General features: G+C 36.0%; 3 protein-coding genes and 1 non-coding gene across 5 annotated transcripts; 2 read left to right on the top strand and 2 right to left on the bottom strand.

Moving 5' to 3' along the window:
- Positions 1 to 77,860: 77,860 nt before the first annotated feature.
- Positions 77,861 to 84,412, bottom strand: Cdkn2c (cyclin dependent kinase inhibitor 2C). 2 transcript variants are annotated; one of them, XM_026382660.2, is made up of 3 exons: positions 83,175 to 84,412; positions 82,587 to 82,726; positions 77,861 to 79,299 (listed from the first exon to the last, which is right to left on the bottom strand). In XM_026382660.2, the coding sequence occupies exons 2-3, from the start codon at positions 82,713 to 82,715 to the stop codon at positions 78,916 to 78,918; spliced, it is 513 nt and encodes a 170-aa protein (XP_026238445.1). In that variant the 5' UTR covers positions 82,716 to 82,726; positions 83,175 to 84,412; the 3' UTR covers positions 77,861 to 78,915. The 2 variants fall into 2 exon arrangements, with proteins under 2 accessions (XP_026238445.1, XP_026238440.1); XM_026382655.2 differs by lacking the exon at positions 83,175 to 84,412 and having other exon boundaries at positions 82,587 to 83,167.
- Positions 84,413 to 91,744: 7,332 nt separating this feature from the next.
- Positions 91,745 to 491,674, top strand: Faf1 (Fas associated factor 1). Its single transcript, XM_077791122.1, has 19 exons — positions 91,745 to 91,906; positions 145,433 to 145,501; positions 201,461 to 201,507; positions 214,572 to 214,777; positions 251,142 to 251,233; positions 256,569 to 256,660; positions 273,652 to 273,757; positions 319,571 to 319,657; positions 363,839 to 363,934; positions 373,430 to 373,556; positions 374,533 to 374,596; positions 375,837 to 375,918; positions 390,685 to 390,839; positions 410,505 to 410,641; positions 415,304 to 415,392; positions 438,907 to 438,987; positions 440,529 to 440,606; positions 451,876 to 452,091; positions 491,413 to 491,674. Exons 1-19 carry the CDS (start codon positions 91,862 to 91,864, stop codon positions 491,494 to 491,496), a joined length of 1,953 nt encoding a protein of 650 aa, XP_077647248.1. The 5' UTR covers positions 91,745 to 91,861; the 3' UTR covers positions 491,497 to 491,674.
- Positions 205,507 to 205,610, bottom strand: LOC113178423 (U6 spliceosomal RNA). Its single transcript, XR_003300202.2, has one exon. It is a non-coding gene; the product is annotated as a U6 spliceosomal RNA (small nuclear RNA).
- Positions 491,675 to 510,225: 18,551 nt separating the features above from the next.
- Dmrta2 (DMRT like family A2) lies at positions 510,226 to 513,072 on the top strand. The gene is made up of 2 exons (XM_026382668.2): positions 510,226 to 510,781; positions 512,021 to 513,072. The coding sequence occupies exons 1-2, from the start codon at positions 510,226 to 510,228 to the stop codon at positions 513,070 to 513,072; spliced, it is 1,608 nt and encodes a 535-aa protein (XP_026238453.1).
- The last annotated feature ends 41,018 nt before the right edge of the window (positions 513,073 to 554,090 follow it).

The raw sequence follows: 554,090 nt of genomic DNA, 5'->3' as shown, positions 1-554,090 counted from the left end.
AAAGTCATCTGGCAGTGTCTCTTGATAAAAAAAAGTCATTGTTCTAGGCTGGGTGGGGCTCAGCAGTAGCACACTTTCCTGGCATGTGTGAGGCACTGGGTTTGATTCTTAGCACCACATATAAATACATAAATAAAAAAATAAGGGTCTATCAACAACTAATATATGTGTGTGTGTGTGTGTGTGTGTGTGTGTGTGTGTGTGATTGTTCCTCTCATTATCACTAATTCCATATAATTCTGTCCTTTCAAATTATGTTATCTTCCTTTCAGCTTAAGGATGGTAATACCTTTGCCACTATTAAGCTTAGAACCATCCCTTGTGGTTTCTTTATTTTTTATAAATAAAGTCTCAGTGAGTTATTCTCTTTTAATTGTGCCATATGCTTCTCGTGGAGACCCTGATTCATACATTAATTTTTCAGTTTAAGATGCAGTACTTACTGGGGAATGATATTGACCAAATAATAATGTTATATAATGTGCATGTACAACTAATTCCACTATTTTTATAATGATAGTGCACCAACAAAAATATGGGAAAAAATTGCAGTGCTTTAAGCATTCCTATTAAATCAAGCTTGTTAGTTATTTTGAAATATTCTACATCTCTGCAAATTTAAAAAATTGTATGATTTATCAGTTACTGACAGAATTACATTAAAGTTTCCCATTTTTACTAGTATCATCCCCTGTATTTAAGAACCAGGATTCCCTATGTGGAAGAGGAAATAGAAAAGTAATATAAAAGTTAGAGACAGTCATATAAAAACCCTGTACAGATTATTCCCAATTTATAATGGTTTGTGTTAGTGAATTTTTGACTCTACAATGGTGAAAAAGAGATTGCACTCATAGAAACTGTAATTTGAATTTTTAATTTTGATCTTTTACCAGGCTAATGATATGTCTGTCTGTGGTAAGATACTCTTTGAAATGCTAAGCAGTGGCAGTGAACCACAGCTCCCAGTTAGCCAGAACTCTACAGAGTACTGTGTCACTAAGCTTTGCTGTTCAATAGTTAGGTGTATTTAATGCAGCTTACCATAGATTTATTAGCATGTAATCCCAATGTAAGTTTAGCATATGTAGTTACTGGCATGAACTTGTAAGATGTCATATATATGTATATTTTTATGTATATATGAATCTTTGCCCACCAAAAAGGAGTAAAAGAAATGACCAGCTCATTAATAATGAGGAACCTTTGCAATCAAATACTCAGATTATGGTCTTGAAATAATATTTGTCACTGAAATAAACCAAGACTTCTAAGAAAACTGGTTCATTCTAGGAAATGTGCTAGATAAGCTTGAACCATTTTGTCAAACTAGAGAGCAAGGAGGCAATAGAAGACTTCCAATTAAAAGAACACAAACCCAAACTTGAAGTGGCTCCTGACTACCAGATACGAGACAAATTGAGCAGAAATAAAGATCACAATTTTTTAAAAATGAAAGTAATCCATCAGTTCATAATGTGACAATAAAAATGTTGGTTACATTCAGAAAATGATAGGAAGCACATTTTTTAGTTTGAAAAGTGACAAAGGAAAAGATCAAGAATAATGCTATGACTACTCAATTGTAATTCTTCCTGTAATACTAATTTGATTGAATAAAATACAAAAAAAGATAGTCTTTCCTGCACAAATTGTACCTTTGGGTAACCAAATAATAGCTGAGAAGAAATGTCATTTATTGAAATATTTCAGCTAATAAAAAGATATTAAAATTAGAATACCATCATTGAGGAAGTCCCAGCAAATTATAAGCATTCAGCAGTAATGGTTAACATCACAACCAGATGTGATAAGCCTCTCAAAGAAACACACAGCACTCTGGTTTTGCCAGAGTGACCTTGAATCTGGATCTAGCTGCCAACTTGCAGAAGAGAGTCAGAAGAACACACTGAACTGCATGTTTCTCTGATATAGTTTCAAAGCATATTTACTTTCTAATAATTCATTAATTTATTTATGAATTCATTTATTTTGCAATACTGGGGATTGAAACGAGTGTCTTACACATGCTAGGCAAGTGCTCTACCACTGAACTGTACCCCTAACACTTTGTATTATTTATTTATGTTTGTCTGTTGAGACAGGGTCTTCACTAAATTGCCCAGCCTAACTTCAAACTTCCAATCCTCCAGCCTCAGCCTCCCTAGTATCTAGGATTACAGACATACACCACCATGTCCAGCTGTGTTTTATTTTATATTAATAAAATGATAAATAAAAAATAAATAAGTAAATAAAATCACTTGATATATTTAGTGGAATTGCCTATTTTTCCTTGTACTTCTAGTTTTTGTCATATATACATACACAACACACATATATATATATATATTCATATATATATATATATTCACATATGTATATACATAACTGTGTGTGTGTGTGTATGTGTGTAGAAAGAGAGATGAAAAATTTATTAGGTGTATATATAAGTTTAGAACTAAACTTCTGGTAAGTTCCATGGTGACTTTCTTCATTGTTAGTAATTTTTTCCCCTGAAGAAGATTTTTCATGTTAATATAATGACACTATCTTTCTTATGGTTAATATTTTCCTGGCATATCTTTGTCCATCCTTTTAATATTTTCATTCCTTTGTTTTATTTATTTATTTTTATGTGGTGCTGAGGAACGAACCCAGCACCTCACGCGTGGTAGGCAAGTACTCTACCGCTGAGTCACAACCCCAGCCCCATAAAAATATTTTTAAATACTAAATAACCCTTCTGTCAAAGAGAAAGTCTTAAGGCAAATGAGAAATATTTTAAATTGAATAAAAATATTAGGACTGACATCAGTGGGAATGGTGGGGGTAAGGACCCCAAAATTTTCTATTCTTTAAAATCAAAGAGAAAAATGGGGGGAAATGTTAAAATCAACTTTTTCAGAACTCTGGAAATAATCCAAAGTTTTTCAGCAATCCAGAGAGCATTTGTTCAAGAAAAATGGCTGATTTGGTAAGCACATAAGTTTTGTGATGTTTTTACTTGCCCAGTGTCTATCTCCCTTTCCTCAGCTCAGTGGTACTTGTTTAAAATAACAGCCATACAAGAATGGTCCAAAATCACCATGATCAGAGAATTGTCATTATTTAAATTGTCTTACAGTCACTTTGGTGTTTATTGCAGCACAATTTATAATAGATAAATTATGGAATCCAACCAGATTCCCATTGATATATAAACAGATCAAGAAAACCTGGCATATATGCACAATAGAAGTTTACTCAGTTATAAAGAAAAATGAAGTAATGACATTTGGTGGTAAATGGATGGAAATGGAGAAAATCATGCTAAGTGAAATAAGCCACACTCCGAAAATCAAGGGTCTAATGTTTTCTTTCATATGTGGAAGCTAAAGCAAAATAAGGGAAAGAATGTAGTTGGGGAAGGAGATTGGATATCGTAAAGATATAGGGAAGATCAGTGGAGTAGAAGAAAGAATGAGAGGGAGGGAAGAAGGAAGGTAAAGGGGAAGAAATATGGAATGAGGGGCTGGGGTTGTGGCTCAGCAGTGGAGCACTCATTTAGCACATGCAGGGCCCTGGGTTCAATCCTCAGCACCACATAAAAATAAATAAAGCTATTGTGTCCAACTACAACTGAAAAAGAGATATTTATAAAAAAAGAAATATGAATGAATTTAATAAAATCATGTTCATATATTAAGGGAATATATATAATATATAAAGCAAAGGGAATGTCATATATATATATATATATATATATATATATATATTATATATATATAAAGGATCAATCAAAAAAGAATAAAGGAGTGAAAAGAAGATTAGTAGAGTTGATCCAGAATAGGGGGAAGGAGGAGGGGAGGAAAAGGAAGAGGAAGGGTGTTTGAAATCAAATTCCTTTCATGTATGATTTTGTCAAAATGAACCCAAATACTGTGTATAATTATAATGCTCTAATGAAAAATTATACATAATGTCAAAATGGGATTTGTTCCAGTATTGCAAGCTCAACATACTTTATAATAGAATAGACAAAACCATATGTTGATAGGGGCTGGGGTTGTGGCTCAGTGGTAGTGTGTTTGTCTAATATGCATGAGGCACTGATTCGTTTCTCAGCACCACATACAAATAAATTAATAAATGTCCATCAACAACTAAAAAATATTTTAAAAAAACATATGTGATAGATGCAAAAACAGAACTCTGAAAATTTACCAATGTTTTGCAGCAATCCAGAGAACATTCATTCAAGAAAACCACTTTAAAGAGCACTTGACAAAATCCAACATCTTCACATTAAAAAAACAACTCACAACAAAACAAACAAAAACACTCATGAAAAAAGGATTGGAAGGCCACTTTGGAGTCTGAGTCAGGATGACTGCAAGTTCAAGGCTGGCCTGGGTAACTTAGCAAGATCCTGTCATAAAATAAAAAAAGAACTGGGGGTGTAGCACAGTGTTTAAGCACTACTGGATTCAATTCCCAGCAGTGATGGAATAAAAGAAAAAAAGAAAAAGAAGCCTTGCAGGCCAGGAGAGGGTAGAACCATATATTCAAAGACTGAAAAAAAAAAGAAAAGAAAAAAAAAAAAAACCCAGCCAGCCAAAAACACTATCCCTGAAGAAAATTCTTTTAAAAATGAAGGGAAAATGAATGATGGTGGAATGTGATGATCATTATTATCCAAAGTACATGTATGAAGACACAAATTGGTGTGAATGTACTGTGTATACAACTAGAGATATGAAAAATGGTGCTCTATATATGCAATAAAAATTATAATGCATTCCACTGTCATATATAAATAAAAAATGAAGGGAAGGTCTGGGGTTATGGCTCAGTGGTAGAGCACTTGCCTTGCACAGGTGAGACACTGGGTTCAATCCTCAGCACCACTTAAAAAAATAAAGATATTGTGTCCATCTACAACTAAAATTATTATTTTTTTTAAATGAAGGGAAGAGGGCTGGGATTATAGCTCAGTGGTTAAGTATGAGAGGCCACCATGTCATGTGACCAACATTTTCCTCTCATGATTGGTTTGAGGCACTGTAGGTCACTCCCAGTGATCTGGCCACTCTCAATTGGCTGTAGACGGTAGCCCCTATCTTGAGAGTAATAAAAATGACTCCAAATGTGTCTTCCTGCATGGGCATGCCTTCCTACATCCCCAGGGATCAAGTTACCTTACTTGTCCTTGTAACCCTGCCTCTCTTGACCTTTTTTGGATTGAAATTTCTAAGAACCAGAGTCCCCCCAATAAAAGACCACTCCGAAACGTGCTAGCTCTCTCTCACCAGCCTCTTGTGACATTCCTCGCTCTCTCATTTGGGGAGCTTGAGGCTGAGGGCAGAGGAGCCTTCCTGGGGCTTGAATTTAAAGTTTAAAAAAAAAAGAGGGCTGGGGATGTGGCTCAAGCGGTAGGGCGCTCGCCTGGCATGCGTGCGGCCCGGGTTCGATCCTCAGCACCACATACCAACAAAGATGTTGTGTCCGCCGAGAACTAAAAAATAAATATTAAAAAATTCTCTCTCTCTCCTCTCTCACTCTCTCTTAAAAAAAAAAAAAAAGAAAACAAAACAAAACAAAAAATGCTTGGTGGAGACATGGGAGTGAGGCAGCCCCTGAGACTGCATAACCATAGGGCCACCAGTGTGCATCTCCAATCTGGGAAAGCTGTAGGCACATGATTGCTACTAAACCATGAGAGCTACTCATTAGACAGAGCCCAGAAAAGCCATAGTGGCAGGGCTGCCTTTGGGTGTAAAACCTGCCCCTGTGTGCCTAGGATTAGGACATGTAGTCAAAGGGAATTACTCTCTAGCTTTAAAGACAATATTAAACTGGGCATTGTGGCACATGAGACCTCCAGATACTCTGGAGGCTGAAGTGGGAGGATCATTTAAGCCCAGGAGTTTAAGACCAGTGTGAGCAACATAGTGAGACACCATTTTTTAAAAAGTGATTATCATCAATGTTTATAGCAGCTTAATTCACAATAGCTAAACCATGGAACCAACCTAGATGTCCTTCAACAGATGAATGGATTAAAAAATGTGATACACACACACACACACACACACACACACACACACACACACTGGAATATTACTCATCCTTAAATAAGAATGAAATTATAGCATTTGCGGGTGAATGGATGAATCCGGAGAATATTATGCTAGGCAAAATAAGCCAATCCCCCCCAAAACAAAAGCCAAATGGTTTCTCTTATATGCAGATGCTAATTCACAATGGGGAGGGGCTAGGGAAGAATAGAGTTACTTTAGATAGAGGGAAGTGAGGAGAGGGGAGGGAGCATTGGAGTAGGAAGGATAGTAGAATGAATCAGATATTATTACCCTATGTACAACCAGTGTGATTCTACATCATGTACAACCAGAAGAATGAGAAATTATTCTCCATTAAATATGATGTATCGAAGTACATTCTATCATCATGTATAACTAATTAAAACAAATTTTTCATTTTTTAAAAAAAGGAATAGAAATCACGTAATTGTGGCGATTAAATGACAAAATAAAGATGAAGTATATTGAAGAAGAAGAAAAAAGTGATTATAAACATTTAATGTTGGTGGCTAGGGGTGTAGCTCAGGGGTAGAGTGCTTGCCTAACATATATGAAGCTCTGGGTTAAATCCCCAGCACTGGAAAAAAAAAAAAGACACAATGTTATTGTCCCTGTTGGGTTTTGGCCTTAACTTTGGATCAGTTATTCCTTTCTTCTTGCCTGTTTCTTCCACTTGGAACAGGGATTTTAACCTATGCCTGTCCCACTGCTATATTTTGGAAGCATGAAACTTGAAAACTTAATTTCATGAAAACTTAATGTCATGGGCTCATAACTGGAGGGGAATTTCCTCAAGATAAGTCACACTTTGACTCTTACCCATATCTGATTTGGAAGAGATTCTGGATTTTCACCTTTTGAGTTGATGCTAAACTAAGTTAAGACTTTTGGACTATCGGGATGAAAGGAATGTATTTTGCATGTGAGAAAGACATGAATTTTGGGAGGTCAGGGATGGAATGCTATGGTCTGAACATCAGTGTCTTCCCACAATGCATATGTTTGAATCTAATGCCTAATGTGATAATAGTAAGAGGTGGGGTCTTTAGGAAAGTGATTGCTTCCTTGAGAGACAGATTATTGCTTTTGTAGAAGAGGTTGAAGGAGTGCTCCTTTCCACCTCTTCCACCAAGTAAGAACACAGCAAAAGGGCACCATCTATGAAATAATAGGACAAGCCCTTACCAGACATCAAATCTACTGGTGGCTTGATAATGAACTTTCCAAGTCTTTACAAATGTGAGCAATTCATTCTGTTGTTTAGAAATCACCCAGTCTAAGGTATTTTTGTTCCTACAGAAGGAAAGGACAAAGATAAATGATTTCACAACTCTATGAATATGCTAAAAATGATTGTATTATAGACTTTTAAATTTGTGAACTGTAGGGCTGGGGATATAGCTCAGTTGGTGGAGTGCTTGCCTCACAGGCACAGGCTCTGGGTTTAATCCCCAGCACACACACACACACACGAAAAAAAAAAAATTGAGCTGTATTGTACATAAATTCTATCTATCCCCATCCCAAATTTTTAAGTAACCTGAAAGGCGAAAAAACACACAACATTTTAGAATTTGTAGGTCACAGCTAGAGTAGCATTTATTGTGAAATTTGTAGGATTAAATGTCTCTATCAAATACATATATTGGTTGTACCATAAGAAAAATTAAATAAAACCCAAAGCAGGCAAAAGGAGGAGATAAAGAAAAGAGAATAATCAATTAAAATGAAAACAGAAAAAATAGGAAAAGTCAATGAATCCAAAAGCATGCACTTTTAAAGAATCATTTGAATATATCAATCTCTAGCAAGATTACTCAAAAACAAACAGAAAACATAAATTACCAACATTAAAAATTAAGACAGAATATCACTACAGATATTATAGAACTTAAAAGAGAATATGATGAACAGTTCCATGACAATAAAATTTATAATATATCAAATTTGCAAATTCCTTGAAAGACACTAACAGAGCTTACTCAGAGAGATGGATTGATCTATTTATCTATGTCTATCTATCTAATATGAGTAGCCATATATCTATTGAATAAATTATGCTGTTTTTATAATTTTATTTATTTTATTATGTGGTGCTGAGAATTAAACCCAGTGCCTCACACGTGCAAGGCAAGCACTCTACCACTGAGCCACAAACCCCAGTATGAAATTATACTTTTAATTAAAAATATTTGTATAAAAAACTGTATACTCAATGACTCCACTAGTAAATTCTATCAACCATTTAAGGAAGAATAATGCCAGTTTTTTTAACAATTATTTTTCATATAGGAGAAGACTAGAGAACAGTACTTTACCATCCCATGTTGGGCCACTCCTCTGCAGAGATTCCTTTTTCACTCTGCTCAGATTCTGACATGGTGGTATGAGATGTTGTTTATTTAATTGATTTGTCCACACTTTTATCTTTCCTCTTTAAATTGGGAACTGGAGATAATCTTGTTGGAAAATTACTCAAGAGTTAAGATTCTGATTGTCCCAGGACAAGTACATTGAAGTTAGCCTGCATCTACACTTACTTGGCATGGCAAGGAAATTATATTTATAGTAATGTTGAATTAACTATTTCAAGAGATAGCTTAGGAGGAAGCTTAAACCACACTGCTGGAACCCTCAGAGGACTACCTATTGAACTGTTGGTAATGGGGTCTATGGGTCTAAAAAGAATAGATGGATAGTAACTGAAGACACTATCCTAAGGAAAATCCCAAGAGATGAGTTTGTGGCCATTGCTACTATTCATAGGAGAGGAAAGCTGCAGGATTTAAAGGCCTAGGACACCAAAACAAGAGAGAACCTAAGAAGTTAACTTGATTTTGATAGGAAAAATGAGAACTAAAAGGCTTTTATAAGTATAATCACATTATAGCTATTTTTCTATTTTATATATTATTTTTCTGTTGTTGTTGTTATGGTTGTTGTTAGAGGTGTTGGTAAATTATGCTAAACCAATGATGGTAAATAAAACCTTAATATTTCCCAGTATTGGGCTGGGATGTGTCTCAAGCGGTATCACGCTTGCCTGGCATGCACCGTGGCGCTGGGTTCAATCCTCAGCCACCACAATAAAATAAAAAAGATGTTGTGCCCACCAAAAACTGAAAAATAAGTATTAAAAAATTCTCTCTCTCCCTCTCTTAAAAAATATTTCCCAGTATTATAGATATTAGGTTATCATTTTTGTCACAGAATGTGTCCTAGGAAGAGTCCGACAAGGTAAGGCATCTGTACTTAGTCTTTATTTACATGGGAATTTAGAATTAAGCAATAATAGTGTGACTTATCAATTGAGCTCTTTGTTATTTTCCCCTATTTTCAGTGTGTCAGAAGGGAAAAAAATAACCACATGTAATCAAGGGAAAAGTGATAAATATTTTGGACAATTCTATAAGGATTGAGTATAATATGATCCTATTTTTACACAAAGCTAGCAGGTTACAAAATGTTAAATTTGCATAAAATACAAATCATGTCATTTTGAGTTTTATGAAATGAAATGAAGATATGCTTTTGTAGCTTGTGGCCCATAGTTACAGGGTTGGCTTAAACCATTCAAACCTATCCAGGAACTGCTGTCATACTGTTGTTTATTCTACCTGAAATATTGATAACTGGGCCTTTTTTTTCCCTATACAAGCCATTTATTTGAAATGCAACCTGTAGGATAGAATCAGTTACATATTTATCAGTAACAGTAGAAAAATAGAACCAGTGAAAACCTCTGTACAACTGCAATCTTACTCAGAAGAGACATGTATCATTTTACAATGCTTCACACAAATTCAAGTTTGGAGGTACCTAAATAAAAATACTATGTATTCCTTTAAAAACACAATGTACAATTGAAGTGTAAACAAGTTTTACAAAGTATTGGTTATGCAGGTTATAGAAAACATTTGAGCCTTGATTATTGAAGGCATTTGACTTATTCCAGTAACAGCACAATCAGGAGAAATGCAGTGGTGCAGGTCTCATGTCCCCTAAGTACAGATGTAGTGCATTCACAGCAAGTGGAGTTCAGGAACTTTAGCTTTTAGCCTCCCCATCTCAGAGTAGGGTTCTGCCCAGATCACCCAGACACACAGTCACGTGCAGGTAGAACCAAGGAAGTTTCCAGTGCTATTGAGATCTTAGAACCCCTGTAAACACACAAACACAAGAGTTTATTGTCAAAAAATAATATTTCAAGTAACCTTTCTATAGAAATAGCTACAGCATTATAATATTCAGAATATGAAAGTTTGAAACATGTTCTAAGGATTTTCTAGAGGGAAAAAAAATCAAAAGACTGCCAGACAATGACCACAACAGCTGTTGCAACTGATGGGGCACAAAGACAACATTCTATAAAACATCGTTCATACAAAGTGTTAATAAAGAGAACAGTAAAATATCTTCTGACATGTACACGGCAACTCTTTCAGTAAGAATATCTATAATGACGTTTGAAAGTAGACATAGTAGACAATATAAACCACTGTAGACCCTGGAAGAGCATCCATCACTGTGGCTTTAATAGTGACTGCAGAGAAATGAAAATCAAAGAGGCATTTCCCTTTTAATTCCATCCTAAGATAAAAACACAAATGCCTTAGGATTGCAAGACCACAGTTTTACAAGTGTTTCATTTTTCTCTAAAAGGCAAATTTACCATTATGAAAATAATAAATCTTCCTGGGTGGTTGCTGGGGCATGCTGACTCTTCAACTACAGAGAATATCACCTGAGGCCAAAATATCACCTGAAGCTCTAGGGCTCTGCTACGTTTGCTGTTTCCCTCTTACATTCTGAAATATGAGCTTCATTCAAATGCACAAGGATTATATCCATTGTTAGAACTTGAACAATGAGTCAAAGAAAACCCAATAAAGGACAACAAACAAACAAAACAAAAACAAAAACCAGAGTTTCTGAAGAAGCCAAAACAAGAATAGGTCAACATTCATAGGTAGTTCTTAAAAAAAAAAAAAAAACAGAGAATTTACTAGTCAGATAGAGTGGTGCCCACCTGTAATCCCTAACTAGGACTTCTTGATAGCTGCTGTGGTTCCAGGAATCTCCTCCTTAATTGAGACCCTTAATTGTTGACTACTCTAGTGAGACTGGGCCAGGAGAATAGGAGACTACAATAACCCACTCTTTGCTTCCTGATCTCTGAAGATGTGGAGTGCTGCTTTCTTGTATGACTTCAGCCTTCCTTCCATATACTCAGTCTCTTCCCCTGATTCCCACCCCACAGACAAATTAGAACTTTAGTTTATTCCTATTTGAGGATTACAAATTGATCTTACTCCAGGGCTTGTTGCTATTTTACTGAATTTGAAACAAGATTTCTAAGAAAGGAACTCAAATTACACAAAAATGAATCATTGTTGAATACTTAGCTTTAAAATCTTTCTTTTCCCTGAAAACCTAACACTTGTTTACGGATGGTGGAGTAACATAGTAAAAGGGTAATAACTAAGAGTTATAAGACCTAATGCTAGTCCCAGTTCAACAAATGTTTACTAAATACTCATGATAAGTCACAGACTAGGAAGTGTTGTCCTGCTACTAACAACTAGGATGTCTGACCTTTGATATGTCACTTTATCTCATCTGAGCTCATCTGAGCTCATTTTATTCACTGGTAGAATGAGAGTATCTCTTTCAAGTTTCAAAATTAAGTTCTTTAGATGAATTCTAACAGGACAAAGTAGGCATAATAGAATTCTACATTTTTAATTTTGTTGATGTTCTTTATTTCTTCTGCTCTATTTCCATTCCATTAATTTCTGCTCAGATCTTATTATTTCCTTTTTTTTTCAATGTTTTCTCATTGGGCACACTGGCACATGCCCGTAATCCCAGGAGTTTGGGGGGGCTGAGGCAGGAGGATAGCAGGTTCAAAGGCAGCCTCAGGAAAAGCAAAGCACTAAGCAACTCAGTGAGACCCTGTCTCTCAATAAAATACAAAAAAAAAAAAAAAAATAGGGCTGGGGATGTTGCTCCATAGCCAAGTGCCAAGATCAATATCCAATAATGCCCACCTGCTCCCAAAAAAGTTTTCTCTATCCACATTTTTAAATTTGTTCTAATTAGTTATACATGACAGTATAATGCATTTTGACACATCATACATAAATAGGGTATAACTTCTCATTCTTCTGAGTGTACATGATATAGAATTACACCAGTTGTGTAATCATATATGCACATAGGATAATAATGTCTGATTCATTCTATTATCTTTTCTACCTCCATACCCCCTCCCTCCCACTCCTCACTGTCTAATCCAAACTACCTCTATTCTTTCACAGGCTCCCCTCCATTGTCAATTAACATCTGCATATCAGAGAAAACATTGGCTTTTGTTTTTTTTGAGGGGAGATTGGCTTATTTAGTTTAGCATACTCTCCAGCTCCATCCATTTACCAGCAAATGCCATAATTTCATTCTTCTTTAAGACTGACTAATAGTCCATTACCACATTTTCCTTATCCATTCATCTCTTGAAGGGGATCTAGGTTGGTTTCATAGTTTAGCTATTGTGAATTGAGCTGCTATAAACATTGATGTGGTTGTGTCACTATCATATGCTGGTTTTACATCCTTTGGTTATAAACCAAAGAGTGTATAACTGGGGCAAATAGTGGTTCAATTTAAAGTTTCTGAGGAAGCTCCCTACTGCTTTCCATAATGGTTGCACCAATTTGCAGTCTCACCAGCAATGTATGAGTGTACCATTTTCCCCACATCCTCATCAACACTTTTAAAAAATTTTTTTAGTTGTACATGGACACAACATCTTTTTATGTATTTATTTTTATGTGGTGCTGAGACTCGAACCTAGTGTCTCAAACATGGAAGGCAAGTGCTCTACCACTGAGCTATGGCCTCAGCCCCCTCACCAACATTTATTGTTACTTGTATTCATGATAGTTGTCATTCTGACTGGAGTGAATTGGAATCTCAGTGTAGTTTTGATTTGCATTTCTCTAATTGCTAGAGATGTTGAACATTTTTCACCTCATTTATTGTATCTTGATTTTACTTCTTTCACTTTAGGAGTCTTGTTAAGGAAGTCAATTCCTAATCTGATGTGGTAAAGATTTGGGCCTACTTTTTCTTCTATTAGGCACAAGGTCTCTGTTCTAGTGCCTAAGTCTTTGATCCACTTTGAGTTGCGTTTTGTACAAGGTGGGAGATAGGGTTTTAATTTCATTTTTCCAGAAACATTTGTTGAAGAGGCTATCTTTTCTCTGATGTATGTTTTTGGTGTCTTTGTCTAGTATGAGATAACTGTATTTATGGGGGTTTGTCTCTGTGTCTTTTATTCTGTACCTTGGTCTATGTGCCTGTTTTGGTGCCAGTGCCATGCATTTTTGTTACTATGGCCCTGTAATTGTTTAAGTCCTGGTATTATGGTACCTCCTGGTTCACTTTTCTTGCTAAGGATTGTTTTGGCTATTCTGGGTCTCTTATTTTTCCAAATGAATTTCATGACTGTTTTTTCTAATTCTATGAAAAATGTCATTGGGATTATAATAGGAATTTCATTAAATCTTTTCATAATATGGCCATTTTGACAATGTTAATTCTGCCTATCCAAGAGCATGGGAGATCTTTCCATCTTCTAAGGTCTTCTTCAAATTTTTCTTTATTGTTCTGTAATTTTCATTGTAGAGAACTTTCACCTCTTTTGTTAGACTGATTTCCAAGTATTTTATTCTATTTTTTGAGGCTATTGTAAATGGGGTAGTTTTCCTAATTTATCTTTCAGTAGATTCATCAGTGATGTATAGAAACACATTTGATTTATGTATTGATTTTATATTCTACAACTTTGCTGATTTCATTTATTAATTCTAGAAGTTTTCTGGTGAAATTTTTTGGATCTTCTAAATATAGAATCATGTTGTCAGCAAATAGTGATAGTTTGAGTTCTTTTTTTTTCCATATCTTTTCAATTTCTTTCTTCTGTCTAATTGCTCTGGCTAGAGTTTCAAGAATGATGTTGAATAAAAGTGAAGAAAGGGGGCTTCCTTGTCTTGTTCTGGTTCTTAGAGGGAATGCTTTCAGATTTTCTTTGTTTAGAATGATGTTGGCCTTGAGTTTAGCATATATAGCTTTTACAATGTTGAGGTATATTCCTACTATCCTTAGTTTTTCTAGTGTTTTGAACATGAAGGGGTACTGAATTTTGTCAAATGCTTTTTTTTTTTGCATCTATTGAGATGATCATATTATTCTTGTCTTTAAGTCTATTGATGTGATGAATTATCTTTATTGATTTCCATATGTTGAACCAATCTTGCAACCCTAGGATGATCCCATTTGATTAGTATTCACTATCTTTTAAATATGTTTTTTATGAGATTTGCCAGAATTTTATTAAGAATTTTTGTATCTATGTCCATAAGGGAAATTGGTCTGAAGTTTTCTTTCCTTGATGAGTCTTTGTCTGGTTTTGGCATGAGGGTGATACTAGCTTCATAGAATAAATTTGGAATGGTTCTCTCTTTTTCTATTTTATGGAATAATTTGAGGAGTATTGGTGTTAATTTTTCCTTGAAGGTCTTGTAGAACTTTGCTGAGAATCTGTCTGGTCCTAGGCTTTTCTTTATTAGCAAGCTTTCGATGGTGTCTTCTATTTCATTGCTTGAAATTGATCTGTTTAAATTATGTATGTCCTCCTGATTCAGTTTGGGTAGGGTCATATGTCTTTAGAAATTTGTCAACATCTTCCAGATTTTCTATTTTATTGGAGTATAAATTTTCAAAATAGTTTCTGATTATCTTCTGTATTTCAGGAGTGTCCATCATGATATTTCCTTTTTCATCGCAAATTTTAGTAATTTGAGTTTTTGCTCTCTTTCTCTTTATTAGTACAGCTATGGGTTTATCAATTTTATTTATTTTTTCAAAGGACCAACTTTTTGTTTTGTCAATTTAATGAATTGTTTCTTTTGCTTCAATCTCATTGATTTCAGCTCTGATTTTAATTATTTCCTGTAATCTACTGCTTTTGGTGTTGATTTGTTCTTTTTCTAGGGCTTTGATTTTCTAATCTTTTAATGAATGAACTCAATGCAATGAACTTTCCTTGTAGCACTGCCTTCATAGTGTCCCAGAGATTTTGATATGTTATATCACTATTCTCATTTACCTCTAAGTATTTTTTTTTCATCCCTGATGTCTTCTAGTATTCATTAGTCATTCAATTGTGTATTATTTAGTCTTTAGGTGTTAGGTTAGCTTCTATTTTTATCTTATTGTTAATTTTTAATTTTATTCTGATAGAATGCAGAGTATTATCTCTAGTTTTTTGTGTTTGCTAAGAGTTGCTTTTTTGCATAAGATATGGTCTATTTTAGAGAAGGATCTATATGCTACAGAGAAGAAAGTGTTTCCACTCGTTTATGGATGAATATTCTATATATGTCATTAAGTATGAATTATTGATTGTATTATTCAGTTCTATAGTTTCTTTGTTTAGTTTTTGTTTGGAGGATCTATCCATTAGTGAGGGAGGTATGTTAAAGTCATCCAGTATTATTGTGTTGTTATATATTTGATTCTTGAAGTTGAGAAGCATTTGTTTGATATATGTAGATGCTTCATTGTTTGGGACATAAATATTTATGTTTATTATGTCTTGTTGATATATAATTACCTTAATCAGTATGAAATGTCTTTCTTTGTCCCTTCTGATTAACTTTGGCTTGAAGTCCAATTTATCTGATATGAGGATAGAAACCCCACTTGTGTATGTAATCCATGTGAGTGAAATGTTTTTCCCCAAACTTTCACCTTCAGTCTGTGAACATCTTTGCTTGTGAGGTAAGTCTCTTGGAGACAACATATTGTTGGGTCTTGTTTTCTAAACCAATCTGCCAGTTTGTGTCTTTTGATTGATGAGTTTAAGCCATTAACATTTAAGGTCATTATTGAGATATTATTTGTATTCCCAGTCATGTTGATTTATTTCCAGTATTTAATTTGAATTCATTTCAAATTAATTTGATTGACTATCCCTTTAGTGTAGTTCCTCCTTTTGCTGGTTTTCACTTTTTTCCATTTCATCTTCACAGAATATTTCATTGAGAATGTTCTGTATGCAGGCTTTCTAGTTGTGAATTCTTTAAAATTTTGTTAATCATGGAAAGTTTGTATTTCATCTTCAAGTCTGAAGCTTAATTTTGCTGGATATAGGATTCTTGATTGGCATCTATTTTATTTTTTAAAATACTTTTATGCTAAGTGCCACAGCCAAGTAATATGATGCATGGCACTTTTGGTTGTAAGGTGACGCCAGCTAGCCATTGAGATGATATGATTATGTTAAAATTTACATTCATATGGATATTGGACTCCTGCTGTTCACCTTGACCTGCTACGGGACTCCTGGAGAGTTCCCATTGGTTGGGGAAGTACAGTAGGAGGGAATTCCGGGGGAGGTCCTTGTCCCCGGTTCTGGTAGAACACGACCATGTGTGTGGACCGGCTTGCTTCCCGGATGTGTACAGGGTATTGGTGGCATTTTCAAAAATAAAGTTTTGTTCCTGCTTGAGTGGCTCATGATTCTGTGCTGGCATTTTCAAAAATCAAGTTTTGTACCTGCTTGAGTGGCTCATGATTCTGTGCCCAGACAGACTGCGGCAATTGGTGGCCCATGCGGGGGACGCCTGAAGCTTAGAGGTGAGTAAAATTGCTCACCCCTGAGGGAATGCGGCAGAATGGGTGACCATTTCAAAAAACAATGTGTTCTTGTTTTGATTTATTTTGTTTTTATTTCAAGCTCCCTAGACCTAGAATTTTCTCAGGCGAACTGGGAAAAATGGTTGGCTCAAGGTTTGAAGTTATTCGGCCCTGAGAAAGAGAAAATTGATACAACCATTCTCTGCTCCGTTTTTGTTTCATTCTGTTTTGGCTTTGTTTTATGCTATCTTATTGGGTTGCCTTACCTTTATAGTAGATTAGAATCTAGTAAAAAACAAACCAAAAGACTGTTAAGTAAATTGTTAGAGGTCCAGACTATGGTAGAAAACATGTTAGGTCAAGCAAAAGAGAAGGTCATTAAAAATAAAAATTCATTAAAAATATTGTGCATTCCTTTGGTTTGTATCTCCATGCTTCATCTATTCCAATAAATCTTAAATTTGGTCTTTTCATATTATCCCATAATTCTTGAAAGCTTGCTCTATTTATGGTTTCTTATTATCTTCTCTGTGTGGTCAATTTTATTTTCAAGAGTATATTTGTCTTCATTGCCTGAAATTCTGTCTTCCAAGTGGTCTAGTCTGTTGGTGATGCTTTCTATTGAATTTTTAATTTGGTTTATTTATTTCTTCATTGCAAGGGTTTCTACTTGATTTATCTTCAAAATCTCTCTTTCACCTCCTGAAATTTATCTCTGATTTCACTCCTCACATTGTCCTTTATTTTGTAGATCAGTTTAACTACATACATTCTAAACTCCTTTACTGAGATTTCTTCTACTGCGTTGGATTCTATTATTGGAGCATCTTGGTTTGTTTGGGGAATTTTGTTCCCTTGAGTTTTCATGTGTTTTGTGTCTTCCCATCTAGCAGTGTGGATCTGAGGCAGTACAGTTTCTATCTTCTATACTTATGGTGTCCCTGAAGGTTTCCAGTGCCTTGCCTTTAAGGGGGAAACCAATATTAATAGCATCATATTAAAACAATATACAGTCTTAACCCAAATAGCTCCTATTTAGATATCTACAATTTTGTCATAATAAATAGAAATGATGTGTTCAATTGTTGTCTACAATATAAACAGTAAGTTTGCAAAAGGGTTTATAATTTCAAATGGTGGGCAGAGAACAGAAGTGGTATAATATGTGATATTTATGAGAAATGAGGAGAAAAGATAGAAGTAAAAAATTATACAAAGAGTCAAAGAGGAGTTAGTGGGAGAAAAGAAAAAAGATAATTCAGGGAAACAGATAAGTAAGAGGAAAATATGTATATATAAAGTAAAAATTAAAAAAGAAAAGAAAAAAGTAAAAAGAAAAGAATATACAACAAAACTATAATATATTATTCAGATATCCCAGTCCTCAATAAACTGATGCATAAAAAATATCTGGTTTCAATAATGGTAGAAATGTGAGAGAGAGAGAGAAAAAAAAAAGGATATCAATAAAAAAATTGACCAATTGTTTCCATTGGAGTTCAAAAGTTTCTCAGCTTCCCATCTCAGCAGTTAGGTTGGGTTGCCTGGAGTTTGATGCACACTCCAACCTCAGGATGTTTGGGGTTGCTAGGGTGAGAGGGTTAGTCTGGGATGTTTAGTTATGGAGACAGAACTCCTAGAGGCAGTGTGTAGGCTAGGTATGCTCTGGTCTCTTTGCTGTGTGCCAATCAGTCTGGAGATTTTACATCAGCACACCTCCAGGGTCCAGCAATCACTGGCCCATGTTGGAAGACTGCACCCCAGGAATCTCCTTTGTGTTCCACTCATGTGGTGTGGCAGCCTATTCTTAGCACCTTATGTCACCGGTGGACCCCATAATTCCTGGTCTCTGATTTAGTCTCCAAACTCCATTTCTCCAAACTCAATCCTTTCAAACTTCCAGTCAGCTACTTCTCTCCCAGCTGGTCTTGAGAGCTAGGCACTGGGACCTGTGTGCTGGTCATGGAGCTATGTGCTAGACCCAGCTGGTCTGGCAGCTCAGAGGAGTATGGGGCCCAGCCATGTTGGGGGCCCAGCTGTTTTGTGACAGGTGCATCAAAACCAGGTGCTGAGACGTGCGGGCCAACTGCAAAGCTGTGAGGGATGGGCTGGGTTGGGGGCTAGGGGGGTTGGGAGACTGAGGAATAATGAGCCAGAGAGCCTTACTGGGTACCAGAATGATGCCAGACCTGGCAGGACCAGTGGATGCCAGACTGAGGAAGGAGTCGGGAACCAGACTTGTACCAGGACCTGGCAAGTGCTAGCCCAAGTAGGCCTGGTGGGCCACTAGGAACCTGGTAGGTGCTGAACTGGCTGGCTGGGTGGGGGCTGAGAGCAAGATGCCCTCACACTCTCTTCCAACCTTCTGACCCACTGTAGCCAGCCTTGTCAGTCCCTATGAGCTTCAGGACTTATGGAGCTGGGTAGAGCTCCATTCCTGAATCAACAATTGAAAAAATCCAGTGGATAGATTTTTTTTTTTTTAGTATATATCTGATTAATGAGTCAAGAGTCTGTGGTTTCGCTCTGGCAGACTGCCCCTCCAGTCTCAGGATTCTTTACTCTAAGCCTCAGGGAGATGTGGTATTCCTACTGTTTAATTTCTAGGTAGCTGAGCTAAGAGAGATGCTGACTCACACTAACCTATCATCTTTGAGCTCCCCTATTTCCACATTTTTAAAAAATTTTTTGTAGTTGTAGATGGACAGAATGCCTTTATTTTATTTGTTTATTTTAATGTGGTGCTGAAGATCAAACCCAGTGCCTCATGCATGCTAGGCAAGCGCTCTGCCATGAGTTATAGCCCAGCCCCCTTCCCACATTGTTATTGGTGCATTATAGTTGTATGGAAGGATGGGATTTGCTCTTACATATTTGTACATGCACACAATATAACAATATAATTTGGCCAATATCTTTTCCTAGCACTTCCCCCCTCAAATTCTACATTTTTAAGTCTACATTTTATTGTTCATTAGCTGTAACATTTCAAAGACTTGTAACTCAGAATCTACTTTCAGTATTTAAAGGAAAAAATTAACAGTCTTCTTTTCCTTCAGACCTCCTAGAAAATAAATTGCTTCTAAGAGTAATTTGTTATACTGCCTGGATTTATTGATGAAGAGCCTGTCTTTCATATCAGTTTATGATATATAAATTTGAACTAAACTAGAATAATTTTTATTCATTCAGTAATTTTATTGAGTAAATTCTGTTTCCAGGAACATTTCTTAAAACTTTACATACTAATTTAAATTTTAATAAAATAGGAAGATATTTTACAGAGAAAGAAACTTCATCTATAGTGTTGACCTATGTACTGAAAACATATATCTATATAACCCAGTTTAAAGCCTGGTTCTTAGAGAGAAAGACTACTCAATATTTAAAATTTTTCCAGTCTTGAACTAATTTCAATGTCTTTATTCTTTTTCCTGCCACATTGCCTCTTATTGAGAACACTTTAAAACTTTCTAAAAACAAAAACAACAAATCTTAATCAGCATCTCTAAGTCATTGCTGGTGGAATTACAAAATGGTAAATCACCTTGAAAAGTTGTTTGGCACTTTTAAAATAGTTAATACATTCATTTATAACCCAGCAGTTCTATTCTTAAAATTTCTCAAGAGAAATTAAAATCTTCATAAATTGTAATGTTCACAAAACGATATGTGCAAGCCTGTTGTGGTGGTACAAACCTGTAATCCCAGCAACTCAGGAGACCGAGGCAGGAGGAACTCAAATTAGAGGCCAGCCTCAGCAACTTAACAAGACCCTGTCTCAATATAAAAAAATAAAAAGGACTAGGGATGTGGCTCAGTGGTCAAACACCCTGGGTTTAATACTCAGTACCAAAAAAAAAAAAAAAAAAGATATCTGCAAGAGTGTAATCAACTTTATGACTGTAGCCAACAACCCACATATCCATCAACAAACGAATAGATAAGTGAACTATGATATGTTTATACAAGGGAATAATACTCAATAGTAGAAAGAAATGAACTACCTCAACTATTGTTGATCATTCATGAGTAGGGGGAAAAAATCTCAAAAATATTGAGTAGAAGTAGGAAATACTAGAATATAAACTGCATGATTCCTTTCATATTTGTTCAAAATGAGACAAAACTCACTTATGATGGTAGAAATGAAAACAGGATATAGGAGAACTGATAGGAAAGGGATATGAGGAGACCTTTTTGGGTCATAGAAATGATTGGAATTAATGGTTTCATGAGCACACACTTTTGAAACTTATGAAACTACATATTCTTCAACGGTAGACATTTTATAAAAATGTAACTCGACAAAAAAGAATATTTGGGGGGAAATCTAAGTGGTAGGCCTTGCCAACCCCATTTTCCTTCATGCCTTCTTTTATTCATTCAACAAATATGTATTGAGTGCCAACTCTATTCTAGGCACTTTTCTAGGTGTTGGGGATCTTAGTCAATAAAAAATACAGAAAGGCTTGTCTCATTATATATGCATTATAATGTGAGGAAACAAATAATAAACAAAATCAATAGATAAATACTTACATATATTTAAGATAGTGATAAGAATTAAGGCAGGGAAAGGGGATATGAAATAATTTTTAATATAGGTTGGCCAGGGAAGGCCACACTGCAAGTGTAGCTTTTAAGTCAAGTCCTGAAGAAAATGGAGAGATAATTGTAGAAATCTTGGCAAAGAATATCTCAAATAAAGGTAAAGACAGATGAAAATGGTACTGAAAGTAGGAGCATCCTTAACATGTTCGAGGAAGAGCAAGGAGGGCAGTGTGACTGGAGCAGGGTAATCAAAAGTCAAGTTGTTTAATATAAGGTTATAGAAGTAAAGTGAAGAGGTCCAGATCCTTAAGAGTCATGTAGGTCAAAGTAAGAATTTGAGTTTAACTCTGTTTAACATTGGAGAGTTTTGAAGAGAGAGGTGACACAATCTGGCATACATGAACAATATTACTCTAGTTGGTGAATTGAGAATCTCCTCTGGAAGAGAGGCAGGGGAGAAGAGCAGAAGCAAAGAGATCACTTAGAGGAAGATATTAAAATAGTTGAGATGAGAGATGACAACAGTATGGACCAGGGTGATAACAGTAGGAGTTTTAACAAAGATAAAATTTTGGATGTATTTTAAAGGTGGAGCCAATAGGATTTACTATCTAATTAACGTGAGATGTATGAGAAAGAAGTCAGAAGATAACACCAAGTGTTTTGATCTGAATAGTTGAAAGAATGGAGTTGCCAGGAAGAGTGAATGTTGAGCCCAATTTTAACACATTAGGTTTGAAACATTATTAAATATTCAAGTGGAGATGCCAAAGAGGCCATTAGATAAATAGATCTGGGAATCAAGAAAACATCTGGACTGGAGCAATAAAAAGAGAAGTGGATTCTGAGGGTCTTTGCTTCATTATTATATTTTTGTGTAGGTATTATGTGTGTATTTTTGCCCAAAGGTTTAAGGTGGGGGCAGGGAAGAACCAGAGACTGGGAGGAAGAGGACATAAATCTGGGACTATATATGTTACATGACATTAGGAAAATAATTGCTGTAATATGGTCCCATGCTAGACTTGAATCAGCATTTTCAAACTACAGACTGCAAGTCTGATGGATCTCCTAGAACTTGGAGAGGCTGATGTTAAAAAGACATGAGTGGGCTGGGGTTGTGGCTCAGTGGTAGAGTGCTCGCAGAGATTGTCCACACTAGTTGGATTTTTGTGGGAAGTGTATGTGTGCAACCTTAGACATACACATATCAGGTCTAAGGTCACTGAGCAACCAGAACAGGGAGATGTAGTGGGCTTGGGAAGCAGAGGGAGAACTCTTATTTATTTTTAAGAGGTTATACATTTAGATAGTTTAACATTCAATAGATGCAAATGTGAATAGTGAAATGCCTGCTTTCCATTTCAGTTTCCTTCTCCTCAAGGACTTAGTGTTAGCAGTTTCATATGTATGGCTGCTATTTTCCATCATATAAGTGGTCACAATTTAATCCCCAATTGATCACTATCAAGTTACTTCCAATCTTTGCTAATACAAAGTCTGAATAACCTTTTACGTATGTCATATAATATATATGTGAAATTATCTATAAGTACAATTGTTGGATTAAAAAATAATGTACACTTGTAATATTTTAGATTTTGCCAAACTGTTCTTTCTAAAAGTATACTGTATGCTAACATCAAAATATATGAGAATGACTGTTTCTTCCCATTTTCACCATACTGGCATATTCAACATTTTTTCTTTGTCAATTTTGGGAGAAACATTATCATGGTGTAATTCTAATTTATTTTTCTTAGTATGAGAAAGATTGTTTTTAATGTGTTTGAAGTATTCCTTATGTTCTTTATCTGAGCCAATGGTTGCTTGAAGACATAAGGTAAAAAATTAGTTTCAGAACACTGTTTTTGGGGGTTTTTTTTAGAATTTTTTTTTATTTCTTAGTTTTCGGTGGACACAACATCTTTGTTTGTATGTGGTGCTGAGGATCCAACCGGGCCGCATGCATGCCAGGCAAGCGCTACCGCTTGAGCCACATTCCCAGCCCTCAGAACACTGTTTTAAAAATGATAGTGTGGGGGCTGGGGATGTGGCTCAAGCGGTAGCGAGCTCGCCTGGCAAGCGTGCGGCCCGGTTCGATCCTCAGCACCACATACAAACAAAGATGTTGTGTCCGCCAAAAACTAAAAAAATAAATAAATATTTAAAAATTCTCTAAAAAAATGATATTGTGGACCAGAAAGTACTTCTATCATTTAGTTTTAGGTTATTTTCAAAAAGTATTCCAAAAAAGGGGGAAATTTTCAAGGATCAACCATCCTAGTTGTGTAGAATCTTAGTTCTACATGACAGCTTCAGTGACCTAGCTACATATATAACAGAAAGAACTAAATAATTTTTGAAAGTTGTTAATTCATTTCTCTTCTTTTTTTAAAATTTTTATTGTTGGTTGTTCAAAACATTACATAGTTCTTGATATATCATATTTCACACTTTGATTCAAGTGGGTTATGAACTCCCATTTTTACCCCGTATACAGATTGCAGAATCACATCAGTTACACTTCCATTGATTTACATATTGCCATACTCATGTCTGTTGCATTCTGCTGCCTTTCCTATCCTCTACTATCCCCCCTCCCCTCCCCTCCCCTCCCCTCTTCTCTCTCTACCCCCTCTACTGTAATTCATTTCTCCCCCTTGTATTTTTTTTCCCTTTCCCCTCACTTCCTCATAAAATAATGTGTCTCAAAGACTTAAAAAGTTTAAGAGGATTTTAATGGTTAAGGAAATTTGCCCTTTAGGTTTTATTCTTGTTTATAGTTTTCTATAATGTTGTAATAATAGAGGCAGCCTTCCTACTATTTCATAATATTACATAATTAGAAGAATATTGTCCCAAAATGCAATAATAAGCTTAGTACATATAAAATTTTTATATAATAAATTAAATGTAACAAATATAAATAATATTTTAAATTGTCATACCTGTAGGACTTGGAGTACATAAGTCATTAAATTCTATTTTAAATACCCAGATTAAAATTTTAAGGGCTGGTGTTGTGGCTCAGTGGTAGAGTGCTTGCCTAGCATGCATGAGGCACTGGGTTCGATATTCAGCACCACATAAAAATAAAATAAAGATATTGTGTCCATCTAAAACTAAAAATTTTTTTTTAAGATTTCAATATGTCTTAATTTCTGAGAAGCAGAATTGCAGGGTGGCAAAAATTTGGGCTCTGAAGACTTGAATTAAAATCATGACTTTCAGGCTGGAGTTGTAGTTCAGTGGCAAAGCGCTTGCCTAGCATGTGTGAGGCAGTGGGTTGAATTCTCAGTGCTGCAAAAAATAAATGAATAAATAAATAAATTAAGGTGCATTGACAACTAGAAAAAATTTTTTAAAATCATGACTTCTTAGTAGCTATGTGACCTTGCGGGTTATATAACTATTCAGTCTTAATTGTATTAATCTGTAAAGTATAAATAATAGTACCAATTTGAAAAATCGTTGGAAGGATTGTATTAGATAATGTATCTAAATGCCTAGCTTATAGTAAGTAGGTCTCCAATAAATGATATTCTCTGTTTTCTCCTTGTGTAAATATGGTAACAAAAACTGGTAAATGTAATTGTAAACTCCAAATACTTGACCTTCACAATGAAAGTGTTACAAATAACAATTTCTCTATATATTTTTAATTATGTAATTACATCCTCAATTTTTCTCTACTACATTCTGAAAAAGACATTAAAACTTTGTGCTTAATACTTTTTAAATTAAAACATTAATAAACCTACTACAATTTCTTATCACAATCAATAAATAGTTACATGCTTAATATTAAAACAATTATAGGACTGGGATGTACCTTAGTGGTAGAGCATTTGCCTAGCGTATATGAGGCCGTGAGTTCAATCCCCAGCACAATAAATAAGAAAATAATTTTTTATTTTATATTACTAGAACTTGATATTTGGTATTTCTCTCCTAAAAATTTAAAAATTACCAGTGTTGTATTCTACATCAGAAGAATTTGATTAAAATAAGTCGTTGTTATTATTTGAATATGGTTGAGTATGTTCCCCGAGGATTCATGTATGAATAATCCCCAAGGTGAGGTATTAAGAAGATGGAAACAATCCAATCATGGTGTTTGGACATTCCTTTTGGAGGTGATTAGGATTAGATAACATCATCAGGGTGGAACCTTCATGCTTGGATTCTGTTGACTTTATAAGAGGAGGGAGAGAGACTAGAAAAATAAGCACACACACTCCGTTTTTTGCTATGTGATGCCATGTGCCACTTTAGGACTCTACCAGCAAGAGGATCATCGTCAGCTGCTGAACTTTTAATTTCAAAAGTGTTAGCTAGATAAACCTCTTGATAAATTTATCCAGCCTCAGGATTTTCATTATAGTTATACAAAAGGGACTAATACAGTAATTCATATCCAGTGAGTAACTTAACTGAAATTTCTCTTAAAGGTTTTTTTTTCCTTAAAAAACAAAACAAAACAAACAAAAAACCCTATTCTGTATCAATTTGCTTTTCTTTCACATCCTGAAGTTAAATCAATTAAAAAGTAGTAAACATATATTTATATATCTAAGATATATAGAAAGTCTAAAATATCCATTTGATGTTTTCAACACCAAGTGGCCAGTTTGAAAGTTTATATAAATGGCTAATACAGGAAATACTTTAAAAAGAAAACATAACCATACTGGAGCCAGTTTAATAATTTACTTATGTAGTTGAAGTTCTTTGAGAGTGAGGAATAATACATGCCAATATTTTTTTTTATTGGTCGTTCATAACATTACATAGTTCTTAATACATCATATTACACGGTTGATTCATGTGGATTATGAACTCCCGCTTTTACCCCGTATACAAATTGCTGTATCACATCAGTTTCCCTTCCATTGATTGACATATTGCCTTTCTAGTGTCTGATGTATTCTGCTGTCTGTCCTATTCTCTACTATCCCCCCTTTTAACTTAAACTTTATTTTAAAACTTTTATATATTTTTTGAAACTTTCTTTTACATTTATTTCCATATAAATGTTTGTACAGACCAGCTGTTTGATGAAATATCCACAAGATGGTGCCATGGTTAACATGTTAGCCTTAAAATTAAAAGGGAGTAAAAGATTTGGCACACTACTTACTGTATAACAAAATTACCATCAAATGTTCATGTTTCTATTATGATAATGGTTATTTACATACTTTAAATGTTTTGAATTACTGCATTTTCGTATCAAAATTTTTTATTCTCTGTAAACAAATTTCTTCGTAGGCCATATTAAGCAATGAAATGATATTCAGGTTGCTAAAAGACAAATTGAACCTTTCTTACTTTTCAAATCAGTGGATATGTAAAATCCACTGCTATACGGATAATCTCCTGCTCAATTTTTAATGCCAGGATTAAAAATGGTATCCCACTAACTAGTAGATATAGGCAAAGTCTTTGCTATAGACTGAATTGAGTCCCACCCCTCTCCCCCAACCAAATTAAAATGTTGAAGTCCTAATACCCAATGTGAGAATATTGGAGATGGGGCTTAGGAAAGGTAATTAGAGTTAGATGAGGTTTCGAGGGTGGGGCAGACGTTAATGGGTTTGGTGCCCGTATAAGAAAAAAACAACAGAAATCATGTACTGTTTCTCCACATGTAAGGTTGTAGCCAGAAAGTGGCTATCCCCAAGCCTGGAAGAGAATACTTATCAGAAATTGACTATGTAGTTACCCTGATCTCAGACTTCTAGTCTCCACAACTGGGAGAAAATAGATATCTGTTGTTTTAAGTCACTCAGTCTATTGTATTTTGTTATGAAAACCCAAGCAGACAAAGCTTTTCTCCCCGCCTCAGTGTTGGGGATCTAATCCAAGGCCTTGAACATACTAGACAAGTACTCCATCACTGAGCTATATCGACAATCAAAACATGGTCTTTAAGAAAAAAATTAGTTTTTAAAAAAGTCCTATATTGTAGATAGACATTGGTCTAATTGATAATATTTAACTATAACATATAGTTAATTATATATAATTGTTAATAATATTTGAGGGTATTGCCATTTTAGGTCATCATAGCTGTAGTAAGGATGGTTATTTGGGTAAAAACATCAAATATAATCATTTAAGGGAGGGTTCTGAAGGAAAAAGTTGGTGGAGAATTTGATAAGTGAATAGGGAGAATTTCCAATATAGCCAATGGCATGCAGCAGGAATACACTGAAATTTAAGCAGCTCAAGAGGGAACCTAGAAGTGGGTAAAGTGAAATGAAATCCTGACTGTGAAAATGTCTCTAAGTTTTCTATTAATACTTAAAAGACATTATTTTAAAAATTTAACACTGAACTATTATTCCTTTGCACTTTCTTATCATGGTGTGCAATTATTATTAGTTAACTCTTCTTGAATATTGAAGTATTCTTTGATTTCCCAGGTTTTTTGACATGACTCACCCATCACAAGATTTTGCCAATGATTCCTCTGTGAAATAGTTATAATATATTTTCTACCTAATTTTTGAGTTACTGAAAAAAAAATCTAGATACTCTTCCAGATTTTAATCTAGTACCCTGTTTGCAACATAATCCATTGCTTAAGAAACAACTTTCATAAATTCTGTTTTCGTGATGCAACTATTCAGAAATCTGAATTCATTTTGGACTTATTCTGAACTTTGCAACCTTTCAATTTCTGCTTTTTCTTTTCCCCTTTCACTATTCATTTCTCATTACACATTATCAAGTCATCTGTTTATTTAATGCAGAGAAACTAGTTTAAAAAAAAACACAAGGAATTGGATAATTAAAGTTAATTTGTATCTTTTTTGATGTAAAGACTTCAAATTATGAAATAATTTCAAACTTAATACAATAAGAATAGTACAAAATCTTATATATCCTTCACTCAAAAATCACTAATTGTAAATGTTTTGCCATTTTTTTTTTGGTTACTGTCTTTTCTGTTCTCTCTCTCTCTCTCTCTCTCTCTCTCTCTCTCTCTCTCTCTCTCTCTCTCTCTCCACACACACCCTTACATTCTGGGCACAAAATTAGAGACATTTTCAAAGTCAGATTTCATTTTATTTTACCTACTTCTAGCTTCCCTCTTCAGATTACATGGCTGTAATCTCAGCAATTTTGGAGGCTGAGGCAGGAGAATCACAAGTTCAAAGCCAGCCTCAGCAATTTAGCAAGGCCCTGTCTCAAAATTAAAAAATTAAAAAGGACTAGCAATGTAGCTTAATGGTAGAGTACACCTGAGTTCAATCTCCAGTACCAAAAAAAAATAATAATAGTTAAACATATACATGCATGCATATATATAAAGAGGTTTAAGACATATATGTGTGTATGTATATCCATATATATGTATATAATATACATATTATATACATATATGTATATGTATATAAACTGTCCTGAGTCACTTGACAGTGAGAGTTATAGTTCTAATGTCCCTAAACAGTTCTCTGTGTATTTCCTAAGAACTACAAAACATTTGCTTATACATCCATAATACAAAGTTTAGAAAACTGAATATTGAAATATTAGTATTATCTACTGTATAGTCTACATTCAATTTTTGCTAGTTGTTTTAGTGACATTCTTTATGGCATTTGCTATGGTTTGGATATGTTCTGAGTTTGTCCCCCCAAAGATCAATGTGCTGGAATCTTCATTCCTATGTAGTGCTCTTGAGAAGAGGTAGAACTTTTAAGAGGTGGGTCCTGGGAGGTATGGGAGGTAACTGGATCATTAGGAGTGATTCCCTCAGAAGGGATTAATATCATTCTTGTAGGACCCTCATTGGTTCTGTTAGAGTGAATTATTATAAAAAGAGCAAGCCTGGCCTCTCGTACTGTTCAATTTTTGGTTGCTATAATGAAATATCTAAGACAGGATACTTATGGGGGAAAAAAGAGGTTTATTATCTCACAGTTTTGGAAGTTGAAAGTCCAAACAGCATAGTGCTAGCTGTGTTGAGGATGTCATGACAAATAGTGGAGCATGTGCAAGAGGAAGAAATCACATCAGAAACAGGAGCACAGAGAAAGACTGGGGTTATATAATCTTTTCCGAGGTCCCCAAATGACCTATCACCTTCTAATAGGCCTTACCTTTTTAAAGTTTCACACTCCTAATACCATCATCCTGGGGATCAAGGCTCTAACACATGAACTCTTGAGGGACAAACTACATCCAAACCCATAGCACCCTTGAATCTCTCTTGCTTTCTATCTCACCACGATCTTTTTCTTTTGCACAACTCCTACTCTGATGCCATGTTGTGGTGTAGCCAGAAAGCCTTCATCAGAGGCTCAGCAGACAGGGCTGCTTGATCTTAGACTTTCAGCCTCCAGGAGGACTGTAAGCTAAATAAGGCTCTTTTCTTTGTAAATAGCCAGCCTCCAATATTTTTCTATAGCATTCAAAAACATACTAAAACAAAAACGCTAGAATTTAATTTAGGTTATACGTCGCCCTTTGTTGCTATGTCTCTTTAGTCTTAGTTTCACCCATGGGAGGAGCCACTGCAAACCCAGCTTTGTAGTGGGTTCCACAGTTGGGGCGTCTCTGAGTCTCACCTTTGTGCAGCAAGAACCAGATGACAGCATTGTTGTCCTCTTCACAGATGCAACCTATGTTCCGCTTGTGAGTTAAGGATGGTACTAACTTAGGGTCTTCCTTGGTGCCTGAAGCTGCCTTTGGGGGAAGTATATTGTATGGATCCAGTCCCTTCCTTGTAGCCATCAAGATCTCCCTTTCTAGCCCAGTGGCCTGCTCATCATCAGTAGGAACACCACCTCCAGAAGCCATGGAGCACACAGAGGCCACCCCTTAGGGGCCGCCAGCACTCCTGTTTCGTGAAGTAACCTTGAAGCCATCCTTCGCTCCCCCATCAAGCAGCGGCACTTCCCAGAACAGATGCAAGGTAGCATATTCCTTCCTTATTAAATGGCAGCTATCTTGAGGTCATTTAAATTAATAACAGGTTTGGTTAAAAAGGCATCACCCTTAATCTAATCTTTGCAGATAGGCTGCCTTTTTTTTTTTTTTTTTTTTTGGCAGAGAAATCTTAGTGGGAGAAGCTAAAGCATGGAGCCTTATATTTTTGTTTGAAAGAACATAAACAATTAGATTTAAACAACAACAATCCTGTATATGAGTCAATTTAGATTGTTGTCCACAGAGAGGGAGACTTTCCTTTAACAGAACTGAATTCTCTTTCATCTCTTCTTGAAAATTGGCCAATTCTTGCCTGAACTTAGTGCTTTCTTATAATATCTTGCTACAAACAGCAAGAAATGGTAGTATATCTTACATTCTAGTATTTTCTAACCCCTTCATGTTGAGCTCCAGGTTCTGTCAACACATAATCTTCTTCCAAGATATCAGAGGCAACAAGTTTTGAATGTTTTGGCATGGTATATGAAAATAATCAGTATCTTTTTGATATACTGCCAGACTACTAAGCAAACAGTAAATATTTAAGTATTTTTATTGCAGCCACACCTATTTCTACTACAATATTCTGCCAGTGAGGGTTTAATCCAGATAATAGAGATGACACTAAATATTTTGAGTAGGAAGAAATTTAATACAGGGAGCTATGAGCTTTTTGACTGATTGCTCTAGAATAAATATTAAAATAAGTCTTAAGTGTTACAACGGAGACAGCTCACACTGAGGCCAAGGTATCTATAATTTAAGAAGCTACTGTCATACCATCTATAACACCAAAGAAAGTAAAGAATGAATGTCTAACACAGCAAACTAAAGATTACAAAATATGAATTCAGATGAAGAATCATTGCCATTTATGTAAAAATGTGGATGTGTAACTGATGTGATTCTGCAATCTGTATACGGGGTAAAAATGGGAGTTCATAACCCACTTGAATCTAAAGTATGAAATATGATATGTCAAGAGCTATGTAATGTTTTGAACAACCAATAAAAAAAAAGAAAGAATCATTGCCATAACCCTTGCTCTTTTGCTCACAGGCTCATGAATTCTGGAATACTATTGTAGAAAGTTGCACATTTACAAATCTTACTATAGCATGTATCACACCATTCAAAATCTTCACTTGGGTGCATTCAGTGATGAAACCTGATCCAAATTTTCAGATGGGATTCCAACATGACCTACAAGAGTGTGTGTCTGTTTGTGTGTGTGTGTGTGTGTGTATAAAATCTTTTCAATCTCTCCAGAATAATTTGAAAGAAATTAATTCAAATGATCTACCATAATCCATTAATGTGAATGATCACTGTAAGTTTTTTTACATTATTAAGTCAAATAAGCTAAGATTTTATATATATACATATGATATTTATAAGATACACACACACATGCACACACACACACATATGCTACTGATGACTGAACCCAGGGTCACTTTACTACTGAGCTACATCTCTGGCCCTTTCGTTTTTTATTTTGATACAGGGCTTCACTAAGTTACTTAGAGTCTTTCAGCCTCCCTAGTCACTGGGATCACTAGAATTATAGACATGCACTATCTCATTCTGGATTTCATTTCATTTCTTTTTTTTAAAATACTTTTTGAGTTGTCAATAGCCCTTTGTTTTATTTATTTATATGTGGTACTGAGAATCAAACCCAGTGCCTCAAACATGCTAGGCAAGCATTGTACTGCCGAGCCACCACCCCAGCCCCTTCATTTCTTTTTAATGTTGTTTTTTAGTTGTTGATGGATACAGTACCTTTATTTGATTTATATATTTTTATGTGATGCTGAGGATCAAACACAGTGCCTCCATGTGCTAGGCAGGCACTCTACCACTGAACCACAACCCCAGCCCTCCTTCATTTCTTGTATATGTTTTAAATCTTGGTTATGTCTGTGATTATTTTTATTCAAATTCAGTATTTTCTCTCCTTCTTTTCCTTGAGTCTCTTTATAATTGATCTCTCACTCTCACTCTCTCTCTTCTTTTAACCAGTTCTGCTTTAGCATGCTATTTTGTTTTAATGTATTAAAGCATTATGGATTCACTATCCAGTAAAAAACTAGTATTCTCAACTTGGAACACGCTTTTTTGTTGTTGGATTTGCATATAACAACATAGAAGAGAAAAGAGTACAGTTAGAAATCTCTTTCCTAGGGCTGGGATGTAGTTCAGTGGTGAAGCACTTGGTTCCCCAGCTCCAAAAAAGAAAAGAAAAAGAAACAAAAAGCAAAACCAAATAACCAAACAAACAACAACAACAACAAAAAAAAAAAACAAAGTCTTTCTCCTATATTGTTCCTTGAGTGTGTTAGTGTCCCTCACTAACTCCAGGACATTCTTTCTCCTGCATTTTGTAGATACCTTCAATCTGTTTAAAGTTCTGTCATAATTCTTGAGTTAGTTGATAAGATGAAACTGAGTTCTATCAACTCCTGTTTCCTGTGGCTTTCCAGTATAACATTTAGTGAAGGGGGCCAGTGGATTGGAGTCTGTCAAGAGACAGCAGCCAGGGGCTGGGGTTGTAGCTCACTGATGGAGTGCTTGCCTGGCATGTGTGAGGCACTGGGTTCAATTCTCAGCACCACATATAGATAAATGAATAAAATAAAGGTCATCAAAGTCTAAACAAATATTTTTTTAAAAAAGAGTGACAGCAGCCATCCTGATTATTTCCATATAAATAACTTAATACAAAGTTGTTTGACTAGGTAACTGGAAGGGCAAACAGAGAACCATAAGTAAGCCAAAAGTGGTAATTCCAAAAAACAGGTTTCACCACCAAAATGGATGAGAGAACACAGGGAAGATATTGGAATTACTCAATGTAGAATCTTAAAGAAAAGGTGCCAGAGATGAAACTCAGATACCTTGAAAATAGTGTTGATTGGCTGTTACTGTTGGCTCTGGGATTGAATAGGAACCTCGGGGGTCTAGGTATCAAACCTCTGAAAAGGGGTATGGCTCAACTTAGGAAAGAAGGAAGACAGAGAGGAAGGGACAAAAGAGGTCCAAATAGAACAAATAGAAAAGAGCAAGTTTCTTTCTCCTCTGTCCTTGAAGTCTACCTAAACTCTTACCTATTAGCAGAGCCACTTTGAACTTCCCAAAGGTTTCTTACAATTCTTGTTATTTGCTGAAAATCATCCTGAAATCTATCAGCTACCCAGCTAGGGTTTTTAGAGTCCAGCACTAACTTCACACAAAGTGTATATAGAGATAGGTTTGGAGCTCAAGGACAGTAATATAATAACTGATACTGTTAGCAACTACAGCTAGTTCACCATACTATACGAAATCACAAATCCAGAATTTGAATGTAATGGTTAATATCATAGTTAAGATTCCATAGAAAGAATGATAACACTAAAAGAACAGGAATGTTTCTGTTCCTTTGGCTATAGTTTCTTGTATCAATGTCTTGTATGAATGACTTAGCAGATATTACTGAAATAAACAAAAGAGTTGGCCACCGACCCTTAATGGTGGACACTACTTAGATGAGTATAGCTAATGTTTGTGTTTCTGCTCCTCCTTTTCTATGTTCTTGGGTGAACATCTCCCTTTCTAATTTTTTTTAGATTCATTAATACATTTAGTAAGGAAGACCTATGTGATCTAATAAAAAAATCAGTGGTAGTGGAAACTACTGCCCTGGGGCGCGGGCTGCCGCGGTGGGGGCCTGGAAAGTGACGGCAATGTTTCCTGAGTTAGAGAATGCTTCAGGGAGATCCAACATGGCGGTGGGCGCGGAGAGATCATGTTTCTGACTTCTTCAGCTGCGCGGGCATAAGGGAGTCGTAAACTGTCTAAATGCTGTTTGCTCAGGATCACTAGGCAATGCTGAGCTGATGTGGATCTGGGGCGAACACTCTGGGCCTCTCAGAACACACACCAAGCCCGGATCGGCTGCATTCAAGCTCCCGTTCGCCTGCTTCTTGCAGCCAAACTGCTGTGACTCAGCACTAACGATCCCGCTGAAACAACTGGTTGGCCCTTCTGAATTTACAGAGGTAAATGGCAACCGAGCCTTCATAGGCAGTGGCCACAGGATTGAAACGGGGCTTGGGAGAGACAGTCAGGACCCACCCGTTGCATTGGTCACCCGGCAAAGGGAACGAACTGTCACCATTTGCATGGGATACCACCATGGCACAGAACTGACGTCACCAGAATGCGGCGGCAGAGGAGATAACTTCATTGAAACCAGCGGCGACAGGTGTGTAATCCCCTAGTCATCCCTCTCCACACAGCAGGGAAACCTTAAGGGCCCCTCCCAGCTCTCCCGTGATCGCGATAGTCTGACCGAGGGAATCAGGAGTGGTGCAGGACTCACAGCTTGGAACTCCCGGCTACCGCTCCCACCAGTGCTGACAACTGAGGTCTCTTGCACCAGCTACCGGGGGCATGGCTACCGGAGGGCAAGCAAATTCTCCGGGGGTTCTCAGCCCCAAGCTCTACAAACTTAGGATCTGAGGGAATGGCAAACAGGGAGAGTGTGCCCAGGCGTTCATGAAAACAGGGCTCCCAGGAGCAGCAGACATGGCGTGTAGCCAGTATTGTGGTGAGCGTCACCGGTGAGCAGGGCCTGGCTTGGGGAAAAGTGGGGAAGTAACTAGACACAAGAGAAGGCCCTAGGCACTCAGGATTGGAGACCCGCCCAGTCGGGGAGGAGGAGCTGCTGCACAGTGATTGGTTCCCGCCTATTGAGAGTAGAAGCTTGGCCCAGTGGGCACAGCTCCACCTACTGGAAGAGAAGTTAATCAAACTCTAAGACTGCATTTATTAATTTTTTTTTAATTTGGGTTTTTTTTTCATTTTCATTTTTTTTTGTTGTTTTTTTAAATTTTTAAAATTTTTTAAATTTATTTTTTTAATTTTAATTTTCATTTTATTATTATTATTATTTTAAATTTTTTTTTTCTTTTTTCTTTTCTATTTTTTTTCTTTTGTGTTTTCATTTCTTTTCAATTTTCTTATTCCCCCTTCCTTGAATTCTACCTGCTTACTCTCATTCTCTTTAGTGACTTCTTTCCTTCCCTTCTAATACCTTTCCTCCCAAGCATCAAATAAATTTATAGGAGTAAACAGTAACTCAGCAGTCAAACAGAACAAGAAGTAACATGAGCAGCATGAAGAAGCAAGGAAGAAAAGGAGTACAAACAATGCAGGACAGCCTAAATATTCAGGAGGACCTAGAGTCATCAGAAAAATGGTCATATAAAGAACTCAAGGAATACCTTAGACAGATGGAATGAAACCTTAAAGAGGATACGAGACAGCAAATTCAAACAGTGAAAGAACACATTAAAAATGAATTACATAAACAGATAAAAGAAGAAGTTAAGCATCTCTATCAGGAGACAGAGATTATAAACCAAATTAAAAACTCAAATGAGAGTATCACTAACAGAGTGGAGCAAGTAGAAGCCAGAACGTCAGATAATGAAGACAAAATATATGATCTTAAAAAGAGTCTAGCCAACTAAGAAAGGCTGGTAAAAAATCACGAGAAAAACATCCAAGAGATATGGGATAACATAAAAAACCAAACTTAAGAGTCATCGGGATAGAGGAAGGTATAGAAATTCAAACCAAGGGAATGAGTAACCTGCTGAATGAAATAATTACAGAAAACTTTCCAGAAATAAAAAAGGAAACGGATATATAAATTGTAGATGCATACACCGAGCACACAAAATCACAGTACTCCAACGCCAAGACACATTGTTATGAAGATATCCAATATACAGAATAAAGAGAAAATATTAAAAGCTACAAGAGAAAGGAGGCAGATTACATTCAGGGGTAAACCAATAAGGTTAACAACGGATTTTTCATCACAGACACTGAAAGTGAGAAGATCCTGGAACAACGTATTTCAAACACTGAAAGACAATGGATGCCAACAAAGAATTCTGTATCCAGCAAAATTAAGCTTCAGATACGACAACAAAATAAAAATCTTTCATGATAAACAAAAGCTAAAAGAATTTGCAGCCAGAAAACCAGCATTGCAAAGCGTCCCGAGCAAAACACTACATGAGGAAGAAATGAAAAACAATAACCAAAACCATCAGTGGGAAGTGCCTCAGTAAAGACAGAGGGCAGGGGGAAAGCTAATCATGGAGAAATAAACTAAATTTAAAAAAAAAAGATAAATAATCAAACATGGCTGGAAGTACAAACCATATATCAATAGTAACTCTAAACGTTAATGGCTTAAACTCTCCAATAAAGCAACATAGGCTGGTAACATGGATTAAAAAAACCAAATACGACAATATGCTGCCTCCAGGAGACACATCTGATTGGAAAAGACATACACAGGCTGAAGGTGAAAGGATGGGAAAAATATACCATGCACACGGTCCTCGTAAGCAAGCAGGGGTGGCCATCCTCATATCAAATAAAATCGACTTCAAGACTAAGTTAAACAAAAGGGATAAGGAAGGACATTATATACTGTTAAAAGGAACCATTCACCAACAAGACATAACAATTATCAATATTTATGCACCAAATAATGGTGCTGCGACGTTCGTAAAACAAATTCTCCTCAAGTTCAAGAATCAAATAGACCACAACACAATAATTATGGGTGACTTCAACACACCTCTCTCACCATTGGACAGATCATCCAAACAAAAGTTGAATAAATCCTACATCACATGGAAAATGAACAATATGTTACTGAATGATCAATGGGCTACAGAAGACATAAAGGAGGAAATCAAAAAATTCTTAGAGATAAATGAAAATACAGACACAACATATCGAAATCTATGGGACACAATGAAAGCAATTTTAAGAGGGAAATTCATCGCCTGGAGGTCATTCCTCAAAAAAAGGAAAAACCAACAAATAAATGAACTCACACTGCATCTCAAAGCCCTAGAAAAGGAAGAGCAACACATTCTAAAAGCTATCTATGCTAAGCCTCAGGCTAGCATCATTCTGAATGGAGAAAAATTGAAGGCATTCCCTCTAAAATCTGGAACAAGACAGGGATGCCCTCTCTCACCACTTCTATTCAATATAGTTCTCGAAACACTGGCCAGAGCAATTAGACAGACGAAAGAAATTAAAGGCATAAAAATAGGAAAAGAAGAACTTAAATTATCACTATTTGCAGTTGACATGATTCTATACCTAGAAGACCCAAAAGGGTCTACAAAAAAACTACTAGAACTAATAAATGAATTCAGCAAAAGTGGCAGGATATAAAATCAACACGCATAAATCAAAAGCATTTCTGTATATCAGCGACAAAACTTCTGAAACGGAAATGAGGAAAAACACTCCATTCACAATATTCTCAAAAAAAAAATAAAATACTTGGGAATCAACCTAACAAAAGAGGTGAAAGATTTATACAATGAAAACTACAGAACCCTAAAGAGAGAAGTAGAAGAAGATCTTAGAAGATGGAAAAATATACCCTGTTCATGGATAGGCAGAACTAACATCATCAAAATGGCAATATTACCAAAAGTTCTCTATTGGTTTAATGCAATGCCAATCAAAATCCCAACAGCATTTCTTGTAGAAATGGATAAAGCAATCATGAAATTCATATGGAAAAATAAAAGACCCAGAATAGCAAAAGCAATTCTAAGCAGGAAGTGTGAATCAGGCAGTATAGCGATACCAGATTTCAAACTATATTACAGAGCAATAGTAACAAAAACAGCATGGTACTGGTACCAAAACAGGCGGGTGGACCAATGGTACAGAATAGAGGACACAGAGACTAATCCACAAAGTTACAACTATCTTATATTTGATAAAGGGGCTAAAAGCATGCAATGGAGGAAGGATAGCATCTTCAACAAATGGTGTTGGGAAAACTGGAAATCCATATGCAACAAAATGAAACTGAATCCCCTCCTCTAGCCATGCACAAAAGTTAACTCAAAATGGATCAAGGAGCTTGATATCAAAACAGAGACTCTGCATCTGATAGAAGAAAAAGTTGGCTCCAATCTACATATTGTGGGGTCGGGCCCCAAATTCCTTAATAGGGCACCCATAGCACAAGAGTTAATAACAAGAATCAACAAATGGGACTTACTTAAACTAAAAAGTTTTTTCTCAGCAAGAGAAACAATAAGAGAGGTAAATAGGGAGCCTACATCATGGGAACAAATTTTTACTCCTCACACTTCAGATAGAGCCCTAATATTCAGAGTATACAAAGAACTCAAAAAATTAGACAATAAGGTAACAAATAACCCAATCAACAAATGGGCCAAGGACCTGAACAGACACTTCTCAGAGGAGGACATACAATCAATCAACAAGTACATGAAAAAATGCTCACCATCTCTAGCAGTCAGAGAAATGCAAATCAAAACCACCTTAAGATACCATCTCACTCCAGTAAGATTGGCAGCCATTATGAAGTCAAACAACAACAAGTGCTGGCGAGGATGTGGGGGAAAGGGTACTCTTGTACATTGCTGGTGGGACTGCAAATTGGTGTGGCCAATTTGGAAAGCAGTATGGAGATTCCTGGGAAAGCTGGGAATGGAACCACCATTTGACCCAGCTATTGCCCTTCTCAGACTATTCCCTGAAGACCTTAAAAGAGCGTACTACAGGGATACTGCCACATCGATGTTCATAGCAGCACAATTCACAATAGCTAGACTGTGGAACCAACCCAGATGCCCTTCAATAGATGAATGGATAAAAAAAAGTGGCATTTATACACCATGGAGTATTATGCAGCACTAAAAAATGACAAAATCATGGAATTTGCAGGGAAATGGATGGCACTAGAGCAGATTATGCTTAGTGAAGCTAGCCAATCCCTAAAAAACAAATACCAAATGTCTTCTTTGATATAATGAGAGCAACTAAGAACAGAGCAGGGAGGAAGAGCAGGAAGAAAAGATTAACATTAAACAGAGACATGAGGTGAGAGGGAAAGGGAGAGAAAAGGGAAATTGCATGGAAATGGAAGGAGACCCTCATTGTTATACAAAATTACATATAAGAGGTTGTGAGTGGAATGGGAAAATAAACAAGGAGAGAAATGAATTACAGTAGATGGGGTAGAGAGAGAAGATGGGAGGGGAGGGGAGGGGGGATAGTAGAGGATAGGAAAGGTAGCAGAATACAACAGTTACTAATAGGGCATTATGTAAAAATGTGGATGTGTAACCGATGTGATTCTGCAATCTGTATTTGGGGTAAAAATGGGAGTTCATAACCCACTTCAATCTAATGTATGAAATATGATATGTCAAGAGCTTTGTAATGTTTTGAACAACCAATAAAAATAAATAAATAAATAAATAAAAAGAAAAAAGAAAAAGAAAGAGAATGCTTCAGAAAGAATAGGGATGAGGGAATGATCTTAAGGCCACAAGAAAATTACTGTTACAACAACAATTTAAAACAAATAAACATGTACTTCATCTTTTTGTTACTTGAAAAAAAATAAAAATAAAAAAATTTAAAATCAGTGATTTAATTAAAAAAAGCAGTATCCTTAACTTGGAACACACCTTTTTGTTGTTGGAGTAGTCTGTGTTTTATAGCTTTGGCTCTACCTGCTAACTGGAAGTTTCAGTGTTTGCAGAAGTGGTTCCAGAATTTCTGTGAATAAGGGGATTAGAGACAGCAATCTAGTCTAAAGCAGTGCTTCTCAAATTCTCTGTTGATGTCAATTTTATTTCACTTCTATATCAAGCCCAATACTATTGAAAAAATAAAAATGCATTTAGCTAAAAAAATGAAATGGTTTCACTGGGTGTAGTGGTACATGCTTGTAATCCCAGCAGCTCGGGAGGCTGAGGCAAGAGAATCAAGAGTTCAAAGCCAACCTCGGCAATTGCAAGGTGTTAAGCAACTCAATGAGACCCTGTCTCTAGATAAAATACATAATAGGGCTGGGGATGTGGCTCAGTGGTTGGGTGCCCCTGAGTTCCATATCTGGTACCAAAAAAAGGAAAAGAAATGGTTTAAAAACATGCAAAAACAAACCAAGTTTTTTTTATCAACCATATTAGATTCAATAGACATAAAATTACATTTCAATAAATATCACCAGGACAAGCATAAAATAAAATAAGGGGAAAAAAGTATGTTTTAAATTTCTTTTTCTTCCCATATTACATTGGTTAGCATTTCAAGAAGTAGCTTTATTGACTTTATCATGATATTAGGAGGAAGTATTCAGTCTTATAACATTAAATATGATGTTAGACGTTTAAGGTTTTGTTAGCTTCCCTTTATCAGGTTGAGGAAGTTCTATTTTATTTTAAGTTTGTACAAATATATAGAGATATACTTTTTTGGTACTGAGGATTGAACCAAGGAGTACTTTATCCCTGAGTCACATTCCCAACCCTTTATATTTTTTATTTTGAGGTAGTGTCTTGCAAAGTTGCTTAGGGCCTCACTAAGTTCTTGAGGTTGGTCTTGAACTTGCCATCTTCTGGCCTCAGCCTCCTGAGTCACTGGGATTACAGGCATGCACCACCATCTTTATGTCAAAATCTTTGTAAAAAGATTTTGTGATAAATAAGTGATGAGTTTTGTTACATATTTTTCTATAGCTATTGAAAAGTTCCATGCTTTTGTCCTTATTCTGTTAGTATGTCTTATTACACTAGTGAATTTTCCATTAGTAAAATGATTCCTGGGATAAATTTTGTATAGTCATGGTGTATAATCCTTTTTATGGGTTGCTGGATACAACTTGTTAAATATTTCTGTCTTAGTTTTTTTTGCTGCTGTGACAACCAGAACAACTGTAGAGGAGGAAAAGTTGGAGGGCTCACAATTTCAGAGGCCTTAGTCCATAGAAAGTCAATTCCATTCCTTGGGGCTCAAGGTGAGGCAGAACATCATGGTGATAGTGAAGGGAAGTGATTAACATGATTACCAAGAAGCAGAGAGAGAGAGAGAGAGAGAGAGAGAGAGAGAGAGAGAGAGACTCCACTCACCAGATATAAATGTATAATCCAGTTATGCCCCCAATTTCCACCTCCTCCAGCCATACCCTACCGCTTCAGTGGCCACTCAGTTAATCCCTATAAGGGAATTAATTCACTGATTGGATTAAGACTATCACAACCCAATCATTTCTCCTCTGAACCTTGTTGCATTGTCTCACACTTGAGTTTTGGGGGGACACTTCACACACAAACCATAACAATTTGCATTTGTATTGATAAGTGATATTGGTCTATAGATTTGTTCTTTAGTGATGTCTTTGGTACAAGGTAATACTATCCTCACTAGTTGGGAAGTATTTCTTCCTCCTTTGTTTTTGAAAGAATTTGTACAATTGACATCAATTCTTTCAATATTTAATAGAATTTATGTGAATCTACATGAGCTTGAGCATGTATATGTGCATGTATGTGTAGATCATTTTATTACTAATTAAATTTATTTCCTTGATGTATGTCTACTCAGATTACCTGTTATTTCTTGAGCAGCTTTGTAATTTTGTCTTTCTAAGAATTTGTCTCTGTCACATAAGTTGACTACTTTTGCTTACAATTGTTCACAATCCCCTACCCCATCTCTTCCCTGTAGGATTGACAGTATATCCCTTCCTTCCTTCCTTCCTTCCTTCCTTCCTGATTTTGGAAATTTACATTTTCCTTTTTTTTAACATAATATCTTTATTTTACTTTATGTGGTGCTGAGGATCAAACCCAGTGCCTCGCACATGCTAGGTGAGAGCTCTACTGCTGAGCTACAGCCCCAGCATCCTTTTTTTTTTCTTTGTCAATCTAGCTAAAGGTTTAACAATTTTATTCATCATCTTTTTTAATATTTATTTTTAAGTTTTTTTTAGGTGGACACAATATCTTTATTTTACATTTACGTGGTGCTGAGGATGGAACCCAGTGCCTCATGCATGCTAGGTGAGCATTCTACCACTGAGCCACAACCCCAGCCCCTTTATTCATCATCTTAAGTAACAAACTTTTAAATTGATTTTAAAAATTATTTTCACATGGCACAGTAGCACACACCTGTAATACCAGGGGCTCAGGAGGCTGAGGCAGGAGGATCATGAGTTCAAAGCCAGCATCAGCAATCACAAAAAGCTAAGCAACTCAGTGAGAACCTGTCTCTAAAGAAAATACAAAATAGGGCTCAGTGGTTGAGTGTCCTTGAGTTCAATCCCAGTATCCCTCCCCCCGCAAAAAAAAAAAAAAATATATATATATATATATATATATATATATTTATATATATATAAATAGAAGGTAGAATGAATATATATATATATTCATTCATATATATATATATTCATTCTACCTTTTATTTCATTGATTTTCTATATGATCATTATTATTTCCTTTCTTTTCCTTATCCTTTTTCCTTTTTCATCCATGTTTGTTTTCAAATTTCCTAGCAATGTTTCTGAGAGTGGATTTCTTTTTCTTATCCCAACTGGTACTTGTTATGGTTCTTATAGATGTATATTCATGCCTTTCATCCATTCTGGAAAATTCTAAGGTGTTATATTTTTAGTATCATATCTCCATTCTTACTGGGAATCTACTTAGTCATATGTTAGCACTTTTAACAGCTCTTAAACTCTATTTCATGTTTTCTTCTTTACCTTTGTGTGGTACTTTTAGAATTACTGCTGGGTGTGGTGGCAGACACCTGCAATCCCAGCAGCTGGGAAGGCTAAGGGAAGAGAATCACAAGTTCAAAGCCAGCCTCAGCAACCTAACAAAGCCCTAAGCAACTTATCAAGATCCTGTCTTAAAATGAAAAAATTTTAAAAAGGCTGGGGAAGTGGCTCGATGGTTAGGTGCCCTTGGATTCATTCCCCATTACAAAAAAAAAAAAAATTATCAAACTCTGGATAGGGCAGAGGGGTAGAGGGGTTGGAGGGGAAGAGAGGGAGCATGGGGTTGGAAATGATGGTGGAATGTGATGGTCATTACTATCCAAAGTACATGTATGAAGACACAAATTGGTGTGAATATACTTTGTATACAACAAGAGATATGAAAAACTGTGCTCTATATGTGTAATAAGAATTGTAATGCATTCCACTCTCATATATAAATAAAAAATCAGGGGCTGGGGATGTGGCTCAAGCGGTAGCGCGCTCGCCTGGCATGCATGCGGCCCGGGGTTCAATCCTCAGCACCACATACAAACAAAGATGTTGTGTCCGCCGAAAACAAAAATAAATATTAAAAAAAATTCTCTAAAAAAAAATTCAGTACACAGAATTGTGAACATTTAAATTGAGATTACATTTTTCTCAAACAAAATTGTATTTTATAAGTGGAATTTTTTATTTTACTCTTTTTGGCCATGCTAAGGATCAAACCCAGGGCTTTTCTTCTGCTAGGCAAGAAAAGCTATACCCAGCTCTTCTAAAAAGGACTTGTGATATCTTCTGATAAGAACCAGGGGTGCTTTGGGCACAGTGGCACATACCTGTAATCTAAGCAGCTCAGGAGGCTGAGGCAGGAGGATGGCAAGTTCAAAGTCAACTTCAGCAATTTTAAGATAGAGAGGCCCTATTTCAAAAACAGGAAACAAGGGCTGGGGCTGTAGCTCAGTGGCAGAGTGCTTGCCTAGCATGTGTGAGGTACTGGGTTTAATCCTTAGCACTGTATAAAAATAAATAAATAAATAAAAATAAAACAATTTTAAAAACCCTAAAAACAAACAAACAAAAATCCACAATGGGTACTATAAATATGGGACTACTTAATCACTATTTTGAAGCCCCAGAAAATTATTGTAATCTCAGATTCAGCACTGCATTTTAGGGTAGGCTCCACCTTCTGTGTACCAATATTAAAGTTGGTATTTGGCATTTAATTTCAATGGAATCGCCCCTTTAGCATTGACTAAACCCTCACAATTCAGATTTCATATTATTGTGTCTTTATCTTAGCTCTTGGGAAATTTACTTCACTAAATTGATTGCCCAGCAAAGGTTTTAAAAATTGCTCTTGCTTTATTTTTTCTAGGATCTCATTATAGTAGGAAAGTTCTTTAGTGTCTAGTCTGATATTTTGTTAGAAGCAGATCTTTCATGTGTTCTATGTATCTTATCAAGTTAAGTACTAGATATTCTTTGGGTTGGTTGTTTTTGGTGGTGATTGTCATCATGATGCTGTTATTATCCTGTAGATAAAAAACTTTTTATTCTTGCATATTAATTTTATAATCAACCATCTTATTAAAATATCTCATGTTTCTAAAAATTTTAAGTTTATTTCTCTTAGATTTTCTAGATATTTAATCATGCTATCTGCAAATAATAACATTTTCCCCTCTTCCTTTTAAAATTAGCACCTTTAATTTTGTACTTTTGTTAATATTATTAGCTAGGATTATCACAAACCTACATGTTCTTGCATCAAAGCCTTCTAAGGTAATGGGAAGAATAGAGGAACTTTGGATTGGGCAAATGCGGGGAAGGGAGAGGGTACAGAGGTAGGAAAGATAGTGGAATAAGAAGGACATCATTATCCTAGGAACATGTATGATTGCACAAATGGTGCAACTCTTCATTGTGTACAATCAGAGAAATGAAAAGTTGTGTCCCATTTGTGTACAATGAAAAAAATGCATTCTGCTGTCATGTATAATTAATTAGAACAATTTTTTTTAAAAAAAGCCTTCTAAGGTAAAAATATCTATGCAGTATATGCTAAAGATGAAAATAAAACAATTGACTAAAATTATCCATAAGTAGATGTCTTAGTTGTTTAGATTCTATTATAAAGGCATACATGTTATGCCCATGATGAGTTGACTATATATTTTTTATTTTATACACAGCTTCCAACTGATTAAATTAATAAAATCCTGAGTTGGACCTTAAGATTGAGGTAACCTAGGTCCTCCTCAAGAATTGCACCACTTCAAATTGTTTAAATATTTTCAGAAATGTCTAAAGCTCTCTTAAGTGCTACAATAGATATCTCAGTCTTCAAGAGCACTGTTAAAAATACCCTGTGGGATTATTTTATCCAGAGTAATATATTGTCCCTAACCTTTACTCATAATATTTATTTCCCAGCCCACTCATAATTTTTGTTAGTATAAGCTTTCTCTAAATGTTCTGTTTTTCTGAGGTCATAGAACTTATTGTATTGTTCACAGATAGTCTAAGAAATATCTACATTGTGTGAAGGATAACTAGAATTTGTTTGACATATATTGTCCTCCATTTATACATGCTAGAATTCTGTTTCCATTTTATTTATTTATTTATTTTAGTTTTAGGTGAACACAATATCTTTATTTTACATTTATATTGTGCTGAGGATTGAACTCAGTGCTTAATGCATGAGGGGCAAGCACTCTACCACTGAGTCACAATCCCAGCCCCTCTGTTTCCATTTTTAACAACTTTATTGAATTACACTTATTTTAAGTTGTGATAACCTTGTTCCTTAAATTCTTTTCAGTCATTCTTGCACATAGCCTGTGTTCAATAATAAATCACTTCAAATAAATTCTTTCATTTATTTGGGTAGTATTTTTAGAAAACTAATACAAAATTTAAAGTTACTTTGTTGCTTTCATGTTTGGTGTTTAAATGATTATCTTAAATGAACATTAATAGTGTCCCAATCAAGAATCAAGAGACTTCATCTTTTGATAAACTTGATGTGAGTCTACAAGTTTTTGCTATCTATAAGTATTCAATATTTATCTATATTAATAATATCTAGAATGAAAAATACTACTACTACTCTATTGTGGTCAAAATACTCCTTAAATATAGAATTCAGTTTCAAAATGGTGTACTTTATAAGAGATACAAGACAAGTCAAAGCAAGACCAAAAAAGAAAAAGTAGAAATGTAAACAAATTCCACTATGTATTTAAAGAAAATTTGAAGGAAATAGAATGTTTAGCCTGGAGTGGTAGGGACAGGAACATAATTGGCTTTTCCCATATTAGAACATAATTGTTTTTTCCCATATTTGAAGGGCAACATGTAAGAGAAAAGTGAGACTAAATTTTTTATGACTTCAGAAAGTAGGATAGAGATAAAAGTTTGAAGGAGGCACATTTTAGGGAAAAAATTTTCTGAAAATAAAAGTATTTATCTTGATATGAATTTCCTGCCACTGAAAGTATTCAAGTAAAGTTTATATGGTCTTTTCTTTAATACCTTTATGAAGAATTCAAGTATTTACAGAGAACTTTAGTAAAATATACTTAATCTCCTTAACTTTTAGATTAACATTTCACTTAATTAAAAGTTTTGAATATTATTTTCTTATACTAAATAATTTTCTGAAACAGCATAACAGATACTGGGTAAGCTCAAGGATGTTGAAGCTATTCTCTAGGTTTAGGTCTGATTGTCACTTACTAGCATTGTGACCTTGGTCAATTATTTAACTACCATGTTGAGCTTTTACCTAGACAAAAACAATTAGTTTTCTCATTTGTAAAATGAGGATAGTTGTGCCTGCCTTATAAGGTTATTACAAGGATTTGATAACTTAATATTTGTAAAGTGCTTAGAACATAACTGGTACATTATAAATACTATTAAGGGTTATTAAAAATAATAAAGATTTTAAGGGACTTTGTTTAATGCTGAATTCTGTATTTACAAATTCACTTATATATAAAAATACATGGTTTTAATTACAATTTAGTTTTGGTGCTGTTTGTTTTTAAATAAGAGGAAGTCTGCTCATGCCACAATTTAAAAATTATAAGTGTAATAAGTTAGCAAATTATGATCACACCAAAAGTTTAGCTATTTTATATTAGATTCTTTCCCTCTATTTTACTCCACTTCCAGTTTAAATTCCAAAATGTTGTTTCCTAACTCATTTTAAGGCCTGTCTTTCATCACTCTTCTTTTTGCTTACCCAAATGCAGCAATACCCTTGCTTAACCAAGTTAACTTATGCATCTGGAATTGCAACATAAGGGTCCCAAAACAGCATTGAGAAACTATGATTTATACTTAATGTGTAACAGGTGGCTTCTAAGAAGAAAAGCTTATTTCTTGTGTCATTAAAATGATGAATTTCTAAATTCTCAAATTGCATTTCAGTTAAAAGTTAACTATAGTTCATTTTCTTACAAATTTGGTCTTGCATACACATTCCCAAAAATAATTTTTGACCTATGTTTATAAAAGCAAAATTACCACTAATACCCTAGTAGAGGTAGATGAATATTTAAAAATTCAGCAATAGTATTTTCTTCTATTAAAAACATTATACCTTGTATTTAGACTAAACTGTACCAGATTTTATGATATGTTCTACAAATCATCTGGTTTGATAATTTATATCAGATCACTGTCAAAGCCAATAGGAATATAATACTTGAGGAAACCTCAAATATGAATTACACCAAAGTAAGTAGCAACTGTAGATTATACCAGGTGATCTGCTACACTGATTTCTGAGCAATTGATTATACCTGTGAGAATTTTAGTTTCTGATTCTCATTTTTTTAATGAAATAAATGTGAAAATCATGTCTTTAAAACATTGCTGACTGTACCTTTGCTAAGTTAATATTTTCAATTTAGAAGTTGTTTTAAAAATGAATACAGAGCAAGGCATGGTGGCTCATGCCTGTAATCTCAACAATTCAGGAGGCTGAATTGGGAGGATCACAAACTCCAGACCGGCCTGGGTAACTTAGCAAACCCTCTCTCAAAATCAGATAAAAAGGACCACTTGCCTAGCACGTATAAGGCCTAGGTTTCCATCACCCCACAGCAAAAAAAAGGCAAAATAAATTAAAAAAAAAAAAAAAAACACAGGACCATGTCCTTGTAGTTTCCAGTAGCTGTTGTGTGATATTGAAAACATCTGTTGATTTAAAAGTAAATAATATCCATTTTGGGCAGCTTTTTGCTGCTGAAACCAAAAGACTTGAGAAGAGCAATTATATGAGGAAAAAACAAGAAAAACTTATAGTACAATTTGAAAATGTTGTGATGGGGGTACTAAAAGAATATAGTGACTATCAAGGAATAGGATAGCTGGGTCCTATGGTGTTTCCATTCCTACTTTTTTGAGGAATCTCCATTCTCTTTCCAAAGTCCCCCCAACAATGCATGAGTAGACCTTTATCTCCACATGCTGGCCAGCAATTATTGTTATGTTTCCTTTCTTTCTTTCTTTCTTCCTTCCTTCCTTCTTTGCAGTGCTGAGGATTTCTTTCTTTCTTGCAGTACTGGCAAGGGCCTTGCACTTGCCAAGTAAGCACTCTAAGCCTAAGCTACATCTCCAGCCCTGTTATTTGTATTCTTGATGATTGTCATTCTAACTGGAATGTGGTGAAATCTCAGTGTAGTTTTGATTTGATTTGCATTTCCCTGATTGCTACAGATGTTGAATATTTTTTCATATTTTTTTGGTCATTTATATTTCTTCTTTGAGAAATGTCTATTAGATATTTTGCCCATTTATTGATTAGGCTGTTTGTGTTCTTTGGTGTTAAAAGTTTTTGAGTTCTTTGGATATTACTTTCTTATCATAATATTGCTGGCACAGACTTTCTCTAATTTTGTAGACTCTTTCTTTATGCTCTTGTTTCCTTATCTGTGCAGAAATTTTTAAATTTCAGATCATTCCACTCAATGATTCTTGGTTTTATTTCTAAAGCTTTAGGAGTTTTATTAAGGAAGTTGGTGCTTGTGCTAATTTGTTGGAGCATTGACCCTGTGTTTTCTTCTAGCAGTTGTAGTGTTTTTGGTCTAATTTTTAGGTCTTTGATCTACTTTGAGTTTATTTTTATGAAGGGTGAGAGATAGAGATCTAGCTTTATTCTTCTACATATGGATATCCAATTTGCCAGCACCATTTGTTTAAAAGGCTATCTTTTCTCTGATGTATGTTTTTGGTATCTTTGTCAAAGATCAGATACCTGTATCTATGTAGATTTATCTCTTTGTCTTCTATTCTAGTCCATTGGCCTTTACATCTGTTTTTATGCCAATACAATGCTGTTTTTGTCACTATAATTTGAGATCAAGTATTTTGATGCCCCAAGCATCACTTTTATCACTTTCACTATTCTGGATCTTTTATTCTTCTATATTAATTTAGCATACTACATCGATACATGCATAACAATATTTATAGCAGCACAGTTCTCAGTAACCAAGTTATGGAACCAACCTATATGTCTGTCAACAGATAAATGATGTTTTAATTAACTTTTATATTACTATGATCAAAATAACTGACAAGAACAACTTAGATGAAGGAAAGTTCATTTGAGAGCTCTCAGTTTCAGAGATCTCAGATGGCTGTCTCCATTGCTCTGGGCCCAAGGTAAGGCTCTGAGGGAAGGGTACAGCAGAGGGAAGCTGCTCCTCTCATATAAGCAAGGAATCAGAGAGAGGGAAAGGGCAGAGGCTGTGGGGAAGATGAACATTTCCAGGACACCTCCCCAGTGATCCACCTTCTCCAGCTACACTCTACCTGCCTACAGTTACCATCAATTCTGTTCAAACTAGATGGACTGATTCAGTTACAGACACCAAAAACATGCATCAGAGAGAAAAAAAAATAGCCTTTTAATCTAATTTTTACCTCTCTGACTATACCTGTATTAATAGGAGATTTTGGAGGACATCTCATATCCAAACCATAACTTTCCATCCTTGGTCCTCAAAGGCCCATGCCCCTCTCACAAAGCAAAATTCATTCAGTCCATCTCCAAGAATTCATAGTCTTAACAGCATTAGCATTACCCAAAAGTCCAAGTCCAATATCTCATCTGAAACTCAAAGCAAACTCTTTGCTGTGAGCCCTGTAAAAATCAAAATCAAGTTACATATATCCAATATTCAGTGGCACCGAGTAGATATTCTCATTCCAAAAGAGAGGAATAGGGTCATAGAAATAAGGGATAGGGTTAAAGCAAGACAAAACCCAGCCAGGCAAACAAATCTGGTAATTCCAAATACAGCATCTAGGACACATGGTAGGGAGATGTGATTTCCAGAGGATCTGGGCAGGCCTACACCTTGGCCTTTCCAGTTGCAGTGCACATGGTCTCTCTTTTAGCCTGGCTCTCTCTGCAGCCAGCAACTTTTCTCTGCAAAGATTCCACATTACTGACATCTCTTAATCCTGGGGTTTCCATTCCAGCTTCAGCTTCATTTTTACAGTCTTATGCATCACCTCTCAGGGGAATCCCACAGGGACTCTGATTCTGCTATAAATTTCATGGCCTTTCAAGTCTGCCTTTGAATTTTTGGTGGAAAACTTGATGACCCCCTAATTTCAGCATCCTGCATCCCTGCAGAACCAGCACCATATGGTTGATGCCAAGGTCTGCTGCCATAGCATGCAATACCTGGGTCCCCTGATAGCATAGTTATAGAGGCCTTTGAGTGCCTCATGGCTCGGGAGGGTGAAACAACTTTCTGCCATCCGCCACAGACCTCCCATGCAAACGGTGAGCCTCTATGATCTCTTCTCAAAGGAATTTTCTCTTCTTTACCCTGGAGCCTGTACTGTACTGGGTGTCTTGCAAGTTCCTGAGATGATCTCCAGGCATCTTTCGTATTATCTCTGTGCAGAGAACTTAGCATTTCTTTAGGAGCTGCAGTCTCTTCAGCATGCACCTTTCTTGACCCCATCTTTTCATGCTCTTTTCTGGCCAACCTGCAAGTTTTTAAAATCCTTCAGTTCTATTTTCTCCTTCCAGTGCTCCTGGTAAACATGGATAAAGGCTTCCAGCAATATCCATTCCACTGAATGAATGCTGTGCTGCCTTGAAATTTCCTCTGCCATATTAATTAGTCCACTTTTAAATTCAATCTCATGCAAAATCTCAAGATGTTGAAGCCAGGCACAGTGGTGCACACCTGTAATCCCAGCAACTCAGGAGACTGAGGCAGAAGTATTACAAGTTCAAAGCCAGACTCAGCAACTTAACAAGGCACTTAGCAACTCAGGGAGATCCTGTCTCTAAATAAAATACAAAAAAGAACTGGAGATGTGGCTCAGTGGTTAAAGGCCCCTGGTTCAATCCCTGGTACCAAAAAGAAACAAAGGAAGGAAGGAAGGAAAGAGGGAGGGAGGGAGGGAAGAAAGGAAAGAAGGAAGGAGAGAGAAAGAAAGAATCAATCAATCTCAGGATATGGGGAAAATGTAGCCAAGTTCTTTGACAGAATGTAACCCAAGTGGCAGAATAAAATTGACCAAATTATGTTATGTGCAGTATGAAATTATCACAGTGAATTCCACTTTTATGTATAACTATGATATACCCATTTAAAAAACAATAAACTTATAGAAAATTAAAGTAGGGGAAGGAAATCAGGAGCATGGAAGAGGGGAGGGGAAAGGGGAAGTATTGGGTCTTGAAATGTAGCAAATTATATTACATGCATTCATGAATGTGTTGAAATAAATCCCATTGTTATATGTTAAGCTATAATGTACTAATAAATTTTTTTTAAAAAAAAGAAATAGCAAAAAGATACCTAATTGTGCCTGAAATGACTTGGGAGAGTTTTCTGGATGAGAAAATGGCTGACTTAAGACTTAAAATTTTGTGGAAATTACTAGGGGGAAAATCTAGGGTAGCATAAGAAGATGTTAAGGTATTCCAGGAAAAGAACAGCATTTTCAAAGACAAAGTTTTAAGAATATGTGGTATGTTATAAAGAACACTAAATATTTTGGTATAGCAAGTAAACAGCATTCTGTTGTTAGAAAGGAGAAATATTCCTGGTAAGGTAAGGTCCAGTTCAATAAGTGTCTTCAATTATTCTACAATTTTATGCTCATTATGACACATTGTCAAATTTTAGTGGCTACCATACTAACATTTTCCATTGAGGTGTGACATACACATAGTAAAATGTGTTAAATATTCAACTAAACTAAGATGCAACAACTAAATTAAAATAAAGGACATTTCAGCATTCTAGGTCCTCTCTTATCTATATGTACATGTCATTTGTACAACCACTATTCTAACTTATATTATGATGAATTCATTTTGCTAGTAGTATTTCAATACTTTTTATTTCTTTTTTTACTCAAAATAACATTCATGAGATTAATCCATCATAATGCATTATAGTAGTAGTATTTTTTTATTATTAAGAAGTCTCTCCTGGGCTGGGGATGTGGCTCAAGCAGTAACGCGCTCGCCTGGCATGCGTGCGGCCCGGGTTCGATCCTCAGCACCACATACCAACAAAGATGTTGTGTCCGCCGAGAACTAAATAATAAATATTAAAAATTCTCTCTCTCTCTCTCCTCTCTCACTCTCTCTTTAAAAAAAAAAGAAGTCTCTCCTATGATTTTATCATAATTTGTTTATCCATTCTGTTGTTCACAGATGTTTGCGTTGTTTCCAGTTTTTTTCTACAGTAAAATAAAAGTATGTAAGCATTCTTCACATATGTTGTTAGGTTGTTTCATTATTTGATAGGTATATGCATTAACTTCTTTTGGATGTGTTCTCTTGAACTGAATTAACTTTTTAGATTTAGAATATACTGCTAAAACGTTTTCTTAAGTAGTTTACTAATTTATACTCACCAGCAATGTGTTGAGAGTTCAAGGTGATCTACATCTTCTTTAATATCTGGTACTCTTAATCCTTTTTATTATTAGCTATTATGGTAAATATGAAGTGATAACTCATTATATTTCTATATTGTATTTTCCTTATGATAAAGATATTGAAACTAATTGCCAATTTGGAAATCTTTTAAGTGGGTCTGTTTGATTTTTTTGTCAGTTTTAAAATTAAAATGTGTTTTTCTTTGTCTTATTTATAGGAGTTCTTTATAAGTTCAGCATATACAAAGTACATTTATGTATTATGAGTAGTTTCTTTGGACTGTTAACCTTCCTTATTACTATGTTACTGGTATTTTTTTATGAACTGAGGTTCTTCTTTCTTCTTTTTCTGGTTTTCTTTCTTTCCTTCTTTTCCTGGGGATTGTGCCAGGGACATTCTACTACCAAGCTATATCCCTAGACATTTTTATTATTTTTATTTTTTATTATGAGAAGTCTTACTAAGCTGCCAAGGCTGGCCTTGAACTTGTATCCTCATGCCTCAGCTTCCCAAGTTGCTTAGATTACAGATGTGTACCACAGCTCCCAGAGAACTAAAGTTCTTAATGATGTATGTTATTAATTTTTATTTTAGTTATAGTATCTTTGTGCCCTGTTTACATCTTTGCTTACCACAAGATTGTAAAGATATTCTCCTATGTTTTTCTCCATAAACTTTATTGTCTTTTCACATTTAGATGCATGTTTCATCTCAACTATTCTTATAGGTGGTATGAGTTAGGGGGAAAGTTTCATTGTTTTTCATACAGACATCCAATTAGTCCAGCACTATTTGCTTTAAAAAAATTCTCCTCTTACTGAATTGCATTTACAACTTCATTGTAAATCAGGTGACAGCATGTCTGGATCTCTTTCTCAAGTCAATAGAATACTGTACTATTACTGGTCTATATATCTATTGTGCTAATGCAAAAATATATTAATTACTGTACCTTTATAAAAGGTACAGTAATTAATATATTTATTAATTACTGTAAAATAAAATCTTATTCTTAATCTCAAATAATCTTAATCTAAAATCTTATTCTTCTTCAAGATTATGCTAATAAGGATTCAGATGGGGCTGGGTTTGTGTCTCAGTGGTAGTACACTTACATGACATGTGTGAGGCATGGGGTTTCATCTCCAGCACTACAAAAAAAAAAAAAGTCTCATATGGAAATGTGAATTCTATTGGGAACTGGATTAGAGGCTGCCTGTGCTATAACAAGCAAAAAATTTAACTGCATGTTGACTGCATTTTATTCATGTCTAAGACAAAAGGCTGAACTTAAAGGTGATAGACTAGTTATTGGGGGTGGGATGTTTTGAGGCAGCACAGTATTCAGGCAATGGCATGGGTATTCTCATTTACAATGAGAATTGGAAGCAAAGAGGAATAAAGCAGAAAGATTAAAAAAAAAAGTATGTGGGGGGTTCGGCCAGAAAAAGGAACATAGGTAAAATTTTGACCAAGGAGGGTACAGTTGCTAAATAGAATAACACCATTAAGAAGAAGCCAAGTATAGCTAGACATGGTGGTGCATGCCTGTAACACCAGCCACTTGGGAGGTTAAGGCAGGAGGATCACAAATTCAAGACCAGCCTGGACAACTTAGTGAGACCCTACCTCAAAATAGAAGGACAGGGGGTGCAGCTCAGGACAAGAGTGCTTCCTTAGCATGTGTGAGGCCCTGGGTTCAGTTCCCAGTACCTCAAAATGCCTGCCTGCATGCATACATACATACATACATAAATGGAAGAGTATAAGTCAAGTTCTTTGCACCAAGACAATAGGAAAGATGCCTGGAGGGAATCACAGAAATTGGCAAGTCCATAGCCATCATAGTCTCAGAAATGTAGAACCACAATTTTGTTTCAGAAACTTTCCAGTCTACAGACAAGATAATTGAGGCACCCTCCCTTCCCAAGACCACCTTAGGTACATTTCCCTGAGATTTGTTTTAGTCACCAAAGTATTCAGAAACTGCTGAAGTTGTGGTTCAAGTGGGCCTAGGTAGAGTTCATGCCAGCAGCCAACCTTGGCATTGTCCACAGGATGCTGGTTTTATAGATATGTAGAATGGAAGAGTTATGGAGTCATGGGTTTCCACTGAGATTTCCAAGTTCAAGCAGGATGAGGCAGAATTAGATTCCCTGAAAGCAGTCCCTAACAGGGAAATTAGTTTTGAGTGTGAGAATGAAGTTGAAGCAGCAGTGGAGACCCTAGTTAGTTAGAGATGACAGGAACATGGAATGTCTGCCAAGGAGAACTACAGGAAGCTGGAAAAGTCTGCCCCAGAGAGAGGCCATATGTGTTGCAATCAGAAAGACCATAAGGATGAGGCTACCCAAGCCCAATAGAAGCCTAAATCCTACCACTATGTGCTCCATATACTGGTCATGGAGTTTTAGGGTTTAATGTTTGCCCTGTAGGGTTTCAGTCTTGTTTTGATCTCATCCCCCCTTATTACTTCACTATTCCTTCCTTTTTGAGTAGAAATGTTTATCTTGTGCATTGTATCTTGGAAGAATGTCATTTTCTTATTTTTACAGGGGCTCATAGCTGAGTTTTCCTTGAGTTTTTAAGGAGACTGTGGAGTTGAACTTTTGATCAACTCTGGAACAGTTAAGACTTTAGGGATTCTTGGAGAGAGACATGTATTTTGCATTGTGAAATGGACATGAGCCTTTGGGGCCCAGGATTTTTGGAATGCTGTGGTTTGGATCTAAAATTTCCCTCAAAGGCCCATGTGTTAAAGTCTTAATCCCTAGATTGGTGACTTTGGGAGGTGTTGGAAACTAAAAGAGGTGGGTCTTAGTGGGAGGTCTTCTGGTCATTCTGAAGGTGCCATGGAAGGGAATAGGGAGACCCCAATCCCTCTACTTTCTCTGTTTCATGTATTGACCCTGAGGTGAATGGTTTTACTATACTATGTGTTCCACTATTGGGTGCTGCCCCTCTTCCAAGAATCCTAAAAGCAATGGGTTTACCCAATCATGGCCTGAAACCTCCAACACAGAGCCAATAGAAGACTTTTCTTTTTATAAAGTGATTATATCAGGTGTTTGTTACAGTGGCAGAAAGCTTACTAATACAGATAGTAAATATAGGCAGTACTTTCAAATCAGTACTTCTACCACAAATAGAAGACTCTTACAACAATTTAATTCTATTTATCCCCCTTCCTCCCTTTATGACAGTTGTCATATATTGTATTTCTACATATATAATATGTAATAAATCTCACAAGATGCTATTATCATTGCTTTTTAAAATCTAACTTCTTGGGCTGGGGATGTGGCTCAAGCGGTAGCGCGTTTGTCTGGCATGCGTGCGGCCCGGGTTCGATCCTCAGCACCACATACAAACAAAGATGTTGTGTCCGCCGATAACTAAAAAAAAATAAATATCAAAAATTTAAAAAAAAAATAAAAATAAAAAAAAAATAAATAAAATCTAACTTCTTTTGTACTTACCTACCGAGTTACTCTTCTGGTATTTTCATTCTTCCTACAGCTCTGCTTCATATGTTTTTCTCCTCATGCCCCCTTTCTAGATTCTAGCAATCACTATTATACTTTCTACTTCTATGAGATCAACTTTTTAAGCCTCCACATATGAAAAAGAACATTTAGTATTTGTCTTTCTTATTTTTCTTAGCTTTTTTCAATTTTATTTTTATTCTAATTTGTTATGTATGACAGCTGACTGTATTACAATTCATATTATACATATAGAGCACATTTTTTCATATCTCTGGTTGTATACAAAGTATATTCACACCATTCGTGTCTTTATACATGTACTTAGGGATATGATGTCCATCTCATTCCACCATCTTTTTTACACCACTTGCTCCCTCCCTTCCCCTCTGCTCTATCTAGAGTTTGTCTAATCTTCACATGCTTCTCCTCCCAACCCCACTGTGAATCAGCCTCCTTATATCAGAGAAAACATTAGGCATTTTGTTTGGCTAACTTCACTTAGCATTAATTTCTCCAACTCCATCCATTTACCTGCAAATGTCATGATTTTATTCTCTTTTATTGCTGAGTAGAATCCATTGTGTATAAATACCACATTTTCTTTATCCATTCATCTACTGATGGGCATCTAGGTTGGCTCCACAGTTTAGCTATTGTGAATTGTGCTTCAATAAACATTGATGTGGTTGTGTCCCTGTAGTATGGGCACCAAAAACATACATTGGAGAAAAGATAGCCTCTTCAACAAATGGTGCTGGGAGAACTTGAAATCCATATGCAACAAAATGAGATTAAACCCCTATCTCTCACCTTGCACAAAACTCAGCTCAAAGTGGATCAAGGACCTAGGTATTAAACAAGAGACCCTGCATCTAATAGAAGAAAAAGTAGGCCCCAATCTCCATCATATCAGATTAGGCCCCTACTTCCTTAATAAGACTCCTATAGCGCAAGAATTAAAATCAAGAATTAATAAATGGGATGGATTCAAACTAAAAAGCCTCTTCTCAGCAAAAGAAACAATCTATGATGTGAATAGAGAGCCTATAGCTTGGGAGCAAATTTTTTTCCACTTGCACTTGAGAGCATTAATCTCTAGGGTATAGAAAGAACTCAAAAAGCTAAACACCAAAATAACAAATAACCCAATCAATAAATGGGCCAAGGAACTGAACAGATACTTCTCAGAAGGTGATATACAATCAATCAACAAATATATGAAAAAATGTTCAACATCTCTAGCTATTAGAGAAATGCAAATCAAAACTACTCTAAGATTTCATCTCACTCTAGTCAGATTGACAACTATTAAAAATACAAACAATAATAAGTGTTGGCGAGGATGTGGGGGGAAAAGGCACTCTCATACATTGCTGGTGGGATTGCAAAATGGTGCAGCCAATATGGAAAACTTGGAATGGAATCACCATTTGACCCAGCTATCCCAATCCTTGGTCTATACCCAAAGGACTTAGTATTTGTCTTTCTCTGCCTGACTTATTTCATTTGACATAATGTCTTCCAGTTCCATCCATGTTGCCACAAAGACAGAATTTCACTTATTTTTATATCTAAATATTTTATTTTGTGTATGTACCACACTTCATCTATTCATCCATCAATGGACACTTAGGCTATTCCATATCTTGGTTATTATGAATAGTACTGTAGTAAACATTGTAATCCTTGTATCTCTTTGATGTAATGGTTTCATTTCCTTTGGATATATACCTAGTAGTGGGATTGCTGAATCATGTTAGTTCTGTTTTCAGTTTAGGAACCTTCCTTCATACTGTTTTCCATAATGGCTGTACTAATTTACGTTCCTACCAACATGTATGAGTCTCCTATTCTCCACATTCTTGCCAGCATTATATTTGGTGTGTTTTTTTTTTTAAAAAAATAGTCATTCTAGGGCTGGGGATATGGCTCAAGTAGTAGCACGCTCACCTAGCATGCGTGAAGCACTGGGTTCGATCCTCAGCACCACATAAAAATGAAATAAAGATGTTGTCCACCTAAAGCTAAAACATAAATATTTTAAAAAGAATAGTCATTCTAATGGGGATAGATAATATCTCCCTGTGGTTTTGATTTATATTTCCCTGATGATTAGTGATAATGATAATATTTTCATATATTCTGTCATTTGATTATTTTTTGAGAAATGCTTATTCAAATCATCTGTCCATTTTTTTGGAGGAGTACTGGGGATTGAACTCAGGGGCACCCAACCACTGAGCAACATCCCTAACCCTGTTTTGTATTTTATTTAGAGATAGGGTCTCACTGAGTTTCTTAGTGCCTCACTGTTGCTGAGACTAGCTTTGAACTCGCCATCCTCCTGCCTGAGCCTCCCAAGCCACTGGGACATATTCATTTAAAATGACAGAATTGAGGCTAGAGCTATAGCTCAGTGGTAGTACTTGCCTAGCATGTGTGAGGCACTGGGTTCAATCCTTAGAACCACATAAAATAAAATAAAATAAAATGAAATAAAATAAAATAAAGGCATGTTGTACATTTACAACTATAAAATATTTTAAAAACAAACAAAAGAAAATGACAGAATCAAAGTAACCCAAATTCTGTTTCCTTATCTTTATAAAATCTACTATCATTATTTATAACAAATGAATTGTTGAAATATACAAATATATAGTACCACAGTGGTTAGAGAAAAGAGGTTAGAGCATCTTCAGTGAACAAAGCAAGTCTGAACCATTGTGAACTTCTTAAAAGAAAAATGTGTAGCTGAGTTTAATTGCATTGGAGGCTGACTCCCAGTTAACTGTCATGTCAAATATATTGTTTAAATAATAAATGTGCTGAACAAAGCTTACATATATATTATTAAAAATCATAGTGCAGGGCTGGGATTGTAGTTCAGAGGTAGAGCACTTGCCTAGCACTCGTGAGGCACTGGGTGCGATTCTCAGCACCACATAAAAATAAATAGATAAAATAAAGGTGTTGTGTCCATCTACAACTTAAAAAAATTTTTTAAACAAATCATAGTGTAACTGCACAATTATCTAGAACTTAGAACAACAAGATACGTGAAGGAGCAGGTATTTTGTCACTGACATGGTTTAGAATTGCTGGTGCACTGTGATAGTAGAAAGAAGATCTACATTTAGTCAGTTTTATATTGTTGTTCAAATTTTCTCTATTAGGTTTACCCACTTACTGCCTTCATTCAGAGCAGACCACTCCCACTACCCCCTCTTTGGTATACTACACCACACTGATTTTTAGATAAATTTCTGGTTTTAGTCTAGATTATATTCCCATTTTTGAGATTTAGACTTTAAAAACCAATCTGCTAGATGAACTAGGAATTTGTAGGAATTGCTGTGCATAAAATTAGAGGAGTATAAAGAGATTTTAAAAGCAATAGGGTGAAAAAAACAATTGGGAAGACAGGATGGGGTGTGTCCTAAAGATCAGGCCCAGCTAATGGACTTAAGTTTGAGCTCCTTAGGGAAAGGCATTTTATCTGGAAACAGAACAGGCTACTTTCTCAAATTACTATAGGAGGCCCTGGGTTACAATCAGCATTGCTTGTTTTCCATGTATATAAAGTGAGAGAGAAAGGCATTTTCTTCTCTGTTCCAAATATTGCCCATTGAAAACTCTAAGAAATTCATTAGAATTTTGGCAACTAAAGGATTTTGGTATATTGGCACTAGTAGCTTTGGGAGCAAAGATACAATGGTTTTGGAAAGGACATAAGAAGACTCAAACTGAACTTCAGGATTAGTAGCAATGCAGAGGCATCATTATATCTCCAGCTGTTGGAGGTCAAGAGATTTTACCAAAGAGAGTCTAGCAAGTACAAGACACATGGTAAAAGATGAGTTATTCGTGATCTCACATGAGATATTCTCTGAATTCCAGGCATAATTTGGTGAGATTTTGGAGGTGCAAGATTGGAGGTCTTATAACAACAACTAAAACAAATAAATAAAAACAATAAGCCGGGCACAGTGGTGCATGCCTGTAATCCTAGCAGCTCAAAAGGCTGAGACAGAAGGATCACAAGTTCAAAGCCAGCCTCAGCAACAGTGAGGTGCTAAGCAAATCAGTGAGACCCTGTCTCTAAATAAAATACAAAAAAGGGCTGGGGATGTGGCTCAGTGGTTGAGTGTCACTGAGTTCCATCCACAGTACCCCCCCAAAACAACAACAAAGAAACAATAACAAAATCTTTTTAAATACCCTGCTGTATGATGAATTTCTTACTTTCCATGGTATCATTCCAATTCTAAGAACACACTCTAGTATCCCACTTTTAAAAGTCTTCCCTTGGCAGTAAATTCACCTTTGGCTACCACCTCATTTCTTTGTTCCCTTTCACAGTGAAATTCTCAACCTGGTCTCTACACATTTTTCACTCTTCTTCATCTTGCATTTACTCTTCAACCCTATTTCATTCTGACTGCTATCCCTATCACTTCACCCAAATTTTTCTTCTACCTTACTATTACCAAAGCCACTGGATAATATTTCCTCATTTTACTGGGTATCTCTGTAACATTCAACACTTTTATTCTTGAACTTTTCTTTCTTTTATCTGTGATGTTGTCTTCTGATTTTTCTTCTCACCTCTCTGGTTCTCTCTCCTTAGCCTTTTTTTTTTTTTTGCTGTTTTTTAAATTTAATTTTTTTTGTAGTTGTAGGTGGACAGCATGTCTTTATTGTATTTATTTTTATGTGGTGTTGAGGATCGAACCCAGTGTTTCACATATGCTAGGCAAGCACTCTGCCACTGAGCTACAGCCCCAGCCTCTTTTGTATTCTTTTTGTACTGGAGCTCAAAGTGTTGGCATGTTCTCCAGGTGTACTTATTCAGAAACAAAACTATAAAGATAAATTTTATCTCCAACCTTGACCTCTTCTCTGTGTTCAAGAAATTCACATATAAACATTTATTGTACTTTTCCATTTGGATAGCCAATAAACATCAAATTTAACAGATCCATAACTAAATTCCCACTATCCCCAATCTCTATTCCCCCTACCCTAAGAACTCTTTTATTTCTTGGTTTACCTCATTGTAAGCACTCAATAAAAATTAGTAAAATGAATAAATGAATATTTACATTGTCTCATATCATTCTAACAATATGCAGTTATTGTAGGTACTATTTTTTCTTAAATATTTATTTTTTTAGTTGTAGATGGACACAATACCTTTATTTTATTTTATGTGGTACTGAGGATGGAACCCAGGGCCTGACATGTGCTAGGCAAGCACTCTACTGCTGAGCCACAACCCCAGCCCTATTGTAGGTACTATTTTTAGCCCAATTTTTAAAAGGAGGAAATTAGAGAGGTAAAGTAAATACTTCTCTAAGGTAAGAAAGCTTGTAAAATTTCAGAGCCAGGCTTTTCATCTCTGTGCTTTTCTCTAAATCTAAAATGCTTTTTATCTATGCTATAATAGCTTCCATTGCAATAATGATGATTATTGTAAATAAGATTATGTTTGTGAACATAAACTGGTGCCAAGTGGAAAAACATGGGTTATATTATTACTATTATTAATCAATGATAACAATGATTATATAGTACTTACTAAACACCTTTCATACACTGGGCAATATGAGAAACATTTTAAAGTAAGACTTTATTATTTAGAATAGGTTTAGGTTTACAGAAAAATTGAGCAGATAGTACAAAGTTCCCATATTCATCCCCACAGCTTTCTCCAATCTCATACATTATTATATTATTATAGTTAATGAACCAGTAAATACATGATTATTAAGTCTATAGTTTATTCATGTTTCCTTAGTTTTTATTTAATGTCTTTTTTTCTGTTCCATGATCCCATCTGACATCCCTCATTACATTTAGTTATATTGTTTTTTTAGGTTCCTTTGGTTGTGACATTTTCTCAGATTTTCTTTATTTTTGCAGGCCTTGATAGTTTTGAGAACTACTCAGGTATATTGTAAGATAACAATTAGAATTTGTCTACTGTTTTGTCATGAATAGACAGATTATATAAGGTTTATAGAGAAATATTAAAATGTAAAATTTGATTTTCATCACATTCTGTCAAGGTTACATACCATCAACATGACTTAGGACTTTTGATGTTGACCTCAATTAGATGACTAAAGTAGTATTTTTTAGGCTTTTCCATTGCAAAGGTACTCTTTTCTCTCTTCACCTTTCCCTACTATATATATTCTTTGAAAGCAAATCACTATATGCAGCTCTCACTTAAGGAGTGGGGAGTTATCGATATATTTGGAATTCTTCTGCATTAGGTATGTGTCTATTCTTCCCAATTTCTTAACTTATTCAATCATTTATTTGTATCATTATGGATCACTGGATATTAAATTTATCTTTGCATTATAATTCAGTGCTGCTGTATTTACTTAGTTGCTCAAATTTTTCTAACTTTGGTCATTGTGAGTTCTTTCAATTGGCCTCTGTGTTCCTTTGACCACATGTCATCAGTTGTGTGCACCCACAGGGATTCTCTTTGAACATTCCTTCTTTTCTTTTTTTTAATATTTTTTTTAGCTGTAGATGGACACAATATCTTTAATTTTTTTTAATTTATTTATTTATTTATTTGTATGTGGTGCTGAGGATCGAACCTAGGCTGCACGCATGGCAGGTGAGCGCGCTACAGCTTGAGCCACATCCCCAGCCCTGTCTCAAAATTTTTTAAAAAATAAAAATAATTCATTTGAAATTTTGTGTATAAAGTAGTTATCTCAGTTAAATAGGGTAATTTTAAAAATTAAATTTATTTTTTACGGATATGTAAAATGTAAAATTTATACCATTAGTGGGGGTACCATGCTGATATCCATGTGATACTTATATACTTGTATATGCTGCATAATGTTAAACATCTATATCTTCAACCTTCAAAAACATTCAAGAGGGGCTGGGGCTGTAGCCCAGTGGCAGAGCACTTGTTTATCATGTATGAGGCTCTGGGTTCAAATCTCAGCACCACATATAATAAATAAAATAAAGGTCCATTGACAACTAAAAAATATTTCAAAAATATATGAAGAAGTCGCCAAAAAAGAGGGGAAAAACATTCAAAAGGCTAGGGTTGTATCTCAGTGATAGAGCACTTGCCTAGAACCTGTAAGGCACTGGGTTCAATCCTCAGCACTACATAAAAATAAATAAAAAACAAAGGCACTGTGTCCATCTACAACTAAATTTTTAAAAAAATAAATTTAAAAAACATTCAAAATATTTTTTTCTAAATTTTTGAAACATACACTATATTACTATTATCTATAGTCAACCTACTATCCAATAGCACACCAGAAATTCACGCTTCTAACTATAACTTAGTACCCATTGATCATTTTTCCCCACCTTTCCTTCCTCCATACTCTCCCCAGTCTCTGATAGGCACCAATCTACTCTCATCTTCTGAGATCAGCTTTTTTGGATTCCAAGTATGAATGAGATAGTGTGATATTTTTATTTCTGTGTCTGGCTTATTTCACTTAATGATCTCCAGTTCCATCCTTGTTTAGTTAGGGTGAATTTTATAAGACTATGACTGTTTGAAGTTTAGAACTATGCCCTATTTGGCAATTATGTATTTCAAATGAAGAAAACTATTCTCTTGAGGTCTACTGAAGAAGCCAGCAAAATCAATAATAAACTGAAGAGAAGTTGAAAAGGATACTTGCACAAAGATTTAGACCAGGTCTTCATTTTTGTTTTAAGTATATAAACTGAATTAAGAGCATCTTAGGAAAAAAAAGCATTTTTTACCATTTAGATAAATGTATCATGAATTTGCATATATTATCATTGTTCTATTCAATGTGAAAAAGATTTATTAAGCATTAATCTTATTTTTTTAAAAGAACACACTGGCTCTAGCTAATTAAAAATATTTCTAGGGCCAGGTTTGTAGCTCAGTGGTAGAGCGCTTACTGAGCATGCGTGAGGCACTGGGTTCGATCCTGGCACCACATAAAAATAAACAAAAAAAAAGGTATTGTGTCCATCTACAACTAAAACAATATTTAAAAGAAACACGTACCAAGGATTTTTATAGGTTCCATAAAGTAATTAAAATTTGAAAACATTCATAGACCATCCTAAGATTAAATGCTAAATTTATTTTTCTCCTACTTAGTTCCACTATATGCTTGTCAAATTACTTAATATTTATGAGACTGATTTGGGTTATAATATTGCAAATCTGTCTTTTTGCTGGTATCCATTTATCCAGACACTTGGATGGAATTGACTCAATGCCCGTAGATGGGCATGACTTCATATTGGTAAGACAAAACCACAGTGATTATTTCAGAGATTCTTATGTCACCTAATTAGCACCAATGAGACTCAATGATGATGAAGGTAAGAAGTCATCAAACTCATAATATATATATATATATATATATATATGTGTGTGTGTGTGTGTGTGTGTGTGTGTGTGTGTGTGTATACATATATTTATACAGGAGAAATTGCTAATAGTTTAAATGGTATAAGAGAAAATGTCAAGATTGATTATTCTGGGCTGGGGTTAGCTCAGTGGTAGAGTACTTACCTAGTATGGGTAAAGCCCTAGATTCCATACCCATCACAAAAAAAGAGAAAAAAGATTCATTATCCTGATTATTTGGGTGATAATAAGTTATTTAGTGAGATAGAAACTACAGGAAATAAAACAGGTTTTATAAAATAAAATGTAACAGTTTAGTTTGGGATATCCTAAATATGAGATGCCTATCAGACACACAATAAGAGATGTCAAGGAAACAACTGTACAAATTAATCTAGAGAAATTTAGAATTCCTTAGGGTAAATTCCTAGTAGTAGAGTTGCTGGATCAAAGGTTATGTGCATTTTTATAATGTGCTAGAGCCAGCTGGCTAAGATAGCCAGTATAACATTAAATAGAAGTGTTAAGAGTGTATATCCTATCGTTTTTCCTGATCTGAGGAGGAAAGCATTCAAACTAAAAATTAAGTACTGGGTTGGGTATAACTTAGTGATATAGTACTTGTCTGGCATGTTCTAGGCCGAGTTTGATCTCCAGACACCATACACACACAGACAGACACACACACACACACACACACACGCACACACACACACAAATTAAGTATAATTTTGCTCTACATTTTGCCTAAATGCCTATTTGAGATTGAAGAAGTTCTATTTTCTTCCTATTTTTTGAGAGTTTTTTTTTTTAATCATGAATGGGTTTTGTGCTTTGCAAATACTTTTTTCTAAATCTAATGAGATAATCATAGTTTTATGTTTTGTTAATGTAGTAAATTAAACTGATTGCCTTTTGAATGTTAAATCAGCCCTGGGCTTCTGGGTAAACTTCATTTTCTCAAGCTCTAGTACATATTGCTGAATTTTATTTGCTAATACTTCATTAAGAATTTGTATGCTAGGTGCTATGACATGTGCTGTAGCTTATGGGGAAGGATCACTTGAGTCCATGAGTTTAAAAATCAGTCTGTGAAAAACAGACACCATCTCAAAATACATGATTATTTTAAGAAAAGATTTTGTGTGTCTATGTTCATGAGGTATACTCTGTAGTTTTTTTCTTGTGATACCTAGATTGATATAGGGTGTGCTGATAGAATAAAATAAGCTGGAAATAATTCTTACCTCTTCTATTTTTTTATGGAATGCTTCACAAATTTGTGTGTCATCCTTGCTAATCTCTGTATCTTTCCAATTGTTAGCATATGTGATGTTAAAGTGAGCACTTACCTCCTCTATTTTTTTCAGTTTATGGAGTATTGTTTTTTCCTTAAAAGTTTGGTAAAATTGGGGCTGGAGGTTTAGCTCAGTGGCAAAGCACTTGCTTAGTATCTGTGAGTCCAGGGTTCAATCCCCAGTGCAGGGGGGAAAAAGTTTGATATGATTAAGTAGTGAAGTCATATGTGCCTGCAGTTTTCTTTTCCACAGTGTTTTAAAATAAGAATTCAATTTTTTTCTTTAAGTGTGAATATATGTGTACTACATAAAGGATTTTAAAAAAAGGATAAACTCACAAAATTTTAGTTATGCAAAGTAAATAAGTTCTGGATATATACTGTACAGCATAGTGCATCAAATTAACAATACTGTATTTACACTTAAATTTTTCTAGAGAGGAGACTTTTTAAAAATAAATGTGTTCGTAATATTTCCCTTTATCCCTTAAATACCTGTAGTAATTAATTTTCACTTTCTCCATTTCTTCATTAATCTAGCTATGGGTTGTAAATATTATTAATCTTTTCAAACAACAAGCTCTTGGTATCTTCTAAGAACAAAGATGTTCTCCTACATAATCACAATGCTATTATCACACCCAAAAACTTAGCATTGATAAACTAATCATGTCTAATCTATATTCCATATTTATTCAAAAAAGTTCTTTAAAACTGCCTCATATTTGAGAATCCATGATAAGTTCATGCATTGTTGATGCATATATTATCTCCATATTCACTTTTAAAATTTTTTTAGTTATTTACAGACATTTTGTTTTATTCATTCATTTATTCATGCAAGGCAAGTGCTCTACCACTGAGTCACATCCTCAGCCCCTCCATATTCGCTTTTAATCTATAACAGTTTTGGACTACTCTTCTTTGATAATATTTTTCCTTCTTATTGGTGTATATAATTTTATATAATAGTGGGGATAGTATTTTTTTAAAAAGTTACTCAATTGTCTCATAAAAAGGTTTAAAAAAGAATGTCTCAGTCTGTATTTATATAATTAACTTTTCATAATTAATTATACATTCTATTTTTAAAAAATATATTCTTTTTAATATTTATTTTTTCGTTGTAATTGGACACAATACCTTTATTTTATTTATTTATTTTTTTATGTGGTGCTAAGGATCAAACCCAGGGCCTTGAATGTGCTAGGTGAACACTCTACTGCTGAGCCACTACCCCAGCCCCAGGTTATACATTCTTGGCAAGAATATTTTGCAGGTAATATTGTGTACTTACCACTGTATCCATCAAGGGACATATGCCACTGGGCACAGTGGTGCATGCATCAGTAATCTCAGAGACTCAGAAGGCTGAGACAGGAGAATTATGAGTTTGAGGCCAACCTCAGCAATTTAGCAAGACCCTGGATTAAAATATATTTAAAAAATTCAAAATAAAAAGGACTGGGATGTAGCTTAGTGGTAAAGCACCCTGGATTCAATCCCTAGTACCAGAGGTGGTGTGTATGGAGGGTGCTATTTATAGCTGATGGCATGCCAATCTGTAGTCCCAGCTGCTTAGGAGGCTGAGGCAGGAGGAAAACTTAAGCCCCAAAGTTTCAGGCCAGCCTAGGCAGTATAGGGAAATACTGCTCCCCCCACACCTGAAGAAAAAGCTAGATATGGAGGCCTACCCCTGTAATACAACTACTCAGGAGGCTGAGGTGGGATTTCAGGGCCAGCCTAGGCAACTAAGCAAGTCCCTATCTCAAAATAAATTTGGAAAGAGCTGGGGATATCCGTGCAGTAGTGGAGTGCTTGTCTAGCATGCATGAGGCCTTGGGTTCCATCCCAGCATTGAGGGGGGGTGGGCAGAAGAAGCACATATCAAATCATTTTATTATGATATTTTTAGGGGTGATACTTTGAGATCATATAGATGTCCATTTTTTCTGCAAACTTTCATACAATGGTTTCTAATCAAGTATTACATTGTTGGTTATAAAATAGTGTTCTTTAATTTGTTTTCAGTGCTGGGGATTGAACCCAGGGCCCTGCACCTGCTAGGCAAGCATTCTTTCATTAAACTACATCCCCAGCCAGGATTTCTTTATCCTATCATTCATCTACTTTCTTTGATCATTCAACATGTATTTACTGGGCACCTGTCATGTGTAGGCATCATGCTAGGAATTGGGGTTAGTGAGTTATCCAAAAGAAACACATTTCCCTATTCTTATGGAGGAAGATAAATGAGGAAACAATCTCTTTTCAATACTCCAAGAAGGAGCTATATAAATTAAAAATGTAAGTAACAAGGCATAATTGTAGTCATCATCATCTTCATATTAAGTAAAGGGCAGTAGATATATAGCTATTTTTCTTTTGTTTCTTTTGTTTTCAAAAAAGAATGCATATATAAATCGATCACATGCACAGCACAGGTGCGTAAAGTTATTTAGAGTGATAACTTTAGGTCTTAACTTGAAGTTTTCATGTTTAACTGGCAAATGTATTACTAGGGTTGTGGTCAGCTAAGAGGAATTTTTTTTTTCCTTTCTGACAAATAACACTAAATCTACATCTCAGGAAACCTGTTTGTTTATAACCTTCCATATTTCCTATATTAAGAGTTTGAAGTAGATTGCTAATAAATACTGTTTATGAGTGTTACAATACTGTAAAGTAAATATTATTATACTCATTTTACAAATGAAAAAATTGAAGGTCAAAGGTTAAGTGCCTGTTCCAAGGTAAGATGCATAGTAAACACCAGAATTAAAAATATTTGATTCTAAAGCCATTCTCTATCCTCTACTGACTACTAATTATGGGTGCCATTTTGTAATGCTTATGAACTGCTTGCTATTTTTCTATTCTTATTTGAGTCAGAGTATAATATTCATTTATTCCAAAATAATAAAAGACATCTTTCAAAATACCTACTTATGTATGATTTTACAATAAATTTTCTGTCCATGTAGTCACTTTCCAATGCTTGCTGGATATATTTGTTAAATATAGACATTCCCAGAGATTACAAATTAGAAGGATAAACAGTTATTTTGGGGTTGCCTTTCCTTTTCTTTTTAGTACAAGAAGTTTTCTACAGTGGGATATTTAAATGAATATCATTAGCCTTCTAATAAGAATTTCCCAATAAGGCTGCTTTTTGGTGCCATCTATGCAACATACTATCATTTTTTTTTTTTTTTTTTTTTTAAAGAGAGAGTGAGAGAGGAGAGAGAGAGAGAGAGATTTTTTTTAATATTTATTTTTTAGTTCTCGGCAGACACAACATCTTTGTTGGTATGTGGTGCTGAGGATCGAACCCGGGCCGCACGCATGCCAGGCGAGCGCGCTACCGCTTGAGCCACATCCCCAGCCCGCAACATACTATCATACACTTGCTTATATCTCACTTACTTCCCAATTGTTATGTGTCTGCCATATCTTTATTTACCCTAATAGTTTTTAAGTTGCTTATTTTAAGTTGTTATTTTGAATTTCCATAATGATAACAGCTGTTTACTAAAGGCTTATTGAGTATCCAGAACATTGCACACATTTCATTTATTATTTACAATAACAAGGAAAATTAGGTATTATTGCTCCCATTTTACAGATGTTGAAAGCCTCAGATATAATTAGTCCCAAAGATCATAAACCTATTAGGTGTCATAATAATGGGGTCTTAACATGTGATCATTTTGTTGAATTATTTGTGGCAATTTTGGTGAAAGATCTTTCCATTTGGTCACAGTGCAATAGAAAAAGATATATGAGTTTGTCTTGTGCTATAAATTACCAGTTTGACTATGGACAAGTTACTTGCTCATCATCAAATCTGATTTTTCTGATTTATAAAATGGGATAAAAATATAACAACCTATAAAGGGGTTATGAATATTAAACTAGGTTAAAACAGATGTAAGATAAATGTTTATTAACTTGCTTATGTGTTTCTTTTCTCCCATTGAATGGTAAACTGAATGAACAAGAACACAAATTTAAAAGTACCCAAAAAAGACATTTAATAAAATACTGCTTATTTTTGTATGTATATGACTCACTAGTCTACAAATGATGACAAATTAAATATAATTCAAAATTCTGTCAAGCACATTTTGTATGCTAACATATTCATAATTACATTAAAACATTTTCAGAGAATCCTCTCAGATAAATTACTATCACACTTCCTAAAAAGAGACCACTTATTTTTAGGATGTCCATAACACTTTCATAAATGCTTAAGATTTAATTTTCTACAGTATTATATAAGAAACTAATATTTTTTTTGTCTAATGGAAAGAGATTTAAGTATTTTCCCTTCCTATTCCTTTCCCCTGAACTGATTTTTGTGTCAGATAATTTTTCTGTCAGTTGATTTAATATCATTGTTATCCTGTAGCTTGAATTTTATGTCTGATGTTTTGATCTTGATCTAATTTCTTTTCAGTATGTTTTGTTGATAAGTAGAATAAACTCGCAGCAGCCATACACTTTTCTATTGTTTAAATTCTATATATTTAAACTCAAAGTAATATAAAATATTACTTTACTATTGCAATCTTATATTAATATTACATTGTTTCTAAATATAATAATAAAGAAAGTAGAACTAAAAATTCACAGATCTTCATCCTTGTATTTTGAGATAATATTTTCCTTAGAAAGCACTGATCTTTAAAATTTTTCTATGTAGATAAACCAGAAATTTTATTTGTTGACCTCAGCGTATGGTATCAGTTCTTTCAATAAGGTCTGATGACCAAAAAGTATTTTGGAGTACTTTTTCATGTGAATTTAAAAAATTAGAATATTAATAAGTTAATATGTATTGGTATTCTTCAGTAATAGCCATGTTTAAAAAATTGTGCGTTTAAAATCTTTAAAACATGATAAGTAAGTCTTTTAAAATAATTTGAAAGCAATCATTGATCTTCAGCTGATGTTGTTATGTACAATTCTCTATTATATTGCCACCTTAAAATTTTTCTTATATCTGTTATGTCCCTCTAGACTAAAAATAAAACATTCCTTCTTTTAACTGTTTTTGTATAGATCTATTTGCTTTTCCAGGAGGTGCATCACATATTTAAATAACTATACTAACTCAGAGCCATTTTGATTACTTTTGAGCAAATTAGCCAGCATTCAGGCACTTCAATGCTCTCTCCTATGTGGCCCTATTTTGACTTCACATTTGACAGTCCCTTCAGTCTAGCCCAGATGTCCAGCTGTATCCACTAACCCTTTCAGAATAGTGCTAAGTTTGGTGCTGCTATTTTGGGGTAGAACATGTGTCTGTTGTATGTAAGTTAAATATGTATGTGATTTACACATATTAGTATAAATAGTGAGGTCCGTTGCTTTGTATTTTAAAACATTATCCAAATAAAAATAGTGGAAAATTTCACAGGAAACTAGAAAATTGTCCATGTAGGAAAACTAATTTGCTTATATTTATTATTGTGTTATAATGAAAAAAAAACATCTTTTTGGTCTTCTTTGTCCTGCTTTTTGATTCTTGGACAAATATCTTTTAGTCTTGTTTCATCTTTGCTTTTGGATTCTTTAGCAAATTATCCATCACATAACTAATATTTAATTAATCTAGAGCTATTACTATCTAAAACATTGAAATTATCCATTCTTCCTCTTGTCACCATCACAATTCTATTTCTAATACTTGAACTTTACAAATTGTGAATGGTAAGTGGGTTTTATATGTATTTGTCTCATGATAAGAATATGAAATAATAACAGGTAGAACTAGGACCTGCATCATTGTTTCAGTATTCAGATTTTAATTTTTATCTTTCCCTGGCTCATTAATGAAAATGATCTCACATACATCCTCCAAAATTGTCAGCTTATATTTCTGTATACGATCATAATTTAATATCTTAAAATAGTAATGTAAGATAAATTGGCAGTTTCTGTTCAAAATGTCCATTTGTTTGGTATTGAATTTTAGTAAGAAATATCTCAACATACACATAACAGGACCAAAAAAAACATTATTTTGATTACCTGTTTATTACATAAAAATAGAAAAATTTAAACACAGAAAATGTTAGTCCATGTGCCAAGTTCAAAATGTGACTATAAAATAATGTATTCCAAAATTAAAATATGTGATTTACTATCAAGAGTAATTTATTTTCTAAAAATTGCTTTGGATTTGATATCATAGTCTTCTCTTCATATTTTCTATAAGTATTAATAATTTAACTTTTTATTAGTTAAAACAATTACCTTTCTCTTATTATGACAAATTAAACTATGTTAAATTATTTTCTGAAGAGTAAAAATTAAATTTAGAGTCTTTTACATTTTGATTCTATGCTAAAAATCTTAGCATATGTCAAAATATTAAACATTTTAGCATTTCAACTAATTTATATTCCAAACATAAATACACAACAAATATATAACTTAATATCCATTTTTTTCACTTACCTTTATTTTAAATAAAAAATGAATGTTTTTTGACTCAGGCCTATGATAAATTTGAATTAATGGGGATGAAAATTAAAAAGTTCAAGAAAATTTTGAGAATAGAGAGATGGCTGAGGAAGTAGGAATAAAGAAAAATTGGAATAAAGAAAAAATCTCTACATGTGATTTTTTTTGTTCATTATCTAAAATATGGAAGCAAAACATAAATAAATAAATAAAAGAGGAGAAAGAGGAAAAAAGAAAGAAAAGAAAAAGTAAAAAAGAAGAAGAAGAAGAAGGGAGTTAACCACTATTCTTAATTTTGTTTTACTTAACATTGAAGAAGAGATTCTGGGGTGTTCAATTACTTTTTTTTCCTTATGATGATTATTATGTAAAATTATCTTTCACAATTAAAAAGCATACCACAACACACACTTTTGTTTATTTGAGTATTGAAAAGGGAATATTATATTGTTAATCATCATCAGATGCTGCTTAATTTAATAATTTGATCACAATTATTCTTCTAATATATAAGTATTTTATTTATATTGAATCATCAACACAATATAAGATTGTTATTGATTTGTAAACTATTCTAGGCTTCCAAATGATTTCATTTATTCACATGTGTTCTAAACTTTGACAATAGAAGAAACACATGTCATTTTTAAATAGTCTGAATAGGTTTGGTCTTAAGTGCTTGAATTAGCAGAATGGGCATCAGAATGTTGCTGTATCACTGGAGGCAGTTACTTTTTAACAAAAACATCTAGGGGAGAAAACTATGGAACATGAACTATGTGGGCTCGAAGGAGCCCAAAATGTACAATATAATAATTCCAAAATGTAAGAAGGAGGTATTGTTACATTAGCTGTATACAGAATTGTCAAATGATAGAATAATTATTCCTAAATATCAATGAGCTATTTTTTATTTTAGGACGTCACGTATCCAAAGCATACTTTTTAAACTCAGGGAAGACTTCTTTTTCAACAGCTTAAGCAAATAGAACACTGAAGGCAACACAGAAGGGGACTGTATTTTAATATGGTTATGATAATTTGGTTGAATTTCTAAATTTAAAAAATCAACATTAAAAGATGTTGGCAGTCTTCCTTTATATGTGAATTTTCACTATTCATGTAAGTAATTTGAAGATTTAAGGCATATAACTAAAATAAAATTGGTCTACATGATACTGCTTTATATATGGTCAAGAAAAAGTATCTGTTTTTTTCCTAAAAGACTATTGTACAATGAAATACAAGGAGCAGAAGCCTCTGTCTCCAAATACTTCCAGGAAGAATTTTGAGTTTTTCACCTATCAATTCCAGAATCTGTCCCACTGATTTCATGTTAAAAGACAATATCACTAATTACACCCGTTAAAGGTGTTTGAGGTCCTGGTGAACTATTTTTTTCATAGCATTGATTGTAGGATTTATTAGTGCTCAAAATAAATGACGTGTAGTTGGATAAGGATTGGTAGTTTCTTACTTCTTCCCTTAAAGAGTTGATGTTTTGGGCTGGGATGTGTGTGTGTGTGTGTGTGTGTGTGTGTGTGTTTGGGGTGGTGGTGAGGGAAGAGAAAAAGGCAGTATATAAAAATTATTAAGTAGGCCTACACTAAAATTCTTCCTGGATTGATGAAGATGGGGATAGGGGAAAGTTAGATGCAAAATTTTTAGTATAATAATATGTGTGGGGTTTTTTTTAAGTGTACAAACTCTCCTGTCCCCGGTGGCCACCCCCCTCTCCCCCCCCCCCCCGTATATGCTGGTACCTCTGGACAGTTCAGAAGCCATTTTAGAACTCAGGAAGGAAAATATGTGAGTTCCACTTGTGCTTTCACAGGTGCTGTGGTGGCAAGGATAACCTTTGCTCGCTTGCCGGGCATTACCAAGCTGTTTTTCATGTCTGTGAGGATTAAAGACAACACAGAAAATTCCAAACCCACATCCTAACACCTGAAGTTCTCATAATGTTTCCACAGCAGATGGCAAAAACATTTCCCTGAAACCTAATTTACCGAGCCTACACCCAAGTCTGGGGAGTTTTATTCTTTTGAGGCATCGCTTAAGATCTCAAATGGATTTTCTGAACTCTTTGGGATTGAAAAAAAACCAAGATTCCCTCTAGGTGTTCTAAACAGTCCTTTAATTCACTGTGTTTCAGGCTGAGGGTCTTTCGGAATGAACGTGCATTTTTGGTCCTGTACCTCTAGTAATTTAGGAGAGAAAGGCAAAAATCACAGGGTAACTTTCTGAATAGTGCCGGGGCTTAGAAGCTAAAGAGGCATTTGTCTCCTCTCAGTTGGACGTTAGGCTTAGAGACCGTCTCTCTTCAGCTGTCCTGGGGGGAGGAGGAACGGAGTGCTGGCACTGGCATCGGGCACCGAGTTGCTCCAGTCGCCTGGCCGCCAGCTCACCTCTGCAGAGAGCTAGGCACTCACCCGCCCGATCTCTCCTGCTCCCACGCCGCCCTTCGGCCCCAGTCCTCAGGCACAGGTCGCCAGAACTATCCAGTGGGGTGGCTGCCGCCTCCTCGCGGACCGCTGCCTGAGGGCCAGGACCGGGGGTGAGGGCTGGCCGCCTGGGTAACCCGCAGTTCCCGGGGCGCTGTGGTGGCGGCCAGGAGGCGCCGAGCCCGGCTCCCCTTCCCCGCCCCCACGCTCCCGCCTCCTGCCCGCTGCGCGGAGCGCCAGCTAGCCCCAGCCGGCTGGCGCGGCAGCGCTCACACTCACTCCGAGGGCGCCTCCAAGGTTACCCGCGGGGTGGGGGCTGGGGCAGGCTTCGGCCCCTGGCCTTCTCCGCTGCCTTCCTATAGTTGCAGCCCTTTCGCCGCTCCAGGGCCATGGTGATCCAAACCCCAAAGCAGAAGACGCTCCCAAGTTCGGGAAGGGAAGTCAAGCTGAGAAGCAGGCAGGCGTCCGGGTCGGAGCGGCCTTAGTGGCTCTGGGTGCCTGGACAGCCGGGTCATGCGAGGTCGCGGCAGGAGGGTGCTGTGGCTCTCTAGTCGCGCGCTGGATGCGGTGCAAACTGGGCCTGGGGCAGCACAAGGGGGCTGCAAGCAGCAACTAGGCGCCCGTGGCGTCTCAGGCTCGTAGAGGGACAGAGACAATTGGGCGGCCAAACCTGCCGAGGAGACTAACTAAATAAAAGGAGACTGTTATTTAAGGCGCGGAAATTTGAAATATTTGGACAGGAAGAGAAGAGAAAAGAAACCTTAGCGAGGGAGGAAAAAAAAAAAAAAAGGCAACCTAACGGTTTTGAAGCTCCCCCACCCCCACCCTGGGTTTTTCTGCAGGCGGTGAGGAAGCGCTGGGCTCCAGCTTCCTTACTAGGGAGCCTGGAGCCAGAGTTGGAGTCTGGAGAGAGTTTCAAAGGGACCGAAAGGATGTCTTCGGAGCCCCTCCGTAGAACCTGGATTGGCTATGGGCAGAGCTCCATGTCTCAGGCGGAAAGTTTGTTTCCTGCCTCTCACTATGTCTCTGCGTGGATCTGTTTTCTTGAAACTGCAGTGTAAAGCAAAATAGTACAGAGACCAAGACGGGGACTTTCCCCCTTTTCAGCCCTTTGATGAAGGTTGCTTAGGGTAGTCAGGAAGGCTGCAAGTACGACCCTCTCTCGCTCTAGCTCTAGCACTGCGATCTTCCAGGGCTTTTGGACTATTACTTCTTTCCACCCCCATTAAAAGCTGAAAGCATCTTTTAGGGAACTGAGATTTCGAAACCAGTCCCGGACCATGGTTTCCACAATGTTCGTTTGATAAGTACGATAAAGGAAATTTATCATATCGTCAAGTGAATTGCTTTTCCCAAAACAGAATGCCTTATTGTGTATTTGTCAGTTACCCTGTGTGTATATGCGTGCGTGTGTGCGTGTGTACATGAGCTCATCATACCTTGCGAAGTGTAAAATGTCCATCAAAAATTATTGATTCACTACTGAGATAGGATAAAAAGCATTTTGCTTAGTGGTTCAGATACCAGAGCATATGTTGTACGTGCCCCACCTCTTGTCCCAGGTGTAAGCCTGGATTTAGATAACTGACCAAAGCCTTGAGCCTGAGTTTCGCAGTGTGGATGCGAATGCAGAGAAGAAATTTTGGAGCGCATCATTGCGTTGTCTTCTTTATGCTTTCTATCACATTGTCCCCTGAGGCTCTGGGCACCCTATTAATTATTACTTGCATCCTCACTCTTTGTATCTGAATAAATTCAGATCTTTCCCCCGACCTCAGTTTTCTGCAAGTTAGACCCGGTTGAACTTAGCAGTATCGTCTTTTCCATCCTATATATTTCAGTATACTGTCGAGGTTTTTTGAGAGATTGAATAATGGTTTTCATATTTCCTAGAGGGGACCACATAACTCATTTCTGAAATACTTAGTAAAGCTACTTCCTGCGAAGAACCAGAGTACTGTAGGATGTTTTAATGCCTACCAAATTTTAGGCTGATGAAAAGATAACTCTTCCCCTCCCTCTATTGTGTTCAGACCACCGGAGAACAAAACAGTAGTAGTATTCCTCTTTGGCTTTATGATCATATGCCTTTATATTTAAAAACCTCTAAAGGGGAATTTTACTTTATGACACATAGTGGATACTGTGATGTTTAATGGAACCTGAATTTTAAATTCAGAATCATTCAACTTGACAGTTACAGATTGAAAGGTTTTTAAAATTACTGTCAGTAGTAGTGTGCTTAGAAAATATTCAGCACACAAAAGCAATATATCCTGAATGTTTACTGTATTTTAAACATAGCATGTTTTTTCCTTCAAAATCAGGTCAATTTCTATTTTTTCTTAAAAAGTTGCCATCAAAACTTTATGTAGTAAATTGTTATTAAAGGTAACAGAAATCAAAGTCTTGTTACACCTAGGGAATGTAAATTTTACTCAAAAAATGAAAAGGATTAAACTTGCACTCCTATATTCTTTAATCTTTTCATGGAAAATAAATGATTGAAAATCACTTTCCTGCAACTATTCCAGTCCTTTTAAGGGCAGCCATCAGAATCATGCCCTTCAATAAAACTTTAAGTATTTTGTTCTTTTTGAAGCAAGGGCAGAGAGCTTATGAAGTAGAAGGAGGGGATTTTCATATAAAACACCTCTGTTCATGTGGGAGGTGATAAATAAATTATTTGAAATGTATAAATGATAACTGCATTGAAATCCTTTGGTGATAATCTTTAATATGACAGAATAAGTAGTAGATGTTGGGAAATCCTCTTAGAAATTTGAGATGTCTCTATTTCCTATTTTTAGTTAATCAGACTTCTAAAAAAGATTTTATACTACTTTACCAAAAAGTTTTGTAGAAATCAAGAGCCATATGGAAGGTTGGCTTATTTATTTATTGAAAACGTTTCTACATTTATTATTATGCAGATCTGAAACAGTTATGACCTTTATATGTAATTTATAATTATTCTTGCTGAATCTTTTAACCCATCAAAATTGTATTTGCATTTTATTTTAATAAACATTTTGTAATTTTACATTTTTGAGATTCAGGGAGAAAAGTCCAGTATTACATTCAGTACACTTATGGTACAATATTGGGGAATGTATTAATTACTAAAACAAATGTTTAATTTAAAAATTTTTTTTTAAAAAATCAACTAATGGGGGGAACTTTTAAAGTGTCATTTTAAAACTGGTTTTTAGAGCTAATGTTTATTTGTTTTCAGATTGCTACTTCTGAAAAATATTCTTCAACTATTTACTTTAACTTTGAGAAAAAGAAAAGATAGAATATTTGGAGAAATTCATACAGAAATAATGTCAACTTTGAGCTTCAAAAATGCTGTTCTTCTTCTTCTTCTTCTTTTTTTTTTAAAGCAGAAATGAGTCCCAAGTAAACTCTCTGTGGAGTAGGTTGGGAGAGAAATAAAATAATAATTGAATCATAAACAGAATACATCTAGTTTTCCAAATGGTCTAACTTTTTCCAAAACATCTTATGAACTTTTAGTACAATTTTTAGCAAGTGGCATGTTTTGTGTGGGTTATAGAGGAGTGAAAATCACAGAAAAATGTCTGCCTGCTTGGAAAAAGTGTTTTAATTAGGCTAAAGAAGCATCAGGACAAACCATTTTATAAACAAAGTCTCGAAGTTGGATATAATGATTGGCAAAGGGGTAAGCAAAGAAAGTCAAGTAGTTGATAAAATGTGGAGAAGAAAGGCAAAGCTATTTGCAATTACACATTAGATATCAAGATTTTGCCAGTGAAAAAGATGTTTAAATATATTCATGAACCTGTAGCAAGATTTCCACTTGTGCAGTTTCAGAAGCTTTAACTAGCTGCTTAAAATATGAAAAAACTATATTTTAACAAAAGATATTAAAATAGTCAAGACAGCCAACTAATTAACTGACAAAGTAAAGGCAATGTGGGAAAGCCCTCCCATATTCATTGCAGATTTGCTGCTCCCCCGACCCCAACCCCATTTGCCTCCAGCAGGCTAACGACCTCATTCTTCCCATAGAGCCTGGCCAAGTCGAAGGCTGTGTCCCCCGAATGGTTCCGATGCCCCACATTGCTGGCCGTGTGCTTCACTAGGAACTCCACCACTGGGAGGTGGCCTTCTTTGGCAGCCAAATGCAAGGGCAGGTTCCCTTCATTATCCTCGATGTTAACATCAGCTTGAAACTCCAGCAAAGTCTGTAAAGTGTCCAAGAAACCTGCTCTGGCTGCATCATGAATGACAGCAAAACCAGTTCGGTCTTTCAAATTGGGATTAGCACCTCTAAGTAGTAGTCTCCTGGCAATCTCGGGATTTCCAAGTTTCATAACCTAGAAAAGAAGTAACAACATAGGATCCTTCAAGTGCTTATGCTACAGGAATATTTTAAAATATCTATCTGTCCTATTTATATAACTATTTTTAATGCAGTCCTTAGATTCCTAGCAACTCCTCCCGAAGGGCTCAATTGAAGGAAAGTACTAATTAGTAAAAATAGAATACTTCTGAAAATTGAGCTTCTTTGATGGAATATTTTAAATGGGCCCAGAAGTGGGATAAATTGATCAATAATAGTTGTGCAACTTGTGTAAATTTTGCTGACAATTCAGTTATTTCCCATGAGGAGTTGCATATTTTCTTTCATAAATTCATTGAAATAAAAAATTTGTGATTTAAATAAGATTTTCCTTCTCCTATTTGCTCATACATGTTCATAAAATGTGCCTACAGTATTAATTCTGGAAAATCAAATGTGAGTAAAATTTGTTTCTAAATAGCTACTGAAAACAAGTAAGGATGGTGAGTTTCTTTAAAGTCCCAAATAAGTGTCACCTAGTGTAAAATTGATCTATTAAAAATCCAGACTTAATATTTTCTTAAATGATTACTTTTCACAAGTTCCCTCTAAATAGAGATTTTGATAACCTCGAATTTCTAAATATTTATTTTAAAATATTTTCTTTGCAAGTTCTTTACTATTGACTACTATGTTCGATGTTTAGAATCCTTCATTTCAAATTACAGAATGTTACTGATTATTAAAGCATTAAGTAAGCCACAGTGTTCTATAATGCTTATTATATCAATTTATGTAAAATTAAGTTCATGTTATACCTTTTATTAGATAGAAAATGATTGTTTGGCAGCTGTTCTTGAAAAGGATGAAACAGTCATCCTACAGTATTATTTACTGTTTCTCAAGGTTCTAACTAATCTCCTGATTATCAAGAGAGCAAAAGCAAAAACCAAGATATTTGATGTGTGTTTTGGGGCACGGACAGCTTTGTCTTGTGGTTTCAGCCCATTTAACAATGAACTGGTGAGCCTATCATTTACTTTTATAGTTATTATAAGCATTTAGGAATAACTATTTGTAAATTGCCAAAATTTTACAAGTCAAAATGTGTTATTAACATGGGCTATCAACATGAAATAATTCACATCCCAAAAACTTATTTACTGTTGTTTAAATGTATTTCACTTTAATAAAAGGTGTCTATTAGTCTCTCATGGTTAAAAGAACAGCATGCAAGTGTAATATAATTTAGTTGTGAGAAACATTATTCATTAACATGCCAGAAAATTCAGCATTTTAACTAGTTTCATTTATATTTAGGTATATTCATAATAATCTAAATTTAAAATAAATAGGTTGCACAGAAGACAATGTTTATTAAATTAAATAATAATCCATTGGAAAATACATACAAAGTTAATTTTATTTCTTTGAAATGTTTTTAAAAATCACAATTATGTAACATAAAATATACTGAGAATTATAAATAAAATATATTTTAGAAATGTAAACTAAATAGATGGTCAAGATATTAAGTTTCCCAGTTGATCAACCCTGTGAACCTTTAGTCCTTCCTTTATGGCAATAGTAAAAATGACAATTTATTTTTCAAGAACTTCAGGGAAATATACTTTTTGGTAATTAAAAATTAATACAATTTAATTTTTGCTACAACTCTCTAAAGATTTGGCCACATTCAAGTGAGAAAAACGAGAGAGACCCCATGGATCCTTGCAAAGCAAATGTATGATTAAGGCCTTCATTATTATACTGATTGAAAACCTAACCCTAGGAAGAGAAAGCTTTTGCAATTGAGTTAAATAAATATAATTATAGAAGAAATTTGCCATCTCTCATAGAAAATAATAGTAATATTAGAAAGGTTTTGAAGAAATTTCTTTCTTATGACATAACTTCAGAGGCATACTGAAAATAAGCCTCTAGATTCCTGTTTGTGTGTTTCATTTCATTTTATGTACTAAGACTAAGTCACAATAAGTGAGTGTTATTATCTTGATAAGTATGTTAAATATGAACATGATTGCTGAGTTGTATTGAAAATATTTGTCCAAACTTTTTTTATAGTATTAATTGTCCAATCTTCTTGTTCGTCAAAAGTCCTGTAAGATCTTATTCTGAACATGGATTCATACTTTGTGAGACTGAGATAATCTCTGGACTCTTCAGTAGGAAACTTTTCAATATATTACATTTGTGGCATTGTTATTATCACAAACCTGTTGAAAACTACTAGTTGGAAAAAAAATTCTTTCCCTACTTAATCTATCTGAAATAACAAGTTAAATACTTTAGCATCTATGAATACTCTTCCTTAATACTGAAAGTTTTACAAAGCCAGTGCATTCAAATTTAAAATGTACAGAGTATGTGCACTTAAAACTTATAATTCTTATAATAACAAAGCCTTCTAAACAAAGCCATTTAAAAGCCCTCTTCCCACTGGGTTTTCAAAAACAGCTTCCAAATAAGAACAGTTCATAAAAATATCATAAGAAGTCTGATAAAGCAACTATTTGAGACTACTTTTCCATTTTTTTTCTGTTTCTAAGCCTTTCTACTAAGTTACATGATAACGTTTGGAGGAGGAAAAAATTATCAGGTACATATTTGGCAGCTGGACATGTGTCAATTGTTGCCTGTAAACCTAATTACTGAAAATTAGAGCATACCACGGCATGACCACAGAGACAAAAACACTGCAGCTGAGCTCTGATTAGAAAATTAAACTTTTTATTTCTTTTCATTCCTTAATGGGTGGATGGTATTATATTAACTGTGAAATGTACATCCTGTCCCTGTGCCCATTCCAAATGAGGAAAGGTCGTTTGTCAAAACGTGAAGCATTTGAAGGAAAAACACTCTTGCTAGTAGTCAAAAAAATTAACATTAAGGGCAATTATTGAGGGCAAAGTACATGAAACCACTAATAGCAGTGCATTTACTTCAAATAATAATCATAATATTGTGCTTACAGAACTGTCTAAAACAAAACAAAACAAACAGTCCTCGGCGCTCCTATCACTACTTTAAAATCCCCAACCGTCACAAAAACATTCCAAAAAATCAAGACCAAACCTAGAATCCTCTTGGTATGGAGGATGTTATTGGATTTGACGAGTTTGTTCAAAGTACGTCATTTTGGGGAGCTGGATCCACTTAAAGATATAAAATATGGCAACCGACTAGGTTTAAAAACAGTGAAAATTTGTACCCCTGAAAGTTGAAAAGCTGTCATGCTAGAGACCTGGTTCACGTAGGCAACATTATTAACCTGTTTTCCCCACCTCTTTGGATACCAACCTGCAGTGCAGTTCTTCCAAATCCATTTTGTGCATTGACGTTTACATTATTTTGCAACAAACTAGTAAGTTGCTCTAGGTCCCCCCTGGCAGCTGCGGACGCCAACTCGTTCCCCCAAGGTTCGGCCATTCTTTAGGGTCCTGACGATCAGGAAAAGATGAATTAGTTGTTTTTCTTTCTCCCCCTTCCTTTGCTCCTAACTAGGCTGCATGACGGCATCGGAGACTGACAGAAGGACTGGGATGGTTAATCTGGAGTAGAGCTTGGTAGTAAATACTAGTAAGATCTGCCTGCCAAAAGCCCGCCCCTCGATTCACACGTGATTATTCAGCAAAACTGAGCCATTGGAGGGGGGGGCTCCTTTCCTCGCTTTTTAGCTTAACCCCTATGAAGATTCAACCCCCTGGTGATTCAACTGAGAGACACACAGACATTCTTGGTTAACTGCTCTGGACGTGAGGTGTAGGCAGAAATGTCACGCACTTACAGATCTCTGAGGAATATGTGTGGAGACTTCAGGGACTAGGTCAGGATAGAAAATACCGCGGAAGAAAAGGCATTTGGGAGGAACAAAAGACATTAACCCACCCTTGTTCACGGTGGTGACTTGAGCCAGAACTTCAGGGGCAGGCCCTCGCAGGGGCTCGGTTTCCATCCGTCTTACGGAATGGGGTAGTCTGGAGTCCTCCGTTGCTGGGAGAGCGCCGCTGTGGCTGGATGCTGACGTGCTCCGCGAGTTAAAGATGATCGCCAAAGGCAGACAGGAGTAGCAGTTCTGTGGCCCTCCAGTTACAGGTCGAAATAATTTCCAATGTTTTCGGCTTCTCAAGAGGAGCCTTTAGTCCGGTGGGGGCCGAGCTGCGGACTACTGCCGCGCTAGAAGGCTCTGGAGCCCGCCCGCCGGGCTGCCGCAGCTCCTCTGAGCCTCAGAGGCCGTGGGAGCCGGGCTGGGCGCGCAACTCCCAAGGTTGCCGAGCGTGCGGCCGGACCCGGCAAGCCCGTCATGCCGGCCCCACCGGGTCCCGGGACACCCGGCAGCCTGAGCAAGGACGATAGCGATGCGGGAAGCGTCTATCGGGTTCGGGTCGCTGGAGCAGCTCGCGGCAGCATCTCAGCTGCAAAGAGCAGCTCACGGGTAACTTCCCGCCTACGACTGAGTTAGGTCTGGCTTTCTGCTGTAGACACTCATTGAGCTGCCGCCGTCGCCTTCTTTTCGTGTCTTTCCCAGTTTTCTGTGTGCCTCCGAGATGGGGAGGGTCCTGGGAAGAGGAGGCCAAGCCCTGAGTATGGGTAGTCGCCACAATTCCAGGGCGCAGCCAGTTCAGCCGCCCTCTTGACGAGAGCTCAGCAGTTTCGGCGTCCTGTGCCACTTCGCCAATCTTTCGCGGTCCCCCAGCCTGTGCCCCTAGCCTGAGCAGCCGACAGGGCAGCGGCTGCCAGCCAGCTGTGCCCTAGAGCCGAACTGAGCAGCACAGCTTCCTCTCAAGCTGCAGCACTGCCAGTGACAGTCTCCTTTGTAGTTGGTCCCCAAAATTGCAGGTCTCTGCTCGCCTTACCACTACAGGCACTTGCGCGTCGTCCCCCTTTCTGACCTTTTCCTTCCCTCCCTCCGTTGCTTCTTTTTTTCGCTGAAATAATTGCTGCTTCTGTTGCCTCTGCAGAGATGGTGCCGGTTTCTTCTCCCTTTTTTTCCGACCTCATCAGCTTTTTTTGAAAAGAAAAAAATTGAGCGCTTTTTGAGTTGAAAAACCCGCCCCCATTTTAACGGCAGAGTTTTAAGGAGGCCCGGCGGAGTTGCTGCGCCGCGGGAGCGGGAAGGCAGGGCACCGCCCACGCCCCGCCCTCCGCCCTGGTGGCGCTAGAGCTCGCAGTTTAGCACGCTCCGCCCTCGAGGCCCGGCGCCCTTCCTCCCGCCTTCTTGCTGTCTGCCTGCTGGGTCTGTAGAGCTGGCTCCCTCCAGTCGGCCCCTCGGCCCGGTCCCACTAGAGCGGGGATCGGCACCTCAGAGCGGGGCCTACCCTCCTCAGGGCGTGATGGAGTCCCGGACGCGAAACCCGGGTTGCCCTGTAAGGGCGGGGGCAAGGGGACTGTTAAATTGAGTCGATTGTGGAGAGCTGAAAGGCCTTGGAGGCTCGGCAGCACAGGCTGCTGGCAGGCGGAAAGGGAGCTGGCGCTGAGCGAGGCGGGTCGGCCAGCCTCCGCGCGCCGCAGCCAGGCTCGCAAAGTTCGAACAACCCGGCCTGCGGCTGCCCCCTCCTTTAGGTGCGCGCGCTGTGTAAATTCGGCCTCCCTCGCTCAGCTCCGGGCCTCGGCCTCGCACCTGCCAGATCATCGCTGAGGGCCGCCGAGGTGGCGGTTGGGTTGGAGGAGAGACCCAGACTGACAGCACAGTGCTCAGAAAAAGCAAAAAAGTCTTTTTTACACACCGAGGTTTTACGAAAACTGAAAACATGTTATAAGTAGAAAAGCATAATGAACTCTGGAGTCTTAATGTTGCAGGGACTAGAAAATGTGAAATATTCCTCCTATTCCTGGAGGAAAAGGAGAAAAGCAATTATTTTAAACTATTGAAAGTATGCTTTGGAAAGAGTTTTCTAACCGCTTTTTCTTTGTTGTGGAAGTTTTCTTACTACTTAGATGGGGTTTGGTTTTCTGGGCTGGAGTTGTGGAGGAAGGTCTAAGTGTAAAGGAATCGTCTCTACCCTACCTGTTTATTTCAATCATCAGGTCCCAATTCTCTGTACCTTTAACTTTCTCTTTTAGCTATGAGACGTTAATTAACTATTGCTTTCTTTATTTTTATGCTCTTAAAAATATCGAACACGTTTGCATGATGCACCCGGTGGTCAAAATGAAATCAAGCAAAAAATGACAAAAGGTCTAATTAGAACCAGCCTCTGGCACCATATGTACTTAAGCAACATCTGTACCCAAGTCCTTGAAATAAACTGGGAGTGTTAAAACACACTAGATACATCTGGATAATTATCTAGCAACAGATTGGCTGTTAGGTGGAGGGACAACTGAAACTGTGAAGAATCTGGCAGTGTTTTAACTGAATTATTCAGGAAAAAAGAAATAACCAGAGCTCTTTATTTGAGGTAACTAAAGATGAATTGTGAATCAGGTGGGAACTGCAACACAAGAAACTGATGCCTCTTTTTTCTTACATATATTTAGACAGTCCAGTTGGACATTTAGGGTTCTATATATGCAAGTAATAAATAATTTTCTTTGGATTATTTTGGGAACTGTTTTTTTTTTGTATAGATGGGAAGTGTATAGCACTATTGGCTAAGAGATAACTGATATTAATACAATTTATAAAAGTTGCTTTCTAGCATTCATTATGACTTCTTGCTTACAGATAATATTGTAATGAGGAAGAATCAATTGTACTTATTATGTAAAGAATGGGTTAAACATGTATTACAATTTTCATATTGTAAAATACTTTTGCGTTTAACTGAGTAAAAAAATTTGTGGTAATACATGATGCACATGGAACTGGATTAAGATTTTTACAGATCCTCCTAAGCACTGAAAATATTTTGGTGTCCCAGCATCCCTATCTCATATGTAAATAAAATTTTTTTAAAAACCCCAAAATAAAAAAGTACAACAAAGTTCTGTTTTTCTCCATAATGACTAGTTCAGTTGCTTATGCTGAATTATTAAATTCTTTAGGGAAGTTTGTGCGTGTGGAACTTTTTTTTATTGTTTGTTTTTGTGGAGTTTGCTGGACCCCTAAAGTGTATGTTTACTCTGCCTAATGTGTATACCAGAACTGGCAGCACAGAGGTTAATCTAGTTTAGAGAGCATAAGTGAGCATTATAAATATTGCCAATGAAAATACAACATATATTGAGCGCTAGTTCACAGAAATAGATTCAAGAATATTTCTGCCTTCAATAAGCTTATATTCTAACATGGAACACACAGTATTCTATTATATTGAGAGTAGTGTTTTCTTTTTTAATATAGTAATGATATGTCCCTCAAATACTAAAATATAGACTTTCTAGTTGGATATTAAGTACTAACAATCATGGGAACTTCTTTCTTTAGTAGTTTAGAATCATTTTAAAGGAATTATAGAAAATGATTTAGCCAAACTTTTCTGTACATTTCCCTCATTGACTCAAATATACTTGGTTTCCGAATGATTAGCTTTTGACAATATGTTTGAGATACTTAAAATTTCTTCTTCTTCTTCTTCTTTTTTTTTTTTTTTGGTGTGTGTGGGGGTGGCACTGGGGATTTAACCCAGGGGCACTTTACCACTGAGCTACATTCCTTTTAGTTATTTTTTATTTTGAGAAAGAATCTCACTAGTTGCTTAGGGCCTGGCTAAATTGCTGAGGCTTGATCTTGAATTTATGATTCTCAGGTCTCAGCTTCCCAAGCCCTGGGATTACAACCTGCAACATCACTTCCGGCTATAATTTCTTAACCTGGTCTCAAAATCTTTCTCTTTTTCGTATTTATAGATAAACAGAGGTGGAAAGCAGATCAGCAGTGGCAGGGAGCCTTATTATGACTTTTACTTGTGGCTTTGACATTTTATTTCTGAGATTCAGTAGGCTTTTTCATCTGGGTGCTTATACCACTTAAGAAAGTCCTTTTGTAAAGTAAGGGGAAAAAAAAGCACAGTAAGCAACTCAAAAGCTTAAGCATAATAGCAACAATTAGTATTTGGATAGTGTTTTGTGATGATGAAATATGATACATATGTTATTTAATTTTGACAACTCTGTGAGGTATATATAATTATTCCCATTTTTCAGATGAGGGAATTAAGAATGATAGATTGTGATTTAAAGTCTGCAGGTAGTGGACATAGTGTTTGAACTAAAATCTTAGGCCCAAAATCTTATGTCTTACAGATTTTCTTTACTTATGAGTCTAGAATTAACACTGGATTCTTACAAAACATGCAATCACTAGATGAAATACATGTTTATTTATTTAAGTATGGGCCTAAGACTGTAGTAGCATTAGTCTTGTGAATTACACTATAAGTAAGAAATATTGTTTAAAAAATTTGGTTATCTTAAAGGATCAAAGTTAATACCACCAGTAGTAAGTCATTTTGCTAACATGTAGCCTTGTTATGAGGCGAAGAGAAGGACATATCACTTCTGTAGTATTTTTCCTCAAAAATCCATAAACAGTTCTGAGGAAGCATTAGGCAAACTCAAATTGAGGGACATTCTATGAAGTTTCTGATCTTTAGAAGCTTGACTGAGAAACTGTCACAGATTGGAAGAACTATAAAGATACAATGATTAAATGTACTGTAGTATTCTAGATTAGGCCTTGGAATAGGTAAAAGATATGAGTATAAAAATCCAAATAGATTCTCTGGAATTAATAGAATTCTAGCAATATTAATTTCTTAGTTTTGATACATGTACCATATTATATAAGATAGAAACATTAGGGGAAGATGGAAAGACATGCAGTAATATTCTGTATTATTTTGAAACTTTTCTATTAATCCAAAGTGATTTAAAACAAAAATTTAGTAAAGCAACTAAAAATAAGGCTTATTGTTTATATTTGGAAGAAAGATGAAGTAAAAAATTCCTTTTAAAACAGTAATAATAAGATCAAAGAACATGGAAATTCTAGAAAAAGATGTGTTTGAGCTCCACATAATATTACAGTAGACCAACTATGAGATTGGTAAATAAAAATAGGTAGATTAAAATTATTTTTCATTGTTCATGTTTATGAACAAAGAAGTTCTCCTCAAGGAAGGAATTTTGAAGAAATAGAAAATAAATTGTTTTTTCTTCCTCTTAATTCAACATTTGTTTTTCTTTCCTTTCCTCTGTAGTGGATAGTTACTTTGGATGCTGTTTTCCAACCATTGGTAATAGCGAAGAACTTGTCTTTTCAGGAACTGTTTAAACTTAGCAACATTGAGGGTGATACTGTAGGGAGGGGTCAGGGTAGGTGGAGAGAATATTGGTTTTAACCTATTCTTGAATCCTAGGTTTGTCACTTTGTAGCATGAATTTGGGCAAATTCTTAAACTCTCAGAGCAGCTTTTTATTCTGTTAAGTGGTTTTTTTTTGTGAGGATTAAATTAAATAAGAAATAAGGTGTGTAATGTACCTGTACATACTAGACACAATAAAAATAATGAATTCAAAATTATTGACTATCTACCCAAGACTCTGTTACATATGAAATATGGTGAATATACAAACCCATAAACTGGGCATGGTGGTACATAACTTAATCCCAGCTACGCAGGAGGATTGCAAGTTCAAGGACAGCCTCAGCAATGTAATGAGGCCCTGTCTCAAAATAAAATATAAAAAGGCTGAGGATGTAGCTTAGTAACAGAGTACCCTGATGTTCAATTCCTAGTACCAGAAAAGCAAAAATAAAGCAAAACACATGGAATGAAATGGCTTATTATTTCAAGAAACTTTCAACATTTGGAAAGAGAGAAAACATACATAAATGAAACAATTAAGGAAAAAACGCAGAATTCACTAGAACACTAAACTGTGTTGTAAAGATACTAAAAACCATGATAGGGATCCTTATTGGCTTAAGTTTTATTAAAGGAGTGGACCCTCAGAAAAGCATTTAGGAACTGGCATATAGGATAACAACAACTAATATGTTAGGAAAGTTTTAAGGTTTATGAGGAGTTTTCATAAGCATTTAAAATCACTCTATATAAGTTCCTTAGTCCCTTATAAAACATAGTCTATAAGTTTTCTTTAGAGATAAACAGATTCAGAGGGGTTTTGTGAAGGAGCAGAGTTAGATCTCAAACCCAGGAAATCTATGAAATATGTTAGCTTTATAAAAAGATTTAATATTTTCTATACATTTTCATAAAATTATTTTCTCATTTACCACCTGAAACAGTCCTCTTAAAAGCTGAAGTCAGAGAGCCTTAAGAAACTTATCCAACTTCCTACTGTTAATTATTTGGGAAATCAGTACTAAAAGTCTGCCTGAATGTATAGGATATTCTTCCATCTTTCTACATTATATTGTTTTAATTTCCAAATGTAGAGAAGGGAGGAATAAAGAGAGTAGCACAATATTTGGATAGGTTCTGAGGTACAGTCACATAATATATACAGGAATCCCCACAATGTTTTACGGCTGTATTCATCGGGACTATATAAATAGAAACAATTATTCACCTTCCTACCTAGGGTGACTTATGCCAGTGGGGCAACTGAATAGCCTTACTTATATTGTTGGCACTGTTTCACTTCATGATTTTTATATATGTATACATATCATATATATATATATCTTAAATTTGTTTAGTTGTTGATGTATAGTTATTTATTTATTTATTTATATGGCAGTGGCGAGAATCCAACCCAGTGCCTCACACATGCTAAGCAAGAGCTCTACCACAGAGCTACAACTTCAGCCCTCATAATTTATATTTGTACTGAATTTTAGAATTTCTTTTCAGGGAATACAATATATAAATGTACTGGGGATCCAATGCAGGAACCCACTCATGGTAGGCAAGCACTCTGACCACTGAGCTACACCCCCAGTAAATCTAGATCTTAAAACAACTTAGCATACTTCTTTGTATTCAAAAAACTGAACATTTAATTCGGATTTCTGATTTTTCAAGGATACATTTCCAATTTAATAAGCTTAGGCCTTGATTTCATATGGTAATTTCATTAGTTTCTATTTTAGATGTACTACATAAAATCAGCAATCTCACTTCACATTTTATGGTGTTTACATACTTTACAAAGCATACAAATGGCCCATTACAGTCCAGAAGCTAATATTTTCCCAAATCAAAGTTGAACATACTCCACTGTCACCCTTCCTCTAGTCTGGATGGCAATTATAAACTGCCGCTGTTCATTGTACATTTTTTTTGGCTTGTTTAGTTACAAAGGCTGTAAATTTCTGACCAAAGCTTGAAACTTTCAGTAATTGATGAGTAATCTAGTTTCTTTATTTGTAAGAATATTTTAATAAGACCTGAATACTTTCAAAACTGGAAACAATAGATGTGATCACAACATAAGTCAATTTTATTTCTTTTTTAAAAAAAATATTTATTTTTTAGTGGTAGTCGGACACAATACCTTTCTTTTTATTTACTTATTTTTATGTGGCGCTGAGGATCGAACCCAGGACCCAGGGCCTCCCACGTGCTAGGCCAGCGCTCTACCGCAGAGCCACAACCCCAGCCCACGATTTTATTTCTTATAACTACCAATTTAAAAATGCTCAGCCTCTTTTTGAGGTCGAGATTCTGAAGGCTCTCTCAGCTTCCAGGCCTCTCCCACGTATATGTTAGAAGGAGTTTGGGTACTTCTGTGGTACTGAGAGACTGAGGATGCAGACCAAGAGGCTTGAGAATATATGTGACAGTGTTAGCGGGTTTTCACTGTCAGGTTGACGATTAGGGACTGCATATGAAGCTGTATTTTGGTGAAACTTAAAATGTACATTTGTGAAATGCTAGTTCGACGGGTTGTGAGAATGTGTTGAGTTGTGGAGACGCTGTAGGTGTGTGACTAGCCACGTGAGGCGAAGACTCCGATCCCCGCCCCAGCCAGCTGGAGGCAGTACCCCCAGGCCTTAGCTTAAGCCCAAACCGGAATAACCCGTTGCGGGACTTCCAGCTCCCGCAGTTGCTGGTTGGCGTCTGCGCTGCGCGGGTAGGCATCTCCTCCCGGTAGTCGCGCTCCCAGCGCTTGACAGGAGGGCAGTCACGTGATAGCCGCAAAGCGGTGCTTTGCGACCTCGATGACAGGCAAAATGTGCGACAGCTCTGGCGCTGGCCAACCAGGGGCGGAGGCGGCGGGCGGGGAGGAAGCGGAGGAGGCGGAGGCGGCCTTGGCGTTCGCCCGCCTGCTTGTTAGCTTCGTTTCCCCGCCCCCGCCGGTCTTGTCGTGGCTGAAGGGTGCCGGCTGCGCGCTGTCGCAACCTGCCCTCAACCTGGCCTGCGACAGTAAGACCTGATCCGTAATCAATCCAACCTCCCTGTTGGGGCGGCTGCGGTGCGGGCTCCGTGGGGCCCTGGCAGGCTGCTGGGGCGCCTGAAGGTTACCGAGTGCATGAGCACCTAGCGCCTCCCGCGCTGCCCCGCCCGCCGGCCCGCGGGCCCGCCCGCCGGCTCGCCCGCCAGCCCCTCGGCGCCCGGCGGCGGCGGCGGCGGCGGCGGCGGAGACGGCCACGGCCGCAGGAGGCGCCGTCTCCCTCCCAGGTGCGCGCTTCGCTCCCGGAGCCGCGGTGCTCGGCGGCCGCCATGGCGTCCAACATGGACCGGGAGATGATCCTGGCGGATTTTCAGGTGAGGTATTTGGCCTGATTCTCCTCCCTCTTCCAGCCTCGTGAATTCCGGGTATCTGAAGGGTGGCCTCTTCCCAGCGTTTGGTTGAGTACTGCAGTGGTGTGTAGTTGAGGCTTTTATACGGGACGTGGTGTGTGTGTGTGTGTGTGTGTGTGTGTTTTGTGAATCGTAAGCCGTGGGGAAGCATAATTCATTTGCTACTGTGGGTGTGTGTAGAATGTATTAAGTACGGATTGAATGAGATTTTTAGGTTGGAGGTTATGAATTTTGGGTTACTATGTGTGGAGTGTTTATCACATAAGGAATGTGTAAAATTTGGGGGTATTAAGTGAGGGACCATTAAGTATGAAGTGTTTGGGTTGTTCCATGAGGAGCTTGGGATGTTTGGAATGTGTGAGTGTGTTTGTGTGTGTGTTTGTGTGTAGTGTGTGTTATGGGTGTGGTGTATTGTATTAAGGGAAGAATAAAACAGAATGATGAGGAGGTGGTGGTGAGAGTAGCTGGGCATTCTAGTCCTTTTCAAAGAGAAATAAACATTTGAGACTTTGAGTGCCTTACTGGAATCTTTGGAGGGTAAGAAGATAAGGAAGAGACAGTAGTCTGTATTCCATTGTATTCTCTACAGTGATTTCACGTGCTTAATAACCAATTCATATGTTGCGGCTCCCCCTCCCCTACAGATTTAAATGCTTGGTTGGTGTACTGTCTCCAGGAATAACTTAAAAGATAAGTAAAGGTTATTCCCCGCAATAATAACACTGGCACGTAAGTATCTTAGGGAGGCCCTTTCAAATTAGAGCTGTATGCATCAGGAGATAATTGGAGTTAGAAGTGATACTCTTTGAATGTTAACTTTGTCTTTTGCTGTTTGGTGAAGAAAATATTTAAGTGTTTTTATCCATTTTGACATTAACTTAGAAGGTATTGTCAAGTATAGTCAGACTTTTGTTGCTGTGATCCAACACTAGCATTGGAGGCATCATTTTCCTCACTGAGCTTTTCTTGGGCTTCTTCTCCACCCCCGACCCCCTTATTATTCTTTATTTTTACAACTTCATGTTCTGGTGACCATTTTGATCATTTCCAGAGTTTGTTCTTTTGGTTACTCTGTGGTATGTGATGTGCTGGGAATGTTCAAGTAGCTACATTTTCTTTATATTATACTCACAAGACTAGGGAAAGGAAGAATCTTAAAATAAGTCCACTACAAGATTTTGTTGTTTTGTAGGTTTAGGAATGGCCTGAGGTCTTTTGCTTGCCTAAATCTTTCATCATTTTTTTGGTTTTGCTTTTTTGTTTTAAATCCTTCAGTTCAGTCTTTATTGTGGTATGCATTGTGTGAAAAAGAACTTTATATTTCTGGGTATAGTTTTATCCTGTTATAAAACTGTTGTGTTCTGATGGGAAAGTCTTTGGTCAACAAAAAGAGCAGTTTACTTTGTTAAAAGCCCTAAGGTAATTATAACTTTATTTTGATTTCACCAAACTTTTTACCTCTAATAATTTGTTGCTGCTTTCAATTTTATTATTTGTGACAATTATTTTGCTTACTGTTTAATCTTACGTTGACTAAAAAACTGGAAATTTAGTTTAGTTTTTTTTGGGGGGGAGGAGGGAGGTACCAGTTATTGAATCCAGGGGTGCTTAATCACTGAACCATGTCTCTAGCCTTTTTTATTTTTTGAGACAGGTTCTTGCTAGGTGCTTACCACTTCCCTAAGTTGCTGAAGCTGGCCTTGAATTTGAGATCCTCCTGCTTCAGCCTCCTTTGTGCTGAAATTTCAAGCTTGCATCCCTGCCCCCCCCCCTTTTGTGGTGTGAAAATTTGAATCCAGGGCCTTAAGCATGCTGTGTAAGAGCTTTACCACTGAGTTATATCCCCAGCCCAGGTTCTTACTCTAAGAGGCAAAGTTAATATTTTTCTGACAAGTATCTGGAGTTTTGGTCATGATTATTTTGATCTCAATAAATTTGAAGAAGATTTTCTTTATTGGAATGGTCCTATTGGCCAAGGAAAATGCTGTGCATTATTGTTTATTAATGAAAAAAAAAAACTTAACGGCATGTGCTGTGAATGGTTGTTTACCAAATGGGAATGTTATATTGTCAAATAGCTAAGAAGATATTATTGATAGAATAAAAAGCTATTTAGAAAGCTATATACATGTTAAACACATTAACCATTTGTATATTTAGGAACCTGTAATCCTCTTAGAAATCAAGATGCCAGATAAGTTTGCTTTTGTAGTCTTACTTTAAAATTGTTTATACTTCCTATTTTTTATATAGTATGTTTTTCAGGACTGACTTTTAAAAATAAGCATTTATGGGGCTGGGGATGTGGCTCAAATGGTAGCGTGCTCACCTAGCATGTGTGAAGCAATGGGTTCAATTCTCAGCACCACATAAAAACAAAATAAAGATATTGTGTCCACCTAAAACTAAAAAATAAATATTAAAAAAAGCATTTATCCAGTTATATGAAAACCAGGTAATTTATTTTAAAGATTATACTTAAAGACTTGGGTGTAGGATGTGAAGGTGATCTGGCTGCAACATCTGTCACCCTATTGATCATCACGGTTGACTCAGCTGATCTGGCTGGCTAGGTGGATGTCCCCATCCTTCCTCACCACTCCTTGTGCGTCCCAAAGCTGCTGAAGAGGACAACCTTCCCCTATAGAGGAGAATATAGAGTAGGACCCTACTTGGGTCAAAGGTATGGCCAAGGGTATACGAATAGCAGCATTCCCTTTCTAGAACCTTCAGACAATCCCTCAAGAGTGGATATAGATTATTGGATGACATCAGTTTCTTCTATAAATGGACAAATTATTTTCCCTACACAAAAATGAATATATCAAATTCATATTTTGTTTATTTATGATTTGAGAATTTATAATAACTTGAGAGTTTAGTGTCTTTGTTTTTTTTTTTTTTTTTTTTTCTAAAGAGAGAGAGAGAGAGAGAGAGAGAGAGAGAGAGAGAATTTCTTTAATATTTATTTTTTAGTTCTTGGCGGACACAACATCTTTGTTGGTATGTGGTGCTGAGGATCGAACCCGGGCCGCACGCATGCCAGGCGAGCGCGCTACCGCTTGAGCCACATCCCCAGCCCGAGAGTTTAGTGTCTTTGTAGAAAAGACATAATTCAAAAATTTGATTAGATTTAAAATTCAATTTTGATCATTGCTGGACAATAGGTTCTAATAAATACAGTGTTTAAGTATGGAAAAGCTTTTTTTTCTTTTCTTTTTTAACAGTAGTAGTAGGGATTAAAAATAGGGGAGCTCTACCACTTGAGCTATATCCCCAGCCTTTTTTATTTTTTAGTTTTAGACATGATCTTCCTAAGTTGCTTAGGGCCTGGCTAAATGACTGAAGCTGGCCTGGAACTTGTGGTCCTCCTGCTTTAGCCTCCTGAGTCACTGGGATTGCAGGTGTGCCACAACTGTAAAATCTTTTGGGAAGGAATTTTGTATTATTTTTGACTATTTCAACTCACTAGAGAAAAGACTTCTATTGAAATCAGTGGAGAAGTGGTGATAAGAGGTGGATGGAAGATTATAGCTCATACTTAATGGGATAGTATAAGTGGGGGAACTTAGTACAAGTCAAACAGCCCCCTCCTGAAAATTATCCCAGTTAAGTAAATATTTTATTTTTTGTAGTGCTGGGGATCAAGTTTAGGGCCTTGTACATGCTAGGCAGGCACTTTACCACTGAACTACAGTCTCAACCATAAATAAAATTAATTGTGGTAAAATATGTACTAAAATTTGCCATATTAGGCTCCTTTAAGTCTTAAATGGGATTAAGTACATTCACATTGCAGTGTAACCATGACCACCAACCATCTTCAGAACTCTTTTCATCCTATAAAACTGTAATTATGTATCCATTCCTCCCTGTCTCTGGCCCTTGGCAACTACTATTCTATTCCCTCTTCATGAATTTGACTGTTCTAGATAGCTTATATAAATGGAATCATATACTCTTTATCCTTTTGTGACTGGCTTATTTCACTTATAATATATTCAAGGTTTATCAATTTTGTGTTATGTGTCAGAATTTTATTCCCTTTTATAACTAAATAATGTTCCATTGTTTGTATATTTCACATTTTGTTTATTCATACATTTTCAATGGACATAGATTCTCACCTTCTGGCTATTATGAATAATGCTGCTGTGAACACTGATGTATAGACATTTGTTTGAATTCCTGCTTTCAGTTCTTTTGGGTATATACCCAGAAGTAAAATTGCTGAATCACATGATAATTCTAATTTTAGTTTTTTAGGAACTGCCATACTGTTATCTGTAGTGGCTGCACCACCAAAATTTGAATGGAGAGAATGCCAGCATCTTGTTTAGTAAATTATTTTTAAAGTTAACTCTGAGCTAATGAATTTAGAATTTGGAATATTTTACCAAAATGTACCTTTAAACATACATAGTGTTGTTAGCACAGTGTGTTACTGGTATAGGAATAAATAGAATAGTACACCTACAGTTCTGCCTTTAAAAAAACAGATAGGCATTGATTAATCATGAGATCCCCCCCCATGTTTTTATAACAGAGATGCATTCAAGTGAAAGTTCCAAATCTTGTTCTTTTTTTTAATTGTAGAATTCTTTAACAACTGATTTTTATTCTTTCTTTTCCTTTACAAAAATCATTCAATCAAACAAACTTTGAAACCCTATTTGGTTTGTTTATAGATGTGAAAATAGTTATCTAGACAATCACAGTTGCTGTCAGATAATTTCAGTAATATTAGTTATCTCTTATGTGGTTCTGGGTTGACCACAAATATGAGCCTCTCTCCACCCACCTTAACCTTTTGGTTACTGTCATGGTGATTTGTTTTCTAAAATAAAATTTTATAGCTCCAAAATAAACTTTTATGGTGGTGCATCTTTAATTCCAGTGACTCAGGAGGCTATTGGATTGCAAGTTCAAGGCCAGCCTCACCAATTTTTAGCAAGACCCTATCTCAAAATAAAAAGGACTGGGGATGTTGTAACTTAGTGATAAAATGTCCCAACTACCCCCCCCCCATATATGTATATATATATATATATTATATAAAAAACATTTTTCTTTGGGAACAAAAAGGGGGAGTATCCAATTAGATTAGTATAACAGTTTGTTTTCTATTTTTGTTTCTCTGTTGGTGATAATACAGAGACAGAGAGCATAGTGCTACTCAAGTGAAGAAAAAAAGAACAACTCCCAGTAGTAGTAATATTTTGTTTCAGACTTTCTCAGAAAGAAAACCCTGTCTGCCTTGCTAAAAAGTATTCTTTCTGGATTTAGTGATCATAGATTAAGAATTTCTTTATTTTTTTTCTCAAATTTGGCTTTGATTTTGATGTTACTTTTTTTTTTTTTGGTGGTGCTGGGGATTGAACCCCAGGCCTTGTGCATGGTAGGCAAGCACTCTACCAACTTAGCTATATCCCCAGCTCCAATTTTGATGTTACTTTTAGTTATATTTCCTATATAGAACTATAAGTATATCCCACTTTTGTTTCTCCATTTAGTAATTTTTGAGCTACATTCCCAGCCCTTTTAATTTTTTTTTTTTTTTTTTTGAGAGGGTCTCACTAAGTTGCTTTGGGCCTCGCTAAGTTTTTGAGGCTGATCTTGAACTTGTGATACTCCTCCCTCGGCCTCCAGAGTTACCATGCAGTTTTAAGATTTCATTGGCCTCTGAGCTCCTTTTTGAAGTATAGTATTCCATGACACCTATCTACTGAACATAGTTTCTGCCCCTTTATAACTTTGTCTTCTTCTAAATGAAGTTTTTAAAATTTTATGTTCAGTTGTAGATAGACACAGTAACTTTATTTTATTTATTTATTTTTATGTGGTGCTGAGGATTGAACCCAGTGCCTCACACATGCTAGACAAGTGCTCTACCACAGAGCCACAATCCCAGCCCCTAAATGAAGTTTTGATTCTCCTTTCTTTCTTCTTTATTTTGATGCAAAGGGATATCTTCTGCAAAAGAGGCTGGTAGACTGTGTGAGCTGAAATGGTAGTAATCCAAGCAGATGGGTATTCTTTGTGATATGTGGATTAGGGATCAAACTAAGTATCCATGGGACATTTTGCATTCCTGAAAGGAATGTGTAAGAGATTGAGTTCTGTGACCACAAACAGTTTTGTATCCATCCTTTTTTTCTTTCTCCTCTGTCCTCTCGTAGAGGGACAATTCATGTTGTTTTAGATTTAGATTGTAGGCGTTGGGGAAATAAAGTTTTGGCATGTAGAATGAAGTTTAATAGTTTGTGATTAAGGATGTGACTTTGGCTTATCCAGACCACTTGGATTTAAATCATAGTTCTGGGTTGGAGTTGTGGCTTAGTTGTAGAACGCTTGCCTAACACGCGTGAGGCACTGGGTTCGATCCTCAGCACCATATAAAAATGAATAAAATAAAATTATTGTGTCCATCTACAACTAAAAAAAATAAAAAATCATAGTTCTGCTACTCATCTTGCAGTCTTTGGCTAGTCACTTCACACCTCTTTGCCTCAGTTTCTGAATATGCAAAATGAGTTAACACGTGTAAAATGATTAGAACAGATGTCTGATGTAGAAACAACAAATTCTAGCTGTTACTTTCATTTTTGACAATTGTAAGATGTATACTTTAAGGGAACTTCAGAGGTTATCTGTTTGAAGCTTGTCATTTTTTCTTTTGTGGAAATTGAGATTCCAGAGAAAAGGAGCCGACTTGTCCAAGGTCATGGTTTGGTTTGGAATAAAAATTTTATCCATGTACACGTAAGAGTGTTCATTTTCTAGCTAATTTGTCAGATAGCTTGAAGTTTTTGAGGAAAACAGATCTGCTATTCAGAAATTTCTCCAAACAAGGAAACTTATATATATATGTATATAAACTTAAATATTTAAATTTATATACATACACACACATACATACATGCACACACATATATTTCTTTATATATATATGATACATATGATATATATAATATATGTATATTATATACATATATGAAATAACAAGTCAGGTGTTGTGGTGTACACCTATAGTACTAGCCATTTTGGAGAGTTGATCATTTGAGCTCACTTGTTTGAGACCAGCCTTGGCAATATAGCAAGACTCCACCCCCACCCCAAAGATGCCTTACATGTAATAGATGTGTAGGAAAGCTGGCACTTTGGTAGTTCCCAGTCTACCACTTAGTGCCATGCTGCTATATCATAGGCAGTTGAAAAGCCATGGAATGAACAGAGTCTCTTCTATATTTGCTCAGCATGGTTAGGTTGATGCCTGTTGTTTGCTTGAATTGTTTTATGATTCCTTTAGATCAGGAGTTAGCAGACTATATTTTGCAGGCTAACTGCTTGTTTTTGTAAGTAAATATTGGTTAGAATATAGTTAACATTGCCTCTGTTTTCTTTCTTGCTGTAGTGATATTTGAGTAATTGAGAAAAAGACTATATGACCTATAAGCCTCAAATATTTATTAGTTGGCCCCTTAGGATAAAAATTATTCCTGACTTTCCCCAATGAAACCATTATTTTTCTTTCTAGGTTTTAGTAACTTCACAGTGCCTCCCAGGTAGCAGTATATGGTTACACCTCCATAGGAGGCAATTGTTAGAGCATTGAATTTAACATAAATTTGCTGGAACTGTAGTGTTTTGTTTTGGGTATGATTCTCAGAGTATATTTAATAAATAGAATGCAGATCTGTCTAGAGTCCTGTATATGTTAAAAGTGGACTAGATCAGGCCAAATAAAGTCTGGACAGTTACTTGGCAGCAGTGGGGTTAAGGACATTTAATTGTAATTCAGGTAATTGATTTAGATTAGGAATCAAGGAACTACAGCCTGAGGGCCAAACCACTACCTGTTTTTGTAAATAAAGTTTTATTGAACATAGTCACTCATATTTGTTTACATGTTGTCTCTGGCCAGTTTGTCCTCAGTAGCAGAGTTGGGTAGCTGTGTGGCCTCTGAAGGCGAAAATATTTACTATATCCCTTATAGAAAGTTTATTGATCTAAAACAGTGGTGATTTCTGTATTCCCTCCTCCTACCAACATTAGGCAATTTCTAGAGATCCTTTTTATTTTTTTGGCTGTCATAGCTAGAGGGTGCTACTGGCATTTAGTGAATAGAGACCAAAGATGCTGTTAAACATTTTATAATGCTCAGAATATCTTTCCACCCACAATGAAGAGTTATCTGTTCCTGAATGTTGATAGGGCTAAAAAAAATTTGATCTAAATCAGTTGTTCTCAAAGTTTAGCTTGCATCAGAATAATTTGGAGGGCTTGTTATACCATAGGTTTCTGGACCTCTACCCCAATATTTTTGATTCACTGGGTCTGAGGTAGGATCTGCAATTTGGATTTTTACCACATTCCTAGATTATGATAATTCTGTTGATCTAAGGATATGTAGTTTGGATTTTTACCATATTCCCAGATTATGCTAGGGCTGCTGATCTCAGGACTATACATGAAAACCACTGATCTAGGTGACTTTTGAAATTCTATCCATTCCTGTAATTCTTTGATTTTGTGATCTTAAGTACTGTTCCATGTCTGTGACTTAGAAAAATGAAATATTTCAGTATATACTTGATGCTTTGGCTGTTTCATGACTCTGTGTCTTTGGATCCTTAATTTTTGTGTCCCTTTGGAAAATTTATATTCATCTTTCAAAATCTGCTGCCTACCTTTTGTTTATAAACATTTGTACCCTATGTCCAGTTGGTTTAATAATTTCTTCTTCCATATCTTGTACTTGTTTCTCTTTTTTTTGAGCCATGTGAGATCGTCTTTGATCAGTTTCCCTGTTCTTTCCCATAATGTAAGCTCTTTGGGGGAACAACTACTTAGCTCTTAACTGTTTGTTCCTATAGTGTTTAGTAATAAGTGCTCAGTGAATATTTATTAGTATACAGCTGTTAATTTAGTTATGGCACAAATAGGATATATATATATATTTATTATATGTAAAATATGTATATTGTTATTGGGGATTTAACCTGGAGGTGCTTAACTATTGAGCCATATCACCATCCCTTTATTTTATTTTATTTTTTGAGACAGGGTCTTACTAAGTTGCTGTGGCTAGCTTTGAACCTGGGATCCCCTTGTCTCAAGCTTCTGAGTTGCTGGGATTACAGGTGTGTGTCACCACACCTGGTTAAATTTTTATGTTTTTAAGTATCTATTATTTACGGATATGATTTTGAATAATCAAAATCATTCTCTCTGCCTTTGAGAGAATAAAACTTTGTTATATTACATTGAGGATTATAACTTCCAAGTGATCTGAATATAGTGACTTGATTTAGATTTTATGAAGGGCCTCAGTAAGGTAATATGGTAAAATGTCAGACTTGAGTCCAAGAACTTTGTAAAAGTTTTAATATTATTACTGAATTGTTGTGTCAGTCACTCTTCTTGATTATGGTTTCACTTTCAACTTTTTTTTTTTTCCCTAGTGCTAGGATTTGAACATGTTCTACTATTCAATTATACCCCATCCCTCCAATTGTTTTTTAAGGCAGACATTTTAATCTTAAATCAAAATTGTTCACCATATTAATCACTAATTATAGGTTTTGCAATGAGCTTGACACCTAATTTCAAAAAGTAGTCTAGTTAAATTAACAGAACCTGCCTTTATTTATGGTTATAGAGAAATTATTGAGATAGAAAGGATGAGATGTCAAGCTGTAGTAAAGGAAGGAGAATTTTCAGTTATGTGTACCTTAATGGCTTTAGAGTTAGGTTTGAGTCACTTTCTTTTTCTTTGCAACTCACCTTGATTCTCTGGATTCTTTAATGGTAGCTACTATAATACTAGTGTGTTACTGAGAGGAATCTTTTTATCTTGATCCCTGCTGGCTCTCTTGCCTTCTTTTTCCCCAATGGACAGAAGTTATTGAATTATTTTTTAAAGTCAATTTAAATGTATTTTTTGGCATCTCCTTAAAGTGAGGTGGAGACACAATTGAGGAGTCATATTTTAAGTTTAATAGCTTTGGGTTCCTTTACATGTTTCAGATAGCTGTGCAAAGTACTTAATATATAACCTTTATAGTGATCCTGCATTGGGATATAGTGACATAATTCTCCATGTTTTTTTGCATAGCTTGTTGAGCAGAGGCATTGATTACCTTTGTTTCTTTTTCAAGCATGTCCCTATTGAAAAGCTTTGGAAGATAGAGATAATATCTCCCTCTGGAATGAAGGGCAGGCACACATACTTTCCATTATAAAAGAGTTGAGTTCTCTAGGTTCTGAGTTCCTTTTCTGTAATGCATTCCACTGCATGTGAAGGTATCAGCCTACTTTGTGGCATTCTGTGGGAAATGGAATTGGAGAATCAGTGCAAGAAAATGCTGTTACTCTATGATATTACTCTGAATAATTAAGTTCATTGTTCTTGACCTAGGAGTTAGTGTTTTTAGCCAGCACCTATGAAACTGGCAGGCAAAATTGTTAGCTTGCAAGTAGGATAAATCTCAGATCCTTTGCAGTTTTTAACAGTTTTGGTGACAAGGATGGAATGTTGACAGACATGACATTTTGGAAGAAGAAAGATGAAGAACTTATAGCTTAGTTAACAGAATTTGGGGAATCTCATGGGAATTAGTAGAAACATGTGACCAAATTGTTCTTTGTTCTCTATTGTCTGTTAGTGGGGAGGTAGTTGCATACTAAATTCTAAGAAGTTGGGTTGAATATGGCTGTCTGAACATTTCTCTGGTTGTTACTAATTCTTTTGGGTGGGCAGGATTTTTTTAAAAAAAATATCTATTGTTTTTATTTTTTTTATTGGACACAATACCTTTATTTTATTTATTTTTATGTGGTGCTGAGGATCTAACCCAGGGCCACGCATGTGCTCGGTCATCACTCTACTGCTGAGCCACAGGCCTGGGCAGGACTTTTTGACCATTCTGAAGGTTAGCCTCAGGCTCTCCCCATTGTAACTACTACTACTAAGATGTGTTGGGTCTGAGCAGGAGGTTCATCCCCCCTTCAGACAAAAGTTTTGGATGATTGTACTTACTTTAGAGCATGAAAGGATGCAAATTTGCAGCCTCTGGGGCAAAAAACAAATTTGCTAGGAACCTTGGTTTGCCTGAGAGATGGAGTGCTTAATGTCTATGGCTCAGCCTCTTTGGGGGAAACTTTATTTCCCCCTTTGCTGTTTTAAGCAAAGCCAGTGGCACAACGGAGACCTCAATTCATAGAAATTTTATTCTAAACCTGGGCCTAGTTCACTGATGGTTCAGCCAGGCAGAAAGATGATTATGTTTGCTTAGTTCTGAATCTGTTCAGCCTGTGCACTAGCTAGGCAGACTGAAAATGGGTATGATTGCTCTGTTCATTGGGCAGAACTCAAGGCTGTTCTTAAAGTTCTGGCCAGTACTCTTGATGAAACTTGTTTTTACTGACTTTTGCCTGTTGCCAATGGCATAGCTCTTTGGTCTGCCACTTGGAAAACTCTAGACTTGCAGATTGATGATAGTTCTTTTTAAACCTATGAATTATACAAATAAATTATACATACTGATCAAACCATTCGTATCACTCATGAAGGTGTCCACAGTAAGGATTTGTTTTCTGATGAAGCTTACTAGAATGAAGTTTCTGATTGAGGCCATGCTGTCCATACCCATGTTGTCTGTATTCATCATTGTATTAGATGTGATGGCATATCAACCATCATCAACTGAGCAGAAAGTGAAGGACTCTGTGTCTGATACAAAGGATAGCACTATGTGTCAGATTTACAACTCCTGCCAAAAGTTTACCCATTTGTCTTGGGATAAGAGAAACCAATTGCATAGGGGGGCATGACCACTGTCTATTCCTAGCAGATTGTATATTGTATCTTTGACCTTTCTCTCAGAGCTATCAGTGGTGCCTCATTGATGTTGGCACTTCTTCTGGTTGTGATGTTGCTGTTGCACTCTAATCAGCTGGTTCTGGCTACACCATTGTGGCCCTAGAAACTAACCTGTATTATGTTTTTGACTTTCTAGACCATTTTCATTCTGATGGTGATGCACCTTTTATTGCAAAAACCACCCAGTAGTGGTTGATATTTTATGGACTGTTTGTTTCTCTTGCCAGTCACAGATGTGTAGTTTGTTGATGAACATTGAACGTTGGGACAGTTTTTTCAAAAATCAAATTTGACATCCTTTGCTTCCTTCTAGTTCGCATACCTTAGTAAGTCAATTTGGTCTCTGAATACAACTCTCCCCAGAAAGGAATTGTCTAAGCTTGATCACTTTCTGAGTAATGATCAGGACAGAAGAGGTGGGAAGTTTATAGCCTTGTTTTGAAAAATTGAGATTCCACGTCGACCATTTGTGGGCATGTTGTTTCTGTTTTTCCACTAGCAGCAACTGCAAACCAGCTTGGCTGGTGTGTACCTTCTATGTGGTGGCAAGACCAAATGGTGGCTTTCAAAATTCAAACCTAGTTCTTGTTCAGCTACCTGGAGTCTCTTGTTGGATTGATACAGTTCTAGATTATCAGAATAGTGACTGTGGTTTAGTACACTGATTGCTGTGTCCATTGGTGGCCCATGTGGGCCAGTGGAGGCCATAATGGGTTTCTATAGGTTTCATAAAAATTCTATTGAACTTCTTGTACTTGACATTTCTGGATAAAAGGTCTAGGTGTGAGTATGAAATGATTGGAAAAAAAGATGAAGTTAATGGCTACTGGGTTGGGAAATAATGACTTTTGTGGCAGTGAACAGAGCAATAGTCCTGATACTGGAGGAGGAAATATCTTAGACTTCTAATGTTCAGGGGAGGGAAAGACATTAATGTTCTTTGTCTTTCACAACCACTCTTTTTTTTTTAAATATTGTTATCAATGGACCTTTATTTTTTATTTGTATGCAGTGCTGAGAATGGATCCCAGTGCCTCTCACATGCTAGGCAAGTGCTCTACCACTGAGCCACAACCCCAGCCCTTCACAACCATTCTTTTTTTTGTAGTGGACTCAATACCTTTATTTTATTTATTTACTTATATGTGGTGCTGAGGATCGAACCCAGGCCTTGCAAGTACTAGGTGAGTGCTCTACCGCTGAGCCACAACCCCAGCCCTGACAACCATTCTTATGAAGGAAAAAAGGAAAATTCCTAGGTACAGCTCTTCTAAATTGCTTCAAGGACTTTAAATTTAATTAACTACTGTATCTGGTATTCCCTATTAGGGGGCTCTGGTCGGGATTTGCTGTTCTCCTTATCGGGATTGGCCCTAGCTCTGTATCTTCCATGCAAAAAAAGTGTCAAAATACTCAGATGTCTTCTTCACTGCATCCCATAGCCTTCACTCAGAGAATTTGTAGGGCAGATGATGGCCACCTGAATTTTGGCCTGGATAGGGGCTGGACTGACCTTATTTATTCCTTCCCAAAACAAGTATTAAGCCCTAGGTTGGGACATAGATTGACTGTGTCTCTTAGCCTGAAGTAGATCCTACTTGTAAAGATCTAACAACTCTTTCTTTTTTTCTTCAATTAATTTTTTATTTGGTACATTATAATTATATGTAATAGTGGAGTACATTATGACATTGGTATGTGTACCTAATATAATTTGTTCAGTTTCATTCTCTAGTACTTTTTCTCTCCTCTCTTTCCTCTGCTGGGCCCTTTCTCTACTAAACTGGTCTCCCTTCTAATTTTATGAAATCACCCTCTTTCCTCCTCCCCTTTTTTTCTGTCTGGGTGCCACATGTGAGAGAAAACAGACAACCCTCGACTTCCCGAGTCTGGCTTATTTCACTTAAAATAATGATCTTAATCCCATCCATTTTCCTGTAACAACAATTTCATTATTCTTTTTTTCCCTAAATGTTTATTTTTTAGTTTTAGGTGGACACAATATCTTTATTTTTTATTTTTATGTAGTGTTGAGGATCGAACCTAGCGCCCCGCACATGCCAGGCAAGCGAGCTACTGCTTGAGCCACATCCCCAGCCCCTCATTATTCTTTATGGCAGAATACAACTCTGTTGTATATACAAACCTCTTTTTATTTATCTATTCATCTGTTGATGGACACTTAGGCTAGTTCTATTACTTTGATATTGTGCATTGTCCTTCTATAAATAGGGGCATGCGTGTATTGCTATAGTATGTTGACTTTAATTTTTGAGGGTAAATATTGAGGAGTGATAACACCTGGGTCACATGGTGGTTCCATTCTTAGTATTTGAGGCACTCCATACTGATTGCTGTAGTGGTTGCACTAATTTAAAGTTCTACAAACACTGTATAAAGTGTTCGTTTTCCTCCACATCTTTGCCAGCATTTAGTATTATTTGTATGCTTGATGATTGCCAGTCTAACTAGTGAGATGAAAATCTTAGTGTGATTTTGACTTGTATTTCTCTGCTGAAATATTGAACTTTTGTTCATTATTTGTTGGCCATTTGTATTCTTTTGAGAAGTGCTTGCTCAATTCACTTGTTGATTAGATCATCCCTTTTCTCCCTCTTGTGAGTCCTTTATTTATTCTGGATATTAGTCCTCTTTTGGAAGAGTAGCTGGCAAAGATTTTCTCCCATTCTGTAGGGCTTCTCTTCATACTTTCGTTTTCTTTGCTGCACAGAAACTTTTTAATTTGATGCCATCCCATTTATTAATTCTTTAAAAGGCCTATGAAGAAATTGTTGCCTATGCGTATATATTGGAGCGCTGACCCTATATTTTCTTTTTGCAGTTGCAAAGTTATTGGTCTAATTTCTAGGTCTAGGATCCATTTCAAGTTGACTTATGCAAGGTTAGAGGTAGGGATGTAGATTCATTCTTCTATGTATGGATATCCATTTTTATGAGTACCATTTAAAAAAGGCTCTCTTTTCTCCAATATATGTTTTTGACGCCTTTGTCAATAATCAGATGACTGTATATATCTATGTAAATTTATTTCTTTTATTCTATTGCATTGGCTTGTATATATATATATATATTTATGGCAGTTACCGGGCTGTTTTTGTTATTACAGCTCTATAGTATAATTTGAAATCAGGTATTATAATTCCTCCAGCATTGTTTTTTTTTTTTTTTTTTTTTTTTTGCTTACAATTGCTTTGGCTAGCCAGGCATGGAGGTGCATGGCTGTAATCCCAATGACTCAGGTAGGAGGATCACAAGTCCAAAGCCAGCCTTAGCAACTTAGTGAAGCCCTAAGCAACTTAGTGAGACCCTGACTCAAAAAAAAGGGGAGGGGGGTGTGCTGGGGATGTGGCTGAATGTTTAAGTGTCTCTGGGTTAAATCCATAGTACCAGAAAACAAAAAAAAAGGATGGGTCTTTTATCTTCCATATGAATTTTAGGACTGTTTTTTCTAGTTCTATGAAGATTATCATTGGAATTTTGATGGGAATTGCATTGAATATATAGATCACTTTTAGTAATGTGGCCATTTCAGAGTTCTTGTATATTTTGATCATGGTAATTTACTTTCTTTTCTTTAATATTGTCTGAATATTCAAGGCTGTCCACTTTGTTTTCCAGCTCTGGGATTCTGTCTTCTACTTGGTATACTCTATTGGAGAGACTTTCAGCTTAATTTTTTATTTGATTTATTATGTCTTTTATTTCCAAGATTTGTTTGGTTCTTTTTCAATATCTCTATCTCTTTATTGAAGTCAGGCATTTGAGTTGTATATAGCAGAGTATATGGGGTACACCCTCTGTGATCATTCTTCTAGACTTGACAACTCTGTATGTTCTAAAGAAATGGGATCTAGGATGAGGTCCTTTGTGGGTGTGGTGTATACAGTTATCCTCTCTAGTGTTGGACCTGAGGCCCCTTCCTAGCAATTTCTACTTGGGGTCTGGTTGTTAGTTTGGGGGTTTATATCCTCTAATCTTTGTGTTAAATTATTGCTGAAGTTTTAGTGGGGTTAGATTGTGTGTGGAGCATGGAACACTGTCTTTTAGCTTTACAATCCTTTCTAGGAGCATTGTCTGTGCCCTTGGGACTGTACTTCTTTAGTGTAAACCAAGCCTTGACTTGCCTGCCTCCTAAAAACACAGACTCTTGTACCTTTGAATTTTAAGGAGATATCAGTAGATTTTGTAGTCTGTAGATGACTTTTGAGATCTTTCCAAAGTGAGTTTGTTTTTGGTTACTTGGAGAAGCTTCCCCAAGTGATAACTGATTTGTTACTTATGTATACTCTGTGAACACTTGTCTCTATGAGGGGAGTGGTTCCATTTAGCTTAGGCAGTATAAAATTTTTCTTTTGTTTTTTGACTTTTTTTTAGCTTAAGCAATCAGTGACCTACTGTGGCCTTGAGATGGATTAAGGTCAGTCTCAATTCATTGACCAGAGTTGTTTAAGGATAAAATTGCCCTTGATTTTTCTTAGTGGGCTAAGGCAGTCTGCACAATTGCTAATCCATCCTATTGTTCTTGTATTAATGCCTTGGGAGAAATGGAAAAGCCACTTGGCTTTCTGTGTGTGTTGGTCAGGTTTTTGTCTCTGTGACCAAAATAGTGGACAAGAACAACTTAACGAAAAATTTATTTTAGGCTCAGGTTTCAGAGGTTCAGTCCATGGTGGGCTGAAAGTGAGGCAAAACATCAGCGGGGAAGTGGAGAAGTGCTGCTTCATTTCTGGTGGCCAGGAAGCAGAGAGAGGGAGGGGGCCACGGGGAAGATGAATCTTTCTAGGGCTTACCCCTAGTGAGTCACCTCTTCCATCCGTGCCCCGCCTGCCTATAGCTACCACCCTGTGAGTTCATTCAAACTAGGATGAACTTTTTAGATAGGTTACAGCTCCCACAAGCCAGTCATTTCACCTTTGTGCATTGACATAGGAACTTTTGGGTAACACCTCATATCCATATTATAACTCTGGGGTAGACCCTGATGGCTCGTAGGATTTATTTTATTTGGGTATGTGATCTTGAGGATTATGGTTAAAATCAATTGTGAAGATTGACCTCATCCTGCTGATCCTGCTGTTTAGTCTTGTTGATAGCAGCTTTAATTAATTATGTGTGAGACAAATTGTCAGTTGGATTAATCAGAGTTGTTGCTGGAGGGGCATACTCATTAAAAAAAATTCATCAACATCCAGGATGGCTATAAATGAGAGGATAATGTTTGAATGCAATCCTCTTTGTGTCTCCTATATTTCTGTACCTCTTATGAATAGAGGCACTGGTTGTTCTAGAATATCTTTGCAAGGATGTCATGTTTGTCAGCCTTGATAGTGTTGCCTTCCAGACCAAAAGGCAGGTTGCTTATAGTCTGTCAGATAAAAGATATTTTTTGCCTCTAAAGAAATGGCAATCATAATTTTTATCCAATATAATTGATTCACATTCTATAAGCACAGGGTTCCTCTCCTCTAATGCAATTCACTGGATGTACGATGTCATTTGGCTCACTCTGTGTCATCCTGAGGTTTAGGAATTGTGTAAAAAGAATGCTGCTACTGTGGTTATTATTGATGTGACTAATAAATCTCTTTGTCCTTGACCCAAGAGTCTTGTATTTTCCTCTAGCATCCATGAAATTATAATAGGATAAATTATTAGCTTGCAACTAAGTTGAGTAGAATCTTAGGTCCTTTACTGTTCTTACCACCCTACCTTGCAAGGTAGACAATCCCTTATTTTACAGTTTGATTTAACATATAGTAATTATAATAACTACTACTAACATTTGCTAGCAGTTTCTTTCTGCTAGGCTCTTTGATAAGCTTTTTTATTTGTGTATTATTATATCTAATTGGTATACCCATCCAGTCTGTGATAGTCATTGTTTTTATTTCCATTTAAAAATGAGAAAATAGGCTGGGGTTGTGGCTCAGTGGTAGAGTGCTCACCTAGCATATGTGAGGCCCTGGGTTCGATCCTCAGCACCACATAAAAATAAATAAATAAAATAAAGGTAATGTGTCCATCTACAACTTAAAAAAAAATAAAAGAAAATAGCAGATAAAAAGGTCAACTACCTAATGACAGGTCTGGAGTAACAAGGCTGAGATTGGAACTCAGCTATGTTTGACTATAAAGTCAAGTCTGCAGTCTTATATGTCCATGTTTTCCAAATGTGCATGCTAGGAAATACCCAAAGCTACAGAATAAGCCAGGAGAGGTGGTATACACTACAATCTTAGCTACTTGTAAGGCTGAAGCAGGAGGATCACAGCCCAGGAGTTTGAGGCCAGCCTGGACAACATAGTAAAACCTTCTCACAGACCAACAAAGCTATAGAATAAATGTACACATCTTTCTGAAGCATTGATTTATTAGAATAATTGAAAAAGAAACACTGTTCTTAAAACATAAATAACAATGATTATAATGTATGAAATTTACATAAATTTTAAATAGAAAATGAGATTTCTAGGACATAATAAGTATGTGGCTTGCTTCATCTTCTCTTCTAATGGGGAATTTATTTCCCTTCTTCTGTTTGTATTGACTACAGTAGTGGGAAAATTTAAAAAGTACTGTGCCTTTTAAAAAACAAATCAAAACTGCATACAGATAGTTTTAAAATTTCTTCATTCTGTCATAGCTTTTTGGAATAAAGAAAGAATAGTAAAACCATTTCTGGTGTTCTTAGACTGACTGAGGCCAGTAGAGTAATAAACAAAACAAAACAAAAGCTGGAGTTTGTTGATTGCTTATAATGAAGATGTGTGTGGCAATGATAGTTATTGAGATTACTTAGTACTAAAACGAGATTATTTTGTTACTCATATTCTTTACCTTTTACATTTATAATTGTCTGTAAGTTTTTGTCTTATTATCAGTCTATACTAGTGTTAAGTAATTTTGCCTTTCCTTTCTGGAAGTTGTGTCAGTTTGGGGTATATTCCCTATGGCTCAGTAGTGGAACTTGATCCAAAAGTAACTGGCATTGTGAAAAAAAATAATAGAATTGACTTCAGCTGAAGCAACCAGGTCTCAGGGTGACTCATGGTATATTAGAAAGGGAAAACAGTGTTTACTGATTACTTTCAAATAATATAGTGAGAAATATTCTGTCAATGCTGACTGGTATTTGATGATATTAAATAATTATGTTTTTTAAGTGTGATTATGTATTGGGCTTTTTAAAAGTGTCATTGGCTCCTAGAGGCATGTATGGATGAGATGGTATGATATACAGCATTTACTTCAAAATGACTTGTGAAGCGGGGGATAGGGTCAATAGGAAGTGAAGTGGTTAGCTGTAACCTGGTAACAATTTTAGAGAGTACTATGTTCATGCCTGGTGTCTTTACTATTATCTCTACTCTTATATATACTTAAATTATCCATAATAAAATAAATAAAAAGATATGTTGCCAAAATAAAAATAACTTTGGGGAGATTGTAAGCATTAATATAACAAGGTCATGTACTAATGTATGATTGGATTTCAGTAGTGATGAGACTATTACAATGAAGTAATAGCATAGCAATCACAATAATAATAATTACTGTGATTACTATTGCTCTCTAATCACAGCATTTAAGCAAAGTAGTTGGTAAATTTTTGTCTGTATTGTCACAGGAAAATTTTTCCTTTCTCTGTTTCTTTTCTTTCTTTCTTTTTTTTTTTTTTTTTGGTATATGGCAGAGTGATGGGGATTGAACCTAGGATTTTGTACATGCTAAGCATAAGCTCTATCATTTAACTATGTTCTCAGCTACCCTGATGTTTTAGTCAACTTTTCTGCTGCTGTGACTAAAAGACCTGACAAGCATTTTCAGAGAAGGAAAAGTTTATTTGGGGTCTCACGGTTTTATAGGTCTCAATCCCTAGACAGCAGGCTTCATTCCTTGGGGCACAAGGTGAGGCAGAACATTATGGTGGGAGAGTGTGGTGTAGGGAAGCAGCTCACATGATGATCAGACAGGAGAGAGAGGGAGAGGGGGAGGGAGGGAGGGAGGAAGAAACTCTACTTGACAAATACAAAATATATTCCCCAATGGCACACCCCCAATGACCCACCTCCTCCAACCACACTCTACGTGTCTTCAGTCACAGCTCAGTTAATCCTATCAGGATATTAATTCACTGATTGGGTTAAGGCTCTTATAACCAAATCATTTCTCTTCTAAACCTTCTTGCATTGTCTCACACATCAGCTTTTGGTGGACACATCCAAACCATAACACCAGAAATTTTATAGTAGTTTTCTTGTACAAAGCGCTAGCTTTGTAGAATAATCAATATAATCTCATCACCTTATTGGATCTTAATGGAATGAAACCAAAAATCAACAGCAAGAAAAATAAGAGAAATAAGAGAAATCATATTAACACATGAAGATTGAACAATACTCTTTTAAATGAAGAATGAATAAAAGAAGAAATGAGTAGAAATCAAGAAATTCTTAGAAACAAATGAGAATAGAGATACAGCATATCAAAATCTCTAGTACAGTATGTAAGTACTTCTAAGAGGAAAATATATAGCATTGAGTGCTTACTGTGAAAAATTATATCCCAAAAAAGTAAAAGTATGCTCCACCGCAAGGCCTTAGAAAAGGAACTAATTCCAAACTCAGTAGAAGACAGAAAATAATTAAGATCAGAGCCAAAATTAATGAAACTGAGAATAAACCACACAAGATCAATGCAATTAACGCAGTAAATACGATTGATAAACCCTTGCTAAATTAACCAAAAGAGAGAGAGAGATGGGGTTGGGGTAGTAGCTCAATGGTAGAGCACTTGCCTAGTACATGTGAGGCACTGGGTTCTATCTTCAGCACCACATAAAAATAAATAAAAGTGGGCTGGGATTGAGGCTCAGTGGCAAAGCGCTTGTGTGAGGCACTGGATCTGATTCTCAGCACCATGTATCAATAAATAAAATAAAGGTCCATTGACAGCTAAAAAAGAAAAAAATAAATTATTGTATCCATCTACAAATTTTAAAAAAATTAAAAAAGAAAGAGAAGATGCAAATCAATATAGTTAGAGATGAAAAACAAAATATCACCACATATACTTCTGAAACCCAGAAGATCATTTGAAACTGTTCTGAAAATTTATATTCTAATAAATGGACAATCTAGAAGATATTGACAAATTTCTAGATACATGTGACTACCCAAATCAAACTGGGAATAAATAGATAATAATAAATGGACAATCTAGAAGACATTGACAACTTTCTAGATACATATGACTACCCAAATCAAACTGGGAATAAATAGATAACCTAAATGTACCAATATCAAGTAATGAAATTTAAACACTAATTAAAAACCTTCTAACAAAGAAAAGCCCGGGTCCAAATGGATTCTAAGCTGAGTTCTACCAGACCTTTAAAGAAGAATGAACACCAGTCTTTCTCAAATTATTCCACGAAATTGAAAGGGAGAGAACACTCTGAATGCATCCTATGAAGCCAGTATATCCCTGATACCAAAATGAGACAAAGACACATCAAGGAAAGAAAATTACATACCAATATCTCTGATAAACATAGATACAAAAGTCCTTAATAAAAATATCAACAAACCACATCCAAAACACATCAAGAAGATAATATACCATTTCAAGTAGGTTTCATCCCAGGGATGAAAGGTTGGTTTATCATACACAAATCAATAAGTGTAATTCACACTTAAACAGAATTAAGGACAAGAATCATGGGATTATCTCAATAGATACAGAAAAGGCCTTTGATAAAATCCAGCATCCATTCATGTTAAAAATGCTGGAGAAACTAGGGATGGAAGAAACTTACCTCAACATCATAAAGGCTATTTATGACATACCCAAAACCAACATAGTGAATGGAGAAAAATTAAAAGCATGTCCTCTAAAATCAGGAACAAGACAAGGTTTTCCACTTTTACCACTTCAATTCAATATAGTTCTCAAAACACTAGTTAGAGCAAGCAGGCAAAAAAAGGAAATTTAAGGGATACAAATAGGAAAAGAGTCAAACTGTCTCTGTGGGTGACATGATGCTATGTCTAGAAGATCTAAAAAACTCCACCAGAAGACTTCTGTAGCTTCTAAATTAGTTCAGCAAAGTAATAGGATACAAGATCAACATGTACAAATCAATAGTTTTGTTATATTCCAACAGTAGGAAGAAATCTATTAAATCGATCCATTCACAATAACCTCAAAAAAAAAAAAACAAAAAAACAAAACAAAACAACAACAACAAAAAAAACCCACAAAAATTTGGGAATTAACCTAACCAAGGAAGTAAAAGAATTCTAAAATGAAAATTACAGAACACTGAAGAAAGACATTGAAGAAGACCTTAGAAGATGGAAAGACCTTTCATGTTCTTGGATTGGCAGAAGTAATATAGTCAAAATGGCCATATTACTAAAAGCAATATACAGATCAGTGCAGTCCCCATCAAAATATCAATGACATTCTTCACAGAATTAAAAAAAAAGATCCTTAAATTTATTTGGAAGAATAAGAAGGGGCATGGGAAGATTGGAGGAACTTTGGATTGGGCAAAGGGGAGGATGGGGAGGGGTTATGGGGGTAGGAAAGATGGTGGAATGAGATGGACTTCATTACCCTAGGTACATGTATGATTGCACAAATGGTGCATCTCTATACTGTGTAAAACCAGAGAATTGAAACATTGCTCTCAATTTGTATATGATGAATTGAAATGCATTCTGCTTTCATGTACAACTAAGTAGAGCAAATTAAAAAAAAAAGATTAAGAAAGTCAGAACATCAAAGCAATACTGAGAAGAAAAGAAATGCAGGGGGCATCACAATGCCTGATCTATAATTATACTATAGAGTTATACAAAAACAGTATAGTATTGGCATTAAAATAGACATGAAGATCAGTGGTACAGAATAGAAGACAACTAAAAAAGAAAAAAAAATAAAGCATTGTATCAAAATAAAGTATCCATCTACAAATAAAAGAAAATTAAAAAAGAAAGAGAAGATGCAAATCAACAAAGTTAGAGATTAAAAACGAAATATCACCACAGATACTTCTGAAATCCAGGAGATCATTGGAAACTGTTCTGAAAATTTATATTTCAAGTTCAAAACCAACATCAGCAATTTAGTGTTGGATTGAGACAACCCACATACTTACAGCCATCTGATATTTGACAAGGATGCAAAAATGCATTTGGCTTCTTTAACAAATGGTGCTGGGAGTACTGGATAGCTATATGTAGAAAAATGAAACTAGACCCATTTGTGTGATCCAGCACAAATGTCAAATCAAAATGGATCAGAAACTGAGGAATTGGACCAGAAACCTTGCAACTGCTAGAAGAAAACATAGGGTCAACACTCCTGTCATATTGAAGCTGGCACTGACTTTCTCAACAAGATCCCCAAAGTGCAAGAATTAAAACCAAGAATCAATAAGTAGGATGCCATCAAACTAAAAAGCTTCTGCACAGCAAAGGAAAGGATTAAGAGTGTGAAGAGACAGCCTAGAGTATGGGAGAAAATTTTTGCCAGCCATTTCTCCGACAGGGGATTAATATCTAGAATATAATATAAAGAACTCAAGGGCTTGGGTTGTGGCTCAGTGGTAGAGCGCTTGCCTAGCATGTGTGAGGCACTGGGCTCAATTCTTAGCACAGTAAATAAATGAATAAATAAATGTATGTATGTATGTATGTATGTTCATCAACAAATAAACTATTAAAAAAAAACTAAAAAAACTGCCAAAAAGTCAAATAACTCAATAAATGGGCAAAAGAACTGTACAGATACTTATCAGAAGAAGCAGTCTTGATAACAAATATATGAAAAAATGTTCAATATATAGCAATCAGGGAAATGCAGATTGAAACTACACTAAGATTTCATCTCATTCCAATCAGAATGGTAATTATCAAGGTTGCAAACAATAATAAATGCTGGGAGGATGTGGGGGAAAAAGTACACTTGTACATTGTTGGTGGGACTGCAGACTAGTATGACCACTCTGGAAAGCAGTATGATAATTCCTCAGAAAACTAGGAATGGAACCACCATATGACCCAGCTATCACACCTCTTGGTATTAATACAAAATAACAAAAGAAGCATACATTAGGGATACAGCCACCTTAACTTTTATAGCAGAACAATTCACAATAGCCAAATAATGGAGTCAACCCAATGCCTGTCAATAGATGAATGGGTTAAGAAACTATACACACACAACACACACAATGGAGTTCTACTCAGTCAAAAAGAAGAATGAAATATGGCATTTGTAGGTAAATGGATGGAAACAGAGAACATCATGTTAAGTGAAATAAGCCACACCCAGAAACTCAAAGGTCGAATGAATGTTTTCTTTCAAATGTGGAAGCTAAAGTAAAATAAAGGAAAGAAAGAGGGAAGGGTAGGATATCATAAGATACAGGGAAGATTAGTTTTGTAGAAGGAGGAGATTGAGAGGCAGAGTGGAAGGACAGAAAGGGAAAGAAATGCAGATTTATTTATTTATTCTTACCAGGAATTGAACCCAGTGTTGCTTAACCACTGAGCCACATCCGCAGCCCTTTTTTAAGTTTTATTTTTGAGATAGGGTCTTACTAAGTCCTGAGGGCCTCACTAAATTGCTGATGTTGGTTTCGAACTTTAAATACTCCTGTATCAACCACCCATTTGCTAGGATTATAGGTGTGCTGCCCTGTGCCCCCCAGAATGAATTCTTAAAAAAAATCATGTTATGCAAATGATTTATAAATATAGCACAGAATTTCACCTTTATATATAAGTAAAAACAACCAATCAAAAATAAAATTGCTGGGTGTAGTGGTGCATGCCTATTATCCCAGTGGCTTGGTAGACTGAGGCAGGAGGACATAGAAGTGCGGAGGAAGGATAGGAGGGAAAAGCAGGGGATCTTGAACTTAAACCGAATTCTATGCATGTACGATTTTGTTGGGATGAACCCAACTACTGTATAACTACAATGTTCTAATTAAAAAAAAAAAAGACAAACAGTGACAATTTGTAAGGAATTAACTTCAATGTAGTAAATATGAATACCTGAAGGTGAATGTTATTTTGGTAAAGAGGTACTAACAGCATTTTTCTTTAACATAAGATTTTAACAAAACCAGAAACCTGAAAAGATACAAAAGGTAATTTTTTTTAAGAGAGAGAGAGAGAGGAGAGAGAGAGAGAGAGAGAGAGAATTTTTAATATTTATTTTTTAGTTCTCTGCAGACACAACATCTTTGTTGGTATGTGGTGCTGAGGATCGAACCCGGGCCGCACGCATGCCAGGCGAGCGCGCTACCGCTTGAGCCACATCCCCAGCCCACAAAAGATAATATTAAGCAAAAAGAAAAAGACAATTAGAGAATGTCATTTCTGTGTGTACTGATAACAATTTCTTTCAAATGAATTTTTTTGTCTTTTCCAAATAGAACAGCACATAGTAATTATATTTAAATATAGTTCATTTTGGTAATGGAAATACTGTATAAGTTATAAATCCACCTACTGACGTGTGGTGAATATATAAAATTAAAATGTAGATTATGTTAAAATGAAATACATTTTTATTTAAGATTAAATATCTTTGTTAGATCATAAATACTACCCAAAATCTAATAGTAATCTAATTTGCCATGATAAAAATATTAATGTGCCAGGGGCCTGGGGATGTGGCTCAAGCGGTAGCGTGCTCACCTGGCATGCATGCGGCCCGGGTTCGATCCTGAGCACCACATACAAAGATGTTGTGTTCGCCGAAAATTAAAAAATAAATATTAAAAAATTCTCTCTCTCTCCCCCCTCCCTCTCTCTCTCCCTCTCTCTCTCTCTCTTAAAAAAAAAATTAATGTGCCAGAAATAACTACTTTCTTTCCTGGCTTATTTACTAGAAGGATGTTTATTTCTTTTCAAAATCTTTATAGACAGTATATGTGTGTATTTGTGTGTTTATATCAGTGACTAGGAAGTTACCCTGAACAAATAATAAATATAGAGTCTTTGATGAAAGGTCATTGGTGACATACATAGCTGGACCTAGGACTTGGTTCCTTTTGCATTTCTACTGAATTTTTAGGAAACCTTCATGAAGATAGCTCTAGGGAGTTCCCTGCTGTCCAGGGGACATCTTATAGTTGGTATTTGTTACCCATGGAGAAAGCAGAAACTGGGGAGTATGACTATTAGTTGCCTCCTATCTTGCTCTAGTAATCCCAGATTGGGTATTCTGAACCTTCCCAATAGGCACTGGCTCAGCAAGAACTCATATAGTTGGCATTGTGGTCAGGTAAGGGTGAAGGTTTTATCACTGAGTTTGGTGGCATTAGTGACTATACTTAATAAACAGTGTCCTTTAATTATTATGCTTTAAAATAGTCTGTAATGAGGGTATACCAGTCACTCAGTTATTCAGATACTTGGATAACTTCACATGTATTGTGATGTGACATTGAGAAGCACAAGAAATGTATTTACCCAACACTGTCTTCATATTTTCATTTGCTTGGCAAAATAATTTTTTGAATGTCTGTTCTGTGCTACTCTTTATAGAGTCATCCTTTTGAATCTACAGGAGGTGGGAAGTGTTGATTACAGGTGGTGTAATTTCCCCTTCTCTACCAACAGTGCTTTCCAAAATCTGAAGATGTTCAAGTCCCTTTTAAAAAATGGCAGTTTTTGTGTATAACTTATGCACATCCTCCTGTATACTTTAAATTATCTCTGTATTGCTTATAATATCTAGTACATTGAAAATGCTATTTAAGTAGTTGTTATACTGTATTGTTATAGTAATAATGATAAATTCTGTACATGTTCAGTAAAGACCTCAACTTTTAAAAAAATATTTTCAATCCTTGGTTGGTTGATGCAGATATGGAGGGTCTAATGTACTAGGTATAGGTGAATAGGCATTAGGATGTGAGGAAGAGATAAAAAAAACTGATTAGGTCAATATTTTTATAATTCTCATAATAAATAATTATAGTAGAGAATGACTATAGAGGAATGGAGAATTCTGTTCCAGTGGTTAAGATGGATACACTCATATATATTCTTTAAACCAATAATAATGGACATATCAAAGGACACAATATGATTACTTGTCAGCCGGTAAAGCTGTACACATCTTGTGATAGAAAGTGACAGGGCAAAAATTCCTTCTCATGTTTTCTTATGTCCAACTTTTGGTTGAACGTTTTTTGGCGACTGGGAGATCACTACTTTGTGAGTCAGCTAATAAAGCTAATAAAAGTTTACCTCTCTGTAACTTAACTGGTTTACTGTAGTATGGAGTTTTTTTCCCCCCTACCACATGAAGGCAGTGTTACCATTAACTCTTATTATCTGAGCCCTATTTTTTCTAGTTTTTTTTTCTATAACTCATCACTTGATTGCTTTCTGTGGATATTTTAAACTACAAAAAAATTATAAACTGTATTTACTAAACTTGTTGGTAATAGTATCAACATGATGATACTAACTTTCTCAGAGTTTAAGCAAGGCAGGAGGCATTACTCAAATGGAGACTTATTACTTATTTGCCACTTAATTGAATCAGTGGTTCTACTTACTACCTAATCCCTATAGGTAATAGTACTAAGATGGATGTGCTTATATGTTAATGGTGGAGTACCTCAAAGGTGGACCTTGGAATTGAACAGAATATTCCAATAGAGTTTGAAGTAGAATAGAAAATGGCCTCTCCCCTAGTTTTTTTTTTTTTAATATTTATTTTTTAGTTTTCGGCGGGCACAACATCTTTGTTTGTATGTGGTGCTGAGGATCGAATCCGGGCCGCACGCATGCCAGGCGAGCGTGCTACCGCTTGAGCCACATCCCCAGCCCCCTCTCCCCTAGTTTTGCACGTTGTATTGCTATTGGTGCAGTTAAGTTAGAACTTTGACATATACTGAGTGGATTAAAATTTAAAATCTCACAGGAATAGATAAAGCTTGTGCAATTAGTTCACTTTCTGTTGCTGATAAGACTACCACAGACTGGGAACATAATAAAGAAGAGTGGTTTATTTTGGCTTATGGTTCTGGAGGTCTAGGGTTGAGGGGTTTTTATCTGATGCTGATATACTGGCAAAACACTGAGGTAGTGCAGGGCATCTCATGGCAATAGACAGGGAGCTGATATGTTTTTCTGATCTATCTTCTCATAAAGCCACCAGTATTCAAATGTGAGGGCTCTACCTGGGTGACTTTATTTATTTATTTTTGGTACTAGAGATTGAATTTAGGGGCACTCAACCTCTGAGCCACATCCCCAGCCCTATTTTGTATTTTATTTAGAGACAGGGTCTCACACTGAGTTGCTTAGTGCCTTGCTTTTACTAAGGCTGGCTTTGAACTTGTGATCCTCCTGTCTCAGCCTCCCAAACTGCTGGGATTACAGGCATGCCACCGCGCTCCACTGGATGACTTTACTTAATCCCAATCACCTTCCAAAGGCCTCACCTCTAAATACAATGACTGTATTTAGTTTCCACCCTCTTAATAGCTCATAATGGGGACTCACCTTCTACATGAATTTTGGAGAGAATAGAATATATTCAAACAATAATAGAATACTTCCCTCATTTTAAATTTAATCCTTTGAACTTCTATGATTTAATGGACAACTTCATATTTATTTTGTTCACTTTCATCCTTCTGCTCTTAAATCATCTCTATAAATTTGCTCCATCAGTTTTACCCTATATTTGCTTTGGCTTCTGCATCTCCATTTCTACTGACTCTGATTTTCTAACCCTATTTTCAGCTTAAAAACTTTTCAGTCTATTCCCATTGTAAAAATATCATCCATTGATTCCTTCTAGATGATTTCATATTTATCTTCCTATTCCCCTCATGATTTTCTTAGTTGTTAATTTACCTTAGGGAGCTGTCTTGTCTCTTTCTTTTCCACCCTACCCCATCTCATGATTTCTAGATAATCATCCTTTCTTTGGTTTTAACTACCCATTATATGTATGCTATTAATTCCCAAAGCAGCAACCTTATTCTTATCCCTTCCTTTGAACTCCCTGTTCAGTTGCTTATAAAGGACAAAGATCAAGTTTTTTGGTATGGCTAACAAAGCTCTTTGTAATTTGTTATTTTATAATTTACACTTGAACCAATACCTTGTGTTTGTTGCAATACTTTGATGCTTGTATTTTTCTTGAACATAGGTGATTTCATGTTTTTTTGTGGGGTTGGAGATGTAGGTCAGTGGTAGAGTACTTGCCTAGCATGTATGAGGCCCTGGATTAAATCCCCAGTACTGCAAAAACCAAACCAAACCAAACCAAAACCCCCCAGAATCTCATGTCTTTGCCTTTGTCAATTTTCCCATTGCTGCCTTTTAGTCTTCTTAGACTTATGCATGGGCATTATCATTTGTGAAATTTTCCCTGACAATTACTCTTTCTCATATCTCATGAATACTTTTGCTATTGCATCTATCACATTACTTCGTAAATATTGATTTCTCTAACTAATTTTCCTTACAGGGAAGAACTGTATCTTAGGCATTTTGGTATTTTTGGTGCCTAGGAATACACTTCCTAGCCCACAGTGTATTCCTATTGACCCTGTAGTATGCTGTTTTTAAGTCCTTTGGGTATAGGCCAAGGAGAGGGATAGCTGGGTCAAATGGTGGTTTCATTCCCAATTTTCCAAGGAATCTCCATACTGTTGGAGATGGCTGCACCAATTTTCAGTTCCACCAGTTCCACCAGCAGTGTATGAGTGTACCTTTTTCCCCACATCTTCACCAACACTTATTGTTGTTTGAGAGAGAGAGAAAGAGAGAGAGAGAATTTTTTTAATATATATATATATATTTTTTAAAGTTTTTTTGGCGGATACAACATCTTTATTTGTATGTGGTACTGAGGATCGAACCCAGGCCGCACGCATGCCAGGCGATCGAACTACCTACCGCTTGAGCCACATCCCCAGCCCCTGTTGTTTGTATTCTTAATAGCTGTGATTCTGACTGGAGTGAGATGAAATCTTAGAGAAATGCAAATCCAAACTACTCTAATTGCTTGCGATGATGAACATTTTTTTATATATTTGTTGATTGAATGTGTATCATCTTCTGAGAAGTGTCTGTTCAGGTCCTTGGCCCTTTTATTGATTGGGTTATTAGTTTTTTTGGTGTTTATATATACCTTAGAGATTAGTGCTCTGTCTGATGTGTGAGGGGTAAAAATTTGCTCCCAAGCTGTAATCTACCTTACAAATTGTTTCTTTCGCTGAGAAAAAGCTTTTGAGTTTGAGTCCATCCTATTTATTGATTCTTGATTTTAATTCTTGTGCCACAGGAGTCTTATTAAGGAAGTTGGGGCCTAATCCCACATGATGGAGATTAGGACCTACTTTTTCTTCTATTAGATGCTGGGTCTCTGGTTGTATTCTTAAGTCCTTAAGCCATTTTGAGTTGAGTTTTGTACATGGTGAGAGATAGGGGTTTAATTTCATTTTATTGCATATGGATTTCCATTTTTTCCTAGCACCATTTGTTGAAGGAGGCTGGCTGTTCTCCAATGCATGTTTTTGGAGATTTATTTGATTTTAATTCCCATTATTAATAATATTTGTTTTTGTTTCCTGAACTATTTGAGTTCTATTCAGGAAATCATTGCCTGTGCCAATATCTTGAAGTGTTTCCCCTGCTTTTTTCTAGTAGTTTCACTTTAACCCATTTTGTCCCAGTGTCCCAGATAACATATTTGCCCAATGTCCTGTTTATAAGATAGCTTATATGGGTAAATGATACTATATTTTCTGAGTGTCCTATTTATAGGACAGTCTGTTTTCTTTATTAATGATAATAAAGGATATATAAGCTCTAGATTATGATTTTCATCCTATTTTAATGCATCTTTGTCAATTTTGTTGAAACATTCATGGAATGAAACTTAAAAAATAAAGTCTAACATTGAGGTCTCTGATATGTTTTGAATTGATTTTTGTACAGGGTAGGAAATAGTGGGTCTGGTTTAGATGTTCTGCATACATGTGGATGTCCACACTCTTCAGCACCATTTGTTGAAGATGGTATCTTTATTTGAATATAGGTTTTGGCCCCTTTGTTGAGAATCAGTTGGCTGTAGCTGCATGGGTTTATTTCTGGGTTCTCTATTTTATTCCATTGGTCTACATGCCTATGATGCTGATACCATGCTGCTTTTGTTACTGTGGCTCTGTAGTATATTTTAAAATTAGGTTATGTAATGCTTCCAGCATTGTTCTTTTTGCTCAGGATTACTTTGACTATTTGGGGGCTTTTGTGCATCCATATAATTTTTAGGTTTTTTTTCTAGTTATGTAAAGAATATCATTGGCATTTTGGTGGGCAGTGCATTGAATCTGCAGATTGCTTTATGGCCATTTTAACAATATTAATTCTCCTAATCCATGAACATCGTCTTTCCTAATCCATGAACATGGTAAGTCTAGTGTCTTCCTTAATTTCTTTTTTCACTATTTTGTAATTTTTATTGGTAGAGGCTTTCATCTCCTTTATTGGGTTATTCCCAGATATTTTATTTAAAAAATTTGTTTTTATAGTTGTAGATTGACAGCATGTCTTTATTTAACTTATTTATTTTTATATGGTGCTGAGGATTGAACCCAGTGCCTGACATGTGCTAGGCAAGTGCTCTGCCACTGAGCTACAGCCCCAGCCCTATTTATTTATATTTTGAGTAATGTGAATGGGCTTACTTTCCTGATTTCTTTCTCAGTGAGTCATTGTTGGTGTATAGAGAAGCTACTCATTTTGGTTTTGTTTTGTGTAATGCTGCTAAATTTGTCAGTTCTAAGAGTCTTTTGGTGGGGTCTCGGGGGTTTTCTAAGTGTAGAATCATATTTGCTAACAGGGATAGTTTGACTTCATTCCTTCCTATTTGTATTCCTTTTACTTATTTCTCTTACCTGATTGCTCTGGTTAAAATTTCAAGTAATGTATTGAATAAGAGTGTTGAGAATGAACACCTTTGTCTTGTTCCTGATTTTGGAGGAAATGCTTTCAGTTTTTTCATTTTAGTATGATGTGGGTTATGACTTTGTTATATGTAACTTTTATTGTAATGAGCTATGACTCTACCTAGTTATTCAGGGGTTTTATAATGAAGGATATTGCATTTCATCAAAGGCTTTTTCTGCATCTATTGAAATGATCATGTGATTTTTATACTATGTTTTATTTACATGCTGTTATCTTTATTGATTTGCATATATTGAACCATCCTTGCATTTTGAATGAAAGTAACTTGATTATGGTGTATAATATTGGTTCATTATTTATTTTATTTTTTTGGTACTGGGGATTGAATCCAGTGTACTTAACCACTGAGCCACATTTTATTTTTTATTTTGAGGCAGGGTCTCACTAAGTTGCTTAAGGCCTTGCTAAATTTCTGAGGCTGGCCTCAGTCTTGTGACCTTTCTGCCTCAGCCTCCTAAATTGCAGGGATTGTAGGCATGTGCCACCATACCTGATGGTTATGGTGAATAATCTTTTTAATTTGCTTTTGAAATCAGTTTGTAAGTATTGTATTGAGGATCTTTGCATTCATGTTTAACAAGGATATCAGTCTATAGTTTTATTGTTGTACTTTTATCAGGTTTTGGTAGCAAGGTAATGCTAGCTTCATGGAGTGAATTTTAAAGGGTTTGTTTCCTTCTATTATATGGAATAGTTTGAGGAATAATTGGTATTGATTTTTCTTTAATATTACTCTCATAAAGTTTAGCATTGAATCTGTCTGATATTAGGTTTTTCTTTGGTGGAAAACTTTTTGTTTTTGGTGTCAGAGATTGAACACAGGTGCATAACCACTGAATTACTTCCCCAAACCTTTAAAAAATTTTTTTAAAAAAATTTTTATTTTGAGACAGTCTCTCACTAAATTGCTTAGGGCCTCACTAAGTTGCTTAGGGCCTTGCTGTGTTGCTGCAGGAAATTTTTTTGACTCCTTCACTCTCGTTGTTTGTTACTGATCTATTTAGGATATCCATATCCTCTTCGTTCAATTTTGGTAGGTCATATGTGTCCAGAAATTTGTTCATTTCTTCTAGATTTTCTTAATTGCCACATAGTTTAAAAAACAAAACGAAACAAAAACAACAAAGAAATTCCCTAATGAGTCTGGATTTCATTGATAACTATTGTAATATCCCTTTTTTTGAGTCTAATTTTATTTTTGTCTTCTCTAATTTTTTTTTCTATTTTTGCAATATTGGGGCTTGAATCTATGGGTGCTATACTGTGCACCAGTATCCCTAGTTCTTTTTAATTTTGAGACAGAGTCTTGCTAAATTGCTTAAGGACTAAGTTGCTTGAGGCTGGCCTCAAACTTGCAAATTTCCTGCCTCATCCTCCCAAGTCACCTGGATTATAGGCAGGAGAATTAAGACCTTTTACATTCAGAGTTGTTTTGGAAAGGAATGTAGTAGTCCCTATCATTGTGTTGTTTTTCTCTTGGTTGTTTTGAATATTCTATGTTTGTTTTGTCCTTTCTTAAAGATTTGTTAGTTTTTCTGTATTAATAATGTTTGATTCTTTCCTAATTTTAATTTACCTGTCTATTCTAATGAGATTTATTCTTTCCTATACTTGTGGTTGTGTTTATCTTTGTTTTTTCAAGTGTTGGATTCCCTTTCTTATTTTCTGAGTGCTGGTCTACTGGTCATGAGTTCTATTGGTTTTGTGCTTATCATAGATTATTTTGTCTTCAATTCTGAAGGGTAACTTTGCTTGGTATTGTAATCTAGGTTTGAAGTCATTTTATTTTTTTTTCTACCAGGAAATGAATGTAGGGGTCCTTAAACACTGAGCCATGTCCCCAGCCCATTTCTTTCTTTCTTCATTTGGTACCAGGGATTGAACTGAGGGGTTCTCAGACACTGAGCCTCCCTCATCCCAGTCCTATTTTGTATTTAGAGACAGGGTCTCACTGAGTTTCTTAGCGTCTCTCTTTTGCTGAGGTTGACTTTAAACTCGTGCTTCTCCTGCCTCAACCTCCTGAGCCACCGAGATTACAGGCGTGCGTCACCGTGCCTGGCTCTTAATTTTTATTTTGAGACAGTGTCTCATTAAGTTACCTAGGGCTTTGCTGAGTTGCTGAGGTTGGCTTTGAACTTGAGATCCTCCTGCCTCAGTGCCCGGCCTGAAGTTATTGTCTTTCAGGATTTGAAGGACATCATTTCATGCTCTCCTGAGTTTCTGCTGTGAGAAATCTGCAGTTGTTCTGATGGGCTTGCCTTTAAATGTGATTTCTTCATTATGTAAATGCTTTTATATTTTGATATTTTTTCTTTGTTTTTATACTTTTGGCAGTTTAATATGTTGTAGAAAACTTCTTTTTCTGGTCTAATTGCATCCCATAGCTTGATATCCAGGTCTTTCACAAGATTTGGGAAATTTTCTGCTATTATTTCACTGAATAGGTTTTGTGCCCTTCAGCCTGTGGCTCTTCTCCCTTGTCTATTCCAATTATGTGTATTTTTTTTTAATGGCTTTCTAGAGATCTTCATGGATTCTGTTTATTCTTTCTTTCTTTCTTTTTTTTTTCTGTATTAGTGTCTGAATGTAACCCTGCCTTCAATTCTTTTTCTGCTTGATCAAGTCTATTTCGAGGGTTTTATCTGAGTTTTAAATATGACTTACTGAATTTTTCATTTCCAAGATGTTTATTTATTTCTTCCCCAAAATCTCTCTTCATTGAAAAATATCTAATAGTTAATTGAATTCATCCTTATCATCCATTGCCTTCCTTAATTCATTCAGTTATTTATTTATATCCTCTTGGAATTCACTGAGTTTTTAAAAATTATTCTTTTAAATACTTTGGCATTGCATCTACTTCAAAAATGTTTGGAATCAGTTACTAGAGAGTTATAAATTTTAGGAGTTGTCATGTTGCCTTGTTTTTTCGTATTTCTTGTGTCTATATTGAGGGTTTTTTTCCTCTTTCCACATTTATTATTGGTGCTTTATAGTTGCATATAATGATGGAATTTGTTTTTACATATTTGTACATGCACACAATATAACAATATAATTTGGCTAATATCACTCCTCAGCACTTCCCCCTTCTCCCCATCTCGCTTGATCAAAAGCAGTTTGCTTTTCTCTGCTGATCTCCCTTTGATTTTCATGAGATTCCCTTCCTCCTTTCTTTTCTCTTTAGCTTCCAAATATAAGAGAAAAACATGTGGCCCTTGATCTTCTGAAGTTTGGCTTATTTTATTTAACATAATGGTCTTTAGTTCCATTCACTTTCCCACAAATGACATGTGTTCATTTTTTGTTAAATGACTGAATAAAACTCCATTGTGTATGTATATTACCTTTTCTTTATCCATTCGTGTTTTTGATGGACACCTAGGCCAGTTCCATAGTTTGACTATCTTGAATGGTGCTGCTATAAAAACATGGATATGCTTGTTTGTATCACTACAGTATGATGACTTTAAAGGATAAATACCAAGGAGTACTATACTCAGTCATATGGTGGTTCCAGGCCTAGTCTTTTGAGGAACCTCCATACTGATTTCCCTAGTGGTTGCACTAATTTGCAGTTCCACCAACAGTGTAAAAGTGTTCTTTTTCTTCACATTCTCTCCAGCATTTATTATTATTTATATTCTTGGTGACTGCCATTCTAACTAAATATTTTTAAAAAGATTAAAAGAGGTGAAAGTGTAGTTTTGATTTGCATTTCCCTAATTGCTGATGATGTTGAATATTTTTCATATATTTGTTGGCCATTTGTGTTTCTTCTTTTGAGAAGGGTTTAACTTATTTGCCCACTTTTAAATTGGGTTATTTAATTTTTTCTTTTTTGGTGTTAGTGTTTTGAGCTCTTTATATAGTCTAGATATAAATCCTCTGTTAGAAGAGTAGCTAGCAAAGATGTTATTCTATTTTGTAGGTTTTTCTTTTAGCATATTTAATTGTGTCATTTGGAACACAGAAATTTTCTGATTTGTTGCTATCTCATTTATTATTCACTCTTGGCATTATTTCCTGAGCTTTTGAGGTCCTACTGAGAACGTACTTGCCTATGCCCACACACTGGAGTGTTGACCTTACATTCTCTCGGTGTTCCATAGTTTGTGATCTAATTTCTAGGTCTTTGATCCATTTTGAACTGATTTTTGTGCAGAGTGAGAGATAAGGGTCTAGTTTCATTCTTCTATATATGGATAAGCAGTTTTCCTAGCACCATTTGTTAAAAAAGGCTGTCTGCACTGGAGAGTGTATATTTTTGGTACTTTTGTCAAGGATCAGGTGACGATAGATGTGTGAGTTTGTCACTATGTCTTCTGTACTCTTGGTCTATGTGTTTGTTCTTATGCCAGTACTACACTTTTTTTTTTTTTTTTAAACTATAGCTCTTTAGTATAATTTGGAGTTTAGTGTTGCTTTTTTGGCTTAGAGTTGCTTTGGCTATTCTGGGTATTTTATTCTTCCAAATGAATTTTGGGACAGTTTTTACTAGTTCTGTAAAGAATGTCATATATGGTTTGATGGGGATTGCATTGAATCTGTATATTGCTTTTGGCAGTGTAGTCATTTTAACAATATTAATTCTGCCTACTAGTGAACATGGGAGATCTTCAGTTTCTTTCTTTAATGTTCTGTAGTTTTCATTAGGCGTCTTTCATTTCCTTGGTTGGATTTATTCCAATGTATTGTGTGTGTGTGTGTATAGTGTATATATATATATTTATTTATTTGATGCTGTCGTGCATGGAATTGTTTTCCTAATTCCTTTTCTGGTAGACTGTGTTGGGATTTGTGCATGCGTTGAGGATAGATCTCTCTTCCACTTTTATGAAGGCTTTCTAAGTAAGCATCCTTCCCTTGATGATGTTCCCTGGGACATTGGGTATGTTGTCTAGTGTTAAGCTTAATTCCAATTGGACTTCATAGTGTAGTGTTCCTGTGTTGTTTTTGACTGTAATTAGAGGTTTTTGATACACACAAACTGTCAGAGCTTGAGCAATCCTCTTTCTCTGTAGGTCTCACAAGGTTGGGGTCCCTTTTATAGTTTAGGCAGTTGTATGAACAGCAGAATATATGCAGTGCATGCTCTGTGGTTACTCCTTCTGTGGTCTGATAGTATATAGTAGTGACCTATGCTGAGGTCCCTTGTAGGTGTGGTGTCCATACTGTTGTTTCTCTCTGCTTTTGCTATGGGAATGAAGAAAAGAAAAAGATTAAATATCAAATGGAGAAGAAAAAGAGAGATAAAAATTTGTATACAAGCAAACAGCAATAAAAAAAAGTATTAAAAAAATACAAATCTACTCTTTCCTTAAGTGGTTGATTATGTGGGCTAGAGTACATGACTGCTACCTGTGTTGAACTGAGCTTCTTTCCCTGTCTTTTTGGGCTGTGCACTTCTTGGAGAGAGCTCAGGGTAGGGTTTATTCACCAACTTCTCCATGTGTTTGTTTTGCTCCCTGGGTGAACAGTGGGATTGGTTTATCCCTTGAGCCTTTTGGAATACCTCTCAGCTACCCTGCACATCCAAACAAGCTCCCCAGGGACAGATTTCTTCTGGATTTATTTGGACTTCGGGTCAGATGCTGATTATACAATGTGTCAGACTCTAATATCTTTTGATGTGAATTCCAGGTGTGGGGAGAGGTTTTAGAGTTGCAACTATCTGTGGAGGAGGAGGAGGAGGAGGAGGAGGAGGAGGAGGAGGAGGAGGGGGAGGAGGGGGAGGAGGGGATGGTTCCTGCATAATTCACCACCCATGACTTGATATCCTGAGATTTTTTCTCCTGTGTCATTGCTTCTTTCTCCAGACTCCTGCAGCAGCCTTTTTGAACTGATAGTTTTAATGGGGAAGTGACCTCAGTTCCCTTAGGCATTGCAGTCCAGTTTTTTGTCCCATAGAATTCTCAATGGACTTAGAGGCTCTCCCCTGTGGCCAAACTGAGTCTCTTGGCAGCCACCTGCTAAGCCAGTTCAGCAGTATCATCATAAAGACCCAGAAAAAGGAAAATGCAGGGGTCTTTGACTCCTAGAGCATTCAGCTCAGGTGACATCTTCTCAAGATGACTCCCTTTTAAAGCACCATGAGAATACACTGGGAAGTACAGAGAATTTTGTTATGTAAATTGTTCCAGAGCCAGTTCGCCCTCTAAAGTATGTGGCCTGTTTAGATGATTTCTTCAAGGTGCCGACTTTCTCTCTCTCTGTGTCTCTCTTTTGATATTGGGGTACAACAGGGTAGGTACTTAGTAATACTTAGTAAATACTTTTTGGTAGTTTCATTATTATTATTTCTAGTTATTGTCTCCTAAAAAACATGTGTGAAAACAAGTGTGTAATGAAATTCCTAAGATATGTTAAATGTTTGCTCCCTCTTGTGGATAGAAAGGAGAATGTAAGCTCTTATAATGAATCTGTTGTCTAGTTTGTGTTATCAAAAGATAAACTGTGGGGGCTGGGGTTATGGCTCAGTGGTAGAGCACTTACCTAGGAGGGGTGAAGCCCTGTATTCGATCCTCAGCACCACATACAAACAAACAATAACAAATAAAGATTAATTTTTTAAAAGATAAATTATGAATTTACAGTTTTATTTCTTTTTGGAGAAATAATACAATTTTATCAAACCAATAAATGTCTTAGTTCATATGCACTCATAAAACATAATTATCGCTCAAGTATTTTTTTGTGTGCGTGCGCGTTTGTGCACGCACCCAGTATAAAAGTTGTATAATAGTACACTCATATGTTACATAATGGTGTTTTAGTCAACAACCCACTGCATATATAGTGGTGGTCCCACAAGATAATAGAACTGAAAAATGTCTATTTCCCAGTGATGTCATAACATTATAGTGTAAGGCATTACTCACTTGTTTGTGGTGATGCTATTGTAAAACTACTGTTTGGCCAGTTGTATAAAAGCATAGCATTTACAGTTATGTACTGTATATAATACTTGATAATGGTAGTAAATGAGTGTGTTCCTGGTTTATATATTTGCTGTACTATGCTTTTTATCATTAGAGTGTACTCCTCTACTTAAAAGAAAACCTTTACCTGAAAACTGTATGCTATGTTATATTGACAGCAGCAGCCTTATATATCTTGTGTTCACTGTGTCTCAAATGCATCAAGAGGCCACATGGAATGATTGGCATCCACCATCTAGTTTTGTGTAGTACAGTCTGTGATGTCACATAACAATGAAATCACCTAACACCACATTTCTTAGAACATATCCCTGTTAATGAGGCATGACTGTTTAAGGTAGGAACTTAAATAATACTTTTTTTTATGAGCCTGTTCCTTCTGCTTCCTTCATATAAATTGCATGATTCATATAAATTATGTTTTAATTCTAAAAATGTATTAGATATTGTTGGCTATTTTCCGAGAATATTATTATTGAGTGTTTATTTTCCTAATGATACTAAGCATTCCTTGTTTCATTCAAATAAAATGACTTAATCATTTTTCTAGCCTTCAGAGTTTTTTGGTGGTATTTGGTATTGAACTCAGGGTCACTCTATCACTAAGCCACATCCCCAGACCTTTTGAACTTTTTAAAAATTTGAGATAGGGTCTTGCTAATTTAGTGAGGCTGGCCTTGTACTTGTGATTCTCCTACCTTAGTCTACCAAGTCACTGTAATTACAGGTGTATGCTGCTGGCTGGCCTTCATAGTTTTAAAAGTCAGAACACTTAACCAGGTTTTTTTTTCTTTTAAAAAAATACATATTGCTTTTATTCTCAACTATTTATGTGGACTGGAGATGTATGTTTTTTTAGTGATAGAGCACTTGCCCAGCATGTGCAAGGCTCTGGGTTTGATTCCCAGCACTGCCAAAACAAAAGAAAACAAAGATGAAGTATTACTATTACTGACACTAAAAGCAACTATCCTTTAGGAATGCTCTGACATGGAGACTAAATCTATATAGATTTATAGAATTGATATCTATACCTATTTTCTGCATTTTTTAAATGGAAAATCTTCTAGACATAATTAGTAAATTTATAAGGTCAGAATGAATATATGATAAATTACACTGTACTCCATAAATTAAACATAGTATTACTGATCCAGTAATTTCACTTCTGGGCATAAATCCAAAAGAATTAAAAGGAAGGGTTCAAACATTTATTTATAGATTCTTTATGTTTTCTCATAAACTCATTTATTAGATCTCTTCACTTCTATTTTTTGTTATTAGTAATGGAAGTTGACTTTCATTTTAAAATTGAACCAATTATTTTTACCATTTCAGAAAAATTGTATTCTGTTTGCCAAAGACAGATGCATGCAGTAAATTATACTGTGGTGTGGATGTAAACATTGAGTAGGTTTTGCTTACTGGATAGGTGACTTTGTTTCTGTTAGTATGTGATGTAAACCCTCACCTCAACAAAATCACAATGTATCTGTAATTAATCAAATAATATCCCCAAAGTTTATGGGGGTATTATATTCAGGCAACAAAGAACACAAATCTGAAGAGTATAGTTTGATGAACTTGCACAAAATGAGCACATTCATGTAAATAATACTCAGGATTAAAATCCCAGAATATATACAAAAAGAGTAGGGGGAAAAAAAAAAGAAAAGGAGTTTAGGAGACAGCATTGAAGGAAGACCATGCGTAGATACAGGGAGAGGACGAAGTCAAGGAAAGGGGCCTCAGAGAAACCTAATTGTTGACAACTTAATTTGACTCCTAGTCTCTCAATTGTGAGAATAAATTTCTGTTAAGTCAATAAAACAACAAACTCCAAGAGCCTCCCCTTCTTTTCAAGTCCTCCCCACCCACATTCAGAATAACCCGGCACTGTACTTTGATCAATTCTCTTCCTCCTTCTCCCTTCCTGTTCCTCTTATTCCTCTTCCTTCTCTTCATCTTCGTCCTCTTCTTCCTCCTCTTCTACTACCACTAGTACCAATAGATGGGGTCTTGCTGTGGGGTGCAAGGTGGCCTTGAAATCCTGTGTTCAAGTGATTTTCCTATCGCAGTCTCTGGGACTATAGGCGTGTACCACTATGACCAAGCTCCCAGGATTTTGAATTCTGACCTCATTTAACATATATATGTAAAAGGAATTACCAAATGATCAGCAGTTTTACTTCTGGGTATATACCCAAAAGAATTAAAAGCAGATATTCAAACAGAGACTTATATGTAATATTTTCAAAACTGGCAAAACTTATTTATATAATATATATAATGCATATAAACATATTATACATCGTTAATATCAGTTTTATATTATGTATATTATATACTGTATATAGTAACGTTGACACCTTAATTTTGATTTCTAGTCTCACAGTTGTCAGAAAATAAATTTCTGTTGTTAAAGTCAAAGAAACAATATAACAAAAAACAAACTCCAGGAGCCTCCTGTGCTTGTCAATTCCCCAATCCTCCTTCAGAGTAACCCATTACTCTGATGTATATAGTATATGTTATATAACATAATATATAATATGTAAATGTATAATATATCTACATATCATATACAGATTACATGACATATAATATACAAAACATATAATATGTAAGTTTTGCTGGTCTTAAAAATATATAATCATTATAACATATTACATATATAAATACATTTAATATCTAATATATTGAACATATAATGTTTTATCTGTTTTAAATGTATTTATATGTAATACATATAAATTATTTATATGTTTTGCCGGCTTTTAAAAAAATTTTTTTTTGTAGTTGTAGGTGGACAGCATACCTTTTTTTTATTGGTTTATTTAAAATTTTTTTTGTTGTTGTTGATGGACACAATATCTTTATTTTTATTTGCTTATTTTTATATGGTGTTGAGGATTGAATCCAATCCTCAAACATGCAAGGCAAGTGCTCTGCCACTGTTGTGCCAGTTTTTAAAATATATATGCACAAGACCAAATAGCAAGCCTTTTTTTTTTTTTTCTGTACTAAGGATTGCACTCTGGGCCTTACACATGCTAGGAAAGCACTCTATCACTGAGCTATATCCTCAAAAATTAGCAGGCTTTTTTATTATGATAAAATATGCATAGTTGCCATTTTGAAGGCTGGTGTTGTAGTTCAGTGGTAGAGCACTTGCCCAGCACAGGTGAGGCCCTGGGTTCCATCCTAAGCACCAAATAAAAATAAATAAATAAAAAGAAAGGTATTGTGTCCAACTACAACTAAAAAAAAAAAATATTAAAAAAATAAAGTTTAAATTCTTTTTTTGGGTACTGGGGATTGAACTCAGGGGCACCACATCCCCAGCCCTATTTTTTACCTATTTTGTATTTTATTTAGAGATAGGGACTCACTGAATTGCTTAGCGCCTCACCATTGTTGAAGCTGACTTTGAACCTGTGATCCTCCGATCTTAGCCTCCTGATCCTCTGGGAACTCCCTGGGAACTGTGCTGGCAAAGGTTAAGTTCTTTAAAAAAAAGAGTTGTCATTTTGACCACTTTAAGTGTACAGTTCAGTTGTATTAAGCATATACATATTGTGTACTCCACCATCACCATCCATCTCCAGAACTTTTTCATCTTCTCAAACTGAAATTCCATAATGATGAAACATTGACTTTTCTTTTCCCTTTCAACTCTAGGAGTTGGTTACTTTGGGTATCTTGGGATCATACAATATTTGTCTTTTTGAATTTTCCTTATTTGAATTTCTATAATATTTTAAAGGTACATCCATGTTATTACATGTGTCAGATTCCCACCTTTTAAGGCTCAATAATATTTTTTGTATGTATATACTGCATTTTGTTTATCCTTTTATCTGTCCATGGACATTTGGGTTGTTTCTCTCTTTTGGCTATTGTCAAATAATGTTGCTACAAATTTGGATGTCTAAAAATTTGTTTAAATCTCTGCTTTTAATTTTTTTCAGTATATACCCAGAAGTGAAATTGCTGAGTCATGTGGTAATTTCTTTTTGTTTTTGAGAACACAGCTGGTTTTTGTCTTGTATTTTAAATAGGCTGTGATCTTGTAAATTTACTCATTATTTCTAGAAGGTTTTCTTTAAAGAATGCAGAGGATTTAAAAAAATATACAATTATTTGTGATAAAAAATAGCTTCCTTCTAGTCTTGATGACTTTGTAAAAATTTTTTTTTCCACAAGCAAAGTTTTAAGTAAGAAAGCAAGGATTATGCACTCAAAGGGGAAGAGAGAGTTGGGCTATCTTCAGAGTGAGAAGCTGCTTTTTTCTTCGTTGAATTTGCTGGTACAGTGTTGAAGAGAAGTGAAGACAGCAAACATCCTTGCCTTGTTCCCAATCTTAGGGGAGAAAATATTTAGACTTTCAGTATTTAGGTATGGTGTTAGCTATAGGATTTTTAACAAGTTGAGGAAGTTGCCTTCTTAGTTTGCTAAGAGTTCTATCATGAATTTTTGTGTCAAATATTGTCAAATACTTTTTCATCTTCTAATGAGATGATCAGATTTTGTCCTTTCTTTGTTAATATGGTGAGTTACATTGATATCTGAATGTTAAACCAACTTTGCATTGCAGAGAGAAACCCATATTAATCATGATTTTTATTTATATCTTAATTGATTTGGTTTGCCAATATTTTGTTAAGAATATTTGCATTTACATTTATGAGGAAAATTACCCTGGATTTGGAGGATTCTGTGCCCATCTCCCTTGTCAGTGAAGTGAGCCAGCAGATCAGTGACAGTGAATGTGAGCTGCAGTAGTACTTGGCATTGTACCTAGCCTATTCCTTTTCACCATTCCAAATTTTGCACAATATTTTATAGTGGCCATTCTTTTCTTTTTAAATATATTTATTAGTTATTTATTTTTATGTGGTGCTGAGGATTGAACCCAGGGCCTTGCATGTGCTAGGCGAGCACTCTATCTCTGAGCTATAATCCTGGCCCCCAAATAGTGGCAATTCTTGACTGGAAACCTCTTGGAAGGAGTTTCTAGAAATATAGTTTCAGCTTATTTTAGTACAGTCTAAGAACAGCTGATCCCATTTGCTGTACCTCTTAAGCTTCTTTTTTCTTCTCTTGTTCTAGAGATTTCAGTATACACAGTTTGTTTATCACAGTTTATCTTGAATTATATTATACTACAATAACACCAAGGTCGCAGGTTTGTTCCCCATACGGGCCACCAAATGCCGCAGTCTGGCTGGGCACAATTCAGGAGCCACTTGTCAAAAGAAACGAACTTTATTTTTAGAACCACACACAACAAACCACACAGTTCCTCAGGAAAACCCTCAGAACCCAACTGCCACCACCGCCTTCCCACAAGCCTCTCCTGAAATGGTGGCCATTTACAGTATGTATAATCTTAAGAATTTTATTTAAGAGTATATCTTTATTTACCCCCTCCCAGGCTTAGTTTAATTCTTGCCTTGTAGTTTATTTTTTTTATGTTGTAAACATAATTATTTGCTGTTATTTTTACTTTGAAGGGTTGTCTTAAAGACTAAAGGAAAGAGAGAAAAACTTATTTGCCATTTCTTGCACTGTTTTTGGTAGATTATTGTTTTCCTCTGGTATCATTTCCCTTTCGTGAGAAAACTTTTACTATATCTTCTTGTATTTAGATATGTTGGTGAGAAATTCTCTCAGCTTTTGTTTATCTGAAAATTTCTTTATTTTACTTTTTTTATAATTGATACAAATGTGATTTTTTTCTACATATGTTTAATGTTCAAAGCAGGTTAAACATTATCTCCTCAAACATTTATTATTTCTCCATGGTGAAATTATTAAAAATCCTTTCTTGGGCTGGGGGATGTGGCTCAAGTGGTAGTGTGCTCACCTGGCATGCACGGGGCGCTGGGTTCCATCCTCAGCACCACATAAAAATAAAATAAAGATGTTGTGTCCACTGAAAACTAAAAAATAAATATTAAAAAAAAATTCTCTCTCTTTCTCTCTCTCTCTCTCTCAAAAAAAAAAAAAATCCTTCTAACTTTTTAGTGCAATCTAATCCCGTTTGTCTACTTTGGGGTCTTTTCCAAAAAATCCTTGCCCATTCTAGTGTCCTGGAATATTTCCTCTGTTTTCTTTTAGAAATTTCATATTCTCAAGCCTTACACTTAAGTTTCTAACCCTTTTGAGTTGATTTTTGTAACTGGTTAAGGACAGTAGTCTAGTTTCTTTCTTCTCTGTGTGTGGATATACAATTTTCTGAGTACTTTTTTTAAAAAAAATTTTAAAAAGACTGTCCTTTCTTCAGTTTGGGTTCTTAGTAATTTTGTTGAAATCAATTGATTGTTGGTATGTTGGCTTATTTAGAGGCTCTCTCTTCTATTCTAGTGGTCTGTGTGTTTTATGCTAATACTATGCTGTTTTGATTATAGCTTTGTAGTGTAATTTGAAGTCATTTTGTGTAATTCCTTCTTGCTATGTTCTTTTTGGCTTTGGCTATTTGAGTTTTTTTTTTTTTCCCCCTTCTGTGAGGAATGTCATTGGTATCTTGATAGGGATTTTGTTGAATCTGTGGATTGCATTGGGTAGAATGGACATTTTAACAATACTGTTTCTTCCAGTCTGTGAACACAACAGGATGTCTATTTTTTTGTGTCCTCTTCAATTTCTTTTATCAATGTTTCAAAATTTTCATTGAAGAGATCTTTTACCTCTTAGTTTAGATTTATTTCTAGTAATTTTTTTTGTAGTGAAATTAAATGGATTGCCTTTTTGTTTTCTACTTCAGAAAATTAACCTTTGGTATATTGCAATTCTACTGAATTTTGTTTGTTGATTTCTTTGTTTTGAACTTCTTTGAATTTATTAAAAAATTCTAGTTTTTTTTTTGTAGAATTTTGGGGTTTTTTATATATAAGATCATGTCGTCTGCAAACACTTTTCTCTTGTTAATTTTCTCTGATTTGCCTATTTATGTCTCTGTCTTTTGTTTCTAGATATAAACCATGGATGGGATCTTGGTCCATTTTCTGTTGCTATAATTTCCTAAGACTGGAAATTTATAAATATTGGTTCATGGCTCCAGAGGCTGGGACTTCAAGGATTGGGTGGTGGTGTCTGGTGAGGGACTCATGCTGCTTTAACTCGTGGTGGAAAGCCAAAGGGCAAGTGGGCATGCCCACTTTATGCCGAGCAAACATGAAGGGTGGACTTGCTTTATAAAACCTGTTCTTGTGGTAATTAATAGAGTTCCAAGAGAGTGAGAATTCATTGGAGACAGGCATTAGGATAGAGAGAAATCTGAGAGAAATGTCCTTCTTTCTACAATAGTGAAAAAGAAGATATGAAAAAGGTAGAAGAATATATTGATAACTTTTTGAATCTAAGAAATGAGAGATAAGGAGGAGTCTAGGTTGATTAAACATTGCTCTGGTGGTGTAATAGAGGGGATAATGTTCTTTCTCTTGCTTTTTTAGTTATCTGAGAAGGATCAGAGAGAGATAAGAGTTAAACAACATAATGAGGTAAATAATTTATAAGTCAGGATGCAATTAAATGCAGAATAATTATTTGAGACAATAACTCAGAAGAATAAAGAAAGAATTATGTTTCATGTACAGGTTGAATATCAATTACACGAACTGCTTGGAAACAGAAGTGTTTCAGGTTTTGAGCTTTTAATTTTTTTTTTGATATTTAAATACTTGCATAGACCTTACTGGTTAAGCATACATAATCCAAAAATCTGAAACATAAAATGTTAAAAAATCCAAAACTTTTGAATGTCTGATGTTCAAAAACTCTTAGCTTTTAGAGCATTTTGGAATAGTTCAACATATGGGGGACTTCAAACCTTAAAGGCTTAAAATCTAATCATATTTTAACCTTTTCTCTGTCATATCTCAAAGTAGAATGTGATTAAATGCTAAGTAAATTTCTTTGATTTTTTTTCTTTTCTTTTCTTTTCTTTTTTTTTTTTTTAGGATACGGTCTTGCTGTTGCCTAGATTGACCTCAAATTTATGAGTCTTGTGTCAGAGCCTTTGAAATAGCTTGGGATTATAGGAGTGAACCACAGTGCCTAATTCTAGATTTTTTTCCTTTGGATAAACTAATTATAGAAGTTTTGTAGAAACGATTTGCTAGGAGGATAGAAAAATTACAAACTGATAGTATACACAGAACAGTATCTCTTAATATAAGCAAGTTTAGGAAAGATTCTAGCTTATATTAAAAATGCTTTTTATTGGCCTATATAATTATGTACACTTATTTATATGCCTGTGATATCATAAACAAAATCCCCTCTTTGGTATGCTTGAAAGTGAATGGAGAGAAAGATCTAACTTTAAGACAGTTCTAAAAAGGAATCACAATTGTTAATATCAGGTTTTGGTATTTCTGTAAATGTGTCTCAAATAATGAGAGGTTGCTTGTTTGTGAGGAATCTGTGGTCTGATCCTTTGCTTTGTAGACTTACGTTGGATTTAAATTTTTTTCCTTTTAGATATACATAACAGTAGAGTGTATTTTGACATATACATTCATGGAGTATAACTTATTCTAATTAGGATCCCATTCTTGCAGTTATACATGATGTAGAGTTTGACTGGTCATGTATTCATATATGAACATAGGAAAGTTATGTCCTATTCATTCTACTGTCTTTCCTATTCCCATTTCCCCTTCCCTTCCCTTCATTCCCTTTTGTCTAGCTGAGGACTGGTTTCATGCTTGGAGATGAAGAATAAGATTCAGGGAAGCAGTAAAGAAGTATTCCCAGGTGACCATTCATCTTGGGTCATGGGGTAAAGGCATCATTATTCTCAAAAAAAAAAAAAAAAAAAAAAAAGAGCTTTAGAACGTTAAGGCTGAGTTCTTACTAATAAAATTTGGTTCAGAACCAATGAAATCCCTAAGTCCAAAGCAAATGAAAGAAAACACTTTTTAAAAAAAAAATTTGTTTTGATTATTTTTTATTTGTTCTTTTTAGATATACATGGCAGTAAAGTGTATTTTGACATATTATGCACACATGGTTACTTACATAGGATCCCATTCTTGTGGTTGTACTTGATGGGGAGTTTCACTGGTCATGTATTTATACATGAACATAGGAAAGTTATGTCTGATTCATTTATTCTACTGTCTTTCCTATTCCCATCCCCCTTCCCTTCATTCCCCTTTGTCTAATCCAGTGAACTTCTATTCTTTTCTCCTCAACTCTGATTATGTGTTAGCATCTACATATCATCAGAGAGAGCATTCTACCTTTGATTTTCTGGGATTGGCTTATTTTACTTAGCATGATAGTCTCCATGAAATCATGTAGTAGAATGAAATTTAACCTATATCTCTTACTCTGCACAAAACTGAAATTCAAAGTGGACCTAGAACCCAGGTACTAGACCAAAGATCCTGTGTCTGCTAGAAGAAAATGTAGGCCCAGCTCTTCATCATGTTGGCTTAGGAACTGACTTCTTCAACAAGACTCCTAAAGTATAAGAAATAAAATAAAAAATTAGTAGGATGATATCAACCTAAAAAGCTTCTTCACAGCAAAGGAAACGATCAAGCATGTGAAGGTGAAGCATACAGAATGGGAGAAAATTTTTGCCACCTACACCTCAGATAGAGCATTAATCTCTAGGATATAAGAATAACTACCCCCCCCCCAAAAGACCAACAAACAAACAAACACAAAAAAACCCCAAATAACCCAGTCAATTAAAGGGCAAAGGAACCAAACAGTCACTTCACAGAAGAAATATGAATGGTCAACAAATATATGAAAAAATATATGAAAAAATATAGAGAAATGCAAATTAAAACTACCCTGGGATTCCATCTCACTCCAGTCAGAATGGCAATTATCAAAAATACAAGTTACATTAAACGTTGGTAAGGATGTGTGGAAAAGGGTACACTCATATATTGCTGGAGGGACTGCATATTGTTGTAACCACTCTGAAAAACTTTATGGAGATTTCTTCAGAGAACTTGGAATGGAACCACTATTTGACCCAGTTTTCTTACTTTTTTTACACGTATAAGTCTCTTACTTGTTGGTTAAATTTATTCTTAGGTTTTTATTCTTCTGGATTGTATCATAAGGAATTTAAAAAAATATTTTTTGGATTGTTTATGGTAATATATTTAGAAATAAAACTGAGTTTCCTGTGTTTATCTTTTATCCTGTAGTTTCACTGAATTTATTGGCACTGGTTTTGTGTGTGTGTGTGTGTGTGTGTGTGTGTGTGTGTGTTTATGTGTGAGAATTTTTAAAGATTTTCTGTACCTAAGAATTTTTATATAGTTTTGCTTATTCTATTTCAGCTTCAGTGTGTTCTTTTTCTTGCCTTTCTTGCTTTTTCCAGGAAGTTTCATTATTCTGTTGCATAGAAGTGGCAAAAGGGGCTGGGGGGATATAGCTCAGTTGCTAGAGTGCTTGCCTCACATGCACATGGCCTTGGGTTTAATCCCCAGCACCACAAAAACAAAACAAAACAAAACAATAGAAGTGGTAAAAGGACCCACCCTTATTTTATTCCTGATCTTAAGGCAAAGGATTTAATTTTTCATAATTTGAGTATAGTGTTCTGTTTTTTTAAAAATAAATGTCTTTAATGCTAAGGAAGTTTCTTTGTAGTTTAACATTTTTATAATGAAAGCCTTTATTTTTTATCGCATAATGTTTTTTGGTGTGCTTTTAGCTATTATGGTCTTTTTTCTCTTTTCATTCTGTTAATGTAATAATCATTATTATATATTGAACCACCACAAATGAGGCCATGTATTCCTGGTTTTTTCTTTGTTGGAAGTCTTGATTACTGATGTTGTCCCTTTATTTGTAGATAGTTTCAAATTTCCTTTTTCTTCTGCAGTTTTGGTAGTTAGTTTCTAAGAATTTTTAAATTTTATCTAGGTTTTCTAATTTGTTGACATGTACTTGTTCATGGTATGCTTTTTCATATTTTTATTTCTATAAGGTCATTATTCATATTCTTATTCTCATTTTAATAATTTGAGTCTTTTTGATTTGTCTTTTAAGATTTCTTGAGATTTGATTTGTGTTCTAACTAACCTTTATCCTGGAGAATGTTCCATGTGTACTTATGAAAAATATTTATTCCTATTGTTTTTGGAGTTGAGTGTTCTGTATATGTCTGTTAATGTCTAGTTCTTATGGTGTTTTTCAAGTCTCCTATTTTCTTAATGATCTTCTTTCTAGTTATTCTGTTCATGAGAGTGTCATGTTGAAGTGCCCACCTATTATTGTAGAACTATTTCTCTTTTTAGTTCTTTCAGCTCTTTACTTCATATATTTTGGGGGCTCTGCTACTAGATATGTATATGTTTATCATATTTACATCTTCTTGATGCATTGTCCTTTTTACCAGTATATAATATGCTTTTTTTTCCTCTTGTTCGAATTATTTTGACCCAGAGTCTGTTTCATCTATGTTAGTGTAGCCACTAAGCTCTCTTTAGATAACTAATTGCATGGAATAACATTTTTCATCCTTTTTCTTTCAGCTTATTTCTCTCTTTGATCTGAAGCACATCTCTTGTAAGCAGTATATAGTTGGATTATGTCTTTTTATTCATTCTATTCATCTTCACCTTTTATTTGAAGAGTTTAATTTGTTTATACTTACAACAATTACTTATGGAAGCATTTCTGTCATTTGCTGTTCTGAAAATGTGTCATGGACAAATGTGTCAACATCTTTTCTTCCTCAATTCTTTTATTATTGCTTTATTTTGTGTTTATAGCTCATATTTTTTTTACTTCACTTCATTTTTGTGTCTATTTAAAAAGTTATTATAGGTCACTCTTGAGATTACAAATCTCTTTAATTATGAATGTATTTTGAATTAGCATCAATTTAGATCCAGTAGTATACAAAACCTCTGCTCCTCTAAAACCCATCATTTCCACTTCATGTTCTTGTCAGCACTTACATCTTTGTACATTATATGGTCACTATTACAGATTTATATTTGTTTATGTATTTTTCTGTTAAATCATATAAAAAGAAAAAAGGACTTAAAAAACAAAAGTACAATGATACTGACTTTTGTATTTATTTATGTACAGATGCTCTTAAAGTGATGATGTGTTAATATACCATTAAACCTTTCATAATTGAAAGTATTATAAGTTGAAAATGCATTTAATACAACTACCTTGTTGAACATCATAGCTCCTTAACATAGTACATTTTTGAGTATCAGTTGTTCACCCTTGTGATGGTGTAATTGAGGGCTATGTCTCACTGCTGTTGCCCAGGATCACAGTAGTATGGTACTGCACATCTCTAGCCAAGAAAAGCATAACAATATATATGCAGTGGGAATATAATGAGAATATAATGCAGAGGAAAGAGAGAAGGGGGCAGAAAGAATATTTAAAGAATAAATAATGGCTGACCATCAACATTGGTGCATGCCTCTAATACCAGAGGCTTGGGAGGTTGAGGCAGTAGGATTACAAGTTCTAGGCTGGCCTCAGCAATGTTGAGGCCCTAAACAACTGAATAAGATCCTGTTTTTTTTTTTTTTTAAAAGAGAGAGAGAGACAGAGAGAATTTTAATATTTTATTTTATTTTTTTTTAGTTTTCGGCGGACACAGCATCTTTATTTGTATGTGGTGCTGAGGATCGAACCTGGGTTGCACGCATGCCAGATGAACGCGCTACTGATTGAGCCACATCCCCAACCCCAAGATCCTGTCTTAAAATAAAAAAAGACAAAGGGCTGCGGAGATAGCTCAGTGGTAAAGCATCTCTGGGTTCAATCCTCAGTGCCACAAACAATCTTTTTACAAAAGAATAAATAATGGTTAAAAACTTCCCAAATATGATAAAAGCTAAGACTCTACATCTTCGTGAAGTTCAATAGGTTTCAAGAAAGATAAACACAAAGATATCTATATCAAGACACATTATAATCAAACTATCAAGAGCTAAAAAGAAATTTTTTCCTTTTCTTCTTCTTCTTTTTTTTTTTTTTGGTAGTTCTGGGGATCAAATCTGGGGTCTCACTCACACTAAGCACATCTTTGCCACTGAAGTACATTTCCAGTTCCCAGAAAGTATCTTGGTAACCGCAAGTAGTGATTTTTATATAGTTGTGTACCATGTTTACTCTGGTAAACAAGAGAATGCACATACAATGGTGGTACCATGAAATTACAACAGAGCTGAAAAATGCCTGTTGCCTAGTAACACCACAGCATTTGTGTGATGTTGGTGTCAACAAACCTACTATGTTGTCAGTCGTATAAAAGTATGACACAATTTGTGTACAGGACATAATACTTGATAATGATAATAAATGACCAGTATTACTAGTTTATGCATCCACTATGAGATCCTTTTTATCATCAGCATGTATTCCTTCTACTGTCAAAAGAAAAGTTTACTACAAAACAGTATTCCCAGGTACATTGTCGTGTCATTTGATTACATCAAGTGTCTGGCCTACACCATCTCTAGATCTGTATACACTATAATGTTTACACAATGACAATATCATTTAACAAGCCATTTCTCATGAATTGTCATGTGGATATAAAAATGATCACTAATAAGATTTCATAGTCAATTTCTCATCAAAAACTGTACAGTCCAAAAGACAAGGAGATGACATATTTAGTTTGCTGGAGAAAACAAAACAAAAACCAACCAAACATGAAGTAAAGCACTGTCTGTAAAAATTGAAAGAGAAATTGACATTCCCAGATACTAAAGGTTAGAGAGGTTGTGACTATTATTAGATCTACCCTATTAGAAATGCTAAAAGGAATCTACTGGAGGAAATGAAAGGGCACTACTTAGAAACTTGAAATTATACAAAGAAATAAAGAACACTGTGAAGGGTAACTACAGATGGCCCCTGACTTAAACTTGTTAAACAAAGCATTTTTTTTTCACTTTGGTCTAAATGTGATACAAATTAAAGAGAAGTTGTACTTCGAATTAATTTTAATGTTAACAGTTAGAGCCTAACTCAGTTGCGGAGGCTGTCTTGAACTTAGGATCCTCTTGCCTCAGCTTCACAAATTGCTAGATTACTAGCACGCACTACATCACTTGGTACATTTAGGATTTATATACTAAATTCTACCCATGTGTATTTTATACTTATAGCATGTCTTAACTTAGTTGAGCTAGTTTTTAAGGACTCAGAAGTCACAAGTGTCTGATGGCTGCTGAATCAGACAGCACAGGTCTTAGAAGTTTTATAGATTTAGGTTATAGTTTAGGTCTGTTACTTGTTTTGAGTTAAGTTTTATATTAATTGTGTTTTTGCTTGAGTTCCGTTATTTACATAAAATTGTTCCTAGCAATTAGAGATCTAGAGATTCTACTGAGCTCCAAATCCTCAATACTTAAGCATATGTTATTATCTTAATTTTCTTTTCTTTTAGTATGATCTAAATTTACTTTGCAATCTATAGTTTTCAAACTGTATGCATAGAGTGTTCAGAAGTATTACCCATTTAGTTTCTTGGCTTTATATATTTTCTTGAGCTTCAATTACATATTATGTATGCCATTTGCTTTTTAAAATCTAATTAACCTCCCCATTTCTAAAATTATATTTAAATGCTTATTTTCTTGATTTTTAGGCATGTACTGGCATTGAAAACATTGATGAAGCTATTACATTGCTTGAACAAAATAATTGGGACTTAGTGGTAAGTACTTTTAAAATTTTCTGACCTGTATTCAAATTTTATGAATTTTTGCGTGTCTTTACCATTCTTTGTATATGGTTCAGCATACCATACTCCATGACTTATCTGAATAAGTAGAATCTAATTATCATATTTTTACTATGTAGTCATTTTTAGTTCAGTATTAAATTACTAAATTAGTTTGAATTCTTAGATAATTGTGATTTTTTTAAAGTTGTTATCATATTGTATATTTTGTTTCATCTTCCCCTGTAGTGTTTTAGTGGAGATTTCTGGAAGGAATGAAAAGTCAGACTTGCCTGAATGTCTGAGTAACTCTATTTGATGTTTTTCCTTTACTTCTTGGGGTCTCACTAATAATTACTCCACTCTAAATTATTAAAGAAGAGGCTTTCTGCGTGGTTTCCTTATGAACTGCAGGCAGTTTTTTATAGAGGTGGTTTAGTTTAGCCTTTTTTTCTGGAGGCAGGCAGAACTCAAAAGGGAAGGTATATCACACCACCAACTGCAGCGCAAACTAAAAATAAATTGAATTGGAGCATTCAGTACTGTTTACTTTAGGATGACACAAATGTCCCTTTATGCCTTTGAAGGGCTGAAGAAAGTTGAAATTACAATTTTGAAGAACTACTAATTTTCAAAAAATCAAAACTTGAGATGTATATTTACAGATAAATATGTACATATATATTTGTATATTTCATGGACTTACAAAGTTTGTAGTTATTACCTATATGCTTAGTGTGGATCTACCATTATTACTTTTTTACTGAATGTAAAAATTTTTTTCAGATTGTAAAAAGTAATAATGCTCATTGTAATGAAGTGAGAAGATACAAAAAATTTACAGAGAAGAAAATATCACAGGCTGAGCATTCCTAATCCAAAATCCCTATATCTGAAATCCTCCCAAATCTTTTGGAGTAAAACAATATAAAAAGTTTTGAATTTTGGAGCACTTTGTACTTCAGATTTTTCTTTTCTTTTCTGTTTTTTTGGTACTGGGGATTGAACTCAGAGCACTTGACCACTGAGCCACATCCCCAGCCCTATTTTGTATTTTATTTAGAGACAAGGTCTCACTGAGTTTCTTTGCACCTCACCATTGCTGAGACTGACTTGGAACTCATGATCCTCCTGCCTCAGGCTCTGGAACTTTTGGAATTACAGGCATGCACCACTGGGTCTGGCAGACTTCAGATTTTTGATGTGGGGATATTCAAGTATAAAGTTTAGGCAAGTTTTCAAAGATTTGAAATCTGAAAATATTTCTGGTTGTAAGCATTTCAAAATAAGAGATACTTAATCTGAAATTGTATTTAATCTCATTACTCAGATACTTGTTTCACATTTTTGATATGCAAATGAGATTATTTTATAATCTACATTTTTACTTCACAGTACTTCATGAATATTTTTCTGTCTAAATATGACTGTTTCTCATTTAAAAAATTTGCATAGCATTTCATGTTTTGATTGTAGCATAATTACCAACCATTCTTATGCTATCGAACATTTTAAGATTTTTATAATAGTTTGTTATTGTGAACATTTTTTTAGAGAATATTCTTATATGTACATATTGTATATTTAATCTTCATTTTTCTAGAAGGAACTGTATAAATTCAATTCATAATTGAATTTCTAGGTCAACTTATGCATATTTTTAGAATCTTGGATACTTAAAGCCAAATGGACTTCCAGGATGGTTTCACTAATTTAAATTTCTGCCAAATGTGTACATCAAATCATTGCTTCCTTATTTTTTTTGGCTCTTGGGAAAATTTTAAATCATTTGTATATCCTAGTCCCAAATCCGTGCTTTTAACCACTGTACTGTATTCCAACAGAGCATGATATTAGGTGACAGCCTCATGATTTTTTTGTATGGGATGGATGGAAGGGGCAGCAATTTATTTGGAATAATATCCCCTAGCTTCTGTCTTCAGACTCCTTTAACATTAGCATGTGCATTACTTGATTTAGTTTATATATTTTGCAAGTGTTTTTGAGGAGACTGATGAAAATTATTTGGGAGGTTAAAAAGCCCATCAAGTCATTCTTGCATGATAATAATGGGATAGATAAATGATATAGAAAAAGACAATTGTAGGCTGGGATAACTCTTTGATGTGGGAATTGTCATTTGGGGGAGTAGTTCTTTCTTATCTCTTTCCTGTTGATCTGCGTTTTGAAGGTTTTGATTTTACATCATAGTGGGCCAAGCAAAAACCTCAGACTATCTTTCAGAACTTTTTACTTTGGCTTTCTTTCAAAATGCACCTCCTAGTTGACTTTCCTCTGCATATATCCACTTTTATTAACAGTAAAGCTTTGCTGTACTTTTTAATTGTCTTGCTTTATAAATTTTCTTATTTGTCCTGTTTTCATTTCATATTGACTGTGAATATTTTCTCAACCCAGTCTATCTAGAGTCTTGAAAAGGAGAATTTTCCCAGACATTGTTGAATAATTGAATGGTAAGGTTTTCTCCAGTTATTTTTGAGTTACTTGATTTTGGAAAATATTATCAAATAGCACTTGGGGTTAAAAACATTAGAGTGATTTATTTTTAAGTACTTGTCCCAATCTAAGATAAAAATGAAACAAATTAGCATGTGCATTTTGAATTGTTACTGAATTTCTAGTCCTCAAAGATAATTTTATACTTATAGAATCTTATAGTAAATTCATATACCTGAGAGCTAAAACCAAGGAAAAGTATCATGCATATAACCTGTTCCACATCAAAATTCATTGATGTGCCTTGAGACATTTTCATTCTACCAATTTTTACTTTTCATTAAACATATCTTAATGATTATCCTAAAATTCCATAGAACACTTTCTTCCACTACCCTGTTCAGGATGTGGCTATTGAAGTCCTCAAATGTGCACCGCTTTCCTGTTTTATACAGTGTTAAGAACACCTGCAGTTTTATGAATGAATAGCCTAACCAGTGAAATAATAAGTCTCTGTCCTCATCAGAAAGCAGCCAAGCATTGAACACTGCCCTTCATCAATGGCCTTCAGACACTGGCTTATATTTACACAGATGCTGGCTATGACAAAGAGAAGTTGCTGTGAAAGAATATTTTATCATATCAATTTTTCTTCCTTTGCTGCAGCCTTCTTTGTTTCCCTCACCCCTTTCTTATGGCCCTAAGGAACCATATCCCATTATTACAGAATTATTCAGTTTCTCAGGTTTTAACCTGGCAGACATCCTACCTTCTACTGTTTCTCCTTTACTTGAGGCCTACTTTTGCTAAACATCATGTCAGCTGATTATTTCCTTTAATTTTCACAGCAGTTCTAAAAGATGGGGAGGTGATAAGTATTAGCTTATTTTTACAGATAAGAAACTGAGGCCCAGCAAAAGTTAACTAAGATAGCCATGCTCAAGTAGCTGTTAAGAGATTGTTGAACCCAGGTCATGCAGTCCATAAGGAATTTTCATAGCTTTAAAATAACAGTTGAAGATTATTTAAAACATTATAAATTTTTTTCTATCCAGTGTGAACTATTTTATTCCACCTACCACTCACAACTAATTTCACATTGTTAGGTTAAAGGGGTTTTGCTATAGTCACATGATGTTGCTTTATACTAAGTATTTTTTTTTTTTTTTTTTGATACCAGGGATTGAACTCAGGGGCACTTGACCACTGAGCCCTATTTTGTATTTGATTTAGAGACAGAGTCTCATCATTGCTGAGGCTGGCTTTGAATCCAGATCCTCCTGTCTAAGCCTCCTGAGCCATTGGGATTACAGGTGTGGGCCACCATGTCTGTCCTCTTAAGCATATTTGTTTTGTTTTCAAATCAAGTCTTAAGATTACAGATGAAAGGCATTGTGTTTCTTACTAATTTTGTCTTTGGTAGTTGCTTAATAAATGCTTGTTTGATTGATTTTGTTATTAGCAAGCTTAGTTTTAGGTCTGTTCCTTCTCCATCATTTGGATATTTGAAACTATTTGCTGTTAAGACTTTTGACTCTTACTGATTTCACTTTTCTTTATCTCGAAAACAAGTTTGAGGGAAAGGTGATGAGGGTTAACCTAGCCACAGAATTGAAAAATAGGATAGGGTAGGGTTGGTTTCAGTATCTTACTAACAAAAGTTTAGATTGTGGCATTTTTGAGAAAGTATTTTTCACAAATATTCGTTTGCAGTTTTTTCCAAGCAGCGCATTAAAATTTCTTTTCCTTTTTATTTTTGCTTATATCATTCTACCATAAGGAAAGCTTATTATATAACCTAACCTATTTGAAAGTTTTCCTTAGTTCTGCTTCTCAGGAGAAACCTCCAGGATAATAAAAGATTACTGCTATTTAAAGTATTATTTAGTGGATATGAAAGAATCATTTTATAGTTTTCAGAGGAAACCCCAAGTTGTTATAAACATGAAATTCTCATGTTTATACCTAATATGTATTAAATATGTAATATGTAATACCCAATACGTATTAAACTCATATTGGGTCACGTTATCAATTGAAACTGAGGTGTATAAATTTTCTCTTGACTGCAACTTGACTATCTCTTTATTTTCACATTGGATTTTGTACCACTCTCCTTTTAAATGTAATCTAGTTTTATAATTATCTTATTACATGAATTAAACATCTCTGTCCTCTTTTTAAAAAATTCTTTTTAGTTGTCAGTGGACCTTTATTATTTATTTATATGTGGTGCTGAGAATCGAACCCAGTGCCTCACACTGAGGTTCTACCACTGAGCCACAACCCCAGCCCCCCACCATTTATAAAACCTTTATTAAATGCATGTTCAGAGGTTTTTTTTTTAAGAGAGAGAGAGAGAGAGAGAGAGAGAGAGAGAGAGAGAGAGAATATGAGAATATGAATGAATCTCAATATTCATTTTTTAGTTTTTTGGGGGGGACACAACATCTCTGTTTGTATGTGGTGCTGAGGATCAACCCGGGTCACACGCATGCCAGGCAAGCGCGCCACCACTTGAGCCACATCCCCAGCCCTGTTCAGAGGTTTTAAGACCTAATAAAAATGTGGTGTGTTAATCACCTAGCAGGAAATGATGTGGTTAAATCAGAGTTAAATGCAATTTGGAAACATGTGGCAAATATTGTGAGCTTTTCATGCCCATGGATTATGCATCTCTGTGTATCCATTGACCCTTGGGTGATATTTGGGGGAAAAATTGCTTCTGTGCTGAATGTTCAGATGCTTTTTTCCCTAGTCATATTTCCTAAACATTGTAGTGTAACATCTATTTACATATTCTTTTACATAGTATGTATTAGATATTTTAAGTAATCTAGAGATTATTAAAACACATGGGAGAATGTGCATTGGTTATATGCAAATACTGTGTCCTTGTGTATAAGGTACTTGAGGATTTGCCCATTTTGGTATCCTTGGGGTGGGAGTAAGGTACTAATTAACTAAAGATACCAGGGGACAATTGTATTTACTTTTGTTTTTAATTCTAGTACTACTTATTTAAACTGTTTTAGAATATAGCTAAACTACTTAAATGAAATAGTAGGATTTCAGTTCACTGTTGGGAAACTAAAGATTTTATCTTGGTTCTGAAAGAAGTAGATATGCTATTTAGTTGATTATTAAAAAGAAAAGTTTAAAAAATAATTTGTTTTTAAACTTGTTCTAATCAATCAGATGCACCTGATACTTGTTTTTAAATTTTGCTGACCTACAAGTTAGCTTGATTTTAAAAGTGGGTTTATTTTAAACAAGTTGCCCCATGATATTTAACTAGTTTATTTCCATTATGGGAAATGGTTTAAAAAATATCGATGTAGCAAAGTCAGTCATTTAGCACACCTGTAAATGTGATGACTTGGTAGTTCTTGATGGTTTTAAGGATCAACTGGCATAAGTCAAGTATGCTTGGAAAATAACAAAATAAAATAAAATATGGCAGTTTAAATTCCTGTTCATAATTCTTTATATTTTAGTTGCCAGATTAAAAAAAATGCTATTTAGTGGTAATATAATTTGTTAAAAATTTTACTCACAGTTCTGTAGTTAAGTAAAATGTTAATATACAAGATACACAATGATATTCATATAAAGTTTATATATTTCCTACTGATAGCTTCCCAGGTTCTCATTTTTCATCATTTAACTATTTTGGGATTTTATTTGGTTTGTATTTAATTTGATGTTTTAGTTTTTTTTTAATTTAGATGTACAATTGAGCATGTACTCAATTTTTCTTAAACACATACTTACTATATTTTATTAAAAAAAGAAAGGCTTAAGCTGGGCGTGGTGGCATACTCCTGTAATTCCAGTGGCTTGGGAGTCTGAGGCAGGAGGATGGAGAGTTCAAAGCCAGCCTCAGCAAAAGCAAGGCATTAAGGAACTCAGTGAAACCCTATCTCTAAATAAAAATGCAAAATAGGGCTGGGGATGTGGCTTAGTGGTTGAGTGCCCCCGAGTCCAATCCTGGGTACTCTCCCTGCAAAAGAAAGCATGTAAAAAAAAAAAAGAAAGGCTTAAAATTTCTGTACATGGTAAATAATAGTAAATAGTCCCTTAGTTCTTTAGATACTTAGGTACTATAAGTGAACTATTTGTCTATATATACTTTAGTTACAAGGAACTAAATTGTAGGCTTCTTTATTTGTTTATTTTTTCGTACCGGGGAGTGAACCCAGGAGAACTTAACCACTGAGCCACATCTCCATCTCTTTTTAATATTTCATTTAGAGACAGGATCTCACGGGTTGCTTAGGGCCTCCCTAAATTGCCGAGGCTGGCTTTGAACCCGAGATCCTCCTGCCTCAGGCTCCCGAGCTGCTGGGATTAATAGGCTTGCACTAGCAAGCCCAGTTTATTATTATTTTTTAATGTATGTGATACGGGAGATTGAATTCAGGGCCTCACACATACTCAGAAAGTGCTCTACCACTGAACTATATCCCTAGCTTGAGTTTTTTGAATATCTGTGTTACTGAGTTTCCTCCTTAGCTTAACATTGAAAGCCTGCCCTTTAACCCTGTTTCTTTATTGTGAATGATGAATTATGTATGACTTTGTAATCTAATGAAATTAGTCTATAATCTGAAATAAGAGAATGTGTATTTCTGCCTCCAGACTTTGGCTTTTATGGTTCTCTTTTGGATTTTTTCCCCCTATTTCTTATTGACCATCCAAAGTTTGTACTTCTTTTAAGGCTCACATGAAGTCTTAATCCTTTTGTTCCCGGATAACCTTTGTTAGTAAACTTTCCATCACTATGACAAATACTAGAGGCAATCAACTTATAAAGAAAAAAGATTTACTTTGGTTCACAGTTTTGGAGGAAGGTTTTAGTCCATGATTAGTTGGCCCCATTGCTTTGGGCCTGTGGTGAGACAACATCTCACGGCAGAAGTGCAAGGGGGAAGTACACCTGCCCACCTCTTGATCAGTATACTAAAGAGAAAGAAAGATGAAGGGGTGGGGCTTCATTGTCCTCTTAAAAACGGCATGCCCCAAGTGACTTGAAGATTTCCCACTAGACCCCACCTTTTAAGGTTTCACCACCTCCCCAGTAATGCTAAGCTGGACCAAGCCTTTATAATACATGGGCCTTTTGGAGATGTTCCAGATCCAAACTATAGCACAGCCTCTTTTCTCATTAGGTATACATGTCTCTGAGATTTTGTGTTCCTTATTGTGCCAGTAGTCTTCAATACTTAGTGTTTTCTATCTTGTTCCTTGAACTGTTACAACACCCTGTACACCCCCCCCCACACATGCACACACACTACATTTAAGCAAAATGTGTGTTGATAGAATTTAAATAATTTGCCACTAAGATGTATAAGAAGGGTTTTTTAAAAATTTGTTTTAGAAAGGGTTTTTTGATAAGCTTATACTGATTCATCCATATCTGTATTTGGTGTATGGTGGATTTAATCCAGTGGCGCTTTACCACCGAGCTACATCCCATACCTTTTCTATTTTTTTTTTTGTTTTGTAGATGGATAGCATGCCTTTATTTTATTTGTTTATTTTTATGTGATGCTGAGGATCAAACCTGGTGCCTTACATATACTAGGCAAGCGCTTTGACATACACTAGGCAAGCGCTTTGACATACACTAGGCAAGCGCTTTGCTACTGAACTATAGCCCCAGCCCCACTTTTTACTTTTTGAGACAGGGTTTCACTAAATTGCTTAGGGTCCCACTAAGTTGCTGAGGTTGGCCTTGAACTTGCAATCTGCTAGTCTCAGCCTCTCTGGGATCTGGAATTACAGCCATGTGTCACCATGACTGGCTATTATGATTGATAGTTTTATCCTTCTAGCATTTTAAAATTATTACATTCTTCATTTCTAACATGATTTTTTGAGAGAAATTTGTTGTAATTTTTAAATTTTCCCTCTGTATAGCATGTCTTTTCTTCCCTCTGTCTTCCTACAACATTTCTCATTATGTTTGATTTTCAGCAGTATGAATCTGAATATAATATGTAACCACCAATTGGTTTTGAAAAATCATGGTAGTTATTTTTTTCCTGCATTTTTCTTTGTCTGTTCTAAGATTCTGACTATGTATATATTAAATAATTTGATTTTCTCCTATAACTGTTGGATGCTGTAAATTTCTTCCCTCATGTATTTTACCCTATGTGTTTCAGCTTGAGTAAGTAATTTCTATAGACCTAATTTCAAGTTCACTGATTCTTCCTTGATTTTCTCAATTCTAATGAATCTGCTGAAAGATGTTCTTCATCTATTTTAATGTGTCTTTTATTTCAACATAGTTTCTCTCTGTTGTAATTACCCATCTAGTCTTCTCTGTTGTGAATTTTTTCTTCTAGAACCATTAACATATTAATCATATGAGCTGAGATTTAGTTAGTTCTAAGAGCAGATCCCATGTCAGTCTATTTGTGAAGCTAGCTTGTCTTTTGAAAATGCTTTTTTTTTCCTCCCCCTAGCCTTTAGGTATGCTTTGTGCTTTAGTTAGTTTAGCTTTTGGGTTGCTGTGACCAAAATACCTGACAAGATCAATTTAAAGGAGGGAAAAGTTTATCTGGGGCTCACAGTTTTGGACATGAGATGGCTAACTCCATTACTCCAGGCCCAAGGTGAGGTACACACACACAAACACACATTATTCTCTCTCTCTCTCTCTCTCTCTCTCTCTCTCTCTCTCTCTCTCTCTCTCTCATACACACACACATACACACACACACACACGCACATACACACTACATTTAAGCAAAATGTGAGTTGATAGAATTTAAATAATTTGCCACTAAGGTGTATAAGTGTCATGCTTTCCTTTGAAATCTTCGTGAAAGCCTCATGGCAGAAGGGCACTGCAGAGGTAAGCTTTTACCCTCATGGCAACGAAAAATCAATGAGAGAAGAAAGTGGGGGTGCCAGAAGGACAGGGGTGGGGTGGGAGAAGGAGACACAGGAAAGATGTACCCCCAGTGATCCATCTCCTCCACTCCTCCAGCCATGCCCCACCTACCTACAGTTACCAGTGACTCAGTCTATTCAAAGTAAGATGAACTGGTTAGGTTACAGCTCTCATAATCCAAACATTTTCCTCTAAATATTCCTGCATTAACAGGAGCTTTTGGGTGATACCTCATATCCAAGTCATAGCATTCCAACCTTGGCCCCCCAAATGTGTCCATCTTATAGTGCAAAATGCATTTAGTTTTATCTTCAAAGGTAGTATTAGTAATTAGTAATTAGTAGTCTTAATTATTTTAGCATTGTCCAAGTCTGAAGTCTCCTCTGAGCCTCAAGAGAAACTTGATTATGAGCCATTGTAAAAATCCAGAAAGCAAGTTACCTTTATTCAATCAATAGACAGTGGACAGAGTAAACATTTCCATTACAAAAAGGAGGCAGGCATAGGGCACAGAAAGGAAGGGATGGGGCCAAAGAAAGACCAAAACCTGGCCAGGAAAACAGATCATATAACCCCACCAGTAACTTCTCACACAGCATCTAGGACACTTGGCTTTGGGCAGCCCTGTCCCTTTGGCCTTGTCAATAGTAGTGCATTTGGACTCTTTTTTAGCCTGGCTTTCTCTGCAGATAGCAGCTTCTCTCCACAGACAGTCCATGTTACTGGCATGTCTTAATTCTTGGGGTCTTCCTTCCAGCTTCTGTTTCACCTTCACAGCTTCACACATCATCCTACAAGGGCAGCCCCCAGGGTCTCCCACCCTTCTACACTGAACCTGGCCTCCCATGCCTTCCTTTGAAATCTTTGTGGAAGCCTCCAAGATCCACTAACTCTTGCAGCTTGTATTCTAGAACCAGCACCATTTGTATCATGTGGAGGTTTGCTGCCATCATGGGCAAAGCTTGGGCCTTAGGAAAACACACCAGTAGAAACTTCTGAGTACCCAGGACTCAGCAAGGTGAAACAACTTCCTGGGCCCCCTTTGTGAGCAGGGTGCCCCCATAATCTCTTGTGAAGAATTTTTACTTCTGTATCCTGGAGTCTGAACTGCATGTGGTTTTGTAAATTCTCTCCAGGCATCTTATCCCTGTTGTCTCTGTGCAAAGTCTTCACATCTCTTATGGGCTGTGATCTCTTCAACAAGCACACTCTTCTTGGCCCCAGGTTTACATGCACTTTTCCAGCCAATCTGCAAGTTTTTAAAATCCTTTAGATCTGTTTTCACCTCCTGATTTACCATTGAGTCACACTGACAGCCCATGTAATAACTTTCTTTATGTTGAGATATTAGTGTGAGAATTTGAATTAATCCAATTTTGAGTTTGTTTTGAGATTTATTTATCCCTTGGCTATGTTCAATGTGCCAAAGCCTTCAAATTCTTTTAGTGATACCTCGTATTTAGGGTGTTGACTGGTTTGCTTGCACACAGTCACAAACAGTGTGTATGTGTATACATACATGTGTCAAAACAAAACAAAACAAAACAAAACAAAACAAAACAAAAAACAAAAACAAAAACCTTTGCTCCACTCTCAGCTTTTGGTTTTAAAGCTATTTCAGAGAGAGTGTGTGTCTCCTGTGAGTTACTTGTTACTCTGCTATCTAGCCTCCTCATCGGGCCTGCAGACTACTGTGGTCTTGATAATATACCTTGGTGTTTGGCAGGCATGGTTCTTTGGTCTTGGGTTTATGGCCTTTCAAAAGTCCCTGTTTTTCTTCAGTAAAATTTCTGAGCTAGCTTATTTTCCTGTCCTCCTTCCTGTGGTAAAGAATTTCTCTCCCTCTTTCTCTTCTAGAAATGTAAGAAAACATAAATCTGGAGAATCACAAATTTATGGTCAGTGAGACAATGTCTCAAAATAAAAAAAATTAAAAAGGTCTGGGGATGTAGCTCAATTGTGAGCACCTCTAGGTTAAATTCCTAGCAAGTACCACAACAAACAAACAAAACCCCCCATGAATCTATAAAGATACTCTCAATACTCCCCAGTGTCCTAAAGATGACAGTGTTTATTGACCTTATCCTCTTAGGTTGAGGCTTCTTTAGTAAGGGAGATAGAAAAGTCCTGGTAATGTTTTTGTTTCTTACAAAGTGTCTGCTACTATTCTTTCCTTGTTTTACATCTGAGTGGAGCTTTCTCAACTGTTCCAGTTTTTTCTTTGGGGGTGGGTAGGTGGGGAGAGTAGTTCCTGGAGTTCATGGAGAAAAACCTTGCAAGAACTTGAGGCCACCCTGTATTTACCTTCATCCTATCTCACAAATGTACTGTTAGTTTCCATTAATTTGTCTGATGCCCTGCTGGCACTCTTAACCCTGCGAAACCAAGGCTTCTGTCTTGTCTTTCTGTGGGCATCTGCCTCTTTGATTTTGGGTCATTTGTGTGTCCTGTGACTCTAGCATTCCAGCAGATTCAGGAAAAGTTATGAACTAACTGGAATCACTGATAATCTCTCTCTTCCCAGCCTCCTTTCATATCCCTCTCCTACTTTGTGTTGTATGATGTGAGGCAGTAGTCTTTTAAGTCCTAGCCTAATAACCTAGTCATTATTAAAAAAAAAAAAACCTTTAATTTTAATTTGTATTATTTCTTTACCCAAATACATGTTTAGTTTTAAAATTTCTAGATTCAAGGTATTTTATATTTTCTTGTTTTTGTTTCTAACTTCTACTTATGTTGCATTGTGAGAGTGTTATTTGTAGCATTTCCACTTTGTGAAACTTATATTTCTTTTTGAGGAACACATGATTATTCTTACATGATTTTTTTAATCCTTCTTTCTTAAAAATTGCAGTCCTTACACTTTTCCCGAGTATTTAAATTTATTTTTGTATTGCACTTTGTTTATTGGCAAATATTTATATGTTTTAAAAAATACCCTTTAGGCGCTGTGATACTCATCTGTAATCCCATTGATTTGGGAAGCAAACAGACAAAAAGCCCATCCATGGTCCTTTTATTGAAGTTTTAGTCTTTGGTTGATAGGAAGAAGGACTTCCTCTGATAGATTTCTCAAGAATGGGCTTCCTCTGATAGATTTCTCAAGAAATGGTTGATTAGTGCAGAAATCTTGTATGTTAGAATCTTTTTCTTTTTTCCTGATATTTGAAGAACACCTTGCCTGCATATAAAATCTTTGGGTCATATTTTCTTTCATTAAGTTTTAAAAACTGCTATTCCCTTTTAAATATATTATTGCTAGTCTTTTGCTTTTTCCTTTCTAATTTATTTGATCTTTGCCTGGCTATCTTAAGGATTTTGTTTATATGTTCAAAATTTAATAGTCTTAACTAGAATATGTCACAGAATTGATTGTTCTGTATTAATTTTCTAAAGGTGTACAGTGAATCATTTAGTATAGAATCTTTTTTGTTTTATTATTTCTGCCAATTTTTCCTGGATTGTAGTTTTAAATTTCAGTTCATTTCCTTACTTTGTATTTCTCCATCAGGAACTTGATAGGATTAACTTCTTTATTTTCCATTTCCATTGCTTCTGATTTTTTTCACTTTTTTCATTTTCATTTTCTTTAGTTTTTTTTTTCTTTCAATGTCTTCTGTTAAATTTTTGTTTATTTTTTCTTGCGGGGGGGCATCTTCTGATTTATTTTTTATTTCTAAGATTTTTTTTTCTTTTTCCTGAGTACCATCAAGTTTTTCCTTTCTCCGTTTTTGGTGTTGCTGCTGTTGACTGTGATTTTTGATTCAGTTTCCTTTTACATATCCTCAAATTCTTAAGTATGTTCAACTTTGTTTAGAGCATTGATTTTACAGTTGTTTTCTGCTTCCTGGCTGTTTTTTTGGAGGGAATTTCTCTTAGTAGATGTGTTTGTAATTTTGTTTCCTGAATTTTTGCAAAAGATTTATAGATCTGTTGATATAGGCATGTGCCTGCATGTTTATGTCTGTGTACTTATGTTCATTTTTTGTTGTAATAGTATGATTTATATGATTTTTATTTAATAGTTCCCTCTTCTGTCAGTTTAGCAAAGTTTAAATAATTGACCCTATTTTTTAGTTTGTTTTACTGTTTGCAGGGGTAAGAAATAATTAAGTATTCTGATTCTGTAGTTCTCTTATAAAACCTTTAAGTTTATCATTTTGCTTCTTTTTCTCTTTACCATTCATTAATGGAGGCTTCTCACTTCTTTTTTGCATTTTTTCGTTCTGTAGAGGTATAACTTTTAGTCTGTTTGAACTTTAAGCCATGCCTGTCCCTTGAAATTGTGTGTTTGTTTCTTGCAGTCCATTTCCTGTAGTCTTTGTTCTGATCTGGGCTTACACTATTTTAGTGTCTTCAGATAGGTTACACTTAGATTCTCAGGTAGTTTTGAAGCAACTTGAATCTCCTTTTAGCCTCCCATTTCTGTCTTCCCCTCAATTTTTCTGGGTCTGTCTTTTTAGAATGGGATGGAGCCAGGAGCTTGAGAAATCATATGTTGGGATTTGGTAATTTGTTTTCCTTTCTCTCTCTTTTTTTAAAAGCATTTCTTAAGATGTCGATGAACCTTTATTCATTTATTTATATGCAGTGCTGAGAATTGAACCCAGTGCCTCACACATGCTAGGGAAGCACTGAGCCACAACCCCATCTCCTATTTTGCCGCAGTCTGGCTGGGCACAATTCAGGAGCCACTTGTCAAAAGAAACAAACTTTATTTTTAAAACTACAAACGCCAAACAAAACAGCTCCTCAGGAAAAACCCTCAGAGCCCAACTGCCACCACCGGCTTCCACAAGCCTCTCCCACACACCAACCCCCACCTCCCCCAATCCTCCTGCTCTTGAGGCCGATTGGCTAGGTCGCGTGGGCGGAGCCAAAGAAGTCCCCCAATGAGCAGTTCCGTAGTCTGAAGGGCAGGGAAACAGCCCAATGAACATGACCCCAGAGGAGCCAATCAGCTAGATGTTGCTGGGGCCACTGTGAGCCAATCATCAGCTGGCAGCTTGAAGGGCAGGGAAACAGCCCAATGAACATGACTGCAGAGGAGCCAATCAGCTAGATGTTGCTGGGGCCACTGTGAGCCAATCATCAGCTGGCAGCTTGAAGGGCAGGGAAACAGCCCAATGAACATCACCGCAGAGGAGCCAATCAGCTAGATGTTGCTGGGGCCACTGTGAGCCAATCATCAGCCGGCAGCTGGAAGTTTGCTGGCAGCTGGAAGTTTGCTGGGGCCCCTTTGGCTGTGGCTCTCAACACTATTTTTTCTCTTTTTATTCACAGTTTGAAGGCTAAACATTCCCTTTATTTAAGTCACTATGAGAGCGTGTTTTTTGTTTAGCTTTGTTTCCCCCTTGTTGTTTGGTATTGTTTTGGATGGTGTAACATTCTGGTTCCGTTCAGTTTATAGACAATCAAATATTAGGTTGAAGAGGTGATGTTTAATATAAGGAATTTTTTATTGTTAAATGAGTAAGTATAAAACTTGAGGAAACTGTATGGTTCCGTTGGACCAACAGAGAGTACCCAAGCAAAAGTCAAACTTGGATTCTTACTTGTTGGAGAAAGTGTAGTTCAGTCTACTGAATAGAAAAGATGGTTTACTAGCTTGGCCAAGTAAGGTTTTGTTTGTATTCACTGGTCAAGCAATTGGCATTTTCTTATGTGCAGGTGGAAGAGCATATAAACAAGTAGTAATGTGGGTGTGCAATGGCTTGCATAGAGTTGGAACCTTCTGGGTACAGGCAGGCTGCATGTAGCAGGTAAGCAACTTGAAGAAGAAGTGGCAGCATAATATGAACCCTCTGGTTACTGGAAGGCTGTGCACAGTGGCTTGGCAGAGGGAGTTAAGAGTGCAGCAAGAGTTAACAGGGCAGGCAGAAGGTCTTTAGGCAGCGGTTTCTATGTTAAGGAGGTTAAGACTTCAAGGTTGCAGAAGGACCATGTTCTGGATCCATGACTGAGGACACTGTCTGACTTGAAAGCTTGCTCTTCTTTCCTCTCTGAAAAACATTAATCTTGCTCTTGGCATACTCTGTTGTAATCTTGATCACAACTTTGTCTCTACCAATCACTGTTACCTCCTTGTAATCATAATTTAGGGCATCCTTTCCTGCCACTATCTTAAAATCTTTTATTGCCATGTCCTGTGTGGGCAAGGGAATGTGTTTTCCTTTGGTGGGATGTGCTGGCAGAGAAATAAAAGCTAAGAAAAATAGTATGGCAAAATGACCACAGAACAGAGAAAGTATTTTCAAAGAAGGGGGCAGAGACTGGCAAAGCTGACCAGATGGGTTCAGCTTCTAATAAAGAAAGGAACCTGCAGTTGCTTTATTTATATTGGAAGACATCAAAGAAAGTCTTTGGAAATTTCTTCACAAAAATAGGAGAGAGGTGGGGGCAGGTAGGCTGCTCAGTTCCTAGCAGGTTATACCCATCTCTGGTGTTGCTTGAGACCTTCAAGCAGAGCGGAGGGAAAGTTCACTTGCATTGGGCCATTTATGCCAGTGGTACTGCCATGGAAAGTTCCCAATGCCAGATCTACCCCCTCCCTGGCTACGATGCTGAAAAAGTCCTCCCTCATGCATTTAATGGATGGCTTCCTGCATTGTCCCCTTTTTTACTTTGCAAATATAAATGATGAGCTGTTATTTCAAGTTCCCAGATTCTTGTTCTGAGAGTACGACAACCTATTATTATGATACAAAGAGAATTATTAGCAAACATATCATTCCAATAATATACCATGCAGAATGTTTCAGTATATTTCCAGGATTAAAGTCATTCAATTCTTGAAGTATTTCACTGGGTAGAGAGATAGGGTCCATAAAATCACTTTTCCTTTTTTGAATATCCTGGACTCCATAAGATCGAGGCTATTTTTATTGCCATGCCAAATACCCATTAGGTGATTTTTAACCTTTTCCCAATCCCATTGGGAAGCAGCTTTATATTTGGCTGCAGTGACACATACATATTTATAGTCAGCATGGCATTTAAGCCTTTCCTTAAACTTGAGAGCAGAAAGCTCATTACCAATATTTATGACAGTTGCTTCTAAGGCATTCAATTTAGTTTCAATGTTTTCATCAATATTTATCTGATTATGGAGGTCTTTGGAAGTATTTTGAGCCAAATTACTAAGAAAAATTTGCATGTTGAGTGTTTTGATATGTATAGCCACTGAGGCTGTTATAGTAGAAGCGATGAATGAAATTAAAGCAGCCACTCCCAAGAATTATGAGACCAGGAGCTTGTTTGGCTCTGGTTAACTGAGCATGCATCTGTCGTAAAACTTGAGCACCATCATCAGCATATCATGGTTCTGAAATATTGGCTGGCAGTAAGACAAAGGAGACTTCTGTTAAATCTAGTGATGGAATTACTTAGACTGCATCTTTTACAGGCAACAAGATATTTATCATCTTTTTCTAAACTCTTACATTTTCAGTAATTTAAAGCATAAGGAGATTGAACACAGGCGCACAGGCCGTAGTAGGAGCCCTCTTTGCAATTCCTGCCCACAAAGTTAGGCATAGGACTATCTATATAATTTCGAAAGACTGAGACTGCAGTTAAATGCCAGAGATTTTTTTGGATACCATCTTTACTGAATGTTAGAATATTGTCAACGAAACCTCCAGGGGTCATAGCATCCTTACTCATTTACCTTTTATCAATTCTTAGAGACCAGTCCAAAATATATCCACCATTTCTAGAAACTTTACATTGTATGGGCAAGACAATTGCACATTCCATCCATTTAGGAAAGGTGCCAAATTCTATTGCAGAACGATTAGGACAGTAAGGTATTGGTGGATGTTCTCTAGAAATGACTGGCTTGTTATGAGAAAGTCCTATTTTAATAACTGTTCAGACATATGGCCTTGTGTCCCAGGGGCCAGTGTGATTGGCTGGTCTAGGCCTCTTATATGCTATCTTTTTCCTGAAAGATACCCTTGGAGAACCAGCATGTTTATTATGGGACCTACATATAGGTAGTTGTTCACTGTAACCCATATAATTAAGTCCAGTCACATGGATGGGTGTAATATGAGTATCTGTAAAGCCACCCATCATATGAATATCATTAGTAATACTGGGATGGATTCTCCAGTCCACACTGCTGGGTGTACTAAAGGTGGATCTGGAAAATAGGTCCAATGATTTTTCCCTGGATCCCACTTACCTGACAGCTCAATAGAACTATCATGGCCAAAAAACAAAAACAAAAACAAACCATTGTGGCTGGAGATTTAGTTTCTCCTTGTTGTTGAACTGTCTGTTTAGCCTGTTGTGACAGATTGTTCAGTTGTTTCCATGATGGTAGTTTGGACATTTGGTCTCTCTGGGCCTTTTTTATCCTTTTCATCCTTACTAGTTTTTTCCTCCTGCTGCATGTCAGGGTTGACATCTCTGGATTGATCTTCAGTCATTTGAACCTGGTCATTTGGCTGTAGGTCCTCCATGCCTGATGGCACATTTAGGTATCCAAATAAGATGAAAGGCACCTTATGGGAAAGTACAAGCATAACCTTTATCCAACATAATCACTGGATTTGGTCCTTCCCACTGTCCTATTTAAAAATCTTTCTGCCAAACTAGGCCCAAGAGACCTGTTGCAATGGAAGACGTGTCTCTTGGCAGCAATGCAGTCTTTAGAGTCACAATTTTAAAAATTTAAAATAAAGCATGGTTGAGGTTATTTTGTGTGGTCTTATTTCCCCCTTTTTGTTTTTGTAATTGTTGTTTAATAGATGAATGAGCTTGTTCTACAATGGCTTGACCTTGAGTGTTATAAGGAGTCCCTGTTTTATGATCAATATGAAATTGATGGCAAAGCTGCTGAAAAGAAGAACTGGTGTAAACTGGAGCATTGTCAGTTTTAATCTGTAAAGGATAGCCTAATACTGCAAAAGCAGCTAGGCAACGAGAAATGACATGTTGAGTATTTTTTTTACATGGGCAGTAGGAAAGATAAACCGAGAGTAAGTATGAAGAATAACGTGTTTGCCAAATTGAGGGATGTGAGTTACATCCACTTGCCATAATTGATTTGGTCGTAAACTGTGAGGATTAACCCCAGTTGGTGAAGATGGAATATGTACAACACATTGTGGATACTGGTGAACAATTTGCAAGCTTGTTCCCTAGTAATATGAAATTTTTAATGTAAACTAGACGCATTCTGATGATGTTAAGAATGTGAGGCTTGTGCACAGTCATACAAAGACATTTATTGACAGACAGCAACAAGTTTATCAATCTTATCATTACCTGATGCTAAAGGATCTGGAAGATTAGAATGTGCTCTGATATGGCCAGTGAAACAAGGATGTTGATGCATTTGAATTGTATTTTGTAAAGTATGAAAGAAATGAAATAACTTGTAATGATGTGTTCCCAATAGTTGGTGTCTTGATAATTTTTGCAATTCCAACTGCATATGCACTATCAATCATAAATATTGATTTGCTCATTAGTAAAATGAAGTGAAGCACGAATGAGAACAGGAAGCTCTGAGAGTTGTGCAGAAGTATATGATGTCTGTATTATCTCAGTATGAGCATGGATAAAGAAACCCACTTTTCCTGAATTTTTTGAACAGTAAACACTCTTATAGCTCCAACTGTGGTTGAGCATGTATGATTTGGGGAAAAATAAATGTAGTTACAAGAGCAAACTGTAACCTTATCATGAAGATAGTGACTTTCTATTTGACTAGGAACGTTAGCAAAAGGTATTTGCCAACTATTAGAAGATTGCCAGAGCCAAGTATGCTGTTGAGTAGAAAAAGGAGTAACAGTAATATTAGGCTCTGATCCATCCACTTTTAAGACTCATCTTCATCCTTTAATAACTAACTGAGCAATAAAATCATGGAATGGAGTCAATGACTTTTGAGGAGAATGAGCTAGAATGAAGCCATTCAATAATTCCCAATGACTGCCATATTGCTCCTGTGGACATATGAACAGTGGAAAATATTAATAAATATATAGGCTCTTGTGGATTAATTCTAGTAAGCTGGGCAGTCTTAATGGCAGATTCACTTTTTTTCAAGGCAGTCCTTGCCTCTGCCCTAAGTTGATGAGAAGTTGGAGAAAGATCTCCCTGTAAAATTTGAAATAAAGGACTTAAATCTGCAGTGGATAGCTTCAGACTTGGTCATAAACAGTAAATATCACCTAGTAATTTTTTAAAAAATATATTTTTAGTTGTAGATGGACACAATATCTTTATTTATTTATTCTTATGTGGTGGTGAGGATCGAACCCAGTGGCTCCCATGTGCGTGTGAGGCAGGTGCTCTATCACTGAGCTACAGCCCCAGCCCTCACCTAGTAATTTTTGAAAGGTCATTAAGAGTATGTAAACCATCAACTCTTATTTGTAGGTTTTGTGGATGAATTGTGGGTCCTTTGATTAAATTGACTAAATATTGGAAAAGAGAAGAGTTTTGTATCTTCTCAGATGCTGTGCATAAACCCATTGCAGTAAGTGAAGTTTCTAACTGAGCAAAAAATTTTTTTAAATATTTATTTTTTAGGTGTAGATGGACACAACACAATGTGTTTATTTTTATGTGGTGCTGAGGATTGAACCTGGGTTCCACCCGTGCTAGGTGAGCACTCTACCACTGAGCCACAATTCCAGCACCTGAGCAAAAATTTTTAAGAGTACATCTGAACTAGCATGGGTCAAAAGGATATCATCTATGCAGTGGATTATATATGCATCAGGGAATTGTTCTCATATTGAAGCAATAGCCTGTGCTACAAAATTCTGTCATAATGTGGGACTGTTGATCATTCCTTGAGGTATTACCTTCCAGCAAAATCTCTGTTTCTTTGAAATTTATAGCTGGGATGCTAAAAGCAAATCTCTTACAATCATCTGGATACAGTGGTATAGTGAAAAAAAATCTTTTAAATATATTACTGTTAATTGATAATTAAGAGGATGACTGTAGGGGAAAGAATCCCAGACTGCAAGGCTCCCATTGGTTCCATAGTAGATTAATAGTTCTTAGATCTTATAACAATTGTCATTTGCCAGATTTTTTTTTCTTTACCACAAAAAAAAAAAAATGGAGTATTCTAAGGACTAAGAGTAGGCTCAATATGTCCACTTGAAGCTGTTCTTAGACTAGAATATTGGCTACTTGGAGTTTTCCCCTGTAAGGGGCCATTTCTCAACCCAGACAGGATCATCAGACAGCCAATTAATTTTCTGTGCCATTTTCTGGGCCAGGGGAGAAACCAATGCCACCATTCAAAATTTTGATTGGATGAATTAGATAATTTAAATTGTTTTCGTTGAGAAGACTGAGTCGTAGGTAAAACCCTTTTTGTTGATTTCCTTTTAATCCTTTAGTAGGAATAGATCATTGATTAAACATTTGAAATGACATCATGGATTAGGCACAATTAATAATACTCCTAGGCTACTCAAAATATCTTGTCCCCATAAATTTACTGGCAAAGTATCAAGGACATAAGGTTTAAAAAGTCCTGTTATGCCATCCTTATCTTCCCATCAGAGGTATTGAGCACTTTGAGCAGACTGAGAGATTTGTCCAGTCCCTTCTAGACAGGCAGGTTTGGTATGCAAAGGCCAACCCAGGGCCAAAATCTACTAGATATGACTGAGGCATCTTTCCCTTTGTTGATCACCCACTTGAAAAATTTACAGTTAATTTTAAGATCCAATAGAGGGTGCTCTTGCTTAACTAATTGAGTCCAGTAGGCTTTGTCCAGGGACCTGGAATTCTGAGCTTCCAGGAGTCTGTCTGCCAAATCTTTCCCTGAGAACAGCAAGGCAAGAAAATTATTTCTGCAATTATATCTTTCAGAGAAAGCTGAATAATGGAATTTGTTTGAACCATAATCCTAATTTTCCCATTAAAATTTACATCAAGAATACCCAGTAACACCTGAATTCTTTTTTGAGTAAGGTCGCTTCTTCCTGATATTAAACCTATTGTGTCTGGTGGTAGAGGTCCGTGAATTCCTTCTGTAGGAACTATTTGTGGTTCCCTCTCTGGAGTCAGTATGAATTCTGAGGTAGGATGGAGCTCCAAGCTTCCAGTTATTGAAAGGAAAATGTCCCCGATCTATCACTAGACAGAGCCTGTGCTCAAGGAGGTTGGGCTGGAGTAAATGATGGATGACCAGGAGCCAATAACTGCTTCAGAGTGAAGTGTAACACCCCCATTGTTTGACTCTGCCTCCAGTTTCCCTGCTTTATAATCAGAGGTAGCCATTTTAGGACATGCTCAGAGGGCCACAGCGTGGGCAGAGACCTGGCACATTTCTTTGTACTTGTGACCATTTGCACATTTTTCCATTTCTTTGTACTTTTGACCAATGCCCCATTTTTCCACAATTGAAACATTGCCTTTTGGTGTGGCTCTCCTTTAATGGAGGTTGTAAAACCTGTTTCAATGCAGCTGCCATTGCTATACCTTTGAATATGCTGGTCCCACATCTGTGCAAAGGCACATTAGTCTTTTTTTGTGATGAGGCCGAATTACCTTTATTAGCATTTTCAAAAGATAGCTGTTTAACTAATATCTCCGAGGTGTTTGGATCTCTGACCATATGGCTGGAAGCTTGATACAAGTGCACTACAAAGTCCAAGAAATTCTCCTCTGGCCCCTGCCAAATCTGACTGATATCTAGAGTTTTTTTCTCCCTTAGTGGATAATTCTTTCCATGCCCTTCTTGCACACATACTAATCTAATTATAAGCTTGTAAATCATAATTTAACTGTTTTATATCAACATGTCCCATCCCAGTCAACATGTCTACTGTGATATGAATTCCATGACTTCTATTAGTTTCTGCCTGCTGGAAGCAGAACTCTATTGAATTTAGATCTCCACGCAAGTAATCACTTCCCGAAAGACAAGCTTTAATAAGAGTTATCCAGTCATAAGGCTTACATATAGATTCTATCAGGCTTTGAACTAAAGGCGAGTTTGGACCATAGGTGGAGCAACAAATCTTAATTCTTTTAATGTTTTAAAAGAAATGGCAGTATGAGTTTGTGCATGTTGGTTTTGCCATCTAATATCTCAAAAATTAGGAACAATCTGAATCCTGATGTATCTTCCCCAGCTGTTGTAAGGGGACAGACAAGGCAGGACACCAAAGACAGCAGGAAGCAGGTCCAGAGGGTAAAGCTTTCCAGGTAATCAATTAATCCCCTTGAACCTGTAGTTAAGGCAGTTTCAGAACTTTATACCCAGCATGTAAGGGGAGGGGCTCAGAAGTTCACAGTCTCCTGAAGTTCACACAACAGTAGCTTTTTCTTTCACTGCTCTGGGTAAGTTAACCCTTCAAGGACAGCACCTGAGAAGGGGAGAGCTTCTTCTCCCATTTTCCCTCCCCCTGCCAGCTGTTACAATGGATCCCAATTAGTAATGTCTTCTCTTCTCTTTGAAATGTAAACATCCCTGCCTTGCTCAGGCCCAAGGCCAGAGGCCTTGTTAAAAGAATGTTTTTCTTATCATACTCTGCATTTGCAGACATACTTCCCTTGAAAACCTTTACATATACAAATACACACACACACACACACACACACACACATATATTTTTTACTAGATAGTCCATATATGTTTGTGAAAAACTAGTAAAGAGGCATTCAGCACCTGGAGTGCTGATCTCTTTCAGGCCTGTGGCCAAATTTTAATAATTGTAAGATAGAGAACAGGAAATAGGAAGCTTAACTATATTGAACTCTTTTGTAGAGATTCTTTTGCTGATCATCCTAAGATCAATTATGGTGAAGATTTTGGAGAAATGAATTAAGATTTTCTGTGGAGGGGCCTAGGGTTGTGGCTCAGTAGTAGTGTGCATGCCTAGCATGCATGATGCACTAGGTTTGATTCTCAGCACCACATACAAATAAATAAAATAAAGGTCCACCAACAACTAAATATAAATATATATAAGATTTTCTATGGAGGAGGGGGTGTCAATACACAGCCTCCATGGTGATTCTGAGACCATGTTGTAATGGGGACATGTTTGTGGCGACCATGATTAAGTATGTGAGCCTTAGCCTTCCCCAAGGATCACTGGAACAGGACCATAAATGCAAATTATGGAGGTCTACTTCTAATTCAATTTCTTCCTCTAACTGAGAATCTTCTTCCAAGTTCCCAGCCTGGATCCTTCCCCTATCTTCCTGCATCTTTCTTCCTAATGAAACTTTATCTGGGCTATTTCCTTGCCATTCTTGCTCTGGCTGTGCCTGTAGGCTGTTTCCTAAACTCTGGCTTGCTATGAGTGAAGCACCGCTTTGGTGCTGACCTCTAGATTTGGTTCTGCCCTTATCTCTTCTCCCTGTCTTTGATGCATTGGGGTACCTGAAGACAGAGAAATCCTAGGAGCTGGGCAAGCCTTTTACTGGGTCTAAGACTTTTAACTGCATCTCTTAGGCCCGTAATTAAGTCTACCAAAGACCATCGACCAATATCTGGGTTTGAATATAAAAATCTTTTTCGCAGTCCAAATTTTTTGTACATTTTTGATTGCGTTCGCACTCTTAGGCAGGTTCGCAGATATACAGCCAGCATGTAGCTCCCTGCCAAGTTTTTCCGTAAGTATGCAAATCAAGTGATTCCTCCTCTTAGAACCATGGACAAATTTTCCCTAATCAGTTTCTAGGGAAAACTGAAAAAGATCTTTTTATATCCTTTCTCTTTTGTTTCATTATTGTCTTAAGAATTGCAAAATAAATTTCTTTCTCTTAAGACAAAGAGTTCCCCGTGCTTAATGTCCTTCTGTAAAGAACTTCCTCTGACTTCTTTCTCTCAAAATTCGAGTCCATGCACAATTCTCCGGTGAAAGAGGAGCCAAGCATGCACCAGTTACCTTGCAGTCCCACTTGATGAGGGTCCTGTGTTCCAGGCACCAGTTATTGCCCATGTCACACGAGGGTGAGGGAATGGGATTTTCTTTGGTTGTACTGGCTGGCTGAGAAATAAAAACTAAGAAAAATAGTACAGCGAAATTACCACAGAACACAGAAAGTATTTGCAAAGAGGGGCAGAGACGGGCAAAGCAAAGGTACCTGTGGTTGCTTTATTTATATCAGAAGACATCAAAGAAATTCTATGCAAAGTTCTTCATGAAAACAGGATAGAGGTGGGGGGCAGGTAGGCTGCTCAGTCCCAGTGGGTTATACCCATTTTCAGTGCTACAGGAGACCTTGTATCAGAGCAGAGGGGAAGTTCACTTGCATATTGTGGTCTATCTGAGTGGAACTGCCTTGGGAAGTTCCCAATGCCACATCTACCCCCTCCCTGACTATGGTGCTGAAAAGTTCCTCACACATTTAACTTATGGCCTCCCCGTACTTTCAACCTGGCTTGAACATTCTTTAAGCACTCCAGATCTATAATGTATTGATCCTTCCACCTTTATATTGTCTTTCAGATCCTGTGTATCCACTTTTCCTGACTAGATTTCTTGGTTTCACAATTATATTGACAATACTGTAGGACTAGAATTTGAAGCCCTGGTCTTCTGACTCTGGAATCAAATTCTACTATACTAGAGATGACGTATAGTTCTAACTCTTAAGCCAGTTCTCTTACATTTTATTTTGTTAAGTATAAAATTATAATAATGATTATTATTAATGATCATTAATAATATTGAACAATCACTATATTAATAATTAGTAATTATTTATTATAATTAATAATATTATCATTATTATATTGATAATAATGTCTACCTTGAGCAGTAAGTTAAGGTTTATGGAAGTATATCCAGGCTTAACAGGAAAAAGTGATATAGTTGTTTTTCAATGTCTGCCATTGAAAATACATTATGACAGATTATATATAAGTATTTAAAAGTATACCATGTAAGTTTTAAAAAATAAATACTGTGAATACCATGAAGAAAACCAAACAGAATAATGGAATACAGTGCTTAAAGGCATAGAAGATGATATTTTATGTTGTATAGTCAGGTAAGGTTATTTTATGGGATAACATTTTAGCTGAGACCTGAGAATGAGGAGCTGGCCATGTGAGGGTCTGAGGAAAAAATATTGTGAAGACAGAGTGAAGAGCATTGTGAGAGAGCAAATGTGTTTGAGGAAGGGATAGAAGTCTGATGTGGCTAGAATACAATGAAGAAAGGAATATGCTAGGAAGAGAGGTCAGAGTGGAGATAGGGGTCTGAGTTTGTAGGACTTTGTAGATGACAATTTTGTTTGTGGCAAGAACATTTTAGTTTGGTAAATCATCCAAAAATGATTTTCTTCACTAATTCATGTAATTAAGAAAGATTTAAAATTATTATAGTTTAGATTACATAGTAGTATACTCTTAATGTAGGCCTTAAAAGGAAAGTTATATAATACACATCAGTGAAGAAACAGTGAAATAAATAGAAGAGCTCATTCATTGTTCCAAGGAAATCATCATCTAGACCAATAGCTGTTTTCCTTTGTACCCATCTTCCTTTTACTATTTAGAGTGCATAGATCAAGGAACTCAAAATATAGAATTTTACATTAGAATGAAAGTATTAGTTTTAGTCTAAACATCAATGGGCTAAGTAATTTTAGTGTGTATAATGAGGCTCAGTGCAGTTAGTGTATGTGGATTCAACACTCACAGTTAGGGTAGTGAAATTCAATATTTACATTGTTGGATAGTTAATCTAGCTAATTAGCATATGCACCTCACATAATTACTATTTCTGTGATGATAATATTTAATATCCACTCTGCGTTTTTCAGTAATACATTGTATACATTGTATTTATTTTCAACTATAGTCACCATGCTATACATTATTAGATCTATTGAATTTATTCTTCTGATCATTATGTAATCTTTGACTAAAATCTCCCAACTTTCAAACCCTGTTCATCACCTCAGCTTCTGATAACCACTCTTCTACTCTGTACGTCTTTGAGATCAACTTTTTTTTTTTTTTTTTTTTTTTTTAAGATTCCAAATATGGGTGAGATCATCTGGTAATTTTCTTTCTATGTCTAGGTTATTTCACTTACACAGTGCCCTCCAAGTTCATCCACATTGTTGCAAATGACAGGATTTCCTTTTCTCTTTGAGTCTGTATAGTAGTACATGCCACATTTTCTTTAGCTATCAATCTGTTGATAAAAATTTTAGCTTGATTCCATATCTTGATTATTGTGAATAGTGCCTTAGTAAACATGGGAGTGAGATATTTCTTTGTCATACTGATATTTATTAACTTAAACAACTATTTTGAGTTATTTGTCAGGAAGTTCATATATCTCTGTCTCTTCAGGGTCAGTCACCAGCCCATTGTTTTGTCTATTTGGTGTTATCCCTGGTCTTTCTTGATCTACATGGTGTGCACTGATGTCAGCAAATTGAAGAAGTAGACACTTATTTCAGTCTTTGAATTCTGGCCTTGGGAATAACTATCAGTAGTAAACCTGTCCAGAGATTCTGGGCAGGTTGCCTGGTATAGTTGATAAACCTATGAATGCTAAGCCATTGCATTGTTAGGGGCCTACTTAAGTCCTCTGCTGCTGTGTTTGACACAGTACCAATCTGGAATCCTAAGACTGCAGTGGCTTGTGCAGTACCGGTGTGTGTCTGAAGCCTGCGGGCCAATGAGGCTGGCCTGTCACTTTTTCTTCATTACTGTGTGGAGGCTTAGGCCTCTAAAGTCCACCAGCTGTTTTGTGGGCTGGAACTCAAGGCCATCTTGCAGGGGTTAAGGATGCCTATTTGGCCCTGGGGAAGGTCTACAGGCTTAGTCTGAAGGTACTAACCTGGAGTCAGGGCCTGAAGAAGTTTGCTCTTTGCTGTGTTTTACAGTGGCTAGCCTGGTATGAGGGTCCAACACAGTGTACTATGCTTGCTTCTCTTTTTCTCAAGTGGTTGGAATTTCTTTCTGAAGTATGCTGCCTGGGGTTAGTAGAAGGATGTCATGGGGAAAATAAGCCTTCCTGCTTGCTTTAAAAATTGTTGTCTTGTCTTATTATTATGTTTTAACCAGGCATTGTAACTAGGTACGTGGTGTCCTTATCTCTCATGAAGGTATTTTCTTACTGGGTAGTCCTTCAGGTTTTCGTTTTTTAACATGTTAATTGATTGGCTGCTTATAAATGATGCTTTTCAAATAGATTTTTTACTAAAATACTAATGGCAAAGAAGTAAATGGAAGAAAAAAAGCTCAGTTTATCCCATGATTCTTCTGAATTTAGTAGTATTGATATTTTAAAATATATTTTTGTGGTGATGGAGATCAAACCTTTGGCCTCATGTATGGTAGACAAATGCTTTACCATTGAACTACAACCACTGCCCTGTGTTTTTGCTTTAATATACAAAATGCATGGGTATTACTGATAAATTGAAAGCTACATAAAAGCACAAGGGAAAAAGTTCTTATAATCTTACATTGCAAATTTTGGCATTTGGTGTATTTTCTCTTCCTGTTTTTTTCTCCTGTGTCATATATAAGCATGTATATGTAAGTACCCATTTTCTTAAACTTTAAAAAATTTTTTTTTAGTGTTGATGGGCCTTTATTTTATTCATTTATTTATATACATTGCTGAGAATTGAATCCAGTGCTTCACATGAGTAAGGCAAGCACTCTACCACTACTCCTAAACCCAGCCCCTAAACATTTTTTTTTTTTTAGTGACAGATGTCTTAAAATTTTTTGAAGTTTATAGATGAGAGAAAATACATAAATGTTTTTGCTATATATTTTGATTTTTGTGTATGATTCCTGATTCCTAACTTCCTCCCTATGTTGGGTCATAGAAACTAGAATTTCTCTTACTCAGTGTAGGTCTTACAAACGCAAATCATCCCTAGCCTTTCTGTCTTGAAGCTGGTCAGAATGAAATTCTCTGATATACCTGGTCCAGCATTAGGTCATAATATCCTCCTCATTCTAGAGGGGTCCGACCCCATTCCCTGGAGGGAAAAGTGCTACAAAGAGGCCCAGAAGAGTGCAGAAGCTGACAGGCCTTGATGGGTTTTCCCATCTAGTCTATTAGCATTAGATTGTCTTTTTTGTCCAGTCATGCTGACGTAGTTGTTAATGTTTTAGTCATGTCTATACAATGAACTCTTCATAAAAATACAAAAGGACAATATTCTTAGACTTTTGGGTAGCTGAACATGGAGGTTCCTTGTGGGTGAGACACTAGAGAGTGTATGGAAGCTTTATGCTCCTTCTCTTCTACCCTGACCCATGTGTCTCTTTGTCTGTATCCTTTGTAATTTTTTTTTTAATAACAAACCAGAAAAGGTAAATAAATGTTTCCTTGAGTTCTTTAAGCTGCTTGAGTAAATTAATCAAACGCAAGGATGGAGTTGTGGGAACCCTGATTTGAGGTGATAAGTTAGAAGCACAGGTAAAATAGCCTGCAGCTTGATTTTGGCTTCTACTGTAGAAGGAGTCAGTCTTGGAAACTGAGCTCTCAACCTGTGGGATTTGATATTCTCTCCACCGTCAGAAGTGAATTGGATTAGAGGACATCTAGCTGATATCTGCTGCAGAATTGATTGCTTATTGGGTATGCAGAAGTGATCTGTGTTGTGAATGTATAGCAGGAGAAACTAAGTCAGAGAAGGAGTTGGGGATTCCTTCTATACCTTCAGAAAGTTAAAGACAGAATTTTATATTAATTTTCAGGGCATTGAGGAATTAGTTCATCAGCATAGGTATTTTGTCATCCATTGGCATGTGCTGGTGTTGAACCTTGCTCTTTGAGATCTTGTTCTTATTACTGTAGTGGAGCCATTGGTGCCCTAGATTTTGGGGTCCTGGTAGTATTATTGTTGGGATGTAAACTGACTATTACCACTGCCATAGTTAATGTTTACTCTTAGCTGTTTCTGTTAAATCATGATACCCATATGCCAAGGAATTGTAGTCCTAATATGTGTTACCTGTAATTCATGCTGTCATTTTTTTGTTGTCATTGTTGAGTAACTGGTATTTCACTGTAGAATGTACCATAATTTATTTATTAAGTTCTCTACTAATTTACACTTAGGCTTTTCTTAATTTTTCTCTATTATAAACCGAACAATAGTGCAGTAAATACCTTTATATTTACTTATGTGACAGTTTCCTTGGGATGAATTTCTTGAAGTGAAACCTTTCAATCAAATTTGATATGAGTTGCCTGCATTGCATTTGAGAAATATACCAATCTATAGATAACAAAGTATGTCTTTGCTAACATTGGGTATTATAGAATATTTTTTAAAAAATATTTATTTTTTAGTTGTAGTTTAACACAATATGTTTATTTTATTTATTTATTTTTCATGTGGTGCTGAGGATCGAACCAGGGCTGTGCACATGCTAGGCAAGTGCTCTACCGCTGAGCCACAACCTCAGCCCAGAATACTTTTATTAGTTATGTTAACATAATTATATACTTACATGGCTGTGTGGGCAGAGCCTCTTTGTCACTCTCCATATGTGTTTATTGGCCCTCTGTCCTCTGTTTTCTTTGGTGAAGTAACCTTTTGACCATTTTATTTTAATTTTCTTCTTCTTATTGAGTAATAAAAGTTCTTTACTTTTACCAACCCTTTGTCTCACACACACACACACACACACACACACACACACACACACACATACACACACACACACACACCATGATATGTTTTTTTCTAGTATGTGACTTGCTATTTCATTTTCCATATTGTCTTTTGAAAAACAATAGGTAGTAATTTTGGTGAAATTCAGTTTAGGAATTATGTTCTTTTATTCATGTTTTTGTGTCTCATGTAGGGAATCCTTGCCTTATCAGATGTTACAAACAGTTTCTCCGTTTTTTTTTTCCTAGAAGTTGTATTGTTTTAACTTCTGTGTTGAGATATTTGACCCATTTTGAGTTTATTTTTGTGTGTGGTATGAGCTTAGGGTTTAAATTATTTTTATTTTTTTATGCCAAATGGATATCTAGTTGTTCCAGTATCTTCTTAAAAAAGTCTCTTCATCATGAAATCAACTCATGCCCCTTTTTGTAAATCACTTAGACTTACAGAAATGTTATACTTTGAAGAATAGGTTTGTTTATACTATTAAGGGAGTCAGGATCTATCTAGGCTTTGTAAGTCTGGAAATTAATTAACTTTGATAGGCCTTAGCTTTTTAAAAATTTCTTTTCTTTTATCTTTTTAAAATTTTTTTTGCATGCCTATAATAGAATGTGATTTGTAATGTATAAAGTTTTAGTGGGGCATGTCCAGATTTTTCTCTTTTTTAACTACCATTTTGTCCCAAACTATCTTCTGATATTAAGGGTCAAAGAAGTTCATATGAATCTGGAAATAGTTGTTAGAAGGATCTGCAAGTCACTATAATCATCCTTGTATAGAATACCCCACTTCACCCTTCCTGTGAAAACATAAAATGTTTGAATTAGCAAAATCTAATTCATAGTATTTGGGCCATTTCTATATTGCTTGTATTTGCTGTCATTTTTTTTTTTTTCTGTTATCAGGCCAGCACTGATCATGGTCTTATGGAATTCTGATTAAATAAAACACCTGGATAAATAATAATTTCCAAACATGAAAAAAGATTAAAGTCTGTAAATTACATATTGCCCCCGCCCCCTCAAATTGTGAATATTTTGAGTGTTTGGGAGTATATAATCTTGGAGTATGTGACTGGCCATTTTGTACTGGCCATTTGATGATGTTGATGCCACCATTATGTTTTGTGTTTTTCTTTTTTTTTTTTTTTGGTGGTGCTAGGGTTTGAACCCAAGGCCTTATCCATGTGAGGCAAGCTGTCTAATAACTGAGCTTTATCCCCAGTCCTTGATGTCACCATTATAAGCTAATGTAAGCAAATGTGCTTTGTAAGTAGGCAGTAGCTTGAGTCTTTCTTCCATTTTTTTGTGTTCATAAAAATAATAGTAGAAATTTAGTTACTACAGAAATGAACTTTTTTCTGTTTTTCTTGTATAACTGCCAAGAAAAAATGTAATCATTAAGAAAACTGTGGGCTAATAAGTATATATTATTTTTTTTAGAGAAAAACAAAGCCAAAAAATTATTTACTTCTTGTAATAGAATTCTTTGTGCTCTGATCACATCAGAAAGGCAGTTGAGGTCATAGGAGGGCCTGGTGGCACAACTAAGTTGATATTTTCCCCTTTCATATTTCAGTCACAAACATTTATTTCATGAGTATATATCTTGGTAGTGAATACTGGGACCCTGTCCTCCTCTTCCATCTTTTTCAAAGATTAGTCTGAGTTAAAATTTTGATTCTGAATCAGTATTTATAGTTACAATTTTAAAAGAGCTATTAGTAAATCAAATAGAAATGCTGATGTACTATTAATAGTTATCATATTTAAGGCGTTTTCAAAATAAAACATCCTGTGCATGTTATCTTTTTGAAAAAATATTATGATATTCAGAATGTTTATATTTGATTTAAAAAATCCAGTAATATCCATGGGAACAACATATTTTCCAGAGGGATTCAAGAATAGTGCTTATTGAGAATTTTATTTAGTAAATTGTAACTATATAGATTTATTTTGCAGTTTTACATATTGAAAGATATACATTTATCCTATAACTTTCTGTGTATATATGGATTTCTTAGGATAAAAGTTCCTTAATATATCAGAGCTTTGAATGATATTGTTGAATATCCTCAATTATAAATTTTTCACTTTTTAAGAAAATAAAAAAGAAACACATGTTTTTCTTTGAGGTTGCTGTGTCGGCTCCTCTGACCTTAAGGTTCTGCAGGAAAAGAGAGAGAGAGAGCAGGAGCTGACCCCTTTTATTGAGGAGAAGCTATTCAAATGAGGCAAGGGGTCAGGTTTCAGGGGGCTGAGTCTATCTTTATGATGTCCACTGTCTGCAGATTGACTGACATATAGGTAGGCCACACCCAAGGGTACAGTAAGGGAAAGGGACACACACAAGGCACTTCCATGGAAGATTCTATCCTAAACAGGGCAAAGGGTTATATTACAAAGGAATGGGTGAGCATAGCTTCACCCATGGGGCTGTAGCAAGACACACCCAGGCAAGAAGACAGTCACTCAAACCCTAGAAGAGCAGGGCAGTTTAGCAGCATGGGTGCCTGACTGCCACATTGCCCAGCAGGGGAGTTAACTCAGTCACATTCGAGGTTGGTCTCCCACACCACTTGTATCTTGAATGCAATGTGTTATAAACCTTTTCTTTTCATTGTATATTATTCTTCCACTAGTGGTTCCTTGATCTACCCAGATAGGCCACTCAGGCATCTGGTAGTCATCCTACAATTCCTATACTCTTCTACTTAGCTCCAGAGGGAGAAAAATAGGAGAAAGAAGGAACTAGTATTTTTGAAAGGATATTATGATATTCAAATACATGTTCAATACCTGTTTCTACATGTTTGGTGATTTTCACAAATCCCTCCCCATTGAATCAATATCTCTCCTTGTCTCTTACACAAATATTATTAAACTTTTCCACCAAACACTAAGGTGATGTCTTTAATTTTATATTTTCATAATGGATATTGGGATATAGACTTAAAGAGGTTAAGTGATTTGATCTTAAGTTAAAGAGCTTGTAAACAGCAATTCTGGGATTTGAATTTAGGTCTTTCTCAAGTATGTGTTCTTCCCAATGTACTTAAACAAGTTTCTCAAGATTTCTCTTGCTCTTTATGACGCTCTCATTGCTTACGTCTCAATTTGAAGTACTAACAGCTTACTTGATCTGCCTTTTCTGTTTTCAACTTTGCTTCCCTTAGTTCAGCTTCCACACTGTTGAGAGTGACCTTTCTAAAAAGCCAATGTGATCTTACTGCTACTTTCACTGATAGTATCAAAATGGCAAAGAAAGCACTTAATTTGACCTAGATCCTTTTGTATTCACTTTCCTCACTTTCACATGCTTCCTCACATTTATGCTACTCCTCTTTAGTCATACTGAAAAACTGAATTGTAGGTGTATTCTGCTTGTTCTTACACTTGTTACACTTACTGTGTCTTGGCTAAGTGCCTCAAATGACTGTGTTTCAGGCTTAGTTGCTAGCCTGGTGTTACAGAGAGGTGGTAAAACCTTTAAGAGTAGAACCTAGGTGGGAGGAAGTTAGGTGACAGGGCATGTGCCCTTGGAAGGAATATTGGGATCCTTCTCTCTTTGCCTCCAGGAGGCCCTGGGGCCAGCAGCTTCTGCCATGTGTTTCCATGATGTACTGACTGTGGACTGCTATTGCATAAACCCTAAAGCAAGGGGGCCAACAGATGATGGGCTGAAACTCCAAAAGTATGAACCAAAATAAACCTCTCCTCTTTTTAAGATGATCATCTGAGACGGTTAATGAAGTACACTCTTTGCTCTTTTCATTCTTTGCCACGTTACATGTTAGATTTATTATTCATGATTCCAAAGTGAAAGTTCCTATGGGAAATCTTCATAACACCTTCACTGGCTAAATTAGGTACTTTTTCTTTGCCCTATGCATGTTTCTATTATAGAACTACATTAAAACTGGTTTTTTTCATGCCTTTTACTACAATGCTATGAAATCTTTGAGGGTCATAGCTAGTGTTCAGTAAATGTTTATTTTGGAATGGAAATTAAATGCACTTCCATTAATCTCAATACTATGAAGGGAACCAAAGCTATCAACTTTTTCATAAAGGTTGTTTTCACTGTTTTATTCATTCTTTGTATTGGGATGGCAATTAGGGGACTTGATTTCTGGTTTTGGCTTTGCCACTTTTTTGCTATCTTCTCAGCAAGTCACTGTAATGTCCTAAGCCTTAATTACCTCATCCAATTTAATATCAGTTGAATTAACTATTTTCTGAATTTTTATTCATCTTTCCAGTGAATCTGATTTTATGATTTCATCTGTAAGTTTTTAAAGATGTGTTGCATTGGCATTGATGGTATGAGTTTTATTTTGACAGAATGTATAGGAGGAAGTGGGTGGATTGGACTGATGCAGAGACCAGTTAAAAAAGCACCTGGGATGGGATTAGTATTTGGCAAAGGAGAAATAATTATGAGGGAGGCTTTATAATAGTAAATGCAGTTTTGTAATGATAAAACTTTGAATTGGTGAAGGCAGATGGGGTATCATGGAGAGATAATTATATTTGTTCCTCATCACTGGCACAGAGCTATTAAAACTCTTGGAATTTCCTCGCCATAAAGAAAATAAGTGTGTCTTTTTTATTCTCCTGAGGTGTCTTTCAGTGGGCCCCTACATAGTTTCAGGGCTGCTTGCTAGATAGACCAAACCTTGAGTAGAAGATTTACTTTTCTCTTCCACCCTCCAATCTCTGGGAGGGGAGAGGGTTGGAGATTCAGTTAATCACCAGTGGTCAGTGATAATCATGCCTTTGTAATGAGACCTCCCCTAAATCCTTAAACAATGGGGTTTTTCAATGGTAAACATATTGAAATGCTAGTGTTATGCTTGGAGATGTCATGGAAATTGTGCTTCCCCCAAACCCCCTGTCCTGAGTGTTTCTTCCATTGGATGTTCCTGAGTTCTATCCTTTATAATTTGTCCTATAATGGTAAAAACCACATTTCATTGAGTTCTGTGAGTTTCCCCGGCAAATTTTAATTATACATGACAGTAGAATGTGTCTTGTCATACATAAATGAGTATTAATTTCATTTTTGTGGTTGTACATGATGTGGAGTTGCATAGGTCATGTATTCCATATTTGTATGTAGAAAAATTATGTCTGATTCATTCTACCTCCGCCTGGAATCTGGTGAACCTCCCTACCCCTCCTATTGTGAGTCAGCATCCGCATATCAGAGAGAACATTTGGGATTGGCTTATTTCACTTAACATAATAGTCTCTAGTTCCATCCACTTACTGGCAAATGCCATATTTTCATTCTTTTTAATGCCTGAGTAATATTCATGTGTATATGTACATTTTATATGTATATTTTATTTATATGTATATTTTATTTATCCATTTATCTGTTGAAGGGCACCTCTGATGGTTCCATAGCTTAGCTATTGTGAATTGAATTACTGTAAACATTGATAATTACCATTCTGACTGGAGGTGAAATCTCAGTGTACTTTTAACTTGCATTTTTCTAATTGCTAGAGATGTTGAACATTTTTTCTGTGAAGTGTCTGTTCAGTTCCTTTGTCCATTTATTGATTGGGTTATTTGTTTTTGTTTTTGTTTTTTTTTGGTGTAAAGTTTTTTGAGTTCTTTATATATCCTGGAGTTAATGCTCTCTCTGAGGTGCAGGTGGCAAAGATTTTCTTTCATTCTGTAGGCACTTTCTTCACATTCTTGATTGTTGTTTTTCCTCTGAAGAAGCTTCTTGGTTTGATACCTTCCCATTTATTGATTCTTAATTTTACTTTTTGTGCTTTAGGAGTCTTGTCAAAAAATTCATTTCCTAAGTGGACACGGTGGAGATTTGGGCCTACTTTTTTTTCTAGTAGGTACAGAGTCTCTGGTCTAATACCTATGTCCTTGATTCACTTTGAGTGGAGTTTTGTTAGGGTAAGAGATAAGGGTCTAATTTCATTTGGTTACATTCCGATTTCCAGTTTTCCCAGAACCATTTGTTGAAGAGACTATCTTTTCTCCAACAGGTTGACTTTCATTGGGAACTAGGTTTTTATTTTTCGTGGTATGAAACTAGAGAAGTAAATAGTTTAAATTTCTCTCTAATTTTGGCATTAGCTTCAAAAAAGAATGACAAGAAATGGAAATGAATAACTAGAGACATAGTCATATCTGATTTATATAGAAAATGTGTTAGAAGCTTCCTAAAAGCACACAAAAAAGGGTTGTCAGTCACAAGAAGCAAACATCAAACAGGGAAAATAGGTTGGAAAACTTTAATGAAATACAGGTATTTATTTATGTATTGTTGTTCTTTTTAGTTATATATAGAGTCTATTTTGACATATTTATACAAACATGGAGTATCCTATTCTAATTAGGGTCCCAGTCTTTTGGATATACACAATGTTGAGATTTATTATGGTGTATTCATGTATGCACATAGGAAGATTATGTCAGATTCATTCTACTGTATTTCCTATTCCTATCTCTTCTCCTTTCCCTTCATTTCCCTTTGTCTAATCCACTGAACTTCTATTCCCCCCAACTCCACTGTGTATTAGCATCCACATATCAGAGAGACCATTTGACCTTTTATTTTGCTGGGGGATTGGCTTATTTCACTTAGCATGATAGTCTCCAGATCCTTCCTTTTATGGCAGATGTCATAAAGTCACTCTTCTTTAAGGCTGTGTAATAATCCAATAAGACACATTTTCTTTATCCATTCAGCTGTTAAAGGACACCTAGTTTGGTGCTTATTTTAACTCCTTTGGAAGTATACTGGAGAGTGGTACAACTTTGTCAAATGGTGGTTCCATTCTTGGGTTTTTGAGGAATCTTTGTACTGCTTTCCAGTGTGTTTGCACAAATTTGCAATCCTACCAGCAATGTATAGGTGTACCCTTTTCCCCACATCCTTGCCAACATTCACTATTACTTGTATTTGTTTTTTTTTTTTTAGTTGCAGATGGACACAATATCTTTATTAATTTATTTTTATGTGGTGCTGAGGATCGAACCCAGTGCCTCACATGGGTGAGGCAAGTGCTCTACCACTGAGCTACAGCTCCAGCCCCTCTTGTATTCTTAATAATAGTTGCCATTCTGACTGAAGCAAGAAAAAATCTCAGTATAGTTTTTTTAAAAATAATATCTTAGTTGTAGATGGACATGATATCTTTTCTATTTTTATGCAGTGCTGAGGATCGAACACAGCAGTGAAAAACCTTACTAAAACACTACACAAAGGTGCCAAAAACATACAGTGGAGAAAAGATAGCCTCTTCAACAAATGATGCTGGGAAAACTAGAAATCCATATATAGTAGAATGAAATTTAACACTTGTCTCTCACTCTGCACAAAACTCAATTCAAGATGGATCAAAGACCTAATATTAGACCAGAAACCCTGCACCTGCTAGAGTGCGTGTAGAATGAGAGAAAATCTTTGCCACCTTCACTCAAATAAGATGTTCATTTCCAGATTATACAAATAACTCAAAAAGCTAACACACACACACACACACACACACACACACACACACACAGCCAACCCAATCAATAAATTGGCAAAGGAAATAAACACTTCTCAAAAGGAGAAATACAAACTGTTAACAACATGAAAAATGTTCAACCCATTCCTTGGGGCTCAAGGTGAGGCAGAACATCATGGCTGAAGAGTGTGGCAGAGGGAAGCAGTTCAATTGATGATCAGGAAGCAGAGAGAAACTCCATTCACTAGATACAAAGTTTATACCTTAAAGTTACACCCCCAATGCCTTCTCCTCCAGCCATATTCTCCTCACCTTCAGCCCACACCAGTTAATCCCATCGGAGGATTAATTCACTGATTGGGTTAAGGCTGTCATAGCCCAATCATTTCTCCTCTAAACCTTCTTGCATTGCCTCATACATGAGCCTTTGGGGAATACTTCATATCCAAACTGTAACATCTAGTATGAGGTAACTGAGTTTATGTGGGTTTATCTCTGTTCTGGTTATCTGGTTTATCTTCTGTTCCATCAGTCTTCACATCTGCTTTGGTGCCAGTCCCATGCTGTTTTTGTTACTATAGCTCAGTAGTCTAATTTAAGGTCTTGTACTGGGATTCCTCTTGCTTTATTTTTCTAAGGTTTGATTTGTCCAGTCTTGGCATGTTACTTTTCCAAATGGATTTTATGATGGCCTTTTCTATTTCTATGGAGAATGTCATTGGAATTTTAATAGGAATTGCATTAAATCTGTGTAGTGCTTTTGGTAGTATGGCCATTTTGACAGTATTTATTCTGCCTATACAAGAACATAGGAGATCTTTCCATCTTCTAAGATCTTTTTCAATTCTTTCTTTAGTGTTCTGTGGTTTTCATTGTAGAGATCTTTAGCTTCTTTTTGTTAGATTGATTCCCAAGTATTTCATTTTACTTTTTGAGGCTATTGTGAATGTCATTTTCCTAATATCTGATTCATAGGTGTTCATCATTGTATATAGGAATGCAATTCATTTATGGATGTTAATATTATATCCTGCTATATTTCTAAATTCATTTATGAGTTCTAGAAGTTTTCTGGTGAAGTTTTTTTGGGATTTAAATATAGGTTCATGTAATATGCAAAGAGATAGTTTTAGCTCCTCCCTCCCTCCCTCCCTCCCTCCCTCCCTCCCTTCCTTCCTTCCTTCCTTCCTTCCTTCCTTCCTTCCTTCCTTCCTTCCTTCCTTCCTATTAAACTCAGGGACACTGGACCACTGAGTCATGTCTCCAGCCCTATTTTGTATTTTATTTAGAGACAGGGTCTCATTGAGTTGCTTAGCACCTCGCTTTTGTTGAGGCTGGCTTTGAACTTGTGATTTTCCTGCTTCAGCTTCCTGAGCTGCTGGGATTATAGGCATGAGCAATTTAGCTCATCTTTTCCTCTTTGTGTCCTTTTAATTTCTTTCTTTTGAATAATTGCTCTGGCTAGAGTTTCAAGGACTGTGTTGAACAGAAGTGATAAAAGAGGGCATCCCTGTCTTGTTCTAGTTTTTAGAGGGAATGCTTTTAATTTTTCTCTGTTTAGAATGATGTTGACCTTGGGTTTAGCCTAGATAGCCCCTACTTTTTCTAGTGTTTTGCATGAAGTGGTGCTGTATTTTGTCAAATGATTTTTCTGCATCTGTTGAGATAATCTTGTGATTCTTGTCTTTCAGTCTGTTTGTGTGCTGAATTACATTTATTGATTTCTGTATGTTGAACCAACCTTGTATCCCTGGGATGAACCCCATTTGATCATGGTGTACTATCTTTTTAATGTATTTCTGTATGTGTCTTGCCAGGATTTTATTGAGCATTTTTTGCATCTATGTTCATCAAGGATAGGTTTGAAGTTTTCTTTCCTTGATGTGTCTTTGTCTGGTTTTGATCAGTTTGATATTAGCTTCATATTTTGAGTTTGGAAGGGTTCCCTCCTTTTTCTTAAATACAACTCTTTGAACATGCTTATCAAGTTCAAAGGTTGTAAAGTTTTGGTTTAGAGGAGTCTCTTCCCTTCAATATGTGCTGTGGGGGAAGATCTTAGTATTATTAGAATTGCACACTTATATTTAGCATTTATTGAATTCTCATATTTATTAAATGAGGAACTTTAGAAAACATATGTACTGTACCATAGTGGTGATACTGGTGTTCAACAACTGTACAGAGTGAAGACATCAAGAATTGTTCTTGGTAACAAAATTGGCACTAAGGCTGAGAAATGCTATAGCTGACCAAATTGGTCCTAATAGTATTGATGAATTCTGAGTCAGTATAGGACAGTGTAACAATTGGTTTAGCTTTTATTGCTAACATTTCTACCCAAACGTGTTGTAAAACCATTATTTGGTAGTTTTCTAAATAATGGTTTTACAACACGTTTCCTCCAATTTTTTGTTTCATGTTCTTCCTTCTACACTGCACATTCAAGTTTCTGATAATAATTGTATCAGTTGTCTAGGGCTTCTATAATCACCACAATTGTGGTGGCTTAAAACAGTTATTCCCTTATAGTTCTGGAGTCTAGAAATCCAAAATCAATGTGTCATTAGGGCCTTAATCCCCCTGAAAGATTTAGGGGAGAGTCCTTCATTGTCCTTTTTGGTTTGTGGCAACATAACTCCAGTCTTTGCTTCTATCTTCACATGGCCTTCTCTGTGCCTCTGTGTCTGCCCCCACCCCCACCTCTGACTTTGATAAGAGAAAGAACTTAGAGCCCACCCTACTTCAGTAATTTCTTATTTCAATTCTTACTTTAATTATTTCTGAAAGCCGTATTTCCTAGTAAGATTACATTTGTAGGTTTAGAATAGGCATGAAATTTTGGGGATTAGCAATCAGCCCAATATAGTAAGGTACTACTGATTTGTAAGAATTCTCATTGGTGGGAATCTTATTTTCTCTTGATTGTATTCATTAATTTGCTCAACAAACATTTAATGAGTTCTACCAGGGACAGGTGTAGAGAAAGATAGACCAGATAGATTCTTTGCTCTCAATGAGCTCTCAGTGTCATTGAAAGTCAGTTAGAGACATCCATACCTATAATACAGTATGACAGACTGGACAATAGAAACTTTTATATATGGTGCTATACAGAAGACAGATCCTATATGTGTTGTGGAGGGACACAAGACGGAAGAGGAGAATCAGGAAAGACTTAACAAAAGAGGTGGAAATTTGATTCTTGAGGGAAGACAAGGAAGTTGCCAAAACAGATAATACATGGACTAAAGATATTGTGGATTGAAAAGAGTGGTTTAGGAAACCACAATTTCTTAAATGCTATGGGATCATACTGGAAGAATGCCAATTCCTGGTCTTGGGTTATGATAGTTCTATGAGTAATGTTGCAAAGATAATACTATACTAAATTTCTCTAAATCCTTTACAGAGTACTCCTTCTGAGGCAATCAGAGAGCTGGAATTTCTAGCCTTTTTGAAGTAGATTTTCCCCTCTCCCTCCTTTCCTCCTAAGGTGTGGCAGATTATGGAGTTTTTTGTTCATGTGGTAGAGCCACAATTTTGGAGCAGCCCAAATTACTGAGTTAGCAGATGGGAAACAGACACAGTCCTGGAGAGTTGGTCATATTTTCACTAGGTTTTTGTTTGAGAAATAAACTTTTTGATTTGTTAAACTACTGAAATTTGGATATTGATTACTGCAGCATAGCATATGCTATCATGATGCATATAATTTTTAAGAACTTCTTTTACATATTCCCCAAATTAAAATTAAAAGATGGGGTTGGTTTTATATTTTGGCTTAAAAATCTATTTCAGATACAATTATATATTTCATATTTACCCCTTATTTACAATTATAAAAGTCATGTAGATTCTTTTTATAAATTGTAGGAAAATACAGAACAGATATGTTATTAACTACTCAGTTACAAATATGTTCAGTAATTTAGTATAAATGTAATTCTTTTTTTTTGGTACTGGGGATTGAACTCAGGGGCACTCGACCACTGAGCCACATCTCCAGCCCTATTTTGTATTGTACTTAGAGACAAGGTCTCACTGAATTGCTTAGTATCTTCCTTTTGCTGAGGCTGGGTTTGAACTTTTGATCCTCCTGCCTCAGCCTACTGAGCCTCTGTGATAATAGGTGTGTGCCATCCTGCCTGGCTATAGTTCTTTTATAAATTAGTTTTAATATTTTTTGATAAAGTTTGAATTTATTGTCCCTCCCACCCCACCCCATGTACTTCCAATTATTGTACATTTTGGTTTGTTTTGGTGTTTTATAATATAAACTCTATTGAGAATGTATGTGTTGAAAAAAGAGACATATAAAAGAAATCCCTAATTATTTCTTTATGTAATTAAGAATAGATTTGTTGGCTTAAAGGATCCTCTTCCCTGATTCTTTTTAATTCTTTTGATGTTTTTATGAATTAATCTAAAGAAAGGTTGTACCTATTTTCAATCCCATGAACTGTATATAAAAAAGCTTTTTCTTTCAGTTCTTAGCAATTTTAGATATTCTCATTTACATATTTATCTAATTTTTATTTGCTTGTCTTATAAGCAAGCATGTTATCTTGTTTTAATTTTTATTTCTTTGGTTGCTATTTTTTCTTCTCTATAGGTTGTATATTTACTTGGTAAATTAATATTGGTCATTCATATTTCTTTATGAACCATAGGTTTATAATGCTTGTCCATTTTTTTCATTTGAAAAAGTCTAGTGAATTTCTATTAAAAGTATGGACTTTTAAAATTTAAACTATCATGTATGTGTTTCTATGCTCTCACCCCATTTTATCATTTGTCTTTAGCTTTATTTATTGTGTTTATGTAGTTAAAGATAAAAATAAAAATTTGACCACCAAGAACACAATAAATAAATATGTGTGTGTATGTGTGTGTGTGTGTGTGTGTGTGTGTGTGTGTGTGTATATATATATATATATATATATATATATATATACATACTGTGAAAATGCTTAACTCGAGTTTCTTTTCTGAAAATACACATATATTTCTCCTAGCACTGCTATATTTTCAGATTTATCACATTTAAGTCTTTAATACCCAGGGTTTGTTATGATATAAACAGTGATTTTTGTATAGTTTTTTTTTTCAGTTAATGAGTTGCTAATCTCAGTTATTCACGAAGTCTTTTTTTTTTTTTTTTAAACAACCCTTGCTCTCTTTACTGACTCAAAATGTCACCTTTAGCACAACGATTTATTCTCACACTTCTCCCTGCTCATATACCATGTAGCGTGGTTTGTTTGGGGGGGTGTTTTGGTCTTTTTGATTTTTAAAAATCTATTCTTGAGGTGGGTAGGAATGTACTTGCCTAGCATGTTCAAGGAGCTGTGTTTAATCCCCAGTACCCCAACAAATGAACAAATCTATTCTTGAATTACCTTCAAATGGTTTTCCTTAAAAATAATGGCATAAATGTTTAAAAATTTTTTTTTTTAGTTGCTGATGTACCTTTATTATTTATTTATTTATTTATTTATTTATTTATTTATTTATTTATTTATATGTGGTGCTAAGGATCGAACCTAGTGCCTCACACATACTAGGCAAGTGCTCTACCATTGAGCCACAAACCCAGCCCCCATAAATGTATTTTTGTTATACTCTTACACAAATGTTTTGTTTTCAACAATTTTTCCTTCAGACTTTTTTTTGAGGTCCCCAAAAAGATTCTGTTATTACTTTGAAACTTCAAGTTCATTGAGAGAAATTGTTGTTATTTCAGTACTCTTTTTCAGGGATAAGCTCTCCATTTTTAAAAGTTTTAAAAAATTTGTTCCTTAGTTTTAGATGTGCGTGTGTGTGTTTGTGAGGTGTGAAGCCATTGGAGTTGGTAAACAAAACTTTGAGGTCTGAAAGATGCCATAGTGTATAATAGCTTATTTATTTGATTAATAGTAATAGATTCTATTTAGATAAAAGGTAGGTTGGTAAAACTTAGGAAATGTTTTATAAAGAATGTACTGGTTGCTGAGTATATTCAGAAATTGCCTATCTGAATTTATGTAATGGTCAATTTGAATTGATCTGATGACTGTCAGAAAATTTATAGAACAACTCCTTTCTCCTTTTTTGTTTCCATTGTCCTTGCATCTGAAATGATACTCTGGGGATCATGAGGAAAAAGATTAACAATTTTTTTTAATTTAGATTTTTGTGATCTGGATTTAGTTATCTTCTGCCAGCTTATCTGATCATAAAAGGAACATAGTAAGACACCAAATTTGTGTGGGACCTGCATGCCATATTCTAATTATCAAGCCATTTGTATTACCTGCTATCACAATAGTGAAATGATATAATAAATTTATTAAGAGAATGTTTATTTTGATTCATAGCTTTGGAGATTCCAGTCCATGATCAGTTGGCTCCTTTTGCTTTGGGCCTGTCTTAAGGCAGCATATCATGATGGGAGCATATGACAGAGCACATCTGATTTTGAGCTGGGAGCAAAGAGAAAGCTGAAGGGGCTGGGGTTCCAACAATACCCTTCAGGACCTCCCTCTAGGCCCTACCTGTCAATGATTCTACTGTTTCCCAATAGTGCCATCCCTGGACCAAGCCATAGGCCTTTGGGGACATTCAGTATTCAAATTAGAGCACCATCATTATTTTTAGTAACCTCATGATTCCTTTCAAACTACTAATGATGCCTTTCTGATTTAGGCCAATACTTTTCTTATTTTACCCTCTTGCAAAAGCAGTTTGGCTTAGGAGGTTTAAACAACTGAAATGCTGGCTCTTGGCCTGTCAGTATTTGGCAACTCAGTAACAGGATGAAACATAGCTGCCCAGATTTAACAAGTGGAATAGGAAAAAAAAGAAGGGTGTGCTGGTAGTTTCTTGGTTTACTGATGTTTCACTCAGTAGTACAGAATGCCCTGGAAGGGAAATGGACTGTTGAGGCAGGGCGTTGCTTTTGACTGCCTTTAATTCTAAGCAGCTGACTCTTTTCTGCTTACTCTGGCACATATGCCTCTTTCCCCCCTGTGGAATGAGTTGAAGATGGCAGCAGATGGGAGTCAGCACTACTGAGGTTAAGCTCTAAAGCTGCTTAGTTGGGGGTGAATCAATTTATGGTTTATAGCATATCATGTTAGTAATTCACAGGAGATAATGCTGTGAAAGCAAAACTGCAAGATCTCATTGAACAAGTGAAAAAAAAAATGTGTGTTTTGTATATTCTGCCCTAGCAAACAACAGACACTAAAGTGTGATTTGGTCCAATTATCCACCTTGATTTTAGAATTTAAAGCTCCTCACAGTAATTTCTCCTTTCTTTACCTTCCCTCCCCCATGCATACCCTGTGGTTACACCACCATACTCACTACCTTTTCAAAAAAAGGGGTTGTCAGTACAGCCCATCTTCTATTCACTTATGGTCAGAATTAATGGTTAAGAGTTGCTCTGTATTCTTGCCAGTTCTTGCCAGCCATTTAATTTTTTTATCCATTTGTTTAAGCATAGAGGCATTTTATTGTGGATTTAATTTATATGTCCCTGATTCTTTTTAAATATATCTGTTTATTTTTAGTTGTAGTTGGACACAATACCTTTGTTTTATTTATTTATTTTTATATGGTGCTGAGGATCGAACCCAGGGCCTCACAGGTTATAGGTGAGAGCTCTATCACTGAGCCACAACCCCAACCCCAACCCCATATGTCCCTAATTCTTAATGGCCATTTGGAGATTCTCTTTTCTGCCTGCCCATTCAAAAATCTGTATGTGATATTTTTTTTTCTGTTGTCTTGCATGTCTTTTTCCTGTTGATTCACAAGAATTCTTTATATTTTCTGATTAGGAGCTCTTTGTTGCATGTTGCAAAGATCTTCCATTCTATGGCTTAGCTTTTTGTTCTTCTACTGCCTTTTTTTTAACCTCCTAGTACTGGAGATTGAACTACCACTGAGCTATATTGCCTCTTTTTAAAATTCTAAATTTGTTATATATGACAGCAGAATGCATTATTATTCATATTACACATATAGAGTACAATTTTTCATATCTCTGGTTGTATGCAAAGTATACTCACACCATTCATGTCTTCATACATGTACTTAGGGTAATGATGTTCATTCATCTCATTCCACCATCTTTTTTACACCCCTTGCACCCTTTCTCCCTTCCCTTTGCCCTATCTAGAGTTTGTCTCATCTTCACCTCCCAACCCCACTAAGAATAAGCCTCCTTATATCAGAGAACACATGTGGCATTTGGTTTTTGGGATTTTTAAATTTTGAAATAAGTTGTTTCTAAGTTTCTTAGGCTGGCCTCAGAATTGTGATCCTCCTACATTAGCCTCCCAAAATTATTGGGGGGGGGGTTTTACAGGTCTGACCTTCACACCTGGCTTAGTGGGATCTTTGATGAGCAGGAATGACTAATTTTGATGCAGTTCAGTTTATTAATCTTTTATTGATTTTTGGTATTGGGATCATGTTTGGAAGGAAATAATCTGTCTCTCCTAAACTCATAAAGATGTTCTTCTGTTTTGTCTTTTAGAAGGTTTATTGTATTTGCTTTTTACTTTGAAGTTATAACTTACTGGGGGTTGATTTTTTTTTGTGTGTGTTTGTGTGGTATGAGATGGGTTGAAGCTCTTTTTTCTGTCTCTCATGATATATTCATTTAACTTACTATCAATTATTGAAAAGACCATTTTTCCCCTACTTCTGTGCAATGACATTTTTGTCATAAGTCAAGATTATGGATTTGTTTCTAAACTATACTCCTTTCTATAAGTTTGTGGCTTCAGAACCACACTATTTATTGTAGGTTTATAAAAGTCTTTATAATCAAATAATGTAGATTCTTGAACTTGGTCATATATAAATTCATTATGGGTATTTGTGGATCTTTGTATATTCTTATAAATTTATAATCAGGGTTTTAATTTCCACAGAAAATTTACTAGGATTATAATCAAGATTATATTGAATTCAACGGTGGATATGGGGAGAATTAATATCTTTATAGTATTGAGTTTTCAAATCTTAATCATTGAATGTCCCTCCATTTATTGATCTTTTTTTGATTTAATATCCCCTTATAATCTCTATTGACTATCTTTATTGTAGTCTTGTTCATGTTTGTATAGGAATTTAAATTTTTGTGTTCAACCTGCTCGTAATTTGTAGTTCTTTTTCTTGCCCATTGTCCTGGCTTAGACCTTTTGTACAATGTTGAAATGAGTGATAATAGTCGATGTTCTTGAGTTGTTCTTGATCTGACAAGGAACAATTTACTGCTTAATTTTCTGCATATAATACTATTCTAGTTAATTTTTTAGTATTGCTTTCCAGCCTAATTTCGCTTTGGTCAGATAATGTACACCATAATTCCAGCCCTTTGAAATCCACTGAGATTTTTCTCTGTTGTTCAAATTTCAGTGTTTTATGTACACTTGAAAAGAATGTGCAGTCTGTATTTTTCTGTTGATTTTATGTCGTTTGTCATGTTCATATCTTCCATATTCTAATTTTTGTAAATTCTAATTGTTATAAAGGTTATAACATATATCAGTTTTTTTTGTATTAAGTAATACCTTTTTTTTTTTTAACCTCCTGTCAATCACTGGTAAGGGATAGGATAAAATCTCCCTCTGATTGTGGATTTTTCTGTATTTTATCTTATTTACTTTTGGTACCGGAGTTTGAACCCAGGGGCACTCAGCCACCAAGTCACATCCCTGGCCATATTTTGTATTTTATTTAGAGACAGGGTCTCACTGAGTTGCGTAGTGCCTCACCTTTGCTGAGGCTGGCTTTGAACTTGCTGATTTTCCTGGCTCAGCCTCCTAAACTGCTGGGATTACAGGTGTGTGTCACTGTGCCTGGCTTTTTTTTTTTTTTTTTTTAATTTTGTTTTTCCTTTAATTCAGTTTGCACTCTATACTTTTAGGGATCTACAAATTTAGAAATGGTATATATTCCCTTTTATTACTGTGGAAAAGCTCTATTGCCTATATATTCTAATTTGTCTAGTATTACTACACATATACTAACCCTTTGATTTAGTGTTTTCATAGTATTTCTTCTTATATCTAGTTTAAAAAAACTACTTTAAATATTTTTAGGATTTTATCTTTTAAGGTATGTCATCAGAAATTTTTCTTTTTTTTAGTTTATGCTGACAATCTTTGGAACATTTAGCCTATTTACACGTAATGTTATTAAATATATTGATTAAAAATACTATTTTTTGGTTTGTATTTATCTTAGTCTTTTTTCCTTGCCTTTGTTTAATTTTTCCCTCTTTTGTCATAATATGATTATTATAAAGGTTATAAAATATATCAGTTTTTTTTGTATTAAGTAATACCTTTTTTGTTTTAAAATAGACTTAGTAGCCAAGGAACTTTAGTAAATATTAATATTGCTAGTGCATTACAGAAATTTACACTGTATTTATTTAAAACCTGTAGTACACCCCCTTTTCACTCAGTGCACCTTCTTTTTTTCCATGTTTTTGTCAAGAAATAAACTCCCCAAATTGCTTTGTAATGAAAAGAACAGGACTTTTGAAGTTAAAGGGACCTGAGTTTAAATGGTAGCTCTGCCACTGTGTATAATCTTGGATGAATCAATCTCTCACAATATCACCTTTCTCATTTATAACATGTTTGCTTTATAATGTGAGGATTAAATGATGTGTAATTATTATACACAATACCTTACAGGTAATAGTTGTTCACTTTCCTCTACATTCACTCTTAAAGTCCAAAAGATATTTAATAATGAAGTTCAATTCATATAACACATTTAGAAATTCAGCAACAAACCTTTATTGAGCATATATTATAAGCAAAACTCTCAAATATAGCAGTGAACCTAAATAGGTAAAAAATTCCTGTCTTGATGAGGCTTAAATTTTCATGAACAGGCAATAAGTTATACAAATAAGTAAAATTATATAGCATGTCATGAAGTGACAATTCCTAAAGAAAAAAATTTGAAGCAGAGTAGAAAGTTCGTTTTCTTGAAAGCAGGATAGAAAACATTTTTTTTAAAGAAACATTAAATAGGTGACATTTGAATAAAAACATAGAGGAGGTGAATAAGGGAGGCATGTATCTGAGGGCAGGAACATTTCAGTCAGGGGGGATAATAACCCCAAGACCATTAAGTGGGCATTCAGGTCTGGTATTTTCCAGGAACAGTAGGAGACAAGTATAGCTCAGGAAAGGAGGAGCAAGTGAAGTTAGTGATCACAGAAGTGAAGGATGGGTAAGGCACCCTAAGGAAGTTGTCTGTTTCTCAGAGTAAAGTTCAGTGGAAGATTTTGAGCAGAGGTTTGACATGATCCAACTTAAATTTTAATAGGTTCCTTGTGGCCACTGTGATGAGAGTAGACAGAAGGCGAGCAAGGGCAAAGCAAGGAAATCAGTTAGGAGCCTATTCCAGTAATGCAGGAGAGAGCAGGGAGATGTGGACCTACATGATGGCTGTGGAGACTGTGAGATGTGATCAGATTCTGGATGTCTTTTGTTAAATTTTAGCAATCAGATTTTGATAATGAATAGAAAAAGAAGATGTAATGAGAAAATAGTAGTGAAAAGATAACAGAGTTTTTATTATCCAACCAAATTCAACAATTAAGTCGTCCTTTATTGAAATAGAGACAGTTTCTGTATTCTGGTAAATATTTTAAATTTTGTTTACTTATCCTATTATTCCTCCTAGTTTCCCAAGGTGTAGGGTGGTTTTGTCTGTGTATTATCCACAATATCCAGCACAGGTTTTTTTTTTTTTTCACAAAGTAATTGTAACCTAGTTTCTAGAATTAAATTGATTTTGAAATGTACATTACCCTGTAAACAAGGGCACCTATATTCAGTATTGCTAGTAACAAGGAGAAATGTCTTCCTTCTTCTGCTGCTTGTATTATAAAGCAGAGATGGCTTAATAGTTTTGCTTGAGATCCAGAAGTCTCCCTTGAATTATATTAGATGTCTACCCTCTATAAATCTTTAAAACTTCTATCCTCAGATATTTCCATTGCATTTTGGTTATAACTTGAAATTTTATCTATAAAAGGCAGATTAGTTGATATTTTCTGTTTCTTTGTCTCATACCCAGAGACTAGACAATAAGGCAAGGGTTATTCAGTGAGCAAAAGAGAGGTGAGTGAGCCTTTAGGTGATACTGAGCCAAGTCAAATTATTGTTACTTAGGAAGGGGCAAAGAACTTGGGGAAGGGATGTAGGCGACTGTCACATAAACAACTTTCTTACATTTTATTTTTGGTAAATGGGATATTGGTTTTCAATTCCTTTTGTTTCTAGCTGTGCAGTCCTATCTTGTTCACAACTGTTATATCAGTACCCAGAACAGTTCTAGGTTGGTGATTTTAAAATATTTTGTTGGATTGATTGAATGTAGAATGGATGAATGAAATATTTGAATGAATGAATAATATGAATAAATGATAATAAATTAAGATAATAGGAAAATCATTAAGAAAAAGTTCTGAGTTATTGAAATTTTCTTGAAGGAAATGTTTCAGATCTAGGTCTTGAGCTTGATTTGACAACAGTGGGAATTCCTTCCTTTGTGATACAATACTGTTGTCACATTGCATTGCCAACAGAGTTTTTCCTGTAAATATCTGTTGAGGAAGGACCATGTCTTGTTATCTGTCATAAACACTGCCTTGATCAGGTGATGAATGAATAAAAGAATGAATGAATGTGAATTAGTGGAGATTGTGAAAAAGAGAAAGAATATTGTATATAGGGGATCATTATAAATGGAGGAAGGAATGTTGTATTAGAAGAATTTACTTGATGGTATGATTATAGTTGTCAATGCTAAAATACTAGTACTTTCAAAATACCTATTACATAGGTATTTTCTTTTTCTGCTCAATAATCAATGCAATATCAGGTAACCACTGATCTAATTACATAGGTATTTTGAAAATATTGTCTGTATCTACCTAAATAATTTGAAATTGAGAAAAAGTGTACTAATTTAGAAAGCATTTTTCTGTACTTCAAATATTTTCTGGAGAAGTACGGTTGACAAAACAAAGCTAATATTGTAATAATAATAATAAATTGTCCCATTCCACAGGCTTTCCAAACAGAGAATATACAGTTGTCTGTACTTTTAATTCTAGCTGTTAATAATGTCCGTCATTAAAGAAATAATGAAAATATGTTTAATTTTTCATAAAATTTAAAATTTATGTTTTCTAATTATTTAAAAACTTTACATTTGAAATATGTTTTATGTATTTAGTTTCATTGATCTGAAGTCTGTAATTTCTGAGTAGGTTGCTAGTAATAGCTAATTATAATGCTATGATAAAAGTCTCAAAGTCTAAAACAATTACTAGCCTCTGGTTTGAATTATATTGGACTTGTCATGTAGCCTTTTCTAATCTCAGGTTATCATTGTTTGAATGTAAAGGGAATGAAAAGATAGAAACAGAAGTTATTGGAAGAATGCCAAGATGCTCACAGATTTGAAAGAGAATTTGAAAAACCAGGCCTTGAGTAGGTTAGTAAACAGAGTTTTTCCATTGGAAACTCAAAAAAGTATCTCTTGAATACTGTTGTGAGGACACAGCTTCAACCAGTGTTCATTTATGTAAGATACACATTAACAGAGAGTCTAGTTGATCTAGATGTTGACTCATCATGATAAACAATTATAATATAATATGGAATGGAGTAGTTGCCTAAAGGCAAAAGGAGGGTTTCTATCAAAAGAAAAGAGAAAAAGGATGTCAGATAGGTAAGAAACCCTGATGGGTTCTTTTGATAGCTAATGGAGTATCCCTTGCATCTGAGATTGCATTTTTCTACCTTTCTGTGAAACTATGAATTAAAGTGGAGTTACAATATTTGTATTTTTTTTGGTTAACTCAAATTATGTTAATAATTGTTTTACAGACAGTAAAATACATGATATAATGGTATACATTTCTATGAATTTTGGCAGTTGTATACATTATGTATTCAACTGCCCATCCCCATCAATATTTCCTTGTGTCAGACATCTTTTTTTCTTTTTCCACTTAATAATCATAACACTATATCAAGTAACTATTGAAATTGCCAAACAGCTGGGTGCAGTAGTACATGCTGATGGGCCCAGCTGCTTGGGAGCTTGAAGTGGAAGAATTGCTTGAGCCCAGGAGCTCCCCACCAGCCTTGGAAACATAGGGAGACTTACTTACCCTCCACCCCAAAAAACGACAATAATAAACAAGCAAAAAACTACTGTTTCCAGAGTAGTTCACTATTTTACATTCCTATCAGCAATGCATGAGAATTCCAGTTATTCTACATCCTTGCCATCACTTGGTGTTTCTAGTCTTTTTAATTTTAGTCATTGTAGTATAGTTGAGATATCTTTGTGGCTCTTTTTAAAAAATTAACTATTGAAATATAATTTAAGTACAATAAAATTAACCTATTCTAAGTGTAAAAGTTGATGATTTTTGACAGATGTTTGTACCCATGTAAACACCACCACAATCCTTATTCCTAAATTCTCTTACTTGCCTGCCCATCATTTGCTACCTAACCCAGACAATCCTTTTCTGCATTTTGTAATTGTAGATTAGATTTGTCCTTTTTTAAGAGTTTCATATACATGCGGTCATAAAATATTTGTTCTTTTGTGAGCCCCTTGTTATTTATTGAAGAGTATGTAAGCTGAAAATATTTTTGAATTGGAGATAAAATACCTTATAACTCCTTTTTATATCTCTCTTGGGATATGGAGATATATAGTTCATACAACATGCAATTAACTCACCCATTGAAAGTGTACAAATTAGTGTTTTTTCGTTATCTTCATAAGGCTGTGTAGTCATCACCATAATCTAATTTTGAAATATTTCATCCCTGACTAGATACCCTGTCTCCACCAGCAATCAATCTCTATTTGTTTAAAAAATATGTTATTTTTTATTTTGGTAAAATATGTATAAAATAAAATTTACCACATTAACAATTACATTCATAATGTAGTGTAGTTATTACCTCCATCCATCCCTGTAACTCTTCTCTCTTGTAAAACTGAAATTCAGTACTCATTAAACAATAATTACCCTTTACCTCCTTCCCCCATCCCTTAGCAGCCACCATTCTACTTTTCATCTCTATGATTTTGACTACTGCAACTACCTTATGTGAGTGGAAACATATAGTATTTGTCTTTTTGTGCTATAGGATTAGTTCACTTACCATTGTAACCTCAGGGCTTATCCTCACTGTAGCATGTGTTATAATTTCCTTCCTTTTTACCCTGAAAATGTGCCATTGTAAGTTTATAGTACTTTTGCTTATCCATACATATTGATGGACACCTGGATTGCTTCCACATTTTAGTATTGTGAATAATGCTTCTATGAACATGGGTACAAATATCTTGTAAAGATCCTGCTTTCAGTTCTTTGGACATATATCCAAAAGTATAATTGATGTATCAATTTTCCCAGGAACTGACATTCTGTTTTCCACAGTAGATACACCATTTTATATTCCTATCAGCAGTGCATAAAGGTTCTGATTTCTCTATATCCTTGCAAATACTTAGCTTTCTTTGTGTTTTTTTTTAAATAGTAATCCTCCTAATGAGTGTGAGATGATATCTCATTGTAGTTTTTTAAAAGACCCATTTCTTTTTTAATTTTTTAAAGTTGTAGATGTACATAATACCTTTATTTTATTTATTTAATTTTTATATGGTGCTGAGGATCGAACCCAGTGCCTCACATGTACTAGGCAACCACTCTACCACTGAGCTATGACCCTAGCCCCACTCATTGTCGTTTTAACTTGCATTACTCTAATGATCAGTGATGTTGAACATCACATGTATTTGTTAACCTTTCCTATATATTCTCTGGAGAAATATCTGTTCAAATTCTTTGCACTTTTGTTTTGAATTGGGTCAATTTTTTAAAAAATTATTTGTTATTGAACTAGTATTTGCTTTGCTTCTCCCTTGCCCCCCATTTGGTACCAGGGATTGAACCCAGGGATGCTTAACCACTGAGCCACATCCCCAGCCCTTTTTTTGTATTTTATTTAGAGACAGGGTCTCACTGAGTTTGCTTAGGGCCTCACTGAATTGCAGAGGCTGGCTTTGAACTCAAGATCTCCCTGCCTCAACCTTCTGAGCTACTGTGGTTATAGGCATGCACCACTGTGCCTGGCTTTGGTATTTACCCTTACATCTAACTTTTTTCATTTAGCATGTTTCTGAGATGCATGCATATAGTTGAATGTATCTGTAGTGTGTTTTCATTGCTGGATAGTATGCTAGTGTACCCATACAATGTGGTATACCCAAAACATTTTCCTGCTGTTGAGCATTGGGTATTGTGAATAAAGCAGCCATGAATATTAGTATACAAGTTTTTGGGGCATATATTTTCATTTTGGATGAATATTCAAGCGTAGAATTGCTAGACATATATTTTCCTTTATTTGTTTATAACAACTGTCAAAACAGTTTTGAAAAGTTGCTTTATAATATATAAGACTTCCTGTTGCTTGACATTAATGTCAAAACTTGTATTTTCTGATTTAATTTTAACCACTTGAGTGTGTGATTAAATCTTATCTTGATTTTAATTTGTATTTGCCTGATGACTATTTACGTTGAACATCTCTATATATGTTTATCAGCCATTTATATTCTTTTGAGAAGTGTCTGATCAAATCTTTGATGATATGAGAGACTAGATCCAAAGTTTGCATTTTCTCAACCCTTAATATTTTTTTCCATTATACGGTGGCATTCCCTAGAGAAAATGTGAACCAAAATCTTACTAAGCTCTAATATTTTAGTTCTTTTCCAACACTGGAGAGTATTTTCTTAAACATTTTATGTTATTTAATATTTGTGAGATATTTGTATTTAGAAACTTTGCTTTCAACAAGGGGGATAATTGACCTGTCACTAGGAAAAGATGCTTCTATTGAATCTGCGATCTTGAAAACCAATTTTACCATTTGCTTGACTTAATTGAAAAAGTCAATTTTCCAGACTTGTCAGTTTTTAGATGTCTGTGTATCCTCTGCTGTATTAACCTGTGGCTTTCTTTCTTTCTTTCTTTTTTTTTTTTTTTACCAGTAGAACTTTACAGCTCTCAAAATTTATAGCAAGTATGTTACCCTTTGCTTTATCTATCTCCATTCAGCAGTTCACCACTGTAAAATTGACTCCACTCTGGCAAATATGTAAATTAATGTTTTTCAGAATACATGAACTCCTTTTGGCACTTGGTTTCCAGGTGGCTGATTAAACATTGAAGTCTTAGTTGTTCATATGTTTGTGTTTAATTTTCATCTTCTTTTTTTTTTTTTTTTTGTGAATGGGCAAGGGAAGGAAAGAAGAAATTGGTATGGTAGAAAAGCAAAGATGGAAAGGTTGTGATTTTGTTTTTTCTGTTGTTGTTTTCCCCAGAGAATAACGCTTACCCTGCAGAGAGCTGCCCATAGTCCTGAATAGGACAGCTTGCCTGCTTAGTAGTCCTCAAAAACATTCATGTCATTTCATACCTGTGCTGTGCTTACTACTTGGGAACTTATTAGTTAAGAGAACAGTGTCAGAAATATTTTTATAAGGAAACATCTCCTGTAATACTGCTTTCTTTTGTTACCTTATATTATAGTCATGATGTTAGGTTTATCAAATAACTTTTACCTCTACATTCTTTCCTTTATCAATGTTATTTTCATTAAGAATAATGATTATTATATCAAAGAATGAATTTAATTCTTCACTAATTTTTGCATTCTCATTGAGATTTTCATTTGTGACTGTTGAACCTCTCAATCTGATGAAAGAAATAATGTTAAAAAGATTAGTTTAAGATATTGATTTTACTTGTTCTGACATCCTTATGCATTGTTTTTATGGATGTTTTGCTTAAATGAGAATTTCTGTGCCGAATGCATAGGTCTTTAAAAAATTTTCTAAAATACTGTTTTAGTATCAAGAAGTAGAGAAACATTTAATGTTTTGGTGCCTGGCACATTCCTATAATCACAGTAACTTGAGAGGCTGAAGCAGGGAGATCGAAAGTTCCAGGTCATCCTCAGCAATTTGTGAAAAACCCTATCTGAAAATACAAGATAAAAAGGACTAGGGTATAGGGGTTGTGGCTAAGTGGTAGAGTGCTTCCCTACTACCCCTGAGGCACTGGGTTTGATCCCCAGCACCACATTTAAAAAAGAAAGAAAAAGAAAAACTAAATAAACAAAAAGAACCGGAGTGTAGCTCAGTGGTAGAGCATCCCTGTGTTCAATTGTCTGTAACCTCCCCACCCCCCAAAGAGAGAGAAAGAGAGGAAGAGTATTTCATATTCCACATCATTAAGGAATTATTTTGCTCTTATACATATTTCAAACTATACTTCCCCTTTACAGTGTTCCCTATCTCCCTTGTACAGTTATCTGTTTTTGTTTTTTTTTTAATGGCCTTCTCTGTTTCTTGTTTGCAGGCAGCTATCAATGGTGTAATACCCCAGGAAAATGGCATTCTACAAAGGTATGTTGTAAAGTGTAAAATAGAAAGTTGTTAATTTTTTTGTTTCAATTAAAAAAATATATATTTAGTTGAATGTAGACACAATATCCTTATTTTGTTTTTATGTGGTGCTGAGAATCAAACCCAGTGTCAGGCGTGTGCCAGGCAAGCACTATACCACTGCCACAAAACCAGCCCTCTTTGTTTCTTTTTAATAGAGGATTTGATTTTTGGTGTGAAAGTTCATTGTTCTTTCAGACATTTTTTTGTTATATTAAGTCCATAAAGTCTCCAACTTTTAACTGTATAATATTTTTTTGTATTGGGTAACATCATCTTTTAAGGTTGTTTATTTTTTATTAAGAAAACTTTTAAAGGTCATCTCTTGTTTTATAGGATGGAAGGAACCGAATTCTTTAAACCATTGATTGGCACTGAGAAAATGAAATATGGTTCAGAGTATGTTTGTCATAATGTTAACTATTCAGCCTTTATCTCCAAGATGACTATAACTCCCCACTCCCCATTTCGGTTTCTAAATCATATGATAACATTCAACAATTTGAGTAAATTCTTAATAATGAAACTTTACAGAACACTGAACTGTTTTTTCTGAAATATACAGTGTTAACACGTGGACTGGTTTTGTTGATTTTGATTCTTAGTCAAAAGGTAAAATTGTAAGATGAGGCCAAGAGAACCATAATAGTTAAAACATTAAGTTAAAAATACCTGGTGCCTGCTATGTGTGGGGCACTGGGTTTGATTCTCAGTACTACATATAAATAAATAAAATGGAGGGATTATGTCCACCTACAACTAGAAATAAAAAAAAATAATAAAAAAAGAATAAACTAAAAAGTTATAGAAGGTAAAACCATTCCCCCTTCTAAGTGTAGTGTAATTACTTGATCTCCTCCCACCCCTGCCTACCCTTCTCAATTCAAACTTTGGCTGTGTTTTGGTGGCTGGGATTGCTAAATCACTGAAGCATGCTCTACTAAGTACAGATGAGGCAAATAGAAAACAGTGGACTAGGAATAAAGTTGTTTTGGAGACGAATAAAAGTGCTCTTGCAACAACTTCCAAAAAATTCGCCCTGAATTGCAAAATGTGCTACATTTTGTAGGAAACAGTATACTTAGGATGAAAGCAAATTCTCTTGGTACCTGTATCGCCCTTAATGATTAATGAATGGTTCTAGGCGAAGCCTGTTCCCCTACGCCCTTTTGAAAAATTGTCAGAGTTTTATCCAGAGTAAATGTGGCTGGCTTCCAAAATCTGTACCAGCCATTTATATGTGTGTGTGTGTGTGTGTGTGTGTGTGTGTGTGTGTGTTTGTTCAAAAGCAATTCAGTTCTATTGAAGCCCTGTCTAGAAAGCAAACCAGATGATTACAGAAACATCTTTCATGCTCAGTTTTTAATTTATTGGGGTAGAAAGTTTAGACTGCTAAATACGACTCCAGTTTCATTCTTAAGTGTTAATTACCATGTTTTTGTGTGCCACACTGTTTGTTATGGTAAGCCCTTATGGGTTTGGCTACTAGTTTCTGAGTACAAACTGGATATATTTTAAAATTGATAGCATTTGCTATGATTGAATGTAGAAATTCCCTTTACCCTGGAAGCATTCTGACTCTCTTGTTACAGAAGATACTTTTACCTAATATATTTTTTGACTAGAAATTCAGAACTGAATCGTTTTCTAATAAAGTTTCTATAATATTTGGGGTTTAAATTTGATCAGATTGGATTTTGTTTGCTTCTTTCAAATTAAAGGAATGAATCTTAATGTCTGTATAAGAAAGTCACCTGAATCTTGTATTTTTTTCAACTATTTCCTTATTGTTTTCTTTTTTGAAATCACCGTGGATTTGACATAAATGAAAGTTCCTCTAGTGTGTCCACTGAGCAGAAGAAAAATGAAAGAGGGCTCCTTGTTTTCTCATAGGTTTAACACAGAAAGCAGAAGATACAATGCTAGAAATTGTACATGAAGGGACTTAAAAGAACCATTGTTTTGTATGTTTGATTTTTTAATAAAGTTGAATATAGTGTGTGTATACAGTTGACCCTAATTTGTCAGTTCATGCCTTAACAGATTCCATAGTTTATGGAAATAGCTCTATTATTCAGTGTTCTTATGACATATTGAACTTTTTGATAGAAGGAATTAAATACTCACAGAAATGGTATTTAGTTTAAATTTTTTTAACAGAGTTTAGTTATTAAAAAATTATATTAAGTAGGCCAAATCTGGAAGTACACGCCCGTAATCCCAGTGAATTGTGAGGCTGAGGCAGGAGGATCACAAGTTCAAGGCCAGCCAGCAGCTAAGCAAGCCTCTAAGCAACTTAGGGAGACCCTGTCTCAAAAAAAAAAAAAAAAAAAAAGAGGTGGGGGGATAGGGATGTGGCTCCCTGGGTTCAATCTCTAGTTACCTATCCCCCAATGTATTAATTATAAACAACCTAAAGGAGATTTAAAAAAATTAATTTGTGTGTGTGTATTTTTGTTGGGGAGGAATCCTTATGCTTTATTGCTTTTTTTGAAGTAAGATTTTTATGTAAATCCAAAAGTGTATCTGCGATTTTTAATGTACCCCTAAGTTTAGGGAAAAGAAACTAACATTTTTTGAATGCTGAAGGTACTTTACTAGGCAACTGACATATTTTTTCCTCATCCAATTGTGATTGTTCCACAGCTGCAAAAACTCTCCAAGTTTACATGGGTTTGCATAATGTCACAAATATAGTAGAACATTGTAAATATAGTCTTGAGTTTCTCTTTTTAAAAGCCATGCCTTTTCTTCTATACTGTCTCTCTTCTTGAACATTCATAAGAAAGGCATGTCACAACTTTTGTTTTAAGATTTTTTCCTATGGATAAAAAAATAGAAATTCAATACATATATGTAGTGTCTTTGTCTCACAACTTTTTTTTAAAAACAACTTTGTTCTTACAATTTTTATTTTAGTTGTAAGCTAATAAAGATAGACATTATTATCCCTAATTTTATAGGCAGACAGACATTGAAGCATATGATCCAGAAGATAGAACATGATGATGATGGAGTTAAGAATGTAAGCAAGTGTTCTTGGCTCTTCCTTCAAGGTTTCTTTCTTTAGACAATATACTTATATTCCAACAAAATATACTTATAATGTGTGTAACATATACAGTCATAAGAACAAACTCAGTACCACCATCACCAAAACAAAGAAAAAACACTTCCCAAATTAATAATGGGATTTTAGTCATTTACTAAGGAAGGTATTTGTCATTTATGTGATGACCCAGACAGGTGTATAGTATGTTTATCCATTGTTTAATATATTAAAGGCACATAGAGAAGATAGGGTTTATTTTTAACCTTGACCATTATGCCTTTAGAATATGTAAATGCAGGTTTTCTCATTTATAAAAGTGCCCATTTTAAAAATCCAACAATTCAATTCGTAAGTTTATCTCTGAAACAGAGTGTGTGTACTCACATGTGCCCGCATGTGTAAGGTGCTCAAAGTTGTTGCCATGGAATAGCATTTTTAAAAATTGAAATAATAAACCAGCATAGTGTTCCTGTTTACTTTGCTCTAATTTACTGCCTTCCAAGGGCCTACGTGTAGAGGATTGAAGGTTAGCTCTAAATTAGATTTCTCCATAGAACTTTCTTACCATTGTCTTTTAAAAAAAAAACAAAAAAAGAAGATATTGTTCATTTAGCTCATGGTTCTGGAGGTTGGAAATTCAAGATTGGGTACTATATCTGGCAAGGGCCTCATAGGATATGGCAAAAAGCAGAAGGGTAGATGATATATAGAGAATACAAACATGAGATAGACTGGTGATGTAAATCAATGGTGAAGTTCTTAGTATGCACAAAGCCTGGCTTCCATTTCTAGTACCAGAGGGGAGAAGAATACAAAGCCCAGGTATCCTTAATGGGTGGTAAGAGGGGTGAGAAAGTGTCCAGTAGTAAAGTTACTGAACATAGTTCAACTTGAGTGGACAAATGAGGGAAAAAAAAGAATGATTCACGAATTTGCATGTTGTTCTTGCATAGGGGTCATGCTGATCTCTGTATTGTTCCAATTATAGTGAATGTGCTGTCAAAGCAAGCACCTACCACAATCCTTTTAAAAATTATTGATTAGTAAGAATAACGAGGAAGTGAAATTATAGGATTGTCATTTTTATTAACAAAAAATTGAATATTATTTTTAAAGTTTGGATGTCATTTAAAAACTCTCCAAATTTTAAATTCATTATTTTTTGAGTGAACCTGAAATAAAGGAATTATAATTAATAAGAAAAATTCCAAATGATAACTTTAAAAAACACAACTTTGTAGCAAGGCCTGGTGGTGTGTATCTGTAATCCCAGCTTCCCAGGGAGACTGAGACAGGAAGATCGAAAGTTCTAGGCCAGGTTGGTCAATTTAGGGAGACTTTGTCTCAAATAAAACAATAACAACAAAAATGTTGTGGCTGGCAAGTATACAAGATAGTCTGCTGTGATTAAAAATATTATACTACCTCTGAGAGTTAGGTCTTAGTAAAGGAATAATAACAAACACCCTAGTGATTTCAACAGAATTTCATATAGGGAATCAGTTACAAAGATATGGAGAGGGTTGAAAGAGCAAAAAGGTGATGCTGAGACAACACAAATGAAATGATTGCAGAAAACAGCTGAATTACTATGCTCAAATGAAGGTAGTTTTTGCTAGTTGATGAAGAGGAGAGACTAAGGGTTATTTCAGATTCATAGCTTCAGTATTCCCTGAGATGGGTATGCTGGGTTGAGGCCTGTTGGGGGACCGAAGTCAAGGCTACAACTCCAAGCTAAAAAGCAGTTTTAGCTTAGATTAACTGGAATGGTCCTTGCTGGTGACATAGGGCACAAAGGAAAGTGCTGTAGGAATAAAGGACAGAGTTTGGGAGAGGTTGAAGTCGACAGAACTTTGAAGACCAGAGGGAAAGCCCTAAAAACTTGATCTTAGACACATGAGAAGGAAGTCCGGTTTTGCTGGCAGTCCTACAGGATGTGAAAAGGCTTGTGAAAAAAGTGTTGAAAAAAAGATAACATCAATTATGATGCTAAAACAGAGTGAGTGCCGCTGTAGGAGTGACATGTGCAAGGTTGGTAGGATTAATGTACAAGGCACAAGAAGAAAGTTTTATGTAGTGTGTGTGAGTGTGGGTGTGCGTGCACAGGAATGCATGTCCATCCACGGGCAAGCACATTTATGCCTCAAAATTCCCTTTTCTGTTACTGGTCACAAGGCCATAGTTAATATTTGCAGTTTCTTTTTCCACTATTTATTTTGTATTCCCTATCTTCAACCTTCTAATGGTCAAAAGTTTTTACCTTTGGGGATAACTCAGACCTTCGTACTTGGAAAATCATAATCCTCAATGCAACCATCTTTTTTTTTAAATTAATTACAATTTTCCATTAATTCTTGTTATTGGGTATGTCCTAAAAAAGATTCTCTGGACCCAGGAATTGCAGCAACCCCAATATTTTCTTTGTAATCAAAACCAATCATGCCAGCCAATAACCCTTCCTTTGCTGAGTGATTCAGTGCAATGAAGAGTACAAAATGGCCAAGCAATGTTGCAAAGTTCTAATTCAGTGAAAGTATTCTGGAAACATTACATCCTTAAGTGCTATGATCTCTGAACCATTGAAGCCCAAAGTTGCAGAAGCAAAATTTTGTTAAGTTATTGAACATAATGAAAGAAACCATTACTTAATTTCTATGCACATTTTTTTTGGCACTAGGAGAAATAGCCTGGTGTTTTAGTTCACTGATATAAAGCATATACCATATCCTTTATTAAGGTGCAGCCCCAAGCTTTGAGGTCACTTTGTTTTATATACTGAGTTTTGCTTATGGAGTTTCTAGTAAGCCTGTTTTGTTAGGTTAGCTAAGTCTGATGGCATATACAAATGAGCTCAGTGCTGTACTTCTTTCATTGTGAAATGAGTTCATTAGTTAGAACCAGGCTTATGTTGAAAGCCATAGATGAATAAGATATTTTCCAAACCTATGAATGGTAGAACTAGCCGAAGCATTACTGTCAGAGAATACAATTTTATATCCAGAAAAATGGTTTCCTCCCTCCCTCCCTCCCTCCCTCCCTTCCTTCCTTCCTTCCTTCCTTCCTTCCTTCCTTCCTTCCTTCCTTCCTTCCCAGTGAAGACAGATCATTGCCTCTTCCCTTATTGGAAAAAAAAATCTATTACCAGGAAGTCCATGTTGTGCCCATGCCTACCCTCCATCCCTTTGTACATTAATGTACAAGTAGCAAGTGGGGAAAAAAAAGCTGACTAAACAACAATGTCTTCTTATCTATGTTATTGAGAGCCTTTTCTTTAATGGGTAATGTATAGGAAAATTTTTATGTGTGTTCCTCATTCTTTCTAATTACCCAGTTTTCCAGTTTTATTCTTTCCAAGTCCTGATCATTCTCTAGCCCATTAATTGTTTATGATTCAAAGAAGATTTGTACCTTAGTGGCTCTCTTCTTCCAAATGAAATGGCCAACCTGTGGTGCAATTTTAACTTATCCCCACTAGGAGGCTTTTCTTTCACTGCTGTTTTTCAGGCATAACTTTGATTGAGGCTATAATATTGGATCAGTCAATTTTTGGTTGGTGCCAGCATATTATACATACCTAATTTTTCTCTTCCTAGTCTTAAGTTTTTTCTTCTTTTGTTAGCTTACTTATCTCTTAGTTATTGATGGGAAATGCAAGGCATAGCAACAGATATTTCATCCCAACATGATTTTGACCACTGGACCCCAGAAGCTTTATTAAGTTAGTAGACTCCTATTAAGACAGAAGGACCTTGCATTTTTTTGTGTGTGTAGCATGCATGTGTTATATCAAAACATCAGTTACTACTTCTGTTCTTTTAGGTTCAATCCTCATTATCATCAATGTGATATTGTTCTGTGGAATGTCTAGGTGATCAGGATCTTTCTGGATTAGATTATTGTGACAATGGCAGGAATCTAACATAGTATCTTCAGAAAAAGACAATGAAGGTATACTGTGTTGGGTGAAAGTAAAATGCTTGTCATGATGCTTGCAAATTAGTGTACAAAATAAAAAATATGCGGAAGATCATTTGCTAATAACCCTAACTCTGTGGATCAGGATATCAGTGTAGGATTTCTGGCAGTTACTGTGTCTTTCTAGTATGCTTTTGGTACCTGGGCGAATAACTGTAGGGAAAGTTGACAGATTGAATTTACTTGAACCTACAAAGAGCCAGTTTATGCCAAGACTTCATTTACATTGTAACCTTTCACTTTGAAAAATCTCTAGGAATTAGCATCATTTCAGGAGGCAGAATCTGTCAGTGCCCTAAAATTTTGAGTATTTTAATTAGTACACAGATAGCTAGTAAACAGCTGCAGGTGTCTTAGGGAATATCTTAGAATAAAATTTACAGTACACACTTGTGTCTCTGTTGCATTGTTATTGTTATTGTGGTCCAGAACTCCCATTTAATCCAGCGATTTTATGTTTGTAAACTACTTGTGCTTAGAAACTCTGGGAGTGACTGACTATCCATTTTGGTTACTGAAGTTGGGATTTAAGCTGCCAGGTTTAAAGTTTCTGTTGTTCATAGATCAAGTAATATTTTCATGGCCTGACCTTAAATTTTTTTCCATAGAAATACTGTGGCTTAGTGAAGCACTATTAAAGGTCTCTGCAAATTGATTGCTGTTTTTGTCCTTTAGTGTAATTGCTCATATTTTTTTCTTATCATTAAATTTTGCCATTTGATTTCTACCATTCTGATATCTTATCATGCTCATTAGGAAGGCTGTCAGTGGTGTCTTGTACTCATTTCATTCCAGCCCACAGAAGAAAGCCACTACAAAGTTTTTCAAGGATATAGATTCGTTTACTAATATATTTTTTAATCCTAAAATGCAGTGTCCTTCATGACTTCATGGATGATGTTGTAGGAGGGTATATGTACAGTAGACATATCATCACAATGAGCTATACATAATTTAGTTAATCATTTTGCCAATGCATGGTATGGATCACTAGTATCACATTTTCTCTTGGCAAGGAACTAGCAATGAATTGAAGGTCAAGGACATAAGAAAGCCAGTTCTCCAATCTTATCTTTAAAAGTATGTTTCCCAGGACCCCTTAGGATCTAGTCAGGAAAATGAAAGTCTATGTATTAGAACAGAGAAACATTAATGTAGTGTTGGTTATACAGGTGTGAAAGATAAAAGAGCAAAAAGGTGAACCTTAGATATAGTAACTGATGGAAGAAGTTAATACTCTTAAATGAGGCTCAGAGGGGGTCTATGGAACAGGGGTCAGACCTATGAACACACATTGTCCAGCTGCTGCTGGTATCTGTAGGAATATCAAGAAGCTGGTTATAGGGCTGTTGATATGGTTCAGTGGTATAGCACTCCTATAGCATGCATGAGGCCATGGGTTTAATCCCCAGTACGGAGGAGGTTGGAATGGGGGAGAAGAAGCTGGTGATTCATAGTGGAGTAGGAAAGGGGAGCATGGGAGGAATAGATGAACTCTAGATAGGGCAGAGGGGGTGGGAGGGGAAAGATGGGGGCAGGGGGTTAGAAATGATGGTGGAATGTGATGGACATTATTATCCAAAGTACATGTACGAAGACATGAATTGGTATGAATATACTTTGTATACAACCAGAGATATGAAAAATTGTGCTCTATATATGTAATAAGAATTGTAATGTATTACTTTGTCATATTATAAATAAAAAAATTAATTAAAAAAAGGAGAGGACTGGAACCTTTAGGTGATGCTGATGGAAATGCATGCAACCAAGAGGTAAGAAGTCTTGACTTCCTTCTTCCTAACTAATAACCCCTGTTGTAGGAAACCATCTAGCAAAGGAAAATACAGTTTTTCAGTTTCTCAGCTCCTGTATCTCAGATGGACTCAAATAGAAGATATATAGAAGGATATTTTGGACTCAAGAAACAATAAGTCAGTTACCTGCTTACTGTCCTAAGCTGTTTTTCTTAGGGTTTGAGAAGTTGTGGCAAATATTAGAGATATGAAGAAGTTTCATTGCATAGTTTCTGTTCATAGATATTTAGGAACTCACATTGGATTTCAACAATGTCATGCTTTCCTCTTTTGGACATTACTCAGTTCCCATGTCTTATTTATAGGATTACTTTCTTTGAATTTAACAACTGGGAGAGAGGGTAGATTTTTGTGTTTGGATCAGTGATTACTGAAGTGTGCTCTGTGGTGAGATCTGAACTTTCCTTTTGATTTTTTTTTTTCCTTTAACCTATAATGAGAAACACTTGGAAGCTCAGACACACATATGCAAATATGTGATAGAATACAAAGTCTTATGAAACACTTGATCCTCTTAAGTGACATATCCCAATATTCTATTCTGTTTTAAAAGACTGATCACAAATCTCTGAATCAACTGTGTAATCTATAGTTTGATAAACATCAGAGCAATAGTACGATGAAAGGAAATTGACATAAATATTCTCTCTTGCTTGGTTGTTTGAGCAGTGCTTCAATTGAGTATGTATTGGTTGTTGTTGTTTCTGTGCAGGTTCCCAGTCTATTCTTTTTCCTTAAATTCCAGGGGAGAATAAAAATGTTTTAGAGCTGGTCTTGAGATCTGGTGGTGGTGGAAGACATATACAAAATGATGCTGCAACTAAACCATACTTTATGTTCCCTCCCTTCCCAAACTTTTCCTTTAGTGAGGAAACAAAAAGGTGACAATGCATATCACAAATTAAGTCAAAAAAATCCAGTGTTTTGAATGATTATTCCTCATTTATTAGTTTGGCAAATATTTGATTGCCTCGTATTATTTGATTGCCATGTAAAAAATATTGAGCTCGGAGCAGAGGATACAGATGTAAAAAACAAATGCGATGCACAAAGCTCAACTCAAAGTGGGTCAAGGAATTAGTCCAGAGACCCTGCGCCTAATAGAGGAAAAAGTAGGCCCAAATCTTCATCATGTCAGATTAGGCCCCAACTTTCTTAACAAGATTTCTAAAGCACAAGAAATAAAATCAAGAATTAATAAATGGCGGGGCTGAGGTTGTGGCTTAGTGGTAGAGTGCTTGCCTAGCATGTGTGAGGCACTGTGTTTGATTCTCAGCACCACATATAAATTAATAAATAAATAAAGGTGCATTGACAAGTAAAAAAAAAAAAAAGAAAGAATAAGTGGGATGGACTCAAACTAAAAAGCAAAAAGAAACAATCAATGAGGTGGACAGAGCCTTCATTTTGGAAGCAAATTTTTGCCACACACACATCAGATAGAGCACTAATCTCCAGGATATATAAAGAACCAAAAACTTAACATCAAAAAAATAAACAACCCAATCAATAAATGGGCTAATGAGCTGAAAGACACTTCTCAGAAGAAGATATACATTTGATCAACAAATATATGAAAAAGTGTTCAACATATCTAGTAATTAGAGAAATGCAAATCAAAACTAAGATTTTATCTCACGCCAGTCAGATTGGCAGTTATCAAGAATACAGACAATAATAAATATTGGGAGGATGTGGGGGAAATGGCACACTTATACATTGCTGGCTAGACTGAAAATTGATGCAGTCTGCATCAAAACAGATGCAGATTCCTTAGAAAGTTTGGAATGGCACCACCATTTGACCCAGCTATCCCACTCCTCGGTTTATACCCAAAGGATTTAAAATCAGCATACTACAGTAATGCAGCCACATCAATGTTCATAGCAGCTCAATTCACAATAGCTAAACTGTGGAAGCAACCTAGATGCTCTTCAGTAGATGAATAGATAAAGAAAATGTGATATATATATATACACAATGGAATATTACTCAGTATTAAAAGAGAATAAAATTATGGCATTTGGAGATAAATGGATGGATTTGGAGAATACCATGCTAAGCAAAGTAAGCCAATCCCCCAAAATCAAAGGCCAAATGTTTTCTCTGATAAGTGGATGCTGATCCATAACGGGCAGGGGGAGGCATGGGAAAAATTGAGGAACTTTGGGCAAAGGGGAGAGAGGGCAAGGAGGGTTCATAGGGGCAGGAAAGATGGTGGAATGAGATGGACATCATTACCTTAGGTACATGTATGACTGCACATATAGTGTGACCCTATCATGTGCAACCATAGAAATGTAAAGTTGTACTGCAATAGTGTACAATGAATCAAAATGCATTCTGCTGTCTGCAAATTTTTAATTATAATAGCGGTAGAGAATTAGACCTAGTCTATGGTAACAAAATGAATTGAAATATATTCAGTCAGAGATATGAAATATGAAATATAATTAAGTCTAAGAAAAATAGAAGTGAGATTGATTTGGTGAAGAAAAACTTTTCTTTGAAGGAATAGCTTATGTTCTTTGGTGAAATGTTAAGGACCAAGGTAAGATAAGATTAATGAAGACAGTTGGTGGTTATTAACATATGCTACAGGATGAGAATGGAAAGGTAGGATTCAAATCAGGGCTTTAAAGGGGTACTCTATTAGAAGAGCTGTCAGGATTAATGGAAAGATTAAGAAATAAAATGTACAAAGACATTTTTTTCTTTAATTTCACTTTAGGGATGGTGTTTTAGTCAGCTTTTCACTGCTGTAACTAAAGGATCTGACCAAAACAACTGTAGTGGAGGAAAAGTTTATTTGAGGGCTCACAGTTTCACAGGTCGTATTCTATCAAATCCAGCTCCATTTCTTGGGGCTAAAGATGAGGCTGAACATCATGGTGGAGTGTGTGGCAGAGGGAAGCAGTTCACATCATAGTAATCAAAAAGCAGAGATTCCACTTGCCAGATATAAGTATATTCCCAAAGCCATGCCACAGTGCCCACCTTCTTCAGCCACACCCTACCACTTCAGTTCCACTCAGCTATTCCCTATCAGGGGATTAAATCACTGATTTGGCTAGAATCTCACAACTCAATCATTTCTCCTCCGAACTTTTACTCTCATGTGAGCTTTTGGGGGTTACCTCACAGCCAAACCATAACAGGTGGTATGGAATGGATTGCAGGGGAGCAAGAGAATGTAGTAAGAGATTAGTTGGGAGGCTGTTATGTTAGTTGGTACAAGAGATGATTGTGACTTGGATTAAGGTAGCAGTTTAAGAGAGTAAAGGTGGATTATTTATCTAAAAGATTTAGGAGGTAAAATTGAAAGAACTGATTAGACTTGGGAGTTGAAGAGAAGGCATCAAGGATAACACCAGAGGTTTCTGGATTAGGCTGCTGATATTAAGAATAATCAAGGAGGATCAGACTTGGGGAAACATTAATGAAGGTTTAGATACACTGAGTTTGTGGTTTGAGATCTTACTAGGGTACTAGCATTGTCCAAATATAATTATTTTTCCCATTTTACAAATGAAACAGCTATTAAGTAGACAGATCTATGATTTCATTTTTCTTAAGAAGACAAAAGATTTGAAATATGTTTAAATGTTATTCACAGAATTGGGGCAGGGTTGGGGGAGCAGAGAATCCAGAACACAGGAGTTACCAAAGATACTGGAAAGGAAAGGAGGTATAATCCTTAATGTAAAGCTAATAGAAGATGGTATTAGATTTTTCATATAGGAACAATGATGTCCCCTGTATTTTATATGAAGAGAGAGTGAGGGAGAGTGCATATCTGGGTTAGTTTGTGGATTTGATGTTTAGGGGAATTCCTCTTGATGTTTTCTCTTTTCTCTGTGGACTAGGAAAAAAAAAAAGTCTTTGAAGACCACGAGTTAGAGGGGGCAGAAGTGAGGAATAAAGCTGTAAAATTTCCAAATAGTCTTTGTGGAAAGTAGAGTTAATGAGTCAAATCTCGACTCAAATTATGAGTGTGTGATATTGTGGCCCTTGGTCCCTGAAAAACATTTATTGGAGGAAGTGGAACTTAAGTTTGGTCTTGACTCATGGGTGTGTAAACTTAATAGGAAGAATATAGAAGTCAAGGATGAAGAGGGTCCTTAGTAGTATTCTATAATGATCTATTTGATGATAATCCTTCTTTTCTGTTAACGTTGTAGTGATTATGGAGGTGAGACCATACCAGGCCCTGCATTTGATCCAGCAAGTCACCCAGCTCCAGCTACTACTCCCTCCTCTTCTTCAGCGTTTCGACCTGTGATGCCATCTAGGCAGATTGTAGAAAGGCAACCTCGTATGCTGGATTTCAGAGTTGAGTACAGAGACAGAAATGTTGATGTGGTACTTGAAGACAGCTGTACTGTTGGTAAGAATTTCTATACCATTAAGTCCTTACAAATGAGTAATTAATTAGGTATATATTTGGTTGAAATTCTTTTCTTTTGAGTTGATTGCTATCAAGAACAGTTGTGTGGGGGGGAACAAATTGAAACTGATGCTTTCTCATACAGGTCGATTATTGTGTTCTGTGAGTTTGAGGTAAGTTTAAGAATAATTGTTTTTTGTTGTTCCACATGGATGAGATGGTGTATGATGCTCTTTTAGGGCTGATGCAAATCAAAAATACTATAATTATTGGGAACATTGCATACCAGTTTTATTACTAAAACACATTCATTTTCTGTAGTGTATTTCTTAGTTTTGTGCAGTAACAGAATACCCGAGCCTGGATAATTTGTGAAGAAAAAAAATTTATTTTCTCCTATTTCTGAGGATTGGGAAATCAAAGATCAAGGCACTGGTAGGTTGAGTGTCTGGTGATAGCTGCTTTCGGTTTCCAAAATGGTACCTCTGGAGGGAGGACTGCTGGGTTCTCACATGGCATAAAGCGGAAAGGCAAAGGAATGAGTTTTCTTTGTCAAGCCCTTTAATAAGCATCTCTAAAGGACAGAACCCTCATTGCCTAATTACTTCTTAAAGGTTCTACTTAATACTCTCACATTGACACTACCTGATGTATTCAAAGCATGAAAATCAGATGTGAGGTGCGTTTTCATCTTTTTCTTTTTTAAATTTTCTCTCTCTGCCAGTTGAAAAATCCTATTAAAGGAAACTCAAAATATGTGCTTGCCATTTTTGGATAGACTTTAACTTATTTTAAGTAACTAAGTTCTCTAGCTTAACCATATTGAAGTCGTATTTGGTTCAGCTTATTTGATCCAATTTTGTTATAGACTGAGAAATTGTATTCATTTCTATTTTAATGTAGTTTTGCCTTAAATCTAGATAAATTTGAAATTTTGCCTTTGTTCATTTTGTGGGAAATCATTTTGTAATACAATTTCACTAATTGGCATTGAGAAACAAAACTGTTGAAACACTAAACAATAATCAGACTATATTATTCTCTCACTTAAAACTGTTCAAAAACTTTTCATTGTTTTTTAGGATAAAATTTTAACATGACTGTAAGTTCCTGCTTAATTAGGCCCCTGCCTATATTTCCAGTTTTACCTTTACCACTCTTTCTCTCTTACTCACTGAACTGTCATAATTGACTTTTTTTTCTGTTAACTGAATGGGTCTATAGCATTGTTCATTTGTTTTCTTATGATCTTCTTGCTGGATGTTCTCATTATTGAAGGTAAAATATTGAAATCCTTTACTCTAATTATGTTGATTTCTGTTTCTGCCATCAGTTTTATGTTTGCTTCATATATTTGGGTACTCTGATGCTATATATTTGTAACTTTAATTGACCCTTTAATTATCATAAAATATCCTTAGTTGTCTTTTGTGACAAGTTTTGACTTAGTTGGTTTTGTTTATGTAAATATGGCCACTCCTACTTTTCATTATTATTGGAATGGGATATTTTTCTACCCTTTGTGTATCCATAAATCTAAATTCAGTCTTTTGTAATAGCATACACTTGAATCTTTTTTTAAAATCCACTAAACTACTCTTTATGTCATTAAAAAAAATCTTTAATAATATACAAATTTTAATCATATACATTCTCTTCTGTTTTATTTCTCCCCACCCTGGATATTTTATGTTATTGTCATAAATGATACATCATTTTATATTGGGCATCCATTATTTTGCTGTTTTTTTTTTTTGCACTGTCTTTTAAGTTATATAGCAGGTTAACAATGACTTAAAACCATAATATAGAATTCTGCATTTGTCTATACATTTAGTTTTACCAGTGAACTTTATATCTTCATATACTTTCTTGTTGCTGCCTAGTATGCTTTTGTTTCAACTTAAAGAATTCACCTTACCATTTATAATGAAGGTGCTAAACTCCTTTCAGCTTTTGGTTATCAGGGAAAGCTTTTACTACTTTTTCTTTTAAAATTTTTTTTAGCTGCAGACAGACATAGTACCTTTATCTTATCTATTTATCTACTTATTTATTTATTTTAAATATTTATTTTTTAGTTGTAGTTGGGCACAATACCTTTATTTATTTAGTTAGTTATTTTTATGTGGTGCTGAGGATCGAACCCAGGACCCTACAAATGCTAGGCAAGTGCTCTACTGCTGAACCCCAGCCCTTATTTATTTATTTTTTATGTGGTGCTGAGGATCAAACCCAGTGCCTCACATGTGCCAGGCAAATGCTCTACCACTGAGTCACAACCCCAGCCCCTCTGTTACATTTTTGAAAGTTCATTTGCCTGATAAGAGTTTTCTGGGTTTGCAAATATTTTAATTTCCTTACTATTGCCATTTTGTTTTTTTCTGTCTTAATGACTTTTGTTACTTACCCCCCTCCCCTCCGGCCCGTCTTACTCAGCTGTGTCTCTCAGTGGGATATACATTCCCACTCCCTTCTGATATACAAGGTTTCTGACTTCTGACAATATAATTAAAATGTGTCTTTGCTTGGACTTCTTTGTCTTTGTCCTAGTGAAGTCCTTTTGGTTTCTTGGATCTGGATGTCCAGTTCATTCCTCAGATTGGGAGGTTTTGGTCTGTTATTTCTGAAAATAAACTTTCAAGCCCTTTGACTTTTCTCTTTTTGTGAGTCCCATAATGAGCAAAGTGGTTCACTTGGTGATGTGGACCAGGTCTCTTAGGCTTGCTTCAATCTTTTTCATCTTTTTTTCCTTCTCTGGATAATTTTGTAATTTCAGGAGATCTGTTTTCAAGTTTGTTAATTTTTTTTCTTTTGCTTTATCAAGTCTGATGTTGAATCCTCCAGTGAATTTTTCAATTCTGTTACTGTGTTCTTCACCTGCATAATAATTTTTTTTGGGGGGGGATTGAACTAGGGATTAAACTCAGGGGGCACATGACCATAGAGCCACACCCCTAGCCCTATTTTGTATTTTATTTAAAGACAGGGTCTCACTGAATTGCTTAGCACCTCGCTTTTGCTGAGGTTGGCTTTGAACTTGTGATCCTCCTACCTCAGCTTCCTGAGCTGATGGGATTACAGGTATGTGCCACCATAATTGTTTTTAACAATTTCTCATTGTTGATATTCTCATTTTCCTCATACATTGTTTCCATGAGCTCATTTAGCACCTATTATTTTTCAGGTAATTTATATCCTTCCATTTGTTGGCATTGGTTTATGGAGATTTAATTTACATCATTGTTTTTTCCTTGTTTCCCTGTTTCTTTGTGTATCTTTTAACTGTTGGGATCACCCTCACTCCCTTCCCCAATAGCTGCCTCTTTTCAGTCTTTATGGACTTAGATTCATACAGGGATTAGATTCATACCTTTTCTGTGAATGCGCCTTTGGATTTACATCTGTAAGTTTGTAGAGGGATTTGCTGATTTCTTTTTTTAGGAGTATGCAATCTCTTACTCTGGTGTCTTTCTATAGAATTACAAGTTCTTTGGAAGAGCTGCAAGGTGCACATCTTTTCTTCTTAGTGGTTTGCAGCCTTTTAGAGTACTGTGGGTCTCATCAGTGCTCTGAATTGAGTAGCTGACAAACTAGAACCTTGGGTGGTGTCCCTCAAAGGTGGACTGTTGGATGTACACTGCACTCTTCCCAAAAGAGTGATTAGTTGTATTAGTTGTATTAGCCCCTGTAGGCTGTACTGCAAGCCCTCTGAAACAGCACCAAGCTGTCTGGCTGTCCTTTGTTCTCAGTAGCTTCCAGGTATGTAGAGTGTGTTGGGTTCTGTCAGCCCACCAAAACAGATGAGATAGAAATCAGTGCCTTGAGTAGCATCCCGAAAATCTGGAATGTTGGACACAGGCCTCAATTCTTTTCATCCCCAGGAGTGGTGTGTAGGAACTGTTAAGTGAACATGTGTTAATCTAATCCATCATCTTTGTTGTTAATGGCTTTCAACCTGGTACCCTTTCCTGTCAGTGCTTAGATTCAGGCATGACAGAAACCAGTCCTTTAGGCAGCCTGTGAAAAAGCCTGACTACGGTAGATAGGTTTCAGTCTTCTCTTACTTTTCCAGGGAGAAAACTTGAGAACTGGGAGTTTTCTCAATGAGTCCCAGGGAAAGATTATGCTATAGACTTTCCTGAAGGCTTCTCTGTGTCTGGTTTCTTTTTTACCCAGAGTATAATCATCTCTTAATTGATTTCTGGATTTCTTACAAAGGTTTTTTTTTCTTATTTTTATTTTTATTTTTTTATTTTTTATTTTTTATTTTTTTGGATCTATTCTTTTTTTTATATTGTGGTGAAATATGACATAAAATTTACCATTTTAAAAGAGGCATTTGGTGGCATGGCACATTCACAATGCTGTACCACTGTTACTATACAGTTCCAAAAAATGCCCATCATCCTACCTAGAAACCCCATTAGCTACCAATCCCGCAACCCTGTCCCCCCAACCCCTGGCAATCCTCACCTGCTCCCTGTGCAGGACATTGCATATAAATGGAATCATGCAACATGTGGCCTTTTGTGTCCAGCTTAGCATAAAGCTCACCAGCTTCACCCAGCTGTAGCGTCACCAGTACGTCATTCCTTTCTAATCTCATGTCGTCCAGCGCCAGACACAAAGATAAGAATTCATCCCACCCCTCCCTGCTTCACAAATTTACTTCCACCCGTCAGGGCTCCAGAGACCTCTCTGAGCAGAGGAAAGTGTGCTGGGCCCAGCCCTCAAGCGGGCTCTGGGCTGCTCCTTTCCCTTGGACGGTGTGTGAAATTCCAGGCTCGGGGCTGCCACTAACACCCAGTGCTGCCAGGGGGCAGCATGTGCCCGTGGAGCCTGCACGCCCGCCCTCCGAGGAGCCCTATTATGAAGCTGTGGCTCTGAGAACATTCCCCGCCTTTCCATCGCGCGTGTTTCAGACACTGTGCTCCTGCTCGACAAATTGTCGGAGCTTAATTTTTCAGAAATCATTGTCAAGAATCGCTGAACCAGTCTAATTCTAAAGCACATATTTATACGGGGCTTCAAAACTCACATCCCTGTGCATGATGACAGATGGAAGGGAGAGAAAGTTCAGTCCGGAACCAGGTTAGGTCTGAGCAGGACGGGCCGCCAGGAGGCTGTGGGGATGGAGTGGGAGGCGGGTCCTCGGTGGACCCCGCTCAGAGGCTGCCTGATGGAGGGGGGTTAAGGGGCAGACTCTGCTGGGGCCCCACTGAGGGACAAGCTTTGAAAAACAGACTGTGAGAGGAGCCTGGGCCCGGGGACCACCAGGGCCTCGGGGTGAATTGACGTGGTTAGTGCCTGTGACGGCCCCATCCTCTGGGAATTGCAGTCTGTCCCTAGTCCCCAGGGTCTCTTGTCTTCCCTACTTTATGTCTGACCGCATACGTGTCCTGTCTGCCCCAGTTCAGGTCGAACGGTGTAGGGAAGTGGAGGCAGGTGGACTCCCCACTCCAGATGAAAGAAGGTGGTGAGGTTCTTGCTAATGGGGGCCACCTTGGCTTCTGCCCGCTTCCACCCGGGGCTCCGAATCAGAAGCCTGTGCATGAACCACTTTCCAAGAGAGGTGTAGACAGCCCACCCTGGATGACACCCAGTGGAGAGGGTTCACTCTGACCCAGCAACAAGAAAGAGGGAGCTTAGAGAAGGGAAGGAAGCCTTGGTTAGGGAGGCTTCTAGCCCGAGTGACTGTGTGGCCTTGGTAAGTCCCTGCCACTCTCTGGACCACACAGTCTTCATGTGTAAAGTGAATGTGTTGGACTCATTCAGAATTCAGAAACAAACATCGCAAGCAGCTTTCACAGGTCAGACACTGTTTAGATCTCTCATGTCTCCAGGATGAGGTTTAACTCTCAAAACAGACACTTGGAGGGGGCGGGGGGTATTATAATTTCCCTTTTTTTTTTTTATTGGTCGTTCATAACATTACATAGTTCTTAATACATCATATTACACGGTTTGATTCACGTGGATTATGAACTCCCCCTTTTACCCCGTATACAAATTGCTGTATCACATCAGTTTCCCTTCCATTGATTGACATATTGCCTTTCTAGTGTCTGATGTATTCTGATGTCTGTCCTATTCTCTACTATCCCCCCTCCTCTCCCCTCCCCTCCCCTCCCCTCCCCTCCCCTCCCCTCCCCTTTTCTCTCTCTACCCCTTCTACTGTAAATCATTTCTTCCATTTGTATTATCTTGTCTTACCCCTCCTTTCCTCTTGTATGACATTTTGTATATCCCTGAGGATCGCCTTCCATTTCCATGCAATTTCCCTTCTCACTCCCTTTCCCTCCCACCTCTCATCCCTGTTTAATGTAAATCTTCTTCTCAAGCTCTTCGTCCCTACCCTGTCCTTGTTTACTCCCCTTATATCAAAGGAGTCATTTGGTATTTGTTTTTTAAAGATTGACTAGCTTCACTTAGCATAATCTGCTCTAATGCCATCCATTTCCCTCCAAATTCTATGATTTTGTCATTTTTTAATGCAGAATAATACTCCATAGTATATAAATGCCACATTTTTTTTATCCATTCATCTATTGAAGGGCATCTAGGCTGGTTCCACAGTCTTGCTATCGTGAATTGAGCTGCTATGAACATCGATGTAGCAGTGTCCCTGTAGCATGCTCTTGTTAGGGCTTTAGGGAATAGACCGAGAAGGGGAATAGCTGGGTCGAATGGTGGTTCCATTCCCAGCTTTCCGAGAAATCTCCATACTGCTTTCCAAATTGGCTGCACCAATTTGCAGTCCCACCAGCAATGAACAAGAGTGCCCTTTTCCCCGCATCCTCTCCAGCACTTATTGTTGTTTGACTTCCTAATGGCTGCCAGTCTTACTGGAGTGAGATGGTATCTTAGGGTAGTTTTGATTTGCATTTCTCTGACTGCTAGCGATGGTGAGCATTTTTTCATGTACTTATTGATTGATTGTATGTCCTCCTCTGAGAAGGACAGAGTCTGTTCAGGACCTGTCTGTTCAGGTCCTTGGCCCATTTATTGATTGGGTTATTTGTTATCTTATTGTCTAATTTTTTGAGTTCTTTGTATATTCTGGTTATTAGGGCTCTATCTGAAGTGTGTGGAGTAAAGATTTGTTCCCAGGATGTAGGCTCCCTGTTTATCTCTCTTATTGTTTCTTTTGCTGAGAAAAAACTTTTTAGTTTGAGTAAGTCCCATTTGTTGATTCTATTTGTTAACTCTAGCGCTATGGGTGTCCTATTGAGGAATTTGGAGCCCGATCCCACAGCGTGTAGATCATAACCAACTTTTTCTTCTATCAGATGCCATGTCTCTGATTTAATATCAAGCTCCTTGATCCATTTTGAGTTAACTTTTGTGCATGGCGAGAGATAGGGATTCAGATTCATTTTGGTGCAAATGGATTTCCAGTTTTCCCAGCACCATTTGTTGAAGATGCTATCCTTCCTCCATTGCATGCTTTTAGCCCCTTTATCAAAAATAAGATAGTTGTAGTTTTGTGGTTTGGTTACTGTGTCCTCTATTCTGTACCATTGGTCCACCCGCCTGTTTTGGTACCAGTACCATGCTGTTTTTGTTACTATTGCTCTGTAGTATAGTTTGAAGTCTGGTATCGCTATACCGCCTGATTCACACTTCCTGCTTAGTATTGTTTTTGCTATTCTGGGTCTTTTATTATTCCATATGAATTTCATGATTCTTTTATCGATTTCTATAAGATATGCTGTTGGGATTTTGATTGGCATTGCATTGAACTTATATAGGACTTTTGGTAATATCGCCATTTTGATGATGTTAGTTCTGCCTATCCATGAACAGGGTATATTTTTCCATCTTCTAAGGTCTTCTTCTATGTCTTTCTTTAGGGTTTTGTAATTTTCATTGTATAAATCTTTCACCTCTTTTGTTAGGTTGATTCCCAAGTATTTTATTTTTTGGGGGGATATTGTGAATGGAGTAGTTGTCCTCATTTCCGTTTCAGAGGATTTGTCGCTCATATACAGGAATGCCTTTGATTTATGCGTGTTGATCTTATATCCTGCCACTTTGCTGAATTCATTTATTAGCTCTAATAGCTTCTTTGTGGACCCTTTTGGGTCTGCTAGGTATAGAATCATATCATCTGCAAATAGTGATAATTTAAGTTCTTCTTTTCCTATTTTTATGCCTTTAATTTCTTTCGTCTGCCTAATTGCTCTGGCCAGTGTTTCGAGGACTATGTTGAACAGAAGTGGTGAAAGAGGGCATCCCTGTCTTGTACCAGATCTTAGAGGGAATGCCTTCAATTTTTCTCCATTCAGAATGATGCTGGCCTGTGGCTTATCATAGATTGCTTTTACAATGTTGAGGTATGATCCAGTTATCCCTAATTTTTCTAGAGTTTTGAACATAAAGGGATGCTGTACTTTGTCGAAAGCTTTTTCTGCATCTATCGAGTTGATCATATGGTTCTTGTTTTTAAGTCTATTGATGTGGTGGATAACATTTATTGATTTCCGTATATTGAACCAACCTTGCATACCAGGGATGAATCCTACTTGATCATGGTGTATAATTTTTTTGATATGTATTTGAATCCGATTCGTCAGAATTTTATTGAGGATTTTTGCATCAAGGTTCATTAGAGATATTGGTCTGTAGTTTTCTTTCTTTGAAGTGTCTTTGTCTGGTTTCGGAATCAGGGTGATGTTGGCCTCGTAGAATGAATTTGGAAGTTCTCCCTCTTTTTCTATTTCCTGAAATAGCTTGAAAAGTATTGGTGTTAGTTCCTCTTTAAAGGTTTTGTAAAACTCTGCTGTATACCCATCCGGTCCTGGGCTTTTCTTAGTTGGTAGTCTTTTGATGGTTTCTTCTATTTCCTCTATTGTTATTGGTCTGTTTAGGTTGTCTATATCCTCCTGGCTCAATCTGGGCAGATCATAAGACTCAAGGAATTTATCTATGCCTTCACTATCTTCTATTTTATTGGAGTATAAGGATTCAAAGTACTTTCTTATTATCTTCTGTATTTCTGAAGTGTCTGTTGTGATATTGCCTTTTTCATCCCGTATGCTAGTAATTTGGGTTCTCTCTCTTCTTCTCTTCGTTAGCATGGCTAAGGGTCTGTCAATTTTATTTATTTTTTCAAAGAACCAGCTTTTAGTTTTGTCAATTTTTTCAATTGTTTCTTTTGTTTCGATTTCATTAATTTCAGCTCTGATTTTAATTATTTCTTGCCTTCTACTTCTTTTGCTGTTGTTTTGCTCTTCTTTTTCTAGGATTTTGAGATGAAGTATGAGATCATTTATTTGTTGGTTTTTTCTTTTTTTGAGGAATGAACTCCAAGCAATGAATTTTCCTCTTAGAACTGCTTTCAATGTGTCCCATAGATTCCGATATGTTGTGTCTGTGTTTTCATTTAACTCTAGGAATTTTTTAATTTCCTCCTTGATGTCTTCTAAAACCCATTGATCACTCAGCAACCTATTGTTCATTCTCCAGGTGATGCTTGATTTTTCCTTTCTTCTTTTATCATTGATTTTCAGTTTCATTCCATTATGATCAGACAAGATGCATGGTATTATCTCTACCTCTTTGTATTGTCTAAGAGTTGCCCTGTGACATAGTATATGGTCTATTTTTGAGAAGGTTCCATGTGCTGCTGAGAAAAAAGTGTAGCAACTTGATGTTGGGTGGTATAGTCTATATATGTCAATTAAGTCTAGGTTGTTAATTGTGTTATTGAGTTCTATAGTTTCCTTATTTAACTTTTGTTTGGAAGATCTGTCCAGTGGTGAGAGAGGTGTGTTGAAGTCTCCCATGATTATTGTATGGTGGTCTATTAGACTCTTGAACTTGAGAAGAGTTTGCTTGATGAACACGGCTGCACCATTATTTGGGGCATATATATTTATGATTGTTATGTCTTGTTGGTGTATGGTTCCCTTGAGCAGTATGAAGTGTCCTTCTTTATCCCTTTTGATTAGCTTTGGCTTGAAATCTATTTTATTAGATATGAGTATGGACACTCCTGCTTGTTTCCGTGGTCCATATGAGTGATATGATTTTTCCCAACCTTTCACCTTCAGTCTATGTACATCTTTTCCTATCAAATGCATCTCCTGTAGACAGCATATTGTTGGGTCTTGTTTTGTGATCCATTCTACTAGCCTGTGTCTCTTAATTGGTGAGTTTAAGCCATTCACATTTAGGGTTATTATTGAGATATGGTTTGTTCTTCCAGCCATATTTGTTTATTAATGTTACTAAACCTGATTTGTTTTCCTCTTTGATTACTTTCCCCCCTTTACTGTCCTACCTCCCAATGTTGGTTTTCAATGTTATTTTCCATTTCCTCTTCCTGTAATGTTTTGCCAAGGATTTTTTGAAGAGATGGTTTTCTAGGTGCGAATTCTTTTAACTTTTGTTTATCGTGGAAGGTTTTAATTTCATCTTCTAATCTGAAGCTTAATTTCGCCGGATACACGATTCTTGGTTGGAATCCATTTTCTTTAAGCGTTTGAAATATGTTATTCCAGGATCTTCTAGCTTTTAGAGTCTGTGTTGAGAGATCAGCTGTTATCCTGATTGGTTTACCCCTAAATGTAATCTGCTTCCTTTCCCTTGTAGCTTTTAAAATTCTCTCCTTATTCTGTATGTTGGACATCTTCATTATAATGTGTCTAGGTGTGGATCTCTTATGATTTTGCACATTCGGCGTCCTGTAGGCTTCTAGGATTTGGGATTCTGTCTCATTCTTCAAGTCTGGGAAGTTTTCTTGTATTATTTCACTGAATAGATTGCTTAATCCTTTGGTTTGGAGCTCTGTGCCTTCCTGTATCCCAATGACTCTTAAGTTTGGTCTTTTGATATTATCCCATAGCTCTTGAATGTTCTGCTCATGGTTTCTTAGTAGACTTGCTGAGCTATCTATGTTCTTTTCAAGTTGAAATATTCTGTCTTCATTGTCTGATGTTCTATCTTCTAAGTGATCAACTCTGCTGGTAGTATTCTCAATTGAGTTTTTAAGTTGGTTTATTGTTTCCTGCATCTCTAGTATTTCTATTTGTTTGTTTTTTATTACCTCTATCTCCCTGTGAAATTGATCTTTTACTTCCTGGATTTGTTTGTCAATATGATCTTTCATTGTCTGATTTTGCTGTCTCATGTCTTCCTTGAGACTCCAGATCATCTGAAGCATGTATGTCCTGAGCTCTCTATCTGACATTCCATCTGTTGCAGCTATTACCTCTTCTAAAGTTGAGTTGACCTGCATTGCCTGTGGTCCTTTCTTTCCTTGTCGTTTCATACTGCTGGCGTTTCTTTCTGCTTGGTGAAATTGTTGTGTCTTTGATCTTTTCCCCCTCTATTTAATTATATTGCTCTTGTATAGTTGAAAAATCACCCTTTCAGGGCAGGTAGTGGCTGTGATCCTCCTCCAATTAGTGTGATACTGGGGAGGAGAGATATTAGAAGGGGGAGGGAAGAAGTCACTAAAGAGAATGAGTGTAGGCAGGTAGAATTCAAGGAAGGTGGAATAGGAAAATTGAAAGAAGTGAGAGGACAAAAGAAAAAAAAAATGAAAAGAAAGAAAGAAGAAACGAAAAAAAATAAAAATTTAAAACCAAAAAAAAAAAAAAGAAAAAATTTTATAATGATAGTAAAAAAATGGAAATTAAAGTTTAAAAAATAATAGTAATACTAATAAAATAAAAGGAATTTAAAAAAATTGAAACCATTAATAGGAACGTTAAAGAACAACAACTACATCAACAACAAAAAGTGAATATAAAATTAAAAAAAAATACTAATAATAATCATTAAAAAAAAAATAATAATAAATGCAGTCATATAGCTCGATTAACTTCTCATCCAGTTGGTGGAGCTATGCCCACTGGGCCAGGCTTTTCTTCTTGATATGTGGGAACCAATCACTGTGCCTCAGCTCTTCTTCCCAGACTGTGTGGGTCTCTAATCCTGAGTGCCTAGGGCCTTCTCTTGTGGTTCCTCAAGCCAGGCCCCGCTCACCTGTGACACTCACCACAATACTGACTACACGCCAGGTCTGCTGCTCCTGGGAGCCCTGTTTTCATGGGTGCCTGGGCACACCCTTTCTGTTTGCCTCCCTCAGACTCTAAGTTTGTAGGGCTTGGGGCTGAGGGCCCCCAGCGAATTTGTTTGCCCTCAGGTAGCAGCAACTCCCCTGATAGCTGGTGCAAGGGACCTGTTGTCAGCACTGGTGATAGCAATAGCTGGGAGTCTTGCGCCGCTAGTCCTGCGTCACTCCTGATTCCCTGGGTCTGGCTGTGGTGCTCAGTTGGCTTTTACCTCTTTGAGTTCAGGCGGGCCGACTAGTTATTTCAGCGGGATCATTAGTGTTGAGTCCATGAAGCAGGCGAACCTGAGCTAGAATGCAGCCAATTCGGGCTCGGTGTGTTCTGAGAAGGCTAGACCGTTCGCCTGGGGTCCACTTCAGCTCAACCGTGCCTAGTGGTCCTGAGCGAACAGTATTTTGACAGTTTACTTCTCCCTATGCCCGTGCAGCTGAAGGGGTTAGAGACTTGATCTCTCCGCGTCCGCCGCCATGTTGGATCATTTAGATTTTAAATTGTCACTCATCTTATCAGCGGTTAAGAGTCTGTTCTAAGGTGCTCCGCGGCAAAGCTGTGGCCTTCGGGACCCCCGTGGAGGGGGTGCGGGTTGGGGAGGGGAGGCAGCGCCTCGGGGCCCGCGCGGGCCGGGTACTGGGCACTCGAGAGAGCGGGTGGGGTGGGGGAAAGAGATTGAGATCTAGATTTAGGGAGTGAGCGTGGGAGGAGAGATGGCAGGGGAGAAGCGAAGCGGAGAGGCGGAGAGGGGAGTGAGAAGGGGCCCAGGGAGCCCGGCAGCTCGGGGGCTGCAGCCTTACTGCTCGCGCTGAAGTCGTGGCGGATTCACTCCATCTAGGCCCTTTTCTTGACATGGTGCTGAATCCTTGTCGACAGATCTCCTTTAATGATCTTTACTTCTTCTTTTAAGAAGCAGCAACATACGCTGCGGCGGCGGTGGCGCGGAGCACAGAGCGGCTCACTCATTCCCCGCCACCATCTTCCCTCATTTCCCTCTTATTTTTAATTTTTATTGAATTGATATCTCCATAAAGGGTCAGAGAATCTGGGGCTTCCTGTTCCATTATCTAGTTGACATTACCTCTTTCCTGTATATTCTATTGTGTTATTTATTTCCTCTTTCATAGTACTTAATGTTTTATAATATATTTTTTTCTGACTAGATATGTTCTTCTTCTTCATCTTTTTTTTTTAATAGATGGACACAAAACCTTTATTTTATTTCTTTCTATTTTTATGTGGTGCCAGGGATCCAACCCAGTGCCTCATGCATGCTAGGCAAGTACTCATACTGAGCCACAACTCTGCCCCCTAGATATGCTCTTTTAATACTAAGGCCATTTCTCTTTATTGCTGTGGTTTCATTATTAAGCACATGGTTGTTTAATAAAATACATACCTGTTGACTGAATACAGTTACTTTTTATGGAATTGATTACAGTTTTGAGTTGCTTAATGATGGAATACATGTTTGTTAGGCATTTCAGCATTGTATGAACATATAGAGTATATATACATAAACTAAGATAGCTACAGTGTCACTAGGTGATATCATCCTAGGAATCAACATTGTATATGCACTCTGTTCACTGAAATGTCATTGTGTGGCACATGACTATATTTGTATGAAATTACTTTATTAATAACATAAGTTCAATTTGCCATTCAGGGCTGGCATGTGTGTGGCTTCAGTTTCTTTTCATACTTTGTATGTTTAGGACCACTGAAAATGGGCATGAGTTATATAACCTTCCACCTAGATAACAAATAAAACCTCTCATTATTTTTGGCAGAAGAAAGTCCTATATTCACTAATGTCATGTTTCTGAACGTTCTGTGGATTGAAAGAAACTTCTGATTATTAATAGGAAAGGATAAACAATTTTAATAGAAAATTAGCTGTGAAACAGAACAGGGTTTATGTATTGGACAAGAACTTTTAGATAAATCACACAGTTTAAAAGGCAGTAATACTTGATGGTTAGAAGTATGGATTTTAGGGCTGGGGCTAGCTTGGTGGTAGAGCAGTTGCCAAGCATGTGTGAAGCCCTAGGTTCAATCCCTAGCACTGGGGGGTGGGGAGGAGAGTGGATTTTTCAGTCAGACATACCTATATTTTAATGCTGATTCTACCATTTAATTGATGTGTGATCTTGGTATATTTTGTATTGTCTTAGTCATTTGGAGCTGATATAACAAATACACATATTTGGAATGGCTTCAATAAAGAACAATATTTCTTATGACCCTAGCATCTGGGAAGTAGAAAATCAAGGTACCTACATATCTGAGATCTGCTAGGGTCCTACGTCTTGATTTGAAGATAGATATCTCATCAGTGAATCCTTACAAAGCTCAGGACAGTGAGAGAAATGAGCTCTGTTTCTTCTTACAAGGCCAATCCCAACATAAGTCTCTACCTTTAAGAGTTAATCATTCCAAAGATTCCCACCTCCAGATACTATCACATTGAGGTGTAGGGTTTCAACATAGAAAGAAACATTCAATCCATATCATCGTTTAGTCTTCTCAAAGCTTATATATTTTGAGGGTTAGATGTTTTTAAGCTGGGCATGGTGGTATGAGCCTATAGTCTTAGCTAAATGGGGAGGCTGAGGCCAGTGGATTGTGTTAGACCAGAAGTTTGGGGCCAGTCTACATAGTGGGACCCCATCTTAAAAAAATATTATAGATAAAATGCTTAGTTTTTAAATATAAAAATAAAGATAAAAATACTTATTTAGAGTAAAAACTTGCTAAAGGGTAGTCTATGCTGCTGCTTCTGCTTTAGCCACAGTTACTTGTGCTGCAGTTGTACACTTCAAAAACATCTGGCTCTCCCCAGTTATTTAGTAAGAAATTTACATCTTTTTTTGCTTGTTTAAGGTAACTTTTTACAGAAATAGAGATCCATAGCAGTAATGGAATACACTTAAAGTACTACTTTCTGATGTAAAAACCTACAGTCTTAGTCTACAGATTTCAGAAACCCTACATACATGATCAGAAATTATGAAAATTAGCTATTATTTTCAGAGTTTCAAAGAGCAAGTTTCTGCAGTTTTCCTTATAACCTGTATCAAGGACATGTTTTACCACTCCCCGCCCCCCCCCAAAAAAAAAAACAGATTTTTTATGCTGATGTTTCATTCCATGCTCTTGTTTGATCTGTAGTGAAAATAGATAAGTTTTTGTATTAGTTTTCCTTGTTATAAACAAAGACATTACCATATGCTTTCTTTTCTCAGGCTGAATAATCTACTTCTATTAATTTTCCTCAAGGGCTTATTTTTTTAAACTTCTTTATTCATATAATTTTATCTATACTTTGCTTTTTTGCAGATGTTAAATAAACTAGACAGTCATTCTATTGTTGTGTTTTAATGATGCACTTACTAGAAGTATTTTACTTTAAAATGTTAGGTGTGTATTGCCCTCATGATCATCTTTGTTAATTCTTTAAAATTCTTCCCCCTACCCAGTCACATGTAAAGGGATATACTTAAACATTTTTCAGTTTGAGTTCTATCAAACCAAGATTGAAACTTGATCTTTCTATCTTAGCATATTAAAATATAATACTTGTGGAGTACATACTATTTACAAGCTACTGCATTAGCTATTTTACATACTATGAGGATTCTTTGAGTTATCTAACCTTTGTCTTTAGAAGAAAATAAAGCTATTTATAAATATTGAAAATATTATAGTTAGGTACAATACGAAAGCCCAGTCAGGAAAAAAAAAAAGAAAGATGAAATGAAGGTAAAGCAAAATAATAGGAAGTCAAGTGCATTCTATGATGTGCAATATTCTAGCTAGCATTAAAACACACATCTGCTGATACATTTTCAACTAGTGATTCTGAAAGAGAAATTAACTTATTTATTATATTTCAGAAAAAAAGAAATTAACTTATTTAGTATATTTCAGAAAAATAGTATATCTGACTATAAAATAATAAAGAAATTTCAAAGAATCCTTAGAGAGTGTAAACATACCTCTGAAACATGATTAGCCTCAGTTTTTACTCAAGTAAGACATATAAGAGGTATACTGTGACAACATTTTTAAGCAATATTCCTGATCCATTTTGAATTTCAATCCCTGCCCCCACAAGGAATCCAAATTCCAAAGCTCATTTTGAATTGAGACCTTTTTAACAAACTGGCAATCTCTTTTTCCTACCTTTGGCCAATAAATATTAAATAAGAATGTAGTCATCTGCCAAACTCATCAAACTTTTTTAGGTGAAATAACTATGTTATACATTTGTTTTTCTTTTTTCCTTTTTCCAGTTTAAAATCTTACTTTTTTGGGGGAAGTACCAGGGATTGAACTCAGGGATACTTGACCACTGAGCCACATTCCCGGCTGTATTTTGTATTTTATTTAGATAGGGCCTAAGTTGCTTATCACCTTGCTTTTACTGAGGCTAGATTTGAAATCTAGATCCTCCTGCCTCAGCCCCCTGAGCCTCTGGGATTACAGATGTATACCATCATGCCCTGCTTACTCCCCCCCCCTCTTACTAGGCATTGAACACAGGGATGCTTAACTACTGAACCACATCCCCAGCTCTTTTTCAGATAGTGTTACTAAATTGCTTAGGGCCTCACTAAATTGCTGAGACAGGCTTTGAACTTGTAAACCTTCTGCCTCACCCTTCTAAGCTGTGGGGACCACAGGTATGTGACACTGTATGTCACTTTTTTCACTTTGGGAAAAAAATATTTTTTTATAGTGATGAGTTGGAAAGTATGTAATGAGGAAATGCAGTTATGAATTGAGTTTGGCTTTTTTGGATTCAGTATAGTTTCAAAGAATTCAACAAGTTTTAAATGATATTTAAATAAACTTGTATTTTTAATGACCAAATCCCGTCTACTAATATTTAACAATGGCTTTATTTCTCTTTTTAGTATTAGTCAGAATTGATCATTCTTATTGCTTATATGGATTTTTAGTAATATTGTTAAGGCATCCTTTGTCTCTTTTGTGGACCACTTAAAAAATGTCAGATGTGGGCTGGGGTTGTGGCTGAGTGGTAGAGCACTCATCCACATGCCTGGCACGCTGGGTTTGATCCTCAGCACCACATAAAAAAAATAAATAAAATAAAATAAAAACAAGGGTATTGTGTCCACCTACAACTAAAAAAAATACATATTTTTTTTAAAAAGTCAGACATTGTCTTTACTTTCTTAATTTACTGATGGATATTCTCATCATTAGTGCCATTTAAAAATTTTTCTTTTAAATCTTAAAAGAGACAAAATCTGAAATAATTTCTAAGAAAACTAGAATTCATTTCAATATTAAATACATGTGAACTGCTGTTATGTTGCCTGTGGCCAAATTCATGTGAATAAACAGTGTCTCACTTGGTTCTTTTTGTTGATGGGCTATTTGATGTAGTAGATTGGAAGTTCATGGATATTTTGAATACTTGAACTATTTTCTTGCTCATTTCAAGCGTAGTGTGTAGTGAGCTTTCTACTGCTGTGACAAAACATCTGAGACAATCAAGTTATAAGGAGAAGAGATTTATTTTGACCCAGTTTCAGTTCATATTTGGTTGGCCCTATCACTTTGGGCATGTGGTGAGGCAGAACATTATGGTGAGGAAGCAAACAGACAGGGAAGGGACCAGGATCCCAATATAATCCTTTAAGGGCATGCTTCCAGTGACCTACTTCTTCCAAGGAGGCCCCACCTCTTAAACTTTCTACCACCTCACAATAGCACCATCAGTTGGGAACTAAGCCTTTAATATTCGAGTTTTTGGAGGACATTCCACTTCCAAAGTATAAAAGATAGTGCTCGGAAACGCATGCTTCTCTGGATGATATATGTGAATATTGTACTTTCAATTTTGTCTTTATATAGAGAGTATAGAAATATTTTAAAGCTTTATCATAGATTCAAATGAAAGAATTTCTAGGAATCACGTTTTATAAACTGTTGACTTTATAATCTACTGTAAAAATGTGCTTAAGTGTGATAGAGTAAGAGTAGTCAAGTTGTCATCCTATTTGAAAACAAGTAAAATAGTTAACAACATACAATAAACAAAACATCTCAAAATGAAGTATAAATCAGATATTGTTAATAGTTTCAATTTTCTTTGTTCTGTGTTATAGTTATTCCCTTATAAACACCAAACTTATGTCATGTACCTTCTTTTTGTTCAGTGTTGGTATAAGCAAAGGAACACATATTTATGGATAATATTTGGGCCTTTTTAGATATTTTTGTTTTTTCACTGCTTTTTTTTTCTGTTAAATTCTGTGAGTTATATCACTTGAATCATTCCATTTGTTGCAGTGTAAGAATTCATTTTGGGGCATGAGTTGTTAAAATAATTCTATCTAATTTCCATGGGTTAAGATGTTTTTCTTTCTCTAGTCTGTATTTTTTATAGTTGCACTTAAGTGATCTTTCTAAAATACAGCTCTCCTTACATTGCTCCCTATTTCCTGCTTTGTATTTGATTTTCCTTTTGTTGTTCTTTAAATTTGTTATTCTTTAAATCTTGCCTTTTAAATTATTTTTCCAAATACAGTGTTTAGTATATTCATACCTGTTGAGGAAAGGAATGGTTCTATAAAAGAGGTATGCATATATGTGTAGGTATATTTATTCATCCAGCATAGGATATTTTAAAAAATACACTTATTAAATTTTATGTGACCTGCAATATAATAGTTCTGTTAGATATAGATCATCTAATAGTTATTCAAGAATTAGATAAGTTCTAATATTTCTGTAGGTATGTGCGTACAAATTTTAAAATGCCAAGAAATGCTCAATAAAATAATGCAGCCTTTTCATGTTATTGCCAGGGAGATGCAACAAGATATGAAAACTAACCAAGAAATTTTATATCAGAGTGACACCTAGTGGTGATGACATTGGCCCATTACTGTTTTTAAGTGTCCTCTATTACTGCATTTTCATTTCAGTATGAAAAACATTCTGAGTTCCATTTTCTAATTTTTTAAAAAATCCTTTTTAAATATACATGGCAGTAGAGTGTATTTTGACATAATATGTATGCGTAGAGCTTACCTTCCTATTGTGGTTGTACATGATGTGGAGTTACACTGGTCATGTATTCTTACATGCACATAGGAAAGTTATGTCTGATTCATTCTATCTTTCCTATTCCCATTCATTTTCTAATCTTGAATAAATTCTAACCTTGAAAAAAAATCTTAACCCATGGAATTTAAAATTACTTTTAAAGCATTAGTCCCTGTGTAAAATACTTTCTAGTATAAAATAGTGTGATTTCCTTGGGGGTAGGTGTTGTTATTATTTCTCCAAGATCTAATGTTGGATTTAACTTAACATACAAGTATTTGTTTAATAAAGATTGTTGAATTAGTGCTGTGAACAAATCTGCTTTTGTTGGACTTCTTCTGTATAGCCTTTTTTTTGAAATTCAGAAAATTTTCTGAAATTCAGAAAAAAATCTGTTATTAGTTGAACTATTTGTCCCTTTTTTGTTCATGTTTAATCTATTTTCTTAAAACCTCTTTTATTAGACCATTTTAGTTTCAAAGAATCAAATATGGAAAGATTTAAAACATTTAGGAAGTGTGTTTTCAGTTTGAAGAAGTTCATGTTAATTAAACTATTGTTTTCCAGAATCTGTACATTTAATCTAGTCTTGACTCTGTAATTCAGGTTAGTTTTGTAATCTTCAGCAAATGCCTTAACTCCTCAGTGTCCCAGACACATATTGTGAATAATGAGTGTTAGGGTTTTTTTTTTTGGTTGTTGTTGTTAGTACCTGCAAAAAGAAAAAAAGAACAACAGTCTTATTTGCCGTTCAGAGATACTGTGAACACAAAATGACAAGAGGACTAATTATAATCTGTACTTTTGGGCAAGGGTAGACAACAAATGATGTGTGTCAGCATTGTTTTGTCCATCTGCAAACTGATAGCTGTTGCCTCCATGCCGAAAATTTTATACTGCCCAAATAATTTGTAGAATCATTTAAAAACCTGAACAAGCAGCATGTCAAATTGTGGTCGTAATGTGCATAGTTATTTTTATTTATGTATTAGAAACATTTTAGTTTAGCTTTGTGTGTTTAAATTGACATTTATTAATTGTTTATAGGGTATTATGTGATGTGTCAATACACAACTATTTTGTAGAATGAGTAAATCAAGCTAATTAGCATCTTTTTTTTTTAAAGAGAGAGAGAAATTTTTAAATATTTATTTATTTTTTTAGTTTTTGGCGGACACAACATCTTTGTTGGTATGTGGTGCTGAGGATCGAACCCGGGCTGCATGCATGCCAGGCGAGCGCACTACCACTTGAGCCACATCCCCAGCCCGCTAATTAGCATCTTGTTACCTTATATATTTATCATTTCTTTGTGGTGAGAATATTTAAAAATCTAGTCTTGCAGTTTTGAAATATACAGTACATTATTGTTAACTGTATTCACCATACTTTGCACTAGAATTGCATAGTTGAAACTGTACCTTTAAAATTTTTTCCATCTATCTGTCTGTCTATCTATCTATCTATCTATCTATCTATCTATCTATCTATCTATTTTTATGTGGTGCTGAAGATTGAACCCAGTGCCTCACATATGCTAGGTGAGTGCTCTACCACTTTGGCTCTACCACTGAGCCAAAGCCCCAGTCCTGAAACTGAACCTTTTGATCAACATCTCCCTTTTCCTCTTTCCTGCTCTCTTACCCTCACCCCCCATCTACCCCTACCCTCTAGTAACTCCTACAACTAAACAAAGAAAACAATCCGATTTAAAAATAGAAAAAGGACTTGAACAGACATTTCTCTGAAGAAAATACAGAAATAGTTATTAGGCACATGAAAAAAATGTTCACTATCGTGAATCATTAGGGAAAGGCAAATCCAAACCATGGGGGTGGGAGCAAAATAATAAATTTTGACAAGGATATGAAATAATTCCTTTCTTGTGACATTACAAAAATATTACTGAAACAAGAAAAAAATTGTTTTTGAGTGTACTTGAAATATATTTTGCACATATTATTTCTTTTGGGTGACATTTATGTCAGCTTTGAAATGGGTTAGGTTCTATTTTACTCTTGAGTTTTTGGCGCCATCTTGTGTTGACATTTTTTATTAAAAATGGTAGCAATATTAATCTGAAATGTTATTTGTAGCTTTAAAAATATATAGAAATAATGTATATATAAATAAATGTGTGTGTGTGTGTGTGTGTGTGTGTGTGTAAAGCACAGAGAGGGCTTATAATTTGGCTTACTAATAGTCATGAAGAGAAAGGGAACAGTGCTTTCCATCGTAGTGATCATAATACTATAATAGTTTGCTACATTCTGCTTGGAAATGGTTAGTACAACCACAGTATCCACTTTCACTGTAGTTTTCCTTTCTGAAATAATAGGAATATATTAGTAGTCATGTGTTTTATAGGGACAGATCCCTCCCAGCCATGTTTAGTTGCCTTCTTAAAATTACAAGTGTTTAATATTATAAATTTAAATCCTAATTTTCAAAATGAACTTGAGAAAAGATATTTCTATAGAATCTGCATTTTTTAGATTGTTTGTTAAGATTTGGAACTCTGAAGAAAAATTAAAAAAATATTTGAACTGATCAATTTTTCAGGCATTTAAGTGGCAAATAGAGAGTTTGGAAAATCTATTCTTAGTTTATTGGTGTGTTAAGCAGACTAGATGGAATGACGTTTTGCTGATTATTTTTTTTCCTGGGTATGCCAAAATTCATTGAGTAATTGTTGACTTGGGCTTAGATAGGGTTTTCCCCCCTATTTTACTTTAATTTTTTAAATTAAACTTTCTGTTCATTCAAAATTAGAATGTTCTAGTAAAAGGTTGTTGTTAAAAACAAAAAGCAAAGCTTATGATCTAGCTATACCTCTCCTTGGTATCTATCCAAAAGAATTAAAGACAGCCTATTTTAGAGATACATACATTCCCATAAAGCTGCACAATTCACAGTAGCCAAATTATGGAGCCAGCCTAGGTATTCATCAATAGATGAGTGACTAAAGAAAATGTGATATATACACACACACACACATACACAATGGAGTTTTATTCAGCTATAAAGAAGAATGGAATAATATCTTCTCCAGGAAAATGGATGAAGCAAGAGGGTATTATGCTAAGTAAATTAAACCAGACTCAGAAAGACTGTGTCAGAGAGAAAAACATAAAATAAAAAGGAATTTTGTGAAATTAGAAGGAGACCATTATAGTAGAGGAAGGGGATCAGGATCAGGGAAGAAGGGAGGGCAAGGGACTGTGCTTGGGAGTGAAATTCATCAAATCATGTTAAAATATGTACAAATATGCCACAATGAAACCATTATTCTGTATAATTAATATGTACAAATAAAAATTGCTTAATTTAAAAGAAACAAAAAGGAAAGACAATTTTACTCAGCAACATTTGAATTATCTTTATTAATCTATAATATAAATTGTTAAATGAAATGATTTATGGTAATAGCTTGGTTCATGTTAACATACAACTGTGTGAATATAACCTACCCTATTGTCCAATGTGAAGGTAGGCATTTTCATGTAAAATAGAATTAGCATGCCTAATAGTTTAGCATGCCTAATATTTTTGACTGGTTAGTTTTCTGAAATTCCTCAATCTTGGCAGATCATTGAGCTATTTCTTGGCAGTAATTGGTGTGCACTACAGAAAATTACAAGAATTTCTACAAAGAAAATTGTGTTCAGAGCAACATTTGAAATATATTATTCTTCAGGATAATTAGTTTCTGGTAATAGCTTGGTTTATATTAGCATTCACTCGAGTGCCTGAAAAAATGGACAAAATATATGAACAACTCTTGTTAAGCACTGGAAAACCAGCAGCATCTGTGATCCCTGAGACACAGAAAACAAGCCAGGTGAGCCCTATAGTTGCCTCTGATTTTTTTCTGCTGAGGTTTCTATTATGGTTCAGGAAAGAGGACTTTAAGCAGAGCTGAAGAGTCTTAACTGATTTGAGGAAAAGAGCCAGGACACTGGAATATATAGGGAACAATCTAGAGACAAGAGAAAAATTTCAGAAATCTTGATTGTGCTTCCTGTAAATCTTTGAATAATAATCTGTGCATAATTGGGTAAGCTAAACAATCCCTTGAACTCATAGATGAGGCTAAGAGACTGTTAAATTCATTTAATAGTCCAGAGGGAAACATATGAGACAATTAGTAGTGACCCCAGAAATAATGTTTTCCGTATTATAATTAAAACTGAGAAATTTAAAGAATATTTATTGATTAATTAATGTATAGCAATAATGAACCCATTGCATGTCATCAAAAATGAGATTTGAAATGAAAAATAACTTTCCAAAACCAAAAAGTTTGGCAAACTTCAGATTTTTATCTGTATAGAAAGAAGGTAGCTTCTTATGTCAGCAACTCCCCTCATTCTGTTGCAGTATATTACTTCTATTGAAGAACGTAAGAAAATACTACTTTAAATAGATGTGTATTTCGAGAAAAGAGGAGTATTTGAATAGCCAGGTAATTGTGACATTCTTTTTAAATACTGTACCAAAACTTAGTGATGGATGGTTTAAGTTTAGTTGCAATATAAAGTCTGAAACTACTTTGAAATTTTAACATTCTGTTATATTAAAATCCATTGAAATATCTTTTATTTCAGTGTAGGATTAATGTGAATTTAAAAAAGGAAAAAGGACCTTAAGCAAGCTGAAGAGTCTTAACTGATTTGAGGAAAAGAGCTAGGACATCTGTAAAATCGAGATTACTGGAATATATATGGATTAACCACTTGGAAAATATGGGTTCACTTCATTATGCATATCAATCATATATTGATACATACATGATAATCAAATACATTTGTTAATAATCTCACAAAACAAATGTATAAGGAAGTTATCAGTCTGCTTGTGGCAGGTACAAATCAACATTTGGATTTTTAAAAATTTATTTATTTATTTATTTATTTATTTTTATTTTTATTTTTTAATGTGGTGCTGAGGATTGAACCCAGTGCCTTGCATGTGCCAGGCGAGTGTTCTACCGCTGAGCCACAGCCTCAGCCCCTCAACATTTGGATTTTAATTTGAAGGTTTAAATTTAATGAAAACAAATGTTGCAATTGTTTTCTTCAAAATTTCCCCATGGTTCTGGGAATTGGAACTTGGGGCCTTGCTCATGTGTGTGTTTTTTTTTTTTTTTAATTGACTGGCTCACCTTTGTTCAATTTTGAGAAAATACGTAGTTTGAATGCTATAGTTTGTTAGTTACTTGTTCAAATAAAAATGATATTCTGCAAAAAAACCAAGTCCTTTGACTTAAGGCAGTGATTACACTTGAGTATGTAGCAGAAGTGCTTTTAGGTAATTCCAATTTCATTACACATTATGTTAAAAACATCAAAATTTAATAAGAGTAATATTTTTGGTGCTTCATGAAACATGTATAAATGTTTTTGTTTTTGGTGGTGAAAAATATAATGGAGTGACAACTCATTCATTTTAGCACCTCTGTTTTTATTTGTGATAAGACATCTGCAGTTTTACACAGCAGTACTTTTGTATTATCAGTTCCAAGGAACCTCAGGAATCTTTTAGCTATGTTTTTGAGAATTACTGCTTTAGATGCACCTGATAAAAGCTTATGAAGGAGTTTCAGAATAATCAGTCTGATATACAAGAAGTTTAAATGCTTGCCAGAATAAACTTCCACACTCTTTTAAAGGCAAACTACTAAATCTAGACACTCATTAATGTGGTTTTCACAATGTCTGGCAGTCAATCAAAAAGTAGTGGACACCAGTAGAAATAACTTACGAATTACAACCCCAAGAACAAGTAGAAAATAAAAACATATCCTTTAATAGCAGTGACGAAGTAGACAGGGTTTGAAAACAGGTCTTATAAACATGTTTAGCAATGTAAAGGAAATCAAGAATTTAACGAGGAAAGTAATGTAAAATATTTGAAAATAACCTAATGAAAAATATGTAACTGAACATAGAAATTTGTAAAATTAAAAAGTTACTCAGATAGATTCCAGAGATTAAAGAAAATATCAATGAATTAGGAGACATAGCAACAAAGCAATGTGAGCTGCTGTGCACACACATACAACAAAAATACTGGAATAAGTGGGTAGGGAGGGAAGGCTGGAGCCTGAGTGGCCTGTACAGGGAAATAAATTGGTATAATGAGTAATTAGAACCTCCAAAATAAATGGTATAGTGGAAAAGGGGAAACTTTAAAGAAAAAGAAAATAGTTCATTGCTAGCTAAAATTGAGGAAAACTGAATTCACAGATCTCAGAAAGTTATTTGCTAATAAATCAGAACTAAGAAGATAATTTAGTTCATATCCATACAATAGAAACTACTTGGTAATGAAAGTGTAGATTGTTATTACATGCAACAATGTAGAAAAATCTCTGACAATTTATTTAGAAAGAAGCCAGATTTAAAGGAAACCATATCAAGTCACATTATAATCAAATTGCTGAAACTCAGTAGTAATGTACTCTTTAAAAGAATCTGGAGGTGGGTTGAGGGAGATATTCCACAAAGGGAAGATCCCAGAATATTTGGAAATAACAAACATATTTCTAAATAAACCATAGGTGAAAGAAGAGCTCACTCACAAGGGAAATTTAGAAAATATTTTGATCTGAATTATGATTGTTTGATGTCATCAAATTGATATTAAGAGGGAAACTTAAGAACTTTTAAGTTCAAATGATTAATTATAAGAGAAGAAAGTTATAAAAGCAATGATTGAAATTTCTACCAACAAATAAGAAAAGTTCTTACTTCAGCTTCTAGCCAAGATAGAATAACAGTAATCAGACTTACTCTCACTCCTAAAAGTACTTAAAACACCACCCAAAAGGCTTATGGGAACAAGACTGGGCATAGTATCTGTTCCCACCAGCTAGACTAGAAAACCTCACAATTCATGGGGCTTTGGATAGACTACTCCGAAGGGTCTTGCTTCATTCAGTACTGGTGACTAATTAGCCTTAGATGTATTGCTCTGGTGGGGCTGACTAACAAATCTTAAAAACAAAATGCAAAGTGATAGAACTATGTCCAAGTGACTTAATTGCATCACAGAAGCTAGTTCAAGAATCTATCTATGCATCTATCTGAATAGAAAAATCCAGCACCCCAAAGAGACAACATTCAGTGTTAAGCATCTGGTAAAAAATATCACCAGACATATAAAAATGCAGGAAAATCTGGCTCATATTGAGATAAATCAATCAAAACCAACCCAGAGCTGGCACAGATGTTAGGATTATTAAGTAATGTTACTAGAACAATTATAATTTTATGACTTGTGTTCAAAAAGAGAGGAAAAGATTTAAAATAAGTCCTTAGAAATGTACAAATTACCCAATTGAACATCCAGAGATGAAGACTGTGATGCTTCCTTCAGATGACAAATACACCAGATGTACTTAATAGCTGATCAGAAGTTGAAGAAGAAAAGATTAGTGAACTAAAAGGCTTTCAAGAGAAAACCACTTTGGAAAAAAATTAGGCAGATTCTTAGTTAAAAATACACTGGCCATTTCTCTCCTAGGTACTTAGCCAAGAATAATGAAAGCATATGTTCATCAGAGACATGTACATTATTGTTCATAGCAACATGATTTGTAATAGCCCCGAACCAGAAACAACCCCCATATGTTCATAAGTCAGTGAGTAGATAATTTGATTTCTATCCATATAATAGAATGCTACTTAGTAATGAAAACATAGGATTGTTGTTACATGCAACAATGTAGAATAATCTCTGACAATTTATTTTGAAAAAAGCCAGATAGGACATTCAGCAATTCCATTTATATAAAATTCTAGAAAATTCAAACTAATCTGTAGTCTAGAAATAAAATTTGTGGTTCCTTGGGGCGAAGGTGAAGGGTAGTGTGGAGGAATTATCAAGAGGCATAAGGATACCTTTGGGGAGTGATGGATAAATTCATAACCTTAAGTGTGGTGGTTCACTGTTGGATACACTTGTCAACATTTATCAAATTCTTGATTTTAAATATATGCAGTTTATTTTACGTTAACCATAACTTTATTAAGAAATTTTAAAAAGAAGAGGAAATCAAACCCAAAGTATACTCAGAGGAAAATAGGTATAAGAGCAGAAGTCAATAAAGTAGAAAATGGTTACATATTAGAAAACGAGCAAAACTTAAAACTTTGAGAAGATTAATAAAAGTCAATATGAACAAGAACAAAAAAGAAAACACAAGTTATTAACATTGTGAATGAAAGAGGTACCCACAAATATTAACACATGGACAATATTCCTCCCTTCCTCCCTTCCTTCCTTCCTCTCCTTCCTCTCCTTTCTCTTCTTTCTCTTTTTTTTCTCTCTTGGCTGGAAGTCTCATCTAGTGTTTTGAGCATACTGGGCAAATGCTGTCTCACTGGGTTACATCTCCAGCCCCCATAAGCAATATTAAGAAGAAACTTAGGCTAGCAAAATTTAAAGATACATGAAACTTTAAAGGATTAGAAAATTTATTTTTAAGTGTATAAGTTATTGCACTTACAGAAGTAAAAGTAAAATACGTGAGTACTTGTACATTAAATATATAAATTGAATTAACGAACAAAACCTTCCCATTAAGAAAACCCCAAGCCCAGATGGTGTCTCTGGTAAATTCTACCTAATATTTAAGGAAGAAATCTTATCAATCCTTCACAAAACAGAGAAAGATGACACATTATGTAATTTATTTTTATGAGGCCAGCATTACCCTAATATCTAAAACAGATATTACAGGGAAAAAAAAGAAAAAAGATATTACATGAAAAAATATTTTAAAAAAGATATTATATGAAAAAAGACATTACATGAAAAAAAGAGAGCAAATCTTCTTATAACTACAGAGGCAGAAATCCTTTACAAATATTTGCAAATTGAATCCCGCAAAATATAATTAAGTGTATTCACCATGAAGTATGCTGTTTTAGAAATGAAAGACTTGATTAACAGGTTATAAACCATCACTGTAATTCTCCATATTAGTACAATAATGAGAAAATTATTTGATCATCTCAGTATATGAAGGGAAAAGCATTTGACAATATTCAATACCCATTTCATGTTAAAAAATAAAACCAAAACTAGAGCAACATAGGAATTAAAGGGAACTTTGTCAACTAATAAAGGATGGTGCTCAAGAACATACAAATAATACTTTACAAGGAGAGACCAAGAACATTGCTCCTTAGTTAGAGAGCAATGATAGGTCCACTGATAATACTGTTCAGTACTTTATAGAAGATGATATGCAAATAGGCAGTAAACACAGAAGGATGCTTAGTGGCATTAGTGATTAATAATCAGGGAATATAAATTTAAATTACAATGAGAAACTATACCTGTTGGAATGGCTAAAATTAAAAACACTAAAAATTTCAATTGTTGTTAGCGATAGGGAACAAATGGAACTTGGTACAGTCACTTTGGAAAATAGTTTGGCAGGTTTTTATTTTTTATTTTTTTTAATTGGTTGTTTACAACATTACAAAGCTCTTGACATATCATATTTCATACATTAGATTGAAGTGGGTTATGAACTCCCAATTTTACCCCAAATGCAGATTGCAGAATCACGTCGGTTACACATCCATAATTATACATAATGCCCTATTAACAATTGTTGTATTCTGCTACCTTTCCTATCCCCTACTATCCCCCTCCCCTTCCCTCACATCTTCTCTCTCTACCCCATCTACTGTAATTCATTTCTCTCCTTGTTTATTTTCCCATTCCCCTCACAACCTCTTATATGTAATTTTATATAGCAATGAGGGTCTTCCTTCATTTCCATGCAATTTCCCTTTTCTCTCCCTTTCCCTCCCGTCTCATGTCTCTGTTTAATGTTAATCTTTTCTTCCTGTTCTTCCTCCCTGCTCTGTTCATAGTTGCTCTCATTATATCAAAGAAGACATTTGGTATTTGTTTTTTAGGGATCGGATAGCTTCACTAAGCATAATCTGCTCTAGTGCCATCCATTTCCCTGCAAATTCCATGATTTTGTCATTTTTTAGTGCTGCGTAATATTCCATGGTGTATAAATGCCACATTTTTTTTATCCATTCATCTATTGAAGGGCATCTGGGTTGGTTCCACAGTCTAGCTATTGTGAATTGTGCTGCTATGAACATGGATGTGGCAGTATCCCTGTAGCATGCTCTTTTAAGGTCTTCAGGGAATAGTCCGAGAAGGGCAATAGCTGGGTCAAATGGTGGTTCCATTCCCAGCTTTCCCAGGAATCTCCATACTGCTTTCCAAATTGGCCGCACCAAATTGCAGTCCCACCAGCAATGTACAAGTGTACCCTTTTCTCCACATCCTCGCCAGCACTTGTTGTTTGACTTCATAGTGGCTGCCAATCTTACTGGAGTGAGATGGTATCTTAGGGTGGTTTTGATTTGCATTTCTCTGACTGCTAGAGATGGTGAGCATTTTTTCATGTACTTATTGATTGATTGTTTGTCCTCCTCTGAGAAGTGTCTGTTCAGGTCCTTGGCCCATTTGTTGATTGGGTTATTTGTTATCTTATTGTCTAATTTTTTGAGTTCTTTGTATACTCTGGATATTAGGGCTCTATCTGAAGTGTGAGGAGTAAAAATTTGTTCCCAGGATGTAGGCTCCCTATTTACCTCTCTTATTGTTTCTCTTGCTGAGAAAAAAACTTTTTAGTTTAAGTAAGTCCCATTTGTTGATTCTTGTTACTAAAAGTTATAACTATCTTATATTTGATAAAGGGGCTAAAAGCATGCAATGGAGGAAGGATAGCATCTTCAACAAATGGTGTTGGGAAACCTGGAAATCCATATGCAACAAAATGAAACTGAATCCCTTTCTCTCGCCATGCACAAAAGTTAACTCAAAATGGATCAAGGAACTTGATATCAAATCAGAGACTCTGCATCTGATAGAAGAAAAAGTTGGCTCTGATCTACATATTGTGGGGTCGGGCTCCAAATTCCTTAATAGGACACCCGTAGCACAAGAGTTAATAACAAGAATCAACAAATTGGCAGGTTTTTAAATGAGGTTAAACAAGGTTCTGTCTAGCAATTCTGTTCTTATCAACCAACAGATAGGTAAACAATTGTACTATATCCACATGTATTGGTTGTTACTTTGTAAGAAATTACCCAAATCTAGTGACTTAAAAGATGATGTGTTATTTCACAGTTATATATAAATCAGGAATCATGGTATAAATAGTTTCTTTTGGGCTGCAATCATTATGTAGTCTCAAGGTTCAACTGAGGAAAAAAACCTACTTCTGAGATCAGTTGTTTTTGATTTTCTTGTGGGCTGTTGAACTGGGGGCCTCAGAAGGAGATATAAGTCCCAGTATTTTGTGATCTAACTTCTGAGATGATATTATTTCACTTTTATTTTATTCTTTTTTTGGGGGGGGTTTACTGGGGATTAACTCAGGGCACTAACCACTAAGCCACATCCCCCTATATTTTGTATTTTATTTAGAGAATGAGTTGCTTAGCACCTGGCTTTTGCTGAGGCTGGTTTTGAACTGGTGATTCTCCTGCTTTAGCCTCCCATGCCACCAAGATTACAGACGTGTGCCACTGTGCCAACTCTACTTTATTCTTTTTTAAAAAAATTATTATTTTCAGATATACATGACAGTAGAGTGTATTCTGAGACATTATACATACATGGAGTATAACTTATCCTAATTAGGATCCCATTCTTGTGGTTGTATGTGATGTGGTGTGTCACTGGTCATGTATTCATATATCAACATAGGAAAGTTATGTCTGATTCATTCTACTGTCTTTCCTTTTCCTATCCTCCCTCCCTTCCCTTCTTTCCCTTTTGTCTAATCCAGTGAACTTCTGTTCTCCCTGCCACCCTTATGGTGTATTAATATCCACATATCTGAGAGAACATTTGACCTTCGGATTTTTGATTTTGCCTTATTTCACTTAGCTTGATAGTCTCCAGTTCCATCCATTTACTGGCAAATGCCATAATTTTATTCTTTATGGTTAAGTAATATGTGTGTGTGTGTGTGTGTGTGTGTGTGTGTGTATATCACATTTTCTTTATCCATTCTTCTGTTGAAGGGCACTAGGTTCATTCCATAACTTAGCTATTGTGAATTGAGTTGCTATAAACATTGATGTGACTGCATCACTGTAGCATGCTGTCCTTTGGGTATAAACTAAGGAGTGGGATAACTGGGTCAAATGGTGGCTCCACTCCAAGTTTTCTGAGGAATCTCCATACTGCTTTCCATAATGATTGCATCAGTTTGCAGTCCCACCAACAATGTATGAGTGTACACTTTCTCCACAGCCTCACCAGCATTCATTGTTACTTGTATTCTTGATAGTTGTCATTTTGACTGTATTAAGATGGAATCCTAGTTTTAATTTGCATTTCTTTAATTGGTAGAGATGTTGAACATTTTTTTTATATATTTGTTGACCATTATAGAAACAATACTTAGATACAACCACCCTCAAGTAGATTTATAAAGGGCAATAGGAGGTGGGATGATTGGAAGCCATTTCAGAAGCTGTCAACCACATAAAGGAATAGTACTCAGCAATGAAAAGGAGCTATATAATTGATATATATAGTAACATGGATGAACAACATGGACAGAAAAGAAAACAGACAAAACTAATTTTCAGGATGAAAATGAGGATCAGTGGTTGGTATGGAGGCTGGTTTTTAATTTCAGAATGGTATAAGTAGGCTTTTTGTATTACAGGAAATGTTCTTTATCTTGATTGTATGGTGATTGCAACAGTGAAAATATTGTTAAATCTCACCTCAAAAATCACAAGTAATTTTATTATTTGTAAATTATAATTCAATTAAGTTATTTTTTAAATTTTATTTTTAACTGACATTTTAAACCTAAAAATGTATATTAGGGGATATTAATGTGATATTATTGGAGTACCAAGTTATACCACATATACCTGCATGAAAGTATAGTGTTTATCATATCTATCTCCTCAAATATTTGTCATTTCTGGTAAAAACTTTCAAAATCCTTTCTTCTAGCACTTTAAAATATACAGTATACAGCAAGCCAGACTTCTTGCTCCTGTTTCTTAGTACTCATTGATCAGCCTTTCACCTTTCTCTTCTTCTTCCCTACTCCTTAGTTTCTGGTGACCACCATTGTACTTTCAACATCAATGAACTTCTGTGAAGTTTTGTAGATTCTACATCTGATTGAAATCATGTGGTACTTCTCTTTCTGCGCGTGGCTTATTTTACTTGGCATAATGAGCTCCATTTTTCATTCATGTTGTACAAAAGATAGTTTTTTTATGACTGAATAATATTCCATTGTGTATATGTACCCACTGATGAACACTTAGTTTGTTTCCATTTCTTGGCTATTGTGAACAGTGCTAAATGAACATGAAGTACAGATTTCTTAGATATACTGATTTCACTGGGATATATACCCATTAGTGGAATTGCTGATTCAAATTGTAGTTTTATTTTTAATTTTTTAGGTACCTCAAGTTTTTTTTTTTTTTAAAGTAAGCTATTGGATTCAGTGATCTGTTCTTGATGACAATGGCCTATCTTGACAATTGTCCAAATAACATGGGGAAGAAGGGTGAACACTAATGGCAATGCTATTTTGTGGTAAGTTTTTGGGAATTAGGCAGATCCAAGTAGGAATGAGACTTGCTGTACTATAGTATTTTTCTGCTCTAAATTATTTTAGATATCCTAAAACACAATAACCAGGTAATTGAGAGCCTACATTGACAGTTTCCATGCTAGAAAGTTAATGTATATGTTACCTCATGAGTTGTAATAATGATACAACTCAAACCAACATTTTTTGAATTGAGGTAAATACAGAATAATTGTTAAAATATGAGGAACTCAGATTGCTGTTGTGGTTCTGGCTTTGTTTTCTTTTTTTGGGGGGGGTTGATATAGGAATTGTTTTTTGTATTTTTTTTCTTAAAATATGTATGTGTTACTTTTATTATTAGTGAAAATATTTTAGAGTTTCTCCAGTGCAAATTTAAAAGACTTCAATTTTTCTTTTTTAATTAGCACATAAATGTGCATGTTTATGGGATACAATGTGGTAATTTGATACATGTATATAGTGTGTAATAGTCAAATCAGGGTAATTAATTAGCATTTCCATCTCCTTAAAAATTTATCATTGATTTGTGTTTGGAGCCTTCAAAGTCCTTTCAGTTCTTCATAAAATATATAATAAGTTGTTAAACTATAGTCACCAAACTGTGCTGTATAAAATTAGAACTTACCCTTCCTAATTATAATGAGGATGCAAACTAAACAATGGGAGAAAATATTTGGAAACTTTGATAAGAAAAGATTTTGAAAATATTTGATAAGATTTCTATCCAGAATATATAAAAAATAAAAAACCTCAACAACAGCAGCAACAACAAACCCAATAGTCTGATTTTTAAATATCAAATAGGGCTGGGGATGTGGCTCAAGCGGTAATGCACTCGCCTGGCATGAGCGCGGTGCTGGGTTCGATCCTCAGCACCACGTAAAAATAAAATTAAAAAAGATGTTGTGTCTGCCGAAAAACTAACTAAATAAATATTAAATAAATACTAAAAAATTAAAAAAAAATTTAAAAAATATCAAATAGCTGGGCACAGTGGCATATACAATTCCAGTGATTCAGGCGGCTGAGGTAGGAAAATGGCAAATTCCAGGCCAACCTCAACAATTAGCAGGACCCCTCAGTGACTTAGCAACACCCTGTCTCAAAAAATCAAAAGGATTGGGGTTGTAGCTCAAATGTAAAGCTCTCGGTGTCCAGTCCTCACACATGTGAACATGCCTGTGTAGTGGTGCATACCTGTATTCCTAGCAGGCCAAGGAAAGAGGATCTTTTGAGCCAGGTAGTTCAAGTTCATCCTGGACAAATTAATGAGAGCCCTATTGTAAAAAAAAAAAAAAAAAAAGGAGGCCTGATTTGAGTAGACATTTCTGGAAAGAAGTTATACAAATGGCCAAAAAATATATGAAAAAAATGCTAACATTACTAATTGTTAGGGAGATATAAATTAAAACCACAGTGAGATAACATCTCACCCCAGTCAGAAAACCTGTAAAAATGAAAAAGCAAAAAATGATGGTGAATATGAAGAGAAAGGGGGAACTGTCACTCTTAATGGGGATGTAAATTAACTGGTGGGGATGTAAGTAGACAAAATGTGATATAGATACACAGTGAAATATCATTCAGCCATAAAAAGAATGAAATCCTATCATTTGTGTCCAAGTGGATGAAAGAAGAGATCATTAAGTGAAATCAACCAGGTACAGAAAGACAAATGCCACATGCTCTCAACTCATATTCTGAAGCTAACAAAGTTGATTTCATAGAAAAAGAACAGAATAGTGAGAATTGTAGTAGAATTCTTAGAGGACAAGAAAAGGTAGCAGTAAGGGGGAGGAGAAAAGAAGATTAGATAACTGACTTTGTTTTTTATTCCTGTCTGTGGACAAAAGTTTTTTTTTTTTTGGTTTCATTCTTCAGGCTTTCTGCAAAGAGTAATTGAGACTTTTTTTAAAAAAGATATTTTTATAGTTGCAGTTGGACACCATATCTTTATTTTTATTTATTTATTTTTATGAGGTGCTGAGGATAGAACCCAGCACTTCACATGTGCTGGGTGAGCATTTTATGGCTGAGCCACAATCCCAGCCCCCAGTAATTGAGACTTTAAGCTAAATTTTTTTTATGGTTGTTTTTTTGTTTTCAAGATTGTAAGAAGGAGGTGTCAGGTGGAGGTATGTTTCTGAGAAAAAGAAAGCATTGAACAGACTTTTGCAAATGCATATGCCCAGTTCTAGACAGGCACAGCTCCAGAAATACCAGCCTTACCCTGAATGAAAGGGCAATGTTTATATGTGTTTAGTATGAAAAATAAAGCTCACCTTTTGACTTTCTGTAAACAGAATGATACTTTCTTTGTCAGCAGTGACATTTTTGAATGACAAGGTTGATTAAAGTTTGTTCTACAAATATAGTGTTGAGCTAGAATTGTTTTTATGATGGCGAGGCACTATCCAAAGTGTCCAGATAGGAACTTTCTTTTGGAAAGTAAAAATTGTCACTGAGGCAAGTTGTAGCATTACCTACTTCAGCAGTTGTGTTGCATAGAACTTATGCAGCATAAGTTTTTTTCCTCTTGCTTTTCCTTTAATGGCATGGAATTATTTTCCCTCTTTAACTAGATCAGATGTTTCTGTTATTTTTAAGTGAAATTAAATTATTTTTACTCTAAAATTATAGACCAGCAGCAATCCAGTGTAAGCAGATATATGACAGATTTGCATATTTTGATTCAATGTTCTGTTTCAAATAGCATGGTATGAGAGCTCATAGCATTAATTTGAAAGTAGATGTGATTTGTGAAAAAGAATTTCTGAAAAATATGGAAAAATTGTGCTTCCTCACTGTTTCTCATTAGCATCTTGTTCAATTTTTTTTATAAAAACCTTTCAATTTCTTATCTTTACTGAATAGAATTTCCTTAAGTTTCATCTCTAGTTTCCCCCCGCCCTCTGAAATTCTTTTGCTTTACTCTTCAATAAAATGTAAATTGTCTTGTAGATCATGTACATTGGCTTTTTTTTTTCAGTCTCTTCTTATTTAAGGTATATTTTCTCCTTTCATACTTGTATCCTATGGATAGATGAGATAGGTGATATGCTTTTCCATTTTATAGAAGCAGAAATAAGAGCAGGCAAGTTATTTTATTTTCCCAAAATAAAATTTCAACATAGATTTTCATTATAAAACCTGCTCTCTATGAACTATTATTATTATTACTTTATCTGCTACTCCTATCATATACTGAGCACATGATAGATATTGTCAATTGATTGTCTTCTCTATTCAAACCCCCAGTCACTGGTATCTATTTATTTAGAAGCCATGCTTTTAAACAGATTAGTACATTAATTAATGAACTATTTAATTAATTGTGGATTTTTGCATAATTAATGTTGAAGCCTGAGTTCTTCAAGGGGGCACTAAGTTGTTTGATCAAGGAGATTTGAAGTTTGGACTAAATTTTAAAAATATCATGCATGTGAAAAATGTCATTGTATACTGTATGAAAATATTAATGCTAGTCCAATTATGGATAAATGTTGGCAGTGTTTTTTTGTTGGTAATCTTTGGTCTTTTCTTATTTATACAGGAGAAATTAAACAGATTCTAGAAAATGAACTTCAGATTCCTGTGTCTAAAATGCTGTTAAAAGGCTGGAAAACTGGAGATGTGGAGGACAGTGTGAGTTTCTTTTCTTGCTTTTTTGGTATTTAGTACTGGGGATTGAACTCAGGACCCCTTTATCACTGAGGTATATATCCCTAGCCCTTTTTATTTTGAGATAGGGTCTCACTTAGTTGCTTAGGGCCTCACTGAGTTGCTGAGGCTAGCCTTGAACTTGGTAATCTTTCTGTCTTAGCTTCCCTGGTCACTAGGATTATAGGCATGCACCATCATACAAGGCCAGTGTGAATGTCTAAATTGCCAAGAAATAAAATTAAATTATGCAATTGACTAACTTGTATATAAAAATTGATTTTAACTAATATTGTTATATATGCCAGAAATAGATTTGGTTTTAGTAATTTTGTTTATGTAATCCACAGTGATTTTCTTTTTTTTTTTTTTAAATTTTAATATTTATTTTTTAGTTCTTGGCCGACACAACATCTTTGTCTGTATGTGGTGCTGAGGATCGAACCCGGGCTGCACGCATGCCAGGCGAGCACGCTACCGCTTGAGCCATATCCCTAGCTCCTCCACAGTGATTTTCAAGCTAAAGTCTTTTTGTTCTAAACCAAAAAAAGTTTTAAATGAGTTATGTAAATGAAAATATTATGTGGAGTATTTTTTTCTAAGTATTTTATAGGAGTTTTGACTCTCTCTCTTTTTTTTTTTTTTTTAAGATGTCCATCTTTTTCTCAAACTTCTTAAGAGTGTCAGTGAGTGCTCTGGAATGATAATTTATTGAACAATTACTTATTTACCTGAGAGAAGTGTCACACAATGTGTGTGTGTATACGTTACGTATATATACATTTTTTTTGGGGGGGGGCATGCTGGGGATTGGGAGACAAGCACTCTACCAACTGAGCTACACATCCAGCTCCTCATACAATGTATACATTTTTGCAAGTGTAAATTATGAAACAAAGATAATAATGGGAAACTTAAAACTTAGAAAATTTAAATGATAGAATATTTCTTTGTTTACTTGGATAATGGCAGGTGAGTGGAATGAATAATATTTTAAGAATCTGCAATGTTGTAATTTTCAGATAATAGCTTCTGTTCTTAGGCATGTATTAGTAGCCTTGGGTATAAAATGTTTCATACACCTTATTTTTTACAGAAAGAGTGAGGACGGAGGAAAAGAAATGAGTTAAATCTAAAATTGTAAATGTTTGAGATAGAAATAATATATCGACTCTTCCCATACTGTTACTGAGTCAATATTTTTACAATCAGGCATAAATAGAATCTGCAACTTTTTGTTCAGTTCTCTGTGAATAGCTTCAGATAGTCATTGTGATTTTAGGTCATATGTGAGTTCATGTGATATATGGAGAGTATTTCAATAAGTTATTTACAGGAATTTCAGGTAGACAAAATATTTATAAGTTTAGATATAAGTTAGGAGTTAGCAAACTGTTTTCTGTATAAAACTACCATAATAAATATTTTAGGCTTTGTGGGCCTTAAGGTCTATTGCAGCTACTTGACTTGGCTGTCAAGAAAGAGTGAAAGCAGCCATAGACAATATGTGAAACAGCAAGCATAATTCTGTCCCAATGTAACTTTATTTATGGACAACATATTTAAATTTTATGTAATTTCATGTCACGAGAATATACTTCTTTTTGATATTCTTCCTCCCAACTATTTAAAAATGTAAAATCATTCTTAACTTTCAGACTATACAAAAACAGTTATCAGGCTGAATTTGTAGTGGTTGATAGTTTGCTGACCACTGGTGCTAAGTGGTTTTTCTATTTTTGTAATGCTAGAGATCACAAAAGAGCCTCATGCATGATAGATAAGTGCTCTATCATTGAACTACATACAACTCAAGCCTCTGGCTGTTCTAGTTTATACATGGATTTATTAAAAAAAAAAAGAGAGAGTAGTATGAACTAACAGTCTTGACAAAAATAAGTAAAACACCAAAATGTAATCATTTACATAGATATTATTTATTCATTCTTTTATTTAGAAACTTGTGACTATGAAAAAATCTTTCATGGAATTTTCAGTAGTTTTTGAAGAGAAACACCCCCGCACCCCCACTTCCAGTGGGGTCTTGATGTTTCCCAGGCTGACCTCCAACTTCTTATCCTTCTCCCTCAGCCTCACTAGTAGCTGCCATTACAGGCACACACCACTACACTGGCTAAGGCAATCATTTTGAAAATGTTGATTAAGCTGTGTGTTATAATATTTAACATAGCCTTTGTTTCAGTAATACTTTCAAGCTGGTTGCCATGGCACATGCCTATAATCCCTGCTGTTCAGGAGGCTGAGGCAAGAAGTTATAAATTTAAGGCCAATCTGGACAACTTAGTAAGACCCTGTCTCAAAATGAAATAAAAAGGGCTGTATAGCGCTCAGTGATAGAACATCTCCAGATTTAATACCTAGTAGCGCAAAAAAGAATAAGTTCTTGTTTCCTGCTTATGTAAGATCATCCTTTCCTAGGAGTCCTTACCTCCATCTGCACGCTTAAGAAGTATTACTAAACAGCCATTCCTTGCTTTCTAATACTTTAACTTTGTATTATCATTTGCTTTGATTTAGTCTGGACTAATTTCATTACACCTTTCCCCCCCTGTCAATCACTGCAAGGAGTATGAGATTCCCAAGTCATTCCTCACTTAAATCCTCATAGTCCCTACACATCCATACCAGTCTCTGTCCTTTTTCCTCTATGATGTCTTAAACTTTTTTGCTACATGCAGAGGTTTGCTGTGGAAGGAATTAATCATTAGCATAATTCCTTCTATTATCAAACTCTTCCCTTGAAGACTGAGGTTATCTTTTCCAATGGGGTCTTTCTGTGTTTCCCAGGCTGACCTCCCAACTTGCTATCCTCTTCTCTCCTCCCTCAGCCTCATTGTTCCTCATTTCTTTTTCTAGACCTTTATCTGTTTTTCTTCTGTAAAATTCCTTTGACTTTGGATTTTCATGTCAAAAGATTATATCATCTACTTATTGAAGTCATTACCCTTTATTTCTTGATAATTTTTAGTGTCTGGTTTATAATTACTGTTTCCTAATTCTTAATATAATGTAAATGATTTTTCTAATACCTTAACCTTTTAGTTCCATAAATATATCCTCTATAAAAATCTTTCTCCACTTAGCTCAGACCTGTGGTCTTATCATCTTTTAATATGACAACTCTAATCTTAATTTCAAGCTCCCATTTTTTTTTTTGCTCATCATCTCTCATCTTTCTCGCTCACTTATTTTAGATATCCTAATCCCAACAATTCTTAACCCAATTTATATTGCCAATTCATTTTTTCTTCCCTCTTTTCATGTTCATTATATCATTTTATCCACATTTTACTCTAGATTAAATTTCATGATTAGTCATAATTTTCTTGCATACATATGCCTCATGTTCGACTGAAATCCTTACTTTGACTAAATTCAACTCTCTGGCTTTTCTGTGTCTTATAGGAAAATGTAGCTGGAGACAAACAAAATCATCCTGATAGTATATTTTTAAATTCATGATCATGATTTTCAGAGCACTCCTTAATGTTGCTAGAAAATCCTAATGTATATACTTGGTTTATCTACACTACCCTTCATTCTTACTCTCAGCTGATGACTTTGTTCTTTCCTGTAATTTTATATTTTTTAAATTTATATATCCATATCAGACGTGTCTTGAATTCCGAATTTCTATATCCAGTCATTTACTTACTTTCTCTACTTGAATGTTTAGTAGACATTTCTATTTAGTGGGTCCAAAATGTAAGTCTTTATCTCTAGCCTTCTCCATATCAATTGATGGCAATTTCATCCTTCTACTTGTTTAAGCTAAAATTTTAGGGTCATCATTGATACTTTTCTCTCATAATCCGTATATAGTTTGTAAGGAAATGTTTTGGCACCATCTTCATAATGTATCCAGAATCCAACTGGTTTGCCCCACTTCTGCTGTCACACTGACTTAAGCCCCCATCAGCTTGATCTTATTTTATTTCATTAACCTGCTCTCCTGCTCTCCTCTGCCAACCCTTTCTCATCTATTCTGAACCAGGCTGCCAGTATAATTCTTTTTAAACATGAATTTGATCATGTTACAATAGTAGCTTCCCTCTCATCCAGAATTAAAGCCAAACCTTTACATTAATAGAAATGGTTCAACATGTTTTCTGTCCTTATTGTTGCTGTTACTGTATGACTTATCTCCTACCAGTGCTTACTTGGCTCCAGTTACATTGAACTCCTTCTTGTTCCTTAAATATTTTGTACTGGCTCTTTCCTTCGCTTGAAATATTCTTTGTCTATATATACTCATGCTTTTTTCTCTTATCAACTTTAGGTCTTTGCTCAAATTTACATTCTCCAAGTGAGACCAGCTTGTTTTAAATCACAGAGCTCCTATATCTCATATTCTTCCTTCCTTGATTTATCTTTAGTAAAAACAACAACAAACAAACAAACAAACAAACAAAAACTCATCCCTTTCTGATACTCAGCTATATAGGTTGATCACTTTATTTATTCCTACTAAAATGTGAATTCTGACTGGAATTTTATTTTAGGCTATTCTAGTCAGTGCTATCCTCCATGGCTGGAGTAATCCTATCAAGGAGTATGTGACACAATAAAATATCTGTTGAATAAGTTTATGTCTTGAGCTGTGATGTAAAATATACTTCCTAATGTTATTGCTGCCCAAAAAGTATTTCAGCAAGTATTTACTATCATATTATGAGTTTGAAATGTTTGAATTTTGTAGCCAAGAAATGTAATAAACTTGTGTATGGTTTATTTATATGGTAGGTCAGATGTGGCTTAAGAGTAATTTATTCCCTCCAGACAGAGAGTTTTAACAGGAAAGGTTTCTAGAGTAAGAGTAAATTGAGCTAATTAATACTTCCTTATATACAAATTAGGTAACCTCTCAGGGTGTAATTCCTCCTTATCTACAGAATCTTTAGCTTGAGGTGCTCTCTATTATCTTACCTTTCTTAGGTCTAATGATTTCTGAAAATCTTCATTGCTAATATTGGTCATAATGACTCTGGAATCAGTGCATATTAGTTGCAAACATATACTTCTAGAGTGAAGAAATTAAATGAGTCTCAGGTGTGTGTTTATCCATTTGTAACTCTTCATGAGCTAAAGAATTTACATTTTACTTTAATAGTCATAATTTGACTAATTTATAATATATACAAGAGAAACTAGGTTATTTGTATTCAGCACTTTTGTATTACCCTATTTAGGAAATTTCCAAAAGACAAAAAGGTCAAACTAGAAAATTGCTAAATTTTCAAGTATTATTTTTTAAAAAACCATAAATCAACAAATATTTGTTTTATTTTTTCTTTTTCAGACGGTCTTAAAATCCCTACACTTGCCAAAAAACAACAGCCTTTATGTCCTTACACCAGATTTGCCACCACCTTCGTCATCTAGTCATGCTGGGTAAGGTGTTTGCTTTTCCTGGGAATCTGAAGTGAAAAGTTTGATTGTTAAATTGCTTTAAGCTATTACTTTAAGCTATAACTATCTAGTCTGGATAATTTGTTAGTTTTAGAGGTAGAATCTTCTTACTCAAAGAAAATCTTTAGCAAAACTCCAGTATATTAAAAATAGTTATAATGACTCTTTTCTGGTTGAAAGGGAAGAATTAGAGTTAGAGGGAAGAGAAAGAATAAATGGAGCTCTGAGCTTTCATTGCAAAAGAAGATATATCTTAAACTGGGCATGTGGTGCCTATAATCCTAGCTGCTTGGGTGGGAGGCTGATGCAGGAGGCTTATAAGTTAGAGGACTAGCAATCTAGAGAGACCCTGTATCAAAATGAATGAATGAATGAATCAATGAATGAGGATGTATTAGAATGCTTCCCTAGCATGTGTAAGGCCTTGAGTTCAAACTCCAGTATTAGGGGAAAGGGAGGAAGACATACCTTTAAAGAATATTCTTTGGGCTCTGAAGAATAAAACTGGGAAAACAGACATAAAATTTTTATTAAGATTATTTTCTCTTTGAAATAGAGGGAATTACGTTGGGTTTGTGGCTCAGAGATAGAACACTTGGCTAGCATGCGTGAAGCACTGGGTTTGATCCTCAGTACCACATAAAGGTAAAATAAAGGTATTGTGTCCACCTACAACTAAAAAATAAATGTTAAAAAAAAGAAATAGAGGAAATCATTGTTTTTGTTTTTTGTTTTCATTTTTCAACACATTTATGGAATTTTAAAGAGATTTTAGTATTTAATAGCACATTAAATTTATTATTGCCAGATGAAGTAAATGATCTGTAGTAACTGATTATACTAATGATAGAATAATAATTTTGTGAGTCTTTTAAACAATATTACCCCATAACTACAGTTGATTTTTAAATTTTCAGTTTTATACACATTTTTATACACATTTCTTCTTCTTATTTATTTTTAATTCATTAGTTATTTTTTATTCTTTTGGTGCCAGGGATTGAACCCAGGGACATTTAACCACTGAACCACATTCCCAGCCCCCTTTATTTATTTGTTTTTAGAGTTTTGAGACAGGGTCTTGCTAAGTTGCTGAGGCTGGCTTTGAACTTGGGATCTTCCTGCCTCAACCTCCTGAGCCTATTCGGTTACAGGCAAGCACCACCAGGCCTGGCCTCTTTTCCTCTTTTTAATACAACTTGGTGTGTGGATTTGCTTGGTTTATGTGCTAGAGAAAATTGTATTCCTAAGCTTTGAATATCATTAAGTTCTTCCCCAGTCATCTACCAAATATTCTCATTTTTAGGTAAGTACTGAGAGAGAGAGAGAGGGGAATCTTAAATTTGGCTTCATCAAAGTAGAAAATCACTGAAATGAAAAGTTAAGTTTAGCATAATTATATTTGATAGTCTGTAAATAGTTTGTTCTAGGTTAAGAATATTAAAATTTCTTGTATTGCTCTTCATCTTCTATATGTAGATCATATAAATGAAAAGTGGAATATGCACAGATAATCACAAATGTACAAACTACAAACATAATCCTTGTGTTTATAGTAATGTTGATAGAAAACTCAGATGAGCTTATGACAAAGAGTTGTAAGTGTGATTCTGTATCTAGTCAGGTAGAACATTATTTTGTAAGTTAGTTAACAAAGTGTTATCACTATCATATAGTATGTAATCCACATCATTAAAAGCAGACAGGAGCATCATTGTTTATAATCTTGTGCTTTCCAATAGTATGATTAAACGGATTTATCAGAATGTCTTCCTAGGCTAATGGAAATGTTCTTCATTGCCATGTGGCTGACCTCTTGTTGCTAATCACTCTGTCCCTAGGCAAGCAGGGGCCTACAATACTGCTGAAATGGCAGTGTTTATTAGAGAATGAGAACTTAAAGCACAGAAGTATTTTCCTATTTGACTTCATGGATTTTTATCAAGTTATAATGATGCCATTTCTTATGTTGAAACAATAAGAGAAAAGTTCAAAGGCCAACAAAAGATACAATGTAAAAAGGGGATATGTAGATTCCTGCTGTTATAAAAGTCACATTAGTATACATTTTAGTAAAACCTAACTAAAAAGTCAGGGTTTGTTTGTTTGTTTATTTATTTATTGGTAGCCTTACCACTATCTCTTCTGGTATAAGTAGAAATTAGCTTTTTTTAAAAATATTTAATTTTTAGCTGTAATTGGACCCAATGCCTTTATTTATTTTTTAATGTGGTGCTGTGGATTGAACCCAGGGCCTAGCATGTGCTAGGTCAACGCTCTACCCGTGAGCCACAACCCCACCCCCAAGAAATTAGCTTTTTATAACATACTTTCAGTGCTCATTTCATGGGAAATAAATTCATTCATTTATTTATGGTGCTGGGGATTGAACCCTGGGCCTTTGAATGCTAGGCAAGTGCTCTACCACTGAGCTTTATCTTCAACCCTCATGGAAATCATTCCAAAAAACAAAACCTTAAAAGCTAACACTAATAATTAATTTAACTTGTAATTTTTTTCATTTTATTTGGTGTTTCATGAAATAAAAATAATTTTGACATCTAAATAATAGTGTACAAAAAATTTTCCTATAGTTATATACCATTTCAAATTATGAAAATAGTAAATTCTGTGAAAAAAAACTATTTTGTTTAGGTGGTTGGTTTTATATTTAATTGATTTTTATTGATATTTTGTTACATTTTTCTCTGGAATCAGTTCAGTGGATGTTGCTAGATTGGGGAGGGGTTGGTAGTTGTAGAATAAAGTAATTATAATGCAACAACTCTGATAAGGTTCTGCTCCTAGATACCACCATTCCAATTCTAGTGCAATAGCAAACATAAGGTTCTTTTCCTATAAAGTATTAATATTCTCTAAAACAATACATACTCTTGAAGGGAGTTTATTTATATTATTTCACCTACTGTGATTCTTCTCAAGAATATTCATGAATTTTCAGTTTGTAAATTTACTCTTAAGTAAATTTTAAATAATTTAATAAAACATAAAGTACCAAATTCTTAAACTATTTACTGACAAGCCATTTTCTCCTGAAATTTTGGTGAGAATTATTTTTAAAAAACCTTCTTGACTTTACTGCCACTAGGGGGTGCCTGGTAATTGAGTCTTTGTATTTATAATTTCTGGGGAAAGAAAAAAGGTACTAGAGTTGCAAAATTATCATATGAACACTTACAGTTGAATTAAAAATCATTTTAAAGTAAATTATACATTTAGAAAACAGAATTTCAAGCTTTTTGAGAATTTAAGAGCAAACTCTTTAGTCATGATCTTTATAACAGTTAAAAAGCATTTTAAGACTTTTGAAAAATAAATTAGCTGGCACAGCTTCATGTGTTTGTGATCCTAGATACTTGGAAGGCTGAGTGAAATGATCATAAGTTCAGCCAGCTTGGACAACTTAGTGAGACTTGTCTCAAAAAAGGGGGAAAATCAGATTTCACTAATTAATTGTAAGGCTGAGGCCTCTGTGGCACAGCTGCAAATTAAGTTATAAGTCATAGGAAAATTAGAATGGTAAAAAAAACTACATGTTTCATATTATTGTAGGAAAGATTTAGCTCATTGATTTTTTTTCTTTTTTGATTACTTACTGGATAAAGAAAAGCTCTGTCCTCAAAAAGTGTGTAAATTTATTCATTGAGGATATGAGGCCTCTGAAAATTTTTTACCTTTTCCGAAAATTTTTTTTAGATTATATTTATTCCTAGTTCCTTCTAAATTCAGGTTGCTTCATTGAATCTCCATTGTAAGTTTTTCTTTTCTTCACCTGTTCTAAATATTAGTGTTCTTGAGAGTTCTATTCTTAGCAATCCACTTATTTATTGTACCTTCTCCCTGGCATTTTATCTCAATCTTTCATTTTCTTTTTCTTTTAATTTTTTATTTTTGGTTGTAGATGGACACATACCTTTATTTTATTTATTTATTTTTATATGGTGCTGAGAATCCAGCCCAGTGCCTCACACATGTCAGGCAAGCGCTCTATCACTAAGCCACGATCCCAGCTCCTCAACCTTTCATTTTCTACAGTCTAGTTTGTATTTACAAACTTGAATGTCCAGTTTGTATGTGAAGCGTGACATTTTTGCGTCTTGTATTTAATTCAGAGTTAAATTCTAGAACTGAGCTAATTATCTTCCTGAAAAATCTATACTTGTACCTTTATTTTTTGTCTCAGATGAATGATGTTGTAAGATACTGAGGTACATTTTATAGGATGATGATTATTAAAAAGGCCATTGGGTGGACATATATAAGTAATTTATGACTTTATTAAAATCACTTTTGGTAGAATGGTGTAAAGGACAACTAGAATATAGTAGATTTTAAGGGATAAGTGAGAATTAAGGAGTTAATATTATCTTCAGAAAACTTGACTACTAAGGGAAAAAGTAGTGTTTAGAGACTGGATAATTATTGGAGAAAGAAACAGCAAATAGGAAAAATTTTAACAAGTGAAACCAAAAAAGGGCTGACAACCAAAAAGGGGTATGGGAGTGTCTTATATCTAAGTCTTCTATAAAAAACTGTGTGTGTGTGTGTGTGTGTGTGTGTGTGTGTGTGTTTATGTTTGTGTGTGTGTCAGAGAGAGAGAGAGAGAGAGAAGAGAGGGAAGGGGCACCTCCAGAGATATTGATTCTTTTCAGTCCCAGCACATTAGGGCCCCACCTTTATGACCTCATTTAGCCTGAGTTACCTACTAAAGACCCTATTTCCAAATATTGTCAGTCACATTGAGGGTTATGGCTTGGATGTATGAATTTTAAAGGGATACATTTTATTCTGTAGCAGGGAAGAAGGGGTGGAGTTCATTAAGTTTTAAAATGAAGTTAGCTAGTAGGTTTAGAGTCAGTGGGAAAGGTGAAAGAATAGAAAAGAATAAAAAGATTTGAAGCCAAATGGGCAATATTTTTGAGTTCTAGATTTCAGCACTATAATAGTAATGGTTTGTAACAAAGTCTAAATTTATAGATAACACTGAAATAGAAATTGTGTGATAGTTATGAGAATAAGGATTTCAAGAAAGTATTAAGTATTTGATAAGTGATATTAATATCACTTAAATTTAAGTTATGAGCATTGTAGTACAAGATGATGTGACAGCTGTAAATTTGTGTAAATAAGTCAGCAAAATTTGACAGAATTATAAGGAGAAATTGACCGATCATAGTCACATACCAAATCTTTCACATTTATTGTTTATCTCATCACAACGTAAAGCTACAAAAAAAAACTAAGACACTTTTGTTTATTGCTGTGTCCCTAGCAGTCAAAAGAGTGTCTGAAACATAGTAGATACTTGGAAATATTTTTGGAATGCATACTGTAAAGTGCATTCCAAATATTCCTAAGAATATTTGCCCCTTAAAAGACATCTAAGCCAAGGAGTGGAATTCTAATGCTGAAGAGCAGAGACTAGATATTTGGTTAACAAAGGACAAATATCTCATAAATTTAAGGAAGTAGACAATTGCTACTCCTTGACATGAAGTTAGACTTTTTTGCCCAGTGTTCCCTCTGATTTTTCCCAATCTGGTATGGGGTATTGAAAGAAACTCTTGACATTATATTTAAACAGAGTCTGTTCTGTATATGACCTACAATAAGTTTCGTAGCCTCAGGTTACAGGTTTCTTCTGTGAGCCTTAGTTTTCTTCATCCTCATACTGTTTGATGAATGATGATCTCTCCAACTAGATCCTGAACTATAAAGAACAAGAGTATTCTTACTGAGCATCTCCCTAAACTTAAAAGTGTTATAAGAAGTCTATAGTAAATATCTATTGTAATGAATATGAAAAGTTTCATGACTAATGGAGCAAAGTGAGTTTTATTTTGGAGGGAGTCTATCATCTGTATTCTGTTTACTGGTTGTTTTACTGTTGTCAAACTTATCATAAAGTGTTTCAGATAAATGGAGAATCTGTCATATTACACATGAAGAGTGTCAATTATTCACTCATTAACTAGATATATACTGAGTATATTCCTATAATGTGTTTAGGTCTTTGTTGTAGGTACTAGTGATAAAATGAGGAACAAGATAAACAAGGTCCCTGCTTTCACAGAGTTTACAGAGTAATATGTGTAGAGGTGATGGGGGTTGTAATATGTGTAGAGGTGATGGGGTTGTAATATGTGTAGAGGTGATGGGGGTTGTAATATGTGTAGAGGTGATGGGGGTTGTTTATAAATAAGGTAACAGAAAAAAAGAGGTGATCCTAAGTACTTTGCAGAAAAACAAAATAAGATGACATGATAAAAGAGTAATTGGGTGACTAATGGAAGTTTTTAAGATCAGGAAAGGCCTCTCTGAATATGAACTATTTAAGTTGAGACATGAATGATCAAGGAATCATTTAAGTGAAGGGAAGAGTTAAGAGTATTCTAGGCAGAAGATTTAGCTTGTGCCAGAGCCTTAAGACCTTGTATAAATATCGTTGAAGAAGGTTTGACATTTCTTGCTTGGTATTGCCTATGATCACCTTGTTAGTAAAGGGCTGAATGGATATTTTGCTAATAAAAGAGAGTCTTTGCAACTTGCTTTGTTCACAGTCTAATAAGTGATGAAAACTTTCAACTAGTAGGCCCAGTATAAAAGGTCAAGTCTCAACTACTGATGGTAAAAGGGACAACTGCAAACAAAAGATACATGCCATAAAAGGGAGGAAAATCTACGTAGTTAAAATGGAGCTGGATATTTTCATATATTACAGACTATGACCAAAGCATTTGTAAAGACTGTCTTTTATTATGAAGACATTTATTTAATTCTTTTCTAGCAGGGCCATGTTAATCTTTTATTGACTTCTGTGAGAATGTTGAGCTTTCGTCATATATAGTCAAGTACATGACCATCTCATGTGATCTCTATATTGTGAAGTTATTTTCAACTGTGGCTCTGAATTATTTGCTGTTTCTGGTGCTAATTGGGACTCCTGTGATATTTGAGTAAACGACTGTTGTTAAGTATATGTGTTAAGGGCTGGGGATGTGGCTCAGTGGTCTAGTGCCCCTGAGTTCAATTCCCATTATGTCTTTTTTCTCCCGCTTGAAAAAAAACTGTTGGTGGGAGAGAAGGTGACAGTAGTTGTGAATTAAGAATACAGTTACTGTGTTTTTTCATTGGGTACTGTGCAAGTTGTTGAGGAGTAGTGAATCAAAATAGCTGAGTTTTAGGTCCATCACTGTTACTACAGGTCTGGACTCAGATGCTACCTGAAAAGAGTGGCAAGACACTATCTCACTTAGTTGCAATCCTCGTGCCTCAGCGTGCACCACTGTTCCCAGGTTATGAGGCTTTTCTAGATTTGTAGGCATTCATGATATCATTCACCCTTCTTGGTTTCTTAGCAGTGGATTATATATGGAAAAATCAATGGCCAAATTGGAAAACAAAACTGCTTTAATAGCTGGGCAAGCACCGAATGGAGCTTGTGGTTTAGATCTGAGTCTTAAATGAGATCTTTTTACTCTCACTCCAATTCTAAATCTTAGGATCCCACACTCTGATAACATATAGAGTTATGACTTAGTCTGCAGAACCTGGTAGCATGATGCAGCAGGCCTGCCTCATCAATCTAGTCATAGGAAAGACAGCTTAGAGATCTTATGACAAGTTTTTTCCATGGTTGTATCTTCCAAAGCAAGTGAGAAATGGAAAAGAATTTAGTGAACTGTGGCACAGGAAGTAAAAGAGGAAGCTGCTGGTCTCATTCCTGAATTCATAATACTATCTGACTTTGTGAATAGTCCTAATTGGCTCTTTTCTCCCTCCCATAGAAACAAATCTAGAATGGAGAAGGAGGAATGCTACAGATGTTCTTGTTTAAAAAAAAAAAATTCCCTCATAGTATATATATTTTTCTTTTTCTCATCCCCACTTCTCTCATCCTGGACTGAGGCAATTCTAGCCACTTTACTGTCCCATTAGTCCAACTAAGAAAGATATCCAAAGAATGTTGTGGGATTTGATAATGAGAAGGACATTCTGAGGTTACTTTAAAATAGTTCCCATCCTACTTCTGTTTCTCCAAACAATCTATGCACAAATCTTAATCTTTATAGTATTTTTCACCCCTTTGTCTCTATCTGACTATTTCAATTTTTGGTATACTCCCCTAACATTAGCAAAGTCACATCCAAGAACTATGACTTCTTCCTAGAGAAGGAAAAAGCTAAAGCAGCCATCTAATCCAATCCCATTTTATGACTGGGGTGCAGAAAGAAAAGGTTAAATAGTCTGTTGAGTACTTAGCATCTTCCCTGAGAATGTTCAAGATAATAATTTCTCTAATACAGGACTTTGGGGAGCAGGTGTGATTAAATAAGATAACATTTATGAGCATTAGGCCTGGTACCTTGCAGGTACTCGGTAGTTTCTCTTTGCCAGGAGACAGAGCTAGTTAATAGATGAGCCAGGACTTGGATTTCACAAGACTCTTAACTCCAAATCACTCATCATGTGCCTTGATCATCCTAGAGATGAGTTGTTCAGTATAACTCAGTGGTTGCTCAAAAGAATTGTCCTCAACGTAAAAATCTCATTTAAATCTAGTTATGTATTGAAGTAAACCAACAGCAGCGCCTCCTGGCCCACAATAGATATGCAGTAAGTAAGTCCTTTATATGCATGGGTAAAGTGATGCAGTGTTCAGGAATACATAGGTAGGCAACTGCCAGTGGGAGAGATTTTTAAATATTTTTATTTTCAAACTGGAAAAAAATAGGTTTCAAACTATGTAATTTCTCCAAATTGATATAATTTCATTTGCAGTTTTTTTCTGTGTTTCTTCCTCATGATTGCTTTTCAGTGATCAATTTTGTGAGGTTTTTTTTTTCCTGCAGTGTGGCAGTAAAAAGGAGTCCTTTCAATGACCTATACAGTTTATGTATGCTTTATGTATCCAAGTAAATATTTTTGACTAAATCAATTATATTTTTTTCTTCCAAAATACCTTACAAAACAACTTTTTCTTGTCACAAAGGATATTTATCTGCAAAGATACTTTAAGTCACAAGTGTTATAATTAGAACAAAGCATTGTTTGATGTAGGACTCAAAATGTTGTTTCTCCATTATAAGTTGATATAATCAGTATTTCAAGTACATTATTGTGATTGCTTTTCAACTTAAGTTTAATTCAGGTGGGCATTATTATTAGACTTTGTGAAAGTAAAATTTGAAAATACTGGGTTGGTAAATGTTTCTTAATAAGGAGCTCCATGAAAGTGGCTCATTTTAAGTAGAGGACATTTCCCTAAAGTTATGCATTCTGGATGGAAAAAGAAACTTGTCCCCAATTAAAGCATCAATGGAGACCACAACACATCTAATTGGAGTCATGTACCAAACCTATTATACAGTTTACTGCCTTTTGGTAGGTCAGTGACTACTGAGATTAGCTTGTTAGCATCACACTTTGAAAAAGAACTGCAGGTATTCTCTGTGACTGAGGGAACTGATTGATTTAATGGACAGCAAGAAACTTGGTCACTAATTCATGAAACAAAAATCAATATATCTGTAAATATAAATTTTCCCTCATAGTTAGTCTAGATGGATGGAATTATATTGAGACAGTTTTACTGTATCACAAAATATCACCATCACTACTAATTACCACATTTTGATTAATCTTATGTACTTTGGTTAATGCATTTTGCTGAATCCAATATATCACTATATTGATAAACAGTAATTATAGACAAAAGGCTGCCTGAACTTTGAAATCATCTTAAAAAAATGTTATTAGGAAAAATGTTATTATGAATTATGTGAAACAAAATGTTTGTTTATCTAGACATATTTAATTGCCAGCAAAGAAAGCAATTAAAAGTAGCTGCAGAGTAAGAGGCCAACCTTCGTTAAACATGGTTTTAAGATTGTTACAGAACTTGTGGTGATGATAACATGGTGTCTTGGAGGATGTTAACAACTGTAGCAGAGTGTTAATTAAGAATGATGTAATCTACAGCTCAAAATTATTAGTATCATATGTTAGTTTAGCTGGACAGGAACAAAACCTAGTTTCAGTTATGATAATAGCTCAAGTAATATTTATAGTGGAAAGATTAACATTTTATTTTTATGCTGTTCCTGAGACATTTTAAAAATCCTGAATGAAATACAATCATGTGTAAACATCAAGGCCCTAGTTCATTTACATATGTGCCAGATTTTCAAACTGATTGCTATTTGAACCTAATCTGTCATTGCTGGCTGCATTAGCTACAACAAACATTACATTTACATATTGATTTCTTATTTTGTTTTAGTGTAAATAATCCATAATTATAGTAAATTTAGTCTTTTGTTGACAAGAGCTCATATGACTCTGTAAGTTTAGAATGGAAATTTAAATTGCCATGTGTCATGCTTTTTAATCTAAAATCAGATATATTTAAAAGGATTAAAAAGATCATTGTAGATCACAACATATTCTAAAGAGACAAAAAAGAAAAATTCTAGTGTGTTTTGGGAAGATGTAAAGTGTAAAAGAAAAATTCAATAATGTATTTTAAAATTATTTACTTTTTTATTATATAAATCATAGGTGTTTGAAATAAATTAATGTTCTTGCTTCAATATCAGGCCATATTTAAAAAATAAAATCTAGTATAAATAACCTGATAATCCTGTCTTATATTGATATTTTTATTTAAAATATCCAGTGCAAGAAAAGAAGTAGCACATATACACAGCAGGAACAAAAGGAGACTTTCTATCTCTGTATTGATTTAAAAAAAAAAAAACAACAAAAACTTGTTTTAACTACACATGCAGCATTGATTTTAAGAAGTATAATTTCAATGATGACAACTCACAGATGTCATTAGACGTACAGTGTTATTAAGTCATAATGGCAACAAGCCCATGGTTCCCTTTTACACTGATTAAAAGTGTGTTGTATTTTTGAAGTTAAAAAATATTGGGCAAGCTGTGCACTGTGGTGCATGCCTATAATTCCAGCAGCTTGGGAAACTGAGGCAGGAGGATCGAGAGTTCAAAGCCAGCCTTAGCACTGCGAGGCGTGAAACAACCAGTGAGACTCTGTCTTTAAATAAAATCTAAAATAGGGCTGGGGATGTGACTCAGTGGTTGCCCCTAAGTTCAATCCCCAGTACCCTCCCTCCCAAATTGGACCCATTGAATTGGGAAGATGGTGGCTATCAGTTTATTCAAGCATTTTTTATGGTTGAAATATTTTATGGAAATGTAATTAACATAAAGTAAATGTACAATTCTTAAGTGTCTCAAAGTTATGTATGAGTTTTGACAGAAGTATATGGTTTTCTACCGTGGATTTTAATGAGCCAGGTTTTAATTTGGATGTATACATACAGGTGTCTAACAAGCAGCCACTTTCAAAGTCTATACTGAACTGATGACAGCTTTTACTTGAGTTCTGTGAATACAGAAGCCCTAACTAAGGTCCCTTAACATTAGTCAGCTTGGGCTGCTGTGACAAAATGCAAGAAACTGTCGGATTTAAACAACAGACACTTATTTCTTACATTTCTAGAGTCTGGAAGAAGTCCAAGATCAAGGTGTCAGCAAATTCAGTTTCTGAGAGTGCCTTCATTTTGTCTTGGCTGCCTTCTTGCAGTATTCTCACATGGCAGAAAGAGAGAAAAAGCTCCGGTTTCTCTTAATCCTTTTATGAGAACACTAGTGCCATCATGGGGCACCATCCTAGTGACCTCATCTAAACCTATTACTTGCCAAAGGATTCACCTCCAAATGCTATCAAATTGGGAATTAGGACTTTAATATATGGATTTTGGGTAGGAAACAAACATTTTAGTCTGTAACAGCCCTGAAAATTTATCTTTATCTTTTCTAGTTTAGTTGTTAGTTTTGATGGGGTTAGACTTTATAATAGTGAGTTCTTGCCCTAGAACAGTTAATGTTTTAATAGGTAGTCTATGGTTCAGCCTGGTTAGATCTGCCCACTGAAGACTTTCAGAGGGAATTCTGGATTCAAGAAATTGCAGGAGAAGAAATTCCTCGATGATATTTTTATTCTTAGTTCAAGATTCCTTAACCTGTTAATGTGATACACTATGAAATGGGCCTGCAAAGGAGAAACCATTTCTCTTTATTCTTCAGGAATTAATGATAGGTCTGTAACTACATGGTGATCAAATGGTGGTTTTACTACTACAGTGCAGCTGTAAGTTAACCTTGAAAAAAAATCAATATATCATATATATTAATATAGCCCTGAGCCTTTCTGGCCTGCTGAAATGCTCTTTGAATATAAAATAAATTCAGTCAAGACAATAAAGACTTATATTTATTTTCTTAGTGTTGCTGATTCATCAGTTCTTGACACGTGAAGAGTAATAATATATGGCTTTGTACATTCACATGTATAAAAATGCCTCAACTACAGATTTATCTTTTTTCCTGATAAATGTTTATAGTTAAATTGGTAGGTGATCTTCTCAGGCATAGATAATAGATTTTTCTAATGAAAGAATATTGGAAACCCAAGACTTGTGGACAAAGAAGAAAGCTGTTTTTGGCTAAGAATGTTAGGAAATTGATTGTCTTGTCTTTATTTTAGCATTCCCTCTCTTACACATACTCTTCCCCAGTGTTAAGAAATTAGCTGGGTGTGGTGGTGCACACCTGTAATCCTGGCTGAATCAGGATGATTGCTGAGCTCAGGAGTTCAGAGCCAGCCTGGGCAACATAGCAAGACACAGCCTCTTTAAAAACAAAACAAAACAAAAAACAAACAAACAAAAACCTTGTTAGAAGAATTATGAGATGATATGAGTTAAAATGTCTTCTGTCCTACGTGTTTATGATTCCATCCCGTCCCGTCCCATCCCAAACAGCCACTAGCTCAGAGTTTGGGGACAAATGTATATGGTTATATTTTAAATATTAATTTCAGTCTGTATTTGAAGGTAGAGCAAAGTATACCTGATCCTTGTCTGTTTTGTAGAAACCAAACCATGTCTTTGTTGATAAACATAAATATCCCAATTGAAAAAAAAAATAATGGAGAAAAAAATAAAAAAAAAGAACAATGAGGAGAGACCGTATGTTTTATTCTCACAAAACTATTTCTTGCAGTGTGTTAGAATTTAATCTGCTTTTTAAAAGTTTTTACATTTCTTTTGTTGCCACCTTTTATCATCTCTTGAAGAGAAAACATGCCATTTAAAACAAAAACATTTCATTATTTCTCACCTAGCTATTTTAGCTGATCATCCTTCTTAGACTTTAAAAATCAAAAGTTGAAGTAGCATTTGCATTTTGAAATGCTACTTGAGAGACAGCCTGTGTGATTGTTGATGGTTGTGGTTATCCTGACAACCATTAGGACATTAGGAGGCACTGTGAGGGAAAAAAATTGCTCTGGATACAGCAACTGAGTCCCTAATTTTTTCCATTAGCTTCAGCAATTGGAGTCAATTTGCTTAGATAACATTTTAGCAATAAAATCCTTGCAAATTATGCTGGATTCTGTGGAAAGTATAGATGGTCTCATTTAAGTATCTTTTGGTGTGTGTAGCACATTAAGAAGATCGGTATTAGAGTTTTTAAAAGCACATGTGTACCATATGTGATCTTATGTGAATTTTTTCCTTTTTTAAATTTATTTTAATTAGTTACACATGACAGTAGTGATTTTTTTATTTATTTTTTATTGTTGGTCGACAGTAGTGATTTAAAAAAAATTTTTTTTTAAAGAGAGAGAGAGAGGGAGAGGGAGAATTTTAATATTTATTTTTTAGTTCTCGGCGGACACAACATCTTTCTTTGTATGTGGTGCTGAGGATTGAACCCGGGCCGCACGTATGCCAGGCGAGCGCGCTACCACTTGAGCCACATCCCCAGCCCAGTAGTGAATTTTTAAGTATGCTTGTCTACCCATCCCTCAATAAACTCAATGGAAGCAGAAATATAATCTTACTGGGTTCAATTCCCTGGTAATTAAGGGCAAATCAGAAGAGTATAATCTCTGAAACATGAATATGGTCATTTTCCTGGCCTTATTGCACTTAATGTAGCAGTAGAATTTAGTGTGATTGAGCATGTCCTAATTGAGACAGTTATGTCATTTGGTTCTCTTATACTAGACTTTCTTGATTTTTCTCTTATCTCACTATCAAACTCCATTAAAGGACCCCTTCCCCTTTGCTTTATTTCAAGTGACTGGAATTCCTTAAGGGCTCCATCTCACCCTCTCTGCTTTTCTATAGATAACGTATTTTCCTAGGTGATTTCTTTTGGCCGCAAAGTCTAAATATTGTCTGTATACCGTTAACTCTCTTGCTTTGACCTCTCTTGACTTTTGGCTCTTACATTCAACTGTTTGTGACTTTTTTTTTTGATGCCTAATAGGCATTTCAAATTTAATATATCTAAAACATCACTCTCAATTTCCCCACCCATTTTCCTTGTTAAATGAAATTTCATCCTTCTCTTTGCTCTAACCGGAAACCTTGGGGTTCTCATTTTCTCTCACATTTCATCTAATGGGATAGGTACTACTGAGAAATTGAAACAAGCACAATGAAAACTGAGAAGGAAGTACTTAACTCTGCCTCAGGGTAAAAGAGGGGAAAGCTTTAGAGTAAAAGACATAATATATAAGTTGAAATATGAAAGATGAGTGGTAATACCCTAATTTTTGTCACTGAGAAGTGATAAAATTTTTCTGGCTTCTATCTTTAAAATGTATTCTGAATTGAACAACTCCTTTCCATCTCTAACTCTACCATCATAGTCCAACACCATCGCTTCTTTTATGGATTAGTTTCCAGTCTGTCTTCCTATATCTCTCATCTCACTGTAGCCAGAGTAATCTTAAATAGATGTAAATATATATTGGCTTTTACCACTTTTCTTTTTTCTTAAATATTTATTTTTTAGTTTTAGGTGGACACAATATCTTTATTTTTATGTGGTGCAGAGAATCGAACCCAGTGTCTCACGAATGCTAGGTGAACGCGCTACTACTTGAGCCACATCCCCAGCCCCAACTACTTCTCTTTTAACAAACCTCCAATGTTGCTACAAGGACCTATGTGATTGGACCCTTGTGGTCTCTTTGTTATCATACCAACCTCAAGTTATATGTCTTCCTTAGTGATGCATTCTCTAACTGTTCTGTGGAAAGTAATTCCTTTGACCTTGACCCTCTGTTATCTCGTATCTTATAATCCTGTTTTATTTTCTTTACAACACTTAACATTCTTTAAAATTATTAACATTCTTTAAAATTCATTTACTTGATCTTTGTCTCTTTTACTAGAATGTAAGTTTTACAAAAGCAGGGACCATTTTTTAAATTTTTTTTTAACCCACCACTATTTCCCTAGCAACTAGAATGTCATGAACATAGATAGGTGTCTAGTAAGTACATGGGTATATTATGTCTCTCCCCTAGTTTCCTTGTGTAAAAAAAGTGCTACCTTCTCCCTTACTGAAACAAAACCAAACAAAACAAATAAAACTTTTTTATCCCTTCTGAATGATAGACTTTTAACTTCCTACTTATCTTTCATATTTCAACTTATATATGTCTTTTCTTCTGAAGCTTTCCCATAACTCTTTAATCTTTTTACTGAGGTAGAGTAAAGTACTTCCTTCTCAGTTTTCATTGTGCTTTCAACTTCTCAGTAGTACCTATCCCACTTAGACTTGAGTTTTTCTTGTTTGGATTGATTTCCTTTGTATCTGAAATAATGCAAAACATTGAAGTAATGCTGATAAATAAATGAATCAATGTCTTAACTCTAATGGTAGTTTTTTAGAAGACAACATTGTTGTATGAGATACAAGGATGAATCAGACTTTTACATTGTGGACATCTACAACTTATTCATTATTCAATAAGAATCTGCAGTGTTCCGATTTTATGTTTAAGATCTAAGGATGCAATGACAGAGATTCTTGCCTCAAGAAACCTGGTAGAATTTCTTTTGATTTTGATCAGTGATATTTCATGATATATATTAGTGCTTCCTAGGTATTTTTAGTCTGTAATTAACCTGTGAACTCTACAGGAGGCAATAGAACAAACAGCTTCTAATCTTTATGTTGTGTGCATGTTTATCATATAATCACAAAGTTTCAAATGGGCAAAGGAGGAATTATGAAGGCCAGAGCCATGTAGCACAGCCAGAATATTGTCAAAACTACACTCAAGGCAGGGAGTATAGATTATTTGGATATAATAGGCAATAGACTTTTATTTTAACCTTAGATTAAAGATAGTATGTCTTAATAATTAATAGACATTAAAATAGAATTGTGACACCTTTCTTAATTTATGTGGCTAAATATCATAATTGTTTATGTTTCTGATAGATTTCTAACATTTTGGAACTTAGAAATGGGATTTTTAAAACGTTGCTTAGAATTTTTTAATTTCTTAAGTCTGTATAGCTGGGTCCTTAATGAAAGCAGAATTAGTTTGAGGGAATTTTGGTGTAAAGTTCTATATATTTCAGTATCTTCTGAATTTTGACAGAAATCTTATTTCTATTGTTCTATAAATTCATGAGTATAAGCAATAATTTCATACTTATTCTAGTATAGCTACTTCTACCTTAAGATTGAACCAGTCTTTGCATATTTGTTTTAGTAGCATATTTGGAATTTGACATAATTGATAATTGGTTCTTTTAGAGGAAATATGTATGTAGACAGAAGCATTTAACTTATGGAAATTTTGTATGTATGCAAAGTATTTAGAATTGAAGTTTAAAAACATTTTGGTAGAGAAGGAGTTAACAGGTTAGCTCCCCTTGGTTGTACTCAGCCTGCTCTCTTGCCTTTAGGAGCTGAAAAGATGATAACATTGGGCCCGGACATGCCTGTGTGGAGGTTAGGGTACTCCTGGGGTTTTTGCAGCTAGCTGTAAAGCAAGCTAGAACTTGTTCATCTCTGAGTTCCTTGTTTTTCTTTCAACCCTTTCAGTGCCCTGCAGGAGTCATTAAATCAAAACTTCATGCTGATCATCACCCACCGAGAAGTCCAGCGGGAGTACAACCTGAACTTCTCAGGAAGCAGTACCATTCAGGAGGTGAGTTATGTCTCACAGCTAAGGAATAAAGGTAGCTCATTATAGCTAATGTTGACCCTGTTAAAAGAGGGCTTATCTGCTCTGGTTGGAAACTCTCTTTATGTTTCATTATTGGGTTTTTAATTTTAATTAACTGGAACATCAGTGATTACTGTAGATATACTAAATGATTTGACCCAGAAAGATATGTTGTAAATGGGAGCTCTTGATAATTCTTAAACTCATCTACTTAAAACCCTGCTTAAGAATAATGCATTATCATATAAGGTATTTCATGCTTTCAATAGTGATTATTCAAAATGTTAATTTGGAAATTATTGATAGCATTCATTTTGGAAGATGCTTATATTTTATTTGAAAGGTTACTCTCAAATATGTTACCTATTCATATTTTTTACTCTTCTGTTTCTAAAAGAAATTTGAGGAAGCTTTTCTTAAGCAGCTCAATTCTATCCTTGGACAGGATTTGTAAGGTGCTGTTGGAGACTGTCATTTAGCTCGAATATCTGAGAAGAGTCTATTTAGTGTGTCAATATTTTCTTTACCATGTCTAAGGAGGGCCACAGTTTCAAAAAGGAACCTCCCCCAAGAGAGAAGAGGTACCTTCTTGGTATGCCTTTGGCCCCACCTACCTAAAAGCCAATAATTTGTCTCCGTAAGGGGAAAACATTTAAGGTTATGACTGAACTAGTGTATTCAGAAAGACTGAAATAGTAACTGTGTATTATTACCCCTCATAATTTATGAAGACAATAGTCTTTTGTCTGCTAATTTTTTGAAGAGAATTAATCATGCCTAATCTTGGATTATTTCATAATTTTTTTACTTAAGACTATATTGCTTAAAATATTACTTATGTTATCTTGGAAGAACCAGTTATTTTCAGAAGTATATAAATTGTTTCAGTAATGGCTAGACAATTACTGTTTCTTTCTTTCATGTTTTGTCAATGAATTTCCTCTTTTGAATTTGGAATAAAGATCTCATTTAAATTTATTTTCTCCATTGATCACTTAATTTGTTTACTGGTAATCAAAGTCTTTAAAATTTTTTTCTGACTCCTAAATTGAATCATGTGTTTGGTTTATTTTTTTTCAGGATTATCAAAACATCAATTTTCATTTCACTTTTAATCTCTATAAAGTGTTAATCTCTAATGGATATTCTATGCTCTAAATTTAAAAATTTAAAAATCATGTGTTAATGTATTAGAAATAATAATTTATTGTGGATCTACCTCAGAGTTTCAACAGAATCTTCATGACAGTAAAATAAAAATTATATATGTGAATTTTAATTAAACAAGGAAATGCAGTTTGAACACAAAGCAAAGATAATGAGAGATGAATTTGAGTCTGTTGTTGATTCACTTTCTGAATTGAATGGTAATATAATACATGATGGTTTAATATAAACTGCTTTCTTTTTATTTCTGGTTGAAGTTTATATATATATATATTTATCCCCCCCCCGGGGGGGGGGGGCAGTTTCTGTTAACTCAGGTGTATGGGTGTATTTCAACTTTCTTCCACAAGAGGGCAGAAAGGACTATTAAGCTGATAGCCTAAAAATGCCATTCAGTGTTTTCAAATTAGCTTCTCTTATATTAACAAAAAGGAGCATAATGGCCAAGTTATTGTTTGATTTACAGATAATTGGCATATTGCAGGGAGGAGACTTAATTTCACCCTTTTAAATTAAACAGGGAGATTTAAAAAGACATAAAATATTCATTAATGTTCGGTGATTATAAAGTAGTGGCATATATTTATTTTGCCTTTATTACTGTTTCGATGGGAAAATACTGCAAATATTTCCGAAATCGAGTTGGCCATACTGACAAGTTGAAATGTTTAAGCAGCGTTAATGCAATCTGCTCACACCTGATATCCTATGCAGAATGATTCAAAATGACTACATCAATTATTAAAAGAAATATTTAAAATTCTGTAAATGTGCCATTGTGAGCCACAGTTGGCTGAAACTGTTCTCCATGTCATACTATTTAGATTATCAAATATATTTTAAGCTTCAAGGACTTGAAAACAGTAAATCTTTTTCCTAACATTTTCTAAATATCTTTTGAAAAATGTTCCAGGAATATTTTTTGCAGAAACAGATATTCTTATGTATTTCTTGGTAAGAGTTTGGTTTCTTCTTCTTTTTTCCTTTTTAAAAGTTATTTTTAAATTATATTTTGAAATGCTAGCTGCCAGGAAAAAATAAATGTAGTTATTTTTGTACTAATTGCTTTTCTGTGAGTAGACGGCCCACATTGGCTCTTATTTTGAACAATTTAGGAAAAGGATATGGATCACCTCTATAGGCATAGTCCTATCACTTTTCTCCTTCAACTTGTGGAATACCTGTGGTTGGGGTGGTTTCAAGAGCAAGAAAGGTGTTCTTATGTACAGCCTTGCCACCCACGGAGACACTTAAGTATGTGTATTATTTCTTGTTGTAGGACTACAGCTGCAATCAAAATCAGTTTGATTGCACTAAGATAAAAATATAATGTTGAAATAATTTTGGAGTTACATTTTATAAATACTAATACTTCTATTCTTAACATGGAATTTTAATGATGCCATGTGTTCTACGGTGTAAATTAATCACCAGTTTCAGTCTTTTTAGTACTTAGTCCAAGAATGAATTCTAACCAGTAATAAAAAATTGTGAGAAAGGAAGAAGTTTTAGAGAAACCAAACAATTCCTAATCATTTTTCCAGTGTAATATATTATTTTTGTGTTCTAGGTGAAAAACAGTTGTTAATTTTAGAAAGCCTTGAAGTTTTAAAGGAAAGCTTTTTGTTTTTTGACCCAGGGGAAATTTTTGTAAATGAAATACGATTGAAAAAGGAACTGATTTCAGCTGTTAATTGGACAAAATACATTCTAAAAAATATTGAATTAGAAAATAAAACCAAGATTCAGTTTGAATTTCAGATTAATTTTTCAGTGACCATATGGTCATGCAAGTTAGTGGTGATAAACCAATAGTTGTAGAAGTGTTTGTTCATTCTGACTCTGGTCTGCTGCCCCATGACACATGACTTTTGTCCTTTGATGCTCTAGATTTTAATTTAAGCTAGTTAGTTATTGAGGGTTTAATTTTGATTTTATTTTTGTTTTAACCTTTTTACAAATCCTTCCACTTATATTATCCTCCTATTTGAGAAGGCAGTAAGAGTATAAAAAGGCCAGAATGGGGAGAGTTTCAAGTAGTCATGAGAAGAAAAATCCTTTCTCTTTTCCATTATTACAAAACAGTTTATAAAAAATTATATGACAATTTTTTGTGACAATCTATTTTTTTTTACCTTTTGAATCCTAAATTGGTTACTTGTCACATTTTAAAATGCTGACCTTCCTTGAAAATTTAAACAAACTCACCTTGTTATAAAAAATATTCTACCCTGAAAATTCAGATTTCTAAACAGTTAGTTGTACAGATTTAGTAATCTGCTGATATTTTTAAAGATCTGTGATTTCCAGTGCACTTGGGATGGGTTAAAAAAGGGAGTGGAAGGAAGATCGATTTGCCTTTTGCAAATCAAATCCTAAACCCAGGTGTGCAAAAGGATATAAGTCCCTGAAATCAAGCCAACTTTTCTTGGAAACTGATTCTTTGTTGTTTGTCTTTATTATTGCAAAAGCTTCTGTTAGGCAAAATATCTACTTTTCTTTGTAGATGTCATGCAACTTAAGGAATATACACCTGATCCAGAATAACAAAGATAAGAAACCTAAGTATTTTTAGTGTGGAATCATGGGGTATCACTTATGTATTACAGTGAGAAGCACAATGAATAGCTATTGGAATTATTTAAATCCTTTCCCAAGTTTCACTTTACCCCAGAATTCTCACTGTTCTTACTAATGTTGATTTACTTCTTAATGGGAAGAAAATGGGGAAATGGACAACCTATAAAGCTATGTCTTGCAGGGTGTAACAGCACATTTCACTACTAGTACCATGTTGTACAAACTAGTGATTAAGTGGCAAGCCAACAGAGTTTTTGAATCAGTATCAAGACAGGAACTTACATACTTAAATCTCCAGTTCTTTAAAATAATTGTAAAAACACGAGGCTAATTTTAACAGTGAAAATTTGAGCCTCATGGCAGGTTTTGTGTGTTGTGCTTATTTTTCTGCTTGCTACTTTCTGAACTTGTTTGACTAATATATACTTTGGAATATTCTTCTTTAATTCTGGTGGCCAGTAACAGTTGGTGAATATGTAGTTTTTACAGATTGTACTAATGAGCAATTTTCTAGCAATGAATTGACTATAACTTCTTAACTAACATGCCTTTTTTAAAAAAATGTTTTAAGTATTGAGTGTTTTTGTTTTGTTTTTGGTTGGTTTGTTTGTTTTCCAGTATGGGGAAGGAGGGTTGCTGGCACAGAACTCAGGAAAGAGTAGGATAGCTGAGAATGTGCATATGCTAGAGGGTTAAATTAAGTTGTGTGCTTATTTAATTAAAAGTTTAAGTGGTTTGTTTTTGCTGCAAGATAAATGACATATTAGCTCAATTAGAATAATAATTTTAATTAGCATATATCAGAGTTTGATTTTTTAAAAATTTGAAATCACAAATGACATCTTGGCAAGAATGAAAGAGATATAAATTCTTAGGCACTGGCAATGAATTCAAGCCTCTATTCAGCTTTCAGAAAAGGAGATTATGAGTTTTTTCTAAATATGCATATACATTACTGGTTTCACGTTGCATTTTAAGACAAATTTGTTGAATCTCACTGCTTTAAATAAACAAATCAGTAATGATCATTTTATAAGTGTTGAGGTTTTCCTTAATTTTTTAATAAATCATCCCCTCAGAAAGAAATTTTAAGTAATACTTCCAAATGTAACTGTTCAGAAATTACCCCTCCCCAAATCCCCGGAAGTATTTTAGAATATTTTTCACCCCCGTCCTGTGAGTATTTTTTGACCTGCATTTCAAGAAGATACAATGAAATTTTGTTAAGAATTAAAGGCAATGCTGTAGTCCTTTGTTACTTAAGATATATGCATCCTGTCATTGTAGCCGACAACTATGTTTCATAATGTGATTTTTGTGTTGGTAGTTTTAAAATGCCTGAGTTAAGAAAAATTATGTTCAGTTATCACAAACTAATAAACATAAGACATTTTTTATATGCAAGAAAAGGCAGAGAGTAAATAATTGCACTGGTGACCAATACTGTAATAATCCTGTTTTACAATATGCACTTGACAGGTTGTAATAGTGCTAATTGAAGAGACTAATTCACACTTGCTTCATTCTATTCAAAGGCAAAATCAGCAGCTTGTTTTGCTTTTGACCAGATGGTCCTCATGAACACCTACTGTGCACTTTAAGTGCTTTACTAGAATTACAAAGGCTGGGGGCTGCGTTCGACTCCAAATGATTTGAGAAGGTGGGGGGAACCTCTGTGCTCAATGGATTTGGTGCAAGTAAATTAATTCTAGTGGACCCATTACACACTGAGCCCCCTTTTCAAAGCTCTGAGCCTCCTCGCTTGCTCTGTAGCAATGAGAAAGAGAAAGAGAAAGGCAGATTACTGCAAACAGAAATAAAAAAAAAGGGTATGAAAGGGAGAAAAGAGGCCTTGAAGCCTTTCATATCATTTGAGTTTTTCAAGTGCGTTATTTTTGGGGAGGGTGGATGTATGAAAAGCCAATTGGAGTTTTTTTTGTTTTAAAGTGCGCTATTTAAGCACCATGAATGTAGGCGCAAGAGCAACAGTTGACTGAGTTTACTGTGGTGAAGCTTTGTGTCCCAGGATGAATCAAATTCATTATATTCAACTCTTTGTGTTTTAACATGAATGTAGGGTTAGTTTCACAAGACTGTGTCTGTTTAGGATAATTATAATTTAATATTTTCCTTTCATAAAGTTATCACTGTAGATGTCTAAAATTTTAATCAAAGCAGATTTTGTACATTGACTTTGAAGCACCCTGACAGTTTAAAATTCAAAGGAAAAGCTTTTTGAGTTTTCAAAAGAAAAGAAAGGCTCATTCTAATGGCATTGAAGCAGAGATTATTATAACTAATTAGAAGTCACACATCTGTTAGCTTTTGGTTTGTGACTTATTTATGTATTTTTTGAGTAAAGTATATACTATAAAATATATTGCTGCTATTGAGTGAACTGAAAGGATAAAATACACATTAAAGAAAACTATTTGAGTTAACCATTTTTGCAAATCTCTACATGGTCTCATAAAGAAATTAGTGTAATAAAGTACATTAAATGCAACTGGGAATTGTGTAATTGATAATTTTAATGTTGGAATACATTTCCAAAGAAATTTTTTCACACAATTCTATTAGCATAATTCTGGCTATTAAGTGGTCATTATGAATTTACAAAATATTACCAAATCAGTTTGCACAAATTTATAGTTATTCTATATCCTTGAGGCTGTTCATATACACTATTGTAATTGGAATACTAACACTGCAAAATAATCAGTTCTCCTTGTAAGCTGTGTAGGTTAGGATGCAAAGGACCAAATTTAGAAAGATATTTTCAGTTAATTTTGTATGATTTTATAGTTTCTTATAATAGGTTGTATCATGCTTTATTTTTGTTTGGTGACATATATTAGTGACACCATTATTCAAATTCATTTTAATAGTAGCTATTAGCAAAGAAGACAACAAAATCCTATCAATTTTACATATCAGTAGTTATAAATGTTTCATATAGTTTTCTAAGTTTAGCCTGTCTCCTTAAATGAACATCTAAAATTTATATTCCAGAAAGCATGTTATACCAATATGCTATTTGGATCTATGTTTTAATTCCATTCTTAGAAAAAAAAATACAGAACTGCAAAACCAGCCACAAAATTATATTATTTTTCAAAGAATTTTAATTAAGGAGGGTAGCATGCCCTATTTGATATTTGAAATAAAAATTTGACTATTTCATATTTATATGGTCATTACTTGGGACTTTCCATTGAAATATAAGGTGTAGGATGGGGAGAGAGGAGTATAATTCTTAAACCTATAGCCAACAAAATATCCAATGAAATTCATAAGCAATGAGACTTTACTGAATTGATATTCTTGGAAAGATTATATTATAATAAAAATTGAAAGAAAAACAGAAAAAAATTCTTCTTGCAATAGACTATTTATAATAAAGATAAAGCTACTAGATTTTTTTTTGCAGGTACAATAAAAACTTATCTTTAAAGCCAAAACCTTAATTAGCAGAAGAGGAGGATTGATCATGACCATACAGACACTTTCTTAGGTGGGGCTGATTCTGTGCTTTCACCAAGACTACTGTGGTTAGAATGCTTTTTTCTTATGAAGAAGAGTTTATTGCAGTGTTAAAATATTAACCCCTAGGTTCCTGAATGTGAATGCTAGAGATAAGGTTCCGTCCTGTAACATAAGGATTAGGAAAGGCTGCAATTTCTACAAGACCACACTGCTTAAGCTGAGAAGTATTTTAGCATTTAAATATTCTTCATCCTTAAAGTAGATTAATATATATCCCCATTTCTCCCTATCCCTCCACCCCCATAAAACAAACCAATAAAGAAACAAAAAACAAAACAAGGAATTCACGGATAAGTGAATATAAAGTGCTAGTAGACATAAGTTAGACCAAGACTCGGTATAAGGTCTACAGGTGAAAATTATTTACATCTGCCAAAAATTATTTGACCACAACCTCTTAAAACTTTTGGTTATGGTACTCTTCTTTTGTCTGATGTGTCTTGTGTATGACTCAATAATATGCATTCAAAGAATTAATCTTTTAAAGAACATATTTAGTGTGCTGAATATATTTTAAAAACCTATTGTTCAATTTGGAATTAATATTATTGTTTTCAGTATTTTCCTATTATTATTTGTAAAAAATCTTTTTGAAGAAAAAAAAAAAACTAAAAGCTCATGGCAAACATTTTGTATAAATGACAAAATGTATTCCTTTGCTTTGTGGTCATTGCGTGACCAGACAGTAGAGTACTGGATTGTTCAAAGGTTTTACAACTGCAAGGCAAAAGCATCTGCTCATTGCAAAGCCCTCATTGTTTAATTTCGACACTGACTTTTCCATGTGTCTTGTACCAAGGACTGGATTAGATGCCACTAAGATGAAATTTGTTTTAAGTTGCTCCCAAGTGCAGCTGTCCCCATATACCGTCTTATAGCTTAACCAAAACAGACAGACATAGGATCAATCAGAATCTTTGCACAGGGTCACTTCACTAGGCTAGGGAGGCTCAGAGGAAGAATGTTAATGATATTATTTATTGTGAATAACTGCAAAATTAGTTTCCAGGCTTATTTAGTGTGTGTAGAAGTTCCTCTCCTTTTTTTAGGGCAATAAAGCCATTATTAAATATTTAGTTTTTTAAACAGGATTATAATGGTTAAGTATTTGGGTACCTTGTGCTCATTAGGCACTATTCTTCCACAATCTTTTGCATGGGGGGAAAAGATCATTTTATTGGTCACTAAAGTAGTAATTGAACGAAAATGAAACCCACTCTAAAATGGCTCTGCTAAAATCTTGAAAAGTGGACATTTTTATAGAATGATAATTTTTCTTTAATGTTTCAAGTGAATGAAAAATGAAAGAGCACCTCACTTCCCAGGTTTCCTGGGATTGTGTGAATTTCTACCCAGCTGGTCCAAATTGATTGATACAGGGCCAAATATTTGTCTGCCTACATTTCAAAGTCTATAATTTGCTAATGAATTGTGGTAATAATCTTTCATCATACATGAAAGATTTAGCCAAACAATTTGCTAAGTATGTATTTTGATCATAAAATTTTTGGACTTACACCAAGCTTTACATCTATTTTACAGCTAATGCATGGGGGTGGAGGGAGGGCAATTGGAGAAATAATACTGAACATGGACACTTGATGGAAAGGGATGAAGGAAACATGGGAAGAAGGTACTTTGGAAAAGAATAATGCTGAGAAAGTCCTCTGAATGACAGAAGAAAATGAATTATATTTGCATCTGCAGAGTAAAGTAGGATTTTAAAAAAATGCCAGCACAGTTCTTAACCTGCACTGTCCAGAGATGTGTTACTAAGGCAGATGAGGGCAAGGAAAGAATCTTTTCCTGTTTTGACTATAGCTATTCCACACATTGATTATGGAGTTATTTCCTAGAAACAATGCTGTCAAGTGAAATGTCCACAAATTTTGAATAATTGAAGGGATAAATATCAAAGCCAAATGTTGTTACAGTCAATTTTTAAAAATGTGGAATAAATGTGATTTGACCAATTCCAGAAGAATGTGAAAGAAGAACCTTCTAGGGAATGAGCACGAGTATTAAGAATATTTAAAGCAAAGATTATACAAAAGAAAATTAAGCTTTTATTTGTGGATGATATGTAATCTCTGCTTGAAAAGTGCAAACTATATTTACATATTTTGGGGAGATATGTATAAAAGTTCTAAATTGCCCTGTGGAATAAGAGGGCAAGAAAATGTTCAAAATAAATCTCTTATACGTGTAATTTCTCCTTAAGAGATCAGGGTGCCATGACATCCTTTTTGACCAATATAGTCTAAATAATTTTTATATTGTTCATGGTAAGAATATAAATAATAAGAAATTTCCCTTGCCTGGCCAGTTAGTAGCAAGAGGGAAAAAAAATGGAAAATGGAAGAAAAAACTCTGCCCTGCAGAGAGGAAGCATATACAATATAATAAAGGTAGATAATCCATTTTTATACAGGTAAGAAACTTGAGAAATTTGATATATGTGCTAGACCTCTTGAATATGTGATGAAATGTCACATTTCCAGAGCATTGATTTATAATCATTTACATAACTCTCTTTTTGTTTCTGCTAGAGGTTAACTTGTTTTAAATGTTATACAGTGAATCTAAGGTGGCACCACTGGCCAATCTTAAAGTGTTCAGAAAAGTAAAAATTCTATGTCTAACTCACAGGGTATTTTAAGTAAATTGAAAATAGTGTTCTACACATTGACTTTCTCAGCCTCCTTCCTTCTATTTGGCTGACAGTTAAAAATCTTTAGCAATGCAATATCATACTTTTTGTAGGTCAATTGTAACCATATTGTTTGTGATAGTTACTGCCATAAGTACTGAACAAAGTTTTGGTTTGGGGATTCTTATTTTTTCCTGTTTTATTAAAGAAAAGTTCTGTAATCATTATGAAGGAAAAATATAGTGAAAAATCACATTTAAATAAAATTAATTATAAGCAAGATAATTAGTAAGATTGCTGATTTTTTATGAAAACTCAATTTCAAAAGCAAATATTAGAGTTATAGATTATGTATATTAAATTCAAACTGTGCTGTTGGCATTTTGTTCTAGACTTTTTGGTATTCTGCTATCAGAATCAGTTTACATTTATATGCCTGATTTTACCTGATGAAAATGTAAAATATTTCCTCTGAAGAAGTGTGTTTCTAATGCCCTATAATCATCATCATCATAAGAATATCAGTTAAATAGTTCATTTCTGCTGAATTAAGAGATAGTTTCCTTATCCTTCAAATTACAAATGAGGGAATTTTAGTAAGATATTTTCAAAGGATGATGTTTTCCTTCTGCTGAAATTTTTTGTTGTTGAAGATTACGTGTATATACATGGATGCTTAAAATTTGAAATATTAGAAATATAGTAAAATGCTCTAAGAGTCCTGATGTCTACTGCTAGTTTTAATTTCAGATATTGCAACCAATTTTTATGTTGAATGAATGAAGCAAGATGGTTGGCATATCTGCAAAGTGAATGTGATTGATATGTTAATGTGCACATGTCCTAAATCTAAATGAATGTTGACTTTTTCAGATCAGTCATCTTTTTAGTCATATTGCTCAAAAGTTATACTAGAGTTCCAGGAACTGATTTTGGAGCCATGTTACTTTTTTCTTTCAATGATTTGACTTATAGCCATTCTTCTGTGTAGGGGGAAATCAATTTATTGAAACTACCAAAAGTAATTTGAAGTCAAGTGTTGTGAGCCAGGCGATTGTTCTATCTGGATGGTCCCATTTATGCTTATTCAGGTTTTTTGTCTCTTTTTTGAGTTCTTTCTTTCTTCGTGAACATATATCTGCTGTAGCACTGCACTTGTTTGTAATTATCTGTTTACTTCTCTTCTGTTACACTATATGAACCTTAAAACCAGAAAAGTGTCAAATTTTTCTCTTTATTTCAGGGCCTACTATTGAAATTGTCACAGAATAGGTGAGCTTAATGAATGGCTAAATTAGAAAATAAGGATCTATTAAGCAAGATTATTTCTAACTGAAGGCATTTGCAAAGGAGAAATCATCCAAGAATTTCTGAGTATTTTCGATATTTTAAATATTAATGTTGAAATAAATATGTACTTTCTGAATGAAATTGTTGTGAAAGGATCTCTCTGGTTTGGTTATAAATTCTCACATTTGTTAAAATGGACTAAGAATAGACAATTTATGCAGAAGTGCAAAATAGAAAGAAATCCTACTTCAAAATAGATGTATGTCATCTTTAATTTGTAATATCTGACAAATGATGACTTTCTTCTCAAAGGGTTATAGAAACTTTTAAAAAATGTTATTCTTAATCTAGTGGTGCACTGTTATGGATTTTAATAAACTGAACAGTGCTTCTCAATTGGCAGTTAACTTGTAATAGTGGAAAGATAATTGCATTATGACAGGGAATTTAAGTACCAATCCTTGTGTGACTTAACACACTGTGTGATCTTTTCTTTCTGAGTAGCCTAGTTTTTATTTTTCATGTTTGCATTTTATAATGTAGATTGCAGCAACCCAAAGTTTTTAGTAGTGAAAATATTCTTTAAATTATATTTATTTATTTATTTCTGGTGGTTGATGGACCTTTATTTTTTCATTTATATGTGGTGTGAGAATCAAACCCAGTGCCTCACACATTCAAGGCAAGTACTCTACCAATGAGCCATGACCCCAGCCCTGAAAATATTTTTTTAATGTCTTAGAACCTTCCAATATGTGTACAAAGTTTTCTGTATATACTTCTGTTGTAGCATCTCTATCATTGTTGTGTGGTTTGAATATGGTTTCAATATGTTTCCCCAAAGGTTCACAGGTTGAAGGCTTGATCTTCAGTGTGGCTATGTTGAGGGGCAATAGAACTTTAAGAGGTAAGGCAGGGCCTAGCATAAGGTTATTAGTTGTTAGGGTTTCTACACTCCTTAATGTAAGTCTTATAGGACCCTGGTTAGTTGGGAGAAGGGAGAAGGGGGAGCAGGGCAAACTGATCAGTAGACAATAACTACATATGGAGATATCTAAATATGTCATATGAAATATAAATATTCCTTTAATCCTTAAGGTATTATTTAAGGGGTTCAAAGTTGACATAGATCCTTTGTTACCATGGTGTTTTAAATTCCTATAAATCAGGATCGTTTTCTCACTAGATAATGAAGAATATTATGTTTATTCTAAATTAGACTTTATATGTATGGTAATACAGTAAGACTTTAACAGTGAATTGTATATATGTCTTTCTAATATATAAGATTCTTTAATATTGAGTAAACAGTATTAATTTGATGTTATTAAGTTAGCGTGCTAAGTGAATTAAAATTCTATGTGAGTGTCAAGACTGTGGTATCAGCATATGGGCAGATATACAGATCAGAGGAATAGAATTAGGAACCCAGAAATAAACTCCTACACTTATGGTCAATTAATTTTTAACAAGGGTACTAATACAATTCAACATGGTAAGAATAATCTTTTTAACATATGGTGCTGGGACAACTGGTTTATCTACATGTAAAAAAATGAAATCAGACCACTCCTTCATATCATATAGAAAAATTAAATCAAATTGTTTTTTTTTGTTAAAAATAAATAAATGGATGTAAGAGCCCAAGCTATAAAACTCTTAAAAGGAAATATAGGTAAAGATCTTCATGACTTTGGGTTAGGCAATGGTTTCTTTGGGTTAGGACACCAACATAAGCAACAAAAGGGAAAATAGATTAATTGGAGTTCATCAAAATTTAAAACTCTAGTGTCTCCAAAGGCACTATCTGTAAAGTGAAAAGGTGATTCAAAATGGGAGAAAATATTTCCAAATCATATATTGATTAGAGACTTGAATCCAATATATGTAAACAATTCTTCCAGTTCAGCGATAGACAACCTAATTTAAAATTGACAAAAGATTAGAATAGACATTTTCTGAAATAAGATATGTAAAAAGCTAATAAGCACATGAAAATTTGTTTCTCATTTTTAGTCATTTGGAAATGCAAATCAAAAATCCAAAGGAATTAAAATCAGGTTGTCAGATGATGCCTATATTCATTGCAGCATTATTCACAATAATCAAGATGTGGAAGCAACTTAAGCGTCCATTACTTAGATAATAGATGGATAAAGGTGAATATACATAGTAAAATGTGGTAAATATACATAGCCTTTTAAAAAGAAAGAAATTATGCTATTTGCAGTAACATGGATATACCTAGAAGACATTTCTTTTTTAAGATTGAATAATGTCCCATTGTATGGATATGCCACATTTTGTTTATTCATTCATCTATTAATGGGTAATTGTTTTGCTTCTACTGTGTGACCTTTATGAATAATGCTGCTTGCTGTGAATATTCACCTATGTGTTTTTATGAGGACATATATTTTTAGTTCTCTTGGTATGTATAGGAGGAGAGTTGCTGGTTCAGTTGGTGTATATATATATATATTTTTTCTCTCTTTTCCTTTAATTATGGTAAGAAGATGTAGATAACAGCATTTACTATTTTAATCATTTTTAAGAGTAAATTTCAATGACATCAAGTAGCAGTCATTTTGAACCATTACTACCATCCAATTTCAGGGCTTTTTTGTCTTCCCAAAGTGAAACTCCATACTCATTAAACAATAACTCCCCATTCCCTTTTCCCCCCAGTCCCTAGCTTTCTAACCCCAAGAATTTGATTATCTTGTTGTGTACCTTGTATAATCATACACAATATGAGGTTTTTGGTGTCTGAGTTATATCATTTAAGTTAATGTCTTCAGAGTTCATTCATGTTATAATGTGTCAGAATTTTTTCCTTATTGACAAAGAAAAGATTCTACTGTATGTGTATATCTCATTTTATTTATCCATTTATCCATTGGAGCCCTTGGTTGTTTCCACCTTTTGGCTATTGTGAATAATGCTGCTATGAACATGAATGTTTAAATATATTTTTGAGATCATGCTTTCAATTTTTGGAGGGAATATACTAAGAAGTGGAGTTGCTTGATCATATGGCAATTCTATTTTTAAGCTTTCTAGGAACCTTTGATTTCTCCCACAAACAGCAGCTGCATCATTTTAGATTTCCATCAGCAATTCATAAGAAATTCCATTTCTCCACTCCACCAATACTGGATATTTCTGCATCTTTTAAAAAATAATAGCCATCCTAATGTATGTGAAGTAGTATCTCATTGTGATTTGGTTTGCATTTTCCTAATGATTGGTGATGTAGAACATCATTTCATATATTTAGAGAAATTCCAGTCCTTTGCCCATTTGGGGAGAGGGGGATTGTTTTTTGGAGTGATGAAAATGTTCTGGAATTAGTGATAGTGGTTGCAGGACTGTGTGAATATGCTGAAAACCACTAAATTGTACACTTAAAAGTAAACGCAACAACGACAAAAAAATGAATACGGAGAACTGAAAGTTCATCAGAGAGCCAAACCTCCAGAATGAAAAATTTTACCAAAAAGGAAGATTAGGAGACTGTGGTGATGTCAGCTGGATAAAAATATAGGAATAAGAACTTTTCAACTTAGCAGTGTTTGACTAAGTCTTTTCACTTTTCACTGAATATTTTTTTTTAAGAGAGAGAGAGAGAATTTTTAATATTTTTTAGTTTTCAGCGGACACATCTTTGTTTATATGTGGTACTGAGGATCGAACCCGGGCCGCATGCATGCCAGGTGAGCACACTACCGCTTGAGCCACATCCCCAGCCCCTCACTGAATTTAAACCAAGAAAAAATGGACTTTGTAATGTTAGAAACAGTTTTTCTTGAGTTTGATATTATTAAGCACTTGAGTTGTATGAAACCACATTTGAAAACTTTTTTTTTTTTTTTTTTTGCTAAATCTATAAAAGGGGACATATTCCTACTCTGTTTCTACTTGATGGCAGGTCTGTTGCACTACTAGAAGAAGATTTCAAAAGAATTAATACCAACTTTTTTATATGACAAAGGTAGCTACAGTTTGCATCACAGTTTCTATGACTAATTTTGCATAGTGTTTCCATCAGTATTATTCTGTTATTATATTGTAGAAGAAGTGTTTTGAGGATACAATAAATACTGTCTATGGAGAATAAAGATACTGCTTTGTTTAACACATTCTCAGCTGGGCATGATGGCACACCCTGTTGTCCAAGCTATTCAGGAGGCTGAGGCAGTTGGCTTACTTGAGCCCAGGAGTTTGAGGCCTTACTGGGCAACATAGTGAGACCCCCATTTCAGAAAACAAAACAAAAGCATTTTTCCCCTGGAGAAATTATCATATATCATCTACATTTCTAGCAGATATTAAATTAAAAAAAGAATGGTTTTTACTTCATAGTAATTTGTGTGTGATTTTGTGGAGATGTCTTTTAGTCAGTGGTTTTTGACTTTGAAAGTTTGTATCAACTTTACTGAGGGGAAAGAGGAAGAAACTTAACCTTATGTTAGTGTTTTATACATTTCAACTCCTTTCCCCCACCTTAGTTCTTTTGATCCTTATGATATGTATTAGTGTCAGGCCTGCTGCTTATGGCTGTGCCAATTGACAATGGTACCTCCTGAGGCTGATGATACAACTCAGTGGTAGAGTATTTTCCTACCATGCTTGAGGATCTGGGTTTGATCTCCAGTACTACGGGAGAGAACGAGTGGGGAAGGGAATTGAGAAGAGGAAGGAAGGAAAGCAAAGAAAAAGAAAGGAAGGAAAAAAATGGTAGCTCCTGAAATTGTGCAACACAGTGATCTTGGTGAGGGTGTATGTAAGGACTTGATGGTTAACTCTCCCTGCCATAGAAATAGAGGTATTGATGCCGAAATTAGGCAAGTGATATTTAAGAGTCCACAGGAAAGCCATTGCATTTTCTTGTTGTATGATTTTGTGTTTTCAGTGATTCCATTTCCTTAATCTTTCATGCTTCATGCTATAGTAGTAGCCTGCTTACCTCACCCTATTCTATTCATTACACAAACTCTTTCCTCATCTGTAAAATAGCATAACATTATTACATATTACATGTCTGACATTTTTTAATTGTAAGAATGAAAATAGACAATATAGGTAAAGGCAACCTTATTTACTCTAAAATACTTTCTATAGAAGTTCACCTTATCTTGAGCCCTTTCTTATGCTATTCAAAGACCCATGTATAGTTGAGGAAGACCACACTTAGCTGATACATCCTTCAGAAAATTTATTGTAATCCTCTTTCCTGTATGAATGTACCCTTTTTCTTGAGTTTTCCTTCATATTACAAAGTGTTATTGTGCCACATTATATACTCATTTGTATAAATTATCTTATTCTATCTTACAATCTATATTTTCTTTGAGAATGGAGCTGTATACTACAAAATAATAGTTTGTATTCTCTACAGAACTGAACAGAATGCTTTAAGAATAAGAAAACTAAAGGTATTTTAGAAATTACTTGAATTCCAGGGCTAGGGATATAGCTCAGTTGCTAGGGTGCTTGCCTTGCATGCACAAGGCCCTGGGTTTCATTACCACCACCACCACCCAAAAAAAAAAAAAAAAAAAAAAAAAGGAGGAGGAAATAAATGACTTGAATTCCATTAAACCAATCTGATCACAGCACTTTCATATATATTTATTATAGTACTAATTGCTGGTCAGTTTGGAAATATTCTGTCAGAGCTATTTGTTGTATAGTGCTGGAGCTAACTCCTGTTGGTGTAAGAAGTTGGTTATTAGATATTCAGAAATTTTGTGAATCTCAAACAGTAGCTTGAGATTGGTTGCAGTGAGAATATTTACCCCATGGACATTGACAAACTCTACAAAGGATGCAATTTTGTTTCAGGAGAACCAGTGTACCACAGGTATGTGTCTCTAAACCCTACTGGTTTGTTACTTCCTTCAATTCATCTCTGTCTGACTTCACTATGATAGGAGCACACTTGCTGAACTAATGAGTAAATAAGTGACAGAATATATCAGTGTTTTATTCCCTACTTCTTGTCCTCTGCTGGCCAAATCTAATGTATTTTTTTTGAGAATGAGTTTAACAGTAGATGATGCTAGAGACTGTAGGTTCTTTGTTGTTTAACCTTTGAAGAAAAAATTGTTTTAACCTTTTTTAGACTATTGTGAATGGGATACTTTTCCTAAATTTTCTTTCAGCCGATTCGTTGTTGGAGTATAGAAACTATTGATTTGTGAAGTTAATTTTGGATCTTGCTACTTTGCTGAATTCATTTATGAGTTCTAGAAGCTTTTTGGGTCTTTTAAATACAGAATCATGTCATTGGCAAATAGTTAGGTTTAGCTCTTCTTTTCCTACTCGAATCTCTTTTATTTAATTCTTTTCCCTAGTTGTTCTGGCTAGAGATCTGAGGACTGTGTTGAATAGAAGTGGTGAAAGTGGGCATACCTGAAAATCTTTACCACCTGTACCTCAGACAAAGAACTAATCTCCAGGATATATAAAGAACTCAAAAAACTTAACATCAAAAAAACAAATAACCCAATCAATAAATGGGAAAAGGAGCTGAGCACACACTTCACAGAAGTAGTACAGTCAACAAATATATGAAAAAATGTTTAATATCTCTAGCAATTAAAAGATTAAAACTAAAAATTAAAACTACATTGAGATTTCATCTCACTCTAGTCAGAATGGCAATTATCAAGAATACAAATAACAATAAATGTTATTGAGGATGTGGGGGAAAAAGTACACTCATACATTGCTGGTAGTACTGCAATTTGGTGCGGCCAATATAGAAAGCAGTATGGAGATTTCCTCAGAAAACTTGGAATGGAACCATCATTTTGACCCAATTATCCTACTTCTTGTTATATACCCAAAGGACTTAGTATCAGCATACTATAGTGACATGGCCATGACAGTGTTTATAGCAGCTCAGTTCACAGTAGCTAAGGAACTAACCTAGGTGCCCTTCAACAGATGAATGAATAAAGAAAATGTGGTACATACGTAACACGATGAAATATTCCTCAGCCATAAAGAAAAATGAAGGCATGGCATTTGCTGGTAAATGAATGGAACTGGGGACAATCATGCTAAGTGAAATAAGCCAATCCCCCCAAAATCAAAGGCCACATGTTCTCTCTGATATACAGATATTGACTCACAATAGGCTGGGGTGAGGGAGGAGGGAAGGTTCAAGGGATTGGTCAGGGGAAGGAATGGGGAAATGGGAATGGAAAAGACACTAGAATGATTTGGACATAACTTTCCTATGTTCATATATGAATACACGACCAGTGTAACTCCACATGATGTACAACCACAAAAATGTGAAGTTATACTCCATGTTATGTATGAGATATCAGAATACATTCTACTGTCATATATAACTAAAAAGAACAAATAAAAAATTTTAAGAAAAGGAAGTGGGCATCACTGTCTTGTTCTGTTTTTAGAGTTTTCCTCCATTTAGAATGATGCTGACCTTGGGTTTGGCTTTAGTAATGTTGAGGTGTAATCCTTTTATCCCTATTTTTTTTGGTGTTTTAATCATGAATGATTGAATGAATGAATATGACATAAGTTTTTCATGTACATATGTAAAAAAAACCAAAGTGAATCCCACCATGTACATTCATAAGAATGAGATTCTAATTAGAATACAGTATATTCCATGCTTGTATAATTATATCAAAATGGATTCTGCTGTCATGTATAATTAAAAAAAAAACAGTAAATTCAAAAAATCAAAATTGCAAAAAAATAGTGTTGGAAATGAAGGTTATCAAACACAAGCTTTAATAGCACAGTAAACATGGCATTTCTGTCAGTTATCACCTTGTTGAGCTATTCCTGCTTAGACTTTGCTACCTACCATCTATTGCTAACTACCTTACAATTTCCAAGGTGGGAGTCAGTAATGTGAACCATCTCCAATTAGGTGACAGATTTCCTTTCTCATTTAAGAGGTAACTAATTTATTTGTTCTCCGTAGTCATCAAAGGCATATGAAAATATAATATCTGGGGACCTTAAAATATTCATTAATAACTATATTAAAACAGCTTGTATTATTCTTCTATTAAGGTTTCCATCAGTTTTATTTAAATTTTAGCTATACTTAGGATTGAACCCAGGGCCTTCTGCATGTGAGGCAAGCTTTCTACCATTGAGCTACCTCCACAGCTGAGGTTTCTATCAATTCTATCAAAAGTAAGATTATGCCGGGCATGGTGGTATACTCTTATAATCACAGAAGCTCAGGAGACTGAGTAGGAGGATCGAAAATTCAAAGGTAGCCTCAGCAACTTAGTGAGGCCCTAAGCAACTCAGCAAGTTCCCGTCTCTAAATAATATATAAAAAAGGGCTTGGGATGTTGCTCAGTGGTTATGGACCCCTGGGTTCAATCCTTGGTACCAAAAAAAAAGGGGGGGGGGCAATATTATGTAAAATTAAAAAGGTAATGTTGAATCACTTGAATTTCTTTTCTAGGATATCCTTCATAATCTTAAGATATATATATATATATATTTTTTAATGATGTTTTCTGACTATTCTGTGACATCTGTTATCAAAACAAACCATTTTTAATTAACTTTTTTGTTCATGTTGGAATTTGAACCTAGGGCCTGGTGCATGCAGAGCAACACCCCAATATGACTTTATTTGATTAAATTAAAATTAATTCCAATCAAAATCCCAATGACATTCCTCATAGAAGTAGGAAAAGTAGTCATGAAATTCACCTGGAAAAATAAGAGACCCAGAATACCTAAAGCAATCCTTAGTAAGAAGAGTCAAGCAGGTGGCATCACTATACTAGACCTTAATCTATACTACAGCAATAGTAACAAAAACAGCATGGTATTGGCACCAAAACAGATTTGTAGACAATGGTACAGAATAGAGGACACAGAGACTAACCCACATAATTAAGTTATCTTATATTTAACAAAGGCATCAAAAACATACATTGGAGAAGAGATAGCCTCTTCAACAAATGATGCCGGGAAAGTTAGAAATCCATATGCAACAAAATGAAATTAAACCTCTATCTTTCATCATGCATAAAACTCAACTCACAGTGGATCAAGGACCTAGGAATTAAAACAGAGACACTGCATCTATTAGAAGAAAAAGTAGGCCCAAATCTCCATCATATCGGATTAGACCCCAGCTTCCTCAATAAGACTCCTATAGCGTAAGAATTAATATCAAGAATCAATAAATGGATTTAAACTAAAAAGCTTCTTCTCAGAAAAGGAAATAACGTGAGTAGAGAGCCTACAGATTGGGAGAAAATCTTTACCATACACGTCAGATAGAGCACTAATCTCTAGACTGTATAAAGAACTAAAAAATCTTAACACCAAAAAACCCCACAAATAACCCAATCATTAAATGGGCCAAGGAACTGAATAGACACTTCTCAGTAGAAGATATACAATCAATCAACAAATATATGAAAAAAACATGTAACATCTCTAGCAATTAGAGAAATGTAATCAAAACTACTCTAAGATTTCATCTCACTCCAGTCAGAATGGCAGCTATTAAGAATATAAACAACAATAAGTGTTGGTGAGGATGTGGGGGAAAAGGTACACTCATACATTGCTTGTGGGACTGCAAATTGGTGCAGCCAATGCAGAAAGCAGTATGGAGATTCCTTGGAAAACTTGGAATGGAACCACTATTTGACCCAGCTATCCTACTCCTTGGTTTATATCCAAAGGACTTAAAAACAGCATATTATAGTTATGCAGCCACATCATTGTTTCTAGCAGTACAATTCACAATAGCTAAACTGTGGAACCTACCTAGATGCCCTTCAGTAGATGAATAGATAAAGAAAATGTGATATATATATATACACAATGGAATATTATTCAGCATTAAAGGAGAATAAAATCATGGCATTTGTAGGTAATTGGATGAAGCTGGAGAATATAATGCTAAGTGAAATTAGCCAATCCCAAAAAAACAAAGGCCGAATGATTTCTCTGATTTCTCTGACTTGAGGATGCTGATTCATAATATGTTGCACAGGGAGAAGGCATGGGATGGGAGGATTAAATGAACTCTAGATAGGGAAAAGGGGAAGGAAGGGTATAGGAGTAGGAAAGATGATGGAATGTGATAGTCTCATTACCCTAAGTACATGTATGAGGACATGAAGGATGTGACTCTTCTTTGTGTACAACCAGAGATATGAAAAACTTTGCTCTGTATGTGTAATATGAATTGTAATGCAGTCTGTTGTCATATATAAGAAATTAAAATTTTAAAAAATAAATAAAAATTAACTTATTTGGTATGGAGGATAGAACCCAGAGGTGCTTTAACCCTGAGCTACACACCCAGACTTTTCTTTTTTCTTTTCCTTTTTTGAGACAGGGTCTTGGTAAATTGCCCAGGCTTCCCTCAAACTTGTGATCCTCCTGCCTTATCCTATCCATTTGCTGGGATTATGGCTGTGTGCTACACTACCACTCCCAGTTCTCTTTTAGATTTTGTAAAGATAAATGCTTTGTTAAATTTTCAACAGTAAAAAGTAAAGTCTAGAAATAGTAAGCTGCTCTCTGAAATTCTCAGTTTTATGTTCTAGGTACCGTTTCTACTCTTATTTATAGTATATGAAATCCCTTTCAAAAAGGGTAAGTTGTATTAGGATGGATTAGCTAATTCATTCTTGTAACCAAGGTGTTAAGTAAGGTAGTCACTTACCAATGTACTTTTTAATTTTTGGAGTTCTGCTTTTACTTGGCATAATAGGTTACAAAAATGACATTAGATAACATGCATATTTGTTGATCTTATTGAAAAGTGTGAAAACATTCAAACAGTTTTAATTAGGTGCAAGTGCACTCTTTCTCTAGAGGTATATCTTTTGACATCAGTTGCACACTGATACTGTGCTGTATGGAATTGATATAACACAGATTCTGTTGACATTTGGTTCATAAATAATAATGGAGAGTTGGGGGTTGTAGCTCAATGGTAGAGCATTTGCCTAACCTGTGTAAAGCCCTAGGCTCAATCCCCAGGACCTCAAAAACAAACAGAAAAGGTAATTGCATTTCAATAAAAACTTGCCAACTGTATGGAAAAGTTAAGTGATAGAAACTAATCAGGAGATCAGATTTCTGATTGTGTTAAAAAAATTTACAGTGTGCTGGGCACAGTGGCTCTGGAGGCTGAGACAGGAGGATTGTGAGTTCAAAGCTAGCCTCAGCAGGAAGCGAGGCACTAAGCAACTCAGTGAGACTCTGTCTCTAATAAAATAAAATTGAAAAAAAATCACAGTGTGCTGATGTTTGATTTTAAGTGTTTGTGTGTGTACAAGAATGTTACTGAATCATTTACATGGACTAATAAGCATTTGAAATTTATAATGGAAGAATTATCTTTTTCTAACAAAGTTATTACAAAATTTGTTAGTAAAGAATCATGAACTAAGCATTCTTTCTCAGGCATTTTATAAAAACATGTTTCAGAATGTAGTATTTGTGATCTATAATACATGATAATTTATATATGTAGAAGCAACTGTTACCATAAGAACAGCTTTGTATTGATTCTCCATATAATTGATTTGCTTAAATTCTATAAATGTCTTTCTAATTGTAAGAACAAAAAGTACTTAATCTGAGTATCTTGGAAATGAATAGAAATTTTCGAAATTCTGATGATTTATCAAGAGATTTTTGTTTTCAGGGTTAACTGCATTACAAAGAGTTGCTTTGACCAAATAATCCAATAGGTCATTTTTGCCTCTAAAGTTCTTAGAAGCTATACTGGATTTTCTAAGTGTTTCCTTGGCCGCAGTCTGGCTGGGCACAATTCAGGAGCCACTTGTCAAAAGAAACGAACTTTATTTTTAGAACCCCACACACCAAACAAAACAGCTCCTCAGGAAAAACCTTCAGAGCCCAACTGCCACCACCATCTTCCCACAAGCCTCTCCACCTCCTCTGCTCCTCCTGCTCTTGAGGCTGATTGGCTCGGTCGTGTGGGCGGAGCCAAAAAAAGTCCCCCAATGAGCAGCTCCGTGGTCTGAAAGGGCAGGGAAACAGCCCAATGAGCATCACCGCAGAGGAGCCAATCAGTTGGCAGCTAGAGGTTGCTGGGGCCGCTGTGAGCCAATCATCAGCTGGCAGCTGGAAGTTTGCTGGCAGCTGGAAGTTTGCTGGGGCCCCTTCGGCTGTGGCTCTCAACAGTTCCTTAATAATATGATAGAGCATTATAAGTTCAGTTTGCAGTCTTTAAAGAATGTACCTTATTTGAATAATACATAGGGAAAAAAATTAAAGAATGTTATAATTAATATTCTCTGATAAAGCTAATTGTGTATAATATTTGGATTTTTAGCTATATTTTTAACTCAAGGCAAACTTTCACTTCTTTTGATGTAAAAGTGTGAGCTCCAAGTATTAGAACTTATTCTTTTTTAGTTCATTTACCCAAAATGGAATCTATTGTTAGTCTTTGTAATGTTGTTATTAGATATGTTAACTGCCAAAATGTATGGTTCAGATTCAAAGTAAATGCATATACAGAAACTATTTATGTTTGAGTATTTGCATTTACAATGTGACATGCATGTACATGTGAAAATTATAACAATTACAAAAATTTTTGTTTTATATTTATTATGTGCTTTGCATTTTGAGTATATTTTGTTACACTTTCTTTCAACAATAAAAATGTTTTAACAGTACTAAATTAAAATACAACTAGTAGAAATTTATAAAATAGAAATAACTTGAGAAAATTATTTTCTTTCACCGTATATGCTATATAAGTGATGAATCCTTAAAGATGGTAGAGCAAAATTTAGAACATTAGAGATGTATCATGAAGTTATGAATCCATTTTGAGCACTTAAACTCTTTGTAATTTTTTTGCCCCATCATATCACAGATTACTTATGTCTCAGTACTTAGAAGCCATTATACTAAATGTGCCTTTAGTACAGTATTGTAGTTATAAAATTCTCAACTCAGAAATGTCTCTAGAGGTTCTTTAATCCAGACCCTCTGATTCCTAGTTGAGAAAACTAAAGCTTTCTATACTTTGAAGCACACTTTAAAATTCTATGGTCTTTAGAGGCACAGAGAAAGTAATTACACAGTTGTAAACAGCATTGCCAGATTACACATCTAGACAATCTGACATTTGAGTCCACACTGTTATAATATCTTGTTGAAAAAATGAGACCTTGAAGAAATTGTTCATTTGACTTTCCTAAGCCTGTTTCGTCTTCTGTAAAAAAGGGAATTTCTGAGCTAAATAATACAATAAAGTCTTTATTCATTTTAAACCCTGGCTTCCCTAACAAAGTGTATGTTAGAAAGTTGGGTGTCATCTTTGATTCTTTCTTCTTTATTTCCCACATCTGTTTCTAGCCACCATCATCCCTTGCCTGGACTCCAACAGTAACCCATTATTGAATCCTGCCTACTTTGATTCTTATACCACTAACCCCAATCTCGTCTTGACATAACAGCCCAAATAATAAGACATGGTTATCTATCCCATGTAATGGTTTGGTCTTTGGATCTATGATGTCCTCTAAAAAGGTCATATGTCAGGCAATGCAGGAATTCTCAGAGTTAAAATGATTAGAATATGAGCACTATAGCTTTACTAATGGATTAATTTATTTGATGAATTAGTAATTTGAAAGGACTACTGTGTATTAACTGTAGGTGGAGCATGGTTGGAGGAAGTAGGTCACGAGGGTGTAGACTTAGACTATATTGTGTCCCTGGTGTTTTGCCTCTGTCTCTGTGCCCCTGCCCTTCCCTTACTTCCCTAGTAGAACATAGTCACAAGTTATAGTTATATATTTATATACCTATCTTTCCCATTAGTTAGTAGACTTTATGAAGTTAAGACTGTATCTCATTGTCTGGCATAACAAAGATTACTGCCTCTAGGAACCTTTTATTAAAACTTACTCATCTTCTTCTCATATACAGATGTAGCACTTTGCATTATATCAACCCCCTACTTACTATCTGACCTTGGAAAGTTACTTAGCCTATCCATGCTTCAGTGTCCTCATCTTTAAGATGGTGATGTTTCTCAGGATTTATTATGAAAGTTCAATGTATCATTGCAATTATTGCTTTTAACATAGTGTCTAAAATATAACTTACTCAATACATGTTTTTAATAACATTATTCTTTTAGGATGTATTATTTTAGGATTATGTTAGAATTATTATCAGTCCTTCACTTTCTTGTTATTGAAGTTTAAGGAGAAGTATGGCTGCATTTTATTTGTCTGTAATTTAATAGATCTAGTACAGTATTCTGTAGAAGTTAAGGTCCATTTCAACACTACTTAATGCTTAATTTTGTCCCACAAACATCTACAAAATAATAACAATTACTCTCTTCATGTCTGAGTATTGTTAAGAGCTAAAAGCAAACAACTTCACCTTTTACATTCATTGTTCACCAGAAGTTTCAAACACTAAAAGCTGCTCTGCATTCTTGGGACACAAGCCCCTGCAGCTTCTTGTTACTTTTCTTTGCCCACTCTCACTTCTGCTCCAGTTGCTTTTACCTTCCATGTTCATATCTAAAATGTCTAATGCTCAAGAGTTGCCATCTTCAGAAGGCTTTCTCTCATCCTTTCCATAGAGGATAAGCTTGGCTTATTATGACTTTGTTTTGGTACTTAATAATGTAATATTTTAAAAGTGTATTTGCATAAAGGTCTGCCTATATAGAAGAAATATAAACATATATGTATCAACAAATATTTATGGTATCCCTACTGTGTGTTTAAGCACTGCTAGCAGCTTATAGTACCACATGGATGATTTGCATATGGAATTTCTGTTGAGGAGATCAACTCAAACATTAAAGGTAATTTAATGCTTATAAAAGTCTAATGGAAAATGATTCGGACAGAGATTAGCTTTACCTACAGGTTTGAGAAAGTCCTCAGCAGGCAATATTTGAGCTGGGCCTTTAAAAACAAGTATTTTCTGTGTGAACAAGAGATTAAAGCATAGAACCAGCATGAAGATTTATTTAGAAAACATTTTTCTGAAATACCCAGAAAGAAGGATTCTTGAATCTTTAAGCCATGTCATGGTCTACCTAGTGGAGTGTTGGTATATAGAAAGATCTTTTAATTTTTCTTTTTTAGTTATAGTTGGACACAATATCTTTATTTATTTATTTTTATGTGGTGCTGGGAATGGAACCCAGTGCCTTGCATGTGCTGGGTGAGCGCTCTACCGCTGAGCCACAACCCCAGACCTACAGAAAGGTTTTTTAAAGAGAGTTTTTAATATTTGACTAACTAGTAAATCCAAGTGATATTCATACATAAGCATAAGCTGCTGTGTCCATTTCTTGGGTCTGCTTCCCTTTGAACTATGTTTTTCTTAGTATATTCTCAAGTGGTAATGCAGTATCTTCTGCATAAAGCTCTGTGGTATTTCTATTCTGCTGATTTTGTAACTTCATTGAAATTTGCCTTTCTCATAGTTTTAGAAAAAATTCTGCTGCTGATTTAACAGACTCAATATGGATCATATATATATCTTTAAACAAATAACTGTGGTGGGTAAGGAGATAATGATGTTATTAATTTTGAGAGATGGAAGGTGAGATCATTCTAAGTGCAATGGGATGCCTTTAGAGGTTTTAAGTTGAGAAATTCTAGCATCCTAGTATACTTTAAAAAATACTACTTTTGCTGCTCTATGGGATGGATTATAGAAGGCAAAAATGAGGAGCACAGTGAACAGTGAGGTACTATTGTAATATTCCAGCTGAGAAATGATAGCAGGCATGTTTTAGTTATGGATGGAAATATGAGAATGGTGACATTACAGGAAAATGAAAGATGAGTATTAAATTTTTGTTTTGAGTAACTTAGTGAATGGTAGTACCCTTAATTGAAATGAAGAAGACTAGGCACAAGGGTAGTTTGCAAAACATTACCTTTTCCTGCTTGGAGAAGCAGACACTTCATTAGGCACTTAGGAGTCATTTTTCTCATTTAGAAAATTAAAATAATGCCATTTATTTAATAGGATTACTGAGATATGTGTTAATGTAGAAAGCATGAATGGTTAGTTGATGAATAAAGCAAGGAAAAAATGAAGTAGACCTTAAAGTGTAGTAATTGCACCCTTTAAAAATTGGAGCTTTCTTTGAATCAGTAATTTTGTTATAAAACAAAGTGCTGTGAATTGATTTTCATATTTTTAAAAAATATTTTTTGAGAGAGAGAGAGAGTTTTAATATTTATTTTTTAGTTTTTTCAGCGGACACAGCATCTTTGTTTGTATGTGGTGCTGAGGATCGACCCAGGCCGCACGCATGCCAGGCGAGCGCGCTACCGCTTGAGCCACATCCCCAGCCCTGATTTTCATATTGATAAATAAAGGATCTGGCATAGGACAATGTATTTTTTAAAATTTTTTTTTAGTTGCAGATGGACACAATACCTTTATTTTATTTGTTTATTTTTATGTGGTGCCAGGGATCAAACCCAGTGCCTCACACATGCTAGGCAAATGCTCTACCACTGAGCTACAACCCTGGCCCAGACAATGTATTTTTAAAAAAGCAATCAGTTTGACTTTATCAGATTGTCTAATTCTCACCTTTCTATTTGAGTTTTACTCATAAAAATGGTGAGTTTTATGAAATGTGCAGACTGGAGGAAAAAGGGATTCCCTGTAGTAGCTGCCTTTCGATAATATGCACTAATGAACTGACTAATATGCTACTAATGAACATGACTCTCAATATGCTTGACATTGTCTGACCCATGAACTTAATAAAAATGACATTGTCGTTTCAGTAACATACAGTTGTCTGTTTACCCAGTCCCTTGAATATCCTTCTCTGTGGTGCTAATGCTGTTTGGACTAATGAAAAACAGGGATGCAGTTTTTGGATTTTGAATTATAGGACAGTTTGGAGGCAGGGGTGGGGGGAAAGTGGGGTGTAGGACAAAAGCTGGCTGGAGCAGGTAAAGGACTTGATATTAATTAATGGACAGTGGCTATATCAGATAGTCTCAAACTATCAAAAAAAATTCAATTAGTATTTTCCCTTTGTACTTTACACATTTGGCCAGATTTGCTTCACAATTCATATTGTTCTAAATTTAGTATTACAAACAAAAATGAAAAAAATTATCCCATACATTCAGACTGAAGTTGAAAATTATAAGAACAAAATTTCTATCACAATGTTATTTAATGTTTTTTAAATTGTTCTAGAAGTAGATGAATAACATTTTCATTGTAAATGATTCAGGAACTCAGAAATCTAAAAGATAACTCATGATGGTTTCTCTTTATGAATTGTATAGATATCCTTAGGATAAATACTTAGAAATAGAATGGCTGGGTCAATGGGTATGTTGATTTTATTTTGATATTGTCAAACTACCCGTCAAAAAAGCTTCACCTACTTGTTCACCTACCAGCAGTATGTGAACAGGCACCTTTAAAATGTATGAGTATACACTACTTGGGGTGTGTGTGTATGTGTGTGTATGTATATCAACAACAGATTTACGTAAATACTTTTAGTTTTTGCCTATTTGAAAGGTGAAAATGGCATATCATTTTACTCTGCATTTTCTATTACTAGCAAAATTAAACATTTTTGTTTATTGTTTTATCTCAATGATATAATTTCTGAACCAAGTAACTCTAGTATTAATTTAATTAGAAAGTGATTAGTATGCATATAGAGATGGTTGAACTGTCACAACACTGAAGACCCTGATTCATATTGTTAATGGTACTATAGATCAAGTATACATTTTTAATTTATTCTAATTTATTATTTATGACAGCAGAATGCATTACAATTAATATTACACATATGCAGCTTAATTTTTCATATCTCTGGTTGTACACAAAGTAGAGGTACACCATTCGTATTTTCATACACGTACTTAGGGTGATGATGTCCATCTCATTCTACCTCCCTTCTCCTCCCACTGCTTTACCCTATCTAGTGTTACTCTAATCCTCTAATGATCCCCCAAACCCCATCATGAATCATCATCCTTATAATGAGAAAACATTTGGCATTTGTTGTTTTGGGATGGAGTTGGATGCTAAGTGAAGTTTAATGCTATGTGAAGTTAGATCAAGTATATTTTGTGGTGTATATTTTATTGCTTTTTTTCATTTATGTCATCATAGGTATAAAATGTAGAGGTAGCATAACATTGTGGTTAAAAGTGTGACTCTTGAGCCAGAATGCCTGGATCAGAGGACTATTTTCAGTACCTTGAATATATACTCTCTGTGCCTCAGATGGCATGAAAATAATTTGTAAAGTGTCTGGTCATACTCAGTGCAATTTAAATCATCTGCTAAATAAATAGTTGAATTGATAAATATTATTTCATAATTGAGTGCTTATAACTGTTTAACTCCCTAGAATCTCAGCATTTTTAATAGAACTTTATAAAGCAAAGATATAATGTAGCTCAAGGATCAACGTCTAAAACTCACATCTCTAATATTGCCTCATAGGTCTTCCAGGGTAATTATTAAATTGAAAAGAATAACTTTATGTGAAATGAATTAAGTGAAAAAGGAATTAGTTTCATTTTCAAATGTGAGATAAGGTAGGAAAAACAATAGATTTTTGAAGTCAGAATGGAGTTCAAGTCCAGCAGTTTTATACTGCCTAATATGAGGAATGATTATTATGAATATGAAATATGCAAAGCACCTAGTTCAATGCCCTGACACTCAATAAATGGTAGCTACAGCTATTATAATTGCTTCTTTTCTGTACCCTCCTATTGCCTCACTTATATTTATATCAACACTATCACACTGTAGTAAAAATAATTGTTTCTGGGCATAACCTTTTGAGGCTTGTGAGTTCCTATAAGAAAAAAATATTATGGGTTTATCTGTCTTTGTTTCTCTCCAGTGGTTGCAAACTGGTAATTATAAGACTGTTTTGCCACCAGTTTGAGACCCACTATTTTGCCAACTAGTTTTAAATTTGGTTGCCAAAATTTAAAAGCTAGAAAGTTTCACATTTAAATAAAAACAAAACTGAAAAACAAGATTCCTCACTACTGATTTTTCTCAGAGAATAAGAAAATTCTGGTGATGCAGAACCCCAGGTTTTCCATAGCAATGTTCAACCAATTTGAGTAGCATCTGCCTCCTTGGATGCAGCATACTCTTCAATTTGCCATATTCCCTAGCAGCCCAAGAGTGTTTCCTCAAAACTAAGACCAGATGCCATTTGCTTATCATGTTTCCCTCATTTGTGTTAATTGTCTGGCTTCTCTAGATATTTGTATTTGAGATTGATGTTCTAGTAACCTTAAAGAGTCTAGAATTTAGAAATTGTACAATAGATGTTGAATGGATGAAAGAATGAACCATAAATATATGCGAGTATAGAAAGTTTGCAAGGTTTCTATCTTAAAATGTACAAGATGATAGAGGTCAAGCTGTGTGTAGCTCTGCATTAGCAATATCTATTACCACCATCATTTTTCTGTTTCAATATACATCATAAAGAATGAGTGATAATATAGGAGTGTCAGAAAATGATGCTCTGAAATAACTGACTTTTTTTTTTTTAATTGGATGTGATTGCCAGGCTGCCACAACTTTCAAGGATGGGCATGTTTATTCACTGGCGTAATATAGTGAAACATGACAAAAATAAAATATGATCAAATGCACTCTTCATTTATTTTAGAATGCATGACAATATCTATTCACTGGAGCAAAAACATACAAACAACACCCAACTGTGTTTGAAGACAAAATATCTTTGATCATAATCTCCCTTTGAGTTAGCTATCACTATAATAAACTTTTATTATTATGTACCTGACGATAATTTTGAATTTATGATTATTTAGTCTATTTGAACTGAAGCATGTTGCAGATCTACGAAGGAAGAGCAAGTGAACAGTGTGAGTAACATTTCTTTGGCAGAGAGTATGTTTGGGGCTAGGTTTGGGGATAGGGGAGGACAATAAACAGAAAGGAAAAAAAAAAAAGAAAACTTCCCATGCATTTCAAGTTTTAGTTTTTAGGGAGGTATCATGGTACTGTAAAAAAGAAAATATGTCTCAGAGTTCAATATATTTCCTTTTGGATCCTGCTTCTGCTACTTATTTGGAGAGTGGATCTTCAATTTATACTGTAAAGAAAAGAATAAAAACTACACGGAAAGTATTAGAGACTATATACATGGATGTAAAGCACCTGGCAGAACCTTTGCATTTAATGTTTTTTCCTTCCTAGAACACTTCTTCTGGGACTTGTACCTTCTCACTCAGGTTTCAGTTCATCTAACTTAGAGAACAACTGGCAGGAATTGTTATTTTTCATAGCATTTATCTCATGAATTTTGTTTATGTACTTATTTCTTTTCTGTTTTCTTTATCCCTTGTTCACCCTTACTACTGTACGCTTAGTAAAGAAGGCATACACTTTGTCCTCTAATACCTCCCTCCCTTTTCCTGATCTGCTTGCTCTACTCTACTGATCTCCCTTCTATTATGATTATTTTTGATTAATACATTATAATTATATGCATGTAAGTAGGATTCATTGTGGTATATTCATACATGGACAGAGCATAATTTTGTAGATTTCATTCTCCATTGCTTCCCCTTACCCTCTTCCTTCCTTTTTGATCCCCTTCCATTCTTCTCCTCCTCTTCCTTCCCTTTTTTTTTTTTTGTGTGTGTGTGTGAAATCATCCTTTTTATTCCCATCCTCTCTCTCACTTCTTCATATGAGAAAACATTTGACCCTTTATTTTCTGAGTCTGGCTTATTTCATTTAGCATGATATTCTCCAGTTCCATCCACCAGCAAATGACATAATTTTATTCCGTATTTAATTCTTAACATGTCTTCTCTGACTCTATTTACATTTTTTATTTGCTTCTTCTCCATTTATTCGGTCAGTCATTTTATTTACCTTTTTAAGAAATTCTATAATGCTGGGCACGGTGACACACATCTGTGATGTTGCTCCCCAGGAGGCTGAGACAGGAGGATTACAAGTTGAGGCCAGCCTGGGTCATTAAGGGATAGCCTGCCTCATAATAAAAATAAAAAAGGATCGAGAGTGTTGCTCAGTGCTAGAGCACTTGCCTAGCATGTGAAACCCTGAGTTCAATCTCCCATACTATCCCTAAAAAAATCTATGACATGTATTTATATTGTAAATATCTATTAACATAGTTTTCTCCTAAATTTCTTAATGGAATGTAGGAATTTGTTCTCAAAGCATCTGTCTACCAGCATGATCATTGCTATATTGTAGACACTTACATATGATTAGTGTTAAGTACTTACTGAATTCAATAAAGGATTGAATTTGAGATTGACAGTGATTTCAGTATCTACTAGATGAATGCTTCAAGGATCTTGACCTTGCTGCCTCCCCCTGCCAAAAGAAATTAATTTTTAATCATCACTCTTTAAAAAACTGAGAGGAATATAATGAACATTACCTATTATAGTCACATCTTACTTGTGGTAATCATTCTTAGATAATTATTTGTGACTGAATTACTGAATTATTATTGAAGACCCTAGGTTATACAATGTGGCAGTTAAATAAGTAAAACTTAAAAAAATTTTCACTCTCAACTATTAAATAATTAAAATATAGCCTGTTATTGCTCTGGGAGTTTGTTGTTGTTGTTGTCCCCCCTTCCAAATTTTCATTAACATATATTCTATCTCTGTTGCCTCAGTTGTGAGATAGTGAAGGAGACACAGAAGTTCCTACTACTGATACTTCTCAAGGACAAAATTATGTTATTCAAAATAACAAGTATATGTGTGAAAAACAATTTAGCTACAATATTTTTACCTTTATGTTTCAAGAAGTATAAAGAAATTGGAATGGGGTGAAAGAGCATCAGTGTGTAATTTTAGCAATGGTATGTTTTTATATTGCTCAATAAGCTCTACTTTTTTTTTAAGAGAGAGAGAGAGAGAGTTTTTATATTTTTTTCTTTTAGTTTTTCGGTGGACACAACATTTTTATTTTATTTTTATGTGGTGCTGAGGGTTGAACCCAGCGCCCTGTGCATGCCAGGAGAGCGCGCCATCACTTGAGCCACATCCCCAGCCCAAAGCTCTACTTTCTTAAGTAATCTTAATATCTTATAGGATAGCTCCTTGTATGAGTGGTAACTTAAGTTTAAATTAACGAAAAATTTTTAAAAGTTCTATTCCTCAGTCAGATGATCTGCATTTCAAGTGCTTAGCAGCCACATAGGATTAGTAACCACCTCTTTGGACAGCAGAAGTAAAGAACATTCTTAGTATCACAGAAAGTTCTGTTACCTCTGGTAGACTATCATATACACATTTCCCTACCCTTCATTTTGCCATATTGTCGCTAGTTTTTTTAAATTTATAATTGAAAATGGATGTTAGTGTGTTTTTAAAATACCAACTTTTGCTAACTTCTTAAACTCTTTATTTCCCCCAAATGGTCAACAGTATAGTTAAATCAACACTTTTTTTTTCCTTTGCTTTTCTATTCATTAAGATAGTCAACATCTGATAACTTTACCATTATTTAAAACTTTGATGAATATAGTTGAAGTAATGCTTGTAGAGACAATATGACAGTGTCTGTAAATGCCTCTTACATCATTTACAGTGAAAAAATACTTTTTAAGTCATGATTTTTCCTCCTTTATCTTATTAAGTAAATTATACGGTCTTTTTTTATGGAAACTTCCATAGTTAGAGATGTAAAACAGCAATTTCTTGGTTCTATAGCATGACATAGTTCAGAGCTGAGATTAGAGAAACCCCGTAGAGTTGTTAATACTTGAGGGCATCCCCAACTAGAAAAGTATGTGAATTTAGGCATGGGAGGAAGGAAGGATCTGCTTTAAATTTAGTGTAGGGTCACTGAATCTTAATGATAGATTAAACAAGGGAGGTAGAATAATGAATAGGGGTATGCTGTGTGTAGCACTAATACCAGAAGTCCATGGTTTGTGGAGGTTTTTTAATGTCCTTTCCCATATGGTTTTGAATAGAGCCAGGTTATGGCAGGGATGAGCTAAGGAATAGCTTTGTTAATGAATAAATAGAAGTAATTTTTTAAACAGGAGACTTCAGGCAGTTTATTTAGAGTGCCTGCTTATTTAATGAATTGTGTGGTCAATTTCTTTTCCCCTGAACTTAATAATACTTTAAGTGGAAATGTTAAGGTATTCCTGATATTTTCTTTCAAAATAAGCTATATCTACATTTCAGTGCCAGTCTTAACAGTGAAATCCATGAGTTGGAATTTAACTACCTTAATTAAAGCCAGCTGTATGGAGCTTCTGAACATTGGTGGCATCATTTCTTAGGGTTTGGTGTACACTATTAGACATTTATTCAGTGTCCATTCACTTGATAAGATTTGATTAAATTGTCATTTGGACCCAGTTTCCAACTCTGTCTCATTTGCCTGAAGTTAACTGGGTGTATAATTTTGGTGCTTAGTCTCTTACTGTAACTTTTCTCTTGGCATGGTAAGTACTTTTCTTAGGATATCCTCTCTGCCCTCTCACCCACATCTCTCTGAGGAATGCTGAAAGCTGATTTTGAAAAGTGTCAAGTTAGAATTTTAAAATCTTATCAAATACAATTTTAAATATCTCTTAGGGCTAATCCTTGGATAAACTTACTTTACATTTCCTAAAAAAGAGGTTATGTAGGTTGTCTCTGGTGCCCCAGTTATGCAGAGTGAAGGGAAATGTAACTCTCCTGACTCCAGGGCCCCAAATGCAAACACTGGCCTAGTTGTTCCCAAACTTTCTTCTTGATGTGGATGACTTGAATGGTTTATTTTCACTTGATGAGCCACACCCCCAGGCCACTTTAGTATTCATGGCAGACCTCAACACTAAGTCCCTTTGTTGTCTTTGTTTTTTGCATTTTTTTGTTAACAAGAAAAGATAAAATTATGAGAGACCTGATTATAGACTGAGGTTCCATTGCTGATGGTTTCCCACCACTTTTTTCACATCTCAGAGAAAGCAAAGACCTGGTTGGACAACAGAAACAGCAAAGCAAACATAAACATTATGTCTGAGCATCATTGTACTATCAGAGTAAGAAAGGATATGTAGTCTTTATCAAAATATGAAGGTGGTTTTTTATTAAAAATATTAAATCATTTAAAAATTTTTAAAGTGTGCTATACAAGTGATTCTCTTTAAGAAAAAAAATTAGAAAAAAGAAATGGATTAAGAATGCTTAAAATTTTTATCATTCTGACTTAGGCATTAACAAAATGAATGACATTTAGGAAAGTAGCTTAATTGTCTGTATATGCGTACCCATGCACAAATGTATGTTTTAACTCCTTGATTTTAACTCACTTGAAATTAAAATCAAAAAGTAAATGCAATTTTACAAAAATAAATTGGCAGATTATATTAATGGTATTGTCCCCTGTCTTTTTTCTCATAGATGCATTTTTATTTTAGAATTTAGAGACATTACAAATGAAACAAAACTAATTGTTTCTGATGAGGAGTTTCTCTTGTCCAAATCAAAAGCATAGAAAAGGAATTGGCAAGAGTGCCCAACTTTTGAGAGAGGGAAAACTGGAATAACAAGATAGGGCATAATTGATTTAGTGCACATTAGCCAAGTAAAAGTAGCAGGCCCCTAGTGTGAATGTCCAAAACCCTTATATTAGTAAGGACTGAGGGAGATTCAGAAGGCATTGGCCAAAAGTTTATTAAAGGTAGAGCCTTTGCTAACTCTCACATGATAAAGTTTACTATTTTAATATGTGGTTCTCCTTTTATCTTGATTTATTTTCCTTGAAACTTTTTTTATCTTGCCTCTTTTCTCCCAGTTGTATGTGACACCAGGAACTGCCCTCTTACTGTGAAGGCAGCATTTAATTGTTGAACAATAATAAGTTTCTATTTGTTCTGGCAATTGTCCTTCCTAACAGCATTTTAAAAGTACAAAGTTGACAGCCTGTAACTGCTCTTCATTGCCTGTTGCAGTACAACAGTTGTGAAAAGGTTAATTTGTAATCATGATGGAGGCTTGGCGGGTAGTTGGTCACTCTCACTTTTTACCATTTAATGTTCACCATTCAAAGTATAAATGTTCTCAGGAAATTCTTAAATGTTAAGGCCAACCTTAGCAACTTAGGGAGTCTCTGAGCACCTTGATAAGACCCTACCTTAAAAAAAAAAAAAAAAAAAAAAAAAGCAAGCCTATGGTATAGTTCAGTGATAAAGCATCTCTGGGTTCAATTCCCTAGTAACCACCTCCCCCTCAAAAACTTACATGTTACAAATGTCATGTGAAAAATAATTTTAAAGATAATTTATTACAACTTTTTATTTCATAGTATAGAAAATTCAGGCTAAGAAAAGATATATCATAGTTATGAAAGAACCTAGACTTTAGAATTCCATAGAACTAAATTACATCTTGGTCTCAGCACTAACTAGAGTAACCTTGAGCAAATTGTTTATTGTTTCTGAGCCTCAGTTTCTGTATTTGCAAAATGAAGATATTAATACATGTAAAAGGTTATTTTGAGGATAATAACATTAAGTAAGACCTGTTATATGTCATATGCAAGATGTTTAATACAAGTTCAGTTTTGCCTTTGTCTTTCCTTCTCCTTTGCTTTTCTTTTATTCAGTATCACTCAGATAATTAGTGGCCCAGCCGAAATAAAAACCTGGTTGGTTCTGATTCAAATTCATTGCTTTACTTTGAATAAAAACCAATTTAAAATTTTTCCTACTACTACACAAGAGAAATTTAGAAAGACTAGATATACAGAAATCTAAAATGAATCTTCCTCTTTTTCTTTTTTTTCCTTTATGGTGTTGGGAATTGAGTCTAGTGCCTTGCACATGCTAGGCAAGTACTTTACCTCTGAGCTACATCCCCATCTCCTAGTTTTTCTTTAATACTATGTGACCACTTTGTGTGTGTGTGGGGGGGGTGTTACTGGGGAGTGAACCCAGGACCTTGCCCATATTAGACAAGCACCATGAAACTGAGCTACATCCCCAGCCCTTTTTATTCAATTTTGAGGCAGGATCTCAGTAAGTTGCCCAGGCTGGACATGAGCTTGGGATCCTCCTGTCTTAGCCTCCTGCGTAACTGGTGTTACAGGTGTATATCACTGTGTCCAGCCTCATGTAACAACTTTTAATGTTATTATATATTCTTCTACATTTGGGGTTAGGAAATGGTGGGTTTGGTTTCCCCCATCCCCCCTTTGGTAAAAGACTAGACAGTAAATATTTTAGGATTTTCAAACTATGTAGTCTATTGTATCTATTTAATTCTGCTCTCCTGGTAGTATAGAAGTAATTGAAGATAGTATGTAAACAAATGGAGGTGACTGTGTTCTAGTGTAACTTTACTGACAAAAGCAACACACTGATTTTGGCCTCTGGGATATAGTTTACTGACCCTGGCTTAATAGCATTGTGTTAATGGCTGCATGGTATTTATTTATTTAACTATCCTTATATTGGATATCAGATTCTGCCAATTTTTGTGTGTGTGGTGATAAACAAGATTGCAATAAATGCTTTTGGAGCTAAATATTTGGTTTCATGTATGAGTATGTCTTAAATTAATTGTATGTTGCTTCTGACATTATATCAGATTTTTACATACAACAATTCAGACTTAAAACATTTATTTTTTTAAGTATTTATTTTTTATTAGTTATAGATGGACACAATGTCTTTATTTTACTTTATGTGGTGCTGAGGATCAAACCCAGTGCCTCTCGCATGCCAGGCACATGCTCTACCTCTGAGCCACAACCCTAGCCCTTAAAACATTTCCGATATGCAAGTATTTCATGGTTTATATTACTAATCTTTTTTTGTAGTTGCTGAAGATTGAACACAGGACCTTGTACATGCTAAATAAATGCTCTACCACAGAGCCCCTATATGACCAATTTTTAAAGTCATATATAAAATTAAACTTTACAAAATGAGTGTTAATTAAACTAGAATTGTTTAAACTGTTTATGATTGTTGCAGTTATTTGTGTTTCACTGTGGGTTTAATATTTTTTCCCTTCCTGGAGGAATTATAAAATAATTTATTTGCTTTTACTTTCTTTTAATTGGGGAAATTTTAAGAGCCTTTACTGAATGACTGCTGTTTTATTTACTGCAGACAATAAGAACCATTTGCTTCTATCGTATTTATTAGGCTGTCAAATGGAAAAAAAACGTCCTCTCACTGTTTCCATAAAATGCAGAGAGGAAATATTGCCATCAAAGACAAGGTTTTTGGTGGTTGTTGTTTTTGTACCAGGGATTAAACCCAGGGGCACTTAACCACTGAGCCACATCCCCAGCCCATTTTAAAAAATTAATTAATTAATTTAGAGACAGGATTTCACTAAGTTGCATAGGTCCTCACTAAATTGCTTAGGCTGGCTTTTGAACTTGTGATCCTTCTGCCTCGGCCTTCAGAGTTTCTAGGATTATTGGTGTGTGCCACCATGCCCAGCAAGAACAAGGTCTTGACTAATTTACATGAGAGTAAACTTTTGAGTCGTACTTCAGTTGTCCTATGAGAGATAAAAATGAATAAATAAATAAATAAATCTGCTTATAGTCTTTGATATGGCTCAAACATAATTGTCTGATGTTTAAGAACATTTCTTCAATTCAGGTATTATGTTCAGGTGTCTTCCAAGTTTATTTATTATGACCATTTGATTTTCAGTTTTAATGTAATGTACAAGTGTATTTTATAGCCAGAAAGCAATCACACTTAAGCCTTAGGCAGTAAAACTGAAGCTTAGTGCAGGTTTTCAATCCGTAGAAATTTAGACTAAAAGCTATGAAATCTGAAGCAAAGAGATAGTGATTTCTCACCTTAATTTCTGAGTCTAATAAGATTATTTATCCATATAAAATTATACCATTTTTACAATTTCTGTGACAAATCATTAATCATATTTATTTTCAGAGGAACTGGCCACCTCAGAGTTCAAAACTGTTTAGGATTAGCTAATTAAAGAGGCATGACTATCTGGAAGAGCCTGTATACATAATTTGTACATCTGAAATCAGTGCTTCTTATTCATTTTATTTATTTGTTTATGGTACCCTGGGTTGAACCTGGGGGTGCTTAACTGCTGAGTTATATCCCCATCCCTTTTAATTTTTTTTTTTTTATTTTGAGACAGGGTCTCACCAAGTTGCTTAGGGCCTCCCTAAATTGCTGATGCTGGCTTTGAACTTAGGATCCTCCTGCCTCAGCCTCCTAAGTAAGTGGCTTTCAAGGTGCATACCACTGTGCCTGACTTGAAAGCAGTGCTTCTTAAACTTCAGATTGCTAGGAATCACCCTGAGAGCTGGTTACAGTTCAGCTTGCTGGACCAGAATGTCCAGCGTGCCAGGTTTACTACAGGGCTCAGGAATGTGCATTTCTCATAGCTTCTAGTTGCTATTCCATCTACCTCACTTTGAAACCACTGTTACAAAAAAATCACTGACCCATATTTTTTCATTTATTATTTCAGTATCTGCAACTTTACAATTTTTCTAAATCCTGCTACCCCGGAAAACTCTTAAATGTACCTCCTTATAGTTTGTGAAATATACTTGGCTGTTTTTATATACTAAACAGTTTCTTGGCAGATTAGCAGTCGTCTTTTATCTTTAAAATCCATACTTAACCTTTCACTACAGATATAACCTTTCACTACGGATATTAGTTTGTTTTTAAAAATCCATGACTAATAGTTTAGTCACTTTAAATATAACTTTGTAATTTTCAATGTTTTTTGCCCACGCCAGACTTTTAATATAGGAAATTGGGACTATAGCCATATTTCTATTGAAAATGTTATTCTTGGTAGTTTTTTTCAGGATGGTCAGAATATATTTACAATTATATTCATTTAAACTAGATTTTTGTATTTGACTCACTTTGTCATTACCACAGTAATTTCTTTAAATGCTAACCATCTAGTTTCTTTATAAGTGGATGAGAAATGAAATCAATTTATAAAGTATGATCCAAAGCAGAACTGACTTACAGTTATTGAAATGAAGAATTCATTTAGAACCAAAAGATGTTTTAAAGGTACAGAATATAATCATTTCAAAGCCTGATTGAAAGCAACTTCATTTTTATCGTCTTCTTGAAACAATATCTTCATTCTTTTCTAGAAAGATGGTATTTGAGAAAAAGAAATGTCTTGAGTTACTGTTTTTATGAAGAGAGAATTGCTCAGTCTTTTAAATAGTTAATGAGAAGAAGTAATAGTTAAACACTTGGAGCATTGATTTCTGATTTGAATTCTCCAACACAGGCCAGCCCTGGGGGAAGAAAAAAAAAAAGCTTGCTAATTAACATTTGATTACTGATGCCACCTTCTCATTCCCCTTGCACCATCCGGTTTCAAGTGTTTTTTTGTTCAGGAAAGATTTCTAGAAGGGTTTAACTTGCATCTTAATAAAACAAATCCATGTGCAACTGCAATGTGTGTATAATGTGTTTTGAAAGAAAGGTAGGGGGAAGCAAGAGATATGAAGTATGTTTTCAAAAACCCACTCTGAATCAGAAATGATTGGTTTCTAACCATATAAGCCTTTCAGAGTACCAGTGATTGCTAAGAAACTGGAACTAAGCCTAGTCTGTATGCCTTATTTTGATTTAAACATACAAATACAAATACTTGTTTGTTCCATGCAGTTGTTAATAGCACATTCTTAACAGAGTATTATTTGATAGTGTGAAATACTTGGAACTCACAGTTTGATATATTTAAACTTTGGATAAGCTCAGGTTCTAATATGACCAGAGGCCTCTTTCTTGTAAGAATGAGATGGATGTCTGTAGTTTCAGGATTACGTTTTGAAAAGCCTCTAATGTGCCATAGTATCTTAATTTAGAAAATCTAGAAACTGGAAAGCTAATTGATGGCTATTCTAAGCCCTTGGCAATTAAATATTTTGTTTTTATTTTTGTTATGTTAAAATGTTTGATATGTGAAGAATCCTCAGCCAGATTTCAAAAATCTTTAAGTTAATAAAGCTTTAAAACTAATTCTTAAGTAGTAGTAGTTCTGGGAAAACCATAACCTCAGTGATTAACATTTGGTTGAGGGAATAATTGTTTGGGAAACCAATGTACCAGGTTTTATTTTGAAGTGAGATTTTATAGGGGAAAAAACTAATAAGGTTTTTTAAAAAAGGGAAAATAAAAGTAAAGACTAAGATTTTTCTTTATCCAAAGAAAATCCATCAAAAAATGCTTATTTTGTCTTTGTTTCTCACCTGAAATTATTTGTAGTTTTTCTTTTTGATGTATTATATTTATTAAATCTGTTATTCTTCCATTTTCTTGCTTTGATGATTGTATTAATTTCCCTCATTACCTTTTTTTTTGTCTTGCATATATTTAACTCTTCTTTTTCTGCATTTAGGATTAGCTCCAACATCCTCATGAAATCATGGAATTTTAGAGCTTTGAAAATCAGAAGTGATCATGTTTTAATATCTTCTATGATTGAGGAAACTAAATCTCAGAAATGACTCCACCAGTTTGCCCATAGTAATAGCTGTGCAGAATTAGGATTAGAAATCTAGTTCTCTGCTTCTCTTTATACCACAACATATCAAACTCTGTGGCTTTTTTTTTTCCCTATTAGAATCAGCTTTCCCTTGAATAATACCTGAATGACATTTGAAATTCCCTGAAATGCTTTCTAAAATTTTTTTGATATTTTTTCAAATTTAATTTTCTATTCTAATTTATTATATACAATAGCAGAACACATTACAATTCATATTACACATCTAGAGCACATTTTTTTAATGTCTCTGGTTGTATACAAAGTATATTCACACCATTCGTGTCTTCATACCTTACACACTAAATGTTTGACTAACATTAGCTCACAAGGAATGACTTCATTATTACTAAGCTTTATATTTTCCAATTTGAAAACCTGTGAACAACTCATTTGAGTCTAGTCTGAGCCTCAACATTTAGCCTTTACCAAATATTTTAAGAAATTCTGATGGCATTTAACTAAAAAGTAAAGCAATTCTGATGGCATTTAACTAAAAAGTAAAGCTGATTAAAAGTTTAAGTGAATCAAAGGAAGAATTTGTAGGAAATTAATATGTTATGCAAATTCTTTTAATTTTATATTGAATGGGTCTTAATAAAATAATGTTTTTCAGTGCTAAGTTTAGCATTGAAATTTGTATAGATTGAGAAAATGTAAAATTTGAAATGGAGATCATGGCTTAGTTTTTTAATATTAATTATGGTATATAAATAGATATTAACAATGAAAGGCTGATGATAAACAAATCAGTTCCATATTAATTCTGTACTATTTCAAGTTAATCTGATTTATATTTCAATCACAATTTTTCTTATCTGAAGCAATAAGAAAAACATTAAATTATCCCTTTCAAAAAGTCTACTAAATAAACTATGGAAAATCTGTTATCAATCTAGAACTCCTGATCCAACACAGTATAATTTGTAATGTAATTTTAATGTTCAGCTGGTAATCAAAGCATTTATTAAATTCCTCCAGAACTAATTGAAACATTTGCATAGTTTAGCAGCCTGAAATCTCATAGATTTAGAGCTTAATGCAAAACAAGAATTGAGAAGATTATGATGGTTGGGTATGGTCTTGAGCCAATGCTGATCAAAGAAAATGTGTAAGACAAAAAGGCCCTTAGGAAATGTTACCCAGTGAAGTGCCACTTGTCCTTAACTGGAATTTAACAGTCTTTTAAGATGAAACTCCATCAGAAGCAGTACAATAATGGCAGCTGGGCATGCCAGTCACAGCAACCCAGTGTGTGTGTGTGTGTGTGTGTGTGTGTGTGTGTGTGTGTGTGTGTGTTTTCTTTCCACCCCTCTCAAGTGCTCTGAAGTCTCAGATCACTTTCCTCCCCTCACTTTCTCTTTTTCCCTCTGTCTCTTCTCATCTCTTTGTGTCCCTCCCCCATCTTTCTTCCCATGTCTCTATCCCTCTCCTTTTCTCTCCATCCTCCTTCTCTGAGAGAGTTGAGTAAACTCTTTCGTTGGCTTCATGATGACTTTAAATTCATTTGTGTAATTTTATACACAGTTGTATTTTTTTATTCAAGTTTCCCAAAATTCTAATTTTTTAAAGAAATCTTTTATACTTTATCATTGTGTACATTTTGGATCTTTCCCTTCCCTTCCGGATTATGACTTAAAATTTTAATTAAATATAACCATTGGTAAAAATAACAATTTTTATCTCTATTACTAAAATCACCATTCATTTGGCATTTTTGTCATCACTTGTGCTTCTTCCATACAGTGGTAAAATCTTCTTATTGTGGAATTATTTTTGAAAAACCAGTTTGTTTTTACTTAAATTGTTGTTTGGTGGTTATGGTTTAACACAGGATTCTTTTGGCTTAATCTTAGAGTAGTCTGTGAATTTAACCTTTCCATTGGAACAATCAAACATTAGCCTAATATGCTTTACATGGTACTCTCTCAGCCAAGTTCTGTCTGCATTAACCAGTTTATTCTATGACAAGTTGCTTAACAGATGTCATTCTAGGGAGAACAATGAAGCCAAATACTTGTGCAATGGCTAACATTACTCTAACTTTGATCACTTTTGTTCAGCACATCAGTCTGGCATTGTGCTTTATACCAACATAACACTATAGCCAGAACATGCTTTTCAGGCTTAGAATAGTGAAGGAATGTTATTCAATTCAGTGCAGTTACAGATGAGTTAATGAAAGAAGAAAATACTGTTTATTTCATAATACCATAGTGTTGTATTTTGGAATTAAGGTAGAATTTAAAGAATTTCATGCCACAGTTATTCGTTTATGTATTCACAGTAGTCTATACTTTCTAATACTATGGTAGCCTTGCCACCTTTCCAACAGATGTAAATATTTTTTCTGCCTTTTTCACAAATAACTGATGAATTTTGGTGTCTTTAGACACTCTAAAAATAACTTTTAAGGAAAGAAATTTTGCCTTAAAGCCCAGAGAAAACCCATACTCCCTCTTCTGAATTTTCCCTCTTCAAAAATAAAATTCTTTGGATTTGTGGAACACCTTTTTCTTTAAGAGCACTAATGTTTATCCATAACAGAATAGTCTTAACTAGTGAAAATGGTGAGAGGGAATAGGCCAGTTACATTTGGTGAAATTGTTGGGTTGATAATGACTGATGAAAATTTCCAAACTCGATTTGACTTAGTATAAACAAAATAATACATGGTAGACTGACCATTGCTAAGAACTATGAAGAAAAGCTGTTTGTTTGAATTGAGTGGGGATCAAGACATGTCCCAAGCTCCTCAGATCTCATTTACTAAGTCCTTTTTTCCACAGGTGTACCATAGTGATAAAAATAGATTGAGTTCCATGTTTTGTTTTTCCTTTCCCTTGTGAACATATCTCCCTATTTCACTGGAAGGGTAACTTAGATGTGTTTATGATAGTATAATAAAGAGTAATGTGATAACAAAATGCAATAATTGGACAATATGATACTTAGGTTTCTGCATTTCAAAAACATGAATGAATGCTGTTTGTTGAAGTATGAACACCTATATTGAAATCTTATTACAGAACATCTTATGTGCAACATTTTGTCAGAGTAATTGTGCTCTAAATAACCTAGAGTTAGTTAAAGTGGATAGTTTTAGTTTCTCCATTGTTATAGTTTTGGTTAATTTAATTGCAAATAAAAAATAGAATTTCTGTATGCTATTTAAAGAAAAAAAGCCAAAGAAAGATATGATGCTTTTTAATTACTGGATTACTGGATAAAGTTTAACCTTCCAACACCTTATCTTATCAGTTCCTCTCCTTTAAAAATGAAAGGTATAATGTTGCTGCTGGGAAAAACAGATTTAAAAAGCATTAATAGCTTCTCCTGTATATTCTTTCTAGGAAGTTTATAAATATTATACTAATGGATAGCTCTGGTGTTAGTAAATATTGTGTTGAAATAGTTTTTAATTTGATATCATTGGAAATAAATAACCTATACTGCTTTATTAAGTTTTTAATCTTTGAATCTTATATGTATATAAAAAAGGACAACTTCAGTCTCTCACCATCCCCAACCCAAAAACAAACAAACAAACAATGCTTTGTTTCTCTCTTCCATGTGGAAACTTGAAATATATTTGAAAAAATCACACACTTTAAACCTTAAAAGAATTATAAACATTAATAATTGTAGTCTGTACTAAGTGAAATGGGTCCTTGAAGTTTCTTGACTAAAAAGAAACTTGAAGTCAACGAGGAGTATATAATCAAGGAGGAATGGTGTTTCTAGAACTTTTAAAAATTTTAAAAATTTCATGTAGCCTTCACCAAAATTCTGCTTATAGATTTGGTTTTGTTTTTTACAAATTTTTTTCTTAGTTTCAAATTCTTATTCTGAATCTAAAAGAAATGTTGAAATGCCTTGTCTTTCATATAAATTGACTGAAACTACCATAAGTCATGTGGAAACCCTATCATAATTGTGCCCCCCCCTTTTTTTTAATAGGTAAAGAGAAATGTGTATGACCTTACAAGTATACCCGTTCGACATCAGTTATGGGAGGGCTGGCCACCCTCTGCTACAGATGACTCAGTAAGTAACAGACAAGTTCTCAATTTTGTATCTTTTCTCTTTTTTTGCCACTCTCAGTCATAATTGGTCTTGCTAACATGCAGAATCAAATGCTTCAGATATTCCCCTGAGAAAGTCAAAAAATGTGGAAATAAAAGCAGTTGTAATAATTTAAGCTCACTTGCAGAACAAATACTATAAGCCAAACACATCAACATTCCATTGGAAATGTTTGAATGTCAGTATCAGGAGTTTGATGCTGCTTGATTTGACTTAAATTTTTTCTTCATATAGAATATATTTTCTTCAGAACAACATAGTAAATATATATATAGTGAAATGTTCAAAAGAATTTTCCTTAATAACAGATACTTCAAAATCATCCTAATTATTATATTTAATATTAAGACTACATTTCCCAGATTGTACTGGTGCTCTAAAAAATGATTAAATTTAACATCTCATAGTCCTTTAGCCTTAAACAGTTTTATAAGTTTCAGTTTCATAAAAAACTTTAGTCTATCATTTTTACCTGTTATATTTATTTCTAGTGATTTTCTACTATAAATTTTGAAACCTTTTCTACTTCTGTCTCATTTCCTATAATTACCCTTGTCCAAGAGAATAAATTTTATTATCTAAAGAAGTTAACTGAGGTTTTGGGCACTTTGCCCATACAATATCTATATTCAAAAGATGCTCATTAAATAAAAGTAAAATTTAGAATGTTTCAGGAATTCTAAATTAAATATAATTTTTAAAATAAGGCTAAAAAGAAATTAGGACTATGTCAACCTCTTGTAATAATAAGTAGTCAATTATTCTTGACTAAGAATTAAATTACCTTTTTATATTTTCTACTATATATTATATTTCTGTCTGGGTACTAACTATTTCTCCCTTTCTTGCACCACCATCATACATTTTAATATAAAAAAATTCTTGGTACAAGATAGAAAAATTTTAAGAGTTGGTTAATGTAGATGCTACTTGGGTCTGTGCCTTGGAAAATACTTTGTGAATTAACAAAAACTTAAAAAAAAAAAAAAAGAAACAGAAAAGAGCAAAAAAGAAAAAATTTTTAAATGAATGATTCCAGGAAAAAAATGTTTTAGATATACACAATTACATTTATTTCTGAAAAACTGATTTTAACATTAATATTATATCATTAGAATTATTGGCTGGTTCACCATTACTAAGAATAGGGCTATAGTTGTTTTGTTTTCTTTGTAGGTTGGGAAATTTGGTAGATAATTTATGACGTCTTTATAAAAACAAAAAGTTTTATTATTCATAATTGTCAGCCTACTGTTTACTAAGGAGACATGAGGAAACTAGAAATGTTGGTTGTATTGTCTAAAAACCTGTTACAATAAATAATAACATTAACAGAAGAAAATAATTAATAAGATCTGAGCATTTCACTAAAATTCTATGAGCTTCACTTACCTCATTCTTTTGCAGCATTGTTGATTAGTGATAATATATCATGATTAGTGATAATATATTTTCACTACCTGGCTCATAGTAGGCACTGTATCTGAGAGTTAATATTGTAATTAATATTAAGATAACGCAAAAAGGACCCTAGGCAAGAATTGACTGATTTAAATAATGAAATGATGTCTGAGATTTGAGTAAGAATAAAGGCAATACAAATTAGGTATCTATGGATCATTATTGAATCTGAGCAATGGATGTATTAAGTTTATATATTATTTAAAGGTTTCCATGATAAAAGTTTTAAAGTAAAAATAAATATCTGGTTTAAGAGCAAGGTTATAATAAACCATATGTAATAAGGCTTATTACCTTATTGCATAAAGTAATAAAAGAAAGTCTAGAAATGTGAGACTACACTGGCTTCAGAACAGATTCACTAACTTCAGTGATTGAGTTTAAGCAAAAATGTCGTGTTGCATTCTTGTAGAAACCAGACTGAAATAGGCTCATCAGGTGTAAGTTCAAGAGGAAAATTCAATGAAATATGAACAATTTTTCTGTAACAAAGTGTCTTTACACATTTTCAGTGCTAATTCATTAAATTCGGTTGACACAGTCTTTTATGACACCTATGTTTAATGATTTTTGTAACATTTAAATTTTTACCAAATGATTGTAATGCAATTTTACTGCTATAGTACAATATGGAAAGCAGGTGAAACTAACAGTATCCACAATATCCAAGAATGTAATGCTACCTAGTGCTGCATCTAAATCACAATAAGTACAAGAGTTTGGAATCCCCATTAAGAGGCTTGATTCTTTTTGTCTCATTATTCATATTTGCACCTTGTCCCAGAACCTGTGAAGTGGTGCTGCCCACTTCTTCAGAGCAAATGTTGCCACATTGGCAGAATGTGGCCTTGAGCTACATGATTTGATACAACAAAGCTGTTTAGGGCCAGGCTGCTTTTAACTGGTTGCCACAGCAGATCTGCTTGCTCCAGTGCTTCAGTTTAAGCAAAAAAATGGCTTTAGACTTCTAAGGATATCCTAGCCAAATAATTGTCATTAAATCTTTCTTTAAGACCATAAAAACTTGTAAGGCCGATGATTGTAATCTATATTGTTGTAGGAAGTGGTGTTTTTATACTTACTGAAATCACTTCAAGTGGAGGCATCTGCTACAAAACAAGATAGTCCTCACAGCTTAGGGCATGATTTGGGTACAGCTGAGAAATGTCAGCTGTGTAAACAGCCTGAAATGTGTTACCAACAAAAATATAATTAATTTCTTTCCAAGACAGTGCCATAACTTAATACTTAGAATGGTTTAACTTTCAGTGCAAGCACCTGAACATTTGCTTTCTGGTGCCAGAGTAGAGGATTGGTTAGAAAGGTCATTAAAATTAGAGTTGGTTTGTACTTTTTCTTCTTAGTTGCAGAAATTTGTGTGGCTCTGAATATACAATAGCTTTACAGTGGCTTCCGTGAATTTATGGAAATAGAGATCAAGAAGTTAATAGATTTTGGGTGATGGAAATGTTCTAAAATTAGATTGTGGAAAAGATTGCACACCTTTAAATTTACTAAACGTCATTAAATTGGACATTTAAATGAAAAAAAAATGTTACGGCATGTAAATTATACTTCAATGAATATTTTTTAAAAAGATAATGAAGAACTAAATTAATACTTATTCATTTATGTTCTTATACTGCATGAGAAATATTTTGAGGTAACAGAAAATGTTTTCTTTATTATACTTCTCATTAACCTTTAACTTAGGAAATAGAACAAAGAAATAGACTTCTTAAAATTAGATTCTTGTATAATCTTAAGTCTCTTATGAACCTTTTATACTTGAGTCTTGACATTTTCTGGCTACTCTGTGAAGTCACCAATCATTTAGAATGTTGTTGCTCATCTTCCTTCAGAGTTAAAATATTTCTTTTCTTATAGTTGAAGAGTAATGGAGTATAAGATACTGTATGAATTGTCAACAACTCTTTCACTTCCTTTTGCACTCTTTCATCAGGGAAATAGGTATCTAAAGCTTTACTGGTAGGGGAATGTTTTCATGCTGTGACAGTTCAGCTGTGAGAACAAGGAGTTGGCAGAAGGTGAAACTTTATTTTATACTTTAAGGAGGGATGCTCTTGGCTTCCACAGAATATAAATAATTTTTACACTGTGAATTATGTCTAAACATTTTATTATAATTCTATTAGAATATATGTAGTTTTTTAAGTTACAGGATTTAATAATGCTTATACAAAGGAGGAAAAAAAATCTTTCCTTTGTTTGCTTGTTTTTGCCATACCAGGAATTAAACCTGGGAGCACTTTACCTCTGAGCTATACCTAATTCTTTTTATTTTTTATTCTGAGATAGGGTCTTGAGAAGTTGATGAGACTGGATTTGGATTTTAGTCCCCCTGCTTGAGCCTAATGAACAATTGGGATTTCAGGAGTGTACCCCCTTAAGTTTTAATTCTTTTTTATTCTGTGCCTTTTTGTTTTCCTTTCAGATTATTAATGGTTTTCCAATGTTCTGTTATTGGCTAAGGGATATTAACTCAGAATTTGAAACATTGCAAATTTTAAAATTAGAGTTCTTCAGGCATGTGTTAGGAATCACTTCTGTGATTTCTTCCTAAATACTTATTAAGTAGGTATCAAGTTATGGAAATTTTTTCTGACTCTGGACCCCAGACCCAACTGTATGGAAGCTGCTATTCAAATATTCTCTTAGTATACATACTTAACATTGAAATTATCAACTAAGTAAATTTTAAGCCTCTAACTATACTCATTCTATTCATTGCTGCAAAGTTAACAGCTCTAAAGTATAGCATGAATCACATTCAGTTTTGTTTTGTTTACTTATCTTTAATGGCAATTCAATACCTGTGTATTTTTTTTTCTGGCATTCAGAATCCTTCATTCTTTGATGGGAAACTTCCCATCCATGTTATTTTGCCATATTAGCCCAGAGTAAATGCTTGATATATATTTGTTGAATAAATGAATAAAATACACCATATGTGTGTCAGCTTTCACTAAATATTCATCTTGCTGTTCCTCAAATGTACTTTGTGATCTCTCCCACTCTGTGTCATTTCATCATACTATTCCTTCCATATATAATACCTATAACAATTATCTTCTTCCTTCAAAAGGCCCTACCTATATCCTTCTTTCATACTACCTTTTTCAACCTTCAGAGAAATGAGTTTATAATACAGTTCTTCCATTAACATTTTTTTTTATTTTGTCCTTTCTTTCATTCCTCTTTTCCTTCCTCCTGTCTGGTTTTATCCTTTTGTCTGTGTCACCATAAACAATTAACTTCTCTCAGTCTCCAGTCTATGTAACTGTAAAATAGTTAATAATTAGTTATTGTAAAGACTAATAGTTGATAGTTACAAGGATAGTTACTCATAGGTTTATATTGAAGATTGAAGTAATCAGTACAAGAAAAGTGTTGAACATGTTAATCTTTGGCTGTTTTTTCCCGTTCATCTATCTATTCATTCACTTGACATTTGTGAAATTCTTACAAGCTAGTAATAGCATTATCCCATAAAATTACAAAGATAAGGTACTTCTCAGGAATTACAGAATATAGTAAGAGGCAGATATATATATATAAAACAATGACAGTTGTTATATGCATCTAATGAGATCATAAAAGAGAACACCCGATTTTGCTAACAGGTGGTGAAGGTGAAAATATGGCTTTTTAAAAAAAAGGACATATTGAGTACATTTTAATTTGTATACATGTGTTCCTTTTCTGTTTTGAAAATTCTAAACACACACCCTACCCCAAGGTTGGGGATTGAAGGCTTTTGCACATGTTAGGCAAGCACTGTACCATTGAGCTACATCCTCCACCTTTCTTTTATAAATTCTAAATATTTGAAGTAAGCGCTGTCTTTCTTATGTGTGTATACATTGCAGTATCAATCAGTGTTTTATTTATTCATTCACTGAATTGTTCAGAACTTCCCTATGTTGACATCTGTGACAATAGACAACATCAAATTTATATGATTATAGGAACTTCATTAACTTTTTGTGAGTCAGATTATTTCCTTTCTTAAAAAAATAAATTATCAAAACTAAACATTTCTTTAGTGGAAAATAGGTAACAGATTTAGGAAAAGGAGAGAGCTACCTTGTGAGCTCATTTGTACCAATATGTGAATGTCAGAGAAAGATAGGTGAGCAGACCAATCCCAGTTCATTGAATCTCAACATTGTTATTATTTTCATGACTTATGTAATATATAAGTTTCAGTTTTTTCATCTTCAAAATAAAGACATTGTTGATCTCCTTAAAAGTCTATATTGTGAAGATCAAATAAGTTAACACATTATCTTGGGCCATATGAAATTGTCATTTTTTAAGGAAAAAATGGTTGCATTTGAGCAGTTTTATGTGGTTTTTACCTAACATGGAAAGCACATAATATAATGCAAGGAATGGAAATTATGACTGTCAGCCCAAATCCCACTCACCATCTGTTTTTGCCAATGATGTTTTACTAAGACATGTTATCTGCTTTCACACTTTCGTCAGGGATATATAGTTTCAACAAAAGCCTTACAGTCCACAAAATCTGAAATATCTACTCTTTGGCCCTTTTCAGAAAAAGTTTGCTAACCCCTTATGAGTAATGGCTGGCATTTAGTAGGCATTCGACAAACATTATCTCCTTTTCCCTCGAGTATGTACCTTCTTCATATCACACACACATGCAGAATCAGAAGCACTCTTTGAGTAGCTTTAGGGTTATTTTGTGCTATTTAAATTACTTTGTTAACCTGCCATAGGGCAGATAGATTTATAAAATCTTTGGACATTTTCACTGGCTTTTTCTTTATTTGGCAAGGTCATAGATAATGTTGCTTCTGATGGTGGTAAGACTCAGTTGCTTCGGAGAGTTCCTTGCCCTTGTCAACATCTTGAGTCTTTTACAAATAACACAGGCAAAGACTAAACAGGCGGAAAGAACAGCTTTGAAAGTAGTGAAAGAAAGTTTGGCTTTAAAGGGAAAGAAAAGTTATGAAATAAATTCTATCCTGAACAGAGAGAGCAAGTGTTATTGAAGCATTCACAGGACATGTTACTCAACAAATATTAGGAAAAACACATGGAAGCAAGACAGCCCCCAATAGGAAATTTATAAACACTGATGCTTTGAATCTTGGTTTTAGTTTGTTAAAAATCTTCAGTCTGTGCATTGCTATGTCTGTCATGAAGGGAAACTGCTCTGTGAATTTTCCTTCTTTAAACAACTAGAAGATAAAATATATGAAACAACTATTTTCAGGTATTGGACAATAGATAGTGCAGGACTATGAAGAAGGAAAATATTAGTACTATGACAATACTGGCAACAATTTCTTGAAGCAGGAAGAAGAAACTAAACAACCTGGTGGTTTCACTGAGTAGAAGGTATGAAGATTGGAGTTTTGGAAGGACAAGACAGCTCTACTTTGAAAAGCAAAGTACCAGCAGAGAAAAAAAGTTCCAATCTGCTTATGGTTCTCCAAGTTTTTAGCTGAATATCAATGTGTGCATACATAAGGTGAAATTCTAGGAGGTGTGGCAAAGAATAACTACTAGGAAAAATAGTTCGAGTTCTTAACCTCTAGAAACAATCTCTATGAATATACAAGGCATTCAGTAGATATCTCCAGATAATAAAGACAACTCTAGCATTTCCTTTTAAAGCTTAAAAATAAGCCTCAAAAGGAGCAAACCGAATAACAGGTAACTGACTCTAAAAACAAAGTCCAGAATATAATTAAAAGGTATGACATAGGGGCTGGGGATGTAGCTCAGTGGTAGAGAGCCTCACCATGTGAGGTACTGGGTTCAATCCCCAGCACCACATAAAAATAAATAAATAAATAAATAAAGGTATTGTGTCCATCTGCAACTAAAAAAATATTAAAACAAAAAAGTTACAACATGTGCAAATGAACAGGAAAATCTGACCTATAGTCAAGGAAGAAATCAGTCAAAAGCAACAGATATAGAAGTGACTTAGATAATGAATTAGCACATGTGGACTTTAAAATAGCTATTATAAATATTATGAAGATACATAAGGATTTAAGTGAAAATATGAACTTAGTGAGGAGAGAGTAGAATATATAAAATAAGATGAAGTATTACTTCTAGGCATCATACAATATGTGAAATTGAAGTATCAATGGGAGAGATGAATTGCAGATTAGACTCTGCCAAAGGAAAGATCAGTGAACTTGAAGATAGAGCAATAGAAAATGTCCAAATTGAAAGAAGACAAGAATAAGTGGACAAAGCTAAAGTGAGACAAAATCAGTTTTGATATACATGCAACTAGGGTTGTAGAAGGAAATGAAATATGGAGGAAAGTAGACCAAGACCAAAAAAGTATTCAAAGAAGTAATGGTTGAAAATTTTTATCTTTGATGAAAACTATAAATCTCCTAATCCATAAAGTTCAGTGAGCCCCAAGAAGGATAAACACAAAGAATCAATTTGCTGAAAATGGATGAAAAAGAGGAACATTTCAAAGCAAAGTAAATATATATATATAATACACACAGAGGAACAAACATAGACTCTTTTGATTTCTCTTTAGAAATAATGCAAACCAGAAGACAATGGAATGACATCTTAAAAGTACTGTTTTTTTTTAAAGACAAATTAAAATTTGATATCCAGTGAAAATAATGTTTCAAAATTGAAGTTGAAATAGACTTTTTAGATGGGGCGGGGGAAAACCCTGAAGTTCCTGCCAGTAAATCTGCACTGCAAGAGATATTAAAAGAACTTCTTTAGCAAAGAAAATGATAGCAGATGGAAAGTTGAATCTACACAGAAGAATGAAAAATGCACTAATAGTAAGAATAAAAGACATTTTTCCGTATTTTAAATTTTTATTAAAAGATAATTTTTAAAAGAAAACCAATAAAAAGCAATATGGACTTTTGAGTATATGTTGAAGTAAAATGTGTGACATCCGTAGCTCAAAAATAGAATGGAAGTGTACTATATAATATTAGTTGAAGTTAGCAACCACTAATAAATAACACAATAAAGGGTCTAGGGATATGGCTCAGTTGGTAGAGTGCTTGCCTTGCATGCACAAGGCCCTGGGTTCTATCCCCAGCACCCCCTTCCCCAAACAAACAAACAAAAAAACCCACAATAAGATTATAGCTAATCAGCCTTTAAAAGTGATGAAATGGAAAGTCAAAAAGAAGACATGAAAATAGACCCAAAAAAGGAATAAATACAAAGCACACAGCAAGATGGTTTACTACAACCATATTGATAATTAACAGTAAATATGATTTTTTTGTACACTAAATGGAAGAAAATATCAAAATTAGTTTTAAAGAGCAAGAATCAACTATTCGAATCAAGTATAATACTGTCTATAAGAAACATTTTTAATAACAATAATAGGTTCATCTATCAAGATTTTCCCATTAAATAAATGGAAATATATTTACCATGCAAACACAAAACATAAGAAAGGTCTAATGTGGTCTGGGGATATAGCCTGGTAGTAGAGTGTTGCTTGCCTTGCATACATAAAATTCTGGATTCAATCTGCAGCACTGCAAGAAAAGAAAAAGAAAATCATTTCTAATTACACATACTATCAGAAAATACAGAATAAGGAAAATTACTAGAACTAAAAGGAGATTTTATGATGATTAAAAGTCTGGTTCAAGTCAGATACAATGGCATGTACCTGAAGTCTTTCCTGAGGCAAGAAGATCTCAAATTCAATCCCAGCCTAGGCAATACAGCAAGACCCCATCTCAAAAACACAACATAAAACAAAAAGACACAAAAGGACAATTCATCGGAAAGATAAAGTATTGTACAGTTTATAATATATAAAGCAACAGCTGACAGATCTAGTAAAATAGACAAGTCTGCAATTAAAGTTAGAGATTTCATTATCCTAAATTTTATGAAAATAACAAATAATGAAATAGATGATTTGAGCAAAATCATTAATCAATTTAACCTAATTGAAACATATGGTCACTTTGCCCAACAATAGCAGAATACACACATTTTTTAAGGGTACCTAATACATTCACCAAGATTAGATTATAACCTATACTGCAATCTCAGTAGATTTTAGAGGATTATAATGAGTATTGATGAACAAGATAAATTTAAATGGCATGTATAACAGAATGGTGCCTGAAAATTCCTCAATGTTTGAAATAAATAGCTTCATATTTAAAAAAAAAAAAATACCACGAGCCAAAGAAGAAATCACACAAAAGTATCAGGATCATTCTAAACTGAATATAGATGAAAACACAGAATATCAAAATTTGTGAGATGTGACTAAACGATGCCAAAAGGAGGATGCTTATATAAGGAAAGGACGTTCAAAATCAGTGATCTATTTATTATTTCACCTTAAGAAGAAAAAAAAAAAAGAAAAGAAAATTAAATCCAAATAGGTGAAATGACATATTAAAGGTGAGAGCAGAAATCAATGAAATAAGAAACAATGAATAGTAGAAGAAATCATTGAAACCTAATGTTGGCTCTTTTAAAAGATCAATGGAATTGATAAACTTCTGGCTAGACTGATCAAGAATAAAGAGAGAAGATACAAATTAACAGTGTAAACAATTGAAGAGGAGTTATCAATATAGACCATATGGACAATTAAAAGATGAAAAAGAATGGTTATGAATGACTTTATGCCAGTAAATTCTGCAACTAAGATGAAATGGACAAGTTACTTAAAATACTCAGATTACTAAGTTGATGCAAGAAGAAATAGAAAATGAGAATAGCCCAATTTCAACTTCAGAAGTTAAATTTGTAATAAAAAATGTTTCCCTAAGAAAAATTCCAGGATCAGATAGATACTTTTGCTAGCAAACTCTGCCAGACATTTGAGAAAAATTAATACCAATCTTATACAGATTCTTCTCCAATGCATTTTATGAGGCCACTGTTATTATCTGATACTAACATCAGTCAGAGACACTGATAGGGAAAGAAAACTACAAACTAATCAATATCCTTATGAAATGCATGTGAAAATTTTAAAACATTGAAATCTAAAACATGTGAAAAGGATAGGTCATGAATAAAACATTTTAAAAGAATGAATTTTATGTTTTGTGGTATATTATTGTATCTTATTAAAGCTGTAAATTTTTAAAGAGAAGTGCTGAGAGGGAAAGGAGACAAAAGACTCAAATAAAAAAGAAAGGATAAGGTATCATGATCCATTGTAATTTATCCCATGAATGCTACAACATTGGAATCTCAACCAATATAATTAACAAAATATGAAAATATGCATAATGAGTTGAATAGATCTTGAAATAGGTTTCAATAAAATTCAGCATATATTCTACATTCATGTTGAAAAAAGGTCAGCAAGGTAGTAAGGTAAAATGGTACAGCCATCTTGGAAATACTCAGCTTTTAGGTGTTAACCCCAAAGGAGCAAAAACAGATTTTCTCACTATCCTAAACAGATTCTTTCCCAGTGCATTTTATAAGGCCATTGTTACTATACTGATACTAACATCAGTCAGAGATACTGAGTTTTTGTAGGAGCTTTATTCATTGTAACCAAAAACTGGAGGCAGCCCACGTGTCCATAAACTGCTAAATTATAAATAAGTGGTGATTGATTCATACAACTGAGTGCTACTCCTAATGAAAAGGAACAAACTACTTATACACACCACATGATTTACATATGCTAAATAAATAATGTCAGACACAGAAGACTATATCCTGGTGTGATTTCACTTATATGAATCTGGAAGAAAACTAAAGTACAGATATAATACCAGTGTATTGGCTAAGGAGTGGTAGAGGAAATTTACCTCAATAGAAAAATTTTTTTTTGAGGTGGGGGATATGTATTTGTGCCTGTTGTCTTGGAATATTGTGATTTTTATATATATAAATGAGTTTTCAATAATGCTCTTTTTTTTTTTCAATAATGCTCTTTTTGTTTTTGTTTTTGTATTGGGGATTGAACAAAGGGCGCATTGCTGCTGAGCTAGATCCCCAGTCCCTTTTTATTTTTTATTTTGAGACAGGTTCTTGCTAAGTCACTGAGGCTGGCCTTGAACTTGAGATCCTCCTGTATGAACTTTATGAGTTACTGGGACTACAGTCATGCCCTACCGTGCTGGGTGCTTTTTTTCTTTTTGTAAAGGAAAAACTAACTTGAAAACTGGTAATAGAAAAAAAATTTCTCCAGTCTGATGAAAGCAATGCATGAAAAAGCTACAACTGATATATTTTAAGATTGCAAATGAGGCAAGATGTTCACTGCTACAGTGTCTTCTCAGACATAACCATTACAATAAGGCCAGGAAAAAAGAAAACACAGGCATATTTGGAAGGAGGACAAAAGTTATGTTTATTCTTATACAAAATATTTAGTAGTTTTGTTTCTTGGTATATACAACATAATCAATGAAAAGTTGTGACAAGTGAAATTAGCGAGGTTAGGAGATCAATATACAGCAGTTCTGTTACTATATAGTGGTGAAGAACATGTTGAAAAATGGATTTTTAAAAATCAAGCTGCTCACAGTTCTCCAAAATGTGAAATCTTTAAAAATAAAGTTAACAAAAATATGTTTAAGATCTATAAATTGGAAATTTTAAACTATTAGAGAAAAATTCACAAGAACTAGAAAGATCTCCTTAGAACTGGAGAGATCTATGAGGAACATGTGTTAGAATCCTCAAGCATTTTTAAAGTACAAGTTAATTCTAGAAGTGTTTTTTGAAAGCAGGAAGATTAGAATTCCCAAAACATTTTTGAAAAAGAACCAAGTTGAAAGGCTGATACTGTTTGATTTCAAGAATTAATACTACAATAGTCAAGATAATGTGGTATTTGTTTAAAAATGTACATAAAAATAAATGAGTAAAATAGTGTGTTCAGATATAGATCCACGCATATAAACATATGATATGAACATATTCTGTATGTGTGCACCTGATTGATTTTGTACAAAAATTACTAAAGTTATATAGTGGGAGAAGGATAGCCTTTATTTAACAAATGGTGATGGAACAACTGGATATTGATAAGGACAATTTCAGTCTTTATGTTCACACACTCACACACCCTCTCAAAATAGATCATAGATCTAAATACAAAACTTACAACTATAAAAGTGTAGAATATGTAGGGGAAAACTTTCTACCTTTTGGTATAATTTTTTTTAAAGAAGCCACAGATTGAGAGGAAAATTTTTACAAATCTTATTTGGCAAAGTGCCTGTGTCCAGGTTATATAAAGAAATTTTAGAAGCAAATAATAAAATGATAAAACACCAATTTAGTGGGTTTTTACCTGGAGTCAAATTAGGTATTGACTAGAAGAATATAACAGAATTTGGGGAGGTGGAATTTTCTATATTTTGATTGCGGAGGTATTTACAAAGTATATACATGCCAGAGGTAGTGGTGTACTTGGCTGGGTTACATAATCCCAGCAACTCAGGAGGCTGAGGCGGAATTGCAAGCTCAAGGATAACCTCAGCAACCTAGCAAGATCCTAAGCAACTTAGCTAGACCCTGTCTAAAAAGAAAAAAAGGGCAGGGGATGTGGCTCACCTCTGGGTTTAATCCCCAAATGCAGAATCAGTATTCAACTCCAAATCTGCCCCCTCCCTCATGCCACTGCTTTTTCTATTGTATCATACTATTGGTTATGTGTCCATGTTTTTGAAATAGTTCCCATTTTAACATATCCAGTCTATTTTTTTTCCTAAAATTATACTCACTGGTCAAACTACATACCAAGTATTAAGGTTTAAGGAGTATAATAGCAAGAGACTTGGATAGGCTTTTCAAAGTAAAATATCCTCCTAAATCTGATGTAAATCTATAGTGACATTACAAATTAGGCAGTTGTCTTGACCTTTGTCTGTAGTGGTTTAAGAACCCCAAACCTAAGGCCAAGTATGGGCTAAATAAGAAAGTGGCATTATAAACCAGTAATTCTACTAAAATTTTGGTACATTCATATGCATTTTTCAGAATACAAACCATACATGGATGGACATGTATTCACAGAACACAGAAGAACTAAGATAACATAATAGAACTGAAGACTGGATGCTTAATAACAAGGTTCTCTGATGTTTCTTTACCCTCTGTATATATACTGCAGTATAGCAGTAAATAAAAACTTTAAATCCCTACCCTTATGAAGTTTATGCTGGTAGCAGAAAACATAAGAGGAACTAGATAATAGTTGTAGAGAGTAAGTAAAATTCATGGTTCTCTGTTAGTGATAAGTATTTGAGAAGCAGTTGCATTTAGATAGATCCATTTATAAACTAAAAGAAATAAAGCCTTAACTAGGTACAGTGGTGCCTACCCATAATCCCAGCAACTGGAGAGGCTGAGGTAGGAGGATTGCAAGTTTGAGTCCAGCATAAGCAATTTAGCAAAAACCCTGAGCAACTTAGCAAGACCTTGTCTCAAAATAGAAAATAAAAAAGGACCAGAGAGGGACTGGGGTTGTTGCTCAGTGGTAGAGTGTTCACCTTGCACGTGTAAGGACCTAGATTCAATCCTCAGAACCACATAAAATAAATAAACAAATAAGGGCACGGTGTCCCCCAGAAATAAATAGATAGATAGATACATAGATAGATAGACAGATAAATAAGCAAATGAATAGATAGATAGATAGATAAAGGATCAGAGATGTAGCTCAGTTGTAAAGCACCCCTGGACTCAACCCCCAGTACTAGAAAAAAAGGAAAGAAAACTAGCCTTAGTATTAACTCCATTCAGAACTATTTGGAGAAAATTTTTGTTCTGTAATTGTCACTCTGTGGCGGCCAATTAATGACTTTTTTCCACATTTTAGTACGAAATGAGGTGTGGGTGTATATGTAAGGAAAGATTGATAGAGAAAACAAAAAAGTTAAATTTATATTTCAGTGGCTGACCTGAAGGGATTAATGCATCCTTTCTTAATTCTCTTTGAATACTGAGGTGCCCATATTTTTTTCTTCAGTGTTCATACCTAGTATATGATTTTCACACAGTAAATTCTGATCAAATACATTGAGCCATATAGATGATTTCCCTCAATGAAGAGGACTCTAAAATAGGATTGGGATGGAAAGTGCCCTTCTTGTGGTGACGGAAGTCCACATTAGTCTAAAATGCAACCTAGTGATAATAACTATGGGAATAGAGAGGAAGAGATGCTTTATCAAGTATTTCAAAGGACAATCAGCAAGATTCAGTAAGTGAATATTAGATATGAAGAGAGAGTAAAAAAATGACTTGAATTTCTTACTAATCATGGAAAGGAAATGTCACTGTTGGAAAGTAGAAGGTTGGAAGGCCTTATTTTTAAGAGATTAAGCACCACACATATGTATTATAAACAACCTTTCTCAATTATAGAATACAGTCAAGTACAAAGGTTCCAACAAGACCTTATTTTTAATATGAGAGATAATGAACAGTTAATACATATTTGGGTACCTTAAGTACCTAATATAGGTCCAGAGAAGTGAGCTAAATGTCATCTATACAACTTAATTTCCAGTCAACCATTTTATGAGGATTTCAGAGACTGATCTAGCGCAATTCCAGTATTTTTGTGGAGACTTTAAATTATAATCTTATATTCTTGTTTGCTGGTGCTCAAATCCAGGTCCTCCAATATGTGAATAAGCACATGTTCTACCTCTGAGCTAAACCCATATTTGACCTATCTCAATTTTTAAAATCAACTTGTCTAAAAAGGCAAAATTTCTCTGAAATAGACCATATGCTAAAAATGATTTAGAGTCTTTGCATTTTGACATCTAGAAAGAAAGTAGGGATAAGTTAGGCTGAATCTTTCTGTCTTAATTTGATGAAAGTGAATTTGAAGATTTATAATTACTCAATAAAAAGGAGAAACAGAGAAATAGAATTTTCATTTATTCTCCATATTATCAGTGTAGCAGGGAATGAACAATAATAATCTGTTTTGGAACAATTACTTAGCATAGTGGTAGGTGATAAATCAGGAGGCATTTATGTAGTGATTTGTAATTTGCAACATATATTTCATGGACATGATTTCATTTGAGCCAAGGAGAAGTGTATGTGTAAATAGTTTTTTTTTATAGAAATAGTATACAGAGGAATATAACTACTATTGTCCTAAATTTTTCTCAGGGTTACTGCAGACTAACTTTTCCTTCTAGATTAGTTTGAAAAAAGAGCACTTGAAATAACTTTCTTTCTATGAGACTATGAACTCATTGAGGGCAGGAAGCAGTCTAATCCATTTTTGTGTCTGAAGTACCTATCATAGCCTCTGGCACAAAATAGCCATAAATATTGTTTGTGTTAATATTACAAGTGGGTACTGAAAAGTCAGTAATGGACCCTAAATAGCAATAAATAACTAGTAGCTGAGTGTTTCAATACATATTACTTTTGCTTCAGAGGTACCATTTCTTTATTTCAAAAAACCAGGGTTTTTTTCATCAAAGGTCTTGTTGGAACCTTTGTACTTGACCCTATTCTATAACTGAGAAATAGAAGGTTGTTTATAATACATATGTGTGGTCCTTAATCTCTGGCATTTGTGTTTGCAAGTTAACATGCTGTCTATTGCATTTGAACAGCTGTAACATATGTGATAAGATTTCTTAATAAGTCATTTTCTTGAGCAGTGGAAATATGAAGAGTGGTAGTCCCAGCTTATATTACATTGAGTTTTTAGACCCTTGGGTGTTAGATATAATCAATTACCTATAATTCTGTGTTTGAGAAAGATAGTGAAAAATAGTATTATAGCCTGTTTTGGATCTAAAGGAGATCTTATAGCATTTTGTGATGTGCAAGAAGGGGAATGTTGACAATTGTTTCCAAATGGGGTTACAAATTCTTAGAAAATTTCTAACCCAAAGAAAAGGCTTAAAATGAGCAATGGTGCGTGAAAGAAGCCTCCTGAGCTCAAAGTCAAATCAGTTGCTGCTCTACATCTTTATATTATTTAATATTCTACCTGTAGAAAAAATATAGTTTTTAAAAAATAAATATCCACAAGAGATTGTTAGTACTGATTGTTCCCAAAGCCAGTGAAAGTCTTTTTGTTCTTTTATTGTACGTTTGTTGACAGTTGTGATCAACATGGAATGAACTGCTTTACAGTTTATTACTTTCAAAGTACAAATTTGAATGCTGTGGATTCAGATGTATAAAAGAGATAAAATTACAGACAGCTTTGAGTGGCAGTTACATATCAAACCTCACGGGGGTTTGACAGGCAACGAATATCGTTATTAGACGCTTTTTCCATAATTGCTGACATTTATCCAGTGTTTCACAGTATTTGCTAATGTATTAATGCAGTCAATCTCTGAGAGGCTGCACATGCCTTTTTAGCCCTGGCTTTTATGGGATTCTGAAATTCATAGACCCACAGATACTTATTCCCTGCTGGTTGCCGTAGTGACAGAGCTCAGAGATAAGCCAAGACAGAGCCCTTTTGTGATTGCTTTTCAGGTGACATTCAGCGGCAGCTTGAGTAGAGTGTCCTTTTATAGTTCCTGTAATTCAGAAAATGATAACAGCTTTTTGCTGCTTAGAGGAGAAGTCTGTGGACTGCTCCCAGTGGGATTTCGGTTTGCTGTGCCACTTCATACCAACACCAGCCTGATAAAGTTCTTATTATTGTGGAGATTTCAAAGTGCAAGAGGACTGAATTAATTATGACAGGTTAGAAAATGCAGGACTGATACTACAAATAAAACTTTAAAGAGCCAATATATCTTCCTCAATCATATGTAACAAGTTGATTTGGACATTGTAAGCTATTAGTAGTGATATAGCCACTTGCTTAATAAATAAATGTACCTGACTTATAAATTACTGATTAACTACACTAGCTGTTCCATCTCAAAATTTAGAAGTTATCTTTCATTTCTGTGTATCATTTTTTTTCCTGTTTGAAACTATTATTTCAAGATTCTGGTGTTTGGAAGCAGACAACTTCATTTGGACCTTTTGTAAGTCAAGATTATTTTAATTTTTTGTCATAATTCTTAGTGGAATAATTAAAATTGCTTTATAAAGTAGTAGCTTATTTGAAGTGATTCAGATTTAGAAGAGAACGCCTGTAATGATGGGGAACAGTTGGAAGAGGAGCAGTTCAAGAAATAACTGGAAAGATCATAAGGCCATTAGAAGCCATTATTTTTCCACTAGACTCTTGAAGCCAAGAGAGTTTATCATCTTAATTCTGAAATAAGAATTCCAGTCATAGGAAACCTTGAGAGCTAAAAACTACTGTTTATTTAGTTGACAATAATGAAACCAGGTGGGAGGCCGGGAAGGAGGAAGAACACTAACCCCAAATTGAATCATGCTAATCTGATGGGAGATATGAAGCACTTAACTATCATCCTTAAAATTTAAATGTAGATATGCTTTCCTGTGCTGTAGTTATCCATATGTAGATAACTGCACAGTTAAGCAGAAAGCAAGTAGGATGGGCTAAGTAGAAAGTAACTTGAGAATCTGAAGAAATGAAAATGACTAGATGTGTTCCTTATTTCTAAATTGCTGGTGAGCCACACAAGAATGGACAGCCATTTGGACAGCACATGAATGAGGGTTCAGAAAAGCAGTATGGCCTAATAAAAGCTAATCAGTTATCTTGAATAAAAGTATGCAACTGGAGATCTGATTTGTTACTTATTTCTAATCTTTCAGTCTCATTTAGAGCAGATGTAAACTCAATTCTCATGATATGCAAATATTTATAATTCAGACAAAAAAAAGAATAACCTTCAGACTAGTGACAAACAAATATGACATTTTCAAATGATATGTAGAAGACCTTTAATAACATTGGGTTATCCCACAGTGTTCATTGTACTCCTTACTTCTTAATCATCTGCTTTGATATATTAAATGAGAGAGGAGAGATTTTTTTAAGTTAAATGATATGCTTTCCTGTGCTGTGGTTATCCATATGTAGATAACCACAAAATTTGTCATTCACTGACAAAATCTTTTGAGATCATATCACTCCCAGTGTTTTAGAATTAATACATATCAGTTAATACTTGTTACTAAAACAAAACAAGGCAAACTGAAAAATGCAACCTACAGAATAAGAAAAAAAATGTAGCCTCTCAAAAAATGTAGAGATTCCACATTAAAAATTATATCCAAGGAAGTGGTTCTTTTTAGTAACATGAGAAATTAGTCCCTGAATTCAGAAACTCAAAAATGTTATCTTACCTATAAAGTAAAAATAATTACTATCAGCTTTTTATAGTTTTACATGACAAGTGCGAAGTAATTGCCAAATTATCTCCCCAAAATTTAATTTCAATCATTTTAATGTAAACTACATATTGACTTCTGAGCCCCAACAAACACAAAAATGGTTTAGATGAAACTTGACCATTTCTCTTAACCTCTATTACCATTTCTTAGGTTGTTATCAATAGTAAAAGCAACAACAGGAGCAATATCCATTTATCCTACTTTTTTCTAGGTCTTTGCTGAGCCCTTATATGTTTTATCTGTAATCCTCCCATTAATTTATCCTGGAAGGTAGATGTTATTATCCCTATATGTATATATGAAAGACCTGAGGGTACTTTCATAACTTGTCCAACAACACACAGATAAGAAGTGCTAGAAAGAAAATCCTGACCCAGTTTTGACTCTAAAAGATACATCTTTCCATTGTACCATAAGAAATTTCTCTGTGAACCTTAAATCCCAAATTCTTATTCCTTAGCCTAATTTCCTAACTGCTCCTACTCCTTGAATAATCTGTTTGGTCCTATAAGATTGGTTCTTTCTGCCTTAAACTCATTTTAGTCTGTCTTTCCTTGCATGTTGATAAAATTAAATAATTCTTAAACAGTACTTATTATACTTAGAATACTACTTGCTGTATATAAGAAACTAGTGTTAGCAATAAACATTTAATAACTCAATCTTCCTAGAGAGCCTACAGAGAGGGAGAAAAGTCTTTGCCACCCATACCTCAGATAAGGTGTTAATTTTCAGAATATACAAAATCTTAACACCAGAAAAACAAATAATCCAACCAATAAATGAGCCAAGGAACTGAACAGACACTTCACAGAAGAAGAAATAGGATTGGTCAACAAATATATGAAAAAATTTTCAACATCTTTAGTGACTAGAGAATTGAAAATTAAAACTACACTGAGATTTCATCTCATGCCAGAGGGAATGGCCATTATCAAGAATACAAGTAACAATAAATGTTGGCAAGGATACGGGGAAAGGGTACATTCATACATTGCTCATGGGACTATAAATTGGTGTAAACCACTCTGGAAAACAGTATGGATATTCCTAAAAAAAAAAAAAAACTAGGAATGGAACCACTATTTGACCCAGTTATTCCACTCTTTGATATATATACCAGGGAGTTAAAATAAGCATATTACAGTGATGAAGTCACATCAATTTTTATAGCAGCTTAATTCACAATAGCCAAGCTATGGAACCAATCTAGGTACCCTTTAACAGATGAATGGATAAAGAAAATGTGGTATGGAATATTACTCAGCCATAAGGAAGAAAGACTTTATGACATTTGCTGATAAATGGAAGGATCTGGAGATGATCACTGTAAGTGAAATAAGCCAATCCCCCAAAACCAAAGGCTGAATGGTCTCTCTGATACTTGGATGCTAACACACAGTGGGAGTTGGTGGGGCAGGTCAAAGTTCAGTGCTTTAGACAAAGGGGAATGAAGCAAAGGGATAGGGGATAGGAATAGGAAAGACAGTGGAATGAATGTGACATAACTTTCCTATGTGCATATATGACTACACCACAGTGAATCTCAACATGTATACATCCACAAGACTGGGATCCTAATTAGAATAAGATGTACTCCATATTTGTGTAAATATGTCAAAATAGACTCTATTGTCATGTATAATCACAAAGAACAAATAAAAGACTCAAATCTTCCTAACAACACTGAACTAAAGGGTATTGCTTGTCCCATTTTACAGATGAACAAACTAAAGTCTTTATATGACCACAAAATTAATATGTACCAGTGGCATTTGAACTCTAATAGATTAGCTTTACCATACTATGTATCTCTCCTAATAACAGAGGAGGATCCATTACTGGAAGTATGTGGAAGCCTGTCACTTTTGTTCTTCACCATACCATATATTTCCTGTGGAGCAATTCAGTGATTAGCATGCTTATTCATTGTGCCTTTTGTTCCACTTTTATGGATTGTGAGATGGTAATTTGTAACTAGGTTTTTCTTTAACCACTTTCTGTACCATGTCTACCAATTCTCTCTTCCTTTATTTTAGTTGCATTGTTTGAGACAGTTGACAGGTTCAATTTAATACCAGGTTTTGAAATCCAGGAAGAAGGTAGTATCATACTAGTCCTTTTCTTCTCTACAGCTATTAGCTGAGGATTGATTGATCCATAAAACTCCAGAAATGACATTAAATGTTTTCAGCATTTTAAACATGATGATCCTTTGGCTAGCTGTTTACAAACTTGTCCAAAGCTACAAAGAGAGACTTAAAACTTGGAAGCTCCTTTACATTGAACATTAGAATATTGCCACTAGCCCAAATCTCACAGTTTTAGAACAGATAATTGTATCCAGAAGATAACTAGATTTAGGAGTCAGAAGCCTTGCTCTGGTTCCAAATGAGTAAGATCATTACTTTCACCTGTACTCTGTACCCCATCTTCTTTTTTCCTCTGTGAAACTATGTTTTTGATAATCTCTTCTTTAATATACCCATCTCATTGTGTTGGGTATTCTATCAACATTTAAATGTGAAAAATGTCTCATCACACTTACACACATACTCACACCCACACACATACCCTACACGAAAATAAACCAAAAATTTCTCCCTGACTTTAGCTATTACTTTCTTCCAGAAACTGGAGTTATCTGTAATTATTTCTCCACCAGAATAGCTTGTCTCCAGGTATAGTGACTGTCATGTTGCTAAATCAAATAGGTGTTTTTTAGACCTCATTGTAGGCAGCTTAGCAGCATTTAAAAATACTTTTTAATGAAGGTACAACTTAATGAATTTTCATAAAGTAAATACTTCCATATAACAAGCGTCCAAATTAAGCAAGAGAATATTTCCAGCATGCCAAAAAGTGCCTCCTCAGATCCCTTTTATCCAAAAGATAAAAAGCTGTGGAGTAGTTTTGACCTTGAATAAATGGAATCATATAGTGTGTACTCTTTGTCTAGTCCATTCCTCTTTTCTCCCTCCCTCTTTTCCTTCCTTCCTTTTTTCAAACTTACGTTTGTAAATGAATATTCTTCTTATATAGATATAATTCATTCATTGTCATTGTTTTATAATATTTCATTATGTGGGGATATTCCACATTTTTATCTATTCTACTGTTGATGGGGCAAGCATTTAGAGGTATTTTAAATACTTGGTGGCAGCATTTGACCCTATTGGAAACTCCTTGAAACACTCTTCCCTGGATTCTCAGGGCACTGTGCTTTCCTCATTACCTGACCCCCTGTTTCTTTGTTGCTTCTTCTTCTACTGACTCCTTTGTAAACTCCTCCAAATCACTCAATATTGGCCTTTCTTTAGGGTTCATTTCATGTACTCATTTACTCTCACCTAGTAAGTTCTCCCTAGGTATTCTTAACACACCTATAGAGTTTAATCGTCACTTATGTAATAATGATGAATAAATTTTTTTTCTAACTCAGTCCTCCCATGAAAACTCCAGAATAGCCTTTTCATCCTCTCTCTCTCTCCCTCCCTCTCTCTCTCATATATATATATATATATCTCCATCCCAAAGAACTTTAAGTTCAGTATATCCAAAATTGAATTAATGTTTTTCCCTGGCCATACCTGATCCTCTTCTAAAGTTCAGTAATTCCATATATGTCATCACCATTTATCTAATTCCACAAACCAGATAGAAATTGCTTAACACTTCTTTCTCTTGATTACTTGAGTCCAGTCATGATCAATTCCTGTCAGTTTTAGCTCCCACATACTTTTTATTCACTCATTTCTATTTCTGCTGCCTAACTATTCTATTTTTAGCTACCAACTTCTTTAATCTTTACTATTGCAAGAGTCTCCAAACTGAACTCTCATTCATTCTTACTTCTCTACAATCAGTTCTTCATACTACACCAAAATAATCCTTTTTTAAAAAATATGAATCTACTAAAGTAATCTCCCTGTGTAAATCATCCCAAATAAAGAGCATACACCTTAACATCACCAACCAGGCCCAGCATAGTTTGATTCTTGCTTTCTTCTCTTTTTTAAATATATACATATATTTTTATTTTTGTAGTTGTAGTTAGACACAATAACTTTATTTTATTTATTTATTTATTTATTTATTAATATGGTGCTGAGGATCAAACCCAGGGCCTTGCATGTAGGAGGCAAGCACTCTACCACTGAGCCATAACCCCAGCCCCTCTTGCTTACTTCTTTAGGTTGTTGTGTATTTTACCATCTCTTATTCTCTTTTACACTTGTCTTCTGACTGGTGTACAGTCTGATGTACAGTCACTGATGTATAGTCTTTCATTACCCTCCCTAATCTTTCCTGTGTAATTTATACTCATTTTTCCAACAATTATTTCGTCATTGTTTTTTCATTGCTTTGATCATAGTTGTGATTTTATATTTAATATAATTGATTATTTGCCACTTTACCCTGTAAGTTTCCACAAGGGTAGCTATTTATTTTTTTTTTAACCATTGCATACCTAATTCCTTCATATAGTAGATGCTTAATAAATATTATTTGAATGTATAAACCTTCATGGACCTCATTTTCCCATTCTTAAAATTATCCAACATTGCCCCCAAATTTAAAAAGGTTATATATGAGGGAGCATACCTCACAGCAAACATACAAGCAGAGGGGCTCTTGCTATTAAAGATTATAAGTCTTTAAGTTCACTGTGATTGTGGGGTTATGCAAACAAATGTCAACAAGTATTGTGTGTTAAGCTTTCATCCCTTTACCTATCTCCCCTATAGTTCGTTCATCCTTCCATAGTTCTAGTTCTCATCATTTTTTAATGATTTCCCAGTTTTAGGCCTCCATCTCTTGCTTTCCCCATTCTACTCTCCAGAATTTGTGGAATGTGAGTTATTTTACTAAATGCATTTGCAGCATGTTGCTCCCCACTTCAAATTTCTCAGTGTTTTCCAGTTAACTATAGTTTAATGAGTAAACTCCACATTGGGGTTCTGTGGTTCAGAGATGTGACTTTGACAAGAGCACTACAGTTTAGAAAGTTATATCTGGACAACAGCATCATTTCTGATTTGCCTACTAGAACTGCATGGCCTTTCTAAGTGGCCACACCAGCACAATGCTCTGTGCTTTGAGGAATTTTTTAATCTAAGCCAAAATTTCTGAAAACTTCCAAACTACAAAGTGGAACATCATCCCCCAAATGTAATGATTTCAGTGAATGTAATTTAACAAAGTCCTTAAGTGTTATTCACTTGTTATAAGCTGGTTCAAGCTTAGTGCATTAATTGAACTAGTTGATACTTAAGGCTCTAAGGAGATGAGACTCAGTACAGGTAATGTTCAGTAAAGCTGGAGGCTGGTGAGAATAGGATCGTGCTATAAAAGAAGATATGCTTATACTGTATGAAACAAATTGTAATAATGAGCCCTAAGGAGCAGAGACTAGGGTACAGTATGTGGTTAGCCAAGTCTAGGATGATGAGGGAGAAAACTAGATCCTAGGGGAGAATTTGGTGGATTAAGGTAGAGTGTAGAAGTAACTCCAGGCTGCCTCTCATTTGTGTCCAGTTATGCTCGCCAGTGCTCCCAGATATATACATAAACTAACAATGATTTCCCAGGGATATCAGATCTCTTTTCTCCTCATAGTATGTAAGAAACATCCCACTCTAGTAGAAAATAGAGCGTTGTCACTTAGTGCTTCATTGCCCACATGTCCAAAATGGCAGCCTAGAGTTTCTTAAGGCTCAAGGTACCAGCCTTGGTGAGTACTTCCTTAGTCTTTCCTTAGCAAACTTTACTCATGACTGGCTATAGCATGGTAGTATTTTTTTCCCCCTAAGAACATTATAAGTAAATGCTTTAATGTTAGGAAATTGGAGAAATTCCAGTTTAGGTTATATATATATAACCTAAATATATATATATATTGGTTTTGTCAAATAGGTTTGAGTATCATTTCAGCTCTGGAAGAGGAAGAGTTTGTATGACATCATTAGGAGACTCTTGCATTGTGTGGTCATGATATATGTGTTTGAGAGTATTAAATGACAGAGTATGAAGGCCCAGTTTGTAGTCTCCCTCAATAATTCATCAGCTGTTTGATGTTGGGCAAGTCATTTAACTCTCTGGACTTTGATTTCCTTAGTAAGAAATTTTATGTTGAAAAACATATGTGTTACCATGAGTAGAATATGTTAAATTAGGCATAGACAGATTTACTAATTTTGCTAGGCCTAGTTTTCTTATCTGTCATATGGACATATTAGCAGTTTGGGGATTAAGTGAGGAAGTGAATGTGACTTGCATGGTTATAAAAGTTTCTTTCATGTGGGCAAAGAGATGTAGATTCTGGAGTGAGAACAATTTAAATTTGGAAATAAATCTCAAACACTACTATGAGTAAATACTCTGGATTTGTTTTCTTACCCTTTAAAGGGGAAGTTGCGATATCTACCTCATTAGACCCTTATATTAATTGGGAGCAAATTTGTTGTTGTTGTTTTGTTTTGTTTTATTGTGTTTTGTTTTGAGTGCAGGGATGTTCTATCCCTTAGCTACATCTCTAGCCTTTTTTATTTTTGAGACACAGTCTTGCTGTATTGCTGAGGATGGACTTTAATTTGGTAATCCTCCTTCCTCAACCTCACAACTCCTGGGATTATGGGCATGTGCCACCACCAGGCTCAGCTGGGAGATCAATTTATAGTATGTGTCACATAGTAAATGTCTAATAAATTTCAGAGTTCTCTCCATCCCTCTCCAGCATCATGCTCTCTTCCTTCAAGTCAAAAGTTTCCCCTTATTCTAAAATTCTTTGGTTGTGTGTTTTCTAGTTCACAATTCTTTAGCAAATAAAATGGATTTATTAGAACATGTAAATTTCAAATAATGTAGAACTCTGAATAATAATTGTACTAGCATCCTTTTAAAAAGACAACTTATATTCTCAAACTATCTTTTTCATTTTGCTGAGAAATTTCATTTTTTTGAAAGAAATTCTGATATTACTGTGTATGGATCAAAATAATGTATAAAATGATTTATCCCAGTCTTCTTGAAAATGTTTTTCAGCTTTTAGTTTTTTATAAACACATTCTTTTTTTCTTTAACTGTACTTTTCAGTAAAATCATTCAGCTCAAACTTACAGCCTACTTTTTTAAAAAAATAGGACTTATATTTAATCCACAAAAATGATTGCTGCCTACTTGAAATCACAGCTTTTCATTTCATCATTTTCATTGCTGCACTATGAGTTTCCCCATAAGTTTGACTTGGGAACACAGCATTATTTTGCCATGTGTCAGAATCTTTTTTTAACAGAAGATTTTATCTGAGGATTCTCTCATTATGCTTTTTGTTTATTACAGTTATTATTATTCTTGGGGGATGTTGCTCAGTGATCTAGTGCCCCTGAGTTCAATTCCTAATACTTCCCCTCTAAAAAAGATTATTCTTAGGATGTATCTGTACAAGAACCAGAGTACTAGGAAATAAACATATACACATGTATACCTATGGAGTATATTCTGGTTTTTGTATTTACTTGAGTGGGATTCCTAAAAAGTATAATTAATACCAAAATAATGGCAAGTGTCTCTTCTTCCTACCCTCGCTTCCGTCTTCTCCTCCCTGCTCTCCCATTATTATTATTTTCTAGTGAGCATCTTCAGCTATGACTGCAGCACTTATAGTTATCATTGTCAGATCGTGCCAGGTGTATGATATTTATGTGAGATTTTTAAAGAGTGTTAAGAGTATTTTATGTCTATTATGCATTGCTAGATAGTTTCTAAACTAAAAAAAATGAAAACTTTTTATTAGTTACATTATACATCCTTATAAATTTAAGAACCATAATATTTTACAAAGTCAAGTTGAAATGACATTTGAATTATTTCTATTTCCCATGAAATCCACAGGTAAATATTTTAGAATGTAAAGTTAATCATATGGAAACATTAAATATGAAATAAGCCTAGTATAACTTTATAAAAAATAAAAAAACTTGTTTAATTATGTTTATATTTGAATTTGAGTGTTCTCTATATCGCTTATTTTGATTGGTAGTCATCATTGTCTACTAAATTAAACTTAGCATGCCATCTCAAAAGAATATTTTTGAGTCCAGAGGACAGAACGTTTCTTAAATTCTGGTGGTTTTTAGAATTTACCTTACTTTGGAGTGGTGTCTAGACTGGAATGTAGAGTTAGGTAGATTATGTGTTTTTCTCTATAAAATTCAAAGTCTTGGCAAGGGAAAGTACCCATGTACCCATAAAATTAAAGGAATAGATATTTATTGTATGACTAGTCTAAGCAAAATTATTATTAAACTCTTTGATAGCTAAAAATGAGAATATAATACTAAATGGCCTTAGAATTGGACATTTAAACCTAGATATAATCAGCCTTGTGGGTTTTTTTTTTTTTCGTTTGTTTTGTTTTGTTTTAATGAGGAAATTTACTTGGTTCATGGTTCTATGGTTCTGGAGTCTTAGAAATCCAAGATTGAGGGCTAAATGCCAAATGTCTCCTTTGATATAAAGAGAGCAACTAAGAACAAAACAGGAAGGAAGAGCATGAGGAAAAGACTAACTGTAAACAAAGACAAATGGGGGTAGAGAAAGGGAGAGAGAAGGGAAAGGATATGCAAATGGTAGGAGACCTTCAATGATACACAAAAGTATAAGAGGTTATGATGGGCAAGGGGGAGGGGGGAAAAAGGGAGAGAATTGAACAACAGCAGAGGAGGCAGAGAGGGAAGGTGGGAGGGGAGGGGAGGGGGGATAGTAGCGGTTAGGAAAGGTAGCAGATCAAGACAGTCACTAATATGCCATTATGTAAAAATGTGAGTATGTAACAGATGTGATTCTGCTATCTGTATTTGGGGTAAAAATGGGAGTTCAAAACCCAATAGAGTCAAATGTATGAAAGATGATTTATCAAGAGCTCTGTAATGTTTGGAACAATCAATAATAAAAAAAAAATAATAATAAAAAAAGAAATCCAAGATTGAGGGGCTGCATCAGGTAAGGGATTCTTTTAAACCACAACTTTAAGTTTTGTTTTTTAAATTGTGTGTGTGTGCGTGTGTGTGTGTGTGTGTGTGTGTGTGTGTTGCTGGGAATTGCACCCAGGGTCTTATGCACACTAGATGAATGCTCTGACACTGAACTACATTCCCAACCCCCATGTTTAAACCAGGAATTCTAGATATTCCCAATGAGAATAGAGGAGTTGAACATAAGGAGAAAAATCACTTGGCTGGGATAGGCCAGCAAGGATTAATTAGGAAGGTGAAATTATTTTTTCTCATTTCTCAAGAGTACCCATTTTTGCTGGTATGCTTAACTTGATATAGTTAATTTGGACTCTATTTTTCCTAGGAAAAAGAGATGCTCAGTAGCACTGTGTCCATATTCTGAGACCAAAGTTGTTAGCATAACTGCCCAAATTTTGCCAAGGAATTAGTTGCTGCTGGAAAAATATCCAGAGCTCCTATGTTTGCTATCCAAAGAGTTCCACAGTATTGTGGGGTAAATGGCATCTCACTATTGACTAGACATGTGCCAAATGGCTGGTTGGTACTCTTTATGCATACAAAACAGGCTTTAGATGTATCCTTGCATATATGAAGGTGCATGGTAATGATGAGCTAAATTCACCACTGATTAATATAGTAGCTCTCTAACATAATGTACTTCTTAATCAAACTTAAAATGAGGAACCATCTTGAGGTTCCTTGATGACTTAGTTTTGTTTTGCTGTAAATATATTTTGATTATAGAATAAGGAAGGCAAAAGGCTTTTTTCATAAGATCCTGAACTCTTGATATTCAGTATTTCCTATGTTAACTTTATAAGCTTTGTTAATAAGTGACTTTATGAATGTTAGGAAAGTTAAGAAAGGTATCTTGAGAAAAACCCTACATTTCTAATGCACCTTTCATGTGTATCATAATTTTAAAATTTGTTTTAACTTTTAAGATACCAAAATTATGTTACTAAACCAAGATTGAACTGATATCATTCACCAGTGGGTGTGATTTTATACAATTTCTTCTTCTGAGTTTCCAATTCAGTGTGGTTTTTTTCCTTTTCTTTTCATGAGCGCTTAATACTTTTAGATTCTATTACAAAGCTTACAAAGCCAGTTTCCATTTGCTCTGGCTTACATCCTTCATCGTTAGTGTGTGTGTGTGTGTGTGTGTGTGTGTGTGTGTGTGTGTGTGTAAAGGAGACACAGAGGGAAGGAAGTAGGGAGGAAGGGAGAGAGAAAAAAAAATGAAACTGAATTCCTGTCAGCTCTGACCAGGTAGTGAACCCTAGACAGTTTTGAATCAAACCATGCACATGTGGCAAATGCAGATCTGTTCACTATTGTTTTGCTAGTGCATATTAGCTGTGGTTATAAGGCAGACATATTTCCTAGACTTTGGATCCTCATCTAAATAACAGCAGCAAATAATGAAGTACCTACAGCTTAGCCATCATCTTTCTGTTTTCTTGAGTCCAAATTGAAGTTAAAATGGAGCAAGAGACCATTTTATTTATTTTTTAAATCCCCTATCAGCAGAAAGTAATTAACTGAAGATCCACAATTAGCCTCACAGCAGTCCATATTAACCACCTCCACCCATCCCAGGTCTTCTCAGAGGTGGCATAATTCTGAGATTATTTTGCACTTGAAACAGAGACTTGTAATAAGTAGCTTGAAACACATTTAAGAGTGTGAGGTTTTTCCCTTTTTCTTCTTTTGGGTTAATATCTACCATCTCTAATGATAATTTTCTGGCTTACAAATGGTTTAAAAAACACATTAGAAGTCTGCTTCTTTCCTAGCTCATATAAGTAAGTAGCTGCTTTCCTTTAGCTAGAAATCCCAGTTTTGAATTAGTTGCTGGATGAAAAAGAATTGACAAAACAAATCAAATATTCAAGCAAAATGAAGAAAATTTAAAGAGGGCCTACTCATTACCATTGATGACTTGGTAAGGTACAATTACTAGCTCTGCCTTGTTTACCTTTTGGTTTTGTTTTATTTTGTTTTAAGGAAATGTTTAGTTCTATACTTGCATAATTCAGATACTGCACAAAACTCAACCCTGGGAACCTATTCTGTGGCTCTCTGAATGTTTTTATGTAACTTGCTTTTATACGTTTAAATTACATTTTGTGACACTGTTTTGTGGTTAAATTAGAAACTTTTTAAAAAGTTAAACCTGTGATAAGTAATTGTCACAGTTAGTGCCCTGGTACAATACTAATTTGAAGTGACATGTCCATACTGGCCCATAGTAACATGAAGAAGCCTAACAGGTGTGAGGGGTGTGGCTTCCCATGGGCTCTGTTGAACTTCTAACCAGAGAAAAATAGCAGAAAAAGTGAAATGAACCTTGAATAAATCTGTCAGCAGTAATTATCTCAGCAACCCTTTGTAGAGAGTTAAAATAAGCACTGCTGCTTTTATAACCTGAACATACTGCATCCAAGATAGAATTTTCACCCAGTTAATATAAACTGGTAAATACCTTTCAAGAGATAGTTCCATAGATCCTAATTAAGCAACAACAATTATTATGAAATATAAATTATTGGAAGACATTCATATATGTTTATTTTAACATATGATTCTTTTTAAGTTTTTGTAACAAAAAAGTTTTCTTCATGCTTCTTGCTTTGATAAGCCATTATGGTGTGAAACATCAACTTGTATATAGAATATCATATTCTCTTCTGGGAAGGATGTTTTTACAATTAGAAAAATACTTAAAAGTTTAATTTTCAGTTATTTTGAGAGGTGTTCAGATTGGCCCATATGAAACATTGTAATACATGTGCACACTGCTGTATTTGAGTACATTAGGAACCAGGGAGTATTTGATACATCTTTTTTTTCAAAGTTCAATTCATTGTCATTTTGTTTAGACTAGTACTTTAAAAGTATACTTTAATTTTCTTAACAAAATAATTCAAATGCCCTGTGTGCCTGCCTGAGAAGCATAGAGAAGTTAAAAGTGAGATGTTTCTTTACAAATTTCTAGGTTATAGCAGCTAACCACAAAAACAAAGAAAAAAAACACAAGATTTTTGCAGCTTAAGTTATTTTCTTTATTTCTTTCACCCTCTTTTGTATATGCCTTGAAATCTATTTCTGTGGTTTTGATAATCTAGAGACTTATATTTCTTTTTCATAATTGAGCTTTACCATGTTCTTGTACCCCCCAAATTAAAGGCTTAACAAGCGAACCAGACTGGGTTCACATATCAAGTGAAGATAAAAATCATTAAAGAAAACCTAGGAATCAGCTTATGTTAGTTTTGATTCCACTGTCTTATATATTAGTTCTGTGATCTTGGATGAATATGAGCTCCATTTTACTTGTGTGTGGAATGGCAATGTGGCACACTATACAAGTTCATTCTTACAGATAATAACAATAGGTATAACAGAATGAAATTCAGCTATTATGATATATATTTTGCTATTCACAAACTTAGATTCTAGAAAACAATTAGCTTTGCCATAGCAGAAACTGTTTGCCCTTGGCTATATCCCTAGCACTCTGAGTTCTTCATACATTGTGGTTGCTCAATAATTTAGTTAAGTACTCTACTAAAAACAAGTTTAATGCTATCTGTTCACCCAGATTTATATGGCAAATTCCATCAATCTTCAAGTATAAGTAGATAGGCAAGCAGACAGACATTCTCAAACCCTTACAACAGTTTATGACTTAGAATACTTTACAGAGGTGGAAATGGAGATCTGAGAAAATAGAAGAGTTTTTCAAAGTCATATAGCTATTAACCACCAGAGTTCAGATTTCAAACCCTGGCAGTTTGACTTTGGAGTCCAAGTTCATGGTCACTCTTGCTTTTATACCTCTGCAAGGAACTATATGACATCTACTTACCAAAGAAATCTCATACAGTGATACATGTTTTTCCAGAAACTTCCTGTCTCAGGTAAAAAATATTTGGGAGACATTGAGAGAACAATTTGGCCTGAAATTCCTCATAATTCAGTGGAATGCTCTCAAACAGCAAGTCCCCTGATCCTCTGCATTCATTAAAGCAGTGTTGCTACTTCCCTTAGGATTACTTCTTCCCCCAGTGACATAAATGTTATACAGGGTATGGCCTGGGAAGACATCTACAAATGTAGGACAACAGTTTTGATCTCTAGTAATTTGACTTTTCCCCTCAGTCCACTTTCATTCCTTGGCCCACCCACATTAAACCTTCACCTATAAGATCCCCCTTTGTTTCCACCTAACTCACCTCCCATAGGGATTATGGTCTTCTCCTTAGGAACTTTCAGAATAAAAGATAATTATTTCTTTTAGAATCCCAAAAATAATAGATAAGCAAAAAGCCTAAGGGTAGGCAAGTGCAAGACACATTTTTGGGATCATTGAGCAAACAAACCTATATACAGTACAAAAAAAAGTAATAACTGGAAAAGATAATTCAGATTGTGTCCTTGAATATCATACAGAAAAAAAAAACTGTTCAGAGTGACAAAAAAGAACTTGGAAATCATCTAATCCAGAATTTTCATTTTGCAGGTGATAAATATGAAAGTTGATCAAGATCAAATAATAAATAAAAAGCAGATTTAGAATTTTAACCTAGGTCCTTTGCTTTATGTACAGTGGTCTTCTCATATGTTATTCTTCCAATGTTTTTACACAGAATTGTTTTACAGACAGCATTGAAGGGAGAAAGTCATAATAGGGTACTATGTAGCCTAAAGACATAGAAGAACAATATTTGGTTTGCTTCAATACTCCCAACAGAAAAGAAGTATCTGTAGACCAGTTCAATGTTTTGAATCTGAATATTCTCAGTAGGCTTAACTGGTCTCCTAAAAATACTGCAACAGACAAGACTCCTCTTTCCTTTGCACCTGGCTGCCTCTTGTTCTTTTCTTTCAATTTTGGTTAACTTCATCTCAAAAATTGAATGGGAAACCTATGGCAGGTTCTACTTTGGACATCACTTTGTAATTTATCCCTTTTAAGATTTCAGTCATAAGCAGATAGTGAGTGATATCAGAGATGGTCTTTTATAAGCACTCTGAGCTATAATATATCTAAACAAACACACTTTCTGCTAGGTAGCACTTATGAGAATATTATTATGGAAGAAATAAGAATTCCTTAAAAATCCAAATACTTTATTAGGAAGAAAATGTTTTACTAACTATTGGTAAATATCCTTCAGATATCTGGATGTGAAAAAGATTAATATATTTGGTTGTTTTGTGTATGTTTCAGAACACATACTAATTAACTGTAATTGACATATTAACTGTAATTGACATAAGCTTGTGTAAAACACTCAAATGATAACAGTAGTGTTATCTAAGCTTAGATTCTTAAAGATAGAAACAATTAGACCTTGCAACTGAAAATATCTATATGATAATCCTTCCTTTGTCAAGGAGTCAAAGTGCATTGTGCATATATGAATTTTTTTAAGTTAACAAAATAAACTAAGTTCACTATGCTAGGCACTGTTTCACTTACCATCTTTTACTGGTGTCCACAAAGATATTCCTATTTCTCAGATGATGAATCCAAGATTTTATGAGTTTATGTACCTTTCCTGGGAAATGACAAAAATAACAAAAACCAGGCTTCAAGACCAAGTTGCCTGGATTGAAGAGCTAAACATATTATAATAAGAATTTAATAAGTGGTTTTGAATTACAAATTATAGACTCTGAGTAACTGTATAGTTAGTATAATTTATTCATCAACTAGCTCTAAAGTATTAAGTAGTATGGGGGAGAAGAGCAGAATCAAAAGAATATGTGCCTGTTCCTAATCAGTGTTACTGATTAGAAGCAATGCTGTTTGTAATGTTTTCTCCCTTTTCTGCCCTCCACCAGAGGGTGCTCATTAGCAATTAAATTCCATAAAGCAATAGAGAGAGAGGAAATGAGAAGCAAAAGCCATTTTAATTCACATCATATATTATTGGCCTCTGTGCAAGAGTCTACTTTATAATGGAATCCACTCCCTCCCCCCCCCCCGCCCCCGACTGTGTACTAGGAATTCCTAGTTCAATCAACCCAGTAATATTCTGCCTCTGAACTACATCTCCAGGCCTATTTTATTTTAGAAAGTGTTTCACTAATTAGCTCAAACTGGCCTCATACTTGGTGATCCTCCTGCCTCAGCCTCTTGCGTAACTGGAATTACAGATATGCAGTCCCAATGCCAGAGGCAGTGGCAAAACAGAAAATTTCATTCAATTGAAGTGGCTTCTTTGGTTTAAAGTTGCCTTGCAACTTGCCCACATTCCTGAGGCTAGTACTATTCTATGGGTAAACCTGATCATTATCTCTAAATACATGTAAGGGAAACTATGCCACTAGGCAGTGTCAGACTGGTCTAATAGTTTGTAGTTCTTGTTGTATAACTTAATGCTCTTCAGAAGTTTTCTGGTATTCTGTACTTTCAGAACTTCTAGTGTGCTTACTAAAATCAATAAGTAATAAAATCTAAGAATATTATGGTATCTGTAGTTTGTTAACAAAAGTGTATCTGTTTAGAAACTTTGTTATATTTTTCTATGGTATAGTCTGGTTTGGGGAGCTGAAATTCAATAGAAGATTTAAAACAACAACAACAACAACAATAAAAACAAAACTTCTGGGGCTGGGGCTGGGGCTCAGTGGTAGCGCACTTGCCTGGCATGTAAAAGGCACTGGGTTCGGTTCTCAGCACCACATATTAATAAATAAAATAAAATAAAGTCTGTCAACAACTAAAAATGTATTTTAAAAACTTCCTGTATTGGATAATCTCTTTTTGATTAAGAAAAAAAATACTGAAGGTTGTATAAGTGTGGGCACACATATATGTGGGCAGTTTTAATGTGAATCAGACATCCAGTGATTCTGTGTGGTTTTAAGAGTTGTGGCTCAGTGATAGAGCACCTGCCTAGCACATGTGAGGCCCTGGATTCGATCCTCAGCACCACATAAAAATAAATAAATAAAAGTATTGTGTCCAACTACAACTAAAAATAAATATTAAAAAAATCTTTTCAGATAAAAAAAATATACAAGTCAGGAACATTTTAAATTTTTAAAATATATATTTCCAAAAATTTTTAAGAAAATTTCAGACAGTTAAACCAAGATACTTATTTTTATTTTGCCACTATCATCTCTTTTTAAAAATAGTTAATAGTTATAGTTATTTGAGAGAAAGTTTTGTTGTTGTTGTTGTTGTTGTTGTGTGTGTGTGTGTTTTGCTGGGGATTGAACCCAGGTCTTGTGCATGCTAGGCAAGCACTCTACCAATTGAGCTATATCCCCCAGCCTGAGAGAAAGTTTTTAATTAGGAAGCTTTTGATTTGTCCACAAAAAGCATGGTCAGGCTATCTTTAGGTAGATGTGAGATTTGGGGAAAATTTTACCTTCTTATACCTTAGTTCCTTCCCTTCCCCATAAGTGGAAAGCTCTTTGTGTGGAGAGAAACTGTCTCTCATTTGGAATCTTTTGGGGATGGTGGAACTACTGATAGTTTAAGAACAGGCTTGCTGATATCTTCTTTCTGGAAATTATTAGCTTGGAAAGAGGCAGAAGATACTTGGCAAGGGAAGATATGGCATCTTCACTTGACTCAGCTAAGACTTTCATGATTTGTCTCCTGGTTGGAATACTGGCAATTGATGAATTATGAGGACCCTTCCAACTCTAATATCTTAAGAGTCTAACATGAAGCTATCTATAGAAGCCATCCTTGTTTCTTCCCACTCTGCTTGTTTTTATAGTAGCATTTGTGCTTGTGTATGTAGCAGAAAAACTTTACAATTTGTTACTGTTGGTACTTATTTCATAAACCTTACCAACTTGCCAAATCAATTGAGCACATAGCAAGGCCAGGCCGCAAACACCATTTTTTTTTTCCCGAGCTATTTACACAGGAGTTTTGTAGATAATTGATCTTGACCTGCTCATCTTTTTTACTATTCCATTGGTTCCAGAATATTATTAGTCATTTCCTTTTTAACTGTGTGCTTTCTTATGAGGTGACTAAACTGCTGTTTAACCCTGCTACAAGAATGTGGCAGTGGGCTAGCCCAGACAAGTGGATGTGCACTTGGTAACTAGCATTCTTAATAAGCTTGCTTCAACCTGCCACAAATTAAAGCTCTGTGACTTTTCTAGCACATTAAAAGAAAAAAAAGCTTGGATTGTGAATAAAAATAAATAAGCTTTTTTGATTTGCACTCTGATTGGCAGTAAATGGAATTTCAGCCTCATGACTCAGTTTGACTTTAAACTGCCTCAATAATCTGTCCAGCTCAACAGTGAGCATCTGAAAATTTTAAAGAAGTGACCCAGCAGTCATCTTCAAGGATCCCTACCCATAAAAGGCTTTGTGTTAGAAAGGTGATGAAGAAACTTCATGGCCTTTGGGGTTAAATCTGGATTGCCACTTAGTAGCTAATTTATGTTGGACAAATTACTTCCTATTTTGTGATCTGCATATCATAATCTTTAATTTGCAGAGTTGTCATGTATGGTAGATATATTATGTTAAATGTATACTGTATAGTACCTGGCAAATTATGGTCTCCAGGAGTAGCTGTTTTAATTAAGCCAAAGAAAATAATTATTGTTTACCAGACCACAAGACATGATATAGTAGAGCCTTAATAGTTGTTTGAATACGTTTTAACTGGCCTGATATTAATTTTGGCTCAGTACTTAGTACCTATGTGCCGTGGGCAAGATTCTTCATCTGTGTAAGGCTTAGTAACCTCATCTTTAAAATGGGTATTACAGTAATACCTGTGAGCAGGTTTATGAGAATTAAGTGGGGCAATGCATAAGCACTTCTCTTAATACCAGTACATATTGCGAGCTCTTTATTGAGCTCTTTACTTGAATTATTATTCAATTTAAAAAAAATATTGAGTGGTTTCATGGGTGTATACGTATTTAAACTTTTCAAATTATACCGTATAGTGGGGTGTAGGTGAATTACATGTCTATATAGCAATACTCAGTCATACATTCACACCTTTACAGTATTATACTGATTATATTCAATGCTAATGCCCAGGAGTATTCCCAACTTGGATCGAATTAGTTATGGTGGTGCCTTTTTAAGAAAATGACAAGCTTGAGATATGTTTTTAAAAATTAAAACAACTTTCTTTCAGTAACATTCTTGTTAAAACATAGCTGTAATCCCAGCAACTCCAGAGGCTGAGGCAGGAGGATTTTAAGTTCAATCAAGTTCAGCCTTAGCAATTTGGTAGGACCCTATCTCAAAATTAAAAATAAAAAGGACTGGGGATGTAGCTCAGTTTTAAAGCACCCCTGGGTTCAATTCCCAGTACCAAAACATATACAAACACACTCACAGCATATTTTACAAATCGATTTTTTAAAAGATATACATATAGTAAAGCTATAGTGTCAGAGTTGTTCAGTTGTATTAGTAGATATGTCACATACCATAGGTAAGGAGCCAGTAGGTTGCTTAACTAGACCGTCTTAGTGATGTATTAAGATCATACCCCAGCCAGGTGTGGTGCCTGTAATCCCAGCAACTTGGGAGGAAGAGGCAGGAGGATCACTGAGTACAGCCTCAGCAAATTAGCAAGGCCTAAAGCAACTTAGTGAGAACTTGTCTCAAAAAAAAAAAAAAAAAAAAAAAAGCCTGGGGGATATAGCTCACTGGTAAAGCATACCCCTGGGTTCAATCCCCCATAATGACACCCCTCAACTCCTACAATTCATACCTCATTAGATCTGAAGGGATCTGGGAGGTCCTTTAGTTGGTCATCCCCCATATTTTACAGAAGGTTCCTAATGACTGACTTAAAGTCCCATAATTCGGAACTTCTAACTTCCACACTGAAATGTCTTAGTCTTTGTCAATAATAATTAGGAAGAAAGAAAGACTACACTATATATTTGGAAGAGGGATAAAATTTGGCTATTAAAAAAAAATACTACTCTGAGCTGGTGAAGCTCATTGGTAGAATGCTTGCCTAGTATGCTCAAGGTATTGTGTTCATTTCTCAGGACTGGCCCCCTTCAAAAAAATTTTTAAATAACTGATTAATATTTTTTTAAAAAAAAGTAGTATTAAGAAGGGCCTTATAGGGGCTGGGGCTATAGCTCAATTGGTAGAGTGCTTGCCTTACATGCACAATGCCCAGGTTCATGCCCAACACCACAAAAAAGACGGGAGGAGAGCTTATAAATACACTGAGGATCATGCTTAAAATAATACTGCATTTTATTAATAACTTACTAGAGATAGCCACTGATCAGTCATGATGATTTGTATAGTTTTGCAAATTACCTAAGTATTTTCTTTTATTAACATTTATAAGTAAAACATTATGCTTTCCTATTACACAAGAGAAAACATTGAAAACATGCTAAAATTTCACAAAGAAAGTCCTTTTTTCGTTTCTTAGTTTTTTCAAATAATTGTCATTATTATGTATGAAAATTACTTATATTAGTACACTTTGCATGGTTCAATAGTTCACAACTTTTTGTTCAAAGGATCCCTTTATGCTTTTAAAGAAATCACCAAAGACCTCAGAGGACTTTCGGTTTATTTGACTTTTATCTATTGACATTTACCATTTTGAAGAATTGTTGAGAATTAAATATTAAGGTAATAAGCCAGTTGCAAGTTAATATAAATATTTTTATGAAAAGTCATTGTATTTCTAAAAATTGAATAAAGGTGACATAATTTTTACACTTTTGAAAATCTCTCTACTGTCTAATTTAATGAAAAATAAAAGGATTCTTGTGTCTTCTCCTTCTGCATTTAGCCTTTCAATGCAGAGTATGAAGAAGATCTAGCCCCACACAGATCTGTAGATGGAAAAGGGGAAGAGTATGTTAATAGTTTTTCCAGATAATTATGAATATTTTTCTTTGATACTAAACCAGAACTTGACAAGTGGTAGATTCCTAAAGGCTAATATCAGTGTCAAATCTGAAGCAATTTTCTGAACACATTTCATTATATGATATAAAGAAAATCACATGTTTATATCACCACTGATCTCATCATAAGTCTTTAAGCATTGAGAATCTGTCAAACTTGTGATGACTTGATATTTTTCCAAATTTTAAATTTTTATTTGAAAACTCATATTTTGTTATTGACAGTTAATGCTATTAGACCTGTTCTTGAAGTGGTAGGCTTATTTTTATCCATTTTGGAGAAAAGAACCCTGCCAAATATTCAAATGAAAAATGTGACTGATTCAGCATACAATGCAAACAATTGCAGTTTTTCTTCAATATGACAATCATACTTAGGTATGCAGTATGAAACCTCTATGTACACTTTCCATTTGTCACATAGAGTATTAAATTATATCAAGAGTCAAGCTTTAATTAAAAATAATAATTTTCACTTATTCAAGAGGGACATTCTTAAGTAAAACTGGCTTTTTTTTTTTCTTTTCCCCTCTACTGGGGATTGAATCCAGAGTTGCTTTACCACTGAGACACATCCCCAGACCTTTTTATTTTTTGTTTTGAGACAGGGTCTAACTAAGTTGTTTAGGGACCTGCTTAGTTGCTAAGGCTGGCCTTGAACTTGTGATCCTCCTGCCTCAGCCTCCTAAGTCAATGAGATTACAGGTATATGCCCTGTGCTGAGCCCAAACTTGCATTTTTATAGTCATTATTGGCAACAGTCACATTTTATCGAGTTCATCCAATTCACTGTAAGTTGTTTGACATTCAGAACCACTTTGAATCACTATATTGTTCATAGAAAAATAAAAAGTAATGTTTGTTCAGCATCTACTGTGTGTGAAGCATGTTCTTTTTGCTTTACTTATTTTAGCTCAACATTATTCCTACCTTATGAAGAAAGTAGTAATCTAATATTATCTTTCTTAATGTATTGTTAGAACAAGAGTGACTTTTTCCATTGTTGATTTGTTGGTTTTCATTTGTTCTGTTGTCTTCTTTGTCTTATAGTTGTATATTCATCATCTTCCCAAGACATTTTTCCAAGTATCTTTTAAAGCCTGTTTACAAGGGCTTTTAACACTTGTATGTTTAAGGACAGACCTCTAGGGATAATCATGAAATTGATAGTAAATAACCTTGCCCCCCCCTTTATTCATCAATCTTCCAGGTAAGCTGTATAATCATCTGAAATCTGATTGAGATTATTTCAGGATAATTTATCTTTTCCCTGAAACAGTATATTGTAGTTCAAAGTTCAAGTATTTGGGGAAATACTAGGAAAACACTCAAAAGACCCTGCTTCTACTCTCTTAGAGCTTACAGTATAAGGTTTTTTGTGTGATCTACCTTTGAGTTACAAATACTATCTGTATTCTTATTTGTTATGTAGCCGGGTCCAGTGTTTATTTCCAGTATAATTTTAGATTTAAATTTATAGTATTCACTCAAATGAGGATCATTGTTCTTTTTTTAAATATTTTTTTTTAGTTGTAAGTGGACATAGTACCTTTATTTTATTTATTTTTATGTGGTGCTGAGGATCAAACCTGGTGCCTCACAGGTGCTAGGCAAGCGCTCTACCATTGAGCTACAACCCCACCTCAGAATCATTGTTCTTTGTGTAGGAAAGCTTTGTTGAGTTTACTAGTTTATAAATTATGGTAACCTGACAATGTGTTTAAGTATGAAGATTTAGCTAGGTAGCAAAAAAAATGTAAGTAAAAGTGTGATTGCTGGAGAAAAGAATTACCCGTCAGATCTTTTTTTATAACACTGATGCACTTTTGCTGTTTGAAATATTGTGTTTTTATTATCTCTTGTGTTTTGGAGTTCTATTCAGGTTTTTACCCTGAACATATCTTTACCTGAAGTATTATACAGGTAAACTATTAGTCTGTTGACTAACAAATTGGTGTGTGCATATTAATTAATAGACAAATAAATCAATAACACCTTATTCTGAGTAATTCATTGTAGAGAATAATTTTTCAGCAGTTTGATTCAATTGTGACAATAATGTTGGTGCATATGATTGACATTTTTCTCCAGGAAAGCATAGAACACAATATAACTACATCAGTTTATAAGTCACATAATGTATCACACAAAAGGTCAATAGGTCATAGCCTCTCAGGGCTAGAGATTATAAAATTCTGTTTCTTCTACCAATCTCTCTCATCTCTATAGATATCCAGAAGATTTTTTTCTCCCAGATATGCAGCATTTATTAGAGTACAGAATTAAATAATAAAATGAAAAAATGTTGACATATGCTTATTTTGAATTTCTGAGACTTGTTTTATTGGGACTAGGGATTAAAACCAGGGTACCTTACCACTGAGCTGCATTGACAAACCCCCTCACCCTCTTTCTTTTTAATATCAGAGATTCAACCCTGGGGCTTAACCATTGAGCTGCATCAGTAGTCATTTTTATTTACTTTGAGGCAGAATTTCACTGAGTTTCTTAGGATCTTGCTAAGTTGCTGAGCCTGGTCTTGAACTTGTGATCCTTCTGCCTCAGACTTCCACATCTCTGGCAATATAAGCATGTACCACCTTCCCTGGCTTGGGAGACTATTTTGAATCTTTGCTTCAGTGATAAAGAATTACAGTCTAACATGACCGGAAAAAAACTAAGTAAACTGAGAATAGATTTTGAAAATTGGTCACAGTCCTTATTTCTGGTTGGTTAAAGTAATCTTATGATTATAAAATAACCATAAAAAGGTAACTGTGATATACAGATTAATTAACTACGATAATATGTCCTCTAAATCTATATTTTTAAAAAGTAATATTCAACTATAAAATCAAACAAGTCTTCAATTCCTCTTTCCTTTCTCTAATTTGTTGCAAAATAAATACCCCCAATGTAATAGTGTTGACACTTTATGTTTGCATAATCATTCAGTTTTACATGTTATCTCATTCAATCTTCGTAGCAACTCTGCAATCATTCAGATTATATTAGTCTCTTTTGTAAATTAACGACAGTATATTATGCCATTTTCTAAATAAGAAAACGAAGGTACAAAAATTCTAAGTGATTTTGCCCACAGTTATAGGGAAATTGAATGATTTAACCTAAGTGGACTGGGCATCTCTGACTTCCTATCACTTATGTAAGTTTAAGTAATGAGTCCCAAGGAAACATTTAATCTAGCCTTGACGTTTTGATATCACTTTCTGAGTGATTAGTGTTCATTCCAAATAATCCACAGTCCTACAGAGAGAGACTGCCTGGTAAAGATATAAACCAATCCTTACCCAACTTCTATTTCTTTTTCTTAGTGCATCTCTTGTCTCATGAACTGGTATACATGTTTCCTTAAAACAAAACAAACATCGTGCCTTTTTTTTTAAATCAGTCCTAGACATCTAGTAACTTAGAAAATCTAAACACTTTATTTTTTTTAGCTCAAAAAATCCAAAAGCAGGAGTGATGCAGAGACTTATTTCATTACTGGTAGATAAAGGAGAAAGTGCTACTATCTTCTCTCCTCTTATCTTCAGTAATAATTAGTAGTATGTATGGGGAAGGTTAATGTTGATAACTCTGGGGGCAAACCCATTGAAGAGCCCCCTTATAGTACAGTGTATTTTTAGTGTTTTCCTCCAACTCCTTTAAATATGCATTTTTTTTCTTTTTAATTTATATACGATTAACCTGCTTTCAAAGGCCAGCACAGTAGAAGACTAAAAATAATGATCATTAGAATTATAACAAATCTTCTGCCTAATACTGTACAGTTTCAAAGCCAGCTTTTACTTACCTTATCACATTTAACCCTTCGGGGGAAAAAAAAGTCCATTGAGGTGGTCAGGGCAGAAATTATTCACCTCAATCAATAAACAAGAAATCTATGGAAAAGAGAAATGACTTTCCTAAGATCAGGAGGGTAGGCAGTACTCGAATCAAGGTCTTCTGGCTTCTAGTCCAGGTCTCTTTCCATTATATCACATTGCTTCTGATTGTCAGTGACATTTACTATCATTGCTGTTTTATTACCAGAGGATTTAAGAGTAGAAGAAATGGACTTTTTTCAAGTGAAAACTATTGTGAAAGTAACATGTTGAAATTTAGTGTATGCTTTTTATCTAACTTAGCTTTATTTTTGCTTGTATTAAAGAGAAATAAGTAGATAGACTCAATTGTGACAGTTATGTTGGTGCATATGATTGAATAAAAATGTTCAGAATTGATGAAATTTTGCACTTTTTAATTATTAAGTCTTCTAGCCTTTGTAAAGTATAATCTCAAAATATTTTGATGCAAAAGTAAGAAAACAGAAACCTCTAACCAGACTAAAAGAAAGATAGAATAACCAAACAGTACAATCTGTACAACAATGCACAACTCACATGATTGATAATACCTGGAGAGTTATATGAAATTTCTATTTTCCATTCCAATAGTTGTTTTAAGATAATTAACTTGATTAAACACTTTTGAATTCTAGTTATGTGTAACTCTTGTGCTATTCTCTCTGAATTTATTTGATTTCAACATATATCAGTGTAATTCATACTTCCCCCTAATATTCCAAATGATATTTTTAGTGTGCTAGAGAATGCCATTTTATTCCTAATAATAAAAGAAATTTATTTATATCATCACCTAAGTTCCATCATCACTAAGTGCCATTTTATCTACACCAAGAAAAAACACACTCTTTGGACTATTTAATATTTTCTTTGTTTCTGGTACTGGAGACTGAACCCAGGGTCTCACACATGCTTAGCATTCATTCTACCACTGAGCTATACCCCAGCTCTTAATATTGTTTTAATTCTTCTATATAATAAAAAATGAATGAAATATAAATAACCTGTTGATAGACAAATTAAATGCCTGACACAGAATATACCATATATAACATGCACTGTAGTAGTTATGTTACCTAAAATTATCATTATTGAATTGTTGCCATATAAATTTGCTTGTATTAGACTTTTTTTTTCAAATTATACTTTCATTTTTTATTTTCCTTAAGGTATGCTAATACTGAAACATGTAAAAATTTAAATGTATCTTAATTAAAAACAAAAAATGCCTGTAGGAGATACTCTTTGTGTACCCTTACTACCCTGAAAGTTATAAAACTAGGGTATTATTCTACTAATCTAAAAAGTAGCAGATACATACTGGTATTAGAGAGTGTGTGTGATTGCCTTATTTTTGATGTGTTACAGTTTTCTGGAGCCCTGCTCTATCATCTAATGAAAATTATCCTTGGCTACCGTAATATATATGTATATATACCATATGTAGAAAATCTTCAAGTTTCCAAAGCATTCTTGGTAATGTAATTATACTCAGGCTACCAGAGTAAGCTTCCTAATCTAGATTCAAAAATAATGACAAAAACTAAGTCTTTTGTGATACATGGCCACATTTTGTTTATCAATGATGTGTTTACTTTCCACAGATGTGTCTTGCTGAATCAGGGATCTCTTATCCCTGCCACCGACTTACTGTGGGAAGAAGATCTTCACCTGCACAGACTCGGGAGCAGTCAGAAGAAGTAAGCCTGTTTGCTAGCTTTTCAGAAGGCCTATATCCTCCACCCACTTGCCCACTTCCTATTCTTTTTATCTGCCACAACAATGCATTGGAAAAGTTAATGTAGCCTGAATAAAGCCTCAGTAAATTCCTGAAGGCAGAAACTGTCCATGCAAGGTTATTGCTAATGTGTTCCTTCATGTAGTGTTAGTTTCATATTTCAATAACAAAATTCAGATTGATTGTTTGAAATAATTTTTACTTAGAGCTGTCAGGTTAATAAAGAGTTGTTTTTTTTTTCTCTGCTACATTTATTGGGATTGATTCTGGAGGTCCTTTAACTCATTGAGTTAGAATACTTTCTATGAGCCAGATATGTCTGCATTGGATAATAAAGATGAAAAACAATGTACCTATATGAGGGATAATAGATCTGTAAATTGGTAATGATGACATAATATAAAAACTTTAGTGACAGCAGTACACACAAGGGTGCTGTGGAAACAAAGCAATGAGGCAGATAAGATTGAACATGCTATGTATGTGCCTCTGTATGTCTATTTAGGCCTGTAGGATATTTAGTAATTTTTAAATTTTTACTTGTTTATTTATTTTTATATGGTGCTGAGGATTGAACCCAGTGCCTCACACATGCTGGGCAAGTGCTATACCACTGAGCCACAACCCCTGCCCCAGGTCTGTAGGATATTAAAAGGTAATATCTTAATTCTGTTCCATGTCTACAGGTAGTGATTCTATGCCTAACTTTGACCTTGGTTATAAGGGGATGGTAAAGCAAACATAGACATTACAGTTTTTTTCATTTAAAAAATATTCAAACTGGGTCTGGTGGCACACACTTATAATCCCAGCATTTTAGAAGGTTGAGGCAGGAGGATCACAAGTTTGAGGCCAGCCTCAGCAACTTTATGAGACCATCAGCAACTTAGCATGACCCTGTCTCAAAATAAAATCTGAAAAGGCCGGGGGGAATAGCTCAGTTGTACAGTGCTCTAAGTTTAATCCCCAGTACCAACAACAACAAATTATTCAATGAAAGTTGGGGGTGAATCTCAGTATTAGAGTGCTTATCTAGCATTAGCAGGGCTGGGTTCAGTTGCAGTACTGGGATACTGCAAATACAACAATAAAAAACAAATACATATACAAAAATAAAAAGTACTTAATGAACTCTTACTATGCACTATGAGAAGTTATCACCATCATTTTAAGTGAATATGAATATATATGTACCCAGCATATATATTCATATTCACCTAAATGTGTAAGGCACACTTTAATAAGGAGTGAAACAGAGTATAATACAGTAATAGTAGGGGAATTTAATATCCCACTTTCAGATCATCCAAGTCAAAAATTATTGAAGAAACATTAGATTTACACTATATACCTTAGACCACATTGGCCTAAGAGATTAAGAGAAGCTGTAAAGTATTTCCTTTAGGGAAAATGGTAAGAGTTCTAGACTTAATAAGGAAAGAAAAAAAATTGTATGCTGTGGTTGCTAAGATTTGCAATAAGAATGACTCTTCCATTAAACTTTGAAAAAGGAAAAAGAAATTCCTGTGAGTTTTGCTGTCACACTTCAAACTATAAAAGTTATGCCCACAGTGTCTGATAAGTGTTTATTTAGTTCAGATGGAAGAGGCATTAAATTTAAGTATGGGAATGTAGGCGAACACCTAGTTTATTTATATATACATACACACACACACACACACACACACACACACACACACATATATATCTCGTTTGGTACTATTCAAAATTTCAGGCATCCATTGGGGGGTCTTAGAACATATCCCCTACAGATAACGGAGGTCCACTGTACTGTCCAATAAATTGGATACACTAGAATAAATAGGTAAATTCCTAGATGTACACAACCTACCAAGACTAAGTAATGAAGAAATGGAAAATCTGAATAGACGAATAAAGAGTAAAGAGATTGAATCAGTAATAAAAAGCCCCGGTCCCAGTGGTTTCACTACTGAATCCTACAAACATTTAAAGAATGAATACCAGTTCTTAAATGTCTTAAGGATAGAATACTTGCAAACTCATTATATAGTTTCATCATTATCTTGATGTCAGACAAGGAAAATAAGAAAATTATAGACCTGCATAGATGAACATAGATGGAGATATTTTCAACAGAATACTAGTAAACCAAACTCAACAGCACTTTAAAAGGATAATTATTTCCCATGGTTGAGTGGAATATCTCCCTGGAATATAAGGATGATCATACCAAAACCAATAAATGGGATGGATTCAACCTGAAAAGCTTCTCAGCAAAAGAAATCAGTGAGGTGAAGAGAGAGCCTATAGAATGGGAGCAAATTTTTACCACATGTACATCAGATATAGCACTAATCTCTGGGATACATAAAGAACTCAAAAAACTTAACACCAAAAAAACCCCCACAAACAAAAACAAATAACCCAATCAATAAATGGGCTAAGGAATTGAACAGACACTTCTCAGAAGATTATATACAATCAATCAACAAATATATGAAAAAGGTTTAACATCTCTAGCAACTAAAGAAATGCAAATCAAAACTACTCTAACATTTCATGTCATGCCAGTCAGAATGGCAGCTATTAAGAATACAACCATCAATAAGCGTTGGCGAGGATGTGGGGGAAAAGGCACACTGATTCATTGCTGGTGGGACTGCAAATTGGTGCAACCAATCTGGAAAGCAATATGGAGATTCCTTGGGAAACTTGGGATGGAACCACTATTTGACCCAGCTATCCCACTCCTCTATTTATAACCAAAGGACTTAAAAACAGCATACTACAGTGATGCAGCCCCATGAATGTTTATAGCAGCACAATTCACAATAGCCAAACTGTGGAACAAACCTAGATGCCCTTCAATAGATGAATGGATAAAGAAACCATGGTATATATACACAATAGAATATTTCTGAACATTAAAGGAGAATAAAATCATAGTATTTTTAGGTAAATGGATGGAGTTGGAGAATATCATGCTAAGTGAAGTAAGCCAATCCCAAAAAACCAAAGGCCAAATGTTTTCTCTGATATGTGGATGCTGAAGTTGGGGGGAGCATGGAAGGAATGGATGATCTTTGGATAGGGCAAGTGTGGAGAGAGGGGAGGGAGGGGGTACGGGGGTAGAAAAGATGGTGGAATGAGATGGACATCATTACCCTAAGTACATGTATAACAACATGAATGATGTGACTCTACTTTGTGTACAACCAGAGAAATGAAAAATTGTGCTCTATATGTGTACTATGAATTGAAATGAAATTTGTAATATATGGCGTTCTGCTGCCATATATAACAAATTTGAATAAATTAATTTTAATAAGCAAATAATTATAAATAAGTAGTGAGTTTTTGAATATAGCTTAATTTCATTATTCCGGAATTTATACATATGTCAAAACTTATTGTACCCTATAAATATATACAATTATTTGTCAATTAACGTTTTTTAAAAATCTTCTCCAAGTTTATCTGAATGCATCAGAGGAAATTATCAGTGAATCACAAAATATATTGATACTGATTGAAATTTTCTAAACTAAAATATAAATATAAATAAGAAAATAAATAAAAACAACATCTAAGACCATTAATATGTGGTTTAACATGTGTTATTGGAGTTCCTACCAACCATCAGAGAGAAAGAGATAGAGGTTGTAGAATTTGAAAGATAATGAAGAATTCTAAAGAACTTTATAAAATTAATGAAAGATAATCAATTATAGATCTAAGAGACTCAGAGTACACAAAGCAGGATAAATGCAAGTAATTACTTATGTCAATATGTAATAGTCAAACTGCTGAAAACCAAAGATGAATCAAAAGTATTAAAAGTTATTCAAGTCAGAAAGAGTATATTTAAAGAAATAGATACAAAAATAACATCAGAAAGTATGCAGTTCAGAAGAAAATGGATGCCATGCATGACTGAAGGAAAGAACAGTCAAACAAAATCTTAAATGAATGGTTAAGAAAGTTATTTAAGGAGAAAAGGCATGACAAACAGATAAATTTATAACTACACAAAAAATTAACATTGACAGTTATCACAAAAATGTAAGAAAATATTTGAATTATATATTTATTTTAAATCTCTTTAAAAGACAAATACAAAAACCAAAAGATGGCTGGGGTTGTGGCTCAGAGGTAGAGCGCTTGCCTAGCATGCATGAGATACTGGGTTCAATCCTCAGCATCACATAAAAAGTTCAATTTTTTTTTTTTTGAGAGGAACTGTGATTGGGCAAGGGGAGAATGGAGAGGGGAGGGTATAAAGACAGGAAAGATGGTAGAATGAGATGGACATCATTGTCCTAGGTACATATGTGACTGCACATATGGTGTGACCCAACATCATGTGCAATCAGAGAAATGAAAAGTGTAGTTGTGTATAGTGAATCAATTTATTCTGCTGTCATATATACATAATTAGAATGAATAAGTAAATTTTAAAATAAAGCATTGTTTTAATAGACAAAGAACTTGAATAGACATTTCTCTAAAGAAGATAGACAAATGTCTAATAAGCACATGAAAAATGCTCAACATTATTCTTCCTTAGGTAAATACAGTTCAGAATTATAATGAGATAACACCTCAAACTCATTAGAATACTACCATTTTTTTTTAAAAAAAAGGAGGAAGTGACAATGTTGGCAAATGTGTAGAAGATTTGGAACTCTTGTATATCGTTGGTGGGAAAGTAAAAGGATTCGGCAATTGCGAAAAGCAATAATGGCAGTTCCTCAAAAAATTAAAAATACAAGTGCCATATGATCCAGCAATTGTACTATTGATTATGTACAATAGTACAATATCTCAGAGGTAGAGCGCTTGCGTAGCATACATGAGGCACTGTGTTCAATCCTCAGCACCACATAAAAATAAAGGTAATGTGTCCACCTACAACTAAAAAATAAATGTTTAAAAGAAAAAGTTATATATGTGTGTGTGTGTGTGTGTGTGTGTGTATATATATATTTTTTTTAGAGGAACTGTGATTGGGCAAAGTGGAGTGTGGTTTTAGATAAGTAAGGTCTTAGATATTTGTAAACCCATATTCATAGCAGTATTATGTACAATAGCTAAAACATAGAGCAGCAACTCAAGGGTCCCTCAACAGATGAATGAATAAACAAATGTGTATTTGTACAAAAGCATATTAAAAAGGAAGAAAATTCTGGCGTATGCTACAACATGAGTGAACATTACACACCTCTGCCCCATATGAGTTCCATCTCTTCATCTTAAAAACAGGTTCAGATTTTCTCATCTGAATATATATATTTCAAACCTGCACCATCTTACTTCCTCTCTTCTTTCCCTCCCCTTTCCCTCTCTTTATTTCTTTCCTTCTCTCTCCCACATACACACACACCTCACACACACAGGTAAGAGTGAATTATGCTGGTTGACTCTACATCTTCTATTCATGTAATTCAAAGTTGGCTTCTTCCTTCTATGTGACTAAAGTTGAACTTAACTGTTAAAATCAGAATGTAATTTTGACAAGCCACCATGTTATATCATATCCTTTAATTTTCATAGCACTTCTGGGGTTAATTTTAGTCGTATCTTGTAACTGGAATGTGAAGACACCTGTGCAGAGTCATTAGGAAAATGATAGAATATTCAACCCTAGGTCTTCTGATTATAAATTCAGGTTTCTTTGGTAGTTATTTTCTCATAATACTGTTGCTGTTTCTTGACCTCCTCTTTCGACTCTGTTACTTGAACTAAAAATCTCAGCAGTGATTTTTTTCGTTTTCCATTTTCTTTATCCTCAAGTCTACTTGGTCAATAATTCTTATCAGTCCTACTGAAAGTATATTGCATTTCTGTCACCTTTAATTAATTCCCATTGCTCCTGCTCAAGTATAATATCATAGCTTCTCCTACCTGGAACTTTGAAATATGTCTCCCTTCTCATGTCTGCAGGTCTCATGTCACCGAAAATACAGATATCAAATTTGTTTCTTTGAACATTCCTCTGCCTATATCTCTAGTGGTTTCCTTATTTTCATCACAGTAAAGTCAAAATATCTTAGCATGTCAGTTTGAGGACTGACACAATCTAGTTCCATCAAACCTTTTTTTCCGTTACTGCCATTCTACATTTCTTTCCCATACTTAAAACTGATTATTCAGTTTGATTTTTTGAATTATTTATTGATTTTTAAAAAAATATTCAATTCCTCACTTGCATTTTTTCTCTACTTAGTATACAACTGTCCTCTATACTAATCTTCCCATACACATCTTCTACTACATTAATATCTTTCTTCAAGGTATGGATTAAATATTAGCACTTGTGTGAAGATTTGCACAGACTAAATCATTCTGTCCTTTATTCTCCAATAATATTTTTATACTTATATTGTATCTTTTAGACTAAAAAAGATATGTTTGTAACTAAATATATCTTCCTTTTAAGTTGAAATTTCTTTTTTATGGTTTTTATTGGTGGTACCTTATAATCATACATAGTAGTGGGAATCATTGTGACATATTCATACCTGCTCATAATTTGATCGCTTTCATTTTCCAGTGTCTCCACTCTGCTCTCCCCTCTCTCCTCCCTATGGTTTCCTTTCTATTTACATGAGCCATCCCCCGCACCCCCTCTAGTTTCCTCGAATGAGAGAAAACATTCATTCCCTGACTTATTTCACTTAGCATGATGTCCTCCAGTCCTATAAGTTTACCAGCAAGTAATATAATTTTATAGAATGGGAATTTCTTAAATGCTAGAACCATATTTTATCTCTGTATTCCTACCTTTTAACTTGTGCCTCAGCATAATAGGTAGTTGGTGAATGTCTGCTTCAAGGCACATCTACTTCAATTATAAGCTTGCTTTAATGACAGTTACATGTTCTCTAAGTTTTTGTCTCAAACAGTTTGGTTATCATCCCCTCCAGGAAGTTTTCTCTGATTCCTCCCACCTCTAATGAATTAGGTACTTTCCTCAGAATTTATTTGTTTTATTACTTATCACTCTATATTATAATTATCTGTATAGTGCTTATAAAGAAGACATAGACTGTCTTTCACACAAGTCCAGATGTTGTGGTGCAGAGTAGGGCTTTATAAATGTTTGTTGAATGATAAAGAGACTAAATGAATGCAATATATAGCTGAAATAGAATTTTTTAAATGTTAGGTGTTTTTAAAATTCTGAATAAATAGCTTCTAGATTTAAAGAATCTTCGAGCTTCCATGACTGATACCAAGATATTATCTGTTCTCCTCGGCAAATATTAATGGGAAAAAAAAAGATTATTTATCTCACTTTTTAGAAAAAGCTTTTCCTAACCTGTTAGATGTCTGATAAGAAAATGTGAATAGATTGGGAGTTCCTTATACATAATTAAGTACCTCATTCTTGCAGATACTTCAATAATTCATATTTGAAATATACTTTTTTCAACAAAATTGGCTTTTTAGATACCTCCCTTTAAAGATGATATGGTTGTAGGATTTCATTTTCTAGGATTTTTAAAATTTATTTTTTTATTGTAGATGGACACACTATCTTTTTGTGTGGTGCTGAGGATTGAACCCAGCACCCCTCACATGTGAGCCTGAGCCCCAGCCCCAGCTCCTCTTTTTCTAGGATTTTAACAGATTGGGATATTCTATTTTTTGTGATGACTGAATGAATAATGGGTTATAGAGTCACATAGAGAAAGTAAAAATCTTATTGTTAAGAAAAGAGGATATTATTTGATTGAAAACTGAACTTGGAGAAAGAGAATTTGGAGAAGGAAGACAGATGTGGGACAGTAAGATAAAAGGGATGAGAAAAGAAAAAAGGAATAGTCCCTCCCCCATGTCCCTTAACCCTGCTATTTATTAACCTTATGCTTCTCAGGGAGAGATGAATCCTAGACAGAACTAAGGGAGAGGTAAATCCTAGGTAAAACTAAGTAAAGGGTAGATAATAACTTAGCTGACAGAGGATGTAAGGTTATCATGCTGGTCCTTTGCTTATTCCACTTACCTGTGCATTGTAAAGCATTGTAAAGGAACAGGTAGTGGATCTTGTAGATTTGAACCTTTACTTCTTTAAGCCACAAAGTTAAAGGGAAAGTCATGCTGAGGATATTTGAAACACAGAAGGAATTCAAGGGCAATTGTCTTATAGTGTATTGTTTGAAAAGGAAACTTCCTCCTTTAAAATAAGAAGGGGTGGGGCTGGGGTTGTGGCTCAGCAGTAGAGCACTTGTGCTAGACTCTGGGTTCAATCCTCAGCACCACATAAAAATAAATAAGTGAAATAAAAATATTGTGCCCAACTACAACTAAAAAATAAATATTTTAAAAAAGAAGGGATCTTGAATTATTTTAAGAGAAAGAGAGAGGGAGAGAGAGAGATAGAGAGAATTTTTTTAATATTTATTTTTTAGTTTTTCGGCGGACACAACATTTTTGTTTGTATGTGGTGCTGAGGATCGAATCCGGGCTGCACACATGCCAGGCGAGCGCGCTACCGCTTGAGCCACTTCTCCAGCCTGGGTCTTGAATTTTTAAGCTGTTGAATAGCATAAACAAGGAGGAGATCCAGCTCTACAGAATAAAATACTAAGGGAGGGTTAGGATTGTGTATAGAACCAAGACTTTTATGAGAAATAATGGTAGAGTCAGAATAGCAAGTTAATGGCTTAAGATAAACACCACTCATTAATGCATCAACAAATATATTTCTTATTTGCTTTGTCTATTGAAAAAATTAGACTGTCTTAAAGACAAGAGAAAAAATATTATTATTCTGGGCATTAATACTTGAGTATGGCTTGACTTGGTGGTGCATGCCTGTAATCCCAAGGGCTGGGAGGCTGAATCAGAAGGATTGTGAGTTCAAAGCCAGTCTTAATGGTGAGGCACTTAGCACCTCAGTGAGACCCTGTCTCTACATAAATACAAAACAGGACTGGAGATGTGGTTCAGTGGTCAAGTGCCCCTGAGTTCAATTCCCAGTACCCCCCAAAAAAATTTTAAAGATTTAAAAGGACTGGGAATGTATAAAACACCCCTGGGTTTTATACTAGTACAAAGAAAGAAAGAAAATGCTTTTACCTGCCAAATATAGGTTAGTATGATCTTTTTGAGAAACATAGCTTGCTTACTTTGATTCTGATTTTTCTAGGTGTACCTATTTCCTTATTTATTGAGCTCTTAGTTATGTACTGTAGGCTAAGGGTAAAACAAAGATACCTGTCTTCCTTGAGTTTATAAGTGTCCTTCATTTTTTTTTTTTATCAGTCTCCAACCTTTGGTTTACAGATTTCATACCAAGTTTAGAAATGTTTATGAGCCTAAAAATAAAAAATATTAAGCATTACTCTAGTAAAGGTGACTTCTTATTTGATAAAACTTTTATAAAACTAATGTCCTACTGTGATCACATAACTTTAAAATTTGATATGCTAAAGTCAATATGTGTCTAATCAGGACTTTTCTTAAATAGCAAAGCACCGATGTTCATATGGTTAGTGATAGCGATGGAGATGACTTTGAAGATGCTACAGAATTTGGGGTGGATGATGGAGAAGTATTCGGCATGGCGTCATCTGCCCTGAGAAAATCTCCAATGAGTGAGTATTAATAGCTCTTTGGGGCCAACATTATAATCTCTCTTTTAGTATACAAACTTAAAAGTAACAATGAACTGAAAACCCTTTTACTGATCCTTAGGTTTGGAGAGAGAAAATAAAATGAGTGGTCATTCTTCATTAGAATCAGAGCCTTTCAGTTTTATTAAGCCTAGAAATTCTCAACACATTAGTAAAAATTACCCCAAAAAAAGGAATGTAACTTATTTCATATGTATAGTTCTGACTCTCTCTCTCTTCACTTGAAACCTAGAGCTTGATTAAGAGGCAACTGTAATTTCTGTGACTGGTACTTGTTCCCCACATCTGTCAGAGATATCAGTGTGAAGACTAGTAATACTACTTTTTCATTTGCCGGTACCCATCTTTGGAAGGAAAAACAAAAGTAAAGTAAATGTACCATCTTTCTAATTTGCACTTGTGAAATGCATACTATAGAAAAAAAGAAATGCTTTATGCAAAATGATCATTAAAGTAAATTCATAAATGGCCCATTTGCTCCATGAAATTGGGGACATCCTGTGGGCATAAATACATGTAGTATTTACATAAAATTAAGAATTTTCAAACCTCATTGTTTGAATGGGGTATTTAAAATAACTTCATATTTTTCATATAATTTAATCACAAATGTCTATTTCAAGAAAACATTGAAATCCTAATTGACAACTGGCACATATTTTAGATGCTTAACAGGATTGTATCTTTTAATTTCCAAAATTTAGGGGCTTGAAATGTTTTAAAGGTTCTTTTTGATTCTGGTTTGATGAAGTCTTCTAATGTATATAGAGTTAAAATGTTCCCTCAGATATATCGCAGAAGCTAAAACTTAATTTTATTTCCTCTTTATTGATTAAATATATTTCTTATATGTGGGATTAGATGTTATGTGGTTTGTTTTTTGTGTCTATTTGTTTTGTTTTTTTTTTGTTTTTGTTTTCTTTTGTTTGTTTTTTAGTGCCAGAAAACGCAGAAAATGAAGGAGATGCCTTATTACAATTTACAGCAGAGTTTTCTTCAAGGTAGGGTTAGGACATTAACTATATAAAATTAATGTTCTTTTATTGTACTGTGGTTTTCTTTTAGGCCAATTTTAATCATAAATTGTTTAAAATTTCTCCTCAAAGGATATATTTATCAATTTATGTAGTGCTGATAGAGAAACACATTGTTCAGTGTAAGATAACTAATACATCATTTATGCCACTTCACTATATCTTTATAGAAGTTTACAAAATTGATCACTAATTTTAATATATTTATTATATTCCCCCAAAGGAATACCATACAGGATATGATTTTTCGTATATATTAGAATAGACAGACCCACACACACACTCAAAAAAAATCTGTAAAACAATGTTAAGTAAAAGGATAATTTAAAATTTTTAAATGGAAGTGAATTTATTTTTTGATTTTTATTTTAGAGTTCTTTACCATTTTTTTTTAAACTCTAATATAATGTTTTACATACCTGGGGGAGTGCTGAGGTATTAAAATATAAAGAGGATTACTATTTAACCTTCAATTTGATGTAAAGTATATTTCTCTTCTGTGTTATTTTTTGATGAAATATAATATTGGCACTATAAGAAACCATTTCCCCCTTTTGCATTGGAATTTTCAAATAAGTGAGCTAAAGTGGGAACTTAAAACTGACATAATAGTATAATCTTATAAAACTGAGTAACCAAGGATTTGCTCCTTACAATCATAACTTTCTTTTCTTTTTCCTTTCCTTCCTTCTTTCTTTCTTTCTTTCTTTCTTTCTTTCTTTCTTTCTTTCTTTCTTTCTTTCTTTCTTTCTTTCTTTCTTTCTTTCTTTCTTTTTTTTTCTTTTTTTTTTTGGTACTGGGGATTGACTCCAGAGGTGCTGTACCCCTCAGCTACACCCCCCAGTTCTTTTCATTTCTGTTTTGAGACAGAGTCTAGCTAATTTATTGAGACTGGCCTCAAACTTGTGATACTCATGCCTCAGCCTCCTGATCTGCTGGGCTTACAGGTGTGCACCACCACACCCAGCTCATAGCACTTTGGAAATTCACTTGCTAGATAGTGTTCTAATATTAGTATAGACCAGGAAGAATTGTAAAAAGCAATGAAGCTCACTTCCAAGCTTTTAAAAACATTTAAAACATTTTTAAAAACATTTTTAAAAACATTTGGTCTGCACTAGACATTAGCCCAACTTTACCTAACCCATTGATTAGACTTGAGAATTTTGAAATGTATATTAACTAATAGACTTAATTTTTCCTGTAGATATGGTGACTGCCATCCTGTATTTTTTATTGGCTCATTAGAAGCTGCTTTTCAAGAGGCCTTCTATGTGAAAGCCCGAGATGTAAGTGCAATCTTGCCTGTTCTGTTTAAAAAAATACAACCCACATGTTTACCACACTAGGCCTGAGGCAATGCTTAATATTTTCTATTTTTGTTTGAGGTTGAAGTCTTGCTTTTGCTTCTGGTTCATCAGTGGACCTAATCTTCACCAAGATGCCCATTTCAGAGGAAGGATTAGTGTAATAGAGTACTGCTGGTCTTTATAGAAGACATGTCAAATTCTGTATTAGGGTTTTTTTTTTTTTTTTTTTTTTTAATAGGGGGTAAAGCAAATATACTGACAAGGGACCTGGCTATAATTTAGTTTTCTCTTTAGTTACATGAATGAGAAGTTCTTGATACAGGATTTGCCCATAACTCTTTTCTCAAAATTATTATTCTGTGTAATAATTATCTGTGAGGTCTGTTTTCCCAGACCCCTAGTGAGTGTCTGAAACCTTGGATAGTATGAAACCACACACACATACACACACACACACACACACACACACACACACACACACAGGTTGAGCATTACTATTCCAACAATATAAAATCCAAAATGGAGTGTTTCAGATTTTAGATTTTTGGATTAGGTATTCTCAACCAGTGAAGTCTATCTAAATTTCCAAATCTGAAAAACTCCAAAATGTAAAACACTCTGGTCCTAAGCATTTTGAATAAGAGATACTCTGGGCGGGTGGTGTGTTCTGGTGAAGGTGTTATAATTAAAGAAGGCAAAGAATTTTGAAAATAGAGTTTAATTGTGCCTCTGAGTCCTCTGTATGCAAATTTATATTAAATTCTGATATAAAGAAAATTCATTTTAAAACAAATATTTTTAAGATTCAATTCCAAAATGATAATTAGTGATCAAAGCTAGAGGTATGTCTGACAGATAATGAAGTAAATTAAGAAGCAAATTGTTCTTTACCCTTAAAGGTGAAGTACCCCTTAACAATTAAATCTATATAAGTAGCTATTATTTTTAAGGAAATGCATGATTCTGTTTATATATTTATGGTTTCATACATGTAGGTTTATGGAAAATACTACAAAGCAAATAGAATGTTTTCTAACATCTTTTAATGATTAACTTTCTAATACATACTCTGCATTTTTTATGTTAAGTTTGAGTGAATGTGTTTGTGGGAATTTAATAAAATTGAGTCATTACAATCCTTTTATAATAGGTTTTTACTTTTTAATATTATACAACCATTTCTTCTATATTATTTATGGTATTTTAACTTTTTACTATTAAACAATTCAATATAGGAGGTAGTAGAAGTAATAATACAGTAAAAATTCATCTCCTGTATACCTAGATTTATTAATAATGAAATTTTTTGCCATATGTGTTTTTTTTTCATATATAGGCATCCCAAACTCTGAATGCTTTCAAAAGTTTTCTATAATCTGACAAAACAACAGCATTTGTAAATTAATTATTTACATTTGGATTTATAATTTTGATGAATATTTTTAGATGACTTTTTATTTTAATTCTTCTGTGATGAAAAATGGCAAATGTTGACTTTAGCATTAAGTAAATTTTGCAGATGTAGCTTGGTAGTAGAGTGTATGCTTAACATTCCTGAGAACCTGCATTTATCTCCAGCACCACACACTCACAAAATTACTACTTAAAATTCATACAAACAAATGGAAAATAAATACAAATAATTAAAGCAAAAGTTTTAAAGTTATTAAAACCAAAACCACTTAAAAACATTTAGTAATCTCATATTCATTATTTTTGACTGAACCTTTTGAAAGTACATTATAAGCATCACACTTTACCCCTGAAAACTTCAGCATGTATTTTACAAAAGTCTTGATACTTGTACTTATTCACATGAAAAAAAATTAACAATCATTCTTTAATATCCAATACATATTCAAACTTCAGTAGTTGTCCCCAGAATATAGATAGTTTTTGGTGGTTTTTTGAACCACACTTTTCTGAACGATCATAAATTATATTTGAATGTTAGATTTCCTAAGTCTGTTTTAAGCAAGCCAGCTCTCCCTTTTTTTCCATGACATTTGCTTTGTGAAGAAATCAGGCCAGATGACTTGTAGATTGTTCCAAATTCTGGATTTGTGTGATTGTTTCCTTGTGAAATTATTTACCTTGTTCCTCAGTCTGTATTTCCTGGAAAAAATTGATATTAGGTCTAAAAACTTTTTTAGATTCAGGTATTCACTTTTTATAAGAATGCTTTGTAAGTAATGCTAAATATTATAACACAGATTTTAATGATTATGGAATCTTTCATTATATGGCCATGCTATTATATTTATTTACACTGTTGGTCATAAACATATTTGAGTATCTAATTATAAATTTAAATAGTCTATTTTTCAACTCATTCCTCAATAAAAGTGTATTTGGATATATTTGTTTCTGCTTTCAAGCAAGATTGCTAAGCAAATGTTAGGGCCTTACATAATTTAAACTAATTAGATATTTGCAAAATCCTATTTCAAATGCTTTTTAAGATATACTATGTATACTTCACACATTATAGTTTTAAATGCAGATATTTAAATATACAGTATATTATAAACAAAAGAACTTTCACTAAGTATCTTGTACAGTAAATTGGCATTTAGATTTATTCTCACTGATAATCCCCAAAGGAGCATAAGCTCTTATTTATTAAATCCTGGGTATTTCTAATGAAACAATTGATAGTTTGGTTTTTATTAGTGTCTAGGTGTTTTAGAAAATGAAAGTCATTGGCTTATATAATTAAATGTTTTGCTTCATATTAAATTCCCACCAAAATTCACTAACCTGTCTGGATTGCTAACATGTCTTTATTTTTCTCCCCTTGTTCAGGGTTTTTTCCTTTTCTCATTTCTCATTTTCAAGTTAGAGAACAGTTTATGCATAGTTCATTACATTTTCTCTAAATTAAGTAAAATGTAACCCTATGACGGATAAACAATCAAAAATTAAATCTAAGCTGGTACATTTAATATAGCCATCAAAATATATTGTACATATCCCTTTTTAGTTGTATGAGTACAGTATAATAATAATAATGCTGTGATTTCTATGAGGCTCTGTGGTTTATAAAACATTTCATATATGTTTATAAATGTGTACTTATATATATAAGTATATATATGATTATTATATATATAATATATATATATATTACACATATATATGATTATTTGAAACCTATTACAAACCTGTGAGAATGGGACATTTAGTACCCATAGTCTCATTTTGGAGATGTGGAAACTCTGAAAATGTACATAACTTACTCAGACATGTCAACAGTGAGTAATAGAGGTCAAATCTGAGCTCATACATTCCAGGATAGGTAAGTATGGTTTACTCTATGATAATATTTCAGTTTTGACTGCTACCTACTATACTTTATAATTCAGTTATCAAACTTCATCTCTACTTTTCATATTTCACCTTTGAGAATTAAGACAAATCTTATTCAATATTATTTTTAAAATATTCTGAATGAACCATTTTTAAGAAAACAGTTTACTGGTGTTCAAACATTGTAAGGCAAGTGTGACTGATACTGTGGCACTCTTACTAAATTTCTTTCCTCTTAAATATCACATGTTTAATTTAAACTGTGGGAGGCACATTAATTTTACCAGGGCAACAGATGAGTCTCGAGTACCAGCTTTCTTCACTGAAAGTGAGAAATTGAGTTCCAAGAGTAAATAAAAACAAGATTGAAGGTTTAAATCCTCTGCTAGGCTTTTTGAACTTATATACTCATTAAATGTTTATTGGAGTGGTGGGATTACAAAGGATTTGGGGAGCTTCATCAACTGGTATATAGTTAATCACTAAGTAAAACACTACATTTGATAAAGTGTTTCTCACGATGCCACATTCAATCCATCTTAATGAAAACTGCTTCACAGTGATTTCATTTGAGAGTACTTGTTGGTGAGAGTGTTCATAATTTTCTTCCTTATTCTTGAGGAATTTGCAGTACTGTCCAAAGCAAAGCTCCAACTTCAGCAAAGCAGATGTTCTCTAGTTCTGTGTCTGTTTTAAGTGTATCATGACAAAGTTTTGACTTCTGGTAACAGGTTGATCAACTTTATGATTTCCTTCCTTGTTCTTAACTATGAAGGATGCTCATCCAGTTGAAAGTTATAAATATTTATCACATGCCCCCTAAGGATCTGGGATATAGAGTTTTCCTGCCCTCGATAATCTAGCAGAGAGAAGACAATATAAAACAGATCCATAAAATACAATTTGCTATAAGGGGTACCTCATCTACCATAGAAGTTTTGGCAGCAGAGGGGTGATTTCTAGAGGAGATAACAATGATATGAATCCTAAAAGATTAAAAAAAAAAAAAACTTACGCAAGTAACAGAATTCTGTAAAAATTTAAAATAACTTCAATGAAAGATTAAAATGTGGGAAATAAAATCAGTTTGTTATTACTGGAGCATAAATAAATAAATAAAAACCCAGTTGCTTTGCACGGAATGAAGCTGGGAAAATCACTGAGGGCCAATCATGGAGGGGACTATGATTCTCTAGCATTAGCTGACATTTAAAAAATATTTTTAGTAGATCTTGTAGTGTATCTTTAGATAAGTGAGAACCAGTGTTATCCTCCTTAATTAAGTTTGCAAAAGAGTTACCACTGGCCATAATATGATTCCCTAGGAATTTCCAAAGAAGATTCTGTTTCTCTTGATAGGCTCCATTCCTCTCATGCCTTTACCCCTGATGAATTTTCTTCTACACAACAAAAAGTACCCTGGAGAACAATTAAACATTTATACTAACTAAAAATCAAGAGCAATAAAAATCCCAGTGCCAGGGCTTATCTTCCATATGAAGATTGTTTCTTTCCCAGGCATCCCTTTGGGATACTGAGCTTTGATATCAGTAATCCTGTTAGAGTCCCTAGGTCTGACTTCAGGCCCAATACTTTTTCTAAATATCGTACATAAGTTAAAGAGTACTCAGATCTTGATTTCTACTTGATAGCTCCATGACCCCAAATAAGTCATTAGCCTATTTCTAATCTGGGGAGAGGGGAAACAAGGAGTTGATGAGAATATCTACTTCATATGGTTAAGGATTAAATGATGCTATCCATAATTAGTATCATTAATTATGGATAGAATCAGCACTGTGGCTAAGATAGAAGGTGCTATTTAGCAATTTTAAACGAATAACAAAAAGACTGGTTTTCTTATTCAGTTTATGAACTAGCTCTAAGGACAGTTCCAGAAAGGAATTTTTGAGAACCCCTATGAGCATTTCCATCACTATAATGCGTACTTCATTTTAATAGTGCTAATTATTTATTAAGTTTTAATATATATGTGTATGTACGTAATATATATTATAATAATTAAATATATTAAAATATATATTTTATATCAGCCTATTTTAAAGTAGTGCTATTTATACTGCCTTAGGTTAGGTTGAAAGAAATCTAGCTTTTATCTTTTATCAAAGTCTTTTAAGAAAAATAAGTACTACATAAATCTGAGCCAATAGCTCCAGTTGTTGAGTTTCTAGCATCCTATCATCCAGAAGACCAAGCAAATAAACTTCTCTATGCTTTGGAAAATATACCCAATCAACTCTTGTCTGTGGTACCTTTTAAATTTAAATTCTTTAAATGCAGGACAATTTCTTTTTTACAGTAATTTTGTATGTCAGCTAGTACAGGATCTTTTGCACATGTGTAAGACAAGACCTATGATGCTAATATTTTTTTTTAGAAAAATACACAAATAATGTTTTTGTGGGTGAAAAAAATAATACAAATGCACTTGAAGTATAATATGAAACTTACCACATAATTCCAAACTTGAAAGTAAACCCTATTAAATGTGTTTTTTAAGTGATTGTTATAAAAGAAATCAGTAAACATGTGTGTCAGTTGGAAAACTAACATAAGTACAGCTACACCAAATATGCTGTTGTATACTTAGATGTTTCCATGAAACAGTATATTATTAGCACCATTTAGAATGTATCATTAATTCTTTAATTTAGTCAGAAGGTCTTAAAGCTATAAAAATTTTTAATGATCTCATTAAAATCATGCTATAAAGCATTATAAATTAGTCAAAAATTTATTAGTTTAATATATGCTGCCATGTGAAACTTTCTTCCTTATTTACTGCTATTCATGTCATCTTTTAAAAATGGTATTGGTAATTTAGGAAAATATCAAAAGAAATTTTCCTCATGGGTTTTATCCATATTTGCATCATTTCTCCCAAAGGGCCATACTGGTCCTAGGAAGTTTTGTTGTTGTTGTTGTTGTTGTGTGTGTGTGTGTGTGTGTGATTTATGGTACTGGGGATTAAGCCTAGGGCCTTCCCCATGCAAATCAAGTGCTCTACCACTGAACTGCATCCCAAGCCCTAGAAAGTATTTTTAATTCATATTACCTATTTAAAAGGATGTAAAGCAAATTAGACTCTAAGTATTTTATATGTAAGTTCAAGAAATCTGCTCCAAATCTAATCTTAAACATTCTCTCTTAAAAGTAAGGGGCGTGATAGAGAATTATTAAGTCTGAATTCTGACTCCTTCCCATTTACTAGTTGCTACTAAATAGGTGTGTACTGTTAACCAGGTTATTCTACCTCCCCGAGCATTAATTTCTATATTTAAGACTTTGAAGTATAATACATACCTCACAATGTTGTTTAACAAAAAATTAATGCTTACTGTGTAAAACATCTTTGTAATGTATGTAAAATTTATTTGAGATAGTTTGCTTACAATAATGGACATTGACCAAATCAAGACAAATCTAGATTTGAAACTAAGCCCTAATACCAATTTGCTTTTTAAGTCTCCCCTTTGTTTTCTCTGAAATGGGCCTAAAATGAATCCTCACATAGATAAGTTATTCAAATATGCATGTTAGAGAAGATGAATAGGCCTATTTACTAGAATATAGGATATAGGTAGGAAAACATTAAGTGATAGGGCAAGAGAAAAGTATGGGAAAGGGAATCATCACAGAAATCTATGAATGCCAGCTAAATACATTTTGTCGTTTTTGTTAGGCATTGGTTAGCTTTTGAAAGATTTTTTTAATAAAGAATTTTATTATTTATAGAGGCACTCTTGGCATGCTATGGGTCCAGGCTGGGCTGAGCATGCTGACATGGTCGGGCCATCACCCAGCAGCTTTTGAAAGATTTTGAAGAGGATTATATTGTCAGGGCTATAATATACAAAAGGAATAGTGATATGGTAGCAGTTGGCAAGATGGATTGGATAAAGTGACAGACTGATCTGGTGCATATTTGTATATGTGCAGCTATTGCACATATATAGTGCATATATATTGCATATATATTGTATGTTGAGCAATGATTACAAAATTGTAGGACATCATAGTTTACAAACTCTGTGGCTCTAAATTTCACAACCTATTCTTCTTTGTACCTTTTCATACACAAGTATCTTCAAGTATTCTATTTCTCTCCCACTCTATTTGAAGTGCTTAACAAAATGTAAAGAATAACATTATTGAAAATTCATACCAGAAAGAGCTAATTACTCTAATTACTCTTGAAGAACTCCAAAAATCAATAAGAAAAAGGCTCTTATAGCATCGACTAGCAACATAAATATGTATTTCACAGAAAAGGAAATAAAAATGGCTCAATACAAAAACATGATTCATATATCATAATATAATGCAGATTAAAACCATATTAATATGTAATTTCACCTGTCAAAATACCTGAAATGTTTCTACACATATGCTTATGCAAATAAGAAAGAAGATAAATGTAAGGATATCTATGGTAGCATTGTTTAAATAGCAAAAAATGGATGTCCATTAGTAAAAGTAAAATAAATAATGGTACATTCAAACAGTGGAATACCATGTGGCCATTAAAAATAATTATGGAGCTGGGAACATATCTCATTTAGTAGAGTGCTTGCTTCGTGTGCACAAGGTCCTGAGTTCAATCCCCAGCACCACACAAAAAAAGTTACCTCATAGATATTAATGTAGAATATATATATATGTATGATCAAGATCTATTAAGTGAAAAATTTGAGGTGCATAATAGCATATATGACATGGTTTATATTATAAAAATCACTTGTGTTAGGTAGGTAGGTAGATAAATAGACGACAAAAAATATCTAGACAAATCACTTACTATGACTTCAATCACAATGTTGAGTCTCAGGTTTATATACTTTGGTACACATGGCACTTCACATACTTGCACACTTGACTATTACACTATTCCAAACACGTAGGCCATCTTCTCTGGATTAATTGGGCTAGACTATATTAACAATAAAGATGCCTCCTTCTCCATTACATGAAGATAAGACTAGAGTCACCTCAAGCAGTAAGCTCCATGCTTTCTTTTGTGTTTATCCAATCCGAATCCTCGTTGACCTTCTGACGATAAGTCTTAATAACTAGAAATACAAGATGGAGCTTTTTCAATATCTGTCAGTTCATTTGCCTCAAGCCAAAGTTCATCCCCATTGGTATATAACTTAGGGCCCGCTGGTATAATGTGAGAATCTTCCTGTTGGGACAAAAACTAATCCATAAATGCATGTCTTTTTCTTCTTATTTTCTGAATTAACGATATAGTTCCATAGACTATCATTTTATATATGATTATGGATTTCTTACAGCTATTATTAATAAAAGGGGATTTGATTTTTTAACAGAAAAATAAAATGTAATAATGGCTTAAGCAAAATAAAAGTTAATTTCTGTTTCTTTCATGAAATTTTGAGATCATCTGTCCAGGCCTAGTATGGTACCTCAAAGAGTCAGAAACTCAGTGTACTTTCATGTTGCTTTAATGGCAAGGTTTGGATGATGTCATGATTCAGGATGGGTATTAGAACTCCAACAAACACTTCTATTTAAATTGTCCAGAACTTAGTTACAGAACCACAGTTGATTAACATAAGAGTCCAAGAAATGTAGTTTTTAGTTGTCAGCTACTAATCTAACTAAAAAGATGAATAAGAAAAAATTCACATCTGCCAATTGGTTCTTCACTCTTTGGACAGACTGGGAGATTGCCACTCAACCTTTCCGCACTATTTACTAAATTCAAAATTCATCTTAAGTCCCAGAGAAATCTGTTACTGTGTCCCTAGTTTTAAAATTCAGCTCAAGTATCAATTTTACTCATGACCACTGATTTGCTAACCTTACCCCCTCACCATTCCCATCTAGGCTGAGTGTTGTATATTTTTGACCTCCAGAACTGCATGGCACCCAAGCACAGAAAATTGAAGTAATTTTTCCAAGGTCCACAGAGCTAAGAGGTGGTAAAGTAGGAATTTTGAATCCAGTGTGGTTGCCTCTATCCTTACCATGTTATTATGTCATGATTAAATGCTTAGCTGGACCTGTGAACATCCATAGCAGTATAGAAGTAAGGGGTATACTAGACTAATTCAAATTAGATCCTGAATTTAGTAAATAAAACAGCTACCCATGTTGGGTTTCTTAGTAGCTTCTTTGGCACATGTGTGTTTCGTTTGGAAGAGTGTTTAAAATAAATCAGTGAGATAGTGATATAAATCACTGATCTCTTTCCCAAAGTCTATTTTGCCCCACCTTAATTAAGTATTTTGCAGAAAATTTGAATATGAACTCTATATTAGATGATATTAGTGCAGTAATATTAAATGTCTTTGGTGTGATAAAGATACAGTGGTTATATCTCAAAAGACAGATACTGAAATATTTGTGGTGGAAGCATATTTTGCAACTTTCAAATAATTCAAGGAAAGAAGTATAAAAAGAATGATAAAATGAATATGGGCAAATGTTAATAATTGGTACATCTAGATAAAGAATAAATGGGTGTTTATTAGAACCATTATATCACTTTTTATGTAAATAAACCATCCCCAAACTTAAAAAACAAAAGACCGATAATAGTAATGATTCTGATTATTATGGTAATGATAATAATGAAGGAAAAGATCAGAAGTGGGAAAAAGAAATAAAGTCAAGTCCCAACATACACAAAGTACATAATTTTATACCTTAATTCTTTTTTTAATTGTAGTTGGACACAATATCCTTATTTTGTTTATTTATTTTTATGTGGTTCTGAGGATCAAACCCAGGGCCTCGAACATGCTAGGTGAGCCCTCTACCGCTGAGCCACAACTCCAGCCCTATACCTTAATTCTTACACTAAAAAAAACTCTGAACTACCATTTCTAGAAATTATTTGTGATATATTAAAATAATTGAACACACAGATTATGGATATTTTGTCACTTAAAAAGAAATACTTCCATTTTAGTCCTTCACTGTTTCCTGAGTGTTCTGTGACTGGCTCATTTTGAGACATAGCTACTTTCTTTCAGTTCTAGTGTTCTTTGGTTCTATGATATTGTTTAAATACAATAGCCAATGCAGCTCAAGGCCAAGTTACATTGGTTGCTGTCAGCTGGGCATTTCCTAAACATCAACTTAGTACCTTAACTTCTAGATTGGAATGTGAAGATTAGTGAGGCACTGACGACACAATGAACATCCCAGATACTATTGCCAGTAGGAGCTGCTTAATCTTTAATACATTTTCATGACTATGATTTCTTTCAGAATTGCTTTCAAACCCCTTTTATTTGCATGGATAGTCCCGGAATCTTCATCCTAACATACTTTTTATTCAGTACCTGCTGTGGGGCCCTGCATAATAAATAGATGCTTAACCTACTTTGTGCACAATCTTTATGACCCTTCTTACCCCATGATCATACAACTGAAAAATGGCAGAACTCATTTTAGAATAGAGCTTTCTATTATTTTAAAGCTTGGAGACCATTCTTTATACTGTGTTACCAAAACCTAGATCACAAAATGGACATATGAGAATAGTGAAGCTGAGTTGTTTGCCTTTATGATCTACCAGAGTTAGACCCTCTGCCAAATTAGAAAATAGAAATAAAATATAGTCTTTTTAGTACCCCAGTATTATCATTGTTACATGGTTAAATGTTTACTTCCCAACATACCCACCCACCCCCAATTATTTAAGAGCAAAGGAACTTTGTTTTATTCATCTCCATATTCTCAATCTCTAACACATGGCACTCTGTAAATGTTATTGAACTAAATTATTAATGGACCAAAGGAAAGAAATGGTTATAGTAATGGAAAACAAAACACTGTCTTAATGCTTTTTCTGTGTACTCTATGCCCCTCTTCACAGAAGCAGTTTTCTGATTACTTTGCCATTTCTACTCTCCCAAATTGGTTGATGCTGAATTCAACTCTGTTTTGCCCTACCTAAATTAAGCTCAATTAGGTAATCAGAAATCTGAAACTGGACCTCATTTATCATGCCTATAATTAAAATAGACTGTATAGCCCAAATTTAGTAGCATTTTCATATTATTGTGTTTTTTTGACAACTGTCAAAACAGCAAAAGAATTTTTTTTTTGTTATTGTTGAATGCTTATCCTGTCAGAGAGATGAGAGCATTTTAATATTATTCCATTTCCCTTTTGAAAGTTGCTGTGGGCGTGCCCCCAGTCTGAAGATCTTTTCCTGATACTCTTTTTTACCATCTTCTTTCTCACATTCAGTTTAGAGTTTAAAGTGGGAATTTTTTTTAAGTGTGTTTTCCTGGCATCTCATGTTTAACAGTGTCAGGGGTTTGTGTCCCTGGAACGAAAACTGTTTCTCCAGAGCCTTTTTTCTCTCAGCTTCTAGTGAAAAGAGGGGCGAGGCGAGCCAGTCGCTTACCACAAAGCAGTGCCACCACAAAGGAAAGATTAAGGGTTTAGAGAGAGGTCAATGTGGGTTTTTCTCTAACTAAACACTTTCCTAAAGTTTCCTTGTGGAAAAATAATGAAGTCATCTCAGAGTTTTTAAAGAATTTTTATTTCTTTTTCACCATCTGCATTCGCTTGTCTTCTCAGCATGGATGTTTAATCTTCCTAGGCTTTGTGAATTGGCCCAAATGAATAAGTGGTGAGCTGTCTCTCTAGGAGCTAGAGGCTTATTCTAAGGGCCTAATCACTGAGTAAACACATCTTTGCCCTCCCTCTCACAACTGCGATATAATAGTCGAGATTCTAGCACAGTAACCTGGATATTGCAGGGACCAATGCTTTGAAATGCAGAATGGTTGATCCTCCAAAACAGACAGTCCCTGATCTTCGCTCGCCTCTTTCTTCTTTTTTAAATTAAATATTGCCAAAGAGATGCTGTTTTATTGCTTGATATTGTGCATTAGTGCCCTGGATTTCCAAGTTTAGTTTCAGTCAACACTGTGGGCTTCACTTATGGGGAACTCTGCATGTTGGGTTTCTTAGTAGCTTCTCTGGCACATGTGTGTTTGGTTTGGAAGAGCATTTAAATTAAATCAGTGAGATAGCGATATAAATCACTAATCTCTTTCCCAAAGTCTAAATGTTCCATTACAATGTTCTTGAGAGAAATAGGCATTTTAAAGATTTAGCAATTGCTATTGTTTGGTGAGAAATATGCTGATTTAAAAGTAGACAGCTCTCTTGTTCCCAGTGTCTCATTAAATGTAGTTGCTGAGATACGAACAAGCTGAATTAGAGGTTGACATCCCTCTGTCTTTTCAGCTAGAGATCTCCTAAGAAGAGGAGCTCTGAATTTGTTTGCAGCCAGGTTCACGATCTTTCCCTAAAGCAGCAGATTCTTGATTCACTTACTAAAACTGATTTAGCATTGTCATTGCCATGTGGTGTCTTTTTTTTGCCATGAGGCCAAGGTTAATATCAGCATTCAGGTTGTTTTCCTCAAACAGGCTGGCACCTATGCTAGTTTAGGTTGTAAAGAACTCAGAAAAAGACATAAACCTGACCCTTGAGAGACTTAGTCTAGAGGAGAAACTGGTAAACAATTTTACTAGTGGGAAGAGCTAGCAACTCGGGCAAGGAAGCTCTTAACTTTGCCTAAGAGAATCAGAAATGGTTTCATAGAGGCATTTGCTTTGAACCTTCAAGGTTGAGTCAGAATTTACCAAGTAAGTATTTCTCCAACAATATATCTGATTGCAAACTTCCTGCAGACATCAACATAGATGAAGATACCCTGAGTCTTTCCTGTTCACCACTTTATCATTTGTACTTCTTCCTAGGCCTGACACAATGAGTATTTGAACAAATGCTTGTTAAATGAATGAATAAATGAATTAACACATAGAAGCAGGGTGAGATCAGCCAAACTATTTATACAGGAACCCTGTCCTTATTCCTGTTACATGCAGTTTCTGAAGCCTGGAAGCACTGATGTTGAAAGTAGTCTAGCAGCTTCAAGTTATATGAGTGCTCCCACATGCCTTGACTATGGTGTGGTGATTTCCTTGCTACATTGTAGTATCAGAGATAGAACATTAGACTTAGATTCAGACAATCTGGTTTGTAGTCCCCAGTGTGTTTCTTACAAACTGGTTGTGGAATTTAGCACAAGTCAGGGTTCTAAACCTCAGTTTCCTCATATGCTAATGAGGTTAGTACTTGTTTTACAATTCTGGAGGTAAATGTAAAAATAGCAGGATGATTTTAGAATTTTAATCTGTTTACCTTTATTTAATATATTTACCTCTTTTATAGTACAAAATTTTCTTTTGAGAAAAATATTTTAATGATTATTTTTAAGGCATTGTTACAATTTGGGTTCTTTATCAGGATACTTCCAAGCATCAGACATCATTAGGCATTCATCAGTATGAGTCTTTATTTAAGAATTACACCCAGCAAATTTTCAGTTAACGACTACCATCATATTCCTTACTTAATATGAATGGAAATATCTTAAAACTTCCTTGAAATTTTCCTCTGGCAGAATTTCGATTATTGGTTTATATGTTTTATCTTTCCTTTTCCTGATAACTGTGACTCTTAAACTCAGCTCTTCTATAAGGTAGCATTAATAAGTTAGTCAACAGAATTTGAGTTATTTCATTTTTGTCATTATTGTAGCTGACATATTGCAAATTATATTGTTCAATTTTAGTTTTTAATTTGAGTTATTTTATTGAATACCCAACTATGACAGGACGTTTTTAAGACAGCAAATGTCATTTCTTAAGAACAAGTTCTATCATGGCCAAAAGAAAAAAATAATTTTTCATAGGAGAAACTATATTGGATATCTTATAAAATTTAAACCAAAAAAGAATTCATGTCGACTGCATATTTTTAAACATCTTTTCAAATGTTAATTAAAATTACATATTCATAAGTAAGGACTTTAATATGGGAATATACTAAGCATTTTGAAATTACTAGTAGATCTAAAACAGAACTTTATTTCAGCACTTTTTCTTTCAAGTAGAAGAGACTATTCAATGTTCAGATTAAAAACATAAAGAATATGTAAGAGATGTTTTGCCATCCAATCTTAATGATTAATTTTTTTCTGCATAGTTAAATGCCTCAGAGTTAATATTTCTCTTTTACATAAAGATGTATTGAACATAAAGAATGGTAAGTCCATTTTATTTAAAGAAAATGCAATTCTCTTGCAAATTTTGCTTCCACATGTTAATAGGAATCTATGCTAGCAATCTGTAAAACTAGATGTAATCATACTTGCCTCCTTATTTAAAGTGTAAGGAGGCAAAAATTGTTTATATTGGTAGATGCTTTAGGAACTCCAAATGTAAGGTACGCTTTTAGGGAATAGCATTTAATTTTTGTCTTTGCTGTTCATTTATATTGATTATGCCTCTCCAAAATGCAAGAATCTTTCATTAATGGGTATTTTAATTGATTGGTATTTTCTCGTCTTTGCAGAGAAAGCTTCTTGCTATCTACCTCCACCATGATGAAAGTGTACTAACCAACGTGTTCTGCTCACAAATGCTTTGTGCTGAATCCATTGTTTCTTATCTGAGTCAAAATTTTATAACCTGGGCTTGGGATCTGACAAAGGACGCCAACAGAGCAAGGTAATATTCTGTTCACAAGTTGTAAGTTGGTCTTCTGTTTTTTAAAAAGTCATTATTGTGTTTGGCTTCTTGTCATCATAAATATTTTTCATCTTTAGCATTAACGCTTCTATTACATTTCATTAGATAAAAGCTATTTGTTATAACTACATATGCAGTTATTTACAATTTTGAAAACATAATTTTAAAAAGACTCTGCTTAAATTCAATAATAACCTGAAAACAAAAATATATTTCTCTTTTTTTGCAATAAGACAGATAGTATGTATTTCTAGTTTGTTGATTGTTTAAAGAAAATCAGTGTTTTTATGATGCTCATAAAAGGCAAAGCAAGTCTAACACGTAATCCTAGTAGTAAGTTTATTTTTTTAATAACTTCAGTGAAGAAGGCAGGACATTCTGGACCAGTCCAGTGAAGTTGGTAAAAGCTTAACTCTAGCATATGCTAATTGATGTAATCGCTTTATTGCACACATTCTTTTGCACACAGCCAGCAATGCATCCATATTCTCAAAAGAAAAAAAATCCCTTTCCTATTTGTCAGTATAAGAATAGTTAATTTGTTAATCATAATTTCTTTAAATGATAAGTAATTCTTCATATTTTACCTTTCTGAGTTTCCCATCTGAAATATATTTTCAATATGTGTAATTACACATGTGACTGTAACATCCCATGATGCTATTTTGGATGTGTTAACACAATCATAACACAAGACTGCGGGCTTATGAACAGGGAGGTTAAATTAATTCATTTCAAGAAAGTCTATTATAGTTACCTAATTTAAATGATTATAGATCAATTAGAAATCATCTGATTTATATTTTTATTATTTTATGTCTCACTGAATTTTTTATTATCATTCAGACTTTGCTTTATGTTATCTGAATCTGAAAAGAAAGAAAATTCTTCCCTTAACTGTGAGCCCCCCCAAAAAATGTTGAAGCAATTTCTTCATCTAATACTTAATTTCTTTAAGCAAATGGCTAGGAAATTTTCTAGGATGACTTCGTTCTGCCTTGGAAATATTCCCTGTTATACATAAATAAAGAACCTCTAGCACCTGTATTTGTTTAAATTAAATCAGGTTATTATTCACACTCAGTTAAAGGTGATGAAAAGCAGTGCCAAAAACAGATAAAAATGCAGCATCGAAGGTCTTTCATGAGGCAAAATACATAGACTGGAGACGTGGCTAAATCTTTTGCCATTCACTGGCAGTAAGGAATCTCCTCCTTTCCTTTTATCCACAACTTGATGAAGAAGGAAACACTATTTCTAAACCATCTGTAGTGGCTAAGTTCAGTGGGCTACCTGCTGTTATTTTGTTCTATCCTCCATTTAATTCCTTAGTTCCTTTTATTTTACAATGACAAAAAATTGCAGTGTAGTTTCTTTTGAAAAACAGTGTTTGAGGGTTTTTTTTTATGACTGGCAATCAACAGCCATGTAATTGCTTTGTTATGTTTTACTAAAGAAGTCTGTTAAGTAGCACAACTTTGATACACTAGTAATAAGAGTTTGCAGGTTACAGAGACACCTGTGGTGACCAAAGCGACAGAAGCTGCTTATTAGAAAGAGCCAGTACAGCTGTGTCCTATTAACTCCTTATGACACTTCTTTAAAAACACTAAATAAAGGCCTTGTTTAAGGCTTTAGAGCTATTTCTCAACGAATTGCAGGACTGACTATGAAGTATGATAAGATATTTCTGTCTTCATTTTAAAAAATGGGATATTTCATTAACTGTCATGAAAATAAAAGGAAGTGATATTATAGACTGAAAATAGAAACATCTAGGAATTCAACTTAATAAACGTTTATAGGAAACACAGAGTAATGTAGAAGAAAAGAGAACAGAATAATTCCTACAATTTTAAGATAATTGCCATACTTATTCAAAGTTCACTTCTGTTCACATTAAAAATCAAGAACTATTTTAAGCTGTGTTCCATTTTCTACATTAAAGTAACAAAACAATATAACTCTTTTTGATGTACAGTTCCATCGTTATCACTGTTAAGAAATAGGAAACATTTTTAAACACAAGATTAGCATTTATTAGAGTGTCATATTCCCAAAAAGAGAGTAAAAGTGGGTCTCCTTTGATACATGAAACCAACAGAATTAGGCTGATTTATTGCCAAAAATGAATGTTTTAGCTTAGCTACAATTTTCTTATCAGGTGTCATAAATTCATCTGAATAAAATTATCTAATTGGGTTTCTTGCTGTATGATCTTTCTTGGAATTTTATAAACCACATTTATCCAAAGGTATTTATCATGAAAATCTATTGCATCATTTATTTGATTCTTTTAACTTTAACTAACCTCAAACTTTCATTCTCATTTTACAGAAGACTGCTTGTGTTAATATTTGTCTATCATTGGGCTACATATCAAAAATTACTACATATCAAAAAATGATGTGCCATCATTTTCATAACTAGAGAGCTGAAATGAGGAAATACAGAAGTACAGAAATGAGGAAAGTACTGAAATGAGGAAATACAGAAGTCTAGGCATCAAAAACAAGATTATAGGGGCTGGGGTTGTGGCTCAGTGGTAGAGCGTTTGCCTAGCAAATGTGAGGTACCAGGTTCAATCCTCAGCACCACATAAAAATAAATAAATAAAATAAAGGTATTGTGTCCAAATACAACTAAAAAATAAATTAAAAAAATAAGATTGTAGCCCTGGCTTTTTAACTGTTTTCTCTATAACTGCTGTAATAATAGTTTTTGAATAAATTTATGGCAGATAGTTTTTCTTGTCCCATCTTGGCTATCCTAGTTCTGACAAATCATATAAATGTAGAGGGACCTGGATCTGTAAGCTATTTAACTTGTATACTTCCCTAGTGGTTTCTAGGACTACCACCTGATGTTATACCTCTAGACACTGATGTCCAAGATGGGAAGGATCTTGCTGATCAAATATTTTTGCTTAAGGTATATTCTAATTAAGGCTACAGAAACATTAATCCTCCAAGCACAATTTACTGTGAATCTCTGGTGTGTAGAAGATAAATGAAGGATATTGAAGTCATGTGAATGCTTTGGTGAAGTTACCAGGATATTAATATCACTTGCTATTATAAATTAAATTCTAGGAGAAAGAAACTCAGAATTTATCAAATAAATATATGCATCCAATTCCATCTAAGAATGCTGCTTATAATTTCAGTGTTGCATATTTAAATGGAATTTCTTTAAAAATTCCATGGTTTTGTTGACAGCTGTGTCGATGGATTTCAGGACCATTCTTTCGTAAAGTCATAGGATGAAAACCCTAGGTTGTCATAAGAGGTGCTAGAGGGTATAATTTCTTAACTGTTCATTTTACTAATGAACCTGATAGAAGGATATACCTATAAATGAAAGAGATAGAAACAGGTAATAGTAAGCAAGGGGACCTTGCAAAATCACTCCTGGACATGACTAAAAAATATTTTAAGAAAGTTTTTATATTTCTTCACATTTATTCATTGAGTAAATATTTACTGAATATTTAGTATAAACCAGGAATGGTGCTAAGAACTGAGGATGAAAAGTTGAGCAAGACAATCCTAACTCTCAAAGCACTGATAGTCTAGTAATCAAGGCAAACAAAAGTAGCACTAGGCACAGTGGCACACACCTGTAATCCTAGCAATTCAGGAGGTTGAAGCAGGGTTGCAAGTTTAAGGCTAGCCTCAGAAAACCATGACTCAAAATTTAAAAAATAATTTTAAAAGTCACACAAAAGAGATAATATATAATGTATGTGAAAGGTGCTTCAGGAGTAAACCCCATAGGAAATTGTTACGCATAAGGGAGTCAGAGAAGGACTTTAAAGAGATGACACACAGAAAAATGTGAATAGAATTTTACTTTTTCTATTCAAAAATTTTTGTATTAGTAGCATTCCTAGTCTATTAGGTTGTGGCTTTTTTATTCTTTACAAAGAGTATTGGTATTATTTAAAGCATCATAATTAAGTATCTGGAATGAAGGGTCAGTGCTTGAGATAATTGTTGAGGAAAGAAAGATGGAAGGGAACTGGCAACTAATATAATCCTGTATGGTCTGAACCAGATTGAGGATTAAGCCAATCAACTGGGAGGGACAGATCCAAAAAAGTTTTGTTATTGATCCATCCCAGTATGCCTACAAGCAGTTGGTGGAACAGAGATCAAATATCTTTTGGATGCATAATACGTAGAAAACCATCATGGTTTAACTAAAACAATAAAAATATTTTGAGTACAATGTACTCTTAATGAATTAGTACTTAGCTGTGAAAGGATAATTTCTTAAAATTCAGGACAAATATCACTTCCTAGAAGCCTTGGCTTTCCTCATCTTCCACTTCAGTCTGGGTTCAAAATGCACTTTCTATGTGTTCCCATAATATTCCTATAGTAGCTTGCTTTAATAGCACTCATTACAGTGTACAGTTATTGGTTATCTGCCTACAAGGTTGTCAGCTCCCTAAGGGTGGTATATCTATAATCTTATACATTACATAATGCCTTTTAAAAATTAAATACTGGGACTGGGCTGTGGCTCAGTGGTACAGCACTTACCTAGCACATGTGAGGCATTGGGTTAGATCCTCAGTACCACACACACAAAAAAAATACCTAAACAAAATAAAGGTATTATGTCCATCTACAACTAAAAAAAATAATAATAATTTTTAAAAATTAAGTACCAAATTGGTAATAAATAATCTATATCAAGCTTATTGTGAAAGCAGTGGAAATTAAGCTTGGGTAATGGCAAGAGCATTGGTCCTCTAACTGTGTCATCTTCCTCTGTAACTACTAATAGGACTAATAAAACTACAGCCTTTGTTTCCTTGCATAATGAACTTAAAATGTCCAGGCTGAATACTTTGTCTTCTGCAGTCCCTAAAGGAGTCCTAAAATATCATGGCCTGTACCTAGGGCCATACATACCTCGAGACCATCTGAAAAAGGGATTGAATTCCAACCTACTTGAGTTCATTTAAGGGTTCCAGAGTTTCCTGCACAGACTTTGCCAAGTCTCTGTGCTATCCCAAAAGTAATCCCAAGTTGAGCCATTGTCAGATGGTACTGAATCTTCTGAAGTGGTGATGGCAGTGATTAAAATAAACATGTTCATGGAATCAGCATGCTTGCCTGGTTATTTGGTAAGATATGCCAAGTAATCAGGCACATTCCATTTGGGCACCATCAACATTAACTATAAATAATACTGTGTAACTACCAGCATAGTAAGTGTTAAGTTGCTTTCATCTATTAAAAATATTTGGACACATATCACATGCATTGAAACATTGCCTTCCATGATGAGTGGGTTCTTGGCTAAGTTACTTTATCAAGGAAGGGTAGAGTAGATCATAGCATTGACCTGTAATAAGTGCATTAGTGGTTATTTCTTGTTCTGACTAGAAGGGCCCACAAGGCAAATATAGGTGCTTGTATAAATGATCTAATTCCAGAAGACTTAAAATTAAACATTGACTTTGACTAGGATAGTGGCATCTGGGTAATCAGCCAGCTATGAGTACCAGTGTGTTAGTTGCTTAAGTGCAAGTTCCTGAGGTAAAAATGTTGTATGTGCTACAAAATGGTTAAATCAGGCTTTGCAATATTCAGAGTAACTGTTAAGAGTTCTCTAAGAACTCTGATAGTGCCCAGGTTACACAGGTTGCATGCTATATATATATATATATAATTCATCATTAATACCAATGTTCACAAGATAATTCTATTGCCTGTGGCTTTTAGCTTTTGAACTTAATGCCCTTGGCTGCTGTATTTAAGGTTACTGCAAACTTCCTCTACTGTGCTAACAGGTACTTGTTAGCCTTAATGTTCAAGTAATAATTTTCCACATAATCTTTGGCAAGAGTTAATTAACTTAAAGCATGTTTTATCACTAGGCCATCTTCATCTGTACTTTCCGTCTTAGTAATTAGCCATATTCACAGTGGCTTACCCATAATTCCTGACCACTCAGTGGTTCATGCCTGGCTGAAGCCTAGCTGACCATGTTAGCCTAACCCCACACTTCCATTTGATCCAGCAAATATAGCCCAGGTGTGGGGTCTACATGGGAGACACTAGGAGTGCTAATTTCCAGCTGCTACCCTAAGAGCAAATATGTATTCTACAGAGGAGAGCAGATAAAACAGATGAACATGTTGTGGTCAGGGTACTAAGACTTCCAGAGAGCCTTCTTGCCAGATGTCCATATAATTTTCTCCAACTTCTTTATTTCTTTTGTGCAACATTTTCCTTCCAGTACTTTTAAAGGAAGTGTATTGCCATCCTAAACATCCCAGGTCAAGGGCTTAATTAATGCTTTAAAATAAAGGTTCCAAAACACCAGGAGAGTTTGTCATTTTCTCTCTGGTTTGTTTTGTGAAGAGGGAGGAGAGAAGGTGAGGAGGAACCCCTCCTGTTCCATGATTACATCCTACCCACTCATTTTCTCCTTTTCTCCTCTGCTTTTGATTTTTAGTGGCGGTCTTAACAGAATGTCAAGATCAATTTGCAGCATGGTTTAACTCAAGGTTTGCGTTCTGCCAGCAGCAATTGTCCCTGCAAACAATGCCGTGTGTTCTTGTAACTTCAGAAGCTTTTAGAAGGATCATGGCAAGGGCAGCATCTAATGACTTTATTAGTGTAGGGTTTCAAAATGGGCTCAGTAATTGTTCATATCTCTTTGTCAGCAAGTCATAATTACTGCTCAGCATTGTCCAGTAGTACACTTGTGAATAGTTTCCTAATAGTACTGAAAGGAAGGGAAAGGGGGAATGGATAAAAGGTGATGGCCTCTTAAGATTGAGAACAAACCAATCTCTATGTAGATGATGGCTAAACTGTTTATAATACATTCTTCTCTCTTTAAAATAGATAATCCTTTTAAAATGTCCTTCAAGATAATTTAAAATTACCAGTTTACAAGCTTCCCTCCTCCCCTCTGATCTGGACATTTCCCACATTTCTACCTACTTCTACATGTATAACTGCCTGATAGTAAGTGCATTGAATCTGGTCCAAAGCATTTGGGTGGGGATATTTTTCTCCATATTCATCTACCTAATGCTATTTAGGAAATATGCATTTAACTCAGATACAGTTGTCAATAAACAGTATATATGAAAACTGTTGTTTAGAAAGAATAATACAAAGGTGATACTATTGACAAGCCAGTTCAAAGAACATTATAAATTTTTTTCAAATCCTATTTTTCTCATGCACTATATTATTATCTAGTTGGTATTTCTGCTAAGCACTGTGTGCTTCGAATATTCTAGGTATCATGATTATAAGAATCACAGCATTTCAAAAGATTTTCACCATGTCACATTGCCTGAAATCTGAGTGTGACACCAAGCCTTGGGACCTTTATGATCTATTGCCACATCCTTTTCTGTTCTCTAACTCCATGTGGTGTAATTGTAAAGTTATGTACAAATTGTCAATCCGAATACCTAATCATCTTGTACTTTAGAATGTATACATTCAATTAAAAAAACAATATGGTTGTGAGAGGTAGTTGATCCACTATTTATATAGGTTTCAAAATGTAAAGCAATTGAAACAAATTCCCAGAATAAGATATTGATAAACTGAAATATCTTAAAACATGTGTGTTCCATCAGGTCTTTTGCTTTTCTTATTGTATGAAATTGAAAAGGTCTCCAAAATTTGTTTTTTAACTGCTGTGTCATTATTAATAATTTTTATATTCATGGATGCTTCTGAAGAATTTTTAACTAATCATAACACCTATGCCATTTAAATTAGTAGTACATTTTTCCTCTTCCATAAATACTAGTAGTAAAGCAGAAAAATTAATATTATAATAAAAATTATAAAATAAACAGATTTGTTCTGTGATTTTAAAATTACTTGTGGAACAAGATGTGGTGGCACATACCTGTAATCCCAGCAACTCAGGAGGCTGAGTCACGAGGATTACAAGTTCAAGGCCAGTCCCAGCAGCTTAAGGAAAACCCTCAACAACTTGGTGAGACACAGTCTCAAAAAATATAAAGGGCTAGGGATGTAGCGCCTCTGGCTTCAATCTCCAGTAACACAGAGAAAGAAAGAAAATCAATGTAGAAACTGGATCCTTTGACATTTTGTCCAGTATCTGCCTATCAGTCTGCATAGACACTCAAGGTTTTATGTCAACAGTCTTAACGATCTGTTCTGCCAAATATTACCACCAAAAAGTGGATAAGTTTCTATTAGAATGGAATTGGGGAATAAAATGGAATCCTGCTTCTTCTAAGTTTAGATAACTCATTATGGAATAGATTTGGTGTCCTTTTCTCAAGCATATTTTTTTTAAGGAGAGAGAGAGAGAATTTTTTAATATTTATTTTTTAAGTTTTCCGTGGACACAACACCTTTATTTTATTTTTTTTATGTGGTGCTGAGGATCGAACCCAGCGCCCCGCACATGCCAGGCAAGTGCGCTACCACTTGAGCCACATCCCCAGCCCACAAGCATATTTTTTATGATTCTGAACTTGATAGCATTAAGTAATAGAAAAGAGTAATAGTTTTGTAGTGTTCACAAATGAAGCATAAACTATAGAACTTTTTTAAAAGCCATCTGTTACTTTACTATTGGCTAACTCAGTCTGTAGTCATAGAAAAAATTTAAAGAATCCAAACTAGGCTGTATATATATATATATATATATATATATATATATATATATATATATATATTACTATGAGCAAAGTTCTGTTAGGCATATAAGAGAAGTGTAAGATGAGAGTTACTACATCTTATTGGGAATTAAACAGATCCTTAGCAGCACAATTTGCAGCCATGTGGACCTTTTTCTCCATAATATGCTTGACAGATATTGCTCCAATCTCTGCCTAAATATTAGAGAGAACAGTGTTTGAGGAGCTGGTCTAAAAGCTGGACAGTTCTTTGCTATAGTGCTTCTTCTATAGAGGCCTTCCACAACTTTCTTGGTTTTGGTTCTAGTTTTGTATTTATCTGAAATAAGCCTAACTTATCTCCTAATATTACATTCCACTGTCAATTTCCCTATAGCTCTCCTTTGCTCATTTTCCCTGCATTTTCTTACCAAATACAATTAATTTTTTTCACTGTTATTTATAAAATAGTCTCCTGTAAAGGTGCAAGGATTCAACATAGTGTTCCAGAAGTTTGTTTGGTACTATGTACAAACTATTCTGGAATTTAATTATTGGTTTCTGTCAAACTCCGGAAGTCAACTGAAACCCCCTACTTGTTTTTCAACCTTGAATTGATAATAAACCATATATCTGCAATTTGCTACTAATGCAATTAATTGAAAAGATCTTTGGGGGCGTACAAATTCTATTAACTTTCACAAATTTATCACTCACCTTAACTTCTTGTTTCTACTCTTTGATAATCCTCTTAGTTCCTAGATGTGTCTAACTCCAGAAAATTTTTCTGTGGTTACCAATGGAAACTATACCACCGCATATATTTTTATGTAAAACATCTGATTCTGACCACTTCTTCCTAGTAGTCCCACTCATTCAAATATAATAAGTACTTGTTTTTTAAATCTTCGTGTAGTCTCCAGTCTGTTACTCTACCACTTTCTCTCACTCTACCCAACCTTTCTGTCTGTAATTTTTATTTCCCTCTTTGTCCTATGTAGATTTTGAAAGTCATCATTATCAATTCCTGGTGATATTTTAAACTCCATTCAATATATTCACTTTGTTGGACCCACTTATTTGCCTTCCCTTTGCCTTTGTGGTTAAACACTTCTGGAGAAAGTCATACTAACTAGTGAGCATACAGTAATGCTAGGTAAGCCTACTAGGATTCTCTAGTTAAGTCTTTCTTCCTGGGTGAGATCTCTAGATGATACCACATGTTTATCAAAACATCACACACCTCTCTACTCCCTTTCAAAGCTGCCCTCACTAGTTTTTTAAGAAACAGAAGTCATCAGAAGGACAAATGACGTCATTTGTCCTTTAGGTCTCAGTGTAAATGTCCCCTCTTGAGAAAAGTCTGATGAACCTTTCTAAAGGTGGCTTTCCCACCATCATTCTTGTTCATAGCACCCTCCTTGAGCTTTCCATAAGACATCAGTTTTACATATTTTTAAATTAATTTTCTAATTCTTCCACTAAAATATAAGCTTCATAAGAGCAAAAGTTGTGTGTTCACTTTTCTTTCTTATTACAAGGCTCAATGTTATTTGTTGGATATTGTAAAAATGAAGGATAGCATAATGGTTAAGAATATGAATGAACTTTCAATTTACCCAGACCAAGATTCAAATCCTAGCTATGCCACTAGGACACTGTAATGACCTTGAATGACTCGAATAAATCCTCTGAGATAAACTTTACATGTTATAAAATGGAAATAAAGCCACATTTCTTAGAGTTTTTATTATAATTAAATGGTATAATTGATTAAAAAGAGTAAGTGTTCAGTGCATTTACTTATACATATATATTTGATTTCCTTATCTCACATATGAAAATGTTGACAGGACAAAGCCAAATACTTAATTATTTGAGACAACACTCAGTTTGGTAGCACTCTATAGATTGAATTTCCTGGTAACAGATGAACTTATTTAATTTAGCTTGTGTTTCTGAATCTTATCCTGAAGGATCTTTTGAAACACCTCTTCACATGCCTCTCCAAAGTCCAGATTGTCAAAGTTTATTGAACATTCAGGAGTTCACAGTGTAATAATCTCGTGTTAGGCAAGCATGGTATGTTCTTCCTTTTTTGTTTGTTTGTTTGTTTGTTTTTATTTTTTGAGGTACTGGTGATTGATCCAGAGGCACTCTACCACTGAGCTACATCCCCAACCCTTTTTATTTATTTAATTTTAAAATATTTTTTTAGTTGTAAATGGACCTTTATTTTTTTATTTATATGCAGTGCTGAGAATTTAACTCAGTGCTTCATGCATACTAGGCAAGTGCTCTACCACTGAGCTATAACCCCAGCCCCACTTTTCATTTTTTATTTTGAAACTTGCCCAGGCTGGGCTCAAACTCACAAATCTTCTGCCTCAGCCTCCCCAGTTGCTGGTATTATAAGTGTGCCATGACGATTTGGTGTGTTTTTAGTGACCTATGCTACCTCCTATTCATCACTACTATGTTCTAAGTATTCATAAACAATTTGTCTAAACAACTTTTCTCAATCTTATAGGGACTAAGGGCAAATTTATTGGTAGGTACTATTTGAAAATCAAGATATTTACATATTTGTCCCCAGATTAGGGGTGTGTATTTAGCATTAACATTTTTTCTACTTTTAAAAATGGATGTAATCACTATTCAAGAGTAAATAAATATAAATCAGAAAAATAAAAACAAATGAAAACCAATTAACAGTGGTAATAGTTGACTTATATTTTGGGCCTAAACACCAAATTCAGCTCTGAAATTCTTGCAGTTAGAGAAAAAAAAAAAAAAAGATGTCATAAGCATATACTCACTCATTCATCTGTTCATTTGATATACACTCATTATATTTCTCTTATGTGCCCTAGAGTTTACAGTTTGTCCTTTATACTTTTTATCATCTGTTAATAGAAGTTTAACAGGTTCATTTTAAGATTTCCTGACACTGAATTAAAGGCTGAATTTTGTTGTGTGATTTTCTATTTGAGTGACATTAAGAAATGTAATAGACAATTATGTTATACAGAAGAAGTTTTTGTATTAATCCCCTATAAAAGCAGAGAGCTTTGAATTAAGTCTATTTTTTTCAGTAATGGTAATACTTTGGGGAGCTTAGGTGAATGGTCTTTATTCCTTTTTGAAGATCTAACTTAAAACTGATACACAGCTTAGAGGAAAAGCCTACACAGTTAACATGTCCATTCAATGCTATCAAACATCAGCTGTCTCAAGTGAGCCTTTATCAAATCTTGCATGGAGCTTTGATGAGTGACTAAAGTGTAATATTGTGTGCTATTGGTCTTTTATTTTTTAAAGACTTTCCTCCTATGTATGACATTTCAACTAAGGCTCTCCTACTACTTTTTTTAGCCTATTAGAACGATAGGTCTTTTCAAATACTTACGGAAATTATTTATAAATGTCAGGGTTCTAAGAGAAACCAGCCAACCAAATGATGCTGAAAATGTTTTACATACTAAAATCATGAAGTCTCCAAATTTGGCAGCTGTAAAAAAATAATAGAACATGATAACATGTTATATGTTCTACCTTAGATCAGAACATCATTTTATGATAATGCTGATACATACTCTAGAAGCTATAGACCAGTAAGCTTATTTTAAGAAACATTTTACCTTATATTTATTCTGTGGAGAGGAGAAACCAGATATGACTCTGAAGCACATAAAAGGGAGGAAAAAGAAGTAATATTTATGAATTCGCAGACCAATTCCAAAATTGCATATCGTTATCTATTATCTTCATTTATACATAAGAAAGCTGAAGTTCAGGAAGATTAAATTATCCAAAGGCACAACTAGTGAGTCAGGTTCATTTGACTCCAAAGTCTTTGTTCTTTCCACAAGACTATGGTTCTTGCAATAATTCCTACTTGCTCAATTATGTTAATATTTGGATATTTTCCACCTTCCTGAGTCAATGGGTAGTGACAGAATGAAATTATATAAAAACTGCTGTTTCCTAAAAGTCAGAGGGAAGTTTAGAACTTGTGGGCCAACACCTGCTTGGTTCATATGAGAGGCCAAATGAACTTGTGGGGAGAGAAGGACAGTGAAAGCTTTGGAGATCATGAAGATTCATCCTGAGTGTCTTTTTTTTTTTTTTTTTCTTTTGCCAGTGGCAGTAGTGGTGGTGGGTATGAACCCAAGGCCCAACTTGTCCTTTTTTTTTTTTTTTTAATGTGTGTGTGTCTCCTTGTTTTGTTTTGTTACTTTTTTATTGGTTCTTTGTAGTTATACATGACAGTTGAATCTGTTTTGTTACAATTATACAAAATGGAATATATCTTATTCTAATTAGGACCTCATTCTTGTGGATGTATCTATCCTGTTGTGGGATTCACTAGTTTTTTTCATATATGTACATAGAAAAATTATGTCAGATTCATTCCACTATCTTTCCTTTTCCTATCCTCTCTTCTTCCCTCCATTCTTCTATGTCACTTAGTCTATTGAACTTCTTAATTAAACTGATTTCAGTAGTATTTGGAAGAGGAAAAGGAAAGTCTCATGGTCAACATTGTCATAGTGGAAATAAAGGTTACTGAAGCATAAACTGGCCCAGTTATGCAACACATGTATGTTAACTACTAGGAAATGTAGAGATGAGAGTGGTTTCCTGTCTAGAAGCACTGCCTTGCTATACAAATTTCTCCCTGACTTCTAAGTTCTAATTCTCTTCTGTGTTTTCTCCAGAAATCTAAACCACTACATGTAGGCCCTAGTCATATACTAGCTTGAGTTTACTATTTGGGGACCTTGATTTACCAAAGCCAAAATATTCTTAGTCCCCTTAGAATACAAACCATAGCTCAACTCACATTTAGTAGGCTTTCATAAACATTTATTGATTGGTAAGAGTCAAAACACAGAAGAAATGTTAGGCATTAAATTTAATACATATTTGCTCTCCCCTGGAAAATGGATCTTCTATTTACATTGCTAGACAAAGAATTTCTGCATCTGATATTATCCTTCTCAACTAAATTCTAGGGTCTAGATATAAGGAAAATAAAGCATACCCTTATTTGGGGAAGTTTTCATGTACTTAAAATAATATTTATGTTCTTATTATAAGTCAAATAACCCTTATTTGAAAAGCTTAGGGCCAGAAGTATTTCACTTGTCAGAGTTTTTTGGATGGGGAGATATTTACATCCCTAATCCAAAATTCTAAAATCCAGAATGCTCCAAAATCTTGAGCTTTTTGAGTGCCAACAGGTTTTTGGATTTTCAAATTAGTCTTCTGAGGTGATCACTTTAAAAATGTTAAGATCCACTGAAGCTCCATCACCTGAAATGTTTTGGGGATGACTTCTTTAAGAAATGCCTTCAGGGGGCTGGGGTTGTGGCTCAGCGATAGAGCATTTGCCAAGTATGTGCGAGGCCCAGGTTCAATCCTCAGAACCATATAAAAATAAATAAAATAAAATAAAGTTATTGTGTCCAGCTTTTTAAAAAAAAAAAAAGGAAATGCCTCAGAAACAACTTCTAATCTTTACAAGGAAAATAGTCTTCTGTCATGAAAAGTGTTTCTAAAAAAGTGTGGCCATTAACCACTTACATCAAAATCTATTAAAAAGGCACTTTCCTGGACCTGACCCCTGGGGGATGGAGCTGAGGAATTTGCCTTACAAATAAACTCCCTAGGTGATTCCTAGGCTACTAGAAGTTGAGGATCAATGCCTTTATGGTTAGTTTCTCCCATTTTAAATATATATATATATATATATATATATATATATATATATATATATATATATATATCCTGTTTTCATTAATTCAGTTTAAACCAAAAATCAAAGAACAAAGGGGCATATACCAGCCATGCTGAAGACCATTCTCAATGGGAATTTTCAGTTTACAGAAAGAAACTGACAGTGGAATTTGAGGGGCATTCAGACTTGTGAATTTTTCCTAGTAAAGCAAAAAAAGGAGGTAAAGAGAATTGTGTAATAGCTAGGTGATCTCTAAGCTCCTTTATCTTACATTCTGGTTTTTTGTTTTTGTTTTGTTTTGTTTTGTTTTGTCAATCTGTATAAATGTCACTGAACAAACATAAATGAATACATGTTGCTGGGTATGTGGTGCATGCCTGTAATCAGAGTGGCTCTGGAGGCTGAGGCAGGAGGATTTCGAGTTCAAAACCAGCCTCAGCAGCTTAGCAAGGCACTTAGCAACTCAGCGAAACCCTGTCTCTGAGTAAAATATAAAAAAAGGACTGGGGATGTGGCTTAGTGGTTTGAGCATCCTGGGTTCAATCCTCGCTACAAAAAAAAAAAAAAAAATGAATACATGTAAATAGTGAGACAGCTGTGACAAAAAACTGTTTGGTCTGTTTGAAAGGGAAGAAGCTTCTTAAACCAAGATGGCTTTTTTTAAAAAGTAGGCAAGCAGTTGCAGTTAAGGAAGTGCATACAAAATACTATTAAAATATTATTCAAACTGTTGGACAGTATGGGAGAAGTCCGTTAGCATTGTTTGGATTTGGAAATATATACATCCCTATTTCAAAATTTTAAAATCTGGAATGCTCCAAAATCTGAAGTTTTTTGAATTTATACATGAATTTTTTTCTGCCCAGTAACCTCTCATTTGGGAGAAATGGTTCACACATTATCAGAAAGATGTTGTTCAAGAGTAAACAGTTATTTTGATATTGTTGGTTTTAAGTTAACTTTTAAAAATATAAATATATAAAAAATAAAAGTGATTTTGGTGTTTTTGTTGTTGAGATACACACAAGAGTTTATTTGATAGAGATAACAAATAAAGTCCATCTCTCTATAGGAGAGAGAGGCTAAAGCCTTTTTTGTTGTTGTTTTATTGTGGTGCTGGGGATTGAACCCAGGGCCTTGGGCATGCAAGGCAAACACTCTACCAACTGAGCTATATCCCCAGCCCGTGATTTTTGTTTTATATTCACATTTAACTAAAGTTTTGTTGTATTGCACAGCTGAAGCATCTATAATTGTATTTTCTTATAATTTACTGTGCAAAAATCCCTCAGTATAAACCTGAAGATTTCATTTTAATTGTGAAAGTAATAACAAAATTGTTAATTTTGTATGTAACAATAATAAAATGGCTATCAGTTTTAAGGCCTACCATATTCTGCACATAGGTATAAGTGTTTTTGGAATCTTGCCTTACTTCATTCTTACAAGATTATAGGTGTTTTAAAGACAGTGTTATTCCCATTTTATATGAGTCACTTTAAACTTATGGAAATCACATCGAAGTGTAATAATCAGGAACTCATCAATAGAGTAGTGGCATTCTTATGCCCTCCATTTTAAAATCAAATGTTTCTTCTTTTACAATACCTAGTATATAATAGATAGATAATAAGTGTTTATAAAATTTCAACTTCCTCTCCCTAAATTTCACGTAATATATCTGTTTGCTAGGAAGTATAGCTTTGTTAAAGTATAATTATGACTTTGACTGAAAGAAACTAAACCATATCCTGTTTTGAATTAAAAGATTACTTTTTCCCATATCTGATTTATTAGTAATCCTTTTTTCCATTAGCAAGGTAGAAAAAAAAGAATCTATGCTTCAGAGACAGAAAATTTTACTAATGATTAATATATTCTGGCCTTCAAATATTCTGTTTATTTTTCTCTGAAGTTTAGGTAAAAATCATGTATCTTATCGTCCTATTCTTGGTTTTCTAATGGCAAGAACTAGTGAATATAAAAGTGTACCTGATTTGTGATTAGCCATTTTCTTTCATTCATTTTTCCATTTCCTTTTTTCTTATCTCCCTTGTTCATGTTACCCCTTGGTTGTATGTTGAAAGAGACAGAAAGAGAGGAACTAGGGACTGAACCCAGGGTTTTATGCATGTTAGGCAGGAGCACTACTGTTTAGCCACATTCCCAACTCATTTTATTCCTTTAGTGACAGCATCTATTCTATGTCTGGTCAGTCTAACTTTCAGTTTCAGGGACTTAATGTGGCAGCTTCTTATTCCCTTCCTCAAATATGTCTGTGATGGGTAGATTATTTTATTATTTTTTTTTAATAGCAGTACTCAGAATTAAATCCAAGCCTTATATGTGCTAGAAAACTACTCTGCCACTGAGTTACATCCCCAGAACTACTACTACTACTACTACTACTATTATTATTATTATTATTATTATTATTATTATTATTATTATTATTATTATTATTATGCCACTGAGATTACATCCCCAACACTGTTGGTGTCATCATCATCATCATTATTACTAATTGTATTTTGAGACAGGCAATCACTTAGTTGCTCAGATTGGCCACAAACTTGGAATCCTCCTGCCTCAGCCTCCCAAGTGGCTGGAATTACAGGTGTGCACCATCATGCCCAGCTAAATCCTGTAATTGAAAGAGCCACTTCTCCTTGCTATGGATTAGTTGTCATTGATTACCTGTTTGCATTTGAGATTGCTGGAATCCAATGACTATAGATACCACTATCCCTTCATGATATATGACTCTACTGAATGCAAAGTCAGTTACAGTTGGGTTGACAGCTTTGGCCCTACCACTAGGTACATGGGCATACTTTTATCTGGTCAAAGGGAAGAAAATACCATAAATAGAAAAACTGTACTTTTTCTCTTAAAATGAGTTATTTTTCCCCTGTTTTTCTTCTGTTTTGAACTGAATTTTTTACTGTTATTAATGTGCTGCTGTGGTGACTTTATGCTCCTCTTGGGAAGAAGAAGCAGAGCTCCCAGCCATGAGAAAGAATGGACATCTGTGTGTGAAGTTCTTACTAATTATATAATTTCAAAGTAGGAACTTTGTAATTTCATACATTCCATTGACCCTACAACTTCTCAATTGATCACAAATCTCAAATATGATTCAAATTTTAGGAAGATTAACTAGATTGATTAAAATTTAAGGTTTTTTTTATTATTATTTGAACAAAGTGTTAATTTAAGGCTACTCTCTGGTATCAGCTGAGTACACGATCCCTGTATATTTCTCAACTCCTTTCAAAAAGTTAGAATGACTTGCCAATCTTTGATTCAAAAAAAATGATTTTTTAAAGTTAATTGAATATCTATATATCTTTGAAGACTATACCTCTCTTGAATTTGCTTGCTCATTTTCACAAAAAGGAAGTTTGTGAAGTCACAGTTTGTAGGCAAAGTTGTCTTGAAATGGAATTCTCAAAACCACTAAGCCGTCTGCTTTGTTCTCCCTCCCTCTCCTTTCTGCTCATTTGCTTTCTTTTTTCTTTCCTTTTTTGGGGGTATCCTGTTTGGGTAATATTTGATATTGCTTGGAGACTAGTGCTGTGATGGGTATCTACTGTGTGATATTCACTTACTCCATTGGTGTGAAAGCAACAAGGACTTATTTTCTCCCTTTTGTAGTAAACGGCATTCCAACTGTTTTTGACATCTTTAATTTTAGAGGTTGCCAATGGTCAGATCAGGGTCAAGGCTGACTTCAAATATTTTAGTAAGAGGCAGAAAGGAAAATGAGATCCTAACTTGCTAGCCTCCTGATCTACACATCCCCATTGATGAGTTAAAGATATATGGGTGTGAAATTTGGTATGGAGGCTTAGGCTGCTTGAGCACCTTTTATCCCATAATAGTTGTGGAATGTGAAGATTTGAATTTTCATGGGGGCACTGATATTTCATGGTTGACAATGGATTTCTTAAGGCCTTGTCATTTCAAATTGCCATGAGGTCTTGTTATTGCTGCTCCAAATGTGTATATGAACCTGCCTTTCAATGAACTTATTACAGTAGTGCTAACTTGTCTTGACACTCTTGCCGACAGTTCTAGTAGTCTTAAGAAGATCTACTTTCTGTAGTCACAGCACAGGTTTTATGGAGGATTCAGCCTAGTTTTTGGAGATGAATTTCTATAGACAGAAAATATATTGGCTTTAAAAATTAAGAGGTTTGATTCTGTTTTGAATTTGGATATCAAATGAATCTGAGCACATGACATTTTAATGTCGTTTGTCTTTTCAAATAGATTTACCTTCTAATGCATGTGACGACAGGACTTTGCTCATCAGCTAGAACATACATTTCAGAGGAGTTGTTACCTAAAATATTATCATAAGGCATAAGAAAACACACGATTTAAGTTGCCTTTCATGAACATAATTAAGAATTAATAAGCCAGTACCAGTGGCTAGTCCCCAGAATTTCCACTGTTTTGCCTTTTGTGACCTGTGTTATTAAAAGTCCATTATTTTTACAGACTTTATTAAATTGGATCTTATTAAAGCATTCTATATTTGCATTTGGTCTTTCATAATTCATTATTATTATGACATTTACTTTTTACCATCAGATCTGAAAACATATCATAAGCTACCCTTTTCTCTTGAAAGAAATGCTAATTTCAAACAGTCCTCTAATAGAAGAGAAAAGCTTTATCAGTTTTTTCATTTATTCCAGATCGTGTTAAGAATACTAATGCTAGACTTCGGTATGCTAATATCTCTGAGCTTTTTTGGCCAAAAGCTTAGAATTATTATTTTTATCCTATACTAAGTACAAAACTAGAAGATCTTCTAATATACTAGAGAATACGCAATTCTTGAAGTGCAATTCTTGATTCTAAAGACTTGTGAAAATGTTGCTAAATTGTGTTTCTTAGAATCTTGCTAGTCAGTCTGTCTTGATACCATGCTATATTATTTGTTCTATTTAAGAAAGTCTGTCCTCTTGAAATTCATTTGATAGGTTTTTTCCTCATAGTTTTTAGGTAGTACAGCTTGTAATATTTTAGACTGAGAATCCTATGCTATCAGTCCCAGACAGCTTTTAGGGTGTACTTCCTGCTTTTCTATGATAATCACTAAGATTTAGTTGAAAGTATAGCAAGATTTTATATATTGATAAAAGGTAAGCTAATTTTTACAGAACTAATAATAAGGGTTTTGTTAGAAGTACTAGTGAATTTATTAAACTCTGAAATGAAACTGACTTTGGATTTTGTCTCATTTAAGGTTTCTGACAATGTGTAACAGACACTTTGGCAGTGTTGTTGCACAAACCATTCGGACTCAAAAAACAGATCAGTTTCCACTTTTCCTGATTATTATGGGAAAGCGATCATCTAATGAAGTATTAAACGTGATACAAGGTAAAGTACCTGTCACAGCAAGAATAAAGTCTTCCCAAGTGATGGCCCTATAATTGTTACCCTTAAAGTTAATGATACTTATTTCTATTATTGAATATATTTGCATTTTAAAATATAGAATATCCTGAAAAAAAATATCTTCAAAGAGTTTGGGTGCTATAAAAAATGAAATATGCTGCATAAAATTTAGCAGAAACATCTGAATAAAACTGCACTCACTACCTTTTGTACATAGAATATTCAAGTTTTAAATGATAAGAATTGCTATATTCTCTAAATTAGCAATTAGATTATAATCATATGTCAAGTATGACTTCTTATTCATATTGACTTATGAGCATAATGTTGATTAGTTGAAAGAAATGCTTATCTTTTTTTGTCTAGAAAATCAAATGACTGTATATTGCAAATTGAATTGTTCAGTGACAGTTGTTTCTCCTTATTTAATGCATGTCTAAGATGCAGCCCCGAGGCATGAAGCTATCAAATACCTGTAAATTTAACCACAGTGTACATTCTTTACCAAAATATAAGTGAATGATTTTTTTCTCTTACAAATCACTCCAAGAATTAGTATTAAAATATTACTTTGTTCATGTCAAAGCTTAAGTGAAAACGGTATATCTTCTCTTTTCCACTGGGAAAATGGTTTTTCACATACCCAAGGTACACCTTTTGTCTGGGATGTTTCTTTTCTGCCTCATTTAAGTCTGATGGGGGAGGGGGAAACTGTAAATTCCAGAACCTTTAAACCCCAAACAAAACAAAACCTCTGGTACTTTATGTCTTCTCTATAACCTAGAGTATTCAGTTTCATAATGTGTCTACAAAGAGAGCTACTGCAGGGACTGATTTGCATAGGGTAAGTAAATGGATAATGAGAATGAAATTTCATTCTTTTATTCTTATCCATCAGTGGCCATATTGCTGTAATTAGTGATTCTCAAAGTGTTGGATAGGGACTTGAGATTTCCTAGACCTTTTCAGGGGATCTACAAAAATCTAAATTATTCTCATTATTGTAATAAGGCTTCTCCACAGTTTTTATTCTGTTTACTTTTTTTTTTTTTTAATTGAACCCAGGCCCTTGCACATTGCTAGGCAAGCACTTGACCACTGAGCTCCATCTTTAGCCCTTTTTATTTTACTCAAGACAGGGTCTTACTATGCTTCCCAGATGGCCTTAAATCTGGACTCCTCCTGCCTCAGCCTCGCAGGTAGCTGGGTTTATAGCTATGCACTACCATGCTGGGTAATATGCATTAGTGTCTCCAAAGTAATGGTTTATAAAACTGCTTGCACCTTAGCATGAGTCAAGGCCATGACACAAAACTATACTGGTATCATATTCTTCATTGCCTTGGACTTGAAATTAGAAAAGAAAGGGCCTTAAAAAAAAAGAAAGAAAGAAAGGGCCTTTTAAAAATCAATGTCTTTATTAAATTTTAACTCTTTTTTTTAATATTTATTTTTTAGGTTTTTTTCAGTGGACACAACATCTTTGTTTTGTATGTGGTGCTGAGGATCGAACCCAGGCCTCACACATGCCAGGCGAGCGCGCTACCACTTGAGCCACATCCCCAGCCCTAAATTTTAACTCTTAATAATTTGTGACATAATGGAAAATATAAACACTTATGCTACACACTAATGTACACTGGTTGTCTCAAAGAAAAGCACTTATGGCTTGCCTGAGCTGAACTAGTTTATTTTTTCTCCCCCAGCCGAAATCATATTTACTTGGAAATATAACTGACAAACTGTGCTTATGTATCCTGGATATTTGGCAAACATTTTCTCCAAAATGAACAAAGTGAATTGGTCACTTTCAAGTAAAAGAACTGATGGATATTTGTTGCTAGTAATAAAATGAGTTGTCAAGCATAAAATTATATCCTTCACCATAGATGGACAGCTAAAATACTTTTCTGGTGACATTAGTGGTGATATTAACAAATGTGATTTTTTTTTTTGGGGATAGCATATAATGAAGTATGTCAACATTCAGAAGAAATGCATAACTTAACCCATGTTTTCCAAATACATCAATGCATGATGTTATAAAATCAAGCAAAAGATAAAGATCTGTTCATAGGGCAACAGAGGGCCAGGTGTGGTGGTACACGCCTATAATCCCAGCGGCTCAGGAGGCTAAGGCAGGAGGATCGCAGGTTGAAAGCCAACATCAGCAAAAGCGAGGTGCTAAGCAACTCAATGAGATGTTGTCTCTAAATAAAATAAAAATAGGGCTAGGGATGTGGCTCAGTGGTCAAGTGTGTGTTCTTGAGTTCAATCCCTGGTACCCAGGGGTGGGGGGGAAGGCAACAGAGAGCTGGAGTTGTGGCTCAGTGGTAGAGTGTGAGGCACTGGGTTCGATCCTCTGCACCACATTAAATTAATTAATTAATTGATTGGTTAACTAAACATATTATTTTAAAAATAATAATAATAAAAGACAACAGAACCAGGCTTAGTGGTGCATGCCTGTAATTCCAGCTTCTTGGAACACTGAGGCAGGAGGATCACAAGTTAGAGGACAACCTGGGCAACTTAGCCAGATCCCATCTTTACTAAAGAGATCAATTGGGGAAGGTGGGGGCAATGGATTTTAATGTAACTGTCACTATACTGGGGTCCAAGGATGTCACTCCATGAGGGCAGTGGGACCTCAACTGCCCTGGGCAGATTCTTAACACTGCTGAAATGCATTTCAGGACACGTTGAAAGCAAGGTGCAAACAAAGATTTATTACAGGACAGCAAAGCAAAAGTATTCACACCACAAAAGCAGGAGCAGGAACCCTTAATTCTAAAAAAAGAAAAGAAAAGTGATGCCCACAGGGTTGACCTCTCTGACTGTATGTATGATTTTCATGGGAAGGAAAGTCTAGGTTCTCAGGCAAGCTTTTGTGGAAATCAGATCCCTTTGTCAGTCATTTGATATTTGGAGTTCAAAATGTTTCTTCTTGGCTAAAAGAAGTCTAGCCATAAATTAGTTGTGGGCACATTGTTTAGGTCTTTGAATCTGGTGACATGTAAATTGATTGTTTTGTTCTAGATGATCTGGTACAAGTATACGCTGGAGGTTTTGTTCATTTAACTAAAGAGATAGCATGGCTGATTATGCTTTTAGATCTGGGTCTCCATCTAGTAAGGGTCTCTTTTTTCTCTTTCCCTGAGAATTTACCTATCTCATTTCTAGTTTATTCCATAAAGTATTCATTTCCCATGTTCTGAATCTTAGTTACACAAATTTGCAAATAAGATATGGATATACACAGACCTGCCCAGTAACAAAATCTACATTAAACATGCTCCTAAACTTGTTTTGCCATCTTTGTCCTGTTAATAACTACCAGTGATTAGGTGTATGCTACATGCCAGACACTTTATATTATCTCTACTTCTTCTAAGAACCTTATAGAAGTCACATTGTCTTTATTTCAAAAATAAGAAAATTGATCCTTAAGAGAACTACAATCTATTCTCGTATTCATTTGTTTATTAAATAAATGTTTATGAAGCCCCTTTTTTATGCTAGGCAATTTCTAGATGCTAGATCATGTAACTTATAAGCAGTGGATCTTGGTTGAAATTCTAACTCAAAACCAATTCTGTTTTCTTAGTACCAAGATAATGCTTGTCCTTTATCTTATTTATTGAGAGTAGTACTGATATGAACAAATTGGGTCATTTCTTTTGCTAAGAACCACAGATGCTCCCTAATCCCTTACTGCCAAGGATCATATAGAAAATTTGGGAAAGGACAATTGAAAGATGATGTTAGTGAAGCCCTACTCTGGAAAAGCCAGCAAGGATGCTTGCTCTTCATTGTCTTGTTGGCTAAATTTCATTAATGTGACAAGAAGACAACTTCTCAGGCCCTGGAGAAATGCTTTCTGCCTATAGGTTTGAGATCAGAAGAACCGCCCTATATTTGTGTATTTTTATGAATTTTTTTCTCCTAGTTGCATCCAAAGCAAACAACAAGGACTTATATTTATTCAAGAGATGGTAATATATTTGTTATAGACTTGGACAGGGAATAAAATGACATTAAAGAAAATCAAACATTTAAATGCCCTCTTCATAAAAATTATATTATAGTCATTTGAAAGCAGCAAAAGTGGAAAATTATCAATTGGGATAAATAGGTTTTTTTTTCAGAAATTGTATTACTATTATTTGTTTCAACAATAGTAGGAGATGATTTTAAATAAAGGCAGTGTACTAAGGGTGACAGAAGACAGGCTTTTGGGTGAGACTCATTTGGTTTCAAAGCTGGGCCCCACCAATGAACCAGCTTGTTCTTGATTGGTCAGGTTATCTTGAGCTCTCTAAGTCTCATTTTCTCTCATTTTAAAATCAAAATCATAATGAACCCTTAATAGAATTGTTGTACAGATTTAAGTTAGATAATATGTGTAAAGTGCTTAGCCTAACCGTAACATAAACAATTGGTAGTCGTGCTAGTGTTCTTAAGTAGATATGTTTTCATAATTTGAAAATTTTTGAACCACTTAACTTGGACATTCTTTATAGTGCTAAAAATCCTTCTCCCTGGGCTGGGATTGATTAATTCCGGAATGACTTTCCATGTTTAATAAATTAAACCATTTAAAATTATATGTAAAATAAAGTTTGGCAATGTCTGTGTTGTTAGGTAACACAACAGTGGATGAGTTAATGATGAGACTCATGGCTGCAATGGAGATCTTCTCAGCACAACAACAGGAAGATATAAAGGATGAGGTAAGGTGAAAGGTTAAGCAGACCTTTAATAAAATTTTGGCGAGGTAATTAGTCAAATGATGTTGTATGCCTATATCATAATTGGGATAATAAAAACAATTTTCCTGATTAACCAAAGTCTTTTATCCCACTGAGTTTACTTTTTGGTCTCTTTGTTTTATGACCCCAACATCTAATAATTTGTTAAATACATTGACTATTTACTCTTTGTTAGAGTGGTAACAGGAGGCTAATTTACAAGAAATGAATTTAGAGAAATGTTTATAGAAGAAACTACAATCCAGGAAATTCTGTCTACCATATGGATTTTATCATTCACTTTTCTCTCTAGTCCTAGAAGAGGATGCTATAGAGAGAGGACTGCTTTTGATAGAGCAATATATCCAATGCTGGTTGTCTGCTAAGGACAACACCAGGAAATAACTTAATTTTCCATCAGTATTGTGATCTCCTGTTAATACTTTCTGTTGACTTAACCCAATTAGAAGCTATAAGGCAGGATAATTTTTCTGGACCAAAAGCCATGTAGAATGTGGATCCAGAGAGACAAAAGAAAGTAAAGGTAGTCCAGATTGGTATGATTATTTTGATTTTTCAACTGAGAAAAGTGAGAGTCAAAGTTAGATAAATTAGACCAAGATCATATGGTTGATAGAAGTTATAATAAAAATCTCAAATAATTCTTAGCATTTTATCAATCAATAAATTTTCTGGATTTGGAAAATAGCCTGAAGATAAAATATGAAGCAAATATTAACATTTGTTAACTTAGGATGCTTAGTTTACAGATATTTGTAAAATTAGCTAATTTTTGTTTTTAATTAAAAATATATTTCTGTAGAATAAACAAGGAAAAATGTATTTCTGAACATTTCCAGGTATAATGGGTGTTTTCAATAGAGTACCCTTAAGTTATTGCAAATGTGAAACATGTAGATAATATTAACATAACTCCGTAGAATTAACATATCTCTTTCCTCCATTAGACTATAAATTTGTTAAGAGTAAGGATCATAATCATAATCATGTTTGTAAATATCCCCCAACAGTGTACCAAGGAAAAAGTCAGTGCTCAGTAAATGTTTGTTAAATGGTTGAATAAATGAATGTTTGGAAAAATATAGGTGAAATATGGTAACTTAAAAAAAATATGATTACAATTATACAAACCCTGAGGTGTCTACGTAAACAAATATGAAATTTTTATAACTATATTTTTAATGCTCACTCGATTTTTTTAAGTGCTGTAAAGATATTGAGTTTATAATTTTTGTTAATAGTCAGTGTTTCATTCACCTGAAGGAAAGAGAGTTGGCTGTATGGTAGAAAGATTTTATCTGTTACTCTATAAATTGACAGTGACATTTTGAAATAATGAAGTACTGTTCTTAGTTAGGAATTTGTAATAGTAGGTATGTTGCCATTCAAGATTACATTTATCCTGTAAGAGAGACATTGATTGACAATAATTCACTCAACACATTATTCAATCATTTAAATCTTGAGTCTCATTAGTATCAGATTTATAGATTATGTGTAATAAATAGTATGATCATACAATATTTGCATGCATAGTCCCAGTTCATTCTTTCATCTTAATTTGTGTTCACCATAATTCATTGGTAAAGAAATTGACTTTAATTCCTTTAATGCTGAGCACAAAATTTAATATGAAGGTTACAGGAAAAATCCAGGGCTCCATATAATTGAAATTTTTATTGAAATTTAACTATAAGAAGTAAGGATTTTTTTGTGTTTTTAGAGTGTCTTCATGAGAATTATCATTGGTTATTAATAAAATTCCTAAGAAAAGCTTTGCTAAATTTAATGACTTCTTTGGAACTATGTATAAATCATATTGATTTGATATCTACTGGATATGTGACAAAAACTACTATATCTTATAATTGTGAACTTGCCTTTAGTTTTAAAAAATTATAAATAACTTCACATTAAACATGTTAAAATCAAATTAGGAAACAGGTTTAAAGTGCAACTTCCTAAGCCTGCATTTATTTAAACTTAACTTTGGTTAAATTACATCCATTGATTCAATGATTCCATTATTTTAGTACAACCAGAGATGCCTATGTACAGTATTAAGTTTCTATTAAACTCAAGTCTGAACTTTAGTATTTATACTGTAAATCATTCTTCAATGGCCCACAATGAATTAACCTTTATATCATTGATTGCTTTCTCTCTGATCAGGACATATATATTATATGAGCTTCTGTTATGACAGTACTACCTATAGATTTTTTCTTAGACATTTTTGCTAATATTTTGGTATTATGAAATGTTTATTGAGCATTTACTAAGTACATAATATGGGCTAAGTCCTTCAGACAGAGAGGTGCTTCACTCTCATAAGGGACTGTTGGCAAAGACAATGAGAAGAACAATATCACTGTGATATTAGCAACATTTTAGAATCTTTTTATTTTTATTCTTTTTTTTTCCTTAAAGCTTTATTCCAAATAATGTATGCTTCCTAACATTTAAATGAATTAAATTTTCTTCATATGTAATCTTGTTTTAGCTATAGGTAATTTAGAAACCTCTGATAATCAAGAGTATATAATACTTAGTTCCTAATCTCATTTCATTTATTCACTCAACACCAATTCATTTAGAACTCTCTATCCTAGATGCAAGGATTATTCCCTTCAGTCTAGCCTCTAAATTACTTACATCTGAGCAGTAGTAATTGTAACAATCTAGATATTGGAGATCATAGTAGATTTCAAGGGCAGTTAAATTGTGTGTGCCTCTCCCTCTCTTGAGCACACTCGTGTGTGTGTGTGTGTGTGTGTGTGTGTGTGTGTGGTTTGTTTTTGGTAATTCTTAGAATATTCTGGCACAATAAGGGCAAAATATGCCAAGGGGGCATTCATTGCCAGCTTATTTTAGAGGGTTCTGATTTGGGACTTAAAACAGCACTGCCATAGCATGGGAAGGGTATGCTTTTTAGCTCATTGTAGCTTTTGTATTGCCAAAGGAAATTGTTGCCTTTGTAGTTTGCTGCATGAAATTTGTAAATTTTTTTTCTCTTAAGCTTTGTCTTTTTTTTTAATTGCTTTTATTTTTTTAAGTACATGACAGCGGAATGTATCACAATTCTTATTATACATATAGAACACAGTTTTTCATATCTGTATATAAAGTATGTTTGCACCAATTCATGTCTTCATACATGTACTTTGGGTAATGATGTCTATCACATTCTACCATCATTGCTAACCCCCTGCCTCTCCCTTCCCCTCTCACCCCTCTGCATTATCTAGATTTTGTCTATTCCTCCCATGCTCCCCCTCCCTTCCCCACTGTTTTCAGCAGTTCACTCCTTTTCCTTCCCTTAGTTTAAAACCCTAACATTGTCACTCCCATTCTCTTTGCAGAGCTAACAGTGACAAATAAGATACAGATTTTAATTTCTGCTGCTGTTTTCTTTAAACAGGAATAAGTCATTACAAGACACATAGAGAACAAACACAATCTCTTTGCACAAAAACTTAAAGCAAAGCAAAACTTACTTATCAGACCAACCTTTCAAAAGCTATTTTACTTTTATTCCTTTAAAATACACACACACACACACACACACACACACACACACAGAGTCATACACATCACTTCCTAAAGACAGCAAGATTACTTGTTGCTCAGCAGTTCAGTTAGGAAAGTCACAGAAGATTTGCTACTCAGAAGTATCTTTCAGGTGAAAGGGCTAATCACATTAATTGTTAATGATTAGAATGCTAAATGGTTAGTTGAATACACCAGAGAATGCCTTTCTGCTCAGAAAAAGAGTTCTTGATCTAGTCGACTTTTCATCTTTTGAGTATGATAAGCTCATTGACTTTGAGCCTGACAGAGTTTATTTTATGAGAAATTTCTTCATTTGGGTTCTCATTTGATCTAGATATTCAGGTATAACTAAATGAGCTGAAAAGCATGTGGTTCTAGTCTGAGTAATAGCTACTTGGGACTTTTTAACTTAATACAAGTTTTAAAAATTTTCTTTATTAAAAATAAAGAAAAGAGCCAAGTGTGGTGGCACATGCCTGTGATTCCAGTGGCTCAGGAGGCTGAGGCAGAACAATTGTGAGTTTAAAACTAGCCTTAGCAACTTATTGAGGCCCATAGCAACTCAGTGAAACCCTGTCTCTAAGTAAAATACAAAAAAGGGATGAGGATGTAGCTCAGTGGTTGAACACCATTGGATTCACTTCCCAGTAACAAATAAATAAATAAATAAAAGTCAAAAATAAAGAAAATAGATGAAATATAAAAACCAACCTACTACTCAGAGTCATAATATAAATAACCTATCTTTGTGAAATATTGTCAACAAAATCAGCTACCTTCTAATTTTCAGTAAACTTCTTAGTATTGTTTAAATACTCTGTTTCTGCTACCTAGAAATTATGATCTTAGAAGTTTTCCTAAAGTTGTTAGTTTGTACATAGACCAGTATGTGTTCAATATTAAAGTCAAAATATGTTTTTACCAGTCATTTATAGAAAACAAAAATTTAAATGAAAGAATGGACTGGGACTAACTAACCATGCAAGAATTTTATGTCCATATACTTATTCAACATAATCTATGAATCTGTTACTAACAAGACTCAATTGATGCAGAAAAATTTTGACCAAAAAATTTAATATTTGTTTAATGATAAATACACACAATATAGTAAGAATAGAAGGGAACTTCCTTGACATCATAAAAGCCGTATCTGAAAAACCCACTTGTGATGTCATGCTCAGTGGTGAAATACTGAAAACTTTTCTCCTAAGGTTAGGAAAAAGACAAGAATGCCTGCTTTTACCACTTTTATCCAACATAAAACTAGAACTTCTAGCCAGAATAATTAGGCAAGAAAAATAAATGAAGCATCCCAATTGGAAAGAAAGAAGTAAAATGACCTCTATCACTGATGACATGATCTTCTATGTAGAAAATGTAAAAGATTCCACACCAAAGACCTATTAAAGCTAATAGATGAATTCAACAGAGTTGCAGGGTGTGAAATCAAAATATAAAAAATCAGATGTAGGATAGCAATAAAGAACCAGAAAAGAAAATTGAGAAAACAGTTCCATTTATAATACCATTAAGAAGAGAAGTACTCAATTTAAGCTTAACAAAAGAGGCCTATGCCTTGTATATTGAAAACTACAAACTATATCTGAACAAAATTAATAAGACTTAAATAAATGGGGGGAAAATTCCTGTTCGTGAAATGGAATGGAATGGAATGGAAAACTTACTAATAAAATTTAGAAATCTATTCCCTACCCAGAGCCAATTACAAATTTAATGCAGTCCCTATCGAAATACCAAAGGTACTTTTTGAGAAATAGACAAAACCATCCTAAAATTCAAATAGAATTTCAAATAACTACAACAATAGTGAAAGAGATAAACAAAGCTGGGAGATACATACTTCCTGATTTCAAAACTTACTATAAGCTTACAGTATCAAAATATTGTTGTACTGGCATAGAACCCTTAGAGAATACATGAGAGAATAGCTTCATGACCTTGGATTTGGCAATTATATCTTGGATATGACACTAAAAAAAATAGGAAGGAAAAGAAATGCTGAATAGATTGGACTTCATCAAAATTAAAACTTTTGTACATCAAAATACAGTATTAAGATAGTAAAAAGGGACCAGGGAATGTATTTCTGTGGCAGAGCACTTACCTACCATGCCCAAGACCCTGGGTTTGATCCTCAGCACTGAATTTTTTTAAAAAAACATTGTGAAAAAACAACCCATAGAATGGAAGAAAGTAAAAAACAAACAAAAAAACAACAACCTATTTCAAAAATGGCAAAGGAACAAAATAAATATTTATATTTCTCCAAAGAAGATGTACAAATGACCAACAAACATGAAAAGGTGTTCAACATCATTAGTCATTAGGGAAATGCAAATCAAAACCATAATGAGATACCACTTCACACACACTGTGATGAGTATAATAAAAAAAATTGAAAATAACAAGTGTTGACGAGGATGTGGAGAAATTTGGAACTCTTGTGCATGGCTGGTTGTGATATAAAATGACAGCCACTGTGGAAAAGAGTTTGGCAGTTCCTCAAAAAGTTAAACAAGGCTGGTTATATAGCTCAGAGATGGAGCACTTGCCTGGCGTGTACAAGGCCCTGGGTTTGGTCCCCGAGCACCTCTACCCACACACACACACAAAAATGTTAAACACAGTAACCATAGGAACCAGCAATCTCACTCTTGGTAATACACCCAAGAGAACTGAAAACAGGGGACTCAAATAGACATTTATGCACAAATGTTCATTGCGTCATTATTTACAATGACCAAAAAAATTGAAACCATCCAAATACCTGTCAGCAGATTAGTGGATAAACAAAACATGGTATAATCATAGAAATGGATAGTATTCAGCTATGATATGGAATAAAGTACCAATGCATGCTATAATATGAACCTTGAAAATATGCCAAGTGAAAGAAGCCAGACCCAAAAGGACAAATATTATGTGATTCGTGAATAGGCAAGTATTTGAAAAAAAAAATTTTTTTAATTCCTAGAGATAGAAAGTAGATTAGAGTTTACCATGATTTGGAGGTGTGGAAGCATATGGGGAGTTAATGTATTCTAATGCTTATTTTGCCATGGTTAAAAAAGAAAAAACAAAAACATAATACACATAGTGCTATGAACAGTGGTGCACACCTATGATCCTAATAACTTGGGAGACTGAACTGGCAGGATCACAAGTTTGAAGCCAACCTCAGTAACTTAGCAATATCTTTTCTCAATATAAAAAATTAAACAGGGCTAGGGGTATATCTCAGTGGTAAAGCACCCCTGGTTTCAATCCCCAGTGCTGATATAAATAAATATACAGAGTTTCGATTCTTGTCTTCCTACTGGAAATCAGCATAGAGTGAAAAGCATTCAAGCTCTGCCTTCAATCCCAAGAAGTTTATTATTCTGTATTAAATTCCAAACTTTCACCTCTAAGAAAGCAAGGATTTCAAAAAGGGACTGAGCATGTGTTGAGTATCTGCTTTGCCAAGCAGTATGTTACTTTCTCTTTTAGTTTGAGATAGTTGTTGCCCTGTTGTATTGAGATTGAGGATTATAGAGTTTAAGTAGTTGTCCAAGGTCATACAACTATGTCAAAGCCAGAATTCATAGTTATTTACTTTGCATACGTCATGATCCCCTTGTAAAGCTGAGGTGCAATTATGTTAAAGATTCATGGGATAAGTCAGTGCTCTTCCCAAGATTAGAATCAGAATGGACTGACCTGAAGAGTATGTCAAACTATATTCCCAAATATCATATTCAGTTGAGTAGGATAAGAAAATTTATCATAACTGTCAACTTTTGTGTGTAGAATAATGCTCACTTTAAAAAAATACCTATTCCCTCTTTGTTTACATTTGTTGCTCTTAAAATGTCTGCTGATGGATCAGTTCATCCATACCTGACACTTCAGAATAGAAGTTAACGATTGTCACAGATGAAACTAATGTAAAGAGATTTGCGACTTAACATTGGCATTACAATTCAGCACACCTGTTCAGAGCCAACCCTCCACAATTTTACCTCTTTTGCCTGAGGTGGAGACTTCTTCATGGATTACAGTAACACTTTTTGACAAGCTTAAACTAGGTGGAGCTGCCATGTAATGACAGAACACAATTGATGATATCTCAGTAATGCATTCTTTTTTGATATGGGCTGTCACCATTTATTACTATAAAAGCATTCGTTGTTAAATAACTAGCCCAACCTGTCCACTTTTTTTTTTTTTTTCAAAAGCAATAAGGTCGAACAAAGTATATTTACTTTTCTAGTTAGGAAATAGTAACTGGCTTTTGGTGTAGTATATTGTGTGTGTGTGTGTGTGTGTGTGTGTGTGTGTAATGTACTATTGTTTTAAAAGTAGTATCTTAATGTTCTCCAAATAAAAATGAACACCTACTTCTAAAGTCTTCTCAAGTGGCTGTCGAGACCTTCCCAATATCATAAACCTGGCAGTCATCTAAAGGAATTATTAATTAATGAAAATATTCTGTCTTCATAAATCCTTTTAAAAGAATCATGAGAAATTGTTCTTACTATTACACACTAACCTAAATCCCTAACTTTTGAGACATCGATGCCCCTCATGAATTTTTTCTTTCCCCTAGGGCCTTATATGTGGCCATGTTTACAAGAAGGAATTTGAAGGCTGTAATTAATTTTTCAAGTTATGCATGTTATTTGGCTCAATAGAGCTACTCTTCAGTGTATACATCAAAACGTGTACATGATAAATATATACAAGTTTTATCTAAACGATTATGAGGGTCAGTCCTATTCCTTTTTTAATATTTATTTTTCAGTTTTTGGTGGACACAACATCTTTATTTTATTTGTATGTGGTGCTGAGGATCGAACCCAGCGCCCTGTGCATGCCAGGCAAGCATGCTACCGCTTGAGCCACATCTCCAGCCCGACAGTCCTATTCTTTAAGGAACTTGCCATCTCAGGATGGAGAGCCAAAGCATATCCTTATGAAAATATTCCTAGCAACAGTTTATTTATCTAGAAGAATTCAAAAGGATCAATCTTTCTCATTAGGAAGGCCCTCTATAAAGAGGTGAGATTTGATCTGGTTCCAGAAAGGACAGTAAAATATACATGTGCAAAGGAAAAAGGAGAACATCAAAAATTAGGGGAAAGCCTGAGTAAAATAAATAAGTTGAAATCATGTTGAGCCAGCTTATAGAAAGCCAAGAATTTGTACAGAAAAAAAAAAAAAATACCAGAACGAGATTTGTCATTCATGAGAATTTCTACTGTCACTTTTATGTCTTCAAACTTTTCTCTGATCTTTATGCCTCTCATGAACTTAGGAATTCTCTGGCACTTTTCATTCAGTTGGAAATTTCCCTTGACTCCAGTTACCCCATCTAATTAGTTATCATTCCAGTAAACAGGTATTTGCAATATAGTATCCAAACACAGCAATGGCAATAAGTATAAGCTACAGAATTGACAAAGAAGACTTATAGAAAAAGCATTCTAGTCTTAAAGGATTATACACAGGTATTCAGCAGGTACACCATCATTAATTTGTTTTGACCACTAAACCTATTCTTTTTTAGGGACTTGCTATATGCCTACATTATGCTCAATACTGGTAAATATATGGATGACACAGTCCTTTAGATGATCAGTGATGTGCAAAGAATTCCAGTATAATAACATAATTTCCATGATGGATATAGATACACTGCATTGGTTAGAAAGGCTGCACCAGGGAAAATTCTTTTAACCTGAAACTCAAAAAGACTAGCAACATGTGGCAGGTGACATGTGGAGAAGTGTATTTAGAAGAAATAAGGGTCCATTTCCAGCAGATGGCTAAATTGGAGGACTCTACTATCAACCCAAAGAGACACAAATCATAATTAAATGAGGGCTACTTGTTAAGCAAAAAGATTCTTCTTTCTTATTAGGTATTTCTTCAACAACAGCCATATATACCTCCCATTTCCTATTATTCATCTTTGCAGGCTATTCTTAGCACAGAGCACACCAAAGTTAGTTACTACAAAGGAATGTTTCTCAATGTTTGGGGGGTTTTCTTTCTTTTTTCTGGGAAACATTTTTTAGGAAAACATCTCTAAAGAAAATTATAGCAGACTAAAGAAAACTGTTCTAAAAGATTTGCGTTTTGGAATTCTCAGCTGCCCACTGTTGTATTAAAGCAGTTCTCTGCTTGTGTGCTAAAATACTCAACACATCTTTGCATAGTTTTGAGTGCTTGAGTTAGAAATTCTTATTGCCCTTAAGTTTATAAAGAGAACACAGAGATGCCTGATGGAGAGCAACTCTTACCTATTGCTGATGGAAACACAAAATGGTTCAGCAACTCTGCAAAGCAGTTTGACAGTTTCTCAGAAAGTTAAAAAAGTATATATTTAACAAATGACCCAGCAACCCACTTCTAGTTATTACTCTAGAAAATAAAACACACATACACAAACTCTGTACATAAATGATCATAGAAGCTCTATTCATAATTACTAAAAGTGAAAACAATCCAAATGTCTATCAGTGTCCTTCAGTTCACCTTCAGTAAGTGAATGAACAAACTGTTATATCTCTGAAAGTTCAATTTTTTTTTGGTTCTATCTTGTAATAATTCTTTAAAAAAGAAAAAAAAACCGTAGGGACAGAGAACTGCTTAGTGGTTGCTGGAGGAGATTTGAGGGGATGATAGAACTGTTTGTATCTTGAATGTTGTGGTTACATGAATCTATATATGTGTTAGAACTTATAGAACTGCATGCCAAAAACAGTTTGTCTTACTGCATATTTGTTTAAAGTAAAATTTTTAAAAAGGAAAATAAACAGGTCTATTGAATTGGCTTTAAAATGTGTTTTAAACTTTTATTTTTCTTTCATTTGTTTTAATATTTTGGGGGTGCCTATGATAATAGCTATCAAAGGCATAGGACTGGGTCATTTGCAAATTCTGCAAGACAGGTATTATTTCCATTTTACAAAGAGGAAACTGTAGCACAGATTATTTAATGACTGTCCCAAGCCATGTACTAACTGGAAAAAAGTCATACTTTATAGACAACAGGATCACACAGTCTTTAGAAATATGGATTGTAGCCTTTGGAGTGGCAGTTGCCAAAGTGTAGTGTAGTGACTAGCATCACAGTCACCTGAGACACTTGTTTAAAATATATTCCTGGGGGACTGGGGTAGAGTTCGGTGGTAGAGCACTTGCCTAGCATGTGGGAATTGGCCCAGATTTGATCCCAGTACTGTTATAGATAAATGCATTCCTGGGTCACTAACTTATTGAGTTAGTTTCTCATTTCCTCTTATATAAAATTCAGATGATAAAAGTTCCTATCTTCTATGCATGTTTTGATGATTAAATAAAATATGTGTCTGAGTGTGGTAGTGCATGCCTATAATCTCAGTGACTTGGAAGACTGAGGCAAGAGAATAACAAATTCTAGGCCAGCTTGGCAACTTATTGAGACTTGTCTCAAAATTTGAAGAAGGGATGAGGTGTAGCACAGTGGTAGAGCCTATTATTATTTTCTTTTTACTCTAGACTGAGCTGAAATCTTGAGTTCATTTAATTTTACTTCATCATTGTACAAATGAGGAAACAGGTAACTTCTATTAAGTTATTTGTCCAAGATCATTTACAGAGTCAATCCTATTGTTATTTTTTTTCTCTTTTTAGTGTTACTTTCTCTTAAAAAAAAACATTTTTCTTATAATGGCACATCTAGTAGATGATTAAATAAAATATATGTTGGGAGGAGAAAATTTTCAAATGATCTTGAATTCTATCATTTTGTTTTTAAATAACATTTTCTTTTGAAAAAAAATCTTATACTTTTGCTAGAAAAATGCTTCCTAAATTCTCATTTTCACCTATTCATAATGTTTTTATAACTTATATGTGTTTATATGTTTGATTACACTACTTTAGCAATTATTAAGGATTTATCCTAAGGAAAAGAGAGACTAGAATAACTACATGTAAATTATAAAGAATACAACCTAGGTATTCTCTTCACTGCAAAGATTCCAGGTGTAACTGAGACAAAGAGCATGTACTTTGTAATCCTGAACTAGTTTATTCATGTAAAGCAATAGAAATATTCAGCTTTGCAATCCACCCAGAGTTTTTGTAAACTTCTCTACCTGGTAAGGGGGTGAAACTTTCTATGCAAGTTTGTAATCCAGTAATCAATTTGAATGTATACCCGTGGGTTATCTAATTACTATTTACTAGGAGACTGAACTATAGGATTTCACTTTTGAAAGTCAGGACCAGCCAACCATGGAGAGCAAACTATCATGTGCTTTAGGGCCTCTTCACATTCGCTTTACAAAATGGCATACTTCTATAAAGAAAGGCACTAACACCTGCCCATTCACTACCTTATTCTTCATTTTGGAAGAACTACTTATTACCAATTCATGTGCTTTCTCTTTAATCACTGAACATAGGTTAGCTGGTAAATACTTCCTCTGTATTTCAGTCCAAGAATTCTTTGAGTGACTGACTTTTGATAATCCCAGGCCAATTACAAAGAGTGACACAGTTTCTACCCTCAGGGAGCTTGCCACTTTATAAATGAAACCTCAGTTTCTGAAGCAATTAGGGAACAATTACATTCAAAATGGATAGACATAGTCCATATACAAGTGGTGTGGAAGGAAGTTAAAAGAGTAGGAGACCCAAGCAGGATAGAAGAATCTGAAGAGATAGTTTGAATTAGGTCCTGGGTAAGTACGGAAAGTAGCTCACTGTCTCATGATAAACTTGAGAAAAATCACTTAATCTTGTTGTGCCTCAGTTATTTACTTAAGTCAAAGTTACTTGATAGGTTATTGAGAAGATTGAATTAGTTAGTACATATCAAGTGCTTAGACTGGTACCTGAGTTATACTAAGTACTCAGGAAGTATTTTCTGTAGTAATAATAATATAAGCTGAATTTGGAAGAATTAATAGGAAGTAATAATCTTGGGTTGAGGGAAAAGGATGAGGCAAAAATTTAGAAATAAGATATAGCATAGAGGTTGTCATGGCGTTAGACATGTGGGAAAGGAGAAGTCATTTAATAAGGCAAGAAGCTGTTCATAGAATGAAGAAATGAGGCTGAAGATGTGCACTAGGGAACAAATCTATGTTTTGCTATAGAGTTTGAACTTTAAACTGCGAATAGCGAAAAAATCTATGTTTTGCTATAGAGTTTGAACTTTAAACTGCGAATATCGAACATTCACTTCTTTTAGACAAAAAACTGACATGATTAATTTGTGATTAATGAAACCAATTCTGATGGCTATGCCATTTGCTCACACTTTGTTCATATCTTTATAATAATATTTATTTTGTTATAATTTGTCTGTTTTGTTTGCTTTTGGAAGTACAGTGCTTTTCAAAGTGTAGTCCAGTGAGCCCACCTTTGTTAAAAATACAGATTCAGAATTTCCACTGGTGGTTCAGAGAGTCCTTTTTCACAAGTTTCCTATATATCAAGTGACATATAGGAATAATTTGAGAACGACTGGTTTAGTGGAAAGAACATGAGCATTAGAAACAGTTAGAACTAAGTATAATTTTGTTCCTTATATATACCATGGACAGGTTACATAGCCAGTTCAAATTTCAGTTTACCCTTTTTGTCATTTGGAAATAATAATACCCTATTATGCTGTTGTGGAGATGAAAAGAAACAGAGTATGTAAATTGACTAACCCAGATGTATGTTTCCTTCATTTTTAAGCTAAAACAACTATGTCTTATAATGAAAATATCTTACTCTTCTTATTGTCTCTAATTCCCAATCCAAGGCCTAACATCAAATAGATGTGCAGTAATTGTTTTATAAATGTGTAATTGAATGAATTTTAGCAGCAGGGACTGGAAGTTGTGGTACCTTTAACGAGATAAATACTTTAGTCTGAGAGATGAGGCATCATGCTTAAAATATGTGGGTTCCTTCACAGGTTACCAGGCAGATATGTAGATTGTCTCTGGGTTGGCTTAGCCTTAACATAAACTCTCACAAGTTAGCCAGTTTCCTCTAGACATTGAGACAGCAATCCATCATTTAAAATCCTGCCACTAAATAAATTAGCAAACCAGTCCTAAATCCAGCTTTTCAACTTACTCCCACATACCACTTCTATTGAGATGAAAAAGAATCTTTTCTAAACATCTCCACCGGAAATTCCAGAGACATTCTAGCAAAGCAAAATGATCACAGTAAGGACTTGGGAAGTTACTTGCTACTTGTGAATTCATCTCTCTATTTTCATAGTTCTACAGTGGATTATTTTGAAATTTTTCTGTTTAAAACTATCGCTAAGTGGAGTTTTAAAAATAAACCAGTTAGTCTAACATTTTAGCAATCTTTAATATGATAGGTAGTAACCAGATAGAATATTCAGTGGGGGTTTTGCCATAAGACTTATTTCACTGTTTTTGAGCACTAGCATTATTTAATGACTTCTATATTAAATTTCTCGAGGAACCACCATACTGTGTGCCAAGGTGGATTCATCACTTTATATCCCATCCTGCACTGAAAGATATTTTCCACCAACACTTGTTACTTACCCATTTTTTAAAAATTATTTTATCTTTATTAATTTTTGTACAATAGGTGTAAGTTCATTTCCCTAACAGCTAATGATGATGAACAAACACATTTTTATGTATTTCTTGGCTATTTTTATGTCTTCTTTGAAGAAATATCTAATTCTGATACTTTGAAAATATCAGACATTATTTAAATATTCTGTTTTGTAAGATTATTAGAATGCCCTATGATCTGAGAAATTTTCAGAAATAAGTTCTGAATTATCTGAACTCTAATTCTACACCAATTAGACTATAACTTGGAAGAGAAAAAAAAAAACACCCAAACACTAAAGAAGAAATTAAACTAAATTTTTAGTCTTGCTTGTGCCTAATTAATTAGTCCACTTATAAATTATAGTTTAATTACTAAAATCTCTGTTTTCTCTAAGTAAGTACACCAATCAGGTACTTAACTTAGAAAACATAATTATCAAGTTGGCCTTGGGGGCAGGTTTTGAAAACTCAACTTTAAATTATAAAATATTTTAGCTATTTTACTTTTTCTTCCTGAAATCACTGAATCTGTAAAATTGGCAGAGACTTGCTTATCTATTTTAGTGACTTAGGAAGTCACATAATTATCCTCTTACTTGACTTCAGTCCACATTTGTTGAATACCTACTGTCTGATAAGCACTGTGTCTAGTAATCAACATCAAGATTCCCCCTGAAAATAAACTTGGCATTCATGCAGATCATGTTACAAATGTAGTCCTGGTGTAACTAGTCACCCTTCACAGGAGAATAATTTTTCTTAAGAAAGGTGTTTCCTCATTTTCATTCCTACCTGTTATCATTTCTCAAGGTTTCTAGCAATTGCCAAAGAGTGGCAATAACAAACATTTGCTAAATGTTTACTATTATTATCCACCACATGCCAACCATATGTTAACTTATGCTAAAAACTCAGGTTACCAAAACACTTTTTTTCACCCTCTATATATATGCTCACAGTATAATGAGAAGGAAATGTGTAAATATATCATTACAACAATACGATGTGAATGGTGCACAGGACTGAAACCATTCAACACAGGTATGGTAGAAAAGGTCTTGCCTCTGAATACCTAGAACTGACTCTTAAGTTAGGCCTGAAAGATAAGTGTGATTTTTTTTTTCCTGAAAGAGAAAAGATGGAAAGTGTTCCAAGCCAAGGATAAAGGATGTAAAAGGCAGAGATTTGTGCAGAAGTCTAGTCTCTTCTGGGAGCTCTGAAAGGGTTTGTTGTTTGGTGTGTGGAAGGGAAAAGTGGACAGTTAAACTGATGAAGTATGGTTATGTTAGAAAGTTTTAGACTTTATCCTGATGATGTGGGGAGATCATTTAGAAACAGAAAATAGTGTTGTGTGATTTTATTTTAGAGGGATAATTCTTTTACTGATAACTGAGGTTTCAATGACAGGAATTTGATAAATAATATTAAAATCTTCATGAAAATAAGGAAATAAAAACCTTGTTCTTTTCTTTTAGATAAAATGTAATATAAATACTTCTTTTTAAAGTAAGATCTAATTTAAAATTTTTCTCTTTCCCATCATACTTGGCCCAGTACATTGCTCACAGTAGGTATGTTCAATTCATTACCTGAAACTAAGCCAGAATACAAACTGGTTCAGAACAAAGCCTGAGAACATATATCTAAGAATATATCTAAGCCTCCAAATGGAAAATAATTCCCTAATCTCTCCTACATACCTAAACACCTGTCCATTTTTCTCTTGCTTTCGTGTTTGATCAAATTATTTCTATCTATACCGTGAAATCCCTTTCAAGATTTGTTATTGTTAACCCATGCAAAATTTGTAATATGCTACTGTGAGACTTTAAATTTTTCATCATAATGTCAGAGCTAAGTTATAGCTTCTGATTTTTTGGTAAAGACAAATTAGTTACCTTTTCCTTTTGACCTTTCCTTTTCCTAAAATTCTCCCTAGACCTTTATAAAATTTAAATCCTATCAGGATTTTATTCCCTGCCTACTGCAAATTGAAAGTTTAAAAGGCTGAAACCAGTTTTTATAATGGTTTTAAAGGATCACCAAACTTTTTTTATAAAGAACTAAATAGTAAATATTATTGGCATTGGGGCTATCTCCTTCCTGTCACAGCTACTCAATTCTCCCATGATAACTTAAAAGTAGCCATAGATAATATATAAATGAATGGGCACAGCCAGGCATGGCCATAGCCAATATAACTTTATTTACAAAAACAGGCCACAGGCTGAGTTTGGCCCAAAGACCATAGTTTGCTGACCCATAATTGAAAGTAACCTTTCTCCTGTGTCATTTGTTTTCAGAAAGGAATCCTGACTCATTTAAGTGGCCACAGAATATACTATTCAGATTTTATCAGATATTATTATATCATCTCCCTGTTGCACATATGTGCATACACCAAAATTTTCCAGAGCAGTTAGCTAGATTTATTATATAACAGAGCTATCATATTAGAGTTGAAATATATGTTTGACTATTTCTCTTATTATGTTTGTCAGAATGTATGCTCTGAGTGGACATGTTCCTTTGTGAAGAATTTATATTTCTGTTTGGAAACTTGTTGTGGGACTGTTCAAAAGCACAGGTTTTATCTCCCAAACTCTGACCTAGATCCTAAAGGATTAGAGCCCAGTCCTGGTATTTAACCACTTTTTTCCATGAGTGTGGGTTACCTTTCTTCATGTGTGGTTTTCCTAAAAGTCAAAATAACATTCCAATCTCTTTTAACCTAAGCAATATTAGATATATTACTTTTAATAAAAAATATTCTTGCTGTCTGTAAGACTGATTGTTCAGCAGATTGCTATGGTCTTCTTAGGTAGTGCTTTTCAAAATTTAACAGCTGTAGGAGATCTGGTTGAAATTCATGTTCTGATTCAGTTATTCTGGAGTGGGATTCAAGACTCTGCATTTCTCAGAAGCTCTAAATTAACTTTAATGCTACATGTCCTAGGAGTTACTATTTTAAATGGTTCTTTTATTCTTATCTTTCCTCTATACTGGAAAAGTAAAAAATATTATCTCTAAGTATAGCTTCATTCTATATATTGTCTCTTAGAATTCCTGGCAGATGCTTATTATTTCTATCCTCCATATCTCTTAAATTCTCTACCATATTTTATTTCTTTATCTTTCTGTGTTCAAATTCAGGTAATTTCTTCATATTAATGATGTTTTATTAATTTTCCCTTCTCCTTTATCCATTCATTTGAATTCATTCATTAATTTTTGCAGTATTATTCTTATTATTCTGAAATATTATTCTAAAGCTATATTGTGTATAATTGAGAAACAGTAAACTATACTTATAAAATGTGTAATTTGACAAGTTTTGACATATCTATATAGCTACTAAACCCTTACTACATTCCAAATGGTAAACTATACATCACACCCAAAACTTCTTTATGCATCTTTTTAATCCCTCTCTCTTGGCCTCTGCCAACTCAGATGTCAAGTACCTGTGATCTTTCTTTCAGTATAGATTTGTTTGCATTTTCTGGAATATTATAAAAGATTAAATCATTCTGTGTTAGCTCTCTATTGCCATGACAAAATGCTTGAGAAACAACAACTTAAAAGGGGAAAGATTTATTTTGGCTCATGGTTTCAAAGAAACATCCATTGTCAGCTGGCTCCATTGTTTTGGACCTGAAGGAAGCTATAAATATCATGCCAGGAGGAGCGAGTAACAAAGGAGGTTGCTCACTTTATGACAGCCAGAAAGCAAAGAGAAAGAGGAAGAGGCTGGGACAAGATATATTCCCCATGGCACATCCCCTAGGACCTCCTCCCTTCAACTAGGTCTTACCTCCTACAGTTTCCACAACCTCCTAACAGTCTATTTCATTATGAACCATCAGTGGATTAATCCATTGATAAGATCAGAGTCTTCATGTTTTAGTCAGCTTTTCATCGCTGTGACCAAAATACCTGACCAAAACAACTTAGAGAAGAAAAAGTTTAGTTGGGGTCACAGTTTCAGAGGTCTCAGTCCATAGACAACCAAGTCTATTACTCTGGGCCCAAGTGAGGCGAACATCATGACTGAAAAGCAGGTTGGAAAAAAGCAGCTCACCTCATATTGGCCAGGAAGCAGAGAGAGAGATGTGGTAAGGGATCTCAGGGAAGAACCCTTCCAGGACAAGCCCCCATTGACCCACCTTCTCTAGCCATGCCCCACCTGCCTACATTTACCACCCAATCAGTCCATTCAAACTAGTATAGATTGATTAGATTGCAGCTTTTACAGTTTAGTCTTTTTACCTTCAAACATATCTGTATTAACACAGGAGCTCAGGCTGGGCATATAGCTCAGCTGGTAGAGTGCTCGCCTCACTTGCACAAGGCACTGGGTTCTAGTCCTCAGCATGCAAAAAAAAAAAAGGGGGTCTTAACACAGGAGCTTTGGGGAACACATCATAGCCCAACCATAATACCTCATTATCTAGTCCCTTCCCCAAAGCTCCACCTCTGAACAATCCTGCCTTGTGGAACCAAGCCTTTGGGAGACATTCAAGATCTAAACTTGTGTTCAGCATAATTGTTTTGAGATCATCCCCATTGTTGCATTTATCACTGACTCATTCCTTTTCATTGCTGAACATTATTCCACAATATGTACATACCACAGTTTTGCTTTGTTTGTTTGTTTGTTTGTTTTGGTTTTAGGAATTTTTTTTAATGCAAGTGGAATTCACATAATGTATGGTTAACTGTTGTAAAGCATACAACTCAGTGGCATTCAAGGTATTCATAATTTTGATCAACTACCACCTAACTATAGTAATAGTATTGCCTTTAAGAATAATTAAACTTTTGCATTTTTAAATTTTGCATAAATACCTTTTAAAAAAACATTGAAAAAATAGCCAAATAGCTCAAATTGCAGTGTCATATCTGTCTTTCTGATTAGTTCATAACACACATATATATACACACAAGAAAGCTTGAATAAGATATAGTATTCCAATTTAGTACTTTATTCATTGTTAAAGAAGCTGGATCTTAAAACCAGGCTGCCAACATATAAGGCAAGTCTGGCCTCCCAATAGCTGATGATGATGATTAAAATTTGTACTTATGAGACTACTGCCTGATCTCAGTTCCCATCAACCAACCATTGAATAGACATGGCAGATTCTGTGTAATTCACTCTGAATGCCAAAATCCTTACTTTTCTATTATGCAATGGAAAGATTGTCAGTCTACTTTTTTTTTTAAGAGAGAGAGAGAGAATTTTAATATTTATTTTTTAGTTTTTCAGCGGACACAACATCTTTGTTTGTATGTGGTGCTGAGAATCGAACCTGGGCCGCATGCATGCCAGGCGAGCACGCTAACGTTGGAGCCACATCCCCAGCCCTGTTCTTTTTTTTTTTTTTTAATATTTTTTTAGTTGTTGATAGACCTTTATTATTTATTTATTTATTTATGGTGCTGAGAATTGAACCCAGTGCCCCATACATGCCAGGCAAGTGCACTACCTCTGAGACACAGCTACATGACCATAGCAACCACCTCCACCACCATCATCATCATCTTCATCTAAGAAAATGAAAAGGGCAAAGCTAAGAATCAGTAGCTTCAGTTCTTAGTTGTTTATTCTCTGTCTCTGTTTTCACTGTTTTTTGAATGAAGTTGAGCAGATTGATTTAACCCTGCATTTCAGTGCTGTTGTTTTGGGTCTTGATTCTGCTTTGTGTTGACTACCTTCAAACCTAAGTCTCTCATTTCTGATCTTGCCTCTTCCTTTCAGTCTCTAACTCAATGGATTTAGAGGACACCATACCCGATTATAATTGGCTTAAAATGTATGTAAATGCAGCTAATAAAGGGCTTACCATTCTCTGAAATCATATTAAGAGGAATTGTTATGTAGTATTATGACAGAGGTTCCAGTGTCTGTCTGCTCTGAACAAGGAATAGTTTGACAAAAGCCCCTAATGTTGCTTTCAGTAGTGTTCATATTTTTGCCAGATACAGTACAGCCTCTTGGGAGACTGAGGCAGGAAAATTACAAGTTCAAGGCCAACCTTGGTAGTTTAGTGAGACTTTTTCTCAAAAAATAAAGAGCTGGGGATGTGGCTCAGTGATAAATCACCCTCGAATTCAATCCCCAATAACCTAAAAATATTAGTTTTTATATTTATGTACTCAGGGATTTTTTAAATGTTCACCTGTTGATGGTATCAATTAAGTAAATCAGAAAGAGATTCTCTGAAAATTTATTAATTTTTATTGGGGAATAGCATTGCAGTGAAAATAAATATGCCATAGTAACCTTTCAGCATGTTCAAAAAGGTTAGGTCAAGGAGAAATTTCTTAGCCAAAAATGAGGATGCCAGTCTGTGGTTGACAGACAGTAGCTGGTCAGATATCCTTGCAAAAGTATTTTTTTTTTAAATAAAAGTAGTCGATTTTATGCAGGGTTGTGGTTCTGGCATTAATAATGCATTACTAATGTGGTTCTGGTAATTACTAAAAGGCAATTGTGTGAGAAACTCTTCCTTCATAACCTCACAGCTTTTATTTATTTATTGTTTTGTTTTTACAAGTAAATCTATTTTTATTCTGATAACTTTCACAATGAATAATTGGACTATTTCCTAGGTTTTATCTGTTGTGTACATATTTTTGTATGAACATGTGTACTCATTTGTCTTGGGTAACTAATTAATACTGAAATGACTAGGTCATATGATAGATATGTTGTTAACTTTTTTAAGAAACTCCCAGACTGATTTCCAAAGTAGTTGTAGTATTTAAAATAACATAAAATCTGAACACTTAACAATAGATCAGTAGACTTTATAACAAGGGTGACTGGGGTGGCATGTCCAAGAAGGATTTGTTGAGAGGGAAGGGAAGAGGAAGGGAGAAAAGAAGTGTAGGCAGGAAGGAAGTTAATTGGTCAGGAAACCCTCTCACAACCGGTGCCACATTCTGGGGCAGAGATCTTATATTTAACAGCCTTTAATATCTGCAACAGTCTGTTTTAAAACAAAGCTGTTTACTTAGAATGCTTGTATTATAAACTGTATTTGTGCTTAAATGGCTTCCAGCTGTGATAGCTTATCCCTTTGTTGTATGTACATAGTATCATAACAAGTCATTCCTGCCTAGCCAGTCAATTGCATTGACTCAGATGGGGCCACTTTATGGATGAGCTGAATCTTTTTCCTCCTTAATTTTTACTGCAAACAATAGATATTTTATGCCTGGAAAGATGATTCATTTATTCATTGTTACACTTGAGGATAGGCTATAGCTTACTGGCAGAGTATGTATTTTAGCATGCTGTAGGCCCTGGGTTTAGTCCCCAGCACCAAAATGGTAGGTGGGTATGTAGATTGATTGAATCTGTGTGTGGAATACAGAGGTATATAATATAGATGATTTCTATTTGTGGAGGTTACAGTATCGTGGGAAAAACACACCTTAAATACATAATTATATGATAATTAATTGCAATTGTGATAAATGCTTTAAAGGAAAAGCAGAAAATGTGTTCTGAGATAAACCTAAACCAATTTGAAAAGTCTTAGGTCAGGAAAGTAAAGTCAAATTAAAATTTTAAACATCTTAAATATTTCCCCATTTAAATATAGAAAGGTAAGATTACTTTCATAATTTGTTGATTGTATTCTAGAGATAGATTAATTTGAAAAGATGCATTATCCATAAAGGCAGAGGATCCTTAGAAGTTCAATTCTTTATTTTAATAGATGTCTAAAAAGAAAGACAATATTTACCCCAAAACACATAGCTTGCTACTGACAGGGCTAGAACTCAAAACACAAGTATGCTAGTCTTCTCTCTTCTATTACCTGAAAATAATTATCAAATATAGATCAGCAATGGTCAAATGAACTATTAAGGAGCCACTCTATATAAATTGTGTTTGGGGTAGGGAAATGAGTTCATAGAGTAATGCATTAGGCAAATACAGATAAACACAGAAAAACAAAAATATTCCTTAGCAGTTTGATTGTGTCTAGTCATAGTAAAACCTTGGTTAATAGACCCAAATGAAAGATAATCAGTTGAAATTAGTGAAATGTAATTAAAGAAAAATGCTACTACAACTTTAAAATGTAAATACTAAGTGCTAAATGTGTCTCTAATAAGATGCTTTTAAAATTCATTTTTATTCAGGTATATTATTTGACATATAAATTGTTCTGACTGCTTTCTAGCCTGAGTGATCTCTAAGGTTAAACATGGTTCTGGATATTTTATTACCAAATATAATTTCCCCAATATACCCTTATACCCTTTCATCATACATAGTATAACACTCAGCTTCAGGTTAGCAACATCTAATTCTTCCTGATTTTTTTGTTGAAAGACTGAGAATCAGTGAAATATTATAATTCTTAACAGAGCTTTTATTTTGAGACAGGGCTTCACTAGATTGCCTAGACTGGACTAGAACTTATCCTCTGCCTGCCTTAGTCTCCGAAGTGCCATTGTGCCTGACAAATATCCAGTTTTATAGGTCAAAAATATTCAAATATTGATGACTTTACATGGTTCAACCTAATACACAAATGACTAAAGGGAACCAACACTAATGTGGACAGGTATGGGTATTTATTAAGTTTGAGTACAAGTATATTATTGGCTACACTGCTGAGCTTTGCAAATGAGAAATTCTGTTAGTGAATTAAATTTTAATTTCATATGAAATCATGATTTATATATAGGCAGATGGTATACTCACTTCAGAAGCTAAAATATTGAACAAGATTTTTGAACTTAGGTAACTTCTGTTACTTGCACTTCATGAATATAAATGTAGTGGTAAAATACTTACTTGATGAGCAAAGTTTTACTGCTGAGGTGTCGAATGAGGTTAACATAACAAGCATATTTTACTTTCATTCTTCCCAGTCCTTAGTCCCACTGATGAACAGTCTCTAAATCTTAGAAAAAAATCAAAATAAGGGCAAAAAGGAACTAATAATTATGCAAATGAACTAGTGTCAGATGCTTTGTTAGGCAGTTTCATATTGTTGCATTTAGTTCTCACAATAACCCTAGAAGACAAATATTATGTCTATTTTACAATTAAGGAATAGAGAGCTCTAGAAAGGTTAAATAACTTACACACACAGTTTATAAGTAGCAGAGCTAGAATTTAAACATCTTTACTATTTATTACCATATTACTCATTGTTTGTTTTTTTATGTCTGGTACACCTAAAACATTCCTTATTTAATAATAAATTCATGCAGAAATAATACAAGGGGGTTACCATCAGTTTTTTTCTTTAAAAAAATATTAAAACTCAGTTGACTCTTTTTTCTTTCTTTTAAGGATGAACGTGAAGCCAGAGAAAATGTGAAGAGAGAGCAAGATGAGGCCTATCGCCTTTCACTTGAGGCTGACAGAGCAAAGGTAGGTTTTGTCAAGGTACTTCTGGAATGTAGATATACTCCTGCTCTTTGATTATCTGAATATCAGCCCTTTTATTACTTTGAACCGCCAAAATATTGGATTTGCAATAGGGAGAGCTAGATTTAATAAAGAGAAAACATAATTCTATCCATAATCCTTAAAGCATGGTTCATTTAGACAAAATAAAGTTTGTCAGAATCATAAAAATAACAATAAGAATGAGCCTATAGTATTTTATTTATTATTTATTGGTCTGTCATACAGCCTAACAGTTTAAAAAAATAATAACTCTAGGTGATTCTAATGTGTAGTCACTGTTAATGACACTGATTTGTTTAATCTTAGAAAAAAATCAAAAATTTGATTTTCTTCTTCAGGACCTGCTACTGTATTGGGTTTTGAAAATGGAGTGGAAAATGTATAAGCCATAGTTTCTGCCCTCAAAGGAATACTGATAAATGTGATTGATTAGATTAAGTCAATAACACTAGTAGCTGTAACATAAAACAAGGATCCTAAGTGCCATAAGAGAAGCACTGAGTTTTGAGAGAGTTCATGGAGCAGGAGTTTCATTGGAAAAATTTTCCCAACCTTTTTGGATAACCAGAAAATGGGAATGTTCTCTGGAATATTTCATAGAAATGATACAAGTAACTATACAAGGAAAGAAGAAATAATATAAGCTAGTACCCAGAAAGCATACACAATGAATAAAGGCTAATATGACTAGAGTTCAAGATTTGGGGACAAACTCAGAAAGTCAAGGGTTGCATGTTTTCTCTCATATGTGGAAGCTAAAGAGGAGAAAGGAAAAGAAAGGTAGAGACAGAGCTCATGAAAATCAAAGAGAGATCAGTAGAAGAAAGGGACCCAGAGGTGAGAGATGGGTTGCGAGGAGTGATATTGGCCAAAGTATATCATTACACTGTGTACATGTACAAATAGTAACAACAAATCCCATTATTATGTATAACTATAATGCACCAATTTTTTTTTAAATGTAGAAAAAAAGGAAGATCTGGGGACAGGAGAGAGATCAGAAAAGTCCATAAAGGAAGATGAAAGAGAGAAAGGAAGGTTCTTGAATGACACATTACCCAAAGTGCTCAAAGCATTACAGTAGGAACCTTTTATATCTGTTCTTATTCTGGAGAGAAGCACTGCTATTACCACTGTGTACCTCTGAATTTTGTTAAATAAGGCCTTTGAGTTTCGCTTTGGTTTTGGTTTTTTCCTTGTTTAAGGTAAACAAGTATTTATTAGCCAGGCACAGTGAAGCATGCCTGTAATCCCAGATAGTCTGGAGGATGAGTCAAGAGGATTATAAATTCAAGGCTAGCTTGGGCAATTTAATGAGACCATGACTCAAAATAAAAATCAGAAAGGGCTATAGATGTAGTTTAATGGTAGAACACTTGCCTAGCTTGTATGAGGCCCTGGGTTCAATCTCCAATAAATAAAATTTTATTTATTAAAAAAGAATATAATATTTATATATATACATATATTACATGCTTGCTCCCCATCTATTTTATCAACAGAGGGAAGCTCATGAGAGAGAGATGGCAGAACAGTTTCGTTTGGAGCAGATTCGCAAAGAGCAAGAAGAGGAACGTGAGGTGCGGCATAATTTTAAGAAAAATTATTCAAAGCTGGGTTGTATTACTGTATTTGATACTAAGGCTGTTAATATTTCTTACAACTTACTTCTTTTTGCCTTTTCAGACTCATTTTAGAATGAAAGACCTTTCTTTATTCCTGATCTTTATATCTGTTCACATACTAGATTTATGGTTTTCTATAATCTTCAATTCTGTTTCCCTTTTGTTACCTAACAGATGCTTCCCATCCTTCCTGGATACTGTCTCACTCCAATAACATAAAGACTGTATTTTTTTTCCTTCCCTGTATTTGATGTTACCTATCAAAAGATATTGCGAGTTACTTATGCAGCATCTTGCAGATGTGCTTGGCAGATATTTTTTTTACTCTGAGTTTATGTCTGCATCAATGTAGAGAATTTTATATTCACTTGTTTTGGAAACATTTTTTGAATACTCAATACTTAGAGGATAGTGATGCAGACATGGGTTCTGCCCTTCAGGAGTTCATAGTCTTATAAAAAGAATTATAGTAATATTTGTAAAAGTTATGATAGATTTAGACCCAAGTGCAGTCAGAACAAAAAGAAGGGTGTCAAATGACCTTAAAATAGCTTTACAGAAAGAGATTTTTAATACTTTTTTCTGGACATGGGATTAATGGCAAGATTCATTTATAAAAAGAGGAAGCCATCAAATCAATTATGGAAAAAATTGGAGATCCCTAACTGGGGCTGAGGAAAATCCCATTAGTCATCATTCTTGGTCAAAGGATGCTACATCCTTCATTTATTCTTTTTTTTACCTATCTCACTTTTTTTTTTTTTGGAAGAGAGAGAAAGAGACAATTTTTTAATATTTATTTTTTAGTTTTCGGTGGACACAACATCTTTATTTTTATTTTTTGTGTGGTGCTGAGGATAGAACCCAGCGCCCCGCGCATGCCAGGCGAGTGCACTACCACTTGAGTCACATCCCCAGTCCTCACTTTTTTTTTAACAGGATAATGAAATGTTTTCTACCTACAAAACCAGATTACAAGCTAAGCACAGTAGCACATGCCTGTAATCCCAGTAACTTGGGAGGCTGAAGCAGAAGGATCACAAGTTCAAAACCAGGCTCAGCAATTTAGTGAACCCCTATCTCAAAATAAAAAGGGCTGGGGATGTGGCTCAGTGATAAAGAGGCTTTGGGTTCAGTCAATCCCCAATACAAAAAAAAAAAAAGGCAGATTATATTCTTGTACAGAAGATACAACATGTCTACAAGTAACAGCAAATCAAGGAGAAAGTATACTAAATGATACAGGATATGCGAAATCAAAATACCTGGGGATTTCAAGGGCATAAGAAAAATCCTTTACAGCTTTGATAATCAGACAACAAATGGAAGGAGTAATTTGAGCCTGGTCTTAAAAGATGATGAAATGTCACTGTTTGGAAATGAAAACTTATTTAATACTTAACACATATGTACAAGATGCCACACCTACAAACCCTAGTTTCTGTGCTCTGATTGCTAAAAATATTTTGTTGAGCCTCTTTTGTGTATCAAACTCTGCAAGCTGTTTTGCATACAGTTACTCATTAACCATTAAAACAAATACAAAGTTAGAAATTCTCCAAAAAAATGAGAAAACTGAAGCTCATTGAATTACACATGTAGACACCTAGGTCTTTATGACTACAACTCAAGCTCTTTCTCACACTACATTTTCAGTCCAAGGCTATAAATCATAATATGTGTCTGTAGGAGTTATATATGTAGAGTTTCATGCAACTTTAGATAAGGGAGAGATTGGTCATTATCCTTTTAGGCTGTATTCCAGGAAATATAGGTTAAAAATAGGATTCCTGCTCCTTTGTGCTCTGTTTCACACATGCTCACTCTCTCTTACTAGTATATCTTCAAGTATACTAACTGGCTAAAGTGTCAAGAGTACACAATTAACTTTACATTCTGAATTTAGAGCCTGGTAACATATGTACTTTCTTCTGATGGACTTACATAAACTCTGTATGGGTTGAACATCCCTAACCTGAAAATCTAAAATGCTCCAAAATCCAGTGCAAGTTTGAATAATACTGTGTACTCTGTCATCCCTCACTCAGGAGTCACAATTAAATGCTGTTGTAAGTCCTGTCATTAAGAAACTTTTGAGGGGCTGGGATGTGGCTCAAGCTGTAGCGCGCTCGCCTGGCATGCATGCAGCCCGGTTTCAATCCTCAGCACCACATACAAACAAAGATGTTGTGTCTGCCGAAAACTAAAAAATAAAAATATTAAAATTCTATTCTATTCTATTCTATTCTATTCTATTCTATTCTATTCTCTCTCTCTCTCTCTCTCTCTCTCTCTCTCTCTTTAAAAAAAAAAGAAAGAAACTTTTGAGGACTGGGGTTATAGCTCAGTGGTAGAGCACTTGCTTAGCATGTGTGAGGAACTGAGTTCTACTCTCAGCACCACATATAAATAAACAAAATAAAGGTCCATCCACAACTAGAAAAAAATATTTTTTTAAAAAAAAGAGACTGTTGGTCTTAATTTTGTTCAGTCTATCCAAATTTATTTGATCCTTTTTTTTTCATGGAATATCAGTTAATATATTTCAGCACACTAGTCTACTATAAAACCACAGTACCAGGGAATAGCTGGTATTGGGCAACCTCTGAGAAAAATGAGACTCAGAAATCTGATTATATGGTTTGCTTGTCATTACCAAACTGGTCAAACACATAATCTGGATCAGAAGCCAGGTCACCTGACTTTTCACAGTAACACTGCCTCCCTTCTAACTGGAAATCCTAATCCATATAATTACATTGAGAAACAAGAATGGTTTTATTATTTTTATTATCTCCAGTATTTCAAAGTCCTTTAGAAAAATGAAGTATTGAATAGTCAAAGCACTGTAGTCCCAGGGAAATTACTAAGTGATCAGCCTCATTTTGCTGTATGGTAACTTTTGGATTGTAGTTAGTAAAATGTAGAAAGCTTTCTTGATCTGGTTCTTAGCCATAAGGGAAAAGCTCTAAAGCAATTCAAAGGAAAAACAAAGAAATTACAGCAAAAATCTTCTCTCTTTTACTCATTTATATATTTACTTTAATGCCTTCCAAAATCAGTTTCAAGTAACAAATATAAATATATGCAATTCAAAGGGATTTAAAAAGGAAGAATAGATATAGAAGTGAGGGTAAAGAAAAGCTAAAAGGAAGTTAAAGGAAGTGAAAGTGAATGGTAAGACTAAATGTTGACAATAGATAATCCAACCCAGGCCCCAGATGCATATAATAGGGTCTGTACATTTATTCAATATTAGCCACAAAATTTGTTCTGTACTTCTCTTGGGCCAACACAAAGGAAAATATGATAGTTGAGAAGTTTTACTTTGTGTGTAATATTAAAGTGTGATAACTCAGAAGATCTCTTGATTTTTCTAGCACTAAGCAATGTTTCTTGTTGGTGTCTGTTCAGGATCTTTGAATAGTATTGCCAGCCATAGCTATAATAACAAGTCTGTCTGACAGCTGCTTATACCTTTTAAAATATAAAATAATAAGGCCAGAGCACAATTTAGTAAAATCATCTTTGTAAAGGCCCAAATGATATATATGTATGGTAGGCCAGTTTAAGAAATGGAATTTACAGTAAGTATTGAGATGTATGAACTACAGAGCATCCAAGAAATCCTTCCTGAATACTATTTTTTTTTTTTTTTTTGCCACCAAATTTTGGGCAAGTAAAGAAAGTTTCAGCTAAAATTTTGACTCTCAGTTCTTTGATTCAGTGAGTGTTCAGCAGATATTTATCAATCTTATTCTACATGCAAACATTAAATCAACTGCCGTGGATATTTATTTAACTCACATTATGTTATGTATAAGTCAGTCAAGCCCTTGGAATGTTTTTTACTGTCTAAATATAATATAACTATCAGAAAAGATACTATGTTAGCCAGACACTATGGGGCAAGCCTCTAATCCCAGCAGTTTGAAAGACTAAGGCAGAAGGATAATGAGCTCAAAGCTAGCCTCAGTAATTTAGCAAGACAACTTTGTGAGACCCTGTCTCTTAAGAAAATGTTGTTGTTGTTTTTAAAGGACTGAGGATGTGACTTGTAGAATAACTATATGTAAATTATACCCTAATTTTACAATGGAAAAAAAAAATCATTGAGCAGCCTTCTCAGGGCCGTATAAAAATCTAACCATTCCTGTATTTCCTCTTTAACTTCAACAGCTCTTCCTCTCCCCTCACTCATTCCATTCCAGCCATATTGACTGTCCTGCCGTTTTTCAAAGAATTTAGGAACAGGACCAAGGCTTTGGCACTTGTGATTCCTGCTTATTATTACACTTCTAGGTCTAAATGTCCTTGTGGCTCTTTAGGTCTTTTTACTTACTGAGATTTACAGTATTTAAAAAGTGTACCCACCTCTCTTCTCCCAGCGTTCTCTGCTCTCCCCCCATAGTACTCATCACTGTGATGAGTCTTTCCCGTATGTGTTTTTGTTGTCTTCCTCCCCATCCTACTAGAATATAAACTCCACTTAAGCAGAATTTTTTTTTTATCTATTTCATTCACTGCTATTTTCCCATCATCTAGAATAATGCCTAACTCAAGGAAAGTCCTCACTAAGAATTCATGGAATTAATGAATGTTAGTTTTAGCCTATTTAACCCTAGAGAAACTGGGTCTATAAACTGTTATTTGGTATGTAGCTGTAGAAGCAAAGAGAATTGTGTGTGTGTGTGTGTGTGTGTGTGTGTGTGTGTGTGTGTGTGTTTATACATGTTTAGGTGTAAGTAAATCAAGCCAATCTTTGATTCTTATTGTAAGAGATTGGTGTAAGTATACATTATCTTTTCTTCTTAAAAAATGAAATTGTGTAGAAACAAGTAAGTCCAACATCAATTCATATTTTCTTATAGCAGATTTTCCTTATTTTATCACAAACCTAAAATAATGCAAATAAAAAACTATTTGTTGAGCAAACCAAATTCAAGTTTAACAATGATGTTTACTTTGTTGTTTGAGTGTATGTGTCCTTTATGTCATTATTTTACAACAGTGTTTGCTTACATGAGGCCTTTTAGCCAGTGTTTGGAACTGGACCACTGGTGTATTTTTATTCTTTTTGCCAGTAAAACTGATGGGTATTCAGATATCAAGGTTGCTAACTTACCTAATAAATCTTCATTGTTTTCCATATAGTGTGGGATATCCAAGGTCTGTTTTTCATTCTGGGGAAAAGCCCTGGAGACTGCGTAAACGGAGGAGCAGATATTGTCTGCCCTATGAATGGAGTAATGAGCTACTGTTGTTTATTCTTCTGTAGTATAATTGGTTGAATTCAGACAATAATGTAGCATCTGTTGTTAATATTGTGTAGGGAAATGTCAAAATAGAAAGCAAGCAGACAGGTGGATTAAAGGGAGGGCAGGAGGGGAAATCAGGAAATACCAAATTAAGTTCCGGTTTAAAGTAGGTACAAAGTAATAATCATAATGGCAACAAGACCAACCACTGTGCTTTGTTGTTGTTAATGTTGCATACAGCATGAGGTTGATACTGAGAATTTGTCACTGAATGCTGACCATGTGTCAGCACTTTGTGTTTTTAATTATTACTCTATTTTATAGGACTTTGTAAGAAAGTTGTTATTGACCTTGTTTCTTATATGAGGAAATCAAAGGTCATACAGACTGTCATTTGTCTAGTGGCTAGTATTTTGGTTCTGTTCTTTCATACCTTAAAGCCTATGTTCCTAAACATACCATTGGATTAAACTAGGGTTTTTTAAAACCTCACTGTTAAAAGTCAGAATAGTGATTGACTTTGAGGAGATTTAGCACCCAGAAAGGAGGCATGTTTTTGAGATACTTGATCACAGTGCTAGTTTTACAGGTATGTGGACTTTCTGAAATTTTTTCAAGTTCTACACTTAAGATTTGGGGACTTTTTCTCAAATATGTTATACTTTAATAAAATTTTAAAACAATTACAAAATATGTACTTTGAACAAAAAAATAAAAAGATTAATATAATATTGATTTAAATTTTGCAAAAGGTCAAAAATACATACATTTAAATTTTATAAAAAGTTAAAAAAAAGAATGAATGGTGCTGGATGCAGTGGTAGGTTAGGGAGCCCAAGACAGGAGGATTGCAAGTTTGAGGGCAGCATGGCAATTGAGTAAGATACTATCTCAAGATAAAATAGAAAGAGCTGGGGAAGTAGCTCAGTGTTAGAACACTTGCCTAGCATATGTAGGGCCCTGGGTTCAATTCCAGTACTGCAATGATGGGGTGATAAAAAAGTACATTCATTTGGAAGTAGTGGTGATGGTTGCATGAATGTACTTAGTGCCACTGAATTGTACACTTAAAAATGGTTAAAATTATTGTTTAAGTTAATGGGTATAAATACTTAAATGATGAGAATGATTACTTATTGATGGTGACTTTAGAAAATCTAGGTTACTTTTAATGTTTTCCCTATTTAATCTTTGTTTTTCAGTGAATATATATTACTCTTATAAGCAGGAAAAATGATTTTTAATCTCAAAGAAACAGTAGTGGTACTGATAGATGACCCCACTAATAGTATAGAAAATGTATATGACTAATCCTCCTATGAGAGACTCATGGTTCACCCTTAAGGGACACATATGTTAATGCTATTGATGCTAGAAGGAGTCAGACATCAGAAAAAAAGAGAATCAGGATGTTGACTTCTTTGTTACTAGAAGTAGAAGCCATGAGATTTCAGATTCTTTACATATTTATTAAACAAACACCTGTCATGTGCCTGTCACCATACAAAGCAGTTTTACATGCCTTATTTGAGTTAGCATGTTAATTATACCCTCCATTACCAAATATATACTAAACACTTACTTTGTGCTATGCTATGTGCTTCTTAAAATAAGAAGACATACTCCCATGCCATAACAGAGCTGCAGGTCAATGGGAAAGCTAAACATTAGACAAGAATAGTGTAATATAGTGAATGCTATAGTAGACATGTTACAACTGACATTTAATGTTAATATATACACATTTATGTATATATTCATATATATGTATATTTAGTATATATGCATGTATATATATCAAAATTTGGTTATTAATATATGAAAGTGTTACTTAAGTAGATTAGTATTTGAAATACTCACTTGAAACTCATTGTGACTCAAAATACCAATATTAGATAAATTTCCTTTCATACTATCAAACAAAAAAAAATGGCAGAAATGACTCGTTTAACTAACTGTCCTTTTAATTTTTAAATTATATTTCTTAATCTTCTGGGCTTCAATTATCCCCATTAAAAAAAAGAGAGAGAGAGAGAGCATAGGACTGTTTGGCCAGTGTAGCCCCTTCCTGGTGTGATATTCTGTATATGTCTTATCTCATAATAATAAACAACCATTCATTAAAGCCTGTTGTGTCAAATGCTGTTAGTCAACTTTTCGTTACTGTGAGCAAAATATCTGGCAAGAACAACTTAGAAAAGCAAAAGTCTATTTTGGCTGATGGTTTCAGGGTTTCAGTCTATGGTCTGCTGGTTCCATTGGAATGGGCCTGAGGTGAGATAAAACTTCATGGCAAAAGGGCACAGTGGAGAAAAGCTGCTTGAAGCTGAGAGTGAGGGTGGAATCAGGGAGAAGCCAGAGAGACCTAATACAATCCCTCACAGAACACCCCCCCATCAATCCCCTACTCATGGGTTTAATCTCCAATACATATACATTCATATTTATATATTTTTTATTCCAGTATTTTGCAGATTCTTCAGTTATTTCTAATTAATAAATATGTTTTCTCAAATACGAAATTTCTCTTTTTTTTCTAACTCAGGATATGCTTTTATAATGACTTTGTTCTCAATTTTTCTTCTACTTGTTTTTTTGGGGAAGAATTTTTCCCAGCCTTTTTGGTCTAACTCTTAATTTACTTCTTTTTCTTTCCATTTTTAACTTTTTGGTTTTATTTATTTATTTATTTATTTGAAGTGGGGTCTCACTGTGTTGCAGGGACTGGTTTTGAATGCCTGGGCTGAAGTGACCTACTCCTCCAGCTACCCCAGTAGTCCTTTCAAATTAGAATGGGCTGATTAGGTTACAGCTCTCATAATCTAATCATTTCACCTCTGGAAATTCCTGCATTGACAAAGGAGCTTTGGGGGGCCCACATACCAAACCATAACAGATACTGCGCTAAGAATTTTACATATATCATGTTTATAATTCCCATCTCTGTAATCCCCTCTAAGGTCAGTGGTATTAGTGCCTATTAGTAGGAAAATGACCTCTGAAGCATGGAAGAGATTAGCTTTCTCTGCACATTGCAGAAGTTTTTACTGCTTTTTAAGAAAATATTTTAATATTAGAATCAGCCAAATTAAGTGATACAGAAATTAAATAATTTCTTATCATACTCATATCTGTGCAAACTGTTTTTCTGTTGGTTATTTTAGATGTTTTAACAGAAAATACACTTATATAAGTAAAAAAATATAAAAAGACATATTCAGGAAACTATGTATCCTTATCCATCCTGCTTCTTCCACTTTCTATGCATTACATTTTTTTCATTTCTTTGTATTTGCATATATTTATTTTCTCCAAAGAACCAATTTATTTACTGACTGGTTTTTTTTTCTAACTCATTCCTTTATACTTTTATAATTATTCTAAATTTTCCTTCCACTTGTTTATTTATTTATTTATTCATTCATTCATTTGTACATTTTGGTGCTAGGTGCTGAACTCAGGGGTACTTAGCCACTTGTTTATTTTTGGAGGAATTTTTTTTTAAACTTTTTACTTTTATTTGTGTGTGTGTGTGTGTGTGTGTGTGTGTGTTTTAAAGAGAGAGAGAGAGAGAGAGAATTTTTTAATACTTATTTTTTAGTTTCCGGCGGACACAACATCTTTGTTTGTATGTGGTGCTGAGGATCGAACCCGGGCCGCTCGCATGCCAGGCGAGCGCCATACCTCTTGAGCCACATCCCCAGCCCCTTATTTGTTTTTGTTTTTGTTTTTTGAGATAGGATCTCGCTGTGTTGCCCAGGCTGGTCTTGACCACCTGGGCTGAAGTGATCCTGCTTCCTCAGCCTCCCTCCATGACTGGGACTGCAGGCATATACTACTCATGCCCCACTTATTTTCTCATTTTCAATATGAATTTGTTGTTGTTGTTGTTGTTGTTGTTGTGAGGATTGAACTCAGGGGCACTCAACCACTAAGCCATATTCCCAGCCCTATTATGTATTTTATTTAGAGACTGGGTCTTACTGAGTTGCTTAGCGCCTTGGCAAGGCTGGCTTTGAACTCTTGATCCTCCTGTCTCAGCTTCCCAAGCCACTGAGATTCCAGACAGGCGCCACCACAAAATTTTTTTTAATATTTATTTTTTAGTTGTAGGTGGACACACAATCTTTATTTCATTTCTGTGTGGTGCTGAGGATCAAACCCAGTGCCTCATGTGTGCTAGGCGAGCGCTCTACCACTGAGCCACAACCTCAGCCCCAACCACCACGAATTTTAAGTCTATAAATTTCCTCTGAGGACTGCTTCAGATGAATCCCACAGAGCCTAGCATGAAGTGTTTCAACAATCATTGTTTTCTGTATATTCTATGGTTTTGATTTATACTTCATTTTTGAGATGTTTAAGAAAAAGATCAGTGTTTTTCCCCAGCTGTAAGGGTGACATCACATTTGAAAATGGCTGTTGAGATTTTAAAGACTATAAGTCCCAGTTTCTCACACATCTTGTGATTATGATAGTTGTAGTTTAATTGAGGGGGAGGAATTCCTTCTATTAATGATTATTTAGTAATACAAATGTTAAACTACCCAAGAAAGAACAGAATGTAGCTGTGAAGCAGAACATGATTACCAGGCTTACTTATCTAAGGAAACTTTCATGGCGCTAGGGACATTAAAGTTTTTTGTGAATTTCTGCTACAAATTCCAGTTTGTGCCGGTATCTAAGAGTTCTTCTGATCTTCTGGTGGAATATCATGAATATGGAAAAAAAAAAGAAAATACAATACTCTAGATTGAGAACTAGGAAACATGGATTCAAGGCCAATTCTAACCATGAGACCTCAACAGTTTATTCTACATGTTTGAGTCTGTTTTGTCTTCCATAAAGTAAAGGGATTAGTTTATCTATAGGTCCAGACCCCTTATCAAGTTAATGGCAGAGGTGGAATGAGGGCTGTGGTTTCCTACCTCCAATAAACCTGATGAATCTCTTTTTATTCCACTTTGTTTTTAAACTTTCCCTGTGGCAGAACATATAGAGAAATTTGCCACTTTTAAGTATAATTCATCACTCCAAACAGAATCTTTCCATTCAATTTTGTCATTAACACATTATCCAGGCTAGGTGCTATGATGCACATATGTAATCTCAGCAATTTGGGAGGCTGAGGCACGATCACAAGTTTGAGGCCAGTGAGGCACTTAGACCCTGTTTCAAAATAAATAATAAAATAAAAAGGAGCTGGGGATGTGGCTCAAGTGGTAGCGTGCTCGCCTGGCATGCGTGCGGCCCGGGTTCAATCCTCAGCACCACATACAAACAAAAGATGTTGTGTCCGCTGAAAACTAAAAAATAAATAAATATTAAAATTCCTCTCTCTCTCTCTGTCTCTCTCTTTAAAATAAAATAAAATAAAAAATAAAAAGGGCTGGGAATGTAGTTCCATGGTAAAGCGCCTCTGGGTTCGTTCCCTGGTACCAAAAAAATGTGTATGTGTATGTGTGTGCGTGCACGCCCGTGCACATGCACACACACACACACACACACACACACACGCTCCAATATTTTGTTGATTCTTTGGTTGTTTCTAATTAGTCAATGAGTTTTCTTAAATATGAATGTGTGTGTTTTGTGAATGCTTCTAATACCCTCATTTATACCCTAAAAAGCATCTGGGTATTTGATATTTGTTTCCTCAATCACAAATGTCTGAGTTCTTCAGTTTAGAGGGGGGGAGGGGGAAAGCCCTTATTTTTGAAGTAGTTACCTATTGGTTTAATAAAACATGTCTTCAAGGCGGGATATAGTTTAATGAATTGTCTTTATTAATATTAAGAAAATTTAAAAACACCTGATTTTATTGTTCAAGCATTAGTGTTGCTTAATAAATGGAGCAGTAACTTTTTGATGAGTTCCTAGAAAGTAGCAGCTGTGTTCTAGTCTTTCCCACTCCCTACAGCCCATCTATCTTACATTTTAACACCTGGGTTTTTTTCTCTACTTAGGCCATCAGACTCTCCTTAGAGCAAGCCCTGCCTCCAGAACCAAAGGAAGAAAATGCTGAGCCTGTGAGCAAACTGCGGATCCGTACCCCCAGTGGCGAGTTCCTAGAGCGGCGTTTCCTGGCCAGCAATAAGCTCCAGATTGTCTTTGATTTCGTTGCTTCTAAAGGATTTCCATGGGATGAATTCAAGTTACTGAGCACCTTTCCTAGGAGAGATGTAAGTTGCCTTTCTCATCATAGGCAGTGTGTCCACATAGGAGATCCCATCACTGTGGCTAGGAAAAGTAGTCCAAAAAAAAGATCAAGTGGTAGTCTTCTAAAAGACACCCAAAGTCTCTTTGTTCTGCACATCATTCTCTCCTCATCTTTTGAAGAAGGTAAGGCTTACCAGGCCAGCAAACATATAGCCAGGAACCCATGTAAGAAATTCTTTTCTTTACTATCTAGCTTTTTCCCCTATTCCACCACTCATATAGGCTTTTCTTTTATTTTTTGCCTCAGAGTATACCTAAAAATTGTGTGCTTAACAGCCTAATTGTTCCATCAGGATCAAAGTTTTGGTTCAAAGAGTATTTTGTGATTTGAGGGATTTTTGTTTTGTTTGCAGTACTAGAGATTGAACTGAGGGGGCTTTACCACTGAGCTACATCTACAGTCCTTTTTATTTTTTATTTTGAAATTCGATCTCACTAAGGTGATGAGGCTGACCTCAAACTTGCAATTCTCATGGTTGAGCCTTCTAATTCACTAGGATTATAAGCATGCACCATAGTTTTACTTTGATAGTTTTACTAGCCTGGAAAGACAAGTATGATGACCATATTTACTGTGTATCTGTATTTCAACAAAAGTATTTGGTAATGTTTCATAGTATTCATGGACAAGGTAGAGAGAGAGAGATCTACAGTTAGATGTATTCATTACTGAATAAATGGTTATGTCCAGAAAATGTTGATTGTTATCTCCCTGGTGGAAACCAAGAGGCTCTTTATTTAGTTCTTTATTACTTACTATATATATCGACATCCTATACAAAGACTTTCTCTGATTTGTGGATAATGAATAATAAGATTCAAGAAAACCTTAAAATATGAAACAGTGGACAAAATGAAGCTTACAGAATGCAGAGCAGGGCTGGTAGGAAGCAGAAATAACTGAAAATTATGTCATCTGAGGAATATATCCTCTAGAGAAGGAAAGGGTATGGAAGACATTGTTGTTGTCTTCAACTACTTCAACTACTTGAAGGCTTGCCATATAAAAGAGGTATCTTACTTTTTCAGGCTTTAGGGTAGAAATGGGATCAATATATTGAAAGTTACAAGGAGATAGATACATTTGGGCACTTTCTAAGAAAGGAATATCTTGTGTTGTAAAGAGTTTTTCTATCTTTGGAGATAACAATTAGTTCTCTTTTCCACAATACAGATATGTATTTATGGAGAGGGATCCATTCCTAGTGTTTCTGCTTTACATGGAATTGGACTAGCTCAACTATAAGACATAGTTTAATGTTCTGTGATTCCATTATCATGTAAGTCTAGTAACCTGGACTTCATCTAACATACCATAAGACTTATCCAGGTCCCTCATATTGACTATCAGATTTGCAGGACAGAATCAGAAATGAGTGATATATGTATAACTCTATCAGACAGCCATAAATCCCCTCTGGGTGGAATGAGTATTCTGCTTACATCTGAGTCCAGGAGCGTATTGTGGACTCCAGGTGGTTGTAGCCATTGGTCCTTTTCTCAGTGCCCTTCCTACTACTCTGAGCCTTTTCCCCCTTATTCATATGTAAAGCACACAAACATGCACAAGATAAGGAATGCACATGCTCTTACCACACAGTCAGGTAAGAAACTACCTTAACCTATTAAGTCCCAAATTTTCAATTCTGAGAATATTGACAGAGTTGCATTAAAATAGTTTGTAGGGCTAGGGTTGTTGCTTAGTTGTAGAGTGCTTGCCTAACACATGAGAGGCACTGGATTCCATCCTCAGCACCGCATAACAAATAAAATAAAGGCATTCTGTCCATCCACAACTCTAAAAAATTTTTTTAAAGTGTTTGAATCGGAGTCTGCCTATGTTACCCAGGCTGACCTTCACTCCAGGCAGGTATAAAACTCCTGGGCTCAAGTGACCCTCCTGCTTCTGCCTCCCAAGTACCTAGAATTATAGGTGCCCACCACCATGCTCAGCTTAAATTTTTAATGTATTTCTTAAAAGCTGAGAAGTGACTACATAGATGCTCGGTATCCCTCGTATAATTTATATTTCTCAATCTAAAATGTTTTATAATTTAAAAATCTATTTGATTTAAGTAAACACAAAATAGTACAGCTAGTTCATTTATAACCAAAAATGTGTTCCCTCTTTTTCCAAAAGGCACATCATACAGAGCTGCAAGTTATTGCATTCACTCCAAACCCCAGATCCCTGCGTGATCCTTCATTGGGGAAAATTCCTTTTAACACAAAATGAGAATTTAGATGCATATTATGAAAAAAAAAATAAGAGGTATGAATCTAGGTCAAATTATCTTAACATTCAGGACCTCTGCTGGGTCCCTTCAGTTGTGCCAGTAGGTTTTCAGAAGGTTTTCTAAAATGGGTTACAAACTATTCAGAGAGTGATGTGACAAGGAGTTGTTCACAGGTTAGGGTGATTTTAATCCTCAATTATAATTCATTTTGATTGTAATCAAATTAGTGACTGCCTTACAGTCTGGTAAAAATAAAATTATGCTACTGAAAAAAAAAAGTGTTTGAATCATAATTTAGACCTTTTATATATGATTACATCTATTAATATTATAATTATTCAATCATAATTATCTAATTCTTTTATAGTTCTACATCTGGAACAATGGGGCAAAATGGGTTAAATTCTGTCACTGAAATTGAACTCTTAGTAACTGAGTATTTGTTTATTTATTTATTTATTTTAGTTGTAGTTGGGCACAATACCTTTATTTGTTTTTATGTGGTGCTGAGGATTGAACCCAGGGCCCCACACATGCTAGACAAGCAACTCTACCACTGAGCCATAACCTCAGCCCCTCAGTGTCTGAATATTTAGAAAAGAGCCATTATCAGGGGGTTCAAGATCAGCCTGTTTCTCTTTACTTTATATTCTGCAATGAACATTTCATCTTGGAGAGCTGACTAACTTAAGACCTAAATGAATCCTTCCTATTCATTGGTTTTAAGTCACTCCCCGTCTAGGCCTTATCTGTAAAATGAAGGTAGTAAAAGAAGTAAAGTGAAAGAAATAAGGACCTTCCTGGTCTTTAAAATTAATTTGAAACAAAATTAAATCTGATTATAGATGGGTGGGGGAGAAAAATTTTTTTAAAAGAAAGATTTTCTCTTCAGTGTTAACAACCTCTTCTTACATGGTAAAAAAAATGTAGACTAAAAAGTTGCTTTTGAAAAGAAGCAGGAGAACTTGATGTAGGATAGATGAGGCTGGACATCCAAGGAATTTTCAGGAAGCAGGTTTATTTAAGCTGCAGCTGACCAGAGGGACTAATGCCTCAAAAATCTTTTGGACCCCAGGTCTGGAAATTGTTTTACATTTATACTCAGTGAGATGGTAACACGACAGTGGGTGGGTTCATAATAGTTACTTTTTGTTCCACATTCTTAGGTCAGACAGAGGTTTCACAAATTTTTACCATGGAAAACAGAATCAGTAACTTTTACACAGCAAACTGTTGAGACAGAGTCTATCACACCTTTTGTATGCAAACCTGGCATTCACAAAAAAAAAAAAAAAAAAAAGGAATCTTCAAACCACAATGAGCTTTTAGCTGAAATCCTGTGAAATCCCATTGATACTCTTTGTAAAATCTTGCTGACAAGAAGTTTAATTATGGTAGGGGTCCCTGGAGAAGTTCAATTATGGTGGGTATTTTGGGGGCTACTTTAAACTGAAATGAAATGCAGAGGATTCTTGCATTTGCCACTTTCCTACTTTGAGTTCTAGTAACCAACTTTTCAACCTTTTCAATGCAGACTGTTATGTCATTATGGACAAGCCCTAAGTAGAAAGCCCATCATGTAGTCTTAGAGAAAATCTACTCCTGATTTGGCTTTTCATCACTGATCCTTTGTTTTACATTGCTGAAGAAAACTATTCAGTGTGGCTAACATTCTCTTCTCCTAGCATCTCTTTCACTCCTGACTCCATTTCTACCTTGGTCCCTATTCCAAGGCCAATTTAAATCAAGTTTGCCTTTGTTGCCCAAAGAAAAAAACCAAGCCACCTGTCAGAGAAATCAGGAGTCTCCCAAAACTAATCACAAGTCCATTTTATGGCCCTTGGTCAACCTGAAATCATCTGCCACAGTTATTTTTTCAAAAACCCAGCTCTGATAATTTCTTCTCTTGCTTAAAACTTTTTAATAGCCCCTACTAGCCTAGAATAAGTACAGACCCCTTAGAATGTTTTTTGATTTACAGTCTGTTCCATTTGTGCCTTTCTTATATCCTGCCTCTTTTATTTTTATCAGCAGGAGATAGGAGATTGCTCATTATTCACTAATGACACAGATTCTCATGCCTCCATGTCCCTGGCCTGTTTGAACTTATCTTTTAATGCCTAGTTCAGAAGTCACCTTTCTATGGGCTTCTCCCAAGCTCCCCACCAATATACCATTGTAGTTTGTGCACTCCTCTCTCATAGTGCTTGTTCTGTTGTTCTGTAATGATTTACAGAGGCAGCCCAAATCATGTTCAAATCTATATCCTCTGTGGTACCTCATATATAAGCATTCAGGAACTATTGTCAAATGTTAGTGACCTCAGGCTCCCCTAAATCTCTAGTTCCGTAGTGAAGGACCGAGGCTGTTTCAAATCACAACAAATGACCTAGACCCACCCAGATTCCAGTCCTAAAGTCAGAAAGCCCACCCAGGAATTTTTAGGCCTCTCAGACCCAGAGGTGGGGTAAGAGTTAATGGCTCTTCATCCTTCTTTGAATGCTCTTTCAAGTCAAATGACTAGTGTTTTTGCAAGGCTATTCTGTAACAGCCATCTGTGTCTGCAAGGATTAGGATCTAATTTGTAAAAGTCATCTTAAATTACAGCCAAAGTAAAGACTGTTAAAAAGCACATCTTAAGACCTTGCCTCTTTAATAACAAATACTCTTAAGACTTAACTGTAGGAGTCTTATTGTGTCTTCAGCCTTTTCTCCACCAAGGAGAGGCTGATGTCTCACCAGAGGACTTATTAAATGTTCTTCAGTGCCCCCTGCACCCCCCCTTACCAAAACAATACTTTATGTTAAGATTTCCCAGCTGTCCAACTATTTACTAAATGTCTGCTGGGTATTATACTTCACTGAACTGAGCACTATGGGATAACCAGAATAATAGCAGGCACAGGCCTTCCTTAGGAAAGCCTATTGTCAAGTTGCTAGGAGTATTGAGCTATTTGTTTGGGGGTGTTTTTTGTTTGTTTATTTCCATTATGTTAATAACAGTTACCAGGAGAAGTAGTATTTACTTCCCAAGCTTGGGTCATTAAGCTCTACTTTTGCACATGTTAAAAACCGTAGCCAATTTGCCTTACTTGGGAATTGCCCTGGGAGTGAGTCCTAAAAGCTAAGTAATGGCATTGACCTCACCACTAGTCACTGTGGTTCCCCTCTGGACCTATAGTGACCCAGACACAGGCCTTTCCCAGAAAAACCTGTCACCCATCTTACTTAGACTGAGGTTATCAGTACCCTCCAACCTTCCTCTTCTGTGTCACTACCTTATCTTCTTTTTTCTTTCCTTCTTCCTTTCCAACCCCTTCCCTTCTTTCAGATCATGTTTCACCTTTGTTATCTACTCCATCTTCTCTCCACTTTTCCCTCTGTTATTTCTGTATTCCACAACTCTTCCTCTTCCTGTCTCTTCTGTTTTTCTTCTTTTGTCTACTCTTTTTCACATCTCTGAGGAGCTCCACTACAAATGGAAAGTAAGTTTTTTCTATGTATAGAAGGACTGGAAAGTACTAAGAAAGAGGATGAGGAATAACAGGTTAGCTCCAGAACCATTGGCCTGTGTGCTATCAAAAGAAAGTTGTAACAAACTAAGCTATATATCTAATTGGCTTTACTTTGTGAATTATGAATCAAGCAACCTCTATTCAAAAAATAGAATGTGAGCTCCCACTGGCCAGTAGTAGAACAGTGGGTTTTTAAAGGTGGAAACAAAAAGACTATTGGGGGTTGGGGGAGAACTAGGTAATAATCAGGTAAGATAAGTACTTACTTTTTTGTAAGGGTGAAGGCAGAGGAGTCTTATGCTGACTCAGTCTGGACTCTCCTGTTTTCAGGGGGAAAATGATATTTTTTGGAATCTCTTTGCTTCCTTAAAGTTTTAATTTTATTATGGAACATTCATTATGACTGACTCTATTTTGGTTTGTTCTGGTCTTTTGGAATCTAGTAAAAGGACCAGTCCAAAGCAGTGACTTCCTATAACTTTTAACCACTACCAGCACCCCCCTTTTTGGGTAAGCTCTTTCTGGTATGAGAGTACCACCAAATAACATAGTTACCAACACTTTGGATTTTGAGTCTCAATATATCATTCGTAGATTATAGTGTCCTCATAACCATGCATTTCTTTCTTTTGAGTTTTTGTGATTCCACCCTATAAGAGATATTTGATATTTGACAGATGACCACATTCAAACATTTTAAACTTTAGAAAGGATATGGCACACCAGGGAGACTACTATTATGACTATCAAGAGAATAATATCAAAAGTTTAGAATATGCTCCCTATTAAGAGTCCCCATGAAATAAAACATCTAAAATTGAATGTATCAAAGAATAAGCCAGATGAAGAATGTTTGTTTTAACCAAGTAGCCTGATCATTCATTTTTTTAACTGTCTACATTACCCAATTTCCGTATCCAACCACAAGTGGTAGCAACATCACAAATTGCTCCTCGTTCAGTTAGAAGGTCACAGTTCTGTTATCTAGCATCTCATGGTTGGGTTAAATTAAAATACAGAGCAAACACAAGAGAGTCTAGAAGTCTGACTATAAAAAAACAAACAAACACTAGTACAACTGGAACAAGAAAATTAATTGCATTAGAAATGTTGCTAAAGTTACCCACTAGGTAGACCAAAGGATCCCTTACATCAGGTAAAAAGTTGGGTTTACTATAACAGATTCAACACACTGTCAGATTATCCACAGAAGTTATTAATTATGAAACCTAATTACAATTTTATCGTGCCAAGTTAAAAAGGTAGGTAGAAGCAAGGAAAAACTGAGATAAGCAGTCTTATTATGGCAGGTCTTATTCCAACATCTTGGGTAAAGCTGTACTCAGCACAAAATCATCAATTTCTCATCCTGCTTAGCAGTTAGAATGTTTTTGGTTCATAGGAAGATGATTTGACAAACTCTTTGTTTGACCCACTCAACAAGCATGAGACATGTTCCTTGAAATTTATGCAGAGTTGTCCAGCTTCAGCTTATAGAGCTTCAGGAACAGAGAAGTTCTTGTTCTTAGAGTATTAACTACATGTTGGAAGAAACTAGAATTCAGGATCCAGTTCATTCTATAAGTAGATAATAAGAATTCAAACTGTGAACAGGGCTACAATTGGGAATTCTATAGCTTATAGGTATATAGATGTACTATACAAGCAGATGGTTTTTCTTATAAAGCATAATTTTTATCTATGGTAACCCCAGTTTTTACCAAACAAAATCTAAGTAAGACCAATTTGTGTCCTCAGCAAACTTGGCCTGATTATTTTCATGAATGTGGGGATAGTACTGACCACACAGGGGATAGCACTGACCACACAAACTTTTTAAAGTTTGCTTTGCTAGAACTTTTGATAAGAAATCTCAGATTGAAGTTTTTTAAATTTCTTGGGGGCTAGGAATTCAAACCAAGACAAACTTCAGAATGTGTGCTGTGCCTGTAGATTCATTCATTGCACGCTCTCAAATACAATGTGCCAGTCAAAGCCTTGGTTGTACCCTGATATAGAGAGTAGATTTTGTTGAACTTATAAATAATTACATTGCCATAAGAATACAAACTGTTTCTGAATTCTGGAGGGATCAGGTAAGGAGGAAATTAATATTTTAATCCCATTCACAAAGTATACTTTGTCCCAAATTGCTATAGTTTCAAATAGCTCAAGGGAAAGTAAAGAAATTTTTTTTAATTGGACAACTGAGTATTAATAAAAGAACCAGCAATGTTGCAAATAAAAAATGGGCTGTAAAACCCCATTAATTCTTCATCAATTCATTAAGTCTCATGTAATTAATTCTTCTATTTTGTAGGTTAGCACTTTCACAAACCCATTAGTTTCTTCTTTAAAGTTCTGGAAATTCTTATCCAGTCCAATTGTAGAATCTTAAAGTTGTCATAAACCTGTATTGGTCAGAGTCCTTTCCGTGAATCTCCTTAAAGACATAGTTCTTTAGGATTATTGTCACTTGCAAAAAGCTTTCAGAAAGAATCATAATGAAGCAACTAACTGCAAACAACAATACTTAAAATGGCTATGGTTAAAAATATGATGAGAATTCCTTATAATAACTATGCAATTTACAAGGAAATTTGGTTATTTCTAGGGCATATAACATTTTCAAATATCTGATTTCTAGGAATTTCATACAGTTTTAAGACACAATAATAATATATTCATATGAATACAACTCAAAAGAGTAAATATCATTTCTTATTTGACAGTGCTTCCCATATAATTAACATATCAAAGTAATTACCAAATAAGCCTGAGAACAATCTCTTTTACAGATTCTTTTACTGATTCTAGGGCCCTCTGGCATGTCCTGAAGTTAGTTCAAAGACAAAAAGATATAAGTTTGAATTTGATTTAGGTCAGTTTGTCCAAAGAATCAAAGGTCTAAAACTCTTGATTAAAGAGGATAACAGATCACTGTGAAATCATTGTTATTTATTTAACTAGAGTGATAATTTAAAAACTTCAAAAGACAAATACAGAAAGTTACGTAATTGTAGGAAAAAAACCCTTAATTTTAATATAGAGGATTCAGTTTTCTTAAATAATCAAAGACCTGCTAAAGACAAGATGAAATATAGGACATCTTGATAAAATACAAAATCTGTGTCTAAGCCAGTTACCTAAAAGATAGAGAAAAACCATTCACTATTTCTTATTAATTGCAGATTAATTCTCCTAGAAAGCCTTGTTTTGACAAAGAACCAAATTCTGCAATGACAAGGGAAGGCATTACAAAGGAAGCAAATGTGACGAGCCTTGCAGAGAGAGAGATATTCAGTGAGTGGAAATGGAATAGCAGAGTTAGAAGTGAGAATTTCACTGTTAGTTAGATTGAATCTGAACCTCACTCTTTCACATGCCTGCAATATAAACATTGGACAATTTACTTAGATTTTCTGAATTTTTTCTCTTCATCTTTGAAAGATAAATTATTATATCTATCTCAGAGAGTTGTGGTAAGATAAGTGAATGTAAAATACCATGTTTCTATCGCATAATGAATAGTATCTGCTAAAATTATCGTGTGTAGAGAGAATAACTATGAAGGACTGATAGGTTTTTTTGTTTGTTTTTTCAATGACAACAGTGAATTCTTTATTCTAGAATAATGATGGCTATTTGTATTTAAAATATCCAAATGCCTTTAACCTAAAATTAAGAATTTATGAAAAGGATTTCAAAATTATCAAAGCCAAAGCTATCATTTTATGGATGTGGGATCAAAGCAAGGTAAAATTAAGCACTTAAGTCACAGCAGTAAACAGGCGTAGCAGTACACACCTGTAATCTCAGCAACTCTGGAGACTGAAACAGGAGGGTGTAAAGTTCAAGATAAGCCTTAGCAACTTAGAGAGGCTGTAAGAACTTAGCAAGACCCTGTCTCAAAAAAAGGAAAGCGATGGGGTTGTAGCTCCTTGGTAGAGTACACCAATGGCTTCACTCTTCTATACTACCCCCCTCAAAAAAAAAAAAAAAACAAACAGGATTAATTATAATAGCTGAACTGACACTAAAGCCCAAGTTTTCTTCTCGTGGCCATTGTTTTTTAGATTGTTGGCTCCTTTTAAACATCTGCTAGTAGGCTATAGAGTTCTACTTTAAAATCAGTCATATAACAAAAAGAATTAGAAAATCAACATTAGAGATCACCTAGTAAATGAAATAAATGGCAACACCAAGCACCAATATTTTAAAATATTTTGTAGCTCAGCAGCCTTCATATGCCTCTAATATTGCAATGGGATTGATTTTCAATTCATATTAGATGAAGTTTGAAATTTTTTTTTAAAGCAGAGCTATGGGGCTTAGGAATGTGGCTCAGTGGTAAAACATTTACCTGGCATGCATAAGGCCCTGGGTTCAGTCCCCAGCACACACACACACAAAAAGCTAAAAGGAAAAATTTTAATGCCGTTGAACTACCTATATCTTAAAACCTTTGTTCTCAAAATTAAACCTCTAACTGGGAAAATACATGTTGAAGTTAAATCTGATGAGCTTGTTACATTTCCCTCAGGTGTTTTATATCACTATAGATGGTTATATGAGATTTTCTAGTATTCCTAAATTATCCAAAGAACCAGAACTTTGTGGAGTGGAATACAACTAATATCTAGTTGGTCACAGTATTGATTCTGACTTTAAACTTTCTCAAATCTGTTCTTTTCCTCTCTCCCATACCAGCAGCCCAAATATTCACCGATCAGATTAGATTTATGGCTTTCTAATTCATCTCACTACCCCCAGCCTTGCCTATCCCACTGAATCCATACTCCCCAGTGTCTCTTGAGTCATTTTTCTAAAATACAGATTTGATTATATCTATCTCCTGCTTTAAAGCCTCCAGTGATTATAATGGCTTACAGAAAGAAGTTCAAACACCTTACAAAGGCATACATACTCTTTCACAATTTCACACCATCACCTTTCCCTGTTTAGTTCTTCTCATTCCCTCCCATTATTTCTTCACCACATGCATCCACCATTAGACTGCAATATATTTATTTACTGAAAAAAAACTGTGAAATTTCTCTCAAGTGTAAAATACATTCATAGAGTTATCTCACTCTTCTTCTGTCATCTTTGGGAGGTAACAAGATAGCTGATATTAGTACCATTTAGCAGATGGACAATGTGAGGCCTTACGGTAAAATTACTTGCTTGATAACATATATTCAATTAAGGTCTGCAGCTCAGCACTCTCTCAATTTTCTTTCTTTCTTCTTTTTTCTAATTTTTCCAAATTTATTTAATGGATACATACAAACAAAAATTATACGTATTAATGGGCATGTCATGTTTTGATAAATATATGTATTGTGTAATGTTTAAATCAGGTTAATCATATCTCCTCAAACATTGACTATTTTTTTAATGGTATAAACTTTCAAAATCATTTCTTCTTGCTTTTTAAGATGAACAGTGCATTATCATTTATATACACCCTACTGTGCAATAGCACACCAAGAATTCTTGCTCCTATTCTAACTTTAGCACTGATTGATCAACCTTTCCCCCAACCCCCTACCTTTACTCTCTCCAGAACTCTGGTAACCACCATTCTTCTCTCAACTTCTATATCTTTCTGTACCAGGTTTATTTTACTCAACATAATGATCTCCAGTTCTACCTGTATTACCATAAATGACAGGAGTTCATTCTTTTTTTTATGGCTGAACAATATTCTGTTGTGTACATTTTATTTTTTCACCTGTTAGTTGACGGACACTCATTTTTAGTCAATGCTTTCATTTCTTGGCTATTGCCAATAGTGCTGCAATAAACATGGAATGCAGATGACTTACACTGATCCCATTTCTTTTTATACTCAATAGTGGAATTGCTGGATCTTATGATACTTGTATTTTTAATTTTCTAAGTAATTTCCATATAGTTTTACATAATGGCTTTACTAATTTCCATTTCTACCAACAGTGTGCAAGTGTTCCCTTCTCTACACAACCTTGTCAATATTTGTTATCTTTATCTGTTGTTTTGTTTTCAAAAGTTTTGTTGTGAGGAAAAATGATCCTGTATTATTTGACTACAGTACACTTGAGTTTATAGGCTAAAGTCATTTGGCAAAATGTTTATATAATATTTACAACATCCAAAAGAAACTAAATAACAAGAGATTTAAAAGAATGCTACAGTCAAGCAGGTGGCACACTTGTGTAATCCTAGCAACTCAAGAGGCTGAGATAGGAGGATCACAAGTTCTAGGCCAGCCTTGGCAATTTGGCAAGGCCCTAAGCAACTTAGACCCTGACTCAAAAGCAAAAATAAGAAAAGGCTAGGGATGTAGCTCAGTGGCAAAGTGCTCCTGTGTTCAATCCCCTGTGCCAATAAATAATAATAATAATAGTAATACAGCATTCTTAGTAGATCTATAAGTGAAGCTCTAATTTGACATGATGGCAATATAACTAAAGGGAAAAAACTTTCTAACAAGGGTAGTTTGTATATTTTTCATTTTGTTTAAGAAATTATTTTCTAAAGTTTAAGTTGGAATTTTTAAGAAACAACATTTAATTGTCAATTTTATATATCATTATGGGTATGGTATGATCTTTTGATATGTACATACATTGTAGAAAGATTACATCAAAAGGCTAGGGATTGGGCTGGGGCTGTAGCTCAGTGGTAGAGCACTTGCCTTGCATGTGTGAGGCACTTGGTTTGATCCTCAGGACCACATAAAAATAAATAAATCAAGTATTGTGTACACTCACAACTTTAGAAAATTTTTTTTAAGGGGGGGAGCTGGGGATATAGTTCAGTGGGAGAGCACTTGCCTAGCATGCACAATGCTCTGGGTTTGATCCCTAGTACCACAGAAAAAAAGAAAGGAAAGAATAATGATTAAATCAAGCTAATTAAATAAGGCTGATTAATATATCCATCACCTCACCTCTATAGCATGCTGTTGTTGTTGTTGTTGTTGTTGTTTTGGTGTTATTATTTAGAATCTATTCTTCTGACAATTCTGAAATATACAGTACCTGTCTAACCAGGGTCACCTTACTGTGGAATAGATCTTTAAAATTTATTTGTCCTAACTGGAACTGTGTATCCTTTGACCAACATCTCCCCTTTCCTATACCCTAAGGACAGTGAAGATCAAAGTTAATTATTTGGAAAGATTTCAGGCTGATATACAGAATCAACTGAAAATTCATAGTTTTAAAGTATGACTGATTCATTATTGGAATGATTTAAAGAGATGGAATAGAGAGAAGTCAAGGTATAAAGGAAGAACATGGCATTGACAATCACAAGATCATTTAGTAAATATACAGCCTTGAACAAGGCACACCTACCCTCTAAGTCTCAATTTTCTTCTCCACAAAATAGCAACAATAAATTCTGCTTATCTCCCAGGATCATAGCGCTGCTTAAGTAAAGCAATGTGCATAAAAGTGCTTTGTAAACTGTGAGGTTCTGTTCAAATATGAAAAGTAATGATGATCGTTATTATCCAATAGCCAAATGTTCAGAATAAATCATTGAATTGTTAAATAATATTTATTGAGGGCTTACCATGCATTTGGAATATTATATTATTCTAAGTGCCCTGTATACATTTACCCCTAGAAACAACTCCAAAGGTAAATATTCATACTATCCCCATTCTGAAATGAGGAAACTTAGATACAAAAGATGCTAAATAAAACTTACCCAGTGTCATACATAATAAATCTTATTCCATAAATGTGCTGTTAGTCCTTATGCTATCAGCTTCCTGAATTGAGGAGGGAATATTAGTGAAGTGGATTATCATCTAGAAAAATACTTGCAGTGTATAAATGAAAATCAGCATTAATATATTTGGAAAGATTTTGTCATCTCTGATTTGTTTCTTTTTGTAATTTCTACTCATGGATCACAGCTTATACACTTAGTTGTATATCACACCCTATTTCTACAACAAATTTTTATTTTGCCAGGTACTATGCTAAATGCTAAGGGATGAAGCCTGGACCTTTCATTTGAGAATATTCTAGCCCCTTCTACAAATTATCGTCACTGTGCCAAGATCCAAAAAGTAGTCAGATAAAAGCAGTAAAAGCCAGAGTTGGCCAAGATCCCTACTGGAGTGGATGACCAAGAAAGACTTTATAAAGGAAATAGAAGTTGAGCAAAACATTGAGATAGATAGGTTATGTGGTGAGTTGATAAGTGGAGAACATTCTCCAACAGCTGAACCAGCTTGAGGAAAGAAGCTACTGTTGGAAAGCACAAAATATGGTAAAATGATGGAATGCAGACCTGATTGGCTGAATCACAGGATTTGGATAGAAAGGCAGAAGGGAGAATGGGGGACAGAATGTATAAAACTTGGAATATCAGCAAAGGAGCTTGGTTTTTTTCCTATGAAAAGTCGTTAAATAAGGGAATGACATGGTCATTATCGAAAAAAGAATAATCGCCCATAAATTACTCCATAACTTATAAATTTACCTCACCTGGCACATAGTAAGTACTCAGTAAAAGTCCTCTGATCTCTTTCTGCCTATATTGGTGATTTCATCTGTCTTGTGTTGTTAAATGTCATATATATAGTTACAACTCCCAACAGTATATATCTAACCTAAATTTTCAACTCTGGATGTATATTCATACAATTACCTACCATATTTCACTGCATAATCATCGCAGATTTTTTTTGTACCAGAAATTGAACCCAGGGTTGCTTAAACACCAAGCCATATTCCCCACCTTTTTTATTATTATTATTAGAGACAGGGTCTCGCTAAATTGCTTAGGGTTTCACTAAGTTACTGAGGCTGGGTTTGAACTTATGATCCTCCTGCCTCAGCCTCCAGAATCGCAGATTTTATGCCAAATTTTAAAAGTAAAGTGTGAATTATATGAAGCTTTTTTAAAATTGTGTCAGTGTTACTTAGAAATTATTCATTACTAAACTATCTTTGGTGCAAGATTAGAATGCACAGAATACTCATTAAAATTCAATAGTTCAAGGTGCTGGGGTTGTGGCTTAGTAGTTGAGTGCTTGCCTAGCATACACGAGGCGCCGAGTTCAATCCTCAGCACCACATAAATGTAAAATAAAGATATTGTGTTCACCCCAACTTAAGACTAAATATTTTTTTTAAAAATTCAATAGTTCAAGCCAGGAACAATGGTGCATGCCTGTAATTCCAGCAGCTCAGGAGGCTGAGGCAGGAGGATTACAAGTTCAAAGCCAGCCTCAGCAAAAGTGAGGCACTAAGCAGCTCATACAAATTAGGGCTGGGGATATGGCTCAGTAGTTGAGTGCCTCTGAGTTCAATCCCTGGTGCCCCTCAAAAAAAAAAATTAATAGTTCAAATCCACACACATCATTTCTTCCTGACAGTTTAGCACATAGTTAACACATTAGTTGTATTAATTTGTGCGTTATAATCAAAATATTGCATTTCAGAAAATTTGATACAGTGTCACATAATGTGGATTTACAAAATTTAATCTTATGTCCAAAGTCTGTGCCACTGTCATTGGTTTTGTTAGGTGACGTCGTTAGTCCTTAATATAAATGGCATCCTCAGCACCAGTCACGTAAGATGTGTTTATCTTTAGTACTGCAGTGTTCTAAACAAACCACACAAATTGGCTTTCAGAAATGTACTGACAATACACGTACACTGTGAATTCTAGGTTCATAGCGCTCAGTGTGCAAAAAGACAAAGACACATCCATATGTCACTGGTGAATACATTGCTGCACTGTTTACCTTTTTGTTGTTGTTGTTTTGTTTTTTGTTTTTTTACCTTTTAAGTAGCATGACAAACAGAATTATACCATACAACAATTACACAATGAAAGGTTATAAACCAATTTTGGAATAAATAAACAGGGTGTAGTGATTAATGCAATGAGATATGGTACTCAACCTTTCCACTTTATGTCTTATAGCCATCTTAAATTAAACATAGTCAAACTAAACTGCTTCCTACTTCCTAAAATGTGCTCTTCCCTTAATCTTTGTCTTATTAAATGGCAACTTTCTTTTGGTTTAGGCAAAAAACTTCAGAGTCATCCTTAACTCTCCTTTCTCTCATGTCTGTATTCAACTCATAAGCAAAATCTGTTAGTTTCATCTTCAAAAATTGTTCAGAATCTACTTCTAGTTGCTTTTACAACTGAACCCTCGCCAAACCAAGTATAATCTCTTGCCCAGATTATTTTGTCTTAACTGACCTCTCTGCCTCCACCCAGCACTCCCACACAATCCCTTTATTTAAATAAATAAATAAACAAACTTTAAAAGATATTTTTAACATTAATTAATTTATTTTATTTTATGGTAAGGCAAATCGTGCCACTTCTTAAACCCTATTATGGCTCCCCATCTAGTTCAGAGTAAAAGGCCTTCTTTGATCTAATTCCCTTGCATTTCTCTGATCTCTCATACACAATCCTTCCAGCCAACCTTGGCATCCCTGCTGTTTGTGAAACACCATAAAACCTGTTCATTCTTCAGGATCTTGTATTTTCTTCTACTGAAATAATCTTCCTTTGAATATCCTTATTGCTCAGGTCCTCACTTCCTCCAGGTCTTGCTCAAATAGTACTTTTTCATTGAGGCATTTTCTGAGCAACCCATATAAAATAACAGTATTTCTTCCCTCAACTCTATAATTCTACCTTTCCCACCCTGCCAGACTGACAACCCTACTATACCTCTTGCCCTGTTTTCTCTTTCTCCATTGAACTGATCACCACTTGAATGGATATTTAGTTGTTTATTGTCTCCCTCCTACTTTAAAGGTTTTTGAGGTCAGGAAATGTCTTTGTTCACTACTATATTCCTGGCACTTAGGAGAGTACCAGCCATCTAATAAATTCTCAGTAAATATCTATTCAGTGAATGAATGAATGAATGAATCAAGTGAACAAACAGCCTTAAAATAATAATTATGCTACCATTTATTGAGTTCCAACTGTGTGTCAGGCAACTATGCTAGGTTCTTTATAGGCATCATGTAATTGAATTCTTATAATAACCCTATAAGATGGGTTTGATCTTTACAAAAGCTCAAAGAAGTGGGTTTCAAAGCTATGTCAAAATCTCATTATACCAGGCAAATGTTTTCTCATTTTGCAGATAGGGAAGCTGAAACTTATTATAAGTGTTTTAACCAAGATTATATAGCAATGAAGTGGCAGAGCTGGAAATTAAATATGAAGGTGCTGCTCCTTTCTGTTATATCTCAATAGCAACCCAGAAAGATGGATTAACATGGAGAAGGACTGAAGCCAGAAAACTAGTCAAGGATGTTTTAAAATAAGATGATAAAAAATGCAGCCAGGCAGTGGAAGTGAGAAATGGTTTTGTGTAAAACTATCCCTGTGCTATTTTGATAAGTGGTTCCTTAGCTTTTCATGTCTCCTCTGTACTTGAAGTCAGATCTTTTTTCTAATGCACTGGCACTTCCACCTATTTGCCGTGTTACACCGAGTAAATCATTTCTCCTTTCTATATTTTAGTTACTTCATCTTTCAAGTGAGGATAGTGTCATGTGTCCTCACAGATAGATTGTGATGATAAGATCAAAAGTGATAATGAAAACACTTGGTAAACGGCAGAGGGCCATGCTGTTAGAGTTGGTAATGCTGAGCTGCTTTGATCCATCTCCAGCAAGTCACTGCCTTTGACCTATCTCTAGCCTTTAAAAAATAAGTTTTTAGACACATTCCTCATTCTTAATATATTGGTGACCTGCACTCTGTCACTTGCATTATAATAGTCCCTTCCTTGGAAGAAAGTCCACTATTAATATTATGCTTAGTGCAGAGAAAATGTGTTCTGAACCTTGGCAGTCACAGGGTGATGGCACGCTTATATAAAGAAACAGTTTTGGGGGGCGGGAGGGCTTGGGCACATCACAGAACCTGTCCTTAGAAGGCAGATAATATTAGCCACCTGTGAGATGGTTGTAAGAATTAAATGAGGTAACGCAAGAGCACAGATGTGACATACAGTAGATACTCAGGACATATGAGGCTATAAAATGTGTAGGCCTCTGGTGGGGAGGAATAGTGCAGCTCACCATTGGACCTGCCCTTGGGTGGTGCACTATGTGGAGGATGAAAGCACACCATTTTGCTTTGAGTCCTGCTTTCCTTTAAGGAACTATATTCTCCCTTTTCTTCACATAACTGTTTCTACAAAGCAAAGTTCTCTGAGCTGGGGTTGCATGGAAATGTGACAAATACCAGAAAGTCTTTCAGTGCATTGGTCCAACTTTTCTGCTTTGTTTCAAGATGAGTTGGGTCTGAGCTTTTTAAGTATAGATGTCTAATTTGAAAGTTTTCTTTAAATTTTCTAAAGCGATTTAGATGACCCTTAGGTTGTTACTGCCTGTTCCAGCTCTCAGTCAGACCAGATAATTAGTAATTACTAATGTTCTAGTCTGTGCCAGTCCCAATAAAGATATGTTAGAAAGTATTCTTTTATTTAATCTACACAAACTCTAAGGCATAGATAGTAGCCCCGTTTTACAAATAAAAAGAGGGGCCAAGAGTTGTTGAGCTGTGTTTCCAGGATCACATATATGTGTGTGACAAAATCAGGATTCCAGTATGTATTAGACATCTTCATAGCTGTCTCCAGGTTTAATAATTTCCTAGGAAGACTCATAGGAGTCCACATATAATTATACTCATGGTTATGATTTATTATAGCAAAAGGATGCAAAGCAAAATCAGCAAAGAGAAAAAATATACGAGGCAGAACTTAGGGGAAATAGGGATAGATTTAGACAGAAATAGATTCCAAGGAAAATAAATCCTTGAAAATGACCTTCCAAGGGTCATCTCCTAGAGGAGTCATGGAAGACTTCTGACTTAATTTCCCCAGCAACAACTTGAGACAGCATGTGTGGAATGTTGCCAATCAAGGACACTTACAGGAAGTGGAGGGGTTTTTGTTTGTTTATTTGTTTGTTATATATATCTTTGTTGATGATGACAGACCTTTATTTTATTTATCTATATGTGGTGCTGAGAATTGAAACCAGTGCCTCACACATGCCAGGCAAGTGCACTACCACTCAGCCCCAGCTCCAATACCTGAAGTTTTTATTGAGGACCATGTAGGTAATCTTTGCTTGGCACATATCAAAAAAAAGCAGAGTCCCAGAAAGCCAAAAGGAAAGTATATGTTCACATAAACCATATCAGTTCCACAAATTAGACATAATGAACCACTTTTTTTTCCCACTAGTAAGTGAACCCAGGGGCACTTTTACTACTGAGCCCTTTGTGTTTTATTTTAAGATAGGATCTCACTAAGTTGCCAAGGATAGCCTCAAACTTACAGTCCTCCTTCCTCCAGCCTCCAAGTAACTGAAATCATAGATGTACCTCACCATACCAGGCTGAACCACTTTTATCAGTTCTAGAAAAAATGGGGACCCTCCTGAAACCCAAGTTCCCAGACTTCATCCTTGCAGGTAGGCCTTTCTGAGAATAGCAGTCATATCTATTGTATTAACCTTTATCTGTATAGACTGCCCCTTGACCAAGATATCTTTACAGAAAAAAATTATTAATAGTGGCATCCTGCATGCAGTGAAAACACCCGTAGTATTGATTTCAGTTATGGTTTTATGGTTCCTGAACTGGCTAGTTAAAACAAACCCCATTAATCTTAAAGGTCTAGCTTTAGGAAGCCATTTGACTTTCTTAAGTTTCTGTATAACCTTTGTTTTTTAACTAGGCCTAATTCACCAATTCAAATATAACATAATTCTAACTAAATTGAAGCTGACCCAATTACCTTGTACTACTCTAAGTGGTACCATGATAGTCAGGATACACACAAGTACAATCCCAGGAAACAATCCCCTAGAAACTATTTACTATTTACTAATGTTAGGGGGCCCTAAGAAGGATATACATTAGTCAGGCAATATAAGTTAACATGGCCTCCAGTGTGGGGCCTCTCATCTGTCCAAATGATTTAGTTTAGCCTTTGGTTTTAGACTGACTGCCTAAAGCAATCAGTTCAGTTTTTCTTGTCCGTGACACCAGTTCATCTGCCTCGTGAGTATAGATGACTTTTGGAGGTGTTCCGTGTGTGAAGTGTAGGAGTGAGGGAAGCCCCCTGCTGTCTCTCAGTCACCACTGTTGTGTATAATTGTAGACCTAGCAATCAGTTTGAATTCAAGGCACTCATATCAGATTGGAAAGGCAGCATGGGGAGTTTTCCTTCAGGAAGAGGAAAAGTGTCCAGGAACAGTTTTGAAAAGGAAAGATCATTAATGCCCTCTTTCTTCCCTAGTACCTCCCTTGATGCCAGGGTTTTGTTGTTTTCTTCTCTCCCTTATTACAAAGTCGGCGTGTTTCATTTAGCAGTTGTAACTATATTTTTTAAAATCATCCCCTCCTCTCACTCAGCCCTTTCTTCTTGAAGGATGTATGTACAAGACCGACAAAAATATTTTTATAAAAAATCCTTTTATTTAATTTAACTTAATCAGAAAAGCAGGAGTTGGTCAGGACAAAATTCTGGATTTTAAAATGTTTTTGAAATGAATTTACATAACTTCCTCCATCTTTCAGCCTAGTAATTATCTAGTGAGTAGCTGATATAATGCAGCTTTTTTTTTTTTAGGATCCCATAATTGTAGTTATATTTGATGTGGCATTACATTGGTCATGTATTAATTTTTCATATATAATGATAGGAAAGATACGTCCAATTCATTCAACTGTCTTTCCTATTCCCATTTCCCCTCCCTTCCCTTCATTCCCCTTTGTCTAGCCAATGAATTTCTTCTCTTCCCTCCCCTTGTTGTGAGTTAGCACTCACATATCAGAGAGAACATTCTGTATTTAGTTTTTAGGGGGATTGGCTTATTTCACTTAATGTGATATTCTCAAGTTCCATCCATTTACCAGCAAATGCCATGATTTCTTTATGGCTGATAATATTCCGTTGTGTATATACGCCACATTTTCTTTATTCATTCATCGGTTGTAGGGCACCTAGGTTGGGTCCATAGTTTAGCTATTGTGAATTGAGCTTCTGTAAACATTAATGGGGCTGCATCACTAAGTATGCTGATTTTAAATTCTTTGGGTATATGCCTAGGAGTGGGAAAACTGGGTCAAATGGTGATTCTATTCCAAATTTTTTGACAAATCTCCATACTGCTTTCCAGAGTGCTTGTACCAATTTACAGTTCCACTAGTAAATTATTATTGTTACTTGTATTCTTGATAATTACAGATTTAATGCCATTCCTGTTATTCCAATGATGTTCTTCATAGAAATAGAAAAGCAGTCATGAAATTCATTCATTGGAAAAATAAGAGACCCAGAATAGCCAAAGCAATCCTTATGAAGAAAAGTGAAACAGGAGGCATCACAATACCAGACCTTTGTTTACACTATAGAGCTAGTAACAAAAATAGCATGGTATTGGCACAAAAACAGACATGAAGACCAATGGAACAGAACAGAAGACACAGAGACAAACCCACATAAATACAGTTATCTCATACTAGACAAAAGTGCCATAAACATACATTGGAGAAAAGATAGCCTCTTCAACACATAGTGCTAGGAAAACTGGAAATCCATATGTAGTAGAATGAAATTGAACCTCTATCTCTCACCGTGCATAAAACTCAACTAAAAGTGGATCAAGGACCTAGGCATTAGATCAGAGACTCTGCACCTACTAGAAGAAAAAGTAGGCCCAAATCTCCACCATGTTGACTTAGGACTAACTTCCTCAGTAGGATTCCTAAAGCACAAGAGGTAAAATCAAGAATCAATAAATGGGACGATACCAAACTAAAAGGCTTCTTCCCAGCAAAGGAAACAATCAAGAACATGAATAGAGAGCCTACAAAATGGGAGAAAATCTCTACCACCAGCACCTGCAATAGAGCATTAATCTCTAGGGTATACAAAAAACTCAAAGACTTAATACCAAAAAAATGATAATAATAACCCTATCAATAAATGCACTAAGGAACTGAATAGGGACTTCATAGGAGAAAAAGTATGAATGGTCAAAAATATATGAAAAAATGTTCAATATCTCTAGCAATTAGAGAAATGCAAAGGAAAACTACACTGTAATGCATTTTTCTTACTATGGTGTATATACCAGGTATGTATCCCAGGAGAAAGGTGAGGGAAATAAGTCATGCCTTTATTATTCCACATTATAAAATACAGCTAATCTAGGAAGTTGAGCACAAGTCAACAGCAGTGAGACATCCCCCAAAGGGAGTTCATAGTTGATCTGTCATGCATGGGCAAAAGGACATACTCCTTATATTAAGACTTTCCCAATTTGTAGCTTTTGATTAGAATCATGTTAGGGATGCAGCCAGTCCCAGCATCAAATGTTTAATCCAATCAGCTTCTTGAATTCAGATGATCCAATCAATACAAACCCCTTCCAATGGGTATTTGTATGGAGACAGTACAGACAGCATCTATGATGTTTTCACAATTTCAGGCCCACAGAGGGGTGTCCCAAATCTGCAGAGGTCCCAGAGTTGATGTAGAGCACATGCTTAGCATGTTTGAGGCCCTGGGTTCAATATCCAGCACTAACCAAAAAAAGAAGAAGAAAATAAGTCTTTTTAAATAATAATAGAATACTACCCAGAAATAAAAAGAAATTAATTCTTGATATATACAACAACTTGTTATCAAGAGCATTATGCTGAGTGAGAAAAGGCAGTCTTAAAGATTATACTGTCTGATTTCATTTTTATAACATTTTGTGGGGAGAGGGGAAAGCTGAGAACAAATTAGTAGTTGCATGAATTTAAGGACAGAGGGTTTTGTGAGGGGTATAACCATATCTTTCTTGGATTCATTTGGTGTCTTGATTGTAGTGGTAGATACATAAATCTGTTCATGGGACAAAATTGTGTGTAATAAGCTAAATGTAGTCACACACACACTTCTAATCCCAGCTACTGGAGAGGCTGGGTCAGGAAGATCACAAGTTCAAGTTGCCTTGGCAACTTAGCAAGACCCTGTCTAAATACAGTAGAATAAAGTCTGGAAATGTAGCTCAGTGATAGAGTGCCCCTAGATTCAATCCCCAGTACTAAAATCAATCACAATCAATACAAATTTTTATAGGGCTAAGGATATAGCTCAGTGGTAAAGTGCCCTAGATACAATACCCCCAGTACTGCAAAAAAAAAAAAAAATTGCATGTAACTATTCACATGTACACTCAAATGAGTACAAACAAAACATAAAATGGGAGTAAGATTTATAGTCTAGTATGTAGTATTATATGTGTCAACTTCCTGGCTTTGTTATTACCCCGTAGCTATATAAGATGGTACTATTGGGGGAGTTGGGTAAAGTGTATGTAAGAGTGTACTATTTTTACAATACCCTATGAGTTTATAATTACTTCAAAATAAGATTTTTTTAAAAAAAATGGGCATTTCCCACACAGCAGAAATACAAACTGAAACATATGAATATAAGCCAGTATGATAATGTTTGGGGAATTACAGTTTGCTATGATTGCAATTTAGGATACAAAGAATTTTCTATGCATTAATTCACAATTTTTTAATACTTTTATGCACAAGATATTGGAAATGGGGTAGTGAATAGGTATATGAAGAACTATTCTGTTCTATCAAAGAATATTCACTTCTGAATGTCCAGTAATAGACAACAAAGTTTGGCCATCATTTAACCAATTCTGGTGCTAATTTGATCTAGATAAGGTAGATATTAACCCCTATATCAAAGACAGATATTAGCCCCATATCAAAAACTGACAAATGGCTTATATAAATTGACATAGCTAATAAGGTATAGAAGAGGGGCTCCACGTAGGTTTTTTGATTTCCATATTTCTGCCTTTCCCCCACTGTCTCAACACTGTTGATAATGTTAATTAGGAAGGACTAGAGTAGAGAGAACCTAGAAAGGGAGACTGGATAGGACAATTGCAGTAAACAAGACAACAAGCCATGGGAGACTACTAAGATAGTAGCAATGGGGATAAAGAGGAGACAGGATCAGTGGGATGTGGTAATTATCTAGCCATATCAGAATTGGAGGAGGACAAGAAAAAACAGTTGTCAGGTGATTTTAAAGTTTCCACCCTAAAAGTCTAGGAAGATGGCAGTATTACAAGCAGAAATCAAGGCAGTCAGGTGGGAAGGGAGTTTCACTTTTTGGGATTTGTTGAACCTGAGGAGCAGGAAGTCTAGGTAGTGCTTCTTTGCAGAAGATAAAGAGATTGAAACTATGAGGCTGGCTTAACACCAGAAAATGCCCCTTGCAGTAACTGGATCAGATTTGAAGGAGATGAGTAATGTAAAGACAGTATAGGGTAGTGGTTAAAAGTCTGGAGTCACAGATTGAATCTCAGCTCCGTCATTTCTTAGCTCTTTGACCTCAGGTAAATTATTTAGCCTCTATGTAGCTCAGTTTCCTTATCTGTAATATAAGAATAATGAAACTTAGGGCTATTGTAAAAACAAAGTGACATTCATAAAACACACATAGTAAATGCCCTATGTATCTAAAATATTACAGTGAAGCTAATGGCAAGAAGAGAAAAGGGTCTGCTAACCCTCTGAACAGATCAAAGGAATATACAAAGACATTTTTTAAATGTTAGGTAATTAGGGGCCAGGATTGTGGCCCAGTGGTAGAGCGCTTGCCTAGCATATGTGAAGCACTGGGTTTGATCCCTGGGACCACATAAAAATAAAAACAAGTAAAAAGTAAAGGTATAAAAAATGTGAGGTAATTACAGCCATTTCAAGGGGCGTTGAGTAGAATTCAGAGCCTTTATAAAATATGACTCCCCCCCCTTTTTTTTTTATAAAAACCCGGTGGAATAGTGGGAAGTGATGACAATGAATATAGCCATTGCTTTGTGCACCTATTATATTCCAAGTATTTCAGATACATTAATTTTCTAAAAGACAAATACTATTCCCATTTTACAGATAAAGGACATGAGAGCTTAGGGAACTTACATTTCTCTAGGTTGCACAACATCAGTACCAGTATTTGATTCTCAAAACCCAAATCCTTTTCCCATATTATGCTGAAAATTAAATGGAGTGACTATTACTGATTATCTGTAGGTATGTTGATGTATTTAAACCTTTCCAAAATTATTTACTCTGCCCCAGAACTTAATTTTGTAAGGTGTTTATAAAGCACTATACCATTCAAAATTGCTATATCAGAAATCAAATAAATTTTTGAAGGCTGTACATACAATCCAATCTGACTCCATCCAGCCATAAATAAAAAAATCATTAGTTCTGTACTCAGTATTCCAGGTGCCTCTCTAGACACGCTTTGCTCACTTAAAGTCTGTATAATAAACCCATTGTAAACATAAACAACTGCTAACGTGTATATACACAGATTAACCTTTTCTAGACACTCCTTGTAATTTTCAAAACCAATGCTGGAGTTCCACAGTACATTAGCACATGCATCAACATGCCAAATCCCTGTGGCCTCATTGCATTGCCAACTCCAGCCTCAGCTCCAGCCCCAGCCCCAGCCCAGTTCACTGGAACCACATCCTTCTCTTCACCTAGAATCTGGACCACACAGCTTAGGTTTAATGTCTGTGGCTAAATCCCAAATCTGAAGATTATTTGGCTGTTTCCAAGTTTATTTCACTTTTCTTCTAGTTGGCCTCTGTAAAACCTTATGTTAATAAGCCTTAATCACGCATGCTTTTAGACTATGAGAGGTAGAAAAGACTCTTATTTTATAAATGAAAAACTGAGATGCAAAGAACAAACGTACCTTGCCCAAGACTAAGAAAAAACAAAAGTCACCAAAAGCAGAAATGGCTATCTCAAGTTTACATAGCCAGTCACAGAATGAAAGCAAGATAAACATTTTTTCAGACAACAACAAATTGCATTTGAAGTTTGAAGTCATTTGTGATTATATCTGATTCATCTGATTGTTCCCTAGCTCAGTGCCTGACACAGTAACTCTCATTTTTTATTTATTGTATATAATAGTAGGTCAGTAAAATGATTTATTAGATTGTAGGACATAATTGTGTATATTGAAATAAAACAGGAGGAAAAAAAGAGATGATGACACTCTAGGAACTTTACCTTCCTGTGCTTCCATTGTGTCTGCTTCCCTATCATAGCCCTTCTCTATTCTGAATTCTGGATTGCAGTGGTCTATTTTCTCACCTATATACTGCCCTAGATTCTATACTTTTTGAAGGTAAAGATAATGTCTTGTTCACCATTGTATTCCAGAATTTAACATGTTTCTTATATGTAGGAAACACTCAAAAAATTAATTTCTCTAGCAAATAAATAAGAAAAATTAAATTATGAAGCCATTTATGCATCCACTGTTTTTTGTTTTGTTTTGCAATTTCAAACACACCAAGCAGAAACTCATGGGTAACTCATGATATTCTCAAGGCTTAGGGTTAGGCAAGTTGTGGGGCCACATTATAGTGACATTCACCTGACTTATTTCTGGTGTCTTTCCTTCCATCCCCCCTCACTCCCTTCCCTTTCCTTATCCTCTGTGTTCATGGCCATGAAAACAGAACTCTCAGGTCTGTGGAAAAAAGCATGGAATCTTTAAAGCTCAAGCAACAGAAGGGAACCATCCAGTTATTTTATTTTATTTTATTTTATTTTTGTACTGGGGATTGGTCACCAGTACAAATGATGCTTTACCACTAATTCACATCCTAGCCCCTTTTTATTTTTTATTTTGAGACAGGGTCTCACTAAGTTGCTTAGTGCCTTGCTAAGTTGATGAAACTGACTTTGAACTCAAAATCCTTCTGCCTCAGCCTCCTGAGTTGCTGGGATTACAGGTGTGTGCCACCACACCCAGCTTTGAGGTATCTTAACAGCTAGTTGTTAGCCTTTCATTCTGACGTCTCTAGTAGAATATTCTTAGAATAATGTGATACAGTAGGAAGAAGACTAAACAGGAAGCAGGCATCTTGTGGCAAAATTTTTATTCTTTCAGCCAGTTGTTATAACCTCAAGCAAATTACATTCTCCTGGGTCTTTATTTTCTTCATCTGAAATATGAGGAGATTAAAATAGGTTCTTGTTAAACTTCTTCATCTTTGATACTATGTGGTTCTATGATTAAATGACCCAATATTGATAATACCTGCCCTGTTGACAACTCTGTTTTGAAAACTGGAGCAAAACCATTAACTTCCTGGTCTTACTGGCTTTATTTAAAATCATCTTCTCTTCTTTTATATGAGAATATCTCCATCTTAGGCAGTTTATGGGGATTTAAGCTTTTATTTACTATAGCTGGAGGCTCCTATAAGCTGAGGCTTTGACAATATATCACATTTATTTATCTGAGCCAGAGCTTAGGATCAGGTGGCAGCTAAGTCACTTAAGGTTATTCAAATGCACTGAAAATGTTGCTTAATAATTCAGAACCAGTTTTCTCTGTTTAGAGTATTAAGATTTTTTAAATCCTTCTAATTAGCCAATTCCAACAACAGTTTAAACAGACAGGGGGAAATCTGTCCCTTCTGAAAGGGCAACTGATGCAAACTTGTCAGCCCCTGTTATCTATGCAGTAGGACTGACTGAGGCTAGGGACCAGAAAGCATCCAGAGCCAAGGGACCTATTGGCATGATCTGAAGTGTGTCACTGATAGGCTCTGCCTGCTGAAGGAGTGAGGCTGCAAAGAGGAAGTCTGAGTTTTTAGCTCATCCAGATTCCATTTCTTTGGATTGATGGAGGATCTTGGTTTTTGAAAAGTGGGGAGGCTCTATTCACTCATTTAGTAAACCAGTCTTTCAGCAAACATTTATTGAATTGATGCTGTTTCCAGCAGTATATTACACCCTAAGCATAAATAGACAGTTAAACCTCATATGTGCCCTCAGAATTCAACCTAACTAGAGAAAGAAACTCATAAATACACAGTTGTAAAATTATCTAAGGGACACAGTAGATTGATAATTCAGTGTGAGACTGCAGCTGATCCTTTGAGCTAGATGCACTAGGATTCTTTACCTACTCTAAGTATAGGAGTGCTATTTTAGCAAAGAACAAGGTTAGCATTGCCAGTACCTATGGTCCAGATTAAATCCTGACCTTGAGTTTACTAGCAGACTCTGACAGCCATATTATCTGAAGCGCCTAAGGTAAAACAAAGGCATATTAGTTCAGCAAATGTAGATTGGCCACATGCAGGGCAATGCAAAAAGAGGGCAAATATGATTAACTCTGTTTTAGGAATAGGAGAAAGAGATTAATTTAGGTCCTGTCACTAAAGCCTTGTTCCGTGTAGGAAGGAGCATTTGAGCTGAGCCTTGAAGAAAGTCTATGTTGGAATAGGTCCAATTAGGGAGGAAGGACAGTGCACGTAGAGTAAACAACATAACAAAGGTTCAGAGAGGAAAAGCACAAGACATTTGGGGGACGGCAAGCTACTCCAGTTAGCTGGAGTATAGGGTCTGTGAGGAGACAATATTTAGAGATAGTAAAGAATGTTAGGACCAAGCCACTATCACTCAAAAGGTTTAGCTCTAGATCTTACTTATTTGATGTAGTTCTCAAAAGAGAATAAAATAAGTATCTATTTTGTGACTTTTAAAATTTTGTTAATATTGAGCTTGCTCTGTATTTTCCAATTTTCCATAATAGTCTCTGATTTGATACTTACTCAGCATGCATTTATTGAGAGCATATAACACACAAGGTTCTTTGCCTGGGTTCTGGGAATACGCTCAATTCCTACCTGTAAGTTTAGTCTTTTCCAGGAGATATTCATGTAAAGGTGAGCTGTGATGATGTTCATAGCAGGTCTATACATTTTTGCAACAGATGTCAACATCCTTGTTTAACTGGATAGAAACTCGGAGGAAGGAAAGTGACTCGTTGTCAGAAGAAGTATGCTGGAGTTAGGAGACAGGTTTACAATCCCCCAGAGGATGTTTGTTTCCTATATGTTCTCTACTCTGAGCCCTGACCCTCTGTGGACATGGGGATTGACCTGATAGGAAATGAGCATGGTAAAAAGTCTGGCTGGGTAAATTGTGTATCTCCAGCCTCCTTCAAGTGCCACTGTTCCTAAATAACTTCTCATCATGGTGCTTTTCCTTAATCCTAGAAGTTTGGGAGTTCCTAGTATAGGTTTGGTATTGTACAGGTACTTGGTGGACCAGCGTTGAAAGAAAACTCATGCTCTGTTTGTGATGCTTGCCTTCCACTTTTATAAGTTTTTTGGGCAGATGAAATGTAATATCAAAATAGCTCAGAAAGAGCCTTGGTAACATTTAAGATATTGAACGTGCTGCATCTGGTAACTAGAAAATTTAATGATCTCCTGCTGTTTTGGTAATTGGATAAGTAAATACATCAGAATAAATCACACCAGCAAGTCTTTTGTATGTCGTTAGGGACTCAACTCTTTTAACTCCTGTTCAAAGCTCCAGCTCTTGAGTGGTATTTGTGTGCAGAGCTATGCACACACTGGCTTGCATGGCCCTTCTTGGGTATTAAAATGCATTCAAAACGCTCACTTTCTCCCTAGCCACTCTGCCTGAAAACATATCAAGCACACCACTCAAGATCTCTCTGAAGACAGGGAGAAAAGTTTTTGTTTTGTTTTGTTTTGTTTTTAAACTACATGCAGTAAGACATTTGAACTCTTCATGATCTGTCTCCAAACTCTTTCCAGTCATGTGATCCACTATAGGCCCACTGCAAACCTTGTCATAAACACCATCCATTTACTAATTGGGAAAATGAGGCAAAAGGAAAAGAGGACTATCTTATTTCAATAAAGGTTCATTTAAAAACTTGAAGTAGAAGAGTGGCAGGATCAGACCTTTTGTTCATCTCTCTATGAAATAGAAGTGCAAAGGAGAGAGACCCAGGGAGAAATGGTTTATTGAAAGACTGTTGGAGTGTTGGGTGATATCACTAGCTTATAGATGAGAAATGTGGGTCTTGTTGTATAATAAGTGGTTAATCGACTTGCTCAAGAGCATGTGTGCAGTACCAGGATTTAAAACCTGCCAGTTTTTTGCCTCCCTAATTAGCATTTAATCCATGCCTAGTAGTGAAACTCTGAGGCAAACAATAATCAGCATTTCTCCAAAGGCTCTTAAGCTAGTTAACAGTTCTAAACCTAACCAGTAAACAGGTATCTCTCCTTTCATTTGTTTCTTAGTGCCCTGTTCCAAACATAGCCATCAATGTTGTGAACCAATCTTTTAACCGAAGAATCCTAGGAGCCTTTTATACAAGGACCTGGCTGCCTTCTGTGCTATTGCCTCTGAAAGTGATACATGTCCCCTAGATTAGTGTTTCCCTGAGTTTTTCAAATCACCACACTCACTGAAGATGTTATTTGTGCATCTCACTGGGGCAACCATACTAGGTTGCTCAGGGTCAAAGCAACCCAGCCCTGAGTCTTTGGCTACATCAAGGGATGAGGAGACCAGTATATTGGCACATCTGTAACATGGGCACATTGCTGAGGTTAATCACTGGATTTCTCTTGCCTCACTATAGAATGTTCATTCATGAATTTCACTGTTCTCTGTTTTATGTTTCTAAGGACAGCAAGCTTACCAACTGCTCTGTAAAGTAGAACTTCCTTTATTTACTTGAAACTGTATTTTCTAGATTCCAAAAATGACTGATATTGGAAACTGACTTCAGAATGGGGAGATATGCCTGTTCCCATTCTGCTTAACACTTTTCACATTCTTTTTATGTTCTTTATTATTTTATTCTTTTTGCATTCATTCTGCATACTAGGAGCTTTTTCTATTTTTAGACCAAAGGGTCTTTCTTCTTCCCACCCTACCCTTATTAAAATACCCCCTAGTATACCCTGAGCCTTCCCCATTAACATTTTTGTTTAATGATATAGTGACCAACACTGCCATCAGGGAGACCAATAGAAAGAGAGGGTTACATCTCTGGTTTGGTATTCAGGGTATCCCTGACAATATACCAGGTTTAGGACCATTTTAACAGTAGTAGAACTACTTTAGAATTGGGGTCATTAGTGTTCACATTAGCCCATCTAAAAGGATAGTCTGGAAGCTAAGAATCCAGATTTGGTTCCAGATTTGCCGTGAATAGTGAGTAACCTTGAATGAATTCTTTGTACTTTCTGGATTTTTCTGCCTCCATGTGTTACAAAGATGAACTCTAAGAACCCCATCCAGCTCTTAACACTAGGTCTGTAATGATATACTGTTATGAGGAAGTATATGCTTCAGTTATATGAAAAGAAAAGTCCTTCCAAACAAGGATCTCAGATAGTCCAGTGCAGGACTGCAATACAAAAATCATCTACCATGGTAGTTAAGAACACAGACTTTGAAGCCAAGCCTAGTTTTAAATTCTTGCTCTGCCACTTCCTGCCTATGAAATCTTAAACAGGTTATATAATCTTTCTGAACCTCTATTCCTCATTTTTAAAGTAGATAATAGTAACTCCCTCAGAGTGTTTATGTAATGCCCATAAAGCACAGAGCACACTTAGCACCTAGTAAGCTCCCCTTAAATGTAAATTTTTGTTACCATTATTACGTGTTAAAACAGGGCAGCTTCAAGATATGATTTCCATCTTTTTTGTCATCTTAGTCTCCCCCACTACACCTTTTTTTCTTCCTTTAACTTTTATTTCATTTCCCCTACTTCCCACCTAAAGTAGGACATCAAGGAAAGGAAAATGTCCTAAGCACCCTATATGCTTTGCAGCCACAGAAGCCTATCCAACCTCACTTTATAGCACTCCTGTTCTATTACAGTTCAGTAATGAACAGAAGAGCATCTGTCACTGTTTCCTGAAAACCTGCATCGCAGTGCTACTTCTTCCAGTGAGACAGATTGGCCCAGCAGCTGCACAGGAAGCTGAGGTGGAGATAAAGCACAGAGTAGTCCCATGGTAGAATCCTTCCAGATTGGAGGTTCCTATGGGATCATGTTACCACCTGCAACAAAGGTAGAGGAGAATTGCTAAGAGCTACAGCTGGATTATTGCAGTTGCTCATCATCATCATAATTTCTATTACTGCTAATAATAAAAGCAATCCCTTATATTTGCAGAGGGCTTTACAATTACCAGTCTTTTGGTAACTGTACATGATCAGTAGATCATGTATATGACCAGCACATGACCAGTAGATCAGTTTTAAGATCTTCCTCTGAAGACTCATCAGAAATGTGACTCATAGCCAACACTCCTAGCAGCTGGGAGTAAGAGGGTCTTCAAGGCAAATATAGACAGCATATCACATCATCTAGTGTACCCTGTTTGAAAAGTTTTTTGTGTTTGTTTGTTTGTTGTGTTAGGGATCAAACCTAAAGCCCCTGCATGTTGAGGACATATTCTACACTAAACTACAACCTCAATTCAAAAACTATATTTTTAGACATTTGAATAATACTTGAATTATGTGTCCTTATAAAAATTAAAATAACCTAGTTTAGGGTTCCTCATCCTCAGCACTGTTGATTTGTTAAGTATTTGTGGTAGGAACTGTCCTGTGTATCATGGGGTGATTGGCAGCATCCCTTGCCTCCACCTGCTGAATGTTATTAGCAACCGCACAAACACCCTCTTGCTCACTCATCTCCATATATTACCCAATGTCCCCTGGACAGAAGAATCACCCCTGGTTGAGAATCACCATTCTGGGAAAATAGCCTTTGGCTAAAATTTCTAGTCTCAGTCCCCTCACCAGAAGTAACTATTTTTGAAGTTTTGAGGTAAATCCTTCTAGAATTCCTAGTATGCATTTATATAGATGTGTATCTAATCATGGAAAGTTCATAGTATATTTGTTCCAATTTCCTAACACAAATATAAATACTGTACGTATTTTTTTCTGACAAAAAAAAATTCTCTTGATAATTTGTGGATGTACCTCTCCTCTTGAGAAATTTCTAGTTCATCAAAAGAAAATGGAGGGCTGGGGATGTGGCTCAGTGGTAGAGTGCTATGCCTAGCACGCATGAGGCCCTGGGTTCAATCCCTAGCACCATACACACAAAAAAGGGAACAATTAGCTGTTAAGAACTAAGTTGATAGTAACAAAAGACAGCTTCAGCTTGTGTTCCTAAGAGGAACAACACAGCCCATACCACAGTAGGGACAGAGCTATGACATAACTGCATGGTACAACTTTCTTTATGCCCAATGATAGCCATTTAGTCATGTTAGCTATATCCTGTTTAGAAGTAGGGGCAATTCACTGGACCTGGTACAAATTTTGGCCTATCTTTTCTAAATTGATCAAGGTCCTTAAACATTTTTTTACCTCAAAGAATTCATTTATAAAAATTAGATAATAGGAATAGTTATCATGGTGCTTAACACTTAAGGATAACCAAATAAACTTGGCTTTCTGGTATATGCCTATAGTCCAAGCTATTCAGGAAGCTGAGGTGAGAGGATAACTTGAGTCCATGAGTTTGAGACCAGCCTGAGCAATTTAGTGAGATTCCATGTCAAAAAACAACAACACAGCCAGGATTGGCTGCCTATAATCCCAGTGACTCAGGAGGTGGAGGCGGAAGGATCCCAAGTCCAAGGCCAGCCTCAGCAACTTACGGAGACCCTCAACAACTTGGCAAGATCCAGTCTCAAAAGATAAGGACTTGGGGATATAGCTCAGTGGTAAAGCATACCTGGTTTCATTTCCCAGCATCAAAAATAAATTAATCTTTCACCCAATAGAGAAGGAAACTGAGCCCTAAATATCCTGCTTGCTTGACTGAGAGCAAGTGTTTGCCTCAACTGTAATCTAGTTAACTCCAACTGCAATTTAGTTAACTCAATTTAGCTGCTAATGTTTAATTCCAAATTCTTAAAAATGCAAAAATTAAAGCCTAGAGAAGAAAAGTGGACTTGTCCAAAACCATACTTCTAGAACCAGGACTGTAACCCATATTTTCTGGTCCTATATATCCTAGTAACAGTAGATAGTATACAGCCTTGGTAGTCAGAGGAATTTAGAGAGAGGCTTGCTGAGGCCTGAGAGGCCTGGGAGGACTTTCAGAAGTAGGTAGTCTGAAGGGGTAAATTAATTTGGGGAAATTAATTGTAGTCTGTCTGTGTCTGATGTAGAAGATGGTGCCTGGTTTTCTTTCATGTTGTTGTGAAGGGAAGAAGGGTGTAGATGAGGTTCTTTGCATGGACTAGAAGGGACACGAATTTTCTGCCAGTGTGACAAAGTGCTTCCCCTGTGGGTTATATTGTTGAGGCTTCCTCTGTTCCCAGTGTTCCTGCATACAAGTCTGTAAAATAGGAGTCTTTGGTCACCAGAGGTGAGCAGGCAAATAGCAGAGCAAATTTGATGACAGCTTTTCTGCTTTGAAGATGCTAAAATTTTCTTTCAGCAAATTTTACTTTAAAAGCGGGAGTGCATTTTGAAAAACCTTTGTTTGGTTTATTGCTTCACAATTCTACACATTGAACTCAAAGACTGTTAATGCATGTAGTGAGACAGAACCCTGTTAAGAGGAGGGTTATAGTACAAATCATGAAGAAACAAATCAGGAGGCCTGGGTTCTGGTTCTTCCACTGCCACTTGCATATATAGACATAGGTAAACTCAATCTTTAGATCTCATTTCCTTGTCAACAGAATGGGACTGATTCTCAAGGCATAATTCCCAAGTACTATTGCAGTGCATTTCCCCTGTAAGTTGTTAAAATACATTAGGAACATGAAAAAGAAAGAATGAGAAATCCAATAGCATTTTTTACTAAATGTAAAACACCAGATCCAAACTTGACTTTATGCAATTTCAAAATAAAAGTATTACCTCAGCAAAATTAAAAAAGGGTTAGTCATAAAACCTAATAATACCTAAGCCATGATTGAGTTAATGTTTATATAAATAGATTGCAAGCTATAAACTACTATGCAAATATATCTGTGTCCACTTGTAAAAAGCAAGGTTTGGATTATTTGCCATTTAAGGAGCTTTCTCACTCTAACATTCTGGGATTCACAGTGTGGCCTGGGATGAGAATTAGTAGCATCAGTTCACATTTTCCTTAATAGCAATATTATGGTTTTTAGAAAAGGATCTGAAGGACTGGGGATACGGCTAGCATGAACAAGGCTCTGGGTTCAATTCTTAGTATGAAAGAAGGGTTGGGGAAGAAAGAGAAAGGAAGGAAGGAAGGGAGGGAGGGAGGGAGAGACAGAGGGAGGGAAGGAGGGACTGAGGGAGGGAAAGGAAAAGGAAAGAAACTGAATCCCAGGGATGCAATAGAAATAAAATGTATATGAAATTTCAAACTGTGAAGAAATTTGATCTAGAAAAGAATAGTTTTATTTGGCAGAGAGTGGGACCTATTTTTGCTAACATAAACAGGTTTCACAATATCAATTTGCTAAAATACTATTTTAATGAGAAAAGATACCCATTCAGGTTTTCTAAGTACAGTGAAGAAAATGTCAAGATGGTTGACTTTCCTCTTCTAACTATGGACAAAGTCAAACTACAGCTCTTATCGGAGAATGCCCCTCCTCCCCTAAGGAGTCCCAAAGGGTGGGTTTTTCTGTTGATTTAGAGAGTCAATAATTCAGTAAAGTCCCAAGTAAATGGCAAAACACAAGCTCAGATTGGGTTTTTGTATTCGTATTTTATAAACATTTCAGGATTTTTTTTTAATGACCCTTGGCCTTTTGCCATTCTTAAAGTGAAGATCTTATATCCTAGAAACTTGGTTAGAAACAAACTCAGGCTTGCCTCATCCAACTTCTTTTTCTATGTGGATCCTACTCTAAGCAATGCCTCTGGCAATATAATCTAGTAGTTAAATGGATTCTAACATTAGACTGCCTTGATACATGTTCTGATTCTACTCTTAATCACTTTGAGACCTTAAGCAAGTTATTTAATCTGCTCTATGACTCAATTTTCTCAACTGTAAAATAGGGGTAATTATTATACCTACTTCAGATAGCCTACCTCAGGGAATTGCTATGAAAATTAAATTATTGTATAAATGTAAATTGCTTCAAAGAATTCCTAGTACAAATACAAAATGAAAGCTCAGTAAATGTTAACTCTCATCATCATCTGCAAATATGCCCCTATTTGGATGCTTCTAGGGACAACAGAGGGTTCACTTGCCCCTCCCCTCCTAAAAGCCTATCAACATGTAGCCGGGGACATTCTGGTTATCATGAGCTTTGGAGTCAGACAAACCTGAATATGAAACCTTATTCTCTCTGCACGTTGATATCTTAGTGTAGAATGGCAATATACCTTCTTCACTGGGCCATTGTGAGGGCTAGATAAGGTGCTATATATAAAGCATAAAGTACTCTGCATGTTTCCAGTTCCATGGGAGGTACTTATTAACAATAGTTGCTGCTGTGATGATAATGATTGAAGATCAAGAAGAAAATAAAGACGAGGAGAAAGAAGAAGGTAAAGAAAAAGTAGCTCTAGTAGCCACATCAGCTGCTGCTGCCATCTATTAAAAAGTTCTTTCTGTCTTGCTGAGTTCTGCCTCCCGGCAGTTTTACCTCACACTCCTAGCTCTGCCCACTGGAGCTGCACAGAACACATGACCCTATCTCCTTTCTGTCAGCCTGCAGATACTCATAGAGGGTGGCACAGCCTTCTCCCTGCACCTGTAGCAATGGCAGTGCTACCTCTTCCCTGTGCCCTCTCGAAACAGAGAGCTCCAGATCTTCAAATGTTTCTCAAGGGGTATAAATTTTTATATGTTTCTTACCAGGAGGTCCTTCCTGGAATATTCCATGCCTTCTTGAAAGGAGCCCAGAGCACTGCAAGATGGTTTCACACTCTGGCCACTATTTTGTTCAGGAGAAGAATAGTGTGCTCCATCCCCTAGTTTCACCTCAGTCACTTTGTTCAAGCCAGGTAACTGAAAGTGGAAACAGAAATTGCCCTTGTTTACTTTGAAATTTTTGTCTAAATGACCTTCAGAGGGAGGAAAAAATTGCTTTAGCTGGGGCACCAGAGGGAGTGCCCCAGCAGAGCCATGTTCACTTGGAAGCAATCCATTGGATAGCCCCACTGAAACGACAGAAGGAATCTCAGAGATCAAGACATTAGTCAGTCAGGGAAAGGGTAGCATTCCTGCTGGGCAGTGGGGTAGAAACAAGAAAGGCAGCCTGGTTCCTGGCTCCGAGAGTCTTCGGGGATGAAGTTCCAGCTTTGTAGTTGGAGAAAACAGAGCCTCTACTCAAGGAATACCTCATCCAGTAATGACTATCACCTACTGAACACTTCCTGACTCAGTATTGTACCAGAGTCTTTTCCATTTAACATTATAACCTAAAAAGGAGCAATTACAATTCCCATTTTACAGGTTGGTAAATGGTCTCATGTTGAATAACTTCTTCAAGGTCATATAGGTATAGTAAATGACAGAGCTAGGATTTGAATCTAAGTTTGCTTTCAACCTCATAGATTTCTTTCTAACTACATGACCTTAAATAAGTGGCACCACCTTGATCCTCAGTTGTCTCATCTCCACAGTCTTGCATGGTGGTCATATGGACTAAATGAGATAACATACTTGAGATGTTCAAGAAACTTTTGTTTCTTCCTTTCCAAATCCCAGCTTTCCCATTTAAGAAAATCGCTTAACTTTTCTTGGACACTGTTTTTCATTTGAAAACCAATTGCAGTTTATCAGTCTCTAACCTTGCATGTTGACAACCCCAGCAGGATGCAACACAGGCCTGATGCTCCAGCCTCCTAGCTTCTTTTTCTTTCCAGCACATTTTCCTGCCTATACTCACAGCTCTAGCACTGTTATGGTTTTTGGCTTTTTCCAGCAAACATCATATTTACAAACTACAAATAACAAAGTAGAAGATGCCGAAAGAGAGCTCTGGCATGTTAATTAAGAACAATAGCAGAAGCAGCTGGGCAGAAAATGCCAAAGAGTCAGAAGCAGAAGCAGCATAGCTGTTTGTTGACAGAAGCCAATGCAGCATTGTACGTTAATGGGGGAAGTGGGTAAACATTTGCCTGCAGCTTGCCCCCCAGTGCATTGGAAGACAGACAGCAGGACAGGCCCTCCCCACCACCTTGCCTGCCCATCTGCCCATAACCCAAGAGATACTAGTAGAACATGCTTTGCCCTGAGTTTTATAAACAGAGAGGATTCTAGGGGTGAATGTGTCTCCTTAATGATCCTCCTGGGCATACCAGGTTTCCATCTGGATACAGTCAAAGATAGTATTCCCCATTCAGCTTGCCGGTCTCCCTGTGACACCAGCCTTGGCCCCCAGGGGCTCCCCTTCTCTCTAGCCAGAAGCCAGCAGAGTCATCTCATTAGGAGTGGCTTGAGTTGAGCAGAAGACTAGATTGCCTGCCTCAGGTGCTGGAGTCTTTGCCCGTGGGCCCAGAGCTCCTGTATGTAACAGCAACAGCTTCAGCCCTGACTAGAGACTGCCTGGCCTTCTGTCACACACACTCCCAGCTGCCCATTTGCCTGTGTGTCCATCCATGCTTTACAGTTGCTGTAACACACAGCAGCCATTCTTGACACCTGCTCTGTGCCAGACACTGTGCTAATTATATGTTTTTTCTCATTTAATCCTCACATCAGTCCTGTGATACTAACTCCAAAGACACAAAGCTGATAACCAGCACAGCTGTGATTTATACCAGTCTTTTAATTCCAAAACCTATGTCTTCCTTCCTGTACCAGTATTTCTTAACTTTCTAAAATTCATGATCCTTTTTGATAAACATGAAAATTTTGTTTCTCAGATTCAAAAACCCATCATGTCCTGTCCCTGCCATTGGACCAGATGGGCATACACCTAATTTAGGATTCCTGTATCAGTAGCAAATCCCCTGGTGCCAATATTTCATCTAGCTTTACTTATTTTTAATAGTCCATTTTTTAATTTCTAAAAATTTAAAATTGAATTATGATGTTGACTTATTTTTTTTTCAATCTATATATATATCCCCAAAAAGGAGATTGTGGTATGCCTCACCATGGAGATAATGGTATGCCTCACCAGGGAGATAATCATCCTCAGGTCTTTAGAATGACCATTTGCAGTTTACTATGCCTAGTTTTAGTGGGAAGAAGGTTGTCTCACCAAGCACAACAGGCCCTCTCTCAGGCCCTCTCATCAGGATTTAACCAAGCAGAGGTCCCCAGGAGCATCAGTCAGCTGTTTAAACAGAATCCTTTCTGAGGGCACAGGAGATGAGGGACTTGTCTAAGAAGAAGTTGCATCTCCAGAACCTTATGACTTGAGGTCCTCCACAAAACTAAAATCTGTAACTTGACCTTTCTGAGAGCTCTGTGTTCCTCATCTGAAGTAAGAATAACAACACCTACATTACAGGGTTATTTTGAAAATCAAATAAGATATCATGAATATAGCCATGCCAGTACATAGTAGGGCTCAAAGTAAATGTGCATAGGTAAACTTAATGCCATGTGGAGAAAATTGTACTGGTTCCAGCCTTTTGAATATGTTTTTTTTTTTTTTCTTTTCAGGTAACTCAGCTGGACCCCAATAAATCACTATTGGAGGTAAAATTGTTCCCTCAAGAAACCCTTTTCCTTGAAGCAAAAGAGTAAACACAGCTCAGCGGTGGAACCAGCCTTTCCTTGACAAGCCAGAGGCCTGTGTCAAGAGATGGGCTCCTCGCCAACCCACCCACACGCTCGTCTCACTCAATTCAATGTCACACTTCTGCCTCTTGCAAGATTGCTGGAAAAAAAAAAAGTAATAATAAACATAGCTACTTAAAATTTCCCATCCATGAGTATATGTTCCCAGCCCTTATTCCAGAGAATTGCAACTCTGCCACCCTCCCCTATCCCCTGCACTTCACCCTTGTTCAATGACTAATGTACTGTTCAAGTGTGAGTGATCACTAGTAGAATTTTTACCTCTCCAGTGCCTATTTTTTCCCCACAGTGTCAAGGACAGTTCTGTCTGTCCTGTGACACCAGGATACTGTGTATTTGATATGTCTCATTGAGCCAAGACTCACACCTCTGCCTTTTTATTTTCATGACTGGATTTCTACTTTGTCACCTACTTTTAAGAGGCAGGGAGGGAGTCAAATGGGACATTCTTGGCATGGAGATTAAACGTTGTAGGAAAAAAAAATGTATATCATTTTTGTTGGTACTTTCTGACTTCTTTACTGAGATAAAAGGTTTTGTTTGAGGATTGGTTTGACATATATGCAAGATATTTATTCACTGCTGCTGCCTTGGGTCTCCAGGTTCCATCTAGGAGCCAAATGGGAAATTGTTCAAGTATACATGTGAATGTTGAAATAGTGTACAGAGGGGACTACTACCCAGACTTTGGTATCTGGCTCAGCTGTGGGAAGCTGCTGTTGGGTTTGGATTTGGGCAGTAAGGACCCCATAGATACCAACTCCCACATTGCTGGTCCATCAGTATACACTGAGCACAGTTCTCTCTTGCTCTTGTCTCCCTCTACTTCTTCAAGCATTCAAACCTTATCACCTGGTGTTTTAAGCACCTTTTCTATTGCCAAAATCTGACCGGCTATCCCTCCAGCTCTCCTACATTAAAGAACTTGCTCTGCTATTTCACTATTTTAACATTAGATATTGAAAGGAGCAAATCTGGGGGCTCAGCCCAGAAGACACATGTTACCTGAATCCACATGTAATAATTTGGGGTTTGATTTAGTAATTGTGGATTTTGCTAACTATGGATTTGGGGTTTGGAGTAATTCATGGAACACTGTTTATATACCTTCACAGCCAATGATTTCCTTTTGGTCTTGGAATATTCTCCATAGCTGTTTTTGTGTCACCTGTTGTCTTTATCCTAGGGTTTGAGATCCCAATTTTTACGTTTTTTACTTGAGCAAAAGAGAACGTAAGAGCTTAAGTTTATTCCCCTGACTCTGGCAAGGGGTTCTCAGAAGACTCTAACCAAAACTGGAGATATGCCTAGTTAGTTTCCCTCTGACCAGAAGTGTGTGTAGGCCAAGAAAGTCCCACCTTGTGTATTTTCTCTGATATTCCACTAGGGACTTCCCCTGAAAACTCTCTTAAAAAGAGATGTGTTCCTAACTGACTACTCTTTATCTGCCTATATGTGGACCTTCTCTGGCTCCAGGGAGACTGAAAGGGAGACCCACCGTAGGGGGAGTTCCAGCTGAGTACTTTGTCTCCAGCTCCACTCCTTCCTTCTAAATCTAGTGACTCTACCACACAGTCATTCTTGGTGCTACAGACCCACCAGGGCAACAGCTCTTTTCCCAGGTGGACCTTGTTCTGTAGCTGCTGTGGAGAAGTGGCAGCCTGAACTCAGGCCATACTCAGGAACAGCAGCCAGAGTGTAGGTAAGTGTTTAAGAGAAGGGTCTCTGAATTCACCTTCATGCTTAATTAACCTTTCCTGTCATTCCCCTTCAATTCTGTATCCCAACAATATAGACTTTACTCTGAAACCAATTTTATAAAAGTTATTAAATGTTACATGAATGTGTGAAGTTGATATGCCCTTTTCAATCCTGTCTTGGAAAGTTCTCAGTCTACCCAGCCCCATGAACTCCCTGTCCTCTAGGCCCTCAGCTAATTGTCACTGTTCACTTGTAACCTTCTGGTCTACTGAGCTCCAGAACAGGAGGCCAAAGCAATTTTATACCTTTTCATGCAAACACAACATTAAAATGACTTTGTTCTCACCATAGATTCAGCGGTATCCTTTTGAGTTATCACCCCCTACTCTTAATCTTTCTGGTCCTGTACATCTCAGCCTTCAGATGCAGCAAGCCAATCAGAATATTTGTTGGGCATTCTTTGCCCAGCTGTTTCCAGTAAACTGCAGGGCTCCTTGTTATCCCTCCATTCCAGTTCACTCCCTTGTGTTCTTGGATTATCAGTTGTGTATTTGGAGAACTAGTTTGAAAGTTTAAGGAAGTATTACCAATTTCCCATTGCTTTCAGAAGGTGCAGTTTGTTTTTTTGTTTGTTTGTTTGTTTGTTTTGTGTGTGTGTGTGCATTGGCACTTTTGGTTTTAAGTGATTTGCAGATGTTAATCTCAATGGTAAGCAACCAACATCTCCGTTGAAAAAAGAGCACTTTTATGGAATTTTTGTAATATAGGAGAATGAAAAATATTTATAGAATTTACTTACTGGTGCCATTTAAAACTTCAAATACATTTGTAGTTGCATTAAAATTCCTACTTCCAGAAGCTAGATGTACTGACCTGTGTGTGCTGGTCAATGGGATGGACTTTTACAAGATTACAGAGCTCTAGCAGATGTCCTCCCAAGCATGGAAGTTTCATGTGGATGTAGGAGAGGGTCTCCATTAGCAGCATTACTGATTGACACATTTAAAACCATCCCTGTTAGCCTCTCAACTACCCAGTCCTAGACCCCCCAGGTGGATGGGACATGGGAGTTCTAAATTTAGTCCAAGAGTAACTCACCTAGACATTGTACTTTACAGTGTAAATAATCCTTCCATATGCATTTAATCATTTGAATTTTTTTAAAAAAAATATTGAAGGAAGAGAAGTTTTCACAAACACACACATCAGAGACTTTGGTGTCTTCTGATTTGAACCATCATTTGTTATTTAGTAGCTGTGTGACCATAAGGTGAGTAACTTCTGAACCTCAGTATCCTGGCAGTGTGCAGATAGCACTTGGCAATTTATCTCACCTCCCACACTCATCACTACTGTCTGCCTCTGTGAGGAAGGAGAGGTGACCATTCCATTTTTGCACATAGACCCCGAAGGGTTGTGACTGGCCTAAAGTTGCACATCATGTCAACAGAAGAGTCAGAACTCAAGCCCTGGCCTTTGATTTTCCGCTGCACTTCTATAAAGAGTCTCTAAATTTCATGCCAAGAATGAGTCTTGGAATCTTCTACTATTTATACAAAAAGTTATAGGTTTGTTTGTTTATTTGTTTATTGGTATGGGGGATTGAACCCAGGGATTCTTTACCACTGAGCTACATCCACAGCCCTTTTTGGTTTTTATTTTGAGACAGGGTCTCACTAAGTTGCTGAGGCTGGCCTTGAACTTGCAATCCTCCTGTCTCAGCCTCCTGGGCATGATTACAGGAGTGTTAGTTAGTTCTATTTTTCTGGAAAGAGAATCTGCACTCATCAGATTCTGAGTGGGATCTGTTGGCAAAAAAAAAGAAATTGAAGAACCACCATTCACATCATACAAACATTAGAATATTCTGGAAATTGAAACTGTATATCCTATTTATCAAGCCATATTATCTAAAATTCCCAAAGAGGGTGAAGTATAATCCATAGGCTTTATTCCCTTGAACCTCCCTTCTCATCTAATACTTTTCCCTTTTCTCACATAATCTGCTTTAGAAGATGAACCTTAACAACCCCTCTCTGCTGCATTTTGGAAGTTTAATCTGCAAGGAAAGAGACTTGATCTCCACCATTCCATCTCTTAATTCTTCTTAACATTCTCTGTTAGTTACAGTTCTTGATTTTGGGAGTGGCCAAGAGCACAGCCTCTGGGTCCAAGCCATTCCTCAACTTAGTGGCAGTGTGACCTGAGGAAGTCACTTTACCTGAGTGGGTAGTAACAGCAGTGAGAAGTGGCAGTTTGTGGGAGAGGACACAAAACCAGGAGAGTAGGAAAAAACTACTCCAGACTCTAGGGAAGGGACCAAGAGCCTCTCTGGGCACTTAGGATGTGCCCAGTACTGTGCTCAGCATTACAGACCTTTCCTCAGGTAGCCTCACAACAGCCCTTGAGGTGGGTGTTCTTGATCCCCTTTAGAAGTGGCAACAGGCTCAAAGGTGAAGCAATTAACCACAACAAAGAACAGGGACAATTCTGACCTAGACTTCTTACTCCAAAGCCCCTGCTATGTTCATGACAATGAAGTGCTGCCTTCGTGGAAAGCATAGCATTACCAAGGCATTATAACAGTAGTGACATAAAATGTTGGTGAATACTAAGAGAAGTAAAGACAACTCCAAATGACCCATTCCCCAAGAGTTCTTATAACTACTTTTATATAGAATGTATCAGGAGCCAAAACGTAAGGAACACCTTTTATTTTAAGTGCGTGTAATAATTTTAAGACATCTCCAAAATCCATCCCCTGCTCCTCCCTGACTTATCTAACTGCTGTTTTTTCCTTCAGATCTTTATCATCTCAGTAGGATTACAAAATCACGTTGTGATTGATCTTCATTTCTCCAGCATTTTCTAATACTAGACCGGTCTCCACACCACTTCCATAAAGGGCTCTAACATACTTGCCCCACCATGTCCCCACCTGCTTTGATCCTCTTGAAGGTTTCCTTTTACCTTCCAAATAACACCCAAATTTTTGACTTGGATTTCAACCCCTTAGACTGAAACACTTGACCCCTCCCTCCCTTCTAGCCATATACTCAACACAAGCAGCCTGCAATTTCCAGAACATTCTAGCTCTTTTGTCATCTTTGGCCTTTGCACTGATTTCCTCTGCCCTCATAGACTTCAACTATCCATCCATCCACCCATCCTGCGCTTTAATTTTAGACTTCCACTGCTCCAAGATGTTTTCTTTACCATTGTCACACCCCCTCACACCCTCCAGCCCTGGGAATCTTCAGCCATGGTGCTGCTCTTTCCATAGTGTTGCATCTCTCTGAACTATAACTCTTATCATCCCTAATGTTCTTCCTCCCTTGACCCAGGCTGTTAGCTCCTGAAAGGGTCTGAGTCATTTCACATTATCAAGCCTAGTTGAATGACTAGTACAAAATAAGCACATAGTAAATTTGAATATATTAACTGAATTTGAATGATATTGGTATCCAAGTACTTTAATAAGATGGTCACTTCACTCTCCAACTTATCTGGGACCATTGAAAGGATAAAAACAAGATCTTAATCATCTGTTTATTTCCAAAGCCAGCCCAGGGTCTGGCACATAGTAGTTGTACACTCAGTAGTTACTGAAGCAGTTAAATTGATTGAAGCTGGAACAAAATCAACTGGAGCTGCTGAGGAAAGAACAAAAGGAATTGGTGTTGAGTTCCTAGGTAAGCCCAGCACCATGCTATGGGCTTTATTTTGTCTGTCTACCATCCCACCCTCAGAATTACTCTCTGAGGTAGGCACTAATATTATTCTTATTTTGCAGTTAAGAAACCAGATTCTGAGAGAGAAGTCACTGTTTCAGACACATTGCTAGTAGGGAGACAAACTAGGCTTCTTCAGATCTGCACCCAACCTCATGCCTACTCCCCTTCATTCATGGGGCCCCACCCTGAGCAGCTTCATCAAGTGTAACTTCTAACCCACAAGTCATAGACAGTAATAAACATTCTCACATATTTCCCTTTGCCTTCTAGGATACTGTACTCCAGTTTTCCTTCTACTTCTGTGAAAGATCCTTCTGTCTCCATGCAGGGTTTATCTACCCTGCCTGACTGCTACATATCAAAAGTCCCTGAGTTCCTTCTTAAGCCCTCTGCTTTTCTTTCAAACTCTTGGATATGAGACAATTTACACCCAAGACTCAAGAGTTTGCTTAAGGCATAAACTCCATGAGAGTACAGTCAATCTGATTTGTCCTTTTATCACTCAGCACAGACCTGGCATTGCATAGACGCTTTATGAATACTTGTTGATAAGAGAATGAACACTTAAGTTTATTATATGCCAGAACTAAAGGATTATTTGTATTAACTAGTTTACTCCCCCACAAACTTATGAAGTAGGAGCTATTGTTTTCCTCACTTGGTTGCTGAGCAAACTGAAGCACAGAGATTAGGTAATTTGCTCAAGGTCACACAGCTAGGAAACCAAGGAGCCAGGAATCAAACAGGCCATTTGGCTCCAGTGTTGCATGGTCTCTGGGCCATGCAAATTCACCAGGCCAGAACCACTACACTGCAATACTCCAAGAACCTCCTGGAATCTCCAATACACATTAAGAACCTCTTCTAGTCCTTGTGTTTTCACGTTATGGTGATTATTTGCACAAGTCTCCCCCACTGGACCATGAGAGATTACCTCACCACCACTAAGGGATCTGGTACAGGGCACAGATAACAAACGTCATTGTGAATGAATGAACTACAGAACTACCATGTGAAGTGGAATGTAACATCCATATTTCATACGTTGATAAACTTAGGTTTAAGAGAGGCTGAGTCCTTTGTCCAAAGTCTCATAGCTACTTTATTACCTACTCATGACCCATACTTGGGCCTCTCTCCAAAGCAAATTTTTTAATCATGTTTTCAAGTAGACCAGCATTTAATTTTTACTATTTAAATGACCTCTGCCTTATAGAGATCAGGTTAGCTTTGACTCATCCACTCATGCTTGAGCCTCTTGTTAAACATGATTCTCAGCCCCTACCCTTGACCCAGAACTCCCAAACCCAGTGGGGCAGCCAATTTCAGGGCAGTACTGGAGGAGTTTCCAGTCTCAGTTCCCCAGTCTTGGGGACAAAAAGGCCTCCAGAGAGAGGTAAGGCCCATCTGGGAGCTCTAACTAGAGTCCCCTCAGTAATAAATGGGCCTGCCAAGCCTGACAGTCTAAGATCCCAGAATTAGAAAAGGGAGGTATCTTACATTAGAATGGAGCCTGCCTTCTGGGCTCAGTTCTCTGAGCCCAGCAAATGTTGTCTTCCTTGGGCATGCACTAATAACATTCATATAGACTTTTCTGAGGAGTTAGCAACAAGAAGAATCTTACTGAAACTTTCATTTGTGTTGGGGAGTCGGGGGAGGCACATGTAAGGAGTACCAGGTAAAAAGCCATCAACTTGCTATATTCTGGCATGTCTTTCACCACAGCAAGCACTATGAGGAATCAGTTTGCACAGTTATCACCTACATGCTTCAGTGTCTTCAAACAGGGTGCATTTTATGAGGGTTTTTTTGTTGTTGTTTGTGTTTTGTTTTTTTGTTTTTGTCTTTTAAACAGTCTACTGAGGTCATAGCCACAGAGGGAAGAACATGTTCTCTCTAATAAAGGTGATACTGTACCATAGAGAAGCCCAGTTCCTGCCTTTGGGGAGTCCCATTAAGAACCAGCAATGAGCTGATTTATCAATAGAAGCCATAAATCTTGATTTTTAAATGTTGACAGCCACTAGGCATGGTGGAACACACCTGTAGTCCCCACAGTTCCAGAGGCTGAGACAGGAGGATCACAAGTTCAAGGCCAAGCGAGACCCTATCTGAAAAAAATTTTTAAGTTTTTTTTTTTTTTGTACTGTGGATTGAACCTAGGGGTGCTTGATAACTGAACCACATTCCCAGCCCTTTTTTTAAAAATATTCTATTTAAAGACAGGGTCTTGCTAAGTTGCTTAGGGCCTTACTAAGTTACCAAGGCTGGCTTTGAACTTGCAATCCTCCTGCCTCAGCCTCTTGAGCTGCTGGAACAAAATTTAAAAAAATAAAAATTTAAAGGGTGCTGGGGATGTAGATTAGTGTGATAAAATGCCTCTGGGTTTAATCCCCAGTACAAAAAGAAAAAATGAGAAAGAACCAGCAGTGCCAGTGTGCCCCAAATAATAGACTACCTGAGAAGAAAGAAGGGTAAGTAGGTATTCAGAATCCAGAGAGTTTGAGGTGGGCCTGGGCTGTGCTACTCCTTTTTTGTGTATTGGGCAGTACCACTTTGTGCCTGGCAGTAAACATATTCTGTGTAACTGGAGAAGGTGCTCATGTAGCCAGAAAGATTCAAAGTCAGGTAGCCTAGAAAGGGAGATGGCCCAGAGTCTAGAGGGATCCCTCTGGGATCTTGAGTACCCCAACCTGCTGGAAAGTCTCAGGATCATGCAAATCCCCCAGAATTCTGTTTCTGAAGGGAGTCTTCCAGTGAGGGTTTAAAATCAGATGTACCTGGGAAGGCACTTCCTATTGACAGCTGCCAGTTACTCAGTCTTCTCATGGAGACAAAAAGGTGCTGAGAAGGGACCATTTTTCCTCTCTGCAGTGGTGGCAAAGATGAACCCATCCATTAAGTAACTGCTAACAAATACTAATCCCCAATAGTTCTTAAATATTTACAATGTGTTAAACACTGAGAAGAAGGATTTTTCGGGAATTACAATACTGAATGTTCACAGGGTAACCCAATATAAAAGTGTTATTTTTACCTCCAACTTAGAGACAAAATATAACAAATGCAGGAGGCCCTGCTTAGCCTCCGCCCTATAACCAAAGGTGCTGGGGACACTAGAACGGGGTGCCAGACACTTGATGAGCAGTGGGAATGCAGTGTGATCAGTCCTGTGGGGTAGGGGCACTGAAAAGGGTGAAGAAGCCCCCAAAGAAAGAGGCTCCAAACAGCAAAGGAAGTGCTCCCTTCCCCCATACCTTACCCAATGGGCCAATTCAGGAAACTTGGTAGGGGAAGTGGCTGCAACTCAACTCCCCAGTCTTCCACCATTTCCTCTTCTATAGATGTAAAGCACAGTTCTCACCCATCCCCACATTAGCTATATGGCCTTGGGAAGGCCACTCCCTCTATATCCTTTAGTTTCCTCTGATATAAATTAGAAATGAAGATGGGTGACCATGACTTCAGAGAGAAGAGAATGCAGAGGCACTTGAAGAGCTTGCAAAGTCAGCAAGTGCCTGTTGTGCTCCTGACAAGAGACAGTGGGGCATCTTGAAGGCTGGGTTCTAAAGATTGGGTAGAAGTTTCCCAAGTAAGTAACTGGCCAAGGATTGGGAGCCTGGAGGAGGCAGGCATCTGTGCATCAGTGCCACAGCAAGTTTGGACTCATTGTGGTGGGGGTGGGGGGTCCCGTACCCCACCTCTATCCCCCAGGAAAGAGAGAGTGCTGGACTCTGCATCAACTAGCACTGGGCTCTGTATTGGCGAAATATGGAACAGGCAGGTCCTGAGCAAGTCAGGGAACTAAGAAGTCCACACACAGCCTAGGAGATTGTGTGAGCTTGCAGGAAATAGAGGGGAGGCAGGGCAAGTGGAAGAAGTCAAAAATACAAGAAATTTATTTGAAAACAGACCATATGCATAAAGGGTCAGTGAAATGATGAGCAAGCACATGTGGCCCACAGAGGCCAGTTAGGCTTCTCCTTTCCAGCCCATCCCTTTTATCTTTGCTTTGGTTAATGACCTGAAAGTTACAGGCAACAAGTTTGTGGCTGCTAATAGTCCATTGCTGTACTTCTGAGATGTCTGGGCTCAGGTCCAGGCCAATCTGGCCTAGGAGCCCTCATCCACTTCTTCCCTACATTCTCCTTCCCCCAACATGCAGTGGCACAGCACAGCTGCTGCTATTCTCCAGGCAATCTGAGTTGGGGTGGCTGGGAAGTTAGACCAGAGATGGATAGCAACTCACCCAAGTTCGCACAGCACAGTGAATGCCATGGGGCATATCAGCCTGGGAGCTGATCCCTGGAATTGCTATTTCTAGAAGCCCTCTTGGGGACTGGGTCAAGAAGGATAGTCCAAAGAAGACCAATCTCTGGCTATATACCATCCTAAAAGCCTTAAGAGGACTTACAGATCTCCAGGGCCCTTCTACTGTTTTCTCCACATCCACTCCCTTCCTCTGCCTGGCCAGTTCTGGGTCTCAAAATTGTAAGGACTAATGTGAAATTTTAAATGGGAAATAGGTCAGAAAGGAGGCAGTCTCCAGGATAAACACTACTAGAATAAGTAACTTTCTTATGCTCTTGTCATAACCGGTTAGGTATCGCAGTAGATGAACAGATTCCATTCTCAGTCACTGCATAACACACCAAGGATGTGCACTTAAGAAACAGAACTACAGAGAGAAAATGGCAGCACTTATCAAGAGACATAAATTTGTGAATAAAGCCACAAGATCCTAGGTGGAAACATCCCACACTGTGAAGATGAATACCTCAAATTAATTCTAAAGGTAGTTAAATTTCCAATTTTACTTTTTCAGAATTAGGTTTAAAATTCATCAAATGCTTATTTAGAAGACTGTATTTTGAAAACAGCCATGAGAATTTTGAAAAAGAAGAATCGGGAAGCAGTAGTGTGACTTGCCCTCCTAAGTGTTACAGAATTACAATAATTAAATTAGTGAGGCTGGGACAAGAAGCGGAAACAACTTCCTAGAAGTGAAAGTGCTGAAACCAACCAAGGCCACCTGAGATTTTTGTATATAGAATGTGTCAGTTGCAAATGGATGGATTATGAAATAGTGCTGTGATAACTGGATAATCATTTGAGGGGGAACTTGTTACATATCGCACACCTTTGATCAAAATTAATTTTAGGATTGGGATTGTGGCTCAGTGGCAGAGCACTTGCCTCACACATGTGAGGCACTGGGTTCAATCCTCAGTACCACGTATGGAAAAATAAAGGTACTGTGTCCATCTACAACTACAAATATTTTAAAAATTAATTTCAAGTGAACTAAAGGTATAAATAAAGGTAAATTATGAAAAGCTAATATACAGGTAGATACTTTTAGAAGGTTAGATTTGGAAAATTCTTCAGTATGATATACTATACATACAATATATAAAGAGAAAACAATAACTTTGGCTACATTTAATAAAATTAAACTCCAGCATAGCAAAAATAAAACAGTATAAGCAAAAACTAAAATGTGGGAAAGTGTAGCAGATGTGTCAGAGAAAAGTCTGTGGTGTATGGATGGCTATTAAAATTAAGGGAAGGAGGAGCTCATAATAAAAAGATAAAGGATATCTGTGGATCGTTTAAAAAAAAACACACAAGCCACCACATGCAAAAAAAAAAGGAATAACTAAGGAAATGCAAATTGCAATGACAATGAGATACTACTTGTTTTGCTTTGAATAGGAAAAGATCAAAAGATCATCAAGATGCATTTCTGTTGAGCGTGTTCATTGACACAACCAACCTTTCTTGAGGGCTATTTAACAGGTAGCTATCAAGAGTCTATTTTTAAAAAGCATCTGATCAATCAATCTTATTTCTAGGAATTTATCCAAAGGAAATAATTGGGCAAATTTCAAAGGATATTCACGGTAGCACTGTTATTAGAGCAAGCATTGGAAACAAACTAAATATGTACTAATAAAGAATCAGCTAAATAAATTAAGATCCATACAATGGAATATTAAACAATCTTTTAAAATGATTATATAGATATATTGATATGAAAAATGTTTTTACTATTTGTAAACAAAAAAAGGAACAAAAAGTGTGTTTTTGTAAATGTGTGCACAAAGAAAGCAGTTTAAAAATCATATACCAGAATATTTTGCTGAATTGTCTAAAATGTTTTATTTTACTTTTTCATAATACGCAGTAACAGTGTTTCCATTTGAGAAACCTTAAGTCTCCTATCAGAGGTTCTATTCCCCTTTCACTGCCCTTCCCCCATTTCCAAGACTAGTGATTCTCACTGCAGCCCTGTTCTCACAGTAAGGCCATTGATAGGTGATTGTCCCAGTTGTTCAACAAGTTCTGTAAAGGCCCATCTCAGTTGGTTTATCTCGGGTCCTCAGGACTGACATATACTAGGTATTCAAGAAATATTACATGAATGAATGTCTCAGCGAATGATCCATGAATTGGAGGAAATCGAACTGAAGCCCTGAGAATCCAATTGTACTCTCCCAGAACCGAAGGTGAGGAGATACAAGCCTGACTGTGGAAGTTGGGTATGGATTTCTTTCTCAAGGCTCAGCAGCACTGTGACCCCCTTGCCTGCAGAACCTCGTCTGCCTCAGGTCTGAAACATAGAACCTCGCACCTCCCCCAGGACTGTGTGCCAAACACGACAGCACACACCAAAGATTAAGCAGAGTGGCAATACACAGTAGGCGCTTAAAAAAAAAAAAAAAAAACAGACGCAAATAGATGGACGATAAACATCACTATCCAAGAGTTGTCCTGTGCTCAAATACTCCCAAATGGAAGGTTGTGGAGATAGGAAGCCTGGCGACACTCGCCAGCCGCCTCCCTTGCGCGTGCTCTGCAGTCACGGAGGCTTGAAGAGCTGTGGCGGCTGGGGCCCAGCCTTGGGTTCCTGCCACGCTCTCAGCGCCAATGTCCTGGATTCCCCACCTTCAGGTGATCCCTCTGCTCGCTCTTTACGTTGGGAGTGGAGGGCCAGTGAAGCTGATGCGTACGGTCACATCTGGGCCCAGCGGGTGCGGGGAAGGGCCTCAGGCCAGGCTGGGGTCCGCGACGCACAGCAGGAGCCCGCGCCCGGAACCATGCAGATTGTTGGTGTTATGTAGGCTACTCCCGGTTCGAATTTTGCTCGGTTCCGTACTGGTTGTGAGATGTGGAACAAGTCACCTCACCTCTGGACGGAGTTGGATTTCTCGCCTGACAAGTGAAATAATAGGACCTGCCTCCTAGAGGGTGGTGCGACTTCATCAAGCCACTGTAGGGGTAGCGCTAGGCGCAGGGCCCCTCACAAGAGGAGCGCGCCAGAAGCCCAGTGCCACGATAAGAAGGGTTCTTTCTGACCCCGAAATTGTGCATAGTCCCTGGCCTGGGTTAGGCCGGATCTGTGGCTTTGGCCACGGAAAGGGCCATTTTAGCGCGACAGGGACACCAAACCAGGCTGCCCTGCTCCCTATCCACCCAGGGGTCTGCTTGGCCAAAGGTTTTAATCAGCGGAATTCGTGAGTTGGTCTGAAGGAAAACGATGTCGTTCTGTGTGTATATGTTTGTGTACACGTGTGTGTAGCCACACGAACAGGAGAGTCTGGTTGTGCGGGGAAATGTGAGTTGGGCAGTCTGCAGAGACTCCTTCTCCCAAAGGCGCTTTCCGCCTCTTCTCTGCGCCCCCTTCCCGGGTGAAGAGTTTCAGCCAAACTGACGGAATCCGGCTAGGGAAGGGATAGGGACGGGAGGGGCAATTCCGTCCCGGAGCCACCGGTTTGGGGATAATTACTTTTAATGTCAGAAAGATTTAGTTTAATATCATCTCTATTAGGCTGCCGGGAGGGTAATTAAACGCGACGCGTCGCAGCCGGCAAACAGATGGCGTCTGCTTGCTCCGAGGCCGCGGGCAAACAGCGCAAAAGTCAACGCCTCCCAGGTCCCCCATCGGTGCCCCCAGCCCTTCTCCTAGTTAGCGACACAAAAATCCTTATCCTCCGGCCCCCAGCCCCAGCCTCGCCCCAGGTACCCTCCAGAGTCATCTCTTTGGACCTCACCACTGCCTGGGCATAGGTGTGGAGGATGGATGGGTTGTTCGTGAGTAGGGCTGGGGGCATTTTCTTGGCTGGGCCCTTGGCTCAGCAGACGTGTCAGCAAATCATTCTGAGCTTGGAGGACATGTACGCAAGTAAGTACGTGAGGACCAGCCCTCGCTCTCCGCGGCATTTGTCCCGAAAGTCTATGACTTTCTCTGCCAGGGGCCCAGCCATAGGGGCAGGATTGGGACTCCATGGAGGAGCAAGAGCAGACTGCGTGAGGATATGCCAGTATGGGTGTGCAGTCACCTGAGGTAGGAGTCCTTAGGCTTCAGGCTGTGAGGTCATTCCAGGAGAACATGCTTACAAGAGCGAGAGAGCTGTGAGGTCAAACTTTTTCTAAAGGGGCACCGTGGGTGGGAAGGCAGCACCATAGGTGAGAGCGCCCCCAGGACTCACTGCATATGTGTGTGAGTGTGTGTGTGTGTGTGTGTGTGTGTGTGTGTAGGTGTGTCCAAACTTTTGCGGTGAGATCATGCTTGCTGTGTTGTGTATGGGTGTGAAGCCACATTAAGTTGTGTGTGTGATGATGGTGGTGAGGTAGCCCCTGCTGCCTCAACCTAAGCATACTTTCCCCACAGGTAGTACCTCATCTGAGTCATGCCCTTGCAGCCTTCTGGTTCAAATCAGGAGGTTCAAATCAGGAGGAACTAGCCCCAAGTGGTCTAGGAAGCTGGGCAGAGGCATCTTGCCCTGTTGAGGTGTGAGTATAGTGACCTTGGCCCAGGACAGGTTTATTCGGCCTCTGGGCATAACGCGTTATGAGCACCCCAACTTCGGAGGCGTGGGGGGAAAAAGTGTGGATACCGGGCCTGAGGGGATGTGAACGCCAGGAAAGAGGATCAAGAGAACTGAGAGGCTGGTGCGCTAGGGGTGAGGGATATTCCCTATGGTTTGGCTGGGTTGAGTTCCAGGATGCACCCCTTCCTCTTCCTAGGAGGAGGTTCCTTTCACAGGAGAGCTCCGGTTCCCAAGTACTCCTCTCAGGACCCTTGGCTCCCGCGAGTTCATCCGCACCCGAGTACCGGAATTTCACAGTGGCCTGGCCTCAAGCAAGAGAAATGATACCAAGGACACCACCCCACCCCAAAGCTAAGCGGATTTGTATAGTTTATTTCGTTTTGGGTTTCAAATATTTTCCCCTAAACCTTTGTCCAAAAAAAAAAAAAAACGCTCTGGGAGCTGGCGCCTGGAGGCACCGCGACCACCACCACGAAGAACACCCCCAACCCAAGCCAGGGCGAGGTCATAGCTGGGATTCACTGGGCAGCACAAGCTCTAGGTGTTGCAAGGTGGGGCCTGGGGCCAGTGCTCCCAGAGGACTTACTATCCCCAAAGCGCTGTCTTCACGCTCTCACACCGCGGGAGCCCATCTCCTTTGCTCCTACACCCATTCACAGGGAGCCCGGGATCAGGATTGGATCCCTATCACAGACTGTCCAGGTCAAAGCTCCCTGGAGCCCGGAACCTGTTGAACTTTCTGGAAGTTCTCCACTCGATTCCTTTATACATCTTCCCCCAAGTCCCTCCAGCCTCATCTTCTGGGTTGACTTCTTCCAGCGGAGCATGCCATGGCTCTCCTGGGGTGTGAGGTTCTGGGGTCTGCGGAAGGAGCCCTGTTGGTGGTGCCTTCCTTCCCCAGTCCCTAGTTCCAAAGGTCAGAAGCAGCCAGATGGTCAGGGAGCCTAGTTCTGCTGGCGGCAGAGAATGCATCCTAAGGCCCCGAGGCCCTGAACCTATTCTGTGGGCCCAGTGTGTCCGCCCCTGAAACGGCATGGACAGACCCTCGCTCCTCTGGAGGTTCAAAGAGCACCGCAAAAAACGCACGTTCGGGAGTGGAGGGAGAACGACGAGGAAGCTCACTTTTTTCATTATTTAAATGAATTTTCTTTACTCTGAAGGAAGAGAAAGAGAAAAAAAAAAGTAGAGATTAAAAACGAGAGTGACAGAACATTAGCGCGTTAGAGGTCACAACAGGGGGGGAAAAAAGGCACAGAGCTAGAAGTATAGTTGGGAGGAACCAAGGGCGACCCTGCCCGAGGACCTCAGCATTTATTCCAGCAGTTGCCATTCTAAGGGTAACAACTCCAATTCGAAACCTGTTACCTCCTCTGCAGATGGAGCTGTTCCTCAGAGGTCAACACAGGTAGAATAAGGCGTAAGTGAAAACTGTTCCTGAGCAGGGGGCGGGGGTCCCGCAGCGACCTTGTCTTCTTCCTGGAAGTATCTAACGGATGCGCGACCATCCATCCTTCAAGAGGATCTGGGGGAGATGCATAGACTTTTTACTTTCATTTGAAAAAAAGAGAGAGAGAGAAAGCCAAAGTTTTCGTTAATTTAAAACATCGACAAAAGAATCCCACCACCAGAAGAGAAACAGACGAAGAGAAATGAGGAAAGTAAACAGTAAAGGGGCCGGAACGGGATGGGGGGGCGTGGTGGGGAAGGAGAGAGGAAAGCTTTGCTCAGAGCGCGCGGGGTTCGCCGCTGGCACCGACAGAAAGCGCAATCTCATTTCTTCTGAGCCCCTCTTTTAAAAACAAAAAATACCCATAAACCACACTTACCCTCCTGGATGCTTAACGTATCAGGACTTTTAAAATGAAGGAATCGAGGTTTAAAGGCTTTAGGGAAAAAACAAAACCAAACCTCCCCAACTACCACAAACGCGTTGGACTTGGGAGCAAGCCGAATCACAGTCGAAGGAGACAGGAAACACTGCCTTGGCATTTATGCCATGATCACCCTCCCTTGCCCGCACCCGAGCCCCCGTTCTATTCCCACCCGACCGCGGTAATTGAATTGTCATATGCCCCTATCCCGCCCTAGGCCGCCAGGGCCACTTAGGAAGCTCGGCCTTGCCAAGCGCCCCCGGCCAGTGAGAGTGGTGCAGCCTAGCCGGCGCCCCAGAAGCGGAGGGGTTACACACGTCTACGTAGAGTCACACCGGACACGGTAATTAGGAGCAATTCACACGCTCTTGGGCGCACGGAAACTTCTTGTCACGATATTTTCAACGCTCCTCCTCGCCCACTTTTTTCCACTCCTTCCCTGGCGTGCCCCCTCCCCTCCTCGAGGCACACAGTAGAGCTTTTGGAGTTTCGAATCTTTCGGACACAGTAGAATGAGGGGCTCCCCGGGCGCGGGCCCGGCCAATCAGAGCGCTGTCTGCCTCCCCTGGCCAATGGCAGGCGCCACATTGTTGTCCAATTCTGTCTAATGGAGCCCTAAGGAGCAACAATAGAGCGGGCGAGAGGCTCATTGAGAGTCTGGCAGCGCCGGGCAACTGGGCCCCGGCTGAGCGCAGCGTCCGGCGCGCACCGCGAGGGGACCTGGCACGGCGAGAGCTTGATCGCGGGTTCCAACCAACCGGCCCCAAATCGGGTCCCCGGCCCCGATTTCCGACGTGAGGGTTGGACTGCGCTGCTTGCTGAGGGGGTCCGGAAGTTCGGACATGGTGACTGAAGGAGGGTGACGTGGTCAGATCAGGGGCCGGGGGCAAGGGGAAGAGGCCAAGAGTGCAAGCGTCACGAGCAGAGCTGGGAGGCGCGTGCAGCGCCAGCGGAGGAGGAGGATCCCGGAGCCCAAGGCAGGTAGTTGAGGGCAGTCGGGAGAGCAGGGGAGGAGACCTGGCTTTCGGCCCCTGTTGAGAAGGCCCAGGTTCAGCGGGCCTAAGGGACTGCGCGGCCTGAGGGTCTGCGGAAACAGAGCACCCGCATACCGGGGGAGGTTTGGGATTCTCGGTCGGAGACACCAGGATCTGTCCTGGGCTCTCGTTGGGACAAGAGGGAGGGGAGTCCCGACAGAGAAAGCCTCGGCGGAACCTAGAAACTGGGCCTGCTTGGGCCTTCTGGGGCTTCGGCGCAGGTGGGACTCCTGCGTCCTTTCATGGCCAGTTTCGGAGGCAAGTCCCCTGCCTCGTTGCGGCCTGCTGGGCCATCCAAGTCCCCGGAACCCAAATGGGAGGCTGAAGGCGGGAATCTGCGCTCTAGCGGGGTCCCGTGGGGCCCCAGGATAAGGAGGGCGTGTCTGTACCCAAACTGTGAGGGGTGGGGAGGGCGGTGTAAGGAGGTCAGCGAAATAGATCCCCCTCAGCAATACCTAACTTTTCTCCGGATACTTCTTCCTACTCCAGGCTGCAAGGCTAAAAACTGCGCCACAGTTTTGCCCAATACCCACCACTAGCCTTTGCCTGGGTTTTTTTTTTTCCTTACCTGTTTCGGGTGTCGCGCTGCGGACCCTGGGACTCAGGCACCTCTATCAGCTGTTTGTCGATGTTTTCCTTGCCCCTCAAACCCTGTTTGGGCTCGGTTTGCCTCCCCGAAGAAAGTTTCTTCTGCTGGATTTTCTCTTTAATAGTCCTCAAGTCTACTAAACTCAGCTCCACACCCATTTTCTCTCTCACTTTCTGGAGACCGGGCACCATGGAATCATACCTTTAAATGTCGTAAGGCCACAGGCCTAACTTTACTCTAGAGTTTGTTTCTTAGCCCGCACTCTACTATTAATGCGAAACTATTTCTGTTTTCAATTTCACCTCCAACTCTCCTGCCCCACATGAACAACAAACAAATAAAAAACAAAACAAACAAAGTCAGGCCCTCTCTGCCCAACTCCGCACCTGGACATTCCTCTCCTCTTCACCCTTCCACCAAACTGCACATTGTACTCTGGGTTTTCCTGTTTTGCCTCTGGCATGAGCTTGTTGGTCCAAAATTTGCTCTGTAATCTGACTCCCGTAATGCAAACATTTCACTCTTCCCATCTCACCCCAATTAACCTAAGTTTTGGGGAATAATATTGTCTTTTTAAAACTCTCCTTACATATATTTGAACCAGTGACTTCCAAACTTTATATGTCTTTTTGCTTTTTTTCCGGAGGAATCACTGATTCTAACAAAATCTTACCCCAGACGTGTAATGAATCACATATAAGAGCAGCTCATGGGAGTGTGTTGTGGAAGCTCCGATTTACTTCCTAATGCACACCCTCCTAGCAATTTGGCGACCACGAGCCAAAACTTCCACCACCAAGGTTTCTCTTTCTAAACTTTGGTTCTTGGAGACTGTGCTTTAGTCTAGCACACGGCGCTTTCCTTAAGCAGGTCTCTTCCACTTTCCCATCTTCTTCCTCGTCAGGTCGTGCCATGGAGCTGCGTTCGGAGCTGCCCAGCGTACCCGGCGCGGCGACCGCGGCGGCGACAGCGACGGGACCACCCGTGGCATCAGTGGCGTCGGTGGCTGCGGCTGCAGCAGCGGCCGCGTCGCTACCAGTGAGTGTGGCAGGCGGCTTGCTGCGGGCGCCGCCGCTGTTGTTGAGGGCGGCGGAGAAGTACCCGCGGACCCCCAAGTGCGCACGCTGCCGCAACCACGGGGTGGTGTCGGCACTCAAGGGCCACAAGCGCTACTGCCGCTGGAAGGACTGCTTGTGCGCCAAGTGTACGCTCATCGCGGAGCGCCAGCGCGTCATGGCGGCACAGGTGGCGTTGCGCAGGCAGCAGGCTCAAGAGGAGAACGAGGCGCGCGAGTTGCAACTGCTTTATGGCACTGCCGAGGGCCTGGCGCTGGCCGCCGCCAACGGCATCATCCCACCACGACCGGCCTACGAGGTCTTTGGCTCAGTGTGCGCCGCCGACGGCGGGGGGCCAGGAGCCGGAGCGCCCTCAGGGACCGGAGGTGGCTCAGCGGGCACAGGGGGCGCAGGTGAGAACTCGGTCAGGGATGGGGGGGGGGGGAGCTGCAGGGTCCCAGCAGGGATGTGCGCCTAGTCTTGGTACTGGAAGAGTAGAATCCCTTTCTCCAGACGTTTGAACTGCTGGAGTTCACTGCGCACGCGGCTCCAATATTGAGTACAGACACATAAACTCTCCTTCCTCCCCTTTCAGGACCATTTATTTGCACGTTCTTCCTTTCTCTTACCGGGCCCAAATGTGGAAACTTTAATCTTACTCTCCTCCACGCAGACGCAGGCAGGTCTCTACCTCCCTCCTTACTTCCTTTTATCTATTCCGTGTGGCTCACGTCTTTTCCTTTGCTCAGCTTTCTCAGCCATCTTTCCCTTTGCTCCAACCCTACTATTTTTTTTCATAAACCCGACTCCTTCCAAGCCCCTCCAAGTCTGCATTACTTTCTTTAGTTACTGAAGACACCCTCTTTCATTTTCCCAGGGAGATTCCTTTTCTCGCGTTCCTGATGCTCCCTGGACAACGGGTTGCTATGCCCCACTTCTTTCTCTATCAGACCTGGTTTTCTTAGAGTGCACATCTTCTGGCTTTCCTTTTCCTCATCTCTGTCTATTCCCTCCCTACACCCACCTTCTTCTGTGCTCCTGTGGCTTTTTCTGGGAGGACAGAAATTAGACTGGGGCTGTGGAACAAGGGGCTCAGCTCTGGAGGGGAGAACTTCTCTGGTCTCAGTTTTGGAGAAGGTGGATTAGAATATGGGATTTACTGTCTGTAGAGAGGCTTGTGACCTCCTTCATAATCATGACTACTGGGCTGCCCAGGAAAGGGTTGGCTCTTGGAATCCTGGGATGGAACAGGATCTTCTATACAATGTGAGGTATGGTTAGAAGTTCTGCTGGGTCCTGTTTGAACCCTGGACCAGGATACTTCTCTAGGGGAGAGGGGAACTGGGAGATAGTTAAGAGTGGGGGTGTTGAGGCACAGGTGTGGCAAGAACAGTGCTGAATATTAAGATTACAGGGTCCAGTGGTAGGGGTTCTGGGTACAGAAAGAAAGTAAGCCCTAGGGGGCAGGGAATAAAGGAACATGGGAGCCTAGAGAGGGAGGAATACTGGAGCAAAAAACAAGAAGGGGCACTGGAGCCTCCTTAATACAGGTTTTGGGATTCTGAGAGGCAACTGGGATCCAAAGGGCTTAGGTGCTGTGGGTGCCTATTCCCCTTAATCACTTGTCACATCCTTATTTTCTCCCGTCTCAGAAGCCAAGTTGCAGAAGTTTGACCTGTTCCCCAAGACACTGCTTCAGGCAGGCCGCCCGGGCAGCCCACAGCCACCGCAGGTGAAGCCCTTATCGCCCGACGGCGCAGACTCGGGTCCCGGGACGTCGTCCCCAGAGGTGCGGCCCGGCTCAGGCTCGGAGAACGGCGACGGCGAGTCATTTTCCGGGTCGCCCCTAGCCCGGGCCTCCAAGGAAGCTGGTGGCAGCTGCCCAGGTAGCGCGGGCCCTGGGGGCGGCGGCGAGGAAGACAGCCCGGGCTCCTCCAGCCCTCTGGGCTCCGAATCCGGTTCCGAGGCTGACAAAGAAGAGACCGAGGTCGCGCCGGTTCCAGGACTGGGCGGAGGCCCTGGTTCACGGCAGCGGACGCCGCTGGACATCTTGACGCGCGTCTTCCCGGGCCACCGGCGAGGAGTCCTGGAGCTGGTGTTGCAGGGCTGCGGAGGCGACGTGGTGCAGGCTATCGAGCAAGTGCTGAACCACCACCGTGGAGGCCTGGCGGCCAGTCTGGGCCCCACTGGGATCCCGGATAAGGCTGCAGTGGGTGCAGCAGCAGCTGCCGACGACGCGTGGCCGGGCCGCGTGGACGCCGCTGCCGCTGGGGGGCCGCTGCCAGCGCCGCTGCAGGCTGGGCCCGCCGCACCCCCGCACCACAGACCCTTGCTGGCCGGCGCTATGGCACCCGGGGCGTTGGGCTCGCTGAGCAGTCGCTCAGCCTTCTCGCCACTGCAACCCAATGCCAGTCACTTTGGCGCGGATGCGGGCGCCTACCCGCTGGGTGCACCTCTTGGCCTGAGCCCATTGCGCCTGGCCTACTCCGCAGCGGCAGCACACAGCCGTGGCCTGGCCTTCATGGCACCCTACTCCACCGCGGGCCTGGTGCCCACGCTGGGCTTCCGCCCGCCTATGGACTACGCCTTCAGCGATCTCATGCGTGACCGCTCTGCCGCTGCCGCAGCGGCAGTGCACAAGGAGCCGACCTATGGGGGCGGCCTATACGGGCCTATGGTCAATGGCGCCCCAGAGAAGCAGTAGGACCAAGGGCCCAGCAGCCTGGCGGCTCCCAAACACTAACCCCAGCCTTGTTCCCGCGGGCCGCCGGCCCCACTTCTCCTGGCGCGCTCTTTGCGCCCTGGCTGGGGTCTTCTGGCTCGGAGATGTTTTTTTTTTGGTTTTGTTTTGGAGAGTGGGTGAAAAGAGCTGAGCAAAGGGGAGCATATAGAGGTGCAGGTGTTCTTGTAGGGTGTGAATGGCCTGGATCCTCATCCCTCCTTCCAGCAACCTCCACAAGTCTCGCTCAGCCGCTTTTTCAAAAAGCCAGGTATTCTGGAGAATTCAGAGGGCGGTTGCTCCTGCTGCTCCTTTAGCTACGCTCAACCCGCCCGCCCACGCTCTCAAATGAACTGCAGGCTAATCCGAGAGTTTCCTCTGTGTCTCCCCAATCCTCCCTTTTAAAAAGTTTAAAGTATTCGCTCTAACAAATATAAATTTAGGATGTACACATCTCTTGGCACTGAGTCTAGTCTTTGGGACACACACACACACACACACACACACACACACACACATATATATCGATATCAATTTTTTTTTTTTAAGGAAACAAGTTCTAAGGTGCACTTTCCTCGTTGCGGTATTTGTCGCTCTCTTTGTTGCTTATGCCGATAAGCATGGGTTTCCTTGGTGCAGTGTGAGTTTTTATATATGTATAAATCTATATATAATCTATACATATATATATATATACAAGCCAGTGTATAATGTTATAAAATGGAATTCTAAGTTATTAATTGTAATCTGTAGGTGACCTCGGTATTAACGTGAAAAACATTCAAAAACAAGCAAAAAAAAAAAAGGACAAAATGGAAAAATTAGACTATGCGCGCATTGTACCTATCAGGTTTTATAGATTAAATATACTGTAAACTCGGGACGAATCCTGCCCACCGCCCTCTTGCCTGCGGCCGGTCTTAAAGAGCCGTCAAGGTGCGCACTTGAAGCAGGAACAGAGCGACGTGTGACTGAGCCAGAAACGCCCGCTCGCGGGTGCATCCTCGCCTCCCGGGACTCGCCAAACGCCCTGGCGGAAGGGCCAGCAGCGAAAAACGCTGCTGCAGAAAACCGCTCACCTTGTGCTTTCCTTTGCATAGATAAAAGCTAGAAATAAATGTTATTTTCTAAGAAAACAATGCCGAATCCCGGCTTCTCAAGCGGCCGGGAGGAAAAGGTCTTGATTTTCCTCTGGGACCACGGTGCCAGGGAGAAATTTGACCTAGGCCCAGCCAGTGCTCCTAAACTCTAAAAGGTTACGGGGAAAGGAAGCTGCCTCAAAACTCAGGGAATAAGTGCATCCCCTGCGCAATCAGGACCCTGAAAACATTTAGGTCCAGCGCGCGAGCTGTGGTGGGGTGGCCCTGGGTCCGGGGACGCAGGCTGAGCCTTCACAGGGGTCCTGCTAGGCTAGGGAGCACTTCCCGCTCCCCCCCCCCCCCGTGCAGATTTGGGTGCATCCGCACAGAGCCGGTCTGGCGGCGGCTGGATGGTTTCCACCGTTCTCCAGTTAGGGCCTGTGGCCTGGGAGTTGTTTTGGGGTGGTGGCCATGAGGACTCCCTTCGGGCCAGAAGTCGTCCCCGCAGCCTATTACCTTTCCTTCTCACACAGACCTGAGTAAATTAGGCTTCTGAACCGACCCCCTCCTCCAACCTTAGGTCCCTCCAGTACTCTGCAGTGTGACTGCCCCTCTCTAGGAAATAGGGTGCCCCCTCCCCTAGGCTGGGGCCGGCGACATCCCAAGGTAAACTTCTGGGGCCAGCGCGAGTTCCGCCAGGCGGTGAAACTTAATAGCAGGACAAGAAAACGGTTTAATAAAGAAGGGCTTTAATAGGGAACTAATTTGATTGAGTTGCCTAATTCCACTTTAATTGGAAAGGGGGTTTGGCTGTTTGGTTATAAAGTGCGAGGGTGACGATGAGATGGAAATGGGGCGGGGGGAGAAGGAGCTGCAGAAGAAAGATGCGAGCAAGAGAGAAATGGGGCGGGAAAGGGAATTAAGATAGGAAGGAATGAAAATGGAGAGAAGAGGGAAAAGTTAGAAGATAGAAAGGTGGGAGAGACTGTGTAGGAGTTTCTAGAAGTGTGGACTTTGTAGCCCTAGGCTTCGGTGTCCTCTCAAGCATCCCGCCCCCTCCCCCAACTTCAAGTTTTCCTGAGGCCTGGGGCCTCACTCGGCCCGGCGGATCCAGCCGTCCCATCCCAAGCCTCTGTCCCCACCGCACCTAAGGTGAAGCTGTTTGGTCAATGTCTCTTGCTTTTAAGAGGAACCCACACTTGCCCTAGGCTCCTCAGTTTCTGCGAGTGTTCTGGCCAAACCCAAGGTTCATTTTCAAGAACATCTGGAGCTTCCACAGACTTTGAGATTATTATTTGTAATTCGTCCTCACATCAAACTGGGAAGAATCCAATGAGTTGTTCATTACCGGCCCCATTTTACAGAGGAGGAAATTGAGGTTCAGAGGGGTCCAAGGACTTCTACCCTCCGGATCTCCTGTCCTCTTCACGACCCCAGTGGGCCTTCTCCTTCTCATGAAGCGGTCTCTGCAGGCCAATGGTGGGAAGTCTGCGAAAACATCCCACTTTGTTTGTGTGTACTGTGATTCAGAGAAGAGATGTGGCTTGTCCCGGAAAGCCCTCATATCCCAGAGAGTCTGTGCCAGCATCTTTGCTAGAGCTCAGGAATGGTTCATGCACAGTGGGAGCTCGAGGGGTGTGTCCTGGGGTCCCCAGATTCCTCTCCTCCCGGGCCAGGCCCATCTCCGTGGACAGGACAGAGCGATTAGCCTTTGGACCCTGGCAGTCCTGCGGCCGTGGCGACCCCGACCCACTACGCACCGCATGGTCAAGAAAATAGGCGCAGAGACCAGCAATAAAAGGTCCAGGATGGCTCATCCTGACCCCAGGAGCCCAATTCAGAACACAGGGCGCTCCCACCGGGGGGCTAGGTGGCGGGGTGGTGGGTACTGTGGGAAGGCAGGCAGTAGGCTTCTCGGGTTCTGGGAGCTTCCACAGCGGGCGGGCGGGGACTGTGGCGGGAGCGCGGCGGGATCCGCGCCGGGGAGGAGCGTGGGGCAACTGGGTCACCGCTGGAGCAGGTAAGGGAGAGACCAGCGGAGTGACCTTCTCTCTTTTTCTTCCGGGAGCGGAAGGGGACCTCTGTTGTCCACGTTTATTCACAAATTCTCCCCGAAGGCAGATGGAGCCAGCGATGGCCTGAGCACTAGGAGGACACCGACGTGGGCATAGTCCGACTGTTGTGGACACAGTGGTTTAAAAATTATTGATCTCTTCCTCCTCCTCCTCCTCCTCCTCTGCTTTCTTCTCTCCTTCCTCCTTCTCTGAGCGCCTGGTGTGCTAGGTCCTGTCCTAAGCAGGTTCCCCAATCCCGTTCAGGGGGCGAGAATGAGCCAAGAGCGGAGGGCCAGGTTCTGCACTGGCTGAGGTCATCCACTCACGGATGACCTCAGTCAGTAAATATTTACGAAGTATGTATTTACTGTATGCCAGACCCAGTTCTAGGACCTTGGGATGCACAAGTGCATGGCAGGCGCCATCCCGCCGTCCCGGCCTTTTCAGTGTGCTGGGGGGAGGAGGGGCGTTAACGCCACAGGAGGAGGAGGCCCTCATCAATCCGGGAGAGGCGGGGTCAGGGAGGCTGCCCTAGGAAGGGCAGGTGAGGCTAGGTGCTTAACCTGCCTGCCTCCTCCATTAAATAGTGCTAATGTTAGGGTCTGTCTCTCTGGACGCTGTGAAGATTACATGAAATAATGTGTAAAAAAAGCTCTTAGCCTACTGCTTGCCCACAAGGTAATCACTGTTATAATACTCATATCTTTTGGTATCGCTATTGTCCCTCTTCACAGAGAAGTAAACGGCTCAGAGGGATTGAGTGACTGGAGCAAGCTGTGCTTGTAAATCCTCTCACGTGTCACAGGTTATGGAAGCCACTCTGTCCAAAGCAAGGGACCACAGAGACAGGAAAGTGTGGTTGTGGAAATGCTTCTGAGAGGAGACAAGCTGCAGCTGGGTCCTGAGGCCTTAGTGAGGGGCAGCATTGCCACTGTGGTAGGAAGTTGGTGAGAGAGTGAGGAAGAAGGAAGTGGGGAGCGGAGTCAGGTGTAGAGAACCTTGAGGGCCAGTGTGAGGGGCCTGAGTTTCTGAGTGAGGGTACTGAGAACTGTTGGCAGTAATCCCTGTTGAGATTTGCATTCCAGTTCGGAAGATTATTAGGAGGAAAGCCAAACCCCCTTAAGGAGAAGCCATGAAAAATGATAGTTCAGAAGAGGTCCCTTCAAAAACTGAGAGGGGCTGGCTGCCTGTTCCTGTTAACTATTGTTGCATAACAAAGGACCCCCAAATAGAATGGCTTACAACAATAACCGTTTTATTATCTTATGATTTTATAGGTCTGGAATCTGGCTAAGATTTGGCTAGGTCATCTTTTGCTCCATGGTTGACTGAGATATCTTGGTGGCACTCAGCTGATGGAGGTGTTGGCCTGGAGTGTCTGAGATAGCTTCAGTCACCTATCTGCTGCCTTGGTGTGGATGACTGGAGGGTGGGGTTCTGCTGGAGAGTAGAGTGGAGCCCTGTATGTAGTCCTTTCATCATGGTGGCTTTAAGGGATCAGACCTATTACAGGTGGATTGAGGGCTCCAAGGCAGATGTTCCAGCAAGCAAAGAGGAAGCTGCTCGGCTTTTATGACCTAACATTATAGATCTGAGATTGTGACAGGATTATGATGTGCAAGTGACTGACACTCAAGTCACACTGACATGAAAAGAGAGAATTGATTTATCTTTCTTCTCCTTCCCTTCCCTCTCCTTGGTCTTCATCACTCTATCACTCTTACAAGTAACATGTGGAGTGTCTCTCAAAAATTGCTGGAAACAGGTGCTCAGATGCTCAGATGACTTCAACTGAGCTGTTTTTTTTTTTTTTTTTTTACCTCTTAGATCACCTGTAGCTTATGTTGTCTTCATAAGATGCCTTTCTTTGTATGAAGACAAAGGGGTTCTTCATGGCCACCAGTATCCTATTTTCTGTCCCTGTAGTTAAACAAAACATCTTGGAGCTGACCCACTGAGTAGGCTTTGTCACCCTTCTACTCCCAAATCAATCTCATGATTATATGGTTATATCCTATCCATGGTCGCACTCCTGAAGTACAACAGGAGGCTGCTCAGCCCACACCACATAAACAGGTTTGTGTGTGTGTGTATGTGTGTGTGCACAGAACTCCCCAGGAAAACTGGGTACTGTTGCAGGAAAGTGAGGAATGGATGCAGAGCAGGTCAAGAACAATAGATGTCCTCCTGCAACCAATGCCCAGTTAATGGGGTAATGGGGCCTGCTGGAAAACTGCATGTTCAGGATTGCTGAATGCTTGCCCATTCATCCCTAACTAGTCTTCACTTTAGGATTTTCGGGTGGAAGCTTTATAAAGATGTTACTTGCTTTTCCCTGAGGTTCCCTGAGCTGCTCTGCAATTTCTGTGGTGCAACATCAACCTCATGATGGACAATAAAAGGGTTATGGGAACTTGTTGGAAAGAGAGTTCACTGGCTTTTCTAATGTGGTTTTTATTTTGAAAACATTTATTATGAAGATTTCAAGGATATGAGAAAGTAGAACAGAGAGTAAAATAAATTCTTATATAGTCATTATATAACTTTTATAACTTTTAACATTTTGCTATATTTGTTTCACTTGAGTTTGTTTATTTAAAAGTAAGATACAGACACTATGAGATTTCACTGTGAAATGCAATACATATCTCTAAAACATGAGAAATTTCCTTTTCTTTTTTGTGGCCATGAGCCTTTTAGGCAAGTGCCCTACCATTGAGCCATTCCCCTACCCCTGGGAACTTTTCTTACACAACCACAGTAGCATCAATACACCATTATCATATATATATATATTTCCTTATGCTACCTAATACCAAAATACAGTAAAAATTTTCCACTTGCCCTCATTGGAGACACTTTTTTCCTAAACAATTGATTTGTTCAAACCAGGATTTGATTGTCTATACAGATACTGTCGGAGTCCTGCCTATGTCCACTGAGCTACAATTACAGGATCGGATTCTCTCTGCCTAAGGCCCTTTTTTCCCGGAATTATAAAGAGAGTGTCATACCAAGATTGGAATGGTGTCCCAGAGAAGACATAATGTTTGTGGAGAATTCAAAACAATAAGAATACTGTCTAGAAGTTGTTCTTCTTTATAAATCATCACTACAAACCAGCAATTCTAAACAAATTTTATGTCAGAATAAAATATGCCTCACCTCAAAAAAACTGTTTGTGGTCTATGTTCTAAACAATCCCTTCAGAGATTCTTGAGTTTAAATTATTCTCTCCTTAAATATATTTATGTACTTCTCTTTTTACATATATATATATATAAATTCATATATATATCATTTTAATTTTTAAATATTATAAAATTTACTTTCTCATAGTACATTTCTAAAAGGTTTAACATACAGATAGATTTGTACAACTACCACATAATTAGGTTTGGAACAGTTCTGTCACCCCAGAAAACTTCCTTGCTGGTGCTGATTTTGTATAATCAAACCACCACTCTCATGCCCAACCCTTGGCAACCACTGATCTATTCCTGTCTGCCTCTGTCTCTTTTTTCCAAAATGTTTTATAAATAGATTCATACAATTGTATGATGTGCCACAATTTCTTTGTTTATTCATTCACCGTTTTTTTGTTTTGTTTTTAGACTGGGTCTCCCTGTATTGCCCAGACTAACTTAGAACTCCTGGGCTAAAGAGACCCTCCAGTTTCAGCATTCAGAGTGCTGAGACTACAGGCAGGTGTCACTGCACCTGGTTAACTCACTGTTAAAGGACATTAGGATTGTTTTGGTTTTGGGTGACTAAGCATTCATGAACAGGCTTTTATATGATCATATGTTTTCTTTTCTCCAGGACAAAAAACCTGACAGCACAATTTCCAGACCTATATAGTAAGTGTATATGGACATTTATAAGGAACTGAGAAGCTTTTTCAGAGGGATTATACCACTTTGCATTCTCACCAACAATATATGTGCATTCAGTTGCCTCACTAGCAATTCGGTGTGTCTAATGCATGTTTTAAAATGCCATTTTAGCAGTTGTGTAGTGGTATATTTTTGTGGTTTTAATTTGTGTTTCCTTAATGGATAATGATCTTAAGTACCATTCTGTGTACTTATTTCCCATTCATTTATCTCCTTGGTGAATTGTCTGTTCAAATATTTTTTTTCCAATTAAAAAAAGTCTTCTTTTCTTACAGTTGGGTTTTTAAGAATAAGTTTTACTGAGATATAATGCATATGCCATATAATTTGCCTATTTAACATATACAACTCAAGGGGCTGGGCTTGTGGCTCAGTGGTAGAGCGCTTGCCTTACATGTGTGAGCATGGGTTCCATGCTCAGCACCACATTAAAAAAAATAAACAAAATAAAGCTATTATGTCCATCTATAACTAAAAATATTTTTAAAAATATACAACTCAATAGTTTTTAGTATATTTTCAGAGTTACAAAAATATCATCAAAACTAATTTTGGAACATTTTTATCATTCCCAAAAGAACTCCTGCACCCATTAAAAGCCATTTGCTCCTAACTCACTCCCCCTAGGAGAGTTTCTGTATATAATCTACTTCCTGTATCTATAAATTTGTCTGTTCTGGATAATTTGTATAATTGGAATCATATGAGGTGTGTTCTCTCCTGGTTGATTTCTTGCATTTAGCATAGATGTTTTCAAGGTTTATCTGTGTTGTGGCATGTATCAGTGCTTCATTTCTTTTTACTAGTAAATCATATTCATGTAGAAATGTATACACCCAAATAACATTTTATTTATCAATTCATCAGTTGATGGACATGTGGGTTGTGTCCATTTTTGGCCTATTGTGAATCATACTGCTATGAACATTTAGGTACAAGTTTTTTATGGGCATATTTTCACTGGGTATATATACCCAAGAGGGGAATTGTCAGATCATGTAACTCTATGTTTAAACTTTTGAGGACTTGCCAAATTGTTTTCCATAGCAGCTCCATCATTTTACATTTCCATAGCAATGTAATAGGTGTCAATTGTGCTACAATTGTTTTTATCTGTCTTTTTCATTCTAACTATCCTACTGGTGTGATGTGGTATCTCATTGTGGTTTTGATTTGCATTTCCCTGCTAGTTAATTATGGAGTTTAGCATCTTCTCATGTGCTTTTTGACCATCTTCTTTGAGAACTGAACATACAAGTGCTGTGCCCATTTAAAAATTGTGGGTTTTTTACTAGTGAGTTATAAAGATTTTTTCCTGATGCAAACCCTTCCTCAAGCTAGACGATTGGCAAGTATTTCCTCCGACTTTGTAGTTTGTGTTTTACTTTTTTGGTGTTAACTTTTGCACCACAAAATTTTTGAATTTGGATGAAGCCAAATTTATCTGTTTTTTTCTTTTGTTGTTTGTAATTTTGGTGTCATGTCTAAGAAACCACTGCATAAGTCAAAATTATGAAGATCTACACACACCTATATTTTCTTCCAAGAGTTGTATAGTTTTAGCTCTTATATTTAGATCTTTAATGTGTTTTGAGTTAATATTATTAATATCTGTATGAGGTAATAATCCTAATTTATTCTGTTTAATGTGGAATATAGTTGTCCTAGCCACTTTTTTTTTTAAATTAATCTCTTCCCCACTGAATTGTTTTGGCACCCTTGTTGAACTTAGTTAACCATAGATATGAGGGATTATTTCTAAAATCTCAGTTCTAGTCTATTGAGTTATATAACTATCTATGCCAAAACCACATTGTCTTGTAGTAAGTTTGAAATCAGGAAATGTGAGTCTACAATTTTTTTTCAAGATTGTTTCAGATATTGTATGTCCAGACTTTCCATATGAATTTTAAGATCAGTTTGTCAATTTTTACAAAGAAGTTAGGTGAAAATTGATGTGGATTGTGTTTAATCTGTAGATTAATTTGAGAAGTATCTCTATCTTAATAATATGAAGTCTTCTGGTCCATGAACATGGGATGTCTTTCTATTTATTTGGGTCTTTAATTTCTTTCAACAATGTTTTTTTGTTTGTTTGTTTGTTTTGCAGTTCTTTTATTAAATTTATTCTTCAGCATTGAATTCTTTTTGATGTTACTGCAAATGGAATTGCTTTTTTCTTTCCTTATTTTTTTTCTTTTTTTATAGAGCTGGAAATTGAACCCAGGGCCTTCTGCATGCTAGGCAAGTAAGTGCTCTACCACTGAACTACATCCCCAGCCCTGAAGTTATTTTCTTAATTTCACTTTGGGATTATTTATTGCAAGTGTTTATAAGTACAATTGATTCATGCATATTAATTTTGTATAATGAAACCTTGCTGAACTAATTTGTTAGTTCTAATTGCTTTTAATGAGTTTCTTGGGCTATTCCATTTACAATACAGTTGTACTTCCTCATTTTCAATCTGGATGCCTTTTATTTCACTTTCTTGCCTAATTTCCCTTGCTAGAGACTTCAGTACCAGGTTGAATAGAAGTGATAAGACTGGGCATCCTGCTTTTGTTCCTATTCTTAGCAGGTCATGATTTAGTCATTAACCCTTACATTTGTGTGTGTGTGTGTGTGTGTGTGTGTGATGTTGGGGATTGAACCCATGACATCATGCATGATAGGCAAGAGCTTTATCATTGAGCTATACTTCCAGTCTCTCATTGCTAAATATGTTAGTTGTGAATTTTTTGTAGATGCATTTTATCAGATTGAGGAGGTTATCTTCTATTCTTAATTTCTTTAATGTTTTTATCATAGAGGAGTGATAATTTTGTCAAAAGCTTTTTTTCCTGCAAAAACTGAGATGATTGTGTGGCTTTTTTTTTCTTTTTTTGATACCAGGGATTGAACTCAGGGGTGCTCAACCACTGAGCCACATCCCAGCCTTATTTTGTATTTTATTTAGAGACGGGGTCTCACTGAGTTGCTTAGTGCTTCACCATTGCTGGGGCTGGCTTTGAACTCATGATTCTCTTGCCTCAGCCCACCAAGCTGCTGGGATTGCAGGCCTGTGCCACCGTGCCTGGTGATCATGTGGCTTTTTATAAATTATTCTATTTTTTTTGAGAGAGAGAGAGAGTTTTTTAAATATTTATTTTTAGTTTTCGGTGGACACAACATCTTTATTTTATTTTTATGTGGTGCACCCCGTGCATGCCAGGCAAGTGTGCTACCACTTGAGCCACATTCCCAGCCCATAACTTATTCTATTGACAAGATGTTTTATATTAATTGATCTTTGGATCCATGGGGGTAAATCCCATTTATTCCTAGTATATAATTCTTTTTATGTTGCTCGATCCAGACTGTTAGTATTTTTAAAAGAAAATTCACATCTATATTCATAAGGGATATTGGTCTGTAGTTTTTCTCTTCTTCTTGTGTTGTCTTTGTGATCAAGGTAATAACATCTTACTAGAATGTTTTGGGAAATAGTCTCTTCTTTTTTTTTTTTTTTTTGGAAGAGTTTGCAAAGAATTGGTATGAAGGCTGGAGATATGGCTCAAGTGGTAGCGCGCTCGCATGCGGCCCAGGTTTGATCCTCAGCACCACATACAAAAAAAGATGTTGTGTCCGCCGAAAACTAAAAAAAAAATAAATATTAAAATTCTCTCTCTCTCTCTTTCTTTTAAAAAAAGAATTGTATGAATTACTTTGTAATATTTGGTAAAATTCACCAGTAAAACAATTTGGGCCTGGGTTTTTCTTTATGGGTGGTTTTAAAAATTACTACTACTGAAGCAATCTCTTAAATTGTTCTGGGGCTATCTAGATTTCCTAGTACTTCTTGAGTCAGTTTCAGTAATTTGTGTATTACTAGGAACTTGTCATTTCATCTAAGTTATCTAATTTGTTGGCATACCATTCTTAGTATTTCTTCAGAATCCCTTTTATATCTGTAAGATCAGTAATAATGTCCCTTTTTTTCATTCCTGGTGTTAGTACTTTGAGTCTTACATCTCTTTTGCTTGGTAGGTCTAGCTAAATTTGTCAATTTTGTTTTCCCTTTCAAAGAATCAACTTCTTTTTAGTTTTCTCTATTGTTCTTCTATGCTCTGTTTCTTTTCTTTTTAAATTATTTTTAGTTGTCAATGGACCTTTATTTATTTAATAAACAAATAAAATGTGGTGCTGAGAATCGAATCCAGTGCCTCACACATGCTAGGCAAGTGCTCTCCCACTGAGCCCCTATGCTCTGTTTCTTTCTTTTAATCTTTTATTTCCATCTTCTACTTGCTTTGGGGTTAGTTTTTTTTTGTTGTTGTTGTTCAGTGTTGAGATTTCTTTATACATTCTTGATACAAATCCTTTATTAAATACAAGCATTTTCTTTCAGTCTACAGCTTGTTTCTTCATTCTCTTAACAGTACCTTTAACAGAGTAATTGTTTTTAATTTTTATTAGATAGATCCAGTTCATCTTTTTAAAAATGGATTGTTATTCTTTGTCTAACCCAAAACCACAAAGATTTTTCCCTGTCCTTTCTTCTAAAATTTTAATAGTTCCACATTTTATCTTTAGATCTATGAGTCTGAGTTAATTTTTATATGATATGACATTTAGGATGAAGTTCATTCCTTTGCGTTTGGATGAACAATCTGAACAAATAACACTATTTGTTGAAAAGACTGTCTTTTCCTATTGAATTTTATTTGTATCTTTGTCAAAAGATCAGTTGGCCATATTTGTGTGCATTATTTTCTGGTTTCTAGTCTGTTTCATTGATCTTTATTTCTATCCTTTTGCTAATGCTACACTTCAGATTACTGTAGATTTATAGCAAATTGTAAAGTTGAATACCATTAATTCCTCAACTTTATTCTTTTTAAAAATTATTTTGAGGGCTGGGGATATAATTTAATGGTAGAGTGCTTGCCTAGCATGTGTGAGTTACTAGGTTTGATCCCCAGCAGCACACAGACTCAAACATTTTATTTTTTATTCTTTTTCTTTTGACTTTATATATAAATTTTAGAGTGCATGCCCGTAACTCTACAGATTTGTAGGTTGAGGCAGGAGAATTTTAAATTCAAGGATGACTAGACAACTCAGCAAGAACCTGTCTCAAAATAAAAAAATCTGAGTTCAATCCCTGATATCACAAAAAAATAATTTAAAACAATATGGTTTTCTGTATCTATGGACATGAAGTGATTCCAGGATTTTTATTAGAATTGTACTGAATCTATCTAGTTTTTGGAGGAATTGAAATTCTGATTATATTGAGTATTCCAACTCATGATTTTAATATATCTTTCTCTCAATTTAGGTACCCTTTCATTTTTTTGTAGTACTTTGTAGTTTTCAGCACACAGATTCTGAACATGTTGTACTATTTCATTTTACAGGAACCATTTTCAGTGCTATTTTAAAATTTTTGGTTTCCAGTTGCTTATTGCTATTAAAGAATCATGTATTTGTGTTATGGTTTGGATTTTGATATATACCCCCCAAAAGCTCATGTGTTAAGCAATGTGGCAGTGTTCAGAAGTGAAAAGATTGAAATAGGAGATCTGTAACCTCATCAGTGAATTAACCAATTTGATGGATTAATAATTTGAATGGACTACTGGGTGGTAACTGTAGGCAGGTGGATGTGGCTGGAAAAGAAGGCTTCTGGGGGCATGATCTGGACTATATCTGTCCCTGGCTCCTCTCTCTTTCTCTCCCTCCCTCCTTCCCTCCTTCTCTCTCTGCTTCCCCTCTGCAATAACTTGAGCAGCTTTCCTCTGACCCACCCCTTCACCATGATGATGTTCCATGTTACCTCTGGCCCAGAGCATGGAGTCATTTGACCATGGACTGAACCTCTGAAACCATGAGCCCAAGATCAACTTTTCCTCCTCGAAGTAGTTCTTGTCAGGTATTTTGATTACAGTGATGAAAAGCTGACTAAAACATATTATGCATCTCTGCTAAACTTGCTTAGTAGTTACAGAAACTTTCTTTGTTTAGTCTTTAGGATTACAAACATGGATAGTCATGCCATCTCTAAGTAGGGATAGTATCATTTTTACTGCTGTGTTGAATAAGAGTGATGAGAATAGAGATCTTTGCCTTGCTCCAGTCTTAGGAGGCAAAGATCCAGTCTTTCACTAGTAAATATGATAACTTTTGATATGGTGTATTTAGTTTCAAAATTGAAGCTACTGGAGGAATAAAAAGAAGGAATCCCAGCAGCTTAGGAGGCTGAGACAGGAGGATTGTGGCTCAGTGATAGAATGCTGTCTAGCATGTGTGAGGCCCTGGGTTTGATTTTCAGTACCACATATAAATAAACAAACAAACAAACAAATAAATGTCCACTGACAACTAAAAAGATATTTTAAAAAAATTTTAAAAGATGCAAGAACAAATCAAAAGACAATGTTTGAAAGCCTTGATAATTTTTACACAGAACTGGATACCTACCTAAAGCAATGACTTGAAGTCAGAATTGTAATCACATAGACATTTTATCTGAGTTTTCAGAATAAATAAAATGGAAGTTTTTACCAAGCATAATATATTGTGGATTTAATTATGAAGGTACTCTGGTGGAAATACTTTATTCTGGAGACAAGCAGAATCCACTAAAATTTATCCCTCTTGCCCCTCAAATAAAACAATGCGCATTATTATCACTTCTAGAATTCGTTGTGAGATTTTTAAGAATTAAAAAATTTCTACTTAAGAATTTTAAGCATATGAGAATTTTAAGCATACCTAACTACATATGAGTTACTTCATGAAAAAGAACCTTTTAAGCATTAGATTTAATAGAGAGAAGTAAAGATATATTGCTAAGATATACTGTCCACTTAACACAAACCTGTGAAGTAGATAATTTTGATGAGACCACCGCAAAAGTTAGGGCTCAGAAACAAATTGTGTTGTTATTATTTATTATTGTAAAAGACAAATGGGAATATTTATCCACCTTTAAAAATATGTTGATGTATTTAAAAAGCATTTACCTTTACTGTTTCCTTTGTGGTATTGTAACATTTAATTATTATTTTTATTTTAATGGCATGATTATTCAAAGTTCAACATAAGATCCTTTTTCATTGCATTTATTTTTTATCTATCCAATCTTTTCTACTATGATTCCATTTCATTCCATAATAATTACTAAAAATAAATTTTCTTATAAAGGGGCTATTAAAATGTGATTCACTGCAGGAGTTGACTATATTAGGTATATCACTGATAGATTGCATCACCTGCTAAGCTCAGGTCAAAAGTACCAAATTAACATTTCCAGGGATCAGTCCTCTATAAATAATTGTTATGACTACTCCAGTTTCCTTGCTATTCTGGTGGGATAACTGGAATATTTTATTTCATGCCATTTTCCAGAGTTTCCTCAGGGGATTGAGATTTGGTTGCCCACTGTGGTAGCCAGCTTAACAAAAACCCAACACAGGCTCCTTCCCTATTGGTATCTCTATTACCTCCTAAATAAACTCAGATCCTTATATCAGAGTCTGTTTCCAGGGGAACAAGTATAATTTAAGCTATAATAGCTTCTGACTTATTAAAAATACTTACACTATACTATGTAGAGTAAACTAATAAAGAGTTTACCATGTTCTAGGCATTGTTCTAACCACTGTACATAATATAAACACACTTAGTAAGTAAATATGTATTTCTCAGTACTTCTATTATGGCAAATAGAAGATGTTTGATAAATGGTAACTAATGATGATGACAATGATGTTGATGATAATAATAACCTTTAAATTTTGCAGTGCTGGGATAAAACCCAGGGTCTTATGCATGCTGGGCATGTGCTCTACCACTGAACCATACCCCCCAATCCAACAATAGCATTTAAAGAATTATTACTAATTCTTCTTAAACTCTTCCTAAAAACAGGACAAGGAATGCTTCCGAACTAATTTTATGAGGTTAGCATCACCCTGATAACAAAGCCAGACAAGGACACCATAAGAAGAGAAAACCATATCAGAGTATAATGGAGTTTGTGACCAGCCATGGGCAGCCTGGTGAGACTCCATCTCAAAGAAAAACAATCAACAAAAACTCCAGGTAAATATCCTTGATAAGTTTCAAAAACTCTCAATAAAACACTAGTAAACTGAATTCAACAGCACATTGAAGGGATTATACACCATGACTAAGGAGGATTTATCCTTGAGATGTAAAGATAGTCCAACATATTTAAATCAATCAATGTGAGACAACACGTTAACAAAATTAGAGGAAAAAACCCCACATGGTCATCATTTTAGTCCATTTGTGCTGCTACAACAAAATTCCACAAGACTGGGTAATTTATAAAGAACAAAAATGTATTTGCTCATAGTTCTAGATATTGGAAAGTCCAAGATCAAGGTGCCAGCAGGTGGAATGTCTAATGAGGGCCCAGGCTATCTGCTTCCAAAATGGGGCTGTGTTGCTGCATCCTCTGGAGGGGATGAACACTGTTCTCACATGGGGGAAGGTGGCAGGGCAAAAGAGGTTTAAGCTACTTTCCCCCAGCCCTTGTGCAAAGTGCTAATTTGGTCATGAGGGCAGAGTGCTCAGGACTTAAATCTCTTCACCAGATGCCCCCACCTATTAATGCTATCACAAGGGAGACATTTAGACCATAGCAATCATCTCAATCGATGCAGAAAAGCATCTGACAAAGTTCAGGATCCATTCATGATAGTTTTTTTTTTTTGTGTGTGTGTGTGTGTGTGTGGTGGTGGTGGGGAATTGAACCCAGGGCCTGGTGCATGTGAGGCAAGCACTCCACCAACTGAGCTCTATCCTCCCATTCATGATTGACACTCTCAACACAATAGGAGTCAAGGGATAGGGAAATGGGAAGGCATTGGTTAAAGCCTTAGTTGTGTGAATGAATATGTTCTGGAGATTTTATTTATAGCAATGATGACTATAGTTAATAATACTATGTTATATATTTGATAATTACTGAGAGTTAACCTTAAGTGTTTTTATCACATGCATATACAAAAATTGTAACTATGTGAGATGATGGTTATGTTAATTTGCTTGATTGTGGCAATCATTTTACAATATATACATGTAGCAAAATTTCATGTTGCATACTTTAATATGCAAAATTTTTGTTTGTCAAGTGTACCCCAGTAAAGCTGGGGAAAAAAGATTTGGTATTTTTTCTTCTTCAATATACAAGGAGTCTGCTAAGTGGTTACAAGGCTTTTGGAGAAAGGGGTTGGCTATGGCATTGTAGGATCCTATATCAGGGGGTACTGAGAATCCTCTTATTAATAGACTGTGGATCTGAGAACTGGCTGAACTTTAAAATGGCAAGGGATAATGATTTTTCCATCATGGCAACTGATTGTCAGTCTTCTTCCTCCACACTCTTGGTATCTTTTGATGTGTAAGTCAACACTCTGGTTGGCTTCCCATCTATTTCACGTCTGAAAACAACCATGACATATTGGCCATCAGCACAGGGCCTTGTGGATCAGGGATTCAGTTACCATTCTTCTTTTGTTACCTACAACTTCTACTTTGCCTCTGATGTTTAAGTGCCACACTGGTCTGATAGTTCAGAATTCTATCTTCCCACTGACACTAGGCAGGCTAGTTCCATAGCTGCATCTTTATCATCAACTTGGCTTACAGAGTAAAGCCACTACTGAGTTTCTTATAGTGCACCCTTTATACCATAGTGCACATTCATTTAGCAAAGTGGGTGTCCCTAGACCTCTTACAGAGCATTTAGGGTCATCAATCCTTTCCAGAATGCCCACTTCTCTGAACCTCCAGATCCCTTTTAATACTCTGCCAAGGTGTTTATGACATTCTACCAAATTTACTCCAGGCTATTATCTCCAAGCTTTAAAAAACTATTTTAGCAATGAATTAAGACTGGCTTTGAGCAACCTTGTCAGGATATGAAACCTTAAGTTACAGGAGCACTCACTTCAAGAAACCATCTCCTATCTAGCTTTATATTCTCAATTCACTGTGGTCCAATACCCTCAAAATACACTCACATGCATAATCTTCCAGTGCCTCTCGGTATATATTAGTTCCTGCAGCTCTGATGGTGATTAATCTTTTAGCTTTCCTGTAAGAGACAGCACTTCCCCATCAAGCCATACTGAGATAAGACCCTAGTTTTTGATAGGGGTGGGGTTTGGTGGGGATTGGCAGGAGAACCACAGTATCTTAAAGACATTTGCCTTAGGTGAGGACCATCAAATGGCCTCATGGTAAGGGAAGCATTCATGCCACCTGCAGGATTTAGGGAGATAATGGGCTCTAGGTTCTCAAGCTTGAATCCCAAGTCTTAGAATCCCTCTTTGGTTCCAAATTTCTGGGGCTGTGAATTCAGTTTCTTTTGTAATTCAAAATCTTGCAATCAAATCTTGACCTCTGGATTTTGGCACAGTCTGCTTTCTAGATGTAGGAAATGAATGTCTCTTTAAATTGTGCCAAGGAGACCTTACAGGCCATGAGTTGATGATGGACTTACCTGAGCTTGACAGATTCTTTCTCTGAGGCTTCTGTGACAGAGCACTCCACACAATTCTATCAATAGCAGGGCCTGCATACTTTTCAAGTGCTGCACTACAACCTGGCCTTTGGTTCTTCTCCACTTGTGTATCTGCCCTGTGCATCAGAGGTGAGAGTCTTGTTAATTGTGATGTTGCTAAAGCATACCACTTACCACCAGAATCACCATCTGGCTGGTTAGTGATTGAATTCTAGAATCCCCTCCGGAGGTCTACTGTCTAGGGTCATTTTTGTACCAACTATTCAATTTCTGTTTTCTCCAAAATAGATCCTGAGAATGTGGGTGTCAGTAATTTATTTGGGGCGGGGGTGATTCTAGGCAGCATAGTGAGGGACTGGGGAGATGCAGAAAAGCTAATAAAAGGTATTATAATGGGTAGGTTACCTCTGAGGTCCCCTGGAGCTCTGTCCAACTAGGGCCCCCCTGAGAGGCTGTGTGGAATTGTCCTGCGGAGGGCCATTCATCTACCACCTCCCATTGCTTGCTAGTTGAAAACTGCTCCTGGACAATACCTCCTAGCACTTTTGGCCTGCCCTGAGCATGGCTGAGCAGACCCCAATACTAGAGAAAGTTCTTAGGCAGAGAGAGACGTAAGAAATTGCTAGAACACAGGTGATGTATGGGTAGGTCAAGGGGGTGTGTGTTTCCGGCAGCTAATACCTCCCTTGTGATCAGAGAAATCTCTTTACTGGGGACTCCCAAGGTTCCATGCTGACAGTTCCACTGTGCAGTTTAAAATCCAGTGATTCTCATAAACTGGTCACCGTTACTTGAGGGCCAGTGAAAGGCTAGACTTTGTATAAAGAGCTTCCCTTGCATTAATGCATTTTATCTTTACAAGAGCCTCATGGTATTCATTCCATGGGGAGAAAACTGAGTCTTCAGAAGGCCTGAATGCCTCGGGTTGGCACAGGGGCTCCTTCATAGTCCTGCCACTGGTTCTCCTCCACCCTCCTGAGCCCTCTCTTTAGTCCCAGCCACACCACAACTCTTTGTTCCCCAAACATATCCACCTTCACAACCCCCTGCCTGTGCACCTAGAATGCTTTTCCTTTTCTGCATATCCAAGTACCTTCCTGTTGTTTAAGACTCAGCTCAGGTGACACTTCCTCCCAGGGCAGGCTGGGAAAGCCCCCAGTGGGAGCTGCCAGTCTCTGTACTCTCCATGGGAACGCTACCTTGTGGTGTTGGGTTTGACTAATTACACTCTGTGCCCCTGCCAAGAGCCTGAACCAGCACTCAGCTGGCATTTGCCTGGTGAGTGAAGGATTGGCTCATCCATTTCTGTTTTCATTCTTTGCTAGCTTAGGCTGTTTTTTTTACTTCCTAACATTCCTAAGATTTTTCAGGGCCAAGATATAGGCTTCCAGGGCAGCAATCTGTGTTTTCTTGAAGGTTGGTCTTCTCAGGATTGGAAGCTTCAAGATAGAAAATACAGTGAGCCTCACACAATTGCATTCCACTACCAACCCCAGGCCTGGCGTGGAGTGGCATTGGATAGACACAGATCAATGCCCTTTTTTGTAGTGCTGGGGATTGGACCCAGGTCATTGCTTTTGCCAGGCAAGCACTCTACAGTGAGTTACACCCCCAGCCCAACAGCTGAATAAATGAATGAATAATCAATATTCTTTATGATGTATTCATTCATTGAGCTGTGTTCTGCGGGGAGATGAAGAAGGAAAATGGGACAGCTATATTTATGTCCTCAACTTTGGATTTATCCAGAGGCCCATTTTGAGATTAGGGCTCCTGTGCAAATAGCTTATAAGAGGTGATTTCAGGAAGCACTTACCTGGGAGAAAAGTGGGACAGGAAAGAATGAAGCAAAGAAAGAATGTTACCAAAGAAAGTTCCAGTGCCAGTAGCTAGAGTGTCACCCTGTTGGGGAACTTTGGGAACTGCAGCCTAGAACACATGCCTTAAATTCATCCTACTGCAGGCCATGGATGAGGATGGGCACATGAGTGAGGAAAATGGTCTCTTGAAGCCAGAAGGAGCCTTCAGGTAGAACATTGTAGACATGGGCATGTTGGGTAGCCATATGTGGGATGGTAAGAACATGGGGGAGGTAGGTGGGATACGGACAGTGTCATCTGGTGAGTGACAATCATAGGCATGTCATTACTGTACAGTATGGCTCCAGATGAAATTCCTAGAGGGGACAGCAGATAATGTAAAGGAGAGCAGTGCTTGTGTTGAGAAACATCATACAGCCTTTCTACTCTGCCACTTCCTCCAGCTGGGACAGAGAGTTAGTTTGCAGGAGGATGAATTTGGGAGTTTTCCTTAATATCTGCCTGTTTCAGTTGTTCAGTGTCTTGAGGAAGGAACTGTGCTAACTGGAGGGAAACCCTGCATAAATGGAATTGGGGAGGCTGTTTCTCACATCCAGCCACCACATGGGACACTGAGATGGAGGCTGATGTGGGGCCAGATCTGATTTTTAAAATGGAAGTAGTAATCCGGATATTTATATGAAATCTCCTGATTTTAAAGGTACTGGATTGAATAGTGTTCCTTCAAAACTCATATCCATCTGATGTACTTTTTTTTTTTCTTGTGGTACTGGGGAGTCAAACCCAGGGCCTTGTGCATGCAAGGCAAGCACTCTACCAACTGAGCTAATCCCCAGCCACCATCTGGTGTAAAATTAACATCCACAAATCATTTACGTTCCTATACATCAGTGATGAACCAAATGAAAGAGAAATTAGGAAAACTATCCCATTCACAATAGCTGCGAAAAAAATAAAATACTTGGGAATTTTTTTTTTTTAATAAGAATTAAGAATTTCTTTTTTCTTTTTTTTTTTTTGAGAGAGAGAGAGAGAGAGAGAGAGAGAGAGAGAGAGAGAGAGAGAATTTTTAGTATTTATTTTTTAGTTCTCGGCGGACACAACATCTCTGTTGGTATGTGGTGCTGAGGATCGAACCCGGGCCGCACGCACGCCAGGCGAGCGCGCTACCGCTGAGCCACATCTCCAGCCCAATACTTGGGAATTAATCTAACAAAAGAGGTGAAAGACCTCTATAATGAAACTACAGAGGGCTGGAGATGTGGCTCAAGCGGTAGCGCGCTCGCCTGGCATGCGTGCGGCCCGGGTTCGATCCTCAGCACCACATACCAACAGAGATGTTGTGTCCGCCGAAAACTAAAAAATAAATATTAAAAATTCTTTCTCTCTCTCTCTTTAAGAAAAAAAAAAAGAAACTACAGAACACTAAAGAAAGAAATTGAAGAAGATGTTAGAAGATGAAAAGATCTCCATGTTCTTGGATAAGCAGAATTTAATACTGTCAAAATGGCCATACTATCAAAAATGCTATGCAGATTTAATCCAATTTCTATTAAAATTCCAACAATGTTCCTTCATAGAAATAGAAAAATCAGTCATGAAATTCATTTAGAAAAATAAGAGACCCAGAATAGCCAAAGCAATCCTTAGCAAGGAAAGTGAGGCAGGAGGCATCACAATACCAAATTATACTTAAATTATACTACAGAGCTATAGTAACAAAAACTCACGGTATCGGCACCAAAACAGACATGACAAATGGTAAAGAATAGAAGACACAGAGACAAACCCACATAAATACAGTTATCTTATGCTGGACAAACACACCATAAACATACATTGTAGAAAAGATAGCCTCTTCAATAAATGGTGTTGGGAAAAGTGGAAATCTCTATGTAGCAAAATGAAATTAAACCCCTGTCTCTCATCCTGCACAAAACTCCACTAAAAGTGGAACAAGGACCTAGGAATTAAACCAGAGACCCTGCACCTACTAGAAGAAAAACTATGCTCAACTATCTACCATGTCTACTTAGAAACCATATTCCTTAATAAGTCTCCTAGAGTGCAAGAAGTAAAATCAAGAATTAATAAATGGGATGGTATCAAACTAAAAAGTTTCTTCACAGCAAAGGAAACAATCAAGAATGTCAACAGAGAGCCTACAAAATTGGAGAAAATCTTTGTCACCTGCATCTCAGATAGAGCATTAATCTCCAGGATATATACAGAACTCAAAAAACTTAACACAAAAAACCAAATAACACAATCAATAAATGGGCAAGGGATTGAACAGACACTTCACAGAAAAAGAGATACAAATGGTCAACAAGTATGTGAAAAAATGTTCAACATCCCTAGCAATTAGAGAAATGCAAATTAAAACTACACTGGGATTTCATCTCACTCAATCAGAATGGCAATTATTGAGAATACAAGCAACAATAAGTGTTGGCAAGGATGTGGGGGAAAGTATACACTTACACATTGCTGGTAAGACTGTAAATTGGTGCAACCATTATGGAAAGCAGTATAGAGATTCCTCAGAAAACTTGGAATAGAACCACCATCTGACCTGGTTATCTCACTCCTCATTTTATACCCAAAGGTCTTAAAATCAGCATACTATAGCGATATGGCCACATCAGTGTTTGTACAGCTCAATTCACAATAGCTAAGCTATGGAATTAACCTAGGTGCCCTTCAATAGATGAATGGATAAAAAATGTAGCATGTTCACACAGTGGAATATTACCAATAAAGAAGAATGAAATTATGACATTTGCTGGTAAATGCATGGAACTGGAGAGGATTATGCAAAGTGAAATAAACCAATCCCAAAAAACCGAAGTCTGAATGTTCTCTCTGATATGTGGATGCTAACTCACAGTAAGTGTGTGTGTGTGGAAGGGGGTTAGGAAAGAATAGAAGTACTTTTGATTAGACAAAGGGGAATGAAGGGAAGGGAGGAAGGATGGGAATAGGAAAGACAGTAGAATGAATTGGACATTACTTTCTTATGTTCATTTATGAATACATGACCAGTGTAACTCCACATCATGTACAACCACAAGAATGGGAAGTTATACTCCATGTATGTATAATATGTCAAAATATGCTCTACTGTCACGTATAACTAAAAAGAACAAATACAAAATTTATATCCATCTGGGACCTTGGAGATGTGACCTTATTTGGAAGTAAGTTTCTTGCAGATGTAAGATGGGATCATGGGGTTAGAGTGGGCCCTAATCCGAGACTGGTGTTTTTTTAAAAATATTTTTTGGGGGCTGGGGATGTGGCTCAAGCGGTAGAGCGCTCGCCTGGCATGCGTGCGGCCCGGGTTCGATCCTCAGCACCACATACCAACAAAGATGTTGTGTCCGCCGAGAACTAAAAAATAAATATTAAAAAAAATATATTTTTTGGTTGTAGATGGACACAATACCTTTATTTTATTTATTTTTTATATGGTGCTGATTTTATTTTTTTATTTTTTATGGTGCCAGTTCCTCATTCATCCTAGGCATGCACTCTGCCACTGAGCTATAACCCCAGCCACTGTTTGGTGATTTTATAAGAGAAAAAAATGGGGACAGAGACACAGAATGAAGATGGCCCTATGAAGACAGAAGCAGAGATTGGAGCTATGCTGCCACAAGCCAAAGAATGCCCAGGATTGCTGGCATTCACCAGAAACTGAAAGGATGGATTCTTCCCTAGATCTTATAGAGGAGCATAGCCTTGTTCTCTTGATTTCAGACTTCCAGCCTCTAGAACGTCAGAGAATAAATTGTTGTGTTAAGCCAAAGTCATGGTACCTTGTTACAGCAGCCCTAGGAGACTAATGCAACTGGAAATGACTTGTTTTTAAATGCTGCACAGGAAAACACTGCATGTCTGTAGTGGCCATATGTTGGGTGTGATCATTGTCCAAATGTTTGTCCCTGAGGATAGACTGGAAATTGGAGTGTAGTCCCCACTTGTAGGTTCACAACCTTGGCATGGGGACCAGCTCTGTGCAGAGGGCAAGGGGGAGCTTCAAGGAGGAAGCTTCTTGCTCCTGATGGTGCCTGGGGCAAGAAGGGAAAACTTCACAGAGGAAATGAGGTGGAAAAAATGTAGTCTTAGGTGTCCCCTCCCTGACAGGAGGAAGGTGGACCCCAGGGTGTTTGCAGAGGAACATTGACAGGACATAAGGTTTGGCAGTAGAGGTGAGAGAGAAGCCTGGAGTCACTCGGATGCTTCAGGCTTCATTGATCAAGGGGTGTCCTAGGTGGGGAGTAGCAAGAATGCTCAGTGTCTGACATTTGGGACATGCAGGTGGAAATGAAGAGGATCCAATTAGTTTGGGTCTGTACTCAGAAGAGGTATCTGGAGGTGTCTGCAGCTATCTCCTCTGTGAGGGAGAAGGAGATGCAGTCAGAGAGGGAGGAGGAAGACCTGGAGATTGGGAGGCTCTGGAAGGAGGGAGGGGCAACACCACCAAAGGCTACTAAGGGGCAGGCTTTGGAAAACACATTTCCTTTCATTGCTTGTTTGGAAAATTCACAAAGCTTCTTCAGAGAAGGAGAGAACTAGAAATGATAGGACCCTTTGTTTCAGATGAGTGGGGTCGGGGAGGAAGCCAGAGGAGAGGGGACAAGAGTGTGTGCGGAGAGGGTGGAGGCAAAGACTTTGGGCAGCATCTGCTGGTGTGTGGGATAGGTTGAACTGTGGGGAAGGGAGGGAGGGACTGACAGATGAAGAGGCATGCGGATAAGGGCCAGGAGGAAGGACTCCACTTTTCAGACGGGCCAGTGGACAGGGGACAAGGATGGTGGAGGATGCTGCCAGCTGTTGAAGAGAAAGGCTACTGGAGAGGTTGTTTTGGTGGGGGCACAGTGAAATAAGATCTGGGGTCACTTGCTGACCATGAGGGCCAGCAAACAAGGGGGTAAGTTGGCTGTCAGTGGACACAGTAGGGGCTGACCCAAGGTTCCTTGAGGGAGACTCCAAAGCTCACTCTTCTGTGAAGTGTTCACTGTCCCATGGACACATTCTTCTTGAATGTGTTGGGGGCACAATGTTAGCTGAAAAGACCAACCTGCATTGGGGTGTGTGTATCCCTGTGGGGGCTTCCAGTGCTGCAAAGCATGGCAACAGATTTGAGTTGAGGCTTCAGATAAAACAGCATTATCTGCTCTTAGGCACTAGAACACCCTTCAGCTCTTTTACTTCATGAAATAATCCAAGGAGAGTATTGTTCATTATTCTTCTGTTACGGACATTAACACGACTCTGCTTGGATCATTCTGTCTCAGGCTGGCCCTTTGTACCCATCCCCTCACTCTGCCCTGTTGGAGAAGAAAGGATCACTGTTGTCCCCATCCTGCAGATGAGGAGGTTGGGGCAGAGGAGGGAGACATGTACCTGACCCAGGGGTGGCCAGCTGCCATTAGAGGTCAGGCTCTTGGTGACCAGGAGCAGCCCCCTGCTGTTCCAAAGTGGTGCTGTGGTTGGGGCCATATGTTGGGTGTGGTCATTGTCCAAGTGTTTGCCCCTGAGGAGAGACTGGAAGTTGGAGGTGTGGGGCTCCAGCAGGACCAAGATTCTCCTCCTTTGTCCCTGATAGAGATGGTGAGCTCATCTAATATTGATAACCTCTCACCCCTGCCCAGTTCTGTCCTTTCCTTCCCATCGGTAAGCTGCCTGGGAGCAAACAGTGGTGCCAACTCACTGCTGAGGGCCCAGCCCAGGGCTTGTATTCAGGCTGCACTCAGCAGAAGAGTTCAGAACCAAACTTTGGCATTTAGAGATGACCAGACACTTTCTGTCCCCTGCTGAGGCATAGGGTGTGGTGGAAAGAGGTTAAGCCACCTGATTTTGACTACTGGCCCTGGTATTCCCTAGCTCAAGATCTGGGCCATAAGTCACACAGTCTTTCTGGGCCTCAGTTTCTCCATCCATAATATGGGGGGGATATTTTCCAGCAGCACTCCACATACCTGGAACCCAAGGGCCCTCCTCCACGCAGTAGTGTCACCACCATCACCATGATGGTTGTTGTCAATTACTGTTTACTATGTGCCAATTGCAGTTCTAGCACTTTATGGTCCTTATCTCATTCCACCCTGACAACTCTGTGAGGGAGATAAGGCGAGCCAGGCACAGAGAGTTAAATAACCCAGGCAGGGAACAGCACAGCCCTTTCTATGCCTTGACAGCTGACCAGGACATCTATCTCAGTTTCTTCAACTATGAAATGAGCTTATAATCGTGTATTACAAAGTGAGCATGCAGCACCTTGCCTACTAATTGTTCACACACGACGGATCACTGTCACTCTAGCAGTGCTTCTCCCTTGATCACTCGGTTTCTCCCCACACCCTTCATTTTTCTGCGATGTTTCTTTTTGTGTATTTTCCCACCCACCTCCAGCCACTTTTCTCCCAGTCTCCCACCCTCTCCTACCCCGCCCTCAAGGTTTTTTCCGCCTGTCCTCTGCTGCCCCTGTGTGGCCTGAGGAGGAACGGTTCCTCGCGGGCCCCACCCTTCCTCGGGCCGCAGGGCTGGAGGCTGCAGCTGGAGGTGAGCGTTGGTGGATGCAGGTGCGCGTCGCCCTCTGCACTCATCCGTCCGGCCCAGTGGGTTTGACACCGAGCCTTTGACTTGCCCTGGTCTCTGGATTTATTTTGACTTTGTTCTTGGTGTGGGGGACGAAAATCTGGCTGTGGCCTCGGTTCTCTGTTCACCCCGGGAGCTGCCCGGCTGCTTCCAGAGCACCAGTCTCAAAGGAGGGCTTGCCTGGGCGCGCGAGCGCCCCCCTTCGCCTCTGAAATTCGTGAAATTGGAACTGGAGAATGTTAATTCCACAAACCTGAAGCGAACGCTTTCTCCCTTAGCCGGAGGTTTTCTTTTTTTCTTTTTTTTTTTTTTTTAATTTATTTTTTATTTTTTATTTTTTTTTTTATTGGTCGTTCATAACATTACATAGTTCTTAATACATCATATTACACGGTTTGATTCAAGTGGATTATGAACTCCCCCTTTTACCCCGTATACAAATTGCTGTATCACATCAGTTACCCTTCCATTGATTGACATTTCTTTTTGATACTTTTTGTTGTAACTAAGGGCTAAAGAACATTCGCAGAGATATTTATTTACCTCCAGGGCACATTGTCAATGAAAGAGATGGGATTTGAACCAAGGCATCTTCAAGTACTGTTCCTAGATTATCCAGCCTCTATTCAAAGCTGTTATTCTCCTGTTAGAAACCTGATTATTCATAAATTGTTTTATATGGTTGCATGATATTTAACTCTTTTATGTGTGTAAGATACTTTAAATGCATGGTCACTTTGGAAAGATTAGACACACAGTAAAGAACTTCCAGTTAATGATGGCAGGCTCAACTTCTGAGTGTTTTTAACCATTGAAATGACAGCAGAGAGCTTATTGAAATATTCAAATCTGCAAGGACAAAGAGAAACACAGAGAAGCTGGTAGCAGCAGTATTATTTTTCCCACTTTTTGAGGTATAATTGGCAAATAAAATGCATATATTTATATATTTAAGATTTACAGGGACTGGGATTGTGGCTCAGTGGTAGAGTGCTCACCTAGCATGCATGAGCCACTGGGTTCGATCCTCAGCACCACATAAATGTAAAATAAAGATATTGTGTCCACCTAAAACTAAAACTAACTAACTAACTAAATATTAAAAAAGATTTACAATGTGATGCTACACACACAAACACACACACACATACACACTGTGAAATAACTACTCATATTGAGCTAATCTACATATCCACCCCGTCACAGAGTTATTCCCCTTTTTAATGTGGTGGAAATACTTAAGATTTACTATTAGCAATTTTCAGGTATACAATGGTACATCAGTGCAGCAGTAGGATTTGGAAGCTGGAACAGAGAGTGACATGTGAGTCAACTGATCCCAGAAAGCTGCATCTTCCATCCCAATAGGCCAATTCAAGAAACTTGACTTATACTGGAAAATCCCCAAAGACTCAGACACTTGAAGAAGCAGGTTATTCTAGGAGCAGAAAGTGGTTGGAGTCCTTCCTTCTTTCCCTTTGCAGGCAGGTGACACCCTCCCCCAGCTTGGGCAGAAGACCAGAGGTTTATTTAGAGAGGTAAAGCAGAGGATCTGCGGCCTGGGAGGAGGGAGGCTATTGAGTCTGGAGCTTTGTACTACCAACAGCAGGCTAAGAGAATGTCTGCGTTCTGAATGTCTAGCACAATACCCCCTCCCTTGCCTCGCTGGGCTCCCAGCACCTGGTGACCAGGCAGATACCTCAAGGCAGGAAACTGGGCAATGATGCCTGGTGGGTGAGGGTCATCTTCCTATTCCCCCAGGAGGTCTAGTGTCAATAAGCCAGACCCCTGTGCACACAGCTTCCATTCAGCTTTTTAAGTTTTTAAAAGAAATCTGCTGTTTGGGGGGCTTGGTTGTGTAATTTGGTGCCAGAGCTCCTGCTTAGCATGTGTGAGGCCCTGGGTTTGATCCTCAGTGTATATATGTGTGGGGTGGGGAGTGGGCAGAGGACCAACTGTTTTTTCCCCCCCTAATTTCAAACTTAGAGAAAAAAATAATCACAAGAATTCCTGTCTACTGAACACCAGATTTCTCTAAAATCTGGTTATAAAAATTTTATAATGATGCCTTTTTTATCCCAAATAATTCACATGTGTTTCTTAAAACCAAGAACATTATTTTAATGTTGAAATCAACATTGATTCAGGGTTATTAACTACAGATCTTGTTCAGGTTTCACTAACTGTGCCAATAATGTCCTTTAGAACAGAAAATTCCAGATCCTGTGCTGCATTTGGTGGTCATGTCTCTTTCATCTTTTTGTGTGCTGGTCAGCTTTTTGTTGCTGTGACCAGATACCTGACAAGATCAACCTGGAGGAGGAAAAGTTTCGGTGGCTCCCAAAGACCTTAAGACCTCCCACTAGGCTTCCTCTCTTCAAGTTGCCACCACTTCTCAACAGTGCCAAGAAGGGAACCGAGCCTTTAACACATAGGCTTTGGGGGACAGTTCAGATGCAAACTATATCAGAGAGCATCATTAAAAAAATTCAATTGTGTGGTTATAAAGTAAAGCTGAAGAAAAATTCAGGTGAAACAAAGAGACAGAAATGGAAAATTACAAGCAAAAGTAAAACAAATTAGAGGTCTAGATTCTGAAATATAAAGGTTCCAGAAAAAGAGACCAGAGAAAATGAGATGAGGGCTACAGTAAGAGGAGGCTGAATGTTGGCCAGCCTTTTATGGAAGGACGGCGAGAGCTCCTGTTTTTGGCTATTTGAAAAATTGCTGGCTGTGGTGTGATGGCACATTTTTAAAAAACCTGCTCCCTAGAAATATATGCATACATATGCGATTTTAGTTTTGTTATAAAATTTACTGAGTAGCACCAAATTTACAATAATAAAACATACCATATTCTTTATTGTAAATTCTCTGTAGCCAATTGATTCTCACAGGATACTGTCATTACTTTTTGTCAAACTCATCTGTAGCTAACTGATAGTTGTAATTTAACCACAATATGACAATGCTCTCTTCCCAATAAATTTATTGTTATTAAAGCTGATATATGATTTTCCATAAAACTGTTTCTTAAACTTCAAATTGTAGACATTAAATTTAAGCCTCTTTCAGTTTCAGTTCTACATATTTTGAAGTTTCACCAGGTTTAAATGATGTGAGTGACTTTTTTTTTCTGCAATAGATAATAGTTTTTCAAGTACTTGAAAAAATAGCTCCTCAAAATTTTGTGTGAGTTATGATGTAAGAGCCACAGATCTGACATGTTAATCTACATTATTAACATTTTTTCATCTCTTTTAAATCATCTAGGCCAGAGGACCATATATTGACCATTTAGGTTTTGAGGGCCTTATATGGTCTCTGTTGCCTAGTCTCCTTTGTATATTTTTACAACGTTTAAAAAAATGTAAAAATCATTCTTGGCTCAACAGAAAAGCAGCACTTTGGTTGTAATTTTGCTGATAATCAACAAGACAACAACTCAAGCCTGAATCTATAGTGTTTGCCAATTTCTTTGGTGTAAATAATTTTACCATGGCTGATTTCAAGCTATTCACATGATATTCTTGAATACAGAATCAGGGAGACAGATGCATAGCACAGCATTACATATTTGCCCCATACAGATGGAGTAGACCTGTATCATCTCAAGAACATAGGGAGTAATAACTGGAAAGTAATACATTTTGAATATATGTATTACCTTGTTTTTCTATGCAATTTATTTATTGCATCTTATATAACTTAATTTTTTAAAATGGCAACCATTAACATGCAAGGTCGCAGGTTCCTCCCGGCACGGGCCACCAAATGCCGCAGTCTGCTGGGCACAATATAGGAGCCACCTGTCAAGCAGAAGCGAACATTATTTTTAGAACACACGCTGAACCACAGGAGCTCTTCAGGAATTCCCTCAGAGCCCAACTGCCACCACCCAATACTGTGGAGCCTCTTAACCTCTGACTCCTTCTGCTCTTGAGGCCGATTGGCTGGGTCGCATGGGCGGAGCCAAAAGAGTCCCTCAATGAGCAGCTCTGTGGTCTGAAAGGGCGGGGAAACAGCCCAATGAGCATCACCCAGAGGAGCCAATCAGCTGGAAGTTTGCTGAGGCCTCTTTGCTGTGGCTCTCAACAGCTTGCAAAATTCTTCCAAATTTAATAATTACTTCTCATTGTCTATCATGAGCTGAATCCATTACAGAACTGCTGTTAGGTTGGAAAGGGCATGACTTTGCTCTAAGCACCTTTAGACAGAATCAGGAGGAGATGACTGAGTGGAGATGACTGGGAGATAGTGATAAGGACTTCTATGGTAGAGACTGCTGGTCTTCAGTTCTCATAAACTCTTGGTTTGTTGTTGAACGTGGGGTGACTAGAATACAGACTGCATTCCCTGTGCAGCTAGGTGCAGCCATGTAATCACACTCTGGTCAATGAGGTTTGAGTGGTAGGGAAGCTTAAAACTTCTGTGAGATGTCCTGAAGAGGGTGGATGTGCTCTCCTTCCCTTAATTCCTTCTTCTTCCTTTTGGACAGAATGTGGGCCTAGAAGTTTCTAGCCATCTTGAAACCTGAAGTATCTTTGGAAAAGGAGACCATGCATGGCAGAGAAATAGACTACAAGAAATGGGATCCCACTCTTCTACAAGGGTCTATCAGTCATTCACGACTACTTCTAGACTTCTCGAACTTGAAGAGAAAACTGAATTCTTATTGTTTTTAAATTCTTATTGTGGGTTAACTAATGCAACTTCCTTCCAAGTTTGTAAGGATTTATGGTAATTCACACCCTGGATGAATGATTCACTTATTTACTTGAAGAATATAGGAGTTTGGGTCTACTTATTCTCTAAATTCCTCTCCAAACTTTGAAAATCTATTGTCTTAACTGGAGTTGATTTTATAATAATGGATTTGATCTCCTTATAAAGTAAATTTCCTATTACTGGAAACGAACAGGCAGAAGCTGTATGTGGCATTATAATAGTCTTTGAATTTTGTGAGAGTAGGGTTGTATTTGTGTTGTTCACAGCTGAAACTTCAGAACCAAGTCCTCAGTTGGTGCCCAATAAATGACTCATGAATGAACACATTAATAAAAAGGAGATATAATCTGTGAAGAATATCATGGCATAAAGAGCACTGACATCAGATTTGGACAGATCCATTTTTTATCCTGGTTTTTCCACCCACTACCTGTGCATGGTGCTCTATCCACCTGGCATAGCTGCTTCTTCACAACTGCACATCTCCTCCTGACCCCTCTTGGTTGCTATAGAACTGACATGTTCTTCAGAAATCTCAGCTTCTCACCATAGTAGATTGGCTGAGGAGTAGGGAGGGTGCTTGATGCTGGACCAACTGGGAATTTGGAATTGGGATTCAGAGATTCTAGCTGAATTGGGCTCTCCTCATAGACTCAGCTGCAAATTGGGAGCTAATTGTATTAGGGAAATTTTGTTTTGTGACTTGGGAAATTGAGGGGAAAAAATGAGGCACTTACCTCAGAGAAAAGCGAGAGACTAGAAAAAGGGATTCCTGCTAACTGACACCAAGACCAGCTTTCTAGGGTTTTGAGGTTCCCTCTATCTTTATAATCCCTTTTGGTTTCAGTCAACTTTAGTGGAGTTCTGTTTCTTACAAGCAAGAGTTTCAACTGATATGCAATAATAGAGATTTCCCAAGGAATGAAGGTGGAGAGAGGAGCAGGGGGCTAGGATGGAAGCCTGTGGACCGCCAGAGTGTTACCTCCAAAGGGAAGAGGAGCTTGCAAAGAGGACTAAGGGGGAACCTGAGAAGTGGGAGGAAAACCATGAGTGATAGTTGCAAATGCAACCAGAACAAAGAATGGTGAGAAAGTCCATTGCAATGGGGACAGATTGGGCGGATGCTGAGAGACCTGGGGAGAACAGTGCCTGAAGTAGAAAGATGACTTCTGGCTGCAGGCCACGGTTGTGAAGCCCATGGAGAGGGGACTGTTGCTGGCTTAATGGGATCAGGAGGGAGGGAAACTCTTTTTTTTTTTTTGAGAGGGGGGAAGATACTGAAGATTGTTTATAGATTGAGGAGAGACATTACCGTGCTGGGTTGTTGAGGACTCCCTGAGGGTCAAGGCACTGGGGCAGCTTGGACATGGACAGAGGAAGGATGCTTATCTTCTGAGGTGGAAGAGGAGGCAGCAGGAGTGGTTATGGTGTGTGAAGTCCACTGAAGTGAGAGGAGAGTGTTAAGAGTGGGCTGAGTGGCTGGAGGAGAGTGGTGGAAGTGCCTTGGAAGGGGAAGGGAGGAGGTACCACAGAGGAAGCCAGGGCCCGAGGGGCAGTGTGGAAGCCTTGTTGGGTGGACCAGGAGGTTCACCCCATGCATTCTGCACAGCAGGATCCTTCAGCAGGTAGATAGTGGGGTGAGGTAGGAGGTCTGGGTGCAGGGTGGTGAGAAGTGCTTTATACCATCCTCTGGGGTCTCTCAGGCAGTGGGTGAAGGTGAGGAAAACTGGGAAAAAGGGGAAGGTGGAGGATGAGAGGTCCCCAGTAGTCCAGGTGCTGCTGAAACTCTGCTGGGGAGCAGGCATGGGGAAAGCAGGAATCTGGGGTTCAAAGGTGGGATTAGTCTCTAGTTTAGATCAGAACTTTTAGGCTCAGGCTGTCATTGCTGTTAGGACTCAGTCTTTGCAGGGCTCAGTCTGAGGTAAATTTTGGGGCTCAAACTTTGATCAGAAAGAAACGGAGCATCTCTTCTGGTAAAGTAGACTGACCCCAGCAAAACTGGAACCTCAAACTCAGGCCTCTTCAATTACAAGGCTGAGAACCAGATCCCAGATCCTAGGCTGAGTCAAAATCTGTCCTCTATCTCATTCTCTGTCATCTCTCCATCTCCCACTAGAGAGCAGCAGAGACTTGATGTAAGAAAATGTTTGAAGCACTTCCCCCAACCCACACTGGCTCAAACCCTGCAAAGCTCCCAGGATGGAGTGGGGAAAAGAAGATTTCTCACTCTGCCTGTACCACCACTCAGTTCCAGGCTCAGCCCTGAGGGTCAGGTGTCGGGCCACAGTCTGCAACCCTAAGCTGACCCCAATCACTGTCTCTGACTGGTTATCCCGCCTCAGCCCTGGCCCTGTCTCTCAGCCAGATCATTGTGCCTGGAGGCTGGGAGTGGGGTTTGACTGCATTTAGACCCCCCACCCTGATTCTGTGCCTGGCACAGAGCCCAGCCCCTAGTGGGTGCTTAGGAAATGCTTATGGAATTGTACTCAGAGGTTGGGGCAGTGCATTATGTTGAAAAGAGCCTGGCTTTGGAATCAGATAGCTCTGATTTAAAGTTGGGATCTTGCTGTATAAACTGAAGCAAGTCACTTAGGTTTTCTTGAGCCTCTGATCTGCCATTTATAAGAGAAATACTGGTACCTAACTTGAAAAGTGTTGTGAAGATTAAATAAAATGACACAGGGATGTACAGAGTGCCAGAGGCCAGGTGCTTAATAAAGGCAGCAATTAGGATTTGGTTTTGAGAAATGGTAAACGATCAGGTGTGGCTAAAGGAATAGGTGGGAGATGGAAGGTGTGATTGTTCCCAAAGGTTAGAGGTCATGAAGGAGCTTGAAGGCTACAACCACAAAAATGGGAAGTTATACTCCATGTATGTATGATCTGTCAAATACTCTACTGTCATGAATAACAACAACAACAAAAAGAACAAATAAAAAGTTAAAAAATAAAACCATAGGTTCTGCTCTGTCTGCAAAGGGGGACGTCAAGGAGCTTTGGATATCCTTGGTGAGATGAAATTTAGACATAGGAAATCTTTTTCTGGACCCTTTGGCAACCTCACTTATTGAGAATCCAGTACACACACCACACACACACACACACACACACATTAGAAAGTATTTCAATTTTACAGAACAGTTGCAAGTATAGGAAGGAGAATATACATATCTTTTTTTTTTACCTCAAATCATGGATTTATTGTGAATTGTCACTTTTGCTTTATCCTTTCCTATCTCCCTCCCTCCCTCCCTCTTTCTTTCTCTGTTTCTCTCTCTCTCTCTCTCTCTCTCTCTCTCTCTCTCTCTCTCTCTCTCTCCATATATATACATGCATTGCTTATTATTCCTGAACTGGTTAAGAGTAAGTTGTATACATCATACCCCTTGCCTCTAAATACTTCAGTGAATACATATATACAAAGAAAAAGGCTATTCTTGTATATAAGCACAGAGAAATTACCAACTTCAATAAATTTAATGTTGACATAATACTTTTTTATCAATTACTAACTATTGTAGGCAGAAAAATGACCTCTCAAAAGATTTGCATATCCTAAACAAGTTTGTATTGTTTTAAGGGACTCAATTTGTGATAATTGTTATAGCAGCTAGAGAAAATTAATAGTAATAATTTTATCAATTCTGACTCTCTGAATTTTGTCCATTGGCTCAGTAATGAATTTTATAAGCAACTTCTCCCTCCAGTACAAGTCAGTTTTGGATCCGTGTTGCAATTAGTTGTCTTATCTCTTCAGTTTCCTATAATCTGGAACAGCCCCTCAGAGTTTCTTTGTCTTTTATGATGATGACATTTTTGGGATACAGTCTGTCCACTCTCCTCAGCTCTGCTTCCCCCAGCTCCTTTGTCAACTGAATGTTTCTCATTTTGGGAAACTCTGATAAGATCTGTGTTCTTCCCAGGGTAATGCCTGGAAGCACTCAAGGTCCATTTACCTCTCATCGGTGATGTTAATTTGGATCCCTGGCCAAGTCGTTTTAATGTCTCGTCATGCTGAGACCACTGAGAAGCATCTCACCTGCTGTCACTCACCTGTGTCCCACATGGTGGGAACTGGTACAATTTACATTATGATTTTCATTGTTCTGCTGGTGCGTTAGTCATCTTTTTTGCTGCTGTGACAAAGACCTGACCAGAACAATTGTAGAGCAGTAGAAGTTTATTTGGGGGCTCAGGTTTCAGAGGTCTCGGTCCATAGACAGCAGGCCCAATTCCTGAGGCTCGAGGTGGTGGAAGAGGGTGGTAGAAGGAAGCAGCTCCCATGATCAGAATGCAGAGAGAGACTCCACTTGCCAGATACAAAATACATACAAGGGCATGCCCCCAATGCCCACCTCCTCCAGCCACACTCTACCTGCCTTCAGTTACCACTCAGTTAATCCCCATCAGGGGATTAAGTCACTGATTGGCGTAAGACCCTCATAACCCAATCATTTCTCCTCTAAACCTTCTTGCATTGTCTCACACATGGACTTTTGGGGGACACCTCACATCCAAACAATAACAGCTGGAAATTGAGCACCCAGAGACAGGTAACATCTAAACTCTGCCCTTGAGACTACACAGCCTCTTGAGAAGCTCCTAGGCTAGTGGGAAGATGGGCAAGTAGATTTATTCCTTCATTCATGCACTCATTCCACAGATATTTACCAAGCGCTTAGTGGGCCAGGTTGGGATACAGAGAGGACAAGAGAAAGTAGGTACCCATCTTCCTGATGCTTACAGTTTAGTGAAGAAGATTATTAATCAAAGGAATGCTGCATCCCCAGTACCAAGAACTGTGCCTGTCACATAATAGCTGCTCAGTAAGCAGGGCTGACTTGCTGAATGAATTACTGCCCATCAGAGCAGGATCGGTCCTTTCCTAGAGGCATTGATTTGCCTCTGCTTCTTGAGCAGGTGAAGAAACTAGGGCTTAGAGAGGGGATATATCTCTCTTCCCCTAACCAGGTGGGCATAGAGGCTGTACGTGCTGATTCTCCCAAGCATCAGTGTTCCAGCCACTTGGTTTCCTGTCGGTGGGCAGCTGGGGGTTGGGCTCGAGTGGGAATGAGCGATTCCTGTCTTCCTGGGGCCGCCTCCTCTTTCCATCCTGCTGGGGCCTGGGGCCTGCTGACTGGGCCTGTGGTTATTTAGTCAGCGATAATATTGGATTTACTTTCATCTCTGAATTGCATCAAATGTCGCCAGTGACATTTAGCTGACACACAAGGAGGAGGCTGGCATTTTTAGACTGTCAGCGTGTTACAGATGTAGAAGCGGATTGTGTCGGGGCATCTGGTTTATTGTTAATTAGATGGAGCCAGCGAGGCCTCCTCAGTGAGCGGGTGGATAAGCCCTTCCATAGCTCCTGCTTCAAACCAGCTTCAAACCCCCTCCCAGAAACTAATGAGGCCCTGACGATTTTTCCCATTGTGATGGGAAATTTCATTTCAGAAGTTCGGGGAGCAAATGACAAAGTGAGTTGTTCTCCATCTGTGGATCTCTCTTACATTTCAATTCTCCCCTGACAACTTACTTTCTTTCTCTTTTGCATCTGAGAGATAAAGTGGAGGGAAAACAGCCAGATTTGGATAGTGGTTCACAGTAGTTCAATTCTTATGGCTGTTGTGGGGAGGAAATGAATTAAAATACTCAAGTGTTTGGAGGTGTGCCCGGCACATAGTAGGTGTCATGTGCCTTTCTCCAGCCACTACTATCACTGCTACTACGAGGAAGAGACACGGGTTGCAGAAGGTGCCCTCCCTTCTCTCAAGTCACTTACACTCTGAGGGAGGAAATGAATATGTCCGCCTCCACGTTTTAGAGTCTAAGGCTGCATCATTTCCAGATCCTATGATTATAGGGTTTGAAAGTTCTGTGATTTCATACTTATAAGATTCTCTGAATCCAGGATCCTTACGTTCTACAGGTCTGTGACTCTGTGTGATTCTAACTGCTCAGAGGTGATATGAAGTGACAGATACTGGTTTGTTGTCCATGACATCTGTGTCATCTCCTCCTGGGTACACAGACTCTTTCTCCAGCCTCCCAGACAGTTAGGTGGACAGAAATGGTGGAGGCCACTGTAGAGGTGGCCCTGAAGCCCCTGGAGAGTCTTCCTTGCCCTCTCCCTTTCCATATCTGGAAAGAGTACCCTAAGGACCTATCAAGGGGCAGAGCCACATGTGGAAGGAGCCTAAGTCTCCAGAGGAGCATGTGGAAGGGTGTCCAGTCAGGAATGAGACCAGGAAATAAATATCTACTGTGTCAAGCCATTGAGATTCAGGATTTATCTGATTTGGCAGTGAGCAAAAATTTCTATGCACATTTTGGGAGTTACATGGAGGGAAGGGTCTCAGAGGTGTGGGGCTAAGGGGAAGGCGGGTGGGAACTTTCCCTGATAGTCTCCTTCCCATCATTTTCCCATCATCTTCCACCTACTCCAGCTCCCTCCCATAGCCTTCCCCAGACTTTGATGTTGTCCCCCTTGTACAGGTCCAGGCTTGCACCTTTTAGCAGGTAGGGCAGGAAGGCAGTTTGCTCTGGTCACAGTTTGCTTGTGGTCTTGGTGCCTGTCTCTCCTCACCCTGCAATAGCACAGATGTAGCCCATGTTGTCACTCTGAGCGTAGGGACAAAGACTCCACCTGTGGGCAGGCCCAGGCCTCTCACACAAGCCCTTCCCCTTCTCGGTTGGGTTGAGCTGGTACAGCCTGCTGTCCTGCCCTGTCCCCTGTGGGCTGCACCTGCACAACCTTGTCTTCTCCCAAGCCTCCTCCCTGGGTGCCTGCCAGAGTCGCCTGTTCCTCTTCTTGGGAAACTTGGCGCACTTCACACTGCACTGCACTGGGAAGGGCTGTGTGTGCGGCTTGCACCAGCTCTAGGAAGTGGGCAACAGATAAGAACATTTGGTCTGCCGGGGCTTCACCGGGGTCTGACCTTTAAAAACAGCCTTAGAATGTCAGCCAACAGTCTGCAGAGGTGGTGGGGATCTGGGGGCAGGGACACATGGGAATCCTGTCCTCTTTGCCTGAAAGCCCTCTCCTTCTCCATCCAGAAAACTGGACTGGGCCCACCGCTGGGAGGCCTTCCTTCCTTCCCTCAGACAGAGCGCTGCTCTTGCTCTGTGCCTCAGTTGCCCATTCACAGGCTCATGCTTAGGACTAAATGAGGTGGTACAGGACATGCAAAGTGCTCAGATCAGGGTAGTAGCATGGTGGAAGCTATGTCGGCTTTGGGGTGGCTTCCCAGGGTGCCAGATTGAGGTGCGTTGGCCTTCAGTGAGAAAGATCAGTACAGAAAAGTATGAGTTGGCCTTAGGACCCCAATATCAAGATTTGAAAATCTGACAAGGACATATTCCTATCCTTGAAATCTGGGGAAAGGCGTCCAGGAGAGGCTAAGAGCTGAGCACTTCTGAGCAGGGACCCTGAACTACCTTTTAACCCAGGCCTCCAGCAAACACTTGTCACGGGTGCCTAAAGGGAATGGAATGGGTGCCCTGTGGAAGCCCATCAATGAGAACTGGAGCAATCTGGTAGCCACTTTACCTCGAAGAGGCTGAGATTCAGAGAGGGTAAGTCACCTCTGCCATGTCAAACAGTCATTAACCTGCAGAGCTGGTGTTAGAACTGTAGTCAAGAGACTCAGTTGTTCCAGGATTTTCCCTTGGTCTGGGCCTGGGCCCACACAGGCAAGAGCAGCAGCTGCAGGGACAGAGAACCCAGGAGTGTCCTCCCAGTTCGCAGTGTGGGTGAGGGCAGCTGGAGAGCTTTGAATGCCACCGAACAGAAGTCACAAGGCTCCTCAGGGGCCAAGAGGAGGATGTGGGGCCTCATGGACTCATTCTTTTCTGTCCCAGGGCTGGCCTTCCCCTCCAGCTGGCATGGCAGGGAAGCCAGCAGAATTGCAGACGATGCCTGTTCTCTGCAGATTAGCGCTTGTTTGCAGGGCCGCTGTACACTGCGCCTTTGCTCTATGTAAATAACAAAATAAAAGGCAGGTGCTGGCACCGTGCAATTCCACAGTCCCCGTGCAATTCTGCTGTCCCTTGGAGCCTGTGGCTTCCAATTGAAAGATGTTTAGATACTAATGGATTCTACCTGAGTTGCCATCCAAACAGCAAACACCTTTGCGACTGCATAATGCCTTTCCCATTTCGGGCAGGTGGTGGGAGAGAGACGTTGCGCTGGGTGGAGGTGGACTTCCCGGGCTGTTATTTTTAGGACAGCCAGAAGGGCCTTGGAGATTTGAGCCGGTATGGATGTTAGAGAGGGAGGGGTTTCAGGATAGATCTGATCTCTAAAAATGGAAAGAGGCCAAAAGAGGTGGTGATTCTGTTATGGCAGAGTCTGAGATAAAAGGCTAAAATATTGATGTCACCTTTTTAACCTGAATTTTATAGGGCTGAAATTTAGCATCCATCTTCCATTATGCGTTGTCGACCTTATGGCTGCACCCAGTGACAGAGCTGTGATAATGTGCGGCAGACAGTTTTATTTCTGTTGTTTACACGAGTCCTCTCTGGCATCTGACGGAGGCCCCGACCAGCGTGTCTTTGGTAATTTGCTCAAACACCTGTATATTAGAGGTGGCCTCAGTGACACAGCGCTCGGAATATATTGGAAGCTGTTTCCTTTCTCTCTCCTTGTGGTTGTTGCTAAGTAGAAGATTTGTGGACAACCAATCTCTGATTAATGATGGACTCATAAATAATCTCAGGACAATGGAAGTTGGGAGGCAGTGCCGTCACCCGTGCGAGGAGAGATGGTGTGATGGCCCCTTCACGAGGCACACATTTCCCCGAGAGACAGAACTGGGCTGCAGTCTCCTATCTGCTGCTGTTCTCCATGAAGCTGGGAAAGTCATCACCTCTCTGAACTTCAGCTTCCTTAACAGTGGGACAGATGATAGTGCCTGCCTTACAGGGATGAGATGAAATAAGGAATGTGACGCTCCAGCAATCAGTGGTGCCCCATGGATGCTGGTTTTTATCCTCGTAGGTTCAGCAGACTTAATCTATCTTAGGTTTGCAATATTTCTGTGTTCTCTCTCTCTCTCCTGACTTAGAAGTCAGGCTGAGAACAGAGACTTCAGGCAGGGGTGAGGATATTGTGAATCCTGTTTTTCACAAACATCTCACATTTTTGAGCCGAGGTTTGGGGTGTTATGGTACAGACTTTATTTTTTCTGGTGCTGGGGATTCAACCCAGTTGTGTGTGCGAGGCAAGTGCTCTACCACTGAGTCACATGTCCAGCTCCAAGCTGCTTTCTTTCTTTCTTTTTTTTTTTAAATAGATGGACACTATATCTTTATTTTTATTTGTTTATTCTTTTTTTAAAAAATATTTATTTATTTATTTATTTCTCGGCGGACACAACATCTTTGTTGGTATGTGGTGCTGAGGATCCAACCCGGGCCGCATGCATGCCAGGCGAGCGTGCTACCGCTTGAGCCACATCCCCAGCCCCTATTTGTTTATTCTTTTGTGGTGCTGGGGATCAACCCAGGGCCTCAGCCATGTGAGGCAAGCGCTCCACCACTGAGCCACAACCCCAGATCCTCTAGGCTGCTTTTTGACATAATTAATTAATTCTTTTGTGAGAGGTGACAACCTAAAGGACTTGGGTCTTGGTGCTGGTCCTTGGCTCACAGTAGGCCCTCAGTAACTTTCTGTGGTAGAATGTTCTCTGGGAAGTCAGAAGATTTCACAGAGAAAGTGGCATTTGAGTTGGGTCTTGAAGAAGCCCAGGAGTGCTCCAAGGGGAGGAGGAGGAAGAGGAGGAGAAGGAAGAGAGTGCTGAGGTCAATGGCCCATCAAACCCAGAGGCATAAAATTGAGCTTCAGTCCTAAAACCTAAGTGCAATCCACGGGTGTGGAGAAGGCAGCTCTGCACCCCCAGAGTCTGCCTGTGCTTCGGACAACCAGCTTTTGCAATGCAACTGCAGCGGGGGCTGCTGCTCATCTGGGTAACAGTATCAGTCGATGTTACTAAGCACTTGGTGTGTGCCCGGCACCACAGGTGTGTTACACATCTGAACTCCTCTAACGTCCATCAATTTGTCTATCTATTCCCACGTTTGGTCAAGGAAACTGATGCCCAAAGATGCTGGATAGCTTCCTAAAGATCACATGCCTGAAGGCAATGAGCTCCCTAATTCTCCCTTTCCTCTAGAAGTTGGGCGCATCTCAGTGTGCTCACTTATTTAGTGTCTCCCACGAGAGAAGTGTGCTGCCCACAGATTTATTATATGATAAAGCCAGAATGAGCCAC

The sequence above is a fragment of the Urocitellus parryii genome, chromosome 11 (assembly GCF_045843805.1).
Source record: "Urocitellus parryii isolate mUroPar1 chromosome 11, mUroPar1.hap1, whole genome shotgun sequence".
Taxonomy (NCBI): domain Eukaryota; kingdom Metazoa; phylum Chordata; class Mammalia; order Rodentia; family Sciuridae; genus Urocitellus; species Urocitellus parryii.
This window is presented reverse-complemented; position numbering and strand designations above follow the sequence as displayed.

Bases quoted from the DNA above. Each gene is read 5' to 3' on its own strand.
- Cdkn2c (XM_026382660.2), bottom strand. From the start codon at position 82,715: ATGGCCGAACCTTGGGGGAACGAGTTGGCGTCCGCAGCTGCCAGGGGG. The intron at 79,300-82,586 runs GTTGGTATCCAA...CTTCTTTTCTAG, and splicing joins TTGGAAGAACTGCACTGCAG to GTTATGAAACTTGGAAATCC.
- Faf1 (XM_077791122.1), top strand. From the start codon at position 91,862: ATGGCGTCCAACATGGACCGGGAGATGATCCTGGCGGATTTTCAG. The intron at 214,778-251,141 runs GTAAGAATTTCT...TTATTTATACAG, and splicing joins TGAAGACAGCTGTACTGTTG to GAGAAATTAAACAGATTCTA. The intron at 390,840-410,504 runs GTAATATTCTGT...GTCTCATTTAAG, and splicing joins AAGGACGCCAACAGAGCAAG to GTTTCTGACAATGTGTAACA.
- Dmrta2 (XM_026382668.2), top strand. From the start codon at position 510,226: ATGGAGCTGCGTTCGGAGCTGCCCAGCGTACCCGGCGCGGCGACCGCG. The intron at 510,782-512,020 runs GTGAGAACTCGG...CTCCCGTCTCAG, and splicing joins AGCGGGCACAGGGGGCGCAG to AAGCCAAGTTGCAGAAGTTT.